Source organism: Delphinus delphis, chromosome 17 (genome assembly GCF_949987515.2).
Source record: "Delphinus delphis chromosome 17, mDelDel1.2, whole genome shotgun sequence".
Taxonomy (NCBI): domain Eukaryota; kingdom Metazoa; phylum Chordata; class Mammalia; order Artiodactyla; family Delphinidae; genus Delphinus; species Delphinus delphis.
Genome location: NC_082699.1, coordinates 1635951 through 2212666, shown reverse-complemented (window position 1 = coordinate 2212666; position 576716 = coordinate 1635951). Strand labels below are relative to the sequence as shown.

General features: G+C 40.7%; 1 protein-coding gene across 2 annotated transcripts; it reads right to left on the bottom strand.

Moving 5' to 3' along the window:
* Positions 1 to 93648: 93648 nt before the first annotated feature.
* Positions 93649 to 553965, bottom strand: SNTG1 (syntrophin gamma 1). 2 transcript variants are annotated; one of them, XM_060035135.2, is made up of 19 exons: positions 553298 to 553965; positions 413001 to 413075; positions 293379 to 293432; positions 285661 to 285795; positions 264257 to 264313; positions 251424 to 251481; positions 250563 to 250606; positions 250428 to 250469; positions 216977 to 217079; positions 211883 to 211965; positions 206208 to 206338; positions 200194 to 200323; positions 186500 to 186538; positions 150753 to 150869; positions 149458 to 149529; positions 127371 to 127523; positions 122769 to 122861; positions 112309 to 112419; positions 93649 to 94499 (listed from the first exon to the last, which is right to left on the bottom strand). In XM_060035135.2, exons 3-19 carry the CDS (start codon positions 293403 to 293405, stop codon positions 94341 to 94343), a joined length of 1554 nt encoding a protein of 517 aa, XP_059891118.1. In that variant the 5' UTR covers positions 293406 to 293432; positions 413001 to 413075; positions 553298 to 553965; the 3' UTR covers positions 93649 to 94340. The 2 variants fall into 2 exon arrangements, with proteins under 2 accessions (XP_059891118.1, XP_059891117.1); XM_060035134.2 differs by lacking the exon at positions 413001 to 413075.
* Positions 553966 to 576716: the final 22751 nt, after the last annotated feature.

The window sequence follows — 576716 nt, the reverse complement described above, 5'->3', positions numbered from 1 at the left end:
TGTTTCTCTCTTCCTCTTTTACTGGGGTCTAGGTTTAGGCAAAGAATTCTTATATTTTACACCAATAAACAAGATCCATAAAGTGAAAAATAGGGAAAGGGAAATTGAGCTACATAGAATATTTATATCTCATTGGAATTAATATATAGTATAAATATGAAATAGACTTTGCTAAGTTAAAGTGTATATGGCAAGCCCTAGAGTAACTACTAAAGAAAAAAATAGTACAATACAGTGAAAAAAATGTTACATTAATTTTCACTTAATGCAAAAGAAATCATTATGCACCATCAGATGGCTAAAACAAAATTAAGAAAAGTAGTGGCGACATCATGGGCTTCTCCCGTGGTGAGTGGTTAAGAATCTGCCTGCCAATGCAGGGGACATGGGTTCGAGCCCTGGTCCAGGAAGATCCCACATGCCGCGGAGCAACTAAGCTCCTGTGCCACAACTACTGAGCCTGCGCTCTAGAGCCTGCGAGCCACAACTGCTGAGCCCATGTGCCACAACTACTGAAGCCCATGCGCCTAGAGCCCGTGCTCCACAAGAGAAGCCACCACAATGAGAAGCCCGTGCACCACAACGAAGAGTAGCCCCTGCTCGCCGCAATTAGAGAAAGACCATGTGCAGCAATGAAGACCCAACACGGCCAAAAATAAATAAGTAAATAAATAAATTTATTTTAAAAAAATGGTGGCAGAATCAAACGCTGGCAAGATTGCGGAGAAGCTGGTTTACCCACACGTTGGCAGTGGAAATGTATGAGTAGAGGGTAAACACAGTAAAATGGTGTAACCAGTCTGAGAAAAAGTTTGACTCCTTCATTAAAACTATTCTTGTACAACTACCATACAACACAGTGGTTCCAATCTCGGAGCACTTATCCCAGAGAAATGAAAAGTTTTCTTCACAATAACCCTAGACATGAATATTCATATTAGGTGTTTTCATCATAAACCAAAAGTGGAACCAGCCCGGATGTTCCCAACATTGTTGAATTAACAACCTGTGGTGTATCCATATCGTGGGTTCCTACTCAGCAGTAAAAAGGAAATCAGAACAACTTGGACGAATCTCCGTGGATATATGTTGGACGTAAAAGGCCAATCTAAAAAGGTCACACACTTTGTAATTCCATTTGTACAGCATTTCTGAAAAGGCAATATTTTAGAAATGGAGAGCAGATTAGTGTTTGCCAGGACCCAGCAGCTGAGAAGGCTTGGCAAAGATTGGTGCTGCTATTATAACGGGGATGCTTATAATGGAATTGCTCTGTCATCTTCATTATTTTGGTGGATAAACAAATCTACATATGTGATAAAATTGCACAGAGCTAAGCGCACATATACACACAAATGAATACAACTAAAGCTGGGGAAAGCTGAGGAAGATAAGTGGATCTTATCAATACAGATATTCTGGTTTTTATATTGTACTATATTTTTGCAATATTACCTTTGGGAGAAAGTGAGTCAAGGATAGACTGGATTTCTCCATATTATTTCTTATGACCACAGGTAAATCTACAGTTACTGAAAAATAAACATCTAATTTAAAATATATCCACCTGAGCTTCAAATGTCTGGTGCTATTGACACCATGATTACACGTGGAAGAAGCCAGACGATTTGAAGGATCATTGATACGCCTCCAATTACTCATATTGTAACGTTGGGAGCAATCAGTACACATGATCAGGGCTTGAACATCTCAGCACTACAATTTCACTTCACTGGTCAGATTCCTGAGTAAAGAAAACAAACCAAATTAAACATTTTCTCCAAAGACAGGAGGAAAAAATTTAAAGTTCTGTGGCATTCAGTGCAGGGGTGCAGAGAATTTGTTACGGCATGACTTGGCTGTCCACTCACTAGGACTCTGAGAAGAGTCCCCAGAGTATTCTGCCCTGGTTAAGGTGGACGACGTGGTGGAGAAACACAAGGTCATCTGAGTCCTGTCACTAGAAACTGTCAGAGATATCAACCAGATCACCCGCAGGCAGGCTTCAGTGTGGGAACCCCTCCCACGGGTGCAGTCTTGGGAAGGCAAGGCGGGGCCTCCCTGGAGCTTCAGCAAGGCGGTCAGCACAAGTTCAGCTACTTTCAGGAACAGCTGTCCAGGTGTGGCTCTTCAAAGGAACAGGCGTTACTCTCATGGTTTAGCAGTGGTGGTCGGGGAATTTGGGTTTGGCAAGAGGCAGGGGGAGAAAACTTGGCAGCCAAGGTCACCTGAGGTCAGAGTGAAAGGTTCCTTTCTCCAGAGCACCTCCCAACACAGAGGAGCGTGGCCCTCACGCCTGTTCCCACATGGAGTGCAGATGCTCCCGTTTTCAGTGGAAAAATCGAGACAAACACAGTCAAGGAATTTGCAGAGTAATTCTAGCACTTTCAGTTATTTTGAGTTATTTGCATACTTCTATTACCAGAATGTTGTGAAAAATTTGCCCAGAATCATCAATTTGCTCCTTTTACATGACAGAAAGTAATTCAAGGCATTGTTCTGCTCTGTCATAGCTGAACTCTGAGGTGAATAATTGATTGTTATACAAGTGAACTTTCCCACGGCTGACAAGGACAACTGTTAGATAATAAGGTGGTGTGCTTGTGGAAAGTCTGTTCAGAAAGTGAAATCGTATAATTTTAAGTATGTTTTGTTTTTTTAAAGCAATAGCAAGTCTTTTCTATGAGGAGAGCACAAAATTATTGTTTTGTAGTTCAAGTAAAATATAAAAATTGTTTGAAGCTTTCTTAAATCCTAAGGTAGTGTGCAGTTTGGGAAGAGTGGGTTTTTACTGTAAATTACTGAGCATTTGGGATTATCACATAGTCAACTGATTGAACCGTAGGGAAAAAAACGGAAGCATCAAAATAAACTGCCAGGATATATGTTCAGTACAGTAAATCCAAACTCTAATGACATCCCACAGATAGCTAATTATGCCTTCAAGTGCCTTGACACAGAAGCACTGTGATAAATGTAAGCAATTTAACGAGCGGTAACACACAGCCCTCACCTCCAAGAAGTTCATACTCTAAAAAGGCAGAGAGAAACACGCAGTGAACCCTGTCATTAAAGATTCAAAGCCGGGGATAACATGAGCACAGCTCTACTTTCACTAATCGCAGCTCCAGTCTCTGCTGCTCCCTCTGCAAGGACACGCCGTGGCTGCAGGGAGTGTGTGTGAGTCAGGCTGAGGCTCCGGAGGGCCCCGGGTGACCCCACGGTCCTCCAGAGGTAGGACCAGCGTGGACACCGGACAGCGTGATGGGGCTTCCTGGCTCCCAGAAGTCTAGGTGAAGATGAACAGGTGCCCGAGTTCAAGGAGACCGGAGAGGATGGGCTCAGCAAATCTAACTGCCAATATAATTTGGTAGGAAGATGATTTGTGGAAGTAAGGCAACTGCACTTCTCAGAACTTGCACTTCGGGAAGCACAGCTGGCCAAGGCTCCAGTACTCTGACATTCATCACCATGATCCTTGCAGAGGCCAACTAACCCTCAGGGGCTGCTCCCAGCCTAAGACCAATTGCAGTAGGGATGCTAAGGCGCGCTGGTTCCCGGGAGACAGAGTCTCATTTAGCGGGGAGCTCTGGCCTGAGGAGCTCTCGTCAGCCCTACCAAACCTCCTTAAACGTGCGCCATAGTCTGTACTTCACCTGTCCAGATGGGCATCACTGTCGGTCAGCTAGGCACCCTCCTCTGGCTGGCTCACCGTTTCCCCCACAGGCATCTCCCATGATCAATGTCTTTGCACATTCAGCATCTCACCTTGCTATCTGCTTCTCAGGCACCTGGATTAGCACAAAATTCTTTATCTTCACACACTTTACAGGGCTTTAGGCTGCTGATGGGGTGCCCCAATAAAATGCTCCAATTGCTGGTGGGCAAAATAAAAAACAAAGCAACTACTTGCATACCTAAGGACACCTAGAAACCAGGCAGAAGATCAAATAGAATAGATGTCCAAAAAAGGAAGTATAGTTTCTTGAAGGGATGTAACTTGAACGATAAAGTTAAAAGTTAACAATATAATGAAAGTACCTGCGATCTGAGCATAGTTGTTTTTCTTTTTTAAATTATAACAGAATCTTAAAATTTAACATGCAAGGTTCAGTAGATACGGTTTATTCAATGGTTACTATTTACATGCAAATTAATGTCCTGGAAGATCAAGAGGAAGACATATTTCTAAGCCCAGGGCAAAAATACAAGAAAAATCTCACAATGAGGATAAGATGATAAATTCAGAATATCTTATATATGCATAATTAGATATCCAGAGAGGTAAAAGGGATTGACAGAGGAGGGAAATAATTCAATCGATAAAATACAATTTTCCTGAGCTAAAGAAAGATACACAATTTTAGATTCAAAGAGTCCAGGCTCTAGGGTAGATTGATTAGAAGAGAAATACACTGTGGCATACCATGGACACTTCCTAAATGTTCTCAAATTTCTAGATTTCAAAGATAAGGATAAAATTCTACAGATAATCTTAGAAAGAACATACTATCGATGAAGGAAATAAACTAGACTGGTATCAGCGTTCTCATCTGAAAAGTTGAAATGACATCATCAGAATACTGAGACTAAAAGACTGAAATTAATAAAATGATATATACAAGCAAGATGTCTTCCCCGTTGGGATTAAAGAGAAATATTTGCAGATGCACAGGGACTCATATCACCACACAACACCTGTGGGACAACTTTTATTGACTTCTTCTCTGTAACTAGGATTTTGCTAGGATTTCACAGACATCATTTTATTCCCTCTTTACAATTCTGTGAGAATGGTGGATTTATTCTGTTTTTATATGAAAATCAGTGGCTCAGAGAGGTTAACAAATCTGGGCAAAGCACAGAACTGGCATGCTATCTTTGGATAAAAATTAGGTGGTTCTGATCCTATCTCCTTTGTAAAAGCATTATATTTTTTCAGATAGCTGTAGTTGTACTGGGAACTGAAAGTACTAGTTTTATATTTATTGTACTATTTTTTGGCTGAAATTACAAAAAAATTGTAAGAAAGAGAGACTCCTGATAACCTGATAGCCTGTGGTAGATTGTGGTTTGCAAAAACTATTTCTAATTTTTAACTTTAAAATAAGGTTTGTATATGTGTGTGCGTCTTTAATATACGTGTTTGAGGTCACTGTGGAAGGTAAATGCCTAAACTCACAGCTTTGCAAGTTTTCAATGTTTATATTCAAATCTTAATTCTTGTCAAATTGCTGGGACTCATTTAGTGAAAAGGGGAAATGTAGCAGTGGTTTTAGAGATATCGAATTGCCAAGGCAGACTTCTCAGCAAACCAGGAGACATCACTGAGGTATGAATTTTGTGTGCAACGATCTCACCAACGAGTTCATTTCATCTTGTGCTGGTATATCAGCTTCTGGAGGACACATATTAATGGTATCACATTACTTTAGTGAAATGTAATAGAAAATATTATACAATAGTAAATAGCTCCCCAAATCCTGAAAGAGTTAATAGACTTCTGACACCTATTGACTTATTGTCAGGGAGTTCGTAAATGCTGGGGAGGACTGAGGCCCAGCGTTATTTCCCAAGCACACCCGTAATCAAAGAACAGAGCTCTGACCTTTATATTTTCCATAACAAAAGTTCCAGTTCTCATTTCGTACAGCTCCTGCCTGTCTCTGACTGTTCGCTGAGGTCTGTCCTGTGTACAGTGAATTCTGCATAATGAAGGCTTAGTCAATGCGATAGACTTCAGGATGGCTGGGGATCAGAAACTTGCATTATTTTTCTGTCAAGTGTAGGGAAAAAAAAGACTCATTGTAAGAATTCTAAGAAAGTGTCATTGTTTTGATGAAAGTTTCATAGAAAACTACAATATCTCTAAATTATTTTGGCAGTGGAATAAAAGGAATATATTATAAAAAAAGTACAGCCTCATAATATCATTGTACACTAACGAGAAAGAAATCTATAAGGATAAAAAGGAGAGTCACATACAACAGCCTTAAAGTCAGTTGAATGTACTCAGAGCTAATGTTTAAATTTATGAGGGAATGAAGATTATTTCTAATGAGGCACTGAAAGACATACATTAGGTGTTAAACTTGTTTTCACGCTAATTGTTAAATTAATGTGATAAAACTGTTCACAGTACTGCTAGCTTCTTGTTTGGCTTCCTCAAATGATTTTTTTATTAGCTTTGATTATAGGCCACTGTAAATATGACACTAAAAGACTCCTCCAGCCAGTTATGTGCTGGGCAGTTTTATTATACTCTAGTTAAAAATGCTGGCAATGTACCTTTGTTTAAAAGAGATATAACTTTTATTTGACTTTAATGCTTGGACCCTATGACTTGGCTAATAAACCAAAGCAGTAGAAAAGTTTTATTAGACACTAAACATTATGATGGTTGTGACCTGTCACCTGTTTAATGAGACTAAATGCTCAGTAAATCTTCATCATCTCCGACACCACCTGGTTCTTACCGCGCACTACCTGATGGCCTCTTTAAGAGATGACAGTCAAAACACAGAATTAAAGTTATTACAATGTGGTTATCAATCAACGCGATACATTTTATTGCCTGTGTTTCTTGGAAAGGGCTTGAACGCCCCAATGGCTAACTGTGGACTCGGCACTCAATGGCTTTATTTCTGTTACTGTGCAATGAAGACCCAAGAGCAAATTGAGGCAGAAAATACATTCCTATGAAAATGAAGAACAATAGAACAGTTCACTCCAGCACAGTACTCATTGTTGCCCCAGCACACACACGTACACACACCCACACCTACACACGGGCACACCTGTAACAGGCAGTCCTGCCCCAGGTCTGCAAGTTCCCTCTGTCATCCTGTGCTGAGGCCACTGCACACCTCTGATTGGAAATGTTTGCTGATTTAGGAGTTTCTAGATGGGGGAATTTTACATGCTGACACTATTTGACAAAAGCACTGAGAAAACCTTATAAGGGGCTCAGCTGAAAAAATATACATTTTTTCATGAAACACGATCCTTTAATAAGAAAATATAATTTTCAACTTTTTATATACTACAAAGAAAGAATGAGATATGTTTGTTTTTAATCATGAAACAAATCATTATTTTCTACTTTGAATAGGGTCACTGTATTTTATTCAACATGGTAATCCTTAAATTCAAGTAGCTTGAATCTTTTACAAGGGGTCTGTAAAGGCAAATAGGAAGTTTGTAAACTGGTCCAAGAACTAAAAAAGGGCAAGGCAGTTAAACTCAACAACGGCTTTGGCATAAGTGCTACGACTATATTAAATATATTAACGCCATAAGTATTAACTATTTTTGATAATGTTGTCTGGGTTGAATTTAATTATTCAACTTTTCCAATAGTGTTTAATAAGCACTTACCTATTGTACGATGTACACCGTACTATACGGTCATTGCGGGATACAGATATTCCACCCGCCTACCCCAGAGACCTTTTCTATTTCAGAAGAAAATATATAAATAAATTTAAATTTTAGTTATCCATATGTCAAATGTTGTGTAATTTAGTATTTATTTATTAAACCAATATGAATCATGCCATGTGAGAGAAATAGCGTTCAGAAAATGGACAGGAGTGAGGAATTGATTTGCCTTAAGGAACTTAAGGAAGACTCGACAGAGACAGCACTATTTCAGCTAAGCATTTTATGGTTAATAGAAACCCTGTAATGAACATAATGCACTTAGCCCATTGCAGAGTCCAGGATAGACATAGTAAAGCCTGTGGATAATAAAAACAGTAATGTGACAGAATATTACATTGATGTTCACAACATCACTGATGAATTTTGCAAAACAGGTTTGAGGACAGTGTGAGGGACAGACCTGAAGGTTGGATGGGACAGTGGGGTGACCGAGGGGAGAAGGCGTGGAGGCGGTGGACGCGGACTGGGCTTCGAGGAGAAATCCACCTGGAGCGGGGCAGTGGGTGAGGAACTTCAAGCTCAAGGACTGAGCCGAGTTCTTCTGTTTGTCTCGGGGTGGAGAGACTAGATTCCAGGCTTCTGGGAGGATGCTAGTGGGGGAGAGCTCGGTGACGGAGGTAGGGGTCAGGCAGGCGGGACGCACGCTCACAGCTCCTGGCCCACAGCAGAGCCTCTTGGCCGCGGCTCGGCATTGAGTCACGAACTAGACTTAATGAATTAGGGCACAGGAGTGCTGGCCTTGGGCTGCAGGTAGATGCAGAATCTAATTCTGCCGAGCGAATGTTGTCTTTTATAGCTGCTTTCCATTTGCTCCTTTAAAATACGAACAGAACTGATTTTGTGTTGAAATACTGTCCAAAGAGAGCAGCACCTTCATACATCACCGAAGTGTGCAATTAGGTTTCCAAAGGCTAGAATACTGATAAAAAGTGGGGATCACACAAGACAATTCATAAGTTAGAATACTGATAAAAAATGGGGATCACACAAGGCGATTCATTTCTTATGGTCCTCTTTATAGTAGCAGTTTCTGGGAAAAACAATTCCACGGGAAAGATAGTGGAGGAAAGCCTCGGTCAGCGAGAGAACCCTCCTGGGAAAACATCCAGTAACCGGTGTGTTTCTGTTTAGAATCCCACTATCTATATAATTCAAGAGTGATGTTCCTGATAGCCAGTGTTTATAATAAAGTCAACATTTCACATAAAAGAAAAACTGCTTGCGATTGCTAATAAAGTTGATTAACATGAAACATTTTAACTGTAAAACACTTATATATTAAATATTAGGTTTGACCATTCATGAATTGCGTTAAAATATTTCTGCCGATTGGTGTTACAGTTGCCACGTGAAGTGTACACCTGGAGGAGTGGAATATGGCATCCTGTATACTCGCATGCATATTGTACACACCCTGAGCCTCCTTTGAATTCGTCTTTGAACCTGCTGTTCTCTTATTCCCTAGTAAATGACTGTTATCTTTTCTAGTTTGGTTTCTATGAACCATACCCCAGGCTCTTTCTTAAAAGTAGTGAGTAAGATAAATGGTACCATTTTCTGCCCTAATCGAAACCGAAATCATCGAGAGCAGAAGCAAGCCTTTCCTTGTTCCCCGCTGTCCCGAGCTTTACCCCATTGGTACCACGATAAATAATCGTTTCTGTAATTGTCGACTACAGCAGTTTTCAGCCGAGATACATCCCATAAGGCACTAACCATATTGCATCTTGCAGAGCTGGGAAATTTCTTTTGTCACCTCTGCATCTGATATAGTGGCTGTGTCCTTTTTCCTTTCTCCTCTCCTGCAAGATTCCAAATGAGCAGTTGCTTTGCTATTTTCCCAGGGGCCTGTTAGCCAAGTCGGCTTTGAAATGTTTTCAGGGCACGGTGGTGTCTTTCCATTCGTGGATTGCTTTGTGTGGCACCGCAGGTGGCTCAAAGGTTCAGATGACCTGCTGGACCCCGACCACGGCAAAGCCCATCTAACGCGTGTGCACGCACAGACACACACACACACACACACACACACACGACAGAGAGAGGTAGAAAGAGGGACAGAGTTGGAGTTAGGCAAGTGGGGTGAGAAAAAAATAAACCTCGTTTTATTTTGTTTCTCATATTATTCCTTCCACTACATTTATTCCAACAAGTCGTTTTGGTTTATCTTGCAGGCATGCTACTTTATGTCAATGAATGGTCTTGGATTTTTGATGTGGAGCTTTATTTCTTTGGTTTTGACTTTTCATCAGAGGTAATTGAGATGTCTGAACAAGAAAGAGAGAAAGTTTAGCATGGGGAGAATTATCTCTGTTTGAACTATTTTGGGAGATAATTGATAAATCAAGATGTAAAGCAGTGTTGTTTGGGTACCTGAATGGTCTGCAGAGACGTCTCCTATGGTTACAACACTGTGAAAGTAGTGGCCTTGGTTCCTGGACATGTGAGCTCTCTGGGGGGCTCTGCCTGTCCACGCACTTCCCTTGTTTGGGCCCTGAGTTCTGAGGGCACGAGGGTCTTGTCAGGACTTATTAGGGGACCTCATCATCTCAGGGAAATGTAACCTCACCTCTTTAGGTATTTTCAGATATCAGTTGCACACGTTTGTACATCAAATTCAGCTCCTCTAAGGGGGAAATTGGTCACAGAGAAGGAGGAAGCAGAGTTCCTGCTCAAATCTTTGCCTGTAGCTTCCCAGAGACCCAGAAAACACAGGGCTGCTAATTCCATTGAGAGAAACATTTCAAAATATGAAACTGTCAACTGCTATTTGTATTTGCTGTGCTGTGATCATTTCTTGTCTATTACTAGACTTTGCTTCTTAAAGAGTTTGAAGCAAGTTGTACCTTGCTTTTTCCATAAACTGAGTCAAACGCCTTTATCATGTTTCACAGACTCCTAATAAATAACTAATACCTGGATAAAGTTAAATTTATTTAACCTTTCCCAATGTTCAGACATGGAAAAAGGTTCTAGTTTTTCACAATTATGATTCAGCATTATGAATTCTTTTTCAAATTAAAGTCCTCTCTCTAGCATAAATTCCTCATACTGGAATTATTAGTTTTCAAGTATCATTAGATTATAAGTTTATACTAATTTTTAATATATTTTATTTTTTTCAATTTTAAGATAAAGAAAAATGGAATTCAGATTTGACAATCACACACGTTTTACCTTAACATGTAATTCCAAAGTCCTGAATATTCACCTTATATAGCCACTGCACAATTAATAAAATAAGAAAAGTTAACATTGACAAAATGCTGTTATCTAAGTTATAGTTCACATTTGAATTTAGTGACTTGTCACATATGTGCTAGAAATCACCCCATGTCAGTTCACAGGGGATCCCACTCTCTTTATCACTGTGTAATGATGGTGTACACAAGCAACTTTCTCCAGGTAGGCACCGTGAAAAATGTTGCAATGACATAATCTCAGAATCAAAGTCACATTTTAGAGATACTTAACTTTGCTACAAATTTGCTCTGACCTTTTAAAATTAAATTAAATTTTATTTTATTTTTCATTTTACTGTGGACAAGAAATATCTTTTCAAAGATGTGCTAACTTTTGGTTCAGCATTTGTAAATTTGTATATACGCACACTATCTGATATCTTTGCCTTTGACGTGTTTTTATGATCAAAAGTAAATGTACCCTTCCCCCCAATGTATTTAAACTAATACATTCGATAAAAACCATTATTCTCTTGAAGGTTTTTTTTTTTTTAATCTAATAATTAACAGCTAAGTAGGATTTTTGGTGAACATTATGAATTTGGGCCCAGAATCAAGGTTATTCCAAGGTTAAGGTTAACAGCCTCTTTTGTTAGCTTTTAAACACGGGGGCAGTCTTCTAGGCTGGCTTTTCTCTGAATGGAAAGCAAAAAGACAGTATATTATCTCTGGGCACATCTGGCTTCTTTCAGTAACACAGAATGCTCCTCGACAGCACTTCATAAAAGCACAAATCACGTTCTTCACTCCACTGTGCATCGTACACGTGTCTGTAAGCTGGGGCTCTTTCGGGTCCCGTCTGCTGCAGGGTAGGTGGTGTGGAATCATCGCGCCCAGGTAACTGGAGTCGACACTCACCTGCTTCCATACATGCACGCATTCTTGTCCTACTACGGGTTCCCACGGTCCAGTTTCCTACAAGTACACTTCTTTTCTTGGGGGGTAAGTTTTAAATAAAAGTGTGATTACAATTTGCTCACTTTGTTATCTCTTCTCTCCCATCACGCCAACTTGTCCTGCCTCACAAATAATAAGTTTCTCTGGCTTCACACAAATTTGGCCAAGCAATCTCTTGCTAAAGTTACAGGCTCCACAGTTGACCTACATGAAGCTTACTTCGCAGTTATTGAAGATGGCCCTTGAAGGTCCTGCAGAGGAGAGGCACAGGTCACGTGTCCTGTGGCAGAGAGACTGTTCTCAGCTCTGAACTTGTGCCACCTGGGATCATGTCACTGTAAGTTACATGACCTCATTTTACCTTGAATTTGAAGAGAAGACAGATGTTCCCCAGGCACAGCTAGAAAGCTAGAATTTTAGTACAGCAAACACATTGAAAAGAAAACTCTCAATTGCTACTATTTGTCCTCTGGTGGCAAAATTCAGGGAGAAATGAGTCATGAAGAATGGTTTCTGCAAAGAAATTCTGAAAACCAGTTAGAGGTCAGACCCAGGCGGACGTGGCAGAAGGAGCCAGCACCTTGTCCGAGGCACTTGGTTACATTTACTGAGAGGATGTCCAGAGGTGGTCATGGGTTTGAACAGATGAGTCGTGACGGAGGGAAAGGCAGCAGAGAGCACGAGCACAGGGGACCCAGAGTGGCCTTTACGTGGCCCCAAGTCCCGTCTCAGAGCAGGGGGCAGGCTCCACGGGCCAGGCCTGAACCCCCAGGGGCCCAGGTTCCTCCATCATCACTGCTGCGATCGTGGCTTCTGCTGGTACCCAGGCGACTGTCTCCTGAAATACTCAGGACGGTCCCCACGTAATGCAGAAGAGATGGTAGGATTCATCCAAGTTTCACAGGCCTGAAGCTACAAAATTATGATGCAGAAAAGATGCACGTGCAGACAGATGTTTCGCCGGGCTGCTTAGAGGCTGTTGCTTTGAGGGCTCAGAACACACGGCCCAGGGATTCTCATTCATTTGGCAGGAGGTGGATTCCATTAGAGCAAAGGAAGAAGTCGAGCCCTTTTGCCCTCAAAGCTTATCTTCTAGAAAAGCTGACCTCTTGCTGAGAATGTATTTGATTACAGAAAATCCTTGCCTAATGTAACAATCCGACGTCTAGACATCTGTTAAGTCAGTATTTTCTGTAGGGTGTGATCACAGAGAAGTCAGGATCTGAAAACAGGAAAGCCCACATGTCTGCAGAAGTGGCAGAGAAGCTTTGAGGAGAGAAAGGGAGCGATTCAGGAAGATAAAAAAACCCAGGAGCTGAGCTGAGAGGCTCCAGCCACTCCCGCCCCCAGCGTCAGTGCCTCTGTTGTAAGATGGAGGGGGGTGCACAGGAAATCCTCAGAAACTGAGATGAGAGCGGGAAGGGGCCTCCAACAGAGGGAGACGGGACCTCTTCCAGCCGCAACACGGAACACAAGCCAGCTGGAGGGGTGCTGGTGTGAAACGCTGCCGAGGAAGAGGTGGAAGAGAGGCTGCTGGGGCCCAAAGGCTCGCAGGGTCCGTGAGTCTGCATCCGCAAGGCTTTGGGCCCTGAGGATTTCCAGACTGGGTCCCAGTAAAATGCTGGTAGCAGAGCTAGAACGATGCTCCAGAGATCCAGACAATAGATGAACTAGACTCAGGTAAGGAACAGCCTGGAAGCAACGGCCCCGACAGCTAACACAAAGATGTGATCAACGTAAACGCTTCCAGAGAGTCTGCGTTTGAACGTACATGTTCGACAGTTCAAAAGCCCCCAAGTACCTCTCCTTACAAATCACATTTATTTTCTCTTGTATGTTACACCAAAGAGCTTCCCCTGCATTTTCCCAAGGGCTCCATCCAAGCCACCTCCACCTGCCACATCAGGCAGGAGCGCCCTGGGGAGGACCCGGGGAGCCACTGGCCTTGAGGTGAGACGCGTCAACTGTGTGGGAATTTTTTTTTTTTTTTTTTTTTTTTTGCAGTACGCGGGCCTCTCACTGTTGTGGCCTCTCCCGTTGCGGAGCACAGGCTCCGGACGCGCAGGCTCAGCGGCCATGGCTCACGGGCCCAGCCGCTCCGCGGCATGTGGGATCTTCCCGGACCGGGGCACGAACCCGTGTCCCCTGCATCGGCAGGCGGACTCTCAACCACTGCGCCACCAGGGAAGCCCTGTGTGGGAATTTTTAAGTGAGAGTTGGTCGACTCCGGCTAACTGATCCTTTGTTTGTGGTTTTGCTTACTTGTCTACTAGAGAACCTGACCACTGGCGATGACAGCAGAGCCAGTCCTCACATAAGCAGTTCTGACCTCTGCCTCAGTTCCTTTAGCTGGCCCGATGGAATTAGATGCTACCTGATGGGGTGCCCTGTCTCCTGGTCCAGCTCTGCTCCCACGGTGAGTGCCCGCTACCCCCAGGCCTACCCGTTTGCTAATTAAAAACAATAGAGCCCCAAGAAAACAAAATGTTAGAAGGTAGTAAAACAAACCACTATCAGTGCTAGTAAATGTTAACATTTTTACCATTAGAAAGTGAATATGTGTTTATATACAAAACAAAGCATGTGTGAGAGCACGTGGTGTTATACAACAGGGATTATGAATCCTTTCAATCTTTCACATTGGAGTGACTGAGACTACTTTGTTTTGGAATTAAAATTATAATTCAGATCAGATAGTTTGGAAAAATACTTAAAATGTATACAAGACTAAGTGGAAAGAATGCAAAATTCCTGCTCTTAGAGATTAAAATACCAATGTTTTCCGATATGTTTCCAAGATTTTTTCTGAATATATTTTCATTAACTAAAACTAAAATTGAGACTAATTTAAGATTGCATTCTTAAGTTGTGATGTAGAAACATTCATGTAGTAAAGACTTTGTAAATGTATATTTATAACGGCACCTGACAGGTTTCTATTTTGCTACGGCCCACCAGCTGAGAAGGTTTTGTACATTTAAAATTCATTGAAAAACATCAAAAGAATATATTTCATGACATGTGAAGGCTTTATGAAATCCAAATTTCAGGGACCACAAATAAAGTTTTATGAGAACACGACCGGGCTCATTCATTTTCATACTGTCAGTGTCGTACAGCAACAGAGTTATGAGCTGTAACAGAAACAGCCCGCAAAGCCTGTAACGTTTACTAAGTGCTCATTACAGACAATGTCTGCTGACTCTTGCTGTAAACCTCTTAGATTTGAGAAAAATACTGGGCATTCTGACTCATCTTCTCATCCTCAGTGGGCAACCTGATCAGGAACTTTAGACCTTATTCTTATTTCCAATAGAGAAACCACAAGCACCCAATTTTCCAAACAAGAACAAGCACGTGACTGACATAGTATTGGGTGGTAATTAAAACGTCTACAGCTGGTAGATGAGCCGTGTAGCCACTCATCTGGAATCCGCCCAAAGAACGGAAATAAAACCTCACCTCGTTATAAAGTCTGATGGAGCCCATGACAATGGCAGCCCTCCCCTCTCACTCCCTCCTTCTACCCTCGCTTTACTCCCACGTGGCAAACGTGCCCCTGTGGTGTGAGCGCCAGAAGCTGTCTCCGTGGTGGGTCACCGTGCGCTTCACCCTGGTGTGAATGTGCAGACGCGGCCTTGCCGCTGGGTTTTTATTTAATGTAAATAGTTTCTGTTTCCGATGAGGCAGTTTCCGGTACCCCTATGCAATATTACTCAGCTTTTTTTATTGTAAAAAGAAAATCAACCCACTGTTTAGTACCGAGAAGGGATTTTAGGCAACGGGTCATCCAGGGGTCGCTGCGTCAGACAAGCCCGATGTTCCTCTTCTGGGCTTTACATCTGTGTTGAGATCCATTGTGGTGGTTGGTTTTTAACCCAAACTCAGTGCATTTTTAAAAATAGTTACAAATACAAGATAAGGAGAACACTTGAACACACAGAAGGGAGAAATGTGCCTAGTGTAGGTTCTGCAGTAATGGTCTGAGTCCAGTCCACCAGTGGTCTGTTTCCCGTTGGGAACGTGAAACGGGGCAGAACCAGCTATGATCCATTCTGCATGGTCACAGTAGGGTTCCTGTGATTTGCTCTGTCCTGGGTCATCCCACACCCCGTGGCGTTTGTGCTCGTATCTGTGCTTACGTGGCCGCTCCGGGGATGGGCTGGGGGCTGCAGCCACTGCGCTCAGACCCCTGGAGGAACCCCAGCCTTTCTTGGGTCAGCATGGGCACTTTGGTTGGAACGCTCTGGTTTGAGTGGGAGCCCTGCAGTCCCCTTGCTTGCCTGCTCCGGGCTCTCTGGGGTCTCACCAGCAGGAGTGCGGGGGGTCATCCTTGAGCCCCAGCCCCTTGGAGCCCCTGTCTACGTGTGCTTCTACTCCCTCAGCCTGCAAGGGTCAGATTTGCCGTTGAGAAATGATAACCTCTACTTTTTTCTTTTGTATTTTGATAAACAATGAAGAAGCTGGAGCTGTTAAACTTTATCTTGGGGAAATCTCAGAACTGGTTTATTTGGTGTTGCGGAACCTCTTACTGCTTTCAATACACAATTAGTAATCCAAAAAAAAAAAAAAAAATCAGCATAGCTTTTTTGGGTCCAATGGAATTGAGAAAGTTTAGAACACAATGTTTTTTTTCCAGTCTCTGTTTTTTATTTTCAGGGGGTGTGTAGAATTAAAATGGTGCTGGGAGGGTGTAGATCGAGGAGACGTAGGACTGTATGCCATCTGTAGGGACAGAGATGCCTATAGCTCTCTGCTAGAAATAAACCCTGGATCTTTGACCAGAGAAAAGAGGGTTTACGGGATGAAATGTCTTCTCATAAAACTTTCAGTCATTTGTGTATTTTTTGACATAGCAAAATAACAATTATATTTCCCATTTTATTCCCATATGCCTTTCAATTTGCATAAGCTTTGCCCTGTGTTCTAATAATTGTTTAGGAAATCTTGGTTTTCATTCTTATTCTCATAAGAGAATTTTTTTTTTCATTTCTCAGAAATGTTTATGTGGGAATCCAAGAGGTCATTTAATACTTTAAAAGGAAATCAATCATTGATAATATAAATTAATTAAATAGGTTAGCTTCAGGTATCTTGCAGACATTGAATTTCTTTTAGAAAATGGACTTAATGGTTTTAAAATAGTCAATATAAGAAGAGGAAAATACAAAAGGACAAAGAGAATTAAAGATATCATTTAATATCTTTAACTGCTGTGACTAATATTAGCCATGGTTTGTAAAGTTGACCAAAGTTGGGAGTAGTCCGGACAAATGATATATAATTAGCACAAATTTGTGAGTTTTTCTTCCTATCACATCTACCTGACACCTACTAACCATCTGTCGAAATTCTGCAGCTGTCCCAGGTTCATTGATCCTTTCTATCATGCTCTTGTAGAAATCGATGAAAAGTTTCCCTCAAGCAAAGTAAGCCTTCAAGCAGGTAATCACAGTCTAACCACCAACTGGATTATAGCTCCCAGTTTTTTTAGTGAGCTCTTCCATTTTCATACTGTCAGACAAATTAATTAAATTTACAGACTGGTCTGGTGCATTGGTCTGGGATTTTTATATGCTATCTTATTTTTCTGGGTACTAGATATAAAATCGTGGAAAAGACATGGTCCCTGCCAGTAGGAGGGAGACAGACATAAACACAGATGATTTTAACAGAGTGTTGCAGATTTTGTGACAAAGATAGCAGGTTCTACAAAAGCCCCAAGGATGTGCAAGCTTTAATATGTACACGTCATCACTTTTAAACTTTACACAGATATAGTTTTAAAAAATAACCTTGAGAATATTTTTTTAAAACCTGCTTATTTAACTGCACAATGTCAGTGGGGTGTTTATGGGGTAACCATCACCCTGAGGATGTCTAAGTAACATAAGCTGATTTAAAAAAGACTTCAAAGCACCTCGAACTTGACAGCCAAAAAGGGTTCCCTAGCGAAATCTGAATCCTAATGCTTCCTTTTCCACCACACAGAGCAATGGTATTTTCAGGATTTTTTTAGATTACCTTCTGTATTTTGCTAAACTCATTGTTTCCTTTCATGAGCTTTTTTACACTAACTTGCTGCTTCACATACTCTCCAGATTTTGGTGACGACTTCCACTTAGATGACGGATGCTCTATTCACAGACTTCACATCTTAGAACCACACTGGCTGGAAGCCTTAGTGAAGCTCTCATGAAAGTAAAAATATTGGGTATAGGGCTTCCCTGGTGGCACAGTGGTTAAGAATCTGCCTGCCTATGCAGGGGACATGGGTTTGAGCCCTGGTCTGGGAAGATCTCACATGCCGCGGAGCAACTGAGCCCATGCACCACAACTACTGAGCCTGCACTCTAGAGCCCACGAGCCACAATACTGAGCCCACATGCCACAACTACTGAAGCCCGTGTGCCTAGAGGCCGGGCTCTGCAACAAGAGAAGACACTGCAATGAGAAGCCCGCGCACCACAAAGAAAAGTAACCCCCACTCACCGCAACTAGAGAAAGCCCGTGTGCAGCAAAAAAGACCCAATGTAGCCATAAATAAATAAATAAATTTATTTTTAAAAAATTGGGTATAAATACATTTGAGTGACAACAACAAAATAATATAAAACACATTTGCAAATACAGAAGAAGTAGAGGCACATGGGGATTGAGGCAAGAGTTTAGAAACTGATTTAGGATAAAGGTTATCCATGGTCCAAACTACTGATTTTAAAAATAGAGCAAAGGCAAACAGGAGAGATGATGAGCATGAAGGGTGTTAGTGTTTGAGGACAGCAGTAGCGGTGGTATGTTTTTGTTTCACTTCCCTGAATCTCTAATTTAGTAAAATAAAAACAAAATAGCCTCACAAACCCCAGAGTACAGTGGATGGAGACTATCCTTAACCCCTGCATGCAGTCGGCATCTGTGTCGAAATAATCACAAGGAATAAATAAGGTGGATGATAAACCTAGAGCAAAAGAGCCCACCGGTAATCAAATAAAGTGGGGCAGGTATAGCAGCTGAAACTGGGATGACTTTCGCTCCATCTTAAAGCTGAGATCACTGGTCCAGTGCAGCATGGATTGAAGGGCCTGAACTCCTGAACTTCTGTGGTCTCTGGAAACGGACCAGTGAGGGCTGCTCAGCTTTAGGTCCCACACTGAGGGGAAAGGACTCAAGGTGGAAACAAAGTTGAGTAGGACCAGGAGAGTAAAACAAAGGAAAGCAAAATCTCAGCTAAAACTAATGGAAGAAACAGATCTAGGGAAGCTTGAAAACCTACAAACAAGAAACAACAGCAGAGAGGGCTCTAAGAAGTTAAAAAGCTACGCTAAATCTGGCCTCACATTGACTTCAGGAAAACTAATTTAATATAAGCTGTGCGGCGCAGAAAAGTGTCAACTTCTGATTCCACCCAGAGTCATTAACAATGACAGAGAAGCAGCACAGCACCCCAGTGACAGTGAAAGAGTGCCAGGAAGACATTCCCATAAAACAGATTCAATGTCACCCACTGCTTCCAAATGTGGTAGAACACGCTTAGAAGATGATAGAAGAAACAAAGCACAGTCAACTTAGAAAGACTCGGGAATAAAATAAAACGTGTCAGAACTGGAAGTGAAAAGCATTTCAAGGTGAAGAAAAAAATTAAAAGGAACACAAAAGCAAATAAACCTAATAGAAAATGGCTAAAAGGGAAGATAAAATGAAGAGAAGGGCAACCGTAAAACTTTTTTAAGAAAGAGATTAAGGGACTTCCAGTTCTGAATGATACAGAATAATGCATTAAACAATCAGCGACGACAGAATATATGAAATACTGGTGGTCAGGCTGTAGCCAAAAGACAGCACACACTATATCCCCAGAGAAGGGGAAGAAACAAGGTCAGTTCAACTGTAGCTCCCAGTTTGTGCCAGAAACAGTGTTCTGTCTGCAGCTCAGGCAGGAGGAGGCCCAAGGGAGTCTGCTGACCTCGCTGAGTTGAGAGGCACAGCTCTGATTTCAGGGAGGACAGGCCACCTCGAACAGAGCACGGAGCTTCACAGGGAGACAGAACCACAGAGATCTGCAGAGTGCTCCCCGTGGTTCTTTTTTTTTTTGGCGGTATGCTGTGGAGCACAGGCTCCGGACGCACAGGCTCCGCAGCATGTGGGATCTTCCCGGACCAGGGCACGAACCCGTGTCCCCTGCATCGGCAGGCGGACTCTCAACCACTGAGCCACCAGGGAAGCCCTCCCTGTGGTTCTTTAGCTGAGAACTGATGTGTGTTTGCATAAAAGTGTTTGAGGCTAGGGAAAGAACCACCCTCAATGGGTGGACAGACAATATCTAGTGTCCTAACAGGGCTGGGAAGAGTCTGTGTGCACACAAGGCAGAGTGGATAAAACTTCTGAGGTTAATGTAGGGCAGACAGTCAAAAACGCGCAGCCATTCAGAAAAGCATGCAGATAAAACCCTCGAGCAGAAGAAGCAGCAATAAAAACCTGTACAGAAATAATAAAGATGGAACTACGAAAGACATCAAAAGGTGAATTGTACGTACGCTACATATGCTTAAAATGTTGAAGAAACCGTAACTATTATAAGGTGAAAATAGAAGATGTAAAGACAAATTAAACTTCTAAAGATGAAAAATATAGGATCTGAAATTAAAGAAAAATTCCTCTTGGGTAAAATTAACAATTAGTTGATGCAAAACTAAAGAGCAGCATACTTGAATTCATAGCAATAGAAATTATCTAAAACTTTTCCCTCCCCCAAAAAAGAATTTAAAAATTGAACAGAGAGTTACTGATCTGTGAGACAGTATTAAACAGTCACATGTGGGCATAGTGGGATTCCAGAAAGGGAGAGGACATATATCCAAGAAACTCAATGAACAAAAGTAGAACAAACATAAACAAAACTATACAAAAGCATGGTGAAATTTCTGGAAACTTATGAGAGGCAATCATAAAGGAAACCAGAGGAAAAGACACTCATTAAATATAGAAGAAGGATAGTAGCCGATTTCTGTTAAGAAAGAGTGTAGGTCAGAACAAAATGAAGAAATATTTTGAATGAACTGAAAGAAAAAATATACATAAACTAAAATTCTTTACTCACCAAAGATATCTTTCAAAGTTAAAGGAAAAATAAAGACTTTTTTAGACATACAAAGGCTGAGAGATTTCTTTGTCAGGAGACATACACTGAAAGGAATACTGAGGAAGTCTTTCAGGCAGAAGAAAAATTATACACAAGGGAAATTAAAATCTCCGCAAGGGAATGAAATTGGTAAAAGTGTAAGCAAGTTTAAAGACTTTTCTCATTTATTAATCTCTTTCAAAAATTGTTAAATTTTTAAGTTAAAAAAACACTCACGGGCTTCCCTGGTGGCGCAGTGGTTGAGAGTCTGCCTGCTGATGCAGGGGACACGGGTTCGTGCCCCGGTCTGGGAAGATCCCACATGCCGCGGAGCGGCTGGGCCCGTGAGCCATGGCCGCTGAGCCTGCGCGTCCCGAGCCTGTGCTCCGCAACGGGAGAGGCGACAGCAGTGAGAGGCCCGTGTACCGCAAAAACAAAAACAAAAAGACACCCAGTGTAGCTTGGGGCTTATGGAGTATGTAGAAGTAAAATATCTAAAAACAATAGGACAAAGAATGGGTTGGAGGAATTGCAGTACATTGTTGTGAGTTTCTTATATAATAAGTGAAATATAATATTAATTAAAATAGCTTATATCAAGCTAAAATTGTAAAGCAACCAGTAAAAGAGAGAAAGAGAGGAAGTGATAAGATGATCATAGAGATAAACTAGAAACAGTAAAAAAAAAAAAAATCTTAGTTAATCCAAGAGATGAGAGAGGTAGAGAAGAAAAGGAACAAAGTACATATATGAGAAATAGGAAAAGAATATTGAGATGGTAGATTTAACCTTAATATCAATATTCACAATAATCATAGACCTAAGTGGGCAACTGAGAAGGCAGAGGTTGTTGGATTGGATAGAATAAAGCCTCAACCCCGTGCTGTCAGAAAGAAATCTAATGTAAATAACCACAAGGAAAATCAGCCTTCAGGGAAATGAATATTAAAATGGATAAAAGCAGCTCACTTTGTAATGATGGTGCATCAGCCATAAGCGCAGCCTTACATGTCCTCTTAAACCTCCTACCTGCCACCTAAGTTTCAAAAGTGACATTCATTTCAATATATTTTATTCGATCTAAATATACACATTTTATCATTTTCACATATAATCGACACAAAGCATTATTAATGATACTTTACAACCTTGGTCTCATTCTAAAACAGTCAAATTCCAGTGTCTAATTTGCATCACAGCACATCTCAATTCAGACAAGCTTCATTTTAACTGTCCAGCAGCTCCAGGCGGCTAACGGCTCCCCTGTAGGACATCTCCACCGCCTCTCCCCAGACAGTGGAGTTTTCCACCACTCAGAGAGGAGACTGCTCCTGAAGAGACCTGCAGCGCTCCAGAGGAGAGCTGGGGAACACTTACTATTTTATCTTTGGTTCACGCCTTTCTTTCTTGGCCTTATTATTGTAGCCCATATGAAGAACATCATTGTTTTATTGGTGTATGTTTAGTTGTTGATTTTACAAATATTTTAGATTCATTGTTAGTCTTTTTTTCTGAAGGGCTCTTCTGCTTTTCTGCCCACAGCTGTTTCCACGGAGGTGAAGCCTCTTCTCTCTTTTCTCTACACTTTGAAATGAGAGTTACACAATGAGTCTATTTCGGTACTGTTTTTTGGGGAAAGTGCACAGAGATTTCAGTGCTCAATAAACTAAACATGAGAAAGTAATGAGCGCTCATTTTTAACACGCAGGTGTGATAATACATTTGGAGGCAGCAGAGTTACATACAGATATATGGAGCGCAGCAACAGAGAATAAAAATAATTTGAAGTTGTGCTTTTTCTAATTAGGATTTGTGACATCTATTACTTGCAGTTGGGGAAACTTCATTCCCAGATCCATAAGGTGACGAGGAGACTTAAGCAGCCTCTTTGGAAAAAGGTTAATGAAACAGTTTGTGTGGGATATGAGAGACTGAAGGTAAATTAAGTTGTATTCAAGAGCGTTGTATTTGGGGGGAATTGCCCTTTATTTTCACTAAGGATAGAGCTGAAGAAAATTGGCTTCAACTGTAATAGAAGCAATTTAGCTGAGACATTACCAAGAAACTTCTTTCAGCATGAGGGTTGCAAAAGAAAGTATTACCGTGGGAGTCCTTGACATTTCACTTTCTCAAATATGTATGTTTTAAAGGAAAGGGTAAACAGATAATAACTTGAGAGCATTACTGGGATATAACTTTTCCCTGAAGTACAGGGAAGTAATAGAGAAACAGCAGTTCCCTGTTCTGTTCATTCCTTTAATCTTCTGTTCATTTAGACACACACGCATTCGTCTCAAATGAAAAGAAAGCCAGAGGGGTGCTGGAAAAGAAGGAAATGTGCCGCGTCAGTGTGTGTGGTTATTATCACTTTCAGGCTGTTATATTTTATTTTAATAACAAATAGTAAGAATTACCCCCAAACTACATTTTGTCATATTTTTTTAATCTTGAAAGTATGCAAAGCTTCTTTTCAACTCTAAAGATAATTTATTTATTTTTCTAAGCATCAGTTTCTAGTGTTTATTCAAAAAGTGAATGGGCACATCTATTGGTTGGCTCTTTTATCTTCCTGTATATGGTTTCCCATTTTTCTACAAATATTTCAGAGCGATCGATTTTAAGTTTTTTAAATTTTATTTTGGCCATGCGACATGTGGGATCCTAGTTCCCTGACTAGGGATTGAACCCGCGCCGCCCTGCGTAGGGAGTGTGGAGTTTTAACCATTGGACCACCAGGGAAGTCCCCAATTTTAAATTTTAAATAAGTTAAACATCATTTCTCTTATGTGGGCAGTTGTGTGGCATATAGGTGGTGACAGCACACAGCTTTCTTCAGAGGTGACTGAGTTGGGGATGGGCTTGGAGAGTGTGCAAGAGCCTGGCAGTGGGCTCAGGCCACACAGAACTCACCACTGCTAAACTCTAGGTTCACCTGCTCTCCTCTCAATTACTCACGCTTCCTAGCCCCGGAATTGTTGTGTGAATGATGTATTGCAAAATATCTATGAGATTACACTTCATGGTGTGTACTTGGAGGAGACAGAGAAAGAGTGAGAGCCACTGCTGTGTACGCTCTTATTCTCATTCCCTCAGCATGCACTTGAGGCCAATCTGTTCCCATCGCTAAAAATCCTCTTTTGACAACGGGCTTCTGAGATATTGCGATTTACGTGAACTATATATATTTGGTCATTCAGGTGTCCAAAATATATTTCTCAGATGTATTTAGTCTTCTTTCATGGTTCCTGGCTCACAGCTCTCCAAATCAGAATTTTCTGATTGATAAGAGCAATGGGCACATCGTTTGTTATAATATTTGGTCTCTTGTCCTCCGTTCCTGAAAATGCTTCAGAACCATAAAGGTGAAATGGTTGTTTTGTTATTCACAACAAGTCCCTTTCCATCATTACGGGGTTTATGTTTTTGAAGGTGATTTTTGGACCCTACCCCAGGGTGGAGCTGCTGTGTCAGGAGAACCAGCCACATGATTAGAGGGTGGGAACCTTCAGTCCCACCCCCAGACCTCCAGGGAGGAGAGAGGGGCTTGAAGTTGAATCAGTCATCACTGGCCAATGATTTAGTCCATCATGACTATGTAATGAAGCTTCCATTAAAAACCCCAAAGGAAACTTCCAGTTATGGGGTAAATAAGTACTAGGAATGTAATGTACAACATGATAAATATAATTAACATTGCTGTATGTTATATATGAAAGTTAAGAGAGTAAATCCTAAGATTTCTCATCACAAATAAAACATTTTTTTTCTTTTATCTTTTTATTTATATGAGATGATGGATGTTCACTAAACTTACTGTGGCCATCATTTCTTTTTTTTTTGCGGTACGCGGGCCTCTCACTGTTGTGGCCTCTCCCGCTGCGGAGCACAGGCTCAGGACGCACAGGCTCAGCGGCCATGGCTCACGGGCCCAGCCGCTCCGCGGCACGTGGGATCTTCCCGGACCGGGGCACGAACCCGTGTCCCCTGCATCGGCAGGCAGACTCTCAACCACTGCGCCACCAGGGAAGCCTCGTCATCATTTCTTGATGCATGTAAGTCCCATCATTATGCTGTACACCTCAACTTCCGGAGTGCTATATGTCAACTATATGGCAATCAAACTGGAAAACAAAAACAAAACACACCAAAAAAAAACCTCAAAGGGGAGCTTTTTCACCCTTGTTGGAGAGCTTCTACATCAGGGATCCAGAACTCTTCTGCTGCCACATGGATGGGGCCCCAAGCTCCAGGAGGACGGAAGCCCCTTGTTTGGAACCTCTCCCCCATGCATCTCTTCACCTGGTTCCATTTTCACTTTGTTTTCCGTATATTCTTAAAGTTATATTCTTACTGGTTACCCTTGGGATGACAGTTAACATCTGCACTTATAACAAAACGTTTAAATTATCTACCTCACTTCAATTTTATGCTAAAACTCATCTCCTAGACAGCTCCGTCTTCCTCCTTTATGTTGTTTTCACAAATTACTTTTTATACATGTTGTACATACTAACATAGATTTAAAATTGTTTTTATACATTTGTCTTTTAAATCACACAGGGAAAAAAGAGGGCTTACAGATCAAAAGCACAGTAATAACAGTCTTTATTCACTAATGTGGTTACCTTTAGCAGGATTCTTTATTTCTTCATATGGCTTTGATTCCACTGTGACAGACTCCTTTTAGCATTTCTCTTAGGGCAGGTCTACTCATAATACACTCTCTCATCTTTCGTGTACCTAGAAATGTCTTAACTTATCCCTCATTTTTAAAGAATATTTTGCTGGATATAAAATTCTTGGTTAACATTTTTCTCTCTCAGCATTTTAAATGTTTCGTCTGACTGCCTTCTGTCTTCTGTAGTTTCCGATGGGAAACTGGCCATTAATTTTACTGAGGTGTACTTTTAAGTTATGCATCATTTCTCTTGCTGCTTTCAAGGTTCCTTCTTTGTTTTTGACTTTCAACTACTTGATTATGTTTCCCATCTGTAGATTCATATGTAGGGAAATGTTTGGCCATTATTTCTTCAAATACACCTTTACTCCTTTATTTCTCTCATCTTCTGGAATGCTCATTCTGTGTGTGTTGGTATACTCAATGGTGTCATACAAGTCTCTTAGAATATTTACACGTTTCTTCATTCTGTTTTCTTTCTCCTCCTCAGGCTCGGTAATATCAATTTTTTCTGCAGACTGACCATTCTTTCTCCTACTTTAGAACTCCTCTAGTGAAATTTTCATTTCAGTTATTGTACTTTTCAACTCTAAAATTTGTGTTTGGTTCCTTTTTATGAATTCATATATCTATTCATAATCTCAATTTGTCAAGACACCATTATCTTGGTTTCTTTTGGTTCTCTGTGCATGGTTCCTATAGCTTTTGATCATATATAAAGCAGTTGATTTAAAGTCTTTGTTGAGTAAGTCCAAGTTTGTCCTCTTAAGTGATCATTTTTGTCAATTCTTTTATTTCTTATGAGTGGGATGTACTTTTACATTTCTTCGAATATCTCATAATTTCATGTTGAAGCCTAAACATTTTGAATATTATGATGTGATAAATCTGGAAATCAAATTGCTGACCTCTTTCAGTTCTGTTGTTGTTCTTTATTACACATAGTAGTCACTTGTTGTTTAATACATTTGCTATACTATTTTTTAAAGATTGTATTCTTTGTCATGTGTGGTTTCTGAAGTCTCTGTTCCTTTAGCTTATGGTAAGCTATTGGCTTGACACAGAATTCCTTAAATGTCTAGAGACACAGAAAGAAAAGAAGAAGGCTCTAGTCCCTGGGGTTTGCTGATTGGCTCTGTGCTGTGGCACTCCTTTGGTGCTTAGCCAGACTGTTTAGTTGTCTTCCTTAGCCTCCACTCTGCTTATACTGAGTCTAAAGATCAGCTGGAGGTGAAAGCCTAGGGTCTTCTCCATTTCTTCCTGAGTATGTGGCTGGCTTTCTAGATACCCTGTTATATGCCAGAGAATTTTGAAGTCCTTACGCCCTAAATTAACTCTCTCCCTGGCTTTCCCTCCAAGGCTTTTTGGCATGTATATTTATGTCCCAACTGTAATCTTTCATCCCAGGCATCAGCAGCTTGTTAATTTCAATGTTGTCAAGCAATGCTGTTCACTTAGGGATGTTCACTCCCTAAGAGAATTCAAATTAGGCTAAACAGATGCAAATGTTTTGCATCAATCAGGGAACCATCAGAAAGGCTTAACAGACAACACAATTCCTAGAAAACAGAGCCCACTCTGCTCCCTCCATAACCAGACTGCCACCCTGGGAACGTGGGCTACCATCCTCACCACCACCGAGTCAGACAGGGGAAGCGAAACAACTAAGTTAAAAGGCCACGAAGCCTTCCTACTATGTTTGTCAGCTTTTTTCTGATGAAGTGTTCACTGTGTTTCTATAAATCTGATTATTTTCCGGAGTTCTGACAAATTTGATTCAGACAGATTTGGCTTGTTTTTCCCTCAACGTTTCTGTCGAGGGCCAGGCCCTTGGAGTTCCCTACTATGCCATTTTAACTGAAATGACCTTTCGTGCCTAGTTCCTGACTTTAGCTGAACATTAAATAAGTCAATAAGTATGATGCTGGATTTTAGGCTGAGAATATATCTTTTACATATTAAAAAAGATACAGGAATTCCTATTTTATATACTGTTTAGTTATTTTTTCAGGGTGGCGTTTTGCCTAATGTTTTCTGTGCAAGTATATGGATTATCACATTCGTTTTAAATTAAGATTATAAGCATAAAAGTTTGAATGTATAGTATATCTTAATTACGATGAACCTTTCACTCCTAGAATCAGTCCCATTTGGTTGTTACGTATTCCTGTTTTAAAGTGCAATTTAATTGTTTGTTTCTATTTTATTTGTGATTTGTGTATTAATATTCGAAGTGAGATAGGCTTAGAGTTGTCTATTGTATGCAATGTTTATGATATAGTTATATTTTTGTTTCTTAGAAAGAAGTTGGAATTTTTCCTTTCCTTTCTATGCTTTGGGACAATTTAAATAGCCCTAGTATTATGTGATGTATGCCAGTGTTTTAAAACACTGTGGAACTTAATATTATGGGGACTAGTAGACTTAGTTTGAGATGTTAAAGAGTATTTCTTTTGAGGTTTAATTTTTCAGGCCACTGCAATAAAATGAAGCAGAATGAATCAAACACATTATTCAGTATTTTAGTGTTAAAGAAGGATTAATCATCTTCCAAAGTAAAATTTAAGATTATTACTAACACTACTTGGACCTACCCTCATCTTAGCCTATGATGCTCCCTGACATTTTTAAATGGAGAAATAGGTAATATTACTTATCCTTCCTCTTTCAGGGTGAAAACAGACTAAATACATCAGGTGCAATTTCATCATCTGAATAAAGGCTCCCTTCAATTTAAAGTTGTGAACATAAATGTTAATCTTTCATTTATCTTCAATAAAACTGTTAACTAAATATTTCACACTTCTTCAGCTGCTTTTATCAAAACTTTGTAGGCTAGAATTTCTGAGGCAGTAAGCAAATTATTAGGGAAAATACTGTGTTTGCAACTCATACTTAAGGAGACAGTGGGCTGAAAATACACATAATTTGGGAGTGGGTAAATTTAAAGGATAAATTTTTAATATTTTTTCAGTGAAAGAAAAGGTATGTATAAGTTATGAATTATTTATAAAAGTAAGGCAAAAATATTTGAAGAGGGAAATGGTATACCCACTTTTTAAAGAAAGAATATCATGTAGAATCAAATTGTCATTTTAACAGGACCAAACATTTAAATTATTTAATTTTTCCACCAAAATTTTCTTCCAGATAATGATGGACACGTATTCTTTGAATGACTGAATTTTATGTACTTCATAAAGAAACAAACTTCCTTTTTTAGGCAAAGTCAGAAGCTAGCAATGTATTCATATCCTTGCAAAATTATCTCTTTTTACTGAGAATGTTTTACTGATTGATGGATAAACAAAACATGGCATGTGAATACAATGGAATATTATTCAGCCATAAAAAGAAACGAAGAGCTTGAATAGGCTAAAACACGGATGTATGTGGTAACACTTTAGGATGCCCGATACAAAGTTTCATATTGCGCTGATTCCATTTATGTGAAATAGCGAGAATAAACAAACTCATAGAGACAGAAAGCTGATGGTTATTTACCAAGGGCAGACGTGGGGGAGGGCAGTAAGGAATGGGAAAAATTGCTTAATAGGTAGGGGGTTTACTTTGGATCGATAGAACTATTTCGGAACAAGATGGAGCTAGTGATTACACAACATTGTGAATGTACTGAGTGCCACTGAATTGTTCACAGTACGTTTTTTTTTATTAGAATTAGAAAATAGAAAAAATGAAGTTAAGAAACCCAGAGAATTCTAAGTAGTTTTAAAAAATGTATGACTAGCATTAGGGATATTGGGAAGACAGTATTAAATTAGATTCTTAAGCTAGGAACGCATTTGGTGCCTAACCAGCTCTTGGGTGCTTAACGCATATTTAGCTGACAGACGTCACTGAGACACTGATGCGGGCTAACACCTCCTGAGGGACAGGGTGATTTGAGCCTGAGGCTGAAATCCATTTCAAGGCATCAATGTCAGTGTTTCTTTTGAAATTCAGTTTTCTATAAGAGTAATAATTTGCTATATAGCTTTAGACCCAAAAAATGTGAAAGCAGAGAAAGTCAAGGGGAAAAACGCTTTCAACTTTAAAGAAGATATGAATAACATTCAAATATTACGCCTGCTTCACATAACAAAAATGGTATTATTTGAAGTTCTATCCGTGCAAGACAGAATGAATTTGCCATTCATATATATTAAGAACTGTAATTAAAATCATCTAATGAGATGTGATACATGAAGCTGTTTTCAAAGCACTTAAAATCAGATACAAAAGCAAGAAATTAAATTGAATCTACAATTGGACTTTTTATAAAATAAAAGTAGATTTTACTGATATAAAAGAATATTCCTAATGCTACCTCAGGAGTCCAGGCGGTGTGTTCAGAATCCTTTATCAGCTTTTCTTCACAACTAACAGAAAAGAAAAAGTCGAGGCACTATTGTCAGGACCTAAAACTCCTTGCCTGATTTACATTTTAAAATTGAAGTGCTATTGGATACTATAGGAAGTCTTATTAGAATGCAAATAGTATCTGAACACAGAGATGTGAGAAGTCGGTGCATACGTGTGGTAAATAGGGTCACTAAAGAAAAGAATAGCTACAAAGATTAGCAATCCAAAGTCAATACAGCCACATCTACAAGTAAAGAGCTGGGAGAATAACAGCCGGTGTCTAAATTGTTAGAAAAAGATTCATGATGCTGAACGACTATGAAAGCTGAGGTGCCCATCTTTCTCCACTGATGATGGAGATGGTGTATTCTCTCCTCACCTCTATTCTTTTTCACTGTTTTCCATCCATAAAATCCTACAACTACCCTAGTGTTCCTTTTCTTTACTTGGTCAATGTGTTTAATTCTTCACTGAATAGGTGAATTTGGTTACTCTTTTCTTAATTACTGCCGGTCCTTTCAATTTTCCATTAAAAGGTAATTACTTAGAGTAACATTCCCTGCCCTTCAGCCTGATATATATCCTGTCTTTTGTGACAACCATTATTCTCTTTATTTTTTATGTTATTTGATCAACTGTGAGCAAGGTAGGAAAAGGTTAACTCTTAAAGAGAGAAGCGTGTTGAATAGGGGTGGAGAGGTGATGTAGGGACGGAGTCTTCCTCAGAAAAGAATACCTAACTATTAACACAGACTGTGAAAAACCCATCAGAAACTGCAGTTTTGCTGGGGTTGTTTTCCTGAAACCAGAGAGGCGCAAAGCTGAAATCCTGGGCTGTGCAGGTTTCCTACCAAATACCAGACAGTGGGCCGTAAAACCGAGTCCAAAAAGGAGGTGATGCAAAGGCAAGCGGATTAATACCAGGAGGGCTGGAGGTGCCAGCTGGGCAGATATCAAGCGTTAGAGCTCAGGGACCTGCGTCCTGCAGGTTCGACAATGCAGGCAGGTACCTTGTGGGTCCTGTAAACCACATAAGGATTTGGTAGAGCCATTCCAGCTGATCCAAGGTAGGGAAGTCCTGTTGGGTGGGGATAAGGGCGTGTCACACAAAGTAGCGCAGATAAACCTCATACGACAGCTCTGGTCCTGATGCCATCCCCCGTCTTCAACAGGTCTGGGTCAGCAGTAGTCAGGTGCACAGATTGGCAGCAGGGGGAAGTGACCCCCAGCAGGTGTTGTTACAGCAGTGTGCTGTCTGCTCTTTGGGCCCCGATCCTCCCAGCATCCAGGTGTCACTGCCCAGGTGCCAGGGCGAGTCCATTACAGCTCTGGTCACATGCTCTGGATCATTGCAGGTGATCCTTCCTTAGTAGGGGCAACGGATTCTACTGGGTCAAGGAGGAAGGAAGCAAAGAAACACGTGGTCTACAATCGCAAATGGGGTAGGCTGGACACAGAAAGCCAAAGGCTGATGCATGACCTGCATTTTCACTTCTGTGGCCCTGTCACCAACCCCCATCACAGCACAGTGTTTTCCCTCCAACAGCTGTGTTTGAACCTCTGAGATATCCTGGACCTTACTGGGCTTACTGGATTTGGAGGCCTTTAGTGGACGCCTTTTCTGCCTGGAATGCGCTTTAGAATTTTGAGTGAGTTGAGGAATTTTAGAGGTTGATGGTCTATTCCTCACACCAAGGCAGCAGATAAAACCCAAGCAAGGGATGTATCTGGAAGGAAAACGATGGGTGAGGCATGTTCTAGTTTTGCTGTTTATTTGTTTCAGTTTGATTTGTGCTAGATTTCTATACTTATGAGCAAGGTGAGTTCCACTAGGAGGTATGAATAGATAGTGACTGCTGCAGTTGTCATGGTTTGCGTGGGGTGAGGTTGGTGAGAGAGCCACTGAGAGAAGGAAACATCCATGTGCAAGGTAAGCAGAGGGAAGCGGACATGCAGCTCAGCGAGGTGCTGCAACAGGTCAGCAGAAAGTACATTACCGGGTCATATTTCTGTTACTTCTAGGACTAAATATATTATATAGTGTTCAATATAAAAATAAATTTCTGCTTCATAGTTATTTATAGTTTTTATAATAATACAAAGGGAAGTATAACATTTATATTTTTAATGTATAAATGGCCTTATTATGTTTTAAATATTTATAGAAAATAGTATTTCATAAATACTAAGGTATGCAATTTTCTATATCTGTTGAGTCTTTATATAAACAAAATTGTAATAATTAGCACTGGAGCTAGTCATTAAAAGTCAAAAACTGGGCTTCCCTGGTGGCTCAGTGGTTGAGAATCTGCCTGCCGATGCAGGGGATACGGGTTCGAGCCCTGGTCTGGGAAGATCCCACATGCCGCGGAGCAACTAGGCCCGTGAGCCACAACTACTGAGCCTGTGCGTCTGGAGTTTGTGCTCCACAACAAGAGAGCCCCGTGCACCGCGATGAAGAGTGGCCCCTGCTCGCTGCAACTAGAGAAAGCCCACGCACAGAAATGAAGACCCAACACAGCCAAAAATAAATAAATAAATAAAATTAAAAAAAAAAAGTCAAAAACTAAATTAGTCAAAGAGAATATTACTTTTCACTGTACCTGGAATACCAAAGAGCGTACTCAATTGCATGTTTTTTTCCTACCATGGTTTTCACATGAATGTTCCACTAGAAGAGGTTATGAATAAACTGGCTTATATTTAAAGATTCGATAAAAATATATGTCATTTTCATTGACTATTTAAATGTGTCACGCACTGTGATAAGTGTATAATACGTATTTCAGCTTTTTAATATTGAAGTGTTTGCTATATTAGACTCACCCCACTTAAAAGGTGACAGAACTCAAAGCATCAGACATTTGCCCGACATCACCCAGCTTGTAAGTGTTTAAGTCTGGCTAAAGCTGAGCTACTGCGGAGACTGTGTCTCTAACCTTTACCCGACACTGACGTGCACACGAATTACCGATTCGGTGCGTCTGAGGTGGAGCCTGAGATCCTGCATCTCTGCTGAGCCCCCAGTCGTGCTGAGCGGCTCCTCCCATCCAAGAACCAGACTTTGCATAACAAGATTCCTCTCTAGACTTCCTCTGTTCACACATGACAGTCACTATATTTGTGAGGCCGTGGCGTACCTTAGTGAGTCACTGTAGTTCTTAAAATAATGTTAAAGAAGGAAAATTACATGAACTGTTTTTAAAAAGTCATTTATGACGCTTTGTCCTGTAGGTGGGTGCTTGTATTTTCTTCAGGCACATGGTTTGTGTGTTGTTTTGGTTTTGTATTTTTATTCCCTTCTAGTTCGTTAAAGATCGCACTCATCACCGAGATGGGTGTATAACGTGGGCATTGCACCGCTCTATGTGTCAGTACTTTCTAAATGTTTTTATTTTGGGAAATCCTCCTTTCTTGCATTATCTGGTCCTGATAGGGCTTCCAATAATCACATCTCATTAGCTTGTTTAGTTATTTATCCATGGGTGTACGAGAGAATAAAACCATTTTTGATCAGGGATCACTGATCAATGATGACATAACCCTGAGGGGGTCTGTAGCCTTGCCCTCCCTCTACGCCTCCCACCCACACTTGGAGGAAGTATGCATGTAGTAGGGGAACATGGGGCTGACAAAAAAGGGACAATTTTTTTTTTTTTTTTGCCGTACACGGGCCTCTCACTGTTGTGGCCTCTCCCATTGCGGAGCACAGGCTCCAGACGCACAGACTCACCAAGGGACAATTTTGAACCAAGAATTCAAATGAGGTGAGAGTTAGTTGATATCCTTCAAATCTCTGAATTCTCTGAAGAGGACTTATTCCAAGATTTCCCGGTTATAAGGGCCGGTGCATTTTATTGTCGGCTTAATTAAGAATGGTTTGATGTTCCATCCTGGGCAAGTTAAAGCACGCTGGGCTCATGTCTGTTCGTGTCTCAACTTTATCACTTCCCAGCTTTTTTTGACCATGAAAAATTTGCTTCGCTACCAACAATAGCAACTATTTCTTAAGTAGTTTGAGGATTAAAAGACATTGTGCGTGCACGAGAGAAGCACTTAATAGACACACGCAGTTAGAAAACCGTATCATGTAAACGAGACTCTGCTCAGGATTCACGTTGGTAGAAAAAAGAAGCGGGAAGATGAAGAGAAAGACCAGCACTGCCTCGACACCCCTCTCAGCTTCTCTACTTGTTTCTTTCTTCAGCAGCGCTTCTCAGCTCCTATGGTACCATGCAATTGACTTTGTTGCTTATTATTTTATACTTTATTTCATAGAGGATGTAAAATTCCACAGAAGAGGGGAAGTTTCTCTGTTTTTTTACTGATGGATCAAAGAACTTAGAACAGGGCTTCACAGGGTCAAAGAGACTGAGAACAAATACTCAGTAAATATCTGCTGAATAAATGTGAAGAGGCCTGCTCTGCTGGGAGAGGACTGCAGAGGAATGTTCATGGCTACCACTCGGCGCTGATAGAAGCAATAGAAAAATACTCCCCTGAGAATTTGTAACCAAAATCCGGGCTTCACATACGTTTGGAGCTTGAGTTCCAACTCCCTGTGTTGCTGAAAACCTCAGACAACTTACTTAGAAGTAGACTCTGGTCTATAGTGCCACGAGGCACCTGGCAGAAACAAATGCTAATTTTCTTCCCAGGAACAGACCTTTAGCCCAGGACTCATAATATCTGAAATTTGTGAGCCCAAATATATGAGCTCAAAGTAAGCAAAACAAAACAGAACCCAAAGCAAACACACAAAAAACAAGACAAAAACAAATACCATGAAAGCCAGAAGGAACACCAGACATCAGAGTCACAGCTGCAAGGCTTTGAGTCATGGCAGTCTCAGACTGGGAAATAAATCAAGAGAAACGCCAGAAAGCAGAGAAGGAGAAACCTGGACAGAAATTCCCTAAATAAGAAGATAGAAATAAATCCATATGTATGACTAAGCATTATGAACGTGGGGATTAACTACCCATTGAAAAATCATAGATTGTCAAGTTAGCTTCTTAAAAATATGGACAACACAGCTATGAAGCAGAAGATGAAATGTGGGATATAATAAAGCACACTAGACAAAGTTGTAAAGCCGTCCTAATATCAGATAATGTTGTAAAGCCGTCCTAATGTCAGAAAAAGTAAACCTTGAATAACAAAGAAAGCGTTACCGAAGATAAATGTGACGGCTACCTAAGGACAAGAAAATAATTAATCAAGAAGACATAATTTGCTACTATAGCCAATGAATACCGTAGCCTTAATATACATAATTTGCACATTAACAGACCTACAAGGAGATATTAAGTCCATAAGAATAGAGAAGGGTTTCATCACTATCTCCCAATTACTGATGATCATAAAAGTTTGTGAGATAGTTCACTAGAAAAATTCTGTCAAAAATGTTCATAGGGGGCTCCCCGGTGGCACAGTAGTTGAGAGTCCACCTGCCGATGCAGGGGACACGGGTTCGTGCCCCGGTCCGGGAAGATCCCACATGCCGCGGAGCGGCTGGCCCCGTGAGCCATGGCCGCTGAGCCTGCGCGTCCGGAGCCTGTGCTCCGCAACGGGAGAGGCCACAACAGTGAGAGGCCCGCATACCGAAAAAAAGAAAAAATTATAGACATGTAAAAAAGTTAATGATTACAAGGAGTCAATTACTTGGAAATAAAGTCATCATTTACCTTTTGGGTCCAATGAACCCTTTAAAATTCTTTATATTTTAAGTCATTTTATTCGTATGAGTAAGAATAAAGGAATAATGAAAAGCAACTTATCAGAAATTGTGATAAAATGTAACCATAGCAAACCCCAAATTTATTCCTCATTTCCCTGGTTTTCAATTTATATGTACCCAGAATGGGCAATGTCTTCTGGATGCAGATAACTGTTCAGAATCGTCGTCACGGATCTGGAAAATATCCATCCCGTAAATGCTAATACTCGCCTCCAAATACGTCAATTCTAGCTCATCATTGCTAGTGATTCCTCCTGCGTTTCCAGCATCAAAGTACAATACTTGAATAATTTTTGAAACCTCTGATCGCTCATAATTATCTTGAAGAGAAGATGACCATCTTCTTGCTATATTACTGAATGTCTTTAATTTCTATTTGTAAGAATCACTCAGAATGATCTATCCAATAATTTTAAAATATCTACACCATCTATTTCCTTCCAATGACCTTTGTTGATTCGCTTGCTTCATCATTTGTCAACTTCCAGAAAGCATCAAGTAACTTGTGGCACATAAACATAATGAAGAATGAAAAATGTAAATTGAGATGGGCCAGGATCTTGTCACAAAATACTGCATGATGAAATCCTTCCTGTTGAATGGCTAAACTAATATGAACATCATATTGCCTTTTTAACTTAGGCATACGTTTTCTATCCATTATTCCTAAGTTGGAGAAGATTCGTCTAGGATGTTGTCATCTGAGTGTTTCTCCGATATCTCATTTATATAATCAAATTCATCACCATCATTACAGTCTCAAGTGTTGCTATCTGTTTGCTCTCCTTTCTGAATTTTTAAAATAATTGTGACATGTCTTTCACTGCCAATTTTTTTGTCTCTTTGCCATTTTTAGTGAAGGATACAAGATTCATTCTCAGCTGTTTTCAATAAAATATAAAAAACAGTCTCTGAAGATGGTGTCTCCAGCCTTCTATACGTTTTTGAAAATGCAGAACCCTGGGCAACGCAATAAGAAAATTGAATGATAATGCAATAGCGATAGCTTATTGTACTTTTATATCATCCTTTAAAGCAGGGGTAGGCAAATTGTTGCTGAAAAGAACCAAACAGTAAATATTTTAGCTTTGGGGGCTATATAGTCTGTGTCATCCTGTCTCATCTCTGTCTTTGCAGCGTGAAAGCAGATGTAAACAATATATAATGCATGAACTTGGAGGTGATCTCATAAATCTTTTTTTATACAATCAGGAGGAAGGGTGGATTTGACACACAGCTGCAGTATGCCAGACCTGCCTAAGGATGCCGTAATTCTTTTGTTTCCTCATTATTTCAGTGTATTTTAGACTCCTTGGGAATAATTTCTGTGCAGCAATAGTAAATTTTATTTTTGGTTTCTGAGTGATATCTAAATAAGAATAAAATAACGACATAGCAATTCTTGCAAATTCTTTTAACAGCACAAAAAGCTCAAACTCAAAGTTCAGTGGATGCTGGTAGACTTTTTATCTGGAGATAAAGGAAGGTGCTGAACTGAGGTGAGAAAATGGACTCTCTCATCTGAATTTCTCCTCCAAAATTGTTACCTGATAACAAGTATCAGTGACAGTTAACCACAGAGGATGAAAAGGATTATCTGGGGGTGTGCACCCGTAGCAGCTCTGCAGTCCAGCAATTAAACTTTGCAATAGTAGCCAGGTGAGAAAAATGCACCTTTTTATAAATCTAAGGTGCATTATGACAAAAGGAATCTGGAATGTTAAGCCTAGGAATCTTGAGTGATACTAAATTGATCCAATTTTGGTAGTGACCCTTGCTTTCCATAGAAGGCATACACATTCTCTCTGAAGAAAGCTTGGCTAATGTAAGCCCTCAAAGCACATGTAAATGAAGATTGAGCACAAATAAACACACAAGCAAACTCCAGTGTAGGAAATTAGCCACAGTGGATGAAGGACAGCAGAAACAGAATAGAAATACTGTCCCTACAACTTCAGATCCCCAAGTATTTTAGGTGTTATATTTATTATATAAAAATATAAAATGCTTATAAAAGGTCACATCACAAAAGCACAAAACTAATAAAATAATAATCACCAAGTTTCATTGATTTTTCATCCTAAATTCTTCTGTCTCAAACGCATCTCTTTTCTTTTTCTTCTGGTCGCGCCGCATGTGGGATCTTAGTTCCCTGCCCAGGGATTGAACCCGTGCCCCCTGCAGTGGGAGCACGGAAGTCTTAACCGCTGGACCGCCGGGGAAGTCCTCAAGTGCATCTCTTCTCCTCCATGGTACCACCATAGCCTCTCCCAGGTGGCCGTCAGCTCTCTGGATTCTACAATATCTTCCAAACTGGCATCCTTATACCAGCTCTCAACTCCTGACCCTGACTCGCTGTAAGTAGAAGGATTTTGTTTTTCAAATACGTATCTAATTATGTCACTCATTCCCCTATATCACAGTTACCTCCCCTCCACCTTCTCAGAATGTTTGCTAACTGAGATGCTCTCAGGATAAGACCCAGCCAGTGTGGGTGTGCTGGGCATTGCCTCCCAACCCTCATGTGCTCCCTTCCATCAGCCATACCTTTGGACCACTTCTGTGCTCGCTGTGATGTTATCTCTTCCCCCTCGTTCTCCAGGTCATGCCACTCTTCCTTCCTATGTGAGTTCATTACCATGCCCTCGTGGGGGAATCCTGTACTTTCCTCCTTGGGATGTTCCCTTTATAATATAAAATTACATCACTTTGCATTCCTACTTGAGACTTACTTTAAAGAATGTAACTGTGTATTTATCTGAGTGGCTCTTTTATTAATGTCATTCTAGCCTACCGACTGCAGATCCCAGGAGGGAAGGAAACAGAGAATTTTTGCCTAACATAATGCCTGTCATATTGTGGGTTTAAAAATATATCTACCAAGGAAAATGACTGAATAATCAGCATTTATGTGATGAAAACATAACTGGGCCAAGAAAATGGTGCTACAGTCACTGTCACATGAATATCAGTTTGTTAAATGAAGAGATCAGTGCGGTGTGCCATGAACATAAAAATAAACAAAATGGAACAGAGTGAATGGATCCCAAATTTATTATTTTTTGTTATGTATGACACAGGAAGCATCGCTTGTCATTAAGAATTAAATGGGCATTAAATAAACTGATATTTACATAACTGATTTGCACTTTTTAAATGAGTACATTTAATTCCCATATATATGGCTGTAAGAAAAAAATACTCAGTACTTTTGACAATAATTCGGTTCTGAGAAAATGGTCTCAGCTCTCCTTGGGATGACTTTGACCTTGCTGGCTGGCTGTCCTTGGCTGGTTATAATGGTAACTACATCTGCTTTCAGTCCACTGTAGATCCCAACCTTCCTCTAGTTCTGGTTCCGGAGCTGCTTTTCTTTTAAGCCTTTGTTTTTTATGAACAGTTTTAGGTTTACCATAAAATTGAAAGGAAGCTACAGGGATTTCCCACATAACCCCTGACCCTATGCCTCCACAGTCTCCGCCGTTATCAACATCACTCCCCAGAATGGTACATTTTTTACCAAGGATGGACCTACACTGACATCTCATTATTCCGCAAAGTCCGCTATGGTTCACTCCTGTGCTGTACATCCTATGGGTTGGGACAAATGTATATCATACAGAGGATCTGCACGGCCCTAAAATCCTCTGTCTTCCACTCCTCTCTCTGCTGTCACTCCACCCTGCAACCTCTGACCTTTCTACCGTCTCCATAGTTTTGCCTTTTCCAGAAGGTCATACAGTTGGAATCGTACAGTGCGTAGAGTGTGTAGCCTTCTCAGACTGGCTTCTTGCACTTGGGAACATGCGTTTCCAGTTTTCTCCGTGGCTTGATAGCACATTTCCTTTAAGCGCTGAATCATAGCTGCTGCTTTTCTAGCTGCTGAAATATCACTGCTCTTTTTCTCTCTCCATCTTCTTTCTCCCCTAACCTAACGCCTCCTCATTCTTCATCACTCATGACTTGTATCTTTCTCTATTTTACATTATCTATCTCCTCCTGTAAACTGCAAATTCCTTCCTTCCTTCCGTAGCAGCACACCTCGTGCCTATCACAGATCTTGACAAACAGTAAACTTAGTATAAAAAGTGCTGAAAGGAGCGAAGGTGCTTGTCCAGTTAGAGCAGAGCACCACCCACACCCCAAATAAGCACAGCCGTGCTATCAGCCTCCTCTTAGGTCTTCTGAATCACTGCTTTCATAGAGCAGGTAAGCATACATTTCTAAGCAGAAAGGTGAGTTGATAAATAGGCATTGCTAACTTTATGATGTCATTTTGTACCAAAAGGTCAATTATGAAGTACCTAGAATTTTTCCACTAAAAGCATATATTTTCTGGGTTTTGCTATTTCCCTGACAGTGTTAGCTGAGTCATTTTCTAACAGTTAATAACGCTTTTTGTTCACATTTACCTCATGGGCTTTGCGTGCAAGTAATGTGATCGAGATCAGGGAGACGCTATATTTATTGTTTATAAGATACATTTAATGAGGTGAGAAAAACACATGAAAGTATGACAAAGGTGAGTAATGTCATTTATAGTTTATTCTACTGCAGGAAACCTTGTGTCTACTACTACAACACAGAAATATCTTTATCTTCTTTTTAATGCCATACCATTAACAAAAGTCTTAGGAAATAATCTAATTTAGTTTTTAGCCCTCATACAAAACTAAACCCATGTTCAAATCTCACATTCAAAGGAAGCTATTTTATTAATGGTAAGGTAATTTGAAAGGAAGTCCCATCACTGTATTCCAATGTTTGCCACCATTTAGTTAATTTCAAATTCAAACTTTTGTGTTCAATTTGGTTTAAATTCCACATAAAGAAGTCTTTACTCACATGATTTTTATTCAGTCTTAATGTAGTTGTGACAGTCTTAGTTATGATATCTTTCTGACTAGAGGGAAAATATTGGTCTCGCTTTTTCAATATTCCTTTTGTAAAGGGATGTGAATGGGCCTTGATACCTTATTAAGGCATTCCAGCTCCCAGCCCCCCGACCTTATGAGTCATATTACCAGGATATATGAGCCAAAGTTGATTCATCTGATGGAGACCACCGTGCAAGAGGTTGGTGACATCACACAAGAAATGAATTGGCAGACAGTCAATACAATTACATGGAACCCCTAATTAATTTTTAAAAGATCCTTAAAAAATATTTGCTGTCTTTGTGTTAGACAACATATTATTATTCACAACTGAACGCTTGAAAACTGAAGCTTAGCTTCTTGGAATCCTCACCTATGATGAGCTAGTAAATCAGCTGATGCAGAATTTCCACCCAGGCCTTCTGACTCCAGGTCTGTAGCTCCACTGTACCTGCTTACTTTTTAGTCTAGTTGAGTGGTTTTTGGAAGTCATGAAGTCTATGGCTCACTTTTACATGGCATAGATTGAATCCTAGAAAAACTGACGGGTAAATTCTCAAAGCAAGTTTTTGTCCGGGTGCAGAAGGAAGCCCACATCTCCTGATTTCATGCTCGTTCCTCTTTGCCAAGCAGCCCTTCTTAGTGAGCTAAGAACATCCAGATATTCATCCAACACAGCACCAGGAGTGCTCGCAAATGGTTCACAGCAGGATTCCTGAACTTCAGAAAAATGCGACTTCAGTGCCCATTCTGTTTCCCTTTTTGTCATTTTCCTTGGTTTTGTTTTTGCTGTAATTGCTCAGATGTCACTGACACACTGATAATATTGGATTTGTTGAGGATTTAAAACTAGCCCGTAACAAATATCGTTTCACTTTTGAGTTTACTGGTTTTTGAAAAGAAAATAAGATGTTTCTTTCTGTGTGTGTTTGGTGAGGTTTGCACCTACTTTTCTATAACTCTGAATCAAGAGGCATACACATGTGCACTCTGTCAAAGTGTCCTCTCTCAATCCCAAATTAAGGAAAATCTTGTGCAGTCCTTTACTGGTAACTACTCCAGCTACCCTTGAGTTTTGTCCATGGTCCCATTTGCAGTGCATTAAAGCTCGTAAAAACCCTTTGCAGACAAGAGGGAAGATGGTCGTGTAGAGTTTTCACATTAGAAGAAATTCCCAAAACTAACTTGCACTACCAAGGTCCACGGATGTTAGAAGTTCTGCGTTCAAGTTGTCACCTATAGTAAAACAAAATATAAATTTAAAAAAAATCCCAGAAACACATGTTCTATACTCTTTAGAAGCAGCTATTAAGGTCCTATTTGGCTGAAGAAATACACTCAGGTATTCTAAGATTTAAACTATCAGCCACATTTAATATTCAGCAAAATGAATCCCTCCTCCATGCTCTGGTCTTACATTGAATGGAAATGCCATGCTTGTCACCACTGTTTTTCACCAATGAGGCAGAAAACCCTCCTGGAGGTTGGAGACAACTCCATCCTTCCTTTGCTTCCAAGACGACACATATCTGTGGGCTAAATAAATCACTGCATTTATTTGGTGTCAATAGGGAACTGACTATCAGAATCAAGTGTTTTCCATTCTATTTCTCTACCACAACATCAGAAAAATGGCAACAAAGCCTGCTGGTGGGGTGTGAGGAAAGCGTAGCCTGCATTTCACACAGCATCGGGGTCATGGTGCAGCGAGCAGACAGGAGTCCTGCCCTGAGCACTGGGGCCACGCTGTGCTGACCAGCTGACCACCGCTTAGAGTTCTCTGCCCCTGAGTTTCCGCATCCTTTTCTACAAAGTGAGTTCAGTACAGGTTGGTCCTGCACTGCAGGGTTCTTTAAGGAACCCGGCACAATGTTTCATTTATTGCAGCTTGGTTTTGTTCTGAAGAATTGTCCGTGTTCATGAAAGGTGTGCAAGTTCTTCAAAATGGGTAATGACTTTGAGATTGTAAAGTATGCATAACATAAATACTTAATTCAGGATATATTTTATTACAGAAGCAAAAGTTTGATCATTGTGGAATTCAAAAGTTCAATTTGATTCATTTTATTCCTATTCTTAGAATTACCATCTCTCTGCTCACGTTACCCATCTGTTCTTGCATTTTGCCCACTTTTTCCATTAGAGCTTTTAGCACGTTAACCGTTGTTGTTTTAAACTCCCAGTCTGATAATTCCACCTTCCCTATCATATCTGAGTCTACTTCTGATGCGTGCCCTGTCTCTTCAACTTGTTGGGGTTTTTTTCCTTTTAATATGTCTTATAATTTTTTGTTGACAGCCATATATAGTGTTGTTAGTAAAAAGGAAATGAGATAAATAGGCCTCTAGTGTGAGGTTTTATGTTTATCCGGCTAAGAATTAAGCTGTGCTTAATGTTTGCTACAACTATAGGTGTCAGAGGTTAACATTTATTCTGATTATCTTGTTTTTCTCTCCTTCATTGTCTTTGGGTTTCCTTAGAGCCTTCTTCTTAAATAAGATCTGAGATGTACCATTTCTTCAGTTGTATTTCTGTTATTATATTGGAGCCCTATTGATGTGGTGTTAAAATGTGGAGGTTGGTTGTGGGGAAGTTTTCTAGTCCTATGTTTAGGTCTCAGCCCTGTAATGAGCCTGTGTCCTTGGGCTGTGACCTTCATAAGTGCTTCTCGGGGTATTTTTTCCCCCTTAGGTTGAGCAGGAAGGCTAGAGGCAGTAGAATTGTGTATTTTCCTTGCCTTACTTAGAAGGCTAGAATCGGCTGGGGTTGGGTATTTCCCTTCCCTTGGTCAGCTGGACTCTGAGAAAATAATTTCTCTAGAAAGAGAGCCTCATTAAGGACAAGAAAAAGCACCGGGCTTATTTCAAAATGGCTACTTTCCCTTCTCCCTGCGAGAAGCAGAACAGCATTTTTCTCGAAGCGTCACTGTGAGAACCCGAGAGGCTTATTGGAGGTAAACTCACAAAGTACTGACCCTTGGAGTTGTTACCTCTCAAGCTTGCCCACACTGAACCTCTACGATTTGCCTGCTCCAGTTTTTGTCTGCCCAGCACTGGTTCCTGCACGAGGTGTGTGCTTTGAGGCTCTGCATCTGCCTCTAAGTTATGCTGGAGCTGAGACACAGCAGTCAACTGTGAATGCACACCTCTAGGCAATTGGAAAAGTCTTCCTGAGGAAGAAATATTTGAACAGACACCTGAGTAACGTGAAGGAACCAGCCCTGTGAAGATGTGGATCAGGGATTTCAGGAAACAGAAAAAGCAAGTGAAAAGTTTAAAGTCAGAATGAATGAATAGGCAATAGAATAAGTGGAGAAAAACGACCCAGTAGGAGTGTAAGTAATTGAGAAACTGAGGTTACACTGCAAAGAATAGCAATGGTCAGGACATTTCAGGCTAAAATAATGACCAAAAACATGACACAAATGCATCTACTTGTCAATTGCTGAAGAATACAAAGTATTCATGTAAAATGTGGCCTGTGGCCTATCTTTTAAAAAATGGGAAAAGTTGACAATACTAAATAACATATATTCTTGCACTTTTCTGTTTTTCAGAGTCTCAGTGTATACTGTTCATGAAACCAGATTTGCATTCATAAAATAAACCTCAAATGCCCATGGTGCATTATTCTTTTAATACATAACTAGATTCAAGTTGCTGAAGTTTGGTAAAAAATTTTTACAACTGTATTCAGAAGGAATATTTTGAATTTAAGGGACAATCTGAATTTTATTGCTTAAAATTAAAATGTTCCCTTATTAATCTTTTGATTTTTATATAACTGCTATATTCTCTCCTTAATTCCTGATATTGGTAATTTCTATAGTGTAGTTAGAAGTATATATATTTTGTTTCTTTACAAAAACAGGCTTAAGTATCATTTTCTGTTTCTATTTTTTTTGCTTATCTTCTTTTTTAAAAAGTGTTTTCTGATCGTATCGTAATTATTTTCTCCCGACACTTTGTGTAATTTGTTCTTCTTGTCAGAGCCTTTCAAGTAGAAACTTAGAGCATTGATTTGGGGCCATTTCTCTTTTGTAATACAAGCACTTAACTCAAATTTCCTTGAAGGCTCTAGTTTTTACTGAATCACACAAAATATGATGCGTTTTAATTTTCATTTCCATTTGATTCAAAATGTTTTCAAACTTTGTGATTTATTTTTACTGATATACTGTATTAGGGGCATTGTGTTGAATTTGCAAATACTTGGTAGTTTCCCAGCCATCTTTTGGTTAATGTTTTGTACTTTAAAACCTTTGTTTTAAGAGAAATGTACTTTGTATAATTTCAATTATTTATATTTATTTAAAATATGATTCACATTGGCTTGCTTCTATCACTGTCTCTTCTCATTCGCTGTACTTTCATGTGTCTATTATGTACTGAAGGCCTACCTAATTTTCTTCCACTCAGACAGCAAATGTTTAAGCTCGAGAAGTACACTTTTGTTTATTGATCATCCGCTTTTCTCTTTTATTTTCTAGTTGTTCTCTGAATCTTTAAACGACGAGCGTATTAATAATAGATGTTTGAAAATTTTTCTCTACTAACCCACCTTCTTGATAATTTCTTATTTTTCTGTGACTGTTTTTATTTTTATATCCTATTTGTGAGTAGATTTTCTTCCTTTCTAACGTTTAGTGTTTTGACTGAGTGCCATGAGCTGTCATTTTCCCGTGGTGGTGAGTTTATATTGTGTGTCTTTCCTTGAGGAGTGCTAGCACTTGAGGACCAGGAAGTCTAGTTACTTTCAGGCCAGCTTTGCTCTTTTCAAGATGAAAAGAGCTCCTTTTCAAGAAAGGAGACTTGATTCCCAGAGTTGCCTCAATATATTACCCAAACTGTTCAGTTTTCAACAAAAAAAATTATGAGACTCACAACGAAACAGTAAAGTATAGGAAATAAACAAGAAAACGGCCGTCAATAGGGACGAAACCTGAGGAGGTTCAGATGCTGAATTTATGACAAAAAAGATTTAGAATCAGCTATTATTTTAAAAAATTCAAAAAACTAAAGAAACCATGTAACAATATACAAAGGAAGGTATGACTATCATATATTACCAAACAGAGAATATCTATGAAGAGTATAACCTAATATAAAAGAAACAATTAGAAGTCCTGGAATTGAAAATTACAATTACTGACATTTAAAAGATCCACTAAAAAAAGATCAAGAGCAGATCTGAGCTGGAAGAAAAACCAGTGATCTTGAGGATAGGTCAGTATAGGAACAGACTGAGAAACAGAAAGAAAAAAAGAATTAAGATAAATGAACAGTGCTTCAGAGACCTGCAGGGACCATCAAAAATTCTAACACATGCCATTATGGTCCCAGGAGGAGAAGAGAGAGAAAGGGCTGAAAGCATATATAATGCCTGAAGGAAATAATGACTAAAAATGTTCAAGTCTGAGGAGTAACATTAATTTATACATCAAAGAAACTGAACAAACTCCAAGGAGTATAAACACAAGAAGAACCACAGCTAGACCCATCACTGTGAAAATGTCAAAAGAAAAAGAGAGAATCTTGAAAGAAGCAAAACAGAAATGGCTTGTCACATATGAGGGATTCTCAGAAAGGTTAACAGCCTATTTCTGAAACCATGGAAACCAGAAGGCAGTGAGAAGACATATCTAAAGTGCTGGGCAGGGGTGAGGGTCAACCTGTCTACCAAGAATTCTATACCCATGTTATTAGCCAAGGAAGATAAGGGATTTAAGAAGGGTCTTGGGATTGAAACCCAAGGTTGCAGTACAAACTAGATCAGAGTGAAAGATTAGGAACAGCTCTTCTGAAAAATTCTGGAGAACGTTCCCTGTGTGTTTGGCAGGATGTACTATTTTACCAAGTTGCCTTCATTCTACAGTATTAAGATCTTTTCTTTTCCTTGTTCAAATCTTATCTTTCAGCCCAAAAGGAATTTGGCACTTTGTTGAGCATGTTTCATTTGTCTTAATTCTTAATATTTCTTTAGTAAAGGCAGAAAATGTTTTTTATAAGTACATTTATCTATTCATAATAAAATATACATGACAATATTTTTACTTATTTGGAATTTTTTGTTTCAGGAAAAGTATTTGGTGAGAAGCAATAATAATAAGATTAGAGGTTACCACACATAAATATAATTCCAAATTCTTATGTCAAATATGATTATAGCATGCTTCCCATTTGATACAGTATTTTAAATGCTTCCTAAGACTTTTTATCCCCAGGCAAGAATGGCCAAGTTTCCTATCACTGTACCTTATAAACACCTTGCGTATAGCCCTCTGCAGTCTCTGCTACTTTACCATCCTGTGTCCCAACTAGACTGTGAACTCCATGAGAACAAAATTTAGTCATACTTTCATCTCTAGAGCTTGAAATATAAGTAACCCTTAAATAGATGTGTATGTGTACGGAACAGATCACGGAACCACTTTGGTTTTCCTGACTGTTAGCTGTACAATGAGTCTGGTTTCACTCTTTCGTTGGCTCTTTTCAGGTGCTCAGCAGGCTCTCCTACGTGACAATCTGTTCCTTGCCGGTGACGGCAGAGGCTCTGTCACATAGGTTTTGATACATCCCATTCATTGAACGATGGCGGGAGAATCTCTTTAAGGTGCAGTAGAAACTTACCGTTTCAAACATCTTTCATCTTTTATCTCTTTTCTAGCAGCAATTCTGATTAAAATTTGCATTTTAATGTACCCACTAGGATACTAGGCCTAGTGTGAGGACCCTCAGTAGAACGCTGACATTAGGAGGCTACATGCATAGCTTATGATAAGACATCACTTAAACTTTACATAATTTTGAGAGTTCAGAATCTCTGAATCCATGACATAGAGAACTGTGGTATAAAAAGGCATAAATGTATTTTAAATTCAATTGCAGTGATTTTCTTGGTCCTTATTTCAAAAGTGTGTGAAGATTCCTTTATTATTTCACCATTACCAAGGATATCATTATTTCTGTTTGCTCAAAAGGGCTTAAAATCAGTGAATGGGAATTTATTTGGTGCCTAGAATGTATGGAACTCAGCTGTGCGTTAGATACTGAAAATTTATACAATAGAAATAATACACAGTGTCTTTTAAAAGTGGACTTAATATTTGCCTTATATTTATAGTAACTGAAGTATAAGGGATTAAAAATGTCAAAACCATATAGGGCACTCTAATGCGAGAAGCAGTTTGCCACACAAACAGACCAAGAATGGAAATGTTCTCTAGACTCTCCTATTATACTTTCAATTTAAAATAAGGAGATTTTTAAAAAGGGCTTATTAAAAGGAAAACATCTTAACTGACTTAAATCACAAGCAAAACATGAAAAAAATGTTCCTTGACCAGACATTGAAGTGTATAAAAGTTAGTGGTAACTGGAAAGAAAAAAGAATAACCCAAGAGAATGAATGGTATCATCAGCTCATTACAGACTTGGTTTCCCCTTAAAGTTCCAGCTCAGAGACCCCTGAAAGGCTGCTGATATATACTGTATTTTATGGAGGTTTTTAATCAGAAGAATTAAAAAGAACTATCACATAATCCATGATCAATACACGAGAGATAATAATAGTTCATATGTGTGAGTAATCATATAAAGATACTGAGATAAGTAAAAGGTAACTGAGAACAGTGGTGAAATAAAAAGAAGATATGGAACCGTCAAAAAACATAAGAATTTGAAAATTAGTGGTCATAATTTTAAGAACTAAACCTTGTCTTTTTGATAAATTCCTTACTGTGCATTAAACATCAACAATAATAGAAACGGGTAATTTCTAATTGATAACGCTATCTCCGCTGCAGCAGCGTATGTGCTCTGTACCACGTCAGCATACCTTTGGGGAATTATGGGAAAGAAATGCAGGGAGACACTGCCCGATGCCTGTGATGTGAAATGTGTGTTAGAATCAGTGCGGGCTTGAAGACGGTACTGGAAATTTTATTATGGAAAACCTATAAAAAGGCTGAATGAAGACCTCAGAAGCATAAACTCCATATTTTATTTAGCTTAAAATATTTTTAATTAAATTTATATCTGAGCTATTTACTAACCCTATTATGTTATAGAAGCAAAACTCACTTTCACTCTTTAGTTCATGCTTTGCTGTCAGCAGGCTTGTATTACATCCACGCTACGCTTTGGGCCCCGTTCTAGGCGCCGCGGACACAGGCTAAACCTTTTTCTCGAAAGAAAAGCAATGATCTATGGTCGCTAGCATAGCTGTGCTCCAGGGTCATAAAGGTCTGTAGTGTGTCACCCTTGAGGCCTGTGAAGGGTTCCGCACAGCGTCCCATCCGTCCACCGTCCATGGATCCTTCAAACACCCGGGTCACAAAGCAGCATGAGTTGGGAGGGGCACCTCCCCGGCGCCTTCTCTTCCCAAGCCAAGTGCAAACACGCAGCCTTTTCCACTAAACGGATTGGAACAGCATTCCCAGATGAGGTACGTGTTGTTTCCAAAATCCCAGGAGGCCACTAAGTGTTGCAACCTTTCCTCGATGGAAAGAGGGAGCAGGTGCAACAATTGTCCTTCTTGCAAATACATCTTGACACGTCTTATAACGTGGCACTATAAGATTCCTGAGGCGGCGTGTCCCTGAATTTCAGTGGGATTTCCCCCTAACCATTGGCACACGTGTGTCTCACCAAAATGCCTCAGGGAAGTTGCTACTCCCGTCCCCCGAGGGCGTCAATGTAGTGGATTCGAATGAGGTCCAGTGGACAGATTGGAAATCACGGTTCCTGAGCCCTGGAGCCTGGCAGAGGGCTGAAGACGGGGTGACAGACCTGCCACAGGACAGCAGAAGAAGGGTAATGTACCTCTGCTGCTTCAACCTAACTGCTTCCAATGTTCACTAGAGAGAGAGTCTGTCAGTTCAGGGGGCACACTGGTGCCAGGCACAAAACGCGTCTGGAATAGCTCCTGGAGAGCGCTTGTTTAAGTGACTCTATCGTTATCCTCTGAGGTGCTCTGTCTTGTGTCAAGCTGAATGGTGCTGTGCTAGAAATCACCGTACCTGCATCTTTCTGGGTGTTGGTGACACTGCTCTGAAGTTCCATGTCTCTCCTGGCTTGCCTTGGAGGTGCGTAGAAGTCTGCCTGGTGGATGCACTTAGATCTCACCATCATGACAGCCTCTGCTCCACATGTCAGGGAACCAGTGGGTGGGTTGGGTTCTGCTGGCTACTGAATGCGTCCGTCCCAACTCTGCATTTCAGAAGTGGGGCTAAACCCACTGGGTGGGTCCCAGCATATATACCACTTGGGGACTGAGTGGGGACAAATTTCCATTCATCATCTGTCTCTAGGCATCACTGTGCGGTTAGGTCACGGTGTTGTTTTGCACCTTAAGGAATTAGTGACAGCTCAGAGTCAGGGTCCAGGAATATCGAAATGTGGCTGTTTCCTCTTCCTCGGTGCACAGCTGCATGGTCAATGGCTTCAGGTTCTGTGGATGAAGGTCAGTCGTACGATTTGCAGCGTGGATTGGCAAACTACGGCTCACGGACCAAATCAGGCCCAGCAACTGACTTTTTGTCAATAAAGTTCTGCTTGAACACAGCCCTGCCCATCCACACCCACAGTCCGTAGCTTCTCGCCGGCTCTGCAGCTGCAGCCCTGAGTACTTGCCACAAAGCCTCAAATGTTCACCTTCCTACCTTGCAGGGAACAAGTGTGCTGGCCTTTGATTTACAGTATATACTTTTGGAGATGCACAGCGTCCTTCCTTGAAGTCCTGGCCTCTCTCTTTTGAGGATCTCTGGGTTTCTGAATTGGCTGAAGTCTGAGAATTGGTTACGGGACCGTGACTCTCCTGCGACATTCAAGTGAGACTTCCTTTCACCAGACCTGGAGATTTTCTGTTGTCAGTTCGCTTACGCTTTAGTAAACTTCCCATCTATTTAGGTCCTAGAAACACAGGGCTCAATCAGCAAATGCCACAGAGTTTTGAAGTTTAATGCGCGTCCCACTCTATTGGGTTAAGATGATGGACTGTAAACCATCTAACAAACGTCCACGCGTGTTTATTTTCTCAACATTTCATCACATTGTTTCATTTTATTGTGTTTTTGTGTTTTTATATGTTGTTCTCACAGTCTTTTAACTCTGAACACTTATTACTTGGCAGCTGCAAAGAATCAACTAGTTATACATAAATTCAAGATTAAAATGTTTTTATTTAGTAGAGATTAAAACGGAAATCCTCTTCGGGCTAAAACAGTAATAATAATAGTAATAATAATAATGGCATATTACTAAGAATACAATACTACCTACATTTAATAGAATGTAATTACAAATATTTGTTTAAATGGGTTAAGTTAAAAAAAAATCTTACTTTTTGGCATGACTTTTCAGGGCCTAGAGCATGGATAACTTTCTAGTGTCTTAATTGTTTATATAAGTGAATTTGAGAGCAGTAAAAGCAATCATTTGAGACCGTTAGGTATGCCCAAAAATATTCTTTAAAAATTAAGTTTCTAGGGTGTGAATATGAGAGAAAGAGTGAACAAATGAAGCACATTTCAATTCAAGTGACACTGTTTTTTAAGAGAGAAAATGGTAGCCGTTGTGTCACCGGCCAAGCCCACCAACGATTCCTGGGGAAGAAAAATAGAATCTGGGCACTAAAATAAAGTCTAACCTTTTTTATGTGTTTTCCTCTGTGCTGAGTCTAGTTTCCCAGCTCACAGCGCACCGCGTGCAGAGGCCTCATCTGGGCCCTTGGGACGCGAGTTCCTGGTGAGGAAATGGCCCCGGCGATACCTCAGCTGCGGGCCGCAGGCAGAGATGCTGCGCCCAGCCCGGAGATCTGGCGCTGCAAGCAGCAGAGCAGCGCTCCTCTGCCCACGTTCTGCGCCTCGCCTCCCTGTAAGGCAGCCGCGCCCTCAGCCTTTCCGGCCGGGAAGGAGCTCACAGCGCTCCATGCGGGGAATGCGCTCGCAGCGCTCCATTCTCGGATCAGAGAGTGACGCTCCCTCTGCTTCTGAGCCAGACTCGGTCTCCTTCTGTTGGTGGGAGAGACACTAGGCAGAAGGACTCTTGCTGGGGCCTGTCTTGGAGGGTTGGTAACAATGGGGCTCAGATCATTTACCTTTGCTTTCGTGAAATGGAATTGGTGCATAAACCCAAGATTTTCAGCAAAATATTAACTACGCAGAGCTAAAATTACTTTCTTTCAATATAGTGCTCACATAAAAAGAAATCCATATCATATAAGGGGCCAGGAAATAAAAAGCATACAGAAAAGTATTTTATGTTTCTTTCACCGTTATTTGCAACTAAGGTTCATTTATTTTTGGCATACAGAAAATACACACATACATATATACCAAAAAGCTATATTTGCAAATATTCCCATTAGAGGAAAACGTTTCCTTCCAGATGGTTTGCAACAGAGTTCTTTTAAATTATACCACCGGTAATTGTTTGGTATGACTTTACTAACTAAAAACCAAATCATAAGCATTTACCAGTACCTTTATTGTCTCAGATTTTAAGTCTCTGTGTATAAAGGAAGATTAAGTTCATATTTAGCACTCAAAATAGAAAAAAATACGATCTGAACTACACTTTCATTTTCTTTTTAGAAGTCTCTTTAAGTTGCTACATTTCAGGATTTTACAAAATCAGTTCATTTGTTTTTTGGCTATTTTTCTGTTTTTTTTAACCAAGATAATAATACATTTGTTTTCATATGGAATGCATAATTGCTCAGATTCCAACAGCATTCATTCACTGGGTTTCTGCAAATGATAAGAGCATTATAAAGCATAACACGCAGATGTCTTGCTCAGGAATCCAGCTTAATCAGAGTTTAGGGAATTCATGTCGTGGTTGTATTCTTTTCCGTGGAGCAGTCTATTTGGGGATGCCTCTTTATCTTTCTGTCTATCGTCTATTTGCTATTTTCTTTTTAGTATTTGTTTTGTCTCTGTATCATCTATCTGAACAATCTGTCTTCATTAGCGTTTCCTTTATTTCATTTCTCCTGATTTAGCAGTGATGCTTAAGAGGTATCATCAATGGCAATCTTATCAGTAACAGAATGAAGATTTAAAGTCCTGCTGGTGAGTGGGGGGGGGGGAGCCCGTCCGTTATGGTGCATTATTCTAACATCACTGTCTCCTTAATCCACTGATTCCTCAGGGAATTTTAAGATGAAATTCATCAAAACTTTTTTCAACAGTGCTATCTTTATTATCAAATCCAAAGATTACACAGAATTTGGCTTGATCTCTGATTAGTTAGAAAGGACTGAAAGGAGAGTAGTAACTGGATGGACCAGTCTTTCCCTTTCTTTCTCTGTCATCATTTTCAGCATCAGTGTTTGGTTAGTACATGGAAATAACATGAAGAAGAAAGGACATGACGGGGCTCCTTAGAACGTTCCTTCTTTTTGTGTTTGAAGAAGGTTTTAGTTTGAACGGAGCATCCCGCCGTCGTCAGTCACAGAGGCGATGGGCTCACCTGGCGCTCGCCGAGGCCCCACCTGCTGCGCCCAGCAGTGCTGTGCCCGGGGGCATCACAGATGCTCTCGGGAAGGAGACAGCCAGCAGCAGCAGACACGTACACTGTGTCTCCTCTGCTCCCGTGCAGAATACTTTATCACCCGGGGCTTCAAGTACGAAACACCAGCCCAAAGACCAAAGTACTGAGAATTTCAACATGACACCAGCAGAGGATTATACCAAGAGCGGGGCCCTTCCCAGCACGGGGCCTGCACAGTCGTCCAGGTCACAGGCCGTGAAGCTGGCTCTGCCCGAGTTCCCGCAGCCTTGGATGCTGGACCACTGACCTCTGCTTCCCCTCCCCCGCTGCAGGGTGACCTTTTCCCCAGGCCGAGCCAGGGACCCTGAGGCGCTCCTTGTGTATTCCCCTTCTGGGGATGATAACTCTCTAATGACTAATACCTGAAAAAAGTTACCTCATTTTTTTGTGCAGTTTTATAGCTATTTAAGAAAATATGTCAAGTCTGGTACCAGATACTCTCATGGATGAAAGCAGAAGTTGAATTAACTTTGTCATAATTTTGTCTGCAAATTCTTCTTAGCTGTGTCTTCTATGGAGTGGATACTAACGATTATTACAAAAACAAATCCACTTAAGAACTTTTAGGTCGTGGTGAATTATTCTATTAAATGAAGAACAACCTCCTTATGTTAATCGCGTTTGACACATCTGTTTCTGAGCATAGTTTTTAAAAGAATGTATTTCCTTAAATTGCAGTCTTGTGCTGTATAAGAGCCTGTGATGGTAGCCTCATGTGAGAGCAGCTGACTTGTGTATCTTATGTACTATTTCTACCTTCACGCTGATGATAAGTGTTCTACATACGGTAAAGACAGGTGACAGACACAAAGTGTACGATGAATAATAAACCACTAGACTTGAACCTTTTATTCAGTGTAGAATATTTCAACTTAACTTCCCAAGCAACTTGATTTACCATCTGTGTAGCTTATATTTCTGATCCATGAACTAAGAATATTGGGTGAAGTGGTCTTTATGGTTCTATGCAATTTTTACATTCTCTATGTGTAACATATAAAAATACCATATATATATATATATATATATATTTTTTTTTTTTTTTTTTTTGCGGCACGCGGGCCTCTCACCGTTGTGGCCTCTCCCGTTGCGGAGCACAGGCTCCGGACGCGCAGGCTCAGCGGCCATGGCTCACGGGCCCAGCCACTCCGCGGCATGTGGGATCTTCCCGGACCGGGGCACGAACCCGCGTCCCCTGCATCGGCAGGCGGACTCTCAACCACTGCGCCACCAGGGAAGCCCCCAAATACCATATTTTAACATAGCCTATTTTAACATTTTACTTATTCCTTATCCTTTAATATGTAATGTATTCTGGAATGAATTTAGCTTCCTCTTATTACCATAGTTATGTTTAAGACTGTGGTAAGTTAAGAAGGTGAATGATGTCTGAGTACTTAAATTTCACATAATTCAAATGAGGGCCACTGAAGTAGTCAGTTGGATTAAAATTGCTAAAATATGTCCTGCTGCTGTGTGAATTGCTAATAATTGTGGATTAAAAGATGAGAAAAGATAAGAATAATAAGATGTAATTAAAATAGCTCTGCTAAATATATAGTCTCACATTTTATGTTAAAATAAATTTAATCTACTTTAACATTTCTCAGAAGAACATTATATGACACTTGTAATAATTTTCTCTGCCCTGTATCTGCCATTCCTAGAAGATTACATAGAAAAAAATAATTTTCCTCTCTCTGACTAAATGCACTATTGTTGCTAGGATACAACCGATTTCAGTCTTTTTAAAGTTGTTTTATAAAATTATCACTAAAATGTCTTTTTCTCAGTAGAATTATATAGGGGGCACCTCTCAAAATAGTCGCCACACTCTCTTCACAAAAGGAGACATTTTTTACTTTAATGTGCATAATGATTAATATAATTCTATTCCTGGAAGAGAAGGAGCTTAAGAATTTTGACTATAAATGTCCTTTAAAAAATTTATTAATTTTAATATTTTTTATACAATTACAAAGGCACATTTGTTTAATTTGCTTCTTCAGAAGAAAAATGTCTAAGCAGAGTGTTTTTCTCCCTGGGTTCAGAGATTTACTGCCTGAATATGCTTAAAATTTTAGTATATTGCATAGTTAAAATTACTTTTTCTACTATAAAATATTCTCATTTGAATATTAAATTCATTTATTGCCACTTTTTGATGGAAATTTGTATAAACTAATAGAGTCACTTCTCATAATACTCAAGTATGTTACTAATTACTATTCATTAATCCTTCTATCTCAGAGTGTTTTACTTCAAGATATTTCTTGAGGATGTTTATTGAAAAGTAATATTTTCTTAGCATGTAAAATTGGGTATACTCTCTTAAATTGTGTATTCTCCTGGAAGATCACTCATCTGGTAAAAAATTGATGTAGATATAGATTATTTTTAATGCTATAACACATTAGTTCCTTAGAAGGTATCATCCATGACAGTTATAATACCTGTAGCAGGTATGTTAGCACTGTTTTTGTATTTCATATAATTATTCAAAAAAGAATAATAAATAAAAGATTCTATTTTTCTTGTTGGTGTGTGTGCGTGTGTGTGTGTGTGTGTGTGTGTGGTGTATGGTCTTATTTTTAAAACAGCAGGAACAATACCCTGCACAAATTAGGAGCAAAATTAATATGTTGAATGGATATAGAATTAAAAATAGGTAGACACTAAACTCGTATACTCAACAGTGTTTTGAAACTCTGAAAGAACAAATTACTTTTTTTAAAAAATTGAAATACAGTTGATTTACAATATTATATTTGTTTCAGGTGTGCAGCATAGAGATTCATTATTTTTACAGATTATACTCCATTAAAAGTTATTACAAGGTGATGGTTATAATTCCCTGTGTCGTACATTATATCTTTGCTGCTTATCTATTCATACGTAGTAGTTTGTATCTCTTAATCCCCTGCCCCTATTTTGCCCCTCTCCCTTCCCACTGGTAACTGCTAGTTTTTTATATCTGTGAGTCTTTTTCTGTTTTTGCTATATATATATGTGTGTATATATATATATTCATTTGTTTTAATTTTAAGATTCCATATATAAGTGATATCATACAGTATTTGTATTTCTCTGCCTGACATTCCACTAAACATAAGATTCTTTAGGCCCATCCATGTTGCTGCAAATGGCATTATTTCATTCTATTTTATGGCTAATATTCCATTGTGTGTATGTACCACATATTCTTTATTCATTCATCTTTTGTCGGACACTTGGGTTGCTTCCATATCTTGGCTATTGTAAATAGTGCTGCTATGAACATTGGGGTGCATGTGTCTTTTCAAATTAGTGGTTTTGTTTTCTTGTGATAGATACCCAGGAGTGGAATTGCTGGATCATAAGTTACTTCTATTCTCACTACTTTAAAAAAGTAATTGTTTCTAGTCTTTCTTTTTCATTTTTACCAAGGTATTAAACAGTTTTTCATAAACACACCAATCTACAAATTTGGGGAAGCTTATTTTAAATTGTAAACATTATAAAATCATTGGGAAGCTTGGTAGGGTGATGACCTGCCAATTTTAGCCTAGATGTTTGACCCTGATTCTGCTCCCTAATTCCCATTTGCAAGCAGCTTTCCTGATTAGATACAGTAAGATTCCTTAATGTTTTCAAAGTTCATATTTCTTTATAGTTTTGCATGTGGATTTCATAAAGGCATTTCCTATTACTTATGAAAATTTCAAGTAGTATGTTAGTTTCCTTAACTATCAAGCAAGAAAATTTACGGTTTGGAAGCTACTCCTCACCAACGAAACGTGTGTGTGCGTGTGTGTGTGTGTTCTAAAAGTTCACACATGCCTGAGTGACAGATGGCTGCAATAACAATAAGGTCCTTTCGATAAGAAAAAGTAATTTGATTTTCTAAAAACATCCCTCCCTTCAATGATTATATGTATAACGCCAAAAAATGTCTGATAGTCTCTCACTTCCTTCCTTTCATTTTCATTGCAGCCATTGTGAGAGGACCATGTTGCCATGGTAATTATTTATTACTCCGAGATAAGACTTGCTGTGTTAATAACATCCCAGGCAGATTTCAGGCAATCAAGTTAGAACTGCCTATATGTGATTGTGCATCTATAAGAGAAAGAGGTATTTAAAACGCTTTAATGTTGTTTAAAAAAAAATCAAATGTATTCAGTGTACTGAGAGGTCCAGCTTGATCTCTACCACTTCACTTGCAGACACATCCCTCTTTCCCATGTAGGCAAAGATGAGACAGACCATACGCTCCTTTTTTAATAAAATATTTATCAACATGCTGCTGTCCAGCTGTCACCTGGCAGTGACTTGTTATGAAAACTGTTAGAAACAAGATGCGTGATTCTGAATAATCACTACCCTGGTCAGCATCAGTCTGTTAAATGGGCATTAGTGCTGGTTTATTCTTCATCCCTCCTTCCTTTCTTTTCTTTTCCTTTCTTTCCTTCCTTTTTTCTTTCTTTCTCCCTTTCCTTCCTTCTCTCTTTCTTTCTCTTTCTTTCTTTCTTTCTTTCTTTCTTTTTCCTTCCTTCCTCCCTCCCTCCCTCTCTCTCTCTTTCTTTCTTCCTTCTTTCTTTCTTTCTCCCTTTCCTTCCTTTCTTCCTTCCTTCCTTCCATCAAGTACAGGCGAGAAGTAGAATGTCCAGATAACTACAACATGAGGCAGCACATGACAAATGTACTGAGTTGGAGGGAGGTTCAAAGCCTTGGGAGACCCTATACATGTGGAAGGATGGGGGAGGCCTCTTGGAGGTGGTGCCTTTAGAATTCGGTCACAATCTATGGGTCGGTCTGTGCCAGAGGCGGAAGGGCAAGAGACGTGGGAGGGCATTTCAGCAAGAGGAAATGGTGTGAACCCGTTGTGAAAAAGGGCACTTTGTGGGGTAGTGTTTGCAGCACAGGACATGTGCACACAGCAGAGGACAGGAAGAAATGTCTGAGAATACAGGTCAGTCCCTGACCATGCAGGAGCTTGACCACATGGTCAGGGAATGTGGAGTCTGTTCTGAGGGCTTCATCCCTGGAGGAGCCTCACAGAGGCCCGGCGGGCTCGGCCCCCCTTCAGGAGGGCACCTTCTCCGAGGGACGTGAGGTCTCCAGGACGCTGGTCCTCACCGGGCTCCAGCCCCTGCCTCTCCAGCCTCCTCTCTGCCCACTCGGTTCTCTTAGCCTGGGAGGGGTGCGCCGCCCCACCCCGGCCGCATCGGCCTCCTTGCATCCTCCGCAGCCAGTAAACGCCGACTTCTTTCACGAGCAACTGCACGTCAGGGCCTCTGTCATTTCCGTCTGTTAAATGGTCATGACTGTCGCCTTATGCTCCCTTACTTTCTATACACAAAATCTGAGAAAATATTTAATAACCGGATTTCAGAACATTAATTCTCAGAAACAAGAATGATATCTTGAAAACGTAGACAATCCCATTTCCTGAAAGTAGGTGCTCTGACTATTCATATTTACTAACATCAGGAGAGAAATGAGTCTAATATTTTGCAGAATTTGCCATGGATTAAAAAGAGAAGAACATGCCCACTGTTTGCGTGACAGCAGCGTAACGTTTATACAAAAACACAGCACGGGCATTGCAAGAAAGGCAAAGTAGAAGGCAGTTTCCCTCATAAACAGGAATGCAACAGCTATAAACAAAGTATTACCAAATTGAAAGCGACCAGCATATAAACAGTGCTGTGTATCACAACCAAGGTGTGATTGTGCAAGAACGCATATTTATGTCAACATTTTAAAATTAGTCAGTATAATTCCTATATTAAAAAAGGACAAAAATTATATATTTCATTGCAATAAATAATATAGAACCCTTGATTATACTCAGTATCTATTCATTAGAAGATTAAACTCCTTAGCAAAATAGGAATAAAATATAATGCCTTGTATCTGAAAAGGACATCCACTAAAAGACCAGCAATAAATATCACTTAATTATCATTTGCAGATAGATTCATTGTATTTGTTTAAATCTATAGATAAATTATTTAAAATAAAAAACAAATTTAGTAAGACTGATGAATTAAGATCAATGCCCCAAAGGTATTTTTACATCAATTTCAAAATTTGCTATGAAGCTACAGTAATACAGACACACATATACACATGTGCACGTGTGCATACACATACACACAAACACACACATGAACCTAGCCCCACCTGGGCTAAGAGATCATGGCTGCTGGTAACTGATATATATAACCACCTCTGGTCCCAAATTTCTACAGGCCCTCAAGTTAGCTGAGAAGTTTTCTCATAATAACACACAGTACTTTCCCCATCACTTTCTTTAGATGTAGACAAGAAGGAAATGAAAAAGACAGGACCTTACAGGGGCAGAACCAAGACTTGGGGACACAATGAATCAGGAGTCATTAGGCCCTAGGAGTCAAATCAGCACTTGATAAAAGTACGTTCTCTATCCACAAAGTACCAGGTCTCCAAGTGACCTCTCAGAATGGCGAGGGATGAAGGGCAGCTCTGGGATTCCGCCCCTTCCCGTACGGAACGGGAGTGATTGAGTTTATCCCCTGCTGTTACCCTGGGTTGTGAGAGATGGATAGACATTCTGCTGTTACCCTGGGTTGTGAGAGATGGATAGACATTCTGCTGTTCGGATCCGTAGGAGCCGGCCTTGGACGTGCTGTAGACCATGGGATTTTGAATTTGTATGTGGCGCCCAAAATGCCTTGAGTGATTTGGGGAAGGAGGATTGAGTGTATTTTGTGTGTCTGAAAGAAATAGAAACTCCTGGCCAATTGGATGGACTCAGACATTGTTCCTAATAATCTGCATCTGTCTATATGACAGGATTGGGAATTCCCTGGTGGTCCAGTGGCTAGGACTTGGTGCTTTCAGTGCCGGGAGCCAGGGTTCAATCCCTGGTTGGGGAACTAAGATCCTGCAAGCCATGGCCTGGCCAAAAATTAAAAAAAAAAAGATTATAGGACAGGATTATACAGCCAGGCCTTCGCAGTGCCTCTAGAGGCAGTGAGCACGTTGCCCTGGAGGATGCTGAGATCTTCCACTCAACTCAATGCAGGTAGAAGGTCCAGTTCTGAACAGAGGCTCTAAAAGGCGGTGGGTGTTTCTTCCCCTCTCTCTCACATGTGCTGTAAGAAGACCATGTCCCAGAAAGCTTCTACTCCTTTGTGTCTTGGAATGAGAAAAATGAGAAATAATGTATTTTAAGACACTGATATTCTGGAATTGTTTATTGTTCCAGCAAAGGTGACTAACGAACATGGTCTTTTGCAGGAAACCCAATCCAACCCTTAAGAACTATTACGTGGATTGACCCCATTAACTGTTTTAACAGAAAGTCATGAGTTCACCAACTCTAATTATAAATATTCTTTGTGCTGTAGATCCTCGAAATGCATAAGTACATTTACCTTGCATTTCAGGGTCCTCATGGAATCCCCTGATGACCACCCTGGTCAAGAGCTCCTTTCCTTTTTTGTAAATACTTCCTGCCCAAACGTGAAGACTCAGCATCAATGTGACGCACGAACACACATTTTACTGAAATGAAATCGACACTCTGAGGTGACTTCCAAGCTCACGTCTTTAAAATTCCGTGGATGTACTAACAAAATTTTCTAAGTTGTGATACATAAATTCATGATTCTTCTTGGTCTCTGGTTATTTCAGAAACGACTAAATCTACATTATTCTAAAGCTCATGCGAAGTGATGCCAGTTTTGAAACTTGGGGCGTGACAGGGTGACTTATGTTCGTACGTAAGCTTATGTTTAAAGCATCCTATTTTAAGCACGAGGAGAGAAGTCAAAAGAAGGATTAGGTCTTCTTTTGGAAGAACTGTATCTTTGTCCTTGGACAAGCTATGTTATATCATAGCTTTGATTAATCTGCTTTGCACCTTTCTTACAAAAGAACATTTGAATATTGTCTGTCGTCTTGTGCGTTACTTTGTGTTGAGGCCACAGTGCATCAGAGGCAACAGAGGAACATGCTGTTTCATTTGACTGTTTTCAGTTTCTCCCCGCTCTGCTGTTTAGATAAGAGCCCGTTTGAGGAATTCACTCATCCGCGGTAACCTGCTGCCGATTTTCTAACAGGGCGGTGGAACCAAGTGAGGGAGGTCAGATTTGCTCTACAAAGAATCTGAATGTTGAGAAGAGGATTATTAGAAATAAAAGAGAGAGGCGATGTCTCCTGTGATGGCTGGACACTAGCCTTTGCTCACCATTCCAGAGCTGTCTGGTCCCTGTCGTTGCTAAAGTATGTTTATTCGATTCTCTGAGATACTCAAATGTCCATCCAATCAACCCTGCTTGCATAATCAGAGCCCATTAAGTTACTTGCAGCTAAAATAACAATGCTACCATAAAATGCTGGGACAGGGGTGTCCACACATCTCGGCAGGCCCCTTCTTTGAGGGCCAGTTTTGTGACTGTGTGGCATAGTAGAAAGCATCCTGGGTCAGAAATCAAGCTGGTTTCCCCGTAATCACCTTAATTTCATTTCAACAATGACCATACAGACCCAGGCATTTATTATGGATTACCTGAAATACTACAGTAATGTCCTGACTTGTCCTCCCCTGCCTACCCTGTACCTTACTGTCAGAGGGACATTTCAAAGTCAAGACTGCTAATGTCACTCACCTATTCAAAAACTTCCGAGGCCTCCCCACGACCTACTGAATATTCTGTATTCCTCAGACCAGCATTCGAAATACGATTGGAGCTTTACGCTTAGCTGTCAATTCTAAGCTGACCTCTCACGTGGCTCCTCCCCACATGTGCTCCCTTACGTTAGGAGCTCATGCCTTTGCTCAAGTTACTACATCCCACTATATCCGACAAAATTCTACCCGGACGTTAGACCCATATTACAAATTCTGCCTCATCATAAAAAACCTTGACCCTAAGACAGCTCATCAGCATATATATTTTTCTGATTTAATAGCTCAGTCATACTTTTATGTACACACTAAAATAAAATCTTAAAAGAAATATTGGGTTCCTGTGATCCTTCTACCACCTGGACAGTGCTTTATGTGATAGGTTCTCAGCAAATATTTTTAGATTGAACGGAAACTGGAATCATTCATACCCATTTTAGTTCTTAGTGGCACCAGTCCATTTATCATACGGTTGTGTTAAGCTACAAGCAATAGAAAATCCAAAATGACTTAAGACATAAAACTGAGGCATTGGCTCCTGAAACTGATAAAGGCTAAGTGTCGGACGATGACGAGGCTGGGACTCACAAGGTCCTTTTGCCCTGTTTCTCAGGTGATGCCCTGTCTCTGCCCTGCTTTAGTCTCAGGCTGTGACAGGTCCTAGATCGGTGCACGTGTCTGGATTCACACGAGGAGTAGAGATGGCCTCTTATGGTAGATTAGTCCTCAAAGCAGAGGGAATTTCTAGGATGAAAACTTCCTTGGAATTTATTGACTGAAACTGGGTAAAATGCCTATGCTGATTCAAGTCCTACTGCAAATGGATCGCCATGTAGTGCGTGATTTTCCTGGGCCACAGAACCTGGACCAGGGAGAAATACCCTTAGACCATCAGGCACATCTAAGCGTTAGGAAAAGGGTCAGCTTCCTGGAGGCAGTGGGTCTGCAGGGAAAAGAACAGGGGTGCTGAGGGAGCGCCTAGGTTGCTCTCCAGCACACCAAATCCGCCCCTTCTTTTCCACCTGTTCCCAGGGCCTTGCAGTTACCACCGTTTTGTGTGTGTTCCCTCCCAGGCCCAGTTCTGTGAGAGACATAACCCTGTTTTCCTCATTAATCCTTCTGTAAAGCACGTGCGGCAGCTGCCCACAGCACTGTCCTGTGATCCACAGGGAAAAGCCAGGAGCAGCGCAGAGATGCCCACCGGTATCGCTGGGCCCCCGAGACAGCTCCACTGCTGCCGTCAGATTCTTCCTTGTGTGAGAAAAAGAAAACTGCTCAGGTCAGTGTAATTGGGTTGTCTATTATGACAGGCAACAGTAGACCCAAAGCACATGGTGGGAAAACAAACATTTCCACTTCAGTAAACACAGAAAGAGCTGTGAAATCCAAGACCTCAGGTGAGTGTAAGACGCGGCTCTGCCTTTGAGAGCCCAGGGTGAGAACATCACCTAACCTATTTCACCACCTGTAAACTCACCGTTAGTGAAACACGTGGTGCTGAAATACAAGGTGTCTGATACCTAAAAATACAAGGTGTCTGAGAGCTAAAACCCCTCCTTGCTCAGAAACGCAGGAGTTTCTAATCCTATAAGACGCTCCTATAAAATGTGGGTTGAATGATTTCTTTTACAGTCTTTTTTTTTTTTTTTTTTTTGCGGTACGCGGGCCTCTCACTGCCGTGGCCTCTCCCGTTGCGGAGCACAGACTCCGGATGCGCAGGCTCAGCGGCCATGGCTCACGGGCCCAGCCGCTCCGCGGCGTGTGGGATCTTCCCGGACCGGGGCATGACCCGTGTCCCCTGCATCGGCAGGCGGACTCTCAACCACTGCGCCACCAGGGAAGCCCCCTTTTTTTAATTTTTAAAGATTGTTAATATCTTTGGGAAACACTAGTTGCCGCATAACACCCGAGTAGCATTTTATCCTCTATGATGGGGTGTGACCCTCACAGAGGCAGCGGTGCTGTTGATCTGGGGACCTGTGTGCAGTCAGATTCCCTCAAGGACACACACCTTGGAGGTTCCCTTCCGCGCAGCCCCACGCTGGCCCTGAGACCTTGTCTATAGGTTTTCCCCTCCTGTGAGTTTGGACACAGAAGTTTCCACCTCTTTTCTAGCTCATTCTCTTCTGGGTTTCAAAGTTCCTTCCCCTCCTCCAAGGCAGTGATAATCAAAGTGTGCTGCGTGGTCCCCCAGGGCCTCTGAGACCTGTTTGTTCGGAGGGTCTGTAAGTGGAAAACCTATTTTCATAATAATGATAGAATGTAGTTTGCCTTTTGCACTGTGTTAACATGTGACATACACAATGCTGGCTAACCTGCTTGCTGGTTAGCATGAGTTAAGGCACTGGCACCAAACTATGTTACTAGTCACAGTAGCCTAACTGCCACACGCTACGGAAAGGAAAGGAAAGTCAGGTTCACGGTGAAGTATTCTTGAGGATTCAGCAAAAGTGTTCAATTTGATTAAACCTCAATGCTTGCGTATACTGGGTTTTAGTATTTAGTGTGAAAACACGCACAGAGCATCTCTGACACAACCCGAAATACCACCCTTTTCTCCAGGAGAAGTGGTCCAGGACTGTCCGGGCCCATCTGGGTTCAGAGGTGAATTAACTGCTTTTTTCATGGAACAAACACCCTGTTTCACTGGAAAGAACGATGGACATGCAAACTAGTTTGAGGCAAATTTGGATTCTTGGTGGATATTTTCACAAAAATGGAAAAAGCGAGCCTATCCCATCCAGAAAATTCACCAATAGGTTTGTTTGAGGTTTTGTTTGTTTTCGCTAAATTCAAGCATTTAAGTAAGAGTTAAAATTTTGGAACACTTGTATCTGCCAGCAGCCAGGTAGCTTCCTGAGGTGCAAAGACTTCTGGATGAGATTGGGAATGGTATTATGAAAGTGACTTTGTTTACTGTGATATAATGTCATTATTTGGAATATCTACTTAACCGAGTGAAAGGACAGTTGTTAAAAGATCAATGCATGCACTTGCAAAACCATGCATGAGTTAAACAGCCTTAGGATAATGCCTGCTGCGTAACAACCAGCAAAAAGTTCACGGAAGTGGCTTCAGATTCCATGTTGCTATGAAGGAACTACCTCTTGCTGCGTTTCAGGGTAGTATTAAAGAAGAAAGGCCACAATTGTCCAAAAAGACTATGAAAATATGCCTCTCTCTTCAAACTAACATACATCTGTGTGACGTGAGATTGTCTTCATAGACTTCAACCAACCCAGCTTAGCACAGGGTTTGCAGGCAGAACCCAGCTGCATTCTTTATGCTGTATGTTAAGGATTTATGAAACTAAACAGTGCCACTGCTCAGTTCACTCTGTTTTGAAAATGGTTATTATTCTTTGAAGATATTTTGTTTATATATTTTATTCTTGAAATACTTTATATTAAAGTATTTCAAATATTTGAATTACTTACATTATGTAGTAAGTTCAATATTGCTATCTTCACTGAATTAACATATAACATTTAAAATTTTTTAAAAAATTTTAACTTCTATGAGAAATAGTGATATATACATAACCCACATTAGAAAAAAGCACAATTAGTCCCCCAATAATTTTTAAGAGATGTTAAAATCGCTGAGAAGTATTCTCACACGGAACACCTTTTGTTCTTTGCCTTTGTAAGTCATCCCAAACCGAGTATTAATTACATTTGTCTGTGAAAAGCAAAGTAATAATTATGTTTGGTCATAGGACAAAAATGTTTCCCTTTAGAATATATTAATCTACATTTATAAAATGATTATCCCAACTGCAAGGTCATGAAGTTATTTAACTTTTAAGACATATATATATAAATGTTTATATATATATGAATGATAAACACACAGATGCATATATACATGTGGACCGATAGAGTGTACATATGAACATTAATTTATTTATAAATATTTATGCACATTTTTATATAACTATAAATGTGTGGGTGTGAATGTTTATAGAGGACAAAGATGTGGATGAAATAAAAAGATATTTGGTTGCAGTAAGCATACTTCATTTTATTCACACTCGTTCAAAAGTTATTTTATTCACATACAAAACTATGCAAGATATTGTAAACAGTCCAACAGGCATACGGACACGTTTCTTATGCTCAGCCACGTGACATGCAGTTGAATTAGTGTGACAACCTGAAAACAATACGATACATTTTACTGCTAGATGACTCTGTAAAGATCATATAATTATACTGTTGCTTGTTAAAGAACTTAAGTGGAAAATCTTGGATGTATATATGTTATACAATAACGTCACGTTATTCACTGTAACTGACCAAATGAACCTGAGTGCTATACAGTTTGACCAGTATAACCCTCTACTTATCTCCCCACTTTTGCTGTTTTGCGACATGCCTTCCTCCAAAACTCTTGAAAACAATAAGTTAACCACTTGGCTAATGAAAAACTTGATGGCAGTGGGATTATTCACGGAGGCGTAGGGTTTGATGTCCTAGATTCCTTCAGCCTACCCTTTCCAGTTTTTATTACCATCCTAATCCACTTCTATTGGCTACATTGTTACACCTTTTAAAAATAAAATTGGAAGAAATGATCTAAAAGAAGAGAATAAAAGTGATTTATGAGTTAGGGAAATGAGATAGGCGTGTATGACTTTTGTAAAACCCAAGGGAAAAGTAAAACAATTAGGATTACTTCAGTGAGTCAAAGAAAGATTGAACGTTGCCCTATTAACTATCTCTAGGTAGAAAGTATCAGCACCGAGGAGACTGCTCAGCTGTTCCCCACCCGTAATAAGGACAGAACAAGGACAAATCTGTTTATTTCCAGAAGCAGGGACGTTGAGTTTGCTAGATACACAGAGGTTTTCGATATGAAGATTTTTAAATGTGTAAGAACTCCTTGAAAGGTTTAGCGCAGTAGCATGTGCACCTTGTTTTAGAGGGTATGAAATTTTAAAAGTCCATTGAATCAGCTGTATAACTAAGCAGCCCGCACAAAAGGACGCGGAGGCCTTGGTGGAACAGGGGGCGTGACGTTCCTCAGATGTCTCTTCCTGAACGTGACCTGAAACTCGGTCACTCTAGTGAAAAGCCTTCCTTGCTAATCCCAGCCCTGGAAATGGCTTTCTGAAGGACATAGGTGAAAACAGATTGGTGTCTGCTTCTCTATGTTACCTGATATAAGACTTTGGCTGTTTTCCTTGTTATGTAAAATTCTGTTGTCTTCTAAGGGAGAGAATTGTGTAGACAGAATATCTTGATATCTTGGAGAATAAAAATTGGAGAGTATGATATATGGAGCTGGGAAGAATCGTTCTGCACAGGGAAGCGGGGAGCGAGCTGGGGGTGTGTGTCTGATTTCAACAGGGAACAAAGAAGACTCGAGGGTTCGTTTTGTTCCGCTTTCCGTGTTCTGTCTCTGAATACCAAAAGAAGGAGTTAAAACTCTGAGTGGGGCAGCACGTGCCCAGCCCTGCAAAAAGGAATAGAAAAAATGATGTTTTTACCAAAGTTCTGTGAAATCTGCAATGGTAGTAATCACTCCTCCTCCTTTCTTGTGGAAGGTATGAAGATTTTCATTATCCAGTCAAAATGGATAAGTGAAGAACTACTTATGCGGATAAATGTAGAATTCACACATCTACTCTACCTACTTTGTAGATCTTTATGAAGCTTGAAGAGTAGGAGAGACGTAATATTTTTTGGATAAACAAAGATAATTATATAACATGTAGGTTATTATTCCTAGAAACATGTTACTTCTCAGTTGTGTATTCAATTTAAAAAGAAGAATCTTACATTTAAGCTGTATCTATAATTAAGAAATAAGCCATTATATAATCAAAACATTTGAAGGGGAGTCTACTTTATATCTGTAACTGTGGATATGACAGTGAAAGACTTCTAATTTTAAATGATAATTGAATATGATAGATGTCATAAAATGACTTTTTTCCAAAGTCTTAATATATTAACTCATTGTACTAGTGCAACCAGCCGGAGCAAAACACCCAGGGAGATCAATTAAGACAGTATTGCAGGCAAGGGAGAGCTTTTATTTTGTATATGAAACCTAGGATGTCTGAGATTCGAATAATCTTTATACATATCTCTAGCAAGTCAAAGATAGAGAGCTAAAATGATCAAGAAAAATGGAAAGATTTTTTTTTTTTTTTTTTTTTTTTTTTTTGCGGTATGCGGGCCTCTCACTGCCGTGGCCTCTCCCGTTGCGGAGCACAGGCTCCGGACGCGCAGGCTCAGCGGCCATGGCTCACGGGCCCAGCCACTCCGCGGCATGCGGGATCCTCCCAGACCGGGGCACGAACCCGTGTCCCCTGCATAGGCAGGCGGACTCCCAACCACTGCGCCACCAGGGAAGCCCCTGGAAAGATTTTTTTGAGGCAAGATTAAAAGATGAAAATTGTGGTAAAGGCTGAGAGATTTGATCGTAGCCTGAAAATGATTAATGCCAGCGAAGGATGAACTTACGTTCCAAAATGTTCACAGACTTTAAATAGTCAAGTTTTTCTTTTTTTTTTAAGTAAAATAGTGATTGACATCAAGGATGACTATTACCCTGAGGTTAAGGGGGTGGGGTGGACTCCATCCAGGTAGGGAAAGAAGACCACAGCCTTCTAGGTCCCTAGTCAAAGGCAAGTTCAATTTTACAGGGATAAAATCGACATTGTCACCTTCGCCTGTCAGGGAAAAATTAAGTGAGATGGAACACAAGCTTTTTATGCTTTAGAGCCTGGTGACACTTGAGGGAATGAAAAAGGGTAGCTAGCCTGAAGTATCCCCCAAGTCCCCCTAAGAGGAGTGTCAAGGTCTCATTGTAGACAGCACTGCAGCTGCTGCTAAGATGACAGATGTAGTGATGCATCCCTAAGAACCTGACGTAATGGACTTGGGTTTGAGGAAGACAGCCTACAGCTTCAACAATGCAGTTTGGTAGAAACAATCAATAGGAATAAAGAATATACACGAACAACTTTAAATGATCTGGTCACCCTCAAGCTAAGATTTGGGGTTACTCAACATAGACTTTTCTAAGACAGATACTACTTCTTTAGTATTTTATAAAGGTAGACTTATTACAAAATACTCATCTTTATTTTTTAATAAAGCACCACTCAAAAAAGTGGAAGTATTAGCTCAGTAATATGCCACTGGAAAACTAATACCAAGTGAATAAAATATATCTACACACAGTACAAAAGAGCAAAAACTGTGATTCTGATTAGTTACTAACACTTTAAATGGAGTAAAAATGATTTAAAACTCAAATAATCAGCCTGCAATGTTTATGTGTCTATTTGCATTATTCTTACGTCATAAATGGAGATGTACTATGCATTTGACATTCCATATTTAAATATGAATATTATTGGCATCATCATCTTTTGAATGTATATATGTCAGCATCTCTCCCGCTACTCATTAACCTATGAAATCTAGAGTGGACGGTGAATCTAACAGGAATGAAGAGTAAATCACGTTCATACTCGTGAAATATAATTAGCAAATTCTGTCTAGCGTCGTCTTTGGAATCAGGATTAGTAACTTGAAGCCAGACGATTTGCTCTGAGGCTATCAGTTATCAGGGTTATACGTATGTTTGGGAGATTTCTGTAACTCTTGAATCACAGGCTACATTTTAATCAAGAACTCAGAACTCAGAAAAAAATTTGTAAATGAACGTATTTCTTTCAACATATACTCTTGACCTGTTACGTATAATTTAGTGGATACCTAAAGCATGGTATGTTAAAAAATAATTTGAATAAAGAGATTTTAGAAGTAATCTTTCATTTTAAAAATGCTTAAGGCAATCTGAAAGTACTAAGCCTTGATGCAGAATGTATTTACATCAATATGTTTGAGCGTTTCATACAAGTGTAACTTAAAAGGCACAGCCCCTTAAGAGAGCAGATCTTTAAATTATTCATTACAAGAAAAAATTCTGTGACTATGTACGGTGACAGATGTTAACTAGAAGTAAGTAATCATTTTCTAATATATACAAATATCAAATCATTATGTTGTACACCTGAAACTAATAATTTTGTATATCAGTTATACCACAATTTTAAAAGTGAATGCTAACACTAATCAAAAGAAAGCAGGGCTAGATATATTAATTTCAGACAGAGCAGACTTCAAAGATAGGAAAATTATCAGAGATCAAGAAGAGCTAAATAAATGGAGAGATGTTCCATATTCGTGACTCCATATTAATACGCCAGTTCTTCCCAAATTTATCTATAGATTCAGTGCAATTCCAACCAAAATTATGGATGTTGACAAACTGATTCTAAAGTTCATATGGAGAGGCAAATATATAAATAAATAAAAGGCACAGCCCCTTCCAGTGTTTCTGTCTCACTTAAGAGTGGGTGCGGGGGGGGGCTTCCCTGGTGGCACAGTAGTTGAGAGTCCGCCTGCCGATTCAGGGGACACGGGTTCGTGCCCCAGTCCGGGAGGATCCCGCATGCCGCGGAGCGGCTGGGCCCGTGAGCCATGGCCGCTGAGCCTGCGCGTCCGGAGCCTGTGCTCCGCAACGGGAGAGGCCGCAACAGTGAGAGGCCCGCGTACCGCAAAAACAAAAAAAAAAAAAAATAAGAGTGGGTGAGGGTAAGAAGCACTTGAGAAAGTCACACAGCAGGACACACACCTCTAAAGATTCAGATTTAAGAGTAAAATTACACAGTGCTTCCCCCCTACACCTTAACACCGCACAAAGAGGGCCGCAGCGAAATAACGGTGAATTACGGCTGTGAAAGCTACGTGACACAGTCTCTGTTTGGGAAGGACTCAGAGAAGCCCCGGACAGCAAGACGAAACCAAGGACACTTGGGGAATTTGAAGCTCCCACATCTACAGGTAAACAAACATGAAACAAATCCTCACACTAACGGCCTATTTACCCAGTTACTATCGCCCCCAAACCATGTCCGGCTTTAAACAAAAATTATCAGCCATGCTAAAAGGCAAAAGAAGACGCAGTCAGAAGAGACAGAGCAACAGGCAGAACAGGACTCCGATAGGATACAGGGTTTGGAGTTACAGGAAATTAAAAAAAAAAAAAACCTCTGATTAATAGAGTCAGATCTCTAAGGGAAAAAAGCAAACTATATACAGGAATAAGTGTGTAACGTACGCAGAGAGGTGAAAACTCTAAGAAAGAATCAAAGGAAAATGCTCGGAAAAAAAAGCCGCCACCGTGAGATAAAAAATGCCTCTGACGGTCTCATCAACAGAATGAGCAGACCCAGGACGATCCAGTGACCTTCGAAGGTCGTTCAATGGGCCGTTTATTCCCTTAGCTAAGCGAGTTCATGCATTCTGACAGTCTCCCTTCCAGTGATTGTTAGAAGGCTAGGAAATACATATGTGATCTCTAAAATGTTCCCTTTTTGACTCTCTCCCTCTGGCTCTTTCACAGGCCAACAGCTCTAAAGACTCTTCTTTTCTTCCCTTCCCGTTTACAAATCCACCCCCTCTCCCCAGTGTGCTCTCCCTAACCCAGGACACGTGGGCTCTGGTGCACTGCAGTCTTCTTACTTGGAAACACAGGAAGTAGTCATGTTTCCGGCCACATGTTTCCCTCTGTTTCTCTTTTCTTCCTGAGGTTGATTACCTCCATCAGCCGGAAATCTAGGGATCAGCCTCAGCTGAGTTCACGAGACCTCCTGCCTACCTGGGAGCTGTGAATACACACCGCCAATGTATCTCAGACGATATTTACATGATTCCTTTCAAAAATATACGTTTCTGAGGCTCAGAGTCAGCTTTGAATTCTCTGGGGCACCCTTTTCTATTTTCTGGTTACAGGAGCGTTATTTGAGAGAAGCCGACAGACTGAATTGAGTCAATAATCCAGTGAATCAGAAAGGAAGCGCGGAATGTTTGTCCACTCTTCTGAATACATCAAATGTCGTGGAAAAGGCAGAGGTGAATCTCACACGATCAGGCTCTCTCTCAAGGCCTGCTTCTGTTTGCTTCTTATCAAGCCATGGACTCCTAAAGGAATACTTTGACTCTTTTGTACTTGGTGTTCATAATTGAACAAAAACTTCCTTTGAGCTTTCTATCACAGCCAAATCTTTTCCATATTTCAGAAATTCTGTTTTTAAATCAATCTCAGGTTCACAAAAAGAATAATTTACAAAACTCTGAAACAAAATGAAACTCGGTAAAAACTTCTAAGTCAGGAAAAGGACAGGATGTGAATAATCTATTCACGCAAGGTAAACATTTCTAGAGAGACAGGGCAGGTAATAGAGTTAATGAAGAATCCTTTTTAAAGAAAATATATTGGGAACACAGTACTTTACACAGAGTGCACTAAAATTACAATATTTAAGGTGATTGCTACTGACATTTATATATATATATATATATTTTTTGCGGTACGTGGACCTCTCACTGCTGTGGCCTCTCCCGTTGCAGAGCACAGGCTCCGGACGCGCAGGCTCAGCACCCATGGCTCACGGGCCCACCCGCTCTGCGATATGTGGGATCTTCCCGAACCGGGGCACGAACCCGTGTCCCCTGCATCGGCAGGCGGACTCTCAACCACTGCGCCACCAGGGAAGCCCGACATTTATATTTTTGAAAGCTAAATGAATTGTCTTTCACTTTCTCTGTGCACTCACACACACACGTGCCACTGCGCCACAACATTAAAAAATTAGTGAGTTGAGCAATTAATAAAAATTCTTACCCTAGGAGAATATTGGTTGTCCGGGGAGCTGAAGAAGTTCTCGGTTTCTCAGCTTTGCTACTGGAATAGCTTCCTGTCCCTTATCCCAACCTCCAGACTTTCAAACTCCTGTACAAATCGGGTTCAATTATTGCTGCCTGGATTGCTTCTATATAACAGACAGGATAGTCAACTTCAAAAGAGTTTCTAAGAGGAGAAAGAGAAAACGAAAGTCTTCAAATGATTAAAATTGGTGTTTTTTTGTGTTTGTTTGTTTTTTTCACCTTAAGCCTGGAGGTAGAGAAAGGAATTTCAAAAGGAAAAGGCAACTTCTGGAAATGTTTGAAAAAACAGAGGAAGGGGAAATGCAATCAGATTAGAAAAAGAAGTTCTTTTTTTAAAATTATATAGGTTTCGGGCTTCCCTGGTGGCGCAGTGGTTGGGAGTCCACCTGCTGATGCAGGGGACGCGGGTTCGTGCCCCGGTCCGGGAGGATCCCACGTGCCGCGGAGCGGCTGGGCCCGTGAGCCATGGTTGCTGAGCCTGCGCGTCCGGAGCCTGTGCTCCGCAGCGGAAGAGGCCGCGGCAGTGGGGGGCCCGCGTACCCCCCCAAAAAAATTATATGTTTCAGGTGTACTGCGGTATAATATGATATGTGCATACACCACAGTGTGACCGTCACCATGAGGCTAACTACCACCCATCACCACACAGTGGCCTCCATCGCCCATTTTGCCCGCCCTCCAATCTCCTTCCCCTCAGATTGCTTATATATGTTTGTTTTCGTTTTCCTTTGTTTTGTTTTTTAAACTTCTACCTATGGGTGAAATCACATGGTATTTGTCTCTCACTTAGCACGATCCTTCAACGTCCATCCATGTTTTTGCAAACGGCAGGATCCCATTCTTTTTTTTATGGCTGAGGAATATTTATTGAATATATACACCACGTCTTCTTTATCAGTTCATCCACTGATAGACACTTAAGTTGCTCCTATAGCTTGGCTATAAGTAATGCTGCAATGAACGTAGGGGTGCCTGTGTCATTTCGAATTAGTGTTTTCATGTTCTTTGGATAAATACCCAGAAGTGGAATAGCTGGGCCACATGTTAGTTAGTTCTGGTCTTCACTTTTTGAGGAATCTCCATACCTATGTTCCCTAGTGGCTGCACCAATGTATAATTCTACCGACTGCACGAGGGCTCCCTTTTCTCCACTTCCTCTCCAACATTTGTTTCTTGTCTTTTCGATAATAGCCGTCCTAACAGGCGTGAGGTGGCACCTCATTATAGTTTTGATTTACATTCTCCCTAATACTTACTGACGTTGAACATCTTTTTGTGTGCTTGTTGGGCATTTCTATGTCTTCTTTGGAAAATTGTCGATTTAGGTCCTCTGCCCATTTTTTAATCAGATTTTTGGTCACATTCTTATGAATAGTCTTTGCATGTAAGGCAAACTGTATTCTTCATCTATCGTATGACTTGCAAATATTTTCTCTTTTCCCCTTGTTTTAAACTCGACTTACGGTAACTTTCATGTTACAAGCATTTGTAATTATTAGTAGCTGTATTTGTCTTATTTTTCCTTTGCGGTTACATATATTTCTCAGGGAAGACTCCTCCTGTCCCAATATCATAACAAAAATATTTTCTATGATTTTTCTAATGATTTTATTGTTTTGAGAAGCTTTTTTGGTCTGTATTTGATCATTTACAACCTCAGGAAGACAAGTTCTGCATAAAGAACTGTATAAACAGGATCATTTATGACCTGAGTGCCCAGGTATTGCTCATTCTGCCCACTGTGAGCAGAGGGCGATGGCTCTGGAAAGGCATTCGTTCTTCAGCTCCAGGACTCGTGGGAGACGCGTGCAGATATGCTTGCCATAAAGTGAAAGCCACTGTCCCCCTGTGAGACGTGAGCATGCCGGAGGGTGCCCTGTTAGACGCGGTCGTGCTACAGCATCCGGCAGCTCCTGGCTTCTTCAGGGTGCACAGCCCATGGAACAGCTGTGCTCCGTCACCTGGAGACATCACGTCCGTACCTGTGAGGGGAGGACAGAGATGAAGCCAGGGACGCTCGTGCCCCATAACGGTGAACAGCTGCTTCTCTGCAGCAATTAAAGCCGGGCCTGGTCTCCTCATTCTGCTCTGCTACTTCAGTGCATCAATCACAGTCTCAGACTCTCTAAACTCTGCTCCATGATTCCCTGGAATAAGTCAGGGGCATACGTCTTTTACATGACTGGAAACCCAAATCGTCAGCATCTGGTCACAGTCTCGTTCGCCAAGCTCCCAAGATGCTGAGTAGCCTCTCCAAGCTACAGAGTGTTTGCCTTACAATTTCTGTGGAGCTCAAGGAAGTTTGAAAAAACAATGGCAAAGATTCAGATAAACTCATACACTATGTGATGTCACTAAAACGTACGTGTGTAAAAACTTTGTTCTAAACAAGCATACTTTAAAGCTTCTTTATTAGCAGTTGAGTTAACGTTTTAAAATTTAACGTTCAGTCCTTGGAAAACAAAATCTAGGTGTCCTGGGAGAAAAGTCTCTCTAGAAGGACGCTTGCTTTTTTTCACTATTAACCTTTTATTCTTTCATATTTTTGACTATAATCCAGGAAATAGGCATAGTTTACAAAGATGATCTATACTGAAGTATTAAAATTTTGTAACACTATAAATTAAAAATCGCAAAATTAACAGATTCCCTGAAGGCAAAGTGCACGTTTAGAATAAATGACCATGTTGGAATCTAGCTAGTTGCCAGTATTCTCTTTGAGTATTACAGAAGAGGTAATTTAATACGTAGGTCTGTGGTACTATAGGTTCAATAAGTATTTGCCCAATTGAAATTAACCAATTTATTTGCTGTATTTACTTTCTGAAATCAAATTCTTTATTTATGAAATTATTATGTGCACTTAGCTCTACAAGGAGACTAAATGCTTGTAAAATGCAAACAGGTGAAGTCATCAGGCTCTCTACCATTTCACTAGGTTCCCTAATGCCCACGCCTGAACATCTCCTATCTTATTCCTGGGGTTGGCAAATCCAGAAGGGAAAATATCTCAGTATAAATGGGGCAGTCCATAACTATTAAGACACTTAAAATCAAGGGCAAATAATAAAGTGGCCACTCAGCTCCTTCTATGTCATTTAATTTTAGTTCCAGCTGCTGACACCAGGCAATTAAAGGTACATGTGTTTTCGACAGCATGGATTACAGTAAAGACAAGGGCACTTTGGATGGATAAAAACTAAGAAAAATAAGACAACTCTCACAGTGCCTCTCAGGAAACGTTGAGTGTCTAATTTGTGCAAAAGGCTCTCTTGGGCAGTCTCTGGGAGAAGGAGATTCACAGAATAATATTTAGCCACCAAGAGCTTAATAGAGGAGCTCAACAAACATATTGGAAAATGATCATAAAAATGTGAGTGACGATTATCACGGGAAATGGTAGTTCTGATAGATGGACACAGTGACTGCATAGGACAGGGAAGGGAGGTGGTCCTTCACTTCCCAGCATGCAATGACCAGTATCCTCACGTGTGACCCAAGTAACGGATAGCTATTCCTTTAAAGGGTTAAACACATACGGATACACACAAAGTTCATAAGGGCACAGAAATAATGAATGAAAGGGTTGATATTTCCTCTAAACACACGTTTGTGCTCATATTATTTAAAATTAAACACCTCTTGACAAGCACTTTACATTATACACTCATTTCCATTTTTTTAAAATATCAACAAAATCAGGTTCTTCATATAATTTTCAATGCATATGCTTACATTTAATTAACAGCTATACACACATATCTAAGGAGTATTAAGCATGTGTGTACACAAACTAAATATATATTTTTAATTTACTTGCTTCTAGAACCTAAATTTGTGTGAACTTATTTTCTACAATGTCTTAAAATAAAAATTAAATCACAAAGTGTTATAAAAAATGCTACCATACTCTTACTTTAATCACAGATATTGGGGCTTCCCTGGTGGTACAGTGGTTGAGAATCTGCCTGCCAATGCAGGGGACACGGGTTTGAGCCCTGGTCTGAGAAGATCCCACATGCCGCGGAGCGGCTGGGCCCGTGAGCCATGGCCGCTGAGCCTGCGTGTCCGGAGCCTGTGCTTCGCAACGGGAGAGGCCACAACAGTGAGAGGCCCGCGTACCGCAAAAAAAAAAAACAAACAACAAACCTTACAGGACGAAAACCCCATTAACAACTCCCTGCTTCTTCCCTGCTTGTTTAGTTTTATTTTTCTGAAAGGGAAAATACTCCTTCCTCTTTCTAAACTCTGTGCCTACCGTTCTTTCTGCTTCTCTTCACTTTCCCTGGAAAGATAAAACTTCATGACAGAAGGAAGCACATCTAGAATGTCAGGGCAAAGACCTCTGACAATCCAGTCCTCCATAAAGAAAAGAGAATACTAGAAAAAATTGTCACAATACACTTATTCAGAGCACAGGAAATTAACCCACAGCTGGTAAAAACCCAAAAGTGTTTATCAAGAAAGAATGGATGCCTCATGGTAGAGACAGCAAGGTTTGTGGGGTTTAACCTTGCCCTATATGCCCAAGGCCAAGGCAGGCGTGAATATCAATGGCCTTTTAACTATGGTAGGTGTGAAAACAGTCTGGCGGACACCTGAGAGGGCGAGTGGCTTAGAGCTCCTCCAGGAGAGCTCCCATCCCCAGAGAATTTTAATAGTTTGAGCTGCCTGGCAGCTCCCTGAAAAGCTCCATCCTCAGGGATTCCCTTTGTTAGACTCACCAGAGCTTGTTCCTTTGTTGCAGCCCTATTCCCACGGCATTTATCACATAAAATCTATGGCAGCCACCTGAAGTGATGTTAGCCCCAACGGGCACTAGCAAAAGACTGTCCCCAAAACTTAAGAGGAGAATCTGGGAAATGACATATCCATAGGGGGCTTTGAAAGCTCCAGAATAGCGCTTGGAACCCGGGGCGTGTACGGGACATGCACAGGACTTGAAAGGGCTGAGCACTAAGGTGTCAGGTCGCTGACCCACAGGCTCTGGGCAAAAACAGCGCGCGAAGGCTGTAACCTCCAGAAGGACACAGGCGTGCCACGACACACACGGACCCCTCGGCCCAAAGCCTTTAAGGAAACCTCTGTCCAGCCATTAGCTCGTCAGTAAGCTAAGCAAGCTGGACTCCAGAGGCTGCCCCTAACACAAAACCCAGGCTTCACCGAACTGTGCGGAGAAACGACTAAACAAACGAATGCAACAACAGTACAGCAAATGGCAACAACAAACACCGGGAAGGGAGCATCCAACCTCCACAGTTGCCACTTTATACAATTTAAAATGTACAATTGTCAACAACAAGAAAATTAAGACATGCAAAAACACAGGAAAGTATGTCCAATACACAGCAATAAAAACAGGCAAAATTGCCGAAGTAGGCCTGGCCGTTGGGGTGAGGAAGCAAAGGTCAACCCTTCCTAAAATGTACAAAGATTTAAATAAAACCCTGTCTAAAGAATTTTTTAAAGTATGACGGTAGTGTTTTCTTAAACAGAGACTATCAACAAAGAGGAATTATAATAAAGACCAAATAGGTATTTCAGATTTAAAAAAAAATTTTTTCCTAGAGTGATTTTACTTGCAGAAAAAAGAGTCAGTGAACTTGAAAACAGGACAATTGGGATTTTCCAGTTTGAGCAACAGAACTGGGAAAGGGGAAAGAAAAAAGGAACAGAAACTCAGCCACGTGGACGACAATATCAAGGATAACATAACAGGAGAACTGAGGAATGGGTAGAGAGAAAAAGATAGGAAATACACTGCAGAAATAATGGTCCCAAACATCCAAAATTTCATTAAAATTTTTAATTAAAACATTAATCTATAGATTTAAGAAGCTTAATCAAGAAGAGATCCACACTCAGACATTATTGTCAAACAATCAAAAGTCAAAGGCAAGAGACAGGTGATTCATCATGTACAAGAAATTCTAAATAAGATAAAAAGCTCAATTTGGGCTTCCCTGGTGGCGCAGTGGTTGAGAGTCCGCCTGCCGATGCAGGGGACACGGGTTCGTGCCCCGGTCCGGGAAGATCCCACATGCCACAGAGCGGCTGGGCCCGTGAGCCATGGCCGCTGAGCCTGCGCGTCCGGAGCCTGTGCTCCACAACGGGAGAGGCCACGACAGTGAGAGGCCCGCGTACCGCAAAAAAAAAAAAAAAAAGCTCAATTCACATCAGAAAACCTTAGAGTTCCAGAAATCAGTGCGATAACATTTGCCAAATGAAGAAAGCAAAAGACTGTCAACGAAGAGGGCTTTATTCAGCAAAACTATTCTTCCAAAATTAAGAAAAACTTAAGCTTTCCCAGATAATCAAAAACAGTAAATGTATTGCTAGCAGATCTACCCTGTAAGAAGAACTACTAAAGGAATCATTCAGGCTGAAAAGAAAGGGCTCTAGGGTGGTAACTTCCATCCACACAAGGAAATCAAGAGCTCTGATAAGGTGGTACACAGGGGAAGTTAAAAATAGTGTGTACAAATTTATGTTTGCAACTCTTTTCTTCTACTAACTGATTTAAAAGGCTGCTGCATAAAAGCAGTTGCAAAACTGTACTGATCTTTTACTGTACTAAGCTGTAATAAACATGACAGGACCAGCACAAAGGAGGGGAGAAAGAAAGGGGCTATATTGGAGCATATTTTTTTGTATACTATTGAAATTAATTTAGTACTAATCCAAGCTGTATTGTTTCAAGTTAAGATATTAATTTAATCCCAAGAGTACCTACTAAGAAAATGATAAACAGATAATAAGAAAAACAACGGGGAGTTTAAAATAAATTTTAAATGGAGGAAGGAAATCATGTAAAGTATAATTTCTGAACCCAGTGGAATGAAATTAAAAGTCGATAATGGAAGAAAAGCTGGAAAATGTATTATTATTTGAAAATTAAACCCACTTCTAAATAAAAAATGGCGTAAAGACACAGAAAAGAGGTAAGACAGCACTGTGATATGACTGAAAACAAAAACACAACATACCAAAACCTACTGATGCAATTAAAAGAGAGTTCAAAATTTTAGAGCAGTAAGTACCTATATTAAAACCAGAAAGGTCTAAGAAGAATATAAATAAAGGTTAGAGCAGAAATAAATACAATAGATAAAAGAAAAACAATATAGAAAATTGACAAATCCCAAACTTGGTTCCTTGGAAAGGTCAACAAAATTGAAAAAGCTTTAGCTAGATTGACCAAAAATAAGAGAGAAGAATCAAATTACTAAAATCAAGAATGAAGGAGCATCTTTAATGCATAAATATGGATTTATCCTAGAAGATAAGGTTGCTTTAACGTTAAAAAAAATTAAGGTGGGCTTCCCTGGTGGCGCAGTGGTTGGGAGTCCGCCTGCCGATGCAGGGCACACGGGTTCGTGCCCCGGTCTGGGAAGATCCCACATGCCGCAGAGTGGCTGGGTCCGAGAGCCATGGCCGCTGAGCCTGCGCGTCCGGAGCCTGTGCTCCACAACGGGAGAGGCCACAACAGTGAGAGGCCCGCGTACCGCAAAAAGAAAAAAAAAAAAAAAAAATTAAGGTAATACACCATATCAGTAGAATAAAGAACCAAAAAATCACAATCATATCAATCAGATGCAGAAAAAGCACTGGCCTAATCGAAACATCTTTCAAAATAAGAACACTCAACAAACTAAAAAAGAGAAGGGAGCTTCTTAATCTGACAATAGACATTTAAAAACACCCACAGCTAACATCATTGTTAATGCTGGAAAATTGAATGATTTCCCTCTAAGATCAGGAAGAAGACAGGGATATCTGCACTTCTGTTCAAAATTTTTGTGGAGGATTTAGCAAGGACAAATAGAAAAGGGAAAAAAAAGTCATCCAGTTTGAAAGAAAAAAGAATAAAGCTATCCTTACTCACAGATGTTGTGATCTTGTAGAACACAAGAAACTCCTGAGGAACCCACAACAAAACCCCCAAACTCTTAGAACTAATAAACAAGTTCAAAAAGGTTTCAGGATACAAGGCCAACATAAAAAATCAAATTTATTTGTAAACACTAGTAATGAAAAATCAAAAGTGAGATCAAGAAAACAATTTTAGTTAAATCAGAGCAATAAAATATTCAGGAATATATTTTTAAGAAAGAGTTGCAAGATTTGCATACAGAAAACAGCAAAACGTTGCTGCAAGAAAGTAAAGAAGACCAGGAAGTAAACAACAACCCAAATGTCCATCAGCTGATGACTAGATAAACCAAATACGTTATCCATGTAACAGAATATTATTTGACAATAAAAAGAAGTGAAGTACTGATCCATGTCACAGCATGGGTGAACCTTAGAAACAGTATTACAACTGAAAGAAGACAGCCAGAAAGGAGCACATATGGTCTGTTTATAAGTTGGTTAGTAGTTGTCGGAGACTGGAGAAATGGGTCATTTAGTAGGGAGTGTTAATGGGTCTGGAGTTTTTTTCTGTGGTGATGAAAATATTTTGGAATTAGGCAGTGGTGATGGTTACACTACTCTGAGAAGACTAAAAAACCACTGTATTGGACATTTCAGGAGGGTGAATTTTGTATTATTTGAATTATACCCAAAAACCTGTTGTTTAAAAAAAGACCTTCATAATACTTAAAAGCAAATACATGTGTGAAATCAAGCTAAACATTGCTCAACTAATGTAAATTTACATAACTCTTAAAATGTCACCTATTTTATTAGTAATACTGTTTATTGCTTGCCTCTAGAATGTTTGCACACTGACATTTATGTGGTAGCAAGTTACGAGTTAGATTGCTGTATTTATAATAAACAGAGACAATGAAAAAGTTATAAAAATGTTCTGTACAGTTTACAGCAAAATAAAAATAAGTAATACCACTGGATATAGCTGTTAAGTTTATCACAAAGCTCATAAAATAAGCTCCGTATGCTCTTGTATCTGTCTTTGAGTCGTCTTTTTATGCTGCATTCACACATGAAAGAAATGCTCATCTAAGACTAAAGTCTATGACAACAGAACTGATTGCTTCCAAAATTTGATCTATGTTTGGAATTAAAGATGTAATATTGAAAGTTTATGTCAAAACCTTTTCTAGATCTTATATTAAAATTATCTCTGATAATACTAAATAGAACTTTCTGTTATTTAGATTTATTTTTGGAAAAATTCATTGATTTTTTTAAACATAAATTTAGACAACATATTCCATTTACACTGCCAAGTTAAGTTATAGGAAACTTTAAAATTTTATTTTATGTATCTGTATGTATGTTCAGATGTATGTATGTATGTATCTGTAAAAACAACAAAATTTTAGGTACATGTTAGGTATTTTTCATAATTTTGCTTTTTGCGAGTTTCTTGTGAGTGAAGGAAAAATAGTTTAAAACAGTAACTTCTGGCTTCTTATCGCTCTTTTTTGCCATCTTCAATATATTTGCTTTATCCATTTTGAATGAATTCATCTCTGTATTTAATAAAAGGGCTATTTCTAGCAGTATTTTTATTTGCTTGGTTTTTTTTTTAAGTTTTATTGATGTGAACCATTTTTAAACGCTTTTTTGAATTTGTTACAATCTGTTTTATGTTTTTGGTTTTTTTGCTGTGAGGCCTGTGGGATCTTAGCTCCCTGACCAGGGATCAAACCTGTACGGACAGAATTGAAAGGCGAAGTCTTAACCACTGGACTGCCAGGGAAGTCCCTGCTTGTTTGTTTATCAGTATCTTTTACAGAAGGAATAGAACAGGATTTTCTCCTGACCTAATTACTGAAAATAGTTGAGAAGTTCATGAGCAATTGAAAAAATGTCTTGTAGACACTGTCAATCAATAATAGCTCCTCCTATTAATAACTGGAAAGCTCATAGCAAAATCAGTGGAATGGGAAAATGAGTATATACGCTTACACAAAGAAAGGAAAAAAATCTTTGGGGTCTTTGACAGTATAAAATAATTCACTAGGCCTAGGATTAGAAATGCGTAATACAATAATAAAAATAAGTAGAATACAGACACAGTTTTTAGGAAAAATTTTAAAACTTCAGTGTTGGGAAAGAAGCAGTATAGAGAATTAAGCTTTTTATTTACATGTGACAGGTACATGTTTTCTTATAATAACACTAAAAATAACATTAAGAATCATCTCAACTCTTCCTGTCATCAAAATATAAAAAATGGCTTTCTACTTTCATTATCATAAATTTAGGAATCAAAATAGGTTTGACGAGGTCAGGCTGAAGAAAATGTGTTCTACAATTTGGAGGTCTTACATATTAGTATCTCAGATAGGTAGAAAATTAGAAGATATTAATTATTAAACTGTCTTCATTAGAAAAGACATGAACTGAATCTAAATTATAGAAATTAAACTAAAAGAAGCAATAATTTTACACATACACGTAATGACTCACACCCACAGAATTAAACAGTGATTCTCCAAATCTTTCACTTAAATGTTGCCATAAGAACATTAGGAATTCCAAAAATTTAGATTTGAACATACCATCTGCTGAAAATATTAATGTCTGAACAAGTACAGCTGTGAGCTCAATTAGCTACACAGTCATTCAAACGAAGCATGCTTAAAAAATGTAACCCTTTTAAAAATAAAAGCTAACATAGCTACTTCACACAAATGTTCTCTGGTGCGGATGCCCTTTCCTTAGAGAAGGGGATGGCTGAAAAACGCCTGAATCCACACATGCAGGTTGCAGATACCACCTCAGAACTGCTTTCTCTGGGTATTTCCCCAAGAATCTTGAAATCCACAGCAGTCTGCCCAGAAGCTGCATGGAGACATACTTCATCTAAATATCACTGTCCACGGAAACAAGTAACATCTGTAACATTAGTGAGGCAGAGCAAACTTCTTGATTCTGTAGACTTTTAAGACGTTCTGTTTCTTTATAAACCTTTTAGCTCTTGTATATACTCTGGTAAATACGAAACATTTAGCAAGGCTTGTTCATGTCAGTTACTTTTAGCTGCTTCCGAGACACGGGGTTGATGAGGTTGAGTCCATGAGTTTGAAGTATATCTGGGTGTGTCATTCAATCAAAGCAATCTCAGAGAATGTACACACTTGTCTGAGGTGCTATCGTTTCATTAACTATTTGTTTCCCTTGATAAAAGGCATTTATTGAGCTCGATATATTTAAAAAAAGTGTTGCTGAGAATTCCATCTTTGTAGTTTTTATATTTATAATTGAATCATACTTGAGTGATGTTTTGATAACATCTGTTCTCAGTGAGGTGAAGAAATTATTTCTTCTTGCTCTCACACTTATGGACACTTTATAATGCAGAGGAGTCACAAATAACAGCTCTTCATAAGCAACTTTTATAAAATGTATGTAGGGGAAACTATTCATGTGAAAGGACTTATACCGGACAAAGTGATATGAAGGATCCCACATCCTTACTCTGACATTTCATTATTAATTTTTAATTTGCATATAGTATGTATTAAATTACTATTAGACCTCAGGCATTGTTCTTATACAGAGGATACACTGACGGATGTGAAACAGCTCCAGCAGCCTTGCACTCATAGTCTCTGTGGATACTGATAAATAGACAGTTATAAGTATATTCTACAATCTTCTGAGACGTTACAGAAGTTATCCTGGAAATACAAAAGCAGGGCATGTAAAGGAGCTTTTTGGCTGGAGTTAAGGTACTTTTGTCAAGGTAGACAAAAGTCAGAAGAGCCTCTTCACTATATGAAAGAGCAGAAGTAATTCTAAAGGACAAGCTAGAGTAATACAGGTACAGGGGAGGGCGTCCAGGTAAAGAAGATGCATGTGAAAACCCCGCGTAAAACAGATATGACACGGCCAGTTGTCCCCTATAGTTTCGTATGATTAAAATACACACGGTAAAGGGGAAGCGGTGAGAAGGCAGGCAGGAGCCAGGTCATCCATTTTTCTCTGTGTCACGTTAACTGATTGAAATTTACAATGAAGGTGTGGGAAGTTCCTGAAAGTATCGAATAGGGTGTGGCACAGTCAGATCTTTGTTTCTGAAAGGTCCCTGTGGCTGCATCATGGTGGGCTTTTAGGACGGGTCAAAGCTTTGAGCCCAGAGACCAAACAAACAGGAAGGAGATGAGTCTCCTCAGCAGGAGATGATAGTAGCCTCAACGTGGTGACGTGTAGGAACAATGACAGGCGATGCTTCTGGCAGATCCCATCACGCTCCTCTGAACGTTTCTAGGGGCCCATCTCCTCGCTTCTGCGTTCTTCTGTTCCTAGAGCTCACTCCCAAAACAATTCTGTGCCAGCCAAGCCCTGTGCGCTAGTTGCACACTCACCGGTTTGGAAGTGTGAGAGTCCACCTCCCTTGCCTCCTGGACAAATCAGTCCCCTGTGGACTCGATCTAAAGCTGGGATTTGACTGTGATCGCATGTTTGTCTTTTTCTCTTGACCTGTCCTGCTTTCCTGATTTTTCCATGCATGCAGGTGTACAACTGATCCTGCACCATTTGTTGAAAAGTCTGTCCCTTTTCCATTTAACCGTCTTTGTTACTGTGTCAAAGGTTGGTGGGTAATATTTGTATAGGTCTCTTTCTGGGCACTACATCCAACATCGTTGATCTCTGTGTCTCTTATTTTACCAGTATCATGCTGCACTGGTTATTATAAGTTCAGATTAAATCTTGAACTTGGATAACGTGAGTCTTTCAACTTTGTCCTTCTTCTGCAGTATTGTGTTGGCTTTTCTGGGCCTTTTCTTTTTGAAATAAACTGTAAATCAGTTTTTGGTTATCCATAAAATAGCGAGCTGGAGTTTCAGTTGAGGACTGCTTTGAAGCTATAGATCAGTTTAGTAAAATTGACAATTTAACAATATTGAGTCTTCCAATCCATTAACACAGAATACCTTTCAATTACTATATCCACTCTTGCTTCCTTTTGCTAATGTTTGCATGACTTCTATTTGTTCTCTCTGTTTCTTTTTCCCGTGTGTGTGTGTGTGTGTGTGTGTGTGTGTGTGTGTGTGTGTGTTTCTCACCCTTTTTTCCTGCCTCACTATAGCTTTCTTGAACAATTTGTTTGGAATTCTATTTGGATTTATCTTTGGTGTTCTTAAGTGTGTGTCTGCATAGCTTTTTTTCCTTGAGTGTGGTAGGTGAAACGTTGTATCTTCATAACATGTCTATTTCTGTCGTCATTTCCCAGTTACAGTGGAGCATAGCCCCCTTACTTTCCTTTCCATCTGTCTATCCTTCTCCATTTATAATTGTCTTGAGAACTTCATCAACCAGTGTTAATATTTTTGCTTTGACCATTAGTCATAATTTAGAAAACTCAGATGAGAAGCTAAGTCTACTGTCGTTAATCGTACGCTGACTTTCTACTGTTCTTTCTTTCCTAACAGTAATTTCTTTTCTGTTTAGAAAATATCCTTCAGCCATTCTTTTGGGATAAGTGTGCTGCCCATAAATTTTCTTGGTTTTACTTAATCTAAGGACGTTTGTATTTCTCCCTTAATCTTGAAAGATATTTCCACTGGATATAGGATTGTAGGCTGTTAATGCATTTCTTTCAGGGCTTGCAAAGTATTGTGCTACTCCCTTCTGGCCACAAAGGTTTCTGAAGTGAAACTATTATCACTATAACTGTTTTTTTCCTCCTATGGGGAAGGTGTCCTTTCTCTCTTGTTGCTTTCAGTTTCTTTGCCTTTAGTTTGACAACAGAAGTGTCTTGACTTTGATACAGTTTGACCGTGACATATTTTTGTCATGGATTTCTTTGACTTTATTAGTTCACTCAGATTCTTGGATTTATGTGTATATATTGCACATTTGGGCAGTTTTCAGACATTAGTTCTTCAATATTATTTTAACCCCTCCTCCTTTTTCCTCTCCTTTTGGAATCTCCCTGACAAAACTGTTAGATCTTTTGGCTGTAAGCCCACAGATCCCTGGGGTTCTGCGTGTTTCTTTTCAGTCCATTTTCTCTCTCTGGTCCAGTTTTCTTTTTTCTTTCTTTTTTTTTTTTTTTTTTAACATCTTTATTGGAATATAATTTCTTTACAATGGTATGTTAGTTTCAGCTTCACAACAAAATGAATCAGTTATACATATACATATGTTCCCATATCTCTTCCCGCTTGCGTCTCCCTCCCTCCCACCCTCCCTATCCCACCCCTCCAGGCGGTCACAAAGCACCAAGCTGATCTCCCTGTGCTATGCGGCTGCTTCCCACTAGCTATCTACCTTACGTTTGGTAGTGTATATATGTCCATGCCTCTCTCTCGCTTTGTCACCGTTTACCCTTCCCCCTCCCCATAGCCTCAAGTCCATTCTCTAGTAAGTCTGTGTCTTTATTCCTGTTTCACCCCTAGGTTTTTCATGACATTTTTTTCCTTAAATTCCATATATATGTGTTAGCATACGGTATTTGTCTCTCTCTTTCTGACTTACTTCACTCTGTATGACAGACTCTAGGTCTATCCACCTCATTACAAATAGCTCAATTTCATTTCTTTTTATGGCTGAGTAATATTCTATTGTATATATGTGCCACATCTTCTTTATCCATTCATCCGATGATGGACACTTAGGTTGTTTCCATCTCTGGGCTATTGTAAATAGAGCTGCAATGAACATTTTGGTACATGACTCTTTTTGCATTATGGTTTTCTCAGGGTATATGCCCAGTAGTGGGATTGCTGGGTCATATGGTAGTTCTATTTGTAGCTTTTTAAGGAACCTCCATACTGTTCTCCACAGTGGCTGTATCAATTTACATTCCCACCAACAGTGTAAGAGGGTTCCCTTTTCTCCACACCCTCTCCAGCATTGTTTCTAGATTTTTTGATGATGGCCATTCTGACTGGTGTGAGATGATATCTCATTGTCGTTTTGATTTGCATTTCTCTAATGATTAGTGATGTTGAGCATTCTTTCATGTGTTTGTTGGCACTCTGTATATCTTCTTTGGAGAAATGTCTATTTAGGTCTTCTGCCCATTTTTGGATTGGGTTGTTTGTTTTTTTGTTATTAAGTTGCATGAGCTGCTTATAAATTTTGGAGATTAATCCTTTGTCAGTTGCTTCATTTGCAAATATTTTCTCCCATTCTGAGGGTTGTCTTTTGGTCTTCTTTATGGTCTCTTTTGCTGCGCAAAAGCTTTTAAGTTTCATTAGGTCCCATTTGTTTACTTTTGTTTTTATTTCCATTTCTCTAGGAGGTGGGTCAAAAAGGACCTTGCTGTGATTTATGTCATAGAGTGTCCTGCCTATATTTTCCTCTAAGAGTTTGATAGTTTCTGGCCTTACATTTAGGTCTTTAATCCATTTTGAGCTTATTTTTGTGTATGGTGTTAGGGAGTGATCTAATCTCATACTTTTATATGTAGCTGTCCAGTTTTCCCAGCACCACTTATTGAAGAGGCTGTCCTTTCTCCACTGTACATTCCTGCCTCCTTTGTCAAAGATAAGGTGACCATATGTGCGTGGGTTTATCTCTGGGCTTTCTATCCTGTTCCATTGATCTATATTTCTGTTTTTGTGCCAGTACCATACTGTCTTGATTACTGTAGCTTTGTAGTATAGTCTGAAGTCAGGAAGCCTGATTCCCCCAGCTCCGTTTTTCGTTCTCAAGATTGCTTTGGCTATTCGGGGTCTTTTGCATTTCCATACAAATTGTGAAATGTTTTGTTCTAGTTCTGTGAAAAATGCCATTGGTAGCTTGATAGGGATTGCATTGAATCAGTAGATTGCTTTGGGTAGTATAGTCATTTTCACAATGTTGATTCTTCCAATCCAACAATATGGTATATCTCTCCATCTGTTTGTATAATCTTTAATTTCTTTCATCAGTGTCTTATAGTTTTCTGCATAAGGTCTTTTGTCTCCTTAGGTGGGTTTATTCCTAGGTATTTTATCCATTTTTTGCAATGGTAAATGGGGTGTTTCCTTAATTTCTCTTTCAGATTTTTCATCATTAGTGTATAGGAATGCAAGAGATTTCTGTGCATTAATTTTGTATCCTGCTACTTTAACAAATTCATTGATTAGCTCTAGTAGTTTTCTGGTAGCATCTTTAGGATTCTCTATGTATAGTATCATGTCATCTGCAAACAGTGACCGTTTTACTTCTCTTTTCCGATTTGGATTACTTTTATTTCTTTTTTCTTCTCTGATTGCTGTGGATAAACTTCCAAACCTATGTTGAATAATAGTGGTGAGAGTGGACAACCTTGTCTTGTTCCTGATCTTAGAGGAAGTGGTTTCAGCTTTTCACCATTGAGAACAATGTTGGCTATGGGTTTGTCATATATGGCCTTTATTATGTTGAGGTATGTTCTCTCTCTGTCTACTTTCTGGAGGGTTTTTTTTTTATCATAAATGGGTGTCAAATTTTGTCAAAAGCTTTCTCTGCATCTATTGAGATGATCATATGGTGTTTCTCCTTCAATTTGTTAATATGGTGTATCACATTGATTTATTTGCGTATATTGAAGAATCCTTGCATTCCTGGGATAAACCCCACTTGATCATGGTGTATGATCCTTTTAAGGTGCTGTTGGATTCTGTTTGCTAGTATTTAGTTCAGGTATCCTCTTAAGAGAACATTCCCAGAAAGACTTTCTTGAGAGAAGTGATCCCCAAAAAGAGAATAATCTCAAAAGACAATATCCCATACATTTCAATTTGCAAAGGGAAACCTATGGGACATACAGCAGATCAACAGTTGACAAGGTTCAGGAGTAGCAGAGGGGTTGCCTAGAAAATGACACTGGGGACTTACAGGTGAGAGTGAACTGTTCTGTATTTTGAACTTGATGGTGGTTCCCAATCATACTCATTATTCGGAACTTACAAAACTACACTCTGAAAAGTTTGATTTTTTCTTGTAATGTCCAAAATTTGCCTCAATTTATCTTAAAATTTTTTTTAAAGAGAATATTCTTGAGGTCATGATCTCCTTAAAATATATTCATAATTTCATTTTTTGCTAATATGTAGGTAACTTTCAAGAATTCACATTTTGCTATTCTTGTTCATATATTCCTCCAAGACATAGTAATCTATTTATTTTATGTTGTACTTTTTGCTGGAATATATTTACTTAAGCATTTAAATCTATGTAGTTGTACATCGACTAATTATATTTCTTTTTACCTTTATGTAAACATAGATATATGTATAGAATAAAGTTCATCAAAAATGAATTGTGCTTATTTTTTGTGGTGATGAGACTTAATATGATATCTATTTGAATTTTTTGTACTCTTTTTAATTGCTTTAATTACTTATGATGAACATGTGTTAATTTTTCAGCAGTGTTTTTTTCTGAAACTAAAAAATGAGAGAAGGTAAAGATGTGCATTCAACAACTAGAATAATGTAGATATCAGAGTCATTTTAAAATTATTTCTGTGACCACTCATGCTTATGGCACTGTAATTACCTGAAAGACAACTGTGGTCTTTTATGACATAAAGTGATGAGCTTCTTCACAGGTACAAATGACCAGCAAATGATGCCCAGTCAGACCAGTCCTCTCAGTATAGATTCAGCTCATAATGGACCATTGTGAGGCTATCAAAGTTGTCTTGCTTTCAAATGTTGTAACTCCGATTGCTTAAGTAATTTGGCAAATATCATCTTTGTTCAGTCTTTAAGGCCTTTTAGGGGTCAGGTAGGTAATCTTCATAAATATTGATGGACCAGAAGAAATCATGTCTTAAGAGGTATGCACCCCAAGGCAGGCTGCTCACCACTGGCCCTGTTCATGGCAGCTAAGTCTTCCAAGGTCATGCTCTAAATATCTGTAAAACTTACAAATCAAACCCAAGAAGTGAAAACACAGATGTAGAAAAAATTATCTGTTTTTATTTTCCAGTATGCATTATTAAAAAAGGTACAGTTTTACTAGTAGTACATTAATGAACTTAAAGAACAAAGTGACGAGCTTTTGTCACAGATATTAATTAAAAACACAGGTAATGTTTTTACAAACATCGACCAAAACAATTAAAAATGAAATAAATACATTTCATATTTCTGGCATTTTCATTGCATTTTAATATGTATAAATATATAACATTTATAATATTTTATTTATCTTTAAAAGCAACATCAAATGTGCAAAGAAGTGAATTATGATTTTAAAGTATTCAGGAACAAGAATAAATCATAAACAAGAGTTCTAGAGGAATGAATAAAGCATTTCCTTGTGGAGAGTCATCAGGACTTCAGTATTAAGGGTAGCAACATGTGTGTTAATATTATCAGAAATCGACACTTACCTTAAAAAGCTAAACCCAAGATCGTCCTCGTGCTTTGAAAGCTTCCCCACATTGCTGCTTTGTAGCGATAGTTCTGAATCATTGTTAGGATGATTATTTTTCCACAGAAATAAATCAAGCATTTCTCAAATCCAGCATGCCATGTAAACAAAGCTGATGACAAGCTTTGCTTCAGAAAATGAGGGAAATCTCTAACTTTAAACTAATATACGAAAAGAAAGTCTCTCTGTTGCCCTAATGAATATGGGATTGACATTTATTTTCAGGGAATTACGCTGCTTCTGCCGAATGAGCTTTGTGATCAAAGGCTTTAAAACGCTTAGTTGGTACATGCCTGAAAAATGGGCAAGAAATGATACGCTGATTATTTTCCCTTAAAAACAGTGTTGGGTGGCACATGTTGGGGTACACATTGTACTTACATTATCTACCAAAGTATTTGAAGTAAATCCTTGTGGCAATATAACAAATTGAAACTGCCCCTGCTTTAATGCACTTCAGCTTAACTGAATTGTCATCCTTTATCAGGCAAAATACGTGATTATAGTAGTTAGCAAAGATTTCCCTTCTCTGACCCAAGTACGTATAATGTAATGTTCCCTTCAAGCTTGTACTATGTACACTATAACTCTATAACCCTTAGTGTGAATATATATACATACATATGTATACATATATGTATATATATGTCTAATGTGTATGCACACACACACACACACACACACACATATGCCAAGGCACTGGAGAGGTTAGCACATAATTAAGCATTCTGTTGTTAAAATGTGCCCTAATACGAACCAGGATATGACGAATAAATCTCATGCACCTAACCCTAAATTACATGAGAAATAGAGATTTATCTGAGTATTTTTGTTCATTTCTAAACTTTCTCATTCAAGTAGTCCAAGTTATAGCAAATGACAGTGTCTACTCATTGCACTGTGAAAGGAAACATTCAACACTATTTGCTAACTGAGGAAAATCAAAATAATATTTTTTAGTAGGTGGCTTCTCCACTAATCATGTTAAGTAGCAATTTGGGCCCATGGCTTTTTTTTCAAGAGTATCAAAAATAAACACAACATGGTATTATCATAAATTTTAATTCAGGCTACAATTTACAGTGTAAATTTAAAGTATATTAATATATTTATTTGAAATATATTCTTCTGTATAATATGGGATTCGCATTTTATTACATATATGCGAGTGTGTGTGTGTGTGTGTGTGTGTGTGTGTGTTGTACAAGGAGATATATACCCACACACACCTCATTGTGCACCTTTTCCTTTATTATACACGTAAGTACAGCCTAGAAGATTTTTATGATACACAAAAAGGATATTTAATTAAATCACCTTTTTGTATTTTTTAAATGGAGTTTTACAAAACCTGACATTTTTTTTTAATGATTACATTACACTTGTAGAAAGTTTTAAAACCCTTTTTCTTTCTTTAGGCTAAGCAGCCCATTTCATATTGCCTGTGAATCCACTGATTCTCACACCACGGACACACAGACGTCACCCTAGCGCGGGGCGGGCTGACACGAAACTCGAGCTGGTAACAGAGGGTCTGTGATGAGCTGGCCACTGCGGCTGCGGATCCTAAGGCAGCTGCCCCCTCCCTCCACTCCACCGCCTGAGCTGGTGGCCTCCTGAAGCCTGTTTTTGGTGGGCTTCTGATTTTACTGGGCTGGCCAAAAAGATCTTACGGACAAGCCCGAACGAACTTTTTGGCCAATCCAATAAAAGGACTGCTCTGTTTGATCAAAACACAGTGAGCAATAATTCCATAGTGTTATCCCAATTATGGATATGTATTTAGTTTGATGTTCAGTATAAATTATATTAAACTGTATATTGTCCAGTTTGCCCCAGTTCTTTTTATCTTTTTTTATTTTTTGGCTGTGTTGGGTCTTCTTTGCTGCGCAAGGGCTTTCTCTAGTTGCGGCAAGCGGGGGCTACTCTTTGTTGCGGTGCGTGGGCTTCTCATTGTGGTGGCTTCTCTTGCTGCGGAGCACGGGCTCTAGGCGTATGGGCTTCAGCAGTTGTGGTGTGTGGGCTCAGTAGTTGTGGCTCGCAGGCTCAGTAGTTTTGGCTCATGGGCTTAGTTGCTCCACAGCATGTGGGATCTTCCTGGACCAGGGCTCGAACCTGTGTCCCCTATGTTGGCAGGCGGATTATTAACCATTGCACCAGGGAAGTCCTGCCCCAGTTCTTTTCAAAAGTCATCCTAGATAGAACTTAACACTTGCCAGGTACAACTGTGAACCTTCACTTTTCCTTTTCAATTTAATGCACTTAAGAGTTAATCAGATGAAAAGTGAATTAATAATTTATAATGATTATGGAAATAGTTTGATGTTTATTTTTAATTATAATTTTCATGTGTCCTTTTTACAAATAATGTTTCCTTCTTGAGTGACTTTTTTCTTTCTTATTAAAAAAAATCAATCCACCTTATTAGATAATTGGTCATTTTCACAAGGAAGGATCCAATGTTTGATTTAGTTGGGAACATGTGTATTAAAAAAAGCAATTTTTTTCTTAATGGGAAGGTGGTTGTTTAAAAGTAAATTTCAGTACAGCTGCTTTGAAGGAAAGAAAATGTTATACAAATAGTTATGTAACACCTGGGATCCGAGTCGTGTGCACACAACTTCAGGGCTTTCAAATTCCCAATCTCTTCACACTTGCATTCCTAAGACAAGACGCCTAAAATAACTCAAACAGTTTGGCATTACATAATCACTTTTCATGACAAGTCAGAAATTTAAAATTTTATTTTCATATCTCACCTTATTCTTTCATAGACTCTAACTAAAATGGAAAGATGTCATTCACCCAACGTAAGTCACAGCTTTGAGAATGCCTCCTAGGGACACTGTGGTTCAGCATTAACAGGTAGGGTCAGGATTACACAGAATTGTTTCTTACACCACATGGATTGATATTATTTTCTCTACAAGGTTTTGGGGGTCACTGAAAATTCATGAAATTTTAATTTAATAATAAACTCCAGGTAAAATATAAATCTCCTTAAATGAAGGAAAGAACAAGAGGTTCATGGATGTTCCCTTCATTCATTTTGGCATCTTTGAATGTCACTGGCTGCAAATAAAACACTCAGTGTCAGTGACCCAAGGAAGAAATAGTCTGTTTCACATTGTGTCTACCGTAGGTAAAATGTATGATCCTTTTGCAATTCTCAGCAATATTCTACAATAAGATAAACAAAAATTGGAGTGCCAGTGTCAAATCACGGGAGGAGGGTACAAGGAGAAGTGCACACCAGGGAGTTAAAGTGCTTTCTTCTTTGACGAGGGTTTTTGCCTGCTGGTCTCTGTGCAACTGTCTCCTTTCTGTTGTTCCTGATGCAGTGATGGGGTATTCGTTCCTGACCAGGCCCATCATGTATTTGTCATACCAAATAATCTAAAATGCCGAAATGACCATTTAATGGGTATTTTTATTTATAGGTAGTTTACAATTTTTTATATTATTTACATACTCGAGTCATTCATTCTTTCGTCTTCTCTTCTGATGAAAGCAACACACTGGCACCGACCCACCGATAGAGAGCAAGCTATCCTGTTCATTCAGGATGATTCCCAGAGGCCTTCAAAACAGAAGTGCTTCTGAGATACGTATGACCTGCTTTTCTGCTGAAATTTCAACTTGGCTTCACTGTTGACTATGATGTGATTGCTTCTCCAGGGTCTACAGCGACGAGTATGATTGTTTTTATAAGTCAAGGTAAGAGGGATGCCAAGCTCAGGCCGTCAAGTCATGTACTTGGCTTTGCTCATCATGCCGGAGCTGGGAGCAGCAGAAGCAGTAGCCTGATTGCCTAAAAAGAGAGGGTCCAAACAAGCCACCTTGGCGGCAAAGAACGAGTGAATGCAGTGAAGAACAGCAAACAGGTTCGAAAATTCCAGTTCCTGAAAGGGAGAGAGAGGTGGTCACGTGAAATAGAAACCAGCGTCCTGAAAATAAATGGAGAATAACTACACCACTAGATAATAGCCAGAGCTTTTCTTTCAAGTGCAATAAACTTAACTAGAATCAATGACATCTAACTTATGGACACTGTAGGCATTATTGTTCAATATGTTACTTTCAAATGCATTGCCAATTGACTTCAAAATACAGTGGCCCGAGAGTCAGAAGAACTAAACATTCTTATCACCCATGAGAGTCTTTTCAATATTGATAAATGCTGCATAGAAATATATTTGGCCAGATTAAAATTCTACTTTTGACATAGTGTAAGTAAAGAGAAACAGCTTTAAAAGTATTTTTATCTCTTTACACACAATTCAAATGAAAAATTTGGATTGGAATAATTAAGTATTCTTCACTACTATCTAGAATAAGTTGCTGTTTGTCGTAGGACAATGAATATGAAATACTGAGAGCTGTTTGTCGTAGGACAATGAATATGAAATACTGAGACAATGAATATGAAATACTGAGAAATATGAACGTTTAAGGCACTAGAAGCCAAAGGGTTCACTTCCAAAATATAATGAATGCATTCATTTTAAATTTAATTAATTCTGATTAACATACTTGGTTGTCAAAAAAATGTTAGCCAGGGCCCACTAACTGTTTGGAGTTTTGGAAATATATTTCCCATTTGGGTACTTAAGGAAATGTAGCACCAACCAGTAGCACCAAATGATATATATATTGAAATGAAAATACAAAGAAGTTACTTCAAACCACAAATGATATCAGATTAGCTGTAAAATCATGAGTCGGTGCTCAGGATAGGTTTCGAAAGCTGACGTCACAAGTATTTTTATGAAAAACCATCAATAGTCCCATAAAAATGATCTAATTCCAAAAGGATTGAGAGAAGAAGAATAAAACTATGTGCTTGATGAGGTTTATTTGATAAACTTGTCACAGAGAGGATAACTAGAGCGTAAGAAACCCTATGGAATTGCTGACGAAACTGACGCTATGTCAATACATAGTAATAAAGGATGCAGAATTGCAAGTGATAGGCACATTGCTGATGGTGCTTTCAATTCATGGTATGTGGCAATGGAAAATAATGTATTCACTCACCTAGGACATATTGTAATATCTGTCATGTACCAAGGAACTATTTAAATAAAATAGTTCACTTCAGTAGTACTTTCTCAGATATGTAATAGGAGGACAACAGGCCACAATATAGATTCAGAGTTTGGTACAATGTAGATGAAATAGCTATGCTGTCAGAGTGATTCCCTCCAAAACTTCAGAATATCTTAGTCAGTTTCCTATGGCAAATGTTAAAACAGCAAAGATCTGGTTTAACTATTTTAAATTCCTAAAATGATTCCAACTCAAAATGATTTTACTCAGTCATTATGATTTCAGGAGCCATATTTTTAGCGATCTGCTTCATGTCACCGTGATGTGTTATTGGTCACCTAGCAGGTTTCCTCTGGCCTTAATTCAAGCCCAAAATTCACCCCTTCGTTCTCTGTGTAGCCGGTTTATTTCAGACTTTGAATACGTTCAGCGTCAACCCCTAAAAATCCACCAGCTGTAAAAAGGATGGGAAAGTTCTGGAAAGCATGAGATATGCTTGTATATTATTAAAAAACAAAACAATAAAAAACATACAATTTACACTTGGTGAAGGGGAGAATACTGTTGAGCGTTGCAACTAGGCAAAAATATAACAACTTTTTCTCAAAAATAATTGTGCCGTACTTTATTAGATTGGAGATTATATCTTGGTTGTCAAAAAAGCAAATAGTCTAAATATATAGATATTTGGGGGATGATTAGTATTTTCAGTGATTCGTACCTTGTCAAGTATATGTCAATTATTTGATGCGGACTCGGGCACTTTCAAATTTTTACGCCTTTTTTTGGATGTGGGTAGGCAGGAAATGATAGGTAATTAGAAGATAAAATAAGAGGCAGAGATGTGTTCAAGTTTGGTCCTTGATTCCAGAGTCAACTCATCTTCCCTCGGGCTCGGTAGTCACCTTTGGTCATCACATCCACTCCTAAGGCTTCGATTTGCATTTCTGTATACACTAGTAACACTCTTTCCCTCATTTCTAATGTAAATTCTGACCTACAGAATTTACCTAGCTACAGCGCATCACAGGTGAGTCCACCAAGCTACTTACCATCTCCTTGTAATAGAGCTCTTCTGAGCCCCAGGAATCTCACTAAACATAATTCTCCTCAAAAGTTAATCATTCATTCATTCAATGAATATTTATTGAGTGCTTACTATGCATCTAGTCTTTTTCTTGGTGAAAAGATAAAGTAGTGAGCAGAACAGACAGAAAAAAATGGTCTAATGGGAGTTACATTCTTGTGGCAGGAGACAACATATAAGGGCATAAACAAGTTAAATATAATATTTCTGAATATAATAATAAGTATACTCCAGAAAATAAGGCATGGAAGAGAGCAGAGTGTGGGAGGGCATGCAGGACAGGGAAATCCATATTGTTCTGGAGGTGAAACCTAACGGGACAAAGGAGTAAACCACCTGGATGTTTGTGAGAGAAACATTCCCGGCAGAAGTCAATTTCAAAGGCCCTGAGACAGAGACATTCTAGGAGAGCTTGAGGAAAGCCAGGGACCATCAGCGCTGGGATGGAGTGAATTATGGAGTAATTAATAGGAAATGAGGTCAAAGATATAACTCAGGCCAGAAACTGTAGTGCAGACGAGCCCTTTATGAGCTTTACTCTGACTGCCATGGAAAACCACTGGAGACTTTTCAGCACAGAGTGACAAGAATTGGTATTGAGTATCAAAATGATAATTCTGGCCACACTGTTGATAATCAACTCTCTGGGAATAAGATTGAAAGAAGGGAAGTTGTAAAGTTTCCAGTTAAAAAATGTGTGGGATTGACAGTAAAATTGAGTCAAGGATGATTCCAAGATCTTTGGTTGAGCATCTGAAAGGAGGATTTTCAAACCATATATCTGATAAGGGCTTACTATCCAAAACGTATAAAGAATTCATACAACTCAACAGCAAAAAAACAAACAATCTGATTAAAGAATGAGCAGAAGATATGAATAGACATTTTTCCAGAGAAGACACGTAGATAGATGGCCAGGACATACATGGAAAGATGATTACCATCAGTCATCATCAGAGAGATGAAAGCCAAGCCCACCGTGAGACAGCACCTCACACCTGTTACAGCCGGAATCACCAGCGCAATTTGCTGTAATCTTACAGAAATTGCTGCTAACTGTTTTCAGTACATACCTTGGGATGGGTTTTCCCAATGAACAAGTTCTGAGTCACGTCAAGTAATGACAAGCACTGCAAATATGGGCTTTCCCAGGGAGCTTCCAGATAGATCCAATAATTACTGTTTTCATAATCAAATAGTTAATTTTTCAGGTCAAAATTCAGTTTATTTTTTTCCATTTTCAAATGCTTTCATGACTTTTGTAATTTTGCTTTTTTTTTTTATTATGAGATGATAACACCAGACCTGATTATTTTGAGTTACTTTACCTCCTTGGAAAATGCTTTCAAGTGTATCTTTATTCTTAAAATTCTGATTTTCAAAATGTTTTTACTTATATTAAATAAAAATACAATTACATTTCTTCTATAGATAAATGGTGACTTTTGGCAAAAAGGAAGAAAAACGCATCATACCATGGACAGGTTCCCTTTAACAGCTCCTTGTTTTGGAGGTGGTTAATATATTTGTTTTACCTAAAAAATGCCAGTTTAAGTTTTCTAGTTTACCAAGTTAGAGAATAATTTGGATTCTTTTTTTTTTTTTTTTTTTTTTTTTTTGCTGTTGTGGCCTCTCCCGTTGTGGAGCACAGGCTCCGGACGCGCAGGCTCAGCGGCCATGGCTCACGGGCCCAGCCGCTCCGCGGCATGTGGGATCTTCCTGCACCGGGACACGAACCCATGTCCCCTGCATCGGCCGGCAGACTCTCAACCACTGCGCCACCAGGGAAGCCCAATAATTTGGATTCTTAACACACATGGGTAAATAAAAGTCAATATCCTTATGGAGAATATAAGAGGCTTGAAAAATAAATTATGTATAAGGAGAAAAAACCTTCTCAGTGAGAAATAAACATGATTCAGAACCCTCATGATTCCCAGGAGTTCAGGAGCTCTTTTAAAGGTAGAGGAATCTCCTGTCCAGAGTTCTCCTTTATCACATATTACTTTTCCTAATCCAATCGTTTGAAATAAAATTTTAGATGAAATAAGTGGTATGTAACACACAGACACACACACAGACATACACACACAATTACTAATTTCCCCGATTTATTTCCAGCTGCTCCAGTTTCTTCTATGCTATGAGGCATCACCAAAGAGGATTGATGAAGGACCTGCATTACCAAGCAGGAGCGTGCCCTGTCCTCATTTTTATTCCCCATGATCTAAACAGCTGGGGCTCTGGAGAGTTTGCAGTGAAAGCAAAAAGGTCTTGGCGTTTTAGAAAACCTTTGGTTCCAGATGCCAAAAAGAGTCAGAAATTGTGACAAGCAGGATAAGTAGGAAGCCGATCCTTCATCTTTTATGCAGAGGGAGCTCCTTCATCCTCAATACCTGCCCAGTTTTGTGAATATTAAACGTCCTAATTTATGAGCCCTCAATTGCCAAACAGGAATTTGCTTAGATGACTGGTTATTTTCTTCCAAAAGGCGAATTTCAGCACATCATGAATTCTTCAGTGGGATCTTTGACAGATGCTTACTGAGCATACAAAATGTTCCATTCACAGTGTTATATATTCAGTTTTTACCTTCAAACCAGGGAACATACTGTCCCAAGGGCAACCCTTTTAGGCAGACACTTATCCACAATTTATAATGAGAAAATGAAGATTTATAGAGAATAGCTGGAAAGTAGCCTTACTGGAACTCAATCCTCAATTTCTGATTTAAGTCTTACTAAACCTTATATTGTGCGAGAAGGTCTCTTATGGCAGCTTGAAGTCTCTGAGGCCATGGAGATTGGGGGCAGGAAAGGGTTTTGGGGAAGAAGTCCATTTAGAAATGTTTCCAAACTCTGCATGGTTCCACTAAATAAAAAAGCAATTTTCTTTTTCTTTCTCTTATTGTACAAAAAGCACTGCCTTGGCTGCCAGACCTCAAATCCAGTAATTTAGGATTAATATGCTGTACACACTAGTTTAGGAAGTATTATAACAGTGTTTTCATGGGGGGAGTGGTCATGAATTTCAATGAATACAGCGACAACAATGCTTTTAGAAGGCAGCCTGTTTTGAAGTCAGGGGATTGTCTAGCCATATTATCAAATTACAATTTTAAAATGGATATACCTAAAGATAATAAATGTTAAAACTAACAAACAAAAACTGTATTTTTTACCTGGGAAATTTAGCTATGGACACAACTATGAGGATATGGTAGTAATCCTTGATGTACTAGTACCTATACTCACAACATCAATTAAGCACTTTTTAAAAAGTACCCAATACAGTAAAATGAGCTTTTTAATAAACTGTCAAATAACTACAATATTACTCATGATTTCAATTGGGAACCATTCCCCTGTTCTACTAGGAAAGTTCTGGGAAGTTTAATGAGGCTTTGGAAAACAGATGGGAAATTTATTAAGCTTTCTGAGTAACGAAGTGAGAATTTATGAATTTCTACTTTCAGAGAAAAAAAATATAACAGGCTTTTGTATTCTAACATTGTCCTTCTATAGCCATGAAACAACAAAAGCAACAACAACAACAAAAAAGTATGTTCCCCCAACTCCCGTCTTTTTTCAGTATTTCTGAGACTTTTCACAACCAAAAATTTAAACGCTACTTAGAACTTTTAACCTTGTAATACATATGGCAACCCAAACATTCATATTCCCCAAACAAACAATATCTCTTGTTCAATAAACTCTGGTTGTAATGTATTTGTCTTGTAACCGGGAATGTATTAATGTACTATTAGAGCGTGTTTTATTTAAAGTTGTCTACTTATCACGTATAGCAAGATCTGAGTCCCTTTGCTAAATCACTTTATCACTTTAAAAATCATTTTTAAAAGAAAAGAAACACTGCAACAGTGTCCATATTTAAAACATTGGCTCAAGTTTTCTTTTGTAAAGCTTTATTTTGATATTTTAGACAAATACCACTGTATGTATTTAAGGTGCATGACTTGATGTTCTGATATACGTATACATTGTAAAACGTGTAGCACAGTCAGGCTAATTTACATACCGTCACCTCTATAACTACTATCGTGTGTGTTGGGGGTGGTTTATTTACCATCTATCCTCGCTGCAAGTTTCAAGTATTCAATATTGTTACATACAATCATCACATTATACGTTAGCTCTCTATTAATCTTATCTAACTGAAGCTTTGTTCCCTTGGACCAACATCACTCCATTTCCCTCCCCCTCCCCCGAGTCCCTGGCAACCCCCACTCTACTCTTGGCTTCTGAACGTGACTATTTCAGATGCTGCATGTAAGTGAGATCACGCTGTACTTCTCTTTCTGTGTCTTGCTTATTTTGCTTAGCATAATATACTCCAGCTCCACCCATGTCAGAAATAACAAGATGTCCTCTTTCTGTAAGGTTGAATAATATTCCATTTTATGTGTATGCACATACCTCTATCCCTATGTATCTATGTACCTATCCATCTACCTGATCTATTTTCTTTATCCATTCATCTATTAAAGGACATTTAGGGTTTTTGCCATGTCTTGACTATTGTGAATACTGCTGTAATGAACATGGAGGTGCAGATATATTTTCAAGATACAGATTTCATTTTATTTGGAAATATACCCAGAAGTAGAATTGCTGGATAATGTGGCAATCCTATTTAATTATTTTGAGGAATATTCATATTGTTTTCCATAAGAGTTGTACCAATTTACATTCCCGCCAGCAGTACACAGGGTTCCCTTCTTCACATCCTTGCCAACATTGTTATCCTTTGTCCTTTTGATAATAGTTGCCCTAATTGGTGTAAGGTGATATCTCATTGTGGTTTTGATTTGCATTTCCCTGAGAACTAGAAACATTGAGCAACTTCTCGTATATTTGTTAGTTATTTAAGTTTCTTTTTTTGAGAAGTGTCTCTTAGACCCTTTGCTTGTTTTTAACTGAGTTATTTGTAATTTTAGTATTCAGATGTATGAGTTCCTTATATATTTTTGAAATTAACTCATTATTGGATATGTGGCTTGCAAATAATAATTTTTCCCATTCTGTAGAGTGCCTTTTTATTTTTTTTAAAAATTATTTTCTTTGCTGTGCAAAGCTTTTTAATTTAATATAGTACCACTTACCCACTTTGGCTTTTGTTGCCTATTCTTTTGGAGTCATAGCCAAAATATTATTGGCAAGACCAATGTCAAGAAGGTTTTTCCCTATGTTTTCTCCTAGGAGTTTTATGGTATCAGGTATTATATTTAAGTCTTTAATTCATTTTAAGTTGATTTTTATGTATGGTGTGAGATAGTGGTCCAATTTCCTTCTTTTGCATGTAGCTGTCCAGTTTTTCCAGCATCATTTTTTACAGAGACTGTCCTCTCATTGTGTGTTCTTGGAACCTTTGTCAATGATCAGTTGGCCATAAATGTGTGGATTTATTTCTGGAATCTCTATTCTGTTCCATTGGTCTATATGTCTATATTTATACCTGTACCATACTGTTTTGATTACTATAGCTTTGTAATACAATTTTAAGTTAGGAAGTGTGATGCCTCCAGCTTTGTTCTTCTTGCTCAAGATTGCTTTAGCTATTTGGGGTCTTTTGCAATTCCATATGAATTTAGGATATTTTCTATTTCTGGAAAAATTATCATTATGTTTGATAGGTATTTCACTGAATCTATAGATCACCTTGGGTAATGTGGATATTTTAGCAATATTAATTATTCCATTTCATGAACATGGGCTGTCTTTCCATTTATTTGTGTCTTTTAAAATTTCCTTCATCAATGTTTTATAAACTTCATTGTACAAGTCTTTCACCTTTTAAAGTTAATTCCTAATTAATTTATTCTTTTTTGTTGCTATTGTGCATGGGATCGTTTTCTTAACTTCCCTTTCAGATAGTTCCTTGTTAGTGCATAGCGATGCCACTGACTTTTATATGTCAATTTTGTATCCTATGACTTTGTAAAATTTGTTTATTAGTTATAACAATTTTTATGGTGTCTTTAGGTTTTTTTAATATATATATATGATAATGTCATCTGCAAACAGAAATAATTTTACTTCTTTCTTTCCAATTTGGATGCCTTTTATTTCCTTTTCTTGCCGAATTGCTCTGGCTAGCACTTTCAATACTATGTTGAATAGTAGTGACATGAGTGGGCATCCTTGCCTTGTTCCAGATCTTAGAAGAAACAGTTTCAGTTTTTCCCTATTGAATATGATGTTAGTTGTGGGTTTTTCAAATATAGCCTTATTGTGTTGAGGGATGTTTCTTCTGTACCTATTTTGTTGAGACTTCTTATCATGAAAGGATGTTGAATTTTATCAAATGCTTTTCTGCATTTATTGAAATATTTTTTTTTATCTTTTATTCTGTTAATGTGGTGTATCACATTGATTGATTTTTATATGTTGAACCATACTTATATCCTGGGCATAAATTCCAGTTGGATATGTTACGTAATTCTTTTAATATGTTTCAAATTTGACTTGCTAATATTTCATCAAGGAGTTTTCTATCAGTGTTCATCAGGGATACTGGCCTGTAGTTTTCTTTTCTAATGCTGTCCTTGTCTGGATTTGGAATCAGGGTGATGCTGGCTTCATAACTTCATTTTAGGAGTGTTTTATATATTTTAGAAGGGTTTAAGAAAGTTTGGTATTAACTCTTATTTGAATGTTTTTTAGAGTTGACCTATGCAGCATTTCGGTCCTGGGCTTTTCTTTTTGGAAAGTTTGGCTTACTATTTGTAATCCTTGTTTGTTATTATTCTGTTCAGACTTTCTATTTCTTCTTGATTCAGTATTTAGTTTTTATGTCTCTAGGAATTTATCAGTTTCTTCCCGGTTATCCAATTTGTTGGTGTATCCTTTTTTATTTCTGTGTTATCCATTGTAATGTCTCCTCTTTCATTTCTGAATTTATTTATTTGAGTATATCTCTTTTTTCTTTATCTAAGAGTTTTTAAATTTTGTTTTTCTTTTAAAAAAACTACAACTCTTAGATTTACTGAAAGTGGGATATTGAAGTCTCCTACTATTGCTGTGTTTCTGTCAATTTTTCCCTTCAGATCTGTCAATATTTTTATATATTAGGTGCTCTGATGTTGGATGCATGTATATTTACAATCATTGTAAATTTTTGTTGAATTGACCCTTTTTTTCATTATATAATGCCCTTCTCTCTCTTTGGAAAATTTTTGTTTTAAAGTCTATTTTGTCTTATACAAGTATAGTATCTGAGATAAGGTCATATCTTGGACTGTAAGAAAAAGAAAAAAAAAGTGAAATCATATGGAGTATGTTCTCTGACTAACTGTATCAGACTAGTAATCAATTCTATAAATATAACAAAAATCCCCAGATACTTAGAACATAGACATCACACTTCTAAAAAGAAAATCCACCTGTCAAAGAGGAAGCCTTGAGGGAAATTAAAAACACATTGAATTGAATGAAAACAGAAATACAATATATCAAAATTTGTGGAATGCAGTGAATGCAGTACTAAGAAGGAAATTATAGAATTAAATGTTTATGTTAGAAACAAGGAAGTTTCAAGTTAACAATTTAAAAATCCCACCGTGTGAAATCAGAAACAGAAGAGCAATAAAAATCCAAAGCAACCAAAAAGAAGTAAATAAGATAAGAGCAGAATTCATTAAACTGATCACAGAACTCAACGGAGAAAATAAATGAGAAAGTAATCCTGGTTCTTTGAATAGTCTCTAGCAAGCCTGACAGAAAAAGAGAGAGAAGGCATCAATTACTAGTATCAGGAATGACTCAGGGGTGTCATAACAGAATCTGCAGACTTCAAAGTGACAATAAGGAAATACTATTGAAAAGTCCACACACACAAATTTGACAACTTAGATAAAATTAATGAAGACCTTGGAAAGTAAAAATTACCACAAGTCATCTGATAAGAATAGATCATTTGAATAGCTATTTACTAAGTAAGTTAAATTCTTAATTTTTAAAAATCCCCAAAATGAAATCTCCTGGCCCAGATGGTTCCACTAGAGAGTTCTACTAAACCTTAAGGAAAGAATCAACAATCTGTATATCTTCTTTGCAGAAATGTCTATTTAGGTCTTCTGCCCAGTTTTGGATTGGGTTGTTTGTTTTTTTGATATTGAGCTGCATGAGCTGCTTGTAAATTTTGGAGATTAATCCTTTGTCAGTTGCTTCATTTGCAAATATTTTCTCCCATTCTGAGGGTTGTCTTTTGGTCTTGTTTATGGTTTCCTTTGCTGTGCAAAAGCTTTTAAGTTTCATTAGGTCCCATTTGTTTATTTTTGGTTTTACTTCCATTTCCCTAGGAGGTGGGTCAAAAAGGATCTTGCTGTGATTTATGTCATAGAGTGTTCTGCCTATGTTTTCCTCTAAGAGTTTGATAGTGTCTGGCCTTATATTTAAGTCTTTAGTCCATTCTGAGTTAGATATTTCTCCAAAGAAGATATACAGATCGCCAACAAACACATGAAAGAATGCTCAACATCATTAATCATTAGAGAAATGCAAATCAAAACTACAAAGAGATATCTCACACCGGTCAGAATGGCCATCATCAAAAAATCTAGAAACAATAAATGCTGGAGAGGGTGTGGAGAAAAGGGAACCCTCTTGCACTGTTGGTGGGAATGTAAATTACTACAGCCACTGTGGAGAACAGTATGGAGGTTCTTTAAGACACTAAAAATAGAACTACCATACGACCCAGCAATCCCACTACTGGGCATATGCCTTGAGAAAACCATAATTCAAAAAGAGTCATGTACCACAATGTTCATTGCAGCTCTATTTACAATAGCCAGGACATGGAAGCAACCTAAGTGTCCATCAACAGAGGAATGGATAAAGAAGATGTGGCACATATATACAATAGAATATTACTCAGCCATAAAAAGAAATGAAATTGAGTTATTTGTAGTGAGGTGGATGGACCTAGAGTCTGTCATACAGAGTGAAGTAAGTCAGAAAGAGAAAAAGAAATACTGTATGCTAACACATATATATGGAATGTAAGAAAAAAAAAAAAGGTCATGAAGAACTAGGGGCAAGATGGGAATAAAGACACAGACCTACTAGAGCACGGACTTGAGGACACAGGGAGGGGGAAGGGTAAGCTGGGAGGAAGTGAGAGAGTGGCATGGACATATATACACTACCAAATGTGAAATAAATAGCTAGTGGGAAGCAGCCGCATAGCACAGGGAGATCAGCTCGGTGCTTTGTGATCATCTAGAGGGGTGGGATAGGGAGGGTGGGAGGGAGGGATATGCAAGAAGGAAGAGATATAAGGATATATGCATATGTATAACTGATTCACTTTGTTATAAAGCAGAAACTAACACATCATTGTAAAGCAATTATACTCCAATAAAGATGTTAAAAAAAAAGAATAAACAAAAATAGTACACAGTATCTTCCAGAAAGTAAAAGAGGAGGAATATTTTCAACTCATTTTATAAAGACAGTTTGTCCCAATACCAAAACCAGGCAAAGACAGTACCAAACAAAGCAAAATAAAATAAGCAAAAAACAACAACAAAAGAACCTACAGACCAAATCTCTCATAGATGTAAAAGCAAAAATCCTTAAAATTTTGAGAAATAAAATTCAGCAATATATATAAAAATTGCACATCACTAAGTACGGTTTATTCCTGAAATGTAAGACAGGGTCAGTATTTGGAAATCAATGAACATAAACCACTACATTAACAAGCTAAGCAAGAAAGTTGACATTGTCGTATTAATTGATACCCATTCATGGTAAAAACTTTCAGAAAAATGGATATAGAGGGGACCTAACTCAACCTGAGAAAAAAATTTCTATTAGACCGCTAAATTTAACATCATACTTAATGGTGAAAAGCTAAATGACTTTCCCCTAAAATAAGGAAGAAATGAAGAATGTCTGCACTCATCACTGGTATTCAATATGGTATTTAAATTTGTAGGCAGCAAAATAGGCAAGAAAAAGATCGTAATGTGATACGGATCTGAAAAAAGGAACATATCTCTCCTGATTTGCACATGGCTTAATAATCTGTGTAAATAAATGCAAAGAATTTAAAAAATCGAAAATAGAAACAAAAGACCTAGAACTAAGTGCATATATATATATATATATATATATATATATATATATATATATACACGTGTGTGTGTGTGTGTATATATATATATATATATACATATATACAGGATTCAGGATGCAATGTAAATATATAAACATTAATTATATTGCTACATAGTAGCATTAATAGTTGAAAAATAAAAATTTCAAAATATCATTTACATTCCCTCAAAAAAAGAAGAAATGATTTACCTAAATGCCAATCTAACAAAACATGCATAGGATTTTTATGATGAAAACTACACAATACTGAAGAAATAAATCAAAAGGGCAAAAAATAGAAAAATAGTCTGTTTTCATTGCTTTAAGAAATCAACATAGTAAAGACGTCAGTTCTCCTGAAATTGATATATAGATTATGCCATCCCTACCGAAGGGGCAGTGACATTATTCATAGATATAGAGAAGGTAATTGTAAAATGTCTGTGGAAATACAAAGCAACTAGAACAGCTAACGCATTCTGAAAAGTAACAGTAAAGTGGACAGAATCATCCATTTCAAGGATTATTATATAGCTACTCTATCCAAGAACGTATAATACTGGCAAAGAGATAGATGCAAGAAGCAGCACCACAGAGGTAGAACCAAGTAATTTTCAACGAAGCTGCTAAAATAATTCAATAGAAGAAAAATGGTCTTTGCAACAAACGATGCTGTTGTAACTGGATAACCACAGGCAAAACAGAGGTCAGCTAAGCCCCACAACTTACAGAAGAAAAATGAACTCAGACGTGCCATATATTTAACTGTAAATGGAAAGCTTATAAGACATTTTGAAAATAGCATAGGAGAAAACCTTTGGCACCTGTGACGTGCTGAAGAATTTTTGACATGACACCAAAATTATAATTTTTAAGACAAAGAGCTGATAAATTGGGTTTGTAAAATTTTTTAAAATTTTTCTGCAAGATACCCTGTTAAAAAGATGAAAGATAAATTACAAAATGAAAGAAAATATTTGCAAACAACACGTCTAACAAATCCTCATATACAAAATACATAATAACTCATAAAACTCTAAGTCAAACAAATCACAAAATACAATTCAAAAATAGGCAAAAAACGGGAAAAGACATTTCATCAAAGGGAACATATATAGAGAGAAAATAGTCATGTAAAATGTTATTCATCGTTGCTACCCTTTAGGGAAATGCAAATTAAGCCTATGATGAGAACTGCTAAAATAAAAAGTAGTGACCATTTCAAATGCTGGTGAGGATGTAGAGAGACTGGGTTTCTCATACATTGCTGGTGGGAATGTAAAATGTCACCACTACTTTGAAAAGCAGTTTGGCATTTTCCTTAAAACTAAATAAACATTTTCCATATGACTGAGCAACTGCCCTCCTGGGCATTTATCCCAGAGAAATGAAATGTCATGTCTACATAGAAGCGGGTACGCTATTATTCATAGGAGCAATAACTAAACACTGCAGTCAAATGTCCCTCAACAGATAAATGGTTAAACAAAACGAGGTCCATATTCCATATTCCACATCATGGAACACTACTGAGCAATAAAAAGGGACAAACGCTCAATATGCCTACATAGGGCATTATGCTCAGTGAAAAAAGTCAATCTCAGAATTCCACATAGTGTACGTTTAATCTATACAATATTCTCAAAATGACAAAATTATAGAGATGAAAAACAGATTAGTGGCTTCTAGGAACTAAGAATGGGGGGAGTGAGGGGTGTGTATAAAGGGCAGCATGAGGAAGATGGTTGTGTATTTGATTGTGGATATGGGCGCACAAATTTACACATGCTATAACTGATGTGAGATATACACATATTGTGTCAATGTTAAAATCCCTGCTTTTTCTATTATACCATAGTTACATGAGGTTTACCCACTCGGGGAAACTGGATGAAGGGTACAGAGAACATCTTCTAGTTTTATAACTTCCTGTGAGTTGGAAGAGTTCACAAACACTTTTACATCCATATGGCCTTTAGGTTTGGCCTTGGTAACTGTGTTTACTTTTCCCAGAAGACATTTTTCTAACATGTTTTAAAATAAATATTTCTACAGCATTTTATTTATGTTGCAGGAGAGTATAAATAAAACCAAGATTTTAAAAAATGAACGAAAGGAAATAATAGTTAATCAGAATAAACGATTCAGCACACTGCTACACAAAGTAAAGTCCAAATATTTCTTCCTATCTTCCAACCTCCATCCATTCAGATTATGACTACCTAATTTTGTTTGCCTAAATGACAAAGAGACTGGGGAGAGTGACTCAATAATGTACCAGGAAATATTAAATGAAGTGAAACACAGACAGTTATTACTTGCCTGATCCCAGGCAAGCATCAGGTTGAGCCTAAGGATTATATGTTGCAAGACACACTCCTTGTGCTTCAAAGTTCTTGATCTAGTGAAGGAGGCAGGCTAGTGAACAATGACCACACAGAATGGACACCAATGTTACAACGTACATAAATTAAGAGGAATTATATTATAAATATACAGGAGAAGCTCGTGTGCCTGACTTGGAGAGGGGGACACAGGCCAAATTTCCCACATTAAAATTATAAAAATTAATAGAAATGAACAAAACACAGAAACTGTCCAAAGCATGTGAAAAATGACACAAATTTGGGGTATGGTTATAAACTTGAATTTCTTAAATGTGGGAAGGACAAACAGTCTATATATGTTAGGTAATCACCTTTACTAACTTCTCTCCTAATAATAATACTGCTATTTTTTTTAATACTTCCTTAGTTGTTATGCTACATTCTTTAAAGATGAAATCATTCATCAGTGATTTATCGAGTGTCTTCCATATGTCAGGTACCAGGGGTATTTATTCCCTACACTTTCCCTGCAAGGTAGCAGTCATAATTTGGTGATGAATTGCCCCTGGGAATATAGCCAGGAAATGGCAAATATGAGATTTTTTCTTTTTTACTCAAGGTTACCTGATCCTAATTTTCTTTCCACTATATCATGTTACCTACTCTCTCATTAAAAAAAAAAGTGCTGCCCTAAACAGAGAAAACGTTGAATTCTCAAATGACATCAATTTCAACCATAAGCCATGCTTACGATAGATGGTCCCATGAGTCCTGTGATGCGATACACAAAGCTGGCATTCTCCTTGCTTTCCTCCTGTGACGGTCCCTTTGACCACTGCTCACAAATTGCGGTTATAAGGTTATAGCATAGTTAGCAATTGTACTAGTTTTAATCTAATATAATTTCTATGATATTTGCCGAGGTGATACACACCAGTACGGCTAAACAATTCTATAGAGCTGGCCACTGTTCTGACTGGCGAGTGTCACTTGTTAAACAGTCTCCATATTTAATTTGGTGCTTTCAGTGTTACCCATGGAGGTGTTACTCTCTCTCATGTTATAGAAGGAGATGGCGACTTTAAAGAAGTTTGGCAACTCGCCAATGGTCAGATTCCCCCACTGGTTTTAAGACTGCTCTTTTCACTATTTAAAAATCACTGCCTTGATATATGTATACATAGAGCTGATTCACTTTGTTATACGGCAGAAACTAACACAACATTGTAAAGCAACTATACTCCAATAAAGATGTTAAAAAAAAAATCACTGCCTCTAAATTCAAGAAAAACATTCAATAAATATCTTCTGAAACTATTGCTTATTAAATGAATTTATGAAATATTGCTTAAAACATTATAAACAGAAAAAGTAGTATTTAGAAGCTGGCAGACAGCTAATGACTAGAAAAGTTAAGGAAGTGTAATTAGGTGCATGTAAAATACACACCCCATTAAACTGAAGCCTAAATACTACAGTTAGCAGTCATCTCACTGCGTTTATCGTTTTTGCTTCATGCTGTCAACTAAGGATTCGTTAGCACACTGAAAGTATCAGAAGAGAAGGAACTTATCAAATCAAACGTATCAGCTAGCGGCTGACACTCCACGTTCGCCAGAAGAGTACAGAACTGACAACATTAACACCATTCACCCGTATTAGGATGTGTCCTGTGTGTGAAAGATTGGGAAATCCACCAAAAGCTAAAGATACAGACTTTTGGACAACAGTAATGCACTGTTCATAGTAACACTAAGAACCAGTTTAAAGAGCGGAGTAAGTGGCACAGAGTAACGATCCACCCATGGCAGCCGGAGGGGACGCAGAGGTGCTGTAGCCCCACAGAAGGGCCTGCGCTTAGGGACGGGCTGTGATGGGGTGTAGATGTGAGAATGAGGAGACAAGCAAATGGACGGAGCGGGTGAAGTTACCCAGGCCTCTGTCCACACTGATGCGAGACAAATATAAGGCAAGACCACTTGGAACAGGGAAGCTTTAAAGAAACGCAGGAGGACAGGAGTCAGCAGAAAGGAGCTGCCTGCACAGCCCCCCTTAAACGGCCTGCAGCCCAGGAGGAGTCAGAGGCAAACATAAGGCAGGGGTGGGTATTCGTAGAGAGATTCAGATCAAGAGCTGAGGGGACTAAGGAGAAAAATCCAGACAAAAGCATGAGCAGATGTATAAGGCCAGAAAGGCATCGTCTTGGTAAAGGGAGAATGAGGGCCTCTGGTCTGGACACAGAGCAGGGCCGCAAGAGACGTGGACGGGAGAGCCAGGTGGGCTCGGTCCTGGGAAGGCTCTGAGCGGCAGGCCAAGACTCCCCCTGGATTTAATAGATACAGGAACGTAGCAGAATTACGGTGATTTTCATCCAGAGTTGAAATTTATGTCTCAGTTTTCATTTCCATAGAATTGATTTTTCACTTTGGTATTCATTATTTATTCTTTCTTCCCCACTGAAATAATATATTTATAACTCATTCTAACCCAAAGACTGTTGCTGTGAATTTCACAGAAGGGTAAAGGAAATCACTCAGATTTTGAATATTTACAAATATACATTCATAAGCACAAAAGTAGTGAATCTTTCTGATGAGTTAAAACAACATAGTTACTAAATTTCAGAATACTGAAAATTTGCATGGAGCAAAGCAAAAAAATCATTCATTTATTCATTTTATTTAACATAGAATAACATGGGGAAAACATAAATTGATTAAAAAATATTTTTCTTTGGGGATTTGTGTTCCTATCTGAAGAGGGAATCAAAAATGATAAACTAGAGTCAGAATATTTTAAATTATTATTTAGAATGTGAAACCATCAAGAAGGTGACTGTTTTAGTTCCCGGAATATTATTTTAGTGTGACACAAATACAGTTCGTAGGGAATTAAAACTAAGAAATGCAACTTGTTGTGTGTAATTTATTTTAAGGTATGCGTTTCAGTGAAAACTTGCCATTAAAATCTAAGTGAATTTATTCTTTTGGCCATGCAGTATATTCCAAGGTAAAAACAGAGAACGTGTGTTTTCGCACTTTTGGGTTTCCTAAAGCTTCTCCCCTTTCTTTCTTAATGGCATGAATGTAGCTAGAGGTGGTCTTTGTGATGAGTTTCAGTTTACCTTTGCTTCAATCTGTTTAGTATCTGGATTCTGAAACAAAAATTTGATTTTGCTCTTGCCGTCATCCGAAGAACCTTTAAGCTGAGAAAACTTGTACCTCCAAAGTACTGCCTAAAGGGGAAAAAAAAAACATAGGCGAGTCAATGCAACTCATAGCTATATTCAAACCAAGAAATTGTTCTTTAACCGGTTAAAGGTAATCATATTGATTTAGTCCTATATCCCAGTATTAAAAAGTAAATGAAAATATACTTATCAAAGGCTGAGTATTCAATATATCCTTTAATTTCCTGAAATAACTTTGGTTCCCATGAAGTTGTCATTTTAAACATATATATGAATAAGTCAATTTGCGTATCTGGTTTTACATTATCATGAAATAGAAACAAACTCACTTAAAGCCTAAGTCCATGCCAGTGAATCAGCAAAAACACCTATTTTCCAATTCTTTTTTTTCATCCACAGAAGTGATAAGGTGATTTTCAACTGATAATTCTGTAGAACTTTCTCTTGAAGCTCAAACTAATAACCCGTGTCTTTGTCAAGATGAAAGGTCAGCCTGAGTAACCGATCACAACGGAAACTTCCATGGTGCCCTCAGGAGACAAACATCTCATGGGACCAGCCCCATCCATCCGCGGGGCCTCGGTCTAGAAGATCATGTGGCTAAAAGCCATCTTCCAATGTGGCAGCAGCAGGTTTGGACAGTATGAAATCTACATGCTAATTTTAAAAGTTTTCACTTTTAAAAGTATAATAAAATAGCAACATCATAAAGTCCTTAAAAATAAGGACGAGGAAATTCTCAGTAACATATAATAATGAGGCATAATGAAGTTATACAGAATACTGCTCATTTATTTATTCACCAAACATTTACACTCTTATATATTAAGAAGATAAAAAGACACCGTCAGTTTTCTGAAGATATTAGTCTCTGTATAAAGTAGATGTCTTTGCTTTTGTTCTTACTATGAGGCTACACAATCTATACAGAAGCAATATCCAGTCATTACAAATCCTCTTAAATGTTTGCCTTAAGTCTATTACTATAAAGCATCTTTTAACAATAAAATTATCTGGGGCAATTAACTTTCTGGAGGAAAAATAGAAGAGTTATATCCTTTATCTCACAACTTCCTCTAAATAAAATCCTTTATGTTTTAAAAAGTGAAATAATTTAAACAATCCAGAACTACACGGTAGTAGGTGAGTATTTAGTAACTTTTGTAAAGAGGGAGTTGTAGATTTAGTTCTAGATTTAATAAGAAATTATATATAAGAGGGAGTTCTAGATTTAGTTCTAGATTTAATAAGAAATTATATATAAGAGGGAGTTCTAGATTTAGTTCTAGATTTAATAAGAAATTATACACTCATATGTACAATTAGGGTTAGGGTGAAAGAAAAACAACAGCAAACAGTGGCAATATAGCAGGAAATACGGTAAAGTATCAGGAAAATCCTAACAACCTAATAAATAAAAAGACAGTACTACAGAGAAAAGTCATTGAAGAAAATGGAAAAACCATTACTATTTCTAATAAATACGAGAGCATGTTCAATCTCACTAGAAAAAAAGAAGAGTGTGATAATATTACAATGACTTCGCTTTTTCCAAACGTTAAATTAGCAAAGATCACTGAAAATTAAAATAACTAAAGCTAGCAAGTTTACCTTGAAATATTTGTATAAAATTCCTGGCAACTGTGTGAAATTCTTTAGGGCAATAATTATAATATATATTAAAGCCTTAAAAATGTGGATGTTATGTGATCCAGACATTCCCTTTCAAAAAATTAACTGTAAGGAAATACAATATATGAAAAATAAAGGAAAGTGTTAAACACCTTATTATTAATAAATATAAAAAAATGAAAACTCTGAACAATTTGCATTAAAATAATGCTCATAAGAGTCATGTATTTACATGGAAAATGCAATAATATGACTTTAAGGGGGACATAAGAACAGGAAAGCAGGTAAGTGTGTTAAAACAAGGGAGCTTGTAGAAGGCTGCAGGGGAACGTCTGCCAGAAACATTATCATACACGGTTCAGGTCCTGACATTAACCTACCATGTGGTTTTGAACTAGAAACTTTATGTCTAGCTTGGCTTAACTGTAAAAGTAAAGGTTGCAAATTCTCAAATTATAACTTGAAATAATATTTCATATGTAGTCATAAAAGTAAACCAGGAATTTGCAATTTCAACTAGCTGACCTTTCCAAAGGCCAGACTTTAACAGCTGTTAAAGCTCATTATTTTAAACAAAGAGTAACAAAATTAAGAATGGGGATGAGGCAGATACGGGAGGGAAGCCTGCAGACTTTTCAGAATATGGGGCATGGATCCTCGGCTGTGAGTAGATCGCGCCAAAAATGAATAAAGTAGTTAATGAATCTAATGATGGGCTGAAAGATTAGTCAGTTAAGAGGTAACTCAGTAAACTAGTAAGACTTAGAACCTTCTAGGTAAACTGTGTGACTTAACATGCCATGAAATCATCAAGACCAATTTGGAGGAATCTGAATCTGAAAATATAATCAGTAAAAGTTACACAGGTATAAAAATTGGCTTAATTCAAGAACCTTTGGAAATCCTAGTCTTTATACCTGTATTTTGTTTTTAAGATTCTGATAAACATTATGGCAACTATGTTAAGAATGTCAACGCTGAAAAAGATGAGTGGACACCACTGTTCTTAGACCATTCTGTTTCTGTTGCCATAACGTTGTTGTAATATATTTGGATAAGTACATTTAAAATATCCTTTAAGCATAAATTTTTATGTAGATCAGATGACTCCCTTTCTAAATCAAATTTAGGGCTTCAAGTTTTCTTGTTCATGTATCAAAATGAAGCTATTGATATTGATTTGTCTCTATTAGCAGAAGAACTTCACGATTAAATGATGTCATTTGTCTATCAATCTTTCAATTAGAAAATCAGTTAACTTTAACTTCTTTTCCATTCAATTTTTGGAATCAAAGTAAAACTTCAGAAATTTCATTATGTCAAAATTGAAATATCTATTACTCTGAATGCTACCATAAATTCAGTTAAAAACTTCAGCATTGGATATGTTATTTGTTATTGCAACAATAATGTGAATTTGTACTGTTGGTAGAGCACAGTGTTATGGTAATATCAGTATTTTCCTAAATTAAGAAACGTATGCAGCTAAAGTGTACTTGCATTGATTTGGGTGAATACGTCAGAAAACATATACTAACGTGAGAACTTATAAAGTGCTGTGAACTTTCCAACAGAAGGGATATTTGATATGACTATGCAAATAGTCCATAATATCTCCTGAACTTTGCAAGCCCAGGGTCTCTGCCCTCTCTACATAACTTTAACCAAGGGGCCTTGGTTTTGGATTGGAAAATTCCTGCAACCAGTGGTAATCTTAATTTGTTGAACTTGATGGAGAGCAAGTCCAAAAGGAGGGAAAGAAAGAAAACAAACAAATAAAAAAACTGATAGCAAATGTACGAAAACATTTCTGAGGATTTCTGAAATCTAGAATTCTACCCAAAGTCTTCAGAATAAATGGTCACAGGCCACATTCTCATTTCCTCAGAAAAAGAAACTCATTTAACTTTGTTCAGCTAGCTTTTCCCATGGTATAGATTTCAAGAAATTATAAAAAAAATTTTCCCTATAAAATAAACTATTTAATGGATTTTAGTAATAATGGAGCCAAAATACCTTACTAATGGTATTTATTAAAACTTTTTTTTGTTTATTTGTAACAGTCAGAAACAGTGTTCAACTCAACATCCTGCCTGAATGACTATATGAAATGATAAATTTAAAATGTACCTGGCATTTTGAAGATGTCTTTAAATATTTTTAAGTGACGAAAACATGCAAGCAAAGATGCCGTACGTGTGGAGAACACAATAAGTCCCAGCATTTTCAAAAGTTGTAAAAAAGTCACTGAAGATGGCTAAGAAACATGGTGGGTAATAGGAAAATATACAGTAAAGGGTTATCACCCAAAGCGCTCTCACAATTAAAGACTACAAAAGAAAATTCTGCAAAAGGATCATTTGCCTCTGAACTACTCTTCACAATACATATGCTTTCTTTAAATTACTGCAGGCTCTAACAATTTTGGAAAAAATAAAAGAAAATAATGCAGGCAGATAATGCTGAAACCTTTGGGTTCAATGCCAATCGGGTTTTATAATTTAAGGTCATCATTCTTAAACCAGCGAGAAATCTTTATAAACTATGCTTACAAACAGTGATTAATCCACTTACGATTGAAGACGAAATGCTCAAATATTATCAAGCAGAATATTCATGTGAAAATCATGAGGCACATGGCATGGAATCCATCCCTCATTCCTGACCTTGAGTCATTTATGGGCGACCACGTGGACTTCACTCAGGGCCTGTAAAGCGTTCCATGTGTCCACTGCTGTCCTTCAGTGGAATGTCATCTTTCTTACAGTGAGTGTAACGCTGGTCTAGACCCTTTCACATCCTCCCACTAATCCCTGCAATAGCTAGGGTACTGCCATTTTCCAGAGGATGCAATTAAGGAAACATCACGTACATTCATAGTATTTCACAACTATTAAGCGGGAATCAAACCCAAGTCGGCCATGCTCCATGGTTCCTATTTTTCTTTTAGCCCAACCTGCTTCTTTGGTTTTCTACAATTATTTGCCTAACCAAACATCAAAGACCCATTGAGCATGATTATAATTGAACTTCGGCAAACCAATCTCTAGGGCTTCCCTGGTGGCGCAGTGGTTAAGAATCTGCCTGCCAATGCAGGGGACACGGGTTCGAGCCCTGGTCTGGGAAGATTCCACGTGCCGCGGAGCAACTAAGCCCGTGCGCTACAACTACTGAGCCTGCGCTCTAGAGCCCGCGAGCCACAACAACTGAGCCCGTGTGCCTAGAGCCCGTGCTCTGCAACAAGAGAAGCCACCGCAATGAGAAGCCCGTGCACCGCAACGAAGAGTAGCCCCCGCTCGCCGCAACTAGAGAAAGCCCGCGTGCAGCCACGAAGACCCAACACAGCCAAAAATAAAATAAAATAAAATAAAATAAAATAAAATAAAATAAAATAAAACACGAAAAACTCTAGAGTAGAATAATAATAAACCCAACAAACCTCTAATACATTTATCCATCTCTTTATCGGTTCTCTGTGGGCAGAGCCTAATTTCTCTCGCCCCACAGAAAAATTCCTCTTCCAAAAAATGAAATACCGTCTACATCTGAAGGTGATTGAAGCCCTGTGCCATCTATCTGCTGAGGAATCTAAGGCTATTTTGCAACACAGGGGCAAACATACCAGAAAGCACGAGCTATATGGATTACAACTTATTACACAGAACACGCCAAAAATTACAACACAATTGCTTTGGAGGCAGAATCTTTTTTTATCTCCCTGTAACACCAATCACCTGGTATTTGACAGTTAACTAATGTCTGCCCAGCAATAACCACAAACATGCTCTTTCTTTTTCTGCTGCAGAGTGTCTTGACGGGTCTCTTGGTTAACCAGAAAATCAAATCTCCCCTCAAAGCCCTCTTTCTGCTTTGCCTCCCCCTTCGACTTTGCAAGCAGCCCAGGTACACACCCCCTCTGCTGCCTTCCACCCTCCCCTCCCCACTGAAATGAATTAACAGCACATGTTAGAATGCCAGTGTCCCGTAAGCGCGTCCTCTTCCTTGCTTTTTTTCTGTGGGTGGGTTAGGAGTCATATTTAGTAGAAAACCATGACAAACCTTTTCTTTAAGAATATTTTTCTTTACACATCTTTATCCTTCTCATTTGTTCTTCATTCATGTCAAATGTATCCTAATTGATTATGTTTTTGAACTTTATAAATTACATTTTTACTAAAACTAGTACATCAACTGTACAGTAATTTTGTAAATCTTATAAATGTGAATGGAAATGATGAATAAAGGGAGAAAAATAGCAATATGAAAAGAAAACAGAATTAGATGAAAGCTCACGGCTCTCACGTGTTTCCTTGGCAACATCATACTCATCAGCACATGCCTCACTAGTCCTTAAACTGATTCTGTGTCCTTGACGGCGCTTGAGTCTGCATTAGGGCAACATCTCCAGCAATCTCAGCTGTGACGCGCGATGATCAGCGCTGCGCCAGGGGGTGTCGAGGCCTCCCCTGAGTCTGCGAGGGAAGGTTTTCTGGAGGCAGATCTGCTCTCAAGGTGAATGCAAGCTGTGGAAGTGTCATGTGGAAAAGCAAGGGGTACGGCTGGATCCTCAAAAGCTGGGAGACACAGGAGATGATGCCAAATCCAGACAGAGACCAGAACCCTGAGGGGCTTCTATCCTGTGTTGACAGATGTCACAAAGGCAGTAGGAAGCCACTAAAGTAATGTAACAAGGGAGACTGATGACATGGCCGAGTTTACATTTTAGAAGCATCATTAATCGGGCAGTGGCTGGGAACAGGGACAGAAGGGCAGGTATCTATGTCTTTGTAATGCTTTGGCTTCTCCCAGACTTCCTGAAAGCCCCCAGTTCCAGATGTGTCTCTTTCACTAGACTGTGGACATCTTGAGACAAGGGAGTGTACCCTTTTCTGTGTTCCTCGTGTCTGCACATAGACGATACGTAGGAGTGTGTGCAATAAATATTTACACCGAGAAGGCAGGTTTGGCCGATGCTGCCGTAACCAGATGACAAGGGGTTGCCTTACTTCGGTTAGAGTGAACCTTCCAGATTTACTCAAGGGCAGCTGTTGAGGAAGAGGCCCGGGTATAGAACACAATTCAGATTCCTTCTGATAACGGAGAGAGGAACGCAAAGAAGTCAGAATCAGGAAGACGACCAGCTCCGGGGCGGACCCTGTACTGAGACGTGTTCAGGACGCAGTCTGAGGGATCCAGGCGTGCGTCTGAGCTCCAGTTAACAGAACCAAAACTTACCATCCTCAGGCCAGGGGCCTAAAGACTGGATGAAACTTCCTGATCAAACATATTTCATCCTGATCAAACGTATTTCATTTAAATTTATTCCCCCCAAATGGACTCTACACTATCCCTATACGATATGTCTATATGTATAAATATTTTCATCGAATATATGGAACATTCACAGAGGGGTATACAGATGTTCACTTTGACAATTTATTTGGAATCTCTCAAACAGGAAAGAAAAAGAAAACAGAAGAAAAGTGTTTCTAAAATGCAGACCTTGTGTGTTATTTTGTAATAGCTTAAACCCATCAACCTGGTGGGTTGATGGTACAGAGTACTTCTTGTAATCATATCTATGTAAAGATATAGAATAACCGAAATACACGTGGAAAAAGAGGTACTAACATGTTTCCACACGCTGCCGGATGTGGTGTGCTCTTTGTTATTCGTAACATACTAATTTCATTTTGAGAAACTTTACACGCTGTCTGTGTAACAAAGACGGGCAGAAAATTTGGTTTTTCTCGTATAAATTTCTGGGATCCTTAGGGTTTTGTGTTTGTTTTGTTTATTGTTGTTGCTTCTTTCTGGCAACGTGATAAAATTCAGCCACACTGATAACTCATATTATCGATTCTCTATAGAAATCAGCTCTTTTCTAGCGATTTCTTTTTAACATATGCACACATCTTTGCCAGCTCAGTGGAGAGTAACAGCTCCAGAGAGAAAAGGAAATGAGTTTACCGGGATAGCTACATCTAAGTCAATATACCTGTACAGCATAATAAGCCATCACTGCTCTATTCTCCTCCAGGTTGTCTGAAGGCTGCTCCACTACAGAGATGAAGCAGTTTATGAAATAACTGCTAAATTAACCATAAGTTTCTGCACATTTTATTTTTGAAGCAGTGCCAATTCTTCACTTTGACTATTTGATATCTAACATTTAATTATGAACTTTATTACTGTGAGTCAATCATTTTCCTTTTCCCCCTAAGTATAAGAAAAAACTCCCCAATTCAAAGAAATCTATTTTTCTAGAAATTGACTCACATGTAAAAGGCATCACTTGAAAACTATTATGTTCATTAAATTAGCAACATATAACAAATTACCTTGGGATGCATGGTCTTTCTGTGTCAAATCATCCTGATTTGGTTAAAAAGCGGTTGAAGAGGAGAGTCTGAGTCACTCAAGGTGGGTGAGGGCCCCTGTACGTCCAGGGCCTGAGTGGTCTGCAGAGGACGGGTCCCATGTCGGGGGTCCCAGTGGAGCCTAAATTCTGTTCACCCAGTGAACGTGGAATAATCTTCTATCTCGGTTACCTGCTGACACCTGCCTGCCAGAAATTTGTTTGTGTTCCAGACCAAGAAGTGTCCCGGGGGAGTGGCCGTCCTGAGGCTGCACGGTGCGGAGACCAGCTGCCAGAAATGCACCCGGGCATTGAAGGCCGCGACATACGTTGTCTGTTTATAATATCTGGGTCCTGCGCTAGAGCACACGCCACTGGAATGGGTTTTCCAAGAAACTTAGAAAAGTCACTGAACTACTGCGAGACACACAGTATTAGAAAAGTGAGCCCGGTCCTTAAACAGAGTAGCTACCCAATGACGCCTCTGTGGCTACTTTCAGGAGAATAATTCCCCAGAGCTGCCCGGGTCAGAGGCTCCGCCCTTCTCTCCAAGCCCTGCTAAGGGCACCTCGTCCTCCTTGTTACTCAGGTCCCTACAGCTCTGCAAGCTCCCAGGTCTAAGCCACACGCCCAATAACCTCCCCGCCCCCCCTCCACTCTTCTCCCCTCCGAAGCATCCTCCCCAAGGCGCCAAGGCCATCACAAACGGCATCATGCTTCTGCCATCAGGTCCTGGCGGCTTTGGTGGCCCTCGGCACTGTGGCGTGTCAGCCCTGGGTTCATCACCCCAGATCTGTGCTCTGCCACCGTGGGCCGGGCGCTCTGCCCTCTGACTTGGTGTGGCCTCAGCCATGTGACCTGCTGTGACCAGTGGGAGCCTGTAGGTGTCCTAGCAGCAGGGGCACATGAAGAAGGACTGCAGGTAAGGCTTGCTCTGTCCTGCCTGTGTCACCGGCAAGAAAAGGACGTTCTGGGCTGACCTCCTGGCTCCACAGGAATCAGGGGTAAGGGGAGCAGAGCCAGGTGGGGGATGGTTGAGGGAACCAGCCATGGGACGAGTAAGCACTTACTGCTCTAAGGCAGGGAGGCGCTGTCACTGTGCCACCCAGCAGCGCGGGGGCCGCATCGGCCACGAAGGCCAAGGCCCCTGCTATCCGGTGCTGCCTGCTTCACTCTGAACGTGGCCCCGCGGGTCCTGCCAGCGGTGTCACCTCCTGCCTGGTCAGCGGACCGTGACTGCGGATTCCGAGGAGAAGGCAGCTTCCTCTGAGTACCGCCCGGCGCTCTTCCCCTCGTTACACGCTTCCACCCCGAACAACTCCCTTTGCTAAGAACCAGCAAACCTCACATGAGCCCTTTTGTGTCCATCCCCTCCACCAGGCGCCGTGAGAACAGGGACCTCTACGAAGCAGAGACCCAGGAGGACTGGAGGGAAAGACATGTGTGCTGAGTGCTACTCTTGTAGGAGATGCATCGAGAAAATGTTCATTCTTAAATTCTCGAATTTTCCTTCTGGATTTTTAACAACTACCTTTGATAGGAAAGAGTTGAAATATTATTGAATAAAAAACATAAATCAAAAAGGAAGTTTAACCCATGGAATTTATATTATGATTATGTTGTAACTATATAAATGCATTTTAGAAAAAGTCAAATTAAACATATTGTGAACTGTGTGTGTACATGAAGGTCATATGTCCTTGGCAAAAACAGTAGATCGAAGATCCTCAAAATCAGTGTCCTTCAACTTATCCAAGCCACAGAAGAGACTCTCAAAAATGAAAAGTGTGAATATACGCCATATTAATTTCCTTTCAAATTTTACCTTGAAACACTGTAAAAATTAATGTCCACTTAAAGACGTGAATGGATTATGAAGACTAAGGTGCCCCATCAGACAGTACAGTCAAGTGTTCACAAGGTGACCCTCCCTGGCTTGGGGCCTCCAAACCCTGAAATTCCCCCATCCTATAATTCTAACATATTACCTACACAACTAAAAAATACGTTTCCTCATTTTGATATTGGAGATGTTGACACAGAAAAATAATAAAGGAACACTTTTAAAAAGTTGTTTTGAGAGAAGAAAATTTCCCTTCATTATGAGGCCATACTTTTAGTAAGAGAGAATATATGTAATATATAGACATACGTCTAGATCGTCCATATATGTACACTTTTTATAGTTATAATGTTTTCTGGCAACACATTTGTTTTATGAAAATTCAATCTCTTGTTTTTCTATAAACATATTAAGGCATAATTTATCTCCTATTAATAAAAATGAGGACCTTAAATCCAACACCCGATAACCAGTCAGAGTGCTGACAGGAGCTGGAAGCAATTCCAGTCGTCCTTGATTAGGACCCAGGCCGCGCACCCTCGTGCTGATCACGCACAGTACCTTGGTCGCAGCGTCAAAGCAGATGAAGCCCATGCTGAAGTCGATCGTGAGCCCCATCAGGTGACTTTCCAGCACACACGCATAGGTCTTGCACTGGGCGGAACAAAACACTGTTACTTTCATGTGACTGACCCAATGTCAGGGTTAATAGTCCACATATATCAGACTGTGTCACAACCGCTGTGATAAGTTCCTCATACACCAGCTAACTTTATTTCAGCAATAACTGTATAAGGAACCTGGGGTTGTCAACATCCTAACGTCAACAAAACACAGGCTGAGTGGTTGTTGACCTGCCCGGGGGATGCAGGGCTGAGTTTCCAATCCTGCCCTGGTGACCTTGTCCTTACCTTGTGTCACACTGATGCCCTTCCCTATCCTGGCAATAAAACTGTATACACATTTTTAGGTGTAGGCAAGATTATGTTAAGTTGTCATATTCTGTAGCTAAATATCACTGCATTTTTATTAAGCTAAAAGTGAATTATTAAAGATTAAGGTATGACTTAAATTCTTGGCATATCAATTTCATTGATATTCTTAAAAAGAGAGCTCTCAGGCACACAAACAGATTTAATAATCAGAGCAAGAAACAGAAGAAACGTCTTGACCTTAAGAGTCTCTACATGTTCATTAGTGTGGTGCAAGTTATGCCCTAAAGACATTTACCCTTCCTATTATTTGTGTAAGCCTACTGATTCTTCGAAATCAATAATTAATGATCGCTCACACTGAGATCAGATTAAATTACACGTTTACTTATATAAATAGTTTGGGAAAACTAGTAAAATATAGATGCTGGAATACAAGAATAACAGATGAGAAGTACACACTTGGGGCTTATATGAAACAATGCATTTTTATGTCCATAGGCCAGTTTTATTTGCACTTAATTGCAAACTGGAGTGGGATATTCAAATCAGGAAAAACACCTTTTTTTTAAAGACTTTTTTGATGTGGACCATTTTTAAAGTCTTTATTGAATTTGTTACAATATTGCTTCTGTTTTATGTTCTGTTGTTTCGGCCAAGAGGCATGTGGGATCTTAGCTCCCCAACAAGAGATCGAACCCACACCCCCTGCATTGGACAGTGAAGTCTTAACCACTGGACCGCCAGGGAAGTCCCAAGAAAAACATTTGTAATTCACAAAGGGGAGAGAGAGGGAGGGAGAGGGAGAAAGAGAGAAACCTATCTCAAGCAAATGTTCGATACCAATCCTTACGTCATATTTGTGTTTATAATACTGTGTATAAATGTACATTAAGTGAATCTCATTCTGACTAACGATGGCTAAATGCATCACGTTGACTCCACCAAAAAGCTATATTCATGTGTTTAAGCCCAATCTGCATTGGAAAGTTATAACCAGGCCAGATTATTCATTTGGAGTTAAGTTTTTCAAAAAAGCAGATTAGAAAGCAAACTTAATGGGCCTTGTAAGTTTATTTGTGGGTGTAATTTTATTTAATACATGAACACCTTACCTTCCATGCTGTACCCACCCATTACCACTTTATTAAAACTACTATCAACTTAAGGAATATCCAAGGCCATCTCATTTTCTCCAATTAAGACATAATTGCTTGCTATTTTCAAGTGACATTATTTAAAAAATACATGTCAGGTGGAAACACCTTCAGTATGGAACACTACAATTTATCTCATTAAGAACAGAATTATGAATTAAATTACATTGTTTCGATAATCATTAAATCGAAACAGATATGATATAACTTGAGATCCACTGAAGTTTTATTCTATGATTTATAGTCTTAATAAACATATGTAATGAGTATATTTGTATGTTTTAACATTGAAATGTTTATTGTTTAATTTCTATATTTATTTTATAATAAAATTGAATTATAGTTAGAAAAAAGCAAAAAAATTATCCTTTTTAGGGAATTTCAAGCTAGAAACACTTTGAAAGATTTTTGCACAATTATATATTATATATAATTATTATATATTATTTTGCACAATTTTATATATTATTACACAATATCTGAAGATACATCACACATAAAATGATTTTTTACATGCCCTTTTGGATGATAGCTAACTGTCTATAGCTGGATAAAGCACAATGAAAGAGTCTGAAATAATAACATTAAAAGAAATCAAGTTTTGAACGGGACACACTTCTTCACAGAAAGTCTTATTTTAAAAGGGTTGTATTAATTCATATTGAATTAGTGTAAAAAACAATTATATGTCCCTTGCCAGTATTATTCACTTACTCTGGGAAAATTGTTCAGAAATTGGACAAATAAAGGTACTAAAAATACAGTAAATTAATTAGGCTTAACTCTGGTACTTTGAATACTGGTGAATGTAAGATGTAATTCATGCAAATTGTCATGTTTCTGTTTCAATGTTCATCACAGTTTCTACTGTCACCCTGGGAAGTATGGCTAGATTTTAAGGTGTTAATTGAAATGACAATGTAGGATGTTTAGAAATACCTGCTTTCAGTGAATTATCCTTTAAATAAATATACATTTATATCAATATTAAGTACATTAGAGATCAGAAAATATTTAAATAGATAAAGGAATAGATTAGAAGCTAGAAAATGTTAGGGTGCAGTCCTGTTAATGAAAACTAATTTCAAAATAAAAATAATTAATTTATTAATTTTTATTGTATTAGTTTATTAATTTCCTACTTTTATGCCTGTTTCACAATAGGAGTATGTCCTCTCTTTATTTTTTTACCAACTTTAGTGGAAGTGGAAATATTAGGAACATAGAAGTAAACCACAAACTTCTTCATGTAAATATATTCACATCTTTGAATTCTGAAAATAACAGAACCACAGTGTTCAGTCGTTGATTACTGATTTCTGGTAGAGTAAACAAGGGGAAATTATAAAATCTATAAAACAACCAAAAGCTAAAAAGACATTAGATATTTTTCTCTTCACTTACCATATGCATCTCAAATTTGTATTGTGAATATGTAAGGCGCTAGTACAAAGAAATGCATTGCTCAGGACATCAGTTTAGAGGATGTGAGGTCCAGATTTTAAAAAATAGTAAAATACAGCGAAACAATATAATTTTATCTCTATCTCACTTCTAAACATCAGGAGACTTAAAATGAAATTTTAAATTGAAACCAGCAGGTAGAAATCACCATGTATTTGTTTCCAAGTGAAGTGTGATATTCTAGGGAAATGATAATTAGGAAAACCCAAAACTATCAAAATAAATAACAAAAACATCAACTCCTGTACAACTTTATACAATGCTTTAAAATGGTCTTAAGTGTTGATACTTGGAATAAAATAATAGTTAAGGTATTTTTCTACTTTGATATTAAAATATCTATTTACTGAATTGAGGTTCTATACAGCTAAATTATTGAAACAACATTTCTCAGTTACTTTAACATTTTTAGGTAATGCAGATCAGCAGAATATGAGAAAATGTCAATTAAGCAATGAAAAAAGTGAAAACAAGCCTTCTCCTGTTCCCTTCCCCTGATTGTTATGTCATACTGGTGTGACCTGATGGGTTGAATATAGAAATTTGTAGTCAGAAGAAAGAAATTAATACATGTCACATATCAGTTCAACATAACTGAACAACTATGCATCCAAGTCCCCCGTTGCAGGCAGGAATCCCAGGATAATAATGCTGTACTGTCATCCTCATACGCTTGTTTTCAAAATTGTGTCCGTGTGTCTATTTAGGTCCCGGCTCTACGACTCAAGTGCATCACAACTGTTCAGTTTTGCCCTTGGTCTCTGTTAAGGGTCAGTTAGGGGTCAGCTGCAGAGCCTGTTCCTGTCCACGGTCCTGTGAGTTGTACAGGCTACAGGTTTATGACATTTGGTCTAGATATAACTTCACAGTTAAGAGATAAAGTTTAACAAACTTCTGCCGATTACTCATGATGTACAAAATGCACTATACTTCAGTCGGTAGAGGAATAAAAGAATCCCTGGAAACCCACAACTCAGTGCGGGGATGACCAGCACTCATCACTCCAACACAAGCACAGCATGGGGACACCTAAGGAAACGGATTAAGAGACTGTTCGGCAGGGGCGAGTTTGAACAGGACTCACGTGGAAGGGGCAATGGGGGCAAAGGGCAGGGCTGACTGGGGGTTAGCAAAATTGTCCTGGATGATGGGACCTCTGAGAAAAGCTTCAAATTCCCTGTCGTTTTGAAGGGTAGAGATGAAGAGAAGGCTTTCTAGCAAGAAAGAGCCTTGTGAGTGAATGAAGTCGTTCAGGCTGGAAATTAGGTGGCTGTGACTGGAGACCAGGAAATGGCTTTGTAAACGATTAATTAAAATAAGAGCATTTTCTACTTTAGATTTAAGGTAGAGCAGATTCTAATTAAAGTTAGAAATATGTTTTTGATGAGTGGTAGGAAATAGCCTAGAAAGATCAAATTGTAGGAAAATTAAAACGTTTTTCAGAGCCCTGTTGCACTTCATTTAATAACAATGGCTACTTATTGAACATTTGAGAAGGTCAGGACTCACAGAACTGCATTTTTATGCTCCTTTGAATTTATATGAGAATTCTAGGGGAGTGGTCATGCATCTTTGGGGGTCACAGGTCCTGAGATTCCACAGACTCTCACCTGTATCCGTTCCACTTCCAGAAAGGTTGCTGTTTGGAAGGCTCTTTCCCACTGGGCGAGGTCAGAGTCTAATTCCACGGAGAAGTAGAGGTCCTCCCCAGATTCGGACTGCACGGTGAAGCAGTGTTTCCGCCGGTCCAGCAGGTCGCTGTCCTGATGAAAATCTGGAGTTACACAGGCTGGCACACATCAGTTCTACTCTGACAGGGCCACACCTGGATCAGTGCTGACCAGTGGGTGGCGGGGATGCTGCAGTGACAAAGATTACACTCTATGACAGCACTAATTCTTCATTCAAGTGGTCACAGCAGACAATTTCCAGGCCTCAAAGTCTATAACGGAAACACTTCTTCTTTGAATTGACACTGAGGCATGTCCATAAGATAGAAATTAGGATTTCTGGCTTCATCTCTTACTAGCAAGGTAACTACCAAAGCATTGAATGCTTGAGAGTCAATTCCTTACTGTACAGATGGATAACACACAATTTCTCTTTTTCCTTACAGAGCTGTGAAGATGATGAAATTAAGCAATACTTATTAATGTATTTGCAAATTTAAAGAGCTTCATAAGCATGGTCTCTTATATTGAGTTGATTTCTATAACCCTTAAACTATCATAGGAATATTCTTCTACATGAGATATGAAAAAACTGTGTCTAACATGTCTCAGAAATTTTATTGCTTTTAAAAAAATACACATTTACCTTACTTATGTAACTGTATTTCATTAAGTCAAGAAGACTCTGACGTGGCCATTTCTTGGTCTTAATAGAAGTTTTCAACTAATGTGTTCACACATCTGTACGTGTAGCAACTTCAGAGATGTTAAAAGGTAAAAAGAATGCAGCTAGGAATTGAGGAAAAATTGTAAAAGAGAAAGTTGGGGCAATGACTCAGAATACTATAAACCTGATTCCATACGTCACAGAATGAAAAGGATATTCATGTCTTATTCAGCCAATATGACCAATGTGGAAAAATAGCTTGCATTTTAAATTATATTAACTCAATAATTACGTAACTTTGACTTTTTTGCGCTATATAGAAATACAGGAAAAGTAGGTGAAGGTAATATACATGAATGTTAGTATTTCCATTTTTATAGCTATGGCAGATATCAAGGTATTAAAATTACTTTTCTAGTAAAATGTCACTGAATACCTGCCAGAGTAACTATTTTCAAACTCATCTGGCCTTTAAATTATTACTCATATGTTCACAGGTAAATCTCATGATCTGAAGAGTAAAAATTTCAACTTCTGAAAAAAGTAACCGAAATAAATACTTACAACTATTATTTTTAAATTAATTTAAAAGAAAACTCAAGGCATTTTAGATATTAAAAAATCAATTACAATCAATCCAAGTGAACACGCTGTATAATGTAAGTCAATTCATTTTGGAGGATTTTAGTTGCCTCATCTGGGAAAAGAAGGAATAAAAGTTTAAATTTGCTCCTTTTCCCTGGGAAACTGGAATCCCTGATATAAATGGACATAATGGCAAATTTCAGAGAAAACATGAAGCGTATTCCTCAGATACAGTCTCTAAATTAATCTTTACAATAATCCATGAAAATAGGCTATAATCTTCCTTTCCCTGAAGAGGGAAGTAGGTCTTGGATGTGTTGGTCCCCATTTTGGAAGCTGCTTGGCCCTAGCGACTCAGATCAGATCATTTGGGAGTCACTCAGCCCAAGTTCAGATGTCAGTTCTACCTCTTATTTCTGCTTCTCCTAGAATCAGTGCAGGTATTTCTTAAAAGAGGATGATATACCTGCCTGAATTTCTTATAAAGATGAAATTAGTTGATATATTTACATATTGCTTAGAAAAGTGACATGTATATTAAGTGCTCCATTAATCACTAATATCACACAGTATCATTATTTTTTTTCACACAGTATCATTATTAATCACAATATCACCATAACTAATATTGACTATTACTACAAAACTGGATTGGATCAGACTCCAGGTCCAAATTACGTTCCAGTACACACACACACACACACACACACACACACAAACACACACAAACCTGTGATACCACTTATGGTGGAATGCAGGCTGTAGCAGGAGAGTCAGAAAGGCTCCTTTTCTAATAAAATTAACAAACAGTATTCACATTGAAAAAGAAACATGCTTGTCTGAATGTTTATTATGCAGGCAAGTTTGACTTTTGTGCCCTTCTTTAGGCATTGTGTGTGTGTGTGTGTGTGTGTGTGTGCCCAGACGGGTGTGTGAATCCTGTCCCAGCACATCACATATACTACAAAATGCTCTTACAGACATTAGCAATTATGATTTCTATTTCTGAGAAAATTAAGACTTACAAAGATCAAGTGACTTAAACAAAAACATATTCTAAAAATTCAGAGATCCTAGAATTAAAGGTAAAATGTGTTAAAAAATATATATACCTAAGGGAAAAGCAACAAATAACATATAAGGGAATCCACATAAGGTTAACAGCTGATCTTTCAGCAGAAACTCTGCAAGCCAGAAGGGAGTGGCAGGACATATTTAAAGTGATCAAAGGGAAAAAAACTACAACCAAGATTACTCTACCCAGCAAGGATCTCATTCAGATTCCACAGAGAAATGAAAACCTTTACAGACAAGCAAAAGCTAAGAGAATTCAGCACCACCAAACCAGCTTTACAACAAATGCTAAAGGAACTTTACTAGGCAGGAAACACCTGAGAAGAAAAAGACCTACAATAAAAAACCCCAAACAATTAAGAAAATGGTAATAGGAACATACATATCGATAATTACCTTAAATGTAAGTGGATTAAATGCTCCAACCAAAAGACATAGATTGGCTGAATGGATACAAAAGCAAGACCTGTATATATGCTGTCTACAAGAGACCACTTAAGACCTAGGGACACATACAGACTGAAAGTGAGGGTGGAGAAAGATATTCCATGCAAATGGAAATCAAAAGAAAGCTGGGGTAGCAATTATCATAACAGACAAAACTGACTTTAAAATAAAGACTGTTACAAGAGACGATGAAGAACTCTACATAACAATCAAGGGATCAATCCAAGAAGAGCATATAACAATTATAAATATTTATGCACCCAACATAGGAGTACCTCAATACCTAAAGCAAATGCTAACAGCCATAAAAGGGAAAATTGACAGTAACACAATAATTGTAGGGGACTTTAACACCACACTTTCACCAATGGACAGATCATCCAAAATGAAAATAAATAAGGAAACACGAGCTTTAAATGACACATTAAACAAGATGGATTTAATGAATATTTATAGGACATTCCATCCAAAACCAGCAGAATACACTTTCTTCTCAAGTGCTCATGGAACATTTTCCAGGATAGATCATATCTTGGGTCACAAATCAAACCTTGGTAAATTTAAGAAAATCGAAATCATATCAAATATTTTTTCTGACCACAACCCTATGAGACTAGATATCAATTACAGGAAACAATCTGTAAAAAATACAAACACACGGAGGCTAAACAATACCCTACTAAATAACCAAGAGATCACTAAAGAAATCAAAGAGGAAATCAAAAACTACCTAGAGACAAATGACAATGAAAACACGAAGACCCAAAACCTACGGGATACAGCAAAAGCAGTTCTAAGAAGCAAGTTTATAGCAATACAATCCCACCTCAAGAAATGACAAACATCTCAAATAAACAACCTAACCTTACACCTAAAGCAATTAGAGAAAGAAGAACAAAAAACCCCAAAGTTAGCAGAAGGAAAGAAATATAAAGAACAGATCAGAAATAAATGAAAAAGAAATGAAGGAAATGATAGCAAAGATCAATACAACTAAAAGGTGGTTCTTTGATAAGATAAACAAAATCGATAAACTATTAGCTAGACTCATCAAGGAAAAAAGGGATAAGACTCAAATCAACAGAATTAGAAATGAGAAAGGAGAAGTAACAACTGACACTGCAGAAATAAAAGGATCATGAGATATTACTACAAGCAACTATATGCCAATAAAATGGACAAGCTGGAAGAAATGGACACATTCTTAGAAAAGCACAACCTTCTAAGACTGAACCAGGAAGAAATAGAAAATATATACAGACCAATCACAAGCACTGAAATTGAGACTGTGATTAGAAATCTTCCAACAAACAAAAGCCCAGGACCAGATGGCTTCATAGGCAAATTCTATCAAACATTTAGCAAAGAGCTAGCACCCATCTTTCTCAAACTCTTCCAAAAAATAGCAGAGGGAGGAACACTCCAAAACTCATTCTACAAGGCTAACATCCCCCTGATACCAAAACCAGACAGAGATGTCACAAAGAAAGAAACCTACAGGCCAATATCACTGATGAACATAGATGCAAAAATCCTCAACAAAATACTAGCAAACAGAATCCAACAGCACATTAAAAGGATCATATATCATGATCAAGTGGGGTTTATTCCAGGAATGCAAGGATTCTTCAATATATGCAAATCAATCAATGTGATACACCATATTAACAAATTGAGGAATAAAAAACATGATCAACTCAATAGATGCAGAAAAAGCTTTTTACAAAATTCAACACGCATTTATGATAAAAACCCTCCAGAAAGGTAGGCATAGAGGGAAGTTACCTCAACATAATAAAGGCCATATATAACAAACCCACAGGCAACATTGTTCTCAATGGTGAAAAACTGAAACCATTTCCACTAAGATCAGGGACAAGACAAGACTGCCCCCTCTCACCACTATTATTCAACATAGTTTTGGAAGTTTTAGCCATAGCAATCAGAGAAGAAAAAGAAATAGAAGGAATCCAAATCAGAAAACAAGAAGTAAAACTGTCACTGTTTGAAGATGACATGATACTATACATAAAGGATCCTAAATGTGCTACCAGAAAACTACTAGAACTAATCAATGAATTTGGTAAAGTACCAAGATACAAAATTAACACACAGAAATCTCTTGCATTCCTATACACTAATGATGAAAAATCTGAAAGAGAAATTAAGGAAACACTCCCATCTACTACTGCAACAAAAAGAATAAAATACCTAGGAATAAACCTACCTAAGGAGACAAAAGACCTGTATGCAGAAAACTATAAGACACTGATGAAAGAAATTAAAGATGATACCAACAGATGGAGAGATATACTATATTCTTGGATTGGAAGAATCAACATTGTGAAAATGACTATACTACCCAAAGCAATCTACAGATTCAATGCAATCCCTATCAAACTATCAATGGCATTTTTCACAGAACTAGAACAAAACATTTCACAATTTGTATGGAAGCACAAAAGACCCTGAATAGCCAATGCAATCTTGAGAAAGAAAAATGGAGCTGGAGGAATCAGGCTCCCTGACTTTAGACTATACTACAAAGCTACAGTAATCAAGACAGTATGGTACTGGCACAAAAACAGAAATATAGATCAATGGAATAGGATAGAAAGCCCAGAGATAAACCCATGCACATATGGTCACCTTATCTTTGATAAAGGAGGCAAGAATATACACTGGAGAAAAGACAGCATCTTCAATATGTGGTGCTGAGAAAACTGGACAGCTACATGTAAAAGAATGAAATTAGAACACCCCCTAACACCATACACAAAAATAAACTCAAAATGGATGAAAGACCTAAATGTAAGGCCAGACACTATCAGACTCTTAGAGGAAAACATAGGCAGAACACTCTATGACATAAATCACAGCAAGATCCTTTTTGAACCACCTCCCACCTCCTAGAGAAATGGAAATAAAAACAAAAATAAACAAATGGGACCTAATGAAACTTAAAAGCTTTTGCACAGCAAAGGAAACCATAAACAAGACCAAAAGACAACCCTCAGAATGGGAGAGACATTTGCAAGTGAAGCAACTAACAAAGGATTAATCTCCAAAATTTACAAGCAGCTCATGCAGCTCAATATCAAAATAACAAACAACCCAATCCAAAAACGGGCAGAAGACCTAAATAGACATTTCTCCAAAGAAGATATACAGTTTGCCAACAAACACATGAAAGGATGTTCAGCATCACTAATCATTAGAGAAATGCAAATCAAGACTACAGTGAGGTATCATCTCACACCGGTCAGAATGGCCATCATCAAAAAATCTACAAACAATAAATGCTGGAGAGGGTGTGGGGAAAAAGGAACCCTCTTGCACTGTTGGTGGGACTGTAAATTGATATAGCCACTATGCAGAACAGTATGGAGGTTCCTTAAAAAAACTAAAAATAGAACTAGCATACGACCCAGCAATCCCATTACTGGGCATATACCCTGAGAAAACTATAATTCAAAAAGAGTCATGTACCACAATGTTCATTGCAGTTCTCTTTACAAAAGCCAGGACCTGGAAGCAACCTAAGTGTCCATCGACAGATGAATGGATAAAGAAGATGTGGCACATATATACAATGGAATATTACTCAGCCATAAAAAGAAAAAATTGAGTTATTTGTAGTGAGGTAGATGGAGTGAGAGTCTGTCATACAGAGTGAAGTAAGTCAGAAAGAGAAAAAGAAATACTGTATGCTAACACATATATATGGAATCTAAAAAAAAAAAAAAGTTCTGACGAACCTAGGGGCAGGACAGGAATAAATATGCAGATGTAGAGAACGGACTTGAGGACATAGGGAGGGGGAAGGGTAAGCTGGGGCGAAGTGAGAGAGTGGCATGGACTTATATACACTACCAAATGTAAAGTCGAACACTAGTGGGAAGCAGCCACATAGCACAGGGAGATCTGCTTGGTGCTTTGTGGCCACATAGAGGGGTGGGAGGGAGACGCAAGAGGGAGGGGATATAGGGATATAGGTATACGTATAGCTGATTCACTTTGTTATAAAGCAGAAACTAACACACCATTATAAAGCAATTATACTCCAATAAAGATGTTAAAAAATATATACCTGCCATTCACAATTTTTTTTTACTGTTGGCATTAGAACACATGTTCTAAGATTAGAATTCTTAGTTTCAGAAATCTATGGGGGGGAGTGGCTTAGAAAAGTGAGTTTGGAATGCATTCCGCCAGGACCCTAGGAGAGTGATAGTTTAAGAGAATAACTTTCTCCCAAGCAGTGTCCCATCTGGCATGGAATTTACCTGATTCACACACAACTACACTAATCTCTGAGCAAAGCCAAGGCTGTTTGTCCAGGGCTCTAGGCGGGGGCTGTGGGATATACTGACCCAGCTGAGGCCCTGTACTCTAACCCACCCTCTGTCACAGCCTTGATAAGGATCCCCGTGTTTCAGTCTATCCACACAGCCTGGCTTATGCTCCTTCACTAGCTTAATATGTGCTAGATTTAGCTTTTGACAGGAAAGAGAAAGGAAAACCCTTCGTAGAAAAAAGAAGAGTTTCAGTAAAGCCAACCAGGCCATGTGGAAAAATGCTGTGTACCTTCAAAGGGAAAAGTGCTTTCTTATATGGTAATGCGTTTAAAAAGTATATGGCATATAAACAAAATACAATTATTAAAAGAAACTTTTACCCTTGTATCTGCTTTGCATTTTTGACTTCTTATTTAATATCCTTTAATCAGTTTTCATTATTGATTGATATCAGCATTTTCCCAAAGACATTATTATTGAAACAAATAGAAGCGTCACTACGATAAATTAGCACAACTAGCACCAGAAAACAAACCAACCAGAGACACATAAAACAATAACATTAATTTCTTACAATAGTATTCAGGGTTGACTTTCCGTATCGCCTATGGAGATGAATGGTTTTAGTTAATAGTTACGAGATTCATCTTTCAGATTTCAATCCTAATATTCTAGTTCTGAGGATAATTACATCATACTAAAAAAAAAATCCTCAAATCCATGCTTTGAAATCCAAAGACCCGATGGCTTTTAGGAGAACAGGCTGTCCAGTGTGGGGGGTCTGAGAAATGTACTAGTTGTTCCTACAGATGTGGACATTAAGGGTCAGTAGGAATTGTGGCTGGTCATTTGGTCCTGCCTTTAAGAAATAATCCAAACAGTGCCGCCTGCAAGTATTTCCAAAGAATGAAACTCTAATTCTCAGCCTTTAATACTTGGTATGTGAAGACTGTTCTTCAATCTCCTAATTTTCCTTTCCTGAAAACAGGATCCCTCACACTGCAGCGTACACTAATTTATTCTTAATCTCTCTTCAGATGCGATTGAAAACAAGTGGTCACCACTTCTTAAAAAGTAACCTTTTGTATCCTTGAGGACAATTATCAAGCCACCTTTCGGCTTTCTCTTTATGAAACCAAGTGAAGCAAACTGTTTTACCTTTCCTCGGGGGTACCGTGCCTTAGCTATTTAATGACCTTAGTATCTCTCCACTGAAACTTATCAACTTTTTCCTAATCCCTCGAGTAGTAACAGATGCCAGCTAGCCAGGATGGACTCGTCCGGATCTGACTGGCATGAGACATAAAGGGGGTTCCTTGTGTCACCTAAAATCACACCTCTGTTTATGTACCCCAGGATCCTGTTTGAGAGCCGTGTCTGTGGAGATTTAAAAAGTGAAGATAATTGTGAGAAGTGGTATCTGGCCAGCAAGCCTCTCATAAAATGTGTTCAATTAATCCTGCACATTTAGTCAGATGAAGGGGAGGTCTGGGGGCCAAACTGCCCAATTAGTACTCATGATATAGATGGTATCATCTCCGGCCTGGCTCCTGGGTCATTTGTTAAAGAACAACTCAGGATAAAACTGAATGCTGTTTACATCCAGGACCATTAGATGCTGTCTTTTCGTCTCTTTTTTCTAGTGATACTTCTTTTTAAACAAGTAATAATAACTTTCAACTGTGGAAACATTTTCGGGTGGCGTTCCAGATTGCACATACCCCCTGCAACCTCAGAAAGTATTTTATCTTGGCCCAGTCCAGTGCCCATGGTGGGTGCTCAGCTGATGTTCACCCAGGAAAGTTCTGCACGCCTGCTGTGTGCCAAGCACTGCTGTGGTGTGCAGTCCAAGCACTGAGCACCTCTGTCTCACGGAGACTTGTTTTGAGCGGGGATGAGACAAATCAGAGCGCAAACAAGGAAATGCTTATTCCTAACAGGTCAGATGTCGGGAAAGCCTGTTAGCGCTTTGCGGGGCGCCAGCCCCAGGGGCCGTGCCATTTATACAGAATGATAAGAAAGGGCTCTTCAAGGAGGTGACATTTGAGGGCAGGCATGAAGGGAGAGAGTAAACTAGTATTTGGGATATCTGGGACGGCTGCCGTGAGCCAGCGCAGGACGGAGGAAGTGGGGCGGGCGGCGGGTGGCTGTGCAGAGGGTGGTGGTCCGGGCCGCGGCCCCCTGCAGGTGCCTGAAAACTCTGGATCTTGCTTTGCTTCGAACTGAACGCTAAGGGGGGCAAGTTTTAAGGCAGGAAGATGCGTGAGAAACGGTAAGACTAACGTGGGGAGGCGCGAGGGTGATGGCGTCGTGGAGACGGGTGGGATGCATCTGCTGAGGTGCCAGGTGTGACAGACAGACTGGAGGTCGGTGCCTGAGTTCTTGGACGTGAATGGCGGGTGGGTCAGGCCGCCGGCGAGGGGGTGTCTGGAGCGGGGGCACGTCCCCTGGGAGATGTGGGTCAGACGCCCACATGGAGCGTCCAGCTGGCAATAAAGACATGAGGTGAGTTGCAGGGCAGAGCTCTGAATAGGTTCATAATTATTGGTGTACAAATGGCATCGAAAGCAATGCGATTGGCAATTGATTGGGAAGAAAGTGAGGTTCCATGAAGGAACGTTAGCTGTATTGGATCCTTCCGAGTCACTTTGGGTACTCGCCCATTTTTCTACCTAGTAGTACAACCATCAAAACATATTTCAAGGGCTTCCCTGGTGGCGCAGTGGTTGAGAGTCCAGCTGCCGATGCAGGGGACATGGGTTCGTGCCCCGGTCCGGGAGGATCTCACATGCCGCGGAGCGGCTGGGCCCGTGAGCCATGGCCGCTGAGCCTGCGCGTCCGGAGCCTGTGCTCCGCAACGGGAGAGGCCACACCAGTGAGAGGCCCGCGTACCGCAAAAAAAAAAAAAAAAAACCCAACATATTTCAAGAATAAGTTTCCTTTCATGCATACAAAAATAAGAGTATTGTCATTTTTACACATTTCTGTTGAATAGAAAATAGGTTATGTGGTATACATAAGTATATATAACAATGAATAATTTAAAACTATATAAAATGCCGCAAACATACACACATATATACACTAATGAAATATGCTTTAATATACATAACATTGTTGGAAAATAGACATTATAAAAATAATGGAGCACGGTACAACTCAGAGCCATCACTTATGGCTGGAATGAAAATACCCCTCTCTCCTTTTGTATGCAATTCTTTTCCATGACTGACTTTTAAAAACCTATATGCTTTATAATGTTCACTGACTCACTTTATGTTCCTACACAAATAAAATACAATCACAGGACGTTTATAACTCTGATTTTACATAAATACAAAGCATACAGGTACTCTTCTGTCCAAAATAAGTTTAATTTCTGCAATCAAATTTGATGAAATCTTAGTTTACGCGTTACAAGTGATCTATTATACAGCATGTATTGTATTAGCTCCCAAATTATCAGATCAATTAATAAATACATTCTGTGTCAATTTCTCTTTTGTTTAGATGGCTAGCTATGACTTCTGTGTATTTGAAAGCACTTCCCCGGAAAAACAGCAGTATAGGGGAGAAGATACACCAAACAGAATGACGCTTAAATATGTGTTGAATTTTATCATACTGTGTGTGCATGTCCTGTCCTTAGGGTCCTTTGGACGGAAACCCAGTGCAGATGGGAGGTCTCTCCACTGCAGGGCATCTGCTGTCAGGGGGACCAAGTCGGGCGGAGCTGTGAGCACGCGCCTTCAGTCTCCCTGCTGTGTTGCAGCCTTTGCTTCCGTGTGACCAGGGCCCGGGGTGCTGCCCGCGAGGACCAGAGGTCAAACGGAAGGCTGGTGAACAAAGGGAGACAAGCCCGAGAGGCGGGCTGGGGGGCGTGGGCAGAAGTGGTGGACAGAGCGACTGCCGTCCTCTGCCCGTGTCCCCCTCTGCCGCTCTCCCTCACCTTCCAGTGCTCGTGGGCCTCAAGCCTTGCCCAGCAGAGAGGGGCTGGCTCTGGAGCCTCATAAGGGCAACACCTCACAGTCTGGTGAGGAAACTGAGTCTCTTTGCAGTGCTTGGAACACAATCACGTAATTTTACACCGTGTGTTCACCAACCTTCGTTCACCAGCTTTTTGTCCCCAAGTCAAGAAGCCCAAGCCCATTAAGATCTGGTTATACCAGGATCCCTGACATGATGTGCAAATTCTATGTGAGCACATCAGGAGAAGACTGTTGGGTTCATAGTGCTTGAATCGGTAGATTAAGCAAGTCTTTTTTTTTTTTTAATTTATTTAATTTATTTATCTATTTTTGGCTGCGTTCGGTCTTCGTTGCTGCGCTTGGGCTTTCTCTACTTGCGGCGAGCGGGGGCTGCTCTTCATTGCGGTGTGCGGGCTTCTCACTGTGGTGGCTTCTCTTGTTGCTGAGCACGGGCTCTAGGCACGTGGGCTTCAGTAGTTGTGGCTTGCGGGCTCAGTAGTTGTGGCTTGTGGGCTCTAGAGCGCAGGCTCGGGAGTTGTGGTGCACAGGCTTAGTGGCTTGGTGGCGTGTGGGATCTTCCTGGACCAGGGCTCGAACCCGTGTCCCCTGCATTGGCAGGCAGATTCTTAACCACTGTGCCACCAGGGAAGCCCCAGAATAAGCAAGTCTTTAAGATGAAATTGCCTGTTACACAAGCACCCCTTCTGCAGAAGTGGCGTGCACGCCTGCCCCCTCCTCCCTCTGGCGCACAGCTAAGCAGGTGGATGCGTGAGTTGTAGGAATTTCAATGATGGAGACAATTATATGCTCAAAGAAAGTCCCCTAATGGAGGGCAGTGGAGAAAGAGAAGCACCAGGGGTCAACCAGCCAGGCTTGCGTTCCCACCTCTGCTGCTGGCTGTGCAGCAAGAGGTCCTGGGAATGACTCCTCAGAGGCTCCCACCGCTGGGATGGAGGCGTCCGTGCGTGGCTTCCACTTGGGACGTGGTACCAGAAAGACCTGCCATTGAATGATAGCCTTGTCTCTGGTCTCTGGGGCCTGAGTTCTCTTTCTGTGATGTGTGTGGTTGTCACAGAGCTGATATCACACCAGGGAAAGGTGACCTTGAAGAGTCACAGTGATCTCATCCCAGAGACGTGAGTCCAGTCACTTCATTTCCAGGACTTGCTCAAAAGACTGTCCTCTGATTCCAGGGACGGAAGGGACACATCATTCAATACTTATTTGGACTAAGGAAAAACACATCTAGCCCTTTACATTTGCCAGAAGGTCGTATCATTCACGAAATGGGATAAAAGTAGAGGAACCACCTTGGAGGACATGACCGATGCCACTTTAGGGTGACACACATTTCAAGAGCAATTCAGAGACAGAAATCCCTAACATTTATCCAGCGCTTATGAAGTACCCTTTCTTAGCTTACTTCTTCAAACCAACAACCCAGAAGGTAGCTATAATTATAATTCCTGACATAATGGTGAGAATTCTGAAATAAAGATAGCTAAGTAATTTATCAGAGATTTACCAGAAGTCGAGCCCAGGCAACCTGCTGCTGATTCCTACTGTACACACGCCTGCTCTTTCCCTCAACCAGCTAACCTGGTAATCACGTTAGTATGGTATTTAGAAACTGAACAGAAACATGTGGTACGTGATGGACGGCTGAAGTACAAACACACTGTAGGGAAACAAAGAAGAAAGTAGTAAAATTATCTAATGGGATAAGAGTAACCATAAATCTATTGCTAAGAATTGTCTTAGTTCCTATTAAGTACATTTGCTCTTCCAAACGAACAATGATACAGGAAGAGAATAACTACAGTAACTCTAAAGCAAAACTGAACTTTATTCCATGTTTTGATAAAACAAAAATATGTCAAAAGGCTAGCTATTACTTCCAAAACATCATAACGAATATTTCCAAATCACAAAACTACACACACAAACACACACACACACACACACACACACACACACACCTCTGTAACTATAGCTACGTATATCCTCGGAAAAGAAAACATCTCACAGGAGTGCATTGTTTTCCTCTCAATGATATTTTGTTGGCCACGACAAATTGAAACTCGATGAAGAATTTTCTCAATAAATAGTTTTTTTTAAATTAGGAACACAGTTGATTTTGACAAGATCCAACTGATTGATAGATGTAATCCCAAATGTAGAATTTAACTGTTCTAATTTTGTTATTTAGAAAAATACGTTAATTGAAAATATTTTGGATATTTCAGAGCCAGAGAGACTCTTTTCCTTACAGATGAGATAGAACAATTTTAAAGCTGCCAAACTGAAAGCGGAAGAAACAAGTAATGAAATCTAATCACATAAGTTAAATTTAATCAATGAGGTTCGTGCATGTATTAAACAACGAGAAAACCTAACCCGCTCCAAAGTCCATCTCTAACAGTGTGTCTCGACACACTCAGGGTAACCATGACAGGCTGGCAGGACGGAGCAGCAAGGTTCCAGAAAGTGGGATCCTCATGTGCAACTTCTACACAGCACTCGAGTAGTTGTCACCTAGGGTTCCTCTAATCTTCACTTTTTGGGATGGTGAGCAATGGGCCTGATCTATTCAACTCTTTAAAATATGCAAAGGATGAGTAAGACGAGGTGGGCAGTGCACAGTGTGTGCTGCTGAGCTTCTGTAAGAAACACTGTCAACCACAGAAGTTGATGGCATTCTAAAGAAACAGCTAGCAAAATAACAAGAATACTTTTCTTGATAAAGTAATGTGTAACAGTAAAAGTATAGTTATTATTAATAAAAACGAAGTGATGTGATTGAAAACTGGTACTGCAAACTCTCTATGCCACTGCATCATTAAAAAGCAAAAGGGACTTCGCTGGTGGCATGGTCGTTAAGAATCCGCCTGCCAACGCCGGGGACACGGGTTCGAGCCCTGGACCGGGAAGATCCCACATGCCGCGGAGCAACTAAGCTCGTGTGCCACAACTACCGAGCCTGTGCTCTAGAGCCCGCGAGCCACAACTTCTGAGCCTGCTCGCCACAACTACTGAAGCCTGTGAGCCTAGAGCCCATGCTCTGCAACAAGAGAGGCCACTGCAGTGAGAAGCCGGCGCACTGCAACAAAGACCCAATGCAGCCAAAAAGTAAAATAAAATAAATAAATAAATAAATAAGGTATTCTAGACCAGTTTGAAGGAGATTTCAACACTTTTCTTTAAGGGTCTGACATCTGGTTTCCTTCAGTTTTTTAAAAATTTTATTTATTTTTTTATACAGCAGGCTCTTATTAGTCATCCACCTTATACACATCAGGGTACACATGTCAATCCCAGTCTCCCAGTTCATCCCACCACCACCCTCCAACCACTTTCCCCCCTTGGTGTCCATACGTTTGTTCTCTACATCTGCGTCTCTATTTCTGCCCCGCAAACCAGTTCATCTGTACCATTTTTCTAGGTTCCACATATATGCATTAATATATGATATTTGTTTTTTCTCTTTCTGAGTTACTTCACTCTGTATCACAGTCTCTAGGTCCATCCACGTCTCTGCAAATGACCCAGTTTCGTTCCTTTTTATGGCTGAGTAATATTCCATTGATACGTGTACCACATCTTCAGTATTAAAACTGTATTTTCACTTTTAAAAACAGTAATATAAGCTTTTGGAAGGTCAAACAGTTTTAACATTTCATACAATTGGAAATTTGCAAGGCAGAAACTTTCTGTAAACAGAAATCCAAAAGTCTTAAGTCTGAAAAGATTATGGAAAAACTTAAAATAGACCTGAAGGAAGGAGTTTGAACTGAGTAGAGGATTACAAGTAATCCTCTTCTTAAGGGATGAATCCTTGAGATTGGCACCAAATTGATTTGGGCAACAAAACTAATTTCCTAGCTTTCTCCTACACAAAGTCTATGTTCTACTAACTGCCCACACAAAATTTTACTAACCAGACAATTCATATAGAGATAAGTTGTCACTTATTTTAAATACTTCAAAAATATTCAATTTATTCATATTTTATATTATATAAATTTTTATTTAGAATATTCTAGGAAGGTTTTCCTAACATAGTTATACTGTCATATTTTATTAAAATTAGTGGAGTACATTAAAATATTAAGTTTTTTTTTTTTTTTTTTTTTTTGCGGTACGTGGGCCTCTCACTGCTGTGGCCTCTCCCGTTGTGGAGCACAGGCTCCAGACACGCAGGCTCAGTGGACACGGCTCACGGGCCCAGCCACTCCGCGGCATGTGGGATCTTCTCGGACCGGGGCATGAACCCGCATCCCCTGTACCGGCAGGCGGACTCTCAACCACTGTGCCACCAGGGAAGCCTAAAATATTGAGATTTTAAAAAGCATTGCTCCCCAGTGCTTATTTTCAGAATGATAGTCAGGCTGTGCTTCTAACGCAGAATGAAGGGGAAGGGAATTCTGCAACATGAAGTTGTAATAATTCATAAATATCTTGCTCTTAGACCCACTTACATGGGTAAGGAATGCCCCCTAGACACTTAGATATTGAGAAAGAGAGAGGATTTTGGTTTATTTGGAAAGCAAGATTAAATATCTTTTGTGCATTAAGTCCTTCATGAGAAGAAGCAACTGAATCCTTTTATTAACACGTCCTTTTCCTAAGAGATATTTGTTTGTTTGAAAAAAGGACCTTGAATTGCTTTGGAAGCTTCATGAAAACACTGTAAGGCTGTACTTTTTATAACTAAAAGGACAAAGAAACACTTGAGGAATCATCAGATCAGTCACAGAAATCATGTACAATTATTTAAAACATTTGACACATCAGTGTTTTGTTCACACCTGACACAGAAAATGTAATGCAAATGGTATAACTTAAGGAAAAAATAATAATGTAAAAATGATATGGATGTGTGTGTCACTATATAAGGACAAAGGGAAATGGTGAGAACTTCCAGAAGGAAAATAAATGATGCCTTTGAGCTTTCAAGAGTGTAAATAGGTCAATAAAACAAATCTTTAAAAATGAGATATAAGTAATTAGCACTCTGGGACTTGAAAGATGTTTCAGAAAAACAGAAATAAGTACTTTATGTAACAGTTGTGTGTTTATGGAGCCCTAACAGAAGAGTGGGTACGTGCTAGCATATTAATAAATCCAAGAACATGTTACTAAGAAAACAAAAATAAAAGATAAAATCACATTTTTATCAATGGTGATCACTGTATTGCATTAAGAAAGGAAGCAGGCTGTGAACAGGGGGCTGGGTGTTCCGGACAAAGTCACTCTTGCTTTGATCTGCCGCTGGGGCTCCAACAGCCCGAGCTCAGTCAGGGGAACCTAGGTCCTCACCGAGAGCAGCAAGGCTCCTTGAGTTTGCAGTCGGTGAAGAGACTAAAAGAATCAGGGACATTTAGTTCTATTATTGGAGGAAACAAAATTAAAACATATTTTAAGAAGCTTGGATTTTAGGAAGTGATTACACATTTTAAAGCAATACATTAAAAAACCAAGAACTGGAATCATTTTAAAATGAGGTATAAAATGTAAAACAATCAATAAACCTTCTAAGAAAAACTGTTATTTAAAAAAAGAAAAGGGCTACAAATATGTTCGGAAAATGCAGAGACACGTCTTTTTTACTAAGATGGTCTCCCTTGCAGAACCTGAAAGACAAGTGTTTCTGCAAACATCAGCACACGAGTCAACCACTTTGGATGACGTCGGTCTCCACTCCCTGCTCCCCGTGTGTCTCCTCGTGTGATGGTTGGCGGGACAATTACTATTGTAATTGCTTCCACATCATTCGGGTAGGGCCTGTCCTTCTCTCACCAGGAAGAATCTGACCACTGGACTTGAACTCCTAAGTCCAGCTGTAGGATGAGATCCTGGTCACAGGGACACGGGGGTGTCCTCCGGGGGCAGGTGACACTGGCCCAGTGACTCGTGGTTTCTCCTCATTTTAAATGTTCATTTTTGTGACTAATTTTATATTCCTACTTCTGCAATCTTTTTATTAGTGAGGCCCCCAAATTGACTAAGTGACAGGTTCCCTGACATCTGGACACCCCTGGGGATTGACATCCATACCCGAGGGCCTTTATGGTGAAGTGTGTCCAGTGTGGCCTCCGTTCATTGTCTAGGCCACTGGCTTTGCCACTTTCTAGAAAATATCTGCTGACCGGCCCTCCTTCTTCCTGGTTCTGCAAAAAACAACAGAATTCTAGTTTTTGGTTTTTTCCATTTTTCTCTTACCTCCGTACTGTTTGGGTTCCCCTCCGATTGTCCAGTCCTAAGTCTGAGACACGTCGCATTTGGACACGTCAGTAGTCAGATGTGCACACTGTTGAACGCTCAGAGCTCAGGGCCGAGGTCAGGGAGCACGTGTGCATCGGGGGCGCCAGGGTGGAAATGCCAGGGTGCCCGGGGCGCAGAGGGGATGAGATCTACTGCCGGGGAGCGGTCTGCCTTAGGTAAGAGCGGGGATTGGCCGTCAGGACAGGCCTGCCGGGGGCCGCAGTAACCCAGCTGGCTGAGGACTTCGTAAGGAGGCGGTAGGGTCACCCCCGGGGAGCGCGAAGTGTGTGCTGACGTTGCGAGAAAGGAAGGAGCTTTAACCTCCGTCCTGCTGGATTAGGCCAGAGGACGGACCACGGAAACACTCCAGCGCGAGAGTGAGGCAGAATTAAAGGCGTGGTGTCTTCCTCCAGCTCCGTCCGGCTGCACTGCTCGGCAATGGTCAGAGCTGGGGCAGCCGCTCTGCAGTAAGTCAGACGGGCAAGAGCAGTGGGCGGGGACGGCCTCCGCAGCACGTGGCTGACCCGGGGGGGGACGGCGACCAGAGCATCTCCTTTGTGACGTCTTCCGCCGCCCGACCCTCCCGCCCCCGGCCCCACCCGCGCCCTTCCGGGCACTGGTCCTCTCCGGCCCGGGTCTCCGCCGTAGCCCTGGGACCGCCTCCTCCGCGGAGCCCGGCCCATCTCACGGTGGAGGCCCGGCGGCCGGCTCTGCCGCGGCTCGCGCTCGCCCTCCTGCCGGGCCTCTCCTTTGTCCTTCAGATAAGGTTCACAGTCCTGATTCTCGTCTTCGCACCCGAACACCAGCGCAGACCTCCGACCCAAGCACATAACCGCGGTGCTGAGCATTTTTAGCTGTGGCGAAGGACACACTCCTCGCACACCTGGGCGCGCTCACACGTGCCCTCCTGAGCCCGGGATGCCCCCTCCCCGCCATATCACCGGACTCCTAACCCTATAACCGCAACGCGTCCTCCTCAGCCGAGTCCTTTAATGAGCGTCTACATTTCAGTCTGTTTCAGGCCTCCCTCCAAAGGACCTAAATCCCCGCATCAGCTGGGCTTTCTGTGAGCTCCGGCCCCTCTGCAGTTGTGCTGAATCCCTGGTACCCAGTGGGGCGATCGGCACATGAATGATACTCAACGAATATTTGATAAATGAATTCATAAATAAAAACGCATTCACAAACCAATGAACGAACTGCTAATCTTCACAACAACCTGTGCTTTCTTCGTCCCACTGAACAGATGAAGAGGTCGACAAGTCCACAGAGCCCGACACATCGGCAAAGGGCAACAACACATGGAAGTGAGAGTCGCCACTTACTGCCACGTGCCTTATTCTGAACCCTTGCTCTCCCCCTTGTTGCCGGGCTGGCTTTCTCATTGGCGTTTCTTTCCTATTTATCAACGCTTATACCGAGAGAGAAAGAAGCCAGAGTACAAGTTGATGGGCACAGAATTTAGACAGCCTGCCAGATTCACATCTGTAGGTCTTAACTTCACCGGCTGTGTGACCTTGAGTTATTTATTTAAACATTCTTTGCCTCTGTTTCCATATCTGTAAAATCGGAATAATAGGAACTGCCTCACAGTGGTGTAAAGATTAAATATATTATTATATAAGCACTTAGAACAATACCTGGCACTGCACATGAACTATATATTCTGGGTAACTATTACTGCTTCATTTTTGTTGTTACGGGTGTAGCTTTGGGTCAGAAGAGAGTGGGTTTTCCTGATTAGTGATTAGTGGTCCGAGGCCAGATGTTCCGTGGTCCAGATCAATGTGCCTTATGTGAGGGACCCCTTTCTGGAGAGAGAAGCCTGCCCCTCGCCCAGCTGCACAGGACTGTTACGTGGTGGGACGGGTGACTGAGTTACACAAGGGGCCCCTTCAACTCGCTCCCCAGACCCAGCCATCGGAGTCTGGGCTCCCTGGGAAGCCAGCCCTCCTCCAGCACTGATCTGCCTGCAGGAAAAGACCCCATTTCACACTGAGCCTTGCGTCCATGCCTCTGTTCTTGTGCTACGTGAAGTTTCCCTTTGTGAAAGACAGTCCTCAACCGATAACGCTGTACGTCAAGTGTAAATCCAGGAAGCATGGAACGTGCCCGCTGCCCTCACGAAGAGAGCTTTCCTATATACATACAAGTGACAGTAGACATGTACTAATCAGTATCTGAAAATATTATCTCCAGGCCTCATAACCTAGGTAAAAATTTTCCCAAAGCAACTAATGGGCTTATAGCAAATTTTGTGTGGGAAGACCAGTGAGACGGGCTGTTTGATTTTACTCTGGGCAGAGTGCGAATACGTGGGCACTTTCGGATATTGACGGCAGCAGTATAAATTATTATGGCTCTTCTAGAGACAATTTAGACACATAAACCTAGCCTCTTGACCATATCAGGATATTTCCACCCAGGATGTCCAAAATTCAGAATTTAGATTAAAGGAAATACTTCGGAAGTTAACAAAAGTTTGTGGGCAAAGATCAATTCTTCGCTGGGGTTTTTTTTTTGGGGGGGGGGGCTCTTTAACCAAACGTGTGTCACCCTAAGAAAAATGTAAGCTCAATGACAGCAGGGCTTTTTCTGCGTTTGTCTCCAGCTATTCAGTGCTTAGCCGATAACCTGGTAAGTAGCAACACTCAACAATGATCTGTTAAATAAATCAAAGGGGGCTTCCCTGGTGGCGCAGTGGTAGAGAATCTGCCTGCCAATGCAGGGGACATGGGTTCGAGCCCTGGTATGGGAAGATCCCACATGCCGCGGAGCAACTAAGCCCGTGAGCCACAACCACTGAGCCTGCGCGTCTGGAGCCTGTGCTCCGCAACAAGAGAGGCCGCAATAGTGAGAGGCCCGCGCACCGCGATGAAGAGTGGCCCCCGCTCGCCGCAACTAGAGAAAGCCCTCGCACAGAAACGAAGACCCAACACAGCCAAAATTAAAATAAAATAAAATAAAATAATTTAAATAAATCAAAGGATGACAGTTGTGATATGTGTGATGGAACAAATGCGGAGGTATCTAAATGGCAAAACTCAGGTACTGGCCAGAAAGTACGGCCACATGATCAGATAAAATAAAACAATAAGTCATATTTTTTGAAGAATATTAACTGACATAAAAATCTCAAGTCACATTATATGAAAAAGCAGATTCAAACCAAATTCTAACTTTGCACAAATAATTTTTAAAAAGAAATAAAATAATGAGTGTTTATGTGGAGCCGGGCCTAATTCTTAGTCCCTCCTTTAAACGTGTCCTTAGAGACTGCATTATTTTTGAAAGTTCAAAATAAAGACCAGGTAGCTACTTGGAAATAATTTAAGACTAAACAACAGTATAGAAATGCAGGCTGGATTACTATTATGAAAAAGTTATATTAATGTATGGATAGGGTGTGGACAAATAAACCGTTAGGGTAGTTAATTTCTGGGTTTCTTTATCTTTTCTTTCTCTCCCTCCCTTCTTTCCTTCCTTCCTTCCCTCCTTCCTTCCTTCCTTCCTTTATCTCTTTCATTCTTTCTTTTTAATTTCACTAGTTCTTTTTTTGGTAAAAAAATAAAATCCCATTAGAAAGCTATGTCATTAGCTACTTTGGTAGTTACTTGGGAGCTGGGTGCGACCTCCTTTCCTTCAGATGCTGCCTCATCTTTTAGGAGTTGCCAGAGCTGCTTTGCTGACAGTAAACTCAAGGGTATTAGAGTTTTTCCACCACCGATAGTCCCACAATAGAACCAAAACCATCCACAGCGAGGTGCAAGCAATGACCTGTTTTTATTTAGCTCTTGTGCTCTTGTGAATGTCAGCTTTAATCTAGGATTCTTCTGGACGGAAGAAAAAATTATGAACACTTTGGAGGTAATCCTATTTTCTTTGTCTCCCTGCCTTCAGACACTTTTGATTCTATTCATTATGTTGTAAATGTTCCAGCATTTTCTACTCCGCTGATTCTTTAACTGGAAGAGAAGTAACTGATGTAAAACACAAGGAACTTGGTTCTCCTTGGTTACACAAACAAGGTCAACCTTAACTCGGATTTAATATCAATCTGCAGTACTTCCACCCCTACAGACCCCAGATTGGAAAGGGACGAGATTATTATTTAGGTTTTATAAATCATTCCCATTCTGATTCTTAAAAATGGCCACAAAAACTGTTTGGAATTTTACAGAATTCTCAATGACTTTCCATTGCAACAATCCCGTGTACAGCACAGAAATTTAACGGATTTACGACAATTATATATTCGTTTCCACACCCAGAGAGACAACCTAACCATGGGATTTAAACATATTTTAAACATACCTTTCTTTGCATATACCTTTATATTTTCTGTATTTTCTAATTCCAAGTCTTATCCAAATCTTTCTCTCCTGTACTTTACACAGCAAATAGGACTACGGTAATAATTGTGGTTTAAACTCAGACTATTTCCAGTTGACTTTCTACTTCATCCTCAAAGGACCCCTGACAAGCTTCCTCCTGTTTCCACTGCCCCCCCACATGGAGGAACCTCGGAATCTGCTTCAGAATTATCGAAGCCGAGCATTTCTCTTTACTCTACCTTTTCTCACACGTGTTTTTCTTTTCTTTGTCTTTACCTTGTATTTTCCTTCATATCCATGCATCACTTGTTTTCATGAACTACCTATTAGCCCAGAACCCCTCCTGGCCGAGGAAAAGCCATTAGGATCATCAGTGCTTGCTGGTCCTACCTTGAGAACCTTGCACATAATCTCATAAACTGAAAACGTTTTCTCTGCTCGGGTCCAGTCCCACGTGGTCACCTTGAAAAAATGAGAAACTAATACATCATTTGTTTTAGAAAGATGGCCCCTGCTTTTCTCTTTATTATACACTATGGTGGACACCTGGAGCTTCACACGTGCTCTAGGCCATCTCTAAGTTGTGAGGTTCTCCTCCTAGACGTCCTTGACCTTCAACAATGTTTCTGTTTCCTTTCTCCTAAGTTTCACACCATTTCTCTCCCTCTTTCAGCAGACGTTTTACATTATAAGCAACAATTTACCTTTGCTCAGTGTCTTGATGTGTTTTAAGTAGTGTGTGCATTCTCTCTACATAAATACTAAGTGTTGTTTTTTGGGGGTGGGATTCATTTTTTTATATGGGGAATATAGCCAATATTTTGGGTAACTGTAAATGGAAAATACTAAGTGTTCTATTTCACACATGTCATAGTTTTTTCTCCATTTACCACCTGTTACATGCAAAGAATACTAGATACCATATCCACGCTGGCTTTGATCTTTAAGAAAGATACAGTTTACATCAGGAAGTCACACCATGTTCTGAACATCGTGAAACACCAAACACCACAGTGAAGCTGTTTCACTTGTTTGTGTCTGAAACACGTATTAGTCTGTCCAGTCATAAGAAATTATTCAGAGTAGGAACAATGTAAAAGGTATAAATATTTATGTTTTTTTCCCGTCTTCCGGGTGATTTGAACTTTGTGTAGACATAGATATTCGAAATTACAGCAAGTCTAACCTGATCCCGCCAGGACCCTCTGTGGTATTAGACCTGTAAGTGAGTGGTCTGGCTTTAATATTTATAGTCAATAAATATTCATTGAGGATCTACTGTTGTGTAAAGTACATGTTTCCAAAAGCAAGGCCTCAGGTGCAGCAGATCGCCATACATATTTAACACGAAGCCTGATGACGAGATATGGGGTGTAACAGATTATCACAAACACCATTGATTTGACTTAGACAGACCTGTGCCATATAGATAAACGTATTCAGCCTGTCATAAATGTCGACACAGAAATGCCTTCTAGGTTTTTCAAGGATTATAAAGCCAATGTTTCATGCCAGAACTTATATCTTTAGCAAGAAATTCTCAGAAGCATTTGGACTGTTTTCTATTTTTTTCTGTATCTTATTTTCGAAATATATTGGTAACATATCATTTGTTATTGTTAAGCTGATGTCACTCTGTTGTGATAATATGGGAAAAATAAGGAATGTTGAACAGAAACACTTACTGGAGGTGCCAGAAACTTGTAAAGACACGAGCCCCTCAGGGCTAGGAACGCCGGCGAGTACGCGCTGTCCTGCAGGGGACCTTGTTCCCGTGTTTCACACCAGCCCATGTAGACAATCTGCAAGGAAGCGGAACACGACCACGGGTCAAAAAAGCCGCATTGCAGGTGGCTTGTGTGGTTCTTTTGTATCTTTTGTGGTATTTTAATTTTCTCATAAAATTATCAGTTTAATTGATGCAAAAAGTATATTAACCAGATTTACCTTCAATAAACGAGTGTGAACCACTCGTAAGATTTTATGTTTCCATCAATGTTTATCAAGAAACAAACGTTACCTTCACGGAACCGACAATTACGTTGATAACTGATTTCTCAAGAGAAAGAATGAAAGCCAGAATATCATGGAACATAAACCTCAATGTATAAAATGAGAACCACCACCAGCCTAGAATTTCATATGCAGCAGAATTATTATTTTTTTCATGAATTAACAGGGCTAACCCACATTTCGGATAATGTTATGTATCTATATTTATACTGATGGATGAAGTCTGAAAGTCATAGCAACTGGGCACTGCTTTCTTTCAACTGACAAATATATTCAGAGAAGAGAAATATTTTGACTTACAGTATACCACTAGTCTAACTTTGTGTTTGCTTTCCATGGGGGAAAAACCCCCCAACAAAACACCTTCCTATTTACACGTAAGTCGTCCTCAACCTGAGAAATATTACAGGGAGGTTAATGCAGTTCAATGTTGTGTTACCATTAGCTCAGAATCACATATAAAATTATTCGGAAGCAGACTGTACATATCTATTGTGCTGTTTGTTGCCTCAGCAACAATTAGGTTGAGGTTCTTTTGCTTTAGAAAGTGTGAATGTCTTATTTTATGGTGACAATTAACATATTACATTCGGCCCTGAGTATTCAAGCGTTCCGCACTGACAGATTCAACCAGCTGCGGACTGGAAACACAGCACACAATCCGCGGTCGTCTGAATTTGCAAATTGGAACCCGCGGATGTGGGAGGGGTTTGTGGCGCTTGAGCATCTGCAGGGTTTGGTTTTGGAAACAGTCCTCTGCAGGTACCAAGGGACAGCTGTATAATCTGGATAATAAACAGCAGTTAGACAGGAAGAAGCAAAAACGTTAAATAAGCATGTTGTACTGGTCCCTGTTTGCAACATAAAGACAACTTTGTGGGTATTAATGACTATTAACACTAGACCCAGTAGACATGGTCTATCTTGCTATCATACTGTAGAGAAACAGTTGCTTTTTTTCTTTTTCCTTCAAAAGCAGGTTTAATCCTCAAAGAAACACATACTGAGCAGATTATTCAAAACATTTGCTAAGATCTTTTATGACAAATATATGGAACACACTAGGTAATGAAATGGAAAAAAACATAGAAATGCTATTTTTAAACTTTGGAAACATTTTACCTGCTTTAAAATGTGATTCAAAGTTTTTCCTTGCTTTCATTTCTTTTTATTTTTTTCTTTTTTCTAAATGGGTGAGGTTATTAACCCCTTGTTTTTTTTTGTTTTTTTATTTTTTTGCGGCACGTGGGCCTCTCACTGTTGTGGCCTCTCCCGTTGCGGAGCACAGGCTCCGGATGCGCAGGCTCAGCGGCCATGGCTCACGGGCCCAGCCGCTCTGTGGCACGAGGGATCCTCCCGGACCGGGGCACGAACCCGTGTCCCCTGCCTCGGCAGGTGGACTCCCAACCACTGCGCCACCAGGGAAGCCCTCATTTCTTTTTAAATTTAGTTATTCCATTACTATCTAGGTTTGCACGTTGGTCCTTAATTTTGTTCCCTTTAGCTATTTTTAACTTTATTTGAAGGAGTTCATTCACAAGTCTTTGAAGGAAATTAAGAAAACAATCTCATTCACAATAACAACAAGGGGATAAAACACTTAGGAATAAACTTAACCAAAGAGGTGAAAGACTTGTACACTGAAAATTATAAAGCATTAACGAAGGGAATTAAAGATACAGGTAAATAAAAAGACATCTGTGTTCATGAACTGGAAGAATTCGTATTTTACGATATCCATAATATCCAAAGTGACCTACCAATGCAATGCAATCCCTATCAAAATCCATACGGCTTTCTTTACAGACGTAGGAAGGCCATCCTAAAATTCACAGGGTACCACAAAAGACCCTGAACAGCCACATCAATGCTGAGTAAGAACAACCTGGAGGTATTTCATGTGCTGATTTTAAAATGTATTACAAAATAGCAATCATCAAAGGAGTAAGATACTGGCCTAAAAGCAGATGTAGACCAATGGAACAGAGTAGAAAATGCAGAAATAAACCCGTGCATACATATATGGTCCACAAATCTTTGACAAAGGTGCCAAGAACACACAATGGGGGATGGATAGTCTCTTCAGTAAATGGTGTTGGGAAAACTTAATATCCACCTGCAGAAGAATGAAATTGGACTTTTATCTTACACAGTATAAAAAATCAGTTCAAAATAAATTGGATGCTTAAATGGAAGACCTGAAACCATCACAGTTTTAAACCATTATGCATTTCTGACAGCTGGTGAGGCTTTGATCCTTCACTTCTAATATAAACTCAACCCAGTGTGTATACCTGTGCCCCGAGGCACATGGCAAGGATGTTCCTTGTAACATTATTCTTAGTCCCAGCCATGTACAAATGGCTTAAAATAAACCATGTACCCTACGATACATTCTGTAGATGAATATAGTAACAAATTGTGATATCATAAAGGAACAGTATACAGCAAGGAAAATGAGTACGTTATAGTTACACGGAACAACGGAAGTGAACCTCACAGAACACAGTGTTGAATAAAAGAAGGAGATATATAATCATATATAATCATATATATATATATACACACACACATATATATAAAACCTATATCAAATATATATATATATATATGATTTGATTAAGACAAACTATAGTCGTGTTTTGGAATGCATACTTGGTTGGAATAAAAAGTACTTCAGTAAAGATGACAAACGGTCAGAACAGTAGTTACTCTAGAAGCCTGCAAGCCAGCTGTGCATGGGGAAGAATACAGAGGGCGAGACAGAATCTAAGCTGGAACAAGCCACTTTTCTTGACCCAGACTGTGGTTACACAGGGGTTTGGCTTTTGGATAATCAAGCGGTACATCTATGTTTTATGAACTTTCTATACATGTATTATAGTTTATAAAATCCCATTTTTAAAATAGCACACACTGTGTATTATTAATAATGGTTTTATAACAAACTCATATTAAAAATTATAGAGTTTTGTGAGTTTTATAGGAAGAAAGTGTTCCAACGAATGACAGGGTTAAATCGCCCTGTCATTCTGGGGCCATTGCAATGATATAAAGTTTTAGTTATGAATTATATCAACTTAATCATTATATTATTTCTCAATTAAGTCAGTCTTTCATTTTAATTCAATTTGATAAAACTTACAGCTTCTCTGTGTTTATGACTTCTCTGCATTGGCAAGAGGAAAAAAGAGATTAAAGTGGTCTACATAGTCATGGGAAGGAAACATTTGAGCTTCCTAAGACTGAACTTTGAGTTTGCTGTCTCTTCCCACATCTATAATTTGCTGGAAGCTGAAATATTAAGGATGATATATTGATATTTTTCAAGAATTATCATTAAATACAATTTTATTAGTTTGAACTGAGTGTAGCTTGGAGGAATGAGCTCAGGATGTAACTAATAAAAATGGGATTATCGGATCTGCAAGGGATATTTCTTCATGCTTGTTCTCCAGGCCAAAGATCGACCTGATCACTTTCTATGCCAAGGAAAAGGGTTGTTCTCAGTTATACAGAAAGACCAAAAGGCACCTGCTGTTCCTCATCATTACCTTGACTCCTGCGAAATGATCATATTGTTGAGGAGACATAACGCATTTTCAGAAAGTTCATCCTACACTTGTCACAGCAAATAATAACTCTAAAGAAAAACTGTCACTTAATCTTATTTTAAAAAAAGAAACAAATGAGCAATATAGGCATAAGGATATTTCAAACAGAATATTTTAGAAACAAGTAGAATTAAAAGAAAATAGCTTCCTATACCTATGAAATGACAAGTGAACTGCCAACCATGTATCACACACTTTTCAGATAAATATTTCGAAGACTTGCCTATTTTTTCAGCTTTATTGAGGTATAAATTGACAAATAAAAATGTAAAATAAGAACCAGGGCAAGGCAAAGGAGACATTCTACTTGAATGCACCAAAAACACTCGTAACCAAGACAAGTAATATTTAAAAAATTCAAACTGCAAAGTGTCACCAGCAAAGCCCACTAACAATTCCCAGGAAATAAAAATAAAATCTGGGTAATAAAATAATGGTGTTATAATTTAGAGACCCATTGACGGGCCAACTTCCTCCATCTCGCAGCCGGTGTTGGGGCCAGGGTGTACTACACAGGAAGGTTAAATGTGTTCGGGTTGCGGATGATACCCAGAAAACTTCCAATTCTGCAGAATGCACCCTAACAGCCTACCCCCAAACAAGAGGGGCACTGGAAGGGAGAATCCCTCACAGATCCCGCAGGGGGATGGAAACGGCAGATCCCGGCCACTACCCTCCAAGGCACCTGGTTTGAACAGGTGGTGAATTATGGAGCCCAGAGGCTCCTAAGCGGGCGCTCTGACTGACCTCAAGGAGCCCTGGCTGACACTGGACATAGGGGGAAAGCCTGTAGAGTTCTTAGTCAACACTGATGCCACTTACTCAGTAATGAACACGAGATCAGGCACGCCCAGTCACAAGAGCTGTAAAGTAATGGGGGTATCAGGGAAGGCCTAAGATGAGCATTCACAGAGTCATTAGAATACAAATTGAACAAACATACACTTACCCATTCCTTCCTGTATGTTCCCCAAAGCCCTATAACCCCTGCTAGGAAGGGATATAAAAAAAATGTAAACTAGTAAAGTGATTTAGTATACACATATATTGTCAAAGAATGCTTCCCATCTAGTTAATCAACATATCCATCAACCCCCATATTTACTTATACATATATGTGTATACACACACACACACACACACACACACACACACACACACACATATATGTTTGGTGAGGACATTTAAATTCTAATCTCTCAGCAAATTTTAGATGTACAATACTGTGTTATCAACCATAGTCACCATGTATACATTAGGTCCTCAGATCTTGTTTATCTTATACATGAAAGTTTGCACCCTTACACCAGTCTCTCCCCGTTTCCTTCACCCCCCAGCTGCTGGAAATCATTTTCTACCCTATATTTCTAGGAGCTTGACTTTATTTTTTTTATTCCACATATAAGTGATACGGTGCATTATTTACCTTTCTCTTTTAGCATAATGCCCTCAAGCTTCATCCATGGCAGGATTTCCTTCATTTTCATGGCTAAATAATATTCCATATATATGTGTGTACATATGTATATATGTGTGTGTGTATATATATATATATATATATATATATATATATATATATATAAACTCACACCTCCTTTATCCATTCATCTATTAACAGTTTGTTTCAATATCTTGGCTATTGTAAATAACACCACAATGATATGGGCGGGAAGATATCTCTTCAAGATCCTGTTTTCATTTCCTTTGAAAATATACCCAGGTGTGGCATTGCTGGATCACATGGTAGCTCTATTTTTAGTTTTTTTGAGGAACCCCCATACTGTCTACCAGAGTGGCTGCACCCGTTTACATTCCCACCAACAGTGTAGGAGGGTTCCCTCTTCTCCACACCCTCATCAATACTTACCTCTTATCTTTTGATTTTAGCCATTATAACAAGTGTGAGGTGATATCTCACTGCACGTTTTGATTTGCATGAACTTTTTTAAGCTACTTGTGAAAACACACCCAATACATGAAGCCTGTGCTGCACAGCAACATTTTATTCTTTAAATTTTGATCATTTTATTGTACATTATTTTTTCTTGTTTGAAATAGACTTTAATTTTTAGAGCAGTTTTAGGTTCACAGCATTATTGAGTGGACGGGACAGAGACTTCCTGCAGACCTCCTGCCCTGATACCTACAGCCTCTGTGCCTCTGCCCACTATTAGCATCCCCCCACCGGAAGGCACATTTGTTACAACTGCTGATCCTACGTAGACACACATTATCGTCCGAAGTCCATGGTTTACATTAAGGTTTGCTCTTGGTGTTGTACATTCTGTAGGTTTTAACAACGTGTAGGGACATGTATCTACCACTATGGTGTCGTACAGAATAATTTCACTGCCCTAAACCTCTTGTGCTCAGCCTTTTCATCCCTCCCTACTCAACCCCTAGAAACCGATGATCTTTTTACTCTCTCCATAATTTTGCTTTTTCCAGAATGGCGTATAGTTAGAAGCAAACAGTATGTAGCTTTTTCAGATTGACTTCCTTCACTTAGTGATACACATCTGAGTTTCATCCATGTCTTTCATGGCTGGATGGCTAATTTCATTTTATCACTGAGTAGCAACCCACTGTCTGGATGGAGCACAGGTTACTTATCCTTTCACCCACAGAAGACCAACTTGGTTGCTTTCAAGTTTGGGCCATCATGATAAAAGTGCTGTACACAGCAATGCACAGCTTTTTGTGTGGACACAGGTTTTCAACTAATTTAGGTAAATACCATGAAGTGTGATTGCTGAAATGTACGGTAAAAGTATACTTAGTTTTGTAAGACACAAGCAAACTGTCTTCCAAAGTGGCTGCACCATCTGCCTCCCCACCAGCAGTGGATTAGAGTTCCTGTGGCTTCACATCCTCACCAGCATTCGGTGCTGTCGGTGCTCTGGATCTGGCCATTGTAATGGGTGTGTAGTGGTATCTCGTTGTTTTAGTTTGCATTTTCCTGATGACATCTGATGGGGGCCATATTTTCATGTTTACTTGCCATCTGTACATCTTCTTTGGTAAGGTATCTATTAATGTCTTTGGCCCACTTTTAAGTTAAATTGTTTGTTTTCTTATTGTTGAATTTCAAAAGTTCTTTGTATATTTTGGATAGCAGTCCTATATCAGATACATGTTCTGCAAATATTTTCTCCCAAACTGTGGCATGTCTTCTCATCCTATTGATAGTGTCTGTTGCAGAGCAAAGGTTTTTCTTTTAATCAAGTTCAGTTTAGCAATGATTTATCTCACAGATCCTGCCTTTGGTGCTGCCTCTAAAATGTCATCACTATACCCAGGGTCATCTTGATTTTCTCCTATGTTGTCTTCTAGAGGTTTTATGGTTTTGCATTTTACATTTGGGTCTGTGATCCATTTTGAGTTAATTTTTGTGAAGGATGTAAGGTCTGTGTCTAGGTCCACTTTTTTTTGCACGTGGATGTCCAGTTGTTCCAGCACCATTTGTTGAAAAGACTTCTAGTACTGCTGACCCTTGAGCAACATGCATTGAACTGTGAAGGTCCACTTACATGTGGATTTTTTTCAACGGTAAATATTACAAGACTACATGATTCTGGTTGCTTGAATCCGCACTTGTGGATCCGCGTATATGGAGGCAACTTGGCTACAGAGGGCCGACTGTAAAGCTATATGCAGATTTTCCACGGAGAGGGGGTTGGCACCCCTAATCCCATGTTGTTCAAGGTCAACTGTACTTGAAAGAGAAAAAGAAATGCAGGGTTCTTGGTGAACAGGGTATTCCCAAACACAACAGTGGTGGACAAGCTTGTTGAAGACCCATCCCACTCCCAGGAACAGCTGGAATAAAAGATGCAAAAAACCTAAAATGAGGATAAAACCATTTTTGAAGATATTTCAGTGTTATCAAGGCACAAAGACGTAAGCAGCCCAGCTCCTAGTGGAAGGAAAGCTCAGATGGGTGAGGACCCTTTCGGGGTCACTTCCCAGCTTCAGGGTCTGTCCCTTGTGAGCTGGCTCCTGGGGGCTGAAATGGGGGGTCTCAGTAGATTCAAGGTTCAAGTCACACATGTTGGATTTCAGTTCCTTCCAAGAAAAAACTCAGCAGGATACAACGTAAGAGTAAACATAAATGAGAACAGGCCAGGCCTCATAAGGACGGGAGCCTAGTTCACAAGCACTCAATCCTGACTGGGGTTAAATCGTACTTCTGATTTTATTTTGCCAGAAATAAAAGTAACACTCTCTGAAGGAAGATGTCCTCTGGAGCCTCAAGTCACATACATGACTTTTGCATGCAACGTCTACTCTATGCAATACTGAGAAACCATACAAGGAGGCAAAATTAAACAGAACTCAGAAAATCAGGAGAGAAAAGACGATAGGGGAAGCACACAGGCATAGAAGGTTCAGATTCTGGGTGTACCAGGTTCAGAGTTAAAAACATCTATACTCAGTACCCTCAAACTTTAGATGACTAGTTCAAAATTTGTATCAGATAACTGGAAATTACAAAATAATAAGACACGTACCTAGAGATAAAAATGGAAGAGCTGACACTTCAGCTCAGTATCAAGACGTGTAGAAGTTTACATAGAGCTGAAGAGAGGAACACAGAATTAAGTGAATTTAACACTGCATACGAATCAGCATGACAATCCGTTGCATTTCTATGCTTAAGGGGTAGACCATTTTTCGACCCCTTGAGTGTGTGTACGTGTGTGTACATAGCTGATTAGCAGAAGTTTAAATGTTACAACTAAGAGCAGGTGGAGTAACAGACGTTTCCCGAGGTCACAGTGATCAAAGATGGATACAGAGGCCAGAGAATAAGAATCCTTGCGGTACTCCTCCCCCTGCAGACCTTCAGAATTCATCTCAAATCCCTGAATCAGGGCTTCCCTGGTGGCGCAGCGGTTAAGAATCCGCCTGCCAATGCAGGGGACACGGGTTGGAGCCCCGGTCCGGGAAGACCCCACATGCCACGGAGCAACTGAGCTCGTGAGCCACAACTACTGAGCCCGCGTGCTGCAACTACTGAGCCCGCGTGCTGCAACTACTGAAGCCCGCGCTCCTAGAGCCCGTGCTCCGCAACAAGAGAAGCCACCGCAGTGAGAAGCCCGCGCACCGCAATGAAGAGCAGCCCCCGCTCGCCGCAACTAGAGAAAGCCGGCGGGCAGCAACGAAGACCCAATGCAGCCAAATATAAATAAAATAGATAAATTTATTTTTTTAAAAATCCCTGAATCAAAGGAGCAGAGATGCGTGTCTCCCAAATCGCAACCACCTCTACGATCCACAGGCCTTTATCTCAGACTGCAGCATCCAGGGCTCCTAAGAACCACGTCTGCTTCTGATCTTCTTTCCAAGAGGCTGTGACACAAGCGAGTCTGCACTGATGATGCTATGTGGCCATGGCAACCACGGTGCACCTCACTGGAGTTTTCCCTCTGCATCTTCTGAGGTGGAGCCTGGACTGGGCCCCCTGCCTTCTACTACGGGTGCCTCCTGTCTCCTCCGCCCCTTGTTCACCTGGTCAGCGACACCCTCCCAGCACCTGAGGCCATTTTGCTTAAGAAACGGGCCAGACTATGTCCCGTCACAGCCTTGACATTATGTGGCCTCAAGGCCACCATCGCCCTGGGAGCCAGGCCGGCCCGCCCTCCCGCAGGGCAACAGCCAGGCCCTCGGGCACTTCTCCCCGGGAAGACCGCTCTCCCCGGCCGCGCTGCTACGTCAGGCGCCTGCCGTCTGAGGAACGTCCCAGCAGGTGATCTTATGTTTGTGGAGGCTCTTACAAAACGTTTGCTGTGTTAATGTTCCTTTAGGAGAAATTTACAAAAATGAATTTCAAGGAGAGCTTTAAATGGAAAAGAAATAAAGTTGCAAAATGAGCTAAATGTCCCCTGAGTGGTCAGGCAGAAGCGACAAGAAATACTGCTCACCATGGGGAAGGGAACCGGCTTGATCGCGAGTTTACAGGTGAACTTTGGTCACGTTTACATCAGCTGCAAAAACCCGGCTCCTCTCCTGCCTGCAGTCGCTTCCCTGAAAACCTCTGCTGAGCCAGCGATTCTGGGGCAGCGCCGGGCCCCTCGCACGGGGACCACGGCCGGCGCTCGGGTTTGTCACCGCGAAGCGCTGGCTATAGGGGCTTCTTGCAAGACACGGAGATTAGCAGCTTGGGGCTCTGCCAGGGTGCTTTGGAGAGAAGCGATCAGGCAACGGAAAGGGACCCCAGTGCCAGCGCGAGGGAGCAGGGAGCGGCAGGGGGCCGGGGGCGCGCACAGGGCTGGGGCCTGCTTTCTGCAGACCCGTCGGTGTCACCCGAACCACTTTGCTCTCCTTAGGCCGGCTTTTCTCTGACAATTGTAAAATACATCTGGGCCACCGTGGTTCACAATTAAAGAGGAGAGCTCCCTCTCTCCCTCTCTCTCTCCCTCTCTCTCCCTCTCTCTCTCTCTCTCTCTCTCTCTCTCTCTCTATATATATATATATACACATACACACATATATGTGTATAGTTCAGAATTCAAGAGGAAAACAACATGTATACATACATGAATGCATATGCACTGGTTTCCATACGTACTTGTGAATTATGTACATACGTATTTGCCAAGAGATACAGCAGACATAAAGGCACGCAAAGCTCTGTGTAGAAAGGTACCATTTTCAGCTGGTTGTAACCTGTGCCTTTTTCCTTTCCCCACTCCAAAACTGCAGTAATTTGTTCAAGCCTCTGTCATAAACATCTGCGAAACAGCAGTGAACTGAATACACAATGCAGTAGTACAACTTAGATTGCGCTTTGGAGGACTGAGAACTAAAACAGAAAAATGTAAAACATTTGTTATGCTATAGAGCAAGGGACTGCAAGGGAAATGAGGGAAATGAGTCAGGGAAGGGAAGACGGGAACTGCTGCGAAGGGGCTGGCATTTCCCACAAGGTGACCAACCGCAGGGTCTCCCAGAGGGGACATTTGAGGACAGGTGTGCAGGAGCAGAGAATCCGCCACAGGGCAGAGCGTGGAGGCAGGGGGACCAGCAAGGCACCGCGGGAATGCAGGCGCCTGCAGGACTACCTGGGGGCTGAGAGGCCAGGCAGCTGGAGAAGGTGGTCTGGAGAGGATAGCTGACGATGAGATGAGATTGACCATGACCTCAGATGCGGCCCCCGCGGGCCCCTGGCTTTACTGAAGGACTCACGGTGGAGATATTTTGGACGGTGGAGCTGAACTGAAAGTGCGTGTGTGTGTGCGTGTGTGCGCGCACGCATGTGGACAGAGACGCAGGAGCGTTAAGTGACAACTCAGCGGGAACGAGCTCCGTGCCTGTGTCTCCGCCTTTAGTAAGACGAAGAGTCGGGGAAGGAATGAGGCACCACTTGTAGGAACTATAGGATCCAACAATCCTGCACAGGAGACCCAGGGAGCAAAGGAGGTGAGGAGAATGCAGATTCAAAGGTGCAGGAAGAAGCGGTTTGCAGGTGACCTTGACTGGTCTCTGTGAACCCCTCCATGTTCAGAGTGGGAGGCTGACAGAGGGAGCAAAAGCCGGGGTGCAAACAGCACAAACCAAGACACCTCTCCGCAGGGGGCGTCTCCCTGCCTGAGTCTAAATACCGTCCTCCTACGGCTGAAGTTTTCACACCACAAATTAGTTAAGCCATGTTTTTAAATTAAATTTCAATACTTGCTTTTGTATTGCTGAACCAACATCTCAAGCAATTTGCCGAATCTCATTTTGGTGGTGAGATTATGTGCCCAAACCCACAGTGACAGCAGCCGGGACGTGTCATGACTGCAGCCACGGAAACAGCAGGACACGGCATGAGGACTGGTCATGGAAAGTGAAATCCCGTCTGTCACTCAATAAACACCTTTGCTGATAAATAAGTATCTATGGAGAAAGGAAACTCTCATCAGAATGGTTGGTTGAAAAGGTTAAAAGTCTTAAGGCATCATTATAACCTAAAAGATCTGTTAATAGTTACAGGTTAGAAATATTCAGGCCTGGGGGTTTCATTGATGCTTTATTTCAATATAAGTATTTCTTTAAATATGTATTACTGTAGCAGAGATGTAGTGGAATTTTGCTGTCAAAAATATGCATGCAAATAGGACATCATACGTAGGATCGTAGGGGATTCTGTGGGGATCAACGAAACGTGTTTTAGTAGACTAAGCTAACGTGTATTTGAAATTAATATGGAAGTAATAAAATCAAATCACATTTCTTACAATCCATTTTAATTTCATTGCTATACTGACATTACAATTTTTTTCTACTACATAATTTCAGAGGAAAAAACCCAATAAGTTCCACATATACAAGAAGTTTATGAAGGGAATCAAATTACTAAAAATTTAGAGAGCTTATAGTGAGGCTTGGCCTAATTTCCTATTCTGATAAACGCCAGTGACTACGGGACCATCACGAAAATAAATAAGCCATTAAATATAGAAATAGTTTTTTCTGAAAAGTGTTTTTGTCACTAACAGATATTTCATAACAGAACAATTAGTTTCTCCTTCTACAGGACTTTCAACTTGTATTTCCATTTAGTGTATTTTTAGTTTCTACGTTTGCATAAATAATACATTCTCCTTAATACCAGGCTGTAGTTAAGTTCTTACTCAACTGAAATGATGTTATAAAAACTCCAATAACTGAATAAATAAAAACCAAACAAGAGCAACAAGCATTTTTCAGCTTTTTGAGCAAAATCACGACCTTTTTTCTCTAACTTCAGTTAATCAAATCAATCATGAATACAGATCTGGACAGAGGTAATCTACACATAGAGTCAACGTTTATGACTTTGTAGAAACCTGATACTATTTCACTGGGGCAGGAAAACTGCTGTTATAGCAAACCCCATCCTAAACTCTGATTCTAATTATCAAATAAATTCTCAGTGATGTAAAACTCTCTAAAGTGGAAAACTTGAGAGAGGCTTCTTCTGTTGCAAAGAATGTCTGCTGAGACGAACTACGGTTACTTCCTCTTCTGGAATGGAGGGGGTGTCCATAGAACCTCAAGAAGAGCTCAGCACCTGAGGAATAACTGCTTTCCTCCATCCTCTAGGTGTGTAAGGTGTTCTCCACTAAGACAGTGGAGGAGAGACATTTTCTGCCTCCTCCTGCTTCCACTGGGGTAGCCAATGTTTTATAAGAAGATTTTGGAACTTCACTCCTTGCTTTTTCACTCAAAACTCATAGCAGAGGCAGATGGGAAAAACCCACGTTGTTACATGATGCCTTTGGATCCACATTTATTTATAAATAATTACATAGTTGGTACTTTACACTGGCGCTTCATCTTCAGATACCAACACCTGCATTCGTTTCCTGCTGCAGGAAAAGGTAAAAATTACTGCAAACTTGGTGGCTTTACACGGCACAAATTTGTTATTTTACGGTTCTATTGGTCAGGAGTCTACAACCGTTCTCACGGAGCTGAAATCAAGATGTCAGCAGGCTGCATTCCCATTTCTTCACCTTTTCCAGCTTACAGAGGCCGCTCGCATTCCTTATCTCATGACCCCCTCCTCCATCCTCAAAGCCAGCACCTAGGCATCTCTGCCCTGCTTCCATGGTCACACAGTCCCTATAATTTCTTTCTCTCTCATTCACTCACCCGAGCCTGGAAAGGGTCTCTGCTTTTAAGGACTCGTGTGATTTCACTGGATAAACCAAGACGATACGGGACAACGTCTCCGTCGCAATATTCTCTACCAAAATTACTTCTGAAAAGCCCCCTTTTCCGTGTAAGGTAATATATTGACAGGTTCCAGGGATTAGGACACGACCCTCTTTGGCGGCCATTATTTTGCTTCTCATATTACTGGTGACATATTTTTTAAAGCAACGCAAAAATCAGTGTGTTGAGAAAATGTGCTCGAGAAACTTATCCTTGATACATTAGTGTGGATTCAAGGAAACATTTCAAAGAGAATTACACTGTGATATTTTTAATTAATTCTTGCACCTTAAAATACTTTAATTAGACAATAACTTAATATCTAGAGAGTTATATTTGAATAATTCTTTGAAAAATTAAATAAACCCAACATTGATATGACTCCTTTAAATACATTAGCAAATAGTCCAAATTGATCCTGGGATATTCTGTCACTTATCTTCCCTTGTCAAAAAGCTAAGGCATCCAATTCTGTGTCTTGCTTGGATCAGAGATAAAACAGGAGCCTGGCATTGACTAAAGACTGTACTAACTGCTGTGGTGAAATACAATTTATGAAACCTGTATTGTAAGCCTGTTTCTGCAATTCACTTGCCTCCTGACCTTGGGAAAGTCATTTAACCAAGACTGTATTTTAAGCTCCTCAAAAGTAAGAATGAATTATTTATATTGGGCCATTAAGACCTAAAAAAGTTTAGCTTATAGACATAATAGAAAGAGAATGCATTGAACAAAATTAACCTTTTGAGGTCTTTCTCTGTGTAAAATGAGAAAACTAAACTCAAGGATTTATAAAGCCAACTCTAAATTAAAGACTTATAAACTTATGTTTACGGGGGGGAAGGGGGGTAAACTGGGAGACTGGGATTGACATATACACACCACTATGTATAAAATGGATAACTAATAAGGACCTACTGTACAGCACAGGGAACTCTGCTCCATACTCTGTAATGACCTATGTGGGAAAAGAATCTCAAAAAGAGTGGATATAGGTATATGTATGACTGATTCACCTTGCTGCACACCTGAAACTAACACAAACCTTGTAAATCAATTGTATTCCAATAAAAATTAAAAAAATAAAGACTTTATAATTGTAATGAATATGACTGTATAATAAGAAACTTTTATTCACCACAAGTCACCTGAGCCCATAGCAAGCAAGGATAACATTCTAAGATTTAGAGATGATTTTAGGAATGAAGTTGAAAAATACAGCGAGGTATCCAGAAGGGCCACGTATGCTAGGCTTCTTTTCAGGTAAGTAAGACCATGTGACTAGAACCACCAGTGGGTTGGGGGCTGAGGTGATGGGGACCACTTCCAGGCTAGGCTCCTGTATCCTGCTCTTCCAACTGGATGCGTTTTGATACCAAGACCCTGGCAGGTGGCGGAGCTACAGGACGAGCTCCTGGATCACAGTGAGGAAAGAATTTGCCTGTCTGTTCAGAACACCTGTTATATTGTGTTTGAGACATCACACTTTTGGTACTCTCTGTTATGGCGGCTTACTCACCCTAACTAATATAACGGTTAGAGAAATGAGTATTGTTATAATTAATTAATTATTTTCTCAACTGTTAAAAGCATTATTATAATTCTTTAAAATTGCTTTTATGATCTAATGGTAACGGGGGTCTATCTCAGGAACCAGGTATAGGTATCTCCTCAAAACTTAGTGTCTTACTTATGCAAATAGAAGACGATGACTACATTAGTTCTTCCTAAGATGTCATCAAGTCCTTATTGACCACCTAGTCTTGCCAGACACCATAAAGGATATGGAAAATGAAGAGATTAATTCATGCAACTAGTACTACTTGAGTCTCCAGATTATCATGGGATCCTGTTCTAGGTGATCACGCAGAAGTTTTAAGAGAATCCCTAAGCATCATTTAGAATTTTTGAAGGACTAATAAATCTATTAAAAAGAATAAAAGATTTTTAAAAAGTGATGCTACCATGCTGCCCGATGGCCCATAGCTCTGCATAAAGCCCTTCTCTTAGGTGTACGTAGGAAACGCTCTGCATAAAGCCCTTCTCTTAGGTGTATGTAGGAAACGCTCTGCGTAATGCCCTTCTCTTAGGTGTATGTAGGAAACGATGAATAGCATAGATGCCACTTCCTTAATCATATGGTGACTTTTTATGGTGATGATGAAGAGATATTGCATATGTAATTAAAGCCTCTAATCAGTTGAGTTTAATTTAATCAAAAGGAAAATGATCCTGGAGGAGCTGAATGAGGTAAGCCCTTTAAAGGAGATTGGAAACAGCAGGGACAACGCCCACTGGCCTTAAAGAAGCCAACATGGTGGAGAGAACCATGTGTTAGGAATGGCGGGCAGCCTCTAGGGGCCGAGGGTCTCATGTGAGATAACAGTGGAGGCCAGAACCGTGACTGCAGCTTTGGGAGACCCGAGCAGAGGAGCTGGCAAAGCCAAGCTTGGACTCGTGACCAACAGAAACTGTGAGATAATAAGCGTGTGTTGTTTAATGCCACTACATGCATGGTCACTTGCTGTACCACAATGGAGAACTAACACAGATTTTTGTACCAGAAGTAGAGTTCTGCTTTAATAAATACCTAAAAGGTGGGAGCAGCTTGGAATTGAGAAGCAGTGGGTGGAAGCTGGAAAAGTATGGGGTGAAGGACAAGAGAGGGGGCCTAGATCACATCGTAAAAGCCTTCATCAACTGGAACTGACCGTCAGCAGAAATCTGAGCTTGGGGAAGCTATCTGCAAGAGAGCTCAGAAGAAAGTCAGGAACGTGTTATTGGAAACTGGAAGACAGTGTAGCAGCAGGAAGCTTGGTGAAACTGGTTCCTGCAGTTATGCGGAAGAAAAACCGTCAATCATTATGCATACCTGGTTACACACCTATGGAGATTTTCAGCAAAATCCTGAAGATGCTGCCTGGTTTCTTCTTGCCTCGAACATAAAATGTGAGAGGAGAGAAGGAAGGGCAGAACTTGGTGAAGAACAATCAGACATAACGAACCAGGGCTTGGCGATTCTGAATAGTCTCTGCCTCTCCAGATGCCCAAATACGATAAAAGTCGGGCGACTCCTGAAACTTTAGCACAGAGGAAATCCTAGGTGTGTGATCTACAACCTTTCCCCCAGATCTCAGAAGGATCAAAACTTCTCGCGGAGGGTCCTTTCCAGGGATTAAGGATGTGCTCAGAGATCTCATCAGCTAAACTGGAGGGTCTCTAGGGGTCTTAAGGGTATTGTCTCCAGACACCTCAGCAGAAGGCTGAGAGAGACCTTCTCAGAAAGATCTGTGAAGTTAGCTTTTGTCCTGAAGAGTGAATGCTTTTGAGATCTATGAGAGCCCTAGGAATTACTAAGAAAGCTGTTTCAGCAGGAACACCACCAGCTTGGACCACAGAGGGACAGAGCGAATGCAGAATTAAAGGAGCCTCTCGGAATCCCTAAATTCTATTAGCAGGAAGCAGTTGATGAAATGACTCAGGTGCAAATGTGGGTTTCCTTTCATGAAAAAGGAAAGAGTGATTCCGAGGATCCAGAGGGTGGAGTCAAGAGCGACAGAGCCCGCAGCACGCCCCATGCTAGAAAGCAAGGAGCATTTCTTCCCTTTTTGTCATTCTTCCTTATGAGACATTACGTGCACCCGCTTCTCATCTCCCAGGTGAACCAGGTACAGAGCTATCCACCGGATTTCTCCCCATAGTGCCTATAAATTTCCCCTCTTTAATGCTCAGCGCAGGGGAATTTCTGTAACTGTTGTCTGAAAAGGGTCAGACCTTTCTGCTGCCCCAGCACAAATCTAGTTGCTACAGGGGGACAGACTTGAGGCTGCAGCCGGAGGGCAGGGCAAGGCTGCCCCACCTGAAGGACAGCTGAGAACATCTGATGATGCTCAATTCAGGAGGCTGCTCTTTAATCTGCTTCCCAGTCCTCTGCCTGGAACCGCATCTCAAATTCTCATTAACAGGGCTTCCCTGGTGGCGCAGTGGTTGAGAGTCCGCCTGCCGATGCAGGGGACACGGGTTCGTGCCCCGGTCCGTGAGGATCCCACATGCCACGGAGCGGCTGGGCCCGTAAGCCATGGCCGCTGAGCCTGCGCGTCCGGAGCCTGTGCTCCGCAGCAGGAGAGGCCACAACAGCAAGAGGCCCGCGTACCGCAAAAAAACCCACAGAAAACAAACAAACAAAAAATTCTCATTAACAGGCAATCAACGTGTTTGCTGCTGAGGTGCATGGACTTCTTTCAGATCTAATTAATCACCCTTCTTCTACCAAAAAGCAATGTTTCTGTCAGCATCTCATCCTCACTGCAAACCGCTGTGAACCAGGAAGGGTGTGAGGTTTTGCAACAGCTCCTGAGTTCTCACGGGTTTATGGGTGCTGGCAGAAGTATATTCTTGGGACAGAGACAAAGGACTTTATCAACATGGCACAGCAAACACCAGGAGTATCCGCGTATTTGTGTCAGATGTGTCTGCACACAATGGGTCGCATCACATGCGAGGATCCCTGACTTTAGGGAACCTGAATCTTTTATAACGGGCTGTAGGCACAACCCCCCTTTGCTCTGGAGGGAGATATCATCTCTACCTTCCAAGACTTCCAAATGGAAGGTAAGAAAATCTTCCCTTGGTTCTGAGGGAAGCACCATGTCCATTTTCTAAGTCTGCTTTCTAGGTAAACACCCTTGAAAAAATAGCCTGAAACAAAATGTGTGCTCACAAGACCTGCAGAAATGCAAAAGGGCCAGAGAGAATGTCCCCCAAAGCACGGGCGCCCTTCCCATGATGCTCCTGCTGTGTCTTTTCCTTGATCTGGAAGATCTATTTCCGTGAGTCTTCAAGGGAAACGTGACATGAGCTGCAGCCCTTACTTTGAAGATGCATTTCCTTCACATGTCACTGGGTCCCTCTGATGCCTGACACAATGATCACTTTTCACTTGAAAATCACGTCTTCCTAGGCTTCATTAGTATAAAATGATTCCTTCCCTTGTCGATTGTCCAGCCACACACTGTTCTTTTTACCTTGGAAGCTGTCCTGCCTTGACCTCCGTAGACGCAAAGCCCCAGCACACACACGCCACAGACAACTTGACTTGATACTCTCCTCTTTGACTATCGCCTACCTGCTTCACTCCACTAAGACCTTGCTTCTCATACCTAACTTTTGAATCCTTAGCTCACCCTCTGTGTTTATGTTTCAGCCCAGTTCTCACTGACAGCTCTCCTCTTCCCCAGCTCTGGTGCCTCAGTAGCACCTGTCTGACTCAGATGGGCTTGCAGTCCTCCCACCTGGGACCCAGCCCGGGAGGACAGCTGCCACCCACCTCACCTGGGGCCTGCAAGTGAACACAAACGGCATCAGCCTCTGTTTGCTGTAAAGCCACGATTTCTTTTTGAATATGACAGTCTTCTTCCTACTTTTAGCTTTGGGTTTGTATATATTTTACTGGTTTTACAATATTTGGCCCTGAGTTATTCATGATAGGAAGAGCACACCAAATATATTTCTCTTAAGCTAATAAAAGATAATAAAGTATAAGACATGATATTTATCATTTTATAACATATTCCCCCATTTCCAAAGCCTACATCTACTTTTTGCAGCTAGAAGGTAACTATAAATATAATTTAATGGACAGTTTTGCATTTTGAGCTGTTTTGTTCTTCAGCTGAAAAATACTGCAAAAATACACAACTAAACAGTGCAGTATTTCTGTTTGAAGTGAGCTTGTTTCAAAGTATTTCTTAATGACGAATCATTTAACATATTAGCCACATCATCTGGGTTATACTCTAAGGCTTCAAAGGCACTAGAAACGAGTCCAGTAGAACACAGTGGACGGGAGCACTGGGCTAGTGCCTATACCATAAACACTGGTAGGAAGGGAATTCTGACAATAAAGCAGGTTTCTGCAGTGCGTGCACTATGGAGCAGAGTCAATCCATTAAACCCCAAATGGGATGAATGATTCTCTTACAGGAACATCCTTGCTGTGCTTTTCTGCGGCACTAATCACTTAAATCTTCTTTCACATATCAGGGGAAAAGGATTATACAGTTTGGTCAATTAAGTCACCCTTAAGGAAGTGACAAAGGAAGCAAAATATAGCAGTTGTTCTATCCACGTATATTTAAAAACAAAAACATTTGCACCTACTGGGCTTGTCTTTACGTATCCTTTGCTAACTTCCCCTTTTAACATGTAATACCCCCTTGAGTACACTTTTTGGTTATGGGATTCAGAGTCACTCATTGTCATAATTTGATGCCGTCTACAAAATGTTAGAAACTGTTCCACAATATGGAAAGACTACTGCTTGGGCAACCGTACAAAGTGTGCTCTAGTTAAACTAGACTCATAATACAGTGGGCACCACGATGGGTGGTTATGAAGAAAATGACGTTAAAGAAGATGTATTAACTTGCAAAGTATCTGTGTCCACTCACTTTACTACAAGGAAATAAAACTCTCTGGATTTCTCAGTGCTCCTGTAAAAAAGCCCTAGCTCCTGAGACAAGAAAACGTCTACAGAAAAAGACAAGAATGTTAGAACGCTTGTCTTTACTTTTACTAGAGACATTTTTCTTTTCATATACCTTGAGAATTAGAACCGGAGCCTTTTGTCTAGTTACTTGTTCTCATCGGAACTGAAAGGATAATAAAACTTGCTTTATCTCCCTGAGAGGCTGAATGGTTACGGCCAGACAGTTGCCGGCTAAGGCCCCGGGTGCCAGGGAGACTGGGTGGCTCTCTCCCTGGACACATTCATTTCAAAGAGAAAGGGGCCCAGAGCTTGGAGACTCTGAGTCACAAAATTCAGAGACACCTGGGTTTATCTGGCCCTTGGAGTGACATTTACATTTTAAAAGGTTAGGTGGAGACCCAGGGCTCTTTCCATCCTGCCTCAGAAAGACAGGTTGTCTCTGTCTCCTTCTAGCAGTTGGGGGCAGTGGTTTCACGGCCCTGTGTAAACAGAGAAGCGCGTTCTCCCCCATCTGTCTTCCGGGGCGTAGCTGCCACCAGGTGTTCTCATCACATCCCCCGCAGTCTGGGTGCAGCCACTGACACTGATGTTCCTTTGGCGGAAGAGCTGGTTGTGAGAATCAATGGAGAACTTTTTCCCGTGACCCAGGTGCCTCATGTTTCTGCAATATTAATATCTATATATAAAGCACATAACCAAAGCTGGTATATTTACTATGTGCCAGACAGAAAGCTGAGCCCTTTACACCTCTTAAATCACATCATACTTTAAAACAACTGGTTTACAGATAAGGCAACTAGAAGACAGGGCTTAGGGCAACCACCAAGGACACTCACCCGGTAAGAAGTGTGGAGATAAGAAGTTTGGTTGCAGAACCCCAAGCCCTTGGTTAGATACCACGCGGCCCTTACTATCGCACACGGTGATGGCCAGGATTTGGAGGCTCAAGACTGACAACTTCTGTCCTCTGGTCTCCCCTTGAAACCTTAAACTAAGTTAATCCACCTTTCTCTCCCTTTCAAGGAGACTTAACCTTTGATATCCTTCCTTTATCACCCAGAGATACAGATAGAGACATAAATGAAGATTTCAAGGCTCATCTTATATTTACAGTCTTGCATAGATTTATTTATCTGAAACTATGTAAATAATCTAAACCTTTCACAAATTCCTAGTTAGCTTTTATCATCTCTGATTTCTCACCGACAACAAGCCTAAGGGAAACTGAATCTTGAAAATAATTACAAAGTTATTCAGATATTAGAGAAAATCAACTGATCTATCAATTGAAAAAACAATCAGTTACTTCCCATGCTTGGGCCCTGGACTGGGTGGTGAGGTCACATGGAACAATAATATCGGAAGAGCTCAGATAGTTGTTTCCTTTGACACGGCAGCGAAGTCCATCAGACAGTATCGCTCCCTGGCATTTTTGGATGATGAAATATGCCCATTACAGTATAGCATGCTAAAAAGCAGAGAGAATAAGGAAGCTGCAGTTCCTATGAGCACAGGTGGTGGCCAATCAACGCGGCTGTGAAGGCAAAAATGAAGTGCTTGGTGTGGCTCTTACAAGGTGGGGAGAGCAGACCAGGGCTGAGACGAGGCTTCTGTGAGCAGGGAATTCGTTAAGCCTTCAGTCATTCTCTCAGCATACAGAGATGATGCATAGCATTGATGACACAGTTAAATAACTTCCCATCATAAGAGGCACACAGGATTATATCAGCAAACATGGTATCACACACACACACACACACACACACACGCACACACACGCACAGAATTCTGCAATGTTTTTCTTTCCCTAACCAGAATGTTGCCTTAACTCTCTGGGTATGGTCAGTAAGGATTTGTTGTGTTACCACTGTTTCAGGAAAGTTTCTGTATGTCTGCTAGAGCTGTTTCCTCTGCTACAGGCTGGACCAGGAAAAATTCACTTCATTTAAAGGAACACCCATGGTATCTCTTTAAACTTAATAAAAGATAAGGGAGATGATGAACAGACACTCTCATTTCAAGATAAAGAATATGTAATTTGATTGCAATCAAAATTTAAATTGTGATGAAAATTTGCATGAATTAGAGAAATTAAAAAAAAAAACATCTCCCCTGTATAACAAGAAAAGTAGGTAAATCTAAAGACCACAGGGAAGACAGTAAAGCAAGAGGGAGAAAGAAACAGCTGGTTTATCTCAGAAGAGAAACGGAAAAGATATTACTTCACAGAAATGAAGATGGAATTGAAACATACTGTCAAAATAGACACTGCCAACAACTCAACTAGGAGTGGAGGACAGGATTGAGAAAATGAGAGACATAAAGTAGAAATGGATGAAGAATATACAAGATTCAGTAGAAAATGGCAAGTATGGAGAAGAAGTAAAGGACACTCAATATGGACACCATTAGTGACCCTGAATAAGAGAAGCTCAAGCAAGAGGAAAAAAATATAAAGATATATTTAAAGAAAAGTTTGCAAAATGTACAACTATTTGAATCTACCAGTTAAATAGACACACTGTGTTCCAGGAATAATTGCACCGGAAGAGTCCATCCTGAGGCCTAAGTTGATAAGCTACTAAACTTCAAAGAAAACGAGAGGATCTTTCCGTCCACTTGGCCAGGTCAGTGAAGAAGCCTCCTTAGGGAAAGAAAAACCAATTTAGCCTCAGTCACCTCGACTGAAAAATTTAACCCGAGAAGACAGTGGAGTAGTGCTCTGACAGAAACAAAAAATGTGAACTTTCTGCCACTACCAACATGCTATTCAAGAATAAAGGGTGCAGTTTAAAAATGCTGAACATGTACAAACAAATGGAAAAATTATTCCCCAGAGAGTTTCCTATAGAAAATACAAGAAGGTAACTTTCTGCCTGCCAGAGAAATGAGATGAATAGAAAAAGCAAACATAGATGGTGCTGGGTCTGTAGAAAACCAGACTAAAATTGAATTGGCAGTTATTGTTACAAAAGAGGACTTAAATGTTGAAAGTGAAAAAAAATGAAATGAAAATGGATAAGAATAGTTGGCAGTGGTCGGGGAAAGGGGACCACCCGTAGTGTAATTACGCTAATGTCATCATCTGCTATAACCAGTTATCAAAACGTCATTTAGTGCTAAAAATCAAGTACTTATGAAATAAATATACTAAAAATATAAAGTAATTTACTGAAGAAGGGTCATGAAGAAAAGGAAAAGTAAGACGTGTATGCAGTCTCTTATTTTTCAAATTAGGGATTATATAGCTCATATCTAGTGAAAGGGAGAATGACTGTGAATTAGAGGATTATAGTAAGGTAGACCTTTCTCAGCTAAAAGTAGGAACATGCAGGGAGTATTAAATAATACAATTTATTTATTAAAACCAATAAAAATATGACTGTAGAATTAAATCTCACATCTCTTATTAATTTTTTTTTTTTTGCGGTACACGGGCCTCTCACTGTTGTGGCCTCTCCCGTTGCGGAGCACAGGCTCCGGACGTGCAGGCTCAGCGGCCATGGCTCACGGGCCCAGCCGCTCTGCGGCATGTGGGATCCTCCTGGACCGGGGCACGAACCCGTGTCCCCTGCATCGGCAGGTGGACTCTCAACCACTGCGCCACCAGGGAAGCCCACATCTCTTATTTTAATTACTATAAATGAAGTAAATTTATCTATTAAAAGAAGCTGTCTGCCATATTAGTTCACTAAGCATAACAACACTATGTAACATGTACAAAAACTATGTAAAAAAGTGATTTAGGAAAGTTGTAAATAAAAAGATGAGCAAAGGCAGACATGCCAGCCGGAAGGAATGAGATATCAGAAACGAAATATAAAATACCTGCCTATATCAGAAAAGAGTGGAAAAGGGGGAAAAAGTATCATGTGAGGCTGACAGGCACTTCAGAATAATAAAATGTGTAATCTATCACAAATGACAAATAAGAAAACATCAACATCAATAATGGGAAATAACGGGAACGATGAGAAGAAATAAACTGACGCTTTGATTTACATTTTCTTTCCATGGCAGATCGAGTGGATAAAACCCAAGTAACAACATAGGAGATTGTGTCCTTTCTCCCACTCCAGGAACACGTTTTGCTAGATTTCAGTTGTGTAATCTTCACTTGCATTGTTGCCTGTCACCTACTTCGACATGCAGCCAATAACGGCCCATAACTAATACTCTCAGCGAACTTGTGAAATACTTTGACAAATTGACACAGAATATATAGTAAAAGGAGGTTGCTGTGCAAAGCAAATCCGACACACAGAATTCTTGTGAGTGTGGGAATGCTCAGATGTATCTCTAGGAAGTTCCTGGATCTAGAAGAATAACCTGGAACAGTGTGTGCTCTCACACAGGCAAGCCTGGGTTTGAATTCTGGTATCAGAAGAGACACTGAACAACGAGGTGACCGTCTGAAAATGAGTACCGGCTAAAGGGAGTGTTTGGACTCCACTGCCACAGTGACACTCGGAAGAGGGAAGATAGGAGGCGTCTGTTTTCTAAAAGAAGGTTTAAAAAATAACTAATACACACGTACTCCTATCCCCATCCTAGCTATAAGAATCATGTCTAAACATATAAGAACACCCTGGTGACTTGTAACAATTTTATGGCTAATCTGGATGAAAGCAGAAAATATTCTAATCAAAATGCAGTGGCAGAAAGTTGGGAATATCAGCTAATACACTGGAGTGGAGAAGCAGATACAAGTACTTTCTGTCAGACGGAAACAAACCGATGGAATTTAAGACAATTAAATGTGAAAGTATTCACTTACTCTTAAAATGTTCACTACATGAGTAAGGGTGGGGTAATCTATGATGGCAACAGTTTTGAAAAAAATAAGTAGTTGCCTGAAAGATTAATATAAGTAGATGATTTGATGTAAGTGTCAGAAGTGTTGACTTTATTCTCCACCATATTCATTAAATATAATGCTTACAACAAGGGGAGTGACAGACCTCTTGTGATCTACGTGGTTTGTGCTATATTTGAAACAATGAATGCTAAGTAATTTAGATGGATTCACGTTTCTGGGGTCCAGTACTTAGTCATGTCAGTAACTGTAATTCTGCTCAAAATCCTTTACCTCCATGACGTTGGGGTCCCCCCCATCTGCAAGGTGGGGTCAGAGAACTTAACACTTACGTGTGACGTGGGATTAAATAGGATAAGTTAAGAGCTTAGGAATAGACCATGGTTATTGTCATTATTCTGGAATCATAGTTTAACAGGGAAATGGGTCAATTAAAGTATGCTCCGAAAAGTTCAACAAAAATGTTGAAGATTCTGGAAAGCAAGTGGCAAATTAAACAGCTAAAGAAACTGAGTATGTTTAGGTCATAGGAGAAAAGACCTAGAGGAAGAAATATGTCTTTGATTATATGAAAGTCTCCACATGGAAGAGAGAGAAACCTTCGTGTCCTCCAGAGGACACCATGGTGTCACTGAGTAGACAGTGCCTGGAATATGACTTCCTGTCATTTTAAGGAAACTTTTAAATAATGCACTTTGTGAATAGAAAGGGCTAACTTACAAATAAAGGGAGTTAGGTGTGAAATAAGTCTCGTTAGCTAGAAATAGAGGATCAGGTTACACAACACAGAAGGTCTTCCTCAGGACTAGAATCCGATAGCTCAATAAAGTGGCATCAATACTGCTTCGGACGACTTAAGCTCAAAACTATTAAACTGGGCTTTCCTGGTGGCACAGTGGTTGAGAATCTGCCTGCTAATGCAGGGGACACGGGTTCGAGCCCTGGTCTGGGAGGATCCCACATGCTGCGGAGCAACTAGGCCCGTGAGCCACAACTACTGAGCCTGTGCGTCTGGAGCCTGTGCTCCGCAACAAGAGAGGCCGCGATAGCAAGAGGCCCGCACACTGCGATGAAGAGTGGCCCCCGCTTGCCACAACTAGAGAAAGCCCTCGCACAGAAACGAAGACCCAACACAGCAGAAATAAAATAAATAAATAATAAACTCCTACCCCCAACATCTTCTTAAAAAAAAACAAAAAATGATTAAACTTTCTAAGAATAAGTACTACCATGATAACTCTCCTAACTGGCCTTCACCTCATTCTCTGAGAGAATTTCAAGTATCACATTCCCTCTCCCAGACTTAAAATGACCTCCAGGGCCATTTTGCTCATCCTAGAGAAGCTGACCAGTTGATATGTAGCCAGAGTGACCCTGAGAAGAAACAGAAATTCTTGATACATGAGCAGATGAAACATTCCTTTAGAGCTGCAAAACAGAGTTATCAAGGCTACTTGCTATTATTGGCGAAGAGAAGTGGTTTCCTGCCAGAGGTGAGGAACTCGATCATCACACAAAAGGAGAGAAAATACATCGATTCTAGTGTGAGGCACTGAAATTCAAATGGCAACAGCTTCCACGCTAACGTGGCTGCAGGGCGATACTTTTATAACAAGTGTTGAGGACAGTTCGGTGAGATATAACCATATATATATATACTTATAACCATGAACATCATTACTGACTCAGTATTTCTACTGTTAGCAATTTTCTAAGGAAATTATCAGAAATTCATATGAACAAGCACACACAAGGCTATTTATTGAATCAATGTTTGGGAGGGTGAAATAGAAAAATTAATTTATATTAATAGAAGATTGCACCTACATACTTTGATAGAACCACTGAAAATGAGATTTTTGAAAGAATATAGGAAAAGCTCACAATAAGGCAATTGACTATAATTTTTAAAGTTATGAGAAAAATAAAATCTCAAGTAAATATTACATAATGTATGATATATACACAAAATGCATATTAATTTTTTAAACATGATAAGATCTGTATGTTGAGATTATAAGACCCATATTTCTTCTTTCTCTTTTGAAGTATTTTTAAATTTCTCATAGTGAAAACATTTATTTTTAAATAATTACATAAAAATTATTTTAAGTATTTCTTTTCATAGAGAGAAAAATTGTGAAAAGCTGGTATATATTTTTATGTTAAAATGATGTGGGGCTTCCCTGGTGGCGTAGTGGTTGGGAGTCCGCCTGCCGATGCAGGGGATGCGGGTTCGTGCCCCGGTCCGGGAAGATCCCACATGCCGCGGAGCGGCTGGGCCCGTGAGCCATGGCCGCTGAGCCTGCGCGTCCGGAGCCTGTGCTCCGCAACGGGAGAGGCCACAACAGTGAGAGGCCCGCGAACCAAAAAAAAAAAAAGAAAAATGATGTGAAGAATGGCAGCTTGTGAAAATTCTTAAAGTGTTTGCGTGGAGCAGGAGGGGGCAAATCCAGGACACTTACAAAGGAAACTGCATTTCTTGATTACTATATTGAATATTTTCTTTTATATTCTGTAACTTCATGCTTATGAGATACTCAGATGTTTTAATACAATTAAATTGTATCTAAAGAGGAAATAAGTTATTGGAAGCCTAAAATAATTGTAATTTAATTTTTATTAAAGTTCAGATAGGATTCCATGCTACAAGTTTGAGGATTCAAAAGCATTTTGGGGAATGCAGAGCATTGGGTTAACAAATAACTTTTATCAATGAGATGAAAGTGAATACTTACATATAAGTTATCAAAAATTTTGACTTAAATTTGTACTTATTCTCTATTAGTTCTATTTACTACTAACAACAAAAACCTTGACATGTTTGGTTTAATAATTCTAAGGATTATTGAACTGTAAACCTTGGATTATAAATGTTGTTACAGGACACTGTATTTTCGGGGATTTAAAGTATATTGTAGGAACAGTATGTGTTTACTTAAAGTCGTATGTGAAGCTTGCCAGTTATTGTCTTGTTAAAACTAACTCACTGACTAGAACCTCACTGCCTTATTTTATGGCACCAAAGAGATGTAAATTACACTGAAGTTGCTCTTAAACTTATGATTATAGGTTATGAAATGCATTCTCTAACAAATATTAAAATTTATACTTTTTTTAATTCCAGTGAAAACAACCTAACCTTACATTTTAAAGAACATTTAGAGAACAGAAAAACAACAGAGAAGCCAACAAAGCCTACAGTTGGTTCTTCCAAAAGATCGACATAATTGACAAGTACGTGCTATAGTGCTGAAGCGAAAAGAGAGAAGATTCAAATAAGTTAATCAGAAATGAAACGGGGCTGTTACTACCGATTTGACAGAAATAAGAAGTGTTGTAACAGAGTGCCATAAATAATTGTAGGCGGGTACACTGGATAACGTAGGTTAAATGGGAGAATCCCTAGAAACACACAAACTGCCAACACTGGATCGTGAAGAAACAGAAAATCTGAAGAGACGTGTGAATAGTAAGGAGACTGAATCAGGAATCAAAACCTCCCCAAAGAGACAAGTTCAAAACAAGATGGCTTCACTGGTGAATCCTACGTAAGATTTAAAAAACATGAGCACCAATCTCTCTCGAATTCTCCCAAAAAATTGCAGAGGAGGGAATACCTGCATTCTATGACGATAGCATTATTCCTATATGAAAGCCAGATAAAGAACCTATAAAAAAAAGAAAACTAAATACTGATACTTTGATGAATTACAGATGTAAAAATCCTCAACAGACTACTAGCAAACAGAATTCAGCATCGCATCAGACCTACCTGTGAGGCTGCTTCCTGCTACCTCCGTGAAAACCGGAGTGATTTTTTTCCACCTTTTCATTCACATGTTTAACACTTGATATCTAGTTAAAATTCTGTACATTAAATCCTCTCTGTTCAAATAACTGGAGTGGCTTCTGCCTCTTGATTGAACTCTAAATGATGCTTTCTTGTAAAGACTTTGCTGTTATTCAGAGTGAATGGAAGCTATTGGTGAGTTCTTGTGAAAGGAGGATTTCTCATCTCTCTACCCGCAGTGCGTGATCTGACATACATCAGAAACCGCTTTTCAAGTCCCTATAAAAGGTTTAGCAGAAGAGCTTCTCCACATGGAAACCCGAAGAGGTTTTAATTGAACTGCCTTAAATCGTCAAAAAAAAAAGCTAACAAGGGTTTATTTCTGTTTTCCTTCTTCCAGCCACAGCTACATCTATTCCAGATCCCCTTTCCTTCTAATGTATTATCATAGAATATTGAATATTCATTAACTTCTAAATATACTACATCATTTTATCTAGAGGAAAACTTCTCTCCAACATCTCTATTTATCTTTAAACATTACATTACCATAATCCTTTAAGCTTTTTATTAAGTACTAATTTTTTGTTATATTTTGCATATGCTTTGAAACATGTACTGCATTTATTGTTTTGCTCATGGAACAAAATATACTATTATACAGCGTGTAAGAAATACAAATCATTTTCATTTAAAAAACCTTAGTTTCTGTCATTACAACAAATCTATATTAAGCATGTCCATTTTATTTATTCTCCTAAATCTGCCTGTTGTTTAAACTGTGATTAAAATTAACTCATGCCTCAGTAGGTAGGATCATGTAATTAAAATGCGAATTTCAGTATAGGTCATTGCTCATTGCATAGTGAAAAATAACTACATGTGTTGTCATGACATTCTACTATATGTCAATTTGTTAGAATATACTTTGAGGCTGGCTTGACAAACTAATTCTCCCTCTAGATTTATAACTCATTTTTGAGGATGAAATCAAAGTTAATGAACCAGAAAAGTCTCCACATTTGGTGAAAAAACATTTTCTTGATTCCTTGCTATGCAAATGGCGTGAGAATTGTAGGCATTCTAATCTAGAGAGAATGGATCTCCTTCAAATTCAATAACATCAAGTGCTGCTTTTCTGTAGTATTTCAGAACTATATTGGCATTTTTTCAAAATATAATTAAGACAAAATTTACTTAAAACTGTAAGAATTGCTATGTAACAAAAAATCATCTAGATTTTCTTATTTTTGTGTAATAAGTTATATGTAACGTGATTATTTTTGTCTTATTTTAAAAATTATTTTTAGAACTTAAAAGAAAATTTTAATTTTATTTTTGGCTGCATTGGGTCTTCATTGCTGTGTGTGGGCTTTCTCTAGTTGTGGTGAGCGGGGGCTACTCTTTGTTGCAGTGCGTGGGCTTCTCATTGTGGTGGCTTCTCTTGTTGAGGAGCACGGGCTCTAGGCACACGGGCTTCAGTAGTTGTGGCACGTGGGCTCAGTAGTTGTGGCACGTGGGCTCAGTAGTCGTGGCACGTGGGCTCAGTAATTGTGGCTCGCGAGCTCTAGAGTGCAGGCTCAGTAGTTGTGGCGCACAGGCTTAGTTGCTCTGTGGCATGTGGGATCTTCCTAGAACAGGGCTCGAACCCGTGTCCCCTGCATCGGCAGGCGGTTTCTTAACCACTGTGCCACCAGGGAAGTCCTTCAAGTTTTTAATGTTAATAAATAATATCTACTTTTAAGTTAATAAATAATATCTATACAAATGTTCATTAAAAATAAGTCAAACATACAGAATATGTAAAATAAAACATGAAAATTGGATCTTCACTCTCCTCTAGATCTTCACCCTTCTCTGGAGACATTCGGGGGTAACCATCTCGTAGAAATCATCCTAAACCTTTAAAAGAAATATTTGCACATAGGCCTAAAAAAGCCCCAACAGATGGATTCATCGTGTGGGTGAGTGTTTTTTTTTTGAACCTTAATTTCTGTACATGTAGACCTATTTGAGTATAGTGGTATTATAATCTACAGAGTGACTGTAACAAATTTATGTAATCATTTCTATATTGGTGGGACAATTGTCTTTATCTTTCTATTACATGTAAATTTTTTTCTGCTAACATCCCTTAAAAAAGAACGTTGAGCCCAATGAAATGTGCAATTTAAATTTTGGTACTTAATATAAAACTGCCCTCCAAAAATTTTGTAACCATTCATACTCTCACCAAGAGTATTATATGAGAATGTCTGAAGATTTAAATGTATTAAAGGTTTTTATAAACATTAATACATCAATTAAATCTAATTGATGATATCTGTGCTTCACAAAATATCTGTACTCACCAATTCATTAAGATATGGAGAATATAGCTAAAATTTAGCTTTGTACATTTTCTGTCTTCTTATGTATTTGCCTGACCATAATGAAATCATAAGCAATTGAATTCACACTATTCCATTTGCATTTTCAAATACATATTGCAATTTATCAATGTCCTCTACAAGGGATGCGTTCTCGGTAATGAATGCAAGAGCTCAGGGAAGTTATTCTTTTCTTTTGTTGCAAGAGACTCCTTTCGTCTGTTCTAAATCTCAAAATCAAGGCAACATAAACTCAGGACATCGTGAGCTGTCCACACTGCCCTGCAGTTCTGCCCTCACCACAGGCTTAGCTTCAGCCAAGCCTTTCTTAACGCTTCCAGACTCAGAAAGCACACATTGGAATCACGCTAGACCAACACCTTGAGAGTGGCCTGAGACTTTGCAATGGTTCTCTCATTACCACCGAACACCCACCCTAGACTCATCTTGCACCTGAATTTTGATGAAGACATGGCTCCCGTTTCCCCGGTTTTGGAACAGGCCCCTTCCCTGTATTAAATGCTCAAGAGCAGCCTCGGAAGCCTGAGCAATCCTGCCAGTGTTTTCTTCCTCTGCACTAGGCTTTCCGACATCACGCTGACTGTTGTTTCAACCTCTCCAGAAAGTGAGTTCTGAGCCTACGTCACTTGCATTTATGAGCCACATCTGATCCAAGTTACCCGCATCTCCGTATGCAACTGAGACCCTCACGGGGGCCTGGAGTCACTGACCATGACTCACTGCTCTGATGCCCTCCTGGACACCCTTGTAGAGAAGGTTAGGAGTCTTGGCTTCATGCTCAGTTAACACAGAGGACGAGTCATATTCATACAACGAGGCGCAGACAACAGATCCCATTCAATGTCACAGACATCCTCACAGACGGTGTGGTGGGCAGTGTCACTGTGTGTCCAACTTAGGTTTACAGACAGACGCTTTACCAGGTTCTTGCGCATCTTCTTGAGGTGCTGTATTCTTGTACAATAACGTGTATGCTTCACCCTTTATTAAAGATAGCGGCTACTTATTCCCTGCTCTTCACTTTGCCATTGGCACCTAATGAACTTTCGTGGAGAGTCTTCTAGACAGGTGCCAGGTGAGGCAGCTCACCCTCTTGATGGCGGGTCACTATCGCACTGACGGGACGTGCAGGCTGCTTCGGGTCGCTCGGGGGCGTGGCTCTGGTTGTCCTCATCAGGCTCCGGGGCTGGCGTGGTTCCTTATCTCATGACGTATGGAAACGCTTAGCCACCGTCTCTCTTCACACGCCGCCTCTCACACGTTTCCAGTCTTTCTGCAGAACGTCCCTTTTTTGGAGCTTCTCATTCTAAACTTCAACCCTTACATTATCTTTCATAGTTTCACCCCTTTCTGTATGTGCTGCATTCTGATGATACTCTCAGATGTGCTATTTCCAATTACATATTTTATCTTCATTTGTATCTGTGCTATTATTCAATTGGTTAATTGATTATAATGTCAAATATACTCATATTTTGTTCATTTTTGAACTTCTGTGGGGTTCTTTTGCAAATCCACATTTTTGGACACCATCTCCTGTTCTGGACTTACAGTTTCCACTCCCTTATTTTTTAAAAAAACACAACACATGATAAGTAAAAATAGTTGTGGACTGTTCTTTAATGTCCACACTATGCTTTCCCTTCTAATGGTTTATTTGCTCATATGGTTTATACGTCTGATTAAAATCTCTTCTTCGTGAGGTGGTCTTACTGAGAGTCTCATGCCCCCTGGAATGGGAGGGTGTCCCTGAAGAGCTCGTCCCCAGCACTGGCCCCTGCTGCGCACAGTGACTTTTTCCAGTTCCAGATCCCTTTGTGTTTTGCTTTTATTTTAATTTCTCTGGTTGGGGTACATGTATCACACGGGCGGCACAAAATCAAAACCAAATCCCATAGGAAGCAGGAGAGTTCTGTTCTAATGTATCTTGGATGATGTCTTTTTGGTTTTGTTTGAGACCTAGAGTATCACAGATATGAGGGGACTTAAATACTTTAACATTATGTCTGAGTTATTTAATAAAAAGCGTATGTATAAACATACATATTTATATCAAATCTGAGCTTCAGAGAACACTACATGAAAATTAAGTTAGGAAGAAGTTTGAGATGAAAGCAACTAGTCCAAGGTAAGAGTCCTGTCTGAGTGCTGAATCTGGATGAGAAATGAGATTATGTATGATTTTCATTTTTATTCCTTAACGTGGCTCAAATTTTAAGTAGAGGATGTACCTTGATCTCCTAATGCATCGCTCTCACACTACGCAGGTGAGTTTTTCCTGTTATGCATATACGTGAATGTCGAACTATAAACTAATCCTATTTCCTGAAAGACTTCATTAACGTGGTGGAAGGTAGTGAGGGAAAAATCTATTAACTCCCGCTTTCAGTTATTAAAGTGCCAAGAAGAATTCACTATAATTTCATAATTGTGAGATACTAAGATATATGAAATAAAATTTCACTATAATAATAATATTAAAAGGCTAGCAAATAAAAACCCATAAATGCTTATGCTTATCTGTGTTTATTATGTATGAGTTAGAATATTAAACAGGTTTTATTATGATTTGTTCTATATGCAAGCTTTTTCAGATTCTTATGACTTCGCTCCGTGTTATTCAAAACCTAGATACATGCAGAGGTGGCGAGGACTGTCCCAAGTCACTGAAGGGCGTGTGTAGGAAGTGTTCCATGTCGTTGCCATCATAAATAAAGCATAGCTCTGGCGTAGTCAGGGTTATGAAATATTCACAGTAATTAAATTACACTAAATATTAATACTTCAGGCTTCCCTGGTGGCGCAGTGGTTGAGAGTCTGCCTGCCGATGCAGGGGACGCGGGTTCGTGCCCCGGTCTGGGAAGATCCCACATGCCGCAGAGCGGCTGGGCCCGTGAGCCATGGCCGCTGAGCCTGCGCGTCCAGAGCCTGTGCTCCGCAACGGGAGAGGCCACAACAGTGAGAGGCCCGCGAACCGCAAAAAACAAAACAAAACAAAAAACACTTCACATGTTTAGGGTCTAAAGGGCAAGGGAAGTGACAACACAAACATTAGAGTCATTTTTAAGGAAATATTCTTCATTCATATTTTTGACAAGGATTCCCCAAATGAGTAGGTCTACATTTTCATAGATCTGTGACTATGAAACGACCCTGTCTAGTCCTGGGCCTGGCACTCTTCCCTCACGGCTGAGGCTTCTATTTGAATAACTTATCCTTAATGACTTTTCCCCTCTGCTTTAGCCCTGCGAAACTGTTAAACTGTTTTTCCCAGATGTCACCTGTGCACTCCCAGCCTCAGAATCACCTGGGACGGGATGGGAGCAACAAAGCCAGTTTCCCAGGCATCATCCCGGAGCTAGTGCATCAGATGCTCTGGGCTGGAGCCTGGTCTCTGTGCTATGAACAAGGCCCCAAACACACCCATACTGCTGTGTGTCTACCCAGAGCACCGGCTGGCTCAGATGCGGGGCCCGAGGAGGCGTGCCGGGTACCCGGGGCCACACCAAGGGGAAGACAGGTCAGAGCTGTAGGCGCAGTGCGCTCTCCAAGGCTCTGATCACTCCTAGCTCGGTCACAGGTGGCTCTGCGGGCAGCCTGGGCGTCGTTAATGATACAACTTATACCAGAACATAAATTCTCTACTGCAAAGAACACACTTAAACACTTAATACACTAATGCAAATAATGGCATATATTAAGAAATTTACATGTTATCATTTACTTTTCAAAAATAAACATGTGAGATAGTTAGACTTACACAAATGCTACAGATGAGGGAGCTGAGGCTTAGATAAGAAAAGCAACCTGTTTTGACAAGCTGAAGATTATTTTTAAAATTTTACCATGGAAATTAACTTGCGCCGGGTGTACCATCTATGAATCAATATCGCAGGTGTTTAGATTTTGATCAGCGGTTGCAAACTGAGGTTGATGTCAAGTGTCAGACGTCTGTGTCCAGCCATGGGTTCCCTGCCACTGTCACACGTGCCAGACAGGGTGACTCTGAGTCCACAAGCTGAACCTGCGCTTCCTTTTCTTATTCTGATTAATGCTTATATTATGTTTACGGAAGCAATGAAAGTTAAGTTTAGCAAAATAAAATTGTAAGTGGAACCAGTTATTTTTATAATCAATTATTTTATTCTAACATCAATTATTAGTCCAATAAGTCAACTAAATTCTTAGCTTGGTTAATCGGACATTATTTTCATTCCACACATTAATTTAGCCTCATTTTCAACACCATCAGCCAATTTTGAAAATTCCCTTTAACTTTTAGGTCAACTAAACATAGGTCTCCCAAATGTTTAAGATACAGTAAAACTGTCTTATGTAAACAGCTGTCAAAGTTCTTCAGCACTGCGTTCAGATAAATACAATTGTTTTGTCAAAATAGTTTTGACTTAATTCACTTAGCTCAAAAGCTTTTCTGATTAGTATGATTAGAAAAACCAGGTATATTATATAATATGAAAGAAATCTAATAAATTATGTATTTTCCTGAAGATGGCAAATGACAGTACCAATTATTTCCACATAAAAGTAAATGCAATCAAGATTATCTTCTATTAACGTAATAGATAAAATGAAAGAAACCTACGACTCGGCTTTGCGAGTGTTTCTCCATCTTACCTGCTGGTTTACAGGGAAGTTTCTGTTGATTTTTCTAATCTGTAATAATAAATAAACAATAAAAGTGAGAACACGAGATCTCCCAAATTTTATGAGAATCTATTTTTAGTGAGTTTATGTAAACTGATACTTACATTGACTTACTAAAATCATTGCATATCTAACACGAATTACGAACTTTTTTTGTATTTTGACTATCAAAATTATCCCAAATTTCATATAGAAACATTTTGGAAAGATTTCCATCTAACAATTTTCTCTTTATAAGAAATGAAAAGCCTATGTTTCCATAAAATGTTAAGTGAGAATCTGCTGAGAATAAGGAGTACCTTTGCCGCGCGGCACGTGGGATCTTAGTTCCCCAACCAGGGATCGAACCTGTGCCCCCTGCAGTGGAAGCACAGAGTCTCAACCACTGGACCGCCAGGGAAGGCCCTAGAGTAACTTTTTATAATTTATTTTTTCACTTTGAAATCATATTATACTCGATCTGTTTTAACACTTAAGAGAACAGAAGAAATGGAATATTCAAACACTAAAGGATAACGTACACGTACCGAAATAGTTTTAGTCAGGACCTCAAATAAAATAAACATTTACTTTAAGACAATTTATTGGCACGTCATAAGAATTTAAAATAAGTCTTCAGAGAAAGAGTTTCCTCTGTATTAAGTCATGTAAACAAACTTTAAAAGCCAAATGAAAATGAGTATCAGATTTAGACAAATGACCTTATAATACAAAAAAATCTTTGTTCAACAGAATTTTTACTAATTAAAAACAATTATTTTTCATTGGTTTTCTAGAGAAGCTTAAATGATGCTCCCTGTGTGATACTCTTACATCAGACTAAACACAGACTGTTTTCACTTAGAATATGTTTTGTTGAATTATTTTGGTTTTCCTTTCTTAGTTTTATTTCCCTTTGTCTTACTGATAAACGTGAATTAAGAGGAAATTTGATGAACGTGAGGCACAAAGTTGGAGGCACAAATGGCTCATATACGAGATCAGACTTACTGGCAGAATATATGTCACTTAAAATGTGAAAGAAAATAAAATTTGAGCATAGGTGTGTGATCTCTGCAGGGTCATGCACAAATATCATATCCTTCTAACATCGCTACAATCATTTCCAAGTAGTTTTCGCTCTGGTGAGGAATCAGTGCAGGAACTCTCTAGAACTATCGGTGCCTTCAGCTAAAATCAGGATAGTTTGGAGATGGGCAGAGAAGAGCAGACCCCTAAGCATGTTTCACTACCAGTCAAAAAATTCATATTGAATACTTCATGGAACTATGCTTTTTACTAGTTTTTAAGGATTGCTATAAAATCCTATCAGCATTTTATGTGGACCACTGTCTTAGAGTGAGTACTATCTAGCTGTGTATGTTTTAGCTCCCCTAACATGTAATTTTAGTTCTATGAAGGACATAACATGTATGACTGAAGGTAAATAAACGACACTTCTTGGCACAGTATTTACTTAAAATGACATTCAATGAAAACTGGTTTTCACGATCAAGCCTTTGCCATCAAATTTGCTTGAATGGGCTCCTCCAGGTTAGTTCAAGAAAATAACACACAGTGCTCCGATTTCTATTTTTTTCTGAATCATACTGGAACATCTCCTTCTAAATAGAAAATCACAGTACCTAAATGAACTAGACAGATATTTTCTGATTTATAGCACAAACACACGTGCACATACCACATTGGTAACATACAGCTCTAGGTTTTTAGGGTGGGAACAACGTGGCTAATCTGGGTTCATAGAGTCCAACCAGAGAATATGTTGAACAATTTAAAATTGAGATTAAAAACGGTAACCTGAACAAAATTCTTCATTAAAATGGGTGAAAGGACCAAAAGAAAACAAATGAATTCTTTTAAGTTACCACGGTGTGAGCAAGAAAGAAAGAAAGTTGAGGTTTCTTTACAACTCTTGCTTAGAGGTAGCAAGGTAGAGATGTCAAGCGGTGCACCGCTAAAAATGGTCTTTTTCTGATTTTTCCCTTCTATCACTTAGCATTATCTAATACTGTTTATTTTATTTTAACTTGTTTTTGTATTATGATTCCCCAGAAAACAAGAGCACGAGGTCATAGATTTCTGTCTGTTTCATTAAATACATCACTTCTAGCACCTAGACGTCGGCCTGGGTCTTAGTAGGGGCAAAATCAATATTTGTTGAACAAGTGAAGAGACAGAATATCTCAGAACAGAGTCAAACTCTTGTATTTGACCTCTAGCTTAGTCTTGAATGCAAGTTACTTCTAAAAAAAAAAAATCTAAATTCCTAGCTTTGAATGTCTATAGTAATTGTAATGGCTTCGATACCTAGAGTTTATACCATAATGGGAAGGAAAAGAATGCTGATGATTTAAAAGCAAGTTCTCACCTCAGAGGAAGACTAGTTCCTCGGTGGATACAAAAATACAGAGGGGGAGGGGGGCGAGGGATCTGGGCTCCTGCAACTTGTCGCCTTAGGTCAAGTCTTGAGGGACTGGACACAGAAAAACACAGTCTGGGGGTCCCAGTGGAGAGAGCTCTGGACTCTTCCCCCGGTGCTCATGGAATCCCCATGTCAAGGGTGGTTTCCAAATGACGGGAGAGCTTAAGGCAGAGGATGTGTTTCCATCTGCAGGAGAGGCTCCGAGATGTCTCCTGCCTGCGAGGCTGGTGAGAAAATCCCAGCAACGCTGGAGGACTAGACGCAGCTTCCTGAGCTGTGAGCTGGAGACGCCAGTGGGACCACACACGTCAGAGCATCAGAGACCACGGTGACGCTTGGCCACCCGGGAGGAACGTCTCCGCAGGGAGTTTACGGGGATGTGGTCTCCGCAGGGTGAGGGGGGGCGGGGTCCCCTCTGTACAGAACTTGGGGTATAGCCTGGCTCTGGCTTGGCTCTCACCAACCCCCCACCCCCTGCCCACCTGCTGGCTCCCTCTCTCCCACCCTCCCTCTCTCCCTCTGTCTCCCTTGCACTTTTTCACCTGGCAAGAGTCTTCTTTCTTTTTTTGTATGTTTACCTGAGGTGCACAGAGGACTGCATAACCAAGAACCAGGTCTGCCACGAAAACCCAAGCAGAAGTGGCCGGTGACCTTCTCTTGGGCCCTGTGTGTGGGTCCAGCTGTGTTTGCCCTGCCCTTGCTGCAGAACCCTTGACTGCAGAAGGTCTTTTCCACCTCATCTCCCCTCTGCTCACGTGGCCGACCAGCACTGTCAGTCACAGCCGGCTGTCCTGTGGGGTGTGTCCTGTGCTAGCCCCACCTCCTCTGAAGCCCCGCCCTGAATCACAGCGGTGGGGGAGAGGGGGGCCTCTGTTCCTTCTGCTGCCACCCTTGCCTGGGGCCCCTGGGATGCCCGCCTTTCTGACCCGGGAATCTACAACTGGCTCAGAGATCCTGATTATTCTTAACTAGCATCTGATTTAGTCCTCTTTCTTAGTATCATCTCAGAGCTTTGTAATTGATTGAAAGAACCCCATTTATCCACTTTGCTAATGATTTCCACGTGAGTAAAATCAACAGAAATGCAAAAATAATGGCAATCATTAGATTAATACGTATTTTGGACTAAAGGGAACAGTTGGTACTAAGACCTGACATATTCTTGCTATGCCAAAATGTAACAGTGTTCTACTTTTATCAGAAATTCAATTCTGGAAATTTAATTGTTATGACAAATCTCAATATGTAAATTTGACATTTACTTTAACTTTCAGAGACAGTGAGAACTAAACACAAAGACATATTTGTGAACCAGACATGATTTATAGAAACCCATCTATGGGATGGCTATGCTAAGAAGAAAAATAATTTAATCTTACAAAGATATGCAAAATCTTTTCTAAAAATGTAATCCCAAAGTAATAAAAATAATGGTAAAGTAAATGTAATAAGTAAAAGAAAAAATAATGCTTTTTTACATCATATAGAATCAGCATTTATATCAAATTAACAAATACCATGGTTAAAAATTAAACATATAAAATCCATTTAACAAGAGACTATGAGAATTACCCTTATCATTAATGTGTAACAGTGACATTAAAAATTATGGTCAAGATAATATGTAAAAATAGAATGTAAAAGTATTAGAAAGAACAGCTTTGCATGGCATTAATGGAAGATAGTCTACTTTATAAATACCCAAGACAATTAGATTAAAAATGACTTAGTGATTTCAAGGTGTCTGAATATGAAATACGTGTATCCAAATCAACAATCTTCCTAAATGTGAAAAAAAAAAGAGAAATAAAACAAAATGCTTTTTAATCAACCTAATAAAAATAAAATTCATAACAATCAACCTAATATGAAATTATAGATCCATTGCTGACTGTCAACTTTCTTCCAAATTAAAATATTATTTGGTGGTGCTATTCTAAGTGCAACCATTTTTAGACCTTTATGGGCCCATCAAGAATAAAAGGTCAAATACACCCAAAGGTGTTTAAGGTTAATCTCAGGGGGCTATTTGAATGCATTACAGAATTACAATCATTAAAACAGGGTTTTACCCTGCCAAACTAATTGTGACAATGACTTCTGATAGAAACTTAAACATTGAATCTAAAATATATATTACTGAGTTAATGACAAAGATTGTATTTTAAATTTGAATAGAGAAGAAAGCTGGAAAAGGTGGTTAATTACTTGAAAACGATGTATCACCCACAAACTCCCAGTGCAACTCACACTTAACGCACACGTATTTAAGACGGGATGGGGTGGCCTGAGGCACCTCAACCATCCTACTGAGGGCCACGGGGCTGGAAAGACAAACCTAGTGAAAGCACTTTGTTTAAAGACTTCTGAGAGCTCCCGCTGTAACTAGGGGGAGCGTGGCTTCGATTCCGGAGATGAGATGACGAGCCGACAGCTCAGGGCCACTAGGCAGGCTCGGGGACAGACGCCCAGACGGAGAGCATGTGGACAGACAGAGGAGCAGAGCATGTATCTTCTCCTGGGTTTACAGGGGCAACACGCGAGATCTGTGAGGCTTCAAATGCAACACTGCTTTTCACCTCAAGACAGTTGCTGGAGTCTGAATCTGAACAGGACAAAAGGCTAAAAAATTTAATCTGAGAACCTCTGAACACAGACCAGAGTTTTGTAAATCTGTGCTGAGAGAGAAGCCAGGAGAAGTCAGAGCCCGGGGGTAGATGTGTTCGGGAATAGACATGCTCTCAGCCCGCAGGCTTGGGGCGGGCGGGGAGGGTGGGCTGCACCTTTGGGGCAGAGGAAACAGAAGCAGAGCCTTACAGAAAGTTCAGCCCCGCCTGATTTAGCTGGATTAAGACATCAATCTTAGTTTATGAGACTACAGAACGTGTAGAGTCTTTGATTCTTTTCCTAGACACCTATATTAAGATACAATAAGCAATCTTTTACAAATTAATAGGCCAGAAAATTCGTACGGCGCTATTACATTAATGATCTATTTTAAATGATGTGTATGTCAAATAATAATCCATTCATTATTTATGATTTAAACAAATAGCAAAATACCTATTAGTCCATTCAATGTAGCTAGGAAAATGCCCATGATTAAATGTTAGCTCGACAAAGGATAATATACCATCTACACAAGAGGATGGTAATTTTATTTTATATATGTCAACAAAAGCACACATTTTAATGTACATGTAACATACACACTAATAAGAACACTAGCAATAAATATACCATTATTATTGTAATAAATTTTCATTTTTATTCTCTTCTGAACTTTAATAAATACCTAAAGTCTAAAATTATTATGAAAGCACATGTTTTAAGATATATTTTTACCAACTCTGTTACGTCAAATGGCAAATAGGGTTTAGTGTTTGATTTTCTAGGAAACAACATGCCCAGTAGATATAAAAATGAAGTAATATAGATATACTCTTGCAGGAAGAGAAGTTTGAATAATTTTTTAAGGGAAAGAACACATTAAAAACCCAGCGTGAGAAGAATCTTCACATTTGGATGAAATGGAATAGAAAAGACAGTTCTTTTTCAAGCTCTTACAATTTATTACTGAGAAGAGTACTTTTGGCATACCATCTACGTACTTTTGTAGATGTTAAATAATATTAAGAAAAAGAGGTATGTTGTTTTATCAAACATTTTCACCATTTATTTTGCCTTCCTACTTTATTCTATTACATTAGTGATTTTTTTTTCTTATGGGAATCTTTGGTATTAATGAAGTCTTATTTAAAGAAACAAATATTTTAAAACTCTATTATATGCAATAGTATATTCTTATATTATTGAAAGGTTAATTTAAATCCAGTAGCTTTTTCATTAGAGAATCTTCATTAGAACTTAAATTTAAAATTTAATTTAAAATTTGCGACTCCCCTTAAAAAACTTGAAGGACACGTATAAAGGCATTGAATACTCAGATTACAAGTGTTTTTCAGATTATACTTCTTACACTCAAACTGAAAATAAAATGATAATTCTACTACTTTATAATTTACCCAACATCAAAAGTGAACATCTGCTTAAATATTATGAACTGTATTTTTTTTTTTTTTTTTTTTTTGCGGTACACGGGCCTCTCACTGTCGTGGCCTCTCCCGTCGCGGAGCACAGGCTCCGGACGCGCAGGCTCAGCGGCCACGGCTCACGGGCCCAGCCGCTCCGTGGCATGTGGGATCTTCCCGGACCGGGGCACGAACCCGTGTCCCCTGCATCGGCAGGCGGACTCGCAACCACTGCGCCACCAGGGAAGCCCTATGAACTGTATTTTAAGGAATAATATTCACTTTGAATGCTGGGGGGAATGATAATATGTGTCCCTCTTTTTCTTTGAAAACCTTTAATTGAATGTTAATGATGGAAAACCCTTAAAGGAAGTCTAGTTATTCCAAGTCTGTTAAACTGAGAATAATTACACAACTGGTTTTAATAAAGATCTGTTTTGATTTAATTTATTAAAAATAAAATTTGTGGGCTTCCCTGGTGGCGCAGTGGTTGAGAGTCCGCCTGCCGATGCAGGAGACACAGGTTCGTGCGCCGGTTTGGGAAGATCCCACATGCCGCAGAGCGGCTGGGCCCGTGAGCCATGGCCGCTGAGCCTGCGCGTCCGGAGCCTGTGCTCCGCAACGGGAGAGGCCACAACAGTGAGAGGCCCGAGTACCGCAAAAACAAACAAAACAAAAGAAAACAAAAAATGATAAGCGACGAGCTTACATTTAAAAAATTGTATCCTAATTCTATTACTTTCACTTTTTCAACCTCACGTACACGTCAGTTTTGATGAGTGATGTGCTCTCAGGATGGGTGCTGCAGGACCCTGCTCACAAGGTATATTTTCCCATGAAAATTAATTTTGAAGATTTATCCAAGGAAATAATTCTTATGGAAACAAGAAACGGTCCCCCAATTTCCTTAGAGATTTGTGGCCAGTGTTAGTTAGCAGGTGTGTGAGGACCCAGAGAGATCTTTATTCCGTCGATGTAAGTCCTCCTGATGACACATGATGTTAGTGTGGGTGCATCACGGCGATACATCCGTTCTGCAGCTGTTGGTAAAACTGCCTTCACCAGCAAAGGGGAGAATCAAAGATGATCTCTGCCTCAGGAGCCCACATTTCAGCTCAATTTTTTCATCCATTTTTCTCAGACTATGGATTCTACGCCCTGGCCACCCTGGTTATTCCCTAGGCCCACGGGTACGATGTAATTGCCTGCCTTGTTGCTTTTAAAAACCTGTCTATTTAAGAGTCCATCAGGATGACCACCCAGTGTTATACCCAAGTGAACTTTCTTATTTTTTCTAGTACAAGAACTTTTCAATTTTACCTGTCGCCATCCTTACGATTAGCATGTATAGGGTATATATCATACATAGTATATATAATACACACACACACACACACACACGCACACACACACACACGCACACACACACACACACACACGCACACACACACACACACACACACACACAGTCTTACTGTGAATTAGAAGCCTAAAAGCTAAAAGTAAGTTGCAGCCATTTATAAATGTCTCGTTCTTTGCTCAGAGCTCTTATTCTTCCATGAATTCACTGAACTCCAGAAATGACTGTATGTCAGACGTGGAGGGAATATGCCAAGGGTACCAGATCCCTGTCCTCAGGAACCCTCTGGTAGAGTTGGCAAAACAAGCGTGTCTTTGGCATGAGTGTTAGAGCAGGTCGCACAACGCCTGCGCACATGTGAGCAGCGGGGATCCTGGCCGGAGGCGGGGTGTGCAGGCAGCGGGGACCCTGGCCGGAGGCGGGGTGTGCAGGCAGCGGGGACCCTGGCTGGACGTGGGGTGTGCAGGCAGCGGGGACCCTGGCCGGAGGCGGGGTGTGCAGGCAGCGGGGACCCTGGCTGGACATGGGGTGTGCAGGCAGCAGGGACCCTGGGTTGCAGGCAGTGATGGGATGTGTTTTATCTGCCAGTGTTGGTCACAGGTGGAGAGAATAGGTCCATCATTGCCAAATTATTAGTCAGGCTTCCTAGGGAGGGGAACGTGCAGTGTTCACAGTAAGAATCCGGCCTGGGTCCTTGGGAGAGGCCTGCAGCTGCCTCTGCTCCCTCGGGTCTGGCTCTTAAGCTCAGTTGCCGAAGAAGGCAGTTCTAAGAAACGTTCCATGGAGCCACTGCAAACTCCCAGTGATTTCTTGCGTGACGTCCTGGGGCCTTTCACCTGCGTACTTAGTGCCCTTCTCTTCCACATGACGTCCGCTCCTGGGCGGAACGTGGACCGCTCGGTGCCCTTGGTCTCACCTCCCGAGAAACAGAGCCCGAAGAGGATGTACAGTCCTCAGGAGGCCAGAGTCACAGGTGAAGGGAAGGGAGGCCGGCAGCGGAAAGCAGGCATCGGCTGGCGAGCGGTCCGTGTGCCCGAGCTGCCCAGGGCTTCTCATCAAACGCTGTCGGTTGTTCACCAGGTGTGACCTGCCTTCAGAGCCTCGTGCAGTCACTGCGTTTCCAGATGGTTCATCCAGTGAGCAAGGGCGAGTCCTCTGTTAGCTTGCTTCCTTCTGCCACCTGACTTGCACTGGACAAGGTATGCCCGGGGGAGGAGTTACCCTACGTTCCCGTGGAGCTTCCGTCGGCATGGGAGCAGCTGTGGGCCCATGACGGTCAGCTCTTGTCACTATGATTACGACCAAGGCCACGTTGAAGTCCAGGCCTGGGCACGGGTGGCGGAGGGGTGGGTGTGTCGGGGCAAGGGCCCCTGTGCGGTGCCTGTGGCTTGAGGCCCCTGGAACATTAGGGGCTGGGAATGCTCCAAAGGGGAGGCGGGGGCGGGGCCAGGCGGGTAGAGCCCAACCGGACCAGGGCTGGCCGGGAAGCTGTCAGTAAAGCTGCCTGTTTTCTTACGACCGTGCTTTACAGTTGACATCAAGGCAGACGTTCTGGATTGAGCAAGTAAACATCAGCTAATGTTCTCCAGTATCAAGAATTCTACAAGAACTTTAACTGTTGGTGAGTAGTTTTCTAAGAGACAGAGTAGGCTGGCTAGTTCACATATGCACACAACAGAATGCCCAGCTTGCCCGGCCTTTCTTCTGACTTGATCTACTGACTCTGCCGTTGTCTGACTCCACCCTCTGTAACCCATTTCTGGGTGGCATCTGCAAGTGTGAAGTTTGCACTTTGGTGTGTGAGGAGAAGCGATGCAGAAAGCAACACACTAACTAAAGTGCATCTGAGGACTCAGCAGCTATAAAAAGGAAGAAAACGTCTCCTTAAGTGACACCCATGCCTGTCAGAACCGCACGCTGCAACCTCTGATCACAGACTCCAGCTCCTTTTCGGTAAAGCTCCTTTCTGCTAGGCTTTATTTTGTCATGACTTTCAATTCACCTACAAGCTTTGTCGAGTCTTTTTAATGTGGTAGACACGATAGAAGTTTCTTCTTTAGCTTTCCACAACCAACAGTCTTATGGGAAAAAATTCCCTTTTCTCAACTTGCAAGTGTTTGCCATTTAAAATAGCAGAACTCTGTGGATTAAATATGACTCCCAAGTAATGGGTTTTGCTCCTGCAGGTAAATGGGTAAAATATAGGAAGATGGCTGGAATACATCCTGCAGGAACTCAAATGACTGACGAAATGTGTGTGTGTGTGTGTGTGTGTGTGTGAATCCTGAAGGACTGTGATCAATCCACAAAAAGCATAGGGGTGTTGGTTGTTCATGCATTGTTTTTAGAATTAATATGTTTTTAGTATTAAGCAGTGTAGTAGATATTGTTGGTTATCTGACTCAGAAGCCATTCACAATCTTCTTTTCTTGGTTCTCCCACTACAAACACTAGAAAAGGCAGAGACTAGCGCCCCCACTCTCCAGCCAGCCACCCCTCAGAATCATCATGGGGCTGAGTTCAGGAGGAGGAGTGAGCATTATTAGTCCACTAAAGGGTTTCTGGGAAATCTTCTCTTATCTTGATGAAAGAGGAGAGATGTAGCTGGCGCTACTTATCCTTCTTCCCTTTCTTTCCTGTTCTGAACACTGAAGTGATGTTTGGAACTGTTGCAGCCCTTATGTGTGTAGACAGAGGATGGGTTCTGGGTGGATGGTGGCTTCCAGCAGATGCCACCATCCACAATGCTTTTCATTTGGGGAAAAACCCAACTCTTTACTCATCAGTATTTAGGGTCTTTCTAGTTTGTCACTGAAAGCATTCTCAATTGATACAGACCTTTGGGGAAAAGAGTCTATTCTCTTTCACATAATAAAATATGAATTATGTATTTTGAAAATCTCATATATGCAACCATTCTTATTTAAGATCACAGTAATTTTCATTGAACCACTAAGAACAGAAGCATTGGGACTTCCCTGGTGGTCCAGTGGTAAAGAATCAGCTTGCAATGCAGGGGACATGGTCGGGGAACTAAGATCCCAAGTGCCTTAGGGCAACTAAGCTCGCGTGCATGCGCCACAATTACTGAGCTCATTCGCCTCAACTAGAGCCCGCGTACCACAAACTACAGAGCCCATGCACCCTGGAGCCTGTGCGCCACAACTAGAGAGAGAAAACCCGCATGCCACAACTAGAGAGATGCCCGCGCAGCACAATGAAGATCCCGCGCACCACCACAAGTATCCTGCATGCCGCAACTAAGACCCCACGCAGCCAAAAATAAATAAAATAAATAAATAAGCAATAAATAAATCTTTTAAAAAAGAATAGAGGCATATTACATATACATATATATTTATATCTGTCTGCGTGCGCACACACACACACACGTGATACATTTCAAGCAGCATACTCCATTCCAATAAAGGAAATGCAGGCATAGGATGTATATGGAAGAATTTAGACTAGAAGAGATCCCTTTGTGTTAGTAGGTAACCTTAGTAGAAACGTTGCATGAGATTCTCTCTGCTTATCATTCCGGATTGATTTTAGTGCTGGAGCGGTAAACAGTGGCTGGAAAGGTTAGATTCGTGAAATGCTGGCTGAAAGAGAGCTTTGTCTTCTACCGTCTTCCCTCTGTCTCTTTGAAAGATGAGGGAACCGAGGGGTAGATCTGTGGCTGCCAGAAGTATAGCTGCTTAATGGTCTAGTCACTACTAGACACTTAACTCGTCTTGTCCCGTTTTATCAGCAGTGTTATCCAAACAGCCATCTTTCAGAAGATGGAGAATCTCAAACGACAACTGGACAAAGCAAAAGTGTGCCACATCACATACAATAAGCAAATCGATGCGGCCATTCATTGGTGGTTTATGGATTAAATCATTTAATGTAGAGTGCAGCTGGAGAGAAGAAAACGCGCAAATGTTTCAGCATCATTTAAGGGCCAGGATGTCTAAAGCACTTTTTCATTTAACCCTCACGGTGGCTGGAGCTAACAGCGCCCGCTGACGAAGTGGACCACGAAGCCCAGTCCCAGAGCTGGAGAGTACAGACCAAGGCTCCACACCGAGTCCCTGACACTGCAGCCATGCTTTCCCCATGGCAGCCATACCTCTGCAAAAGCATCAGCTTCAATTCCCTTTGATCAAACGGGAGCGTGTTCGGAGCTATACTTCCATCTTCCTTCACTTGATTCTTGCCCTTTATCCCTCCCCCTTTCTGTGGTATTTGAAGGCTCCCAGCCCTGCCCCGCCCACCGAGACACTGAGACACACAGACCCTTCCCACTCCAAAGACAGTCCCTGTTCAGGTGGCTTCAGCTCAGCAATTATGATGACTTTCTTGTGATATTATTACAAATGAGTTATTTTGAAAGGGTCTAGGGATTCAGATAATATTGTAGGCTGCTTTGCACATGGACAACCTAATAATACAAATATTAGGTTGTTTTCTCTTATATGCAAGTGCATTTCATGGTTATTCCGAAAAAGTTAAATGTGAAAGAGTAAAAGTATGATTTTCAGATTAAACCATGAGATTTAGATTAAGTGAAAAAAATTCAATGGATTTATTTTGAAGATAAATAGGTGCTATATTCATTTTCTATTACTGAAATCATAAATTACCACAAACAGTGCTTTAAAAGAAACACTAATCCGTGATCCTGCAGTTCTGTAGGTCGGCAGCCTCAGTGGGCCTCTCTGGGATGAGACCAGGGTGAGGGCAGGATGGTCTCTGCCCGGGGCGGCAGTGTCCCCTCGTTGCGGGCAGCTTCTCCTGGCCTCCTGCCCTCTTGGGGTCCTGGTCCCTTCCCATCCTCAGAGCCAGCAGTGTCAGCCCTCCCCCTCCCCATGCTGCCGTCTCCCTACTCCTCTCATTTTCCTACCTCTTCCACTTCTAAAGACTCTAGTGATTACACTGGACCCTCCCGGATAATCCAGGCTGATATCTCCGGGGCACATCTGGGTGGGGCAAGAGTGCCCACCCAAGACTGCGTCTGCTGATCTGGTGGTGTCATCATTTGGAATCGCCGAGAAGGACAAGAGGCTTCAGACTGACAAAACTCCCACAAAACCCAAGGCAAAAAAACAACGCAATTATATTTGCTGCCTGAAAACTTTTTTCTAGATCGTTGAATATAAAGGTTAAAAATATTCTGACAAAACTATTTTGATTTTATTTTACCATTATCCAAGGTGGCACCAAACTAAACAATGGAAGATGACGCTTCAGAGAGACTCACCTTAGAGCCGTGCTTGCGCAGAAGCCCGCTCACTTTACTTATCCTACTCCCTTACCCCGTGGAAGGAGAGAGGTGGCAGGAGCCATGGGTTAGGGGGCTGGGTCCCAGCTAAAGCCTAAACCAGCTCCCGTACTTGAATAGATTTGTGAAGGTTAAGATTCATGGGTTGTAACAAACAGTACTTGCTTCAAGTTAATACTCTAAATTTTGGGGATCTCCAGAGGAACCAGAGGGAGAAGCCATGTAAAGATATCTAGATAGATGCATATATAGATAGATATACAGACATAGATAGATGGATGATATATATAGATACAGATAATAGATATTTTAGTGCTCACATGCTAAATATCTATTTTCAGTTATTTAACTAATGTAGATGTCACAATGTTTGTGAATGGAAACTTAGGTGTCAATACTGTTGAGCTGATACATTGGACTAAAACTCTCAGGACAGAGTGATTTTCTTTAAACACTGCACAGTAGTGTTTATGATGGGTGTGCAGTGGTCCATTCGCAGCTGACGCAAGGTTATGCATGTACTGCAGAAATTCACCGAGGCCGAGGAACCGGCCAGGAGCTCCCTGAATCACTACTTACGTTGTGCTTCGTGAGGCTGGAAATATTGGCCGCTACGGCGTGCAGCCACTCGCCACAGTCCTCAGCAGAGAGGCACTGGATGATCCCGCTGCAGACCCCGTCCACGGCGATGACTTGAAAAGCGTTCTGCCTGCGGAGGTGTCAGAACAAATTAGATCAGAACATCGTCTCATTTGTCTGTTTGCGACTTGAAACAGTTATGTGTTCAAAATCTCTTCTTTCAAACAACATAAATGCAGCTTCAAATTCATATTTGCTTACTTCCCTTTTAAAAAAATCTGTTTTTAAATGGAACGCTACAGAGGAACCCAGACAACACACAACTTTGAATGACCACAAGGCATCCTGAGATTCAGGTACACTTGGAGAATCTTTGAGATGCATGTCTAAGACCTGTGAGCGGGATTCTCTCTCCAGCGTCCCACAAACTTACACATCGATGTTTATCCATTATTTTGGCCGCCAGCAACTCCTCTTGACATTTTTCAATGCATTCCCGATATACAGTGGAAAGGTCACCCAGAAACCGCACGCACAGATACCGAGCACCATGTACAGTCTTTTGCTGTCACGAGCTGAAGCGCTTTGTCAGCTGTTAAGCCAGTTGTTCCTCATCTTCTCTAAGTCGGTTTCGGACGAGAGGTTCGTAGTTCTTCTCCACGTCTAAATACTCATGCTTGAAATTTATGTGGATGTTCGCATTTCAATAACAACTAGACTCTCCTTAAAACGCCACGGCCACCCTAAATATCTCTATGGTCTTCTACTGAGTTTCTGTTGTCGTTAGAGAACATTCAGTGATGCCGTCCTAAATGGTCTACAAAAGTGCTGTTGAGTTTAAAGCAGCTTCCTACAGCTTTCATTATTTACTTTTACCTTCCTGTTTCAAGTTCTTGCATGTTTCAAAACAAGCTTAATGGAGAGGAATGGATAAAAATCCCCAAATGAATGGAAAGTAGCCAAATGCCTCTGTGGTGCAACACAGTAAAGTGCACTCTGCTGTGCACTTTAGAAAATGCACAAACTATCTTTCAATCCCAGCCATTTCTGAAGCAATAGAAAAATTGTGTAGTTCAGTATTCAAAATGCTAGGTAAATAGTGTACATTTATATATTTTTCTCCAACTAAATTGCTTTTTTGTCTCTTCTGAATTTTGTAAGTAGGAGTTTGTGGATATTACACATGATTTCATGTCTGCAAAGACCCCAAGCGGCCTTTCTCTGGCCCAGCTTCATCAGGAGCCTGTGTCACTCTCCTGTCCCATAAGACTGGTCCGGATTTCAGAACCGGACACGTGGCAGAGACTTTCACGCCTACGGCTCTCTGCATCCACGTTATTCATGTTTTCAGAGAAATTGTTCCGATAGCCTTGACCAGCACTTTCAAATGATTACAGGGAAGTGTTCAAATATTCTTTTTTGTTTGCTCTTAAAAATACATGAAAAGCCTGAGAGGGGACAACGATTGTCTGTCTCTTTGAACTAATGTTTTTTGAATTTGTGACAAGAAAATATATGCACAGCACAAAAAGAACACTGCAACTTCACGTGACTTTCTTAACTTTAATTTTGATATTCAAGAGCGAGGAAGACATTTTAAATATGCAGAGAGAAGCTCAACTACCCATGGAAGATGAGAACTAATTTGAGTTAGTGACATACATTTCTCTCCGCTCCCTGATCATCATAACCATGGCTTCCTGCACCGCAAATTAAAGCACGTCTTGAACACATTTGCACTCTCTGCTTTAAATGAATCGTGGCAGCTGGATATTTTTAGCTGACTAGAGTTAATGCCCTTAGAGGAAATCTGCAGTCTATGTAACCACACGTGCTACACAGTCTCCACATGGAATAATTCTAAAGGACTAACCTTATATAAACCTGGGCTTATACACTAATACGTATCAAGTTTTACATTGTTTCCACTTTTCAGGTTGATTTGTTGGAAACCCTTTCATGAATATAAGTGAAGTATTTGAACAGTTTATTTGCTTACATACAACCTCTTACAAAATAAATTGGTCATAAAGATTATAGCCTGCCTCCTATTTCTGCCTCTGCTATTGAATAAATCAGAATATTGGCAAATTAGATCCCTGACCCTTCCACCAAGTGAGGACAGAGTGAGAAGACACCAGATATGAACCAAAAAGGGGTGGGGGGGGCCTCATCAAAGGACTAGAACATGATCTAGGTGCCTTAATCTAGGACTTCCGCACCCAGAACTGTGAGAGACAAATTTCTGTTGTTTGTTGCTGTTATTATCTGCTGGATTTTGTTATAGCAGCCTGGAAGGACGAAGACATATGGTGTAACGTTTAGGCAATAACTAAAACAAAACAAAAGAATGCATATATAACAATATAATAGAGGGAATATTAAAAAATAAAAATGTTTAATTATTTCAGAAAGTAAGAAAAAAGTTAAAGAAAATAGAATACAGAAACTAGTGTCTTGAGACAAAGGACTTTTTTCTTGAATATATATAAAACTCTCAAATCTCAACAGTAAAAAAATAAATAAAAATATATAAGCAAAGCCGATTACAAAATGGTCAAAAGACGAAGAGACATTTCACCAAAGAGGATTTCATGTGATAAATAAGCACATGAAAAGATGCTGAACATCACCAGGATATGCAAATTCAGGTCACAGTGATATATCATACCTATATCTTACACCTGTAAGAACGGTAAAGTAAAAGACAGCAGCAACTCCCAATTCTGGCAAAGATGTAGAGAAACTGGATGGCTCATATCCTGCTGGGGGGAATGTAAAACTGTACAGCCACCTACAAAACAATGTGTCTGTTTCTCAATAAACGAAACATGCTGTTACCACACAACCAAGTACTCGAGTTCTTGAACATTTACCTGAAGAAATGGAAAGGCACACTCCCACAATAATCTATACAAAACGTTCATTGCATCTTTATTTAGAATTAACTGGAACAACCCAGGTGTCCTTTAAGGGAGGAATTTTTAAAATGTGATACATCCATACTATCGGAAATAAAAAGGGACAAACAACTGAAAAACGCAACCACTAGGAAGAATTACCGAAGAATTATGCCGAGTGAGAAAATTCAATCCAGTACAGTTACATAATGTAGGATTCCATTTACATAATGTTCTTAAAATGACAAGATAATGAGAGGTGAAGAACAGAGTAGTGAGTTGTCATGTGATGGGGAAGAAGGATGCTGGCATGGTTATAGACAGGCAACAGGAGGGCTCTTGTGGTGATGGAACTCTTCCACCTTGTGCCTGGGTTGGTGGATATGAGAACATGAGCATGTGATGTAATTCTATAGAACTAAACATACAGACACACAGACACACACATACACACACTCTTACACACTCAGGCATGTGAAATCTGCATGAATGAGTGGTGGATTTTGTCAATGTCAGTTTCCTAAATGGGGTGTTGTACTATAGTTTTGCAAGATGCTACCATTTGGGAAAATGGGCAAAAAAAATGTAATCTCTCTCTATTATTTCTACAACTGCATATGAATATAAGTATCTCAAAACAAAAATTTTAATTATAAAGAACTAGAGTGTTGAATAGAAAGCAGATACTAAGATGGCAGATATAATCTCTAATATACCAGTGATTATGTTAAAAGCAACTAGACTAGGGCTTCCCTGGTGGCGCAGTGGTTGAGAGTCCGCCTGCCGATGCAGGGGACACGGGTTCGTGCCCCGGTCCGGGAGGATCCCACATGCCGCGGGGCAGCTGGGCCCGTGAGCCATGGCCGCTGAGCCTGCGCGTCTGGAGCCTGTGCTCCGCAACGGGAGAGGCCACGACAGTGAGAGGCCCACGTACCGCAAAAAAAAAAAAAAAAGCAACTAGACTAAATAATCCAATTAAAAGACTAAGATCATTACTTTGAATTTAAAAAAAAAAGAAAAAAAGTATATGCGACACAGAAGAGATACATATTACAGCACAGGGCTAAAAAGAGTTGAAAGAAATGGATAAAAGAATATACAGTGTAGACACCTGATGTAATTCTTGAAGGTAAGGAAAAATTCCAGAGATACAGGACATTTCATAGTGATAAAAGGGTCATCATCAGGAAATTGTAAAAAATCTAAATCTGTTTGTATCCGATAATATAGAATTAAATATATAAAGCAAGTCATGACACACTTAAAGGAGAAATACACAAAGCCACCATCATACTGCGAGACGAATGCATTTCCCTCAGTATCTGAGACGATAAACAGACAAAAACACCATCAATGACACAGAGGGTCAGAATCCCTAATGAACAAATACAACCTAGTTGAAACACGTAGACACTTAACTAAGGAAGATGACACTCCACATTCTTTTTTTGTTTTGCGGTACGCGGGCCTCTCACTGCCGTGGCCTCTCCCGTTGCGGAGCACAGGCTCCGGACGCGCAGGCTCAGCGGCCATGGCTCACGGGCCCAGCCGCTCCGCGGCATGTGGGATCTTCCCGGACCGGGGCACGAACCCGCGTCCCCTGCATCGGCAGGCGGACTCTCAACCACTGCGCCACCAGGGAAGCCCGACACTGCACATTCTTTGAAGTGCATATGGGACACCCGTCAAAATTATTTATATGCTAGGTGAAATCAAGTCTCAACAGATATCAAAGGGCTGAAAGCATTCAGCATGAAATCATACGAGAAAGCAATAACAAAAGAGAATTTTAAAAATCTCAAACTATTTTGAAATTTTGCAATACACTTGTAAATAGCCCGTGGGTCAAAGAATTAATTGTAACAAAAATTAGGGAACACTATTAAATACATAATAAAAATATCTGACTATCAGTACCGGTGAGCCTCCAATCCCGGGCAAGGGAGAGCAGCCCGCCCCTCCCAAGGGCTCCTGATACAACTAAAGGACCTTGAACGTGACCCGAGGGCCAGCACAGGCAGCTCCTGAAAGGTGGAAGGGTAGGGCGACTGCCGGGGCCGTGCGGCTGAGAGGTAACTGGGGGTCAGTCTCCTGAACTTCCCTGTCGCCTCCCGTGTATCCTAGGCAGGGTCCTCCAGGGTCTCCATCCAGGATGACCAAGAGCAAGACAAGAAAGTGCTTCCAGGAGCGTCTGTCCTCGTAGTGCGAAGGCTAGCAAAGCAGCGGGCTAGAAGCATTGCACCTTTTTGGCGGCCTGCCCTAATCTGGCCCAACGTCAGTGGCACCGCCACCCTTCCCCCCAGGGTTCCAGCAGGCAGAGCAGCAGCTGGTCTTGCCCCTGTCCTCCCGTCCCCGCCTGCTGGTGTTCAAGGCGTCGAGCGGCAAGCTGCCCTGCCCATCCCCACCCGCGTGAACCAAGCAGCGCTCCGAGCCCCCGCCCCGTCCCGGTAGCGTGAGGTCCAGCGGAGAGCTGAGGCTCCCTACCCGCCTGCAGCCGTTAGACTGAGTGAGGCGGCCCGAGATGGAGCTGCTCAGCCCTCTGCCCCCTTCCCATGCTGACCGCTCTGGCCCAGCAGGACCTCAGGCTCCAACCCACCCGTCATCCCCAAGGTGGGGTGAGGTGGGGGGGTGAGGTGGGGGGGTGGGGAGAGGTGGGGGGGAGGTGGGGGGGGAGGTGGGGGGGGTGAGGTGGTGGGAGCCGGCCGACTGCCCTCAGCCCCCGCTCCCTCCGCTGCCCTCCGTCAGCCGAGCTCCGTGGAGAGTTGAGCGTTCACCGCTGCCCGGCAGCGATAAGGCGGTGCCGCTGCCCCTGCCGCCCACCCTCCCTGGTGGCAGCAGAGCCGAGCCAGCCACTGAGCTGACCCCCGACTCAGAGGCAACGGGGTGATGGAGCTGGTACCTGACCGTCACCCGGGCTCGGTCAGCAGGGCTGAGAACTGAGCCGAACCTAAGCCTCGAGCACCTGCAGTGAGGTGCGTTTTACTACATTGCGCTATTCTTCTGCGGGTCTTCCTACTTCTAGAAACCTGAAGGTAAGACCCGTAAGGCATGTCATGTCACTCCAGGTCTCAATTGCAATCAACAGACGAGCGGAGGCCGCTGACATGAACTCACCGACTCAGGTCTGTCCCGGGCACGTACTGGGAGAACCGGGAATGCAGCAGAGGGATCAGCCTGAGGTCACACCACCGCTTTTCCCACCTCAGGCCCGGGGACGCGGGCCACGAAGAGCAGGACAGCGTGTCCTGAAAAGACAACAAACGTTCAGCAGTGCTGTTGTGTTTCTGTGTTTTCAGTGTTGATGTCACACCCTTGTCATCTGAGGGGTATTTTACCCTTAGACAATCAGAAGACATTTATAGAAAACCACAGGAAATCCCTGTTCGCTGGCAATAAAGGTATATTTGTTCATTTTGCTGTTAATGGAATTCTATAAGAAAGTGAGGAGGGAATCACTGAGATTAAGAATTGTAGTGAAAACAGGAAAAATGGGCAGAGGAGAAGGAAGAAGAAATAAAGTAGCGACGACTGAATTCATTCAAGAATGAGAAAGATGGGGCAGAACTGTAATTACAGTGAACTAGTAGGTGACAAAAATCCAGAAAGTTCAATTAGCAAATATTTTCTATCTGCTAAGCACTAAACGTTGTTACAAGGGCTTGCGATTCATCCCTTACTTAAAAGTATTTGTGAGAATGAATATTCCCATAAAACAGCCCTCCAACACTCAGGAAATCTTTGTCCATTGTTTCAATCTCATGTTTATGTCAATAAAATGTCTGTATTTTCTTATATTGTTTTAATGTTAAGACATACTACTGGTTTAAAATTACATATATTTTAAGTTTCATAAAAAGCTTAAGTTTTTTTCCTTACGTATACAAAAGACACATCTTTGAATACATTTGAGTTTTTCAGCAGATGTTGATCATGTTTCTTTCATTGGATCAGCTTCCCTGTTAGGATTCTTCCTGGCCCCAGCACAGGAATGACGTTGACATGCAGTCGGCCTGGGCTGTACCAGCCAAGCCGCCACCTGATCAGAGGACTGCTGACACGGACGGGTGTCTCTCTAGGCTATAGATTCTATAATTTTTGAGTGATGGTGCTAGAAGGAGATTCTATTTTAGTCTAAATGTTGAGCCTCTGTGAGTCTAGATATTATTAACTTTTCTTTCAGTTATTAACTTCTTCAAAATTGCTTATTTGGGGAGAGGGGAAAACTTCCATTATTTTCACTAGAGGTTGAGAGTTCTCTGGCATTAAGTTAATTGTCAACCATCGTGCCAATGAAAGTCTACGAAATCCTTCGAGCATTTTCGAGCACCGGCAAGGAGGCCTGGCTGACAAGAGCGAGGGGCTCCACTGGTGACAGGTCTCCGGGACACACAGCCTTTGGTGCAAGACGGCTGCTTTCAGTGCTTCTTCTATGGTGACTGAAAGGCACAGGCCCAGGTTCCCATTAATCGTTTCCTCTCTCCTGGCCCTCACGTCAGATGTCACAGACGGGCAGCGTGTGAGGGCTGAGGCTCCCCATAGGAATTAGACCATCTGGTTCAAAGTCCCGATTTCCCACCTGATGAGGGCCGGGGCAAGTTACGTAGCTCTTCTGTGCCACAGCGCACCCATCTCCAGAGACAAGGCTGTCACCGAAGGAAAACCTAAGGTTTCTAGAAGCAGTAAATTATTGCTTCCCGTCTTTTCTGCATGAGGGCACTTGAAACCACAATCCTGTGTGACACCCTGGGGTAAATGGGTGCGGTTTCTGTGGCCAGGCCTGACCTGACCGAGCAGCCCCATCACTAAGCTCACAGCAGCGCGCGGCTGAAACCTGCTCCCGGGCGCCGTGCTCGAGGCCCACGCCTGGGAGGGTGCACAGTCAGGCGTCTACACGAGGCCCCCAGCCGGCCAGCAACAGGGCCAGGATTCACTCCGACCTACGTCTCTCTGACACCACAGCACAGCATTTAACTTCCATAGTCAGAGCTGAAACCATGGAAAGAATGACTCAGACGTCTGCCTGGATTATTTCACAGTTTTGCAACGTAACTTTAGGCAAATTATTTATTTCCTGTCGTTCATGAAAAGCACAAAGAGATCCTCTCACTTCATTGTTCCCTGAACAGATAGAAAATGTAAAAGAACATAAAAGACACAGGTAATGGAATCTGGAGAATGACAATCACCAACAGGTGAGGATGAGGAGTTTTACAATCACATTTCATAGCCTTCATGGACCAGCAGATGTAAAGCACATGTGGTCTTTGGCATGTCCTGACGCAGCACCCTGACCGGGTGTCTTTATGTACCGAAGTTGTCAGCATGTCACTTTCTTCTATGTTTCTTTCTTATCAAAAATACGAGATAAGTCTCACTTCAGCTACTGAACTAATCAGGGTTAATGTATTTCATTTCACAGATCTGTTATTTACAGTGGAATAGCTGGTATCTTTTGGAAATTATTTATCCTTATTATTTATTTTAATTCCAATAGCAGAATATAAATTTGCTTTCTAGTCTTGTTGTGTAACAGCAGTCTCGGAGTTATTTTTAATTGTATAAAAAACGATCTAAAAACACAAGAATTTTTATGGCTTTAAGGCCCATAACTACTTTTCAAGAGCTTTATTCTTCAGTGTCAAGAATGTTGTTTCCTATAATATTAATAGTGTGAACGGGAAAAGTAGCATTTACAGAGCCTTTACTTTAAAATAAACTCTCTTCTCAAAATGTAACACATTCAAGGTATATTGCCGTACGGTAACCTCAAGAGCAATTATCAGGCCAAAATAGAACAGCATACAGGGCAGAGCGCTGATCCAGCTTTCGGTAAGGATTTGCCTTAAAAGCATCGTTAAAGGTTTATAGTTAAGAAAAACGTTCCTCAGAATCTGGTAGCTGGTGTCTGAATTTAAGTCTCCTGGTGAGCACAAGCAAATTCTTTCTTCACTTTGGCTAGCAAACCGGGAGAACCTTGGATATGCTAGAATTGGTGATCTCAGGCCCTTAGAAGGACTAGACTACGTTTTTATGTAAGAAAGTGGAGTGATGTTAATATGTACATTACAAGGTGTTATTTTCTCATATGTGTAAAATGCTGCCTTAAAATACACACAGAAAGTTTGAGGGAACTCACATGGCACCTGCTTACGCAAAATTTCCGTCAGAGAATAATTCAGGCACAGGAACTAAAAACAGAGTCCCTGGGCCTGGACAGAGGTGAGGACGCAGACACAGCAGAGGACCGGGTGCTTCTCTTACGGACCGCGTCTCTGCGATCTGCACACTCTCGGTGAAACGCGCCTCCCGGGGCCCAGGTGCCTCATTATTTAGTGATGGGTCACGAGGAGACACGCTCTGACTGCCCCTCGTGTCATGAACCCCTGAGTAGACACGTCCTCCACCCCTCAACCGGCTGCCGACCCTGCGTGACCCACTCGGGTCTGATTCCCAGGCGGGCTCACGTTTGGTCTGAAGTCCCCCATTTTTGTTGATTTCTGTAAGTCAGATGTTCAAAGCCTCTAGCAGCCCTTTTCTCTGACATTAGAAGGCTAACGTCCATTGCAATTTTCCTGCTTACATTACAGTTACTTTTACAGATCTGGATTTTAAACTTTGGGGCCAGGAGCCATAATGGACTTCCTCCCACGGCACCTTGAAGAGGGTTTTCTCAGAGCAGGTTCTCAGCACATATCCAATTAACTTAAATGCAATTACTGTCTTTATTTTTATTACACTTTGATTTATATATGTCTTGATTCTTGTTGTCTAAAACATCATAAGTGCCATTAATTTCCTTACACTTAAAGATCTTTAGCAATGTCAAATAATGTTCAATCCTAATGCTAAAAATGGAAATAAAATATGCCTCCTGAAAATGGAACGATACAACTCAGTAAGAACAATTTATGATGATAGGTTTTCTGAAAAGTTTACAGCTGGATTTGTTTGGGACAGCCATGTTACAGAACTGCTGAGCAGTTTCCTTTCTCATTATGCCTTTGTAAAGGAAGACATTATATCGAGCAACCACATAGAGGCACAGGTCATGTAACCAAGTCTGTAGATGCTGTTGTGTACATCAGTGGAATGAGTTCAAAACGGACCAGAATGGCTCCTACCCACAGACCTTCCTGTCCACTTATTATTACATAGGAGTCCAAGGGTACAGGGGCAAGAACTAGAATAAAAATATTCCTAGGCACCTTTGTCCCCACTCCACAGTAAATGGCAGAGCTGAGATGGGGACTCTTGTGTGAGTGACCTGGGTGGGGAAAGCTCTCAGGAGAAAGTGGATGAGGAGGGAACACCTGGCTATATGTGGGCTCCTGAGGGCGGGTGGCCACCGTGTCACCTGCCAAGGCCGGGGAGGCTGCCTCTGTGCCCCATCTCTGCGTCCTCGGCTGCAGCCATACCGATTCCAGGCAGAGACTCCTGTAAGAGGGGCAGTGACCCTCACAGCAGCGGGGCTCAGGGCACCACCCAGCACAAAGGACTGGAAAGACATCAAAGGCCTCAAGAGCGTCTCCACTGGAAGGGACGGAGGTGAGCAGAGCAATTACTGAAGCAAGAGGCAAAGACTGGGTGGGAGGTTGTAAGAGCCTTGAGGAGGGAGCTGATGGGAGCACAGGACGTGTATTTTCGTTCTCTCAACAGGAAATTAAGGCACTCAGATCTTGCCATCTTCTGAAGATCCCGCATTTTAAGTATTAACTATCGTGTGACAGTTATTTCTCTGGTAACACAAGTAAAAGAGAAGGGCAGTGAAGTATACCCAGATGGGGCTGGTTTATACTTGTAGAGATAACCTTTGATGTTGCCAAGGGTTCCTCTTTCAGAGCAAAAACACAAACAGATGAAAAGGACGTGGAGGCCCGTGGGACTCAGCTGAGATTATGCTGTGCAGCGCTGCATGGTGAGGGCCACGGAGACCTGCAGATGTCCACAGGAGGACTCTGGAGTAAAGTGCCACCGTGAGCTCAAGAGTTTCCAATGGACAGTGAGCCACCCAAGTCAGAGGAAGCTCCATGGCACATACATCCTAATGCATGGAACAGAAAGATAAAATTCTACATAAAGTGAGCTCCGCTTCTCTTCATGTTTGTGAGCACAGGGGAAATTGTTAGTGTCACATTTAACCAGAGGGAATCGTTTTGTCTTTAGAAAGTGTACATGTTTTGAAGGGTGAAATACAAGGAGTTTCCAAATATTTATAAAAGAAAAAAAAACCTGTTTACTCCAAAGTACAGGTGGAAAATAATAATGGACACTTTCTAAAACAAACATGCCAAATGTATCAATTATGAAATACATGTATAGTTTAATATTCCTCACACTTTATACAATGTGTAGGTTAGATTTTCTCCCTTTATATTGATTCCCTGGTGTGCATGAAGATTGCTAAGCAATCCTAATATATGGCAAATTATATAGCTACTTTTAGCTAAATAATTTCAAAAGAAAAATGATAAAAATTATGTCAAATTATTTAGAACATGAAATTACATATAACATGCAATGTTATAAAATGACTGTATGATTTTACACGTGACCTCTCGAAGTCGTCTCTAGAGCTTACAAAGGGCTTAACACAGACCTGAGAGGGGAAAAAATAACAGACCTACTTATTTTTCTCCTCCCTGAATTATCATAATTCTCAAAAAATAAAGCAGCCGAGGATTTCAACTACATCAGAGAAACCGGGTCCTAGACCAGCTTGTGCAAACTCTAACTACATACATTTTTCTTGGGTGCCCTCATTAATGGGGACTGTGCCCTGGGCCTCTTACTGTGTTGTTGGGATGATAGTTGAGGTGTAAGCCACTGTCGCAGAGGGGAGAGGAGGTGCCACTGCTCTGGTCACTCGGTGCACCTGCGGGAAGAGTCACAGCATCGTTGGTTAGAAGCCCACTTGTTCTACACGGACACCTTCTACACTGCGTACTTCAGTACACTCAGTGGTATCAGGTAAGCCAGGTAGTAAAATAAATCTGTATTTCACTTATATCAAAGCCAGAGTTTTGCAAGTAAACAAAAATTAAAATTAAAACCTAAAGTGGCCCCAAAAGAGACCTGCAAATATTTATCTTTTCTTTTCTTTTTATTTTTTTTAACAACTTTATTGGAGTATAATTGCTTTACAATGGTGTGTTAGTTTCTGCTTTATAACAAAGTGAATCAGCTATACGTATACATATAGCCCCATATCCCCTCCCTCTTGCGTCTCCCTCTCACCCTCCCTATCCCACCCCTCTCGGTGGTCACAAAGCACTGAGCTGATCTCCCTGTGCTATGTGACTGCTTCCCACTAGCTATCTGTTTTTCGTTTGGTAGTGTATCTATGTCCATGCCATTCTCTCACTTCGTCCCAGCTTACCCCTCCTCCCCCGTGTCCTCAAGTCCATTCTCTACGTCTAAATATTTATCTTTGATTTCATAAATATTAAGGTTTTATTAAGGGAAATATGCAACCATATAAAAAATACTATTTCATTTTATTATCCAAAGTGTCCTATTCTTATGAATCATACTTAGAATGGTGCAAGATTTTGTTTGGCTACAAAATTCTATTTAATATCATGTCTTATCTACTAGCAAATCCCATGTTTATTTACCATAACACTCTATGATGCAAAAAAAGTTTGTAAGTGCTCTGTCTTTACAACTGTTCTTGGTATATACTGTAATTGGAAGCACCCTCACTGACACTATTTAATTTTGTGAATTCGCAACTAAAACACTTCGTATTAGATCCTCATGAGAAACCTACCAATGTCTATTTTTAAAAGATGAGTGTTTAATATGTATAAAATAACTAATAAAAATCTGCTGTATAAAAAAATAAAGATGAGTAATATACGTCTTAAAGATTTGTGATTTTTCTAAGATTTTAAAATTTAGTAATTGTTTCAGTCAGGATTAAAATACATATTTCTTGATTTCTGATTCATTGCTTTTTCTGTAAACATTATATTTTTGGAGTTGTTAATGTAGATAAATATGATCTATTAATGTAATTGATTCCCAATTTTTATTTGACATACAACACTTAAATGCAAACATCATTACAGGTTACGCTCCTAATGTATTAACCGACGTGCTCAAAAAAACCCAAAAAATGACGCTGCTCTCCTCTTTTATGACCCTGAAATTCTATAGTTTTCCTGGTGCTAAGAAGGGAAACAGGCTTTTTTGCTATACTAGCCTAGATATAGTTTTCACACTCTTTAAATCTTAAGAAGTTCATACTTTATATTTGCTATTTTTTCTTTTGATGTTTTCTCTGCATTTCTCTCTTATGAGACAATATTTTTAATGGACACACATATTACTTTAAAACTCATATGCATTTTGAACTGAATAAAATGAAAACATAGCATATCAAATTCTGTAATGCATCGACAGCAGTCCTTTGGAATTTAAAGACTTAACTATAGCACAAAAAGAAGGTAGATGTAAACTCAGTGATCTATGCTTGTGTCTTAAGATGTTAGAAGTGGAAGAGCAAACAAAGTAAACAGAAGACAGAAAATAATAAAAATAAAAGTGAAAAGCAATGAAACAGCACACTGAAAATAACACAGAACTAACCAAGACGAAAATGGGTTTTTGGAACGATTAATAAAACCCATAGCAAAAATGATCTAGTAAAAGAGAGAAAATATAAATTATAAGTATCAGGAGTGAAGGAGGAGGCATTACTGCAAATCAACAGATATTAAAAGGATAATGAAAAGATATGATGAATAACTTCATGCAAAGATTGACAACTTAGTTGAAATGAACAAAAATATTGAAAAAAATCTAACCCAAATTTACAAAAGAAGAAAAGAGAATATCAAAGAAGTCCTATATCCATTTAAGAAATTAATTCATACAAAACAAAAATGATAATTCTAGGACCAGATTGCTTCTCTGGTGAATTTATTCCATCACTTAAGAAAGAGATATGATCTCTGTTAAACAATTTCTCTCTGGAAATAGGAGTTACAACTTCACAGCTTATACAAAGACATAATAACCCTGGTACCAAAATCCCACTAAAACACTACAGGAAAAGAAAAGTACATCTGGAAATCTTTAATGCACAAAGATTTAAAAAAAAATAGCAATACATTAGCAAATTAAAACATGTAATATACATTAAAAAATAGGCCATGACCATGATGTTTATCCTAGGAATGCAGCAAGCTTTATTTGGCATTCAAAATCAATTTTTAAAAAGTCACCTTATCAACAGAATAAAAAAAAGAGAAAAAATGTAATATCTCAATGGATGGAAAAATATTTGACACAACTCAACATTAACTTCTATTAAAAAAAAGAAGGGAAAAGAAAAATCCTCAGGAACCCAGTAATATAAAGGCACCTCTATTCTATTCTAATAAAGGGCATCTATGAACACCCACAGCTGATGCCACACTTAATGGTGAAAAACTGGAAGATTTCCCACTAAGATCCTGAGCAGGAGAAGGACGTCTGCACTCAGCACTTCACTCAGCATTTTACAAGAGGCCCGAGCTGTTGCAATAGATGACCTGCCCCTCCCCCGCAAAGAAAGGAATTAAAAGAAATACAGCTTGGAAAGAAACAAGCAAAACATTATTTGCAGATGACATAACTTTATATGTAGAAAAATTTAGAGAAAGTACAAAAATCTTACTGGTTAATAAGAAAATTAAACTATGCTGCAGAATGTTGATATATAAAAATGTGATGTGTTATTGTTTCTATGTGTTAGCAACAGATAATTAGAAAATTAAATCTTTAAAATATTATTTACAATAAAACAAAAACATAAAATGCTTAAAATAAACTTAATGTAAGATATGCAATATTTTCCCACTGGAAACATTAAAATATTGATGAGAAAAATTAAAATATAAATAAATGGAAAGATATGTTTGTGGAATGAAAGGTTTAAAATTGTTAAGGTGTTAATTATATTAATTGTCTATAAATTCAGTCACATTCCAAATCATAATAGTTTTTTAAATAGAAATTGATGTGCTATTTTAAAATGGATGCAGTAATGCCAAGAATCTAGAATAGCCAAATGATCTTGAAGTATCACAAAGTTGAAGAGCCTATCCTAGGTGACTTTTTAAAGTATTATAAAGCTGCAATAATCAACAGTGTGGTTTTGGTGAAAGAACAGACGCATACATTAGTGGAAATAAGATAGTGATTCCTTCATTCTTGATTCCTACCTCGGAACCAAAACATCACTAATATAAGATAGATTATAAACTTAAACACAAAAATCAATGCTATAAAGCTGCTTGCAAAAGTGTAGGCAGATATCCTTGCAACCTTGTGGCAGGCAAATATTTCTTAGAAAAGATGCAAAAAACCAAAAACATATACAACGAAAACAACAACAAAATGGTAAATTAGATCTTATCAAAATCAAAAAGTTGTGCAAACTTGACACACGTTTAGGTAAAAAAGACAGTCGTGCACAGAATGTTTGTAACACATATAGCTAACAAAAAGCTTACTATAAACAGGCTTATCGACTCCTTCAGTGTGATAATATAAAGGCATACCAACAGAAAAATGGGGAAAAGACGTGAGCAGACACATTACAAAATAAGATATGCAAATGGATAATAAAATATGCAAATAGCACAGGAGGTAATCATCATTAGCCTTCAGGGAAATGCAAATTAAAACTACAATTCGGTACCACTACACACTCAAGAGAATAGCTAAAGAAATTTTTGACCATCAAATATTGGAATTCATGGAGAGCAGCCAGACCTCTCTCATCCGCCACTGGAGTGGACAGTGGGGGGTTGTAAACACACGCCCACCTTAGAAATGTATTTGGCAGTTTGTTAGCAAGTTGATTACACATCCGTCTTGTGACTCAGCAATTCCACTCCTAGGTACTTATAGTAGTGACATAAAATACTATGACTTCCAGAAGCCTTGTACGAGAATGTTTATGGCCCCTTTATTTACAGTAGCCAAATACCGGAAACAGTTCTGCTGTCTACCAGCAGGAGAATGCATTACCAAACTCTACTACACTCATACGGTAGAATACTATACAGCAATGTAAATAAATAACCTCCTGAAATATGTTAACACGAGACGGTTCATAAGGAAAGAAGCAGACGTAAAAGAATAAATGCAGTTTGATTACATTAATACTTGATGACAAGAAATTAAGTCAGTAGCTGTTTCTGGGAATGTTATTTACTGGAAGAGGCACAGCAGAACCGTTCTGTGATCTAAAGGGATGTGGCTTAAGCAAATGTGAGCGTCTGTCAGAGCTGATCCCACTGAGCATTGAGGATCTCTGCATTTCAGTTCATGTAAACTATGCCTCAGTTAAAAATAATAATTCTTTGCTTTTAGCAAAAACTATAATATGCATTTCATTTCATAATATGAAAATAGATACAGAAAGTTTTAAGTAGTTCTTATGAAAATTATTACATTTCCACATAGACTGGGGCTTCCTGCAATCTCCCTGTTCTCATCAGGACAAATGAAGTGTAAATGCTTATTTAGTAAGTTCAGTAGCCAAATAAGAGAATATTATTTTCTACTTAGAGAATATATATTCATCAAACAATATGAATGAAATTTTAATAGAGATACAAAATGTATATGTTTGATATGACATTTATTTTTAAAGTAAATAATATTTCCCCAGTTATAGGTTGGAAAATAACTAAATGTGAATACATTCTGAAACACAGACAACAGCTGTTCCCTTTGGAGAAGGGTTAATTGAATGCTTTGTGATATTAAAGAAAACTGTTTGCATTCAGGCAGGAATCCCAACTTTAAAAATAAATTACTGCCAGGAAATAATGGCTTAGAAAGTAAATGTGACGGGAGCATTTTACCTAATCTTCATACATGCTTACATGCACAATCTTCGTTCAGTGGGAGTTTGAGGAAAGCAGGTGCTCTTTTAAAAAATGAGACCGTCAGGGTCACTTCTTCTCCGGCATTCCGAAGAACCTGAACCTAACATAAAACATAATAAAAATGATACCATTATCAGTACGCTGGCAAAAACTTTTGTACGACTGAAAACCCTTGAAATAATGGGTTGTCTTTTCCATGTCTCACAGTTTTCCCTAGTGGTCAGAAACATTTTATGGCAGATGGAGGGGATGAAAGATCTAACACTGAAGGAATGCAGCCATCCACACCCTTCCTCTTCCCATCATCCTGTGGTCCCTGTTCACTCACAATGTCATCATCTTCCATTCACATTTATCAAGGCTCTCGTGAGTTTATGGTTCTTGTTAGGTCTACAGAAAGATGTAGTGCTCGAACCACTATATTTATTAATTTACTAAATATTTATTGAACATCCATGATGCACTATTTGGAGATCTATGAATAAATTACCCTGCAGATTTGACCAGCGTGCTAATTCTAATTAAAGTTGTTCCAATTCACTCAAACACTTTTGCAAAAACTAAATGGTTATTATTTTCCCACTATATCATTGTACATTTTCTTTTCCTTTCCCTGAAAATTTAGAATAATGATGGAGACAGCTATTATCAATAACTCTCAACTCTCTAAATTATAGAATTACTAGGTCTATTTCTACCAGTTAAATAATGATAATTTCTCAAAATATTATACCACAACAAATGTTAGCAATATTAAAAGAAGTTCAGAAAGCTGAGGATTATTTATAGCAAACATACCTGGAAAATATGTAAGTATATATATAATTTAAAAACTCACATAAACTAAGAGAAGAATTAAGAATAATTAGTGAAGAAGCAATTAATAAACATGGGGACATAATTTATTAAACACATAGAAAAATGCTCGCCATACAGTCATTAAAGGATTGACTATCAACATGGTTTAGAATGACTTCTGCTCCCTACAAGATGGCATAAAGTTCTCTCTCCCAAACAAGTACAACTAAAACACTGAAAAAAGTGCCAGACACAACCAAGTAGAACTCTGAAAGGTAGAGAGAAAAAAAACCAATTAGGGCTCCCAGGCCTGGAGGAAGAGCACAGATCTTTCCCAACAGAGGGGTGGTCCACCCACCTCTAGGTGAAGCATCCCTTTATCCACTTAGTGGCAGCAGGGACCCGACCTGGGGAAGCCCCTTCCCCTCCTCTAGCACCATCAGGGAACGGGGTGCCGGGCAGGGTGGGGGGAGCCTGATGACGCAGATGAATCAATCAGACCCAACTAGCACCAAAATGGTTCTAAATGTCATATTGTCAGTGGAACCACAGCCCACAGAATTAGGCGAGGACCTGTGTGCTAAACAGTGACTTCTTGCTAAAAAGAAAAATAAGTAAATAAGAACCAGAGACTCTTAACAAATAAGCAAAATGGCCAGGATTAAAATAATATGTCACACTAAGAGCCAGGAAAAGCCTAATGTGAATGAGGAAAGATAACCAAGTAACACAAACTAGACGAATTACATACCGGAATCATCTGGCAAGGGTTTTAAAACCACCTTAAAAATATTTCAGCAAGAAATTAAAAATTATCTTGAACCAAATGAAAAATGACAATATCTCAGGAAAGAAATACAAATTATAAAAAGGAAATGAAATTATAGAACTAAAAGCTACAGTAACATAAATAACCTTGCTGGACTAGCCTGGTGATAGAGTGACAGAAGACAGAATCAGGAAACCTGAGGACAGAACAATAAAATTAGCCCAATCTGAGCAACAGAGAAGATACAGACACACACATGAAAACAATACATTTCATCATGTTAAAAGTAGAAAACTTTAAAAATGAAGAAAATTATATAATCATTTTAATAGATACAAAGAAGCATTTGATTACATTCATTTGATAAAAGCTCATAGAAAACTGAGTATACAAAGGAGTATCCTTCATATTATAAAGAGTATACACAAAAATGTATGAGAAGCATCATAGCATTAAGTATGAATTACTGAAACATTTCTCTTTGAGATCAGAAATGAGGCAAGAATGTCCACCAATTTCATTTCTACTTAATTTTTCTTCAGATCTTACTGAAATAAGGCAAGAAAAGAGCTAATAAAAATCATAAAAATTGAAAGAAGAAATGAAACTGACATTATTCAGAGGTAACGTGATTTTGAACACAGAAAATCCTTAAGAGCCTATGGACACTATTACATGAGCCATTACCAGGTGAGTTATTAAGTGAGTTTAGTATGGAATAGCATATATACAAAGTAATACACAAAGATCAACTGGTTGTGATTTAATTTCAACAAACAAATACAACATTGTTAAATAAATGAGGGAGATGCTACGTCCTGGATTCCCAGACATAACACTGTGAGGAAATCACTTCTCTCCTGCTTTTCCATATTCAAGGCAATCCCATGCAAAGTCCCCATTTTTTTCTTTGTTTTTAGCTTAGTATGCATTTATGAACTTGGCTTGTTTCCAAGTGACATTTAATATTTATATAATCATTATTATGCAAGTGCACTGGGAGTGTGTTAGTGAAATACATGGGAGAGTGGAATGCAATGGCTAAATACATTCCATCATAAGCATGTAATAGATAATGTCTAGCATCAAATAAAAAATAACATTACAAGCATCTCAAGTGTAAATAAGAGAATAAAGTAGAAATGTGTAAGTTAAATATAGTTACCTCCGAAATAGGCAACGGGCAACTGTTTTCTTTTAAAGCTTTACATTTGTATACTTCAATCTTGAAGTTTTGGTCAAGTGTAACTGAGAGACATAAAAACCTTTTAAAAATTATAAAATCCTACCCTAGAGAGAGAACTTTATTTTACTTTGTTTTTAATAAATGGCTAATTATGGGTATCTTTCTGGATAAGCATAACTTCAAGTCCTTGACACATACACATTTCTTAATGCAGAAATATCCATCTTTTCAGGACCAGGATTGACACAATGTGTTTTTAATTTTTTTTCAGGTTTCCTACCATGCCTTGGATGCATACTTCATTGGCCTGATACTGTCAGGTTGGAAAATGTAGGTTCCACATCATGAATAATGATGAAGGTCATCTTCCTGGAAAATCAGAAATCAGCACCAATCCAATCGTCTTCTTCATGTTCATTCACATTTTATGGTGCGAATCAAGTGTGCATTTTCATCAGATAATGTATCAGCACAGTTATGCTCTCACATTGCCTTGGGTGAGTACGTGAGCAAAGGGACAGAGATTGGTAAAAAAGGGCAATCAGTGAAAACAGAAAAGGGAAGTGGCATTAAGGGGGATATTTATAGGTTGACTCTGTTAAACCAGGACAAGCTAACAGCTCAGTCCGTGAACTGAATGTTCTTAAGCTCTATTCGTCTGTTAGAAGGGAAACTTCATAAAATCCTTTTGTGGTCTCTGTCCTTCCTCCATACTGTTGGGGGCCACCCTATCTTCTATGAGACTCTAAGGAGGGATTTAGCTGTCTGCCACTGCTTTGCTATGAAGTCAAAAGTGCTCATAGCTGGGGGTTATTTTATATTTTCATTTTTAAAGAATTTATTTTTGTAGGGTAGTCTTAGGTTCATAGCAAAATTGAGAGGAAAGTACAGAGATTTCCCCTAGACCCCCGTCCCACAGATGCACAGTCTCCCCGATGATCAACGTGCCCCCGCTGAGTGGGACCTGTGTTCCAACTTACGAACCTACGTCGACACGGCAACATCACCCAGAGGGCGCGGCCTGCGTTAGGCTTCACTCTTGGTGCTGAGCGTTCTGTGCGTTCGAACATGTATCCACCATCAGCGAGTCATAGAGTATTTTCGCTAAATGCTAAATCCTCTACGCTCTGCCTACTCATCCCTCTTCCACTCCAACCTTGGCTATTGTTTTTAACTGGTGAAAATAGAGACTTCTGATTTGCCTGGACCTGCCTGAAGCACACATTAGGAAACACACACACACACACACACACACACACACACACACACACACACACACACACACACACACAGCTTCAGTGGCAAACGAGCACGGAGACAGCTTGTGAAGACCTCAGCTCTTAGCCCAGCGTGATGTCAGAACAGCCAGACAAGATTCAGATCTCCAGAGGGGAAGATAAGCATTGCAACTCACTGACGGCCGCGTTGCAAAGCGGTTGCCTAGAATTTCACTTTAACTTTGGACTCGTCCCTCTTGATATGTTACTTGCAGTAAGTAATTTCCTTAAAGTCTTGACCTCTGGCAGAAAAGGAAACTGAACGTGACTTTGAGGAATGATTTTAAACAAACTGTTTTTCAGACAAAACAACTACGCTAACACTAGATAATATATCAGGCTTTACTATTCATGTTGAGATGGTGATCACCTGTGAACACTGAGTAAACAAAGCGTTTCACTGTGTAATCATTCTTCATTCGTATTAATTGTGGGGAAGAAAGAATTTACTTATTCCGTATATTATTACAGCATAAGAGTTTGAGGTGAAACTGTAATTGTAAGGCTTTCCTGAATGGGGTTGGGTCCTCTGGCCCTGTCACTCTACATCCGTGGTTAGGTTTTCAGAGGAATCTGCGGAGCGCTGGAGGCAGGGGCACACGACCCCCTCTGTGGTGTGAGGACAGGGGTGCACTTTCACACCTACAGATGGCAGGTGGGGCAGCATGGTGCCAGTTTTCAGGGCAGGAGACAGGGCCTTCAAAAGAGAGAGACGTCCAATCAAGGACAGAGCCTGTAATGTCCACAAGCCCTGGTGCCACTGGTTGGATGGTGAATCAAGTGTAACAGCAGAAATTATCCAGCTGGAAAATAAGGTATAGAACTGTACCTAGGAAAATCACATCACCATTGGAAGTGGTGGGTGAATCAATTGTGGGAAATCAAGTATCATGTAGAATTTGGAGGAATCGATGCAAAATAAGAAAGGAATTGGGGATAATTTAGACATTCTCACCTTCAATTGCTACCACCAAGTGACACAGAACTGTGCTGGAAAAGCTAAAAATAGATGGAATAAGGGATGAGGGTTAGGATTGTTGGGGACATAACAGCTGGAGAAAAAGGCAACGTGACATTCCCATTTCACACATTCATTCATTTCACCACCCTTCCTGCATTTTAATTTGTGAAAAACATTCCATGTACGTAGATAAGTACAGTAGGATCCTTTACATAGGCACTTCGAGTCTGAATGTTATGTTGTAAAATAAAAAGTCACAGCAAAAATGTATACATAGGTGTATGTTTAAAAAAGAACTACCAAATATTTAATACTCCTGAATTCCTAAAGTTTCAGCTTAAAGTAGTATTCAAGTATGCAGTAATTTTTCAATTTTGGTAAATATTACAAATAAGAATGAAGGTTGACTGAATAACAAATGTCAGCTCTAATAATCAGGATATAGTAATGATAATATATCAATGAATTTCAACATGGAAGAGAACCATTTACTTTAGTGAGGCAAGATTATGTAGAACATGTGATCCATTTTTACTGTAATACTTAAAGCTATGACTAAAGATCCCATCACTTTCAAAGACCTCACTAAAGTAAGATTCTATGTAATAACAGTGGGTGAAATGTCACCTTCTAGATAAGGTGAACTTTAACTCAACAAGCAGAAGGCTAGTGCACACACTACAGTAACACTCTTTCAGCATTTGCTTTAATTCCAAGATGATTTCTTCAATGATACAAGTAATATTTTACTGTATTTTCTTATTGCTGTGTGCCAACTGACTAGTTTTATGTTCTATGAGGCAGGTTAAGTTAAATTCTTAAATAGGTAAAAAGTTTACTTTTGAAAAGGCATCAGGACCACATGGGTTCAAAACTAAGTTTTACCTAATTCTTTAAGAAGTAATTATTCCAGCATAAAGTTACTGAAGTTGCTTTAATTCATGTTATTAAATCAAACTAAAATGAAAATTGATAAGAAATTTTATGAAGCGAAAACGTGACCATTATTAATATGAATACAGATGTTATCATTCTAAACACACGATTAGCATATAGACTCCAACAAGTGACAAAAGAAATTGAACTATGACTGAGTAGGTTTTATTTCAAAAGAGCAAACCTGGATAAATATCAGATGTTATTATCAAAGTAATTACTTTCATCCAGTTACATATACATACATTATCTACTGATACATAGATCTATTGAGATGCACAGAGATGAGAGAGAGAGAGAGAGAGAGAGAGAGATTTTTCCCCTCCCTTAGAGATTCTGAGAGGACATCTGATACATAGATCTATTGAGATGTACAGAGATGAGAGAGAGAGAGAGAGAGAGAGAGAGAGAGAGAGATTTTTCCCCTCCCTTAGAGATTCTGAGAGGACATTTGGTCAAACTGAGCTGCAATGCCTAATAAAAACTCTAAGGAAAATAGGAATAGAAGAAAACCTTACGATGCTTCTTGAATATGCCTGGCTGTTCCCTGAGCCCAGCACGGTCGTTCCCTAAATACTTGTGTGGCTTACACCCTCACTTCCTTCTACTCTTTGATCAAAAGTTACCCCAATGAGTCCTACATTCACCAACCTTTTACAAATGATAGCTCTCCACATACCTCTGTCTTTGTTCACCTGCACTACCTGTCATTTCATAGCCTGTCAGCACCTTCCTACCCACCTGTACCGTGCTGACACACTGTGTCTAATATGCTGTCACTCGTCTCTGCCCCATGAAGCTGGGTTCCACACCAGGGCAGAAAGCTGTATCTTGTTCTCAGATGTAGTCAAAGAGCCTAAGGTGGCACCTGGCTCATAAAAAGCCTTCATTAAAATATTTATCCTAAATGTTAAAACAAGGAAACCATGTTAATCAAAATCAGGTACTGGATAAAGATGCCCATTAGTTTTCAAAAATATTGATGAGATTTACTTATAAAGTAAAATAAGAAAATGGAATTAATTTTATAACTATTAAGAAAACACAATTATTTTTTTATTAAAAATATAATTGCAGACTCCAAGTATACTCCCCTAAAATGCTAGTTGGAATTTAAAAGATAATGTAGCTTCACATAAGATTACTGTAACATAAAAATACCCTTTTTCCTATGAAAATTATTAAAAATCTGGGGGAGAATCCTATAAAATCTTTAGAAATTTAACTGTCATAGATTGCTTTAAAGAAATTGTAAATTCTTATTGAAGGACAGAAAATAAAATCTAAGCTCTTAACAACGATATGCCATATACTTGGTGAAGTTTTCAATAAAAACAAACTAAGTCAACAGAAAGTTTTAAAATGTCCCCCAGAACATCTGAGAAATACTTTAAAAAGAAGAGTAGTAGGAATTGGGAGGAGTTATCAATCCCTGAATATGCTGTTAAATCCTATAATCAAATCAATGTATTAATATTCAAATGGACAAATTCATCAGTAGAAATGGATAGAACCTCCAAAATAGATCTTAATGTATTTGAACTTGTGATACATGATAGAGTGTCTTTTTTTTTAAGCCTAGTGTTAAAAGGACTGGTATCATAAATGGTGCAAGCACAGCTGGGGATACACTAACGATGAATCCGAATGGATTGAACAGTTAAGTGTTAATAATACTACCAGAATAATGTTGTAAGAAAGCGTGTAGAGGACTCTGTGTACTCTTTACTGGACAAAAACAGGAAGAATAAGAAGCTTGAATCTTGCATCTCACTGAATGTAGATTATTCTTTAAACCACAGGAACAAGACCAGACCAACAGCCTAACAGCTGGCTGAACAGAGCAGGGGTCCCCCATCCTGTCCTGATCTTCTCCGTCACCCTCAGCCAATGGACACACTCAATGGCTCTTTAAACACCACACCGTCAGGCATGACAATGACACGTGACACAACATTGTTAAAATATCCCAACAATAATTCATTCTGACAATATTCTCTCTCCCGAATATTGGGCCATGTTGTCTAAGAAATGTTTTGATTCGTTAATTAGCTTTGGCTAAAAGTCTTACATTCAGTTGTATGATTCACGTTGATATACATGAGTAACGTGTTACCATGTGTGCCAGCTGTAGTGCTGCCTTCAGTTTATAAAATAAAGCCTGTGACGAGAACAAGGCAAAAGTTATTAGCTTTTAATTTACGAATGAGAATTTGAAAATATTCAAAAGTGAAGTGACCTGCTCAAATATAACATCTGATGTATGACAGCCTGAGAAGTAAGACTACAGGAGTAAGTGAGCTCCCCCTTCTTCCCACTGGGCCACTGCCCAAAAAGGTTAATGGCAAAGCTTAAACAATTCCTTAGGAAGCATTTCTGACTCTCACAGAGACCTGGAGCAGCTGTTCACCACGTGTCAGAGCCCACCTGTCCCTTTACCTGTGGACTCCAGCTCCGCCCACCACCATGCCGCCCGGGTCTGAGAAGGTGCTGGGAGACAGTCTCCCAGGCGTCAGGGGCTTCCTTCTAAACTGCGGAGACTGCATTTGCTTAAAGTACTTTCTTGTGCATCGGGACAGACGAGTACAGAATTTCGGTTAATGCACAAACGTACATCGAGCATCTAACACGTTCAAACACCACACATGTGATATAGCAGGTGCAGTGTCGACAGGAGGATGATAAAGCCCTTTAGTTCCACAGACAATCATCAGTGAGAAGACAGATGCTTACGATAGATTAAAAGGAGCAGAAAGAGATCAGGAAGGTGTTCAAAAGTGAAGAGCGTGTGGAAATTACTCAGACCCAAACCTGCTCAGCTACAGCAGGCGTCACAGTGTGTCTCTGGTCACTCTGCTAGCGACGCTGTTGCCACCGACGCTCTGCACCCTCCCTCACTGCTCAGCAGGATAAGAACAAACACACGCGTGGGCCGAACCTGCCCGCGATGTGAAGGTCTCAGCAGCTGTGCCTCTGCGCCCACACTTCTCTTGCTGGTCACACCGTGGAGGGCATCAGCGACTCTTCAGATGAGCAAAGGTCCACTTACCACACCGAGTGTAATCAAACGTTTACTGAGGCCTTAAAATGTTTAATTAAGTCAGACCTTTGTTTGAATGGCCCCCGTCTTCCTTAGATGATAGAAAGTTAAGTTTATAAAATGCAGTCACTGCATATTAACACACGTTCAGTTCGAATCTTGGAGGAATGGGGAGAAAAGACATCCATTCCAGGGTAAAAATACGGAGCATATTTCTTAGAGGACGTGGTTGTGATATCCTTGAGGCAGACAAGTGAAGTACAGAACATCTTCATAGTCATCCAAGAAAAAACAGAATGTTTAAAAATAATGTCCCATACAGATGATAGCATTTCCTATAATCACATTAGACTGAAGTCAGTAATGCACATATCTATTCTAAATCCATAAGCTTAACCACAGCTACATGGATGTCTAGTTTGCAAACAGTGCACCAGATTTAAGTGGAATTCTTGAAGGAAAGGAGAGAAATCATAACACTTTTCCTTATTTTTATAGAATTCTGTATAAGATCATCTCGTACAAAATGAATTGTCAAGATGTGAAAACCAAAGCGAGACGCGGCATCACCCACATTGGATCTGTAGCTGCAGCACACGCAGTTACTAAGTGTTTGTTTACACACATTATCACAACGTGTTTGCACAACACAGGACTAAGGAGTAAATACTGTAGAACCGCTTGTAGTGCTGTTTCCTCCCATAGTCTTTCATCTCATTCTACTGCATGAGTCATTTAAATACGCAACTTTGAATTTTAGATGCCACTCCCCCCGCGATGCATAAATACTTGGATATCGTTTGCAGCACTGCAGGGCCACCAGGCTGGCTCTGCCAGCACTTCCTTGGCAATGACGTTTGCAGGGGGAGAAACACAGCTGTCCTGCCACAGGAAAACAGTGGTTTCTCTGAGAGTCTGGTAATTTCAAATACTTGAAAATAGATGTGTGTCTCAAACATAATGTGTTAAATGAGTAGGGAGAAAATAATCTGCCTTATATGTTGCTGAATACACGACGAAACAAGAGATACATTTTATTACTTCATAATTACTTCCAATTTCAGTCTTCAGAGAAATCTATCGCGCGTAAAAACGGTGGAGGCAGGACAATCACAAAAGCCGTTAAGATACTTACCATTTTATGAGATGCAGGTACCCAGTCTGGAAGTTGTGTATGTCCCCATCTCACGCATATGGGAATTACTGAGAATATGCAAGGATGGCCCTTAGCAAAGTATAAACTTACTGCCTTTTTATTTTGTCACCTCGAACTTCTCTCAAGTCTCCTCTTCTACTTTGAACCTATTTCTTTCCAAAGGAGTCCCAGAGGACACTCCTGCCACCTGCTACCTGAATGACAAAAACAGAAAACGAAAAAGCCTGTCTGGGAGTCTGTGTGTCAGTCACTTAGCTTCACGCTCAGACCTCATGCTCACCCCGTTCCTCTCCAGCCCACACGCAGCATTGTCTCAACCTAAAGACACTTCAGGGAAAGGGTAAGCTGATCACGACGAGATGTTAAACATAGTTTGGTGCCTGTCTTGTCTTAAAACTGCATCGTGTCAGAGGCCGTCCGGAATCTTGCGTACCTTGTGTGACCCCAGAACAATGGTTAACAGGGACTTTAAGCTCTACCTCTCTAAATAAATTCAAGTAAGTGAAGGCCAATTTCAGAAACCTTGAGTCACAAAATTGAAATGGTTTATGTTCAGTTAGAGATTTTAGAAGAATGAGGGTTCACTGAGGGCATGTGAGCTCACAAAGCGTACTTTCAAATGAAACAGTGTTGGAGAAAACTACTGACTGTAATTCTCCCCAGCATTTCCTTTGAAAGGCAGGTGGTGAGGAATGCTGGGCTCCCTGCCCGAGACCCGTGTCGTCGGAAGCCCCTTTTCCTCACTCCACCCGCCTTAGTTATATCTGAAGTCCTGAGCAGAATAATAGTTCACGTTTGTCAGTAATGAGAGGAGGAGAAAAGCTGCTCTTACTTCCGCATCTATTATTTCTCTGTCGTCATAGCAACCTGGGCAGCCAGGTCCCCAGACAGAGCACCTGCCCAGCACAGGTCGGGTAGGGAGAAGAGGCTGATGGGGCAGCAGCTATCAGATCACCAGACGGGGACGTCGCTCCAACAATGCTGTAGACCGTTCCCACCCGGGCTTCATGAATGGGAGACTCGGTCAGTGTGTCTGTGCCGCATGGGGCTGGAACTCTAGGCCCAGCATGGTTTCTGTTCACAGAAATACCGTGTCATTTCATCGCTGGGCAGAAACCATGGCGCTGGCTGACAGCAGCTGTGCCTTGTCAAGGGCCCCGTTAAGAATAATCAGGCATGCCTTCTCTTTGACGTTGCTTGGCCAAAGAAACTCCCAAACAAATCATCCAGCTCTTTTTGAAGCAACTGGGAGATACATATCGTTGAGGAGGAAACATCTCGGAGGGTCGCTAAGATTCATCACGTTACGTCCAGAGTAACAAAGTGGAGGACCTGGTGCAGCCTCTTGTCCTTCACGTGTCACCTCAGTGGGTTTAATGAAGGGAAAGAGTATAGGTTTTGGATTTCATTTGATGTGGTCAAAGTTATTTGCTACCCAATAAGCATAAACTTCACATTCCTTGAAGTGATGAAGCATAAGTAATTATAGGGAGAAAGTACAAAAATCTCAAAATAAAGCAGATGTTATATATCGTCTCTCAGTAGCACCTGACAGCGCCTTACATTGTATGCTGTGTATGGTAGCCTATATCGTCTGCCTTCAAACTACTAGGGCTCTGTTTTGTGGGCGTTGTCATTTTAAAGGATAGACTCTTTACAGGGAGAAACAGAGTTTCGAGTATGATTGTTTTACCCAAGAGATGTGATATGTACACTGGATGCCCAATACTTGTTAGTAAAAATAACGCTGATCATGGCTTTGTGTCTCTCACACAGTATTTGAGCTACATCACTTTAAAAACAACTGTGTGTTCCCTCATTTTCACAACCTGTAATTTCCTCAACGAAATATTTTTTTCTTGTTAAATACAGGCTGATTTCTGTTGTGAAAGTAAAAAAATTCCTAATCTTTCTTAGACTACGCAAAATATTCTGTATCTGATCATCAAAATATACTTCCGTGAAGAATATAAAACATCTTCGACCAGAACTTCAACATCAAGCCAGTGTGAAAGAAACACTTTAGATGTTGTAGATGCTTTCTCGTAACTTTATGTTGTTACCATTTTCATGCCAAGAGCACACTTCATCCAATCATTTTCATGCTAATAACTAAGAGGTCGTTTCCATCTACTGCTTGGGTTTTTTATGATTCTGTAATGTCTGGCACTTGTCCATTCGCCTGGGAGCCTCTCCAAGTTAACAGTAAATAACTTTAAGTAAACCAGGCACTACAGCTCCGACTGCTGCAATGGATGTAGACATATTTCTCTCCTGTATGTTTTCAAGATATCTCAGGTCAGTGAACGGAAAGCGGCTGTATCCATCCCAAAGGTGGCTGCACACACCTGACCATGGGGTGGCCCAAAGTTACATTTGTCCATGTGGGAAAAGACCTCAAGGAAGGAAAATATGATAATATTTGCCAAACTAACTTGGACTCCATAGTCAGAGTGAGTATAAATGTGGGTGGGGTGAAGGCAGGCTGCAGGGGGGTGGTGCAGAGTGAGTGACTTTAAGAATGTTCGATGCAAGGGTTTGTGAAGTTGAGTCTGGTGAGTTAAAACAAGGTGTAATGTTCTATTTCCAGATGTTTGACATGTGTTCTTTCCTCAGTTAGATTAAGATCTTACTATTTTATAGCCTCCATTGTTAGGAATCCATCTATTTTTATAACTTTTCCTCATGCAATTTATTATCCTAATCAACAAACATTTACTGAACTTCTCCAAAGAAAAATAGAGCCACATTTATTAAGAGTCCAGGAAACCCTGAAATATAAATACCTTAATTGTCAAGATCTGGTCAATAGAAACTAGGTATTGCGGACACGGGGATTTAATTAGGGACTTGGGGAAATTTTCAGCAGAGGAACGAGGCAGGAGGGAGACCAGCAGCAGCAGAACTCCACGGCCACCCTGCCACGGAGGACCACAGCGGCGGAGATGCTGCAGGCGCAGGAGCCACAGCGGGGCTGCGCTCGGGGTCGGGCTGCTGGGGAAGCAGGGGGAGGGGCCCTGCAGTGAGTCACAAAGAAGCAGGGTGTACAAATCCCACGCCTCTGCAGATGAGGCTAAGTGAACCATCAGGGACATTGGGAAGATGGAGGAGAGCTGGATGGGATAAAGCCAACAGCCAAGAATGTTCCCCCGGGGGACACAGGCGGAGGAGAGGCACCAAGCAAACCATTCCAGAGGCTGCAGGGGTGAAAGCCCAGGACACACGCAGCAGATGTGGAGCATCAGATGAGATTCACATTCAGATCAGAGCCCTGAGTAATGAGGAGAGTCCCTCGGCACCCAAACTGTCACATTCCAGAAGGAAAAGAAAAACAGCCAGCCAAGAACTTTAATTTTTATATCATCTTCAGAAGAAAGATCACTATAAGAGAATCACTCCCGAACTGTTTACTCTAAATGGCATGCACTTGTTAAAATTTGAACCCTGGAGGTAGGTTCCATTCGTTTGAATTCTGTTGCCATAATCTACCAGCTGTAAAACCCCGGGCAACTGATTTAATTTCTCTACGACACGTCTTTCTCCTCCGTGAAACGATAGTAATAGTCATTTCTACCTAACAAGTTTATGAAGATTAAGTGTTTTAGTTTCAGTGAAATGCTTAGAGAAGAGCTGGGAACCTTGTATTTACTTAATAAATGTTAGCTAACAGTAGAAAAAATAATCCGATTAATTGAAACATTAAGAATTTCATATAAACACTTTATGATAAAACTTCTATGTATTTCTATAATAGAAATACTCTATTAATAGATTTATTCAATAAATATCTGGAAGATCCGTGAAACAGAGGTATCTGACCAGACATACATTCAGAGCCACAGGACAAGGAAGGAGGACTCCCAACGTTTAAATAACATGGCTGTTTGACACAGGGTGAACCCCCAAAGCTTCAGCCACACAAACACATGACAAAACTCAGAGAAAGAGGAAGAAGGCGAGATTTGAAAATACAGGTGACCCTTGAACAATACCTGCTTGAACTGCACGAGTCCACACATACGCAAATTTTTTCCAATAAATATAGTACCTGTATTTTCATTTCACAATCTTTGAATTCACTAAGTGTGGGGAAAAGTTTGTGTTTGACTAGAGATCCCAATATGTGGAAACAAAAGAACTAGGGTTGGAGTCCTGATTCTGTCCAGACTGTTTCAGCTTCCTGCCCTTGGGCGAGTCATTGATCAATTCCTTTGTTTCTGAGGCCCAGAGAGCAGAATACAGATTTCAACTACACGGGGCTGGGGGTCAGGTGGGCTGGGCGGTGGAGAGGTAGGTGCCCCCAACTGCCTGCCTCATTCGAGGGTCAACTGTATACTCTGAATAGATACGATTTACATTTTGGAGAAAGAGAAGGGCATTATCCCAGAAGTCTTAAAAGCAAGACAAAACAGAAAACAGCAGACTGGTGATTAGAAAGCCGCTTCAGTGGTGAGAAGAATGAAATGGCTGATAATAACCATCGAATTTAAGGAACAGGCAAACGGACGGGCAAGGAAGGATGGAGACTGTGGAAAACAGGGAAGATGTATAGGCCTAGAGCCGCCAGAGCATCTAACTTTTTCAGCAAAAGCCACAAGTGTGAATTTTTATGTGACCTCTTCATTCTTTTACTTTTATTTATTTTTGTTTTTGCGGTACGTGGGCCTCTCACTGTTGTGGCCTCTCCCGTTGCGGAGTACAGGCTCCGGACGCGCAGGCTCAGCGGCCATGGCTCACGGGCCCAGCCGCTCCGCGGCATGTGGGATCCTCCCGGACCGGGGCACGAACCCGTGTCCCCCGCATCGGCAGGCGGACTCTCAACCACTGCGCCACCAGGGAAGCCCTACATTTTTAATTATGATAAAATACACATACCCTAAAGTTTATCATTTTAACCACCTTTAAGTGTACAGTTCAGTAGTGTTAAGCATATGCTCGCATTGTTTTGATCTCCAGAAAATTTTCTTCTTGCAAAAGTGAAACTCTGTCTTCTCTAAAAAACTCCCCATTGCCTCTCCCCCACCCCTCCCCTGGCAAACACCATCCTACTTTCTGTTTCTGTGAGTTTGACTTCACTAGAGACCTCATATAAGTGGAATCCTACAGAGTTTAACCTTTCGTGTCTGGCCTCCGTCACTTGCATAATGTCCTCAAGGTTCATTCAGGTGCCCCATTAGGGTTAGCTTTCTCCCTATGACAAAATAGTATTCCATCCTATGTCTCTATCTTTCCTTTTGTTGCTTGTGCTTTTGGTGTCATAGTCAACAAATCACTACCAAATCCAATGCCTTGAAGCTTCTCCACTGTTTTCTTCTAAGAGTTTTATAGTTTTAGGTCTTACATTGAGATCTTTGGTCTACTTTGAGTTAATATTTTATACCATGAAAGGGAAGGGTCCAACAGCATTTGTTGAAAAGACTGTCCTTTTCCCACTGAATGGTCTTGGCAACTGTGTCAAAATCATTTGACCATACATATGAGGGTTTATGTCTGGGCTCTCTGTTCTATTCCATCAGTTTATATCTGCTTTTATGCCAGTACCACATAATTTTGTTACTGCAGATTTATAATAAGTTTTGAAAGTCTGAGACCTACAATTTTGTTTTGGCTATTGCCCTTTATGGTTTGATCTTTGTGGTCCTTTGATGGATTTCTCTATTTCTGCCAAAAAAAAAAAAAAAGTCATTGGGATTTTGTTAGAGACTGTATTGAATCTGTAGACTGATTTGAGTTGTGTTGACATATTAACAAAATTACATCTTCCAATTCATGAATATGGGATGTCTTTCCATTTCTTTCTTCTTTATTTCTTTCAGCAACATTTTGTAGTCTTCAGTATACAAGTCTTTTGACTCCTTGATTCCCTTTTTTCCTAAATATTTTATTCTTTTTGATGTTATTATACATGGAATTATTTTCTTAATTTCCTTTTTAGATTGTTCATTTTAGTGTATAAAAATGCAACTGAGTTTTGTGAGTCGATTTTGCATCCAATAACTTTTATGAGATTTTTTATGAGTTCCGATAGTTTTAAATGAATTCTTTAGCATTTTCTACATATAAAATTATGTCATCTGTATTAAGCAGATAATCCAGAGCCACTAAGACTCACAGTTGACAAAGTATTGCTGGAGCCCGGAAGAAAAGCGTCTCTACCAATCCCTCTACTCCTAAGTTTCCAACTAAATCTCAGAAGTAGAAGAATCCTCAACAATTGCTTACCTAAAGAGTGGTTTCATAGCACAGTGTAATTCTATATTTTACCTGATGGTTTGTTTATTATCTTTTTCCTTTTAATAAAATTTAAACTCTCCAAAAATAATTTAAAAATAAAATCACGTCATTTGTGAGCAGATATAATCTTTTTTCTTATTTTCTAATTTGAATGTCTTTTCTTTCTTTTTCTTGCCTAATTGCATGGCTAAAACTTTTAGTGCTATGCTGAGTAGAAGTGGTAAAAGTAGGCATCCTTTTCTTATCTTGATCTTAGAGAAAAAGCCTTTTTGTCTTTTTCTACTGAGTATGATGTTAACACTGGGCTTTTCATATAAAGCATTTATTATGTTGAGGTAGTTTACTTCTATTCCCAGTTTGTTATTTTTATCAGGAAAAGGTGTTGAATTTTGTCAATTGTTTTTTATGTCAATTGTTTGGTTGAGACAATCATTCCTTTTTCTTACTGAAGAGTATTCCACTTGTGGTAGTAGGACAGTTTGTTTATCCATTCATATGTTGAAGGACTTGTTGACTGGCTCTGGTTTTTGGTGATGAAGAATAAAAGCTTCACTAAAACTTCCTGTACATATTTTTGTGTGAACATATGTTTTCATTTTTCTTGGGTAAACGCGTGTGAATGTGCATGCTTGGTTGTATGAGAATGCTTTGTTTTGTAACAAACCATCGAGCAGTGTTTCAGGGTGGCTGCACCGTTCTGCATCCCCAGCAGCAATGAGTGAATATTCCTGTTGTTCCACATCCTCACCGGCATTTTGTACTGTTGATTTTTTGGGTCGTGTTATTCTAATAGGTTTATGGTGATATCTTGTTGTTTTCTATTCAGTTTTGTTTGTTGCGCATGATAGACGGCAATTTTTTAAACATACAGGAAATGAGCATGTTGGAAGGTATCGGCTCACAAAGTTGAAGCGATGGGTAGAGAAACATGCTCAGGTAGGAAGGAGCAAAGTTGCCTTCACACAAAACATGTGATTTTAAGGTGATGGACTGTTTAAGCTGTTTGTACCAGGGGTGACATGAGGAGATTCACATATTGCACTGAAGTCTTGACCATGGTTCAGTCACAGAACAGAATCTCATACTAACCTTTACCTCTCTTGCATGCTCTTGGGATTAAAATTCCTTAGTGAGAACACCAATTTGGCCAAAATCAGTCTACTGGTTTATATTCTACTCTCCATGGAACTGAGTGAGGGAATATGTATTCCTTCCATTGTGCTTTTGTTATTGAAGGCAGGGCTCTAGTTCCCAATTTTCTTGGAAAATCCCCCTCTAGGAACGTTGGTGTGATGCTGGACAGCCCCAGATGGCAAGTGGAGAGGGTCAAATAGGTGAGTGACTTCTCAGGGTAGGCCTCTGACCAGAACTTTAGTCTGAGGTCTGAATGAGGAGGATGCCCCAACCATGGGGCGATCAGAGACACGACCAGGGCAAAGGTGCTAAGGTGCCTGTGAGCCTGGGGTGGGAGGGCCCAGTGGAAGTATGGGTGGGGTGGGGCTGACACCTGGAGCGATAAAGGGACCGGGGTACCGGATGAGTTTTGGAGAGGTGAGCCTGTAGTTCACGTAAGCCCAGATGAAGGGCTTGCACGCCTTCCCTGCATGCTGGGGAACCACCGGCAGGTTGTTCATGGTGAGGGTGGGCACACAGAGGAGTAGTGAGGGCAGTTAGGAGACCACTATGGAAGTCCAGACAACATGACGGCATCACACATGAGGAGGTGGTTACCCAGGAGAGAGGTGAACATAGCTGTGATTTACTTGAGAGGAAGAGTCCACAGGCTGAGGAGTGTGAAAGGAAAGGAAAGAATCAAAGCTGTGTGTCTTGCCTTTTAGACTAGTTACTAAGTTGTGTCATCTACAGAGATGAAGAGAGCAAAAGGCAGGGTTCCTTCCCCTCATCTGGGTTTTGGTTAACTCAGACTTTTGTTGCTGTATTAAGTATGAAATGTGCATTCAGTCCACATGGAAGGACCAAGCTGGAATTAAGAGAAGAGTACTAATTGGTGTCAATTTCTGTACATAAATGTACAAACTAATAATCATTTGTATATAATTTAATTTTTAAAAATTCACATCTGTACTTAATTACCTTGAATGACAAAGGAAGTGTTCTTCCATCATTCAAAGTAATTATCTGTATCTCTATCTCTTCAATATAAAATGTTTATCCCTTCCATTTGTATACTTCCCTTCATGAGATGAGTAAATAGGTCTCTGACATTCACAATGGAACACCTTAGACCTCAAAATCGTAGTGAGCATGGGAGAGACATATCACTGGAAAAACGAGAATGTCTAGGGCCTTAAAATCCCGTCTCCACCTAAATTGTAACTGAAGTTAACTTCAGTTTGAACTTCATTTTAAATCCTTTTTTGAAGTGTTAATGTGAAGTATCTGTGATGGAAATATTGATAATTAAGGGGAAGTATTTTCTAACGTCTCTCCAAGCTATGGCAGCTTTGTATTGAAATCACTCTGAAGAGAATCTTCTGTTAACAAATATGCTTATTTTGTTTTGTTTCTAATTTAGGGTAATCATGTTTTTTCAAAACATGTATTTATTAAGGTATATGGACAATAATATTTGTAGCCCATTGGCCGTAAACTTTGGAGTCAGAACTGGATTTGACTTAATTCTACCAAAACTCAATTTTTCCTCAAATTAGGACCAATTTCTCCCATGTTTTTTGGCCTTACTTTCCCCACAGATAGAAGTGAAATAGTAATGACTTCTATATAATTGAGGTAATGACATTGCCTGATGCACTGCTTGGGTCATACTGTTATTAAATGACTAAGTAACTTGTCATTATAAAATAAATAATTCTTAAAATTATTTCTATACATTTTTTGTTGAAAATCTAGAAATTATAAAAGTTCACAAGTAGAATATAAATACCATCTGTGATACCATATCCAAATTATGATCACTTGAGTTAACCTCTTTTAAGCCTTTATATTCAATATTTTTATTTTAAACTGTAATTTAGACAAGATGTGTATATTCTTATGCAAGTTACTTTTAAAAACTCAACTAAATATTGTTATATATTATAAATATCTTCTCATGTTAAGGAATCTATTTACAAATAGACTCCAGTTAACCTTGAAAAAGAAGGAAATAGTAATACACACCCAAGAAAAATAAAAGCCCACAAATATACAATTCAATCACATATATGATTTATCCTATCACTACAATATCTCCAAAAGATTCTCTAATGAACAAAACAATGATTGTCTGAAATTTTGTTTTCTGTTCCTCCCAGTAAACATTTTAAAAAAGTAAATATCAAAAAATTTAATAAATCTCATTATATTTGCCAGGCTTAGGTTCAAACTCAGCAAGGAGACTTATACTACTTATACTACAGATAAAGTAACATTATATTGGGAAATAAACTTGTAGCATAAATAGAGATTATTTAAATATATACACACATGCCCTGGATCTATCTGTCTATCTATCTATCTTACACAGAAAAACTTCTCAACTTATTTTCATTGTAATTTCTCACATTATTATCACTACCTATTTTCAGAATGCTGAATAATTGTAAAACAAGTAATAGAAACATTTGTTTAGAATGAGCCACTTACCTAAGGTTTATCTTTTAAATCTCTGTAAACAATTAAACAATCATGCTGGCCCAATTCCAAAAATCAGTATTGCCAACGAATACTCAATAAGTTAACAGAAGAATTTACTTGCAGCATTTTTCTTACATTTTTTTGGTTTGAGTTCATAAAACCTGCTTGTGCTAAATATTCAGTTGTTTTTCTAAATTCAGTAAAACTGAAGAAAAGTTGTACATTGATGTTCACTAACTAGGACTGAGAAACGTCTGCATGCTCATGGTTCTACACTGAAGCGAGCACTACTAGGAATTCTGAATAGATGTTAAAGGCCTATAATCGTTCACGCTGCATCAACGGTTCACTCGTTATTTTCTGAGTAGTAGTCTATGGTATGGATATACCACAGTGTATTTAACCATTAAAAAGTATCTGAGATGTTTCCTGTTTGGGGCTCTTACGAATACAGCCCTGTAAACATCTATGTGTGGGTTTTATGTGAACCTAAGTCTTCACGCCCTGAATGAATCTCCAGAGAAATCTAAGTGAAAAAAACAACTTCCAAAAGGTTAGGCTTTATGATCCCACTATGTAACATTCTTGAAATCACAAAATTATAGAAATGGAGAACAGATTAGTGGTTGCCAGGTGTTCAGCAGCAGGTGAGGGCAGGAGGGAAGTAGGTGTGGCCGTAGAGGGTAAAAGGAGGGTCCTTTTGGTCATGGAGGTGCTTTGTCTTGACTGTATCAGTGTCAGTATCCTGTTGTGATGTTGTTCTGTTGTGTGAGATGTTATTCTTGGGGGGAAGCTGGGTAAAGTGCACGGAGGATCTCTCTGTATCACTTCTCACAACTGCATGTGAGTCTACACTTAAATAAGAACAAAAAGCTTAATTATCATGTGATATAATTAGGACCACAGTTGTGCTATATTTCTAGGACATAAGGTAAAGAGATGGCATTTAACATTCCTTGTATAAAGTATCCCATTATCCATGAACAGTAAAATTCAAAATTCCAGATGAGATTCCAGAGGAAGTCTGGAGATTAAGAAACTAAACTATGTAGCAAGTGTTTTAGAAACAGGCAAAATGAAACAATACTGTGTGGAGATATAATAAAAATCATTCGAGTAACTGATGAATATGAAATTTAGGCTAGTGGTTTCATCTGGAAGGCTATGATTAAAGTACACAGTGGCCTTCTGGGAGGTGGACGAAATTCTACCTCTTGGCATAGAAATGATTAAAAGGTTATTTGCCTCAAAAATTTTCACTAAGCTATACATTTGTTGTATGTGGTTTTCTTTATTTGCCTTTTATTTTACCACAAAAAGTTAAATGAAATGAAATGAAGTAAAATGTTAAAACCACATTTAAACCATACTCAATGACTTCTGAAAAACGTATTTTTTTTGAAAAATGTATTTTTTAATCTGACATTTTTATTGATAAATTATTCACACATCATGAATTTCACCAATTTAAAATAGACAGCTCAGTGGCTTTTAGTATATATAGAGAGCTATGTAACCGTCACCACGATCTTATTTTAGAACATTTTCTGCCAACCTGAAAGAGACCCTGAACCCATCAACACTCACGTCCCATGACCCCCTTGCCCCAGCCCTAGGCAACCACTAATGTACTTTCTGTCTCTATGGATCTGCCTACCTGGATATTTCATGCAAACGAAATCACTCACTATGTGGTCTTTTGTGAACAGCTTCTTTTACTTAGCGTGTTTTCCAGGGTTCATCCATGTTTTACCCTGTATCACTAGTTATTCTTTTATTATCAAGTAACATTCCATTACGTGGATATACCACATTTTGTTCATCCATGATCAGTTAACGTGTTGTTTCTGCTTTTTGGCTACTATGAATTGTGCTGCCCTGAACATTTGTGTACAGGTTTTTGTGTGGCTATATGCTATTTCTCTTGGGTACTTACTACAGAAACTCAAACTGCAGAAAATCAAAGACAAAGAAAAAATTCTGAAATAAGCCATTGAGTTGGGGGAAAATTTACCTATAGTGGAACATGGATTAGGATTGCAGCTGACTTCTCATCGGAAATCTTGAAATCAAGAAGAGAGTGAAGTGCAATATTCAACGTGTTGAAATAGAAAAGCATACACTCAGAATTCTATATCCTGTGAAATTCTTCTTCTAAAGTGGAGAAATAAAAAATGTATCAGAAACACAGCTACAGAGAGTGCCTTACCAGAAGCCCTGTACTGCAAGAAGTGTTATAAGAATTTCTTTAGGGTTTAGGAAAATATGTCAACACTCAGATCAACATAAGGAAAGCAAGAGCTGAAGGAATAAATGAAAGTAAAATATTTTATTTTTCTTATTCTTGCTTGATTGGAAACAAGTTTTAGTTTAAAATAATAATAGTAACAATGTATGGTTTTATTGAAGAACACAGGTAAGTGCTATGAATGACAACAATGTCCATAATATATGAGAAAGATAAATCAGGAATATTCTGTGATTAGGTACCTGAGTTATGCCAGAAGCAGTACAGGGCTCTTTGAAAGTGCATGTGGATTCATTCAAAATGTATATTGGAAACTCTAAGTCAAACACTTATTGTTTTTTAAAGTATAATTGATACAATAAGATAAGAGATATAATGGACTCTTTTACATAAAAAGCTTAATTTAAACCAAGGAAGTCAAAAAAGAATTAGGGTGGTGATGGGAGAAACAAAGAGCAGATATGCAGCAAATAGAAAAGTGTTTTAAACATGGTGGCTATTAATTCGGTTTATCAGTAATTACTTTATATTTGAATGGTCTAAATATATCAATTATAAAACAGAAATTGTCAATGGGATATAAAAGACCCAACTCTAGGTTCTACAAAAAACACACAACATTTTAATATGAAGACTGATAGGTTTAAGGTAAAGGCATATAGAAAAATGTATTTTGCTAACGCTGACCGACATAGCTGGAGGAGACATATCAACTACACACAAAGCAGACTTGAGAACAAGAAAAATTATCCAGGTTAACGTGAGGAAATAAATAGTAATAAAATGGTAGAATCTCCAATGATATGTAGTCATGCTAAACACCTAACAACAAAATATCAAAACATGTGAGGCCAAAACTGATAGAACCGAAAGGAGAAACGGACATCTCCACTACTGGAGTTGTGGACCTCAACAGCACTCTTTCAAGAATTGTGAGTTCAGACGGGCAGCGATTCGGTGAGGACACAGTTGAAGTAAACAGCGCTATCCTTCAAACTGGCTCACAGCAGCCCTCCCTTATCCCCAGGGGACACGTTCCAAGCCCCCCAGGGGGTGCTCGACACCCTGGGTGGTACCGAACCCTGTATATACGATGTCTTTTCCTGTACATACGTACCTGTGATAAAGCTGAATTTATAAAGGAGGCACAGTAAGCGACTGTCAACGGTAACTAATAATAAAATAGAACAACTAGAACAATATCCTGCCATAAAAGTTAGGCGACCGTGGCTTCTGTCTTTCAGAATATCTTCCTGTGCAAATGCAAAGCCTTTTCCATCCTAACCAGGCACTCATCACACACTGACTGTAACGTGTGAAGCTCCAGACGCAGCAGCACAGGGAGCACACGTTTCCTTTTCCCTCTTCACAGGTTCACGAGTGGGAGAGTCCTTACCGCCCTCTATGAGGTTGAGAACTTTCACCTTTTCACCTAAAGGAAGCACTTCACAGCTTCTCTTTGGCGCATCCGAACTGCCAGCATCATTCTTCGTGCCCTTTGGGCCATTATTACGTAGGAGAAAGGTCGCCTGACCACAAGCACTGTGACCCCGGGAGTCGGCCTGCTGCCCCCGCGACTGCGGAGTGACTGAAGTGGAACACGGATGGAGGGATGGTTCCCGTCCTATGAGGACGGAGCTGACATAGTGAGATTTCATCACCGTCCTCAGAATGACGCGTGGTTGAAAACCTAGGAATTGCTTATTTCTGGAATCTTTTAGTTAATATTTTTGGACTGTGGTTGACCTTGGGTCACTGATGCCAAGTAAAGTGAAACCGCAGATAAGGAGGGACTCCGATCTTTTGCAGAACACTCTGTCCAAAAACAGCAAAATGCATATTCCTCCACGCTTACATGGAAAATTCACAAAGATAGACCAGATTCTAGGCCAGACACAAAACTTAACAAATCAAAAAGAATACAAATCATACAAATTATGCCCCCAGACAACAAGGAATTTAAACTAGCAGTCAGTACCAGAAAGATAGCTTGAAAGTCCCCCACATATTTGAAGAATACCTTTCTACATAACACAGGAGTCAAAGAAGAAGTTTGGAGAGAAATTTAAAAATACTTTGAACTAAATAAAAATGAAATAGAACTCTTCAAAATCTGTGGGAAGCTGTGCTTAGAGAAAAATTTATGCCATTAAATGCATATATTCAAAAAGATGATTAAAGTCAATGATCTAAGCTTCTACTATAGGAAATAGAAAAAGTGGAGCAGTCAGAGCCCAAAGCACAAAGAAGAAAACAAATAATAAAGTCACACGGGAAATTAGTGAAATGGAAAACAAAAACAACAGAGAAAGGTCAATGACACTAAACACCTGCCGTTTGAAGTGATAAATAAAAATTGATAAACCTCTAACCAGATTAATCAAGAAATAGAGAAGATACAAATTACCAATATTGGAAATGAAAGAGGGGTCATCACTATTGATCCCATGGACATTAAGAAAAGGCTCATAGTAGAATACTACAAACAACTCTATGCCCACAGCTTTGATAACCTCGGTGACATGGATCAATTCTTTGAAAGACACAACTACTAAAACTCACACAAGGAGAAATCGATATTCTGAAATGGCCTATATGTATTAAATAAATTGAACCAAAAAACCACCTAAACTAGAAAGTTTTCCTGGTGTGTTCTGTCACATATTTAATGAAGGAACGGAACCAATCCTCCACAGTCTTGTCTAGAATATAGAGGCAGAGGCAACACTTTCTAAGTCATTCTTTGATGCCAGCATTATCCTAATACCAAAAACGATTTTAAAAACATTACAGAAAAACAAAATTAAGACCAATATATCTTATCAGAATTTATGCAACGACCTTCAACAAGTTACCAGCACATCAAACCCAGGAATGTATAAAAGGGATTATACATCACAACCAGGTGGGCTTATTCCAGGTAAGCAAGGATGATTCAATATTGTAAATTCAATCAATGTAATCTATGCATCAAATGTTTAAAGAACAAAACAACTATGGTCATATCAAATGATGCAGAAAAAGCACTTGAAAGAACTCCACATACATCCGTGATTAAAACTGCCTGCGAAGTAGGAATATAGGGGAGCTTCTTCAACTTGATAAAGAACGTCTACAAAACACCCACGGCTAATATCACACTTAATGATGAGAAACCAGACCCGTTCCCACTGAGACCAGGAACAAGGAAAGGACATATTTTCTCACAATGAATATTCAAGTTATGCTGGAAGTCCAGGCTACTGCAATATGACAATAATGAAAAAATAAAGTTACATTGACTTAAGGAAATAAAGCCATCTTTATGGCCATGAAATAATTCATGCGTTGGACTTTATTACAATTAAAAAGTTCTGTTCTGGGTTTCCCTGGTAGCGCAGTGGTTAAGAATCTGCCTGCCAGTGCAGGGGACACGGGTTCAAGCCCTGGTCCGGGAAGATCCCACATGCCGTGGAGAAACTAGGTCCATGTGCCACAACTAATGAGCCCGTGTGCTGCAACTATTGGAGCCTGTGCTCCACAACAAGAGAAGCCACCTCAATGAGAGGCCCGTGCACTGCAACGGAGAGTAGCCCCCGCTCACCGCAGCTAGAGAAAGCCCGCACACAGCAAAGAAGACCCAACACAGTCTAAATAAATAAAATTAATAAAGAGAAAAAAAAAGTTCTGTTCTGCAAAGTATACTTTTAAAGAAAATTAAAAGGCAACCCATCCACAGAGAGGGAGAAAATATTTTTAAAACATATATTTGATGTGGTAGCCAATACAAACGAGGAGCTATCTCCAATATATATATAAAGAACTTTGTTAAGTTCAACAATATGAAAACAAACAACTGAATTTAAAAATGGGCAAGGTATGTGAACAGACATCACCAAAGAAAATACAAAGAGGGAAAATAAGCATATGAACATATGCCCAACGTCATCTGTCATTAAGGAATTGTAAATTAAAATAGCAATGAGATACCACTGTACAGATGGTTCAAATCCACAAAACTGAAAGTACCAATTGCTGGTAAGGATGCAGAGCAACGGGAACTCTCCTTTATCGCTAGTGGATGTGCAAAATGGTACTGCCGTTTTGGGAGACAGGTTGGCAGCTTCTTGTAAACTAACTATGATCTTACCATATAATTCAGCAATACACCTCCTAAGTTATACTCAATTTATTTAAAACTTATGTCCATGCAAAAACCTGCCTGCAAATATTTATAACAGCTTTATTCATAATCACCACGAACTGGAAGTAAGCACAATGTCCTTCAATAGGTAAATAGATTTTTTAAAAAACTGTAGTGAAGTTGCTTAATATTCCATTGTCTGGACCATGAAATATTAGTCAGTGCTCAAAAAGAAATAAATTATCAAGAGCTAAAAGACATGAATCATTCTTTTTTTTTTTTTTTTTTTTGCGGTACGTGGGCCTCTCACTGCTGTGGCCTCTCCCGTTGCGGAGCACGCGCAGGCTCAGCGGCCATGGCTCACGGGCCCAGCCGCTCCGCGGCATGTGGGATCTTCCCGGACCGGGGCACGAACCCGTGTCCCCTGCATCGGCAGGCAGACTCTCAACCACTGCGCCACCAGGGAAGCCCGACATGAATCATTCTTCAATGCACGTTGCTAAGTGAAAGAAGCCATTCTGAAAAGGCTACGTTCTCAATGATTTCAATTACATGACATTCTGATAAAGGCAAAACTATACAGACAGTGAAATGGTCATTTCTAGAGGACCATGATGTGGGGAGGAAATAGCTGAAGAGGATTTTCTTAGGGCAGTGAAACTCTTCTGTAGGACACCATAATGGTGGATACATGGTATTATCCACTTGTCGAAACCTGTAGAATTTGCAGCTAAAAGGTGAGTGAGCCTTAATGTGTGCAAATCTTTAAAAAAAATCATTTTGGAGGTTAAGGGATATCACAATTGAACGCAGGATATGACAAGAGAGTCTGAATGTATTACAAACACCTGAAACAACCTCACTGAAGGGCTTAGGAAAGTGGAACTGACCTAAGTAAATCTGGAAGTTAATGAAATCTGCAAGACTAAAGGCAAAAAAAGAACAGTACGTCAATCTTCTACCTAGTCAAGTCTTCCCACTAGGGAGTGGATTAACTGTCCTGATCCTGCTGTACGTATGTACTGGATTAGAACAGTTAAACAAGCAGATGGCAGATGGTGCAGCATCTGTTGGTGGGAGGCTACACATAAGCCAGGGGAGGAGGCTAGGACTGTCTGTGTGATGACGGGTTCCCTTAGCGGCAGCCACGTAAACTCACGTTTAGCTTAATGTAGGTACAGAGTAGGTATGTGAGCAATTCAGTACACGCACACACACACACACACACACCCCTCCTGTTCTGTGAGCTGAGGGGCCTGGAAGACACAGGTACTCCACAAGCAATGAGCACACCAGCTCCCAGAATGTAGTTTCTCAAAGATTCTCTAACAAAGCGAAGCAGGGCCTCTGGGAGGAATTGCTGATTCTTGGACTGGCAGGAAATGTACGAGATGAGCCTGAAACACCTTTTAGCACCAGAAACTGAGAAAGTGCTCCAAAAAAAAAAAAAAAAAAATCGCAAGGACTTTTCAAAGCAACACTAAAACCAACTGGAAGAGCTTACAGCCCAGAGTATAAAAGAAGTATCCACAATCCACACTGATCTGTCAAAATGACTGAAGAAATCTGAAAAATTGAGGTAAACAGACCAATCTGCTACGTAGCAGAATTCCAGGGAATGTATGCAGAGAGTCCACCCCTGTGGAGGTAGAGCATATTCCCCTCTAAGTGCAGGAGCTCCTTCCAAGGAGCACAGCATGGAAAGGGAACAAGAACCACAGAGTAAGAAACCTGGCAGACGGGCTTCCCTGGTGGCGCAGTGGTTGAGAGTTTGCCTGCCGATGCAGGGGACACGGGTTCGTGCCCCGGTCCGGGAAGATCCCACGTGCCGCGGAGCGGCTGGGCCCATCCAGAGCTTGCGCGTCCGGAGCCTGTGCTCTGCAACGGGAGAGGCCACAACAGTGAGAGGCCCGCGTACTGCAAAAAAAAGAAACCTGGCAGACTCTTCCTCATCCAGGTGCTGGTGATGCAGTCATGACGGCAGGTACACGTGATAAGACATGGTAAGACCAGCACTGTGCCTCTGTCATCTTCCTCCCAACACACATAAGCCCAGTCTAATCACAAAAAAAATCGGAAAATTCCAAATCGAGATTCAGCCTGCAAAATACCTGACCAGTCCCCCTCAAAAGTGTAACAGTTATCAAAAAAGAAGTCCTAGAAACTATTACGGCCCAGAGGAGCCAAAGGAGACATAATTACATGTGATGTGTAACCCAGATGTGATCCTGGGACAGGAAAAGAAGTATTAGGTAAAAACTAAAGAAATTTGAATAAAGTATAGACTTTTGTTAATAATAATGTATCAGTACTGGTTTATTCCTTGTAAGAAATGTAATGTAACAATGTGGGATGTTAATAATGGGGAAAACTGGGTGTGGAAACTAAAAATAAAATTACCATACGACCCAGCAATCCCACTACTGGGCATATACCCTGAGAAAACCATAATTCAAAAAGAGTCATGTACCACAGTGTTCACTGCAGCACTATTTACAATAGCCAGGACATGGAAGCAACCTAAGTGTCCATCAACAGATGAATGGATAAAGAAGATGTGGCACATATATACAATGGAATATTACTCAGCCATAAAAAGAAACGAAATTGAGTTATTTGTAGTGAGGTGGCTGGACCTAGAGACTGTCATACAGAGTGAAGTAAGTCAGAAAGAGGAAAACAAATACCGTAGGCTAACACATATATGGAATCTAAAAAAAAAAAAAAATGGTTCTGAAGAAGCTAGGGACAAGACGGGAATAAAGACGTAGATGTAGAGAATGGACCTAAGGACATGGGGAGGGGGAAGGATAAGCTGGGAAGAAGTGAGAGAGTGGCATGGACTCATATACACTACCAAACATAAAATCGATAGCTAGTGGGAAGCAGCCGCATAGCACAGGGAGATCAGCTCGGTGCTTTGTGACCACCTAGAGGGGTGGGATAGAGAGGGTGGAAGGGAGACGCAAGAGGGAAGGGATACGGGGATATATGTATACGTATAGCTGATTCACTTTGTTACACAGCAGAAACTAAGACACCATTGTAGAGCAATTATACTCCAATAAAGATGTTAAAAAAACAAGTGATGCATCAGTAGGGGTTCACCAACTGTAAGAAATGTCGACAGCAGCCTGTGATCTTAGTAAGAGGGGATACTCTGCGTGAGACAAGATGGGGAGAAAACTTTCTGCACAATTATTTTGTAAACCTAGAAGGCTTCTAGAAGATAAAGTCTATTAAAATTGAAAAAGAGAAAAAACGCACACGTTTCCAGGCACTTTCTCATGAGTGGGCTGCCAAACACATCAAGAGTGATCGAGTTCAAACGCTTCATCTTTCAGATAAAAAATGAGAGTCAGAGAAATGCAGGCCCTTTATGACCATCAGACAGCTGGAAAATACCTGTAACACAAATTCTAACTTAGTGTTCACATTTCCATCCGCAGACACTTTCTTCTCCTTGCCTTTCTGTCTGATCATTCTGAAAGTAAAATGTCAGCTCTGTGAGAATTGCAGAACCTGGATGACACACACTTCCCCTCCTCACTCTGATCTGCGGGGCAGGAGAGTGACTGGGAAGCGTCTTTGCTGGGGTGTGGTGACGTCCACACGCCTGTCTCTACCCGCCGGTCACTTCCTCTTCTCTGTAACAGGGTCCACCTGGGCTTTCTGCTGTGTGTCCTCCCTGCCGATTCCTCTGGGTGGGAACTGGCTCGTGCTCCACTAAGGAAGGGTTTATCTGGCCTGGCTTTGTCTCATTATCGAGGGCGCTGCGAAGCGGGTCTTTAGTGTGTGTAAGACAACAAATAGGGATGTGATGGGAATCAGTAGCCAGGAGTAAAGAGCATGCAGTTAAGGAACTTGTCACCTGTGCTGTCTCTATGCATAGCCTAATTAGGGGACAGACCTGTGGGTCCAGCAGAGAAGGAACTCCTAAGGGTGTTAATGAGAATCTAAGGATGTAAATTAGGCAAGTTCTAGATATTTTATTACTTTTTAAAATCAGAGATACAATAAACAATATTTAACACCCTTCCCAAACCGGTGGGAAATATTAAAAGCCAAGTGATTTCATGTATGGCTTTCCTCTGTGGTAGTTAATTCAAAGAAAAAGAGTTCACTGCAGTCAGAATTCTGGAGGAAAATCTTAATCCATTAGACCCCAAAACCTATTTCCAAACTGAAAACCAATTGAGAATTGTTAGCAGTTAGGCGAAACATGGTATGTTACTCAATGACAGTTTAAGCATTTTGCCAAGATCTCAAATGCTTTATGTTTCCAAATCGCATCCTGAATATGTTCCTTGATGACTCATAAAATCTCTGAAATGGTTCCAATATATAAAACAATGCCTCATTTTCAGATGAGATAATGTAACTCTTGTAATTTTATTTTCTGATTCATCTAAGCTAAAAAAGAAAATTCCAATGGAGATTTTGAATTAAGTTAAGCATATATCATAACAACTAAAATGTTATTAAACTACATTTTTTATTCCTTTTATCAAAATTTGTTTTCATTGCACGAATATATCATTTTAACTTACATAAGTTAAAGTATGTAACTTAACTTATGTAAGTTAAAGCTATTCATTCTGCTCCTGTAAAAATTACACAATTTTAGAGTTTGGTTCAAAGTCACAGATTCAGCATCAGGGTGATGGTTGTTTGCAGTTCTAATTATCTAATGTTTTCTATCAATAAGACCATAAAAACAAAAAACAGATGAAACTCTTTTTCGATCTCAAAGCTGGCACCTGCTCTAATCTTTCTTGGTCAGGAAACTGGTAGCTTTTCTTCCTTAGCAATCTTCTAGCAAGAAGAATGGCCGGGGTGGTGTGGGTGAAGCCCAGAATTGATGATCGCACACCCAGACATGAGAAACATACAGATGCAGATGCTGTGATGACCTAATTCTAGTTATTTAGCTAAAGAATCCGTTAACAACAGTCCACTGAGTGCCCAAGCGGGGAGCAGGGATCCCCGGCCACACAGATCAAGCCTGTGGCTACCTCCAGCACAGAAGCTACGGCTACACGCCCTTGACGACATCTGCGAATGCTGCAGACTTCTAACCATGGCAGTGAATAGTGTAGGCGAATAAGAGAAAGTCACAGGCACAAACAGCTTATCGTCATACCTTCCGAGGCTGCTTTCTGAATTTGGGCCTCTGGGGGCCCTGACTGGGAATGAGGAATGCGGCCCGTCAGCATGGTACTTAAAACCATCCGCACCTCTGAGCTTGCGGCGACCTTTTCTGCCCATGTAAGTCCCTTCTTAAACATTTAATTAATATCTCAGTCCCACTGAGGTGTAAGTCAGTCTGTTTGCTTAGATAATTAGCAGTGAAGACAAAAGCACCTAATCACTGCTGCAAAGTGAAAGATTGGAAGCAAATAAGAATATCACTACCTACACTTCGAAGCTGTTATGGTTAAACCTCTCAAAAGAGTAAAAGTTTGTTGTGAAGGGCCACGTGCAATTTGTGATACAATCTTAAATCCCTCTTTGAAACAGAAGGAACACCATTGGGAAGCGGCGTGATTAGCGCATTCTCATCTTTCATGCCGCGTGGATCTGTTTAATCAAAGCCTCATCACAGTAAGTGCAAGCTTGCTGCTTGCCTCTGAAGGGCAAAGTGCAAACAGGACTCCATGGAACAGTGTGCGGTTTTGGAAGAGAATGCACTTGTTTTTGCTCCCTGGACAATGAATTTAAAATCACGTTGTACTTTTGAAAAAAGACTAAAGTTAAAATATCTTTGCTTACAGGGCTGTATTTGAAATCTGTGTATATTCAGAACCGAGTAGTCTGTGATGTGCTGCTTCTCGTTTGTCTAAAACTCTGTTCTCAAATATTGCTTTTCCCTGTACCTATTTGACACAAGCCTGAGATCTGAAGTACGTATATTTTATGCGAGGTTCACCACGGGGTGATTTTTCAAAAATCAAGTAGGATTTTTGAGAGAAAAACCGAGCGATGAATATGGACACACCTTGCCTGTCCCACAGAGAACGCTCTCCAACAGCTCTGCTTGTGGAGCTGGGGCTTTTCAGATGCTCGGAGTTGCCTCTTTGAGGCCTGAAATATGTAAATATATCAGAAGAGTTTTGTCCAAATTGTAGCAGGGCAACGTCTTCACAAACCAAGTGAACTGGAGCCACGAGAAGCCGAAGGTTTACGGTATTTTCATTTTGTTTGACCCTTGAGTACAAACCTTTAGGCGTCTTTTCTCCTCTCTCCTTTCCCCTTCAGTGAAGGTTCTATGAATGTTATTGAATTAGCTGTGAAAAACATTTCCCAAACGCCTGACACCGGCCTGCATCACTTTTCTGCATCATTTTTTATGTCCTCCCTCAGCTCCACAGAAGCTGCTCAACCTTCCAGCTTCTCCCAAGGTGTAGATTAGAGGCCGCTGACAGTGAAACTGCTGGGCCCGTTGTTAACATACAAATTCCTGGGTCACATAAGCTGAGTGAATTAAAGGATCTGAAGCCGGGCTTCACATCTGCACATTACCAACATCCAAGAAAATACCACAGTAAACACTGCTGATCTTTCTGTGTAGCTGTCTAGTGAGCTGAACCTGTGAACCTTGAGATGAAGTGTCTCTAAATGTCGTCTCTGTCTCTCTGTCTCTCTGTCTCTCTCTCTCTCTCTCTCACACACACACACACACACACACACACACACACACACACACACACACACGGTCTTTACATGCTCTTCCCATTGCCCCAGCTACTAGATGAAATTTTACAAACATAAATTTTTTTGTTTATAAGCTTCTAAACATTTGCAAAGATTTAGCGATATATTTCACCTAGAGATGCACTTAGTGGGCACGGACTAGTAGGAATTAACTGAAAAACTGGAAAACATAGCAAACAGCTGTATTTCTTTGAATTACATTTTTTTCTTAGTGATACTCACTGATCTGTTTCTAATATACAAAAAAAAAACCCAAATACCAAGTAAGAGATTATCCAAAAGTCTGACAGCACACTGGACCAGCGTCATATTTCCTAATGAATAAAATGAAAAGTTTTTAGCAATGCCCTAAATCCTCATTTGCACATGGGGAAAATTATGATATTAGGAAAAAGTAAAGAAAACTCACCACTTCTTCATGTCTGCATTTCCTCACATTAATCCCGTTTATCTGCAATGGAAAGAGAGACACGGCTTCATGTGGTATATTGTGAATTGACCTTATGTTTTGGTTGCACATGGAAAATAATGGTAAGGTGTATACCTGCAGAATTGCGTCCCCAATGAAGAGCAGTCCTGAGAGCTCGGCTGTGAATGGAGAAGGACAATTGATTAGGCATCGTCTACTTCCTTCACACAGATGAAAGAGTGTTTAATTAAATAAAGTCAAAACTGATAAAAGGGAAAAAATGAAATGTTTTATATGGGTAGCATCTTAAAAGATCCACAGGTAATAGAAATGCAAAAACAATCACGATTCAACTCCTATGATTGAAACACGAGCTGAATTGGAACACATGCTGTGATAGTTCCATTTCATTCTATCATTTCAGATCTTAGTTGCCAGAAATTGGCCACACTTCTGGATGGAGGACTAAATGTTCTCACGTTCTTATGAGAGCATTAAGGCATCTATGAAAACGTTTAGAGCTAGACATTCACTCCGTCAGCAATGGAACCAGCTCCCCGTTTCTTTTTAAACACTAGGCTGTCTCAGTGATTTCGGTCATTGTAACAGTTGGTTTACATCCTCAGAGTTTTTCCTGGATGAAATTTCATATGAAGGGCTGAGTTAAATTGCATATGAAAACTGAAAAAAAATATATATAACTGGAGTTGCCTGTAACTGATGAGACTTGCAAGCATCAGAGCGTTTCTACGCTTCCTTGTTAATGAGACACTGTGCAGTCATGCAGTCTCTGGCTCACACACAGCCACCTGCTCTACTGTCTTCCCTCCCTGCCCGCCGGGCGGGTAAAGGACTTGGACTCGGCAGTCAGAACCGTCACCTGTTGCCTGGTCATGGGACCCTGGCCGGTCAGTCCCATATACGAATTTATGATTGTAACTATTGTCTTTTTCCTCAGTGACAGGGACTCACAGGACAGCCCTCTTAACACTTTACCTCTTTGCTCCTTGGAGATTTTTGAAATGACAACTGGAATGTTATGTTCCGCTCCCCCCTGAAAAGAGAAAATCATATATCGTGCTTTTTAATCTCAAAAAATTAAATACACAGCCTTTAGTTAGGAAACTATACAAGTTATGAACAGCATGTGAATAGACACCAAATAGAATTAAAATAGACCCCTGGAATTTTTCTACCAAATAGATTGTCCTCCCAAGAAACTTATCTGTTTAGAATTTCTCTGTGACATGCAATAATTAATAGCAGTTGACTTTGAAAATGTCAATTTTTAAAATTAAGATTGGTGATCCCTTAAGAAGGCATTTCCTCCAATGTGTAGCAGTGCTGCCCATTGTAGAAATTCATACTTAGGGCTCCAAACAGTAGATAATGATGTATTTCCATTATCTGGCTGAGTTGTTCTATGCTGGGGACCAAGCAAGGGCCCCTTTGGATGCTGCATGGCTGGAGAAACTACATACACAAACTGGTACCAAAAAACAGACTGTGTATATGCCTGATGGGGAAGGGTCATTATATTCCTCTCTGTGTGAAAGTGCATACTACACAATTAACAGAATACAGTAAACTGACAAGAATATGGCAACAGTGCTTTGTCTAATTGACCAAATAAGATAGAAAAAAATAAAGAAAAATAAGCAAGCTAAACTTATGTGGACGGAAATAAAATAACTCCCTGAAGTAACTGCATAAACTTATGGTTTTTATATAACAGATTTGAGAAGGTTGAAAGCAATAGTTGAAAACTCAAGTAAGTGCATCAAAGAATAAGACTTCATGTAGAAAACAAGTACAGCACTTTTAACATGGGTAGTTGAAAAGATAATCTAAATTTCCACGGGGTTTCTGTAGCTTCAGAATAAGTAAACCTCCTAAGCCTTTTTTCCTTCAAGGACAAAAATTATTTTAGACAAGACATTTTTTCCCATGAATGTCCATTTTTAGCACTGAGTTGTCAATATATTTAAATATAAGATAGGCAGTAGTTGTAGAGAACAGCAGTGGCTTTCAAGCTTTTCTTGGCAAGTAGTCCTTTCTACTTCTGGGATATTAAGAAGAGACGTGATAAATAAAATACTGAAAACTGTCTTACCCAGGGTGAAATTCAAACCCACCCCTGAATCTCCTGTTCTCACCATTTCCCACCAACCTGACATTCACCCACCCACCCTCACTAAGTTTGTGCAGAAGGTCTCTGGCATAAGCTTCCTTGGCTTCTGATTCTGCTCTTGCATTTGTGTTTGTGTCCATAACAAGCCCTGATCCTGTCCAAGACAACCTCTCGTCTGATCAAAGCACAGGACTGGGACTGAGGGTGCAGTACAGAAGGAGTGCTTCCTTAGCACAGTAAACCCGGAGCAGAATCCAAGCCCTTCATGTTTACCAGCCAGGGTCCCAAGTTCCCAACCCCTGCATTCTGTTTTATCTTTCCCCCTTATACTTATTAGCTTCTTACCTACTACAATCTCACACCTTTCCTACATACATTATTTGTTTTCTTTCTCCTAACCACAAAGCAAGTTCCACAAGCACAACACATTTATTTATTTATTTTGGTTATTTGTTTCCTGCATTGATGTAATGTCAGTGCCTGGAATAATCATTCTTTTTTAAGCTTTGAAATGTTTGTTGAGTGAATGAATAAATGAAGTCTAAAACTTTTCCAGACCTAAAATTGTTCATTCTTTTTTTTTTAAACAATTTTTTAAAGATTTTTTTGATGTGGACCATTTTTAAAGTCTTTATTGGATTTGTTACAATACCGCTTCTGTTTTGTGTTTTGTGCTTTGGGCCCCGAGGCATGTGGGATCTTAGCTCCCTGACTAGGGATTGAACCCACACCCCCTGCATTGGAAGGCAAATCTTAACCACTGGACCACCAGGGAAGTCCTGTAAAATTGTTCATTCTTTAAAGTACTTTGCAGAGGGAGACCTTCAAGACCACAGAGGAGTAAGACGTGGAGATCACCTTCCTCCCCACAGATACACCAGAAATACATCTACATGTGGAACAACTCCTACAGATCACCTACTGAATGCTGGCAGCAGACCTCAGACTTCCCAAAAGGCAAGAAACTCCCCACATACCTGGGGAGGGCAAAAGAAAAAAGAAAAAACAGAGACAAAAGAATAGGGACGGGACCTGCACCTCTGGGAGGGTGCCGTGAAGGAGGAAAGGTTTCCACACACTAGAAGCCCCTTCACTGGTGGAGACCGCGGGCGGCGGAGGGGGGAACCTTCGGAGCCGCAGAGGAGAGCGCAGCAACAGGGGCGCGGAGGGCAAAGCAGAGAGATGCCCGCACAGAGGATCGGTGCCGACCAGCACTCACCAGCCCGAGAGGCCTGTCTGCTCACCCGCCGGGGCGGGCGGGGCTGGGAGCTGAGCCTCAGGCTTCGGTCGGATCCCAGGGAGAGGACTGGGGTTGGCGGTGTGAACACAGCCTGCAGGGGGTTAGTGCACCACGGCTAGCCGGGAGGGAGTCCGGGGAAAAGCCTGGACCTGCCGAAGAGGCAAGAGACCATTGTTTTGGGGTGCGCAGGGAGAGGGGATTCAGAGCACTGCCTAAATGAGCTCCAGAGACGGGCACGAGCCGCGGCTAAAAGCGCGGACCCCAGAGACGGGCATGAGACGCTAAGGCTGCTGCTGCCGCCACCAAGAAGCTCCACACCCGCTTCCGGGGAGCCTGTGCAGCCCGCCACTGCCAGGGTCCCGGGACCCAGGGACAACTTCCACAGGAGAATGCACGGCACGCCTCAGGCTGGGGCAACGTCACGCCGGCCTCTGCCGCCGCAGGCTCACCCCGCACTCCGTGCCCCTCCCTCCCCCCGGCCAGAGCCCCCGAATCAGCGGCTATTTTAACCCCGTCCCGTCTGAGCGAAGAACAGACGCCCTCCGGGGACCTACACGCAGAGGCGGGTCCAAATCCAAAGCTGAACCCCGGGAGCTGTGCGAACAAAGAAGAGAAAGGGAAATCTCTCCCAGAAGCCTCAGGGGCAGCAGATTAAATCTCGACAGTCAACCTGATGTACCTGCATCTGTGGAATACCTGAATAGACAGCGAATCATCCCAAACTGAGGAGGTGGACTTTGGGAGCAACTGTAGACTTGGGGTTTGCTTTCTGCATCTAATATGTTTCTGGTTTTATGTTTATCTTAGTTTAGTATTTAGAGCTTCTTATCATTGGTAGATTTCTTTATTGATTTGGCTGCTCTCTTCCTTTTATATATATATATATATTTTTTTTTTCAGTTTTCACTTTTTGTGAGTGTGTCTGTGTGTATGCTTCTTTCTGTGATTTTGTCTGTATAGCTTTGCTTTTACCTTTGTCCTAGGGTTCTGTCTGATTTTTTTTAATATAGTTTTTAGCGCTTGTTATCATTGGTGGATTTGTTTTTTGGTTTGGTTGTTCTCTTCTTTCTTTCTTTTATTACTTTTTAATTTTTAATAATTAAAATTATTTTAATAACTTTATTTCTTTTTATTTTATTTTTTCCTTTCTCTCTCTCTTCCTTCCTCTCTCTCTCTCTCTCTTTCTTTCTTTTTTTTCTCCCTTTTCTTCTGAGCCACGTGGCTGACAGGGTCTTGGTGCTACGGCCGGGTCTCAGGCCTGTGCCTCTGAGATGGGAGAGTCGAGTTCAGGACATTGGTCCACCAGAGACCTCCCAGCTCCACAAAATAAAATGGCGAAAGCTCTCCTAGAGATCTCCATCCCAATGCTAAGACCCAGTTCCACTCAACAACCAGCAAGCTACAGTGCTGACACCCTGTGCCAAACAACCGACAAGACAGGAACACAACCCGTCCCATTAGCAGAGAGGCTGCTTAAAATCATAATAAGGTCACAGACACCCCAAAACACACCACCAGATGTGGTCCTGCCCACCAGAAAGACAAGATCCAGCCTCATCCACCAGAACACAGGCATGAATCCCCTCCACCAGGAGCCTACACAACCCACTGAACCAACCTTAGCCACTGGAGGCAGACACCAAAAACAAAGGGAACTACGGACCTGCAGCCTGTGAAAAGGAAACCCCAAACTCAGTAAATTCAGCAAAATAAAAAGACAGAGAAACATACAGCAGATGAAAGAGCAAGGTAAACACCCACCAGACCAAACAAATGAAGAGGAAATAGGCAGTCTACCTGAAAAAGAATTCAGAGTAATGATAGTGAAGATAATCCAAAACCTTGGAAACAGAATGGAGAAAATACAAAAAACATTTAACAAGGACCTAGAAGAACAAAAAAGCAAACAAACAATGATGAACAACACAATAAATGAAATTAAAAATTCTCTAGAAGGAATCAATAGCAGAATAACTGAGGCAGAAAAACGGATAAGTGACCTGGAAGATAAAATAGTGGGAATAACTACCGTAGAGAAGAATAAAGAAAAAAGAATGAAAAGAATTGAGGACAGTCTTAAGAGACCCCTGGGACAACATTAAACCCACCAACATTTGAATTATAGCGTTCCCAGAAGAAGAAGAGAAAAAGAAAGGGACTGAGAAAATATTTGAAGAGATTATAGTTGAAAACTTCCCTAATATGGGAAAGGAAATAGTCAAGTCCAGGAAGCACAGAGAATCCCATCCAGGATAAATCCAAGGAGAAACACACCAAGACACATATTAATCAAACTATCAAAAATTAAATACAAACAAAAAATATTAAAAGCAGCAAGGGAAAAACAACAAATAACATACAAGGGAATCCACATAAGGTTAACAGCTGATCTTTCAGCAGAAACTTTGCAAGCCAGAAGGGAGTGGCAAGACATATTTAAAGTGATGAAAGGGAAAATACCTACAACCAAGATTACTCTACCCAGCAAGGATCTCATTCAGATTAGATGGAGAAATTAAAACCTTTACAGATAAGCAAAAGCTAAGAGAATTCAGCACCACCAAACCAGCTTTACAACAAATGCTATAGGAACTTCTCTAGCAGGAAACACAAGAGAAAGAAAAGACCTACAATAACAAACCCATAACAGTGAAGAAGATGGTAATAGGAACATACATATCGATAGTTACCTTAAATGTAAATTGATTAAATGCTCCCATCAAAAGACATAGATTGGCTGAATGGATACAAAAACAAGAACCATATATATGCTGTCTACAAGAGACCCACCTCAGACCTAGGGACACATACAGAGTGAAAGTGAGGGGATGGAAAAAGATATTCCATGCAAATGAAAATCAAAAGAAAGCTGGAGTAGGAATTCTCATATCAGACAAAATAGACTTTAAAATAAAGACTATTACAAGAGACAAAGAAGGACACTACATAATGATCAAGGGATCAATTCAAGATATAACAATTGTAAATATTTATGCACCCAACATAGGAACATCTCAATACATAAGGCAAATGCTAACAGCCATAAAAGGGGAAATAGACAGTAACACAGTCATAGTAGGGGACTTTAACACCCCACTTTCACCAATGGACAGATCATCCAAAATGAAAATTAATAAGGAAACACAAGATTTAAATGATACATTAAACAAGATGGACTTAATTGATATTTATAGGACATCCTATCCAAAAAAAACAGAATACACTTTCTTCTCAAGTGCTCCTGGAACATTTTCCAGGACAGATCATATCTCAGGTCACAAATCAAGCCTTGGTAAATTTAAGACAACTGAAATCATATCAAGTATATTTTCAGACCACAACACTATGAGACCAGATATCAATTACAGTAAAAAATACAAACAACACATGGAGGCTAAACAATACACTACTAAATAACCAAGAGATCACTGATGAAATCAAAGACGATATCAAAAAATACCTAGAAACAAATGACAATGAAAACACGATGACCCAAAACCTATGGGATGCAGCAAAAGCAGTTCTAAGATGGAAGTTTATAGCAACACAATCCTACCTCAAGAAACAAGAAACATCTCAGATAAACAACCTAACCTTACACCTAAAGCAATTAGAGAAAGAATAACAAAAAAACCCCCAAAGTTAGCAGAAGGAAAGGAATCATAAAGATCAGAGCAGAAATAAATGAGAAAGAAATGAAGGAAACGATAGCAAAGATCAATAAAACTAAAAGCTGGTTCTTTGAGAAGATAAACAAAATTGATAAACCATTAGCCAGACTCATCAAGAAAAAAAGGGAGAAGACTCAAATCAATAGAATAGAAATGAAAAGGGAGAAGTAACAACTGACACTGCAGAAATACAAAGGATCATGAGAGATTACTACAAGCAACTATATGCCAATAAAATGGACAACCTGGAAGAAATGGAAAAATTCTTAGAAAAGCACAACCTTCCGAGACTGAACCAGGAAGAAATAGAAAATTTAAACTGACCAATCACAAGCACTGAAATTGAGACTATGACTAAAAATCTTCCAACAAACAAAAGCCCAGGACCAGATGGCTTCACAGGCAAATTCTATCGAACATTTAGAGAAGAGCTAACACCTATCCTTCTCAAACTCTTCTAAAATATAGCAGAGGGAGGAACACTCCCAAACTCATTCTATGAAGCCACCAACACCCTGATACCAAAACCAGACAAAGATGTCACAAAGAAAGAAAACTACAGGCCAATATCACTGAGGAACGTAGATGCAAAAATCCTCAACAAAATACTAGCAAACAGAATCCAACAGCGCATTAAAAGGCTCATGATCTTAAGGAGAAACTAAGACGGTGAACAATGAAATCAAACGTGCAAGGTTGCAGATAGTTTCTAGAGATCCTTGGAAACTGGGAAAAAAATTAAGAATACATCTCCATTTCTTAGAATAAGATGCTGGTTAGCTAATATAAATCAAGCACTGATGAAGTTTTACATGATAGAAAGAGAAAACAAACTCATCCAGATATTATGGTTCAGATATTTGGGGGCAGAGAAGAACGCTGTTTATGTCACTCCAGGTTGGTGGTTGTTACCAGAGCATTTTCCTTTAACTGATTTTGCTTCTCACAGTTTTCTGTCCTTGCACTACTGAATTTAAAGATTTTCTCAGTGCTCAGATTTTTAATGCAGGTTACCATGGTGGGATGGTGGGAAACCTCTCCTCAGGGTTGGTCTAGAGATATCGATTTTCTGAGAGTCAACTCAGCAATCCCATTCTTCCCTCAACACCTGAGACTTACAAATACCTTTTAATAATAAGATACAACTAGCCCCTATTTTATCAACATTTTCCTTTTATATGTAAAATTTCTCCTGAAATTTGAATGGTTTGAATCCAAAGGTATTTTTTTTTAACTTTATTTCTTCAATCAGACATTTGGAGCTCTGAGAGAATTTTTAAGCTAGTTTAAGGAGATCACTTCATTAATTGATTAAGAGAGCTAATTTTAAGACAAAACTCAGGGGATAAAATTGGAACATAAAACCACAGTGCCTTCATTTATTGAATAAAATGGGGGAGCAGTCCAGCTCTATTAAAGTAAATTAGATTTAGCTCTGAACCTAATTGGGGATATTCCAAGTTTTCCAGACAGAAATCAAATAATGTGACTCATCCTGTTCAAGATAGGTGACAGGCTTCATGTTACACGCAGAATAAAAGCCAAGTCCCTTAGCATCCTGTTATGTGCCCTCAGCATCCCCTGAAGCTTTATCCTGGACCCTCGTCATTCTGACAAGGACATCTACATACACGGTCCCCTCTGCCTGGAGAGCGGTTTACCTTTACTTTTAACCTCGTATACACTCTGGCCACATCCAGGAGTTCAGCCTAAGGGCTCCTTCCTCAGCTTCTCCTTACCTGCAGTGATTACTTCTATAGCACTGGATCATGGCTGGGGCTTACGTTTCTCTACATGACACTCTGGTCAATGTCTGCTTTTCCTCTAGCATGTAAAGGGCCTGACGTCAGGGCAGGTTTCCTTTACTATCTTCTCCTTGACCTATCCTGAGGCCCGCCAGGGTGTATGGCTTGAGGCCACGGTTTAGAGAATAAATGAATTACTTGAGCTCTGTTGATCCAGGGTAAAATGAGATTAGAAAAAGTGAGGTGACATTCTAGAGTGCATCCCAGAAAATATTAAAACACACACCACTCAGTTTTGAGATAGCCTTTCTACAAAGCATAATTAATTTTATAGCTAGCTAGGAACAAGGATATAAAGTCCCATCTAAAGCATTTTGTGCATGACTCTATCCAACGATTTTGCCAGTACAACTCTGAAATTCCACTAAATCAAACCCAGAATGTTTTTATAATGCTGGGAATCTTGCCAAATAAATCCTTTCAATTCAATATTTTCATTACAATCAATCAATCATATTCTGGGCTTTGGAAAGAAAAGGATACACAGACCCCAACATTACATATCCATTTAGAGAATGGAAAATACTTAACGAACAGACAATAACAGACAGTAATTAAGGTTTAGAGCCCAGTCAACAGGTGTGGGAGAGGCACCTACAGGAATATCATCCGAAAGAACATGGACAAATACCCTTGTACATTTGAATGCCACGCTTATCTGCCAAAATCACTGAGTCTAGCTCTGGCGAGATTACTGGCTTTCCCACATAAGTCATGATCGCCTTCAAATGGAAATCCAAAGTAGGGAATTCTATAGAGGCGGAAAGTAGACGGCTGGTTGCTCAGACCTGAGCCGGGGATGGGGTATAGAAGGCGGATGCTGACGGTATGGGTTTTCTCCTCAGTGGATGAAAATGTCCTAAAACTGACTGTAGTGATGGGTGCACACATCCGTGAATACAATAAAAGTCATTGAATTGCACACTCTAAATGGGTAGGTTGTACGGTATGTGAATTACATCTCAATAAGCTGTTTAAGTTAAAAAATCATCCTTCAAATGATAATTCATCAGTGGTTTTACCTGATTCTTGGAACTAATGCACACTCTTCTAGCTAAGCTTTATTACCTGCTTATTACCCTCCTATTTCTGTGGTGCAAAGGTATGTACCCTGTACACACCTTTGGGGGAAACAGAAGAATCAGACTCAAATAATGAGAACAGGGCAGAATGAGGAAATGAATGCAAATGTGCCTGTGCTTGTAGCAACACTTGATATTTAAAGACTTTTGCCCTGAAATCACTAATAAATGAAAATACAGACATTTATGACAACTGCTATGAAGATGTATATGTTTGTTTGGTAAATATGGTATAATTAATACCCAACCCTTGATATTAAGAAATTGTTTGCTTGATGCTGGACATTTCAATCCATTTATTTCAGTTTCAAATAAACCAGAATGTGAATAACTTAGAGAGGAAACATTATTTGTGTTTCCAAAGAGAGAGCGTAGAGATAATTCAGTGCAGGTTTTACAGCTATAGAGCGTATTTATTGGGAATAAGGACTCTGTCATCAGCTTTGATGGGGGTTGCGGCCCAGCTCTGCCGCTTACAACAAACAGGTAAATTACTTAACCTCTTAATACTTAACCACTGTCTGTAGAGGTCCAGCAACAGTTACCCACTTTCTGGACACTAAAGACCAGAGGAAACAATAGAAAGTATTTAGCTCAGAATCTGGCACTTCAAGAGCAGTTAATAAATATTAGCAACTATTGTTTATAAATGATAAGATTTTAATGGAAATAGTACTTATACTTTCACTTTGATTGCTGCAAAGTTAAAGATTCCAGATGGAAATCACCTTTGATCACAAACATTTCCCCGAGGGACGTGGATAACTTATTGTTTAGGGAAGAAAAGCTGAGTCTTTTGAAAAATACTCCACAAAACATTTTTCTAGTAATAATATTCAAAACACTCTTTCTCTAAAAGGTAATTCTTTTAATGACAAGGACCGGAGGTATGATTTAATAATATGCGAATGGATGGTATTGCATTTTAAGAGACACAGAAGAAAAATTAAAGTCTCACGGAGTCAAGATGGCAGCTTACTTTAAGGTGATTATATGGTAATTCTTACAAGAAGAATGGGGCAAAAATGCAAGACTATTAGACCCCTTGATGAGAAACTTTGGTGATTACTTGGGGTGTAGTGTGGAGACCATTAATTTATATTTAGAAATGGTAAGTATCTGGATGGCTCAGACAAGCGGACCAGAAAATGCAACAGGAATACTGATGCACGTAGAGCAGAGCCAGAGGCCACACGCAGATCAAGGTGAAGAGGGCATTCCTGCAGGTGGATGCAGGAGGATATAAACCAGGTGGATGCAGGAGCCTGAGCGCTTCTAGGAGCAGCTTCAGTCTGAGGACACAGAAAAATAGTTGATCATAAGTGGAAAGTTTAGTGATTCTTTTGTCCAGCTTTTGGAGAATGTTTTTTTTGAAATCTAAAAATGTAATTAGAAGAGCTTGGTGTTTTAATGACATGCAAACAAAAACAAAAACTAATACAAGGGGAAAAACACCCAAGTTTGTGATTTCTGAGGGATGTTTGAATCAAGGAAGACTGAGTCATGGTAACAGCCACGAAGCATCCCAAACAATTGTCAGAAAAGATCCAAAGTTACAGCAGATACGGGAATGGCTCTAAAAAGCAGCACGAGACTAAAAATGATGTAAAAGGGAAGGATTCCTGGAAGACTGAGAAAGGAGTGAGCACGCTGCTCAAACCCCAGAAGCCACTCACGGCCGAGTGTCAGGTCAGCAGCGAGGGCCGGAGTTCCTCTCTGCTCTTTTCTGAGGTCATGGATGGGGTTGGGTCTTGGACAGGGCTGGTCATGGACGGGGCTGGGGATGCACTGTGACTCAGAGACACAGGCGGGACCAGGTGGACATGTGTGCATGCCATGCCTCTAGATCCCACCTCACTGCACCCCAGGGCCAGTCACTAGATTTGCTAAATCGATAGATAAATAAATGGTCAGCATCAAAATATGAATTTGCATTTAGGCTAGAATACTTTCTTAAACTGTTGCTTACGTATATTTTAATTCTGAGATCTAAAGAAAGTAGTGCAAATGGATAAACACAGTTCATCCAATTTACATATGACAGGGTAAAGGGAAAAAGGATTGGTATAAAATATTGCTATTTAAAATAAATAAATGAATGATAAACAAATAATCACATGTTGAAATATGTTAACGGAATGAAAGATAGTTTAAAAATAGAAAAGCAAAGGTCAGAGGTAAGTAGTGAGAAACCTAAAATGGAAAACCCTAAAAGGAAAGTCTTCAGGCTGAATGGATAATATTCTAAATAAAAATACTGATGTTTTTATTTCTGGTTGGTTTGTGTGTCATAAGAATTATAAAATAATTTCTTTTTCGTCAAACCTCTTAATATATGGCCCCCATCACAATTCAAATATTACTTCTGTGGCCAGTATTTTGAATGGAAAATATATACTTATTTGATTTAAAAAATAACTCTATTTATTACATGTATAAGAGTTTTGTTTGGGTTGAAATAATGTAAATATTAAACAAAAATGATTTATTTGGCAAAATTCTTAACGTTTAAAAACTGTCTAGGTTAAAATGTGGCATTTCAGTAAAAATAAGTAACATCGTATTATTGAGTTTCACTCTAAATGGAAATAGAACAGAAAGAAAAGAACATTTCCATCCTGCACGAAATTCATACGGCTCCACTCCCAGAAAGAGAGTCAGTGCTTATGTCAAATGAAAGCAGCTCTCGTGAATGGATTTTATTCACACTCAGCTCCTGTTCTCTCTTCATGGACATTTACTATCTTCAGTGGTACCTTTAAATCCTTCATGGCAATCTCAATAAATATGGAAAAAAACAAGAAAACTTGTTTCTTGGTTTATTCCCACAACATCATTTCCACATCCTGTAATTTGTCCTACGTATCTCCTTGGCCTTAGTTGATGACAGACAGAGTGAAAGAAAAAATAAACCTTAAAACTAACATTTTATATAGTAAATACTCTCATCACTTGACGAAGACCATGCCAGTCAACACTGGTCAGTTTTCTGAATCATTTTCGTAATGTCAACTAGAGATGACAGCCACCAAATTTAGAGTTCCACTTTCCAAGTGTATGTACCTCAACCTGTGTTAAAATTTCATGAAATGTACACCTGAGATGTATGATTTTCACCCTACACAGGCAAAATGCCTAACCCAACAACCAAGATAAAGTTAAATTTCATTGATCTCTGCAGAGATACAGGTTTCTAAAGGGCATTTAAAATCATTGAGTTAATTTTTTCAATATTTATATAACTTTCTGTCCTTTTTTAAAATTTATATTTTGTTTCATTGATGATACACTGCAGGTGTGGTACATCTTTAATAGTCAGTGATATACAGAAAGAAAAGCCCTTTGAAATGTAACAGTAACTAGAAAAGAACAGATATGGTCCGTTTTTAGAAGAATTGAGGTGCTAAAACTTTAAATGTATCCTATATACTTGGCATTGGAACATGAGATTTTTCTGATTTCTTAAATAAAAAAAGAAAACTGCACAAAAGAAAAAGATGACTAGAACAGAACTAATACTTAACTTACTATCAGACCTTATATGAACCTAAAACATGTTCGGCTCCTTTCACTGACAGACCAGTATTTCCCGCTCTGGCTGGTTAAAAGATATGCACACCGCAAGGCCATATTTGATATTTTAGATGAAACCAGATAAAGAAAAGTAATGGGTTATATTCAATTCCAGGTAAGGTAAATTTCCCAAATACTTCTCTCAAATCTCTTAATCAAAAGGTGGCCAAGATTTTGAGAGCCTGCTTAATTTCCTCTCAGTCCAAATATTGAGGAGTTTGCTGTAGCCATTCTCGTCTACTTATCGATCTGCAGAAAGTTAAAGTTCACAGAAACGCGGGCGTTACGGCACAGACTTTGTAAGGATAGACAGGAGAGACGGGCTACCTTTATGCTTAATCCAAATCCTCCTACAGTTTGTCTTCTAATGGTCACCGTTCTTTCCTGAAAGACAGATTTTAAAAGTGGTTAGTGTTGCCTGCTACTGTACCTACACACCACTTTCCACCTCTCGGTTTTGTGGACATTTGGTGACAGCATAAAGGCCCCAAACTTTGCAATAAATGGAGTATTTTGGAATTTTTAAATCGAAGGCTAACTATTTGTCAAGATAAAAGGGACTGCAGTTTATTAAACTGCTAAATTCTCAAGGTAACTTCTTTCAATGATTTTTTGGACATAGTTTGGAATCTGAACTTTAAAACCTCTTCTCATTCTCACATTATGTGTTCTTGTTGTTGAAAAATAATTCAGCATCACACGGTAAATATTATCTTTGCCAACCAAGGTCATATCTCCATTACTACCAGTCATGTGGTTTGTGGAGACTTGAGTGCTGGGCTGGAAGACTGCCATGTTTCAGCACATAAATGGTCCATGTGTACGTCTGGGGTTGGAACTCTAAATAAACCAGGTTCACAATGATTGCTTGTTTGAAAGAAGAATGCATTTTACAGTTAACTGATACCTATAATAAAATTATCAGTTTTCAAAAGCAGTTCTCTTTTGCCTTCCACAATGGAACCAATCATTCAACCACTGGCATATGAAATTTAAAAATCGCAAAGAGCCACATTTGGACAAATCCTTTAGTTTCCAATTAAAAAAATCAATATTACTTTTTTGTGGTGATCATCTCTACATAATGCATATCTCCTGGCATGCTGAAGGGCTGAGAGCTTTTATTTAGAACCTTCTCCATTTATTTATAACCTTCCCATCTTCTTGAGCCTTCCCCTACCTAGAAAGGTTTAGACTCCACCCTTCCTCCCTGGTACCTGGAATAGATATTTGTTTTCTGGTCCTTGTGTCTCCACAAAGGCTCAGTTTATTTGGCTACATTATCTACTCCCCTACTTAATAGTCACCTGAGGTATTCCATCTGTGGTAGTCTAAAAAATACATTCTAAACAAATTTTAAGTACAATGGAAAAATACATTTAATAAAATTATTTCTTATATATCTTTATATAGAATTCTTTCTGAAGAAAGAAAAGTTACTCGGCACATTTAGGTATCTAATTAATATTTATCCACATCCTATTCCAACAGCTATATCACAGAGGAGCTCAAATACTGCGAGACTCAGCGGGATAAGTTGATTACATGGTCGTCTTCAGTCTTACCAAACAGACAGGCGAGCTGCTTTCCCACTGCCTATCAAACTAAACTAAAGTTCTTAGACGGCACAGCTATTTTCTTAATTCTTTTCTGTAAGGAATAAATACTTGATTCCTTAAAATAGTATCAAAACCAAGGGTACAGTTAGCTCAGAAAACCCACATCAACTGTCTCAAAATAAAGATTTCAACCTGTCAAAGCAAATGCATTTTTTTTTTTTTTTTTTTTTTTTTTGTGGTACATGGGCCTACTCACTGTTGTGGCCTCTCCTGTTGCGGACGCGCAGGCTCAGTGGCCATGGCTCACGGGCCTAGCCGCTCCGCGGCATGTGGGATCTTCCTGGACTGGGGCACGAACCCGTGTCCCCTGCATCGGCAGGCGGACTCCCAACCACTGCGCCACCAGGGAAGCCCGCAAATGCATTTTTAATAGCAAATGGTATCACCTCAAGTTTCTAGAACATCTTCCATAGCAATTATTAGCCGCAAGGGCAATTTGGTGAGCAAACTCTCCTGAGCAGCAGAGTGCGCGCTGAAGCCCTGCTTTTTTCTGAAGGAACGGCAAGCATGCAGGTTATTAAAGGTCTATGCAGTGCCTTTATTCATTCTGTACAAGACTGCCTTCTAATCTTTGGTGGAGAATATTCAGCACATGTTCCAAATTGGATACAAAATTGCTGATGCAGAGAAGAGTTTGACTAAAGAGTCAGCAGAACCTGTGGAAAAGCTCAGAAGCAGCACTTATTTTAATGTTTCTTAAACACACGGGTACACACGCACGCTCTTGCAAACGCACGCTCTTGCAAACGCAGACAGCGCCTCTAGACGCTACTGCTTCATTAGCTGACTCGTAAGGAAGTGGGGAGACACGGGCAGGACCAATTACTTCGCGTTTTAAAGCCAAAATTTTAAATTGGTGCCTGCAGGTAGCAGGAGGCATGGAAAGGCACACCCCCGTTCAGACGGTACCTGCTGACACCCTCCTGCTCATCTGTATGTCGTGTCAGCTGTGCCCTCCAGCCCCTCCCCACCTGCCCCAAAAATCAGAGGAAAGAAAGGGATGTTAATGAATTGTTTCAGCTGCTCACCTCATAAATCAGAGGGTATCTGGAAGCTGCTCGGGAGCTGTATTTAGTTAACACAGTGTGAGTTTCATAAAGACGTTGCCTAGCAACAAGGCCCCATCCTTTGGGAAACCAAGTATAATTGGTTATTTTATTTCTTTCTTTCTTTTTTTTTTTTTTTTTTTGCGGTACGCGGGCCTCTCGCTGCTGTGGCCTCTCCCGTTGTGGAGCACAGGCTCCGGACGCGCAGGCTCAGCGGCCATGGCTCACGGGCCCAGCCGCTCCACGGCATGTGGGATCTTCCCAGACCGGGGCACGAACCCACGTCCCCTGCATCAGCAGGCGGACTCTCAACCACTGCGCCACCAGGGAAGCCCTATTTTATTTCTTAAAACACAATTGAGACGTGCTCCCACACACTCATATATACGACAAGCCTTCATTTATTCTTCCTATTCCTTACAAAATGAAAGGATGGAGCCCAAGAGTGGGATCAGCCCGTATGAAGTTGTGCCACACACCTAAATTGATTCATGTTATGGACAACATGTTGAAGCGCTTACCTTGCGTTATATAAAAACATAATTATTATCACCCCTGCCCTCTGGAGTATTGTATTTGACATACTCTCTGTGTTTACTGTCTGAACTACATGGGAACCAACACACACATGTTACCAAACAGAACACATTGCTCTTGTACATCCAGGAATGGACGTTTTTGAGACACACAGTGAAAAAGGGGAGGGAGTGGTGAGAATAAGGCAGAAACTAGAGAGACTGCAATGAAGAACTGTACTGACTCTGTGCGCTGGGAACAAAGAAGATGCATAGGAAAGGAGAGAGGAAAAGTCATGAGCTCTTTTCGACAATTCAGGAAGAGTAACTAAACCTCAAAGAGGGATAAGAATAAAACGGTAGCTTCTAATTACCAAAAATCTAAATACTATGTGCCCTTATATATACAGTGGAATATTACTCAGCCATAAAATGAAACGAAATTGAGTTATTTGTAGTGAGGTGGATGGACCTAGAGTCTGTCATACACAGTGAAGTAAGTCAGAAAGAGAAAAACAAATACCGTGTGCTAACACATATATATGGAGTCTAAAAAAAAAAAACCGTACTGATGAACCTAGTTGCAGGGCAGGAATAAAGATGTAGTTATAGAGAATGGACTTGAGGACACAGGGTAAGAGGGGGAAGCTGGGTTGAAGTGAGAGTAGCACCCACATATATGCACTACCGAAGGTAAAATAATCGGCTGGTGGGAAGCATCCACATAGCACAGGGAGACCAGCTATGTGCTTTGTGACCACCTAGAGGGGTGGGACAGGGAGGGTGGGAGGGAGACGCAGGAGGGAGGGGATATGGGGACATATGTATGCATATGGCTGATTCACTTTGTTGTGCAATAGAAACTAACACAGTATTGTGAAGCAATTGTACTCCAATAAAGATCTATTAAAAATAAATAAATACTATGTGCCCTTACGGGTTTCACAGCACTCGTGATTGTTTATTAAAATACACCGTGACCTTCACTGTTTCTTCCCTCTAGTTTTCTGAGTTCTGAACCTATGTCTTGTTCACAGTTGTCCTTAGAATTTAGCATCAGGCCTAAATCAAAGTTAGATAATCATCTGCTAAATGAATAAAGAGGGTTTTTTCCCAAACATTTTCATTTCAAACATGTAATCATCACAGCATTCCACCTGCGTAGGCAATATTTTCCCAATTAAGAGTGAAAAAACTAAAATGCAAATGAATTACAGTCCCTTGGCCAAGATCCAAATCATGATCGACATGAAAGTGTCTCTGATGCCCACCACCTTTTCCATCACACAGGCCCAATACAAGATGGAGAAATAGATGAAAGAAGCAAAGATACTGAAAACTAGGGAGCAGAAAGGGAAGGCGTCCTCAGAAGCAACGCTCTTCCTCTGAGCCTGGGAATGAGGCGAGCACAACCCCCACCTAGCACTACCGACCTTCAGCTTGTGCTTGAAGTTACAGTTACAGCGCAGCAGAGCAGCGATAGGGGATGAAAGCCCTGCGGGCTAGAGAGGGAGAACGGAAACTGCCTTTGTTCTTTGTCTATGCAGAAAAATCCAAAGAACCAACAAAAATCCCATGGAACTAATACGCAATTACAGCAAGGTCGTAGGAGACACAGCTAATATACAAAAGTCAACTGCTTCCCTGTATATCCGCCATGAGAACCGGAACTTGAAATTAAAATCACAGCGCCATTTACAGTAGCCCATTAAAAAGGGGATACTTTGGTATAAATCTAACAAGTAACGTTTTCTATGTGGAAAACATAAAGTGCTGAGGAAAGAAATCAAAGATGATCAAGATAAACAAGGAGGGAGATTTTATATTCATGGATTAGAAGACTCAATATTTTCAAGATATCGATTCCTCCTAACTTGATCTATGGAATCAGTACAATCCCAATAAAAATCCCAGCAAGCCCTTTGTGGGTATCAAGAGGCTGCGTCTCAGACTTCTATGGAGAGAACCCATAACGGCCAACACGAAGCTGAGGCAGAAGGACCAAACCCGAGGACGTGGGGTCCCTGATTCAGGACTTGCCATAAAGCTACAGGAATCAAGACAGTGCAATTTTTTTGAAGACTAAACATATAGATCCCTGGAACAGAACAGCAAGCCCAAAACTAGAGCCAAGAAAAAAGACAGAGTCAATCTGATCTTGACAAAGGAACAAAGGCAATTCAATGGAGAAAAGGATAGTCCTTCAATAACCCAAAAAAAAAAAAAAAGAAAGGAATCCAAATATGAATGTTATCCTTTCACAAAAGTTAACACAGACCGAATCACAGACCTAAACATAACCACAGTCTTATATAAAGATTCTAGGAGAAAACCTGTATGACTTTGGGTTTGGCAATGAGCTTTCAAAAGGAACACCAAAAGCATGGTCCATAAAAGAAAAAATTTGATGTTAGGAAATATTAAAATTGAAAACTTCTGCTTTGCAGAAGATACTGTTAGGAGGATGAAAAAAAGTCACAGATTGGAAGAAAATATTTGCAAAATATCTATCTGATAGGGACTTGTTTCCAAAATATGCAAAGAACCCAACACTCAGCAAGAAAACAACCAACCTAATTTTAAAAATGCCAAAATATTTGAGCAAACACCTCATCAAAGAATATACAGATAGCAAGAAAGCTCTTGAAAAGGTACTCTACAAAATTTATTAGTGGATTGCAGGTTAAAAAATGAGATAATATTACACACCTTTTAAAATGGCTAAAACCCAAAACGTTGACAATATCAAATGCTGGGGAGGATTCTCATCACTAAGAATTCTCATTCCTTACTGGTGGGAATTCAAAAAGAGAGTTTGGGGGTCTCTTACAAAGCTAACACAGTGCAGGAATTGCACTCCTAGGTATTTACTCAACTAATTTAAAAATTTATGTTTACGCAAAAGCTGCACGCAAATGTTTATAGCGGCTTTATTCATAACTGCCAAAAACTGAAGTGACCAAGATGCTGTTTATTCATAGAATGAACAATAATTACACAAACGAACAAATAAATAGAAATGATCTATCCAGCTCCAAAAAGACATGGAGAAAACTCAAATGGATATCACTAAGCAAAAGAAGCCAGTCTGAAAAGGATATATACTCTGATCCCATCTGTAAGACGTTCTGAAAAGGCAAAACTAAAGGACAGTGAAATGACTAGTGGCTGCCAGGAGTTCGGGCAGAGGGAAGAGGTTGAATGGATGAAGCACAGGGAGTTACAGGGCGAGGAGACCATTCTTTAGGGTACAGTAATAATGGACACGTGACACTGTGCATTTGTCAAACCCCATAGAACTTCGGAGAAAAAGCAGTCCACCTTCACACATGCGCGTTAGGAAGCTAGGGGGCCCAAAGCGAAGTGTGACAAGTGATCTAACTGCATTACAGGTGTGCGTCAGCCCCTTACCGAGCGGGCTGGGCAGACGCGCTGCCTGAGCGACTTTGGAAACGAGTGGCGTCTGCGAGACGCAGGCTACGGGCTGAGACCCTCCTTGATGAAGCTGTCCCACGCGAGGGTGTAGTGACGATCCTGACACTGCTATGCATGCATGCTGAAATTAAACAAGCACCTGGCGGGGGGGACCAGCTTCTCACTGTGGGGTGGGAATTTACAGACACAAGCAGGGGGACAGCTAGAACAGTCCATGGGCAAGGAAGACAGCGGGGAGGCATCAGTATGAACCCATGTTTAGCTTAGTACAGACAGAGGTGGTTACATATAGAAATACTCATAGATAAGTGAATCTACAAAGGTTATTGTCTGTCTTTTTAAAAATGGCTCTTCGGGGCTGTAATCCATGTACCTTAACACCAGCTACTGAAAGTGTACGATTTAGATGCTTTTAGTAGTTTCAGTTATGCAGCCATCATCACAATCAGTTTTAGAACATTTGTGTTCAATATTCCAGAATGCACCTAGAACCCCTCACTCCTGACCCCCCCATTCTAACCTTAGGCATTTAATCGACGTTCTACCTCTGCGGGTTTGCCTATTACGGACATTTCCCATAAATGCAATCATACAGTATGTAGTCCTTTGTGTCTGTCTTCTAACTACGATGCTTTTAAGGTTCATGCTGTAGCATGTATCAATACTTCGCTTCTTAAACTGTCAGATAACATTCCACTGCATGGGTATACCACACGTTATCCCCCCCTCCACATTTAGGGTGTTTATAGGATTTGGCTACTAAGAATCACGCTGCTATGAACATCTGTGGACAAGTTTTTGCGTGGACATGCGTGATCGTTTTTCCCGAGTATATACCAAAGAGTGGAAACTGGGACGGCCAGGCCAGGCTGTTGCAGTGAAGCCGGACATTCTACCAGCATTGTCCGAGGACCCCAGCTTCTCCGCATCTTCAGGACCGCTTGTTCTTATCTGTCTTTTGATTATAAACATCCTAGTGGCTATAAAGTGTACCTCGCTGTGGTCTTGATGTACATTTCCTTGATGGCTAATGACGTTGAGCATTTCTTCATTTCCTTACTGGCCAATTATACATCTTCTTTGTAATAAAAACATCTATTCAAATCCTTTGCTCATTTTTTATTGCCCATTTTATTAATGAGTCATAAGTTTCTGACTGATTCTTGAAAGATATTTTTGGCATATATAGAAATCTGGGTTGATAGTTCTTTCTCTTCTGCAGCTGAAAAATACCATGCCACTTCCTTCCAGTTTCCATTGTTTCTGGGGAGAACTCTACTATCATTTGAATGGTTTTCCCCCTATTCCTGAAGTATTATCGTGTCTTGCTGCTTTTAAGTTTTTTCTTTGTCTTTAGTTTTCAGGATTTGACTATGATGTGTCTTAACACAGGTTTCTTGGGTTTATCCTTTTGAGACCTGCCCCCCTTCTTTAGGTTTATGTCAGTTGCAAACTTTGGGGCGTTTTCAGGCATCATTCCTTCAAGCACTGTTTGAGCTCTGACCTCCTTCTCTTTTCCTGGGACTCTGATGACATAAACGCTGGATCTTTCATTATAGTCTCATGGGTCCCTTATTTTTTTTCAGACCAGTTTTTCTCTTTAGTTCAGAAAGGGTAATTTTTATTGTTCTGTCTTCAAGTTAATTGGTTCTTTCCTCTGTCCTCTCCATGCTGCTCTTGAGCCCATCCACTGAGTTTTTATTTCAGTTGAATTTTCAGTTCTACAATTTCCAGTTGCTTTTTGCTGAGACTTTCTCTTTTCTCATTTGTTTCAATCCTGTTTGTAACAGACCCGAAACCATTTTATGACAGCTACTTCCCAATCCTTGTTAGATAATTGTAACATCTGTGACATTGCAAGGTTGGCATCTGTTGATTGTCTTTTCTTACTCGAGGTGAGAATTTCCTTGTTACTCCTGGTCATAGGTGGGAAAGTTCCAGCTGCTCCAGGCCTCCGCTGACAAGAGCCTGGGTGGGAAGTGCAGGGCTGTCTGGTCACTGCTCCCTGAGAGGCGTCCACCGCGGTCTCATCATCAACGTGCTACAGTAAATTCTGACTTTCCACGAGGCCTCCTCCGGTACTTCTCCAGGGCAGGGTGGAAGAAACAACGTATTTTTAAACAGCAGATTTCTCTATCTGTGGTACAAAACAACTGATGAAGTCAGTTCCAAGGGAGAAAAATAATAAATATACCAATGACAGAAATGACAGTTTTGACCAAAACTTTCACTATTTAATCTATTATGTTAAACATGTAGGATAGTATTTACATAAATAATATAGGCCTTATTTTCACATTATTGTCTATTTCGTTTCACCTAGTTTGTATGAGTCTTCATTTCCAGAACAATGCAAATTTTAGTCTATCAATCTACGTTTAATTTCATTGAAGTATTACAAATTTAATTAAAATAATTTATATGAAGCAATATAACCTTCATAAACCTATAAACTTTAGAATATCCTTAGGCTCCTTTTCACTAATACCATATTAAAAGCACTTTGGAGGGGCTTCCCTGGTTGGCGCAGTGGTTGAGAGTCCGCCTGCCGATGCAGGGGACACAGGTTCGTGCCCCGGTCAGGGAAGATCCCACATGCCGCGGAGCGGCTGGGCCCGTGAGCCATGGCCGCTGAGCCTGCGCGTCTGGAGCCTGTGCTCCGCAACGGGAGAGGCCGCAACAGTGAGAGGCCCACGTATCGCAAAAAAAAAAAACCGCTTTTGTTTGAAGCAATAATAATGAAACTCCTTTGCATCTAAAAAGGACTGACTCCCAGAATGATTCTTTTGAGGTGAGAAGTTTTGTTTCCTAATATTATACAGAAAGATTACTTATCCAGTTTAAATTGCTCATCCAGGATAATCATTAGAGGCAAAGTAAATTAGAGAAAGGGACAAATATTCAGATCAGTGGTCCATCAGTTATTTTAGGAAACAACTATGACCCCACGTTAGGTTATAGAGCCGAGAGGAATACAAGTTAGAAATGGTTAGAAAGCAGAAAGTGGGAAGGAGGGACCCAGGCTTTATTTTTCACTTCTACAATCTTCTACGGTAATGCGGTCACATTCAATGCTGTCACAGCCAATTCTGTAAATTAGATGTTCTCTCCTTCTCACTCACAGGAACCGAGATTCAGAGAAGGAAGTTAACTCACACAGGGTCACAAAGCTAGCAAATGGCCAGGCTGAGATGACAAGCCAGGTCTGTCTGATTTTAGAGCCAATAGATTTTCCACCGTAACACACACACACACACACACACACACACACACACACACAAGTAACCTTGGTTCTGACACTCTTTTGAGTCAGATATACTAACTTCTTTCTCTAGGATAACACACAACAAAATGATGAATAAAATAAGACACACAAACAAAAAATAATGTCAAAGTGTAACCAGGGCAATAAGAAGAAAAAAATTTCATGGTTGTCAGAAAGGAAGACTAACTGTCTCCTGATAGGTAAGAAGGTTCCACCCAAACTGTGACCCTGATCGCATCCACCGCGGGCCCAGGACTGGAAGGACCAGGGAGGGAGAAAAGCGGCTCGTGGTGTGTGTAAGAATGAACCTTTCTTCCACTATTTGCCCATTTTGAATGTGGCTCCGGATGAAAGATTTAAAAGCTAATTCTCCTGAGAACTTGTCAACATGAATTGGTCTACATGTGGGTTTGAGATGATATTCAGTCTACCTGTGTGGTCTCGAATCCCCAGTGGAGAATTTAGTTTAAAGAATACCTGGGTCGCCAGTAGCCTCAGGCACCTCGAAAAAGCAAATGAAAATGAAAATTCTGCCTTTGTAACACATTGTAGAGCCAAACCCAAGAAATTCCCACAGAGCACCAAAGGCCATGAACTCAGGGTGAAAATTCGCAGAGCACAACGAGTGAGTCGGCAGAACAGCAAACAGGCAAACAAGGAACAGTGGCGGGTTAGGTTCTGTAGAGACTGCAGATCCTAGAATTCCAGACGCACCACGTAAGTAGGATTTTTAGAATGATGAATAGAACAGGAGGAGATATCAAACGTACGATAGTGACATCAAATATTACGCATCAAATATAAAATGGGACAGACTAGAACTTCTAGAAGAAAAGAAGTTTCCAGAATCAGAATTTCAATACATAGTTTAAGCAACAGACTAAATCTAACCAGAGAGAGAGTTCCTGAACTGAAAGGAAAGCAGAGGGAGTTGCCGTCTGGCCTCCAAGGCCATCTGGCGCAGAGTGTGGAGCAACAGAAGAGAGTGAGGACTCAGAGGCTGACGTAACGCCCACCTACAGGTCAGGACCACAGGCAAGAACAGAGAGAGGGAGATAAGCAGAAGCTTTTTAAATGATTATGATTGTTCTGAATTGAAGAAATGCATAAATCCGCATATTCAAGAATTCCTGACTCCCGTGCAAAGCAAATAAAAACAAATCTTCATAGTTGCTTCACAGTGAAACTGCAGGTCACCACAGGTGGGGATTCCTAAATATCCAATGCTCTTGAGAGAAGGGTCAGGCTCCCTACAGAGGAAGCATAAGCAATAGATGGTAGACTTTCCAAAACTCTACCTCAACCTGACAGCTGGGGGAAAAATGTATAATAAAATAAAGCAAAATGTCAATCTTCTTACAAGATAAAGAAAAACCACCAAACAAAACATTTTAAATATCTATCTACCAATTATCTACATACATATATTGAACATAGGCAGGTAGATAAATAGATAGATAGACAATATTCTATACATATACACAAACACACACACAATGTGAGATAGATAGATACATGATAGATAGAGCGAGCTCAGGGAAAGATTTATATTATTTATATGTAGTAAACAAACTTAAAATTAAGAAGATTAGAAACACAAAATGCAAAACAGTTTTGGTTTTTTTTTTTTAATGGAAAGAAGAAAGGGCATCAGTGAGGGCAGGGGAGGCTTCAGAGTGAAGGGTAACATTTTCCTTCTTAAACTGGTGACGGGCACATGGGTGACCATATCCTTCTTGCTCTGTGAGTTCAAATTATATGTTATAAAAATTCATTTCTATGAATATGTAAGTGGGGCAATCTGGCCTAGAGCTGGCCTAATGCCAACACCCGTGCTCTGTCTGTTGATGTGGAAGCACACTCACTTGCCAGGCGGGGCTGCTCTCATGTACGTCAGTCCTTAATCCTCACCTGGTGCACCTGTGACAATGCACATCACCTTTCCTACGAGAATGCATTCCTCTCTTGGATAACTCGGTAGTAGAGAGATTACCAAATAGTGAGCAACAATCCAGAAGACCACCTCTGTGCATATAAGTTGTAAGTGTTGAGATTAATAAAGGAAAAATGATGTTATTGCATGAGTTATTTGAAAACGCTAAACATAAAATAATAGGGATTTTTAAATATACTATTAATAAGGGACACACCCAGATCGGTGACTGTAGGCTGATTCAAGTTGGCAGATAAACTACATTTCAAACCAAATAAATTAGCAATCTGGATTGAGAAGCCATGGTTGCTAAGGCGGCAAAATCTGTTATGTGTATGTCCAGTGTATGACAACCGTAATAGGATTTATAAATTAGAAGACTAATCAGTACGTATTATGGTGATGACTTGTTATTCTGTCCATTCAAGCATTTCATTCACTATTTCAAGAAAAGTGTTTGTTATTATTCTTACGTACTTTTATTTCAGTAATTGTGCATGTAATCATTATAATATATTCAGGCACACAATTGGATGTTTCTTACAAAGACTCAGTGGCAATAAACTTCAAAAGTAATATAATAAAGAAATGATATTTTTGTTCTAAAAATGAAAGATTTAAGACTTGTCAATAAATTTGCTTTATACGTAAGAAGCAAATCTTTCGTTAAAGTTGTTTTGAGGGTAAAATAAAACTTATGGTGCAGGATAGATAAACGCCTTTAAAAATCTGCATTTTACACAGCATGTTAAGCATAATGTCCTTAATATCCTTTATATACACTGTAGACCTAACGACGATCTCGTGAGAAAAATTAGCTCAGTTTATAAAGTGTACTTCTCCCATTTCTTTACCATTATTGTTCTTGGGGTAAATATCATCACTCATTTTCTTTTTCATCTGGGAGATTCTTCAACTAATAACACCAGACTGTCTACTGCGTCTGGTCTGTGTGTCACCATCCCAGGAGCTGCCAGCATCATGACCTCGTTGTTGCCGGGGCACCACTGCTGTTGCCGGTGACCTATCACAACTGCTGCCACTGAGGGACCATCCCCACGTGGCCAACACCAGGGGTCTGGAGACAACATCTTTACTGGAACTAGTCTTCCTTCCAGGACCTCCTCATCTACTGCAGCTTAAGCCCTGGGAAATTTAGGAACATCAGTGGCCACAGTGGTGACTGCTGACTGTTGCAAAAAACAAACAGCACACAAGGAACAGCAGAGAAGGGTTCCAGCACTGTCTTGTGAAGTTAGCAACTTCTCTGACAACAACAGAGAAAGCACCCTGGTTCAAGATCATCCTTTGTTCATCCTTCTTTTATAAAATCACAGTGAGCTAGACCACAGTGACCTACCTATAACTTTTTTTTTTTTTAAATTTTTAGAAGTATCCATACCCTCTCCTTTCCTAATCTTATTAGCAGCATTTTTGGAATGGCTGTCTCCAAAACAGAACAGGTTAAAAGGAGAAGCAGACACATACAATACCCTTCACTGCTTCATTCATAAATATAAAATCAAATGTAAAAAGATCAGGATTAAGCCGATACCTTCTGTTCTGATTTTACTTTACTAATGACCCCTTTAACCTCTAAAACCGATTGGGGAAAAATCACATATATTTACTTAGAATAGATCAAATTTTATTGCATGTTCTAATAGGTACTTGTTGGCATTGAGATTTCTTTTTTAAATTTGAAAAATATATATAACGTGTATATTGTGCGTGTGTGTGTGTGCGTGTGTGCGTGTGTGTGTTCACAGATTCTGATTTCTGTATTAAATGGCTCTTTGATGGGAAAAAAGAGAAAAAAAATCTGAGGATACACATACCAACCATCTTAGATGACCTGGTGAGAATCCACCCCAGTGAGCACACAGCCTACTGTAGCTGCGATCTCTCTCCTGATCAAATTTTCCACAGATAAGGAACCTCACCCCCGACTTCTCTGCATCCCATCCCATCCCATCACATGTGGAGTGAACACTGACTCTTATTGCAAAAGGCAGGTATTAGCTTCTCTTAACGCTGCCTTCAGGAAATTACGGTTTCACACGTGGGATTACTAACTGCATGTTTTCTCCCACAAGGAAAACTAAAGGAAGTTCCTTAACTTTGTTGATTCTAAATCCTAACGACGCTCATTAGAACTCTGATTACAGTGACGCTATATATCTGGTCCTTCTGCCATATTTAGACTTCAGTCTCCAAGATTTTCTTATTGTTTACTGGCAACACCTTTGAAACTGGTGTGTCTGTGATGAAATATGCGGCCATCTCATATTGATTTTAGTCTCATTGGCCTTTTAAAAATATTTTGCCAACATTTAAAACCAGCCTTGGCTAAATTTGATGTTCCTTCAGGGCAGCACTGAAAGAGATAATATCCCGGAGACAGACACAGCTTCCTCAGACTTAGGGGGCGGGTCACTCAGGAGACTGACAGGGACCGAACATTCAATTTCTGAGCACAAGGGAAGGTGATTTCTTCCTCTTATAGTAACTGAAGCTTTCACATTTCTACCTGATGGACAATTGCTCTGTATCATTCTGATATATGTAACATATGTATATATATATATGTAATATATATATATATATGTAATATATCTTTTCCAAAAAAAAAGGAGAAAGAAGGAAGGAAGGAAGGGAAGGAAAGAAAGGAAGAGAAAGAAAGAAAGGAAGGAAGAAAGAAATTGACCACTACTCTTCTATTAACTAAAAGAAAGAAAGGGCAACCCCGTGGGCACAATTTAATCAGCCTTGACAGCCAGAACCGTGATTCAGGATACTTTAAATGGTCTGTGACAGAAGAGCAGTTAACAGTCTGCAGAATGCCCATCTTCTTTAGTTAGCAGGAGCCTAAGGACCCAGTGTGACTCTGCAGGATGTAGTGAGAAGTGTGGTAGAAGGTCAAGTTCAGCATTATTCACCCCAACAAGACACTGAGATGAGTCTGTTGATAAGCTACAGATTAAATCTGCCTGCTGAGCCACTACTGGTGTCTAGGGAATCCAGGGAGCTGCCTGTATGACACCTGCTGCAGTTTTCTTCTGAAATCATACATGACAACACTGTCAAGACGATGTCTTCAATGTTATTGCGCAATCAGTGATGAACTTTAAAACTTCCTGTTTTATGATAAAATTGTTCTGTCAAATTCAATTTAACATCACCTATTGAAAAGGGGACAACAGGCCCGAATGGAGTTCCTTGTGCTAAGCCCACGTCACCAGACACTTAACGCTTAACCTCAGTGCGGTTTCAGTCTCTCGCAGGACTATCGCATGGTTTAACCACTCAACCTGGAATTCGCTGCTCAGTGCTGGAGAGTAATCCTCTCCCACAGGCCCCTAAAACTCCCCTCAGGAGGGTGAACTTCCCTGAAACAAAGCATTCTTTGTTAATAAGCTCCTTTTTCTTCCCCCATTCCACCTTCAAAAACCTTTCCCCTTCTGCAGCTCCGTGGAGCGCCTTTCTGTTTGCCAGATGGGGTGCCGCCCAATTCATGAAATTTTGAATAAAGCCAATTAGCTCTTTAAATTTACTCCATTGATTTTCATTATTTATCAGATTTGGTGCCCGCGGTAGGACCAGAGGAGACCTTTGAAGGCTTTGGGGACGATGAGAAACACAGGTGTGGCTCCGGAGAAGCCTTTGAGCCCACTGTCTTCATCACCGTTTCTGAGAGCTCTCGGTTCCGAACTCGGTATCTGATCTGCTTTCCCATCCAGGGCTCAGCAGGTCAGCTTGAGCAGAGGCAGGGGGCTCCATCCAGAACCCCAGTCCCCGGCCCTGGGTTCAGCCTGCATTTCCCAGTTGTCTGGGACCCCGTTCTCCAGGTCCCCTCCCCAGTCCCCGCTTACTGGGCTCTGATGGTTCATTGCCGGGAATTGCTGGTGGTGTGTTAAGGTGCATGAGCTTGTTTGTCTTGTTTTGTGTAGAGAAAGGCTATTGCTAATGGGGATCTTGGAAGCCAAAAAAAGCCACAAAAATTGGTGGGTACGAGTCAAGAATTTAAGAGCTGTGAGATGCTTGCCACCAAACCCTCCTGTGTTAGGATAAGACTCGTCTGTTAGAATAATGGGTCAGAACAGGTTAGACTGACCCTAGGTCACCCGCCAACCTCAAGGAAATTTCTGTGTGACGAAGTACACGGTAAACCATCACACGATCTCCAGCCCAGCAGCACATCCCTTTCAAGTATTGGTTTGGCTCCAAGAGAACTGAAGGCTTAGCTTAAAAAAGATAAAATAAACCAAACAACAAATAAATCAATAATAAAGATGGGAACCTGAAAATCCAAACACTTAGAGACCATTGTAGGATTATTATTTGGCCTAATTCAAATATTGTTGCGTGTTAGGAACAGGAAGTCCGGAGGAGAGGGAGAGAGATGGGGGAACAGTTTGCCAGTGGAGCAGTCAGAAGACACAACATTTACCAATTAAACTCACAGTCTTGCATGGGCACAACTCATGGTGCCACGGAACAATGACAATAGTCACATCCAAAATCACTGATCACAGATTACCGTAAAATACAGTAATAGCCCAAACATTTGAAATATTGCAGGTACTACCAAAATGTGACACAGAGACACAAAGTGAGCAAATGCTGTTCAAAAAAAGGTCCTAACAGACTTGCTCGACACAGGGTCGCCATAAAACTTCAATGTGTAAAAAATACAATACCTGCGAAGTGCAATAAAGCAAAGTGCAGCAAAGTGAGGTATACGTGTAGCTTCATTTAAAAAAAATTCATTGCAAAACACTAATAAAATTTTAAGGACATAAGAGGTACCCTCCCCCTCAAAAAAAAAGAGAAAGGCTATGAGGCTGACCTAACCCTGGTGACCCCTCTCTCCTCCTTTGCTGGAATGCAGTACTTGCTCTACTAACCTGTCTGAATTGTCTTTTCCCTCTGAAGAGAAGACTCGACCATAAGCATTGCCAAGTCAGTGGCCTTACAAACACCGTATCCACCCTCAAAGGGGGACCCCAATTTGGGCCCCTCCCAAAGCTGACAGGACTCTGAGGGCTTTTTGGGAGACTGCTGCATTATTTCCTGAAACAACTATGAAGAGCAGAAATTAAAATTTAAAAAGAAAACCTAAAGCCTTGTAAAGGATTTATGGGTAGATCAACCTCTGATGTCATTTAAGTTGCAACCAAATTCCTTGAGGAATTAAAGGCAACTGTCCTCATCTTACAGATCTTTGCAAATCTAAAACTGCCACTAAAGAGGCAATTCAAAATTTACCTATTCCTTTTCACCAATTCCCAAACTTTCCCTATTTATCTCAAAAGGCTTGTAACTTGCATTCTTTCTCTGTGCCTCTAAGCTGTAAATGTTAAAGTACAAACTTCAGAGAGGTAATGCTTAACCGAAAAAAAATCAAAAGAGGGAAAGGTCATTTGAAACTTAGTTTTAGACATCTGTGCAGGCAGCCTTTACTTATTCCATCTTCCAGAAAAACAACTTAGATCCAACTTCTTTTGTAACTAGTAAAACAGAATCTATGAGGTCTCAGTTCATGTCTGTCTATATGTTTATGTGGGTATATGTATCTTATGTGATATTTTCCTACCACTAATGGTACCACAAAAAATAATTAGTAAAAAGGCTCTTTTTAATTGGCTTAAATAAAACAAAGTTCTTATATAAATGAAATTCTCAGAAATATAACAGAAACTAACCCAAATGAATTTCAGATTCATGTGATATCGGAAAATATAAAAGCTAGTTTAAGGTTGTTGGTTTAATTGAAATAGGCATGTCTTTAGAGTTATCAGTATTAAATAAAACTTTTATCCTACCTGAATTTACTAACCAAATTAATTCATGTTACCTCTATTACAAAAATTGTCAGCCAGAAAAGTAACTCAGAATAATGACTGACATTGTCCGATGTCTAATGAAGTGTTTCTGGGTAGTCCTTGTAAGAATAATTTAAATAAATAGATGTACGTAGGATAAAAACTTTTTAGGAAAACTTTTTAATCTCCCTAAGTGTTTTTGATAACCTGAAACCTTAAAGTTTTGCTAAGTTAAATGATGAGTTAAGTTAAATTCTTTGAATAACCAGATCATTTCCAAACAAGCTAAAATACTGAAACACTAATTATTGAAGACAGGTTTGTCCACTTCCACTTCCTTTTACAGAAAAACTAAAGATATTTGGGTTTATTAATAAACAAGTCCCGTGACATGCTGAGAAATTTACTATGAGAAAACACGCATTTCTAGAAATTATAAAAAATAGTTACAGATTTACAGATAAAAATATTTACAAGCCACAGAATGCTAATGTAAAAGATAGTTCACAATTGTTTACTTATTTATTTTCACTAAAAATTAAAGCTTTTTAGGGTTAAAATGTCTAATATATGGAGTTAAAACTACTAGAAATTATAAGAGAAACAACTCTGGATGCAAGGAAAATAGATGTGTTTTGGGGTAAAAAAAGGTATAGATATGGAGATTCATTTTTGTTAGGGAAAAAGAAAATAATTTTCTCCTAAAATAAAGCTGCCTGTTTCAAAATGCAAAAGAGAAAAAGGACAAACAATGGACATAGAAATTTGAAAACAGAGAGAGAGAGACAAGAGAGAGGGAGAGTATTTTTTATGGTCAAGTTAGCTAAAAATTGAATTGTTATCTTTATAAATGTTTTTAAATTAAGCTTTAATACCAAGAGTGTACTTATGTAACACTAAAACAGCTTTCTTTTATATGCTAAAATGACAAATTTTCCTTGGACAATTGATCTGTTCTTGATAAGATATTCTGAAAGTTTTTTCTTTACCATTTCAGTAATCCACTTAGAAAGCAAAACTTTCGTATTTTATCAAAATGATTTCCTGTGTTTCATGTTATCTTTATCATCTGGTCTTTGATTACTTAAGTAAACCAAGTCTTCTCAATATTAAGAGTTGTTTTGCTCAGAACAATGTAACCTTCTATATATGCCTTTGAAATCTTGTCACTTAATTAAATGTATCATTAAATATTGTTTCATACTTATCTGTGATTTTATTTAGTCAAGTGTCCAAACCATTTGATATTTTTGACAAACTTCCCAAAATTAAGATTCTAAATAATGTCTTTTTGACCTGGACATAACTTTGGGATGTTCCAGGGGGCCCCTGAAACATCTCAAAAGATTTGTTCTCTCTCCTCATGAAAGGGGGGACGTTAGGCTCATTAGGCTTATTTGACAGGTTATATGGGAAATACTGCCAAATAAAAAGTAATACTGAGGGGCTTCCCTGGTGGCGCAGTGGTTGAGAATCTGCCTGCCAATGCAGGGGACACGGGTTCGAGCCCTGGTGTGGGAAGATCCCACATGCCGCGGAGCAACTAGGCCCGTGCGCCACAACTACTGAGCCTGCGAGTCTGGAGCTTGTGTTCTGCAACAAGAGAGGCCGCGACAGTGAGAGGCCCGTGCACCGCGATGAAGAGTGGCCCCCAATTGCCGCAACTAGAGAAAGCCCTCACACAGAAACGAAGACCCAACACAGCCAAAAATAAATAAATAAATTTATTTTTTTAAAAAAAGTAATACTGAGCTTTCTTTATGTGTACTTGTATGGGTATATGTTATAAGTGTTCCTGAATTGTATAAAATTCCTAGAAATCTGATATGTCCTGGTATAATGTTATCAGTCATAATTCTATTTATTATCTTAAAATGTTGTATGTTACAAAAAATAACCACATTCCCTTGCCAATTCCATTACAGTGAACTCTCATCAGATTTTTACTAATGAGCAGTTTTGAATCCTTTGTCATTTACAGTTATTGTTTTACTCTAATGTTTTTTCAGAAGTGTACGTGCAAAAGTCCTTCATCTTCAAGGAGATTCCAGGAAAGGCCTTTTGACAAGTACAGGTTTCTGTACTTGTCAGAATGCTAGAGACCCCCTGGTCTGTTAACCCCTCTCTCTGGTTAACAATCCCAAACTTGGGGAAATTTGCATCTAAGCTCCGCCTAGGCAAAGAAAACACCCAAGGCAAGAGAAACACTGTTGCGTGGTCTATTCACCCTTAAGACTTTACTTGCCGCCACGGCTGGCACCTTTCCAGTCCTGAGCCACAGGTTCGGATGGGAATTACCAGGAAGCATTCAGGACTCAGGGTTTGCTTCCTTTGGTGGGCTGTCCCTCCCCGGTTAGGAGTAAACGTAAATGAGGCTACGATCAGGAACCCCTCATTAACTCTTGAAAGTACTGCAGAATCCACTATTAAGACAACAGCTGCGCAACAAAGATCCTTTGACTCTCTGGCCAAAGTTGTTTTTGATAAGAGGACAGCCCTGGATTAGCTTTTAGCTTGAGCCAGGAGGTGTCTGTGCCGTGGCCGATACCGCCTGCTACACCTGGATTAACACTTCTGGAGAAGCTGACACTCACGTACACAAGATCAAGCAACTTGGCTTAAAAAGGTGACTGCGTCAGTGGGTCTTTCTATGACTTATTTGACTTCAATTGGTTTGGGTCTCGACCATGACTCCAAAGTGCACTCCAAATACTGGGGATTATCTTGCTTTTAACAATCATAGTAGTTTCCCTGGTGAATTGTGTTTTCCCAAGAGCTTTAAATCCAAGTTCTCAGCCACTAACCACCAAGTCAATGATGTCCCTAATACAAGAACTCCAGAAAAGGAACAACGAGAATGACCAACTTAGATATTGTGAACCCAAAGCCGTGAATGTCCCGGGATTAAACCAAACGGCATGCCCTGTCGATACCACACAGAGGATCAGACAAAACCACGAGAGCTTCAGAGCAGTAGCTGAGAGTGGCGCTCATGCCTTACATTTTGATCACATCTCTCAGAGAAGCTGAGAGTCTGAGCAAAAGGGGAAAATTGTTAAAAAAGAGACAATAGGCCCAAGATGGAATCACTTGTGCTAGGACCACGTCACCAGACTGAATCTTAATACTTAACCTAACTGAAGTTTCAGCCTCTCCCAGGACCGTCCCCTTTAACCAGTCAACCTGGAATTCCCTGGTCAACGCTAGTGAGTATACCTCCTGCCCTCACAGACCCCATCTTTTCCCCTTAGGAGGACAACCTCTACTGAAACAAGACATTCTTTGGGAAAAATTTCCTTTTTCTGCCCCCTTTCTCCCTTTGAAAACCTCTTCTTTTAAACAGCGTGGCAGATGGGATGCTGCCCGCTTCACGGATCGCTGCACAAAGCTAATTAGATCTTTAAATCTGCTCAGTTACAACTTTGTTCTTTAACACACCTAAGGATGTCCTCCAGAGCTGCACTTCAGCACCAGGGAGCAGCCCGATGGGTGCTGAGACAACCTATGGCTCCTGCAGAGACTGGATTAGCATCAGCGTCATGCGTTAGCTGTTTAGAGCACAGACAGAGCTTGCTACAGCACCTAGCTTGATTCTATCGAGGAGGCCCACAGAATTATTCATGCACAACCCCCTGGGGAGAAGCCTCGCCACTGAGTTCCGGGACCACTACCTAAAGCCTCCTGCTTCTCCGATGCCAAGAGCTGGGCTCCACCTTTGCACCACCTCTGAAGGTTCACTGTGATGCAAGATGCCATCAGGGCAGGGAACCTGCCACGCACTGTTCTCATTTAGTCCTCGGTGTTGAAGTGTAGAACCCACTCTCTCATGATTACAAATACAAGTGTCACTCTAGTCACATAATGACAATTCAGAGTCAATGAGACACCGAGCTGGAGATGGGCCCACTGTACGCCTTTGGACCCAAGTACAAGTCCTTATACAAGGACACTGCTTACTAATACTGAAAACAAAAATTACTGGCTCTGAAAGTAAGAGAAAGAATATTAAGTATGTTCTGTGAATAGACATTTTTATTAACAGCAACAATTAAAAAAACCCCAGAAAACTTCAAGGGAAGGAAGAGCTACTTACACCAGAATAGAAAGGCTCACCAGACACACATATCACATCCTGTTCCTGGATCATCAGAATATCTTTGGCCAGGTGTAGCCGCACTTTGAAAGGCTCCGGATTACCATCCTGCAGCAAACAAATCCCCGTCTTTGTCTTCAGACAGAAAAAAAAAGAAAGCAAAACAGAGAAAAGAATTATACTTAGTTTATAGATTATAATTTTATGGCTTATTTATAGCAAAACATGATGAATAACATCTGAAAGCTCGGGAAAAGCACTCTGATGAGTCTGAAACTTAATACAGTACACAGAAAAGTATAACCTTTTCACATAAAGTAGACCTCAGATAATAGAGATTATGTGACAAAATCCCCACAAAGATTTGGAAAGTAAGGATTACAGTTTTACAGTATATTTTTAAAATAGTGAAAGTTTTGTTTAATACTTACAATCAATATAAATTTCATAATGGTTTTATTGAGATGCTATTCACACTGTATACAATTCAACCCTTTAAAGTGTTCAATGTTTTTAGTGTAGCAATATGCAGCCATTGATTGCTATAACCAATTTTTGACCATTTTGATCACTCTGTAAAGAAACCTAATATTCCCATCTCTCCATCCTCTCACACCCAGTCCTAGGCAACCACTCATCTACTTACTGTCTTTCTCACAGACTTTTAAACCTGTAAAAACATACCTTCTTATCTTCTCTACCCTCCACTATTTGATCAACCCATTCACCAGCACACATGCACCTTGTACAGAGGAGGGAACCAGGATAAAGAGGTGAAGAACTGCTTGAATTAACACAGCTAATTAAGACACAGCCTGGCTTGAGACCCAAGATTTTTGATTCCCTTTCCACTGTTTTTGCTTCACACATTTCCGGGAATTGTGGAAACAGCCTGTGAATATTTCCAAACTTGTACTGCATGGCTTTAAACCATCAGCTTAGTGATCACAGACGGAGTCCACACATCTCGTCCCTCCTGAAGCAGGTCAGGGTTATAATATTTGCCAGATAAATGGAAATATTCTCCTTAGCAAGGGCACTTTATGGTCCCATTTATCAGAGATGCAAATGGAAATTCTTTTGAAATAGAATATAATCGCTGGCTGTTACTCTGAACTAAAAAGTCAACAAAAACAATGACTACCTTGGAAATTACATTTTCATTTAATAACCATTGAGCCATTCTTAATTTGGATAAAGGGAGAAGTACATAGAAATACATTTTTACCCTTACTATTTAATGAGCACAAAATCCCAGACAAATAATATGAGACTTTCTTTCCCTTGGAATATAAATTAGATGTGGATTGCTAGGGGTTTGTTTCTTTAAAAGAATGTTCCATGATATTGATGAGAATATACTTAGATACCGCAACTTCCAGAGATAACTCTTTCTGTAAATTGCTTTTTCCCATGTGAAAATACATACTATTATACCCTCTATTATATACAATGTTAAATCGGTCTGTAATTATTTTGTAAGTGTTATAATATCTTTTAAGGAAAAACAAGCTTTTCCAGGAGCCATGATGGCATCAGTCCCTCCTCCGAGGCTATGCATAGCTGGGGCCCCTAAATCGCATCCATTAATCTACCACAGAGCTTAACTCAAGTGCGTATGTCTAAAAGACAAAAGAATGTCAGCAAAAGCAAATTATATTTTCCTTAATACAGACACAATTTTTGTACATTTTTCACATGGGAAAGTCTCTCACGCTTACAAGATGATCTTGGCCAGGGGCCAACATCGGGACTTCTGCGATGCAGGGGAGAGAAGGGCAGGAGATAATATCAAAGCTAAGGGAACAAAATTGGGCACATTTGCTGATTTTTAGATGTACAGTACCCGAGCCATTTTCCCCCAGAAATGTAATGGAATAGCTGGCAATCACAAATAAAGCCCTGTCTCAACTTGTGGATGAAAGAGGGGCTTTTCCCTGAGATCCCATAAATACATTATTGTTACACATCAAAGAGATCGCAAAGATCGCCAGGGAAAGTTTGAGGAACTAAAACACAGCTATGAGGTTTCTCTCATCACATTTCTGATATGGTCAAAGCTCCATTCACTCAAGTAATGTGTGAAATGTCCCCTAACTATTAGATGGTTGTCTGGAAAACAGAACACAGACTTGGAGCCCATGCTTGACTCTTCAGAGGACAAGACTGAAGGAAAATAAAGAATGAGGCAACTTTCTGTTAGAATTATATATATATATATATGCATACACCAATACATAGCTGTTTGGAGAAAATAACAAACTGAGAGATAATGAAGCTAACAACACATTCACATTAAAATACATTTTCCAGGCATTACAGATGTTACATTTATTCTATTACGAAAATTCAGCCTATGGACATGAAAATACATTAAAAGTCCGACACACACATCCACTTTGCCAATACTGTGTAACATTAACAGTGAGTCAGACATGAATTAGACAATCATCTTTGGCCTCAGAGTATTCCTACTTCTAAAAATGTACATGTATAAATAACATGCAGTATGATATTGGAGCACTTGATACAGGAGCAACGTAGAGAAGGGACCTAACTACTCATGGGAGAAGGGGCATTAGAGGAGGCTCTGTAGATAGAAAAATGTGTGGCTTGTCTTGAAAAAATAAATCAAGAAAACAATAATTAGAGAAGGCAAAAGTAATTTCATCCAAAAGGGAAAAAGCTGAGTGAACACCCAGAAGCATGTGAATGCATGCTCCCCGGACGATGGAGAACGCAGCCCCAAGGCCGAGCCCGTGGTATGTGGGAGGGGGCGGGGCGGTCAGGCCCCTGTACGGTGTGCCCAGCGTGTGAACAGGTGGGAGGGGCCGTGGAGGAACCTAAGAGCAGTGAAATAACATAAACGTTTAGAGTTAGGTCTTATGAATGTATTTCTTACAGCAGAGAAGAAGATGGATGGGGGTTGGGGAAGTGAGCACATAGTTACTGTTGCAGAAACATAAACCTTGCGCAGGAAACTCTGGGGACGGGAAGCAACTGGCTCAGACCCGGAGCTGCTACAGTAGCTGGAAGAAGAGGGGTAAAGTCCATTTGGGGCGCCCCCCAGCTCAGAGCAGCACCGCTGGACTGGCATCACCACTGTGAAGGCAGGCTGTGCGCCCTGAAGTATTAATCCCCTTGGCTCTGATAACCCAGGGCAGCAGAGGCGCAGAGATGGGTGAGTCAGGATTTGAACCCGGGCTGCCCGGCTCCAGGCTCCAGGCTCTTATCCCCTGGCCCTGGTCCCCTCATGCAGAGGTCTTTGAGGGGATGCCTCCCCCAGTCTTTCCACACACGACGACAAGGCTATCTGTGTCTTTCACCTGGTAGCACTTTGGTTACCAAGCATCTCCTTATGGGAGTGCAGAGAGTTCTGAGAAGGACACCATCTTGAACCAGCCATTCTTCATGGATCAGAGCGATGGCCAGTGAGGGAAAAATGAGACAGAAACCACTCTGGGCCTGATGGATGCTTTTCCTGCCAAAGCTAGGCTGCTGAGGGAGCACAGGACACTAGCGGATACCAGGAGAGGCTTGACCCACATGGGCTCATCCCCCATGGACTGCTACAGGGGTGAGAACGGGCAACAGGACACTGAGTGTGGCCACCGGTGCGGCACAAACTAGAACACTGAGGGATGCAAAGTCTTTACAGATCTGTGGACCCAGATTGTTCAAAAAATAAAAAAATCATTCACATAATGATCAGTCCCACATTTTAGTATAAACTTAAGACCTGCAGCTTCTTTTTCTTTACTAACATAACAGTCATTTGTCTTCAGACTTGTTTAACTGGGGATGCATCACGCATGAGTGAGGAAATGCATGTGTTACATATAACATACAAATATATTACATAATTATACAACATACGTAAAACCTGAAAAGTGATAAATACATTCAAAGGTTGTTTTCCTGTCCCTGACGGATGATCCTACATTGCAGCTGGATTTTGCAAAACCCACACTGAAGACTATTTGCTTAGAGGAATATTAAAAGGCAATACCTCTTAATTACTTAAAAGGCAGTATGTTTAAACATCTAGTCATTGACTTGTTTTCTGTGAATCAATGAAGTGTGTTCAAGAATTTACATGGATTTATCTGTTTTAAAAACAAACCTCACATGTAAACTTATTAAGAATGTATGCTTTGCAGAAACCAAGTACCTTTGGAAGTTTGAAAAGTAGACTGTCACCCACTGTCTACTTGAAAGTTAAGACCTCTTTAATTGAGGTTCTAGTCCTTGAAAGAACACAAGTTGTGTTTTCATGGAACTTTAATATCTGTGTTCCTTTAACCCTGAAGTGTGGAATCTGCAATATCAGATATAATAAACTGCAAGAAACCAGGCAGAGACCATTCTATGCACGACAGTCTTGTAGGAATCCTCATAGTTCTGTATTTTGGTTGCCAAATCTAATTTAACTTGTCCTGTAAGCCTCTAGTTGCAAGTGATATGTAGTTCCTTATCCTGTACCATCTTGTAGTAGCAGTGCACTAATGCTGTTTCACACAAGATGTTTCAAACTGCGTTTTACCCTTTCCTTTGCCTGCTGGGATGGGGTCTTACCTGGCCTCCTCCTTAGCTAAATTCCAGCCACTTTTCAAGCACTTGTACAAAACTTGTATCTCCTTGCAATCTTCAGAGACCGTTCCATCTAAAGATGAGTCCTTAACATTTGGAACTCAGGGCTTTCATTGAATAAATACATTCACCTAACAGTTAATCGTGTATTTAGGCATGACATGTAGTGACTTCCATGACATTTAGTTCCATGTCACATCATCTGACTTCAACTTATACGCTGTTATCTAAAGAAAATCTTCATAAGTTATGACTCTTTTCATTTTTAAGGATTATTAATCTATAGGACCTAGTACAGTCTTTTGTTCATACTGGGATTTTCAATATTTGTTGAATGAAACATAGTCACAGATTATATGTTATTATATGAGACTAGATTATAAGTGTGCATGAATTATTAAACTGTTAAATATGTTATAGAGAAATATGTATTTTCATACTCAACACCTAGATGTGATCCTATTTTAAAGAATGTGGATATGAAAGTGAACAATGAGGAAAACCCACACTAAAGATAGAATATTGGTTTACTGGAACACATAGGTTTTTGGGTTTTTTTTGCGGTACGCGGGCCTCTCACTGCTGTGGCCTCTCCCGTTGCGGAGCACAGGCTCCGGACACGTAGGCTCAGCAGCTGTGGCCCAGCCGCTCGGCGGCATGTGGGATCTTCCCGGACTGGGGCACAAACCCGTGTCCCCTGCCTCGGCAGGCAGACTCTCAACCACTGCGCCACCAGGGAAGCCCTTGACGACACTTTTAAAGGTGGAGAAGTCAGTACTTTTGCCTGGGTATGCACACACTTTTTCTTCTACAATGTGGGTTTTGCATTTGTCCTGATTGTATTCTCTCTCTTCATTTTTGTTTCTTGTCATACTTTTGAATCCCAATTACTTTAAAATAATTACAACATTTTCTTTTTAAGAGAAGAATTTTTTAAACAATAAATAACCCTCCTTTAAAAAAAAAGTCCGTATTAGATAATTAAGATGTTTAAATGAAACTTATCTAGCCACACTTCTATTCCTTCACAAAGAAGAGACTTCTTGGCATCTGCGTGGTAATATTCTATCTGGATCTGTCTGATGGACGTGGATATCAAATTTTCATCCTTAGTAGTTTATTATCAGTCAAGAGAAAGTCAAGAGAAAACAAGTTTCATTTAATGTATCTTTGATATAATTTTCAGCAATGTAGTACTTAAGAAAGAGGCCCAAAATTAGACTCAGGCATTCCAAGCTATACATGATGGTTTTGCTTTTACCTAATTCATTAAATGTCACTCAGCATTCTCATAAAACCTCTCCATTTGCTCATCTGCAAAGTGGCAGAGTTAAGCTAAATTGTCTTTACGGTGCAGGTCCACTTAAACGTTCTAAGACTGTCAATTTCTGGCAAACCCTTTGATTTCAGTCCATCTTCAGGGCGATTCGATCATCCTCAGGGCACCATAGAGTCCTGCATCACTTCCGGTCCAGCCAGCATGTGTCAGACACGCGGGAACTGCTCTGACAGTTCTGAGGTCTGCTCCACGCTGGCAGCGTTGAAATGGTGAGATCCTCAAGGGATCATTGCCGGAGAGCAAAGAACATCTATTACAGAAGTAAGGGTAAGAGGACCTCAACGGCATCACCATTATAAAAAACAGCTGAACCTTGGACAGAATTTGATGTATGTTTCAAATCAATGAATCAAAACATTTTGTGTAAGAAACGGTCTGGGAAATCAATCTTATACAGCCTCTCACATCCAAGGTGAACCATGTGTTAGAAACATTGGCCACTGTCCAGTCTCTACCACATGCGTCTCCGATGTGTGTCACGTTGTCTCATTCACACAAATATCCATTCAGATTGATGGGTGCTTTACCACCCAAAACGTAAGATAAAACTTTAAAAGAAACTGTAGGTTTACTACATTCATACAAAATGACCAGTATGATAACACGTACTGTATTTACAACCAGAAATGACACACTTAAAATTTATGCTTCTAAGTGTAAGCTCGGAAAACAGTAATTTTTTTTTTTAAGTATGAACCTTTGAAAGGGGCTGAATTAAAAGATGAATAAATTACACATTCTGACCTTATAATATTCAGGGTAGCATGTGAGAGAGGTTTGTAAACAAATAGCTATAATATAATATAATTTGAAAAGTGCTAGCATGTATAAAGGATTTTTAAAAGTATTACCATACTTAAACTTTGAAAATAAAAAAATGAAAAATAAGCATTGAAGGAATGAAAGTAATTTATTATTTTTTCTGAACAACCTAAAATTGAACCTACTGTGACAAATATTTTTTTTAAAAAGATATTTTTGCAAGAAATATAATACATGACATTTCGCTAAAAGAACAATTTTGACAAATGTTAATACTGAAGATTTTTTAAACTTTATTATAGGTAATCTAGTTATGGCTGTTTCTTTCTTGGGTTATTTATACATACTAAACTATTTTAAACCTTTTAAGCAAATATGAAATATTTTAACATATGAATATTTGCATTTTGCCTGAAGAGTGAAAAGACAATGCTTTGAGTGTTGCATGGAAAGATAATCTTTCTTCCTAAAATAGAAGAGCTGCATTCCTGGAGCCCCAACTCCATGCACTGTTGACTGCACACTTGAATGGATGGCCTCTAACATCCTTCAAGAGCAATGAATGCATCACTTCCGCTCACACCGAATGCGATGACAGCTCTACAGAGAGTCGCCGTACATCAATACTTAATACTGAAATACTTAAAGAGTATGGGAATCATAAAATCAAGGTCTTTTAGTGCTGAAGGGGACCTTAGATGTCTTCTAATTTATAACCATTTATGTGAAAAGAATTAGTTCCAGCTCTTTCACTAGCTGAAGCCTTCAGCGTATAGTTTGTGGGGAGAGACAATTCAGTCCAATGAAACATGCGCCAGTCTTCTTGAAGGAAGACTGAAATCCCGGGGCTTCCCCAGGCCTGTGAGGCCTTTCCAGTCTTGCAGAGACAGCTCGTGCTCTGGAAACACTGTGGGCCCATCACCCGTCCCTCTGTGGAAAGCCATTTTCCACGTAAATACGTAAGGGAGGGCCCAGCGTTCCCTATCACCTGTTTCCCCTCATCAAAAACGGAAGGCATGCGACCTACCTCCTCACAGGTAGTCCTGAAATCCATGTGCTGCGGCACCGCAGAGGATGTCGTCTGAAAAGACAGAGAAAGGCCATCAAGCACAGCATCGAGGGGCAGAGAGGAGGACGTAACGAAGTACAATAAATTAGGCAGCGGAGCCGGCAGGCCAACTGTTTACAGCCACCTGTAAGGACAAGAGCTCCCAGGGGACAATGAAGAGACGGCAGGAGGAAACGAAACGTCTTCAGCTCCAGCTTCTGTGAAGAATAACCCTACGGCCATGGTTCCGCGGGCCGGGGATGTGCATTTCCAGGCCCCGCTCCCTCCCCTCAGCATCCGGATGGGACCCAGGGCGGGATCAGCCTGCCGCTCAGGGGCTGGCTCATCCCTGCATCCCCTGTGAAACCCCACTTGGCAACTGGGGAAGAAACTTCAAAAGGAGTAATTAAAAGTTGCCTTTCATGTGGTTATCTCTCGATAAAAGGTTGACTAATCTTTCTCCTTTTAATTAAAAAGCTACATGCATGAATAATTCTCTCCGGAACTTAAAATGTAATTCACAAACAGAGTGATCTAAGAAAGCAAGCTATTTATCAGGGTGAATAATGTAAAGATAAATCAATGTATGAAATACCTAATACAGATGCATTTAGTGGTCACTGTAATTTCTAAATGATAGGCATAGACTTAAATGCACATAAATGCATATGTCTTGTTTGATTTTAAATGCTTTTGGAGAGTTTTGTTTTAATTATGTGATGAACTTAATAAAACTAAGGGTTGTCATAGAAAACTGACATCCTGTCAGTATAAAAATGCGGAGCCCAAACCTAACAGTTTAGGAGAATGAGACCCCAAGTGAAATGAACGGTGAATGCCGAAATAGACTTTATACACCTCAAACAACTGCTCCTCTCAGCTTTGGGGACAGTAAACTATCTTGTCCTCTTTGTCATTTTCTGTTGTGTGTGATTGATGAACCCTTGATCAAGGGTGAGTGGAATGGAGTATGTTGTCACTGGATTATTACTGTTGCCTTTGAAGGAAAAGAGATTGCCCATTTTCGGTAGTAACTCAACAAGCCACATAATACACTGTTTTCCATAAATAAGTTGTGGGCTGTGAGCCTGCTCTGGTGTGACTGGAAAGCATACGGAGGCTGATTTTGGTAAAGTTAGGGAAGAACAAATCATCAGCAAATGAAAGGGCAATTTGATGCTGAAATTATAACCTGATGATGCGAACTATTTATTTAGTGTCCGTGAGAAATTTGCCATGAGTTTAACTATTATTTTTCAAAATTGCTCTTAAGATTGTATTTGAAAGCAAATATCTACTTATCGCCAGCTCTGACATGAAGCTATTCCTTTTCTATAAAAGGAGGAGAATTTCAGTATTTATTGATTACATAAAAACACGGTGTGTCTAGAATCAATTTCCTGCTACTAAATGCAACCAGAGAAAACAGGCATGAAGGTATTTAACCACCATCTAAACTCAATCTCTATTTGAGTAGGGGGTGTACCCATGCCTTCTACCATTTTTAATACATCTTCCTTGTTTTCTTAATTTTCCATTGGCTTTCATGAAAATATCTGGTAATAATATCAGGTATTTATTCAGAAAAAGAATTAATGTAATATGCAAAGCAATTTAATTATTAGGTAACATAAATTTCATAGCTATCATAAAACTGTTTTCAGTGATTGTAAATTTAAAAACTGGAATAAAAGTTGTATTTTATACGTTTAAAAATTTCTGAGACCTTTTCTGTACAAAGGTTTATGTTACAGTGGTTTTAGATTTACAGAAATATTGTGAAAATAGCACAGAGGGTTCCCACATTCCCCACATGCCTTTCCCTCTATTATTCACATCTTACATTTATGCACACCATGCCTTAGTATGGCATATGGTGTGTAACGCTGTTACAGCTAATGAACCAGGACTGTGATCTTACTGTTAAGGCCCTACTTCTTTGAAATTTCCTTGTTTTCACCCCCCAGTGTCCTCTGTAGTTTCCAGGATCCCATCCCAGATGCCACATTGTATTTCATCACCGTGTCTCATCACGCTTCTCTTAGCTATGACCATTTCTCAGACTTTCCCTTTTTTTAATGACTTTGGCAGTTTTGAGGATTATTGGTAATTGGTAGAATGTTCTTCCGTTGGGATTATTCTGACGTTTTTCTCATGACTGTAGTGGGGTCATGGGTTCTGGAGAGGAAGACCAGAGATAAATGCCACTTGACCACCTCACGTCAGAGAATCACAGTCAGCACGCCTTATCCCTGCTGCTGAGGCTGACCTTGATGGGCTGGCTGAGATGACGTTTATCAGGTTTCTCACCATAAGTTCCTCTCGGTCCCACTCTCCACACTGCACTCTCTAGAGACAAGTCACTATAAACAGCCCACGCTTAAAGGGTGGGGAGCTGTGCTTCTCCTCCTTGAGGGTTGAGTATCTACAGGGATTATTTGGAATTGCTCTAGACAGGAGATGCATCTATTCTTCTCCATTTATTTATTTATCCAATCATTTACTTAGGACCTCTCAGCTGACAGAGCAAGGAATATATGTGCATATGATAACCCGTGTTGGAATGCATGCATTTATAAAGATTTCCATGCATAAGCATCTGTATCTTTGTTAAGCTAACCATGAGCTCTTAGTGATGTTGCGTCTCTAACACATGACTACATGGACCTTCCTAGTTTCTCCCCTTGTCTGTCTGTAGATTCCCACTCCCGCAGGGACCCACCGTTCACTTACCTAGTTGTTCAGCCCCAGCGTACAGGGACAGCCGCACAGGATCTGTTAACACATATCCCTGTGGGAAACAATTTTATCCACTAGAGCACCGTTTATTTTGCCTTTGATACTACAAGCTGCACTCATTTCCAAAATGATGAGTGTGAACCCCTTTTCTCCTCCCCCATTTCAGTGAGATTATTTCAGACCTTGTATTACGGTAGATGCTTTGCCATAATAGGGTTTCCTGATCCCCTAAGAAGTTTTTAAAAATCTTCACACATCAAGTTGACTCTGCGCTTTAAATTTCCATGGGATTTGACAAGTGCACAGTGTCATGCACCCACCACTACAGTATCACACAGATCACTTCACAGACCTGAAGAATCCCCTGTGCTCCACCTGTGCAACCTTCCTTCCCTCCCTGTGAACAGCTGGTCAACCAAGGATCTTTTTACTGTCTCTACAGTTGTGATTTTTCCAGAATGTCATATAATTGGCATCACACAGGACAGAGTCTTTTCAGACTGTCTTTTCAAATTTAGAAATATGCATTTAAGGTGTGTCCATGTAATTTCATGGCTCAATAGGTCATTTATTTTTATCAGGATAAAATTCCATTGTTAGGAAGCACCACAATTACACTTATCCAGTCAAAATTACGCTAACCCTCCACCTTAAACAGAACCATGACTAGCTGAGGTGCTTGCTGAGGGCAAAGGTAGTAGAAGGTAGGTTTCAATACCAGTTACAACCGTGTGTCCAGCTGTAGAAATGAGAACTGTAATTGTATGAGGATTTCTTCCTTATTTTATTATAAATATGATGATGAAAGTCTTTGTTCCTTCTTGTATCCTCTTATGATCTAACATAAGTTTTATTAATAATGTAGACTTTTACGTCACAGCATTCAAGTCACAGTACATCAAGGAGAGGAGTGAATGTCACTTCAGGACTTCGTGTTCCCTTCCGAGGAAATGATTCGTGTTATTCTGGGTTGCATGCAGGGTACTTGTTTCATCTCGGTTGGAAGTAAGACTTTACCGTCCTTATTGGGAGGTTAAGGAGAAGAGTGTGAATGTCAAGTTGACAAGGGTGAACTGTGATGGTTAGTTTTCATGTGCTGACCTGATTAGGCCAGTTATTCAACCCGGTACCAAGTAATCGAATCAAACACTAATGTAGGTACTTCGGTGAGGTATGCTGTAGCTATGGCTAACATCTACAAACAGCTGACTTTAAGTAAATGAGATTATTCTACATAATGTGGGGAGCAGTGGGCTCATGCCATCAGCTGAAAGGCCTTAAAAGCAAACTGGGACATGTCTCTGATGATGGAATTCTGCTTCAAGATGGGAGCACCAAGTCCCTCCCATCCTACAGACTCTGGACTTCCAGGCCCCGCGATGGTGGCAGCCAACTCTTTGAAATGAATCTCTTAATGCATGTACATAGATATATGGGTATCCGACTGGTTATGTTCATCTGGAGAATCCCAATTGATACAGTTGTGTATGCCACTGAGATCCTATGGTTTCATTAGGCAGTATTAGTCTATGACAATAACTGAATGAAACAGCATGTTTCTAAGTATTTCTGAAAATACATTAAGTACAGCTAATCAGTACCAGCAAGCCCAATGACATAAGCTTTATACTTATATAAAGTATACAGAATATACTTTATACTAGGTATTTCTAAGTTATGCAATAAGAACTATGAGAAAAGAACTTGATTTTTTGCAATTGGTTTATTAACAAGATAAATTAACTAATACCTTCATGGAAAATTACAAAGAATTTCTTTTTCCCCACAAAACAAAAAATGTCTTTTGTTTTTCCTAGGGGTACATTCATTGCAAAAAATGAAGTTCTTTTCTCATAGTTCTTATTGCATAACTTAGAAATTAAAAAAACTGAAATTTTTAGGGCTTTCTCTATATGATTGTTTTTAAATAATTAATCTGTATTAAAATGTAAAGCAATAACAAATATACAATTCCAAAAGCTTTCATCTCTATATCCAAGGATAAGGAAAAATAGCTTACTGATTTATTAGTATTTAGTATAAGTCTTATCAGGGAAAAAAATAAAACTTTTATGAAAATGAATTTCTTAAAATGATTCTTAGAAAACTTCATCACTTAAAATATGGAGATGAGAAAAGTAATGCATAAGTAGCTTGGGTGGATAAGGATAAAATTCACTTTAATGTTTACAGAATCACAATATATAAATGTGACCTATCACGTTCCTGATCAATTTAGAATCCCCTTGACCAGCTCAGGGAGAAGCCGCACAGCATGGAAAAGTCCAAGCCTAAGGAGACCTGTTTCTACCATTATGACACATGTGACCCAAGGAACGGTGCCAGCCTGGTCCCTGAATAGTGAGAGTGGAGCTGGATATTCCCCAGTACCCTCAGAGTACTACTTACATGTCATGGATCTTCAGACCTGGCCTCTGTGCAAAGGTCTTGCCTCCTAGGATTAAACCTAAGACTAAGAAGTTAACTGCAACTGTTGTTGTCAATCATGCTGAGAATAGCACCAGATCCTGTTGATTAAACCTCATCTTTATAACCAAAACCGGGAAAGCAGAGTTAGACAAACAGTCAGACTCATGCATGTGGAAATACTACTTCTCTCAAAATGCTTCATTTGGTATGAGGTTGATGAGATAAAGAGAACTTCCTTCCAAAGCCACAACACGTGGGGATCTGAGACCTGAGCAGGTAGTTACGTAAGACAGCACAGAAAGCATCAGTGCAAATACACGTGGATTTAAATTATTTAGATACTTTCCAGAATGCTTTAGTGAGTGTAAAAAAGTCTCTGTCACACTCTGCTTACTCTGACAGTTCAGTTTACTGAACGGAAAAATGCTGTCTATTTGTAGAACTTGCCCTAGGCTAAATTATAAAATATGCAAAATTTATCTTTCATATTTTGGGGTATCCCAAAGTCAAACCCAGCCTACACCCTCTCTACACGCTTTCACATCTTCTCGTGATGCCTTGACCGATTGGAAATTGATTAACTGCCCCCCCCAAAATAAAGTGGTTAAAGCAACAGGAGCAACAATGACACTTGCAGTCACTTGGGTTTGATTTTAGAGAACCTTCTGTATGTTCTGTGGTGGGTACCTTGGGGGCGAGTCTGTATGCATCGTTCCCCTTTCTATATTGATTAAGAGAGTGCTTGGTTATTTTAAAAATGCCAACAAAATAGTGGCTTAAACAGGATGGCAGTTTGCTTCTGCCTCCTGTAAGGGCCAAGCCAAGCAGCTAAGAGGTGATTTCACAGGGTCTGAAACCCACCTGGCCGCCCTCAGCTCCTGTGGTCTGAGAGAGGTCAGCCTCTGCCCTCACGTCCAAATTCCTGGTAGGGCAGAGAATGGGAATTGAACACAGCACGTCCATCACATTTCATCCTTCTCATCACAGTGCCACACGCAGCAACACAAGGACAAGGAAAGCAGCCCTTCAGGGGCAGCCTGTGAGGAGCTGGCGTGGGTGTCCCAGGGGAGGGGCCAGCAGCTAGCCCCCAGCCCTCAGCTGAGAACTCCCCTGTCCCCGCTTGCTCTGTCCCCTTAGAAAGAGACCTCCTTTTAAGGCCGTTTTTTGCAGGCCTTGAGATTATGGAAGGCATTTTTGCACTTTTTAGCATATATATATACATATATATATATATGTATATATATATGTATATATATATAGTTTTTTTTTTTTCCTAAATGTTCTATCAGTTCTGGTCAGCTATGCTTACTCTGCTTGTGTGCAAAGTTGTCAAGAAGTTTTGGAATTTTCTGTCTCTCTCTGAGATTTTTTTTAAAGTGAAACAACTCCAATCTCTTATTGATGTTTTGATAACTTACGGGGACTCTGAATGTCTGCTCTGATTTTACAGCACGTAAATGTGTATTTAGGCAATTACGTCAGGTCCTTAAGTCATTAATGCTAACTCATTTTCACCCAATCTATTTAGCTAGATTTTTATATTTCTGAGTGAATATTTATTTTTAATTATAGAGTTTTGATAATACTCCACGAAAAAGAGAAGAAAGTATGTTTCAAACTTAATACTTAGAAAAAAAAGAAGGAATTCTGGAAATTTATGAATACCACTGCAAGCCTACCAAATCAGCAATGAAACAAACAGGATGTTGAAAGAGACATATGTGCCAAAGGGAGCCCTCCAAAAATTTCTGGAATGCCTATTTTGCAAAAATTATCTCCTCCTCCAAATCTAGAAAATGGATAAAATACATGAAATTATGTACAAAGTTGTAAAGCCTTGTCACTGTGCACAGAAATAAACCAGGAAAGGATATATAAGTGGGTGTCAATGTTCATGTTGCTACACACTCAATTCTTTTTCTTCCATTTTTCCCCGAAGTTTTGATTGATGAAGATGCTGGCTTCACAGTGCCTAGATTCTGCCACTCCAACACTTCAGCCGCGCGCCTTTATATCAGACCTCTAGCTCATCCACCCTCTCTGTATCCTCAGCTCCTGAATTCCGCAAGCGCCGGGTCCATTCCACGCGGACACATCCTATGCAGCTGGCTCAGGAGTCCTCCAAGCCCAGAGCTCTGCAAGGCCGCGTTTAAAGGCCACGGTCCTAGGTAATTGCTCTGGTCCCCGTGGCCCTTCGGGCCTGAAGTGTTCCAGGCAGAGGCCCTCACAGCGGGGCCAGAAAATCAAACCCCTTGTGCGCCTTATTGCAGCGACACTGTCCATCCACAGAGGCTTTGCAATCAGAACAAAAGATAAGCCACTGACCACACAAAATGCTAACAATACACCGAAGTCTAGTAATGCAATGAAATAAATTGGAAAGTGCTGACATAATGTTGTTAGACAGGGTTACTTATTAAGATCTTTTTCTATCACTCCAAAAATAACAACTCTGATATTCTAACTGAATGTTTAGATATTGAGGGGAAAATGTTTGATCACCATGTTATTTCAAAACAATTACCATATTTTTCTATAGTAAGAACAGTACTTTCAGCAACATGGTTTTAATATCCAGCCCTTGGTTTGAACAATAATGACAAATTTTAACAGACATGTGATTTATCTTTTCCCTTTTCAACTACTGACATAAATCCTGCTGTGAATTTAAAGAGGGAAATGGAACAATATTAATGGCTGCCATTGAAAATTCAGGGACTGACATAAATTGGAAAAAATGTTCTATTATTTTTCAAAAATGGCAAAACTTAAAGAAAAGAAATCTTCACTCATTAAGAGGCCTAGCAGAGCAGTTGAGTTGTACTTCAGAGAGAGGCAGCTCAGAATTTACTGTGCAAAGGAATGGCCTTGGGATCCTGTTAGCACATCCCTGGGGGGAGGTGAAGCTCCCGAGAGACAGTCAAGGCCCTCTGGTTCTTGGACCACACTTATCAGCAAGGCTACAGATGAGGAATCTGGCCCCAGGAAATATATGGCTTTAGCATCAAAGAGAGAGGTCTAGAGCATCTAAAAGGTGGTCAAAATATGGTAGAAGAGCGCTGGCAACTTCCCTTTCACAGAGTCCTTCACCATCAAAATAGCTCTTCTCCTGACAAGCTATGTATTTTAACACTAATATGTAAAATCATGGTTCACAGCAGGGAACACGTGCATTCAGCTCCATTTTATAAGAAAGAATATTATTATTTATTAATACTATTAAAAGGTGCAAGATATAATGTTCAAAACATGGAACAATAATTGCATGATGGTAATAATGAAAATAAATCTCTCACATAATATTGAGCAGAGTTCGCTGTGCTATACAGTAGGTCCTTGTTGGTTATTCATTTTATTTGTGTGTGTGTGTGTGTGTGTGTGGTACGCGGGCCTCTCACTGCTGTGGCCTCTCCCACTGAGTGCGCAGGCTCAGCGGCCATGGCTCACGGGCCCAGCCGCTCCGCGGCATGCGGGATCTTCCCGGTCCGGGGCACGAACCCGCGTCCCCTGCATCGGCAGGCGGACTCTCAACCACTGCGCCACCAGGGAAGCCTGGTTATTCATTTTAAACATAGCAGTGTGTACATGTCACAAACCGGTTCGTGATCAGACCTTTAAAGATTATCTCAATTTATGAATCTATCAAGTATCTAATCAGATTAACAGATAATAAAATGTTAAAAACAAGCATAGCCTTGACCATCATTTTCATCTAACCTCCTTGAATACTACTGAGGAAAGGGAGGTGCAGAAAAGTGGTATACATTCTCTAAAATTCCTCAGTTTTGTGCCCAAATTTGAAATAGAACTCAATATTATTAAACCTACATGAGCTCTTTCTCCTATCGTGGCTTCAATATTTATTGAAGCACAGCGTTAGGTTTGTGTGAAATAGGAGACACATGTCACATTCATAACTGGAAAGACAAAGTATAAACATAATATTTGAAAGGAAATGTTAACTTTGTAGTAAAGGGGGTCTAGGTTTGAATCCAGGCCACTCACTTGCTGTCTACGTAACTGTCAGATTATTTAAGTTCCCTGAGGTTTGTTCATCCACTATAATCTCAGGTTGATGGTCTCCACCCCGCCCCCGGGAGAATGGGGGAGTTTAGTCAGGATATATAAGAGGCAATTAGGGTGCCCACACACCGTGGATGTCCAGCAGTGTTGATGAGAATGACACATGTCTTACATAGTAACAAATGCAAATCAGAATAGGGTACACTTCTGCTTAGACCGACTCCAAATGCCATAAACAGGAATGCGTCCCTGTCCACCGAGTGGCCTGAGAAGATCCAGGAACAAAGTGCAGCGCCTGAGCACTGAGTAATAAAGAACCTTAGCCCCGGGCGCCTGGCTCTCACCTCAGAAAGCAGAGCCCGACTCAAGAGCTTACAGGCTGGGCCACATCGTAAAGATGGCAGAATAGGAGTTTTCCAGCATCTTTCCCCCAAAGAACACCAAGTTTGAGAAACACCCATGGATGAGAGTTCCTCTGTGGAAGTCTGGGGGTCCAATGGAGAAGTTCCCAGCAAATCGCTGGAGGGAAAAAAAAATCCAAGACATTGGAGAGGGTCAGAGGAAGTTTCCCTTTACCCAGGTCACCTCTCCCCTAAGAGAGGTGCTTTCCAGGATATCACCAACGTACCACAGAAATAATAAAATTGATAACTACTTTTCTCCAAGAGAAAAAAAGAAAAAAGAAAAAAACAATGTGATCTGCCAGATGTTGATAGAAAACTGGATTACCAAGTAGATGCTAAGCAATCCAAGTGTTTGGGATTAAATATATGTAATTATATATAATATGTGTGTATATATATATATAATTATATTAATATACATTTATATATGGTTGTGTAGTAGATATTTTGGAAATGATGATGGGTTGCCTGGTATATATTCATCACTGTCAAGTTTGCTGCCCTAGTTAGTGTGATGGGAAGAAACCCTGAAAGGTTGGGAGTGCTGATGGTATGTCTGTGTGGGGTGTGTTGAGCGTTTCTGCGTGAATAGTAACACTAGTCAGTAATAGCTGTTGATTATCACATTCACTGAGATTCAGAATCATCATTAATTTATCCTAACAGCTCTTCTACACAAAGACTTATATTTCTAGGAAAGTTGTCTGGTTTTATTTTTTTTAACATGACCATTCAGTGAATTAAATGAGTACAATACAGTCAGAAAAATCTGTAACACATTCATGTACAAAGAGAGAAAAAAGCTTCACAGCGGAAGAGGCAGAAGTAAGACAATGAAAGCCCAGAGGTTTAAACTGGGACCAAGGACTGACAAAAGCCAACAGGAAGAACTAGAAAAATACTTTGAAATAAGATTTTTAATCTTTAATATTGAAGCTTTTTACCTTAAAATTTACTCCCTTGATGCTGAAAGATATTTTAAAAAGCGTTTAGGATGGGAGAAGTTGACAGACCACTCTGGGCTTTTTTTTCACACATTTAATTTAGAACACATTTGTTTTCATATTTCTTTTAGACATTTGTGTCGTATTTTAGACTGATTCACAGAATCACTCTGAGATTGGAAAACATTACCATCACGGATGCAAGATTAGCTCAAATCAAACTTTCCTGAAAAAAATTATCACACTGGGAGCAACAAGAGACACAGAGATGCAAAAACTGGAGCTAAGCCAGGGTATTATCGTGTGATAACATGCAAAGCAAGCGGATTGGGGACCCCAGAAATGCCAGCAGGTTACAGCATGCAGACGCAGAAAGCGGGATGCATAGAGCAGTGTAAGGTCCAGCCCTGTCCAGGTGTCAACTGCATGCTGGCCAGTCCAGCAGGTGCAGAGCAGGCCCCGGAACGGAGAGTATGAATAGAGTAGAAAAGTGGGAAACCCAGAGCCACTGTCCAGCAGGGGAGACTCCATGGATCAAGGCGGTGAACTCAGATGAAGACTGAGCACAGAGTAGGGTGAAAGGCATGACTATTTGGGGAAATCTTGACAGTCACGTACCCAGGGAAGGAACTAGCTGACAGCTTCAGTTACGACAGCAGAGGTGAAAGGGAAACATTTCTGCAGTGGGAAAGAAGGCAGAACAGATCAAGTTCACGACGTGGCAGCTCCGTGGGGTGATGTGCCTGTGGATGGTGGCCGAGGAGGGTGGTGGGAAGGCACTTCCGAGGTCACGTAATGCCAGCACACAAAGCTCTTAAATACTGAGAGACAAAGGGTGTCCGACTGTGTGCAAATTCACGTGCAATGACAGGAAATACCAATGTCTGGCAGGAAAATGTTCTATCGTCGCAACTGATGGTTTGAACTTGAAAAAGTTAATCGAGGCTTAAAAAACATTTCTGTAACTGCACAGAAGTTGGTAATTTTTATAATTTACGGACTGAATTTGAAATCTGTGAAAAATAACATGGCATGAGCCCAGCACTGCTGAAGTAAACCAACCTTTCTGCACCTCCAGCAGCGTCATTTCGTAATTACAGTGACTTCAATTACCCACTTAGTCATTATAGGGGGAATTCTTAAAAGAATGAAGTAGTTAGGAAAGTTGAACGTAGTATTATTGGGTCAGCATTTCCTAAGCCCTAAATCATTGCAAAGCTCATCAGAAATCTTGAAAAGTGAACTGGGGTCCTGGGCTAATTGTCTCCGGAATCGCCCACGTGGCTTCACGGCCTTTCTCTCTCTCAGGGTGTCAAAGGCAAACATGGGACTGGTTCCCTTCTACTGTGTTTGAGGGTTTCCTGACGACACGTGGAGATAAATGGTCTTGACTTTTGCCTTTATCCTCATTAGGTGAGTGAGGTTAAAACAAAACAGAACAAAACTTGCTCTGCTGAGCAGGAAGAGACACAGGAGTATATGAGCATCCCTGAAACGAACTGCAAGTGACCAGCAGCACAGCTTGTGCGGCAACTCTAAGGTTTCTCTAACTTCTGTTCCTATCAAGTTCAAGGTGCTTTTGAAACTAGCCCACAGCCCCTCGAGGAGGCGGGTCCCCCACTGCTGGCCAGTATAGCAGCCCCACCCCCAGCACAGGCGGAGCCTGCCGCACGGCGGGCACACAACAAATACTGGAAAGAGGCCTCACGTTACGTCAGGGCAGCTGGAAAAGGCTGGGATAGGCTATGGATAGGCTGGGCTTTGGATTTTAAAGGACCAAGCAAGTACCTGAGACAACAAAAACAGAGGAAGCAAGCACGGCTTCTGACCACACACAAATACCAGGGCTCCAGGCAACCGCAGGGAAGTGGCAGCTCCTATAGCCCAGCAATTACTGATGGTTGGCTTTCGAGTTCACTGTACGGTTTTCTCTTATTAAGCCTAGTTTGTCCATTTTTAAGGAATACAAGATTAAATTGCTTGATGTCCCTTAAAATCACGTCACTCAGCACTTACTAACGTACTGGAAAATATCGTAGGTGCCGAGAGAAAATCACTCTGGAAATGCAGAAAAACATGACTGTGCTGACAGGACATGATCGAGAGAGGAGGGCAGGGAAGCTGTTCCAGAGTCAGGGCTCGTCAATTTCCCTGAGGTCGGCCTACTGCACAGAAAGCGATGTTAATATGCAAATATAAAATCTATTCATCTTGGGAATGGGAAGAGTAGCGATCATCCCCCAACGCAAGGAGCATTTACATTGATTCTGGAATGCGATTCTGAACCGACCTTAGAGCACGGATGTGCCTGATGCTCTGAGAATGCACATCACTTCAGAGCAGGAAGAAAACATGTCTCAGAAGCAGTACGTAGACTTCGTCTGCCATTTCGAGGCAGCTGCTCTTAGCACACTGATTGGCTCCTACCTGCCCGGGCAGCAGGTGGGGGGCAGAGTTCTGCCCCTGGGGGTCCTGGCTGAGAAGACCCGAGGGAGAAAAGCAGCTCCCATCCGTGCGGGCTGTGCGTGACGGGGCCCTGAGCCCTGTCGCCGAGGGAAGGGCCATGCCTGGCTGCCCAGCGGCTGGCAGCGCAGGGAAGGAGGGAATCCCCGTGAGGAGGTGAAGCCCATCCTGAAGCAGAGAGGCTTCCAGGCGGGCTCTGGGCGGAGGGCTGCTGGGGAGAAGAGGTGCGTGTGCTGAGCGCACGCACACGTGCGTATCCGACTGTGGATGGGACGGGAGCACAAAGCTCGCACGGTGATGCTTGGCCCACCGAGGCTGGGAAGCCGACCCGGGCTGGCTCGTCCTGCCACGGCCCCTGGAGGTGTGAACCAGCTGTGGGTCAGGCCCTGTGCAAACACCACCTGAATGGAGCCTCGTAAGAGTTACTTTCTACTTGTGAAGATGAGGAAACGGGCTCTCTCTCAAGGGTAGAGCAATTGCCCAATATAACACCACATTGATGTTTATGGTAAAACTGAACCCTTCCTTTGGACTCTAAACCCCTGGTCTGTCCAAACAGCACTGCGGTGCGCCCTGGACCCCTGCTCCTTCTTTGGTGTGAAGGGCAGACGAGTCTGGAAGTCTGGCTCAAAACGACCCGAATCTGTCCCCTCGAGGTGGGGACCAAGCAGGCATTTGACCTCAGCTCCCCCCACACCCCCAGGCTCCCTCACAGACATGAGTGGAAGAAATAAGCCCCCAGACGGTGGCAGCCCGCGCGATTCCAGAACCGTGAGACAGAGAACAGCAGTGGAGGAATCCCGGCAGCAGGAAGGCCGGGCCCAAAGCAACCTGGCAAGGCCGCAAGAGGAGAGACGGAGGAAACACAAAACCCTTTTGCTCCACTGAGACTTGAAGGGAAGGAATCTGCGTTCTTACCTTACCATCGTAGGATGCAAATATGCTTTCCAAGGACCAGGTAAACCCCTTGTCTCTGGCTCTCAAGACCTGGCGATGCCTCCCAGTTCCCTGGCCTCGTTCCTCCCTAATGTGAAAACACATAGAAAGACAAGGCTTGGGAGCTCACCTAGGATGATGTCTACTTGAGGATGTATCCTCATCCTCTGGCTTTGGGGGAGAGAAATGAGAGAAACCTCTTTTTTTCTTTTACATCAGAGCACGTAACTCCATTATTACAGAAACAGCTGGCGACAGATCTCATCCGTATGGTAGGTGAGAATGTTTCTTGAGAAGGGAAAGCAAATAGCCCCTAACGTTATATCAGCTATTTCCATGGCTCATGAGGCCAGGGCTTTTCACAGGCTCATGGGAAAATGCAGGCATGGTTTATTTCCCCACAATTCAGTTGAAAAGTATGTATGTATATATGAATATTTGCGTTTCCATATCTCATCCATGTAATAGAATTGAAAGCTCTTTGAAGGGCCCATAATGTCAGACTTCCGTGTAATGAAGGAAGGAAGGAATGCATATTTGCTCTAGAGAGATTCAGGAGATACAAAGATGAACAATGTGTGCTCTCACTCTCAAGGATCCCACAGTTCAGGGTTTTGTTTTTTCAATTTTGTATATTCAGAATAATTAAACACGATTTGATTTGATAATGCAATTGTTAAACTAAAAAAAAAGATGGTTAGAATTAACTCAGTGGAAAGAGCTGCCAGGCAAATACAGATAAAATAAAAGAAGGGTTAAAAATATCAACCCAAAAATCTACTTGAAAAGACATTATTTTATGTAAAGAAATTCCTGGCATATCAATATAAATAAAAGTGTACCACAATGTAACACTGAAATACTAAAAAGGAAACTCGTATGAATATAAGAAAACACGGTCATTGCACGCTTTGACTTTTGTCTGAATTTGAAAAACAATTAGAAAATAAGCCTAAAGTCAAAATGAATATCTAACGGAAGTCAATTTCTAGCTGATATAATATGTACCCAGTATGCTCAGTTCCTTATAAATCAAGAATATATACTTGAAATTGTCAGGTGTGGCACACTGGAAGTACGATTCAGAGTGCAGAGCCAGGATCCCAGAGGGCAAGTCCAAGATCCCACAGGGCAGAGCCAGAAGGTCAGAAGGAGGAACCAAGGTCCCAGAAGAGAAACACAGGACCACAGGGAGCAGACTCAAGAGCCCCTTGGTTCATCCCAGGCCCTGTACCTGAACCTAATCAAGGCACCAGTGAGGCGCTTCCTGCTGGCTTTCGGAATTGCTCCGGGCGGTGAAAGCTGTGGGCCCCGGCGTCCCCTGCCCTGGAACGGGAGGGTCTGCCGCGCTCTTCACGTGCCCCCGCCACCGGGTAATGGTCATGGAGGAGGCGAAGGTGACGGCTCTCTCTGGTGCAGAAAGTGTTAGTTTGCTGGGGCTGCCGTGACAAAATTCCAGGCTGGGCGACTGACCATCAGAGATCGATTTTCTCACAGTTCTGGAGGCTGGAAGTCTGAGAGCAAGGCATCGGCAGGTTTGGTTTATCCTGAGGCCTCTCTGCTTGACTTGCAGGTGGCCGCCTTCTCCCTGTGTCCTCACGTGGTCTTCCCTCTGCGTGTGTCTGTGTGTCCAAGTTTCCTCTCCTTGTAAGGACACCAGTCGGACTGCGTAAGGGCTCACCCTAATGGCCTCATTTAAACTTAATCACCTCTTTAAAGCCCATCTTCAAAACAGTCATATTCGGAGGTCCTGGGAGTTGAATTTTGAGCCGATGTCATTCAGCTCATAACAACATCCTTCTGAACCAGACAAGGAATCAAACATGAGGAGCCTTATATAGACCTAGATGTGAGCTGGGTAATTAAATCTTGACCTGGGGCAATAATGGGATGAAACTTTGGAGAGTTTGGGGGAGAGGTGAGTGGATAGACCCATCCCTATTTGTGCTCCCATCTTTGCTTGTGGGAAGGATGTTGTGAATTGTGCTAGCCAGAGGGCAGAATGCGATAGATTATATCATCCGCAAACTGGCCACGGCAACAGTTCTGTGCCCACATGCTCCTCTAGAACCCTGCCACCAACATCCAGGGGTGGAATCCATTTCCACTCCCCTTGAAACTGGGTGTGCGTGTGGGGACAGCTCAGATAGAAGGGACAGAGGGACGCTGTGCGTTTCCTTGGTGACACCTGACAGGCGGTGGCTTCATCCTGGCTCTCTCTCTCTCTCTCTCTGGTCACTTTGCCCTGGGAGCTCAGTCACCACGTTGTGAGGCTGCTCCGGCCACAAGCTGGTGTGTCAGACTGAGGAGTGAACGAGTGAACCTTCCGAGGGGGACGGGGTCAGCCTTCAACTTGCCCACCTCACTGACCTCTGCTCGAATTGAAGATCTTTGAGCAAAATCAACCTTGCTGTGTTGTTTTAAGCCACGAAGCTGTGTGGAATTTTTAAACACTGAGATTTTTTGTGTGTTTTCAAAAATGACCATCTATCAAAATTCATAGAAAAATATCAAATTCAGAGTATAGCACACTCAACCAACGGACTTAGAGTAAAGCAGTAAACCCCCAACCTAAACCTTCTCAGACAGAAGGTGAACTGCCTTTGCCATTGTCGTTCATGTACTGTCTTTTGGAAGAGTGTCATTGGAGACCAGGCCATTCTGTCAGAAAGAAGACAGGCCAGCTGCTCAACTCTTATCACTTCCTCAGGGCTTGAACGCCAGCCACCCCGATCTCTCCACTCTACTTATTGATGTCTTACTCCTGACTTCGCTAGCCTGAGAAGCGTGCGTGTTCATCACTACCGTGAGGGCGTTAAGGCCCAGGGCTTCAACTCTATTAAGCCTAGAACATAACCTGATAAAAAATGTCCATCTCATATATACTGAGTAATCACTATTTTTTTATTTCAAAAATCCATAGGATCATTGCTTTGCTTTTCATTATCTGATAGACTCACTACATTAACTGGATATGGTGATCACATAAGAGTCATAAATATAATTTAACCCATGATTAAAGTAATTTTTATAAACCTACAGATGAAACATAGTAAAAGAAAATATTTCCTAAATCTGATATACTTTGCTATTTGTTTCCTATTTACACTTATCCATTAAAAAAATCCAATGCAGCATTAGTATCCTGTTTAAAACAGTTTTCTTGGGTTTACCTTCTTTGGATTTTGCAATCCTTTGAAATTTTGTTTTTATGGTTAAAGTAAATCAATCGTTAATTGCTTTCAACCATTCTAATATTCATGTCACTGGCTATTCTTTCGGAAATATCTCAATTCACTATTCTATCCTTAAGATGTAGTTTTATGAACTTTTTGACACAGAAATCATGGTTCTGACACTAAGCTTTCCATGTAGCAGCTGGCTCATAAACGACTTTCTAATTAATGCCATGTAACCTCGTTACTCAGTGCTGATGGCATCCTTGTCTATCTTTCCCATCTTCTAGTGTAGGATTGAAAAATCTTCACTCACTGGGAGGTTAAGCTCCTTCAAGTCTAACTGAGTGCGATCCCTCTGACTGGCATAAAGCCATTAGAAATTACTTTGGATTCAACAGCAAGGCAGGAAAGTTTCAGTGACAAAATTTTGTGTGATTTGTGTGTTTCTTGGCTTTTCTGGTTTTGATCTCAATTTTGTTTCCTGGAAATAAAATCCCAGGCAGTTTTGCCTGAAGAAGGACTTGGGCTTAATCCAGAGCCATCATGCTGATGGGTCGGTCAGAGGCTCCAGGCAGACCACTCGGCATCTCTGGGACCCGCTGGCTTCAGCTCTGAAGGATGGATTAGACCAGAGGATATGCCGGTCCTTTTCCAGCACTGAACTACTAGGGCTCCCCAACTCCCAGCCACCCAGCCTGTGAGCCTGTTTGGATGTGAGACAGGATTCCAGTCTCAGTTTCTACACTTCCTTCCATGGGGAGAGTTCGACCTCTTTTACCTTCGTTCCCATGTCTCATGTGGGGTAACAAGGTCTGCTGTGCCTGTTTCTTGTTACAAATGATTGCAATGAAATCACAGGATATGATATATCGGAAAATATTTTGTTCAGACACACAAGATATTAATAGTCCCTGAGGAGAGGAAATATAATATAAAGGGCTCAATTATAAATATGAAAAGAGAAAACAGAGATTAAAGTAGCATATTTTATGGCAAAGTGGAAGGCTTAAACATAGTCTAGCGAGAATGTACAGATGGAGCGTTAGAGCATCAGATGAAAGACTGATTCCTTTCCTTTTACAGGTTAAGCAAATATGAAAAGATGATTTTGCCTAGACCCCTTCATATAACTATGTCTGTAAGACAATATGTATACACGTGAATAAAAATTATGTTCTCTCTTCTACTGATATGTTCATACTTGTTACAAATTGTCGTGGAGTCACAAATTAACATATACTATATCTTGAAGACACAGAAAGTCTGGGACTTAGTAAACAGAATGGGCTCATCACCACATGAGGTATTGTTCATGCACTGTCTTGTAACAAAACGACTTAAAAGTGAGAATATAAACGTATCATTAAATGACAACTGAGTCAATTTTGTCTATAAGTATTGAGTTAATCCATATACAGTTGCTGATACTGAAAAATTTGGGGCTGAGAAAAATGGAGTTTTGCGTGTTTCGACCTTATAAAATGGCGCTCTAATTAATAGCGTTTAGCTTTATTTAAAAAAAACACACACACAAAAATACAGAGAAAAATATGCAAACTATCCAGATATAGCTTGTTAAGTGCTTAAAACCCGTGTTTTCTAAATTCTAATGACGTGGGCTAGGCCAAAATACGGATCCATTACGTACACGTTGAGAAAGTAACTCCAATTCTACTGTGTTTCTACATAAGACATACACACACTGAAGAGTTTTGCCCGAAGTTAAGACAATGGGAAATTATGTGACTGGTTTTAATTCTCATGGGCACTTCTCAAATATTTTGAATGAGCCCACAGGGAAAAAGTACAACACACACGATCGATGCTAACATCTCTAAACACATCTGGAAAGCAGTGCAGAGCACGGGTTTCAGAAGGTAAATGAATTAGGACATTGAAGGATGTCCCGGGGGTATGGTCAAAGTGCAGTGTGTCTACAGCTGGACGACACATCAACTGAACATGACTCTCATCTTGCCCCTGTGTCTCACCACTTTCACTAGTTTTTAATGACTTTTATGGAGAAACAGAAAGCAATAAGGATAGAGAAATATAGTGCAAAATACCTGTTTTATGTTTCATGTTTGATTTCCACGGAAATTTGTTTTCCCCACTTGTATGGAAAGTCTGTGAGAGCTCAGAGTTCATTTCCAGTTTTGTAAGAGCAGATCAGTAGTGAGAAGATGGGGAAAAACATTTGTTTTTGCATCAGTAACAAGCAACATAAGACTTCTCTTGCTATAATTGATTACTACCAGGTTTAGGTCTATCTAGCCAAAACAAGTAAGATAAGTTTACACAAACATCACCATGAATGAGCATTTGTTTTTTCAAAGTTATTTTTAACTCATTTGGACTGACGTTCTTCTCTAGTAACATGTGTTTCCTTGGTTTCTCTTCCAACTTGTGTGGCTTCAGTTTTGTTTGGGGAACATAGATGACAGATTTCAGGCAACCTAGAAGGTGACGTGATGGAGCCAATGAACGTACTGAAAGTTTTGGAGCCAAAACACCTCTTTCTAAATATATTTCTGGTTTGTCTACCTTAGCAAAACAGTCCTTTCTACCTATTGATTTACATGTTAAGAACTATTTTTTTGCAATGCACAGAGTAAATTAGTTTCTGGTCAACTATGAAAATGTCTTGTCTTTACAACATAGTATAGAAACAAGCAGGACAATTATTGTTCACGTAAAGCACACTGATGTTTTCTTCTATTGAACGTGCGTGTGTGTGTGTGTGTGTGTGTGTGTGTGTGTGTGTGTGAGATCAACAAGATAAATACTGCGTGTTTTCACAGTTGTCTTTAGATGTTTAGTTTATCTTCCAGCAGGTGGCAGTCTGTGATGTTAAAAGGGTACATGGTATTATTCTGGACGCTTTGAAATTACTCCATGTAGAACTGAAATGAGCAGAAGAAAAACAAATGCCTTTTATAGCAGCCTATTTATTCTGTGGAACAAAAACGAGTTGTGTGTTTATTGTCGTTCTGCATGTAATGACAAGATCGCTACTGTACAAATAGTGATTATGCCATTTTGGGGTCCAGACTATAAGGGTAGTTTGGATGAAGGGAAGTTGAAAATCACAGTATTTGGGAGAGTATGTTTAATCTGAGAATACAGAAATGGTACTCATGGAAAACTTATTTTTTGGAAAATGGTCAGTTATTTTACTATTTTCTAGCATAGCTAAGAATGAATGAAAAGGTAAGTTTATTTACATTTAGCCTATTATAATTCTACAACGACAAGTATCTTGTTATGTTATGTATGTATCTATGTTATGTATCGAGGGTTATTCAGACTCTCAATATCAATTACCATTACGAGGCAAAAATGACAATTGTCACCTCCAAACTGGTACCACTAATACTTGAGCCCAACCCTACTGACATTCATTTTCCTGTAATACAGTAAATCCCATTCATGTGGGGACAGAATTAAATGATTAAGCTGCTCTACTATCATGTTTGCTCTCCAACTGTGTGCTTTCTTCCTCCCCTCCAGTCACATTTTATTCTCTGTTGTGGGTCTTGTTCTTTGTGGCAATCCTCACCTAAATTCATTTTCTGCATCGATCAGCTTTCACTATTCAATGGGGTAGCAAGCAGTAGATACTCGAATAAACACTTGTTGAACAAATTAATATAAATGTTCGTTGAATAAATAATATGTTAGATTGGCCTAATGTTTTGCATAGAAAGGAATATAGCAAATATTCATTAAACTTCAAGCCTGATTATACAGATGGGGAAGGAAAAAGTCCCATTTATGGAACAGAGAAAAAAATATTAGAGATTGTTCTTCTAATTCTCATTTGTCCCTGTTTGAACTCCAACACATTTACTGCCTTTTTATATAATACTGATCACTTCTCAATGTGCCAGGAGGAGTACTCAGTTTTATATTTCTATAGTTAAAAAAAGAGAGAGAAAGAGAGACCAATCTCTCCAAGGAAGCTTGGGATAGACCCATCTCTATTTGTGCTGCCTTGCATTGAGCTGGCAAACTGTTATTTAGCCACAAACAAACAAAAGACAACAACAAACAGTTGCAGCAATAAAAAACTCAAATAACTTCAACCTCTTTGCTTTCATCCATGACTGTCCCACATTTGCAGGTTTGAATGAGGTGAATCAAGCCTCGGTTCAAGAGTAAAATATCATTCTTTTGTGAATAAGTGAAGTAATTTCTGCTCTAAATTGAATCCTGTCTACTCCGTAATCAAACTCATTCAACAAACTGAGCACCTACTTTAAGTAGGAAGCGTTTTATATTTCAGCAACACTGCAGAGACAAAATCAACCTCTCTGACTTACATAGTGTGTTATTTTTAACCTACTTACAGTCGATGGACCAGTGAGACTGACCAATGCAAACACTGGTTGAAACTCAGTTCTGTTCTCAGTTAAGAAAACAAAACGGAGATGATGGTATGATTACAAGTCACATGCTGTAAGTTTATTACAAACATGTAAAATCATTGGAAGGCTTTCATGCATAAATATTTTAATTGTGGAATCAGAAACTGAAAGGTTCTGAGGGTAACATACGAGATTCAAAAGCAGGGAACAACAAAGGTAAATGCTGCTCAAAAGTACTTTATTAATCCGTCAATATATTGAGAACGACACTGTTTTTTAATAACTCTCAATAAATATGTTGTCAGTACTTTCCTGTGTGTGGCTAATAACCCATCAGTCACCATCCCTCCAGGTGGCTTGATGTCCTTCTACAAGACAGGCAGACTTTTTGAAAGTAAAGGATTTGGGGAGAAAGAACTGGGCTGGACTCCTGACTCTGCTGCTCTAGACACATAAGCTAACCTGCCAATCTCCTTTTTAAGTTAATAGGCTTTGTTTAGGGGAGCAGTGCTAGGTTTAGAGAAAAGCCGAGCAGAAAGCACAGAACCAACATCCCTCCTCACCGGAGTCTCCCCTGTAATTAACACCTTGCATGGGGTGGCGTGTTTGTTGCAGTTGATGATGATACATGTTTAAATAAAGTCCTTAGTTTATATCAAGGTTAAGGTTTTCTCTTTGTGTTGTACATTCTGTGGGTTTTGACAAATGCATAATGTCACGCACCTACCACTACAGTATCATACAGAGTATCTTCAGTGACTACAGACCCTGTGCTCTCCTGGTCATCCCTCCCTCCCACTCCTCAAGCCCCTGGAAATCACAGAGCTTTGTAGTGTCTGTATAGTTGGAATCATACCATACATTCCCATTTCGGGCTGCATTTTTTTTTTTTTTTTTTTGCGGTACGTGGTCCTCTCACTGTTGTGGCCTCTCCCGTTGCGGAGCACAGGCTCTGGACGCGCAGGCTCAGCGGCCATGGCTCACGGGCCCAGCCGCTCCGCGGCATGTGGGATCTTCCCGGACCGGGGCACGAACCCGCGTCCCCTGCATCGGCAGGCGGACTCTCCACCTCTGCGCCACCAGGGAAGCCCTCAGGCTGCATTTTTGCTCTTAACAATAGGCATTTAAAATTCCTCCCTGCTGTTCTGTGGCCTGATAGCCCATTTCTTCTCATCACTGAACACTATTCCATTTTACAAATGTACCAGTTTGTTTATTCACTCTTCTACTGAAAGACGTTCTGGTAGCTTCCAGCTTCTGGCAATCACGACTAGAGCTGCCATGAACACTAGTGTGCAGGTTTTTTGTGGAAGTAAGTGTTCCACTTACTTAGGTGCATATCAGGAGTATTAATGCTGGATCCTATGGTAACAGGATGGTTAGTTTTGTAAGAAATTGTCAAAATGTCTTTGGTCTTCTTGATTTTTATCCACTTTGACTCTGCCTCTCACTGGTGTATTTCATCCACTCACAGTGGAAGTCACTGGGGATACAGCGGGGTTCAGAGCTGCCAGACAGACACACCTCACCACGTTGTGCTTCACTTTACTGCTCTTCAAATAATACTGTCCTCCTACAAATTGAAGGTTTGTGGCAACCCGGTGTCATGAAAGTCCGTCCTCACCATTTTCCCAACAGCATTTGCTCACTTCATGTCTCTGTGCCACATTTTGGTAATTCTTCCAATATTTCAAACTTTTTCATTATTACATTTGTTATGGTGATCTGTGGTCGTTGATCTTTGATATTACTGCTACAACTCACTGAAGGCTCAGATTACAGCTAGCATTTTTGGGCAATAAAGTATTATTTAACTAAGGTATGTACATTTTTTTTTTAGCCATAATGCTATCAGATACTTAATAGACTCAAGTATAAACATTACTTTTCATATGCACTGGGAACGCCCCCCAAAATATCGTGTGACTCTCTTTATTGTGATATTTGATATTCGCATTCTTGCTGTGGTCTGGAACCCAAGTGGCAACACCCCTGAGGTGTGCCTGTATTTGTAACTGTTTTCTATTTCTTGCCTCTTTTGCTTGTTTCTTTTATGCCTTCCTCTTTCATTTTTCTTTGGTTTTAATTGAGCATTTATATGTTTTCATTTTCTCCTCTTAGCATATAAATATTTATTCTTTTCAGTTATTTCAGAGTTTGCCCTAATGTTTGCAATATACATTTACAGCTAATCTAAGTCTGCTTTCATATACACTATACCCACTCATGGGTCGTATTCATGGGCTGGTAACTTATAACAGAATAGTTACAATTCCTCCCTCCTGACCCCTACAGCATTGTTGTCATTCATTTCACTGTCCCATGAGCTAAAATCACAAAGCATATCACTGTCATTAATATGTTGGATGGAGAGCTAGCTTTCACTTCAATGAAGTATCAGAAGAATAAATGATCTTATCCCACCTGCACTTACCACTTCTTTAGAATTTTCCTTTCTTTATGTGGGTACACATCTCTGATCTACAACACTTTCCTTCATTATGAAGAACGTTTCAAACAACTATTCTTGCATAGGAGCTTCACTGGCAACCGATTCTCTCACACTTTGGTTTATTAAGAAGGTCTTTAATCCCTCCTCACTTCTGAAGGAAAATTTCACTGTATAAAGAATTCCAGTGCGGTGGTTGTTACCTCCACTAAATATTTCATTCTACTCTCTTCTTGCATGTTTTCTGATGAGAAGTTCAAAGCAATTTTTATCCTTGTTCCTATATAGGTAAGTTGTTGTTTTTGTTTCATTTGTTTCTTTGTTTTGTTTTTCTCTATGGTTTCTTTCAAGTTTTTCTCTCTATCTTTGGTTTTCTGCGGTTTGTATGTGATGGGCCTAGGTGTAGATTTTTTTCTTTTAGTCTTGTTAGTATTCATTCTGCTTGTTGTTCTCTGAACTTCCTGGGGTGGTGGTCTTATGTCCATCATTAGCTTTGGAAAATCCTCAGCCATTATTACTTCCCTCTTTCTTCTGCTCCTTCCTCTGTTTCTTCCTCTGGAATTCCCATTATATACACGTTACATCTTCTGAAATTGTTCCAGAGTTCTTGGATCCTCTGTTCCTTTTCAGTCTTTTTCCCCTTTGATTTTTCAGTTTGAGGATTTCTAATGTTGTATCTTTAAGCTTCCTAGTTCTTTCTTTGGCTGTGTCCAGTCACTGATGAGCCCATCAAAGGCATTCTTCATTTCTGTTACACTGTTTTCCATTTCTAGCACTGACTTTTGATTCTTTATTACAGCTTTCATCTTTTTGCTTACATTACCAATCTGATATTTGCCCATTTTCCCCATTAGAGTTAGTAGCATATCATGGTTATTTTTAAACTCCAAGTCTGAAGATTCCAAAATCTCTGCCACATCTGAGTCTGGTTCTTTTGCTGGCTTTGTCTTTTCAAGCTGTGTTTCGTTGTTTTGTCTTTTAGTGTGCTTTGACAGTGCTGTTCAAAGCTGGACATGATATATACATAAAAAGGAACTTTAGTGTGAGTTTTTGTGTTTATCTGGTGTTTACTGTTCACTGTAGCCACTGGTGCCAAGATTTCAATTTCCTCTTGGGCCCGTTTTTGTCTCCTGTGTTATTTTTGGGTTTCTCTCCAGTCTCCTTCTGAAATCGAGTCTGTTTCTTGGCATTCTCTCACCTGAAATCCACTGGTATTTTGCTGGAGGCTTGCTGATACCATTGGAGAAAAGGAGGAACGTTCCATAGTCCTCTGATTATGTCTCAGTCTTTTAGGGAGACTGTACCCCTGCCCTGTGACCTTCATGTGTGTTTCTCAGCTTCTCTCCCCTCCCCCAGATGGGACAGGAAGGCTTGAGGGGTCTGTAGGTGAGTATATTCCTTTCCCCATGTTGCTTTGGCTCCAATAAAGTAGCTTTTCCTAAGAGAAGTCTCTGTTAATTAGAAAAGAATGTTCTTGGTCTAGTTCAAAAGACTGATTGATACTCTTCCCCTTGCTCTGCAGAAAACAGGTGGATATTTCTCTCTGATTATTACTGTGGGAACCTGGTGGAGTCCTTGGAGATAAAACTTAGAATGTTCAGCGGTCCCTCAAGCCTGGACCCCCAGGAACATTTAACTCTCAGGCTAGTCCAGTGGACTTCCAGCAATCTGTCCGTTAGTCCAAAGCCTCCTCCCATTTGCTGGCTCCGGTGGTGTTTTAGGCTCCTGGGAAGCTCTGATTCCCCGCATGGCCTGTCTGTCCAGCTGCGGGGGGTGGCAGTGTTCTCACGGACCTAAGGAGAGCTGCTCAGCTTTTTCTTGCTGTGAGGAAGGAAGTGATGACATCTAAATTCCCCACATCAGAGCAGAAGCTGCAGTCTGAGTCCTCAATTTTCTAATCTGGTGAAACTGAAGGACAGAAAGGGTCTGCCAATACCTCTTCCACAGGGAGGTTGTGAAGAGTTAATATTCCCAAAGCAACATTTTTACTGTCTGGCACATAACAAACACGCAAAGTAAACGCAGTTACTTTCTCTGGCGATGTCGATGTAAGAGCACGTGGTAGGGAAGAGTCCACACTCCACGCGCAGAATGCTCGGGTTCAAGGCATCCTCCCTCTCCTTGGTGATGACCTCATGCAGTTACTGACCTGCTCAGGATCTCCGTTTCCTCACCAGAGAAGATGCGTGCCTGGCTCAGAATAAGGCCAACATAGGCATGAGCTATTAGTATTAGGAAACCTGAATTCAGTAAATTCATCTGACGTTTATTAGGACATTCGCTTACACACCATCGCCTCATTCCAACATCCTGTGGGTTTACTGCACGCAGGGGGCTTTGCCGAGGCTGGGTGTGCACACACGGTCTGTGTGCTGAGAAAACACCTACGTTCTGAGGAGACAGACCGTAACCGTGGCTCACGGGACACGTAGTGTGTAAACAAGTTACTCTGCAAAGACGGGAAGGAAAATGACTAGCTGGCTCAGATAATCTAGGAGAACCTCCCAAAGCCTCCACCAATGCCACAAAAGGACTATCACTGATGAATGAGTGGCATCTTCCCAGGCAGGTAAACGGAGCTAGGACATTCCAGGAAGAGGAAGCAGCACGAATGCACAGAATCACGGGGGATGGGAGAACACATCGAGGGAAACTCTGAATAAACCTCAGTGTGCAGCCAGAAGATACCGTCCCGACAATAATGGGAGAGACTGTAACTGCTTCACCACGAAAAAGGGCAGGAGCTGGCTCTGAAGGGAAAGGGCTAAACTCAGATGTTAACAGTTACTCGGCAAGGAACAGACTATAAGATTCTGAATAATAAATGAGGTAAGCTGGCGTGCAGAAGTTCAGGGAAAATATAAAACACTTACATTTAGAAAATTTCAGAAAATACAAAACAAATAGCCTCCAGTATGTGACAGGCAGCACTACACAGGGGTGAGAAACATCACTGCATTTAACCTCAACATCAGCCCCGCGAGGCAGGCGCTTTTAGTCTCCCTGCTCTGCAGACTGGGAAGCACAGGCACAGGCTGGAGGGACTGCCATGGCCAAGGGCCCATAGCCAGGGGCCAGGAGTTGAGCCCTGCAGTCCCTCCACCTCTGGCTCCAGGCCATAACATGTGCCTGGAAGTAGACATTAGCCATCACTTAAAATATATCCCAGGGAGATACCTAAACAGCATAATTAAGCATAAACTCACAGGGGAGGTGAGTTCAGCCACTCTGCAGATCCCGCACGAGGAAAACGGCTGGAAAACCCCGGGAGCATTAAAATATTGTTTGTACGAAGTCAGCAGTGACTTGGAAAATGCTTGCTCTTTATTTTCCTTTTTTAATTGTTTTTGTTCACATCATTGTTCATTTCTGTAGGCTTACGCTGTTTGCTACCAACATCTTAGTTTATTTTAGGGTCAATATCTTTATATCTGAAGCCACATCAGATTACTGCCAGTTGACTACAAATATAATGCACTATTCTGCCACATTTGTACTAGGTTACACACTGATACACATTCACAACTTGCGTCCACAGAAAAAATGACTACAGTGGTCCTGAGAACACAGTAATTGTCCTTCAGAAGAAAGCTGCCTGACCTGCTGTCCTGTAACTGAGCTCCTCCTGGGACACTGTCACCATTCAGCCTGAGTGCCTTCAATGCCCCCCTTGCCCGGGACGGGTGTATAATCTGTTCTGATGATGCAGGGTCTGAGATGCTGGCAAAGCTCTCGATCTAACTTTAGGGACAGAGATTGCATTAGTGGACCAGTCATGCATACCTGTGACACACATTATCAACAGGAGATGACATGGGATCTGACATAACGGCTGATCCCTTCAGGAGAATCCCACAATTAATCAAAAATTGTTAAACGTTTTACACATGTTTCTATATATTTTACCATTTTATTTCCAAAACAAGCTTGAATATCCCTCAATAACATTCAGTTTACTATCAACTTAATAGTGAAAAGAATATATACGCCCCTCCCCGCAAGCCTTAAGTAGTCATTTCCTCGTAAGGACTCTGTTCTTTCTGAGCTGGTGAGGGTCATGGGAGCAGCAGAGGGAAGGCTGTAGACAAAGGCTATAGAAACAATGCCTAGACTGAGTTCTTAACTCCCTACACCTCAGTCTTCTCCTCTGTGAGATGAAGATAATAACCACCACCCGCAGGGGTTGATGAAGAGTTAGAAATAACATGCATGTGACAGATTACACGGTGCTCACATCAGTGTGGCTCATTAGAAAGGACGTGGTGCCGAAGGGAGTTTTTCAGCTTTCACACAATTGTGCGCTTCTCAGCTCCAGGCTCCACGATTAAGAGCCGCTGATCAGGAGTCCGAGAAGTCAAGAATTAAATCACGGATCTGCAGTAATTGGTTGCATAGCCTTGGAATTCCTTGCCCACCTCATGATTCCATTTGTTGATGGTCCTTTTCCTTTTGAGTTGCCTTCTGTTTCCCTCCTCTTGACTTCAGACATAATTTAGGTACCCGACAATCTTAAGTGAACCCTCCTTCTGCTGTTCACGTGGAATCATGGCGCCGCCAGCTACCTGGTTCGCCGAGCAGTGAAGAAGGGGAGGAATCTCCTCCTCTCTCACCCACCACGTGGGGTCCATCACCGAGTCCTGTCAGCTCTGCCTCCCAACAATGTCTTGACGGTCCCCTTCTCCATCATCCAGCGCCACGCCGTTCAAGCCCCTGCGGTCCCTCACCTAGCCTGCCCCTTCATAACTACACCCTCCAGCTCATCACGCACAAGCTCCTGGGTTCTGCTAACGCACTCGCTTGCCACGCCCCAACCGTGCTTAAACGCCACCAGTGGCTTCCCTGGAAACTTAGGAGAAAATGCAAACGTTCTTTCCAAGGACTCGGAGGCATCTGAGTCCCCACAGTGGACTCTCCCTCTTTGTTTGCTTGTTCCAGCCTCGCTGGCCTTCCTTCAGTGTCTAAAAATGCCAAGCTCTTTTCCCCCTCAGGGCTATTTCTTCCACTAATCAAGTGTCCCTTGATCTCAAGTCAATGTGATGCTATCAGAGATTCCACTCTGACTCCTGATCAAAGTCAGACCCCCCGTCACCTTCATGTGGCCTTAAGAGGCTGCAGCGACTCCACAGGGTTTGCTGCTGTGACAGGACACTTAGCCTGGGTCTCAGCAGCTGCTTTTAAAGTATGATGAAAAATTGTTTTTCTCTTTCTGACTTACTTCACTCTGTATGACAGACTCCAGGTCCATCCACCTCACTACAAATAACTCAATTTCGTTTCTTTTTATGGCTGAGTAAGATTCCATTGTATATATGTGCCACATCTCCTTTATCCATTCATCTGTCGATGGACACTTAGGTTGCTTCCATGACCTGGCTATTGTAAAGAGTGCTGCAGTGAACACTGGGGTACACAGCACTGCGAAGCAATTACACTCCAATAAAGATGTACAAAAAAATGATGAATAGAAATGGATGAACTTGAGAAAGGTATTAATTTCTCAAGGCCGTGGTCTTCCTCTGTGAAAAATGAGGCAAATATTACCTGCTTGCCAAAATATTGATAGTTTAAGGATAAAAGAGATAATATATGTAAATTTCTTCAAAAAGAATCTAGCATACACTACCTATTGCATTCAGGATTCCTGCCTAGAATTTCTCACCAAACCTATGCAGTTCCAGCAAAGACTGGAAAAAAAGGTTGAAATATTTTGTGTATCTGGTAAATTCAAGTCCCTTTTCATTATCTTTTGTAAAAGTATCCAAAAGATATATAAATGTATTTATATTAATGTACCTAAATGTATAGGTATATTTAATACATGGTATATTTATATTAATATACATAAATATATAGACAGGTATATTTAATATGATATAATAATATACCTAATATACAAAATATAAATATACTAAAACAAATATGTATGCATTTACAAGTTCTTAAGGAATTGATGAAAAACTTTTTTCATTAGCTCAATGAATTCTTATAATATGATAGTTTTATAATACTGTACATCTAAAACTTTTTTCTTAAGACACAGCTTTCCGATTCACCATTTTGCTTAAATAATATCTCAGTGTGAATACTGATGATAAGGATTTAAGTTAATGTTGGAAAATATATTCATGATTTATGATTTTAACATTTCAGCTTTAAAACTACAGAAAGAGCATTTTGAAATTTTAGTTGTGTATATGATCTTAAAGTAAAATTCAGTTCCTAAATCAGAAAGATAGATGACCATTATGAATGAGTTCTTATCTTAGCCAGACTCCTGAATCCATATATATCTGTATATCTTGGTCCCTATACAGTTCCAAACTTTCTTTCAGATTTTTTAAACTTTAAATTTGTTTTCTTCTATGGCTTCCACCTTTGATTTAACCACTTTCCTTAAAAAAGAATAGAAAACAATAATAGGCATGAAATTACTTTAAAAGATTTCTCATTTCATTATTTCTGATTCTATTTTCTTGTTGGCTTTTCACATCATCTTTCTGCAACAGAAGCCTCTGGCTTTTCTCTTAAACCTAGGAAAATACCGGCCAAGTAACGGTTTAACATATCTTTTTTCGTGGAATCCTGCTAAACAATTGTTTACAAATAATCCCCATTTATGTAAGACCCATCTTCTTGTTATAAAAGAAAATCTTATAGGAAATGGTTTGCACTGTTAATAAATCAATATGTAAATAAATCAATATGTATATAAATCAACATGTAAATAAATCAATATGTTAGTAAATAAATGTGTAAATAAATATGTTCATAAATCATAAGTAAACTTACGAAATTCTTTGGAACACTCCATCTGCTATGATGGGGGCAGGGACCGGTTACGTGTCCACTCAGTGTTAGCTCCTGTATCTCACGCCTTTTCTTTACTCAGCTGGGGCCACTGTCAGTTGCCACGGTTTCAAAACACCCGTTGCATTTTACTTCCCTAAAGATAGTTTTCTCCTGTATTACTCTATACCAACAACAAGAAAAAGCTGAACAAACCGAAGAAGTCAACAACTCTGCTCAGTTCCATCCGAAAACTGCTGGACAGCCAGGACAAATGGTTGCCCCCAGAATTGTCAGGCACGTACAGAGCCTCACAACAGTTTACCTGGGAGCAGAAACCTCTGTGGGAGCCGGGACCAGGCAGGAAAACCTGAACTGGAATTAACAAGTTGCTGGAGCTTCAGTGTGGACAGTCTGAGAGGTAACAACTCTGGGGGTGGGGGGTAGTTATAGGTGAGGCCTCCACACTTCTGTGAGTTTATCTCCAGGAAATCTACCAGTTTCCCACAGTGAAAACTGGAGAAAAATCCCCTCGGGCTTCTGGCAGGAGAAAGGGGAAAAGTAGCTATTTTGAAATACACTAGAGCATTCCGTCCTTTTAAAATTTTATTTTATTTTATATTGGTGTAGAGTTGATTTACAATGTTGTGTTAGTTTCAGATGTCCAGCAAAGTGATTTAGTTATACATATACGTATACATATACATACACTATGAAAGGATTCTGTTCTTAGGAAGCCCTAGCTTCAAGTGAAACTATTTTACCAGAACCTAACCTACTGTTTTCGTTTTTGTTTTTTTCAAACCCTAACCAAACTGTGCGAAGGGAAATACCCAGCTCCAGCCCACTGTAGACTCCTATTAGAGAAGGGGAGTTCCCAACTCCAGCTCCCTCTAGCTTTTCATGTAGGAGAAGGGAATATCCAGCTCCAGGTCCCTCCAGCCGTCCTACCCCACCAAAGGGAGGGGCTTGCTGAGAGGCACTGGTGAAGGCCACAGCCCAGGGGCCCAAGTTCATGAACAACTCAGACCACAAGACCGCAGAACCTTCCCCCTCCCTGCAAACCTCACCACCACATTACTGAAGCTTATTTACTTTCACCCAGTACATCATGTGTGAATTTCAACAAAACATAGCAAGACATTCTAAAAAGCAAAAAGAACACAGTTTTAAGAGATAGAGAAGACATTAGAAACAGACACAGCAGGGATGTTGGAATTATCAGGCCAGGGATTTAAAACAATTATAATTAATATGCTAAGGGCTCTAATGGAAAAAGTAGACAAAAAGCAAAAATATATGGGTAATATAAGAAGGGAAACAGCAGTCTAAGAAGGAATACAATAGAAATGCTATAGAGCAAAAAACACTAACAGAAACAAAGAATGCTTTCGATGAGTTCATTAGTAGATTGAATACAGCTAAGGAAAGAATCTCTGAGCTTGAGGGTATGTCAACAGAAACTTCCAAAACTGAAAAGCAAAAAAAAAAAAAAAAAGACAAAATATTGACAGAATACACAAGAACTGTGGGACAACTACAAAAAATATAACGTGTGGATAAGGATAGAACCAGAAGAAGAAGAAAGAGAAAAAGGATCTGAAGAAACATTTGAAACGATAATGACTAAGAATTTCCCTAAATTAATGTCAGACTTCAAACCACAGATCCAGGAAGCTCAGAGAACACCAAGCTGGATAATTGCCAAAAAACCACATCTAGTATTTCATAGTAAAACTGTAGAGAATCAAGGATAAAAAATAAGTCTTGAAGGAAACCAGAGGGAGGAAAGAGCCTTATCTACATGGGAGCAAAGACAAGAATTGCATCCACCTTCCTCTCAAAAATCAAGGAAGCAAGAAGAGAATGGAATTAAATATTTAAAGTGTTGACAAAAGCAAGCAAGCAAACAAAAACACCAAGGATTCTTTATCTGCAAAATTATTCTTCAAAGGTGAAATATAAATAAAGACTTCCTCAGGCAAACAAAAACTGAGGGACTTTGTTTCAGGTAGTCCTGTCTTATAGAAACATTGAAGAAGTTCTTGAGAGAGAAGGAAAATGATACAGGTGAGAAACTCAGATATACATGAAGAAGATAAGAAAAGGAGTAAGTTAAGATAAAATAAAATATTTTTCTTATCCTTAATTGATCTAAAAGACAACAGTTTTCTGGTAAATAATAACAAAATGTATTTGATCACTATAGCACATGTATAATTGAAATGAATGACAGAAATACTACAAGAAATGGATGGAAAAATTAGGAATAATTTATAACTTACTTGTACTACCAGAGAAATGGAATAGAGTTATGTGAAGTGGATTTGGATTAGTTGTAAATGTATATTGCGAACTCTAGACAACCATTAATAGAAGTTTAAAAGAAGTATAATTAATATTATAAGAACGAAGAGAAACTGTAATCATATACATGCTTAATTAAAACCATAAAAGGCAGAAAAAGAGTGGAAAACAAAATAGGAACAAAGAACAACAGGAATTAATAGAACCAATCAAATATGTTACATATCAATTCAACTATATCAATAATCATTATAATGTCAATCATCTAAATATAGCAATTAGACGATGGAGATTGTCCGAGTGAACAAAAAAGAAAACCAAACTATATGTTGTCTAAAAGAAACCCAATTTAAATATAAAGACACATATAGATTAAAAGAAAAGGGGTGGAAAACAGGTATACCATGTGAACACCAATCAAAGCTGGAGTAGCTATACCAACAGAGCAGGCTTCAAAACAAGAAAAATTATCAAGGATAAAGAGAGGCATTACATAATGATAAAGGGGTAAATTCTCCAAGAAGACACAATACCTAATGTGTATGCACCTACCAACTCAGCATCAAAATACGTGAGGAAACAAATTGATAGAAATACAAGGATAGAAGGCATTGTTGTAGTTGGAGACTTCAACATCTCTCTATGAGAAATGGACAGGTCCAGGGGGCAGAAAAGTAGTCAGAATATAGTTGAGCTCAAAAGCCCAATCAATCAACTGGATAAAATTAACATCTGAAGACAATTTCAGCCAACAATAGCAGAATACAAATTATTTTCAAGGTCACAGGGAGTACTCACCAAGACAAACCACATTTTGGATCACAAAACACACCTTAAAATTTTTAAAGAAGAGAAATCATACAGTGTATGCTCTCTATGAATACAAAGGAAGTAAACGAGAAGTCAATAACAGAAATATAGCTGGAAAAGCCCCAAACACGTACAGATTAAACAACACACTTTCAAAGAACACATGGATCAAAGAAGAAATCTCAAGTAATGTGAAAAATATTTTGAAGTAAATTAAAACAAAAATAATTTATCAAGTTTTGTGGGAGACAGTAAAATCAGTGCATAGTGAGAAATTTGTAACACTAAACATACATTAAAAAAGAAAGATCTAAATCAATAATCTAAGCTTCCATCTTATAAAACTAGAAAAGGAAGACCAGAATAAATTCAAGTAAGCAAGAAAAGAAATAACAAAAATTAGAGCAGAAGTCAATAAAATAGAAAAATCAACAGGGAAAGTCAATGAAACCCAAACTGGTTCTTTGAAAAGATCAATACAATTGATAAACTTCTAGCCAGGCCAACTAAGAAAAAGGACACAATTTACTAAAATCAGAAATAAAAGTTGGACCATCACTACAGATCCCATGGACACTAAAAGGATGATAAATTAATATTATGAACAACTCTATGCTCACAATTTTGATAACCTAGATGAAATGGACCAATTCCTTGAAAAATATAATCTGACAAAACTCACACAAGGAGAAACTGACAATGTGATTAGGCCTATATCTTTTAAAGAAATTGAAGCAATAATTAAAACCTTCCCAAACAAAAATCAATAGGCCCATATGGATTCCATGGTTATACCAAACGTTTAATTAAGAAATGATACCAACCCTCTATACATTCTTCCATAAGACAGAAGTAGAGGGGATTTTTCCTAACTCGTTCTATGAGGCCAGTATTAACACTAATATTAATACCCAAACCAGACAAAGACAATACAAGAAGTCTACAGACCATTATCTCTCACAAATATAGATGCAAAAATCCCCAGCAAAAATGAGCAAATTGAATCTCACAATGTATAAAGGAATTGTGCATCACAATCAAGTGGAATCTATTGCAACCTATCACATCAATAGGCTAAAGAAGAAAAATTACATGACTGTATCAATTTATGCACAAAAAACATTTGATAAAATCAAACAGCTATTTATGATAAAAACTCTCAGTAGGGCTTCCCTGGTGGTGCAGTGGTTGAGAGTCCGCCTGCCGATGCAGGGGACACGGGTTCGTGCCCCGGTCCGGGAGGATCCCACATGCCGCGGAGCGGCTGGGCCCGTGAGCCATGGCCGCTGAGCCTGTGCGTCCGGAGCCTGTGCTCCGCAACGGGAGAGGCCACAACAGTGAGAGGCCCGCGTACCGCATAAAAAAAAACCAAAAAACAAACAAACAAAAAAACCCTCTCAGTAAACTTGGAATACTACTTCCTGAACTTGACAAAGAACAAAAAAATAAAACTACATTTCATGTGACACTAATGGTGAGAAACTAGAAGTTTTATTGCTAAGATCAGAAACAAAGCAAGAATGTCCTTTCTCACCACTCCTTCTTAATACTGTATTGGGAGTCCTAGTTAATGCAATAGGACAAGAAAAAGAAAAGAAAGGTATACATATTGGAAAGGAAGAAATAAAATTGTCTGTTCACAGATGACTTGATTGTCTATGTATAAAATCCAAAATAATTGATTAAAAAATTCTTGTAACTAATAAACTATATAGCAAGTTTGCAGGATACAAGGTTAACAGATAAAAGTCAATTGCTTTCCTATATACCAGCAATCAACAAATGGAATTTGAAATTAAAAGCAAAATATCATTAATATCAGTACCCTCCAAAGTGAAATACTTTAGTATAAATCTAATGAAATATGTATAAAATCTGTATTAGGAAAACTACAAAACTCTGATGAAAGAAATTATAAAAGAACTAAGTAAGTGCAGAAATATAGTCCACATTTACAGCCAGGAAGACTCAATATTTTCAAGATGTTACATCTTCCCAACTTGATTTATAGATTTAACATAATCCCAATCAAAATCCCAAACAAGTTATTTTGTGGATATTGACAAATTGATTCTCAAGTTTTATGAAGAGGCAAAAGACCCAGAATAGCCAACACAATATTGAAGAAGAACAAAGTTGCAAGGCGAACACTAGCCAATTTCAAGACTTACTGTAAAGCTACAGTAATAGAGACAGTGGTATTGGCAAAAGAATAGGCAAATAGACCCGAGGAACAGAACAGAGAGCCTAGAAACAGACACACATAAATATAGTCAACTAATCTTTTACAAAGGAGCAAAAGTACTACAATGGAGAAAATATCATCTTTCAACAGATAGTGCTAGAACAATTGGACACATATATGCAAAAAATAATAATTTAGATGGAGACTTCACACTTCTCACAGGGAGTGAGTTCACTGCACTCACTATGGTGTGTGTGCCTGTTTGTTTGTGTTATTAACCACCATTATATGAACTAAACCACTTAAAAATTATACTATACTTTACACACTTTATAGCACAGAAATTTTCAGTGAAAGGCTTGATGAGGACATACTCAGATGAGGAAATAGCTTCCAACACTCCAGAAGATTCCCTGGACCACTCTCAGCACTATCTGCCCCACAGGTAACTGCTCATCTAACTTCTGTTAGATGAGCAGTTAGCTCATCTAACTTCTAACCAGAGATTACTTTGAGCTGCTTTTGACTGTACATAAATGGAATCATACAGGATGTTTTTTTTTTTTACATCTTTATTGGAGTATAATTGCTTTACAATGGTGTGTTAGTTTCTGCTTTATAACAAAGTGAATCAGTTATACATATATTCCCATATCTCTTCCCTCTTGCATCTCCCTCCCTCCCACCCTCCCTATCCCACCCCTCTAGATGGTCACAAAGCACCGAGCTAATCTCCCTGTGTTATGCAGCTGCTTCCCACTAGCTATCTACCTTACGTTTGGTAGTGTATATATGTCCATGCCTCTCTCTCGCTTTGTCACAGCTTACCCTTCCCCTTCCCCATATCCTCAAGTCCATTCTCTAGTAGGTCTGTGTCTTTATTCCTGTCTTACCCCTAGGTTCTTCATCACATTTTTTTTCTTAAATTCCATGTATATGTGTTAGCATACGGTATTTGTCTTTCTCTTTCTGACTTACTTCACTCTGTATGACAGACTCTAGGTCTATAGGATGTATTTTTTTAATTGATTTCCTTAACTCAACATTGTATCTCTGAGATTTATCCATGCAGTTATGCGAATTATTAATTAATTCACTGGAATTACTATATCATAGTCCACTGAACGAATACAGCACTATTCAGTGAACCATTATACTGATGGGCATTTGACTTGTTTCAAGTTCTTGGCTATTGTGAATAAATCTAATATGACAATTTTGGTATAAATTTTAGTGGGCATAAGCATGTATTTCTACTAAGAATATCAAATTATGTTTTGAAAACTGTTAAATAGATGAAAAGAATCGAGCATTGATCTGTCCTGCCTTTCCTAAACAATGCAATAGCTGTAACACTAGATAACCAAACGGTAGAAGAGGGACATTTCTATTTCTAAGCATATTCCAGTTGATAAACAAAGGTGAAATGTTTGAACTAGAATAGAAAATACATGTAATAACATTTTGAAAAGTCCATAAAAAAAGAAGTGCATTAAAATATGAGGTCGATAGTCGGATGCATGTGCACGTATAATTTTTCACATAATACATCGTTATGGTTCACACACATACAGAGAACACGTATTACGGGATTTTAAAGCTGATACGCGTGGCTCTGTGCATCTGGATTACCACAGGTGACATAACTCAGGTACTGACAAGAGGGGCTGGCAGCGTCCTAAATCTACGGGAGGAAATGGACCCAGCAGTTCTGGATGCAGAGCTCTTGGTGCCCCACTAGGTCCTTCCAAGACAACTACTACAGAGTGCATCACGGGAGTCACAGAGCGCTGTTTGTATCAAGGGTGATTGCTGCGAAGTGCTGGAGGGAATGAATCAAACGTTATCTCCCTTTCTCTAGGGAGAATGGGTAAGAACACTGAACAGGTGGAGCTCCAGGGAGGAACGAGATCTAGACCACTAGGAGTGTACCCCGGTGTGTTCTCAAGTTAAAGGAAGGCTGATGCTCTGTACGTGGTGAAGCACTGCACCCAGCGGGTCCCACCCTGGCATGATTACATGATCACCTTAGAGCATTCTTTTCCTCACGTTTGTAGATGGTACAGCCCCTGCTGAGAACAGCTCCAAGTACAAACAGGAAGGAAACAGCCCTGCCCTCGAGTCCAGTGAGGAAGATAAACAAGCCTGTAGCAATTACAACTCAGTTGGTAAGAGACATGCTCTGCGTAGGCACGGATGCTGGGAGGACACAGAGAGAAGAGAGGCCACGTTGTTTATGATCCCTTTGTAAATTCCAGTTTTTGGGACAGATTTGCTATACAAGTTATTAACCAACCATTATGTGACATAAAGAAGTCAATTTCAATACCTCACACCGCTCTTAATTAGGTTTTGTTACTTTTTTCAGAGTAACATGAGTGAAGGCACCTATTCCTCTGACAATCAAGCTTTACTTTTCAGTAAAAGAAACATGCAAAATGGGTCCAAAATTAGTTACATATACATGACCACGGTCACTTGGTGAGTCATTACAGAAGATGAGGTATGTACTACTTTCAGTGCCCAGACTTACATTTTCAGTTCTTAATAAACATGTTCTGGAATCGTCATGGATTCTGCCATGTTCACCAAATTCTACAAGCTAGGAGAGTGTGTACATGTTTTTGATGCTTTACTTACAGATCAGTGGCATATCACAGGTGAAAATTCCCAAAAGTAATACATTGGTTTAAAGAAATTACATCGAAGTTCTACCCTAGTGGGTTTTAAAGATCACCTGACTTACTCCATCATCTAAGAGATGACGAAAGTAAGGTTCAGAGAGTATTCAAAGTGTGCTTAATGGCTCTACATGTATTAGGTGGTAATTATAGAACCGGAACATGGATTTAAGTACTATTCTACTGGACCATGATAAGTATTTAAATTCATCACTTGCAAATGTAAGTCTAAGAGGGAAGAAGATTAAATATAATCTATAGGACAATAATGAGATAAGGTAAGGTAAACAGTGACACCCAAAATCTGAAGGAAAAAGTATCTTAAAATCTTTCTTGAAAACCAACTTAATTGTGATTTAAATTAAAAAAATACGGGGCTTCCCTGGTGGTGCAGTGGTTGAGAGTCCACCTGCCGATGCAGGGGACGCAGGTTCGTGCCCCGGTCTGGGAAGATCCCACATGCCGCGGAGCAGCTGGGCCCATAAGCCATGGCCGCTGAGCCTGTGCGTCCGGAGCCTGTGCTCCGCAACGAGAGAGGCCACAACAGTGAGACGCCCGCGTACCGCAAAAAAAAAAAAAAATACAGAAAACATTTGAGTAATATTGTTCCCTTTGAATGATGTCTTCTCACATTCAATTTTCACTTTTCTGAATTTTCAGGTAGTATTTATTCAATTAAAATTCAAAAGGTAGAACTAGCTTGTCATCAGTATACTTTCAGCTTACACCTGGAAATTGCTGATCTTAACTGCAAAGTAGATGTTCACGGTGAAGAACAGAGCAGAACTTTGATGATTTTTCATCCTTCGTATTATTGTTCTTTTTTTTGATGGTTTTTAATGAAGTTAGCTATTCCGTATACCTATTTTTACTGTGAGTGTCTAAGAAGAAAAAAAAAATTCTTGTAATGACTGTATTTCACAATTTCATCTATTTTACATTTTAGTCCAATATTGCAGGTTTTCTGAAGTAATCTACATTTTCTGATTTTCCATCCAGCATTGTGTTCACTACCTACAATATTAGTTTATTATTCTTACCTGCTATTTTATTACCCTTAAGCAATTTGCTTAACAATGTTGCACTGTAAAACCAATTGCTATTTTTTCATTTCTTTTACTATTTGCTATCTAATTTATGGGGAATGTCAATAAAATGCATACAGTTTCAATGATATTAAGGTATTTATGAAGTAAATAAAAATATAATTATTCATTTCAACTTATAATTTATCTTCTATTAGCTCCTGAAAAGCAATGCTATTTTTTTCCTGTCGGTCACACGTGGGAAATGAAGTTGAATTGCACTGCACTAACCCCGTAGCGATCAATGCAGCCCCACCCACTGATCTCACATTACAGAAATCAAATATAATGTACATGAAAAAAACGTTATAATAAAGAAATCTGAATCTTTTAAAATTCATTTTAAATGCGGAAAGTCTTTCACAGCTTTAATGGTTACATTTTTACTAATGAATCACTTAATAAACACTGCACAACTGATGAATTCAAATGGATCAATTTATCAAAGTACTATAGTTAAAACCACTACCATAAGGGATACAAAAATGTAATGCAGGCTATCTCTCAAGCTAATGGAATCTAGTAGACAGTGAAGTTCACCAGTGCCTATAAAACAAGGTAAATGAAAAATACTCGAGAGGTATAAGCCAGATGCAGAGTTGGAAGTAATCATATTTAATTAAAGAGATGACAGAATTCTTTACAAAACAAGTGACATTTGAAATTGTCCCATAATTACATTTAGACTTTGATATGAAATATAGGGACAGGTGGCAGAGGTCATTCCACACTGTGGGAACAGCATACGCAGAAGCATGATTTTTAAACATTATGAGGCACTTTCAGGAAAGAGCAAGATGTACCGCCCTTCCCTGAGATTCAGATCTCCATTTACAACTATGAGTATGTTTTCTTCAGATGGACAGGTGCTTCTCGCCTGCTATGAGACACAGGCCTAATATGGCTCTAACGTCTTCCACTGAAAACCACCTCCTTCTGCTGCTCCCTTCTTGACATCCAGCTTTTGACTCTTCTCTTTATGTCATCCTCCAAAATCAAAGCTGATCAAGTCATATAGATTTTATTGCCCAGTGATCCTTGCATTAATTCTCTTTTGCATAACAATTACACTGCCTTAAATTATGCTTTTGTGTTATAAATATGACTGATTTACATTAGAGACATAAATTCGCTGAACTAACTATAATACAAAATAAAAACTGGCTTTTATGACTTAGGCTATTGGCCAAGATAGAGCAACAGAGATAGGATTTAATCTCCTCCATAAGACAATAAAAACTTAATACATGAAACAATGGTGTTCAAACTATGGACATCAGGCAGTAAAGTCAGTGATCCATAGAAATGAGAAAAATTGAGGTGAGCCCTAGCAGCACCCCTGCTGACCGCCTGGATAGAATCCCCGGGAAGGGCACAGGCATAGGAGGAAATGACTCAAGGCCAGGGAAGGAAACACCTACCAACATTAGATGCAATTTCACCCCATCCTCACACAGGCCAAGAACAGTGCCCTTCCCTCATCCAGAGTACATGGGGCACTGGGTAAATTACTTGGAAGTTCCATGCCTCCGTAAGGAGGTATAATTAGCCCTAAACCAACACTGCTCTAGTCCAACCTAAAAAACTTTAGTCCAGCCTAAGAAACCTTAATGCAAAATACAAAAGGATCAAACTCTTTCTAAATCTAAACTACATCCCACAACAGAGCTTAGTAACATTTACAAGAATCTGAAAAATGTCTACCACACAGTGAAGTGAAACTCACATCTGACATCCAATAAAAAATTACCAGGCATGCAAAGTAGCAGGACAAGTCAACCCATCACAAGGTGATAAGAAGTCAATCAGAGCTGACTTAGAACTGACACAGACGTTAGCATTAACAGACAAGGACAATAAAACAATAATTATAACTAGATCCCATGTATTCCAAGTGGTTAGTAAAGATATAGAAGATAAAAAAGTCCCAACTCCAACTTCTAGATGTGAAAAGTACAATATCTGAGATTAAAAAAGAAACACATTGAATGGTATTGCCAGCATTAGACATTACAGAGAAAAATAAAATAGTAAATTTGAACTTATGAAATAGAGAGAATAAGCATTAAAACAAATAAACAGGTCATCACAAGTGGCCAACTATACATGTAATTAGAATGTCTAGATTAGAAGAGGGAACAGAAATATATGTGAAGAAGCAAAATGCCTGGAACACACAGACCCAACTTCCTCAACAAAGCCAGACACAAGAAACACGAAGAATATTATACATATAATATTCTTATATATATATAAGAATATTATAAAGCACACTGTGATCAAATTGCTCAAAACGAGTGATAAAGAAGAAAATTATCAATGAGCCAAAGAACCAAGATTTTCATTATGAAGGAATAAAGAGACAAGTGTAAACTAAAAATACTAGTCAAACTCAGATCGAGTGTTTTCCTTAAGGTTAAATAACACTGGCCACGGAAGAATCCTAAAGGTGAGAACAGCCTAGGGGCAGCCAGCATCCCTAACAATGTAAGAGCTTCTTCGGGTCTTAAACTGAAGAAACCAAAGTTGAAAAGATAGCGTGGAGACAAGCAAACACCTGAAAATTGATAACTTACTAAATATTAATGAAAGTTCTATAAATATTTTTAAAATTGTGATAATGAAAAGCTAGTTTTGTAGAAAAAGAAAGCCCTTGTATCTCAGGTATGCACTGTGGAGTGTTTAAGTTGGAAATGAGAGGGAATCCAAATTTACTTTTAAATATTGCTGAAAAAAATGATGTTGAAGAGAAACGAAAGAAGACATTAATCATGGTTCATTATACTATTCTTTTTGTGTTTGCTTTCTATTATAAAAGGAGTTTTAAAGAAGCTATAAAGATGTGTTTTTCAAACACCATTTTATTCTAAGTATGCCTACATAATTTTGACAACAAAAAATACATTCAGAATGTACAAATTAACAATTTTATTCTATTGTCGTAGATAGCCACTATTTTCCTATATTTCCACTTAAGGAAAAAGCTAGTGAACAACAACAATAAAAATATCCTATTAATGAAAACTTCATATACAGCAACTATCAGTGAATGTATAGATTCGAACTAGGAAATTGCAGCTGAAGTTAAAAGGCAGATTTTAATTTTTTTTATGTCTTGTACTTTTTATCTTGAAAATGCTATTTATTTAAGACAAAATAGTAAAAGAAATGGGTTTGCTCATAATCAAAACCAGAATGTACTCAAGGCTATCTGCTAAGGGCATTTATCAATTAAGAAACCTTTCAAATGAAATACCTAAAACCAATGCAGCTAAATAAAATTGATCTTTGCCACATTTACCTATCCAGGTGGAGAGTAGAATAGAGATTTTCGTAAGTGGCCTCTCCATCGTGTTCTAGCTAAAAAGGCTCCAACAGTGGCTTCCTGCTAATGTAGCTGTTGGAATCCATATTGATAAACATAAAAGAAAGCTGAATATATCACTTCAGTTTAGAGAACGATTCTGAAAATTGAGAGCATCATTTCTGCCATGGTAACGCAGCTTAGATTTCAGTCTACATGAAAATAAATGTGTAATCACTACACCATTAATGCCTCAACAGTTGGAAGCAATGATGCATAACCAAACTGTATTATAGAGGCTGAATCTGTGTGGATCTGAAATTGAATGTAATTCAAAATCATTTGGTCTAAATGTTTTTCTTATTTTTATTAGTCTATGATTAGCTGTTTATATAGTGATATCCAGAATATCCCTAAAACTTTTGTTTAATATTTAACCCCACTAATCAAGAGGCAGCAGCCTAAAATACACACACACACACACACACACACCACACACATTCACAGAAGTACAGAACTGATATTTTTTTTAATTTGAAAGGCAATAATAGAAAAGGTCAGTAAAATAATGCAAAGGCATAGTGGAAAGGAATAAAGAAAGAAGATAATACAGTTAATGGAATGAGAGAACAAATTAAGGAGAGGAAATAAATAGAAGTAATAAATGTCACATAATAAATTTCATTTTTTTCATTTTATGTTGAAGAAAGGGAATAAATGCTTTTAAAAATACAGAAAGGGGCTTCCCTGGTGGCGCAGTGGTTTGGAATCTGCCTGCCAATGCAGGGGACACGGGTTCGAGCCCTGGTCTGGGAAGATCCCACATGCCGCGGAGCGGCTGGGCCCGTGGGCCATGGCCGCTGAGCCTGCGCGTCCGGAGCCTGTGCTCCGCAACGGGGGAGGCCGCGGCAGTGGGAGGCCCGCGTACCGCAAAAAAAAAAAAAAAAAAAAAACCAGAAATATCATGAATACAGGATAGAATAAATAACTGAATGTATGGATTATACTACAGAAAGGTAAAACATATTCTGAATAAATCTGAGGCCCAGAAAGTAAGTGAAGAAGATGACTGGTACTCCAGGAGGAATCAGCGGAAAGAATAAGAAAGATAAGAGATTTCCATTGGATCTCATTTATGTGGGAAATACAGGAGGGATGGCATATATGTGCAGTTCTATAAATGGTTTTAATGCAGTCATATAATGACTGTGAATTAACTATCACTGGATCAATACAGATGAAATAAAACACAGAAATTAATGTAATGTCAAATATAAATGAAATATACTAAAAATAAAAAACTAAATGCAACAAATAAGAATTTAAAATATTTTTATTTTTCCCTATGTCCTACTAGATTTTGCATAGATATTTCCAGAAAAAAAATTTGCTCCAAAGATTATTTTTTAATAATGGAAGACTTGAAAAAATCTATAAGCATATTTTGATGAGAAAAATAGTATATTTATTTAACATTTAAGTATCTGTAGGAAATTATTTGTGAAAAAATATGACAGAATCTTTTCAATGTCAATGATTTTCTACTTAATTACATAAATGTTGATTGTCCATTTTTAAAATTTCTAGTTACCCAACTAAACGAGGTAAAGGGGCTTTAAAAGCAATGCCCTGAGTGACAGTGTGACCCTACGTGAGATGGGGCTCTTCTCTCTGGCACATTCATCCCGTTCACAATAACACCAATTACCACAGTACTCGGTTACAGCTCACGTTCAGCTTTCGATTTAGCCTGTTTTGTTGTTGTTGTTCTTGCTCCTTTCTTGCTTTCTTTTTGGTTTATTCAAGGTTTTCTTTTCCTTTCTTGTTAATTGAATTTTTCTGTCTATTGTTTCACAACTTACAATTTAGTTAATTCTTTAAATTTCACGGGACTTCCCTGGTGGCACAGTGATTAAGAATCTGCCTGCCAATGCAGGGGACACGGGTTCAAGCTCTGGTCTGGGAAAATCCCACATGCCACAGAGCAACGAAGCCCGTGGGCCACAACTACTGAGCCTGCGCTCTAGAGCCCGTGAGCCATAACTACTGAGCCCACGTGCCACAACTACTGAAGCCCGTGTGCCTAGAGCCCGTGCTCCACAACAAGAGAAGCCACCACAACGAGAAGTCCACGCACCGCAACGAAGAGTAGCCCCCGCTCGCCACAACTAGAGAAAGCCCACACGCAGCAACGAAGATCCAACGCAGCCAAAAATAAGTAAATAAATTAAAAAAAAAAATTTTGCTAACATTTTACACACATATTAGACAAGTAGGCCTATCTCCCTGATAACCATTTCCTACTGTTCTGTGACATTTTAGTTGCATATTAATTTAATATGATCTAAATTACACCACCACTGTTACATGTACCACAAATGTCTTCATATCCACACACTAATCCGTTCTTGCACCTCTGTCCTTCCTTCTAGGCCCGGTTTTCCTCCACATTAAGAACAATCTTTAGAAAATTCTATAATCAAACTATGTAAAAGATAAACACTCTCAAGTATATTGCCTGAAAAAACTTTACCGTACACTTGTTTGGATTAGTTAGGATAAGTATAAAATTACAGGTTAACAGTTATTTTCTCTCAGATATTTGAGGTTACTATGCCATTGGATTCTGGCTTCCATCTCTACTACTGAGAAGTCTATTATTATTGAAACATTTGTCTTTTGTTTAGGTAATTTGCATGTTCTGTCTGTGTGCTTTTCAGATAATCTTTTTGCTTTTAACACTTTGTGATTTCAGTCCAGCATATGTTGGTGTGGTTTTGTACCTATTTATCCTGCCCAGGAGTTTCCTCGTGTCTTTCATCTATTCTGTAACATTATCTGCAAGTATATCTGGAGGAGGAAACCCTTTTATCATCTGATTTTTATGTGAAATAATCTTAGCCCAGAAGACTTTGTGTATCTCTAATTCACTTACGCTCAGAGGATGTGGAATGCCTTACAAGTAAATCTGGGAAGGAAACTTGGCCATGACGTGATCATTATCGACCTTGTTCCTTTTGTTTCTCTCTCTTCTGTTCCTGCTTTCCACACGTTTCACCTCACAGTATTACCCAGTAAGACACTGATTATTGATGGCTGGTATTTCTAAAATTTCATTCATAAATTTGTCTCTCACACTAAGGTACATTATTCAAAATATTCTCGATCATTAATAAAAGTGACATTTTACTTCCATAATTATTTTGTAAAGTTGTTCTGGGCCAGATGGAAAAGAACATTGCCTTTTAATAAGGAATCCCTCAAAACTCCCAACAATACCAATACCTTAAAATAAATGTCCTTTCTGTTTTCGCTGTATTCTCTTCTTTGGAATTCTTACATGATCTATGTTGGGTATCTTTTTCCATACTTATCTCTCTTAACTCTTCTGCTTTTTCCATCTTTTAAACCAGAGTGTGATTTGTCCAGCTCTACACTCCAGTTTTCTAATTACTTCATATTTTAACAGCTATGTCTTATGCTATTTAACGCATATATTGAGGTTTTAATTTCCATGGTAGAATTTCTAAGTATTTCTTTTGCAGATCTGTCTGGTGTATTGTTTGACAGTAGCTTGTTATATTTTAATCACTCGTATAATTGACTATTTAAAATATATTGATTTTATTTACTTTTTACTTTTTTTTTTTTTTTGGCCACACTGCATGGGTTGCAGGATCTTAGTTCCTTGACCAGGGACTGAACCCAGCCGTGCAGTGCAAGCCCCAAGGCCTAACCACTGGACCGCCAGGAAATTCACGAACATATATTGATTTTAGATTCTGCATCCTTATTATGTAACCCTATCATGTAAAACTTCGTGGTCACATTTTTGCTTGCTGTGTCCTATAACTTGCACTAATAGTGGAAGCTTCCTTGTGTGTTCTGGAATTGGATTGTGAACTCATGTTCAGGTGGTCTTATCTATAAGAGTCTTGTGTGTCCTGAGCCAGGGATGTATCTTTCTGGTAGTATTTTCAGTTTGCAACTGATTTTAAATGTTCATGTCTTTTACTGCATGTTCCCAGACCACACAGAATTTGTAAATTTGATGCATGGTTACAAATATCCAGAGAAGACTTTATTTTCACCCAGAGACGGGGTGCAATAGAAAAACTGCCTCGATGCCTTTCCTCCTCAGCTTGGAAGTTTTGAATCTACTCCTGCACTAAAATACCTTGAAGCCTCCTTCTTCATAGAAGCTTTCACTTCACTTCCCTGAACCAGGAAGCCCCCGTTCTCCTGACTGCACATGATTATTAAAATTTAAACTCTTCAGATTTGAAACCTGACTTGATATTGTTAATTTTTCAGTATGATATTGTATTTGGTTATATTTGTTTAGAAAGCCCATTTTATATAAACCTGGTAAAAACTTTACAGATGAACATAATATATGTTTGTTTTTTTTGTTTCAAAATAACCCAAAAAAGAGTGTTGGGAATTGAGAAGAGGTAAAGGTGAACTGTATTTTGTCATAGAGAAGTTCAGTGATGGGTGTGTAGTTGTTTCGAGTACTACTTCCTGTATTTTTGCACATGCCTAAAGTTGCCCACAATCACAGTACTTTTTAACCCAACCGTGGTTAGTACTTGCAAGAGCCCTTCTGCCCCTCACCCTCGTCCTCCGTGAGGCAGGACCAGCTTCTGGTTACAGCTCTGTTTTTCAGTTTTACACTGGTACTAAACCTTATTTTTGAATTCTGTTTTACACTTAAATTATATTTTATCGGGCTTCCCTGGTGGTGCAGTGGTTGAGAGTCCGCCTGCCGATGCAGGGGACGCGGGTTCGTGCCCCGGTCCGGGAAGATCCCACATGCCGCGGAGCGGCTAGGCCCATGAGCCATGGCCGCTGAGCCTGCGCGTCCGGAGCCTGTGCTCCGCAACGGGAGAGGCCACAACAGTGAGAGGCTTGCATACCGCCCAAAAAAAAAAAAAATTATATTTTATCTGTAAATTTTAGAAATTTTGTACCAAAATTCTTTTTTCCGATAATTTAATTTGCCTTATGTTTTTCAATTAAAAAAGAATAATTTATTTAGACCAGGGCATCTATTTGCATTATTTTAAGATTATAACTGAACATCCATCTTTTTGCAAACAGGATGAGAGGGGATTTGAACAGTGTCACTTAATCATAGATTATATTCTCAATGATAACTCTGGCTTTATTACTTAATCAAACTTTCACACTTTCAAGATAAAAACAACTGCCATTCTTCAAGGCTCTTGAAATTCTACCCTTAGGACAGTTTTTAGAATGCATTTCTGCAACTCTCCGTGCCAAGGTCAAATCATCACCTCTGAAACTGACATTTTATGACTCTCCAAGGAACCCACAAGCTATTTAATAAAACTAGAGAACAAACTGGGTAACAAGTTTGAAATAAAACAAAACAGGTACCTTAAGCAATGGTGGCATCACTGCAGTAAGCACACTCCTTTCCAGTTTGAAGGATAATATTCATTGGAAACTACAAGTTTAGGTACATTGTGGAGATGAACGCATTGGCCAGTGGATATGCACATATTTAGACTGAGGCTTACTTAATATCTGTTAAATAAAATGGGCAGTTTAACTATTTTCACATATGTAGACACTGAGCTTTAACTTTCAATATCAATAAGACAGAGTTACAACAAATTTATATTTTCCTTTAATTGTCTCAATTCAATATGTCTTCTTTCCTGACCAATGGTGTCTATGGACAGTGGATTTTTATGTGCAGGGTACTGAAACGTAAAACGTTTTACTATCATCCCAAGTATTAAAATGTTTTTCTTCTAAGGACTGAAAACGTTTTGGAAGAGAAGTGATGAGAGCTGAATGAGGTACACACCTGCCTGGCATCTCCATCTCTTCTTTGGGTGCTTCTGTCAGTCAGCTTTGAAATAGCTGCACACTTAGGCCAAGGAGTAAGACGTAGTGTACCTGGTTCAGCCTTAAATGTCATCTTTCGCTTTTGTAGATTTTTAAATCTTTTCACCAAAGACAGACACAATCAATCTGTCCTAAATGAATGAGTGTAGGTTGCACGTCAAACTTAAAATCTGCATACGGTGCAATAAGATTCACTGCCAAATACATTTTTTTTGCCCAGCAGTAGTTTTGCATCAGATGATGTGGGGAAAAAAAATCAAAACTACTAGACTTTCTTTCCTTGGGATCATCATACTTGCTTTTTTCCCCAAAGGAGAACGTGGCATAGCCTACTTAGTATTTCGAAGTTTAAAGAAGAGAGTAAATCCACGGTTAGCGTCTCATCGTGGGGTGCTATCATTTCTGTCTTGGGAATGATGGACATGTTTCAAAAGAAATTTAAGCCTTGGTGCCCTTTCAAATACAGAACAATAGCAAAAAGCATGTGTTTCCTTCATCTCCTGAACTCTAAGCTTGATTAAGCTCAGTAAAGGGCCACTAACACCATCAGACAGCTTTAGAAAACTATTTTTATTAGTTCTTTCCAGATGACTATAAACGCCAAGAATTCATGAAGATACATTTGCTTCCTTTTGTGAAAGCCGTTCAACGTCGTCTTTGATATGAAGATCACAAGTATTGCTTCCTAGTTAAAACAGACAAAACTGGTTCATGAATAGGAGCCTCTTTTAGAAAACAAATCACTGTTTATGCAATTCTGTAGCTCTGGAAAGCAGTTTCTAGGAAAATGAGGGCAGGACATGACCAGGAAGAAAAAAAATCTAACTAGCATTTATAACCTTAACAGCCAGTTGTTAAAATACAACAATACCTATGGACAGTTATGAAATGACAGACACTCTTATTTTACTAGGCATTTAATATGAATAAATGAATAGGTATAACATATGAGGCATTAAAGAAAAATGAAATTAACTGTAGCATACTCTATCCATCTTAAGATATAGAACTTGGAATATTACAAATCATAAAAGAATATAGAAGAAAGGTGGAGGTGGTGCCAGTACAGGTTTTTATCTTCTTAAATTACTGCCCACCCCCAAGAAACAACCCTAGAGGGACTGATACAGAGACACACTCACACACACACACTCACATATATAATCTCTCTCTATATATCCTCTTTATAAATTAATAACATCTACAACAATGACAACACAAAAGGCGCTGAGGCAGCCTCAGGCACCCCGCGTTGTGTTTGGTAGGGGAGAAGAAACACAAAAACAGTTACAAGTCTGGTATGGTGTTAATATCTGGTAGAAGGAAGCAGAGACACACAACAAAACCTCTGATGGAGATGAACCAACAGAAGGAAAACTCATAGTGAAGCGAACTCTCTGGAAAGCACAGCAAGCTTAAAGGAGCATCACAGCTGAGGCTCGGCAGGACTGTTTGTACTTGAAAATTAATAGGTGAGTGGGAGGGTCTCCTAAGGTCTGAAGGGGCTGGGACAGTAAATCCTGTCAGCGCGTCAAATTCACCAGCCAAAGCTCCCGTCTAGGACAAGACCCTGATCTGAGGAGAAACCTCTGGCTAGAAGGAAAAAAATAAAGATACACTAACAGGAAAAACAAAACATAGTTTTAAGAGACAGAGTAAGCATCAGAACCAGACTCAGCTATGGCAGGAATGTTGGAATTAGCAGACGGGGAATTTAAAACAACTCTAACAAATATGCTAAAGACTCTGAAAGTAGAAAGCATGGAAGAAGAGATGAGCAACGTAAGCAAAGAGACAGAAATCCTAAGTAAGAAGCCAAAGGAAATGCTAGAGACCACATACAATGTACCAGAAATAAAGAGGGCCTTTGATGGGCTTATTAGTAGACAGGACATGGCTGAGCAAAGAATCTCTAAGCTCAAGGATGTATCAATAGAAACCTCCAAAAATGAAGAGCAAAGAAATAGAAACAAACAAATAAAAAACAGGAAAAATATAGAAAAGTTTTCAGATTAACTACAAAAGGTGGAATATTTGTAATGGAAATACCAGAAAAAGAAGAAAGAGAAAATGGACAGAAGAATTATTTGAAATAATATGACTGAGAATTTCCCCAAATTAAGATAAGATACCAAACCACAGATCCAGGAAGCTCAGAGGACACCAAGCAGGATGAACTGATTCCACTCCTGCCCCCCACCTCCAGCAAAAAAAAACTATATGTAGGCATGTTATTTTCAAACTATAGAAAACCAGAAATAAAGAAAAAGAATCCTGAAAGAAACTGAAAGAGAAAGAAAAAACAATTTACCTATAGAGGAACAAAGATACAAAGATAAGAATTACATCTGACTTCTCAGAAATCATGTACAGGAAGAGAGTGGAGGGAAATATTTAAAGTGTTGAGACAAAATAAATCAATCTAGAATTCTGTACTTTGCAAAATAACCTTCAAAAGTGAAGGAAAAATAAAGATTTTTCTCAGATAAAACACAATATGAAGGAATTTGTTGCCAGTAGACCTGTGTTGCAAGAAATGTTAAAAGAAGTTCTTCAGAGAGAAGGAAAAAGATATAAGTAAGAAATGTGAATCTCCATAAAGCAAGGAAGAGCATCAGAGAAGAAATAAGTGAAGGTTAAAAACAAGGTTTTTTTAAATTTTTAATCGAACAGAAAACAATTTGTTCAAACCCCTTGATCCTCCAGGGTTCCCTAAGTTTTTCCTCTGTGACAGGTCGGGGAAGGGGATGTTTGGTCAACGCTGGTCTATTTCACTGCAGAGAAAATCAACTGATACAATGTGCTACATTACAGTTTATCCAAATTATTATTTCACTCAAAACAGGCTGTGATGTCACGATGGGGACAGGGCCAAGCTGGCTGTCAAAGCAAAGTACAAACACGTCTGTTTTGGTGTAACTATGGTGTGACTCACAATACCCAACTGCACTTAACAGAACGATAGGAAAGCAGCTTGGACAATCACTGATTCCTTTTTAAAGTGGCAAATTAGGATAAAAACATCAAATGGAGTTTTTACTTTTGAAATTGTAAGTCTCGACTTTGAAATTACTCCAACTGCCACATCCAGTTAATAGAGGAGTGTGTTCTAGATACCGTAATCAGACGCAATACAAGCACCAGTGACTTAGGGGAGCGTGAGATGGCCTCTGCGCTTAGGGCTCCAGAGTCAAGCGGATGAACGACAGATCTTGAGATGGATCTATGGGGTGTGCGGGGTACATATTTGGGGTGCACTTCTTGTGATCACTGCTTAACAAGCGGGCTTGCTCATTTCCTCAAATACGACGTAAAGGCCACGGAATGAAGTTGGATTATCTTAATTGCAGCCTGTAACCCACCCTTTCCATAGGAGAGATTTCTCCTTTAATTAGGATACAGAGCATAGCTCTGTGCTTGGGAAGAGTGTGTGGTCTGGCGGAGCAAACTAAATCTTGTATATATAATTTCAAATCTTAAAGTATTAACCAATTTAACCAATTTTCCTAGCCTAGAGCTTTGAGATATACACATGCTCAAATGCCGTCACAGAACCTTAATGCATTAGATGCAATTCCTCTATCAAGAGTTCCTTTAATAACAATCAGGAATTAACATCTCTAGAATGGTTTTTGACTCAACAGGGGAGCATCTGTATAAAGATGCCGATGCCTTTAGTGCTTTATTTTCTATGTCGGCTATATGGGGATTCCTGCAGTTTCTAGATTCTCTTTAAACTGCCATGTGAATATCCAAGCGAACACAATGGCAAACAAAGAGCATCTGCAGCAATGAGAAAAATTAACCTTCTGAAAAGTTACCTGCTGACACCAACACTCATTGGCAGTGATGGTTCTTCCTTTAATCTATCACAGGGAAGAAGAACCTATGCAGGTGACTCAGATCAATGTATCTGTGACGGCAGCTGGGAGACCACTTCTCACTGTTAATGGCGCACTGTTTGGTGTAGAGCAGAATTCTTATTTCAAAAAAATTATTCACATATTTTATTAAAAGAGAAAAAACCTTCTTAGGGTAAACTGTAAACACGCCATACACATATAGTATACGTATGTATGTATACATAGTACATATACCTTCAAAGGTACATGGATTTTTTGGAATGAGCAGAGGTATAAGAATCTCAGGCGTGCTTGAAATGAAGGCTGGCACACGAATCGTTTTCTCTGCTCAGTCAGCTGTCAGTATTGACATTACTGGTACTTCTTTCTAGTGGAAAATGTGTATTCTTACGTAGTATTTAGATTGTAGCTTATAAACGCACTCCCTTCTTAGGTTTGATTTGATCGCCTTTGCTTTTTGTCTACATTTTCAAGGTGTCCTGGAGTTAGCTGCTGTCTTAGAGTGTCTCCTTGCTCTGACTCTAGTATACCCATGAGCATATGCTAGGAACAAAGGACTTCTGTGAAAACTGCCGTACTGGTCTGGCTGCTTTGGCCAGTCAGCACGTGCCCCTGAGCCGCGGGATCTGAGGTGCTGCTGGGAGGAGGGGCTTTGTGCCCACGGCCCAGCTGTGGGGCCTCCTGGCAAGACAGTGGCCATCTGAGCCACGGACCTATGCATCAGCCCCCCAGCCCCCTCCCTGGTTTACCTAGCAAGCAGAGGTGCTGCTAGCAAGCAGAGGTGGAGGAGAAATAGATGGTTGTGATGGTGTGTGTTGTGTGTCAGCTTGGCCGTGGTGCTCAGGTACGTGATGAGACGCCATTCTTGACGTCTCTGTGACGGTGGTTTGGATGAGATTAACGGTTAAATCTGTGGCTATTTCAGCAAAGCATATTGCCCTCAATTACATGGGCGGGCCTTGTCCAGTCAGTTGAAGGCCTGACTAGAACAAAATAATGACCTCATGTGAGTAAGAAGGAGGCTGCCCTTGGAGCTGAACTCAGCTTGGGCTCTTTCCTGGGGCTCCAGCCTGATGACCTTCAGACTTGAACTGCAGACTTCAGACTTGCCAACCTCATAATCACATGAGCCCATTCCTCAGAACGTCTGTCTGTGTGTTTATACACATACTACCGCTTCTGTTTTTCTGTGGTTGCTAAACACACCACACTAAATGCTCCTCCTCGAGGGCTGCTTGAATGTTCTGGAGCCCTTGCTGCTTCTTGTACCTGTTGAGTCTGAATTCGAGCTGCCTAGAACTCTGCACCGATCTAACCCTGAACACGTTATTACAGGTGTGATTATTACAGGTGTAATTATTACAGGTGTAATTATTACAGGTGTAATCATCTAATTTAACATTTTAACCTTTTTCATTTTTAGGAGTTAATCTTTAACACGATAATGATAGATATTCTTAACCTTTTTAAACTACAGATTCATTTCATTACTTATCCCCATTATTTCATAGATTTTCGGATAGAAAAGGGGGTGGACAACTCACACCTTGATCCAGTCTTCCGCATAATCCTAATAATCTTAAGTTAATTTGTCATTATTGTTAGGTCATAATTTTTTCTTGATTAGGTGTTCTCTTCAGTAATATGACAGTGTAAGTTATTTTCCTCCAGGAATAGTAAAGTTGTACGATGCTACATATTGAAAAGTTTCTGTAGAAGTTCTTTTCCAAGTAATAATTCTTATAAATGTAGTACTTAGGTAGTCTATTATAAGATGAAGTATGTTCTCCCAAAATTCATGTGTTGAAATCCTAAAACCCTGAATCTCAGAACATGACTGTATTTCGAGACAGGGTCTTTAAAGAGACATTTATGTTAAAAGGAGGTCCTTGGGGAGGGCTCTAATCCAACACGACTGGTATCTTTCTAAGAAGAGGGAACTAGGACAGACGTGGACAGAGGGAAGGCCATGTGAGGACACAGAGAGAAGATGGCCATCTAGAAGCTAAGGGGAGAGGTCCCAGAAGAAACCAGCCCTGCTGACACCTTGATTTTGGACGTCCAGCCTCCAGAATTGTGAGAAAATAAACTCCTTTGTTTAAGCCACTCAATCTGTGGTACCTGCTTAGAGCAGCAATACAAACTAACACACTGACAAAACAGCGCGGATGCCCAATTCTACACTCAGTTCTAAAGGCTACACACTAGATGCACACACAGGATACTCCAAGGAGCAAATGGGTACAAGCACAGTTCTGAGACCTCACAGATACTGCCTACGTGAGTTGCCCTGAAGGTGGGGCTCCTGAGCATTTTTTGCTTCCATGGTCAGAATCCCCTGGGCTTGTCTCAGACCTCCGGCTGCACCTTCTCCATCTCCTTTGCCCCCTGGTCCTCATAGACAAGGCTGGAACCCCCTTTTTTCCAGGGGTTCTTGTCCCCCTCACCCTCTGCACTTACACAGAAAGCTCATTTACTACTTTGGCTTTTACTGCCACCAGTAGGCTGTAGATGACTGAAGGTCCAAATACACATGCCGGTTCTGTTCCCAAATATCCAAGCACCCATTTGACAAGGACCCCATCAAAGTCACGAAGCCTCTTCCATCTACCAGTCGCTTCTGGCTCAGTTGGTATTAACACTCCTTCCAAGCTCTCAAACCGGCACCTGACCAAAGTCTTCTAATTTCTTTCAAATACTTTCACTTCTCTCTTTCCATCATCACCATCTGTGCCCAAGATGCAGCCTCATCTGCACTCCTGCAAGTCACCTGAATAGCCAAATAGTCTCTTTACCTCTCTGGACTTGTCCTCACACTTCAACTGACAGATTTTACAGAAACCACTGAATATGTTAGTCACGGCACTGTTGAAAGTTCTTCAGTCATTCCCGGTACCCTTCCTGTGGCTGCCAGCCCCACCCCAACTTAGCACTACTTCCTTCTTTCTGTTCATATTATGTCAACTCTGCCTTTAATGTTTCACCCAAACTGCTTTGTCGTGTCTTCAATGGGTCATGCTCCCAGCTCCAACTGTTATGTGTGACGCCAGCCTGGCACTCTCCCTTCTACTCTCCTAACCTGGTGACCACCTGCCCTCACTCTTCCCCTGACCCTCTGCTCGTCTTCTGTTAATGATGTCACCCAGGTGCGCACTTGTAGATCTGTCTACCTATGTGGATGGCTCCTGTGTTTGTATGTCTAGGATCAAACTCTCCCACAAACTCCAGACTCTAGCCTACTGCCTAATTCATTCCACCATTAAACATGGTTATGTAATAGGCACTTCAAACTGAGCATTCAGAAAAAAAAGAAAAAACTGTAAAACTTCCCAGTTCTGGCCCTTACGCTGAACATTTCTCCATTTCAGTAAATGTCTCCACTTGGCCAGGCCGAAGCACTCGGGATCATCGCGAAGCCCCCGTTTCTCTGACATCTCAGATCAAACCCATCAACAGGCCTACCTTTCCTGTCTTCACAGCATAGCCTAGCTGAGCTTCTGTTTAGCTCAATTCCAGACGCCATGGTCAGTGTCTTCACAGCACAGCCTAGCTGAGCTTCTGTCTAACTCGACTCCAAACGCCATGGTCCTGCACCCAAGCTCTCTCACCTGGCTTTTTCCGTTGTTCTCCTAACCGGTTTCTCCGATTCCATTCTTATTTTCCTACAGCCTAACCTCCGCTCCGGAAGACTTTTGAAACAGCCATTCCATTGTGTTCAGAACAGGCATCAGCTCTCCATCGCGCACACAGTAAAATCCCGAGTCTTCAGTGCAGCCGGGGAGGCGCTGTCAGTCTGGCCCTGCATCTCCTCCAAGGCTGCGTCCTACCGCTCCCTCTCTCGTTCGCGGCACCGTAGATCCTCAAACACCCCGCGCAGGCTTCCCTGCCTGGCATGCGTACAAGCTTCTCCTTCTGCCTTCTCCCCACTGCCTGAATACTGACATGGTTTGCTTCTCTGCTTGATCCAGGCCTCTGCCCAAGTCACACTCCCCAGAAAGGACTTTCCTGAGCACAGTTAAAAACAGCACCATTGACACTCTATGCCTCCACTCTAGTTATTTTTCTTCATAGCTCTTCTCATTACCTGGCCTTTTATTATGTATTTTTATATCTGTCTCTCTCTCTCTCTAGTATATAAGACACCTGAGGAAACAGACTTGGCCCTTTTGTTCTCTGTTAAAAACCTCAGGGTCTGGAGGTTTGCATTACAAATGCTCAATTTTATTACTTGAATGAAAGGCACTCATTCAGGAATGAACAGATGCATGAATGAATGAATGAATGAAGACTGGTATTATTAACATTGTAACTGACTAGACCCTGTTCTCAAGAAGAATGAGTAAGAATAGACAAACAAGTAAACCAAAAAGGGCTCTAAGGTAACATATGTGCAACACTAACGTCTATATTTAGGGACACAGGATGTTAGAACTGAAAGAATTCTTCGTATCTTTGGAAACTGCAACCCCGAAGGTTTTGGATATGTGTCTAAGATGGAACAGTTAGCCAATAACTTTCCTATTGCTCAGTAACCCAAACAATGATGTTTTCCTGCAGTGGCGCTACAGTGTATAGAAAACACAGCCGTTAGGATTTTTACTCAATGCTTTTGAGTAAAAAGAAGGAAACAGTCCTCTTCCGAGGACTTTGTATCATTCTAAATGGCATTCCGAAATCTGAGTTAGGGCACTTCCTATAGGTCGTGATAAAAAAAAAGAAAATAGAAATGCTGTAATAACTCACAAGGCACATCAAATGGTTTATTAGAGTAATTCCAGATACAGAGAGTAAACAAGATTTGAAGGAACCTGGGCACAGGAGAGGTTTGAGGGTGTGAGGCCAAGGAAATGTGTCAGAAAAAGGCCTCAGCGTCCTACGAGTCAGAGAGCTGCCTTTCTGAGAGGTCAGAGTGTGTACAGGGCGCCCAGGGGCCCTGCCAGCACTGAAAGAACTGAAAAATCCTACATTTGAAGCGAACTTAATCACACCACCTGTTCACACACAGCCTCTACAGGAACAACGTTCACAGCCATCCACATTCTGTGAGTGCACTCTGGGAAACCCAGACTCCCTAGATGTCTGTATCATGTATCTCCTGAAACGGAAGAAGATGGGTATCCCAAAGGAAGGTGGACACTCAACCAATTCCACCGTTTTTCCTGGTACCAATCCTGATTGAAACATATTAGTTTCTCATTTCAGTCAATATTCATTCAACAGCTACTCATTCTTCTACAGTTCGAGGCAAAGAGCAGAACAGACAAACTTCCCTGTGCAGTATAGTTTATTTTCTAGTTTGGTATTTCTTTAAGTCCAAATAATTAACTATTCCAGAACATCAGTGATACAGTGATGTACGGGGAGTATTTAATGAGGCACAACAATACCTCACTACACCTGAGGTAACAGCAAGAGGGGACACATCAGCACAACACTGACAGCGTGCCCGCCCCCTCTGAGGCTCTTGTGCTTTCTTGCTCTGCAGGCGAGTTACAGGCACTGAAGCTTCGTCCCAGGTCTACACATCCTGTTCAGTGATTACTCAGTAAATGGTGCTGTAAGACTCAGCAAACCTGGCGTCTTACCTGTTAAAGACACAGCTGTCCCTGGACCCCTATACACATCACAGCGTGTGAGTGGCTTTTATGCCACTTTATTTTCCACATCCCATAGAACAAAAGGCTGCAATATTTATATAGGAATCATCTAGCTAAGTTCATTGTATTCTGATTATTTAAGTGTAAAGGTTGATCTTCACCATTTTGCTCTTCTAAACAGAAGCCTTGCGAAGCAAATGTCAAACAGCACCAGAATCAAATTCTCCTGATCAAATTGGTCACATTTTGGAATTATGTCATATTTTCCTGGTAAATAGACTGAACCTTAGGACACAGCCCTGCTCCTTCAGCAAGAAAAGGGTAAAATTGCTGTGCTTAATTTAAAAAGAAGAGACACTATAAATTGATGTTAGCAACAGATAACATGAAATACTTGGATGGTAATTAAAAGTTAAATTACTAGGAATAAGACTAGAGTGTGAAGTTCATTAACTTCTGAAGTGACTAACATAGCCTTACGTTTCAATGTTATTTAATTGTGTAACTAGAAATCACTCTATTTATCCTACATTTAATTCTCCAGATGACTTTAAACAGCACATGTTATAACTCTGCACACAAAACGTATCGCTTGAAATCGTCAGCGTTTTTGAGCTTCTGAGTCCCCAGAGAGTTGAGCTGTTACGATATGAGCTGCTCATTTCACTGTGCATCTAATGTGTGCAAAAGGGGAGGGTTTGGTTTGTCAGTTAAAACAAATAAATAAATAAAGATAATCAAGGACTTTCCCTGCTCTCAAAGGCAGTATAAAGAAGTAAAGTTCTTCGGGGCTTCCCTGGTTGCGCAGTGGTTGAGAGTCCGCCTGCCGATGCAGGGGACACGGGTTCGTGCCCCGGTCCGGGAGGATCCCACGTGCCGCGGAGCAGCTGGGCCCGTGAGCCATGGCCGCTGAGCCTGCGCGTCCGGAGCCTGTGCTCCGCAACGGGAGAGGCCACAACAGTGAGAGGCCCGCGTACCGCAAAAACAAAAAACAAACAAAAAAAAGAAGTAAAGTTTTCCAGTATAGTGAATATGTCCTGAGCTTTAGGGAAATAATGTGAATCACTGATTCTCTAATTAAACCAATAAACCAGTAAATCAATGGCATACCATTTAGAAATATGGGAGGAGGTATTTTTTGCTACTTGAGTAGGTTATTTTTCTCTTTTTCTAAACCAATTCAAAATATGGGAGAACAGCTTGTATTTAGAAAATATGACAAATCTAGGTGCGTGCTACCTTAGTCCTTCTTAGAAACCCAAATTGTTACCCTTTTTAAAAAAGAGTCTGTTTATCAGAACTAACATTAACTTCATTCACTAATAGCATTCCATTCTGTCCTAATGTGTAAATGGCAGTCTTCTGGATACTACGAATAAAAATATTAATGAACAGGCACATCTTGTTGTTTTCCTAAAGAAGTTTACAGGTCTTAAAGGTCCACAATATAAATGCCATATTTGTAGGGGGCAAAGGAGAAAGCAGGGAATAGGCAAGGCATCAGAAAAGGCATCACAGACATTTGCAATGAGACCAGCAAAACAGGAAGTGGGAAGCCAGGGGACACAGAGGGATGGAAGGAACACGGTAGTTAGCAGGACTTCCATGAACATAAAAAACGTTGTATGATAGTTACATTTTTTTCTTGTGATGAGAACTTTTAAGATCTACTTTGTCAGCAACTTTCAAATATGCGATACAGTGTTACTGACTACAGTCCCCATGCTGTGCATTACATCCCTAGGACTTATTTATTTTATAACTGGTAACAGATGGCAACTAGACTTACTGGGGTGACCATTTTGCAGTGGGTACATAGAATCACTATGTTGTACACCTGAAACTAATGTAATGCTATATGCCAATTATACCTTAATTTAAAAATAAAAAAATAAAACAGAACAAAGAAAAGTATGAAATAATTTTTTGAATTTGGTGTGGAATGTTGTCTCTGAAGGCTAGACCAGGAGATGAGATAGAAAGATAGATAGATGAGATAATTTTTTGAATTTGGTGTGGAATGTTGTCTCTGAAGGCTAGACCAGGAGATGAGATAGAAAGGGTGAACTGGGCGAAGAGGGAGCATTAAAAGCTCTGACGGTCTGGACTCAGGTTACAGTGGGAGGTGGTGAGTTGAGTATTTAGGCAGGAAAGTAATATGCTCAGGGGTATGTATCACAAAGGCCACTCAGTGTGGAAGATGGTACAGACGGTGAGGATTCTGGAAGCAGGAAGACAAGTTAGGTATAAAGTGAAGAGCTTCCAAAGTAGGACTGAGGAGACAGGAGGGGACCCCTGACCACAGGATTGTACTTAGGCTCATTGTTCAGGATTTTGGGGTCATTTTGTATGGGGCGGATGGGCTCCAGCTAGACCCTAGGGCACCTCTCTCAGGACAAGTGACCTGGGCCAGTGCTCTGACCTCGCTGCTGTTTTTCAGTCTGTCAACTGCACAGCTGTACATGGAAGCTGGGATACTGAGGGCAGGTGGAAACGAGCTAACTTTCAGACTATCTGGCTGAGTGGTTTTATTCATGAAAACAGAAGAACAATGTTAGGAGAAAAGTGCAGGAACTGTAAGTTCGGATTTGATATCGTTCATTTGGAAGTGGTCTGTAGGCCTAGATGTTGAGAGACAGACCTTAACCTGATAAATGTTTGGGACAGTAAGTAAAAAGGTAGGTGTTGGAAACATGCGAATGGCAGTAATTACTCAGGAGAAAGAGAACCAGAACAGAAGAAACTGATGTTGCGTTAGCAGTCAGAGCAAGAAAGACACAAATACAACCCGAAGAACGGTTACGGAGAGGTGAGAAAAGAGAAGAGAATTTTTAGACAGGAAAATAAATTAATAATGTTAAATCCTTGAGTGGGATGAGGTAAAACTAGTTCTGAAAACAGGCTACTGGCTTCCGTAATGAGGAGATCATCAATGACCCCATCAGGGCCGGTTCAGCTGAGTCATGGGCAGAAGCCTAATTGTATGACTTGAAAAATATACTGCTTTTTTCCTTATTAAAATCATGGAAAATTGCATTAGAAACTTTTTTTTTACTGATTATGAAATTAAGAAACAATTGTAACAAACAGCAACAAATTCTCCAACCTAACCTAAACATCAGAATTAACACGATACAATTGATATTAGACATCAATAAGAGATGGAAAAAAAAAAATAGGGACTAATCAGACAGCTCAGTCCAGCTCAGGTCTTAACCCTTCCTCCACAATCCTGAAAAAATAGGGGTACGTGGTAACTATTTGGAGAACTCCCCTAAGACTTCAAATTTCAAGAGAGGAAAATTCGTGGTTATCCTTACATTTTCCTATTTTGTGAAAGTATAAAGGAAGTGACTGGTGGAGAGAAATGGGTGAACTGCGGACAGTAAATGGCAAGAGCGACTGATGTTCAGCAATGAAAACCCACGAGTTGTGTCACATTTGGACAGACACAGTCCCAGATAGTTTGAAAAAACACTGCTAGAGAACACCTAAAAACACAAGATCAGAAGGAAAGGAAAGATCTGGTAAATCCAATGTGTTTTCAGTTGGCCATTTCCACTCAGACCCCTGAGTCTCTAAGGCCAGCATGTCCACCCCAATCCTTTGTTCAACGTTTGTAAAAATGGGCAGAAAGGAAGGAGAACAGCACAGGCTTCAAAGCACAAGCCATGTAGAGGGACGGGAAGCCATGTGTGTAGCAGGAAGGGGCAGGTGGATCTGTCTCACTGCACTGGAACAGAGGAAAGGACTGAAAAGAAGGGCCCAAGGTATTAAAAAAACACAGCAATTATGCCAACATAAAATTGAGGGAGAAAAACAAAAGAATAAAGAACATGCTACTGATGAAACTAGTGAACTGAGAAGACAACGTAACTCAAGGTATTGAGAGACGTTTCTCACACTTATTTTATGCTGCCATCACTATTCCACATCACATTAATAAGCACTTTAATTCAATACAATAAGAGCTCAAAAGTGAGATAATAGAAAGAATGAAATGGAAACAGAATTTGCAAATTTCAAGAAATACATTGAGGTTCAAAAAACAAAGCAAATTAATACTATTAAAAGAAACATAAACAACACTGAAAACTTTCATATCTAATATATAGGAAGGACTTGCAAAAATCAGAGTGAATGCAGGTGAAAAACAGGAACAAGTTAGGTAAGTAAAGGCAAGGATTTCCCTAAGGATGATTATTATGACCCCTCGTCTGACATACTGCAGCTGATGGGGAGGTGCTTACTATTTGTTTTCCCAGATTTGTAACTATTTTGATTCAATTAGTTCTATATTTTTCCCTATTCACTTTTTCTTATTTTTTCTCACTGGCTCCTTTACTTCAGGTTTGAGATTATTGATATAGGTTCGATTAATGTTTTCCCAGAAGGTTTATATAATTGAGTTTATTTGACAAATAAGCAACTCATAACAACCCTAAGATTTAGCTATGAATCTACATGCAAAGTTCTGTATATCTTAAAGAATCCTTGTTCATTATTCACAATAAATTCAATCTCCGGGAATTCTGAAGAGATTTCCATTTCAATTAGGCAGGCTCATTATTATACTTCAGGTCAGGCAGAAAGCACATTGCAAGGTCAAACACAAGGGAAGAGACTGTGAAAAAGCAGTAAAAGAAATCTTTGCGATTTCAGAAGTGAAGAGCTAGAATTGTCTAGGTTATCAGGAAAAGTGACTCCTTGTCTTTGGGAAATATTTCACTCAGTCATGACATAAAATCACACCTTCCTTTAAATTCTGGATGAAGAATAATTCATAAAGTTAACTTTCGTTAGCTACATAGATCCCAATTAGGTGTCTTCCATAGGCATCAATAAGACTAAAACAGGATAATTAATAAAACAGATAACATTTTAAGTAAGATAAATAATAAAACATAAATAAAATTAATTAATGAAAAGTTAATTAATCTAGATCCTGATGAGGTCTTCCATAACAGTCAATAAGACTAAAACCAGGATAGTTTCACAGAAATGGTTAGTATTTTCTTGAGGCAATAATTATATAATTCTGAAATGGAACTTGGGAAAAGTTTGCAGAATAGACACACCTCCTAACAAAAATAAATAAATAAATAAGTGACTATTTGCATGAACATAGGAGTATATTAACAGTGTTTTAAACTCCATTTGGTAACATCCATCAGTCAGTCTCATTTTCAACTTCATTTCAAATAGATCGAAATCATGTGGGTCTGCCTTACTTTAATGAATCATTTCACCTTTAGGTTTATCTTTCAAAAATACATATGACTTCTCACGTGTCTGAAAAAGTTTCTATAACCTAATGAAACCACAACAACTTATGGAGTTAAAAGAATGTTAAACCCATACTAGATTTATTCATTATATTAATATAATCTATTTCCACCTTGACATGGAGATCACCTTCTCCACAGATACATCAGAAATACATCTACACGTAGAACAACTCCTACAGAACACCTACTGAACGCTGGCAGAAGACCTCAGACCTCCCAAAAGTCAAGAAACTCCCCACATACCTGGGGAGGGCAAAAGAAAAAAGAAAAAACAGATAAAAGAATAGGGATGGGACCTGCCCCTCCAGGAGGGAGCTGTGAAGGAGGAAAGGTTTCCACATACTAGGAAACCCCATCACTGGTGGAGACGGGGGTTGGCGGGGGGGAAAGCTTCCGAGTCGCGGAGGAGAGCGCAGCAACAGGGGTGCAGAGGGCCAAGCAGAGAGATCCCCGCACAGAGGATTGGTGCCGACCGGCACTCACCAGCCCGAGAGGCTTGTCTGCTCACCCGCGGGGGCGGGCGGGGCTGGGAGCTGAGGCTCGGGCTTCGGAGGTCGGATCCCAGGGAGAGGACTGGGGTTGGCAGCGTGAACACAGCCTGAAGGGGTTAGTGCACCACGGCTAGCCGGGAGGGAGTCCAGGAAAAGGTCTGGAGCTGCCGAAGAGGCAAGAGACCATTGTTTCAGGGTGTGTGAGGAGAGGGGATTCAGAGCACCGCCTAAACGAGCTCCAGAGATGGGCACGAGCCGCGGCGATCAGTGCAGATATCAGAGACGGGCATGAGACGCTAGGGCTGCTGCTGCCGCCACCAAGAAGCCTGTGTGTGAGCACAGGTCACTATTCACACCCCCTTTCCGGGGAGCCTGTGCAGCCCGCCACTGCCAGGGTCCCGGGATCCAGGGACAACTTTCCCGGGAGAACGCACAGCGCCCCTCAGGCTGCTGCAAGGTCACGCTGGCTTCTGCTGCCTCAGGCTCATCCCGCATCCGTACCCCTCCCTCCCCTCAGCCTGAGTGAGCCAGAGCCCCCGAATCAGCGGCTCCTTTAACCCCGTCCTGTCTGGGAGGGAACAGACGCCCTCAGGCAACCTACATGCAGAGGTGGGTCCAAACCCAAAGCTGAACTCCAGGAGCTGTGCGAACAAAGAAGAGAAAGGGAAATCTCCCCCAGCAGCCTCAGGAGCAGCGGATTAAATCTCCACAATCAACTTGATGTACCCTGCCTCTGCAGAATAGCTGAATAGACAACAAATCATCCCAAAATGGAGGCGGTGGGCTTTGGGTGTAGCTGTAGACTTGGGTTTGCTTTCTGCATCTAATTTGTTTCTGGTTTTCTGCGTATCTTAGTTTAGTATTTAGAGCTTATTATCATTGGTAGATTTCTTTACTGATTTGGTTTTTCTCTTCCTTTATATATATATATATATTTTTTTTTTTTTTCCTTTTTCACTTTTTGTGAGTGTGCATGTGTATGCTTCTTTGTGTGATTTTCTCTGTATACCTTTGCTTTTACTTTTTGTCCTAGGGTTCTCTCTGTCCAATTTTTGGTAGTTTTTGGGTTTTCTTAGTATAGCTTTTAGTACTTGTTATCATTCATGGATTTGATTATTGGTTTGGGTGCTATCTTCTTTCTTTCTTATATTTTTTATTACTTTTTTACTTTTAATAATTTTTTATTTTAATAACTTTTATTTTATTTTTATTTTTTTCTTTCTTTCTTTCTTTTTCTCCCTTTTCTTCTGAGCCATGTGCTGACAGGATCTTGGTGCTCAAGCCAGGTGTCAGGCCAGAGCCTCTTAGATGGGAGAGCCAAGTTCAGGACATTGATCCACCAGAGGCCTCCCGGCCCCACGTACTATCAAACAGCAAAGATTCTCCCAGAGATCTCCATCTCAACGCTAAGACACAGCTCCACTCAACGACCAGCAAGCTACAGCAAGCTACAGCTCCACTCAACAACCAGCAAGCTACAGTAATATCAAACAGCAAAGATTCTCCCAGAGATCTCCATCTCAATGCTAAGACACAGCTCCACTCAACGACCAGCAAGCTACAGTGTTGAACACCCTATGCCAAACAACTAGCAAGACAGGAACACAATCCCACCCATTAGCAGAGAGGCTCCCTAAAATCATAATGAATTCACAGACACCCCAAAGCACACCACCAGACGCAGTCCTGCCCACCAGAAAGACAAGATCCAGCCTCATCCACCAGAAAACAGGCACCAGTCCCCTCCACCAGGAAGTCTACACAACCCACTGAACCAACCTTACCCACTGGGAGCAGACACCAAAAACAGTGGGAACTATGAACCTGCAGACTGGGAAAAGGAGACCCCAAACACAGTAAGTTAAGCAAAATGAGAGGACAGAGAAATACACAGCAGATGAATGACCAAGGTAAAAACCCACCAGACCAAACAAATGAAGAGGAAATAGGCAGTCTACCTGAAAAAGAATTCAGAATAATGATAGTAAAGATGACCCAAAATCTTGGAAACAGAACGGAGAAAATACAAGAAATGTTTAACAATCTAGAAGACCTAGACCTAGGTCTAGAAGAACTAGAAGACCTAGAACAACTAAAGTGCAAACAAACAATGATGGATAACACAATATATGAAATTTAAAATTCTCTAGAAGGAATCAATAGCAGAATAACTGAGGCAGAATAACAGATAAGTGACCTGGAAGATAAAATAGTGGAAATAACTACTGCAGGGCAGAATAAAGAAAAAAGAATGAAAAGAATGGAGGACAGTCTCAGAGACCTCTGGGACAACATTAAACGTACCAACATTCAAATTCTATGGGTCCCAGAAGAAGAAGAGAAAAAGAAAGGGACTGAGAAAATATTTGAAGAGATTATAGTTGAAAATTTCCCTGATATGGGAAAGGAAATAGTCAATCACGTCCAGGAAGCGCAGAGAGTCCCATACAGGATAAATCCAAGGAGAAACACGCCAAGACATATATTAATCAAACTATCAAAATTTAAATACAAAGAAAAAATATTAAAAGCAGCAAGGGAAAAACAACAAATAACACACAAGGGAATCCACATTAGGTTAAGAGCTGATCTTTCAGCAGAAACTCTGCAAGCCAGAAGGGAGTGGCAGGACATATTTAAAGTGATGAAAGGGAAAAACCTACAACCAAGATTACTCTACCCAGCAAGGATCTCATTCAGATTCGACAGAGAAATTAAAATCTTTACAGACAAGCAAAAGCTAAGAGAGTTCACCACCACCAAACCAGCTTTATGACAAATGCTAAAGGAACTTCTCTAGGCAGGAAACAGAAGAGAAGGAAAAGACCTACAATAACAAACCCAAAACATTAAGAAAATGGTGATAGGAACATACATATAGATAATTACCTTAAATGTAAATGGATTAAATGTTCCAACCAAAAGACACAGACTGGCTGAATGGACACAAAAACAAGACCCGTATATATGCTGTCTACAGGAGACCCACCTCAGACCTAGGGACACATACAGACTGAAAGTGAGGGGATGGAAAAAGATATTCCATGCAAATGGAAATCAAGAGAAAGCTGGAGTAGCAATTCTCATATCAGACAAAATAGACTTTAAAATAAAGACTATTATAAGAGACAAAGAAGGACACTACGTAATGATCAAGGGATCGATCCAAGAAGAAGATATAACAATTGTAAATATTTATGCACCCAACACAGGAATACCTCAATACACAAGGCAAATACTAACAGCCATAAAAGGGGAAATCGACAGTAACACAATAATAGTAGTGAACTTTAACACCCCACTTTCAGCAACGGACAGATCAACCAAAATGAAAAAAAAAAAGGAATCAGCACTTAGAACAGTGCCTGGCATACAGCAGGTACCATGTAAATGCTTGGATGAAGCAATGACCAGGCAGGTGTTTTTTGCAGAACTTCTATCAGAACTTGTGTCCTTCAGAAACCATTTGAACCATGTCGAATTAAGTGTTTGCATGAGGCTCTTACTGTGAAACTATATAATATATATTCTGAAAGTGGCTTTTATTTCCCTCGAAGCCCTTATAACATAACATGACTCCCTAAGAATTACTCCTTAAAAATATGCTAAACTATTCTAAACTTCAGCATGCTAATCATCTTCCACGTTGATGCAAATTCTATGTCATTCCAAGATAAATCTGAGATGCTTTATCAGTTTTTATTACGGAAAATTTGAATAAACATTTTAATTTTTAAAATATGGAGAATTACAAGTTGTATAGTCTAAATGGCATGTAGTATCTATAATCACTTCACCAGTCAAGCCTCAAGGCTCTTGCCTTGGAGTCTGAGACGGGCACTTGGCAGTCCCCAGAGTAGGCGGTGGGAGGGGCAGATGGAAAGATGGGCAGGAGGCAGGAACAAGTGGCACCTGCACATGAGCTGGACTCACAGGAAGCACTGAAACATGTGCCAGTTCTTATCGCGTGTGAGCCTGGTGGGACGAGGGCCTTGCAGAAGCGGGGGCTCTGTTATGGAGCGAAGTACACCCAAGCTGAAGGAGGGTCTGGGGAAGACGCAGTTACAGCTCATCCGTCACACGTAGGAGCCGCACAACAGCTGTTGCCTCACTCCTATCCATCAACCTCCCACAGGAGGGCTCCTGTGGCCGCCCCTACCCCCCAAGCAGAAACATGAAGAAAGGAGTGTTCTGGGCAGTGCAGCGTGGCCTTGCCTCACCCACGGAACGTTTGAGAGACACACTGCGACGAGCAGCTCACTGACAAATGGAAAACATTATAACCAAGTACGCACATTATCTACCTTAACTGAAACCAAGCTGCTCACACAGAGAATCCTAGTTATAGAATGTTCAGGGTCACAATGTTTAGGAAGTAAACTCTTGTACAAATATACTCCCTGACTAAGCGTGGTTGAATCATTCTGATGAAAGAAAATTGAATTATACCTTACATTTTTTAGCCTGCAATTTAATTCTTGGAAAGCAATCTGTGTAGGTATAAAATAAACGCTTGTAACTATAATCAAGTAACAAAAACAGCTCAAAAATTTAGAGCTGATTAAAATGATGTCACTGCTATTCATTATCAGAAAGCCTCTCAGACTTTGAGATTTTAAGTGGATGTCGAAAGAAAATATTTGTTAGTGATTTTTAAAAGAAGTGGAAAAAAAGCCACTGTGAATTTCATATAAGCACAAAAACTTTCTGAGCTCTGGGTAAACATGAGAAATATGGTACATTAAAATGGAAAGTTATACTGTTTGTAGTTCTTCGGTAAATGTCACTATCATTTTTCTTACAGTTTGTTGGCATAATAATGGATCTTCAGAAAGGATTCGGGATGGAATACCAAAAGCTGACATATTTTTAATAATACTTTCCATTTCTCACATGCCTGTGTAATCTCTTCCCCTAATCGTGTTTGCCAGGGATGATGTGACTTCAGTTAATCACCCAAACCCAGCGCTCACTATTGATGGGAATTTGGTACATAGTGTCTCATGTTTCCCCACAGAAAAAATAATCAGGTTCATCTGTTTTTCTGACTCTGAGTGTTTCTAAGTGTCAATAACAGAGGCAGCAAGAGCATATTTAGAGTAACTGTCACCGTATTCCAAGTACGCCCAAAGGCACTGCAAAACAGCCAAGCAGTGATTGTCTCATAACTCACAGGGCAAGGCTGCGATTTCCCTGTCTTTACAGAATCTCTCCTCACCAGACACCAGGGCGTAACAGCTCTCCCTTTCTACATCTCCCTTCTCTTTGACTCGCAGAATCAACATGCACTAAGCCTAGTGATTCTAGCTCATGTATGTGTGCATTCAAGATTCAGTTAAGATGCACACTGACCTGTTATTATGCCCCAAACGCTGTGCAAAGTACTGAGCGTGAAGCCCAGAATAGAGGACGTGATTCCTTCCCTCACTGAGCTTATAGGATGGAGGACTCTTGAATCCATCTCAACTCACTTCTTTCACAGACCATGCAAATCCCAGTTCCTCGGGCTTTAACAGCCTAGTTACAGGACCGCACTGCACCCCAACCTTAACAGGCTTTTGATGTTTAATTCACAAAGTAACTGTTACTTATTAAAGTAACTTTCCTTTTTGTATTTCTTGATCCTTCTTAATATTTTTAGTCTAGGATAGGACTGAGAGCTTTGACAATATATGTTCTCATCAGATTGCCTGTATTATATCTGTGTGGCCCCATTGAGACACCTACTGACCCCAACAAGCTACAGGGCAAATGTAAAGTTCCTAACTTGGCATTCCAGCCCTTCTAAAGTCTGGCTTTGATTTTTTTTCTGACAATGTTTTCACACAGAACTCTGGATTTGGAAGAAATGGGCTGACTGGGCTTTGCCATCTTGTTTCTGTCACCCTGAATTTACTCCTATTACTAACTTATGTTTACAAAAATATTCCTGTCTTTAAAGATGACCCCAAAATGCCCGTGTTCCATGGGCTTTTACAAAAAGCACTGTCATCAGCCTCTTCTGCTTACAGGGTAAACATGTGTATGTCTTTTACGTAACTTACACATTCTGCCCTGTACCCAAATCATTTGTGTGCATCTCATTTCTTAACTTAGGAATCCTTGAAGGCGACAACTATATATGTATGGTTATTTTTCTTTTCTTTTTCCTGCTTCAAATTATGTTTATGTCAGCTATTATACATGGTAAATACTGAAAGTTTGCACATACTTATACAGATTCACAGCACAGGGCTGTGCACATAAATGTAACTACTCTACTGTATGATCACCATGGAGCACACGCAAATGTAATTTTTTCTGCACATAATTTTTTTTGTTTTTTAAAAAACTTTATTTCGAGTAAATTTTAGATTGACATGCAGTTGTAAGAATTAGCACAGAGGGATCCAGTGTACCCTTTATCCAGTTTCCCCCAAAGGTAGCACCTTGGAAAACTAGTACAATATCCCAACGAGAATTATGCTGTTGGTACAATCTACCAATTTAATTCAAATTTTCTCAGCTCTATTTGCACCAATGTGTTTCTGTTGGATTTCATTGCATTACTATCATTATTAATGTTATTTCATGTGTAGGTCCACGTATCCACAACCACAGAGAATAGAGGGAAGAGTTCCAGGGCACGAGGAGCCTCCCAGTTCCCTTCCACATTCACCCAATCTCCCTCCCACCCCCAGCTCCGCCTCCTTGATGACAACTGGAGGCCACTGATGTTCTCAGTTTCTGTAATTTTGTCACTTCAAAAATGGTATATAAAAAGAATCATATAGTATGTAACCTTTTGAAATGGACTTTATTCACTCAGCGTAATTCCCTTGGGATTCTCCTGTTTACTGTGTTTCAGTATTTCTTTTCTTCTCACTGCTAACTTACTCCATGGCATGGAAGTACCTATGTTTGTTTAACCCTTCATCCACTAAAGGACATCTAGGTAGCGTCCAATCTGACTATTACAAATAAAGAAAGCTGCTATGAACAATCATTAAGTGTTTTATGTGGCTATAACTCTGCATTTCTCTGGGATAAATGCCATTTGGGGGGTGTCTGAGTTGTACATTTAGTTTTATGAGAAACTGACAAATTGTTTTCCCAAATGACTGTACCATTTCCATTTCCATCATCGACATATACGTGATCTGCTTTTCTGCATCTTCGCCGGCATTTGATGTTGTCACTATTTTTAAATTTTAACCATTCTGGTAGGTGTGTAGTAAAATGTCACTGCGGTTTTAAACTGCATCCCTGCTGACTGAGGATAGTGGACTTATCTGCACGTGCTTACTTTCATCTGTATATCCTCTCTAGTGAAGCGTCTCTTCAAACCTCTTACCCATTTTAGATGTGGATTTTTTCCTTATCTGTATCTAATTGCTCAAATATTAGTTGATGAAAAGTTTATCCTACCTCCAAAAAATTGCTTTCACACGTTTTTCAAAATTAGTTGGGCATATATATGTATCTATTCCTGGGTTTTCTACTGCACTGTGTTGCACTGGTGTGTGTACCTCTCCCTCTGTCTGGATTATTGTGGCTACATAGTAAGGCTTGATTTGGGGTAGAGTGATTCTTCCCATGTTATTCTCCCTTTTTTTTCACGATTATTTTTGGCTACTCTAGCCCACCAGTATGTTCTCATCTTTTCAATAAAAAATTGCTGGGATTTTGATAGATATCGCATTAAATCTCTAGGTCCCTCTGGGTGACCTCTGGGTTACTCAGAATACCACGACTCACAGAATCCACGGCTTCTTGAACACAGTGCGTCTCTCCACGTACTTAAATCCTCCTTGATTTCATTCAGCAACATTTTGTGATTTTCAGCATACGGATGCTATACATGTTTTTTATTTTTAACCAATGTATTTCATTTTGCGGGGAGGTTTTAAATGGTATCGTGTTTTTAATTTTTTTCATGTTTATTGTTAGTATAACAAAATGCATATGAATTCTTCACGTTGGTCTTATATCCAGTAACCTTGCTAAGGCGACATATTATTTCTAGGAGTTTTCTGCAGATTTATTGTGATTTTCTGCATAGTCCATTATGTCATTGGAAAATCGGCACAGTTTTATTTCTTCGTTTCCAATATGTATGGCATTTACCTCCTCGTACTGTGTTGACTAAGAGTGATGATAATGGACGTTCTTGCCTTGTTCATGATGTTAGGGGAAGCATTCATTCCATCACTGTAACTACTATTTATGTTACAGTGTTGCTGTATCTTTCTGGAGATGTTTTCTACCAATTAAGTTTCCATTTATTCCTAAATTATTGAGAGTGTTTTCATAAGTGAGTGTTGGACTTTATCAAGTACATTTTCGACACCAGTCTAATTCTATTATGGTCTCATAGGAGACATTGTATGATTTCTAGTCTTAAATGTTAAGGTAGGTTTTGGCTGAGGAGAGAGGGATGGAAAAGATTTTTCTTCACAACCTCAGAAGGAACCAGTCAACTCTACCGACACCTTGACTTTGGACTTCTAGTCTTCACAACTGTGGAGACTATAAATGTCTGTTTCTTAAGCCACCCAGTCTGTGGTACCGTGTTAGGACAGCCCTAGGCAAAACACATGATGACAGTGAAGGTTAGAAAGTGCTACAACATCCTTCAGAAGTTAGTTCAAAACAATAGAAAGGTGACATATTTATAAAATGAATTAGAGAGAGAGAAGCTTTTAGATGTAAGGAAATCAGCTGAGTGCTAAGAATAATAATCACAGCTAAAGGTAACAAATGCCTATGCTCCATTCTAAAAATAAGTCTGACACTGTAATTATGAATGACCTTGATGAGAAAGAAAACTACAGGTTTCTAAAAACTAATTGTGGATGCAGAGATAGCTCTCTGCTCTATGATGAGCTCAGATCTAAAAAGGTCAATTAAAGAGGACAGAAGGTTCATTGACTACGCTAGAGCAAATAAAGGCTCACAGATGAGTGACATCAGAACGGCTACAGCGCAGATCGGAGTGAACGGAATGAAAACGACTAGAAGACGACAAAAATGTGTGGAGCAAAATAAGTGAGAACGAAAGAGATCCCCAACCCCTAGCAGCGGAAGTCTTGCAGAATAGAAATGCCTAGTTAGTTAGCCCTTGGCTTCCGTTCCCAGTCAGCTCTTCTTAGTCTTGACACCGCCACGAGGAAACCCAGGTCTGAAGCTGGAGAATAAGTGAGAAACTACCTGGAGATTTCTGTGCTAATTACAAACCAAGCTGTGGAGGGAAACCTGAGGATAAGATTTTCGACTTTCAGTGATCTCTGAGTTTCTAGGAAGGGCGCCTACGGGAAGGTGATTCTGCAAAATAAGAGGCACCACCTGTCGCGGAGCCCCCCACCAGGGAGTGTTTTCTTTGCTAGGAGATGCTTTGTGTTGGCTGTGAATACAGGCTTTGAGTTTCATTGTCATGTTTCTCCCGGCACCCACTTTTAATGACTTCATGGGCCCAGGCAGCTTATTTAACTACACTGTGTCATATTTTTATTTTTAAAATAAGAATAGACTTTGCAAAACAATGAACACATATATGGCACATGGTAAGTACCAAATAAAAGAGCCACTGCTAATACCATGCCAGCATCACCACTATCTGTCTTCGTTTCCAGAAATTCACCTTTTTATTCTTTATTTGCTCTTTTAACCCAGATTGAGTGGTTGCTGTGTTTTGTGTACCCTATTTTTGCACTGGGCTGTGGAAATACCTAGCTCTAAATAAATAGGAAAAATTATTCATTTCAGAGAGTATAAGCTCATTACAAGGAGCAGACGAGCCAGAGAGATTCTGGAGAATTTACTGTTGTCAAGGCTGGGGTGGGAATTAGGATAAAGCGTCACAGAGGAACTGACAGCTGACAGAGTCCAGTAGGACGAGGGGGAAGTTATGAAGGTGTCACGCAGAGAAAAAGCTTCTGGGGAAAAGGAAATCAACGCTTGGAAATGCAGAGGTATATAAGGGCACATTCGCCCTTGAGGGAGTTGGGTTTACCACGGCAGGACTGGAGAAAAGTCGAAAGTTGATTCTTAACGGAGGCATTGGGGGAAGCCTCATCAGTTTTATCTGACAGCAAGTCAGGAGGGCTGTAGAGAGTGTGTTACAGGTGGACTTAACGTCCCCCCCAAAATTCGTATGTTGAAGTGCTAAAAACCAGTACCTCAGAATGTGACCTTCTTTAGAGAGACGGTCTTCATAAAGGTGGTCAAGTTTAAATGAGGCCATTAGGATGGGCCCTGACCCACCATGACTGGTGTCATGAAAAGGTGTAATTTGGATACAGAGGCAGACTTGAAGAGGTAGAAGGAAGCTGTGAAGTAAGGAGACACAGGGAAAAGAAGGTCATCTACAGGTCAAGGAGAGGCCTGGACAGGTCCTCCCTCACAGCCTCAGAAGAGGCCAGCCCTGCCCACACCTTAATCTTGCCCTTTTAGCCTCCAGACTGTGAGACGATGGATTTCTGTTGCTGGAGCCCCCCAGCGGTGACGCTTTGTTACTGCAGCCCTAGGAAACGAACGCAGAGGGTGGAGAATAAGGGGGTCATTTTCTGCTTCACTTCCAGTGGTCATATAATCTCCACTAACCCAATCTTAATAGCGTCATGTTTAATGCATCCAAAGTCAGGTGTATATTATTTCTGTGCATGAACCATTTTAATATATTTTAGTAAGGCATAGTTCATGGTTTTTGATGTCTTTCTTTAATTACTTAGTTGTTAATGCTTTCAGCAGGCTATTACATTGGCCCTGATTTTTGAGATTACAATTACATAACATTTCTCCCAATTTCAGGATAAGTGACTTGGACCACTGATGTAATACTTAGTAGTTTGAACATTTTTCACAGTTTACACTGTTCGTTCACACACGTTCTGTCCTGTTTCACGTCAACCAGGAGAGGAGGCTCCTGCACCCCTCTCGTCATGCTCTGACAGGTGAGGAACCTGAGCTCAGGTGGGTCACAGAGCACCCAAGGGTACCGTGACTACAGGACCCCCGCTGCCACACTGCCTTCATTTGTTTAACCATCAAGCTCAAAAGACACCAGAGTCTATGGTCTGAACACCCCGATCGCTGCTCTTAGGAGTGTGAGGTCTCAGGCAGGGTTCTGAGCTCACCTCACTACTGTGGGCTGACTCTCTAGGGCGTTTGGGAAAGGGAAACAGTCTGGTTAAGCCACGAGATGAAAACCGTTCACTGCTCGGTCTGCAGGCCCTGGGAACACTCCTAGGTAGTCTGGGAGTCATGGATGCTCTAATCCAGCCAGGAAGACATAAACAACTTTATTGGAAGGAGAGAGAGAGAGAGAGAGAGAGAGAAATCCACTTTTTAAAAACTATCAAGAATTAATGCTAAGCAGTAATACCAGTAAAATAAGTCATTAAAATGAATGAGCATCATTAGAATGACTCTGGGATGTAACAGAAGGAACATGCTAGAAGATGCCTGACCCTATCACCTGCCATCCATTTCACCTTGCATAAGCACCTCAACTTCTCCAAGGCTACTTTTAAAATAAAATTTGAGGTAATCGCAAACGCCTTGTTTAATGAACTGTAGCGATCAGAAGAACGCTCCCCTCCCCTCGCCCTCACACCCAGGCTCACCCACCTCTGTTCACCTTTGTTTTCAACAACTCTTAGACACACGGGTCTCAGCTCAGTCCAGGTGTGATGCTGGAAGGGCGCGGGATCCTGAGCCTGTGTCTCCATCACCACAGTGAGATTTTTCAATAGTATTTGCTCCTGGACCTCAGGACCCTCTGGGAACAACCTTTGCTCAGATGACTTGAGACCGTGTCAGCGTTGCCCTGCTGTTTGCTGAGCTCCCGCTATACACCCTGTGGTACATCCATTCTGATAATGAAGCTTGTTGCATAATTGAGAGTCTTGGTCACCCTCCAGCCCCCCCCACCCCCCCACCCCCCCGCTGGTCTGCAAGCTTTGACAGTAGCTCGTGTTTCTCAGCGTCCTCATTGGCGGCTGTTACTGCAACTTCCCTGAGGGTTGTGGCACCGCCTTACACTTCTCTTCCCAAGAGCTAAACTTTGTCCTCCTAACCCCAGAGCAGTACTCAAGGCCGCGAAGGGACTTCTCAGTCACGGCGTGCCTGCCCACCCAGACATGGGAGTGCCCCCCACCTAAATCCCCAGGAATATCACGGAGCCTCATCTTGGTCGCTGCTGTAGGCCAGAGGCTAAAATTCATGGAAGATTGTCTCCCACAAAGAGCATCGTTTCTCCTCCATTCACCTGAAACCCTGCTGTCACCTCACTGAACCCCATCCAGTCTGAACTGGTGTCTCCCAAATCGTAACTCTGGTGCCCAGCTGTTCCCTCTCACACTGTCAGCCCTCCTTCCTATATTTTTGGTCTTAATATAACACAAGGATTCACATGAATCTAAAACCAGAAATTAGAAAAAAAAAAAATCCCTAAGGTCTGTCGAAACATTTTGTAAAATAAAAGCCCTGAACAAATGCACAACTTTATCTTTTAAATCATTAAGTTTATTTTAACATTTTTACCCCACTACTAGCCCTCATCCACACCTACATGACACGGTCTTTTTGTTTATCCTAACCTCCCAATAATAGAGGAACTTATCCTATGCCCTCATGCATTTCTGGATGGCTCTTAGAGTGGACACTTTTTGATTCTACAAAGACTTAATTCCATTAATAAGCGACCTTGCTTCTGCTTACTATCCTTATTGTTAGAAAAAAGTAAGATAGAAAGATACACACACATCATTTCCTTAAAAAAATATGAATTCCGAGTATGAATCTCTCACAAGTAAAAAAGAGTTTTATGAAAAAATTGGTAAAAATAATCGAAATTATTTATGCCTAAAATTGTGTTACGAACTATTTTACTTGCGGGTAAGGGAATGAATCAAAGACCTAAAGAAGAACCTCTATTGCTCAGCCATCAGCTGAGACACCTTTGAATACTAAACCTGATTCTGTTCCATCAGCAGCAGAAGTACCTGCACTGCTTGTCCCGAGCTTTGTCTTCTCCCCACAGATGAGAGTGCTCTTGGTATGAAATATAAAATATAAAATTTCGAGGAAAGTTTAGTTTGTTAAATGAACTCACAAAGTGAAAACAGGGTAAAAGTTTAATGATGATTCATAAAAGTTAAATTATTTCAGATATAACTACAGGAACCTCAATGGGATTTTAGTTCTTTTAACTAAGTAAACCTCATTTATTCAGCAAACTTTATTGAAAAGAGAAGTGTGACTTCGGGTATTTGAAAAAATCAGTTCTTGCTGTCATCTCCTTCTGCTGAAAATAAAAACACAAAACCAGCAGGATAAAATAAAAATGCTCTGGAAGACTTAAAATAAGCAATATGCAAAGGCTTGTTTATACTTCAAAAGCATGGATTCGTCATTCCCTCTGACTGTTGTTCACTTGCTTCTTCAGCATTGGGACATCTGGGCACCATCTGCTGCAGAAGTCAGCCTGGCACATGTATGATGGTCTCTGCCAGTCCTAAGAGGTCCTTCAGTTTGCTTTTCTATTAACCCTGGTCAGCTCTCTCAGTTTTAACGGTTCCTCCAACTATTCCCCCAACTTTCCATCCATTAGCAGAAGCCAAAGTAGTATAATTACTCCCAAATTCTAATACTTTATCATTTCAAGATGTAATGGAAGTCAAAGGGTGTTCTTATATCAGAGGGGGGAATTGGAGGTTTTTACCTGATGCTGTTTTACTATTCAAAAATTAAATGACTGAGATCAAAGTCTGGTCAAGACATGGATGTGTTTCCCAATCTTCAACCCTTTTCCTACCCCTGAAATAAAATAGAACAGAGCAAGTCGGGTAAGACAAACAAGGAAATGAGAAAAGGAAAAAAAAACAAAAAACAAAACTATAGACAAAATCTAGAACAATATTGACAAGGTATCCCCCAAACCCCAAACAGTTGCAAGGGAGCCACACACAGCAGCAGTCCTGGGTGGTGCCAGCAGCTCTGCAGGCGGAGGAATAGAAACTCTTCTGACGGCTCTGAGAGCAGGAGAAATTGAATTGCCAAGTGGTCCTCGCCTGACAGCTTAGCATCCTCACTCAGTGGGAAAGCTTAGGCTAACTGCAGCTCAGCAGCCAAAGACGGGCTTTACAAGCTCTGGTTCATAACTCAGCCCTGATGACACAGACTATGTCTTCATTTTAAGTAGCCATGGAACAGCTGGCAAACATTTTCTGTTTCTTGTCTTAAAAACCATCTCAATAATTTCCCAAAAATACAAAGAATGTAACAACACAATCTGAACGTAGGTACAATAAATTAGATAAAATTAGCACAAATGCAAAACAAAAAAAGTTTTACTGGACAGCTTTAGATTAAATAAAAATTCAAAATGAAAATGACAGAATTACTTTAAAACAATGATATGATTTCATAATATTTCAGACTCTGGAAAACAGCTAAAAGAACTCTAAGAAAGAAATTTATGACATAAGGAATTGAAGCCCTTGGAAATAAAAACAAAGAAATGAATTAAAAATTCTACTGAATTAAAAATAAGTAAAATAAGATGAAAACAAAGAGCAGAAGAATGGAATTAGTAATTATAAATCAAAAAAGGAGTTAAAAAACAAACACTTCCAGAATTGGAACTAATATATAAATGCAAATATTGATTCATTAATGAAATCAATAAAACAGCAAAACTCCTAACCAACTTAAAGGATTAAAAAGATGGAGAGAGACAAAGCACAACTAAATAAAACTGGAGACTGAAACGGGGAATAAGGGCTTCCGTGGTGGTGCAGTGGTTAAGAATCCACCTGCCAATGCAGGGAACACGGGTTCAAGCCCTCTTCCAGGAAGATCCCACATGCTGCAGAGCAATTAAGCCCGGGCGCCACAACTTCTGAGCCTTTGCTCTAGATCCCGTGAGCCACAACTACTGAGCCCACGTGCCGCAACTACTGAAGCCTGCGCACCTAGAGCTCGTGCTCCACAACAAGAGAAGCCACCGCAATGAGAAGCCCACGCACCGCAAGGAAAGTAGCCCCCGCTTGCCGCAACTAGAGAAAGCCCACGTGCAGTGACGAAGACCCAACACAGCCAAAAATAAATAAAATAAATAAATTTAAAAAGGGGAATAACTATAGAGAGGAAAATTCAAAAGCCTAAGACTCCGCTTTACAAAACTCTTCATAAGTACATTTTAAAACCTAGATGGAGTGATTTTTTTTCTAAAGAGAACATATCCTATTGTAATAGAACTGAGTACTATGCAGAAACTAAGCAGAATAAGTATCATAGAAGAAATGAAGAAAGAAGTAGTTGAAGAGTTTCCCGACGAACAGCAATAAGTTCCTGTGCTGTTCGGAACCAGGATTTTTCCATGCGGGAGCAAGACGATGCAGACGCAGAGCCAAAGGGTTTAAGCCACAACTCCACGATTTTAACAGGAGTAGAAGCATGATCCCCTGACGTGACTCATCTTTCTACTAAGAGGCCTAGAAAGGCTGAGTGTGTGAGTAGCACTGAGTACCCACACTGCCCAGAGTTTGGTCTCTAAATATTTTTTTAAAGGCTTAGCTAATTCCAGGGCAGGTAATATATAAACCTGAGGAATCTTGTTATAGTAGAAGGCAAAACAACATCAAACACTGCTGAAGATGCATTATACGGACACAGAAAACAATTTAAGTCGAGATTTTAGCATCAATAAGAATATTTAGTGATGAAATAAATGTGTGTAAAATATGAATTTAAAGAGTTGCTCTAAAACTCTCCTTTTGCCTCCTTGAAGAATGCTTTGGGGGAAATATTGAAATTTCGAAAACTTGTAAGTAAAGAAAGGTGATGTAGCTTTGTCCTTTGTCATTGTCTTTTACATACAATGTAAAAGCTTCTCTGATAAAGTGGAAGTTTTCCATTACACATGTATTCTAGGGAATAAATTAAGATCATTTCCAAAATTTTAATTGAATAACAGATCTAGTCAATGGTCACTGGTGATGGCTGGCTTCATAAAGAGATAAAATCAAACATGCAGCTTCTGATCTGTGTATATAACATCTCCAATTAAGTATTCTTGACAAATTAATGGATCTTGAATCTCATCAAGCCCATTTGATGAGATTTTTCAGGAAATATATGGGGAGCATAGGAACATAAATATATTAAATTACTTCACAGTAATGCAATTGAAAACAATCAGTCTCTAAGAAACACTGTCAGATAGAGGTCCTGGTTATTTCAAGAGAAAATAGCGAGAAAAAAAAATTTTTAAGGGTCTTAACTGTATGATCTTTAATTTATGATCTTTATTTGGCTCCTGATTTGAATAAAGTGTTACAAAGTGTTATGAAACACCTGGGGAAAATTTAAGCACTAAATACTTGTTTATACTAAAGCATTACTTGTGATAATGATGTATTGCACTTGTGATTCTGAAAAAGTGTTTTTATTTTTTAGATACGCTTACTAAATTACTTAAAAAGGAAGTTTTCTGATGTCTAGGATTTGCGTCGAAATAGACAAAGCAAGTAGAGGGAAGTGGATGGAGGATGCAGAAGAAAGGACACTGGCCCTGCTTTGTCAGTACTAAAACGGTCGGGAGACCAACACGTGGGGTGGTTATGCTACTTTACATCTGCATATATTTGATATCTTCAAATTTTTCTAATTAAAAATAGATTTTCTAATGTTGAACATACTTTTCTCCCCTATAATAAACCCAGTGAGGTAATGATCATCCAGTAAAAGATACATGAGTTCTGGGAGCTTAAGGACAGCATGGTAACAATACTTAGCAAGACGGTATCGAGTACATGAGAGTTGCTGGGAGGGTAGATGGCAAATGTTCTCACTACAAAAAAATAGTACTTAGGGCTTCCCTGCTGGCGCAGCGGTTGAGAGTCTGCCTGCCAATGCAGGGGACACGGGTTCGAGCCCTGGTCTGGGAAGATCCCACATGCCATGGAGCAACTGGGCCCGTGAGCCACAACTACTGAGCCTGCGCGTCTGGAGCCTGTGCTCCACAAGAGAGGCCGCAATAGTGAGAGGCTCGTGCACCACGATGAAGAGTGGCCCCCGCTCGCCGCAACTGGAGAAAGCCCTCGCACAGAAACAAAGACCCAACGCAGCCAAAAAGAAAGAAAGAAAGAAAAAAAAATAGTACTTATGTGAGGTTAGGAAAGCATTAACTAACCTATGTGGTAATCATTTCATTATATATATATATATAAAATCATTACATTGTACATCTTAATCTTACACAATATTACATTTCAAAGATGTCTCAATAAAGCTAGAATAAAAAAGACTGAAATGATTTGTTTCCTCAATAATCAGTGAAACTTACAAATTAAACTACTCTGCCACGGGAGACATTTAATGTTTCTTTTCCTTTAAAGTGTACAATTTAGTGGTTTTCAGTGTAGTCATAAGTTTATGTACCTAGCACCAGTATCTGATTCCAGAAAATGTTTGTTACCCCTCAGAAAAAGCCTGTACCCACGAGCAGTCCTTCTTCATCCCTACCCCCGTTAATATCTCTTTGAATTCCTTAATATTAAGCTTCTTTGGAATTGGCCCTAAAATTATTTCTAGGACTTTTTCCATTTTATATAAATTTTCAAATTTATTGGTATTAAGTGTCTGCTTCTGATAACACAATTTCTTAAGCCCCTGTTGACTGTTTATTGTTTCTGCAATTTTCATTCACATTTTCTTATCTCCTCCTCCTGTTGGCCATCAATGTTGACTGCATGCAAAACATTGTATTTGAAAAGGGTGTTTACAGAAATAATTTAAAGTCTAGGATGATATCTGCCTCCAGAGAGGATGCTCATTTGCTTTTGTTTGCATCTGAAGACACTAGCACTCCAGAAACAGACTAATTTGGCATTGGAGATTGCTTGAGGCCGAGCGCATTCCCTGGTGAGGAACTGTCCACTTCAGGGTTATTCTGTTAACGTGTGGCTTTTCAAGGTCCTAACATTCGGCAAGCCCTAGCTTCAAATTGCTATCCCCATAGTGCCACAGAGCTGTCAAATTCCTCCCGAACTGGAAAATGCAGAGGAAAAGTGGGCCAAGCACATAGCATGCATTGCTGCTCTGCTCTCCTCCCCAGATCTTTCCTATATCATTAGTTCTCCCTTGCTGCCTCTGAGTGTATGTTCTTATAATTGGTCAGCCGTGTGTGTGTGTGTGTGTGTGTGTGTGTGTGTATGTGTGTGTGTGTGTACGTCGTGGGGAGGAATAGCAGAAGTAGAAGGCCTTGTATTACATACTGTTCATGGTTTTGTATTAATCTTTTGTTTTTGAATCTTTTCTTTTTAACACTTCAGTGTTGTTGACCCTCTCTATTGTCTTGGGTTTCCACTTTAATTATCATTTTCATAATTTCTCTCTTTATATTGCATCTTTCTTAGCATTCAAATTAATCCTCAGTCTGGCATTTTCCCCAGTAAATGAGTTAAAGGCTATACATTTCTCTGTGTCCTACAAATTTTTATATGTAATAATTTCTACATTACAATATTGTATGTATTTGTATACATTTATGTTTTCTTCTTTGAACGATGAAGTGCTTAGAAGACAATTTTAATTTCTAAATGTCTTAATTTCAAAATACATGGGGGTTTTAATGATTTTATTTTGTTACTGATTGTTAATTGTGCTAACTTAGTGCTATAGCCAGAGGATACAGTCTATGTGATACCAATATTGTTTCATGGACTTGATTCGGAAGAAATATATTTTCTCCACAAGCCCAGTCCAGTTCTATATACAACCTATTCTGCACAACATGTGTTTCTGTAAAGCAAATTCACTCATAAATGATTCATTAATAGAGTAATTATGTTGGAATAGAAGAAAAATTGCATTTGTTCATCCACAATCTATCCCAGGCAAGAGTAGGCAGAATGACGGTAGAGTTATGACCTCTGTTTGGAAACGGAGGTCTTCAACGTTACTGCTACTCTGGCAGGAAAAGCACTGCGGCATCCCCTTGAGATGCTAGGAACCAGGCTCCAGCCGAGGAACAAGCCCTCAGGGCTCCATCCCTGAGAGTTGCCGTCCCGCTCGCGCTGCACTTGGCGCTCGCTGCACTGCTCACCTCCCGCGGGCTCTCTGACCGCGCACACTGGGCAACTGGGGGAAACAGCCCCCTTTCAAGCCAGGTCCATAAAGCAGCACCGTTAAGGGGCTCCATCTGGCTTGTCTCTGCACCCACCAGCCACGGTCCAGATAAAGCTGCGCCATCATTTCCATTCTATCGCTTTGGCGCATTTTTAGTCACCCCTGTGCAGCATCTGTTCACACTCACACACCCGCACGGGCAGCCCAAGGGCTCCCTCGAGTCCCAATTACTCCTTTTTGTTTGCTGCTCTTGTTACAAAGCGATACAGGTTTTGTCCCCCCCCCCCCAACTCGCCTTTTCTCAGAAGACTTGCCGTTTTTTCTGCATATTTTTGCAGAACAAAATGATGTTCGAGATGTATATAATGTTTTAGAAAAGACGTATCTCTATGTCCTTTGGTTTTACTTTATAATTTGTGTGGTTCAAATCTTTCATACACTTACTATCAATTTTGAAGACAAGTGTATTAAAGTCTCCCCAAAGATCTGTAGATACGTCAGTTTCTTCTCGTAGTCCTTTCACTTTTGGCTTTACGTATTTTTAATTTATCATACTAGGTTCATAAAAATTTAGAATTGTTCGTTTCTCCTACTTGGATCAAATTTCCTGTTTGATATCTAGAGAGGCTTCTGTTCAGAAGCTCTATTTTGTCTTGTGTTAATAAAATTACACTTCCCTTGTATCATCTGCCTTTCATATTCTGATTATTTTATCTGGAAACTGTGCCACGTTGGTCCTGGAGTTCGTTGCTTCTGTTATACTTGCTCCTTACGCCTTGGAAGCTCAGGTTCCATGTGATTTCAAGGATTGTGAGATTAGGATCAATGACATTTAGTCTACAGGATTCTTGAGGCTCTGATTTAAGGAGGAGTCCCATTATTCATTCTGTCAGGTACCTGGGAGGGTCACCAACTGGGACCTTCTTCAAGTAAATTCCAGCCTTATGTCTTTGGGGGTCCCCAGCAGTGGAGTTGATTCTGGGGTAAAGTATAGGCTGGACCAGACTGTCATTGGAGACTCCCTGCTGAAGCTGCTGTCCCTCCACATAGCATTAAGGTCTACCCTCTGCCTTACCCTTTGAGGGCTTCACATTACCAGCCCTTTCCTTGAGAAAAGAACCGTTTGGAGCCTGTTTTAGTGAGGGATTCCCATGATTTTCCACCTTGTGCAGGATGGAAGCTTTGTCTCCTTCCTTCCTCATGAACCCCATTAAAATGGAGAGATTCAGGTCATGCAGGATCAAGAATGCTCTCAGGGCAGCCCAGCTTTGGTGCTTTATTACGCTTCCATTTTGTTGTTTCCATCTCTAAGGATTTCTGCCACTTTCTTGCCAACTCAACTCCCACACATAGAGAGCATATTTGTATTAATTTTTTAATACAATGTATCGCGAAGTTTATTTAGGTAATTAGTTTGCCCCGTTGCTGGAATATGAACTCTGATTGTGGTTCTATTTTATCCTCTGTGGTCCAGTATCTTTAAAATTCCCATAACTAAAACACATTATTATGATGTAAAGTATTATTTTAAGCATAATGGCATTTGTTTAATTGAAACCTTCCCTGTGATTCCCTCTACTAGAAAGAAAGCATAGGAACTATGTAATCAATGTACTTCGTATGTTCTTACACCTCTGAAGATGAATAGCTTTTTTTTTCCTTAATAATATGTAACATAGGTAGTAGTGAGCATTAAATAGGTATGAATATATAACAACTAGTAATGAGTATTCTTATATACTGGAATCTAATGCAGTCAAATATGAATGAATTCTTTTTTCTGTGAACTTAAAACATTTTTTTTTTCTTAAACATCTAAGCTGGTTGAAGGGTGTTTAGAAGCCAAGCACAGCAAGCAATGCTATACATTCTTTCATGCCTTTAATCCTGTAATTTCCTACAACCTTCCTTAAACTCTTCATATGCCCTAGGGATTGCTAGTAAGTAGGCTGTTCCCGTGGTTCAACAGAAAACATTGTTCTCATTTTATAAAACAGCTTTTGTATTAGGAGTCTGAGTTTTAACTATTATAAGAAAATGAGAAAATTCAAATACCCAAAAGTCATTAGTTCATGATGAAATAATATCTCAGAAGTTGAAACACATATGAAGCTCTCCTATCTCAAAGTGTGAGGTGATGTGGTATTTTTGTTGTGTTTGATTTTATTCCTGGAGGAGAATTAACAATAATAAAGTTAAGGAAAGGAATCGAAGTCCCCAAACTGAGCTGATGCACCCTCTTTCTTCCAAGGCCCAGAATGAATTCAGCCTCCAGTCTCTTCCTCATCTTCAGATGCACCTGCTCTCCCTCAGCTTGCTGATGTGGTAACAGCACAGAGCTGGAAATCAGAACAAGTGTGCGTCACTTCCCTGTCACCGTCAGGGTCTTTTGGAAGCCAGGTAATCCTTCTCAGTCTCAGAATTTGTAGAGTTGTCATGATAGGAATATTTTTATTAAATGTGAAAACCATGCTTTGTAGAATATAAAAGGATATTTAAAGTAATAGGTTTTAATATCGTTAAGTCTTTCCTAGATACTAGAGCTAAGTCATAAATAGAGCTGGCTTTGTGTGCTTCCACTCAACGTGCTTCTGTCAAATCTACTGTTGGCCCCTTTTCATTATATGGAATGAGATAAGAACATCACTACATAATCACCACCTCTTACAAAGGTGCTGAATAGCAATATAAATGGGCAACTGGATTTTACTGCCAAGGTGGGGAGTAACATTTTAAACACTGATTTTGACATACAGTAGGTGTAAAGTTCCTTAGCCCTCTGGACTCTCTTCCCAGTAACTGAAAGGAGGTCTACTACTTTACTAATGCAACTCTCATCACAGGCTAATGGGACTTTTATTAGAATTTCCTATACACGATTATACATCCGCAATATGAAATGAGTTACAACATCAATATACTAGCACTGCTTAGTTTAGTTAACATTTAAATGTGTAAACATTCACACCATGACGAAGTTTTGCTTTTACTAAATTAATATATCTAGGCCAAGTTGAATTAAAGGTGTTGGCAAATTTATTCCATTAACATTAACGAGCCTTAAAAATACTTCATGTGTTTACCCTTGAACTGTTTTCCCCCAAAACTTACTAAATAAGTCTCACATTTCTATTAAATACTAACAGGAAGACAGCTGGTGTGTTGACCACCCTCTGTCCCAACAAACCTTGCAGGAGTGGCATTCCAAATGCTATACTGGGTCTGCAGGTCAAGACGGCAAAGAGGAGGACTGAGGAACCAGGAACACATAGGAAATACAGCTCCCCACCAGGGGACACACCCCACCAGGAACACATAGAAAATACAGCTACATCTGCAACAACGCTCACTGAAAACGAACTGAAGGCTAGCAGAAAGACTCCTGCACAGCCAAGGCTGCCCCAGGGAGTCGGCTAGGAAGGAAAGAAACGGTTGGGTTGGGCCCTGTGCTCTTGGCACGGGGCCCAGAAGAAAAGGGAGATTACACAGGTCAGCACCTTCCCTGGGGAGTGAGAACTTCAAGCCACATCTTGGGTGCCCCACTGTAGGGTCCACCAAAGGGAAGATGAGCCCCGGGGCTGGTTGGAGGGCAGAGGGAAGCCAGACTCTGCTGGTGAGGAGTGATGAGCACTGGCTTTCTCCCAAAGCTGGCTGGGGAGGGTGGACTGACAACACACTGGTGTCGGACTTGTTTCCTGCAAATGCCCCGCCTCCCATGACGTGCCCTGGCCTGAGACAAGTGAACACTCCAGCACCGTTTGCTGCAGCTACACACTGGTGCACACGTGGCCACAGCTGAAGCAGCAGCTCAGCCGTGAGAAGCTGTGGCAGCTCAAACCCTAAGCAGAGTCTGAACTGGGAGGGAGCAGCCATTACTGACCATTCCAAGGTGGCACATCAGAGGCAGATCTCCGAAGACGGCCAGACCACTAAGACCCATCCCCCGACCCTCATGAATATGCACACCGGCCCCTCTGGCTCCAGCACGGGTCCCCTCCGGGGCTGAGGCTGCCAGTACTGGGAGGGAAAGCGGACTCACTTAAAGGGAACTGACCCAGCTTGGACCTGAACCTCAGGGCTTCTGCTCCAGCAACTTGGGACCACACCTTGCCCAACAGGGCAGTGACAGCAACTGAGCAGAGGGGAAGCCCCGCCTCGCACCTGGCTCTGGCCCTGCCCCTCCTTCTCCAGCCCCACCTACTAAGGCGATGGCTGCCAGCACACCTTGAGGAAAGACATAAATTCTGCTCATCTCAAATCCAGCTCTCCCTTCAAAGCCACAATGGAAGATAGTATGCAGTTTCCTAAAAAAACTAAAAACAGAACTACCATAGGATCCAGCAATTCCACTGCTAGTTATACATTTGAAGAAAATGAAAACACTAATTTGGAAAGATATATGCACCCTGATATTCATAGCAGCCTTATTTACAATAGTCAAGATATAGAAGTAACCTAAGTGCCCACTGACAGATGAATGGATTGAGAAGATGTGGTGTGTGTGTATATATATATATATATATATATATATATATATATATATAATGGAATATTACTCAGCCCTAAAAAATGAAATTCTGCCATTTGCAGCAATGTGAATGGACCTGGAGAGTATTATGTTTAGTAAAATAGGTCAGAGAAAAATAAATACTCTGTTATCACTTATATGTGGAAACTAAAAAATAAAAGAAATGAACATATATAACAAAACAGAAACAGACTCACAGATATATAGAGAACACACGAGTGGTTGCCAGTGGGGAGGGGGAGGGGGAAGAGGGAAGACAGTGTTATGTGATCAAGAGACATAAGCTACTATATAAAATAAACATGCATCAAGGATCTATTGCACAGCACAGAGAAATATAGCCATTATTTTGTAATAACTGTAAATGGAGCATAATCTATAAAAACACTGAATCACTATGTTCTATACCTGAAACTAGTATTTGTAAATCAACTATATTTCAATAAAAATAAATAAATAAAATAATTGAAATTGAAAAATGTTATTCTGGCATGTATTTTGGGGTGAATACATCTAATTTTTCAAAAATTATTCACTAGGGCTTCCCTGGTGGTGCAGTGGTTGGGAGTCCGCCTGCCAATGCAGGGGACGCGGGTTCGTGCCCCGGTCCGGGAAGATCCCACATGCCGTGGAGCGGCTGGGCCCGTGAGCCATGGCCCCTGGGCCTGCACGTCCGGAGCCTGTGCTCCGCAACGGGAGAGACCACAACAGTGAGAGGCCCGCGTACCGCAAAAAAAAAAAAAAAAAAAAATTAAAAAAAAAAAAATTATTCACTAACCTACTTTTTCAGTTAATTGTTGACACAAAATGGTAGCAACTCTACTTATTAAAATAATCCTAAGACACTATGCATTTCGTCTTCTCATTCTACATTCAAATATGATTCACGCATATACATTTTTTTACTGCCAAAAAAGTTGTAATTATTGCATCCTAGGACTGGAAAAAATTCCTTGATTCACGTCATCTAGTATACACTATTTCCGACAAAATCTTAAACAAATTTTTCTAAGTAATTTACAATAAACATGTCATAGATTACTATCTCTTTCCTCCAAGTCCATCACCACTCTTTAAAGTGTAAATTTATTGAATTTCTTTATTTTCTTTTCACCAGGTTCTCATAAAAACCTAATATATGATGACTGACCAAGTAAGACATATCTCTCCTTCAGTAAGGCACTGTCTTATTGGAAAAAATGAGTTCCATATTTGAAAAGCAGTTGAAAAAAAATGATATATAAAACCATCATCAGGGCTTCCCTGGTGGCGCAGTGGTTGAGAGTCTGCCTGCCGATGCAGGGGACGTGGGTTCGTGCCCCGGTCCGGGAAGAACCCACATGCCGCGGAGGGGCTGGGTCCATGAGCCATGGCCACTGAGCCTGTGCGTCCGGAGCCTGTGCTCCGCAACGGGAGAGGCCACAACAGTGAGAGGCCTGCGTACCGCAAAAAAAAAAAAAAAAAAAAAAAAAAAAAAAAACCATCAAAAAATCTACAAACAATAAATGCTGGAGATGGGGTGGAGAAAAGAAAAGCCTCTTGCACTGTTGGTGGGAATGTAAACTGATACTGCCACTATGGAGAACAGTATGGAGGTTCCTTAAAAAACTAAAAATAGAACTACAGCGATCCCACTACTGGGCATAAACCCTGAGAAAACCATAATTCAAAAAGAGTCATGTATCAAAATGTTCACTGCAGCTCTATTTACAATAGCCAGGACATAGAAGCAACGTAAGTGTCCATCGACAGACAAATGGATAAAGAAGATGTGGTACATATACACAATGGAATATTACTCAGCCATAAAAAGAAACGAAACTGAGTCGTTTGTAGTGAGGTGGATGGACCGAGAGTCTGTCATACAGAGTGAAGTAAGTCAGAAAGAGAAAAACAAATACCGTATGCTAACACATATATATGGAATCTAAAAAAAAAAATGGTTATGAAGAACCTAGGGGCAGGACAGGAATAAAGACACAGATGTAGAGAATGGACTTGCAGGACACGGGGAGGGGGAAGGGTAAGCTGGGATGAAGTGAGAGAGTGGCGTGGACATATATACACTACCACATGTAAAATAGACAGCTAGTGGGAAGCAGCCACATAGCACAGGGAGGTCAGCTCGGTTCCTTGTGACCACCTAGAGGGGTGGGATAGGGAGGGTGGGAGGGAGGGAGACGCAAGAGGGAGAGGACACGGGGATATATGTATATGTATCGCTGATTCACTTTGTTATAAAGCAGAAACTAACGCACCATTGTAAAGCAATTATACTCCAATAAAGATGTTAAAAATAAAGAAAGAAAGGGGAAAAAAATGGTGACTAATATAACTTTGCAACTAAACTGGATATTACTCATAAGAACTTCTTTGTGCTGATTCTTATCACTCTGTGGCAAATACTATATGAACAGTCACCCAGGAAAATGCAATTAAACTCACAATCGCCTCCTAAAAATTCTCCAGAATGTTTGAACACTATTGGATTTTGAGTCTAAGAAGATATGTCTTTGCCTATCAACTCTCTTGAATGAGAAGGCTTAGACTCAATCAGTTATTTGGAATACAATTTTTTATCTGGATTGATAACACTTTTCAAATTGGTTTTAAAAACAAACCTCTCCTTGATCTCCTGTTTTATGAATCTCATCGATCCTCATCATTGTCACCTTGAACATCAACTATAAAATTTTAGGATGTCAACACTTAAACTTTGCCAATTATGGACGATGACACATTCAAGCAGGAATACAGTCATAACAACCCTAATCCTTAGTTAAATAATATAATATGATAATGAATTGCCACCTTCAGGTACAAGTTTTTGTTCTTCTTACTGATGGTTTCATAACATGACACATTTAATTATCTTGCTCTCAAATGTCAATGCAGATAAAAATGAGAAATAATGAGCCCTGTTCAGACCGTGATATGTCATACAATGCCCCGTATATGGCTTATTTTGATTTAATTATAGTGGCAAATTAAAGCATATAGAGAAAAGGAAAAAATTATCTCTCTGTGCCTCTTATCCATCCTTCAGCCAGTGGTATCCAATATTAAAATGTTTCCTATATTGATACACATATGTAAAGTATACACAAACATAGCTTCATCTTTCACAGAAACATTAAAGTATCTTGCAATATGGCCCTGTTCATTATAATAAAACATGAAAATGCCCATTCATCTGTAACATGCAGTAATATTGGAGAGCTATAGAAACGTATCAGTTTTAGTTTTTTTTTTAAATTAATTTTTATTGGAGTATGGTTGCTTTCCAATGTTGTGTTAGCCTCCACTGCACAACAAAATGAATCAGCCATACACATACAGATATCCCCTCCCTTTCGGACTTCCCTCCCATTTAGGTTACCACAGAGCACTAGGTGAGTTAGTTCCCTGTGCTATACAGCATGTTCCCATCAGTTGTCCATTTTATACATAGTATCAATAGTGTATATGTGTCCATCCCAGTCTCCCTATCCCTCCTCCCCCACCCCTTTCCCCCTTGATCCATACATTTGTTCTCTACATCTGTGTCTCTATTTCTGCTTCGCAAATAAGATCATCTATAAAAGGATTGATTATAAAAAAAGTATTTAGTTAAATAGAGCCCAATGTGTCTGTCAAGTTCTGTATCTAACATTATTTTTAAGTGTTGTTAAGCAAAAAAGTGAATACAATATATTAATTTTTACATAAAAAATTATACCTGCAAATCTCCTGAAGAATACCATCCTCCAAAATTCTAGGCTGATTATTCTGTTTTTCTCTTTTGACGTGCACGTGTTGTGTTTTAGTTGAGACAAGCCTGGTTGGTCCTGCCTTGAAACACAGGTCCCCCCAGACAGGGGCCCCCGCAGCAGGTGGTGCAGAAGGAGAAGTCTGGTGGTCGGGGCATAGACAGAGCAGATCCAACAACCGCACTCTAACTGCCGTGAATGGGAGACAGACACAGGTTTGGTTTGGTTTGTCCGGTTTCCCTCCAGCATCACAGCCGCTGGAAGCACTACAGGTGAAGTTGGACAGGGTCTCCCTGAGATGCACAGGCAGCTGTGAGTCGGGCAGTGATCTCCCCTCGCTCCTGCGATGTCACTTTCCTACTGTCCCTCAGCTTTGTCAGGAAACCACCTGACTCCTGACTTGTTTACGTCGCTATTCTCCATTTGCTTTGCACTTCTCATTCTATGTTCTAAGTGTCAAAGACTAGGGTGGACAAATGAAAAAGGTTTTCTGGCCCCAAATCAAGCTGTTAGTAGAGATATAGATTAATATTGAATCAGATCAGGCCACTTTCATTGCACAAATAACACTGAGGAAATCCTCAGGAGCAGAAAACACAACAGTAGAAGGCGGCACAGGAGATGCACTCTTGACCCCTATCTTCCTGGTCCCTACAAAATACAAAACTCACGCATCCCTCCACTCCCAAACAGTCCAGTTCAAAGCAATCTCAGCTACAGTGGAGTTGTGCATTCATGTGTTTATGGGTGTACCATGAATTCCTCTCTTAATCAGCATATATCATATATATGATATATTTATGCCAATTCTTTTTTTTTTTTTTTTTTTTTGTGGTATACGGGCCTCTCACTGTTGTGGCCTCTCCCGTTGTGGAGCACAGACTCTGGACGCGCAGGCTCAGCGGCCATGGCTCACGGGCCCAGCCACTCCGCGGCATGTGGGATCTTCCTGGTCCAGGGCACGAACCCGTGTCCCCTGCATCAGCAGGCGGACTCTCAACCACTGCGCCACCTGGGAAGCCCTATGCCAATTTTTGCATACATTTTTCTTGTAAATAATTAGAGAACTATTTTATAGTATTGAATACGTCTTTGCTTTCATGGTATGTTCATGGTGCTCAGTGAACTTCCAGTTATAATGTAGTTTCCATGAGGAATATATAATCTGCCCTATGATGATCTTTACAAAATTGTGAAAAAAACACAAACAAAGCAATCTCAGTTTTTCTGGTCTATGTAAAAATAAAGAGAAGGCGAAATTTGGGCTTTTCTAATGTAACTGATGTAATGTAACTAATAATGTAACTAATGTAACTGAAAATGAAATCATATTTCATTCTTCCAAAAGTTCAATGGCAAAACACTTTATTTTCAGATCAACTCATAAATATTTATACTGATGCCAAAATATCATTCCTGGAGTGCCCCCCAAAGTGGTATGTGGCGTGCCATAGCCTACGTAATTTATAAGTGATTTCATCCATACTCCTTCCGTTCCCTTTGGGTTTGTTTGGCCGCTCAATACTCAATCATAAGAAAATAATTCCGTAAAACAGGCCCGTTTGAAAGAAATGCTCACACAGAATTCTTCACTGAGAAATCCCTGTTCGTTTGTTAAGCTGTTCACACACACACATGTGCACGCAGGATGGTCTATTCCCTTCCAGAAACGTCTGAGCGTCTCCTTTGCGTGAGGAGACCCTTGGTCCTGCTGCATACGTAAAGATGCTCAGGTTCTGCACCTCGACAGGGAAGGTGGCACACATGCACACAACAAAGACACGATGGAATGTGTGGCAGGGCTACACAACCAGCACAGGCAATAAATTGCAAGTAGTTTAGAGGAGAGATGTTTCCAGATGGCGGTGATGGGGGGAGGCACCACTGGGAAGTTGTCCACCGTCGCGCAGGCAGCCTGGTCCGGGCTGGAGCCGCATGACACGTTCTCTGACAGAACAGTTCAGAGAACGTTCCGACTAAAATTTCTATTCAAATTGGTCAGCTTGATCTTAAAACACACACAGCTGCTCAAAGGAAGTCAAGGGTGCTTTTGAATTCCTGACCTGCTCCATTCCACAGCGTGAACAGAATTTGAATTACTCTGTGCAGTGACAACAGGGCAGAGATGTGAGTTAACCATCTCGTACCACTGTGGCACCTTGTAATGGAAAAACAAAGTGCTTACCATTTTTCTTATGATGAAGTATTAGCTTTCTGTCCTCATTTGTGTCTCCCACTTGCCCATGAATTCTTGGAGAGGAGGGCTATGTATATTTACTTCTATATCACACATCACTTCTGTGCTCAGAGAATGTTTGCCAATGAATGCCCAATGGGTATGGAGTGATTATGTTACAGTCTCCACGTAATCCTGCAGCCCAACACTAAGTTCTAATCATTCTATAGAGACGTATTTCTCCTACAAGTGAATTTCATTACTCAGGTTGAATAGAGTCCCTATCATTCATTAGGGGATATAATCTGCATATCTTTACTGATGGTTAAAATGGTCCCTTATCTGGAACCGGATGAATACCGGAAGAGAAGTGTTGCCCAGGCAACAGAGCTGCTTTGTTTGGAAGGCTTTCTTTATTATCACAATGGAAGTTAAAAGATATAATGTTCTAGAAATTACTGAGTTTGTATAAAGAAGTGTGGTGATGAAGAGAATGAGAAAAAAAACTACCACTTGTAAGTGAAAGATAACATTTCTGGACTCTTTCATAGTTGTTTGGATTGTATAATCCATTTATATTCATTAAAAATTATCGAAATCCCTGAAGAAATTCAGGAGTTTATCACAGTACACATATCCAGTCTGACATTTATTTTTATTTGTTAATTTTCCGTGTGTCCCTTTGAAACGTGAGCATCTTGAGAGAAGCCTTGTTGATCTCGTTCACAGAGGTTAACTCATATTCTAGGAATTCAAGAGACAGAATGACAGGAAAATAAATTTTGAGACTGGGTGTCTGACACTATGTAGCATGTAGATCTTTTTGTCCCATTAAAACAAAATAATTTTATATTTGCAACTGCAGCATTTTGTATAAAACTAAAACACTTTTTTAAAATATTTCTTATCTCCCTTTTAAAAAGAAGTGGAAGTGGAATCTCACCACTCATTCGTTGATAATTATTTCATTTTTCTTAGAATTGTCTTAATTGAGAAGTATTAACACAGAGCAGTTCTGAAATCAAACTGCTTGGCTTGGGGACTTCCCTGGTCCAGTGGGTAAGTGGGTAAGACTCTGCACTCCCAATGCAGGGGGCCCGGGTTCAATCCCTGGTCAGGGAACTAGATCCCACATGCATGCCGCAACTAAGAAGTGTACATGCCGCAACTAAGACCCAGCGCAGCCTAAATAAATATTTTTTTAAAAAAACAAAAACAGGGCTTCCCTGGTGACGCAATGGTTGAGAGTCCGCCTGCCGATGCAGAGGACACGGGTTCGTGCCCCGGTCCGGGAAGATCCCACATGCCGCGGAGCGGCTGGGCCCGTGAGCCATGGCCGCCGAGCCTGCGCATCCAGAGCCTGTGCTCCACAACGGGAGAGGGGCCACGACAGTGAGAGGCCCGTGTATAGCAAAAAAAAAAAAAAAAAAAAAAAAAAAAAAAAACCTGCTTGGCTTGGAATTCTAGCTCTGAGTCTGATGGCTCTGTCACCTAACTGGTGCAATGGAGTACAAGACCTCTGGCTACATAGTGATGCTGTCAGGATGAAAAGAGAAAACACGTCAAGGGTTAGCACAAGGCATGGCACAAAGGAGAAGATGAAATATAATATTTCTTGGATAATAAAGGTCTTATCAAAATCAGTCCAAATATGAGCAGTAATAGTTCCCACCGTTATGGAGTATGCATATGGTACAGAGTAAAAACGCATTATTTAAACATTTTCTTACTGAGTCAAATAGATTTCTTATATCCCCCCTGGTGTTATATCCTCCTTAGATATGAAATTTATCTGAATATCACCATGTCATAATAATTTGTAAAAATCCACTGTGCATAGCCTAAAGCAAAGTACTTTGTCCTGACTGCATTACATTACACGTTTGGGGTCTGATTTTCTTCATACCCTATTTCCGCACTCATTGTTAAACAACATTGATTCTAAAATACTAGACTTTTAGAAAGAAGCAATCACACAGCATCCATGCGTGGATTTCAGTCATCACAGGGGCCTTTACACGGCACATAGCGTCTGGAAAGGTCCGCGGCTTGGCTAAGAGGGAAGCTAATTAGTGAGTAGTACAAGTAGGCCTGTAGCTTCTAACCTGGCTCATGCTTATCCTGCTGCTTCCAAGAATTAAAGTACCGCGAAACTAATCCTTTGTAAGCAGTTGTTGGGATTACTACAATGCTCCTTTGACTTCCTGAAGAAATCCTTGAGTGTCACAGACCAAATGGTGGCAATCGCCCTTTTATTTTATCATGGCCAACTCTGCTTAGCAACGAAGGGGGCTATCGTTACCTTATTTTTATTTGGTTTTCGGGTTAGACTGATTTTCTACAGACTTATTTTCACATTTCTGTCATTCCTAAGGTAATCTTTACAGGGATGTACTTGGAGTTTACTTGTAAGATATCTAGGCCGGAAAAAAACTGGCTGGCAGGGAAAAGGCAGAAAAACACTGTCAGGATAATCCACTGTGAGCACAATTTATGCCCAGGTAATCCAGGATTGACTTTATTCATTTCAGTGCCACATTTGTTGGACAACAAAAAGATGTCTAGTCAGATCTAAGTATAATGGGGATAATTTAAAATAGGAAGAAATTAAAAGCTCTTCCCTTGAAGAGAGTAAATCTTACTTGCAGATATACTTCGAGGTTCACACCATGGACGCCTGGGCTATCAGCCACCCAAACTTGAGGTAATTAAACATCCTGTTCTCGGTCTAATACATTAGTAAATTGTTACGTTTAGATTAAATTCTGTGTCTATGTACAAAAATGTATCCACTACGATTTTTTTCAGGGAAAATCATTATGTATTTTTCATAACCTTATAAAACTGAAAGGTCTCTAAGGCAGGGATGCCCTTTACGGAGCTCATCAATAAGAACAGAATTATTAGGTTTAAATATTATATATTTGCTACAAGAATTGTATTGGCATTGCCTACCTACGTTTAGTCATTCTATATTCCTTTTATAATTTATTTTTTAAACTTGAAGTATTATATCATTCTTCACTACAAATATAAGCAGATTTTATTACAAACACATGTGCTTTTTAAAATCCAACAAAGTGCGTGAGAAAGTCGTACAGTGAAATTCTGCATTAACCCTATAATGACCCTCTCTCTTCTGGTCCTAAGAACCATTAGGAATGTCCAAGCCAAAAGTATATATTTCAATCTTTACTGCATGACTTCCTGCACAGAGAGTCAAAGCATATATTAAACAGCCTAACATTGCTAGTTAAAAAACAGGCTCCTGGTTTCAGCTCTGATGAGCAGAGAGCTTAGAAGCTGTCCATTCCACATGTGCAGCAAGAAAAAAACCTGGACCGCTTTCATCAAATGATCAGAGCACTGAGGTCTCGTAACAAGTTGCCACGCTGATGTCTAGAGGGACGATGTGTACAGAGAAAGCTCAGATCAGCTTGCCTGGAGGAGAGGCTGGCTGCTGGAGCCTTCACCTGGATTACCCTGGAAAAAGTCAGCAGCGTGGAAGAACAGAAACACAAACTCTCACAAAGACTCAAGAGGCAAGGCTAGAACCAAAGCCCTAAAACAGAAATGAAGAGTGCATTGGGTGGGCTCATCAGAAGCCTAGACATGGCCAAGGAAAGAATAAGTGAGCTTGAAAAGACGTCGACAGAAACTTCCCAAACTGAAATACAAAGGAAAAAAATAGTAAGAACAAACAACAGCAAGGAGAAGAACGATATGCCAGAGCTGTGGGGGAAATTCCAGAGCAATGACACGTGCAGCGCGGATACTGGGAAAAAGAGAGGGTGAAGAAGAAGAGGTACCACAAGTCATAACAGCGAAGACTTTCCAAAACTATGATGCACCAAACTACAGGTCCAGAATGCACGTGTACTCTTAATGAAAACCAGGGAAGCAGAAAAAGGGGGAAGAAAAAAGAACAGGTCAATGAGTAGTAAACAGTTAACACACAGTAGATACTAATCCATTATGCCAATAATCACTTTGAATCTAAAACTGGAGTCTTTAATTGGCATATTTGAATGATCTAAATACTCCAGTTTAAAAGGTGAACAGAGGTAGATCGGGGAATGCAAATTGAAATAATGAGATGCTACTACACACCGATTAGACTGGCCAAAACCAAGAACCTTGACCTTACAAATGCTGGCGAGAATGTGGAGCAACGGGAACTTTCATTTGCAGCTGGTGGGAATGCTTTAGAGGTGCAGCCACTTGGGAAGACGATCTGGTGGTTTCTTACAAAGTTAAACACACTCTTATCATAAGACCAGCAATTGTGCTCATTGGTATTTACTCAAAGGAGATGAGAAATTAATCATAGTTCACGATGAGAAACAGGTTTATGCAAGTGTGTACGCACACATACGCTTCTTCGGCCTGTCGGCTGAGTGTGGCTACACAGAGGTCGTCCGAGGAGCAGTGCGGACACAGAGCGCCCAGATCTTGGTTTCTAGTACCGTGTGCCAGTAAAGGGAACCAAGGCTCCTGGAGAAACGGCTGAGTCCAGAATGTGGGGAGGAAATAGACAGGCTGATCCCGGAGCATTCTGTGGAGCTAGAACGTGTATGTGCTCCCAAAACAAAACAAAACAAGCAAATCAAAAGCTCACTATCATGGGGGTGTGTTACAGAAGCACAGGAGCCATCCACCTGAAAAGAGCTCCCAGGGCCAAAGGTGAACCAACACAAGGTGAACTACAAATAAATAAAGCAGTGTTGGATTAAAACCCAAAGTACAAAATAAAAATCCATGAGTCCATGCTGACATAAAGAAATGATCGAATAACTTAACAAACGGGGAAGAAGAGACCATCTCTTTGCAGAAAAATTCCAAGTAAGTTTTGTAGCTGCTCTGCCCTACATAAGGGAGGAGGGTAAGTCCCCGCCCCCAAGCTGCGGGCTGCCCCTGCCCCTAGTAACTTCCTTCCAAAAAGCACAGTAAGGAGGCGGGGGCGGAGGTGGGGTGACGACTCCTGCCAGGAGGTCACGGTCAGGTCAAGGCGGAGAGCAGGCTGACAGTATGTACCCTTCACACGGTGCAGTGAAAATGGCGCCTCCATCTGCCATCTTGCTCCAGGAACCCAGTCTAATCAGGAGAACAACATCAGAGGAGCCCCATTTGAGAGACATTCGATAGAATATCCCACCAGTACTCTGCAAAACTGCCAAGGCATCCAAAACAAGGGAACTTGAGACAGTCACAGCCCAGAGAAGCCTCGGGAGACATGAGGACTAAATATAACAGGGCATACTCGATGAGATCCTGGGACAGAAAAAGGATGCCAGGCAACAGCTAACGAAATCTGCATGGACCTGGGGCTTCAGTGACAACCAGGTATTTTTTACTGGTACATTAGTTGTAACAAATGCATCGTGCTCATATAAGATATTCACAATAAGAACAGACTGGGTGAGGGGTACATGGGAGCTCTGTACTACCTTCTCAACTTTTCTGTAAATATAAACCTTTTCTAAATATGAAAGGCTAGTTAAAAGTCCCTTACTGGGCATTCCCTGGGTGTCCAGTGGTTAGGACTTGGCGCTTCCATTGCCGACCCGGATCCACCCGGGTTCGATCTCTGGTTGGAGAACTAAGATCCCGCAGGCCGCAGGGTGTGGCGAAGAAGAAAAGTCCATGACTATATTAAAAATGGGATAAATGGACATCATGGATGATCCCCTGTGAGCTCCCCACTTTCCTGCTGCCTTGTGAACAGTGGTCCATTTTGTAAGGGCATGGTTGGAAATGAACTCAGTTAAACTGTACCCATTCTTTAGAGTCCTTCAAGATGAAGTGAAACATTCAACCCAGTGAATCACAATACAAGTATTAGAAAATGTACAAGAAAAAAAGAAAAAACTATAACCTGAGTGACACTTAACTTGCCCCCAAATTCAGAGTCATACCAATCATTCTAAATTCTATTTACTACTACAATCCATTTATTTTCAATTTTCTTTTAAGATAAAAGAAATGAAAAAGATAAATTTCAGCTAATTAATTATAGCAAATTATCACATAAATTTTTGGGAATGATACAGAAAGGAGAAAACTTTATGCTCCAATATTTATTGTCATTGAGTTTATGCCTTTAAGGTATAGATGGACTGTTTTAAACCTCTCGCTTCTCTCTGGAGAAGGAGTTGATACGTTGTTTCCAGCTACCTTTCTCCGGGAAGTCTCTAATCAGTACACCTCATGGTAGCCCCATGGTGCTGGAGAAAGTTCTAAGGCTTAAGATGAAAAGTCAAACAGATAATGAATGAGAAAGCTGCTTATCAATGTGCACCCGTCCTCTGCTTCAGGGGAAACAATAACGTGTTACACACTGTGTTCCCAGTGGTGCCCCATGAGGAACACAGCAGACATATTTACTTACACAAGTGTGACGACCCTCTGGCATTCGGGCGTTGTGTGTGTTTTGTTCTCCTTCACCCAAGTTGCCTTAAATATCATCTACACAAAGTCTATAGTTAGCACTTCAGGGATCAGTCCTCTTTCTTCCTAAGAGACCCATCTGGTCTTCATTTCTCTCAATCTTGCCACTTTTTTTCAACAGCTGAGGTCTTCTTGCCCAGTGCTTTCAATACCCGTGCCTCTCGAGTTTCTGAAACTCCGAATGGACTCTGACACTTGAGTAAGGGAACACCTGGCTTAGGAGGCGTATGGTTCAAAAATGCCTGACGCAACAGGCCAGGTTTCAAGAGAGAGCAGAGAACCACACTGTTCCTCTTACTATTCAGGAAGTTTCTGCTTGCTACATTTCCCGAGTTTTAGCCCGAGTCTAGGGACTGAGCCTCATGAATTAATGCTGCAAATTAAAGAACCAAAGTGTTCTATGATCCCTTACTTTCCCCACAGCCCAAGTTATTATGACTTGGATTTTCTGGTATCATAGTCACAAGGAGGGTCAGATCTGTCAGCAGAGGATTAACAGTTAGTTTAGTGATGAAGTGAAGAGATTTCAAAGCTAAACTGCCTGAGCTAATGTCCACTTCCAACACTCAGTCATTGTGACCCGGGCAAATTACTTTCATTTGTGGTGAACTGGAGCTATTGATGGGACTCGTTCAACAGGGTGGCCTGAGGACTCAGTCAGTCAGGGTATTAAAAAGTGCTCTAGTCCAGTGTCTGTCATGCAGCAAGTCTAGTAAAGTCCAGCCGACTTACTTGCCATTTGTCCTTCTAAAACAACCATATGGATGAGTGAGGTTGGTACCTACGTCATTCAGACCTTGAGAAGCAAGATCGTATTACTGGGGGAGTGATAAACCAAAAATAAAGAGTTGAATTAATTGTCTCTCACCTTATTATTCACCCAATCTCTCTTGCTAAAATCCACACCCGAAAAGCAGATTCCCCTAATCGTGTTTCTTTATCCAGGTAATTCAGTTCAGAATCAAAGTTGCCCATTTGATCAAAGTCATCAAGTGACTGATGAAACTTAAATCCCATACAAGGAGTGTAGGAACTCTGTGTAGCTTTGCATCCCTGCTGTAACTGTCACAGGTACCCTGGAAGATGAGTGAGATGGGCTTTGAGTAGACCAGCCTCTACGTTCACCACGGGCTCCAGATAGGACCATGCACGAGCTGGACCGCTGCTGAGCTGCATTCATCATTGTCGTAGTTTCTCAGGATCTGCAACCACAAATGGGGTTTGGTCCTCTTGGGCCCAAATCCCCCAAAGGTTGCTCAACCAGAATTGTGGGCTTAACTCTGATTTAGTTGACTTGCTCTTCTGGGAGCACATTTGAAGTTGGATCCTAATCCATTTTGTTTCAACAGTTTTGTCTAACTAAATAAGTAAATGTAAAAATTTTAAACACGCAAAGGAAAAAAAATACTCCTAACGAATGGAAGAAAGTTTCTCCCCAAGAAAGTGCATTCCACACCTAAGCATGACTAAGTCTCCTTGGATGTCACTTCTCACGTAAGATGACCCTAACCATAATCTACAAGCAAATTCTCTACTAAGCATTTCATGTGAAATTTTCAACAAAAATGAAAATAATTTGCCCCCAGGGTCCCAGTGACAGAGTGTTGGAAACAGACATTAATTCAGGCAGTTTAGCTTTGAAATCCCTTCACTTTTCTACTATATTGTTTACTTTCTGCTGACAGATCTGAACCTCCTCGTGACTATGATACCAGAAAATCCAAGGTCATAATAACTTGGGCTGTGGGGAAAGTAGGGGATCATAGAAGAACACTTTGATTCTCTGAATTGCAGCATTAATAGCTGTTCAGGCTGTCTTCTCAAACTATTCAATAAAAAGTTCTAGAAGCTTCACATTGTTAGTTAAAAGAAAATATGACATAAAGGAAGAAATGGATGCTTTACTATACTTTGCTGATGATATTAATATTTCTGGCGATAATTCTGTCTCCTTTTCTATTATAAACACTTCCTTGATAGCTATCATCTGTCACAAAAGTAAACTAGCAGGGCTGGGACCGCACCAGATTTACCTTCTGAAACACTGAAGCAAAGGAGGATGCAGGGGCTTGCAGAACCAGAGTGGGCTGTGCAGCTGCCTGAAGACTACACGGAGGATGGAGAAGGTCTCTAATTCAGTTCCACTTGTCCTGTACTGTCTTGTAAAATTACTGGCCATCCCATTTCCAGAGAAATAATCAGTAGCAGCTCAGGACACGGAAAGACAACTGCTGGTAGGACAAGCTGCCCGAGTGCATGATTTCCCCTCCCCACCTGCAGAGCCCGCAAGTTTAACCTGGAGATGCTGTTTCTTTCTAATAGTCTGAAGTCAGTTACTGACACGAGGACTTGCCTGGTGCAGAGGCAGCAAACAGGAGAGCTGACCACCGTGCCGTGTGGGCTGTGCTGCCGTCTGACGCGGGGCTCATCCTGAACAGAAAACAAGTGCGTAGAAACGCTGCAAAGCCAAAGAAATAAACACAGTGGTGCTGGTACAGCTCCGGACACCAAAGGAATGCAATGAGGAGATTTAAGATGGACCAATTTATGAGTTGCAACTAAATATATAAATCAAGATGCCACCAAAATCAATCAGAAAAACTTATTGTAGAGCAGATAATATTAGGAAAAGTTCTACAACTACGGGAAAAAACACCGTGTCCCCACATACCTTCATATTCAAAGTTTTAAATGAGAGGTACTGAAAACCTTAATATGGGAGAAAAAGCAATAAAGATAATAGGACATAATGAAGTAGAACTTTTTTTCTCCACAGTAATAGTCTGGTTCACCATTCTGGAGAGCTATCTGGCAATACAAAATCTAATTATGCATATGCAAACCTTAGGGTAAAGGAAATGGGATCCTAGGCAAAAGTTCTAAAGATATTCTCATACGGGGATAAAAATTCTTGGATTTTTCTTTTTCACTTAATATGATTTATGTGACAGGTACAATACGTATAATTTATTGAAAGTACATATCTAAGTTTCTCTAAATGATAAAAACACACTGACATTCAATTTGAAGTAAATTAAATACTGTATGTCTTCCATATTCTTTCTACGGTTATTGGAAGAGTCAGAAAAGTAATTCAGTTAAGATGATTTGCATTCCTCGAAAGAGAATTTCAGTAAGTCAAATTACAGTTAGAAAACAATGTTCCCTACGTCACCCATTCGCCTCTCATGGTTCCACTGAATAAACAGTTGTTATCCACATGCTTCCTGCAGATTTTAAATTATCACATTATTAAATTTCAAAAATCCATACTAGAAAAGGTGTAATGAAAAGATGTAAATCAGATAATAAACCCAATGATAACCAAAAGCATATGTAGAGGAAGTGAGTGGATTCTTCCTTAAAGCTCAGAATTTACCAACAAAAAACATGTTATTAAAACATCAATTTTAACGAAAAGTGTAGTTCACTTACATCTTGAGATAAAAGTTTAATATCAGTAATTTGCTTACAGATCTTTATCCACCAAAATATATGAAGGTGATTAACTGGAGTTCATTTCAGGAGTTCTATGAGCTCAATACAAAAATTTCTCTTCTTTATGTCCTTATTATTTCTGATGCTGTAGTTGGTGGGATTGTACTAGTAAATTACTTCTGTAAAATCTCAGAACACCTCACCTGACTTGACCAGTATCCGCAAGAGTCTCTGACCAAGTGTCAAAGAAAAAGTACTGAGATCGTAGCCAGAAGGCCAGGATAGAAACTTGATTTGCTGTTTTGTTGGACATCTAGTTGTTTATCTATACAACGTTCCTAGAATTACTGAGGGTATGAGGTTCTTATGAAAACTGAATGACAGTTTTTTACAGAACAGTTTATAAAAACTGAAATGCACGATGTTAAAGAACAAACGTGTCATGATTGGTAACGGGCCAATTTAGAACATTTCTAGAAGCAACCTTCAAGCTATCTTTTCCTCTTATCTGAGCTGTCTCTATTCGCTGCCTTATCCAAGTCTGGCTGGCTGAAGAATGTAACCTTTATCTGTTTTCAATTATTTGGACGAAAATGTCTTCAGCTTTTTTATTCAATGTAGAAGAGCACAAAGAGGAAAGAGAGAAGTTTTGGGGGTGTTGTATCTGGCAGGTGGATGCGAAAACGCTTGCTGCATATATAAGCGGCAGAGACAGAGATTCTACTGTGCTACTAAGTTTATTTTCTTAAAGATTAGAAATTGACAGAAAGCCTACTTTAGCAAAAAGTTTGTTATCCATATATAACTATATATAATACACACTATATATACAACCATATATATACACACATGTACATATATGTAAAACACATATGTACCTATAACCATATACATACATATGACTTATCTATCTCTACATATATCAAGATCTACCTCTTGCTATCTATTCATCTATATCTATTTATCTATCGCTATCATCTACCTCTATATCATATCTATCTATCTATCTCTATATCTATCTTTCTATCCATCTATCTCCATCTAGTTATTACTCAATATGTTAATGCATTTTTAATTACAGCTAATTGCAATTACCTTGTGGAAAATCACCAACTCACAAAGGGAGGCATCATAAGAAGGAATAAAAGGAACAACTTATACTACAAAATATTCTGAAAATAATAAAATGGCATTAGTAAGTCCTTACACAACAGTAATTACATCACTAATGATCAGATAAATGCAAATCACAACCACAATGAGATATCACCTCATACCTGTTGGAATTGCTATTATAAAAAAGACAAGAGATAACCAGTGTGTGAGAGAGTCCAGAGACAGGGGAATCCTTCTTGATTGTTGGTGGGAATGTAAATTAGTTCAGTGGTAAAAATTAAAATTTTTAATTTTTAAATAAAAATTTAACTACAATATGATCCAGCAATCCCACTTTGAGGTGTGTATCCAAATGAAATGTAAACAGGATAACAGGATACCCCATATTTATTGAAGCATTATGCACAATAGCCATGATAGGGAACCCTCCTAAGTGTCCATAAGTGGATGAATAAAGAAGATTTTTTATATATGCAATGAACTATTATTAAGCCACGAGAAATAGGGAAATCCGCCATTTGCAACAACATGGATGGTCCATGAGGTCATTATGCTGTGAGGTAAGTCAGAGAAGGAAATGTTGTAAGTTTTCACTTATACATGGAATCTGAAAAAGCCAAGCTCATCGAGACAGAGAGTGGAATGGTGGTTACCAGGGGCTGGGGGTTGTAGGAATTGAAGAAGTGTTGATCAAAGTTTAGAAGATGACTAAACTCTTGGGGTCTAATTAATGCATACTACTGTGTTTATAGTTAGCAGTACTGTACAATATACTTCAAAGGTGCAAGAGAGTAGATCTTAAAAGTTCTCACCACAAAAAAGAAATAATTAAGTGATGTGATGGATGTGAGCTTACCCTACCTTGGTGATCATATATAAATCTATCAAATGATCACCTTATTCAACCTTAAACTTACACAGTGTTATATGTCAATTAAAAACATTCTTCCACTAGAAAGAGAAATTAACCAGAAGAGTAAATTGTAGAAACGTCACTTCATACTAAGGTGATAGCTCTGGATGGGTATTCTAGAGAGAAACCTATTCAAGTTGAGACATCTTTCACTCTTCAGAGCTTTCTTAAAAAAAAAATCAAACAAGAAAGAAACACAAAAGAGATATAATGCCCTCCTCAGGATGCAAGCATTTTTTCCCCTCACCTCAGAGCAACTTATACAGCAGGCAACTGAGGCTGTGATTAAAGCAAGGAGAACACAGGTGTGTAAGCGCCTGTTCTCACTTAGGGGGCTCTGCTTATTCAAATGCAAATACGGACCAAGAACCCCTGGAGAGTCTCCGTTCCCTGAGAACTACATTAACACTATCTTACAACAACGCCATGAGTAGACACTGAGTTTAGGAAAAATTGCCTTTTTACATATGAAATTAAATTCTCTCTAGAACCTAAAGCTATTATTTCTGGAGGGAAGCAATTATTCCAATTCTACACATATATTTATATAACCAAGGTCCTCTTCAGACATATTTCTGAGGATTTTTCTCCTCATTTCTGAGAGCATTTATAGAATATCAATAATAGCACAATTTATTTGTATTAATTGACATCTAATATTTAATTATATTTTTAGATCCTTCTGGATGTTATTATCTTTGTTCAAATAGTTAAAGGTCTATAAAGGAACATAACATAGTGCCTCAGGGAAACTTAAAAGCATTATAGCAAGTTCTCTGGTGAAGAAAGCATTTAACTGCTAAGTTATTTATTTATTTATTTATTTATTTTTAACATCTTTATTGGAGTATAATTGCTTTACAATGGTGTGTTAGTTTCTGCTTTATAACAAAGTGAATCAGCTATACATATACATATGTCCCCATATCTCTTCCCTCTTGCATCTCCCTCCCTCCCACCCTCCCTGTCCCACCCCTCTAGGTGGTCACAAAGCACCGAGCTGATCTCCCTGTGCTATGCGGCTGCTTCCCACTAGCTACCTGTTTTTCGTTTGGTAGTGTATATATGTCCATGCCACTCTCTCACTTCGTCCCAGCTTATCCTTCCCCCTCCGCATATGCTCAAGTCCATTCTCTAGTAGGTCTGCGAGTTTATTCCTGTCTTGCCCCTAGGTTCTTCATGACCATTTTTGTTTTTGTTTTTTAGATTCCATATATATATGTTAGCATACGGTATTTATTTTTCTCTTTCTGACTTACTTCACTCTGTATGACAGACTCTCGGTCCATCCACCTCACTACAAATGACTCAATTTCGTTTCTTTTTATGGCTAATATTCCATTGTATATACGTGCCACATCTTCTTTATCCATCCATCTGTTGATGGACCCTTAGGTTGCTTCCATGTCCTGGCTATTGTAAATAGAGCTGCAATGAACATTGCGGTACATGACTCTTTTTGAATTATGGTTTTCTCAAGGTATATGCCCAGTAGTGGAATTGCTGCAGTTCTATTTTTAGTTTTTTAAGGAACCTCCATGCTGTTCTCCACAGTGGCTGTATCAATTTACATTCCCACCAACAGTGCAAGAGGGTTCCCTTTTCTCCACCCCTCTCCAGCATTTATTGTTTGTAGATTTTTTGATGATGGCCATTTTGACTGGTGTGAGATGTTATCTCATTGTAGTTTTGATTTGCATTTCTCTAATGATTAATGATGTTGAGCATTCTTTCATGTGTTTGTTGGCAATCTGTATATCTTCTTTGGAGAAATGTCTATTTAGGTCTTCTGCCCATTTTTGGATTGGGTTGTTTGTTTTTTTTTGATATTGAGCTGTGTGAGCTGCTTGTAAATTTTGGAGATTAATCCTTTGTCAGTTGCTTCATTTGCAAATAGTTTCTCCCATTCTGAGGGTTGTCTTTTTGTCTTGTTTATGTTTTCCTTTGCTGTGCAAAAGCTTTCAAGTTTCATTAGGTCCCATTTGTTTATTTTTATTTCCATTTCTCTAGGAGGTGGGTCAAAAAGGATCTTGCTGTGATTTACGGTCATAGAGTGTTCTGCCTATGTTTTCTCTAAGAGTTTGATAGTGTCTGGCCTTACATTTAGGTCTTTAATCCATTTTGAGTTTATTTTATTTATTTTTAAAATTCTGATTTATATCCTTCTGCTATTTATTAAACTGTTAATTGTTAGAGCAGTTCATACCCACTTGCAGTTTGTATAAAACAATATCATTTATTTTAATTTCTTTGCCCTCAGTCTATTTATTTCTTATCTTCTTTATATCTGTTCTCCTTCCTGATGTAGAAATAATATTATAATAATGAAAATATAATATAAGATAGAAGAAAAGCGTGACTAAACATGACCTTTTCATAAAACATTAAGACAGATTTTATTTGAAGGCAAAACTTTCTACAATAATTAATGTATGAATCTATAGATTTCTTTTCTCTTTTTTCTTCCTCTTCCCAATGCTCAAGCTCCTTTCAGTAAACCACTTATTTAATATAAAACGTTTTTTCATGTCTGCCCTGCTCAAAGTGCTCAAAATAATGAATGATCAACAGTCTCTCTCACTGAAGTTACTGAGTTATGAGCAGGAAAAGCTAGAGCCCTAAAATGAGAAAAGTTAAGTTAATTCAACAAGGGAGCCGTCAGACCGAGGGGGCTTTAGTGCCTCAGCAGCCTACATAAGCAAACCGAAACCTCAGCCCGAGATGCGTCACGGTTAAGAAATCAAAACCTAAGGATAACCAATCAGAAACAGCCATAGGCTTTTCCAAGCAAGGCAATGGCTTACACAGCTGATCTCATCGTTTCCTCACTCCACGTTTGCTGCTTCTCTCCCAGCCCCTGTGGGTGGAGGGCTCCTAAGCACTTCAGGTTTGGTGCTGCCCGAACGGAATCAATTTTCTGATCGTATAAATCCTCACAATATTTAATATGACTCGGTTCGTCTTTTAACAGAGTAGCAAATAGAATATCCCTCCTTGAAGTTGCCAAGTTACTCCCCAATGCGACTAGTAAGCTCACACCACACTCATCTGCTCCTGTCCTCAACCTCATGTAAATAGTTCTAAGTACACTGGCATGGACACGCGCGCACACACACACGCGCACGCGCGCGCAGTATTACAGGTTTCGTGCTGGACGACGCCCATCCTAGATCTGAACAAGGACATGACCTTGTATTACACAGAAACATTCTTAAATTTGATGTTTGTCTGCAATCATTTAAATGACACTGTGGGCTGCTAAAGATCAATGAGAAAACAGAATTCTGAAGAAAATCGTAAACAATGTTAACACACTAGGAGGGAGATAACGTTTTACTAAATATCTGTAAATACTCTTTAAATGATTAGACCATTTCCCTGAAATAGGTGGGATCTGACCCTGTTCTGACATAAAGTTCTTATGGAATTTAGATTTTTCAAGAATATGATTAAAAAATACCTGACCCAGATTCAATGTATTCTGGATGCACAAGTGTGATTCCGAAGGTTAATCTCGCAGTGTGACGTGGGTCTCCAGGGTGCTGTGGTGACTTTCCCCTACCTTCTGGCACTGGTGAATGTGTTGCGTGGCCATGACATTATTCATCAGACCATAGGAGACCAGGGTATTGCACTGTCACCATCCATCACTCTAAACCCTTTTTCATGTTTTCAAATAACTAAGTTTATTGTTCCTCAGTATCTCGCTATCACTACTGAATTTTCTCCATCCTCCAGCTTCCAGTGCTACCCCTTGTTACTTTTATTCTTTTAAATGCGGTAGAGTGAGGAGAGAGGGACTGCTTGGATTCAAAATTACAGCGGCATGCGTTTACAAAGGCAAAAACGCTGAGCCGACAAAAGCATCTTAGATTCTGCACACACACAACGGCTCCGAGGATGACCAGCTGCAGTAAGTAGAGATAAGACAGGCTCCCCCACAAAGATGCTGAGGAGATCACAGCCACGATCCTGGTAGAGGGAACTGTCATTAACACCTTCAAAAATGGTGACTGTCATGATTAGAAACCCTGCAAGAGTCTTAACTTTCTAGGAGCGGGTCCTCTTGTTTGACCAAGAGGGTTGGCAATGTCAAGGCTAGGTGATGGCTTTAGACTGTGTGCTTTCTGAAGACCCCGAAAATAACTTTACCTTCTGACTAGTCTGAAATCTGCTGGTCTAAACTCCAAAATTATTAGAGCTGAAAACATTTTCAAAGTTATGCAACGAAAGAGATGCCCCCACAAATAAACATTTCTGTGTTATTTCTCACACTTTGCTGATTGTTGCTCTGCTCCTTGAACAGCTGCTGTGTCTGCAGCTCTCTGTAATCCTGGGGGCACCTCTAAGGTCTCTCGGAATACTTCCTATATCAGACTCCTGCACTGTAATGAATTCTCTTTATCTTTCTTACTTATGTGGTTTTAAGTGGTTTAAATTAATTGATTCCTTCTTATCTAATTGGCTCAAAGAGAGAGGTCCAGAGTGAATAACTCAAACAAATAGGATCAGAAGCAGCATTGAGAACTTTAGATGAGACGCCAGCCCTGGCCAACACCTAGGATGACACCTCGAGAACACCCTGCAGAGGGCCCAGCAGGCTGCGCTCAGATTCCTGACCCACAGACACTTGGAGACAATAAATAAAAGTTATTGTAAGACGTTAAGTTTGTGCTAATTTAATGCACAGCAATTGGTAACTAAAACAAAGTCCAAAAATAAAATTATAGATGAATTTTGCTGCCATGACAGCAGACAAAACTTTCTGTTAATAAGAGGGTTATATAAATTAGTAAAGAAACTCAAGTCAAAGATACACATACACTTAGATTTCTTTGTCTTTGCATGCTGAATCCAATTTTTTCTAAAATCTAAACTAAAATGTATCCACTTTGGTACACCATCTTTCATATCTTGAAGAACTTATCACATTGGAATCTGATGCACATTTTATAAATAAATAATATTTTAAAGTCAAAAGCATCGTTTTTCACCGTTGAAAACAAATAAGATTTTCTTTTTAATCACATAAATAATAGTCACGACACAGCTTTTGGTTCATTACTTCAATTCATGCAACGAATTTAACATTAAAAGGTCTGCAATGAAACATTTTAAGGGCAAGAGTAAAAGTAGAACATAATGAGGGGATTCTCTAAAAATAGACTTTAATTAAACATATTGTCAAAATTTAAAACAACAAGTTGGTCACTGGTACCCTTTCTTTGCTGAGAGATTCTAACACATTTTGGCTCATGGAGTGAAATATGTTTCCACCTCAACATAAACTATAGGTATGTCTTCTAACTCCTTGGTGTACAGTGGATACTTGTAACCATTCGTAATTAGGGCAGTGGCTGGAAATGAAGTTTCTAGTGGTTATTCTAAAGTGGCATACTTTGTTATGCTTTATAATCCTCTTAAGCCATTTCTAGATTTAATTAAATGTAGAATGCATCAAATTTCATTTGAAAGCAAATCTTGTTCATTTGCAGGGCTGGGGTCTGTTCACAATAATGTCGTATAAGCTTTTCTTAGCCTTTCATTCGTGCCACCTTGTTCATCTTTAAATCATCAAATGAATACCAGGTGTAAAGCGATTAGTAGAGGGCCTCCATAAAAGATACTCATTAAATTGTAATAATTCCTATATCTTGTTACCAAGGACAACACTAAACCCTTATCTTATGGATTCAACTCTTAGAGTTTTGTGACATACTTTATCAAGAGGATAACTACCCCTTTGTGAAAACAGCACTGAAATCAGAATAGCTATTTTAAATAAATTATACTGATGTATGTTTCTACCAAGGAATTTGTATCTTTATATTAATATAGGAAGATAGAGTACTCAAAGGCTTTAACAAGGTACCTAAAATAATGTAAGCATCCTGGTTGCATCTGAGAAGAAATTAAGCTTTCAAATGACAAAAGGTGAATCTAAGCCACAAGGAAAGTCTTCTAAGTAGAATCACATTTTAGTGTTTTTTCCAATGTTAAAAATGAAGCTTTGCTTTGAAATTAATACTACAATACTATAGACTGTGGACAAATACTACAATCATTGCTTACTTTACCTGTTTATAGGTATTTGAAATATCATACAGATTTAGCTCTTTTGTTAATATGATAAATAAAGCAAATGAGCACACTGCAAGAGAAAGGCATGATTAACTTTGTATTTTTCGAATTTATTTGTATTCTCAAAAATAATCCTATGCCTATGCCTGTAGGCTTGCCACCTTAATCCTTAGGGAAAGTGTGATTAGGATGTCACAGTGGATTGGGGCTAAGCTCCTTATTGTACAGGTGCAATAACTGAGGCCTAAAGAACAGGAGTCCATTTCCCAAGCAGAGAACAGGAGAGCTGAGCCAGAGGTCCCCACCTCCCAGGCCAGTAGAGTCTGAGGACAACAAACTGCTTCCGGTTTTGTTCTTAAAAAAAACAAACAAAACTAATCAGACACACAAACCTTTCCTTGCCATTTTCTGCTCTGCTCAGAGTGAGTGCCAGGCAGCCCGGCACTCTCGCCAGGACATCCATGGCCGGCCTGGGCCGCCCGCTCTCAGCTATCCGGCCACACGTAGCCGTGTCCATGGTCTCAGACTCCGCGGGGTCTGGTAAGCACTGGGAGGTAAGTGGGCGCAGCGGGATGTGGAGACCCCGCCCTTTACTGTCCTGTCATCATATACGAATTTATTGAAGACAAACATTTAACAGTAATTGGTGTCACTGGTCTCATCTCCAGAATGGGTTCCCCTCATAGTTCTGTGTTAAACGCATGGGGTTTTCAAAACAATTTGCAGTTAATTAACCAAAGACAGCAAAGTAAGTGATTTGCCAAACTCTTTCAAATTGCACTCTGGGGAATGAACTGAATAATGGCCCATTCACCTGGCGCATGGGAACAACCAGGGCCAAGAACTCGAGGTTTCAAGATTAATAAAAATTTGCAAAGCGTTGCTCTCCCTTGTCTTACAATGTTGATTCTGATGAAACAAACTGAGACTAAATACCATTTTTAGAGTAGAATTTTGGTCTTCTTACCATCACCAAACAGTTACATTTAATGCAGGCAGTTTGACACCTCTCTGAGCCTTTTGTTTCTTGGAAAATCACAGCCTAATATTAAAAAAAACAGCCTAATGTTTTTGACAAAAGTCCCATAAACCTGCCAGCTTTAAAAAAGAATGAGTACTTGTGACATATGGCAAGACAGATGAAAACAGAAAACTCTGCACTGGTAAAATCTGGAAAAAGAGAAAAAAATAACAAGCTGCTTCTCTAGGAAGTACTCTAACCCAGCATGGCCTGTGGGCAACGAAAGGCCATTTGTAATGTAATCGCACTATTCCACCTCAGCCCAATTCACTCACATTATCTTGTCGCTCCACCTTTTTCCTACAGACACTCTGGCCACCTTGCTTCCTCTACTGCAGAGGCGAACAGGTGGCAGCCCCTCACTTGGCCCGGGATGCTGACTTGCTAACAGCTCTTGCCCCAAAGGACCAGCCTGATGATCTGTGACATGGGCAGCCTCTGCCATCTGTGTTAACATGCTTACACATCTGCAAAAGGGTGCAGAAGATTTATTGAAAGAATACACCTTTAAAATAAAGACACTGGCAAATGTTAGGGAAAAAAATAAGAGAACCTGCTGTGACCATACCTTTCTGAGGTTTTCAAACAGAAAAGAACATCCATTTGAATTATGACGTATTACTTAGGTATAGTCAAGTCTTTATGTCTTTCCTCAAGAGAAACAGTTCCACTGGCGCTATGCATTTCCAACAGACTGGGAACAGGCATCCCCCGACTGATGCTACCAAAGTTGTCAACAGCAACTTAAATCAGTACGTACTTAATTTTCATTGCACACAACAATTGTCCCTTAATTTAGTAGTGCAGGTTGGTTGCTTCAGCAGCCATCTGAGTTTGTGACACAGAAATATATCCTTTGGAGAGAATCCAAAATATCCCTTTATTTTTTAATATGACACACTGAATAAAAATCAATCTGAATTGCAATTTGAGGAGCAGAAAACATGAAACATGAGTTTTACTAGTTTTGTTCTGACTGACCTCCTCAGTCATAAAGCACAGTTAACAGCTGAATTTTGCACGACACACACCATCTTATGCAGTGAAATATAAAACTGTTCCAGGAAGAAGCAGAAGCAGAAAGCACGTCCTTCCCCTGTAAAGACCCAGTTACAAATCACTGGACTGCGGGCTTCCCAGAGGCACATTTATATCTTAACTATATCCATGGTGTGTAGCGGGTACTCAGTACACGCTTGTTGAGTTGATGAACGGATGTATGAAAGCTGTCAAACAACTGTTACGGATAATTTAATCTTAAAAATAGAAAATGCTCATAACGTAACCAAATGCTGCCCATTGTTCACAAAATAATCCTCACTCAAATGTTCTCTAGAGGAGAATCAGCCTACATTAGAACTTAACTCAGGAAAGAATTTACAATTAAGAGTCAAAGAACCTCAGTTCTTAGGTCTGCTACTGACATTAATTTGAACTCTTTTCTCTTTTTATTTTAATGCTTTTTTGTAAAGGTACTATATTTTGTGCGTAGAATATTCAATATTCATACTAAAATTGAATCTCTCCTGAAATGTACTGAGTGTTCGGTTCCACTGTGTAAATGTCACACGCAGGAGTTCGGGCAGGGCCTTAGAGCACCTCGTAGCCTGGAGTGTGACTGCTGTCAGCTCCCCTTACCCACAGAACAAACTCAGGAAGAAGCAGACAGGATTCAGCTGACAAGCCGCAGCACGGTCAACTTATACCTTGCTTTGCAACGTGAGTCACCGTCTCAGTTTCTAGCGGCTCCCACAGCGTGCCCCCTGCTTCGGCAGCACCCGGGAACTTTGAGAAATGCCAGTTCTCAGGCTCCAGCTCACACTTACTGAATCAGAAACTCTGGGCCAGGGGCCCAGAAACCTGAGCTGTGACCAGCCATCCGGGTGATTCTAGTGTGTGCTCTATTTTGAGAAACACCGATCGATCTATGACATCTAAGGGTATTTTAGAAAACACAGTAAAGCCATAGGCTAACAGCGAGCAAGTATTTCCACTCTATTAATTTCACCCGTAAATCCGTCTTATCCGTGTTGGATTCAGTATGTTCCTCCCAAGTTTCTAGGGTCCAGGTGGGTGGAGACTGTCAACAGTCCCTTTCACAGTAAAGGACAGGTTGTTGTTTCCGGCCCCTCGTACTATTTCTGCTGGGCCGTCTTTGGGTTCTGGAATGAACATGTACCTAATGTGGGGAGAAAGCTGCTAGTGTTGAGTTGGACTCAGAAGCAGAGCAGCTCAGCACCGGCTCCAGGCGGTCCGGCTGGCTGCTCCGCCAGTGCCGCGTGATGGGACAGACCAGCCAGTGCTTGGAGCCCCGGCACAGACAGGGACGCTGTGTGCAGCGCCGTTCTTACAGATGAAATTGCGCATCATTTCCTTACCTTGAACATTTTAATACACATATTAGCAACCACATTAAAAAAGAAATAAAGTGTAAAAAACGAATAAGAAAGCTATTAACCATTGTCCATTGTACTAGCGTTATTTTCTTCTTTAAATACTCAAGATGGTGACTTGTTGAAGCAGTGATGTAAATACCAGTTCAGCGCAATCCAATTAAACACACAATAAGCATGCACACTGAGTAAACAGCGCCTTAACGCACCTGCTGAGTGCCCTCTGCCAGTCTGTGGAGGTGGAACAGGAAAATGCTATCCAGGTGGTGGCTCTTGGAGCTTTAGTTTGTGCAAAGGCGGATGATAGAATCGTATCGAGATAACTAAAAGGACCAGGGGTCACATTTATGTTAAAGTCCATTAGGAAAATCAAACACAAGGATCAGGTTCAAAGAACCGGGCGCAATATCTCAGGGTTGCGAGGTGCAAAGAAATGGGTGTGGAGACTGGAGAAGGTATAGGGACATAGGTCTGAGGCAGGTTAAGTTCACTGGACACCTGGTCCAGGGTCGTCAGCGCCAGCAGCGTTAGCCCGGAGACCCAGGGCTCAGACATCAAATAACTAGGGCTGAACAAGGGCTATCAGAAATAAAGCAAAATGCAAGCCTTTCTCTCTAAGATTTCACACTCTGGTAGGGAAAACAGACAAACCTAATCTAAAATGTTATCATGCAAATGAATAGAAAAATGTACTTAATTAGGATTAGGACACCTGAAAACTTTGTGCAAGATGGTGGGATTTGTGTTTGGGTCTTGCATGGTAAGAAGGCGTTTAACAGAGGGAAGAGGATTCCCTTGAATAATTAGTACCACACAGAGTTCACAGCATTGAGGACAGATGAGATTTAGGATGAAACAAAACTAGATCCAGATAGCAACAATAAAGATAAACACCAGAAAATGGGTGAAATGAGAGGAAGAGTGGTGGTGACAGACTTTATGAACAACTGGAATCTCAAGAAGTCAGAAACGTCCAGTGGCATGGCTGCACTTTGCAGAGAAGCGGAGGACGACGTGGAATAAACATTGACAAAGTATGTACTATGACTTGAAGAGGCTCCGTACTGTATCTGTTCATTTGTGCATTCACTTGTCTCGTTTTAAACTGCATTTTCCAATTTATTAGCTCCAAAACTTACATGTTAGGCAACCACCTACAATTTCCTTAAGGTTCTCAGCGTGTGTGTGTGTGTGTGTGTGTGTGTGTGTGTGTGTGTGGAAAGAGAGAGAGGAAGGAGGGGGCAGATGGAAAGGAGAAGAAACAAGAAATCTCACTCAGTTTCTCCCATGGCTTCTTAGACTCTCCCTCACAGAACCTGCATAAATTATAACCACTTAACTCTTCTGTTCTTAACTCTTTAATGTCAGTGTCCCCTACCAAGTATTGCTCATAATGTGTATTCGCCTGGGAGAGTGTTCATAAACTTTTATTTTGGAAGAAAACATCTCTACTTACTCCGAGAGGATATTTTGAAGTGTCTTGTAAATGTTTGGGTTCCTAATTTTACAAAGATACTATAAAAGTTTAATATTAAACATAAACAAAAAATGTCACAGCTGACGCCACCAGCTGCTGGCGAGGATACAGAACATCAGGCACTCCCCTCACTGTCGGCAGGAACTGGACGACAGCTTTACAGCTTCTTACAAAACTGTCTATATTCTTACCATGGATGCAGCTGTCGCACTAGCAGGTATTCAACCAAATGGTTCAAAAATGTATTAAACCTGCACCTGAATGTTTATAATAGCTTTCTTCATAATTTCCTTCTTAGGTGAGTGAATAAACAAACAGACGAAGGAATAAACATACATCTATAGAGTGGCATATGACTCAGCTTAAAAAAATCACCTATCAAGCCACAAAAAGACATGATGAATCTTAAATACATATTGTTCAGTGAAAGAAGCCAGGTGAAAAGGCTTAAAAACTGGACATTTGGAAAAAGGTAAAACTGCAGAAATGATTAGAAATCAGTGGTTTCCAGAAGGTTAGAAGGAGGAGAGCTGAGTAGGTGAAGCACAGGGAATATTTGCAGGTGGTGAAAGTCCTCCCTCTGATACTATAGTGGTGACTTCCTGACACGGTGCATTTGTCAAATCCTGTGGAACCTGGCAGCACAGAGGGAACTGTAATGCAGATTAAACCGGTGGCGGCTGCGCCGTTGGTGCCTGTGAGTGCACGGTGGTTCCCCCTCCCATGAAGCCAGCCCTGCCCCTGTTTCAAGGTCAGTGTTTGCCCAGTGAGCTTGGAGCCCTGCACTTCGGCTTGGTACCAGCATCTCTGAGTCTGCTCAGGAAACCAACAAGCCTGGACCAGCTGGACTTTGATGACTCCTGCTCTGTGGGAACGGCAGAGGCCATGCTACCGATGGGCCCTTGTACACAGCGGAGGGGAGCCCTCAGGGACGTTAGGAGACAAGGCACCGACTGCAGCAGGGGCTTTATCACCTGGGCACAGGGTGGCCATCCCCAGGACTACTCCAGCCTGCAAGCGAGGAAGGCAGCTGCAGTGCAGAAAGTAGGAAGGCCGAGTGGAGGTGGGAAGTAGGAGAACTCGGTCCACACTCACAGGAGAGCATCACAGCCTCATCAGTTTGCTGCCACATTCCAGGGTTCCTCCAGTTCTGTCCTGCAGCTACGATACCACACTCAGCATTTAAAGTGATAACATGTATGAGACTTTATTTTAGAACTTTTCGTTATTTCCTTTATCACCAAAGGCATCTCACAGTGACCTGAAGACTTTCCTGTGAATCTTCTTCACAGCCAGACACAGATGCATAAACAGACTGTGTTTTAAGCCCTGAGAGGCTGCCAATAGGTCTTCAGCAGCCAGAATTATCCAACTTTCTCTTGACTGAATTTCCCAGATAAGGGAGAGATGGGATTATCAAGACTAAAGCAGCCTAGACTAAAATCTGTCCATTTAGGAAAGCAATGCCAGGAGCTTCCAGAAATCCACCCATACGGACTGGGAGCTGGAAAGGAGAGTAATAAGAGGAATTGACCCTCACATAGCAGACTTTTATCTATGGGAGGATGTCTTTGAAATACACAGAATGCAACTCCAGAAACACTGTCATCAACTTATTAATTTTTCTGAAATATTTATTGGGACCCTGTACATGTTGGCATGATAGTAGATGCTGGAGTCACAGAGAGAAACTAGAGTGTTTTCCTTCAAACTCTCATGGAAATAACAATAAACGAAAACCGTAACGGAAGTCAGCATTCCTCATTTCCACCTCAGAGATCAGGGTCCCCAGACACCAGGGCTGGAGCCACACCTCCCCCTGGCTGCAGAGTCATCAGATCCCCTTGTAAGCAAGACTGGTGGAGTGCAGATCAGAGTTATAAAGCATGAAGAAAGTTGCTTGAATATGAAGTCAGTCTTGGACTCAAGACTAAGCGTCTTTGCATTTGACAATTGTGTCATTTTTTCCATGATAGACAATACAGTCGGCACAACTAGAAGTAGAGATGTTTTACTAGTGAAGCCAGTGGTTCTAACATCACAAATATGCCTGAAAGGACTGGGAATTTGAATAACAAGTCCGGAGGCAAATGCGCCAATGGAAGCTACTTCCTGTGAGCAGATGTGACATTTAACACAAAGAGGGGGCAGAGCAGGGACAGATGAATCCAAGTACAAGGTCAAAGGTCTCAAACATCTTCACAGCACAGAAAAGCAGCAATAGCTTCAAACTTACCAGTTCAGATATTACGTATTTGTATTATAATAACCTTGTTTGGGCAATTAGAAGGAAAATGCCCGGGAAGGCTGAGACCCCCTTAGCCTGGTGGGCAGGGCAACACGCGCCATCCGGGGGCAGGGGACCCAGCTGCAAGGGCGGCTCACACAGCGGCTGCCCAGTGCGCTCTTGTTCGTGGGGCTGTTTTCCATTCAGATGGGAAAAGCCAGTCTAGCTCTAAATGTGGACAAACACGTGGGAGGCACAAGTGAAATTCTACAGGTCAGGGCAGAGACTATAAGAAATCCATCAACAGTGCACGCTGAGACACGTGGTTTGTAAGTACTCCGTGTGAGAGCAGGCGATGCGGGTAGAGTGTGCGTTATAGACCAAGTGTAGCATTTGTCCTCCTCATTTATCCTCTCCTGTGATTGCAGAAGGTGTGTCGAGGCTAGGAATAGCCACCCTAAATGAAGTTCCATCACCCCCTTTACAACTGCCTTTGCCCCTCTCATCATTTATAACATCTGACCTGTCCTGGGCTGCAGTCGGGGTTTGCAGGGTACGACACTTTGAAATCCTGTAGAATGGGCTTTGCATAATGTGAAGTGAACGCATACAATACCTGATGTTGGGAAATTCTAAGTAGGTAATAAATAACATTCTCTGGCAGAGCAATAACTTTACTCACAATGACTTATTGAAAAGTAACGGTCTTACTTGAATTTCAGTGGAGTAATATTTTCCTTTTGCGGAGGTCACTTCTCTGGCAATCTCAACATTCTGGAGGGCAGTCTAGATGCAGAAAGCAAAAATAAAGGCCTGTGAGCATTCCAAAGAGAAAGAGTGAAATCTCTACACTGAAATTTACTCACTTTATCCATGAGGAACACATGCGTCCCATTCACACTTATATCACATATAATTTCACGACATTTTCTTGTCAGTTTCTCTCAAAGCCTTGTGAATCATCAAGAGGAGAGATAAGAATACAACAAAGGAGGCAAAAATATGCAATGGGAAAAGACAGCCTCTTCAATAGATGGTATAGGGAAAACCAGACAGCTACATGTGAAAGCATCAAACTGGACTACTTTCCCACTCCATATGCACAACTCAAAATGGATTAAAGACTTAAATGTAAGACCTGAAACCAAAAAATTTCAGAAGAAAACATAAGCATTATGTTCATAACATTAGTTATAAACATTAGTCTTGACATTAGTCAAACATTACTCTGACATTAGTCTTGGTAATATTTTTTGGATATGTGTCCTCAGGCAATGGAAACAAAAGCAAAAATAAACAGAACAGACCATATCAGGCTGAAAAGCTTTTGCACAATGAAAGAAACTAACAACAAAAGAAAAAGGCTGCCTACTGAATGGGAGAAGATATTTGCAAACGATATATTCAATAATGGGTTTATATCCAAAATATACAAGGAACTCATATAACTTAATATGGGTAAAAAAGCAACCAGTGTACAAAATGGGCAAAGAATCTGAACAGACATTTTTCCAAAGACATACAGATGGCCAACAGGCACATGAAAAGGTGCTCAGCAACACTGATCACCATGGAATGCAAATCAAAACCTCAATGAGATGTCACCTCACACCTGTCAGAATGACTAACAAATAGACAATAAAAATCAAAGAAACAAGAAATAACAAATCACAAAGACAACAAATAACAAGTGTTGGTGAGGATGTGGGAAAAAAGGAACCCTAGTACACTACTGGTTGGAATGTAACTTGGTGCAGCCTCTATAGAAAACAGTATGGAGGGTCCTCAAAAAATTAAAAATATTCAGTCTAGGTATCAGAAGATCCAGCAAATTGACTTCTGGGTATTTTTCCAAAGAAAACAAAAACACTAATTAGAAAAGATATATTCACTCTTAGGTTCACTGAAGCATTATTAATAATGGCCAATATATGAAAGCAACGTAAGTGCCCATCAATGGATGGATACAGAAGCTGTGGTAGAGATATACAATGGAATCCTACTCAGCCACAGAAACGCCTGGAATCTTGCCATTTGCAGTTACAACATGGATGCACCTAGACAGTATTATGCTGATTGAAATTAGTCAGACAGAGAAAGACAAATGATATATGTCATTTATATGCGGAATCTAAAAAAAAAAAAAAAACAACAAGCGAACAAAGATAACAAAACAGAAACAGAGTTACGTATACAAAGAACAAACAGGTGATTGCCAGAAGAGAGAGGCTAGAGGATGAGTGAAATAGGTGAGGGAGATTAAGAGGTGCAAACTTCCAGTTACAAACCAGATGAGTCTCAGGGATGAATGTACCGTGTAGGGAATATAGTCAGTAATACTGTAATGGCTTTGTATGGTGACAGATGGCAACTAGGCTTATGCTGGTGGCCAATTGGTAATGTATAAAAATACTGAATCACTATGTTGTACACCTGAAACTAATATAATATTTTAAGTCAATTATATGTCAATGAAAATAATCCAAAATCCAAAAAAAGAAGCAATAAGGTAGTAACTATATCCCAAGTAGCTAATGTCATAAGATGAATTTCTGTAGAACAGATTTTAGGGAAATCGGCTTTAAAAGCAGCACAAAAGTATATTTGGTAAAATCTGCCCAAAACTGTGTCTGCCAGTAGTTGGCATTTAGATCTAAACTGCCAATGTTGCAGCCTTTAGAATTAGACTCCAAGTTTAAATCATTGATAATATTTAAGAGCATTCTTTGTGAGGAAAAGCCTATTGATTTGATGCCAAGAGGCGATTACTATTTTTAATGAGACATAGCTATTAGCTCAGTTTTATAATGCGGGAGAGGGGCTGGCCTCTGTAAATCAAGGCCTCAGCAACAGACTGCCGATTCTCAAGGCTGGAATGATGCTGCTGCCTCGGCCTCTTAATTTTTAATGATCCCATTTATGTTATCTGTCCTCTCATGAACCCAACTGTAGTTTGGAAAATAATACTTTAGTAAAGTGAGAGCCAGGTGAGATGTCGTACTGAATAGAGCAGTGATTCTCAGGGGAAGATCCAGGGAGGGACATGCAGCTGGTTGCACAGGAGTTGCTGGTATAGTTCAGCAAAGACACATCTGATTCACGAGATACATTCAGATTCTGAATCTGATTCAGATTTAAACAGAAACCTATAAATACGGCTATCTAGTAAACTTCCCGGAGAAAGCTGAACCTTGGCCAAGTCGGGAACCCTAAACTAGAGTATAAGCTCACGGGCTGCGGCGGGAATAATTCTGGAATAGCTCCTAGTTCCTGCCCTGGTGCACGCTGTGGATGACGCCCTCCCTGTGACTGTGGGCTGAGCTCGTGGCCTCGATGTATTGATATCTTACTCATGCGATGAGGTTCCATTAGATGACAGAGGTGAAGGGATTTTGCAGCTGTAATGTCCCCAGTCAATTAACTTTGAGTTAAGCAATCTGAGAAGGATTGTCCTAGGCGGCCAGTCTTGGTCAGGTAGGAACTCTCACAAAGGGTCAGAGATTCACACTCTTCTTCCGGCTTTGCAGAAGGGAGCTGCCTGGCTGGGAGATGCCCACACCCCCTATAAGCTCAGAGCAACCAGTGGCTGACACACACACAGGGAATGGGGAAACTAGTCCTACACACAGGGAAAGGGATTCTGCCAATGACTCAAACGCACTGGGAGAAAGACCCCAAGCTCAGGAGGATAACACAGCCTGGCTGATACTGTGATTGTAGTTCTTCTTTAACCTCTGAGTGTGTGGAAGTGAAAAATATTGTGACTACTCTATGGTTCGGTGCCACTGCCTTGGTTCACGCTAAGGCACCAGTTTTACTCGCCATTGCTCTTGCACCTGGTGCAAATGTGAACACAGTCCAACGGGGATATAAAAACTTAGTGTTATCATGAATACAGTTTTGACCTCTCAGACTTGCTAAGAGGGTCTCACTCCCCCTGACCCCAACACACACACAACGTCCTGTGGACACCACTTTGACAAATATCACTGAAGTGAATTCAGACAGAAATGAGCTTATAGTTAAGTAGAAGAGAAGAATCTTATATATGCTGCATATCAGAAAGTAATAAATGACATGGAAGTCCAAAGTGCTCTGGGAATCCAGGGGCAGGTGAAAGTATTTTCCTTTTAGTAGGATCCCAAGAAAACATTCTTAGAGGAGCAAATGTTTTACAAATTTGGAGAAGCATAAGACCTAAAATGGTAAAACTCCTACAAGAAAATACAGGAAAAAAAGCTCCTTGAACTTGGTCATGGCAATGATTTTTGGATTTTTTGACACCAATAGCACAGGTAACAAAAGCAAAAATAAACAAGTGAACAAGCAGGGCTACATCAAACTAAAAAGCTTATGCACAGCGAAAGAAATAATTTAAAAAATGAAATGGCAACTTATAGAATGAAATAAAATATTTGCAAACCTTCTATCTGATAATGGGTTAACATCCAAAATATATAAGGAGCTCATACAACTCAATAGAAAAAAAATCGTATGATCTGATTTCAAAATAGCCAAAGGCCCTGTCTAGATATATTTCCAAAGAGGACATACAAATGGCCAACAGTCACATAAATATGTGCTCACCCTTGCACACTGTTGAATGTAAATTGGTACAGTAACTATGGAAAACAGTATGAAATTTCATCCAAAAGTTAAAAACAGAACTACCATTTGATCCAGCAATCCCACTTCTGCATGTATACCTAAAGGAAATAAAATCAGTATCTCAAAGAGATACCTGCACTGCCATGTTCACTGTAGCATTATTTACAACAGCTAAGCCAGGGAAAAAACCTAAGTCTGTTGACAGATAAATGGATAAAGAAAACGTTGTATATACATATAATGAAATATTATTCAACCATAAAAAATAAGGAAATTCTGACATTTGTGACAATATGGATGAACCCTGTGGACGTTATGCTAAGTGAGAGACACGGAATATTAGTAAACAGCTCTAATTATGACCAAACCGGACACCAAGAATCCCAGAGACAAAGATAAATGGAAAATGAGAACACAGTCAAAAGCATAAACAAATGGTAAAGGACATCATTTGTGAAGAAGTATTAGCATAAACAAAGCAATCGGCAGATACTAATAACATTGGAACACGTACAGAATCAGAACTGTAAAGCACTGCAATTATCATTGGCAACTATGAAACACAAAATGACTGCGTAGAATATGGTTAAAAAATTGAAAGGTGAATTAGAAAAAGAAGCTGTAAGAATAGACTCTATCAAAATTTATCAGATAGCTTTGAAAAAGAATAAGACGAACTTATAAAAATGGCATACGTTATAACCAAGGATTAATGAAGAGCTGAACAGTGAAACCAGTGAAATCAGTGAATTAGGCAGATCTCAAGCAAATACTCTGCAAGTGGAATAAAAACAACCCAGATGTGGAGGTTATGAGAGGTTAGACACTAACGTGCATCTACTCTGAGTTCTGAAAGGTGAGAACAGACAGCCTGGCCAGAAGCCATCTCTGAAAGGATAATAACGAAATTTTCTAGAACAACGAGGAAGATTAAGTCAGTTTCAAGGTCATCATATTTCAAAAATATAACAGTGGAGAGACACTATTTAAAGACATAATGGTTAATAATTTTCCAAAATTGTTGAAATAACTAGCCCTTCAGATTCAGGAAAATTAAAATAATAGAGATAATTAAGAAGACAAACACACCTAAAATATCACATTGAAACTTTATAATAGTATAAACAAAAAGAAATATTAAATTAGCCACAGGGAAGAACCAGATTACCAACATCACAGCTTTATTCCCAACGTAAAGTATGGAAGGCATAAAAAGAGAATTAAACCATCAGAGCACTGAAAGAAAATAGCTTTTACCACGGAAAAAAACAAGCAAGATTTTTTTATACCAGTAAAATTTTTAAAAATGTGTTGGCAAGTGACCCTTATTAAAAGATGTCGTAAGTGGTCTTGTGGAATTTTAATACAAATAAAATAAAACTCTATTCTGCTTTGGCTTAGGACGTAGAAATCTACACACACACACACACACACACACACACACACACGCGCTCAAGATGAACACTCACAGGGAGTCTGGCTGATGGAGGGTGCGCCACCTATAGCACTTCTTTACCCTCAGAAGAAACTGACCATGGTACACCTGGGACAAGCAATCCCCAATGTGAGCGTCCCGCTCCCCTCCAAATGCCCTTCTTCTTCACCACCACCACAACTGCTGAGTGAGTTAGCTGATGCCTCTTTCAGCATTGGGGTTCTCACACTTCCTGATTTCTAGCATCGCACAGAACAAAGGTTTGCCTCATAGATGCTTACTGATTGACTGATGATCCTAACCATCTCAACGGGGACCTTATAGAACAATATATTACCTTAACGCCATAACGAATTGTGTGACATTTTACTCTGGCGCCAAAAATGATAGCTTTCATTACAATATACAGCAAAGCCACAAGGTTTTCTGTTACATGTGAAAATCTTCAGACATCATTAACTGAATTTGGAAATACGGATCCAACTGAATGAAATTACTGAACTATTCGAGTTTACTCATCACTAAGAATCACTGTGAGTCTTCCTGCAAACTGTCTCATCTCCTTTAAACTCCAGGGACTCACTCTTGGCTCTAGTGCTTTGCAATCTTGGCAGGTATCTGGGGGATGTGCACGGTGGGCACTTGAAAGATAATTAGCCATTTCTTCAAATAGTACCATTGTAAAGTAAATTCATCCCTCAGTCCTATAAATGGAGAGGCTCTTTCTTTTCTCCCTTGCTGAACTCTCCAAGAGCAGACCATATCATGACACATCTTATGAACCTGCTCTTGTTTTTTAGGTTTGCACTAATGGACTCTCAAGAAAATTGTTTGCAGTAATTGCAGCATATCTTTGGGAATTTTAACTGAGTCAAATGTTGGCAGACATGACACAGGCATTCTGTTTTCCAGGTCAATAACATTTCATACATTGCAGCCCTTCTGGGAGGGCCATGCAGCAGTATGTATTAAAGCCTAAACCATTTCCATCCTTTTGCCTAAGCAGGGCTTAAGGAAATAAGTCACATCAACAGATATCCATGCACAGGAATGTGTACGACAATGTTATATTAAAAACAAAAACAGATCACATGGCCAAATACGAACCATTGGTTAAAAAAGTGTGTTACGTACATTCAGGATAATATTTTGTTGCCATTTAAAACTCTTTAGAAGCTTTTTGATGACGTAATTTCCCCATGCTGTATGTCTGCTATGGACTGAATCGTGTCCTCCCAAACTTCACATGTGGAATATCCCACCCCAAGGTGACCGTACTTGAGACAAGCTGTGCCCGGATCCCTGACCACTGGACAGTGGGAGCAGCAGGTGCACTTCGCCTTGAGCCTGTGATCCCAGACGGGACTGCAATAGAAACTAAGACGACGCTGACCATCTCCTCTTTCTCTGGGCACACGGCTTCCTCTGCCTTTCAGATCGCTCCCTTCTCTCGTCTCTTTCCTCACCAGTGATACTTTTTGGTTCTTCTGTTGGTTCCAGCTGATTTCTCCTGCAATCCATACATTTTGGAAAGCACGGAGCCTCAGCCTTCAGAGCGCTTTTCTCCATACGGTCTCTTCCAAGGTGATGCTGTCCAGCCTCAGAGTGTCAAATGCCCTCCCGGTGTCAATGATGCCCCAGAGCAGGATGCAGGGCCCTGCCGGGCCTCTCCCGGGACCTCTTCGCACAGCCTCTCATGGTTTGCTCCCTGCCACTTCTTCCAGGCCCCTGCAGCTGCGACATCCCATCAAGTGCATCCTCCCAGGTGAACCGGCACCAACCGCTCCACCCTTCACCCTGCTGTCTTCATTCTCAATACTGCTGACTGCAATCTAGTGCACTATTTATTTATACGATTGCTTACTTAGTGACTGTCCTCTCCATGAGAAGATAAACCCCTACTACAGTCTTTGTTTTGTTCACTGCCACGTTTGCACACCTACACTGGCGCATGGAACATAGAAACCACAACTCCAACATCCGCTGAATGAATGAGGAGAATCCACTGTAGGCAGGGCTGGGGGGCGGGGCAGCGGTTGTGATGCTGAGACGTCAGTGCTGTGAGGCGGGGGGGCGCAGATCTTGTCATTTACACCAGGATGGAGGTGACCAGGCAGAGTGAAAACAGTGTCTTAGCCCGTGCTCCCCTCCTAGTCTCTTATACTGACACAGCAGCCCTCAAATTCATCTCCCCACCTTCAGCCTCACCATAACCCCCTCCTCCTCCACGCTGCCTGGCAGGACTTTAAACCCAGGACACTCAGGCTGTATAGGAGGGTCCTCCGTGCTGACTACTGCGCTGACATCATTCTGAAGCGGTTATTTTTTCCCCAAGCCTGTTGCACTTGAGGTTGCTCTTCACAAATCCCTTTCCGAAGCCCTAAATGCTCTGTGAAAACCTGCTCTCATTCAACAGACGGTTCAAATGTGTCTGTTCTAAGGATGCTCCTGGTCTCTTGCTCGTTCAGGTGCGCTGCCACCACCTCCTCTGTGCTCCCAAAGCCAAACCCTGATGCACTTCTGTTGGTCACCGTGGGTCTATCGGTTTATTGGCTGTTCATCATAACCGATGTGAGCACAGGGATAAATCCCACTCATCTCTGAGCCTCTCTCAGCCCAGACCTAAAATAATACTTAACTAATATCAAACCAATGCTCCAGTAAGCAAATGGAAACGCAGATGTGGAGTGTAATGAGGAAGAAGAGAAGGAAAATTCGAGAGGACGGAGGGAGATGAGTGGAAATTGTGTGAAGTTTATGAAGTCGTCCTCACAGAATATGGAGGTTACAAAGGAGGTTAAAATAACCCAAGTCCTGAGCTTGGAAGAGCAGGTAAAGAAGGAGGTGTCAAGTAGTGATAAACAAACAAACGAAAAAAAACCTTAGGAAAGACTGAGCAAAGTGGTGGCATCTACGTTTTAAGATTTCATTTTTCATCAAATGATTTAAAGAGAAAAAACTATTCCTATAATTGAAACATCTGGAAATTAGTTACTGCTTTTCACAATTAACGATGATTAGTGATTTTGAGGTAGTTCTAATTTTAATAGAATATAAAGGATCTCTTCCTAGTATTCCATATTTTGTTTTATATATGTTCTTTTGTCTAGACAGGAACACTATAAAGAAAACCAAAGAAAATTTTGAAAGACTATGTGAAGTATAACTAATGAGAAAACATCATAAATGCATGAACAGACACATGAAAAACAATAAATTGTTCTTTTTCCCATTTATCTTTTTAATATCTGCTTCATATAATGGCAGCTATGAACAAACTTCTCTATTGGTAAACACACAAACAGAACCAATACATCAATTCAAATCATGACAAATGCCTACAAAAATGAAAATAAAAATCAAGGAAGGGACTTCCCTGGTGGCGCAGTGGTTGAGAGTCCGCCTGCCGATGCAGGGGACGTGGGTTCGTGCCCCGGTCTGGGAAGATCCCACATGCCGCGGAGCGGCTGGGCCCATGAGTCATGGCCGCTGAGCCTGCGCGTCCGGAGCCTGTGCCCCGCAACGGGAGAGGCCACAACAGTGAGAGGCCCGCGTACCGCAAAAAAAAAAAAACCAAAAAAACAAGGAAGACTAGAGTTCTTCAGCTGTATTCTTTTATGTGATATTTAATAAATATTTGATTTATTTATTTATTACCATATGATAGAATGTTATTTAAGAACTGCCAAGGTTTTAATATAAAATAGAATTCAGTTATTAATGCACATAGGATAAAATAAAACCAGACTTCTTTCAGAAAGCTCTAAAACAGAGTCTTGGTAAGGGGAGTGAATAACCGTGACTACGATTGCCACTTTGAGACTGTTTCTTGTTGACCGGGGTTGCGCTTTGCAAGAGATTAGCTTTTCCCATCCCTCAGCGGAGCAAGCCTGAGAGTCAGGTAAAGTTCATTTCCAGGCCGGCTCCCGGGTTGACACAGTCGGACCCGAGGAGGTGTTTCTCATTGAGATCACAGGAAACGACCAATTCGAGATCAGATCTATGCCATGGCTTCTGTTTCTTGGATCTTTTTTCATTGCAAAGAACATGAAAGAGGCCTGAAATTACTCTGACAACCACTGAGAGAATATCATCAAAGCTGGACCTTTTTTTATAGTGATTTTGCATAATTCTAGTCTCCTGTCCAAAGTGAGTCCTGCCATCTATGCTCTGAATCTCAGCTCTCTCAAAAACCATACCCCATAAGTTATTCATGGATTCCCTCTCTGTTATCTTTCATGTAACCTTTCAACAGTTTTTTCTCCTTAAGTACACCTACCTCAGTGTACTGTATCTCAATTTTTAAAATTAAAAAAAGAATGCACTCCACCCACTCAGGCCCCCTGGCTATCATTCTACCTCTCCTTCCCAACCACAGCAAGAATACTTGAAACTGTTCTCTACCCTCACTGATTGCATTTCCCCCAGATTCCACTGAAACATCTTCCTCTTCTCGTATTAGCTCTGCATAGCTGACTAACCTGGGTGACTCATTCAGCTCCACTGGTTCAACTATAACCTGTGTCGTAACAGCTGCCATAAAGACATCACACATTCTCATCAATTCAAGGATCTCACCTTCTCTGAAAGACGTCCTGATGTTTACCCACTACCATCAGCACAGGTTGCGTTTCCCACATTTTATGCAATTGACTGAACCTTGGTAAAGCATCTGTTTTCTTTATGTTGGCCTAAGTAACTCCTACTCAACAATGTGGACTAGTTAAGCCCCACCTCCTCACGGACAGTCTTCCCAAGCGCCCCAGATTGGAACGGCGGTCTCTTTTCTTTGCTCTTATAACATCCTCTGTTTATTATGTTGATGATTCTTTTCAGGGGTTGATTTGTGTCCTCCAACTAAATATGTTCAAATCCTAACAATAGCGCCTCAGATTGTGACCTTATTTGGAAACGGGGTCATTGCAGATGTCATTAGTTAAGATAAAGTCATGCTGGAGTAGAGACAGCCCTTAATCCAACATGACTGGGATCTTTGTAAGAAGAGAAGTGATTCACAGGAAGAAGGCCATGTGACAGGGAAGGCAGAAACCAGAGGGACGCAGCTTCCAGCTAGGCAGTGCCAGGCATCCACAGCTCCCACCAGAAGCTGGGAAGGGGCAGGGATGGATTCTAACACCCAGAGTCTCAGAGGGAGCTGGGCCCTCTTGAAATCTTGGTCTTGGACTTCTAGCCTCTAAAACTTTGAGAGAATAAATTTCTGTTGTTCTAAGCTACTCAATTTGTGATACTTTGCAATTGGAACCCCAGGAAACTAGTACAGCTGTTGGTACTAGAAAGTGCGGTGCTGCTTCAACAAATACCTAAAAATGTGGAAATGCTTTTGGAACTGGGTAATGGGTAGAGGCTGGGAGACTTTTGCTTAAGAGAAAAAGCCTGAATAGTTTCGAAGAGCGGTTGTTGGAAATATGGACATTCAAGGTGCTTCTGCTGAGACTTTAGAAGGAAATGATGACTGTGTTATTGGAGCATTGAGGTAAGGCAATCCTGGTTATCAAGAGTCAGGGGACGTGGCTGAATTCTACTCTGGAGTGGGATTAGAAGCAATGAACTTGGACGTTCCACTGAGGTCTCTAAGCAAAGCATGGAAGGTGCACACTGTTTTCTCCTAGGTGTCTGCAGTAAACGGTGAGAGAAAAGAGATAAATTCAGGGGGTAATTGTCACTAAAAAGGAGCTAGCACTTGCTAACTTGGAAAAGCCTCAGGCCGTGTGCTCTAGAGACCAGCAGGCGTGTGGCTAGAGGACTGTGGACAGAGAGATTTGGTGTATGACTCACGGACACGACCGAGCATCTCCACAGGAGCCAGGGTAGAGACGCGTTATACAGGAGTGATCTGTGGAGGACCCTCTCCTCCGATGGCTTGGACGCCATGAGTTGCACAAAAGGCGAACAAAGTTTCTGAGTTTTATACCAGTAGAAACACTGCCAGCATGGGTGAGAGAGAGAAAAGAGACAACGTGAAGGAAGAGTGACCCCAAGGGCAGGGCCACAGATTCAGAGGCCTGGCCACACGGGACCTAGGGCTGAGGGCAGAGCTGCTACCCCAGGAGGCCCAGAGGGTGGAGCATCAAGCCACAGAGAATTACTTTTTGAAACCTAATGGAATTTGCCCTGCTGGGTTTTGGCCTTGTCTGGGACCCATGTCTCCCTCTTTCCTTCTAATTTCTCCCTTTGAAAGGGGAATATCTACCCTCTGCCCATCCCACCATTGTGGATACCTTGTTTTCCACAAGTGGAAGTGGATACCTTAGAAGTGGATACCTTGTTTTCTAGTTTCATAGACCCCCAGAAGGACAGGATTTGCCCCGATAAACCACACCCTGAGCCTCAGATGACGAGATTTGGGGCTTTTTGAGTTGATGACATTTGAATGGGATTTTGGATTTAGGGTTAATGCTGGAACAGTTACAACTTTTGAGGATGTGGGATGACGGAATGGATTTTGATGATGATGGTGATGGGGGTGATTAAAAGAATATGTGGAGGGCTTCCCTGGTGGCGCAGTGGTTGAGAGTCCGCCTGCCGATGCAGGGTACACGGGTTCGTGCCCCAGTCCGGGAGGATCCCACATGCCGCGGAGTGGCTGGGCCCGTGAGCCATGGCCGCTGAGCCTGCGCGTCCGGAGCCTGTGCTCCGCAACGGGAGAGGCCACAACAGTGAGAGGCCCGCATACCGAAAAAAAAAAAAGAAGTGGAATAGCCAAGTGCTTACTTTCTAGGTCAAAATGTAAAGCCCACTGATACAGACGGAGTTTATCGTAGACGCCTCTCTGATCATATTGCTAGCCTTCACCCCGGAGGCAAATGCCATCATAAACTTGTTGATTTCCAATTTCCATAGATTTCTTTCCTACACACGTGAATACTTAAGAACTGTATCATAAATATCTGACATTTGCCTAGGAAGTGTATGCTCTAATTTTTTTAAAGTTACTCACTAAATATATCCATTGGAAGTTTTATATTATCTTATTTTGTTTCATTTTTTCTATGTGTTTTTCTGGCCAACTTTTTTTATTAAACATTGATTTATTTAAATTTGTTCCCCAAATGATCTCACCTACTTTTATACCTTTCTGGGGTTACATTAAATTTGTAAATAACAGCAAAAATTTAAGTTTAAAGCAAATGAATATCTTCATAATCTTCCCAAACATTACAAACACCTTAAATATTGATTGAAGCCATCATCTCCCTACCTTAGACGATACTGTTGTCCAGCACCTTAGATCTTCCTTGTTTTCTTCACCAGTTTTTCTATCACCACTTATGCAGAAGACTATTCTTTCCCCATGTGTATTCTTGGTCTCCTTATCAAAGATTAGTTGACCATATATCCAGCAGATCTTGGTCAAAGGGTACAAACTTTCAGTTGTAAGAGGAACAGGTTTTATGGATCTAAGGTACCTCATGGTGACTACAGCTAATAACACTGTATCGTGTACTTGAAATTTACTCAAATAGTAGATCACAATTGTTCTCACCACACACACAAAATGGTGACTGTGTTTGGTGATGAATGTGTTAATTAGCTTGATTCTGGTAATCATTTCATAGCATATATGTATAAAATCATCACCATGTTGTACCCTTGAAATATATGTATATAATTTTTATTCAGTTATAACTCAGTAAAACTGGGAAAAAAGATACATGTGTAGAACAGTTAATTTATTTATTTAAGAAGAATTTCAGATGCTTGAGCAATCATATATAAACTGTTAAATATAGTCTATATGTATATATATTTCTTTTTATTGATCTTTCTTCATGTTTGTGGTTTCTGAAGCTGAAGATCTTTGTCTTTCCTCAACTCGAAAACATGTCAAATAGTGTTTCTCTCATTATCATTGTCTCTTTCTGAAACTGGCAAAAAATTTCTATGTGAGAGCATCTCATTTTTACTTCTTTGTTTCTTAACCTCTCAATTTCAATTTCCATTTTCAAGTCTATATTCAGAATAATTTACCTAGTTATATTTTATGGGGTATTAGGTATTCCTTTAGCTGTGATACCTTACTGATTATCCTCAGAGTTTTAACATGGAACCTTTTTTCCCAGATATTCATTTGTTTCTTTTTCAAATTTGTGTAAACAAATTATGTTGTGTTATTGTTCAAAATCTTGATTTCCATTTGTAACAACTACAGTAAACCTGGAGGACATTAGCTAAGTGAAATAACCCAGACAAGGAGAGATATTTTATGATCTCACTTACATGTGGGACCTAAAAATTCAAACTCACAGAAGCAGAGAGTTGCCAGGGGCTGTGTGGTGAAATTTTTGTGGGGTGAATACTACTGCTTTGCGATTAGGTTTTCTTCTGATCTTAATAACAGAAGTTTGTTTTCTGCTGTGATTGGTAATGGTGATTATGTGAAAGTGTGAAATCATCTTTGGTCGTTCTTAATCTTGAGAAACCCATAATATGTGAGTTGAGCGTGGTTTTTCCATAACACAACTGCGGGAACTTTCAAGTCTGAAACATTTCTCCACCTGGGACAGTGTACATTTAACCCCAGGGTCCTGGGAGGACCAGGTGTGATAACACTTCCACGAGCAACATCTCGGGCCCCACTCAGACCCAAGCCAACAGTCACGCTCCATGTTCTCAACATTTCTTTTTTGCAGACAGACTGATATTTTTTCTGTACTATACATCTGGATTTTTGAGCATCTTGGAGTTAAACTGAAGCTTCCGTTCAAAAATTTTAGGCCCTTGCTGACCCCTCCCGCTAGTTCATTTGTTGAAGCGCTACGCATCCCCTCGCCATGTGATGGCATTTTGAGATGAGGCCTCTGGGAGGTCATGAAGGTAGGGCCCTTAGGATGGGATCAGTGCCCTTAAAGAATAGATACCGGAGAGCTTGCTGTCTGCAAATGCAGGAAGAGGAGGTCCTGTGAGCACAGAGCAGGGTGGAGGCTGCCTAAAGCCAAGAGAAGATGCATGGAATGAAACCTACTTTGGTGGCACCTTGATCTAGGACTTCAAAGTCTCTAGAACTGAGAAAAATACATTTCGGTTGTTTAAGCCCCAGACTCTGTGGTATTTTGTTAGCCGCCTGAGCAGATTATCGCGCTTGCCCCATCTTCCGCATGGACAGAAAAGCAGGACTTTCTTCCGCTCTGCTGTAAACCCTTAACACAAGAACCCCGCCGTCAGCACTCCTGGCCCCAGAACAATGCTCCCCGCCCCGTGATAGCACCCACCAGTGCCTGCTACACAGTCGACACTCAGTAAGTCTCTGCTGCACGAATACAGACGCTTAATGGTATAAGTTAAGATACGAGCGCACGCAGAGAATAAAGTTGCCTGCCATGTTCAATTCTTCATGAAATGCTATTCCGACTCAATGTTAATCACGTGAATTCTTAGTGTCGTTGGGTGTTTTAGTAACTTCATTATCTGTCTGACCTGGCACAAACATGCATGAGAGTTAAAGTGATGTATAGTCACAAGTTACTAAACTGAGACATGAACGTAACATGAATTTGCAAGTTATGACCACATAATACCATAGAGATAAAACTGAGTTCTGTGACTCATGGGATGAACGTATGGGTAGAATGGAGAAAACTCTCTTTGAAAGCTGTGTAGTTTTAACTGAACACTGGCTATGAACCGAGCATGGTACTAAAAACATAAGCACATTACCTCGTTTACTTTTCAGCACTGCATAAGGCAGGTTCAATTACTTTCTCCACTTTATAGGAGGAGAAACAAAAAATCTAACTTGCCCAATGTCATAACACTATTCAGTCATGGTATTGGATTGGGAACCTAAGTACGGGAGCAATATTCATTCATTTATTTCAATGTTCATTTGTGTAGGCCCTTTTGAAAGAATGTCAATAGTTATTATTGCTGCTTTTGGACTCATAAATTTTAGCAACTTTGCTACAGGTCTGGATGAATGCGTCCTACAAAAGGGTTTTTAATTGTGTAAGGTAACCTCTTTTTAAATTTCTACAACCTCTTCTCTGAAGACGGAAGCTCTTGTTGTGAGTGAGACATTCAAATGCACAAGGTACTTCCTTGCTCATGCCTTAATCACAGGCATGGATTCACTCACTTTGTGCTCCGTGTGTGTCTGCCTCATTCCCCTTCACTGTGGGTAATGGATGGAGAAAATGAACATATCGGTACTGATACTGAGATAAGCAAATAGTTTCTCTATGTAAATCTTTTTTTCCCCTGCAATATATTAGTTGGTTTTGTCAGGTGTGATTCCTCATTAGAGGGTAATTAGAGTCCCACAGTAGAAACTCAACATGCAGTGCTATTCAGTTCAAGTGATTTAAAATTTGATCCCTCACGTTTGTTTGCACTAAAAGACATTTCTTTAGGCTTTCTCCCCAATCTAATGACCAGTTTAGCATGATAATGACGCACATAAACTTGCAAGCCGCCTAAGGAATACAGAAGTGATACTGGAAGCCGTGTTCAGATGCAGGGGCTGGTGGCCACACAGATGCATCAGTCAGATAAACCAAGCAATCTGACTGACACAACATACTGAAAGGGAACCCAAGAAAAATAAACGGGGGTATCATTTTCTTGACTAAAGAGAACAAGTCTTAATGGTTTGCTTTTTGGTCAGAGAGTTCATAGATTGAGTTAACACTGGAAATATAAAGATATTAGGTTTGCGCGTTTTGATATGAAGATTAAAACTTAATCAAAATAGCACTGAAAGTGATAGGAAACCCACTGTAGATCTTGAATGTTCTATCAGGTCAAAGCTGGGTCTGGACCAGGAAGCATCCGCAGACACTGCAGGGCAGCTGCCGGGCCCCGGGACAGTCAGCTGTAAGAGGATTCCAGCCAGAGGAGACCCTCGTGCCCCGTCAGGGGCCAGAAGGGACAGCCTGCAGTGGCCACTTGTGACTGAACCCCTTGCCTGTCACTCAAGATGAGGAAGCCTGATGGTCTTTACTTTCAGTTTTACTCACTAACCCTGTAAGTTCATTACGACCTCAGTGCCACCTTACTATTCGAAAAGCAACAGCGAACTGCTTTCTAAAGCGCCTGTCTCATGGAGACCACACATCTCAGTCTGAAGAGGGGGCAGCAGCCTCAGTTTCCATGTCTGCACCCAGAGAATCGCTGCTTTACTGTCTCCCAGGAATTACTTCCTTTCTCTTGTAAAGAATCGATCACCTACTGAGTCAGGACACACGATGCTCTCTCTGATATGGTACCTCAAATTTCCCCATCCTTATCTACCAGGCGACTGGAACTTCCAGATTTCTATCTCTGCCTGCACAGGCTCTAAATCCCCTGAACTTCTTTGCTATGGTTATGATTTTAAAAGCTTGCCACCTTCATACTTTCCACTCCTGAGGACAAAGCTTGCATCTAACTTGGCCTCTTCTGGTCCTCGCAGCTCATGGATTCTATTTTGCTCGCCCACCTTCCTGTCTAACCTGGATAATATTTTCAATTGTTTCAAATGTTTCTTCACTGACAGTGTCAAGTCCCATTCCTTCCTTCTTGAGAATCATCAACATTAGGGTCTGTATAATACAAGGAAAAAAAAAAAAGTATCTTAAGCCTCTGTCTTCTGAAGTTAATACCCATCCCTTTCTCTTCCATCAATATTCAACTTTTTGCAAGGATATACTCATCTAATTTCTCACTATTGGTTAGTTATTTATTATTAACTTATTTTACTCAAATTTATGTACATTCTAATGAACAATTATGAAAAAACCCTCATCTTTGTCCCATTCAAACTAGTCTCTTCTCCTGTATCTGTTATCATTATAAATCTCCTCACAAAACTAGTCTGACTTAGCCAATTTAATTTGGTTATTGAGTCCGAGGACCTTTGTCTGAGAGTCTTAGAGATTTAGTCACATGGTCCTTTCAGAAGTTAAAATCACCTATTTTTACTACTGAGCAGTGTAGATAATGACATCCCTGAAGGTTCCTGCCCTCTCTTATTGCCCATCCCTGCACCTTCCCCAGCACGTGACCATTTGTCCTTAGGTGTATTGGCCCAAGAGGGCTGCTGTGGCACCAGCCATCAGGCACTCACACGACAGAGTTAATAGGGTGGCAGCAAAGGGTCATCAGGACAGCCAGAGACAGTTCTTCTTATGAGCCTCAGTTCTTTAACATAGGTCTTGCTGGCCAGAATTGAGTCACATGCTCTTTTCCAGATTAATCAATAGTATAGGGAATTCTGTGACTCTGTTCAGTTTGAAGCGATCATTTTTTTATTCCCTGGGTTAGACTCATTGACACATGAACCAAATAGGATTTCTGTTGGTAAGGAAGACATGCATTTGAGTCAGAGTGAGGGTAATTGTTGGGCTATTGAAGGTATCTGCTAAAGAATGACTTCCGTACATACTCACCATGCCTTCCTAACTTGACGTAATAAAAAAATGGCTTACTAAAACTAATAATTGCTGAATAGCATTATGATGATAATGATTATCCTCTCAATTTATTTCCCAATCCTATCCTATGCCCTCTCTAATATGCTCAAGATGACCATTAAAAACAGAGTCAAAATATGCATTTCCCTTAGTATATTTTGTTCCTCTGCTTGGCCAATCTCCCATGTTTTCTAACGCTTTTAGATGGATATCCAAGGGGTGAGAGCTGCCAATTACTGAGCCATGAACATTTACTATAAACCAGGAATAACAAATATTTAACATTTACTATTATGTCTGAAGAATGTTGCTAAGCATACTTACTTAAATGTGTTCATTTACTATAAACCCAGGTGTCTTCCATGTGGGACACTCATGGGCACTGAGAATTTACAAAATCTGCCCAAGGTTACTAACTAGGAGCTGAAGGGTGTGGATTCAAAACCAAACCCTGGTCTAATGTCAGAGCCATGATTTTGAATGCTGTATGGGAGGTGGCCCACCTCATTCTCACAGCTCTACAAACTTGACAGTATTAGCCCCATTTCACAGAGCAGGAAGTGGGCATTCAGAGATGCTCAATAATTTGGCCAATGTCAGAGCTCTCGCTAGGCAGAACCGAGACCCGGCTTGGGCTTGTCTGGCACTAAAGCCTGTGCCTTTAGCTCACCATCTTAGGGGCAGCTAGGATGTTACTCCCTCTATGAAACGTTCCTTAGTTCTCCCAACACCAGTATGCCTCTACCCCACACGGCACTCCACACGAAGGCAGCGAGCAAGCCGCGCGACGAGCACTTACACGCCTTCCTACCGGCACTCAGCGTTGACGTGGTCACGTGGCACCTGCTTGCTGACTCAGCGCACCTCCTGATGCGCTCAGCACCATACGATGGCCGCTGAGCACGTGAGACAAGGCTTCCCAGTCTGGCGTGCGCTGGGCATTTTGAGTGCCATACAAGGGCACTTAGCACACCTGGCCCTAGGCCCGCAGCACCTGCGTGACGGGCACCAAGGACACAGCCCACCGTCCAGTGGCATCTTTCTGTGACACCAAACATGAGCCCTGCGAGTTTACATCTTTTATGCACAGGACCTTGCACACTACTTAGTACGGAGAGTGAATTCAATCGTAGAGTACAATAGTTACCTTAGTAAAGTAAAAAAAACCTTTATAGTTTATGTGCTTGTCACTGAAAAACACATGTCCTAGTACCACATATTTACATACTACATATTCCCAGACACTAATTAAACACTTGAGTGATTGCTGTATGACACACATTCATAAACACACGAAGAAACCTGATGCCTGTTTAAGGAAACAGAAAATAAAGGGTGATGATACTGAACCAAATTCACCTTCTCCTTCAGTTATTCGACGCATTTTTTACTAATAATGATTAAGCCATTCTGAGACTGTTTTGAGGGTGGAAAAACAAGAGATGGTGACACTTATATTTAGAAGTTCCCATTAATTGCTTCAAACGGGGGCTTAGATTCTTAGTCGAGATTGAATTTCACAGTTAGAGGAAGAAATTGATTACTGAGCTCCTGACATTAAAAGTACACGTGCTCAGCAATCCGCCTCCCAGGCTAACAAGATCCCTGCAAGTTACTTCTTACTCACATGATCTCCTTTAAGAATTCTAAGCCTTTCAAGAATAAGCAGTTGGACTCATGTACAGTGGCAGCGACAATCTGAGCACCTTCAGGTGTGGCTTTAGATAGATCACTAGATAAGTAATTATTTCATGGTATCATTTATGAGATTGTACACTATGAAAATAAGATAACACGTGTTCCAGGCAAGCAGCTACGTACCAGCAAGAAGAATTTGCTGTCCAGTGACAAACCCTTTGATGAAGAAAATACCTGGAAAATTCTATGAAGTATTGAATCCCATCTTTAAGAATAAGCCCCACCCTCCTACTTTCTTCAGCTGAACACTGTAATTTTAGCAATAGGCTTAAATGGGGAGGGCAATTTCTTTAGGAATTTGGCAACTACCTTCTCCATCGCTGCAAGGCACAAACGGAAGGAGGGCAAGCCCTTCAGAGGCAATCTGGCATGTAAATGGGATGATTTTCTGCAGTATTTACCAATGGTTTGAAGCTCTATCAATCATTTATAAGTAGATGGTTAAAAATAAAGCTTCCTTGTCTGTTCCATTCGTGGGAGGCCCATACTGCTCCTCAGCGTCTATTTTTAGAAGTCAGTTTAACTGACGTACAGTTTTAATTTATGCCTTAGAAGCATCAAGTACTATTTCACACAGCTGATAAGAAATTTCTAAACATTCAGTTGTTACACCTCTCCTTTAGCACAGATGCCGTTCACAAACTGAGACGGTATTAGGGCTACTGTAACAAGCACTGCAGACTGGGTGGCTGACACGACGGAAATGTGTCCTCTCACAGTTCCGGAGGTTCGCACTCTGAGGTCAGTGTGCCGGCAGGGCTGGTTTCTACCAAGGCCTCTCTCCTTGGCTTCTGGTGGCCATCTTCTCCCTGCATCTTAACAAGGTCTTCCCTCTGTGTCTGGCTGTGTCCCGATCTCCTCTTTTTATAAGGGCAGCAGTCCTACTGGACTAGGGTCCACCCTAATAACCTCACTGCAATTTAGTTAACCTCTTCAGAAACTGTATCTTCAAATATGTTCACATTCTGACCTACCGGGGCTTGGGACTTCAATATATAAATTGGCTGGGGGTGCAATTCAACCCAAAACTGAGGGTTTTTTTCTTATGCTAAGAAAAATAAATTAAACTAGAAGTGCTTCTTCCTTTGGTTTCCTTGATACCACTGTTTCCTAGGAAAAAACAAAACAAAACAGTGCTCTGGTCATACCTAAGGGGTAAACGTCATTCTGAAAGGAAGTTTTTATATAAAAATTATGAGAAGTAATGAAGAATCCCCAGCTTTTTGAAAGTTTGCTTTATGCCACGTTATTTTTTTTATAAATGACCTACATTAGTATCTGTTTTCACTAACTGAAAGAAAGCCAAAGAGAAGTTTCACTCTTACGAAAACAGGTGAAAAGTGAAAACAGCATTCAGCGTTTCTTCGCAGGAGCCCTTAGAGGCTGCGCCGCCCTGAGCAGTGAGGCTGCTCTAGCAGGCTCCTCCCCTCCCAGGGACCGTGTTCAGCATCCCAGCATCGGCCGCCCCAGCCTGGGACTGTCTGTGTGCATCTGTGCTTCATCTCCATCTACTTCGTGCACCTGTGAGCAAGACAGGTCCTAAGCTAAGTGCTCTTCACTTTAGCCCCTTAGGCTTAGGGCTCTACCTTGGGACGGCAGGAAACCTTCATGGGGTCCCTCAGCAGGCTGACATTTCACCATGTATAATGTACCTGGTAAAAGACTCCACTGCTGCTTTCTTAATATCAGGATATTCTGAAACACCTCACCTCTTCATGTTTTCGGCGGTAGGGAGTCAGCTAGAGAGGCTTTAGCTGGGTCTAGCGGCATCATGTTCTCGCTCTTGTACAACTAGTTTACCTACTCATAATCGGGATTCACGTAAGACCTGTCTGGTAACCTAGTCTCTCCTTATAAGGACACTGAAACCAGCAAACACATTCCGTTTTCTTGAATTTGTCATTTCTTTTCTGACAGCTTGAGTATCTATGCTTTTGAACATCAGTGCAACCGTGTTGGAGCTCTGAGCAGTACAATCACCTCCATCGGCTGACTGCCTTTTTTTTTTTTTTGATAAGCCTCTGTAACTTCTAGATGAAAATGGGCAAATTAGGTTTCAGATGAGTTTCATGACTTCTTGGAAGTATGCAGCTTCCACAGCGAGTGAATCTGAGACATTACACCCTGGTGATCTAATCTTCACATTCAGTATTGAGGGCGTTATTTTGCCACATGCTTCTGCAGAGTCCTTTAATCTTTACCACAAGCTGGACGCTATGAGCTGCTTGAACCCCTGGAGTGTTCGTGTTTAGCGCACAATAGACACGATAAATATGCGTCAAATGAAGGTACTGCCGTCCCATTTTATAAGCAAAGAAATTAGCGTCACCTCTACTCCTGTGAGAGCACGTACAACTCAGCGTCCTACCAGAGGAAGCACTAATGCTGGACTTTCCCAGACAGATCTCTGCAATGTCTTCGCTTTCTTCCCTATTCCCCCTTAACCGATCATCAGCGCTTCCACACGCGTCTTCTGGTCCCTGGGGTGTCCCAGCCTCTTCACAGAGCCTCCCTGTCCAGACTCCGCCCTCCCGTTCCTTCCTGGCCTGGTAGCCAAAATGATCTTTCTAAAGTATAAATCCAAATGTCATTTATATGTGGAATCTTTAAAAAAAAATGATACAAATGAATTTGTTCACAAAACAGGAACAGACTCACAGACATATTAAACAAACTTATGGTTACTGAAGTGGGGGAGGGATAAATTAGGAGTCTGAGATTAGCAGGTGCAGACTACTATAAATGAAACAGATAAACCACAAGAACGTACTGTGTAGCACATGGAACTGTAGTCAGTATTGCATAATAACCTCTGCTGGAAAAGAATCAGAAAAGTTAGATAGATAGAGATATGTATAACTGAATCACTTTGCTGTACGTCTGAAACTAACAATATTGTATTCAACTATACTTCAATCAAAAATAAAAATAAAGTATAAACGGTATTCCCTATTCAAAAGTCTTCAAGTTCTCCAAATTGCCTTGAGGGTGACTTCCAGACAGCTTAGCACAGTCTGTGAGGCCTGGGACCTACCTCCTAGCTGTGTCTGGGCTGCTTCTCCCCACTCCCTTCCTGCTGCAGCTCCAGAAAGGCACCTCCTCTCTGCCCTCCCATCCCCACGCCCTCTCCAGGCACGTGAGCACACTGGACCTGCTGCCTGCTAGTGACAAGCCAGAAGCAGTTGCCCGTCTCACTGTTTGCTTTGCAAGAGGAGCAGACGTGGGGGGGTGGTAGGGTGCACATGACCAAGCACATGTATATGGCCTGAATTGTTGTGGGTTTTTTCATACTTATCCAAAGAAGGTTTGGATTAAAGAGTTTGAAAAACACCAGATGCACGGCCTGGAAGGTGTGTGTCTGCAGAGGAGACCTCGGGCCCCGAAAGCGGCACTTCCCTGCGCGTGGAGGCGAGAGGCCAGCAGAGCCTGCCTGCTGACAACCCCCCTGAGAGTGGGTCCTCACCCAGCAGTTTCACTACCAAAACAGAGTTCCTATTAGCTTTCCCATCCAGAAACGTAAACTTAGGACTTAGAGTTAAGATAAATATGTTTGCCCTACTGAATTTGTTCTCCCTTCCCGTTTGGTTTTAAGCTCAAACCCTGCATTGTTTTCATGATTTAAAATTCAAACTCTTCTTTTTGGTACAGTCATAATCTCCTGGTTCAAATCCTGGAAAAATTCAACACCTGATTATTCTAAAATACTCTGCACAGTACAACCAATGTAAGTCAATATTATTTATTTGACTGAATCAGAGAGTATCCATTACCCTCCAAAGCACTTAAACATTGCTCCTGACAGGTTCCTTTAAAATTATTTTTCTATTTCTTTGTAAAATTTTGTGTATGCTGATACCTGGATGAGCTTAAGTTCCCCAGAAGGTACTTGGTTTCTGTGTACTGTGTGTAGAGCTTCAAGGGGCCTTAGAGACAATCTAGCTGCAGTGTCTTATTTTACAGATATGGAAACTGAGACTTGAAGCTTGGCATTTGCCTAAGTTCACAAAAATAATAAATGGAAGAGTCAAGTTAGAAGCTAAAATTGGTCACTCATCCAGTACAATGAATTCTGACTACTTGAAGATGCTGTTACTTTATTCAGAGGCACTTATGTATGGAAATAATGTTATTGAGACATTATTTTTTGTTTACTTTTTGTATACGTTGCAAGTACTTATTGGCAATAAAACCAGAAGACATTCCAATATTCTTAGATTAAGATAAATCTAATAAATAAATAGTTTCCCTTCAATATCTAGTTTAGTTTGATTTGTCTACAAAGTATAGGCAAAAAGAAAATGACACTATGGGAGAAAAAGAGCATCTCAGTGCTTCTTGTAGGTCAAATTATCTACAATATGTTCATGAAATTTAATAACAAGCTCCCAGGTAAACATGACCAGCTGTCTCCTCAGACCACGTTTATTCCACAGCTACACGGTTTGTTCCCTTAGTATGTTAAACACCATCTCTTTACTAGTTTAGTGCAGGTTAAGAACTTTATACATACTTCTTGACTAAACGAGATATGAGGGACAAAAATTAAAATAGGATCTGAAAATTAAAAAGTGGTTAATAGAAACAGTGAATTCAAAAGAAGGATATTCATCATGATATTCACAGTGGTGGTGGTAGTAATACTAATAGTGGTACTAGTAATGGTGGTGTAATGGTGGTGTAACTAGTAATGGTGATGTGATGGTGGTGTAACTAGTAATGGTGATGTGATGGTGGTGTAACTAGTAGTGGTGATGTGATGGTGGTGGTGACGGTGGTGACAGTAGTGGTTAATAGCAATGGTAGCAGCTCACTATTTCCTGAGTGTTTACTGAGGGTCAAGCCTTTACAGGTACTGACTGATTCATTTTTTTCCTTAGAATAACCCTGGACCGTAGGTACTGTTACAGTTACTTTTCAACAGGAAAGAAAGCAAGCCACAAAGCGCTGACATCCAGGCTGAGCTGCACGCTTGGTAAAGGGCACAACCAGAGTCGTAACCCAGGCAGGTGGCTCTCGACCCCATGCTCTTAGCTCCTCCACCTCTCCAGGTGAGACGCTGAGTTGTCACGCACGAGACAAGGTGAGTAATCATTCACGAAGCATGACGGACATCGTTCCGAGCCCGATTCACAGAGGTGTGTGAGGCAAACCCTATGTGAGCGTGGCGGTCTCCTGGAAGAGCGAGCCTGTGCTTGTGATAAATGAGCTGTGAGCTTGCATCATGAAGGGTTAACAGGTTTTGAACATATACATATCCTGGCTCTTAAATTTACCAAATATCAGCATAGAGCAGCTTGGTTAACTTCCCTATGCCTCAGTTTCTCATTTGACGGGGGGGATAGGAACCATATTTACAGCGTAAACTTGTTACGCGGACTGAATCAACATAAGGGCTGATAGAAATGATAGCCAGCTAGTTCAACGCTAGCTAGTGCAGTATTATTTGCTCACATATCTCCTCAGTTAACTGTCGTAACATTTTTAGGTGAATGACACAATGTGAAAGGGATCCAATAAGAAACTTGAATCACCCGAGTGGTAATCAGCGGAGCCAGGGTTTGAATTGGTCTTTGTTTAACCCTGCAACTCCGTGTTCCTGACGCTACCCCATCCTACGTTGTGCTGTGGATCCCCTCTGCTCACCTGCACTGATTCTGGGCACCAGCCTCACCTCACCACACGGCTCCCGCGAGCACAGCAATGTCTCTGAGACACGTGCTTACCCCGAGGAGGCCACAGCTGTGTCAGTCTTTCCTCAAATGTTTCAATTTGCAACTGAAGAAGAGAAGCAGTCCTCTCCCAGTGGTTGCAGTGATAACATATGAAATTGGGCATGTTCACTGGCTATGTTTTCCTACCACATAGAGAAAGCTAGCAAGAGACGGAAAAAAGGTTAACTTAATAGAGAAAATCATGAATAATCAATAGAAACTGACTTGCAGAAGTTTGTTTTTTTTTTTTTTTTTTTGGTTCCAGGTGTTTGAGGCCCAGCTCTTTGGGGGTTTAACTCTTCATTCGTTTTCTTGAGCCCATATACCCTGCCCCCATATTTTCCTGAGCAGTTTAGAGGTAGAGTTTTCACTCAACCAGAACCCAGGGCATCTCAGTTCAAGACTAGAACACAGGGTGCTGGATTTCATTATTCTGCTTCCAATTCTTTAAAATTAAAGAGGGCAATTTTTGTCTTCAAAAGGAGCAGAGTATGATATCTATCTCTTTAGAATAATTTGAAAAACTAGCTCTTATGGAACTTAAGAATAAATTTCAGTTTTACAAACTCTAAGTGGAAAATAAAAGAAAACAACTGTTTGTTTTCAGTCAATGGGCTCTTGGTTTTTCTTTCAGACTTCTCGGGAGTCTCTGGAGGCCTTGGGAGCCCGTGAACTGAGCTCTCTTCTGCTTCCTTACGACCGGCTCAGAGATTTACCTGCTCTGTGGCCTCGAGTGAATAAGTAAACTCTGCCTGCTTCTCTTTTCTTATACATAAAGTAGAGATAACAACAGTATCCACCTCAAGGGAGTTTTATAAGGATTACATGAACCTAAATTTGCAAAGCATGTAAAGAAAGCCCTGAGAACAGCCCTTGACAATTAATAAATCTTAATTCAAGTTATTATCATTTTCCTAAGTATTTATTTGAAATAAAATATTAGAAACTCTGATAAATGGAATAAAACCTGCGGAAGTAAACTGTTGCTCCTTGGGGAAGCACAGCTTCTCCTCTGGGTGGGAGCCCACTGATAACAGGCCCTCAGTGACTCAAAGCCTCAAATGCCTGAACACTAGGAAATTCCAAGTTGCCAGTGACTCATATTTTCAACTTGCAGTTGTGCACCCTTGTCATATTCTCAAAGGGATTGTTTTTAAACCATACCCTTGAAAAGCAGAGAAGCAGGTAGGAGCCTCGCGGCAAATGCCACCTAAGAACACGTGCACTGCGTCCTCTTTCCCTCTCTGCCAGCAACGTTCCCAGCTCCCACCTGCCCTGCAGCACGTGGCCTGCCACAGTTTCCTAACTGCAGACCCAGCCAGTACTTATCCGACTGGGAGGTGACACCACAATGTAACCGGACTGCAGGCCTGACGGTACAGAGAAACTAGAAATGACTGAGGGGGGTGTGACTTTCCTCCTCCTTCCTGAGACTTCCTGGAATTGGAACTATTCCTGCCACAGTCTAGTGGCAGCACAGGGATTAACTGAACTCAGTGACCTGCAGAGTGCAACTGAGGTTGCTCACTGAAACGCAATGAGAGTTATACCTGTGATGCTACAGTGTTTGGAAAAAATATTTTTAAAATAGGAATCAGACAGACAGGGCTTTGATAAGAGGCGTGAGTGCTGGCACTGTGCCTTACTCTCCCCTGTAACTATTGTGAGTCAAACCTGACAGTTTATGTCCTCTGTAAGGAAAAGAAGGTAAAATATATCACATACCGATGTTGTGAATCAGTCTTAGATAAGGAATAATCCTTCCTGCTTTATTTTTCCAAAATGTTCTGAAAATCTGAAGAATCACATATATTTTGGTCACGTACTGTAAGTGAGTTTGGGCTATGTATTTACGATACGCTGGAATAAGACGTGAGCCTAAAGTTGTAATAATAAATTGTATCTGCTTTTCATTTAAATTGTTTTCATGTTATAGCATGACCTAATTATCTGCACACACTCTGGAAATAATGTTTTAAGAGGTATTTGAACATTTTTATGCATATGTGAAGCAATGACAAAAAGTGATTCTCATTCACCTGAGTGATTAGAAATTTGTCAGGCAGAAAGAATAGAATATGTTGGTTCCAGTATTACAAAGTGTTTTACAATATTAACCTTAATGGTAAAATGATGAAATATAATATTTTTTCATGCTATTGTATACTTCATTAGCCACTGAGAAAATGAGTTCTAGAAAAAAAATTCTAAGTGTTCAGAATCTCTGGTCTTCTGTAAGTGAAATACAAATTTTTCTACTTAAAGTGCTGAAATATTTTATGATTCTATCTTTCATAGTTCTGAAAATTATTCTGCTAATGGCATGATCAGGTAGAGTCATGTGTAAATTTTCAGAATGAATAGAATAAAACCCAAGAAGCTACTGAAATATGACTTCCGCTTTAGCAAAGAAATAAGGGCAACAATCCAATCTCCACAAACTTCATAGTTAAACGCTCATAGAAAGTGAATGTAAAATAAAACATTTTTGGCATAATAAACTAACACAACCAACAGGAGGGATAGACACTTAGAGCATAAAACTTCACACGCATACTGAGGGAGTGTATATTCAAATTTCTTATACACTTGTAAACTCAGAGTGAGGTGGGCAATGACTGAGGATGTAGAAGTGGGTAAGAATTTAATCCCATGCAGATAAAGTCCTTCCAACACAAATATAATGACTCTTAAAAAAATTACAAGCAAAGTAAACAAAAGGACAAGTTAAGAGTCACAGAAATGAAAGACCCAAGAGTAGAGTGAAGGAAACGCCAGAAGCAGTGAGAAGGCAGGAGGGAGGGGCCCACTTTTATGGTAAAACTGATGTTTGGAGGTATCGCTGAGTGCTGTCTTCTTGATCTGCAGGTGAGGAGACAGAGCCAGGCATATCAGAGTGAATCCTCCTTCACAGAGTCATGGTACCGATTAAATGGGAAAAGGCACTTGTAAAGGGTAAAATGCTAGACTGTGTTATTCGTGGGTTCAGATCATGGGGCTGAGGATCCAGCATCCTAAATTTGGCATTTAGTAGCAGCTGGAAGTCACTAATGTCTGCCTATATTGTATATTATTTTACTGTAAAATAGGGGTAAAAATGGGCCATATCTCATAAAGGTTTAAAAAAGACATACGAGCACACTTAAAATAGTGCCATGAGCTAGTAAATACTTCATGCTCCTTTCTTATGCTGCGCAAGGCTTTCTTCATGCTCCTTTCTTATGCTGCGCAAGGCTTTCTTTACATGACCTCAGAACTAGGCTAGGCTCACTGACACTTGTCTCCTTCTGAACTAGAACTCTGTGCAACACACACACTTGGCCATAGGCAATTATATCATAGACCGAACGCTTCAGAAGCATACAGGGAGCTGGAGCCCAGAAGATAGATGACGTTCCCAGAGCCACACTTCCTTCCTACAGTTGGGACAAGTGCTCACACCATCTGATGTTAATCTGAGTCTTTAAATTGTTTCTCGTATTGACTATGGCATAAATACCTCGTGAAGAACATTTAAAGATGATCTGGTCAAACGCGGGCTTTGCACAAGGCCACTGGCATCCTCACTGCTTAGACGCCTAAAGAATCCCATTAAGCCAGCGTGGCAAGGAAGGCGGCTCAGGTGCAAGGCACGGGCACGAGGCGAGACCATTCATCGTGCCTCAGCTCTCAGCACTAGCGCGGACATACTAACAACTAAAATCCCTCGGTGATGCGAGCACTGAATGATTTTACATATGTGAGCAAGTTTCAAATGTTGAAAAATACTAAATAAATATGTTTTTTAGAAATAAGCCATTTCAAAAGTTACACACATTCTGATTCCAGAACAAGATAGTGTAGGCTCACTTTTTTTGTTGTTGTTTCTTCTCTCTAACTAAAAGTAAATATCCTGGAAATTATTCAACAGAAATGGGTTAAAGGACTCTGAAATCTGGGGAGGGGGGAGAAGTTGGCTGTGCTAGAGGACTCGGGACTTGAGGAACAAGAATGTGGTGCATTTGCTGGGTTTTCCTTTATCTCTCACATGCGCTGAACGGGGGGTCAAAGAGACCTGCAGGAGTTTCCAAAAGCAAGAGACAGCCTCCCCTCTCAAGACCAAGGGCCAGGACAGGGGAGCCCAAGAGAGACGTACGTGGCAGGAACCTCAACCCACTAGCACCGGGGCTCCGGCGGGGGCCGCATGCCTGGGGCGGCAGAGCAGGGAAGCCCCAGCTGGCCCAGCGGGCTGTCTGATCTACAGGCACCACAGAAGCACAGGACACGGTCAGGAGTCCGCTCCCCAGCACCAGCGGCAGCCGTGAAGCCCCGACTCTCCAGCCACAAATGGGCACGGCAGATGCCTCACCTACTGTTGGCGGGGGTGGCACTCTGCCGAGCGGCACGAGAGGTCCTGACCGAGTCACTTCCAGCCGCACAGGGTTACCCGGCAGCAGCCAGGGGCCCCCAAAGCACCTTCCACCTCTGCAGCGGACACCAGCAGGGACTGAGTCAGAGACACCGAGGAAGACAGTCATGAAACAGACCCAAACAGCAGCGGAGCCTGGGAAAACTGAACTGATATTGGGACTAGAGCTAGGAGTAAACACGTTCATGTGCTAAACGTAAACATGGTGACCACAAGCTAAAATACAAGTTTAAACAGCATCCGGAGTCTCTTACCGTAACACCCAAAGTGCCCAGGATACAATGAAACCTCATTCCTCAAACCAGGTTCCAGGAAAAGCAAAATCTGGATCCACAGACGCAAATATTTACTGTCTGTTAACCGAGAAAGTTTGCAGAGCCAGGGTTTAAAGAAGCAGCAGCCCGTCTCCCACGAGCAGGGGTCGGTTCCGCGAGCTTTAACCCCTCCTCGTCATCCTGCCCTTCAGGCTCTGTGTGCCCGTGGAGGTGGGGCGGGGATGTTGCCGACAGCTGCTCGGTGTTGGAGAGGAACGAGGCTGAGAGATGAACAGCTTGTCTGAGCTCCCACGGACTGTCACCCACGGCTGTGCATGAAGTCAGAGGTGTCGCTACCAGTGGCATGTGCTGTCCAGAGATGGCGAAGTGGGAAGATTGCTGACGGTGGTCGACTGCGGTGCTGCCTGAGCCTGGAACTCCTGTGGAATACGGCAGCCCCATTCTTTCTTTATTTAAGCAGTTGTGGTAGGTTTTCTATTTATTAAGTCTGAGTACAATCCTAACTGATACACGTACAAACATTCTTTAAAAACTGCGAGACATAATTTGAGAATTCCTGCCCTAAATGGAAAATTAGTGACTGTAGATTAGTCAACAGTGCCTAGTATCATTTCTCCATGTTTTATGCTCTCCACTGAGGCTCTTGATTTCGACTCCTGAATTCATGTTTGTTGACAGTTGCTGCTAGTTTATGGCAATGTGGTGTTCTATAGAACATCAGAATCTATGATTTCAGAAACTTGTATGTGAATGTCAGCTGCATCTGCCTGGCACTTCTCATTACGTTTGATATTACAGGTCTGCTTGCACAATTAAATCTTTGCCTATTGACATCAGCGGGCATGTAACCGAGCAGGACTCTATGGGGCCTTCCCCAGACAGCACCCACCACACCCATTTCCTCCACCTGCCTCTTGCTCATAGAAAAGTTTTAGTCTCCCAGGCTCCCTAAGTCACAGAAGGCTGGCTCAAGTGTTAATGACCAGAAGACATGTAGAAACAAAGGATAGCAGTTGGACCAGGAGAACTGGTAACAATTTAAACAATAGATCAGCCATACAGCAGTCACAGAATCTTTAGTTCCTCCCTGAAGGAGATAGATAACAGTGTCTGACACACATTCTTGAGTTGTTTTACAGATACTAAAACCCCCATCAGATAGGAGAAGCTAACTGCATGGCCCCAGACTGGCTGGAGACTGAGGATTGATCATGTAAATCCCTGTGACACCACCCTGTTACCTAACCATCAGCCCATCAGAGAATTATACACAAGCTGCTCATGCAGCCTGCAACTCCCCTCCCTCACCTTGCCTTTAAAATCTCTTCCCTGAAAATCATCACAGAGTTCTGGTCTCTTGTGCACTAGTGCCTGTACCCCTTGCTTGGGGCCCTGCAATGAACAGTGCACTTTCCTTCACCACAACCTGGTGTCAGCAGATTGGCTTTGCTGCACGGGTGAGCAGACAAAAGTTTGGTTCAGTAACAGGCATGCAGGTTAGACTTCTGGGTCTTCTGGAATGAAAGGCAGTTGAAAAGCAAGGGGTAGATTTTTTTTTCCCCTTGAATTCCCACAGTGTGTCATGGGTTGAATCCCCTGACTTTTCAGAAGAGGAATATAGGGCACCCCACGCCCAGGAGCAAGGAGTGTCTCTGGTGTCAATGGAAACAGCTGATCTCGCACACAGCTGCACAGAGCAACCCGAGGAGGGTCCCTTTCCCTTTCTTACTGGGATTCCCTTAAGTCCACTATACGCCCTTCCTCTGGCCATACACATACACAGAATTGATGCTGAGAAGCCTGCTGACCGGTCATCTCACACGTGCAAAAATCCTCAGGTCTCCGATACGTCCGAAGTCTCCTAGACTCCTACTTCAGTCCAAAAGTGGACCATAGTTCTCTTAGTGGTGAGTTCCCCTGAGCAGTGTTTTGGGTATAACAAAAATAAAAAACATTTGCTCAGATCACTATATGGCCAGAATTCCCCATGAATAAATCAGCAAAAAGCCTGGCACATAGTAGGTTTTCAACAAAGATTCAATAAACATATATAAAGTACTTTAACTTCAAAAAAGTCACAAAATATACTAACAAATCATATTTTTGTTGTTTTATTTATAGATCTTATCTTGCTTCTTCCCCTTTCATAGAACTTTTTTAAACTTTATAAATATTGCTTAATATACAGTGTTATCTTTTTAATATTGAAAATCCTTTTTTCCACCTTTCTTTCCTATTGTTTTTTAAAAAAATCAAATCAATCCCAATTCCATATTAAAATCATTGCCAAGTGTTACAAATATGTTACTCCTTACTACATCAGGCTTTACCTGTCCTCTGAAATACCAGAGTATCACCTGTCTTATATTTTGTGACATTTCTTCCTTCTACTTCCCTGAAAGCAGCGGGACTTTACCCAGTATATCACGTCAAATCAATAACAGTGCCCTGACATTTCTTAAAATAGAAAAGCTCTATTTTGCTTCAGTACACCTTAACAGAGTTCTGTTTAGTGAGTACATGTCATTGGCCCAAGCATTTGAGGACAAGAAACTCTGCAAGGCAGGGTCTATGTGACCCATGGGAAGCTACCTCGCCAGAGTCTGGAATCCTGTCCGGTGCAAGTATTTAGTGTAACACCTGAGGCCGTTTGGATGTGACCAATGAGCTGGACATTGACTCGCCGTTTAAAGTACGGCTTTGGGAACATCCAAGGCAAAGGCAAGGTAGTCAGCATTTATCAAGGGAAATTATTTATGAGATGCTAAAAGTAAATATTTTAGACATAGCCTCGTTTGATTCTTACAACTCCTAAGTGAAATTTTCTTGTTAAGACCATGATTCCTAACTTAAGTTACTTTGGCCTTTAAAATAAGCTTTGAGGTAATTTACTCTTAAATAAAATGAGTACGTTAATTGTAGAGTTATTAGAAATAACAAACTAATAAAGGTGAAATATTTAAAAACAAATTGCATTTAAAAACTGACCTTTAAATAACATCTGTGTGTGCAAATCTCTCATCTATCTATCCATCCATCTATAATCTACCTATCATCTATAGCCTATCTATCCATCTATCCATCCATCTATATCATCTATTGATCCATCTATCATCTATCCATCCATCCATCCATTTACAGTCTATCTATCATCTACCTATTATCAATATCTATCCATCCATCCGTCTAACTATCATCTATCGATCCATCGTCTATGCTGCTGATGTTCTGTTTAGAACCCTAATATAATAGGGAGGGAGGGGTCCAGGTTTCCCTCCTCCAGTTTGGTCAAGTTACTGCTTCTTGGGGCAAGTTATGACAGTCTTCAGAGACTTTCATAAGAGGTAAAGATATTTAGAAGATGAAAATATTAAAGGGCACTTAAGGAAAATTATTTTAAAGGACACTAGTAGCACTGTCCTCACAGATAGTAAAGTTAAGCTCTGAAGTTGTCCTGATGTAGCGTGAGGTCCTTTATTGTGCTGACTGACCTTGATGCTCCACGTGCGTGCTGTCAATAGGCTACAGGAAGCCAGCCCGCCTCCCTCCTGCTGGTCAGAAAACTTTTATTTTGGTTCCATTAGTCAGTCAGCTGTGTTTGTCTCTAAACCCATTCATTCCATTGTAACTTGTTACTCTGATTACCTAAAATAATATTGGAAAACATATGCAAATTGTTGAAGTATCCATGCCCAAATATAGAACTGGGCGTATGAGAGCTGTACATGGTGTGGTGGCCTCATAACTAGGTTGAGACCAACAGGAAACAACATCAAAGTTCTTTCCCTTGTGGAGTTTGCATTGAAATAACCCCCAGACTAAACTTGCTGCAGGGGAAGGGCAGGCAGCTCCAGGTTACTGAGCCTCTGCCAGTGAAGATGGTGTCAGGCTAGGTCACATCCGGTTTACAGTCCTGGGAAATTGCTCTGTGGAGATGCCTTCTCGCTGGTTTTCAAACTTATCCTTCTACTGAAGTTTTTAGGTCAGTTATGTATGTTGACCAAATTTCAAATAAACTTGTTCATCTGATTAATACAAAAGAATCTCTCACAGCTCTGGAGTCTGAAAGTCTGAGACCGAGTTGCCAGTGTGGTCAGGTTTGGTGAGGGCCCCTTTCTGGGTCCAGACAGCCGAGTTCTCGCTGTGGTCAGGGAGCTTGCTGACTGACAGCTCCGTTCCGTGACCTTCTTCCTTGCTTACAATCTTCCCTTTTTGTTTCCTTGAGTGGACTTTCTATCTCTGATCCCTCTTGAAATGATGCTGTCCCACTCCCCAGCCAAGCAATCTCAAACACAACCATGATTTCAGCAAACAGCTGGACAAAACTCAAAACTCCTTATCTTCAAGCCACATATTGCCTAACCTCCAAACCCCTATAGATAAACGGAAATCAAATACACAAACAAAAACCTTTCCTTTTCCTTCCTCATAGCTCAGGTAATGTTCGTATCGTCCTCTCAAGTCGCAGAAGCTACAGTCCTGGGTTTCATCCAAGGCTCCTTTTTGTACCAATCTTTTATTTGCACCCTCACAAAGCTCTAGCCATCTCTACCCTGTTTTTCCCTCAATCTAACTGCAAATGAGTTATTGGTGCCTTAACAAGTATTGCTTCAGTTGCTTGTAAATCCGTCTGGTTGGGATGCTTACAATCATATTCAAATTTTTCAAATTGATCTTCTAGCCTTTTGCCAGAATGACCTTTCTACAATGGCTATTAATCATGTTTCTTTGTGGTTTAACATTGTTTCATGGCTCTTCATCATCTTTAGATAAAACCCAAACTCCTACATGAACGTGGGCTTTTTCGTATTTGGTCATAGTTTACTTTCGTCTTATTCTACCATCTCCAAGCTGTTCATCACAGTCGTGCTGAACATCTCGTAGGTCTTGAAGAGACTACATTCTTTCACATCGTAGCATCTTTGTGCATAATGCCTTCTCCAGGGGTTAATAATCAAACCCAACTAACACCCTGTCCATCTTCAAACTCAACTCATTTGCTCCTCTGAGCAAACTTCCCTGAGCTTCCCGTGTAACCCTCTTTATGGGACTTCCCTAAGTCTCAGTGAAAACTGTAATGAATGGACCTTAGGCAGGACTGAGGACTAGCCCTGCCATGAAGCCAGATCCATGTGGGATTTTAGTTTTCACTTCAGTTGGCCTTACAGAAACTATTCAAGAGTGGGATGGTAAGCTGGCCAGACTCTTAGCGCTTTGCTATTTGACCCATGGTCTGCACTATGGACTTGTTATATCGTAGCGACGACTGCACAACTCTGTGAACATGCTGAAAACCACCAAACCGTACACTTCAAAGAGCAAACCGATGGTATGGAAACGTATCTCAGGAAAACCATTATTGAAAATCTAAATGGTCTCAGACCTTATCCCAGACCTGCTGAGTTTTAACAAGACCCCCAGGATGGTAGGGATTCTGCAACCTTTCAGGTAGAATGATAAACAACTGCCCACGCTCAGTAGGCCCTAATAATCAGGGATGTTCGCTCCCCAACCAGGACCTGTGCTTTGCATAATTATCTCCACACAGATGAATGTCATATTCTCTGATATTCAGAATTCTACGACTGTACTCTCTGGTGCATTTCCACCATTCACATCCTTTTCCTTTTGTGACACATCTGTACAACATAAATCAGAACGATCTTACTGTGCTGCATCCTCTCTCTCAGCATGGTAAGGTCTCACTGGAGTGCTAGCTGTCTTTCTTGCCTTTGCCTCCCTAGGGTCCAGCATGGACATCACCCACCGCACAGCTGTCTAACGATAAAGTGAATCGTCCGTGTAGCACGTTATGTTTAGTCCAGGTCCTCTGAGAAGGCAATGCCAAGATGGGGTCAAACGTACAAGAATTTCATTGGAAGAAATATCTGTGAAAGAAAAGGAGATGGGGCCCAGGAAGTCTGGCTCAAAGAACCATGACGCAAGGCTGAGTCTGAGTGAAGAAGAGGGGAGCCTGGGTGGATTTTTCCTCAAGGGCCACACAGGCTGCAGAAAGGTCTGGAAGGCTGTTAGGAGCCTCAAGGCCAAGTCTGCCATCAGAGGATTCCCGTGTCTTCCAGAAACGGGCCTGCCAACGCCCGTCCCTACCACAGTCAGTGGACAGCCGAGAGCAGCCACAGGACACACAGTTTGGGAGGGAACACAGAGGCAGAACTCAGAGCAGGGCCGATGTGGCCCTGTGTCGGTCACGCTCCCAAAGGCCATGATCTGAGAGGCATGTTCATTGTTGCCACGGTGCTTGCCATAAACCTACCACTTTTTTAACCCTTTAGATTATTAACGTGTTCACTGATTGCAATAAGCCTCTTGCTTAGGTCTGCATTTCTCTTCATTTGACGGTAATTCCTCATTACTCATGAAGTGTCCTTGCGTGAGGGACAGAGCACTTTACCAGGTGGACAGGTCTCTGCCAGCAGAAAGCTGAAGAGCATGAACAACGAAATTACGCAGATAGTTTCTTAGCCATGATTTTGTTAAACTGCCACAACAAGGAATACACGCTTTGTGCTCTTCTTAGAGCAGGAAAAGGACAGAGGAGTTTTGCGTCTAGACTGGGCGCTCCTGTAACAGATTTTACGTCTTGTCATCCTGTTGGTCTCTTGGCTGAATTCTTGCCGTACCCCACATTTTACTCAAACTGGATTTTATGTTTTAATTAAAATTATACTGAAGTTTCCGGAGACCATTAAATAGGAGATAAATTTTAAAATTAAAGAAGAGCCAGTTATCTGTTTGTTACCCTCCTAATAGCTTACCTACAGCTTCGCTTCCCCCCAACCACTCTTCACGGATCCCATCAGCCAGAGAACATTCGAGGAAAAGAAAAATGTCACCTTAAGTAAAACATACTTAAGAGGAAAAAGTGTGTCATCTACTTTTTCTCTAACTTCAAATTAAGAAAGAAAACATTCCTTATTAACAACTTTCTTGATTATCCATGCCACTGTTCTCATTCATACTCACGAGGAACTAAAATGTTATTTTGAAAGAAATATATTATTTGGTCCATGGTCATTCTTAAGAGCACTTTTCATCTCTTTATTAACTTTGTGGATTTTTAACACTAATCCTTTTAAAATGCAGCCTTGAGAAGCATAATTTCAGAGAGGGCCTTGCATTGGCCTTGGCTCTGGTAGAGCTACCTTGCTCTCCTTGTTCATTTGTTTTTCCTGCACTCAGTGCACTTCAATTGTTCCTCCACTCTGTGTCACTGTACTCTTGAGGGTACACGGTACCTCTGTGCCATGTGTACAGAGGTATAATGGCTCTTCTTAGCTGTTACCTGCCCCGTATCCATCTCGCCTTCTTTGTCAAGAGCCCTTGATTTTTCTTGGCGCTCACCCCGCTTTCTTACTCTCATTCTGTGTAACCTGGACACGAGTCCCTGTGGGTTCCAAAGATGAGGCACAGGGACCAGGCAGGTCATTAGCTTCATCTCCTTTGCTAACAAATTAAAAGGTAGAGCTCCCCCCAAGGTGGTGATCTCAGAGTGAATCTCAGGTTTTGTAGAGGAATTTCTGAAACTGAGCTTCTCCAAATCTACTGCTCTCTGAGCTGTGAAGCTGTAAAGCTGAGGCCACCTGACTGCTGTGAGGGGAGAGCCAGTCTCACACAGGAACCAAGCCAGAGGCAGAGGTGAGGAGTGAAGAGGATCTGGATCCCAGTGCTACCTTCTGAGACCTCAGGGAAGGTGAGCCTAGAACCAGCCCCGCCTCTACGTCTTCAGCTATAAGTTATGAACCAATTGATTCCTCTTCTGGGTGAGCCATTTTAGGGCTGGATTTTTATCACTTGCAACTGAAACCACTTGAGTAATACACAAAATGAATGAGGTAAAAGCCTGACTCAAGACCTTACGACAGCTAAGTCTTCACACTACGGGCAAAGCTAGGTAAAGGTGCCGCGACAGAGGTACATCTATGCTGTCCGGTCAGGAGCACAGCGGGGCAAGTAGTAGACACGTTCTGGCAAACTGAGAACACCTCCCAAGGGAAGTGGCATCTGTATGGGCTTTTAAAGTGTGAGTAAGAATATCATCAGGCAGAAAAGTGAACAAGGGCATTCTAGGATGTGGGAAGATACTGTGCTAAATTTAGAGCAAAAATGACCCACTGTTTCAACGCTTTTATTTCACAGGTTGGAAGAAACTGATATCCTGAGTGGTTGTGATGATTTAAAGATCCTTCTGTGATGCGCTGGCTATTTCCAGACTTGTTATCAATTGCCATTCACCAGTCACGTGGAGGAAGCAGAGGAATGGCAAAGGATTAGTCACTATTTATCCAAATTTTTAGCACTGGTTGGCTGTGTTTAATTTCTGTTTATTAGCTGAAGACACTTCATTGCCACACTATGATATATGATCCATACGATGCTATGGAATTCCTGTCTCCTGAAATACCTTCTGAACGTTTTTTAAGTATAACAGGACTTTCCATGGCTGTCTGTTGGGTAATTTGGATTTAAGTTTAACAATGAATATTATCCACATATATTTTGCAATAAGGAAGATTAGCAAGTTTATACTTTGATCAAAAATACTCACTGAGCTAAGCAGAATACAACCATAGACTATTGTATGGCTTGATTATATAAGGATATTATTTCACATGAAAGTACCTAAAATATTTTAGAATCAAAAAGGAAATGGAGGAATAGGTAAGCAAGAGATGTGATTTTTTAAAATTAATTAATTTATTTATTTTTGACTGCACTGGGTCTTCATCGCTGCACGCACATGGGCTTTCTCTAGTTGCGGTGAGCGGGCGCTACTCTTTGTTGCAGTGCGCAGGCTTCTCATTGTGGTGGCTTCTCTTGTTGCGCAGCACGGGCTCTAGGCTCACAGGATTCAGTGGTTGTGGCACGAGGGCTCAACAGTTGTGACTCGCGGGCTCTACAGTGCAGGCTCGGTAGTTGTGGTGCATGGGTTTAGTTGCTCTGTGGCATGTGGGATCTTCCCGGACCAGGGCTCGAACCCGTGTCCCCTGCATTGGCAGGCGGATTCTTAACCACTGTGCCACCAGGGAAGTCCCAAGATGGGATTTTTTAATACTATTCTGATATCACTTAAAGATGCCCGAAAGACACTTCTACATGACATAGTAAAATACTGAACTACATTACAAAGATTCTCAGGCCCTCTAGAACTGTGCAGACTCTCTTTTTGAGAAATCAGAGCTCCAGGACACTTGAACAACAGTCTTGTTACGATCAAAGGCAAATCCGACCGTTTCAGAGGAAGCCAGCATCCCCAGGAGAACACAGCAACTGAGAGCAATATTATATCAACAAAAGAAGAACCCGAAAATGAGTCAGGCATTCCCGAGACTTTTTAAAACATGTCTTGTTCACAAAAATTCAATAACAGAGAACAGTTAAAAAAATAGACTTGACAATCTCTCACTTATTTCACAAAAACTATCGGGAACATGACGGTGTAATAACACAAGCCAGAGGTAACCTTAATCCTGACAAGACCTTGAAGCCCTTACTGTGTGGAGGCAATAAAAGAACAATGTCCTCCCTTAGAATTGTGGAAAACCACAGAAATACCTTCAAAAAGAGTATTTTACAACACTGCCGTTTCCATTCCACTGCTAGTTACCTAAAACGTTGCCATTACTGCTTTTAAAACTTGTATTCTAATCCTTCACTACTTCACACAATATGTAACAGGCTTTTTTTCCCTTCCAATGGTGGTCACCGAGCCCATATAATCAATGACCTTTGGAAACAACCCAGAAATCCTCGTCCCTACTCGCAACCACACTCCACTGACCCACAGGACTGCTGCCCTGTGTCCCTGGCAAAGCTCCCTGCAGGGACTCTGGCCCTTCCGACACGACACAGGCACCACCTTCCAAGCCTGTCTTCTCCCCGCCTTTCCTGGACCCCCAGGGATGCAGACACAGGGAATCACTTCTACTCCAGGCTCAGGGGTCAGTCTGCTTCAACGGGCGCTCCTCCTACAACAGTGCTCGCCTCAAGGCTCAGGACAGCGTTGGCTGACCACTGCACCTTCACCCTTGTCCACCCCTTGCATCTGGGGCCTTGCCTTCACATCTTCTGTCACTGACCTAATTCCACACACAGTCTCTGTCTTCACCAGGCTTGTCTCATAGCTTCTAAATGTGTCCCTGCCTCAGTTTCCTCCTCTGTCCCCAATACTGTCCCCACACTGCCATCGGAGTGAACAATGAACCCTGTGAACTTGATTCTGTCAGACACTTGTCTGGTGAGTTCCCACTGTCCTTCGAGACCCAGCACAGACATCAGGTCAGCCTTCCATGTCCCTCACAGGCTGGATGCCCCCTGCCTCCCCCTCCCACACAAAACCTGCCCTCTGTCTTAACCCTCCAGAAAAGTGTGAAAAATCGGGACGTGGTTGGTTGCTACCCCAAATCAATCCCTCCTTTCTTAGACATCCTCAATTTAATTGGAGTTTCCACCCATCATAAGGCAAAAAAGTAAATCCTCCTCACTTCAAGCCAGCGGTTCCCAGGTCTGGCTGAAAATGCACAACCTTTAAAAGTACAGTTGCCAAATCCTCAGCATCAGAGATTCTGATTTAATTGGCCCAGCATGGGACCTAGGCATCCGTGGGTTTATAAGCTTTTCCGAAAATTTTAACTACAGCTATGAATGAGAACAATTTTATAAGTTGATAAACATATGTAATCCCTCGAAGATTTTTACTGTTCCACGGTTTGATTCATGACTTAATGGTCTAATCAAATGAAAAGGAATCGTTTCTATTCTGGGCTCAGAGGTCAGGTTTGCTTTGTCTCCTGCTGCATGTGAATAGGAGATATTTAGTACAGACTCCAGTATAGACTGTAATGTGACAGTGAAACCAACCTAATGAATTAAACACCAAGAGGAGTAGAGAAGAAAAATGGAAAGAACCTGAGGCTTTGATGATGTAATGGAGGTGCTGATTGCACTGGGCATAAAGCCGTGTCTCTGGTCTTTGGACCCTTTAGCCCTTGACTTCCCCAGAAGAGCATAATCTAAGCGAGAAGAAGACTGTCCTTGAGTTATCCAGCACAGCCCCCCAGCACCTACAGGAGTGCTCGGAACCTTCTGGAGCTCAATATACAATGTGGAAGGAAGAGAAGAACAAAAAAAGAGAGAAGTAACTTAGTTCAACGAATTGTTAAACTTAAAGAGAGTGCAGATATAGCTACTGAGAAATAAAGGAGTTTTTCAGCCCAATTAATTTTTCTCTAAAGAATTATTGCTCTAGATTGTGGGATTATCGATTATTTGCATTGACTTGCATACATTTTCTGTATTTTCTTAATATTCTACAATCTTCATGTGTAATTTTAATAATGAAAGAAAAGTAATTTTAAAAAATGACTAAAAGAGGTGTTATCTAATTTGCTCCATAATTACTTTATACATGAAAATGTATAATGGCTTCTTGATATTGCATCATCTAACTTGAGAGTGTACTTTTACTGATACATATAAAAATTATAAACATGCTCATAATCCATTATAATTACAAACATACAAGAACTATAATTACAAATATGTCCATAATTAGCCATTTTAAGCATTATAGCACAATTGTTTACTCTCACTTGAATCATAAAATAATTAAAGTAGAGATCTATAAATGACTTATCCAAAGTTATGCAGATTTTGGTCATCTAGATTTGGAAAAAAAAATTATAGTACATTTAAAGATTTTGTAACACTACAGATTATTTTGCATAGTATTTTCTCCAAAACAACCATGTAGTATCAGAACCATGTCTGTAAGAGGTGGGTGCATGAGTATATATTCAATTAAAATGGAATTCGCATAAAATAATTCGTGTGTTTAAGGCTATAGGAATGAGACACTTCGAGTTTAAAGAAGTTCTAGATAAAAGTTACATCAACATATTGAGAATGTCAAGAAAGCATTAAATTGCTGTGATACACTGTTTTTTTTCTAGCAATTTTAGATTAAGAAAACGTTAAAATTTTGCAGAACCAAAAATTCACAATTTTGAATAATAATGAGACATTGCAAAATTACTGACTGGGTAGTAGAAAGCCTGATGCATTGAGCAAATGAAAAGCATAAGCAAATATAGTTCCATCATTTTTTTTTAATGTATTTATTTACTTTTGGCTGCGTTGGGTCTTCGTTTCTGTGCGAGGGCTTTCTCTAGTTGCGGTGAGCGGGGGCCACTCTTCATCATGGTGCGCGCGGCCTCTCTTGTTGCGGAGCACAGGCCCCAGATGCGCAGGCTCAGTAGTTGTGGCTCATTGGCCTAGTTGCTCTGTGGCATCTGGGATCTTCCCAGACCAGGGCTCGAACCCGTGTCCCCTGCATTGGCAGGCAGATTCTCAACCACTGAGCCACCAGCGAAGCCCCCTAGCTCCATCGTTTTGACAGTTAATTTTTTCCCAAGAAACAAGACCATATCATGACATAGATACATATCTATGTTAGGACAACAATGAAATATTAACACACAAATCAAATGAATACTTCAAGTAGTTGCTTTTAAATAATCTTGTAGCTTAGATGCATCATACACTATTTCTGATGAATAGAATTCTGGCAGTGAAAGAATATGTTGCTTTATATAAAATCCACAAATTTAAGACTTGAATTTGTACACTGGTAATAAAGTCAGCACTAGTTTCCACTTGTCTTACTGCCCCTCTATTATAAATCAGTGCATATGTGCAGCAGAAACTAAGGGGTGCTGAGACATCCAAACATCCCTGGTAGAAGCCTGTGTGCGTGTACAGAGATGGCGTACGGAAGAGTCCATTGCAAGTAACAGCAAGGAAGCTTTAAGACGGCCTGAGATTTAAAAACGTTCTCCAGGCCAAAAGTTGATCCAACAGCAGGGACTAGAAACTTTACTGGCTAAAGGTCTGAGTATACTCTTTTACCAAGATTAAGATGAACCTAACCTATTCAAGGAGCAGTTATCAGTAGTAATCCAGACTTAAAAATAAAACAACAAAAAACAGAGCAGAGAAATAACCAGGCACACGTTACAGGGAAGAGAGGTTCATAAATTTGTCCTGATGATTAGTGATACTGAGCATCGTTTCATGTGTTTGTTGGCAGTCTGTATGTCTTCTTTGGAGACATGTCTATTTAGGTCTTCTGCCCATTTTTGGATTGGATTGTTTGTGTTTTTTGATATTGAGCTGCATGAGCTGCTTGTATATTTTGGAGATTAATCCTTTGTTAGTTTTTTCGTTTGCAAATTTTTTCTCCCAAGAATGGGAATATTGCTATGTAGAGCTTATCAAGGACTTAATATGGCTCCTTCAGATTTGTTGACAAGCTTCCCTATGTATTTTGTCTGATTTTTGTTGTATCTCATATGTTTGAGTGTGCTTGGACATGATACATAGTAAGATGATTAGAAACTCTTAGTGGGATCTTTGGGGAATATCTAATTTGTCTAAAACACTCCTGTCATCATTCATGCAGAGACCACTGATTAGAGTCTGCCCTGTGACAAGCCCTCTCATGCCAAGTGCCCAAGTACTGGACACAGAGGACGGGCCACACACATACCGTGGTTCAAGGTCTCCAGGAAAAGACTGGAAGCAAGCAGAGCACCTGTGCTTTCTGAAGACATCAGGCCAAAGACATCAAAATCATGGTGGGAATTCTCAAACTTGCACAGAAAGAGAAAATTGGCCAATGGCACATTTTCATCCAATGAAGATAATACATAAGTTAAGATTATGGGAATACATTTTGGAAAGTCAAAAGAAAGCCGATTACAAATTGTTAAAGGGAAGACCAAAATGGTTTAACAAATTTCAAGAGCGGGAAGGCAGTTCAAGAAACAAAGTAATTTCACACTGAGCTAAGTAAACAAGCCCATTTGAAATGAAATTCCACATCAGAAATAGAAAGACCTGGGCTTCCCTGGTGGCGTAGTGGTTAAGAATCCGCCTGCCAATGCAGGGTACACGGGTTCGAGCCCTGGTCCCGGAAGATCCCACAGGTCGCAGAGCAACTAAGCCCATGCGACATAACTACTGAGCCTGCGCTTGAGAGCCCGCGAGTCACAACTACTGAGCCCAAGTGCCACAACTGCTGAAGCCCGTGCGCCTAGAGCCTGTGCTCTGCAACAAGAGAAGCCACCGCAATGAGAAGCCCGCGCACCGCAACGAACAGTAGCCCCCGCTCACTGCAACTAGAGAAAGCCCGCGTGCAGCGATGAAGACCCAACATAGCCAAAAATAAATAAATAAATGTATCAAATTAAAAAAAAGGAAAGAAATGGAAAGACCTGAGACAGCCATGTGGCCTTCAATGCACTTCGACTAATCTTATTTTCTTAATGGCTTAAAGGTAAATTTAAAGTTAAATTAGGTTCAGAATGCAAATTGGAAGTTAAATGGTGTGTAACTTAATAGCTCAATTTTTAAAGTAATGACATTAGTTTGGGTTTTGAAATAAACTGGTGAAAAACCATATATGTGCAAAATAAGAATGCTTTCTACTTTGTAAAACTTTATTAAAATTGCTTGCACCAAACCATAGCAAACAAACTAATGAAAGTGAGAAAGGAACCACACATACTACGCATAAGTAATGCACAACTTTGCTGTGTTTTGGGAGGGAGCACTTTTAACACAGTCAAAAGCAAGCTGGATGTGGTTGACAGCGGAATGCTTTTATAGGTCTTTAAAAAAGAGAAGGAGAAAGAATTGATGAAAGGATAAATAATGGTTGATGATATTTACTGTGGGCATTTATTGCTATGATCAAAGTAATTGTCCTGTTTTTTCCAGGGTATCTTCTACACAAGGGTACTACATTTTCTTTACCATGTTTTTTTCCATTCAAGGATTTTCTAATACATTGTCAGTAGGTGCTAGAGACCACTGGTGACTAGGTAATTTGGTAGGTATAACAGTATAAAGTCCATATGTAAAGGGAAGTGTCTGTCAGGATAGGCCTGCGATTAGAGTACTTCCATTTTATCTTTTATTATGTTAACCACTGAAGCTAAAGCAACTTCTCTTTATCCTTCACTACAGATGTAGAACATAAGGAAATAGAATTACAGACTCACATTTTTACTCCAAGTCTGCACTCATTTGCGTATGAAAACATTTTTATTGCTATAGCATAAACAAAAAACAAACAAGCGGGGAGAAAAGGAAAGGAATTCTATTAATGATTTTCAAGTCGTCATATTGTTATTATAAGTATTATTATTACCTTTTCTTCTCAAAAAGTTTTTACTAAGTTAAAAAAAAAATCCAAGAAAATAAAGAGCCAGGATGATGTGGGGACTACTTTAAGCTGAGAAAGTAATAGCACAAACTGGATTCCATAGACCTATTCCTCTAGCTGAAGCATCCTGGGACAGACATCTGCACCTTGGACATGTTAAGGAGGCAGTAGGTTCATGGTGTGTGTGTGCGTGTGTGTGTGTGTGTGTGTGTGTGTGTGTGTGCGCGCGTGTGTGTGCGCGTGTGCATTGTTCTCACGTACTCCCTCATCTGAAAGTATTTCCAGATTTGGTTAAACAGCGTGTTTACGCATTTCAGCTCATGTATAATTAAACTACAAGGGAACAGAAAACAAAATGGACAAGTCTATTTACCCAACAGTCAAACCTTCTGCAATGATTCTGAATATGTCTGTATTTCCCACGACAAACTTTTAAAAAGGGATTTTATGGTATGCTATAAACACTAAAAGAAAAACATGATCGAGTCACCCATTTTTCTTAAGGGCTGTGTGTAATTAGAACCTGTTCTTTTTAATACGTCATAACCAGAGAAATGCCTGGCAAATCAGTTTCAGTAAACTGGACTCCAAGTTAAATTGCCATTTCATTTCTTCAGTTTATTTATTCATCTTCTGATTTGTTCATTTGTTTGCCTCTAGATTCTTTTTAATGTAAAGTTATAATTGCTTTTATTCTCAAGACAGTTTAAAACAGTAATAAGATTAAAAGCACAATGTTTAATACCAACTTCTTCTTAGGATTAGTGGAAGAAGACTTCTTTTATTATCGAAAATATAATATCTCAAAATATTTTAATTTATGACATTTTATAAGATACGCAACACAGTTCAATCCCTTTACTTGAAAATCACTTGCCCATATGCAGGGTTAATTACTTATTGAATATGGATATTTTGGTAAATATTTGAAGGCTAGTAACCTGAAACCGAATCCTTATGGAATTTTTGCAAATTTATCACTTTCTAGTTTATTACTTTCTAGTTCTTCTTGAATGTGTCTATTCTACAAACATTTATTGAAGAATTACTATGTGCTCAGCACTGTCCTAGGTACTTAAGATCACAATGAGGACCATATTCTAACACAACAGTAAGAGGGAAATAAATAATAAGCTACTGTATGAGATTTACGATGGCTATGAAGACAACTAAACATGGTGATGTGGACAAGCCTGTCTAGGGATGGAGCCTTTTATTTTAATTTTTTTGAAGGCAGCTTCACTTTTTTAAAAATTGAAATATACTTGCTGTGAAATGGTAAAAGTATAGGTATATATACCATATAGCGGTTCACAACTTTCAAAGGTTATACTCCATTTATAGTTATTACCAAATACTGGCTATATTCCCCATGTTGTACAATATATCCTTGTGGCTTATTTTCTACGTCGTAGTTTGTACCTCTTACTCCCCTGCCCCTATACTGCCCGCCCCCCACTGGTGACCACGAGTTTGTTTTCTATATCTGTGGGTCTGCTTCTTTTCTGTTATCTTCACTAGCTGGTTGTAGTTTTTAGATCCCACACGTAAGTGATATCACGCAGCATTTGCCTTTGTCTGACGTACTTCACTGAGCACAATGCCCTCCACGTCCACAGGGATGGGGTATTTTAGACGTGGTGGTCAGAATTAGCACCCTGAGGTGGAAATAAGGGAACTGAAATCAGAATGATTCTAGGGAGCCAAGATGCAAAGTTCTGGGCGTGAGCTAGATGCGCTCAAGGGCCAGACAGAAGAGCACAGACGAAAGGTGGATGGCCACGGGGGGCACAGGGAGCAGCAGCTGGGGGTGGGGCTGGTCCCACTCGGGCACGGCCTCCTCGCCCCTAGGGACAAGGTGCCGAGGCCGAGAGCACACTTCTGGGCCTGAAGTCACTTTTCCAGCTCGTGGGTGATGGACTCTGATGCCCTAGGAGCGACGGGGCGGGAAGTGTGGGCAGGCACAGCCGGGGGGGCGGGTGGTGCCGCAGGAGCCAGGGGCTGAGGGGCTTAGTTTCTGTCTGCAGACACAGACGCAGAGCTTTCCCGACCCTGCTCAGGGGAGCAGGCACGAAGGAGGGAGGGAGACGCATCAACGCCGACGGCTAAGCTTGGGGCCTAAGAAACCGGGTTGGTGCCATTTCCAGGAACCGAAGAGGAACTTTAAGTATGAATATGGGAATCAACCAATCAGTCTGCTTTGGTCCTGCATACTGGTAATGCTGGGAAGTTGTTACAAATAGCGAACGTTTACTGAATGCTCAGTGTGTGCCAGGCACCATCTGAATTGCTGTACATATGTTTTCATATTATATCTTCATAATAACCCTGTGGTAAGTCACCGTCATTAGCCCCATTTTACACATGAGAGGACACAGCCATGGAAAGCTTCCTAAATTGCCCAGAGCTGTACAATCAGTAAACTGGTATAGATGGAACGTGAACCCCAGGAGTCTGCCTCAAGCCCGTGTTCCCAACCCCCGTGCTGTAGAACAGGCTGAGTGAGAGAACCGGACTCCTGCTCTGCAGATGTGGGGGCCACAGCACCCTAACCACCCTGGCATATGTTTTTAGCATTTTGAATCTACAATAAAGTTCATCCCTAAGACATAAAGATGAGATTACCTTTGTTAGTGTTAAACTATTAAGTCATTAAATATTCAAAATCCAAGGAAAGGTAAGCAATGATTTCCGGAAGTAAGGGGCTATACAACCATGTGACCTGACAGAAACTATTTCTACATACCAAGAACGTGTCACCCAGGAGGGGTTTGGTCATAGGCGTGGAGGGTAAAGGGGGAGACGACAGTTAACCCTGCAGTGCTCTCCCAGGGACACAGCCCTTGCCTTTGGTTTCACTGGCCACTGGCAGGATGGTCAGAGCATCCTGACTCCATGGTCAACACTGCTCTTATTTTATAGACTGATGCCATTTTAACACTTCAGTTATCTAAGTCTGGTCCTTGTTTCTTTTTCTTTTCTTTCTTCATAAATTCTCCTTATTATTATGTGTCTGGTGATATATGACACATGACAGTAGGTTCTTATTTTTCATACACAAATACACGGCCATGCACACATGAGTATTCGGGATACTGTGGAAATCCTCAGTATTTTCATTTGTATTTTAGTATATTCACCTCCCAAATTAGTTTATTGTAGGACAAACTTCATAGAATATATCTACTCCTACTTTGCTGATAGAACACATCTGGGGGACGGACCCCACACATATGCACAACCGTGACGGTGCTTCACCTGGAGGCCTTGAAGACCGTCCGACAAGCTTTTCTCTGAGGTCACCACGGGGCCGAATACCAGTGCATATGTCTAAAGCACCTTGTAAACTCACCTATTTTGGTAAAAGGCAATTAAATCTAAGTCTGCAGCCATTCGATCGTTCATTTGTCTGTGGTTAAGTAATGTTTTCATGTATCTAATCTCCAGTTCCCTTACACTGGACTGAATTCACCATGCAATCTGATACAATGTGGGATAAATACACGTACATTACACATGCAAACAATATAAGATATAGAATATATAGAGTATGTGCAAGCTTCATTCACATTTGTGATATGTAAATGTACGCATTAAACCAGCATTTGTGGGCAAATCACCTTTCAAAGTTCTCGGAATTTAATACTGAACAGGAAAATACAAATCCTAGTTAAGATGAATCAGGGCTTGTCAACTCTAAGAGGCTCACTTCAAATTAAAAGACACAGGTAGGTTGAAAGTAAAAGAATGGAAAAAAGATGTAACATGCAAACATTAATAAAATAAAGGAGGAGTCACAGCATTAGTATCAGATAAAATAAATTTCAGAACAAAGGAACTTGCTAGAGAAAAAAAGGGACATAACATTATGATAAAAGTGTCAATCCAGCAGTAAGACATACGGTCTTAAACACGTATGCATCAAGTAACAGAAGCACAGAATGCGTGAAGCAAACTGGTAGAGCTGAAAGTAAAGCTAAACAAATCCACATCAGTCAGACATTTCCAGTGTATGTTATTCTCTGCGTTGAAGTGATCATGACACAGGAGCCACAACCCTGAGACGGGACTTTTCTGTACCATCCATGCCGTGAAAGGGACTTAGCCAAGAGCTGTGGAGCAACACAAACAGACGGGCACAGCCTCAGCCCTCAGGTGCTCAGGGTCTGCAGACAGGGAGGAGGGGCTTTGCGTTTACATCTCATCCTGAGTACATAATGCCACAGACATTAGCATCCCATAGACATTTCATCCCAGAGCAACCTTGCACGGAGGCATTCTCTCCACGCTACAGATGCCGACACTGACGCCTGAGGGGGTTATATAATTTGCCCAGATAAGTACCAGACCTTACATTTGATCTTCATTCTAATTTTAGAGCCCACATACTTTCTGCTGCACTGTGGCATTTCGCACGAAGTTAGAGAGATTAAAAAAAGAACTAAGAATTCAAAAGGGGGTAAAAAGGAAAAAACATGTGCAGGCTCAGTCAAGACACGTGTCCCAACAAGACGCCGTCACTTAGGCCCATCGCACTGCCATGCATCCTGGCTTCGGTCTGTGAGCTGCACCTGCTGTTGACAGTCACCTCAGTGCTCAGCACAGTTCTCTGACCGACACAACGAAGGGTGAATGCACATGACAAAATAACCCTGGCCAGGAGAGCACCACATCATAAGTAAACAACTTCCTCCCCCGAAAAAGAAAGGAAAGAAAGAAAAGAAGGAAGGACAGAAGGAAGAGAGGAAGAGAGGGAGGAAGGGGGGAGAGAGGAAGGAAGGAGGGAGGGGAGGGAAGGAAGAAAGGAAGGAAGGAAGGAAGGAAGGGAGGGAGGGAGGAAGGAAACAAGAGAAGGAGGAAGGGATGGGAAACCATCCACATAATCGATTTCCTGGTAACATCACAATTCTAAATTTTTCCTCTAAATTATGTTTTGCTGAATCACTACAGAAATGCATGATGAAATATACCTTTCTCGTCTCTCATGACAATACACTTAGGTTTGATATAACCAATTGTATTAATGAGGTTAAACCCCAAAAGGCACAGTCGCTGACGGGGCCCCTCTCTTGAGCTTGAGCCCCTGCAGGCGCAGTGAGGGCTTGTTTGCTTTCTCGCTTATTTGAAATAAAATACGTCTGTCCTTGACCCTAACACACAGACATGATCCAATGCCTTACTGTTTTGGTAACTCCCCTATTGCTTCCATGGGACCATTCACTCACTTGTCTCACCTGGCATTGATGGAAGGTGAAACCCAATAATAATTGCTAACATTGATGGTGATCTTGTGCCGGACAATGTCCTGAAGGATTTTACAAAAACCTAGGAAGAAAGTACTATTATTATCTTCCGTCTTTGACTGCTTGCACAGAGAGGTTAAGAAACCTGCCTTACACGGTTTGCAAGCAGATCTGAACCCAGGGTGTGAGTCTCCAGGGCCTGCACATTTAACCACTAGACTATTTGTTTTAAAAGATGGTTCCCACCTCCTGACTTAACTATTCTCCACAGCTTTTCTGCTACATCATGAGTGGCCTGAAAGTTTGAAAACAAAATGAGAGGCAAGTTTCCATAGTGATAGGAGGACGAAGTGGATGTAGCCTCAACTAAAGGGCTGGCTCCTCTCTCAGGCAAAAGCACCTAAAGCTAGCCCTAGGTCTAAGACCTCAGCTTTGTCCTTCAGTGTTGAGCTCAATTTCTTACGTACAGAGCATAGTAGGACACATGGTCTTTCACTGACGTGCTCTAACAAGGCCCTTAAGGACAGAGAATATTTAGATTAAAGCAGGAGTACCTGAGGAACCAGAAAGGTCATGCGGCTGACAGAAGTCCAGGCTTTATCTACTGTGAAGTGAAACAATATAAGGCTATTTTCAAAGGCTATTTGACAACCCAAACTGCATGTACAAGAAGGAGATGATTCACTTACCACTCCCTTTTGAACTGCTTCCAGAGCCCTTGAGGACAGAAAGGATAGCAAAATGGGGCCAAATAGAACTGCCTGACATTACCCATTGTTTTCAATAAAAAGATGGTAAAATACATTTTCTAAGGAAAACGGGGACAATCAAATAGTTTAAAAATATAATTCTTAAAACGTTACGAAATGCATCGATGTGCTTCTCTCTCTAACTCGTTTAGAAATAGTGCACATTTTCTTATGTGGGAGAAAAAAGGATGGGTTATGCATTATGCCGCACCTCAGAGATGGCCTTTCTCGAGACTGACTGGGGAGAAGAGAGGTATTCTGAGCGAAGATGGGACAGGGAAGAACTGCTTCTGAATTGGCACGATATAGGCACACACTTCCTCTCCTCCTCCATCCTCTGAGGTGTGATCGTGCCTGTTACAGATAAGGAATGTCGGATTCAAAGGCATCAACGAGTTCACCCACACAGGAAAATAGGTCTGTACTCTCCCCGGCCCCATGCTGCCCGGCATGACAGAGCCTCCTGACATGGGCTCTCCACTGCACGACGGGGAGGGATGGAGAAACAGGCGCACTGACAAGCTTTCCAACGTTTACTGAAAGCCTGGGAGCTTATCTTTCAGACGGCATTCCATTTACTCACTCAAAAAGATCTACTGAGCATGAGACTTTTTCAAAGCAAGCTGTCGTGAAACAGGAGTGATTCCCACTCTCCAGATATAACACTGTACACAGGATGGGGAAGATGGAACGCATAACTCAAATAAAGTATGAATGGGGATTTTTAGCAGGGACCTGGCACCAGGGTGAGGGAGGTCAGGGAAAGACTCCAAGAAGCAGCAGCAGCTCTGTCACTTCCTGACCATTCAGTCGATATTAGCCTGTCGGGGCCACGGAGGCAGCTGACGTCAAGGTGGGAAAGAGACGGAGTCTGAATCACAGGTGCATTTGGAGCGACTGGAGGACCGCAGCCCATTTGAAGAATTTAAGAGAGATCTTACCCTGACGGTGGTTCAGGCACAGGGAGCTGAGAAGAGGCAAAAGAACTGAGGCTGGGAAGGTGGGCAGGGGGCAGCTTATTCCGGAACCATGCTAAGAAGCTTGGACACTCCCTGAGAAATGGAAAACTGAGCAAGGCTCTGATGAGAATGGACATCTGGCAACCGCATGGAAAACGGTTCTACGGGAACAAAGTGGGAAACAGCTTCTGAGTTGGTTCACTGATCTAGAAATGAGAAGGTGGTAGTAGTGGGTAAGGAGAGAACTGGAGAGACACAGGATCTCCTTAAAAGTCAAGGGCACAGAACTTGATCATTATATTCGATTTACGTATAGATTCTATATTTTATATATATTCATATTATAATTATAATTGATAAAAAGTCTAATATATTTATACTATATTTCATTATTTAATATTTAATAGGATGTAAATCATATATTATTGTTTATATTTACATTAATCACATATATAATCTATATATATTTATATATTTTATTAATAGATATACATATATATTTTCTCTCTCATATAACTACGTATTTAACTACTTGTACAGATTAAACAGGTGCAAAAATTATCAGTCTGAGGAATTGTGTAACATCTCTGAGAAAACCTCCCCGAAATCCACAGGTAAAAATGATCACTCCATCTTCTGTGTCCCACTGTGTTCCATAAATACTTCTTCTGCAGGGCCTGAATCATTTTGTGTTACATATGTTTCTGTGTGGGTTATCTCCTCCCTCTAAACTGTAAATTCCTTGAGAACAGAGATTTGTTTTCTCTTTGTTCACTGTGCAACACACAATGGAATAAATAAATAGATATGCAATAAATGTTTATTTAACATTGATTACTCTTTGGAAAATACTTCCACCCCTGAAATGTCTTCTGGAGAATAAATTATAGTTTTGTGTATCTTCCAAATTTACAACTCCTGTAGTTTTTTAAAAACAGGACTAGGATTAGGGATTCTTGAGACTTTGACAAATTTGGGGGACAAGAAGATAAATCAGAAAACAGTTCTTACACTCAAGAAAACTATATTTTTTGTAGAGGCAATAAGGCACATAATAAATAATAGAAATTCACTTAACAAGTACTGAAGCCCTGCTGATTCATGTGACAGTGCTTTTATCTTCAAGAAGCTTAAATGACAAGAAGCGAGCCAGTGCCGTTAAAGCAAAACCCAGTTAGCAACTGTCATCATTTATAACAACGCTGAACTGTCATCATTTATAACAACGCTGAACTAATTTATAACAACGCTGAACTAATTTTAAGTCAGAAATAAGTTATTAAGGTCAAACATACAAAAATAACAGGCTTATTATATTGCTGGTATTTACCTAATTAATGTTGAAGAATATGTCAAATGCTACAAAAATAGGACTAATTAATTAACTGAAAAATCTGTTTCATCATTTTCATTTTTTTTAAAATTAGGAGTCAACACCCTTGTACTTTATGATAAATATAGTACTGAAAAAGAAACAGGATAAACTTAAAATTTTAAGTATTTAAATTAATGACTATTTGGAAAGGAGAAAAGAAAGTAAACAAAATATACTGAAACAAATGAGCATATTTAGAAGTAAAGCTGGTGCAGGCAAAGCTGCGCAGAAGGGTCGTGCATTTTTCTCCTGTTCTGCATTTCTCTACATGGCCAGCAGGAGTCACCAAAGAGCAGGAGGTCAGGGTTCTATCATACCTGCAGCTATTTCACTCTGAATCCTGGGATTTCACTTTTTGGGTTTTTTTCTCTTGGTGTAATTGTCTTCAAGGTCTCAAATTTTTCTCAACCCCAGTACTTTTGGATCTATTTTAACCTTTCAGTTTTGAGGAGAATAATCTAAAATTCAGAGAAGTTAAAAATTTGCATGAAGATTCTTAGCTGTTTGTTTTGGGAAAATTATTCTATCTGATAAGTAAAAGAATGTATCTGTAATGTTCTTACCCATGAATAGGTAATACATTAAAAAAATTATTTCTCCAATCAATTTGCCACAAAAAAGTGGTGCTGCATATAGATAAATGATAATATTTAGGATCTATTCTGAACTCAAAATTATGTCTCTTTTAGCCTTTTATCATATATTCTAGCAAAATCTAACATTTTTAGAACTAGAATGTGAGTAAAAAACCCGGAATTTAGGACATTCAAAGAAAGTCACTTATCCTCATAATATAATGACACTTTAAATTTGGGGGAACAGTAAAGTCTGACTAGAGCAAAATTAATATGGATGAGTAATCCTAAAAGTCATTATAATAAGCTAATAATTTGACAATGAAGAAGCAGCAACTTTCACTAGGTAAAAGTAGAAGCAAGACAAAGTGTAACAGTATTAGGTGTGTGGGAAAAGTTGAAATAGTGAAAAATTTGAACTATCATTTATTTTGTTTAAATAACAAGCATTTACAACCATCAAGGAAATCTTGAGATTGTTTACCTTTGCCCTCTATGTGGGAATAAGGTTTTATTTTTTGATTTATGTAATTGAATTCAGTTTAATGAATGATTACTCTTGGTCCGAGTCTTGGTAATATTTACATTCACTTTAGAACTATGCTGGCTATGATTATAGATTTCAGAAGAATATATTGAAATGAGGTGAATTAACTTCAGAATCTGATAAATGAAGAGAAGTTAAATATCAGAGAAAGAATGTAATATCTTTGTTTGCAACTGCCCTTCAAGGTTCATGAGCCTGCAGCTATAGGTAATTTTCGGAAAATACCAGGTAGATAGGAGGAAATAGGGATGTGGGTAGAGAACAAGAAAGCAGGTCAAAGAGAACAGCAGTCATACTAACAGAATCAAGAACTTGAGAATATAATGGCTCTTGGAAATACTCTAATTTTGGGGTCAGAAAACTCTGGCCCCAGCACAAAATCTAGTCTGCCATGTATTTTTTATGGTCCAGGAGCTAAGAATAATTGTTATATTTGAAATTTTTAATTAAAAATTAATAATATTTTATGAAAAGTGAAAATTACATAAAATTCATATTTTGGAACGTATAAACACAGTTTTCTTGGATCACAGGCACAGGATCACATGTTGGTGTATTGTCAGTACCTGCTTCCTTGCTGAAAGGACAGAGATGAGTCATTGCAATTGACCTACACAGTCTGTCCCTCAAAGCTGAATTCTTTACTCTCTGGTGCTTCACAGACAAGTTTGCTAACCCCGATGCAGCTGAATTTTTCTTCACATGAAGAGGAAGTTTTGACAACTTTGGTTACCTGTCCAAGGTCCTGAAAATTATTCCTAGCAAAACTAGAAGCAGAGCCCAAATACCCTGACTGCCTGTGGGCTCTTTCTACCATGCACCAGTCCTCTGTTCATCTCTTTTGTCCTAATAGAATCACATACCCGTAGGATTTAGTGCCTGCAGGGCATTTAGAAGTTTGATAATTACGCAATATTTATCCTACTATATGACAGTCACTTTGTGAGGTAAGTTACTTAAATAATTTGATCATTACAACACGTGAACTTGCTCCTACAGTCTGTCTTTCCATGTAACTATCATATGCGTATATTAATCAATGTAGTGTCTCCTATATTTTAGACACTATTCTAAGTGCTTTGCAAATATCACCTTATTTAATCCATTGAACAACTGGAAAATTTATTTGTAACTACATAACACATTCTCAACTTAGTGATTAAAAGTCTGACTCCATGTTATATCCCAAGCAATGAAACTGATTTAAATGAAATTGATTTAAATCATGAGCTGGCCTCTGTAAGGACAGAAAGAGACAAGGTCCTTCTCTTCTTTCACTTGCCCCTATGTTGCAAATTATAATTTTTTTAAATCCTTTTCAGTGTTATATGGGGGTAGCAGTATGCAGGCAGATATTAGGATAGTGAAGTTCTTATGTAACTGGTGTTATCATAAGATGATTTATTTTCCCCTGGACCTGGAGATGTTTAACGCTTATTAATTTTCTGGTGGTTCTCCAAAGGTCTTCACTGACAATATCTATCTAGCCTTAGTATGATGTGGGTGGTGCATTTTTCTCAGGATGCCCGCTTGCCCCGTCAGCCCACACTGTTGTTTTGGGGTGTGTGTATGTGTGTGTGTGTCTGCCCATGTTGTAGTCTTATCAGCCTATGAGAAGCATTCCCTGACAAACCGGGAGCACAGTTTGATCACAAACTACTTTAATTCCACTGTTGAAAGAGGAACCACCAGTGTCTCATCTTCTAGCTTATCTGGGCAAGAGTCAGACACTTGTCCACTACGTTCCTCTAGTTGCCAGGACACATGGTCAGCTTGTCAGTGGTTCTATTGAGACCACACACGAGCTTGAGGGCAAAAGGACTCACACAGTTCACTCCAGTAGCTCTGTCCAAAGACACCCCCTGCACAAATCATTTTATCAGTCAGACTGCTTTTATACGATCAATGTGAGTAAGGTATCAGGAATAGTTTTCAGTTATTTCTTTTTAAAATTTTTATCTTAGCCATGTTGGTGTGTCATATATATTATACATTTATGCTTTAAATCTAATTTTACTTCCTGCTAAATAAGCCATAATTTCAGAAGCCTTTGGAGTTTCTGTGAGTGGACACTATCTATCAAGATCATTCTCAGTGCTTATAAAAATTTAGATTCCTGGCTTCACTCCAGACTTGCTAATATAGCATCTGCTGATGATGCAAAATGTAGATTTTAACAAGCTCTTCCTAAATGATTATTTTGCATATTAATATTTGAAAAAGTGCAAAAAATTGTGCTATCTTCATTCTTTTAGAGTAGGAGGGAGGAAAATAATAGAATGGAAGAGAAGAAAAAAAGGAAAATAAATGAAAAAGGCAATAATCTGTTTTTTCAAAGTAAGCATATATTAATTATCATAATTTCATTTCTATGAAACATTTGTTTTAGTTTACCCCTGAACTGCTGTAATTGGGATATGAAATGAAAATGGACACATTCCTAATAACAGAGGTAATTCATTTTTCCAATTTCTTAATTCTGCTATATTCACATACTTGGTTCTTTTAGAATATAAAGCATGACCCCCAGAAAAATGATTAAGAATTTAAATTATTGTTATCGATTCCATAAATAATGAAGCTTTAATGTGATTTTTATTCTATAAAACCCAGTTATTAGTTGAAATTACATGGGTCTTCAGTTAAGTGATAAAATGTCACATAGGGAAATTATATTTTATCACAAGGAGCCAAAGACTAATGCCAAAAAGGGCCTCTTTCAGATAAGAACTACCATCAACTTCTAGAATTTTTGCTGCTTTCTTTAAAAAATATAAAATGCATCTATTTAGTTCAAGCATTTATTAAGGTTTGGAATTTTTTTCCCAGAAAGCTTCAAATAGCTTCTAGTAATTTCGATAAACACTAACGTGTTTCCATATCATCTTCCAACACTCATCTCAGTTCTGAAATCCTAAAATATCTAAGAACTGACATTGAGCTTTTAATCTAACCCAGTCAAAACTTCCACTAATTAAATCACCATATAATGTGATGAAATGTGTGACTGATATGATGAAAGAGGGGATTTCACAGGCCATAGTAATAAAAGCCGGAAGGACCTAAACTCGTCTATAGAGATGGGGACGGCTGTCCTGAGGAAGTGTGATCTAAACAAAAGCCTGAAGGATGAACAAAGTGACGGAGGGGAGGGAATGACTTCGAAGGGTGTGGGCAAAGGCACAGAGACTAAGAACAGGGCCGCCTGAAGGTGTTGTCAGGATTCGAACTGGAGCGTAGTAGGTAGACAGCACAGCAGCAAGAGAAGAAGCTGGAAAGGTAATTGGTCGAAACTTGGAAGATCATAAGTATTGTGTGCCAGGTTCTTTGCCATAACAAAGAACCACAGACTGCATGACATAAACAACAGACATTTATGTCTCACGGTTCTGGAGGCTACAAGTCCAAGATCAGGCATTGGCAGGGGTGGTTTCCTCCCGCTGGCCTTCAGGTGGCCGCCTTCTCGCTCTGTCTCCATGCTGCTCTCTCTCTGTACGTGCGTGTGTCTAGTACCTATCATTTTGTGATGGGTGCTAGAGGGGTTACCTGGGTGTAGGGAGATGGGAACGGATTCCAGAGAGGTAGGTGGAAAATTTATCTTTAATTGTTGTATACTGAAGGCAAAGAAAATCGAAGATCAGAGGTATTACCTCATGTATAAATGCTGATGACAAAGAATCAGAAGACAAGAAAAGACTGAAAATACAGAACAAAGCAGAGATACTCAGAAGTGTGAGTAGATGAGGCAGGGTCCAGTTGCAGCTGTGAGGCTGACGGCCACCCCTCGAGGAGCAGAAGCCCCTCCTGCACCGAAGGATGGTAACTGATATTTTCACTTTGTACTTGGCCAAACTCATTAGGAGGAAAAATCAGCTTGCATATTTCAGAAAAGAAAGATTATCAGATACTAAATCCAGGAAGGAATTCCATAACAGACAGGCAAGGATCAAGACGGGGGGCTATTTCTTTCCAATTAGAACACAAACATGGCTCTGCAGCCTCTTAAGTTTCCTGAGGCCAGAATAAAAGAGGTATAAATTATAGCAGGAGTATTAATGCTTTAAAATGCAATGATGATGATTTAAAAGGGAAAAATACATCTTGACGTTAAAGCTTCTCCTGAGCTCTTCCCTCTAAACCCAACCCGCTGTCTAGTTTTTACACTGAATACAGGTCTCTTTCCTGCCTCTCGTCTCTGAGCTTCACAGCAAGTTTCTGATTCATTTACCTTCACCAGAAACCTTGAGTTTTGAAGGTCACAGCTTCACATTAATCTTATAATGTAAAATGTTTAAATCCTTTAGCAATATTCTTTTTGTTAATTTATTGTATTTTTATTACGAAAATTTTCAAAAACATATACCATTAGAGAGGATAATGTAACGACCCCGCCCACACCCACCATCCACTTCCAACAACGTCAACAACTGGCCACCTGTCTTGTCAGTCGCCACCCCCTTTAGTTTTTTGCTGAATTTTAAAGCAAAGCAATCCTTTGATACCACTTTCTTTCAGCTGTGAATATCTGCATGCTTAACAGAAAAGGAAATTTTAAACAACAAAAATGTCATGAAAACACCTAATAAAATTGGTAACAACTGCTAAATACCATCTAATACTCAATTCATCCTGAAGTTTTCCCTAAAAGTCTTAGGGGTGTTTTTACCTTTTTTTGTTTGCTTGTTAAAATCAACGTCTAAACAACGTCCACATTTGGATTTATTTGCTTTTTCTCTTAAATCTCTTTTATCTGTAACCATTTCCTCTTTTCCTCCCATGCCATTTATCAGTCCAAGAATTGCCATTGCTTGACCTGTAGACTATTTCACAATCTGATTTTGCCAGATTGCTTCCTTAGAGATACCTGCTAATCCCTGGATTAGCTTAATCACAAGTCCCTCTTCCTGTATAAATTTAAAACTGTATAAGTTAAATGAATTCCAAGAGACCATTAACAGATTAAGACCTCTAGTGTAATCAGCCTATGCCAATCATAAATGCTTAATAAGAAAATGAATGCCCAATAGCAGAACAGAAAAAAATGCTACAATAGGTAGCATAGCCTGAAGGGGATGGCCAGCATCAAAAAGTCTACAAACAATAAATGCTGGAGAGGGTGTGGAGAAAAGGGGAACCCTCCTACACTGTTGGTGGGAATGTAAATTGGTACAGCCACTGTGGAGTACAGTATGGAGTTTCCTTAAAAAACTAAAAATAGTTACCATATGATCCTTCAATCCCACTCCTGGGTATATATCCTGAGAAAACTATAATTTGAAAAGATACAGGCACCCCAAAGTTCACTACAGCACTCTTTACAATAGCCAAGACATGGAAGCAACCTTAATGTCCATAGACAGATGAATGGATAAAGAAGATGTGGTATATATATACAATGGAATACTACTCAGCCATTAAAAAGAATGAAATAATGCCATTTGCAGCAACATGGATGGACCTAGAGATTATCATGCTAAGTGAAGTAAGCCAGACAGAGAAAGACAAATATCATATATCACTTATATGTGGAATCTACAAAAAGATACAAATGAACTTATTTATAAAACAGAAACAGACTCACAGACATAGAAAACAAACTTATGATTACCAAAGGGGAAGGGGGGGGAGGGATAAATTAGGAGTTTGGGATTAACATATTAACACTACTATACATAAAATAGATAAACAACAAGGACGTACTGTATAGCACAGGGAACTATACTCAATATTTTGTAATAACCTACAAGGGAAAAGAATCTGAAAAAGACCAGATATATGTATGTATAACTGAATCACTGTGCTGTACACCTGAAGCTAACACGACATTGTAAATGAACTATACTCCAATTTTTAAAAGTTTCATAGCAAAAATAATGTGTGCTTCCCTTATTTCTTCTTCTTTTTTTTTTTTTTTTTAATTTTTGGCTGCGTTGAGTCTTCGCTGCTGCACGCGGGCTTTCTTCTAGTTGCCACAAGCGGGGACTACTCTTTGTTGCGGTGCACAGGCTCTAGGAATGTGGGCTTCAGTATTTATGGCTCGTGGGCTCAGTATTTGTGGCACGTGGGCTCAGTAGTTGTGGCTCACGGGTTCTAGAGTGCAGGCTTAGTAGTTGTGGTGAATGGGCTTAGTTGCTCCACGGCACGTGGGATCTTCCCAGACCAGGGCTCGAACCTGCGTCCCCTGTATTGGCAGGCGGATTCTTAACCACTGCTCCACCAGGGAAGCCCTTGCTTCCCTTATTTCTAATGACATGTGACAAATGTAATTCTAACAAAACCAAAGATGTGGAGTGAAATTTGGTGGACTTTCACGTTTGGTGCAGAAGTCTATTCTACCTTTGCTCTCAGTCCCAGGTAAGGCTGAGACAGGTGTGCCCACAGCCAGCCACCCGAGGAGAGCACCGGCAGGCCCCCGGGGCTGGTTCACGCTCTGCCTGCACACCTGCTCTTCACTTGCCTTTCCTTTTCTGTTTTATAGGCTGCATGAGTCCTTGACTCAAAATGACTCATCTTCGTTCTCATTTCAGAAACTCAGTGTGCGCTGCCCCATAGATGTCTTCTTTGGGGACACAGGGACATCTGGTCCTCACGTGTACTGTAGCTCTATCCACGGCCGCAGGGATGGCTTTGCTTTGCAAGAAGCCACGGAAGGCAAAGGCCACCTCCACCCCCGCCACTTACCTTTCAGTTAACAAAAAGCAAGTTGATGTCTTTTGAATCGTGACTTATGGGTCCAGGGTTTAAATTTATGTCACCCATAATACCAGAAAAGATATAATACAAATATGATGATTTGCCATAAAACAAAAGCACAGAAACTACAGAAGTCACATCTATTCATTCACTCAGGGGAATGCAATAACAAGAGTTAATATGGATAATAGGGAATGTTCTCAAAAGACAAAGAAGTAAATAATTAATTAAAGAAATGCAGGGGAAAGATTAAAGAAATAGTGACGTGCTCATTCAGATTAGATCAGGATGAAGGTGTCAGAGAGTACCCCCAAATTGAGGGCCCCACCGGCACTAATACCCATTTTAGATAAGGCGAGGCCTGGTAATTGAACTGAGTTCCTGTTTCAAGAGGTATTTATCAGATGCAATAATCACATCCAGGTGGATACTTGGATAAAGGCAAGGGGCTCCTGTGGCCATGCTTAGCTAATGACAAGGAGCAATGAGACATGCAGGTGGGAGCCCAGAGTCCTTTGGTCCTGCTGGAGCACCGGGCATCACAGTGAAGGGCTCCGTGCAGCTCAAGGGTCAGGGTCAGCCCATTGGTCAGGCAGGAGACAAACACTGAGTAACCAAAGTGCGTCTACAGAAGGACACTCCTGCCAACTGGGTGTTGGCTGAGCAGTGTCTGGGGGTGTCATCTGCTGACATAACGGGGTGTCTCCTGAGTCATCAGCACTGTCTTCATCGCCCATCCCCTGGGTTGTACCTAAACTCACTCGCATTCTAGCCTCACCACCCACCGTCTTACCCTTGCCTTTTTCTTAGCAGTGAGGTCTTGACAGTCAGGAGCAAAGTTTTTAATGGAGTCTGACGGCCAAAGGGAAGCAAACTACCATCTGCACCGTCGGAACGCTGAACAGAAGGAGATATTAAAATTGCAGGGGACACTCATCAAGTTGACACATTTAAGCCAATTATCTTTTTCATTATTACAGCCAAATGTTAAGAGGAGAAATGGAAGGAAATAAATATTGGAATATATAAACAATTGCAGAAAGTAACTAGAATTAATGTGCAGTCACTTCAATGTCTCCTGCTCGATCTCTAACAAAATCTGCTGATTTTTTCTTAAGTTTAGTGTCTGTTTGCTTCAGAAACTTAGGTTAAAAAAAAAAAAGAGAGAGAGAGAGAGAGCTTAAATAACCAAGAATCAGGCTGCAGGATGGAAATGAGAAAAATTAATAGAGACTGGTAAGCCTACAACTAATTCCCCAGTAATTAAAAATGCAATAATACTTCCTTGTAAAACTAAAATACTGGTCTGGAAAAAGTAGCTATAAATAAAATCATGTATCACAACCCTTTTTTGATAATTATAGCTTTATAAAAATGAATCTGAGGACATTACTTAAAGAAATGCCAGTCACTACGTTTGTGTCTTTAGAACTCTCCCCCGTACGATTTATCTCTGACTTAGAGGAAGACTTTGACGTCAGGCTGATGTGTATATATTTATACATATATTTACCTTTGATACAAAATTGGAGGAACAGCAATTCATTGCTGGAAATATTACCCAAATCCACATGAACTGGCATGAGGCGAACATATTAGGATGCATTTATCCCTATTATTAGGGATAATAGTAAGTGGGTCCCTGGGCCCCTAAACCCTAAAGCCCAGGAGGCCTGGGAGCAGGAGGGACAGGGTCCCACATGGGAGAGTGGTCAGTGGGAGGTGGCAGGCTGCCATCCTCACTGTGTCCTCACCGTGCCGTGGCCGCAAGGGCTAATGTGAGTCTGGGCTGCACAAAGACAAGTACTGGCCTAGAACAGGAGACTTGGAAGGACCCCCTGAACAGCACACACCTGGGCTCCTCCAGCCCAGAGGCGAGGCACTCACCCTGGATGGTCTATTTGCGGGGTGCGCAGAGACTACAGAACGCAGGAGGACGGGGTGGAAAGGAGGGTCTGTGTTTTCAACCTGGAGAGGAGAAAGCAAGGGGGCCAGCTGGTGGGAACTGTCAAACGCCGAAGGTCCAGCACATGGGAAGATGAGGGGTCGCTTCTGTCTGAATCCGCAGGAGAGAGTGAGGCAGAGATGGGGGTTCAGGACAGGAAGGGGAAGCTCCTGTGTTCCGGGTCACAGTAAAGACAAGCGCAGCAGGCTCCCAGCTGCTAGTCAGGTTGGCATGGGCACCCTATATCAGAGGGGTTCAAATGTCAGAGGAAGGTTTGAGGTGGGCGACCACAGAATCCTTTTCATCCCTAAACCTGATCACTCTTTCACCAGTTCTAAAGGGAGATTGTTACTATCACAATGACTATATCCCATGCTACTGCCATTTCATGTGGATTTACCCATTCTCATCAAAACAACTCCCAGATAAGGGATCTTAGGTTTAGCAGGTGGCCCAACATTAGTAACATGATAGAATAATTACAGAACTTTTTCAAGGACAACCAGCCAGTAAAGGGTGACCCAGAAGACAAATCCTGGCAATCTGGCTTTAAAACTCATGCTCCACAGGCTCTTTAAGACATACAGTGGGTACTGAGAACAACAGAATAAATGTGATTCACAGTAACAGAAACAATAAGAAGCACTGACATTCTAACTATTCATCTCTTGTATTGTCATTACTAAACTTACTATTAAGTCCATTCTGAGGGTTATGAAGCTTGAGGGAAACAGACAGGAACTCCTATCCTAGGGTCCTGGTCCAGCGGCTGGCAGGCAGGCCATCCCAGAGAGCTGGTAAAAAATGCAGGACCTCAGGCCTCGCCTCAGACCTTCTGAATGTGGATCTGCATTTAACAAAGTTCCAGGATGATTCATGGGAAGTAGAGTTTGGGAAGCACCGGTTTATTATTCACTTATCAAAGCCTTGTACACACGCTTTGTTAAAATAGTAACTTTGAAACTATCTGTAGTTTAACAAAACTATCTGAGTAACATGTGGACATACACACAGCACTGATGATTTCTTAAACTTAGAAAATAAATGTGCTGGCTGTGCAATCCAGTCGACACACAGTCTTAATTAGAAGAGGAATCAGGACCACCTAATGCTGAAAAGCCGGTTAGGAAACAGTTGTGTGTCTACTGTTTAAATGAAGCCGTAAGTACCAGCAAACAGATGAACTTGTAGAACTGAAATTTACATAGCTATCCACTTCTCAAAACTCCAGCTTATATAATCTTAACTCTTTTATTCTTACATAACTTCTTGTATATTTCATAAGTGTGTAGTCCCAGAAGAGTCCGTCTGCTAGCGGACAATACCTATTGTTAGAACACAATTTTAGGCAAAATATAAGATGATATAATACATTTGAGGAAATGAAAACAAGTTCTTCTAAACTTATAGAGAATGTCTGCTATGACTGAAGAAAAGGAGCTTGGTTTTTAGTGTGTTAAATTCACTTAATAAATAATCAGCTATGCCACCCATTCATCCTGCGGGTGTTATCACCTGGTGACGGACTAGGCTCAGTTCTGGGAGCTGGGATTCCTTAACGGTGAGACGTTCCCCTTGTTTAAAGGGAACTCCTAGGCTAGTGGGAAGATGGACGAGGAAACACGCTGGTGGGGTATGTGTGGTGACAGGTGAGAAAATTCTGAGTATAACTCATCCAAGACTATGGAGGAGCCCTGGAGAAAATGAAATCTAGAACAGAGTTTATTGAATGAGTCAGCATGAACCAAACGAGAATCAGGGTGGGAAGGAGACTTTTCAAGCCAAGGAAAGAAGGTGCCCAGAGTCAAGAGCAGCACTGAGCACAGCACACTAAATGAACCAAAAAGACTGTGCAAAACTGCACAGAGTACGCGAAGTGTTCCTTTTCCCATCGATACAATGGTGCTTATCTGCCTTGCAGCCTTCTTTGAATGTTTGAGGTTACCTATGTGAAAGCATGCCTATGAAAGATGACACATTTAATTCATATTATTGCACTTTCATATGTAGCAAGTGTAATTATTTTTAATTCATATCACTACACATTTCACACTGTTTTCATTCACATTACCCCATCCTGAATGGATTTGTTGTGAGGAGAAAGGTAAGCACAGAGACCAAATTTTATAAATGTTGCGATGTTAATTCTTTATGACCTACCTCTTCCCATGCCTTTTTCTCACTAGATCTGATATAAACCCCGAACTGGTCTTTGCCAACATGTCCTTTAGTTTGATCATGGCAGGTGCAGGCTGTGCTTGGACATCTGTCCTAAGGATTCACCCAGATCTTTTTCTAAGGAGCTCCATGTGGCCCTCCTTGCTGTCGGGTTAGCATTTCTAGTCTAGTACAGAAATGTCCTTTTATTTCACTGTGCCTTAAATGGGTTTATTTAGAACCTATTTAGACTGTGTATGTGGGATAGTGATCCATGAAGACTTGTGATACTGGGCGGAAGCCACAAGTGGTTTCCTTTTCCTGAATTTTTTTTTTTTTTTTTTTTTTTTGCGTTACGTGGGCCTCTCACTGCTGCGGCCTCTCCGTTGCGGAGCACAGGCTCCGGACGCGCAGGCTCAGCGGCCATGGCTCACGGGCCCAGCCGCTCCACGGCATGTGGGATCTTCCTGGACCGGGGCACGAACCCGTGTCCCCTGCATCGGCAGGCAGACTCTCAACCACTGCGCCACCAGGGAAGCCAAGCCTTCTTTGCCTGAATTTTGTAGTCCCAACCGACAAATGACTCAAAGTTTAATTGAGCTCAACACAAGAGGACATACTAGGATTTTTCCTGGTGATGCAGTTTTCATTTTTATACCAAGGAGGTGAGAATTTTGACAACTCCCAAAATACTTGACTTGTATCTTTCTGAAATTTTCACATTTTTATGCATGTGCCACCTCTAGACTATGTGGGTCCAAACCTACACATCCTGAAAGTAGGAAAAGACCAGGAAAGTGAGGAGGTTAAGTGGCTTCATCTCACAGATGAGATGACATCTCGAAGAGAAGGTTGAGAAAAGAATAAACGGAGGCCATGGGGGAGGACTGTTGGTGGAAAACTGGTCCTGGGTTGGCAAGAGGACAGAGAAAGAGCAATTTGGCTTATTTATTCAACAAGAACATCAACTCTGTTCAAGCAGCTGAATTTCCAAGACGAAACTCTGCAGAAAGCCCAGTGCCCCTTAGAGGGGTCAACAAGGCTTCCCTGAGAGAGGCCCCAGTAAGATTTTTGGTGAGCTGAGTGCTAAGAAAGGAGCCAGCCAGGAGGAAATCCCAAATCGGCAAAGTAGGGGGAAAAAAAGAATTACTTCTAGTAGCAACTCTGTGTGGACATCACAGAGCCAGAAGGCAGACCTGGAGTGGAGGTGGTTCTACGCCAGGAAGCCCCATCTCAGTCTACATCCTGGTCATCTAAGGCTTACAAAGGTGACTTTCGGAAGATGACACTAATTTCTAAAACATTAGACTCTCCAGGGTGGAATAAAACCCCAGGCTGAGGGCGGAGGCTCACCCCACATGACAGCTGAGATTCCTCTGCTCAAAGTCTACCCCATCGAAGTAACCCATGCTTTTCCTGCTATAGCAATTTCAAACAGAGGAGTTGCCCTTGCTTTAAAAATGCTGGCATTATTAGCCTTGTAGCTTGATCTCGCAAACAGTAAAAGAGCACTTCCAGGAGCTTAGACACCCTAAGTTGTTTTCCAAGTAGACTAGGTAGCAAGTCTAAGACAAGCTGTAGCCACACTGCCTCATCTCTTCCTCTTCTAAGGAAGTGGACCAGGGAGCGTGGGGTTTATTTTATCCTTTTGCCTGTTTGGATGCTTCCTTCTAAAGCTTTGTAAGCATTCTGGCAACAAGTTTGATGGTCCAGTTGCTGCAGTTATCTGGACTGAGAAGGAAAAACACTCGAATTTCTTCCAAAATCCAGATCCTTAGGGAAACTTGTGCCTCATTGCTAAGATTATTATGCTTCTTTAACAGTCAGAAGAAAATCTTTCATCCTTGCCACTCTCTTTTTCCTTGAGCTATGACTTCTACCACCAAAGAATGCAATTAATTATCTTTTACCATAATCAGAAGAGTGATTGCTGAAAGTTTGTTTTTCTCTCTTACTGTTCACCCTTTCCCTTTTATGACGCTTAACCAACCAATTCAAGAGATTACAGAGCACCTTCTCTATTCCAAATAATGTGAGGGAGATTGGGTGTATATCAACTATGAGTATTGAGAAAAATAAATTACTTTTACCTAGCAGTGTGCAAGACAGTTGGCAAAGAAATTTCATCTGAAACATCTTATTTTGTTGTCTAAAACAAACCTGTGACTTAAGCAGATGGAAGAGTGTGATATTCTAAGAAATATATGTTTGGTCTTCTTCCCCATTTCTGACACAAAGCTCCTGAAACCCTTGGAGTTTCCTAAGTGTTGAGAGTGATAAAGATACATTTTGTTATGTTTATGAGGTGACTTTTGACAGCACCTAAGGATGGGGGCTGGATGCCAAAGGAGCCAACCTAGTGACTGGAGGGTGGGAACTTTTAGTCCCAACCCCTGACCTCTGGGGAGGGGAGAAGGGCTGAAGGTGTGTTCAATCACCGATGACCAATGACTTTAAGCAACCGTGTGTCTGTAATGAAGCCTCCACAAACCTCAACATGGGAGGGTCAGAGAAATTTGGGGTTGGAAACACATGGAAGTGCTGGGAGAGTGGCACCCTGGAGAGGGTGTGGAACCTCCCTGCCCCTTCCCAGTACCTGGCCTGTGCATCTTCATTTTGGCTGTTCCTGAGCTACATCCTTTTATAATAAACCAGTAATCTAGTAAGCAAAAGGTTTCCTTAGTTCTGCAAGCTGCTGTAACAAATCAGGCCTTAAATACCAGGCAAATAAATTCTGACCACATCCTTTAACCAGTGGTTGGTATCTGGGCTTTCTAGCAGATGAATAATATGAAAAATGCAGTATTAAAAGACTAATCAAATATCGACTTCTGCTTCCTGAATGCAAGGCACAATTGAAAACTAGACATTATATAAAAAATAAACATGAGAAGACACTTCAAGTTGGAGTGAAGGAGGTAGACCTACTGGAGACTGGAGAACAACTGAAATCCTGGTCCCAAAGGAACGTGTCACCTGGAACTACTTGTGGGTATAGACCAAATAAACCTCCAAGAAAAACTTGCTCTCTCTAGCCACAGAACCACACAAGAAGCAGCCTAAGAAGACAGAAAACCTTTCGACCTTTGCCAACTGTACTCTAGCCAAACACCCCAGCGAGAAAACCAACCAACCCACCTGTGGCCCCACCCTTACTCATGCCAGTTCACACTTACTTTCCACTGACACCACCCTGGTGGTGTCCCTCACTACAGCCTGCAAAGGACGGGAGTTATCAACTCCCTTTAACCTGACTGACTAGCTAGCCAGACAAGCCTAGTACAATTAGAGCAGAAAAAGTCCATTAGATACATACCAGGTAGTCCAAGACAATGTAGAATTCAGACAGCAAGATTTTCCAGAGCAAGAAGCCTAACATACATATAGAATCATTACCCTCTCTGTACATGCCCAAAGACATCTTTAAAAAAATCTTACAAATAGAGCAAAATCATTACTGATGATATAAATGGATTGAAAAATAGTCTAAAAACTGGACTTGGTAACAATACAATACCATTTTTGTATCAGAAGCAAAATGCATATAGATGGAAAATAGCATACCAGTGACGAACGAAAATCTTTACAAATAAATATTCGACCTTTTTTTTTTATTGCAGTAGGGAACAACTTTAGATAATTTATGTTCTTCTGAAACTCATTCATATTCTACTCTATATATACAGCAGCCCAAAAGGTTGAGGAAATCTGGGCCAGACACCTAAATACAGAGCTCTGGGAGGATTTCTGGCTGGATGAAGCTCATTTACCTAACCACTGGTCTAGCATCTTATCCACGTGAAGACGTTGTGTGCCTCACTGCCGCCAGTGGGGTGCTCTCTGCACCACGTGGAACAATGGGAGGGGGAAGCGGCAGCGTACTGATTAGGAAGTCACTTCCTACAGCAAGAGCAAAGTGAACGAATACGTTCAGAGTGGTTCTAATGTTTTTAGCATGATGAGATTTCCACATATTTTTCCAAAAAAGAAAATTTTTATAAAAATATGGGATTTCCCTCAATGTCTGAAATCATGAAGTGGTGTCAAAAGACTTTAAAAAAAATACCCTTGAGGACAAAGGGAGGGGGAAGGGTAAGCTGAGACGAAGTGAGAGAGTGGCATGGACAGATATACACTACCAAATGTAAAACAGATAGCTGGTGAGAAGCAGCCACATAGCACAGGGAGGTCAGCTCGGTGCCTTGTGACCACCTAGAGGGGTGGGATAGGGAGGGAGGGAGGGAGACGCAAGAGGGAGAAGACGCGGGGATATATGTATATGTATCGCTGATTCACTTTGTTACACAGCAGCAACTAACGCACCATTGTAAAGCAATTATACTCCAATAAAGATGTTAAAAAAAAATACCAACATTGCTTTTTCTGATTGCAAAAGTTACCACAGCCATCTCCTTTCCCACCGACCTTCCTTAAATGTTTTCATTTAACAGTTATTCTCTTTGATTTATTGTATGTCTCAGAGTATCATCATTAAAAAGGAAATACATTTCGTATACTCGATATCACATCATCTCATAGAATGAAACATCTCACCTTCCATTAATTTCTGGAAGGACAAATTTATCACTGTAAACTAATTAATAGTTTGACATACACGGTTGAATGTACAGTAAGGCAAGTACAGAAAAAAGATGCCTAGTAATTAGACTTTTGGATGAATTAGGATTAAGATTACTGATAAAATAGCCTAATATAGATGGCTGAAATTAACGAACAAAGCTTTTTTAATTTGAAGTAGTATTCTACTTCGTAAGCAGAAAAGCCCCAGAGTGAATGTACTTTTATATTTAAAAACTCTCATCCAAAACATGTCTTTTCTCAGTTTTCCATATCGTCCAAAGCAGCTGCTGTAAAACAATATTACAGAGACCTAACGTGTAAGAGATCACCACTCAATAGAGACAGCCGGGTTACTAAAGTAACAGCACAGTGTCAGCTTCTGGAGGGAAAACAAGGAGGGTAGTGAAGTATGACTGAAAGGAGTAAGTCACTTCTGTGTGTTTAACAGTTAGCGTCCCTAAAAGACATCCAGGATTCAGGCTTCCGCAGGTCTCCTTTAGGAAGTGTTTAATGCCGTCTTGCTTTGGTATCACATACTCATTTTCCTAGATCTGGATTCGGTTTGTCTAGAACAGTAGTTCTCAAACCTTACTGTACAACAAAATCACCTGGAGAGTTCATGGAAAGGCAGATCGCTGGGCTGTACTGTCAGAGATTCTGATTCAGTAGCTCTAGGGTGGAGGCAAAATTTGAATTTCTAGCAAGTCCCCAGGTGGTGCTGATGGAGTTGGTCCAGGCATCACACATGGAGAACATATGGGGTAAAACACGAGAATATCCACTGTATAAACTATATCCAATCTGACAAAAGACACAACCTAAATATAGAACCAGCTCAGAATTAAAGTACATTCCCTGGCCAGCCACATAAACACATGCCAGTACTTAATATAACTCAGAGATGTCCTAGTTGAGCCTGGAGGAGGCCTGGAGCCTGAGAGCCTGTGGTCTCAAACGAGCCGGCCCAGGTGGTTAGGAAAGACCAGGCTTAGATACCACTGGAGTCCCCTGTTAATCTCAGTGATTATTTGGGTTTCATGGAAATTCATGGTTAAAAAGATGCTACTGCTATTTTTCTCGCCACTCGTTCTTTTAGTTTAGGAAAGACTGATTCACTGAATATATTGGACATGAGTGACACTGCATTTCCTTTGCCCTGAGGCCCAGGAATCTTTTGAGAAAGACCTGGGATTTGCTGGGAAGGGCTGGGAGATGCTCATCATGCTAAAAAGGAAGCTGCCAGAGAAGTTCTGTGGTCAAAATACTGGGGAGATCTCTAGAGCCTGTTAAAATTCCATGCATGGAATCAAATTTTCTGAAAGCCACATTTGCACACGTGTATAGCGTTTTGTGACAAACACAAAATGAACTGTGCTCTTTGCCCTCGGAGCCTCATACTGGTAGCCTAAGGTGTCCGTATTTGGAAAACGATCATCAGCAAAACAGTGCCATCCTAAGTGTGGCTTGACTTTTTGAAATTTATAAATCTGCTATTCTTGATGAGAATTTTAAAAACTGTTCCTTCCCTTCCCTCTTACCTGTTCTAACGCACAGCTATGTTTCCCCAAACTCAGAGCATCTAACCGTAGTAGACTCCTGGAGGGAGCGATGAAGTCTAAGTCGTGGGATGCTGGCTCATCTCAGTCCTAACTGTTAACACCACCACTGTCACCTCTGAGATTCACTGTCCCTGTCCCATATCATCCACCTGTCCATCCCCACAGGCTTCTTCCTGATGGGTGGCAAACAAGTTTAACTCTTCCCAAGCCTACAAAAGACTGTCGCTTCACGATCCATCTACTTCAACCACATTGATCCTTCCATTAATGGCCTCTTAGACTGCTGTTGAGATACTCCTACCATACATTTTCAGAAAACATTAAGTAATTGAGTTTTTGTCTTTGTTCTGTATGTCTTTGTTTTTCTGCACTGATCCCATTGATTATCTACTTACCTACCATTAAGACAATCCTAACCTGGAGATCAACATGTGTGTTGTGTGAGAATGACTGAAAGGTTAAGATCTACCCCCCACATCCACCATCTCCCTCTACTTCACCAGGAACGGTGCACTTCAGATTCTGCCCCATGGGAACATGGCTGGCATGGACACTGTTTCTGAACTCTAGGTATTCTCTGGCATCATAGCTCTTCCCAAACACACAGACAGTAAGCAGTGAAAAACACCTCTCCTCTCACACGTCCAGGAAGGCCAGAAGGCTAGAGGTAATCCATTCCACCTCATTAAAGCCAGTCCCATCCAATTTAATTTGATATATAAGACACTGGCCAAGTTGCAGGCCTCCGTAGAGGAGACCCATCAGTGTCAGAGCGGACCTGCAGCTCTCATGGGTTTGTCTAATAATCTGCCTTGTTTTAGTCCCTGTGGCTTCCCAGAGTTTGATGACAATCGCTTTGTCCCGCACGTCAAGACTGTTGGCGTGACTTCCTATGGCAGTACTGGACGCCCGCCTAGCTGCCCTGGGAAAGCTGGTCCTGGGCCTTCCTCCACCACAACTCAAGACATAATTGGGGGTTTTACCACCTGAAACCCAAGCACATTCCACAAATTTCTATTAGTGTTATCAGCATCGTTATCTAATCTATCTGCATAGCAAGCTCAGGGGTTGTTATGATCTCCGTCACTGGGTTTACTCCCCATTAGTGAGTCCCTACAGACTCTGAATCTTGTTAAACATGATACACAAGGAAGTGATGGTGCTTGGTCCCTGGTCTGACCCCACTTGTGTTCTTTACATTAAGATGCACCCTGCCATTTCCTGTGAATTTCTGCATTACTCTTTTGTTCGTCAGAATGGAGTCTCTTTAAAGTAACTGCTATATTCCTCTTGTAACCCAGCACACATGTAGTGTCCGGCACACAGCAGGTGCTTGCTGAGGATTACTGATGGTCATGGAGCCATGTGGCTCACCAGCACCACGGCTAAGGATTGACTCTCCAGGCCTGTGTAGCTTCCGGAGTCTCGTAGACAGAATTTATAGTCCTTCCCATGGAAAACAACTCTGGAATCATTGGATTTATCAGAGCCAGCTTTTCAAGTAGGCTGAGCTCTAACGGAGGGTCCTACAAGCCTCTGTAGTTCTCAGGGTTTTGTGGGCACAGGTAATACCTGGATCTGTAGTGACGATGCAGCCGCCCCCCTCCCCACCAGAGACATTCTATGGGGAAGGGTGGCCGTTCATCACATCCATCACTAAAAGGCATTCTGGGTGATTCCGAGTTAGCAGGACTTAGGCCACAATTTGAGAAACTTTGGATTTTGCTGTATCTAAGATTTTTATCCATTTATAATAGAGCTTATCCCCACAAAATATTTTATCCCTACCAAATAGAGATTTTCCTCATAATATTTCTTAGAATTTACAAAAGTCAATTCTTCATGCTCTACATAAAGAAGAAAGTCAAAATCCCAAGTGCCTTGACTATTCCAGTTATAATCAGAGAAAGGAGAGAGTTTGGAGCCCCTCCCAATCACAGCTTATCACAGTACAAATCATCAATCTATACAGGGATACAGATGTTTTCACCATCTGCATTCCAATAAAAAAATCCCTTCATAAAAAGATATGTGCATCAGGGATTCCCTGGTTGCACAGTGGTTAAGAATCCGCCTGCCAATGCAAGGGACACAGGTTCAATCCCTGGTCCGGGAAGATCTCACAAGCCACGGAGCTACTCAGCCCGTGTGCCACAACTACTGAGCCTACGCTCTAGAGCCCACGAGCCACAAATACTAAAGCCCACATGCCTAGAGCCCATGCTCCGCAACAAGAGAAGCCACCGCAACGAGAAGCCCGCGCACCACAACAAAGAGTAGCCCCCGCTCACCGCAACTAGAGAAAGCCCACGCGCAGCAACGAAGACCCAACACAGCCAAAAACGAAAATATATGTGCATCAAAAAACAAAACCAAACCTCCACACAGATTCATGGTGTGCCCAAATAAATGTGACAATTATTACCAGAAGAAAATATTTTACAGAAAAATATATTTCAAAGGGCATACACTTGAAAGTTGATCACATTGTACTTAGTAAAGTTATTATCCAAAGTAATTAATAAACTCGACACAGCTTTGCTTGCATTCCACCCGAGGATTTAAAAGTGAAAGGAAGAGCAAGCTGGCAGCTGTGTAGGAAGGCTTGCTTCTGCATAAGAGGAGCTGGTGTAAATATGTCACAAGCCACCTAAGAAAGAGGACATGTTCTATTCACTCTGCATTGCAGGAACTTCACCTTTTCTAATGAAATGAAAAACAAGGAGAAGACGACAGAGGAGGAGGAGAATAGCTGTCCATCAGAGCAAATATTTCCTTCCGGATTTCAGATTGGTCAAGAGCAGGAAGACAGAACCATCCTCGGGCTGACACCAAGAAGACAAGGAAGCCCACGTGAGTGAGGGGCACACTGGCACCGAGGCTGGCCTGCTTGCTGATCCTTTGTGCAGACCGTGGATCCTGCTGCCACGCTGCCATCTGGTTTATTCTCTCACTTACATCATTTTCATCACATCTCAATGTGACAGGTGGGGCGAAATAGCATCCATGTTTGGAGGCACCTTTCTCTCTCCTGCAATACATGGCGCCCCTGTGTGGGTCCCACAGTGGGACCTCAGCCTGGATAAAAGCCAGCCAAGTATCTGCCTGTATAGTTGTATCCAAGCTCCCAGGCTTACAGTCACTTCCTCACTATGATGTTGCTCTCTGCTCTTAAAGTATCCTTGAGTATTTGGGGAGTTATTTTGTTCATTTGTTTATGCTCTTACTCAATGTATGAGCCACATTCTTATCAGGACTCTTCTCTGAGCGAAGAAGTTCATAAAGTGTAGTGGATAGACCCATGGATGGAAGGATGAATGAATGGCTGCATAAATGGATGACGAAGGGATGAATGAACGGCACAGATAAATTTTTCCCAGATATAGAAAGCGAGTGAAACAGATTTTGCTGAAAATAAGTAGAAAGTGTAAAAAGAGTTCTCTGGATGTCACTCAACAAGGAGACTGTTCTTCCTCCCTCTTAATACATCTTACCTCTGCACACTCATTTGTGACCCACGATCACTGTCTCTGAAGACTGGATATCTTACAAGCAAGAGAACTTACATAATTGTCCTCAAATCTATCAGAAGGACAATGGAAACGTTTCCTCCAGCTTTATTGAGCCGTATTTCACATGCCATAAAATTCACTCATGTACAGTATTCACTCCAGCCTTTTTAGTGTATTCACAGGGTTGTGCAACCATCACCACAAACTAATTTTAGAACTTTTCAGCGCCCAAGAAGAACCCCATACACATCAGCATCACTGTCTTGATGGTGCCCTTAGACATACAAGTTTTTAATTTTGATGATGTCCAGTTTATCACCTTTTTTCTTTCAGTGTTTTTACTTCTGATGTCATATGTAAGAAACCATAGTCACGGAGGTTTACTCCTATGTTCTCTTGTGGGAGTTTTATTGCTTTAGCTCTTATATTTTAGGCTACAGTCCATTTTGAGTTGATTTTTGAGTATGTTAAGAGGCAGAGGTCCAAACTCATTCTTTGCACGTGGATATCCAGTTGTGTCAGAACCATTTATTAACAAGACTTTTCTCTCCCCATTGAGTGATCGTGACACTGTTGTTATAAATCAATTCAGCATAAACATGAAGCTTTATTTCTGGACTCTCGATTACATTCCAGCGATCTACATGTCTATCCTTACGCCAATGCTTCAACACCTTTATTACCGTAGCTTTGCAGTACGTTTTAAAATCAGGAAGGGTGAATCCTCCAACAATATTCTTTCTTAAAATTATTTTGACTGTTGTGAGTCATTGCCTTTTCATATGAATTTTACGAGCAGCATGCCAGTTTCTATAAAAAACTCGCTAGCATTTTTATGAGGTTACAATGAATCTGTAGATTAATGCAGGGAGTACTGCAATCTTAGTAAAGTTCAGTCTTGTGATTCATGAAAACTGGTTGTCCATTTATTTTAAAATACTTTAATTTCTTTCAAAAACTTTTGTGTTTTTCAGTAGCTCATGTGCACATGAGAAAAATATCTTTTTTTTTCTGTTAAGTGTTGTGTCCTATATATGTCTTCTAAGCCTAGTTGTTTTACAGTGTTGTTCGTCTTCTATTTTCTCATCCATATTCTGTCTAGTTGCTTTATCCATTACTGAAAATCTGTATTGAATCACCAACTAAATTGTTGACTTATCTAATTCTTTCTATTTTTGCTTCATTTATTTTGAGGACCTAGTTTTAGGTGCATCTATGTTTATAACCATATATATTTCTCATTAATTAACACCCTTATTATTATAAAGTTTGTTTTTTGTCTCTAGTAACAACTTTGTCTTAAAATCAATTTTGTCTGATTTAGTCTTGCTCTCCCAGCCCCATATCAGTTAAACTTCGCATTGTATACTTTTCCAACCTTTTATTTTTCAACTTGTCTCTTTAAATGTAAAGTGTTTCTTCTATAGACAGCATATTGTTGGATCACATTTATTTTTTATCCATTTTGCTAATCTCTGCCTTTGGATTGAGCTGTTTAGTCATTCAAATTTAATATATTACTAACGTAGTATTTATAGTCGTTTTGCTACTTGCTTTCTATCAATACATGTCTTTTGTCTCTTTTCTTTACTCATCCATTCCTGCCTTTTTCTGCTTTTCAAGTAGATCTATTCTGGCATACATTTTAAATTTCCTTGTTGTTTCTTTTACTGTATTTTATTTTCAGTTGTATTATTATTGGGTGCCCTGGAGATGACAATTAACATTTCAGCTTAAAACAATGTAGTTCACACTAATAATAATTTAATTTAAATATCATATAAAATCTTCACTCTAATATACTTCTGTTTCTTCCCCACTCATTCGTATTATCATACAAATTACATTGTTATACTTTAAAGGTCATCAAACTGTTTTATAATTACTGCTTTATGCAGTTATATTTACAGCAGATACGACGAAAAATACCACCAAAAGTACATTTATACTGCTTTTCCTTACAACAGTGCACTGGTGCTTTTTCTTTGTATGCATTTGAGAAATCACCTACTGTCCTTTCATTTTAGCCTGAAGGGTTCACTTTAATATTTCATATAGGGCATGTCTGCTAGTCTCTCGATTTTTGGGTTTTTCTGCAAATGTTTTAATTTTTCCTTTGTTATTGAAGATGAGTTTAGCTGCATATAGAATTCTCAGTCAACAGCCTTTTTCTTCCAGCACTTTGAAAATGTCATCTTATGTCTTCTGGCGTCCGTGATTCCTGATGAGAAGTTAGCCATTAATCTTAGGTATCCCTTGTACATGTCATTTTTTAAGTGTCTAGGGGTAGATCCATTTGAGTTTATTCTACCTGGAAATTGTTGAGTATCTTTAGGGTGAAGCTAATATTTTTTTATCCAATTTGGGAACTTATCAGCCATTGTTTTCTTCAGATATGTTTTCTGTCCCTTTCCCTCCCTCTTTTCCTTCTGCGTGTGTGTATTTGATCACATTGTATGTATGTGTATACACACACGCACAGAAGCTTCACAGTGGCCCACACACCACTGAAGCTCTGTTCATTTTTATTCATTGCTTTTTCTTTCTGTTCCTCAAACTGCAGCATCTCTACTGACCTACCCTTAAGGTCCCCGATTCTTTCTTCTGCTTGCTCAAATCTGTTGTCAAAGTCCTCCAGTGAATTCTGCATTTCAATTATTTTACTTTACTATGCCAGAACTTCAATTCAGTTCTTTTTAAAATTATTCCTATTTATTTAGTGATATTTTTGAGTGAGACTTGTTTTATACTTTCCTTTAATTCTTTAGACATGATTTCCTTTTGTCCTTTGAACCTATTTATTAGGATTGATTTAAAGTCTCTTTCTACGAAGTCTCAAATCTGGGCTCCTTCATGGCATTTTTGTTGACTCCTTTCTTTCCCTTGTGCATACGGCATAATATTCTGTTCCTTTGCCTGTCTCATACTTTTTGTTGAAAATTAGATAGTTTATGTATTATAACTTCTCTAGTGTCACCCCACCAAGTCTCTTGTCACTGTTGTTCTTGTTGTTATTTTACAACTCTCTTGAAAAAAAACAGAATTTGTATTTCCTGAGGTCTGTGGCCACTGAGCTGTCTTCTAACATTGTCTTTTAAGTTCTTGTTACTATTTTAAAGTTTGGTTTCCGAGGAGGCACACCTTGGTCATTATAATTTACTGGTGAGCCAATGATTGGTTAGATTTCCTTAAGTGCCTTTCCAATATACATCTTCCATTCCTGGGTGAGGGGGTCTGTGTGTGAGGACATACTTTCCAACTTTAGCCAGTTTACAAGAGAGCTGTACCTCTCACTTCCTGCTTGTGCAGAGCCTTGAGGTCAGCCCAAGGTCAGTGATGGGTGCCTTCTCCTTTCTCAGATGTTTTCTGCACATTCACTCATCCTTTTAGATAAACAGGAATTGTCAGAGTTTTTTTGATCCCTATCATGTTTCCCCAATAGAAACTGCAGCCTTAATTACCTACAGTATTACCAGACGTTTTCTGTTGTTTCTGTAATAATAAGGGGTAGACTTTTTATTTTGCCCCTCACCCCAAGATGAGCTCTGAGTCAAATACTCTGAGATTTCCCAGGGAGCTGCAAATTTGGACAAAATATCAACCGTGATCTGAAGATAGCGCTTTAATGGAGTCCTACAAACGGTCACATCTCTCCATTGTCTGCCATGAGTTTGGCTTTCAGCTACTGTGTCACTGAGCTACTCTGTGTGTGTGCTGTGGAGGGGAGAATGGGAATAGCCTTATGTTAGGACAGCTCAGAGCCTGCTGTCATACTGTGGTTCAATATTTTCTCTTGGACAGAAGATCTTCAGTTCATTCTGTGGCCTTGGTTAATTGCCGAAGTTCTGAAATGGTTGATTATCCTCATTTTGTCATATTTGTGTTGCTTTAGAGGAAAACTGAGTTCATTGAGGTCCTTATTCTGCAGTTCTGGAATTTGTTCCCCAGAGTAAACTTTTCAGGTTCCGAGTCTACCTCTCCCAGCATGAGTGTCTATAAAACCCTGGGCCCATGTTTATTTTTTCTCTTTGTAATTTCCCCAGGAAGATACGTTAAATATGTTTAAAGTTTTATACAATTATATAAAAGTGCCATTAAAAAGAAACACCATTTTTACCTGATTTTTGTCCAATTACTTTCACAGAAAGCCCTATTGATACAATATGCATATATTCAGCCTCATCCTGAAGGTTATAGATTTAATACAGAGAAATTTTACAAAGTAAAGAAGAAATCAATAAATTAAAGATTACAGGCAAACCTTCCACAAAGAATATGACTTGAGAAATGTGGAAGCAAATGAAATCTGTGACACAGTTCTATTTTGCTTGTTCCTATTTTGAGAAAAAAGCCTTCTTAATCTTTGTAGTCTTCTACACATTCAGCGAATCACTCCATTAAAGAACAGTCCTGGGCTTCCCTGGCGGCGCAGTGGTTGAGAGTCCGCCTGCCGATGCAGGGGACGCGGGTTCGTGCCCCGGTCCAGGAGGATCCCACATGCCGCGGAGCAGCTGGGCCCGGGAGCCATGGCCACTGAGCCTGCGCGTCCGGAGCCTGTGCTCTGCAACGGGAGAGGCCACAACAGTGAGAGGCCCGCGAACCGCAAGAAAAAAAAGAACAGTACTGTTTCTCTTCACCGAGATTAAATGCTCATAAGATTATAATATGATTATAATCATATACTACATGATTATAATATTAAAAAATATTTAGTGGGCAAAGTGCTTGGACTTGTATTAAGCACGTCTTTTTATTCAGATGCTTTGCTATCTGGGCCCTGTTATCCTGGAAGGACTGTCCCTCCCAGGGCCAGCCAAGTCCCAGATGTAGCAGACACCTCACCCCTCACCTGTGAGTGCACCTTTCATATTGAAACAAACCAATCCTGAGCACACACTCGAACCACCTCCTCTGTGGCTCCTGCACTCCACGTCACCATCCATCTGCCCGAATAACCCCAGAGCCAGGTACCAGACAACTAGGGACAACCCTTCTGCCCCAGAGCCCACTGAAATATTCAAACCAGCCAGTCCTAAGCCTGATTACCTGCTTCCCCTCCTCCTTCCCAGGAAAGCCCAAGAGAGACTCCTGCCCACTGCTGCCCCTCTCCTGCTGTTTCCTGGTGGAGCCTGGTGCCTCCTCGTGTGGCCCCCATGGAGTGGCGTGTCCTCCGCTCTTGGGAACGGAGAGTTACAAGCCATCTTCTCCACGGCATAGTCTCCTGACCTGTCAGCCTCCCCATACCTAATAATAATACAACCTGCACTGTAAAAGAGGGCCTAACCTCCCAGCAAGTTTAATAACCTGACTTCCCAACCTCAGAGTCACTGTAACAAGATGAGACAATAACAGATACATAACCTGTCTGAAATGTTAACGTCTGTACAAATGTGAGTGATTAGTATTTATCAGGACCCTTCACTTTCCAGCGTTTTTGTGGTTCACACATTTTTTGCAGGCCTTGCCCAGTGTTGATTCTGGATATGGACAGAAGAGCGACAGTATTTTTTATGTGTGCCTCAGGACCAAATTTCGATGCAGATCATTAAACAATCCATCCTCAACTCCCACACGCCATTAAAACACAGACAGTAAGACAAGCACAGCTGCACCTTCCTGCAAGAAGGTAGGCAAACAGAAAATGACATGCAGGCAACATCCACAGAAAAAGGCCAGTGTGTTCAAGATGTCTAAGCAGTAAAAACTGTTAAGTAAAAAAAAAAGCACTTTTTTAGGTAGAATTAACATGTGTGTGGAAATAATCCATCTTTTGCCAACTTTATTTAACCTTCTTCCACAAATACATTAAATGTTGCTCTTACATGTAACCACCTGAATCCATCACATGCAAAGACTTACTTGCAGAAGATGTTGTGGGCCATATGCATGTACGTAACAAACAGGCAATGAGGATAATAAAGCATTTACTCTCAGTTAAATACACTCAATTAAAGGTAATGTACATACAAATTATCATGACAAAATATATGATCTCTTACTAAATATTGTCAATTGTTATCATCCTTGGAATGACTTTATTTTTATTTCTTTAACACTCATGATAACATGTAAGCCACACACTATATTTTCATTGTTCCCTAGTCGAGAGTGTAAACTTTCCTTTTTTGTTTTAAAGTGTAATAATTATGATTAACAGTATGAAAAAATAGATTTTAGACACTTACTAGGCTATATCTTTTGAATTATTCATATCCAAAAGAAACAACAGAAAATACATATATGACTCTACCAGGCATTTCAGTATATTTTCTGTTGCCAGAAATAAAACAAACAAATTAAATATAATTCAATCTGGTTCATGCAATAAAGGGGATTTATTAGCTCAAATAAACAGCAAGTAAATGGGCAGGGAGTCTTCATGCGTGGTTTAATTCAGTGGAGCAATAACATCATAAAGATTCCAGTCTTTGTTCATTTCCTCTGCTTTGCATCATGTGACAGCAAGTTCATTCCAATGCCAGCTCCCCTTTTAGCTCCAAGTAGCTAAAGGGCTACTTGCTTTTACATCACCTACTTCTAAGGATGGAGGATTTCTTTTGGAAGTTATTTCAGGAGACTAAGGAAGCTTTTTATTTGTTTCTCTAAAGACTCCTGGCATCCCTACACAGACACTATTGGACCACGTGGAGTCGAGTCACACGCCAATCACTACAACAGGAAGTGCTGCCGGTGGATGGGACGGCGGGACTGAGACACTGGTCCCTTTCTACAGTCAAGATGGGGTCCACTTCACTGAAAGGAAACTGGCTGTGTCAGGGTGGGGCAGTCAGGGAGCTTAACAAGGGAAGGGGAAGAGGTGGGGATGGTGTTAGATGGGAACGCACAGGATCCACGGCAGATCTGCACTAAGTACAGATCCTCTGCATCCTGACGAAAACCTTAACTCCCAGTAACCGTGACTTGCCATTGTCACCCTGCTGAGTTTTAGGAAACCACCAGCCTTTGTTACAAATATTTAAAGTGACTATGTTTTCCAAATTTACTAGGAATTCCAGAATAAACATCCTTTGGAGCTTAGTAATTCCCAATTCATGTGAAGTTTGTTGACCTAATGGAGATAAACCCTTGGGACAGAAGGGAGGATAGAATTTAAGCAGCTGTATTATCACTGTTACAACCACTTCCGCTGTTATGCTAAAGCTTTGTGTGATTATCAAAATCATTAATGGCGGATGCATATTACTCTAATAAAATACCAGAAATTCAGGTTAAAGGACTTTAAATAATGTCCCTAGGACTACATGATCCCAATATATATGCTGCTAACCACCACCGTAATGTGTGCCCTTCTGCAAACGTGAACATCAAACAGGAATGAAAGTTCTAAATAATTTTGAATCTTTGGCAAAATCTTGTATGTGGAGCAATAACCCTGTGTCAACCACGATGAAATTCACATCCCCCGACTGTTCTGGACGAGGACCAGGCTCTGGGAATAGGATGGAGACGCCTGGACCCATGACTTAATTCTCAATGATGGTGCCAAGTGAGCAAGCAATTTTCGTTTGGGCATTTTCCAGAAAGAAAATGGCCAAAGCCTTTTTATCCCCCTGGAGGCATTAGTACAATGTTCTAATATATGCAAGGACAGATCCTCTTGCAGAAAAAAAGGAAAATATCAAGTAATTCGGCAATAAAAACATCTATCTTCTAAATTGAATTTTCTTTTAAAAGGAAAAAATAAATTTTACACAATAATCTTGCTTTTTAATTACAGGAAAACAAATAAATCTTTCCAAGGTAATTACATCAAAATTTTGAAATGCATTATTTTATCCTTGAACTCCAATTTTATATTTTAAATTAAATAAAATAGAAATTGTTTAGTACGGGTACTTAATGCAAAAATGGTAATTGCTGCTAGATTCCACAAAGATTTTCCTAAAGCATCTGTTTTTCCCATGAGACCACTGCAATTATTTGGGGGGAAAAGCATTAATATTTAAACTTCAGTAGTTAACATTTATATTTTATGTAATGAGAAAAAATTATTTCCTTGCCCTTTGCTTATTTCATATAAACAAATATAAAGTGTAATTACACTTTTTATATAACTGCCTTATTGATATAACTGATATACCATTAAATTCACCCTTGAAGAGTGTACAATGCAGTGGGTTTTAGTATATTCATACACTTGTGCAACCGTCACCACAATCTAGTTCTAGAACATTATCATCACCCCAAAGAAACCTTTGTACCTATATTAAGCAGTCACTCACCATCCCCCCATCCCACTAACCCGGGGCAAATACTAACCTACATTCTGTCTTTTAGGTTTGCCTATTCCTGGCATTTCATACAAATGGAATCATACAATACGTGATCTTTTGTAACAGCTTCTTCCGTGTAGTACAACATCAGGTTTGTCGTGTTGTAGCAGGCATCAGAACGCCACTCCTCTTTACGGCTGTTCAATGTTCCATTATGTGAGTATCAACAGTTTGCTTGTCCATTAATCTCTTGATGGATTTTTGGTTTGTTCCCACCTTTTGGTCATTGTAAACAATGCTGCTATAAACGTTTTGTACAAGTTCTTGTCTGAATATATGTTTTTATTTCTCTTGGGTATATACTCGGCTGTGGAATTTCTGGGTCATAGGATCACTTTCATTTTGTTATTATGACAAATAATGCTCAAATCTACCAAATTGGGAGGAGGTATTATATGTAATCTCTTAAAAAAGTTTAAGAATTGAAACCTGAACAAGGCTCACAGCAAACTGAGCCATTCCCCCAATACTCTTACATTTATTTACAAAACAAAGGGAAAAATTGTACTAAGATATTAAAATTATGTTCACGATTTTTTATTGTTGAATTTAAATGACTGTTCATATTATAAAATATTGTATGTTTTTAGTTGAAAATACTCCAATCACCTTAGTGAGAAATAGTCAATACTAAACTTTTCAGTCATTTTTTCTATTTCTTTAACAATTCCAAGAGTTTTTAGTTGGATGTACTCTTTTCACATTTACTAAAATTTTGACCATTTTTACTCCAACCGCCAACAGAGGAATCTTTGCACTGAATCATATTTCAAATTAACAAACTTTTATAGATCTATGTATGTGTGGCAGGGGGTACAGAAAACCTTAAAAATAAAAATAAGTTTCACCGATAACTTAGCTTGAGTCACACCGTACACAAGTATGAAACATTAGGAATATAGACAAATAAGGGATATCATCCATGTCTTCCAGAAGGTCACATTTTATCAATAGTTGAGGAGACAATACAAAGAAAAAAAGAAAGGAAAAAAGAAATGCAGTAGACTGTCTTCAGGGCTAAATAGTAATGACATTATGTTCCTATATTCAGAGGAGGACAAAAACATCTGAAGTTAGGTCTTTTTAAAAATATCTATTTTGGGGACTTCGCTGGTGGTCCAGTGGTTAAGACTTCACCTTCCAATGCAGGGGGTGCAGGTTCGATCCCTGGTTGGGGAGCTAACATCCCACATGACCCTTGGCCAAAAAACCAAAACATAAAACAAGCAATATTGTAACAAATTCAATAAAGACTTTAAAAATGGTCCACATCAAAAAAAAAATCTTTAAAAAAAATATCTATTTTTTGATGCATCACTTTTCTAAATGATTTAATCTCATCACTTCAATTTGCACCTCTGTTTCTTCATAGTTTCCAGAGCGTTATTCAGGTAACAGGATTTTTCAATATAATAAAATGTCTAGAGCTGGACGTGCCAAACGCATGACAAGCATGACAAGAAATGAGGTGTGAGCTGGACGGAGCGCCAAGCCTCGGTTCTTGGCCTGAAGCGCAGCTTCACTGCCTGTGTCACCTTCGGCAGGCACTTAATCCCTCTGAGCTGAGTGTTCTTATCACACAGCAGGGTTCAGGTCCTCGCCTTCTTCACATAGGTGTTTATAAATCGAATAAACTGATACTTGTGAAATGCTTTGTTAACTGTAACTTCTGTTGCAAACAGCTGTTTAACCTTCAACAAACCACCTGCTTTGGCACAGGACGCTGCTTCTCGACACTGACAGGGAGGCTGTCCCCATCCTTCTACAAGCTGTAATCCGTTCACAATTTAGACCAGAGCCTTCCCCTGGTTTTACAGCTCTCTCACTGACATTCTGTTCTGAACACGCCAAAGGAGGCCTGTCTTGTGCCCACAGCGCCTGAGAGCTGTTGGTGCCAGCAGTAACGGTGAGCCAGAGGCATCAACTAAATTAGATGATAAGGTGTCTGGCAAGAAAATGAAAGGAAGAAAAAACCAACTTTGACAACTGTATTACTTGGCAACTATGCTCCGATGCTTTCAAAGGGCCAAAAGTTCGGACATGGTGAAACAGTTCTCCTTCAATCAGCTAAAATAAACAAATTTGTATGCCACACCGCGAAGGATAACCTCTTTTCCAAATCTACAGCAGACTAACAGGAACGGAATGAAGTACACTAAATAACTAGCAGGATGCAGTTATTTCTATGTTTATAAAGCACAACCTCTGGTCTCTCGTACATTTATGTGACACGGGGGCAGGAAAGAGCAAAAGCTCGGTTTCCTGGAGCCAAGGCGAATGTGTGATGCTGCTCACAAGAAGCAGCACAGAGTCTGTGACATCTGCACTATGGGCCAGCACTGCTCAGGTCGGGCTCAACACTGAAGCTTCTTTCTTTTCACAGAAATGTAAGGCTACCCGTGATGTCACAGATGAGCAGGCATTTGGCGGGATAAAGAAGGACGTGCAGAGCTAAAACACAATATGAGAAACAGAAGAACATTCCAGGATAACAGGAAGAAGCAGGCGTGTTCCGAGCGCGCACAAACTCTTTCAGCATTTCTGTTGTTTAAAAACTTGGAGGAATTGGAATTGATAGAGTTTTAGGAATATAGTTGATGACACCTGGGCTTAACATCTGAACTGGGAATAATGGCAGTGAGAAAAAGGCTGAAAACTCTTTGCTGTAGATATTAAAAGCCCAGGTCGAAGCAATCAATCACTTCAACACAAATGGCAAAAGGCAAGAACAGAAGCAGACCTTGGAGCTTGACATGTGAAAAGAGGGCGTCTGGACGGCTTGGCACAGTGCTAGTGATTACGGCCAGCAGTAAATGGATTCTGATACGTTTAAATGCGTGAGGAGACTTTCTCCCGGCCATAACAGGCTACGGTTTCACTTGCCTTGCAGTGAAGAATAATTAGATGTTAACACCACCTACAATTAATTGATCAATTCAACAGTATTTAAGGCAGGAACTAATCTGGGCACTGGGGATACAGCAGGGAACAAAATGGGGAAAAAATCACCCTAGTTCTTTTGGAGCATATATCCTACTGGGAGAGGCAAATAAAATGGTTTAGTGTACGTAGTACGCCAGCTGATGACAAGTGCTATGGAGAAAAAGCAGAAAATGGGACTAGGAAGCAGGGGCATGGTGCTGGGGGCAAGTGCTCCTCTCAGAGAAGCGGCAGGGAAGGCCTGGCTGTGAGGGCACACTGGAGCCAGTCCTGGAGGAGCCATGCAAACATCGGAGGAAAGGCTGTTCAGGTGGACAGAACAGCAGTACAGGCCATGCGTGAAGAGCAGGCCCCTGTGGCTCTGGAGAAGGGGTCATGGGCTGGGCTGCAGCTCTGCTCAAAGGCAGTAGGCTGAGCAGTCAGACTCATACAGGCCATTGGGAGAGTTGGGTAGAAAGTCACCAAGAGATATTGATCAGACGTGACTGGAGTTTATTTTAATAAGTTCACTTTGGTTATTGTGTTGAGAACAGAGTGGAAAGGGGTGGCCAAAGACAGAGACAAAAACCCCGTCCGGAGCCAGAATTATAATCCAGGCAGATGAAACAGTAACAGCAGAGGTAGTGTGACATGGTTGGATTCTGATATGTTTTGAGAGAAGAGATGCTCGCTCAGTGGAGTAAATGAAAAATGGGAGAGAGAAGAAAGATTTTGGCTCCAACAAGTGGAAAGCTGGACACAATATTTTTAAATGCAAAAGAGAAGTTTTGGAAGGAACAATCAAGAATAAGGTTTGGGGCTTCCCTGGTGGCGCAGTGGTTGGGAGTCCGCCTGCCGATGCAGGGGACACGGGTTCGTGCCCCAGTCTGGGAAGATCCCACATGCCACGGAGCAGCTGGGCCCGTGAGCCATGGCCGCTGAGCCTGCGCGTCCGGAACCTGTGCTCCGCAACGGGAGAGGCCGCAACAGTGAGAGGCCTATGTACCACAAAAAAAAAAAAGAATAAGGTTTGGACATCTTAATTTTAGTACGGTTTTTGGGCATCCAAAGAGCTAGGTTGAGCTGTATCTATATGAAGCTGGATTTAGGGCCAATATCTTGAGTGAAGATGCAAATTTCACAGTTAGTATAGTTTTTCAAGACATGAAACTGGATGAAATAAGAGATGTCCAAGGATTGACCCCCAGGACTCTCCAAGATGTCAAGATCAAAAAGCAAAGAAGGAACTCCTCTCCTCCAAAAATCTAAGGAAGAGTAACTAGTGAGACTGGAGGAAAGCTACACTCCTCTTTTTTCTGGAAGTCGAGTGATAGAATATTTCCAGGTGAGGATACGAGCGACTGTAACAAGTCTGCTAACACTTGCCTCACTGACACCCACCAGGATGAGCACTAAGAACTGGTTACGGTTTTGACAACACAAATCTCAGTGTTGACACTGGAATGTTTCGGTAACGGGGTGAGGGAGACACATGACTCGAGTGGGTTCATAATGACACGGGAGTGGGAAAGAATTGGAGACAGGAAGCAGCGGAATAAAGTGGCCGTTCAAGAAAATCAAGAAAGTTAAATTTTTTGGTGGAAAAAACTGTCTATGTGCTCACGGCGATAAAGGATAAACCATGGAGATGAGGATGCCGTGGACAGAGGGAAGAATTGCTGGGGTGATGCCCGTGAATAGGGCAGAGAGATGATGTAAGTTACATTATGTAATAGCATATATAGAATCAGGTTTACAACATGTAGAGTTCTCATTCCACAGTGCTAGTTTATATAGAGAACAGCTTCACGGACTCACATATTTGCCTGGTTCAAGTAAATCCAAGTTCAATTTTATATTCTCAAGTGATAAACTGAGTAAGTAGCTCACAGAATATTACTATTATAAAGGCTAATTATATTTTAGATGTGCCACTCGTTACACATACGGTGGATAAAATAAGTATATTAGATAAAACTATTTTAGCATTGTCAGTCTAAAAAGTATGCAATACTGACTTCCATCTTCAAATTTAGACCAGAAAGAAAGAAACTTTCCTAAGTCCCCTATAAATATCAAGGTGCTAGATATTAAAAGTTTGAGGGTTATGAGAAATGATGGTTATTCAAACTATGTCCCTACTCATAGTACTGAGTAGTGAAAGCACTGACAGTAGATCAAGATCATTTCCGGGGGCAAATTCTAATAAACATTTTGATTATCATTAGGTCATTTCTTCAAATAATTGTATTTTTTGAATGGTTAGTATTTTAAGAAATACTGTGTTCTATTTATTTATAGGGGTTTTATTGTTTTAGAAAGTGTATTCTGTATTTTAAGTGTGTCCTTACTTCCAAGGTTTGGAGTAACAAAATCATTCTCTCCGACATGTAATGTGAGGTTCGTAGATAAAATTAGAACAGAAGGAACAGGAGAGGACAAGGACATGAGAACGAAGCTCTTTCTTTTGAGGATGTTTCAGCAAATAGCGGGGAGGGAAAAGAACACATACAGCTTCTCTTTACCAGTTCACCTTGATACATTTATACAAGAATAATGAGCAGCAAAAACCTCATTTCCAAGATTTTTAACACTGCGGGTAATTTGGCATGTTCCTATTCCCTTGAAAAATCTTACCACTTGGAGGAAATAAAGCAGCTGTTGTAAATAGCAACTACAACCTTCTATTTTATTTAGTCTTATGAGTAAATTTGGGGAAATAAGATGAAATAAATGAAAAGGGCTAAGTGGCTTGTTTTCTAAATTGGCAAAACAAAAGAATGCAAATTTGGACATTAAACTGAATAATATATATTTTTCCAGGGTTCGGTTACTCTTTTGAATTTCTAAAGCCTTTTTTCTCTTCAAATTTAGAGTTGACACATTTTCCCTGTAGTTATACACTCTGACTGTCAGAGTGAATTTGTAGATTCAGCAGAACTCAGACAATGTTTAAGTGTAAAGGAATGGGCATTCAGGTCTAGAAAAGCGTTGAAACTCTAGGGCAGGAGCGCCTTGACCACCTACTACGAAGACACTGAATAAGGGCGTTCACGGAGCAGAGGAAAGTGATGGGCTGCTGGATGAGGCAGTAAGTGAGGCCTGAGCCCACAGGCCCAGCTGCGAGCTTTGAGGACACAGCAGCAGAGACCGTTTGAGAGACGTTCCTTATCCAGCACAGACCACAGACGATGGCATCTATTTTGTCGGTACCCCGAACATTTTTGCTACAGTATTCTTTTAGACTGACCAGACAGCGCGTCTGTGTTGGGTGAGGGGGAAACTCGGACGGATAAATGTGCAAAACCCCTGAACTGCTGAAGCTACTGGAGAAAAGTCACAGGGCTGCGCGCTGACGCCACCATTGTTTTATGGTTTCCAAACTCAGCTGGGTTCTCAACCTCTGCCCACCAATCCTTCTGCATCAATATTGTCTCCAGTCCTCAGCAGGGGCATCTTCCGAGTTCTCCATTCTTCTTAAAGTTATAACCCTGTGGCCATATTTATTCTCAGAAAATAATCTGACTTCCCATTTTCCTTTAAAAAAGCCATCAAAAATAATATCCTTACTATTTACCCCAAATCCAACAAATACGTAGGGAACTGCATCCGTCTTTTCTTTTTAAATTTTCTGTTTTACGCTGTATTGAGTGGCCTTGTTTAATTCAAACTCAAACTCTTCATCAGACTTTGCATTTTTCTACTCTGGAATTTTTGAAATCTCATCAATCAGTCATTTCCATTGCTCTTATTTCATTCATATCTCCCTTTCTCAATCTCTGGATTCTCTCATCTTAAAACAAAAACCAAGTACAACCATCTTACTATTGGACCTCAATATTCATATTTAAATGATGAGGTGATATTGCTAGGCAATTACTACATTTTTTTCTAGCACTTACATCTACTAGTTAAAAGATCTACAAGGCTTTGAGGTAAGAAAGTATCCTTTACCGCTTCTTAAGATCTGGGATGATTCTAAAGGAAATCAAGAAGTGTCCATTATTATCTCTAATAAACTATCTTTGACTTCTCCTCTAACCCACTCAAAGGTCTTGCACTCCTGACTTTTCTATCATAAACCCTGTCATCTTTCATCTCATTACAATGAAGTGTTCTCTAGGTTCAGAGAGAAAAACTGGGTATTACTATTAAAAAATGGGGGGATTATATTAGATAAGCTTTAACAGTTTTTCAACTTTGAAATAATGTTATTTCATTAGATTATCTTAATTCAATTCACAGCTCTTTATAATGTTCCTTAGTAAGAAAAATGATCTTGAGAATTATACCTAATATTAGACGGACAGTAGAAAAGAATTTATTTTTCACATCTCACTTATACCATGTAAATACAGGACACCATGAAAAAGTAATTTTTATTTGTACGTGCATATGCTTACATATATATGCAGGTACCTCTATATCTATCTATCCACACATGCATAACAATTTAAAGCACTGAAAAGGGCATGTAGTAAAACTCAGTAAACTACAGATGGTATGATGAATATCCTGGGGAACTAGAAGCCTATGTTGTTACAGGGAGAGAGTAGAAAAGAGTACGGAAGGAGAAGTTTCCCTGCATGTCTACATGTATAAGAAATCAAAGTTGTTTTCAACAGGAATATGATGGTTCATCTGACATTTTACCCATTTGCTAACCAACACCGCCCTTTCTTCAACACAGAGCCCACAGAAAAGTGTTATCCTCACCTTAGGATGAAAAGACCTTCACATATTCATCCATAAAGGTGTAATAATTGTAAATGCATACATACGTACATGTAAGCATACATAAAATGGCTAGTTTTTTCTTCACAAAGGAAGAGATTTAGAGCATGTAAAATGTACACCCGGATAACATATTCCTGTAGAAATTACTCTGCTTTCGAGTTTCCAACGTCTATATGTATTTAAGGTCTAGCCAAGAAAGCAAATGCAAAAATCACAACATAAATACCACTGCTGGCATTCGCAAAAGGCTGATTTTAGCATTTCTGTGGGCTTTTTATTTACTAAGAATAAATTTTTAGCATTACATTTTGAATTACATCTGTAAATTAATGGTTAAGTTAATACATAAAACCTAATTGTTCTCAAGAGGTCTATTTAAAGGTGAAATCCACTTTTACCCTACAGGGACAGTAAAGTGTTTTAATCAGGACTGATAGTATTTAGAATTCCACCTTTCTTCTGATGTCAGGCAGTATCATGAAACCCAATTTAAAGTTTCTTCCAACACTTCCCATTGGTCAGTGCAAACATGTGGGAGTTTGTTTCCAGTTAACTAGTTTTCTAAGGCTCTCTGGGTGCACTTAGGACTTTTACCCATCAAGTTTTCCTTTACTATTAGGCACCTCAAGTAATGCTAAAAGTTAACATGCTTCAAACCTAGTATTGTGGAAATCTGTGTAAAAAAAATCCCATGTAATAAAATGTTGGCTTTCAAGCTATATTTGAAGTAAAAACTCTCTCCCTCCAAAAAATATGTTGTGATATTATGATTTATAATAAGAAATATATATTTGATCTTTGCCCCGTTTTCTGGCTCAGAGCTCCTAAAACCCTTGTAATTTCTTAAGTGATAAGAGCAATAAGGGTGTCTCGATATTCATAATAAACCCCCTTCAACCACACCGGAGTTTATGTTAATGGATCACCTTTGGACAGCACCTGAGGATGGGACTGGTTGCCAGGGGAATCAACCATGTGACTAGATGGTTGGAATTTCCAGTCCCACCCCACTGACCTCCCGGGAGGTCAATCACCAATGGCCAGTTATTTAACAATCAGCCTTATGTAATTAAACCTCCATAAACATTCTGAAGGACAAGGTTCAGAGGACCAGGTCGATGAACCGGTGGTGGTGATTCTGGGAGAGTGTGATGCCCAGACAGCATGGAAGTTCCGTGCCCCAACCTACTTCTTTGCCCTGTGCATCTCTTCCATCTGGATGTTCCTGAGTTACACCCTTTTACAATAAACAGGTAACCTGGTATGTAAACTGGTTTCCTGAGTCCTGTGAGCAGTTCTAGCAAATTAGTTTAACCCAAGGAGGGGGTTATGAAAACCCCTGATTTGTAGCCAGTTGGTCAGAGGCACAGGTGACAACCTGCACTTGCGATCAGCGTCTGAAGTGGGGCGTCTTGTGGAGCTGAGCCCTCTGCCTGTGGGATCTGTCACTCTCCAGGTAGACAGTGTCAGAATTGAAGTAAATTCCTGGGATACCCGGTCAGTGCCCACTGAGAGTTGGAGAATTGCTTGGTGGTGTGGAAAAAACACACTGTAATTAGTTTCAGAATTGGAGTATGTCAAATCCTAACAGGTAAAATCACTAAAAGTCAAGATGCTGTGGTGGGTTTGCTGATGCTGAGTGTAGGGTCATTGTTGTCCTTCCTCCTTTCAGCTCGCTTGCCTCTTCCACCTACATGCCCTGATCTATACTACAATATGACACCATTTCTGAAAATTCCTTATTTTCTTACATTCATAGTTTGAAAACCATTACAATAATGGCATTTGAAAGTTCTCCTCCTTAGGGACTTCCCTGGTGGTCCAGCGGTAAAGAATCTGCCTTACAGTGCAGGGGATGTGGGTTCGATCCCTGGTCAGGGAACTACGATCCCACATGCTGTGGGGCAACTAAGCCCGCGCACCACAACTACAGAGCCCACACGCTCTAGAGCCTGTGTGCCACAACTAGAGAGAAGCCCATGCACCACAATGAAGAGCCCGTGCATCGCAGTGAAAGATCCCGCGGGCTGCAACTAAGACCCAATGAAGCCAAAAATAAATAAATAATAAATCTTTAAAAAAAGAAATTACAAAAAGAAAGTTCTCCTCCTTAAACATTTGGAAATCTATACTAGGTAACTCCATGAGTACAGGTACTGTATGTACAAGTTTTAGGGCTGTTCACATCCTGTTCTGGCTATGGACTGCATGCTGTAAGGGGGCATGGTAGGAGGTATAATATTAGACAGGTGTAGTAGGAGAAAAAATTTCCACATTCCTTATTTACCAATATCAACTAAGGCCAAATGGAATTATTTCAGGTAGAAATTTGGGGCTAACCTTGAATTTTAATCCCCAATGTGTTATAGAAGTCTTTTCTTATCCATTTCTAATGTGCAGGTGTTTTTATCATTTAATTTGGGCTGTTTTGAGTACGCACCGTACCCAAAACCCTGCTCTGATGAAAGCTTCTATGCAGAAAATTGTTAAAAGTCATTAATTATGCACAGTGCAACGATCCGCTCCACGTAATGCACCCAGCTTAACCACAGCTGGTTTAATCGAGGGTCAGAACTTTACTTATATTTTGGGGGGATCTGCTATGTTCTGAATGTATGTTTCCCCTCAAAATTCAGACGTTGAAATCCTACTGCCCAGTGTGATGGCATTAGGATGTGATGAGATCATGAGGGAGGAGCCCCCATGAATGGGATTAGTGCCCTTATAAAAGGGGCCTGAGACATCCCTGGCCCATTCTGCCATGTGAGGACACAGTGAGAAGCTAGCTGTCTGAAACTGTGAAGAGGGTCTTCTCCAGACTCTGACCGTGCTGGCATCCTGGTCTTGGACTTCCAGCCTCCAGAACTATGAGAAGCAAATTTCCATTGTTTATAGCCTCCCAGTGTATGACCCTTGACCCCATCACTCTATACAGGTTGAAACTGCAACTTTTATGAAATGCTCTTTAATATTTCAACAATAATTTTGTGCTGCGTTTGTTTTAAGAAATAAGCTAACTCTGCCTACTTCAAGACTTCACAAGATTTAAAAATACTGTACTATTGGGCCAGTTAACAGATGCAAAAAGTACTTTTTGTAGAGATTTATCTTTAAATTAAAAAAAAAAAACGTAAATGAACTACAGTCCACGTAAAGCTAAATTCCCGTTCTATCTCATAAAGGAAACTGAAGAAAGGTTTTCAAGAACAGGAGTGGAAAGATGCTTTGAAGGAATAAATAAAACATTAAAATCAGGGTTGATCCATTTGAAAAAAAAGTGGAACAGAACAATCACCACTGTTTCCTCTTTGATTCAACGTCTAGATCGTGACAAGGTCCACAGACAAGTGGGAGGCGAGGAGTGTCATTTAGCAAAACATCAACATCTTCTCCACTTATACCATAGTTTAAGTGTTTACACAGTTTCCTTCAATTACAAACACTTAGTCTTTTACTGAGTTTTACTGCTTAAGAATGTAACATTATCAAAGCAACTCACCTTTCCTGAGAGTCCCCCAGCCAAAATTTCTAATGGTATTTATTGTGTGGGAAATTTGCCATTTCATTAATGAAATCAGCTACACAGAAATTCTTAAAGTTGTACAACAGTTAGCATGGTAACCTTGTCCTATTACAAAGTGTCAGTTCTTCAATTTACTTCCCTTGGAATTTAGTGACAGGTTTGAAGAAAAAAAAAAAGGAACAAAACACAGTAATTTAGCAAGATAAGTTACACATTAAGGTTTAAGACATTAGGGAAAAGTTTATCGCTCAAGTCATTCATTGAATGTTATAGGAAATAATTTACATTTGACCTCCCTCCAATCCAAGAAAATTACACTGTTTAGAAATAATAAAACAAAAGTTGGTCACAGCATGAGTTTTATTTTTAAATGTTTGTGCTTTATTCTAAATCAATTTGTTTTAAAATCCACGGCTTGGAAGCTAAAATGCCCCCAAAGGAAACCAGTGGTGTGGAGTCAGAGAAAAGTGGGTTGGAAGGGAATAGGACAGAACTGCCCTCCCAGTGACACAGGGAATCTGCACAAGCCCAAAGCATGTCCCAGCAGGGCCTCAGGGCAACAGCCCACCCCATTCAACTCACTGTGGTCAAATCTCCTCATGAATAAAACTGAAGTAGAGGACTTCCCTGGTGGCACAGTGGTTAGGAATCTGCCTGCCAATGCAGGGGACACAGGTTCGAGCCCTGGTCCAGGAAGATCCCACATGCCGCGGAGCAATGAAGCCCGTGAGCCACAACTACTGAGCCTGCACTCTACAGCCCGCGAGCCACAACTACTGAGCCCGCGTGCTGCAACTACTGAAGCTCGCGCACCTAGAGCCTGTGCTCCACAACGAGAAGCCACCGCAATAAGAAGGCTGCTCAATGCAACAAAGAGTAGCCCCCACTCACCGCAACTAGAGAAAGCCCACGCGCAGCAATGAAGACCTAATGCAGCCCAAAATAAAAATTAGTTAATTAAAAAAAAACTGCACTCAAGTTCCAAGTCTCAAGTGGAGCAGAGTTCTCTGCACACTGTGGAGGGGGGTAAAGGACTGCAAGTCTGAAAACTGGTTTCCTGCTACACTGCTCTCCTGCAAACCTTCTAAAAGCACCAGGACACAGACAACCTGTGCTGGAGCCTCGGTGGTTTCTTCTACAATGAGGAGGTTTGTGTCTCCCTCAGCAGATGGGTTTGTGTCAGAAAGGCACAAGCAGTAAGTTACTGGCCACTTGGCACCATCGGGACCCCCTTTATCTCACACATGCTACTTCACCTACTTATTCAAGTTCATGTACCTCATACATTTCGCAATCATACAAAGGCCAATACGATTAATTATAAAGTAGTTAGAGCTCCAAACAGAAAGTAAAGCGTTCCTTAAATATATAACATGCATAGTCCTCGTATCAAATGTCTGACTTTAGTCTTTCTATTGAACTCGGAATAAACAATAAATTAGGAATTTGGGATTGACATATATAAAATAGATAAACAACAAGGACCTACTGCATAGCACAGGGAACTCTACTCAATATCTTGCATAAGGGAAAAGAATCTGAAAAAGAATATGTATATATGTACACGTATAACTGAGTCACTGTGCTGTACACCTGATACTAACACAACACTGTGTATCAACTAAACTTCGCTAAAAATAAATAAATAAATAATAGTGAATACAAATATTTTAAAAGGAATAAACAATACCGTACACGTGAGTCTCATTAAATGTACAATTTTAGAAAAACAAAAAAATACATGTATGATTTTACAAAAAGGTTATTTGAACTTTTAATTACAAATTATCTGACCTTTACACTTGATGTTTCCACAGCTATCTCCTCAACAGAGACTAATCAGAAAACTTCTGTGTTAAAATTTTCCCTTGTCAATTGGGGTTAAGTTTCCATAAAGTATAATAACCCGTCAAGGACAAGCTGCCAGGCACCAAAGTGACTGCGGGAGTGTGGAGAGACTGGACGGTTCACGCGCCCGAACCCGCGGGTATAAACGCTCCTCTCCCCGAGGCGTCTCCTCGGGGAAGCGTGAGAAGAGCCAGTATTTATGGAGGTTCAAGTCTTATCTAAACAGCTTTCAGCCTTAGAAAAACCGCATTAAAGCGGAGAGCACACTATTAAGGGTCTTTTATTTAGAAATTAATACCTTCCCAACTTACTTGAATGGAGTTACATGGACTGAACCCCATCTCCCGCCTCTTGTGGTTTAATCCTGACCCTGGGGTGTTAATCACTGGACATAAATGTGACCCAATACACGTCCATTTGATGCTGTTTCTCAAATAAAACCAGACGGGACATAATGTAGACCAGACTGAGTCATCTGTTTCCTCCAGGTCAGTAGGAGAGAAGGGAAAATTCTAGCCCTTTGTCACGTGCCTGTCATTTGATATGTATGAACACACCCGCTGTTTATTACATATTACATATAAATATATGTAACACGTGCAGTGTGCATGCGTCCGCAGTTATAAATGCACACTGGTTATTATACGTGTACACACGTATCACCCACGCGGCGTGCGCGCCTCCACATGGCTAGCAACGCACGCTGATTATACGTTACGTGTACACACGTATCACCCACGCAGCGTGTGCGCGCGTCCGCACGGCTAGAAACGCACGCCAGTTATTATACGTTACGTGTACACACGTATCACCCACGCAGCGTGTGCGCGCGTCTACGCGGCTGTAACCCCGCGTCCTTCCCGCCCTCGCAGCTCCCGCGCGGCTCCCTTTCCGGGGACGGGACGCCCTGGGGTCGCGGCCCCACCCGCTGGGACCCGGAAGTCGCCCTAGGACTTCCCTAGTGAAAGCAGCCTTTTCTAAAGAAGCGCTTACATTCTCCCGGTTACTGCGCTTCACTGACACACAGCTGCGAAGCAGGAGCCCCGCGCCGGCGCCAGCAGCGCGAACCCGACCCGTCGACGCGGCCCCGCCCCGCCCCGCCCCACCGCCTCCCCGGTCCCCGCGTCTCCCAACGTCAGCGCCGCCGCGGACAACTTCAGGGACGCTGATCCCCGCAAAGCCCGAGGGCACAAGGGTTGGTTCTGTACAAACGCACGTAGTTTCTTTACGGGAAGCAGAGGAGAACCGGGCGCCTGGAAGGACGAGGGACACGTCACAGGACCCGCGAGACGCAACGCGACCACCTACCGGAGCCTGAAGCCGGAGCGCGCGGGTCCGCAGCCGAGGGAGGCGCCTCCAGCCCCGCTCCGCGCCTCGAGGGCAGGAGAGAGACGAGGCGAATGGTAGGAAGCCGCTCCTTCAGAAGTACCGTTCTTCTCGGAAGTTTTCTTTTCCTCCCCAAGCAATATCAAGAAAGCCATGATGGAAACCATGTGACTGAGCGCCAGCCGAAGTCAGTGTTTCCTCAGTGTTGGGACACATTTCCTTAAGGACGTGCACAGGGAACTTTTCGCCCCCCAGCACCACTCATCAAACGGTGCCCGAAATGAAGTTTATTCTAGCCTCCCCCGAGCGTAATTCAAGAACACGTTTTTATAGGAAAATGTCCGGCAGCTCGTGCTGCCAGGTGTGAGGCCAGGCGGGGCGGCGCCACGGGCGGGAGCTCGGGGGCGGGGGGGGTGGAGCCGGGCGGGGGCGGGGCTGTGGCAGGGGCGGGGCCTGGGCGGGGCGCCTGCGGGAGCATCGGCCCCGCAGGTCCACACGGCCCACGCGGAGAGGTCCGTCTGCTCGGAGCTCTGGCCGCCGAGAGGGTCTCAGGGGGACAGATTGCCAGGGGGACGGTCACTGGTCCAGTACTCAGGGTCCCCACAGGGTCAGGCGGCCGTAATTAAAGTAGAAAGAGTATAGGATGCTGGGGGCGCGGGTCGGGAGTGGGAGTTTGCTGCGCGAGGAGCCTCACGTTTTCAAGATAAAAAGTTCTGGATCACAGACACGGGTTGCACAACAATTTATTCCTGACACGGCTGCACTAACAGTGGTGAATTCTGCTGTGTTTTCTACCACAGTTAAAATTTTTCTTAAAAGAGGCATTATTTATAATCTGACATGATGGTCAGAGTTCCACAGCACAGCAAGTGAAAATTTAGGGTGATTATCCAGAAAATGCAGGTGCAAAATGTATCTGTTCAAAGGACTGAATCAAAGGACAGGAAGGACCCTGCTTCACTTGCTCTGTTCACTTGCGTTTCAAGGGCTTACGGCCGCCTCCTGCCCGGACAGAAAGCAGTGTTTCTGTCAAGCAGTATTCAGGGATCGCATGCCTTCGACATGGGCCCAGTGTTGCTTTTTTTAACAGCAAGTCTTTTACGAGGATAGAGTTTTCCCCAAAGAATCTGCAGATATAAAATAACCATTACATACCCCAGGTTGTCTGCACACACATACACACGCATGCATACATGCACAAACATGCGTTACGTGCACTCAGTCACGCACATGCACACACGCACACATGCGCCCACAGCTATACATGACAGACGCCTGGTTGCGAGTGCGAGTGCGGATGCCGCACGGTTGTTTTGCTGGACGTTCAGCCCGTACGCAGAGCGGCCCCTCGCCACCCCCCAGCCCCGCCCAGGCCGCTGATGAACAGGCCCTGCCACACCAAGCCTGCAACCTAGAGAGACAGGCAGTCCGTCCTTTGGTCTGTGAGGTGCCGTCCATGAGCCCGGACAAGCCAGACCCGGCCAGGGACCCGAGTACAGCAGGCCCCAGGAGCTACACGCGCAGACAGATGAAGACAGGGTCCGGGGCCAGAGGAACGAGAAAAGGTCCGGCCGGAGCAGCGACACGGGAGGCTGCCCTGGAGGGAGAGGAGCGCAGTGCCCACAGCCAGGGGTGGAGGCCACGGACCAGCCCACGTGGGGCCGCACAGCGTCTGAGCTGCTCTGTGCGCCGCATCCACTCTTGACACAGACGACGCTCCCAACGTCTCTGTCACCTGATGTTTACACCTCCCGTTACAGAGAGGCAGGGACTAGCGGTCACCTGCCCAGGGGCAGCCAGCCGGCAAGCCGCTTCTTAGGGAGCACGTGTAGGGCCTCCTGAACCCCCTTGCTGTCCCGGCCAAGGTGTGTCTCCGCCTCCGAGGCCAGCTGTTTCCTGTCTTCTAACTGCGTTTTCCAACCTTCTCTTGTATTGACCTTGGCTGTGATTTCCTCCGTCTCTGTCTTCTGCCTGTGACGCGATCAGGACGCAGACTTCCAGGCGTCCGTGCAGAGGGACCGGCTCCTCCGGGCCTGGTCTCCATCCAGACAGCTCCTGCGTTCCAGCACCTCAGCACCAGCAGGAGACAGAGCGAGGGCGCAGGGCGCACAGTCCACACGCAGGCCCGACCTCGGCACCCGGGGCGGGCGGGGGGGGTGCTCTGTGAGGTGGTGCTGGAGCATCAGACGCCCCTGTCGAGGCAGGAAAGGAAAGGGCGGCAGCGGGCGCTCTGACGGCGCGGGAGACGGTAGAGGCGAGGGGAGGACGCGTGTGTGTTGTCCGTCTCCCTCCCAGGCAAGGTCAGTGACCCGGGTGGAATCCCCGGGGGCGGCTCCTCCAGGAGGCAGGCCCTTCCTGGTCCCCAGCAGAAGGGCCGCCCAGCCCCTCGGCCTCAGCAGCTCCTGTCGGCACGTGCCACTCCTGTGTTGTCTTCTACTTCAGTTTTCTTTTGTTAAGTGTTCTTATGTAGATGTATAATCTATACAGATTATTAACTTGGTATAAAAACAGATACAATTAGTACTGAGCAGGGGCATCAGGAGGACCCAGCACAACCTCCCGGGGTGAGCATCCTCACAGGCCCAGAGGAAGGGTGGGATTAACGGCCTCAGGATCCCTCTGTCTCCACTGCAGGGTTCTGCATTCAGAGTGAGAACAAAGAAAAGTACAGTCCCTGCATTTTCTTTACTGTTCCTTTCATCTGACTGATATTATTATGGTGGAAGAAAATGGTCTAAAACACGCACGGGTGCCATTCAAGGAGTGAAGAGGTCTCGCAGTCATGGGCCTGTGGTTAGTGCTGGGTGCGGAGGACTCAAGGCCCTCCCTCCCTTCACCCTCCGGAGCCTAAGCTTCCACTCCCGGCCCACCTCCTCTCTCACTCTGGTCCCCCTCCTCTGACCTGGGTGAGCTTCCCCACACCTCGCCTCACGACTAAGACAGGCTCGCGTTTCCTACCAGCACATCCTCGTGCAAAGCCTGAGCTCGTGCCCAGCGGGGCAGCGACCAGAGCCACATCCCGGACTCTGAGCTGCCTTCCTGTCGCTGCATTTCTCTTTGCCCACGAGACCCAGACAAGAGGAATGGAATTGTGCCACTGAATCTTGCCGAGACCCTGCTGGTGGCTTCGGTGGTACTTAGAATCGGGTGGCGACCCCGTCCTTGGCGTTGCCACTGCCCCTCCTGCTGCCCCTGAAGCTCCCCATCACAGAGCTGGCTTTGTTCTGCAGTTACGTCTCAGTTGAGGTCTTTCCTTCCCAGAAAAGCCTTCCTGGACGAGTTTGTCGCTTTTCTTTTTTCCTGATATTGTAAAATTCTCTGCATCACCTTCATCAGTGTCATATTTTTATCTTTCCATTTGCTTATTTCACGTTCCTGGTCCCTCTTGGACCCCCTGGGAGGTCAGTTTCATGAAAATAGTAAGCAGTCTGCCCTATTCAGCCTCATGGCCTGGAAAACATCAGGTAAGATTTTGGAAATAAATATAAAAATGCAAAAACATAGGAATAAGTGAGTGCTCGCCTTGCAACTCTTCCAGTCTTTATCAAAGGCACCTGAATAATGCTGTGTACACCTCACTTTACAAAAAGAGAGCTTCCCTTCCCATTCCTTTCTGCGTGCCACATGAATATTCACACACTGAGCTTCAAAGAAGGCCTGACTTTCCCCTAAAAAAGATGTAAAATCCAATTAAATTTGCACTGATTGCAAGCTACCTCCGGATGAATCATTGCTCTGTGGTGAACTGGGCTGTGAATCTTGAGATTAATAATAGCTGACAGAAATGGTACCAGATCTTCTTTCCAATGCTCTCTCCTTCCCAATTTTTGAAATAAGAAGAAGAAATAACTCAAGAAGCAAGTATACTTTGTAAAGAAGCTGTTAATTGAAAAGTAAATGAAGCAATGCCATGCACCCCACCACCAACAGGAACAAAAACCAAATACAAAAAAGAGGAAAAAATGCTGAAAGAAGGCAACATGACAAGCTCCCCATTAATTTGTCAGAAACGAGGACAACACTTTTTCAAATTATGTATCAACAAGTTGAGGCTCTTCATGTGTAAATCTGTCTCCGAGGTACTGCAGGCACACAGTGATGCCGTTTTAAACAGGATAACCCTAAGCTCAACACCACACGGAAGGAACGCGCCCCTCCCTGGGACTGCCTGTGACTTAGGGCGCGGAGAACGTGTCTCTTGGTGACTGGTGAGCTCTCTCAGGTGGCCCGGGGATGCCAGACACACTCAGGCCAGCTTCACAGATTTCTTATGGTGAAAATGGTAACAAGGAAAAACACCCTCAGGAGTTGCGGAGACTGTGTGCCCACGCGACTACCCATCACAGCTCCAGTGACCTGGAAGGCAAAGGCTGCTGCGTAATTCCTGGTGATTAACTAAAATCTTAACCCTGGGAGATTTAATGTAATGGGTTTGTATCATAAAGTCAACATCAGAAAGCACGCTAAGCTAGTTAAGTCAGGGATTCTCAGGATGAAATTCCAGGAAACGTCAGAAATCCTTTCATCCAACGCTGTCATAAATGAAGAACTAAAATAATCTCAACAGCTGAGGAGATTATGAATGAAGACATTCTAAATTTTATGCTTGTAGTTATATTTGGGAAGAATCTTCTTTAATTCTTATTCCACCAAAGATGTCTTTAAATGCACAGTCTTTAGCCATTAGCCCCCTCAAAACCGTACTGGAAGAGAGAGAGTACGGGGAGATACAGCGATGATTTGCTGCTTGAGAACCATCTCCAACTGTCTGGCTGGGATGGGTCTTCCCAGGATGCACCCTCTGGACCGTCTCACCCAGAAGGTGCCCGTGATGCCTTCCTGATGTGCTCATGTGTTCGTCCCATGTGCTCTTTTGCAGTCTCCCTCTGCATTCTTCTGTTTCAGTGACTGCAGATTCTACCACAAATAAAAGTATGTCTAATTTTGTTCCACCCTGTGTATCCCAAACCAAATCACCCATAAAGCTCTTTTATGACCTAATCTATATTGACATACGTGAAACTAACATCTTCAGAATACCTCCTGGGAAACTTTCATCAATAAAATATATTATTGTAGGTGTAATCTTTTTCTGAAACCTCTTAAATTATTTTGAATAGAATCACCAAGTGTTAACAGCTGAAAATTATCTAGTTTAAGCTCTTTTACAGTTGGTAAAGGGAGCCACAGGGCCACACCACTAGGAAGTCGCTGACCTGGCCGTGAGGGCTGTGCTCTCCAATTCCAGGCTGAGGCTCTCCTACTGGTACCAAAATAAAAAATAAAAAATCCCTTATGAGTCATCCTGAGAAATGGTTGAAAGAGCAAGACATCTGAAATCAAAAGGCCTGAGGCTAATTGTACTACTTTTTAACCAGACTTCCTTGGGAATATAGATTCCCCTTTTAGAAAAAAAGCTGTTTTAATTTATCTGCCTATCTCATAGAATTGTTGAGAGGTCAAATAAGCTAACAATACAGAAAAGAACTCTAGGCACATGGAGATCTAAGCTCACTAATTAACATTGTTCTGGTGGCTGTCTTACTTTCTTGACCTCCGTTTGGAGATCTAAGGTGATTTTGGTAATTTGTATTATCAGTGTTTAGTTTTTATGCTTTGCTAATGGAGGCTGGCCAGTGCTTCTAGACAGGAACAAAAAGAGAACTGGATGATTTGAAATTTTGGAAGCTATATTCATTCACTTTGGAAAACAGCATACTTCCTAGTATAACAATATAAAAACTTGAACTAATGGATGATCTTAATGTGTTCAAAGAGGAAGCAGCCTCACAGTCTAGCAACGGGAAAATTGGGATTTCTAGTGAAGAGTTGATGTGCTTCTCTCTCCCCTAAGACGGTCATGTGCTTAACACCAAGAACCCTCTCTTACTTCATCTGAATTAAAACAGAGAACCTAATGCAATGGCTAGAGTAATTGTAGAAATATTGTTTTTTTGAAATGAAATGTTATATATGTTACCAAACAGAATCGGAGTTATCATTGTTGTTATCATTTTTTCCTCCAAACATTCCTTTCTCAACCTCTGCATCTCTAATTTTATTCTGGCGTCCCGAGTCCAATCGATTTGATCTAGATACTGAAATATATTGAATGAATACTAAATACATTCAAAGAATATTCTTTTCTTCCAGCATATACTTCTTTTTACACATCTTTAAGACTTGCTTGAATTATTCTTAATTTTTAGAGCACTTTGGTGCATATTTTATGAGAACTGGAACTCACCAAACTGGAGCAGTGAATTTCATCTCATCTGAAACAGACAGACTCTATCTTGGAGGGCGTCTCCCACGCATGCACAGTGAGTCTGGTCCTCCACAACCTCTGCACCTTCAAGTCAGCATTGCTTAGACATGGGTCACTCCCTCACCACAGCTGCAAACGAGGAGAAAAGGGGTCTCCAGCATTGAGAAAACAGCTGTTGACCGGGCTCAGTAGCTATAGGATCTAGGACAGCAGAAGGATGCTTCTCTAGAGCATGGTGGTTAGAACTGCATAAGTTATATCTTTCTCCATAAAAGAAAAATGAAAAATATTTGACTATAGTTTGGATTCGGGTAGTAAATGCCTATTTCTCTAATGAAATAGACACTTTATTATTGATTATCTTGGAAACTCCAGAACAGAAACAATCACCTAACAGAAGTACATGTGTCCTGAGAAGCAAGTCACTGCTCAGATCAGACAAGGCCACTAAGGGCCAGATGTTGAAGAAACATAATGCAGTGCAACAGGACATGCATGCACTAGAGAAAGAATGCGGCATGTTTCAGCGCATGTCTGTTTGCAGCACCACCTGCGGGCCATAATAGTTACTGAAACTGTTTCTTGGAGCTGACAATTGCCTGGTGACATCCTTGTAGAGCCTCTTACTCACCACATAAGCAGAGAAATATTTTTGAGAAAGTGAGGTACAGACATATGACTGAAGTTTCAAATCACTGAAACCCTTTCATAGTCAGATGTCAACCTGCCTAGAACTTGCATTCTACAACCAACCCCTGCTAATCATCCCAAGATTGGTCTAAACGTTCCTTTTAATCAGGGTGCACCATGCAATTTGATTAACATAAATAATAAGAGCAAGAGATGTTCCTGTCAGAATTCAGTAGTACACCAGGATGGAAAAACACAAGTAGTCCTTCATTCCATCATCAAAAAGCAGCCTGGATTGGCTGAGGAGGGAAGACACAGCTTTTCATGTTCTGTAAATCGGAACTTACACAGCTGTGTCATTATCGTCTCGATAAATGCAGTTGTCTCTCTTCTTTAACATGCCCCAACACCAAGTGCCATGCGCCACAAATGGAGTTTGAAACATCAGGTGAACTAAAATAAACTTGCTACGAAGAATTTTCCTAAATGTTACAATTCTCCATGAAGTGATTTACGAACCCTGTGGTGAAATATAGCCAAGGGTCATTGTATTAATGTCTCTCTCTGAGTTCTTACAAATTCATAATTAATCAAAAGGAGGAAATTTAAAAAGTGGATTAAGCCTCCTAAAAAATTAGTTCAACCACCTCATTAAAAAAACTAATCAGAACAGAAGACTCTAATTGAATTAAACAGCGGCTGCACAAAGCACCAAGGTGTTAGTTACCTTGGATCTCGATATGCCGTCACCTAGTTCTTCTCTCATCCTGTCTCTAATCCATCTTACACGCTATTCTTAAATTTTCCAAAGCTCAGAAATGTTCACGCTCCTCCAATCCCTCCAGACTTTACCAAGGCCCCTTTCCTGGCATTCAAGCCCCTCAAGTTTAGATGCAGCCTGGTTTTACTCTTCCCCCTGGATACTGGCTTTTCCTTGAGTAAACACCAAACCAATGGAATGCTCCGTTATATCCCCAGATGTATCCTGAATGGCCTTGCCTTCCAGTTTTCTGGAACCTGGAGCATAGTACATACAAGTAAGCGTGACCGAACGCAAGGAAACCCGTGCTCTCCCAGCCGCCTAAAGTTTAAGCATCACCTTCACCATGAAGCTGCGTCTAATGCCCCCCAACCTTACCTGATCCCCTCTGAAGGAGAAGACACCTTCTGCTCACGGTAACCTGGGAACTTTATTATAAGTCCTTCCGAGACAAGGATCATATCAGATTTGTTTTATGTCCTTTTAGTACCTTTCCGTTTCAGATACTTGTGAAAATTCAGGGACTAAAGGATGAACTCAAAGTCAGGGACTGAGTCACCTTGCTGCAGGAAAGGATTTGGGGGTGTGTTTTTACGATAACCTCTCAAGTCACAGCAAGCAAAGGTGAAGGAGTTAAAGAATCTGTTGTGTTCGTGGGATTCTCCAGATAATCAGAATACATACATATTTGTTATGAGGAATCAGCTCGCATGATTACGGAGGCTGAGAGCTCCAAAGATCTGTCATCTGCAAACTGGAGACCCAGGAAGGCCAATGACACAATTCGGTCTGAGTCCAAAGTTTCGTGACCCAGGGACCCAGTGGTGAAATAAACTCCCAGTCCAAGGGCAGAGATGAGTGGGATGTCCCAGCTGGGCAACTTCTCCCTCCCTCTGCCTTTTGTTCCATCCAGGCCCCCAGTGGATTGGATGATGCCCGGCCTCACTGGGGAGGACCACCCACCAAATCAAATGCCAATCTCACCCCAAAACAGCCTCACAGACACAACAGGAGAAAGGGTTAATCTGGGCATCCTGTGGCCAGTCGAGCTGATACATAAAATTAACCACCACACTTATTCTTGAGACAAAATACAGCACGGCTTGGGGGGGACCATCAGCTAATGTATGGTATGTGGGGTACATTTTAAATCATCACACTCAATGACGTATGTGAGCAAACGGCTTTGGACACAGGAAAAATGGAAGAACAACAAAACCTATTCACTCTTCTCTGTCAAAATCTTTGCTCCCTTACAAAACGGTATATATAAACATAAGTATATATTGAGCGGTTACCATTGTATTTCTCTGCAGAAAAAAATCAGAGAATGTCCACCAGGTATAGGGGAAACGTACTTGGGCCTGCAAGTGAGGAGGGTAATTATTTGCCGTCCTGTAGGATAAGGACAGGACGAACTGTGAGGCGGAGAGCACACCCTCACTCCTGTACCTGCACAGACAGGTACCCACACCTCCAGGGGACAGAGACAGAGGTGCTGGAAAGACAGGTTATTTTCATCATCATTATCTTGAACTATAAATGTCAATCCTGAGACATACATGCTCATGACAGCTTCGTATTTGCTTAAAAACTTTCTGTGAAATGCCACCCTACTAATGAACTCTGCTTCATGGAATTTTTGTTGCTTTAATCTCACTTTCAGTGATAATTACCTCTCAATTCTCACTACAAATCAAAGAGGTATTTCAGAGAAGGGGCTGAACTCTGGAGACCCAGCACTATCACAGTAAAGGTAGAGCGAAAAAGGATAAGCTTACATTTACTGAACTTAAAAAAAAACTTGCCCAAATTAACCCATTAGAATTTAAACACAGTCTACACATTACAGTAAACTAACAAAAATTGAAAACAAAAAAAAATGATGAACAGTGAAGATTTTATCAGATGAAAAACTTTCATCACCATATATGCTCTGAACAAATTTGTGTCCCAAAGTAGAAAGCAAAAAAAGTCAGGAAAATGCATGCGCTCATTTCTACAAAAGTAGATTCTGGAATAGATTAAAACACAGTAGCAGGATGGACGGGAAACTCCCCGAGAACAGGGCCTCTGCACTTTGGTGCAAATAGAGAATAATTGTTAGAGGCACAGAATGCAAAGCCAGACAGGCATTGCTTGAAGCCCTGCTAGGTCACTATATTGACGTGACTTTTGCCAAAGCCAAGGAACCTTTCTGTGGTCAGTTTACTCATCTGCGAAATACAAATCAGAACAGGTCCAGCTCTGCGAGGTTATTATAAGAACTCTAATCTGCCCAAGCGCTTAGAGCAACGCTTGCGAGTACTGAGTGTTAAGGAAGCCTTGGCTTTTATTATTATTCACGGAATTGTCTAGCATCATGCCCTCCAAATAAACAGAGCACAAAAATACTTGTTGACATTGTTTATAGAAAGATTGAAAAGATATTGTTGGCAAATTAATGATATGACGCTAAATTTACACAAAATATAATACAGCTGTTAGCATTGCAACGGAGTCATAAAAATATTTGTTGAGCATTAATTATGTGCAGGGCATACATAAAGCAGTACATACATATGTGACTATAAAATAAAGAAAATGATTTCACAAGTCACCATACCCTTTGTTTATCACAAATTAACTACTGTTGGAAAAATGTGAAATAAAACTAAATCATTTTCAGAGGCAAAAACCATGTTTTATCAAAAAGAACTGAACAAGCAATCAGCTGTTTTAAACAATAAAAACAATAATGGTAAGTAATGCATCTAAACTACTGACTATATGTCAAGTGTAAACCTACAATTTACAATCACTCTATGCACTAAGACCCACAAAACCTAGGGCATTAAAGAAGCAACTTGACCAAAGATTCAAACCCAAATACTCAGACTTCAAAGTCTATTTTTTCCCCCACCCTCTTCCTAATAGAGGTCAGAAAAATAGAGAGAACCCTGGAAACTTGAATAAGTAAAAATTCAATCAAAAATAGAAACCAAACATATTTTGGCATGAATATTACATGCTGAAAATACTGGCAAAAAAAAAAAAAAAAAAAAACCACGGTCAGGAATGCACCAACATTTAGGTGAGTAGATGGGGAGAAATGAGATAAAACGACATAAAAAGTTGAAAGAACAACCAACACACTGACGACTGTAATAGTCACGCAAACTAATAAAGGGTAAATAAAAGATGAATGATCTCAGGACAAAGTTAGAAAAAAAAACTCAGTGAATTAGTGAAAATAACACCTAGGGAAAAAAGATAAAAGGAGAGGAAATAAACTAAAACTTTGTAATACAATTCTTCGTTTTAAATATCTTCGAGATTACAAAAACCAGAATGGTGCCTATTTGTTTTGTTTTCATTAAAAATTCTGTGATCTGAAAATTCAATTCTTCTGGTGGAGAGAGGGAGCATTGACTAAGATTCATGACAAAATCCACCTCAAGGAAATACAAGTCAAGTGTCTGGTTACCTAGATTTCAAATTTCTATAAGTAAATGACAGTCAGAGCAAGATGTTTTTGGGAAGGGAACAAACTGATTGCACAGCAAGTTGTTACGTTGGCAGATATATTCAGGCCTCCATCACTATGTACATACGTACTCATACACACTCAGCTTCACTACATACGAACACATATTCAGCTGCTCATGAAGAAAGGAGTAGGAAAAGGGCCCTTGGATTCACCACCACCACCATCATCACTGTCACCTATCAAAGGTCTTGCTCGCTGTGACTAGACGTGTTACACTCTGCAGTAGAAAACGGCATTCTCAGAGCTGTGAGCAGCCTGTCACCATTTACTCAACACAAATCCATCCAGGCAAATAATGCCGAGGATAGTTAACTCACGGCACTGTAGTCCATGAGGCAGAGTGGCCAAGGTCGGTGCTCTTTACCTGAGACAGGTATTCTCAGCTCAGGTCTCTCGTTTACCAGGATGACAGTGAAAAACACACACCTTCAACAAGAACAGGTGTGTGGCCCTGAACTTCATTTCACAAAAATAGTGCCAGCTTAGCGTTTCCTGTTCTAACTGAAAACAAAGGTGAGAAATGCCATGCCCTCTCCTGCTCTGTATGCCATTAATAATTTCAGGTTGCCTCTCTGAATACTCTACAAATAAACTCTAATTTACGTGAAATGCTGGGCAATACTTCACGCTCCAGAGATGACTACCAATTACAGAAGACAAGACACAGACACAGCCTCAAAGTTACACTGAGCATAATTCCACCTATTTTGTAGATTCATGAGATAATCTTTAAAACGTCATTGCATCAAGGACATCACTAATGAATACTGATTGTCATTGAGCTGGATACATACAAAATTCTGGTGAAAAAGGGAAAAGAAACTAGGAATATAATAAAAATGAAAAAAACAGCAACCTAATTTGTTTTTCTCAACAAACATGACTGTGCATCTTCCCTGTGCAGGGATGGAAGATTGCAAAGGTGAGTAGGACACACTTGGACCAGAGGTTTGCAACCTTGTGAGAAAGAAGGAAGGGGTAAAGCTACTGTCACTAAGTGGATTAATCTGGGTTCTCCAGAGAACAGAACCTACAGATGGGGTGTGTGTGTGTGTGTGTGTGTACACAGAGAGACAGACAGAGAGATTTATCTTAAGGAATTGGATCACGTGACTGTGGAAGCTGGCAAGTCTCCAATCTGCAGGGCAGACCAGCAGGCCAGAGACCCAGGGAAGACGTGATGATTCAGTTTGAGTCCATAGGCCAGGGAGGCCCGTCTTCTACTAAGACCTTCCACTGACCAGTCAGACACACCCACAGTAGGGAGGGCAATCTGCTTTCCTCAAAGTCTACTGACTTAAATGTCAATATCATCTAAAAAACGCCTTTGCAGAAACATCAAGAATAACGTTTGACCAATTACCTGGGTACTTTGGTCTCGACATATAAAATTAACAATCACACTGAGGCCCTGTTATGCATGAGCCCTGTGATGTGTGAAATACGTATCGATTTAATCTGTGTTACGTTGAAAATAAGTGAGGAATATTTAAGAGATTTGGTTCATACCATTTTCCTCATGTTGAATTTTAGAAATAAATTTTAAAAATCAGACATTAGTGGGGAGGCAATGCAACATTCTTTCTAAGTTGAAAAGACTTGCAAAGACATGTTTTGTCAGATCAGCTACGAAAAACAGAGGAGAAAATGAACTCTCAGCAAGGTCCTATTTTTAACAGGTCTTAGCACTCACTGAAATAAACTGGGAGCTATTCATAGCACTGCTTCATGAATCTGAGCTCAAATAGTCATCCAAAAGCACAATACGAAGACCAATAGTTTACAGAAAAGGAAACCCGGGCCTGTACGTACCAGACCTGAATCCTACCTGGCTTACAGAACTGCAAGGAGGAACGCCTGCCTGCAAGGTAAAGAAGCAAGATAAACGACGCCTCATTTTTCAGAAAATATAGTAAATACTAAAAAAGAAACCCAATTGCATTGAAATAGTAATATAAGTCCCTACAAACTATGACTCAAAAAAAAAAGATAATAGAATTGTGAAATCATAGTATATGAATGAACATTGCCAGCCGAAACCAACCCAAAATCAGACCTGCCAAGATAAACGCGATAAACACGGGCAGTGTGCCAATGGCGCTTTCAAACACTCATCTGCACTCTCCTATCTGGTTCCTGGGACAGTCTGCAGACAGACGTCCAGACAGCATGTGCTGCGGCACCTGCCTTGGGTCTCTTTGCTTCCTGAGGCACAGAAGGCCGAGGAAGCACCGACGGGTAAGGTGGAAGGGCTTCCTAATTGGGCGCTGGATGACTTCTTCATCCATCTGTACTTAAGTCCCTGATCCACTCACCTACCTTTCCTACCAACCTGTTTAGCTTCAATCTCCCACAACTGTGGGAGGTGCTGTGATGAACCTGCACCCTTGACCGCTGCCCTCTTCCGGCCTGAGCACCGCCAGCCCAGGGTTCAGGGAGCCCCGGGGGTGCCTCTGCCCGCCTGCCCACGGAGCCTGTCCTTGGAACCGCGCCCCCAGCTACGTGAAAGCCCTGGGACTCGTCCCCATGCCCCTTGCTCTTGTGGACCCACGCCCCACCTGGCTCACCTGCGGGTTATGGCTCAACGTCTGACCATGGAGGCCAGCTCTGCACATCCTCTAGTCAGACTCAGTCACCAGTGTCACCCCTACCCTGTCCCTGTCCCTCTGCACCTCAGACCCCACCAACACCTCCTCAGAGGCTCACGTCTGTTTCTGAGTGTCCCCTGGACTGGAGCCTGCTGACCAGAGCCTCAGGGAGGGGCAAGGAGGCAAGCGGAGCCGGTGTTGGTGTGCACCTGCCTGCCACCCTCCGACTCTCTCAAAGCCAACTACAAAGGATTTTTTTGAAACCAGCAGAGACTATGTCCTTCCTCCTAGAGTCTGATGGAAAATCCAGAGGTGACCTTGGTCCTACTCAACTGTATTTGATTCCAGCAAGTCACTGGAATCTCCTGAGTCTCTGCCTCATGCATCCGAGGAGATGACGGGCATCCCAGGCTCAGGAGGTAAGTGGGAGCCACGTGACCCCAGCAAACGTCCTGGGAGGTGATGACTCCGTGTAGCACACGAGTGTGATCAACGTGAGCCGTGATGGCTCTCTTCCAAGCCGATCGGGCGCACTAATCACAGTCATCCACTAAAGCAATATCATTAGCACCGACACAGGTATCCTTTACCCCAGGCTTTTCATTTACCAGTATAACAATTACAAACACAGACTCAAAAACAAGAACAGCATTGAAAATTGTTTCAGGAAGACAGTGGGTCAGGATGCAGGAATGACAAGTGGCCCCATTGCAGATCGGTGTTGCTGCCCTTGGAAAACACCAGCATGGTCCTTCTCACAACCACAGCTTTCCATCCGGCGGGCAGTCTGAGCCTGTGGTGGACAGTGGCGTATGGACTTCTTACTGGGGGAAGACTTTGCCTCGTACTGTCAGTCATGCTGGAAAGTCTTAAATACAGTACTTACTGCTGATAGTATTGTTGTAAACGGCTTTGCCCAGCAAACAACAGTGAATAGAAATTTCCTTCAAAAAGGAAACAGCCCTAAAGGGGGAGAAAAAGGCCAGCTGTGTTTCTGAAGTGGAGTCTGCAGAGAACAGGACCCATGCAACCCCAGAGAGGTAAGCTTTAGCTAAGACAGTAGGTCAGCTACTTCTCCAGTTGTCCTATTCTTACCCAAGCCAGCAGCTAACATTCTGGAAACTGACAGTCCTGACGACACAGAAAAACAGTTTCCATGATGCTCTTTTAGTAAAGTAGATTTTCCTTCTCCTCCTCCTAACACTGTCCTGTTAAGGCTCTGAGCCCCATCCAGGCCATGGATGCCTCCACATTTCCCTGTTGATGGGGGACTTTCCCCATTCTACCTGAGAATAGAAAGGCCGGCATCTCAGTGCATCCCACAGAGGGTGGGGGCACACCAGGGAAATACAGACCCAGAGAGCCACACCAGCCTTCAGCAACAGAACAGAGCTGGGATAGGGCCCCGCTCCCTGGAGCTCCATCCCTTCCATTCACGTCCGTGTAGCACATGTGAGCCTCTCTGCATCATGCCTCTGAGTGTGTCTGCATGTGCACTCCTCGAAATGACTCAGGGTGCCATTCGCCCATCGCATCTGACGGCTGTAAAATGCTCTAGATATCAACATGTCCAATTAACTCAAAGATAAGGTAACTTGGATCAAAGAAATAAACTGGTTTTTTTTTCAAAATCTTATTTCTAACTAGTATATAAGGTGTCATCAAATCTGTATTTTAATAGTCAAGTGTGCATTTTATTGTTATTGTCCTTAGAACATGCAATTTCTCCCCATTATCCATGTGGAATTCTGTAGAAACCGCACTTTGAATTTTGAACTTGGCCCTTTTCCTGGGCAGGGACATGCAGTCTGATCCCCTGTCACGATGCTGGCAGCTCCCGGTCGGCCCCGTGATCAGGAGGGGAAACAACTCACTCTGCACCAGATAACCCTTCTGGTTTTCACTTTCAATACGGTATTCAATAAATTTCATGAGACAGTCAACGTCTGATTATAAAATAGGCCTCGCGTTAGATGATTTTGCCCAACCGTAGGCTAATGTGTGTGTTCTGTGCACATTTAAGGTAGGTGAGGCTAACCAAGGTGCTCACTAGGTCAGGTTATTAAATGCCGTTTCAGCTTGGGATATTTTCAACTTACCATGGGTTTATCAGGATGTAACCCCATTGCAGGTCAAGGAAAATCTGTATATGCCATTCTTGACAAATGGTGTCTTATAACAAATTCAAAACAACATAAGTTGAATTTTTCATTAGACAACACTTGTAAAGAATGTCATCATTAAAATGTTATGTGCATATGATTATGCACGGTTAATACTGCATTCTCTTTGAAGCATCGAATATGGTACTTACCAAAAGTTCAATTACACATAGGGGCTGTTTGTAAAACATTCTCTAAAGAAAAGATTATAAAAGAAAAATTTATAAAAATGAGTTTTCGGGCCTCCCTGGTGGCGCAGTGGTTGGGAGTCCGCCTGCCGATGCAGGTCCGGGAAGATCCCACATACAGCGGAGCGGCTGGGCCCGTGAGCCATGGCCGCTGAGCCTGCGCGTCCGAAGCCTGTGCTCCACAACGGGAGAGGCCACAGCAGTGAGAGGCCCGCGTACCGCAAAAAAAAAAAAAAAGTTTTCCAGGTCAGCTCACATGACTCCAGTTCAGTTCAAGGGTACCCAGTTTGGTTCTCTAACGCATAATATGAAGAAGACTGCACTGACTTTGAGTTCCAGCTCAGACACTTTATAGCTGCAAGGTTGTGGGTAATTTACTAAGATCATGGGCCCCAGTTTTCTTATCCCCAAAGTGAAGGGGTTAAACTAGAAATCCTTATCCACTTTAGTCTTAAAATACCCTTATGGAATTTAGTACTATATATGGGTCAGCATGTGTGCTCCGCAGATCAGGAAAAGTTATGATCTGTATTCTAGAAACTAAGTGTAAATTTTAACACACTTCCACACAAAATCAGGGCACAAATGTCCGTAGCAGCATTATTCATAATAGCCGAAAAGTAGACACAAACAAAATATCCATTAACTGCTAAATGGATAAACAAAATGTGAAACACCCGTACAATGGAATATACCTGGCCGTCAAAAGCGATGAATTACGGATACATGCTACAACGTGGATGAGCTTTGAAAAGTTTATACTAAGTGAAAATGCCAGTTGCAAAAAAAAAGCACATATTGTATGATTCTACTTATGTGAAATGCCAGGAACGAGCAAATCTGTAGAGAGAGGAAGTACCTGGATTAGCAGCTGCTTAGGGCTGGGAGCTGGGGGAAGGGTACCAGGTTTCCGTGTGGGGTGAGGAAATGTTCTAAGATCAGATGATGGTGATGGCTGCACAACCCTGTATATAATCTAAATTCAAAAACTCGCACACTTTAGGGGCACACTAGGATATGTGAATGATATCTCAATAAAGCTGCTATAAAAATGTAGTGTGCTCACATCTCCACAGAAGAACAATCCGGAAGTGTGATGCCAGGAATGTATGGTGTCACATATCCTCTAAAACCTTCACCTTCTGGCAGCAAGAATCAGGGGTTTCAGGTTAATAATTTCCTACTTCTCACTGACATTTAATAATAATAAACCACGGAAAGGACGTTTCTTCCCTTTTTCTCTCCTTCCTTGCTCTCTACCAGCGTGTTCCATCTCAGGTGCAGCAGAGGGGAGACTGCTCTTGGCACGCCGCGCTGCAGAAGCGCTGTCTCGACTGGGGGAGTCTCCTGGGATGTGAAGCTGACGGCACTGTGTTTTTTTAAAGCTTTGGAAGGGGCTGCCTTTAAAAAGGTAGGCTCTTATTTATTTCCTGAGGTCCCACTTTCATGTATGGGTCTGAAGATAAACTTGCATAATGATCTCATCGGAGCCAACCTGTGCTGTCCACTGCCTGGGGTTGTACGTGGACCATCACACTTTGCACCAGCCTTCACACTACATTTGTTTTCATACAGGTTGCTGAGCTATGTTGGGACCCTACTTACAAGGTAGCAAAGCAAAGCGGGACATATAGTTATTTGAAGAGATCAAGTTGGTGAGCTATGCTAGGACCCTACTTACAAGGCAACAAAGCCAAGTGGGAGATACACAGTTATTCTGAAAGAGCAGGCCCTGCAATCTAGATGATTCAATCACTGGACACAGTTTGCGTTGTTTGTTTTAGGTTTTGTCTCAATTGCACAAACTGGCGCAGTGGGGTTCTTCCACTCACTAGTTGTACACTGCATTTCATTCAAACTCCAAAGCCATGTTTTTATAACTGTCCACATAAGAATAAGTAAAATGTCTGCCTGCAAAATAAACCAGATAAGAATCTTAAGTCTGTATGTTCTTTGTGGAATAAATAGCAACGGATCCATGTAACACCGCAGGAGATTTCTTTGATGAGAAAATCTGTCCAGCTGGATAGAAGGAAAATGTGGCACCCAAAAGAGACAGATGTCAATCCAAAGAAAGCAGATGAAAAATGGTACTGAAAGTGGGATGACATATATGGGTCCTGGAAGTATTCTGCCGAGGACTTAGGAATCTGGCCAAGGACTTCTCAGAGCCCTGCTGGCCTTCAAGGAGGCCAGCCTGGGAAAAGCCCGTAAATGGCATTTATCTCCACGGTGAAACCCAGATGCAGGTGTGGGGACCTACTGAGCGTGTGGGGACCGCCGTGTCCGTGCAAGGCCTCAAGACTTCGTCTCGGTCTTGTACAGCAGAGAGTGGTGCCAGTGGGAGCTAATGACATCTTAGAGCAGAAAATCCACCACGACAGAGGAATACTGAGTACGTGGTCAAAGTACATCACGTTAATCCAGCTCCCACGAAAGATAAGTCAGTGACGACAAGCGGCCGTGGGTCTCTGCCAGTTATCTGTAACCGTAGACGCTTTTCCTCCTGCCTCGGCACCTGAACGTGCAAAATGGCTGAAACAGTCAGGCCCCTGCAGGTGGGAGCCTCCCCTCACCTCATCAGCTGGTCATTAACCCAGCCAGCCACTGAGCCAGCCGTGGTCCAGCAGAGGGTGAGGGCGCTGCTGAAAGAACTTCACTGCTGAATACACTCTACTGAGGTCATCTTCAGTTAAAAAGTATTTTAACTAGCTAATAGGGAAAAGGCAATTTGTCCAATCATGACATACAGCAGATCTACTAGATAACTGAATATACATTGAAATACATGATCTGGAAGGCAGTGAAAGAAGGATGCTAAACACTCTGCCTGAAAGTGTTCGCTCATAACATATGTTATGAAACATATGTTTAAGAAACAAGAATACAAAAGATACCTAATATTAAAAGGATGCCAGAAAAATTATTCTTTTGATGTTCATGCAAACACTTGACATTTTTTCACATTTTTGGAGTCATGTGACCTTGCCAATTACAGAGATGCCAGCTAATAAACACTTCTGCTCAAAAAAATGGTAGATAAATATTTACAATATATGGGTCTTGAATAACTAAGAATACTGTAGTTTTCTGATTTCTTTGAAGCAATCAGTAACACATATATACTTAACATAATACTGCGTACTAATAAGTCAATAGGCTTTTTGTCTTCTTTTAAGGAAACAGGAAAAACTATTAGTGGAAACATGCTGGTCTTTCTGGGAAATACTCTGAACTTATAATAATAATAAAAATAAGGTTGGCCATTTATTCTCTGGCTCAACAACTCATAAGGGGGAGAGTTACTGATTTAACTAAAGAGTTCTATCCTGTAAAATTTCAAGAAAATAGCAGACCTTATTAGAACCATAAATTAAAGATTAAAAGAAAGGAAAGAGAAAATAAACATTCTAATTATTTCAAGTTTTGCTTCTGGCCCCAAATTTCTCTGTAAAAACTTAACAGAGAATTAAGGAACTAGAAACTGGGTCACCTTTCCTGCCTCTAAACAGCAGCCTTTACAAATTGGGCCTAACTCACCATACTCACTAGACATTGCAGCCTAAAATCATTTTTGCTGAGGAGCGTGTTAGTGATTTTCTGTTTGATACATACTTACTAATCAAATGTGTGAACCACGATCTGACATCTCTCTGAATACGCTCTGCTAATTTAATTACTACACTCATTTAACTTGACTTTCTGGCCACTTGGAATTCTCTCTCTGGTTGGGTTTCTTTTAAAATTACCCAGCTATTACCACTTATTAGGGTGATGAGAATCAAATGAAATAGATGCTAAATTATTACCATCATTTCTACACAAACCATTCTCATAACATTTCTAACCATATCTTCTACCCCTATATTTTGACTGTAACAGAAAACATAACAGATGATTTCAATCCTTAACTTTCTTCACTGAAGAAATGGAGTAAAAATACATTCTGATACTTGCATTTCTACCAGTTTATTTTTTAGTCACAGAAAATTTCTATTAGAAATATAATAGAAGTGCCTGAAAAATAAAGGAGGAGGAGAAAAAAGTAACAAGTTGTAGTTACTACTTAAAATAATTTCACAATGTTCTTACACAGTGCTGTAAGAACTGTTCAGGGACCTGACTTTCCAATAAATGAGCTGAGCCTCCACAAAATCGGATTTGTTTTTCTGACACAAGCTGTGTTTTCCTTCACTCAATGGGACACCTGGCCTCAGCAACAACAATGCTAATCACTACGTAAGCCTTCAAACTTTTCAAGGTGATTTCCAGCGTCTAAAGTAATTTAATTCTCATCATACCCTGGGGAGATAACAACATAGACATCTTCTACATTTCCTTTGCGCTTATATATCATTAAAGGTAAGTAAGGAAAGAGCGTGTGAGCTCCGTGAGCTTGATTTAATCACGCTGCTCTCTGTGCCAGGCAGCTCCTGGGGCTCCTCACCACCCCCTTCCCTCCTCCTTGCGGGGGCACTGACCCTCCAGATCACACCAACAGGCTCTGAACCTCTAGCTGCTGGGTGATTTGTCCAATAGGCAGCATCAAGGAAGACAGGAGGAAGGAGAAGCTTGAGGGCAGGACGTTTACCCAGAGGTCCCCGCTCACTGGTCTGCGGTCTCCACGGGTCTGCGGTGGCTCATTGGCTGTTAGTCCCTAGAGGGTTCCTCTTGAGAGCACCTGTCAGGTTCACGGAGAGAACAGGGCACATGGCCGGGCTGGGCGTCCCAAGACCAAAGGTGCCAAATCGGGCTGTCAGCTGTGCTCCCCAGCAATTTTGAAGATGTGTAAAGACCTCCATGACTGACTTTAAATGGTACTTTTCATTAAAAATGTGCTCGGTGTTTTAATATAAGCAACGATTGTTTAATGAGTTTCAGTGGGAAAGTCAGAATTAAGGTAAGAAGTGACATCAGACTGTTAAGGTAACACCGGTTACGGGCGGATGACCGTGTAGGAGCTCCCTGGAGGTGGCCGAGCTGTGGGATCACGTGCTCTGTGGGGAGGGGACGTCACTGCAGAAGACAGTCCTGGGACCTGCTGGGTGACATCAAGTCACCTCAAAAGAAAAAGCAGGGAGCCGATATTTCCATGTTTTGGTATCTCTTGGATGAAAGGTGGGTGAAGGTCAAAGGGGAAGTGTCGTGTGAAGCTACCTGAGAGCGAGTTACCTTTCTTTCTGATGGCTGGAATACGGCGGAGGAACATGGGGTGAAGAGTTTGTCTTGAAAAGATGGTTGTCCACTCAGATACACCTGCAAAGGGGCATTTTACTCTGAATTCTGTTTGGTTAATGTTCTAGTCTCTAGACATCCAGAGTGGTCCCAACAGTGCCGTAAATATTGGTCCATCAAAGGTCCCTCGGTTTTACCATAATTTAAGTTCATTATATTTCGAGTATCAGTTCAAAGGTCATTTCCTCAGGATGGTCACTCCGGACACCTGAAATCAGGATGCTCACCGGGTAGCAGCCTGCATCTCTCCCGCATGGTCCTCATGCAGCATGTTTATATGGTAACTTCATTTGCATGATCTTATGTCCAATATTTCTCTCCCCCACCAGATCATAAGTTCCCTGAGGGCAGGACCCCAACTATTCTGTGTCCTGTGTCACCAGCACAATTACACTGGGCATTTAAAGAGCCTCAATATATATATGTGTATAGTTGTTGCTCTTTTTCTTATAAGAGGCAGAGAGGAGATGCTCTCAGCCTTCCGGATGCCAGACCTTCTCAGTACAGCAGCTGCTGTCTTCTCAAACAAGCCCTGTGTTTAGAATTTCTTCTGAAACCCAGTGCTCTTTCGGAGAGTAGGAGAACTGGAGGTGGATGGGACATAGGAAACAGCTAGAGAACAAACTGTCAGTCTGGTTATTTTAAAAGTCTATTGACAGCTTAAAAGAGTCATTTCGTGACTTGTTACCTATAGTTACTGAGCCATCTCAAAAGACACATGGCAGAAATTACATGTACAAAAACTAAAGTGTGGTCCATTGCTTTTTATTAAATGAGAATTTATTGTGTTTCTACTAAGTGGTCAATGGCAAGGGGTTTTTTAAACGCTGTGAAAAGACCACACTATGGTAATTTTCATTCAGATAAACCATTTATTGGCATCTGACTATAAACAGACAGTTTACAGATGGGATCCTAATGGTCGAAAAAGATTGAAGAGATTCTAGAACTTACTAGCAATAATAGAAATTCAAACACCAACTTATTAATTTTCACCCAACATAATAGCAAAACTATTTTTAGTAAAAAATAAAAAGCATTTTATTAGTAGTATTATTAGTATTCTAATAATACTCCATTAGAATATTTACTAATGGAGAGTAAATATTCAAACAAAAATAGTCTGACGGTACTTAACGAAATTAAAAATGTGAAAACCTTCTGACCCAGCAAGCCCATGAGTCAACAGGAGACATATGCAAGGGCTTTGTTCCACTACTACCCACGGTATCTGGTCATTGGAAGCAATCTGGGGGCCATCTCGAGGAGGCAGGTGGGTATAATGTGGTAGTTCACTAGTAGGAATACTACGCAGCACTTACTTAGGAGTATCGAGCTCTAGGAACATAAGCAAAAGAGCGATATCTTCAAAAACACCGGAGGAAAAAAGTGATACACAGAACAAGGTTATAGCACCATATAATCTGTATAAATGTAAGACACACACAAAATGTCACCTATTTTATAAGGATATTTCCATGAGTACAGCCTCTTTCATCTGCATTCTTCACTCACCTCTGGACACAGGAGACTGACCTGGCAGACTACATCTTTCTTCCGCTGGCTTCTGCTTGGATCAAGCCTTGGGTGAGAGGCGCCAGCAGGGAACAGGAAGGCTGGGGAAGAGGGCTGGGGTGTTGTTCTCAAGCCCCCTGACTGTCAAGTCCTCGGGGTGGCAAAGCGCCATTTAAGGAGAACAGGTCCTGGCACGCAGCTCTCTGGGATCAGGTGAGGGCTGCCAGCCGACGTCCTTTGCCCCTTGAGGCTCCTCCAGTAGGATGGTCTGTGCTCCCACATCCTGTTTCCCCATATCCTGCCCACACTTTGTAAATAACCCATTTATTAAACTCCCTTCTAATTACGTACTGTCAGTGATCAAAGTTTCCTGCTGAGCCACTGACTGATCGTTAGTAGTATAATTAATTAGACTCCTATCGGGAAGTCCAAGAAAATAATGGAAGAAAGGGAGAAAGGTGAGGGTGGGCTGGAGGAGAGAGGGAAGAAGCACCCTAGATGTCAGGCCCTGGCAGGGCAGTGCAGCCTTTCATTTGAACCGTGACAATGGAGCCACTGTTTCCATCCTGCGTATCCAGTCTAATAAACACGCATCCTGTGTCTTCATCTATAAAATGGAGGTGACAATTGTCGTCTACCTTCCAGGATTCCTACACAGAGTAATCAGCAGTGGCCTGCAAAGTGGGGAGCACACGCTGTGTTGGTCCTGCTGCTCTGGATCACATCCTGGGGAATGAGCACACATGAGATCACAGAGACAGGTGGGCACAGCTTGTGAACAGGTTTGCAAATTAGGCCGAGGAGTCACCCTGTCAGTTGTGTGCGGCCAGTGAAGTTAGTAGGCAAGGGTGTGGCAAGACTGGGATTTCTGGCTTAGAAAATGAACCTGAGAGTGGTGTGGACTTGGAAGGAGTCACGGGACCAATTAGGAGACTGCTCGTACACCCTCGGAGGGGAGAAGCAGATTCAAAGATAAATACATGCAGAGTCTAAGACTGATTACTGACAGGATATGAAAAGGAGGTAGAGCGACAGACTGTCCCAGAATTCCCAGTTTGTGGATCCAGAAGGAGTAAAAAACGTCTCACAAACTGAGGATCCCAGAAGTTGAGGGGAAGGTCGTACAAGAAGGGGGTAGAGAGAACACAGTGCGGTCAAGAGCTGAACAACTCTAAAGAGAAACGGGAACTCAACAAAGTCAACCTTGCATCTGGCAGCTATCTTTCATAAACGCTTTTACCTATATTTTTTCTTCTATTTGTTGAAAAAGGGTGGCCCTTTGTCCTACACTTCCCACCTTGTGGACGTTGCTCCCTGAACCCCAGGGGTGATGTGTAACACATCTCCCATTCCCACGTTTCCTGCAAAACAGAAGCCCTCGACCACTCGCCCACAGGCATGTGACGCGAGCCACGTAGATCATCTTAAACTTTTTAAGAGCCACCTTTCAAAAGAAACAGATAAAATTACGTTTTAACAGCCTTCGTGAGGATGACCGACATAAAACAAGCTGCATATGTTTAATGCACACAGTTTAAAACTATCACCACAATCAAGATACTGAAAATTTTACTTAAACCAACTGGCAATTTATATTTAAATTACTAAATGAATGATACTTCTACAATTCTCTATACCTGCAAGTTGCATAATAATTCTTAGAAGAATATTAAGTTCACGATAAAATCAATTCCATACTAATGAACAGCCAAAGTAGACTTGATACTTCCAGCAACCTGAATTCTTCAAGGCAAATAACTGGAAAAGCCACATATAAAAATTAAAGAAGATCTTCCTTTTATCTAAATCAATTTTTAAATGTATTTGGTTGACCTAATTTTGGCCAACCCTGCTAACGGCCCTTACCCATTCACGAAGCCTTTAAATTATATCCATTAGTTTGCTATGAGCTCAAGATCCTTGCATTTCAAAAACTCAGTCATTGCCAACTGAGTTCATATGATCCATTCCAATTAGGATTCTATTCAGTGTTCAGAGACTTTTTAAATTTTGACTTTAATTGGTTTTCATTGTGTTCCTTTTCATGTTATCAGTTAGTTCCTTTAAACTGGGAATGCCAAAGTTCATTGCCATCCATATCCACTGAAAAAATCAGAGAAACTGTAGCAGGGCATTTAAAAAACTGAACAGTGCAACCATATCTCATGGTCCGGTAAGAAAAATGAATGGAGGATTGAGACGAGAACAAAAATTTTCTTTTTTTTTTTTTGCGATACGCGGGCCTCTCACTGTTGTGGCCTCTCCCGTTGCGGAGCACAGGCTCCGGACGCGCAGGCTCAGCGGCCATGGCTCACGGGCCCAGCCGCTCCACGGCATGTGGGATCCTCCCGGACCGGGGCACGAACCCGTGTCCCCTGCATCGGCAGGCGGACTCTCAACCACTGCGCCACCAGGGAAGCCCTGAGAACAAAAACTTTAAAGACCACAAATGAGGGATCTGCCAGGCTCCCTGGTACATTGCAGCATTGGGTTTTGCATCGGCAAAGGTGTGGGAACGCTAGCTCGCATCCACTGGCCCAGAGCTGCAGGTGGGCAACAAGGAACTGTGACAGGTGCGCCTCAGAAAGGCCACAGCTGATGGACATTCAAGCCCAGGTGCTGCAGCCCTTGGTTCAATGCCCTGGCATCTTTCCCCACTGGACAGCGAAGGCGGGACCAGCACGTCTTTGGACAGAGCCGCCTCTCTGCTGTGACCATCCTTTCTTGTCTGAGCTCTCCCCTCTCACAGGGACCTGCTTCACCTGTGACCCAGCATGCCCACCTGGAAAATCTTCCTAAGCCCCTGCCTGTGCTTTACACCAGAAAATGAATTATGGCTTTGAGGGTCCTTAATGAGGGAAATGATATGGGGGTCCCTGAGGAAATGCTTCTAGTTCCTCGTTTCATTAGGATGCTCTGCAGACATTTCATCTCAGAAGATGACATTCGAACACCCAGGAGCTCTGTCACACACACACACACACACACACACACACACACACACACATACATGTAAGTGCACGCACACATGCACACAGGCACGCGCGCACACACACACACACACACACACTCTTTCATTTCAGAGATGGGATTAGGCCTTAACAAGTCTGGAATAGGGTCTACTGTACTTTCAAAAGCCTGAGAACTGCTTGGGCGGTTTTATTAACCACGAATCTAGACTAATTTTTACTTCCCTCAACCTTTACAGCATTGGATGGACTGGGGCTACATGTGGGTTGGCACTGATTTCTCCTGTTTTCTCACAGAGGTAAATAACAGTAACTTTCACAAACACATTTAAGACTTTCTCCAAAAGGTCAAGGAGAAGCAGTTCCCTCGTTCCTGCACTGCCTGGAGGCTCCCTTCCAGCCTATCAGAGGTCCCCTCGGAGCCCACCTGCACAAGCCTGTCTGAATCATTCGGCTGATTCGGGCATCATGCTGAAACCCGTCTTTCCCTACAAAATCAGGCTTTAAATCAAATTATTTACCTGTTCAAATAAGATATTTCCCATGCATACATAAACGTATCGCTCCTATCTTTGTACCGCCTTTGGGTGAAATGTCTGTGAACTACAGACACAATCATGGCAACGGTGAGCATTTTTGTGTTTGCACTCATGTCACCAGAACAAACACTATCGTTAGACACATACCTTCATGGGTGCGCCTTCCAGTGAGGGGTCCAGTCACCCCTTCCCCTGACATCTCTCCCACCCTCACATTAATATTTATTTTCTTTTCTCAGTCACAGTATTTCCTCCTTGAATTCATCATTTAATATTCAACTGGAATGTGACTCAAACCTTCATGAATTGCCTTATTTGCAAATATCATTCTAACACGTTTTCCCTCAAAGGTCTACCTGGCAATATGATGAAGAATATATTGTGTATTTTATATATACATGTAGATTATATACTTTATGACACCTAGAGAAAGAGACAGGAAGGGTATATATGACGAGGAAAGGTATTTGTTGCAAGCAAAGGTGTACATAACCAGGGAAGTTATCCAAGTTGAAGAAAGGCATCCATGACAAGAAATGGAGGATAACTAGGTCAGATGTAGGTCAAGGTTATGGGTAGAAGCCTGGGACCACTAACCAGGTAAGAGAGCTACCAGCACACACTGGTCCCTTGAAGTGAACCTCTCACTTCTCTGCCTAAACATATTTGATTTCTGTTATGAACTTACTGAATCACAGAAAAATATAAATTATTAATATAATATAAATTATTATATATTTATTTATTCTTTCATTTTTATGCCGTTTCCCTTTCCCAAGTAAATTCTTAGCTAAGCAGACCCATACAATATGTACTCGTATCCCTTTACAACTGAGTTTAGGAAGTTACAAATAAATACGCATCCCATAAATGAACGGCATCAAGCAAGATGGAACAAAGGTGGATGGGGTCCCCTTGCCTGTTTCAAACAGTACAAGAGCACAGTGATAAGCCTGCGTGGTCCCGGGGTGACAGCAAACATCTAAACCAATGGATAAAACTGAGAGTTAAAAAAAAACAACAAAACCCTTACATCTGTGGCCAGTTGAATCTTGAAATCAAGATTCAATGAAAAAAGTAACAGTCTCTTCAGTAGACGGTGCCAGAGAACTAGAAAGCCACGTGAGAAGAAACTGAAGCTGGCCCACAACACAGCACACACAAAGTTTACTCAGAATGGATCGGATGCCCAAATGGAAGAACTGAAACTTTAAAACCCCTGGAAGTAAACAAAGATGGAAATTTTGTTATCTTGAATTAGGCAGAGGGTTATTTCCGGCACCAAAATCACAGGCAAGAAAACGAAACATAAAATAGATAAACTGAACTTCCTTAAAATCTTTTGTGCTTTAAAGGATATTATCAACAAAGTGAAAAAAAAAAAAACCCTATATAATGGGAGAAGACATTTTCAAATCATATACTATCTGATAAGGTTCCAGTACCCAGAATATACAAAGAAGTTTTATACATCATTAACAAAAAGTAAAGCATCCCCGTGAAAAATGGGCAAAAGATTTGCATAGACATTTCTCCAAAGAAGACACAGAGATAGAAAAAATCACATGAAGAGATGCTCAACATCACTAAATGAAAATCAAAGTCAGGAGAAGACACTTCACACCCACCAGGGTGGCTATAATCAAAACGACAGGCAGTAACAAATGTTGGTGAGGATGTGAAAAAATTGAAACCTGCGTTGCTGGTGGGAACATAAAACGGTGCAGCTGCTTTGGAAAACAGTTTTTCAGTTTCTCAAAGTGTTAATCATAATATTAACCCATATGACCCAGGCATTCTACTCCTGGCGTATTCCCAAGAAAACGGAAAATGTGTGTTCACATAAAAACTTGTACATGACTGTTGATACGGATGGCTATTCATAATAGTCAGAAAAACAGAAACACCAAAACGCCCATCATGCTGCAATAATACCTAAACTCTGACAACATTATGCTAAATCAAAGAGGCCGGTCACAAAACACCACGTATTTTATGGCTCCATTTACATGAAATGTCCAGAAGAGGGAAACCTATAGAGACAGAAAGTAGAGGAGTTTGCCCAGGGCCCAGAGGCAAGAAGAACAGATAATAACTGCTAATGGATGAAGAGTTTCTTTTTGGTGATGAAAATATTCTGATATCAGATAGTGGTGATGGTTGCAGGACCTTGTGAATATGCTGAAAACAACTAAAGTATATACTTTATAAAGGTAAATCTTACATTATGGGAATTATTTTTCAAGTTATTTTTTAAAAAGCAATAGTGAGCAAAGAAATTGTCAGTAAATCTAAAGGACTGCTGACCGTTTAAAAAAACAGCAATAATGACTAGTCTGAGATAGATTAAAAACAATATGTAACTTAATACAACACTGAACATAAACAATGAAAGTGATATTAATAAACAGTAAGTAGGTGAAGGGTCTATAGGTTTTATTGTATTATTCAATAAATATTAGTCTTTAAACAGTAAGTAGGTGAAGCGTCTATACGTTTTATTGTATTATTCAATAAATATTAGTCTTTCAACCTTTTTGTAAGATTAAACTTTTCAAAATAAAAGGTTAGAAAAAAAGTGAATGGAATTGTATTGAAATTAAACAGCAGAGCAAAAATTATATGTAATAATAATCTTCCTTAAAAAGGTAGATATTCTACTCGCTCAACACATATTTTTGAGCACTTACTATGTTGTAGACAAAGTACTAGGGACTCAGAGAAACCACGTGTTTTCATAAGTTGACAGCTCATTTCTTTTTAGTGCTGAATAGTATTCCATTGTCTGTACGTACCAAGGCTTATTCATCCATTCACCTGCTGAAAGACAGCATGGTAGCTTTCATGTTTTGGCAATTATGAATAAGGCTACTGCAAACATCTGTGTACGTGTTTTTTGTAGACATACAATTTCAATTCCTTTGGATAATACTAAGGAGAACAGTTGTTGGATCTTGTGATAAGAGTATATCTAGATTTGAAAGAAACTACGGAGCTGAACCCAAAGTGGCTGCACCATCATGCATCCCCACCAGCCACTGTGGCTGTTCTAATGGGTGTGCAGTGGTATCTCACTGCTGTTTTGATTTGCAGTTCCCTAATTACATGTGACGTTGAACATCTGTTCATATGCCTATTTGCCATCTGTATATCTTCTCTGGTGAGGTGTCTGTTTAGACCTATGGCCCATTTTTCAATTGGGTTGTTCATTTTGTTAATTGTTGAGTTTTAAGAGTTCCTCACGTATTTTGGATAACAGTCCTCTAACAAATATGTATTTTGCAAATATTTTCTCCCAATCTGTGTCTTGTCTTCACATTCTCTTGACATTGTCTTTCACAGAGGAGAGGTCTTTAGTTTCAGTGAAGTCCAACGTATCAATTACTTCTCTATTGGATCGTGCCTTTGGTGTTGTATCTAGAAAGTCATCACCATACCTAAGATCATCTAGATTTTCTCCTATGTTGTCTTGTAGGAGTTTTATAGCTTTGTGTTTTGCAGTTAGGTCTACAATCCACTTTGCATTAGTTCTTAAAAAGGGAGTAAGATATATGTCTAGATTCATTTTTTTTTTTTTTGCATGTGGATGTCCAGTTGTTCCAGCACCATTTGGTGAAAAGACTCTAGTTATTTTTTATTAATTTCTTTTTTAATTAAAGGTATTGGCCGAAGCCCATGCTCTTAGAATTTGAAACGTTTGAAATTTGGCAAGGTTTCCTTTGTGGCACAATATACGGTCAAGTTTTTGTAAACGTGTTTGTGAAATTCTAAACAATATAACTTGTCAGTACAGTTAACCTTTCAGTAGCACGGGGGTTAGAAGCACTGTCCCCCACCTCCCACTGCTGAAAATCCACCTACTGCTATCCCTGCCTCAAAAACGAAGGAATTAATAAACAACTCACCCAAGGGCAGGAGGCCGAAACAGTTTGGACAGAATCAGGAATCAAACCCTAGTTCTTTTGATTCCATGCATTGTGATTTCTAATCGAACACAAACTTTTCCCCACGCTTAGCTAATTTAAAGATCTGTAGAAAAGGAAAATACAGTACTATATTTATTGAAAAAGATCTGGGTATAACTGGACCCACGGCGTTCAAACCAGTGTTGTTCAAGGGTCAACTGTATTCTGTATCTGTACATATTCTGTACAGACTTTTTAAAGTTTGCATACCTGTATCCTTATTTTTTGTTATGGAGTGTGTGGGGTGCTTATAAAACCAAGTAAATATGACATTAAGGAGAATCTCTTCTTAGAAAATCAATAATTAGGTGGGACCATTAATGAATGGCTTAAACTTTCATTAAGTCTTAGAAAACGTATTGTTTTACACCTATTACATATCAGAAACCAGCGCTCACAACGCAAAACTAACTGGTATAAAACCATCATCATTCATCAGTGGAAAGCCAGAGTTTAAACAGTATTACTTGTTCAAAATCCTTTACTTTCTCCAGTCTACTGCCTGCCTTCTCAATATCATTAATGTATCCTGTTAAGCATTCCGGTGAACTTACACAGAGATATTCCAGTTATATAGTCCTGCATAATGAACTACTCCCATGCGAATGTTCGTTCATAACACCGTTATTCATAGTAGCCCCAACTTGGAAACAATCCAAATATCCTTCACATAGCACATGGGCCGGAAAGCTGGTGCATCCGAACCATGAACTACTACTCAGCAATAAAAGGGATAAACTTCCGACACATGCAGCTACTGGCGTGGATCTCAAAGGCATTATGCTGAGTGGAAAAACAGAAGTCAGTCTCAAATGATCACATACTATACGACCCCATTTATATAACATTCTCAAAAGGACAGAATTCTAGAGCTGGAGCATGGAGAGGGGTCTCCAGGGGGATGGGGAGTGGGTCCCATTATTAAGGGTTAGAATGAGGAACTTCTATTTCAGTCACATTCTATGTGACAATGGTTATGCAAATCAGCACATGGGGTACATGAGGTATAGGACATAGAACCACACAGACGCAAATGAGTTCAGATAAAAACTGATGAACTGTAAGTAAGATTCATAGCCTATTTGATGGTATTGTGCCAGTGTCAATTTCTGGTTTGGGCACTGCACTTCAATTATCTGAGATGCTACCACTGGGGGAAGCCGGGGGAAGGCTCCACCACAAACCATCTCCGCCACTTCCTGTGAGTCTATAATTATTTAAAAATAAATTAAAAGTTAAAAAGGTGATTATCCAAATATAGCATTGCTATCCCTAGCAGCATCTCTGATGGACATTCAATCTCACTTGCCTGAGACTTTGGAAGACTTAACAACTTGTATCTTTTCTAGCTTCTCGCGTCCCAGGTTGCTCGTTTACTCTGAACTATGAGTTTGTAAGGAACCATAAACAGTATTCAATTTTCCTTTACCATCCTTGAAGCATCATCGTTGATTAAACCATAATTTATGGTTCTATTTCACTAAGCCACGAACTAAATTTGAACCTTTCCCCAAAGTTCAGAAACGTTCTGAGGGTCAGCTTCCTAACCCGGTCACCTGTGAGCACATTTCCGGCTCTACCTTGCGATGACTTCACGACTCTAGGTATCCTTGCTTTGCCTCATTAGACTCTGGCCTTCTTATGGCCAGAGACCAAGCCTCGCCCTTAAAAGGAATCTATACTGTATCATCCTGCATGCTGAGGTGGCCCGAAAATACTGGGACAAACAGAAACTGCTAAGTTATGAGCTATATGTGCATCTCCTCATGCATATTCTGACCACTTGACACTGAAATTTAGATTTTGGCGACGCCAGCGAAGCAAGAATTGAGCACCGATTATTTCTAACAAAGTATTTTTTTTCTACAAAGTCCATTCAACTTTCTTTATGAAAGACTCAAAAGTTTTAAATGATTGAAACACTGTATCTTTAACATGAATAGTGCTCTGTAATTCCACATATTGTAGAACCTTAAGAAGCGTTCAGATGCTTCTTTATCAGTTATATAACTAAAATGTTTACTAGTTTAGCAGAGCTAGTTGATATACACTCATCCCATTCATTAAAATTCAACCCACCTTGAACTTTCCTTCAGAATATCCTAGAACATGACAAAACCACAGGTATTACATAAACACATATATTGCTTTAACAATCCGATATACAGACCTAATGATGTTCTATAATGTCTTGATTCAGTATCATCTGCTAAACATTTATTGCTAATTCGCTTTATAACATTCTTTATTAAAAGTCTTTAAAACCTGCAGCTGCATCCATCATTATTTCCTCAATATAAAGACTACTTTTATAAATGATCTCCTTGTTCGAAATACTGCCATACAGCTCACAAACTCTTTGTTAGAAGCCAGAGAGCTTTTATCCTTTAGGAAGAGAGATGCTAAGTAATTCATTAGATGCCAAACCCGTTTTTGGCCACATTTCGGCTTTAATCCAAGGGGTCAACTTCTTTGTTCATTAATAATAGTTATGACATAGTCTCAGGTGGATGCCCAGGGCTTTCATCCATTGGGGGACCGTCCTGCTCCTAGGATTCAATCTCTTAATGTGCATCCTCGATAAACCTGAAAACGCTCAGGGATTTGGCCAAGCCAAGCGCGCTGACGAGCAGCTCGCATGCAAATATTCTGGAGACACACGTGGAAGGAAGAGACGGCATCGCATCTGGAGTCTTGTTCATTCTGCTCAGGAGAAAAGAGCCTGCTGGGGGATTTGAATGCTTGCAAAAATGATGTAAATGATTTCAGCCTCCATTTAACTGATTATTCTATGATTACACTGCTTTTACACAAACCCTCCCCCCCCGAAAAAGAGAAAACTTCAGAGAAATAAAGTTCCAATACGATTTAAAGAAATTTCGTTTTTGTTGAAAAAAGCCCATTGAATTCTGTGTAATAGAGTTGCTTATTTCTCAAAACAATTTCATTTATTCATAAGCATGACTGATAAATCAATATTGGTGACAGTATCCCTAAACAATGCAGGATACCTGCGAGTTAGTGGGTAGGAGAGTATGCAATTTGTATGCATATACTGCCTGGAATATGACCATTTTTCAGAAACTGTTCTCTCCAAGATAGCCAATGATCTACATCTGGACAAACCCCAATGCACTTGAATCTTTATTCCTTTTCGCTCCCTGCAGTGTCAACACTATTAACAATCTACTTTTTTTCTTGAAACTCTGTTTTCCCTTACACTTTTCTAAGTGCACTTACATAACCTTCTCTCTCATTATTTCTCCTTCCCCAAATGTTCATAAACTATTGATTTTTCCCTTCATTCTCTCAAACACTTAATGTATTTTCACAGCTTCAGCAACGATCTCCATTTTGACAGCTCTGAGCTGCATATGTCAGGGTGTACCTCTTTCTGAAACCAATGGTTCCTTCCCCTGCTATTTGGTCCTTACACCCTTCCACCACTGGACATGTCCCAAGTCAGGTGTGACACCTTTCCTTCCAAAGAAGCTCATTTTACGTCTACATGCATTTGTGTTTACCAAGCACCTGGCAGGTATCAAGCACATGATCTCATCTTGATTCTTCCCTTGTCTTTTAGTCCATCACCCATCACCTTACCATCCAGTCTCAACTGACTCATTGCTAACCTTTGCCCCATCAGGTCATGTTCTCATCACCTGAAACCTGAATCACTGCAGTAGAATCAACCCTGGTCCTTCCTGAAGGACAATTCCTCTAAAAGATGACATTCAACACGTGATTGTCCAAAAACCTCCCTATTTGTATAAGATTATGGTTAAGATAATACGCGAGCCCTTCCCAATCCGTGAGAATCTAAACCTTTCCAGTTCCTTAGCCAGTAAAAGTTAGTAAAATATAATTGCTTACTTTGTTTTTATCATAATTTGAAGCAAGTGAAGCATGTAATTAGTGGGACAAAAGGTATTTCTTCTTCCCAAACCACCTATAAAGTATGGAAAATATGAAATATTGACACAAGTCTTAATTTTGACTCAATGTATGGAGAATCATTTAACTTTCCCGGACTTCAACTGTCTCATTTGCAACACAGGAATGATAATGTTTGCCTCTCCTCTCAGTCCTGCTGTGAGAATCACATGTGAGATGCCCGAGAGAGAGAGAGAGAGAGAGAGAGAGAGAGAGAGAGAGAGAGGAACTTTCACAAAACTGCTAATGCCACACAAAGTGGGGGGATCTTACTGAGAAGGGGAACTAGAGAAGGCTGGGTCCCCTGGAACATACTTATATGGCCCAGGAAGACTTCATGCAACAATGAAATACTCTAACTTCAGGAGTTTCCAGAAACTTACTGCCATGGAAAGAAAACACAAAATGAAAAATAAAAATGCACTGATGATGGATAACTGGCAAATTTTATTTTTCGTTGATCACTTAAAAGGTTTTATAAGTAGAGAAAAACAATGGGCTTGGAGAGAGAAATGAACAGCCTATTTCTTTATGAATGTAATGAATTAGATGAACACCCTAATCTCACTTCCCTTAGCTCTAAATGTACGCTACCATATCACTGCTTGGTCATATGACCTGCAATCAGTGGTGAAGTATCCGGACAATTGGATTAATCTGCTCTTAGGAGTTTTACTTCTTCACGGTTAAAACCAGAGCAGAGAAACAAAAGATAAATAGTCCAGCTAAACTGGTGCAGGCTTACCACGCGATACGTGAGGAAACACCATAGAAAACTGTTGAAAATACAAACAAACACAGAAATAACGCTATCCAGTCAGAAGTACTAGTATCCACGTTGGTCTACGACTCTTTGCGCCCTTTGGATACTACTCATTTCTGAGTAATAAAGTGAAAGGACACCCACAAAGCTGGGGTGCATTCATTACATTGAAGGTCACATTATGAACATTTCATCTTAAAACGTTCTTTAAAAACAAGCTTTTAGGGCTTCCCTGGTGGCGCAGTGGTTGAGGGTCCGCCTGCCGATGCAGGGGACACGGGTTCGTGCCCTGGTCCGGGAAGATCCCACATGCCGCGGAGCGGCTGGGCCCGTGAGCCATGGCCGCTGGGCCTGCGTGTCCGGAGCCTGTGCTCCGCAAGGGGAGAGGCCACAACAGTGACAGGTCCGCGTACCGCAAAAAAAAAAAATAAAAACCAACTTTTAGAGAGACAATAGCCCATAAGCCCACCTTTGCTGAGTATTCCATCCATAGCAGATACAGAAAATGACCTAGAAATAGCTGGTAGCTTCTTCAGTGCCATTGTAGCAGACAGCTGCTCTTCTTTCTACCGTATAATATAACCCCCCTTTTTCTGAAAACTGCACCAAAATTTGTATTGGAGGGAGGGGGCTTTGCATTTAACCGACCATAGTCAACAGCTGATTATCTATTTCTCTCTTGGCCTTACAGTTTGTCAAGGTTTCCGTCTGAGTTACAGTCGCTGTTGAAGGTATCAGACGACAGAGAGTTGGGGAAGAGGTGGTGGAATAAACACATCATGGAATATGGTTGATACGGCTTCATTCCTACTTGTTCTATGCACTCTTTTTTCCCACAATATTTTTGACCAGTCAAAGAAACAGAGTATTTATTTCTTCTCAGCCACTCCTCATTTTTTGAGATTTATTTTCTTGTAAACTTCGAAAAGATACTATGATGAAGTTTTTTTCTACGTCATTATTCATTCTCCCATTTTTTTTTTTTTTTTTTTTTTTTGCGGTACGCGGGCCTCTCTCTGTTGTGGCCTCTCCCGTTGTGGAGCACAGGCTCCGGACGCGCAGGCTCAGTAGTTGTGGCTCACGGGCCCAGCCGCTCCGCGGCATGTGGAATCTTCCTGGACCGGGGCACGAACCCGGGTCCCCTGCATCGGCAGGCGGACTCCTAACCACTGCGCCACCAGGGAAGCCCTCATTCTCCCATTTTTAGAAAGAAACAGAGAGGCCTGGAGAAAAGCTGATGAAATATGTCAGTTTTGGTTTTTAACAAATGCCACTGAAATTAGAGAAGTCATGGGTCTACAGGCTCCAGGACCCGGAAAGCATTCTGTGCCGAGTCCAGCTTGTAGTCCGTTTTGTTCCAATTAAATTAGGTGAAAACGAGGAGATTTCACATAAAATCTGGGCTGTATCTCCCAGGTTTCGCTCTAACTGAGGAGAGCCAGAGTCAGGAGCTTTCTGCAGGGCTTGCCCTCCGAGGTCCCACTGAACGGCCAACCTGCCAGAACCCGGCAGACACTGAACTTACAACCCATGCGAAGAGATGCAGGAATGGATACACAAACAGAAAAGGAAACACTCTAGGGCAAAGCATGAAGAACTGGGTAGCGGTGAGCATAGTGTGTTTTAGACAACATACAACACAAGGGATTCATCTGAAGAAATAATAGAACAATTGTGGGTTAGCTGATCAATATGCAGACTGGCCCAACAAGGCCCCTGGGTATCAGAGGGGGATTGGTTCCAGGACACGCCACGGACACTGAAATCCACGGCTGCTTAGGTCCCTTGTGTGAAATGGCGCAGTGTTTGCCTATAAGCTACACGCACCCTGCTGTATACTTTAAATCATCTCTAGATTACTCACAATACCTCATACATTGTAAATGTTAGGTAAATAGTTGCTAGTGTGCAGGAAATTCAAGTTTTGTTTGGGGGAACTTTCCAGAATTTTTTTTCCCCAAATATTTCTGATCTGTGGTTGGTTGAATCCAAGGATGCAGAACCTGCAGATATGCGGGTGGGCTATACTAATGAACACCACCTTGAGTGAGCTCCTGCTGTGTACGGACAGCGGCCCAGACGCGCCTATGCCTTGTTACACTAACTGTTCCCAACGGCATATTGAGGTGAAACTGTCTTTTGTTTCACATATGGAAATAAAGAGACTCAGAGTTTACGTGCTTTGCCCAACTTTGTACAGTTACTGAGTCTCTATACCAGGATTCAAATTCATATCTATCTGATCATCAGTCGCATGTACTTTTCACCGTAAGAGTATAGGGTCCTAGTCAAGAGAAACAGTCTGCAGGAAGCAGAAGGAAAGTTTCTGAGCTCAACTAAATCTGTAGGTTTTTGTTTTCTAATGGACGTGATAATGATTTCCCAAAAGAATCAAGAAAAGAGATGCGCTATTAAGGTAAAGTGACTTACCCAAGGTCACATAATCTGTTGAGAAAACCCTGTTAGACTTTAGACTTCTTATGCACTCGATGCATTTTTAATCATGCAATACTACCTTCTCACTGACTTTCTTAAATTTCTTAATCTCAGATACTTACCTATGTCTTACCATGAAGCCCCTTGAGCAGGTTCAGAGGATGCATTATTCTTTTAAATAGTTTTGTCTGAGTAACGTATTACTGTTAAAATTCTGGTACCATTTCTAAAAGACTCATGTTTTATGTTAATTTACTTTGTGAATTTATCAGGTATCTTTTATAAAATTAAATCTGCAGCTCTTTGACATTTTGAGTGAACGGCAATACATTTGCTAAATATAAATACAGTTATAACTACTTCACAAATTTAAATTTTAAAAATGTACCTGACATTTAAATTTAAAATTTAAATTTTAAAAATGTACGTGAGTACGTACATTAAAGGTGATAAAGAATTAGCCACTTTTCTAATGTACTGATTTAACGATTGTTTTATTTAAAAAAAAAACTTATTTCAGCTTCACTGATCATTTGAAGACCAAATTCACGAAAATCTAAAACAATCTTCTGACGCTTCATGTGTAGAATGTGCTGAACTAGCTTCACAATAATGATTGAAAGATAAAGTTCTTGGTCACATGACATTATTTTAATGACCTTTCACTGTCTGCTTTTTTCCCATTCTTCTTCCTCTGTTGTTTCTTTACTTTTTCTTTTTTGGTAAGTGATAACAAATCAAACCCCAAAAAAATCATAATTGTATCACAAACAAGGCATTGTTTGTGATTATAAAATTTTCCATTTCTGGTTCAGTCAAATAGTTTAACCACAAAACTATATGGAGACTGACTATAACACCAAATAATAATTTAGATTTCTCAAACTTACTATTGGTATATTTTCAGTGATAATCTAGAAATCTATACAGATGAAAATGTTTAAAGGTTACATTTAAAAAACCATAGCTACTTTTAAAACTCCAACTGATGAAAGAAAATAAGCCATGAGATATTGCTTAACTGGAGGATTTCTTGACGACACCTATGAACAGAATCTCAGCTCTGGACTAAATCAAGACCACATCCTTACAAAATGTCCAGGGTACCTACACAGACCAGCCCCACGCTGTCCACACTTCACTCCATCTTCACTAGCCACTGAAGCAAATCAAAAGGCTTTCTGGATGTATTTTCAGACGTTGAGTTTTTAAAGTCCACTTAATCCTTTGAGTATCCTTATTGGTATAACTAATGATAAATATTAGTTCTCCTTTACATACCCGAAAATTATGACAAAAATGCAGTGACTGATTCATTTAAAGTCAAAATGAAAGTACAGTTGACCCTTGAACAACATAGGTCTGAATTAAACGGGTACACTTATACCCAGATTTTTTCAATAAATATATTGGAAAATTTTTGGAGATATATGACAATTTAAAAAAACGAACAGTGGAAATGCACAGCCTAGAAATATCGAAAAAAATTAAGAAAAATGTAGGTATGTCATGAATGCATAAAACAGACATATATATAACATACAAAACATGTTGATGGATTTGCTTATGTTATTAGTAAGGATTCTGGTCAAGAATCGGCTATTAGCAGTTCAGGGCTGTCAAATGTTATATGTGGATTTTCAGCTGCACGGGGTGTTGGTGCCCCCGAACCTCAGCATTGCTCAAGGGTCAGCTGTAATTAAAATGAGCTTGGGTCATGCTGATCTAGGCTCCACCGTTTGGTATAAAACATGGTATCAATTTTGAATAATAGATGTTTTAAAATCAGGTCCTCCCTGCATTAAAATATTTTTCCATTGAAAATTTCCAAGAAAATTGATGCTGAATTAATGAGAAAATATTATATTCCCTACATTGAAGCTCTTAAATGTAAGAGGCACGTCGCCATACAGTAATCAGAAGGGACTCTTTTGATAAAGGAAGGAATGATTGCTACTGGAGACTATTTATAGTAATTCGAAGATACTGCATCTGAGTTTCCAAAACACTCTTGAAAGCATAGTATCGAGACTGTCCAATATTCCACGGAGTACGCATCTATTCAGTTATGCACAAATACTTAGCTGTCAACCACATACAGAGGATTGCGGCTTAACCGGTAAGTAAGTATCCCCGTAAGTAGTGGGTTGGGTGACTTGTCCAAGCTCTTACGACCAGCATTTCAAGAATCCCCATCTTCTGACTGTCAAACAGTTCTGCTACGTCACAATGCATAACATATTTTATACTGCAGGATGCTGTCTCTTACCATGCATGCCATGTACAACTCATTCTGCTAAGCTAAACGGGACAAAAATACGAAATAAGAGATCTCTCTCCACTTGAGTGCTAGTCTATGACTCACCGGATGGGTTTCAGGGGCAGTTAGACAACTGTAGAAATAACTTCTGACTTAAGATACACTTTTCTTCGCTGGTGGCTTTTGCCTTCCTGATAGAATTGGGTGAATAAGCAGGTTCCTTGCCTGGAATTTATATCTTTTAATTGGTACGAAAATAACAGTCAATTCTTGAAGGCCTTCTTAAATTCCATAATAATCACCTCACACTTTTACATTTTTTGTAACTATGTACATAACTTGGTTCAAACCCATGCAAGCAATTCCAAAGGCAAACTGGACGTTCAAATCCACTAGGATTTGATGGTCAATAGATACATTAGACTATCCAATTCATATTTAGATGGTCTAGACAAAATTGACTGACTTTTTATAATATTTTTATAATTTAAAGGTTCAAGCCAGAATTCTCTGTCCCACTCTCATACATACCATTTCTTGTTAAAAGAAGAAAAAGAATTGAACAGACTCCAGGGCTCATTTCTAATTATCCTCTGGTCCTATACGGTATACACTTTACATTTTCCTGGTTGTGCGATCCTATTTCACTTTTCTCTTTTCTCTTTTGAATCTCAAATATAAGCAACACAACAACACTGATCCCTCCCAACAAAACTCCTTCCTCTGGGAAGGGGTGTTGAATATTGTGTCTGGTACTCCCCGAACCTCGTGCATCCTAACAGACCAAAAAAACATCAGGAAAAAGAGCTGTTTTTAGTGGGATATGGATGTCCTAGAATTAAGTATTGATCTCTCTTTAAAGACAGGTGATTCTGTGCAAAAAGAAGGTTTGGTTGCATTAGCCCACCCACTCCTTTTTTGGGGCGGCATGGGCAGTTAGAGATTAGAATTTCCACAGACATTAAGTTGGTTTACAAAGCTCTGTCTCAATGTAACGACATTTCCCCAGAGATAAGGATTGAGGAAAGCTTCCAGGCAGCTTGCCTGAGCTTGGAACGGTGAATGAGTTATTTATTTCTGTAACCAAATCTCCAAAGGAATTAGGCCAGGAGAACTCTTACTTTGTGCTGTTTGAGCCACATTTGGAGAAAGCCTGCCCCCTCTGCCACACAGAAGGTAACTGCGGCCACGTACCCACAGGCCTGCTTCCTGGAACACGTTCTCCGCTTCCATCTTCTGCTCTGCCCACCAGGGGAGTCTGTCTGGGCTATTAACTGACAACCAAACTAAGAGTCTAACAGTAGGTTTTAACTCTCTTAAAACATGATTGATCAGTCCACGTGGTAATTTCACGTTCACATATCTCAGATCAGGAAAACAAGCAAACAAAGGCCAGCTGTGCCAGGGACACACTGTAGGTCCCCAGGACACACTGTAGGTCCCCCGGCAAGGAACCCAAGTCAGCAGTGCATTTCTCCTCCTGAGATTATCATTTCCGACCTATACAGGGCAACGGAGCCCCCAGGGAGCTCGGTGGCACGGATGCCTCTGCTCTCTTTCTGCTAAGCAAGCAGGTTCATGGTAAATGGCAGGTGACAGTTGAGAACGATGTTTCCTCAGAGTGCAACTGCTGCCCTCAGCCAGCGCAACACGGGGGCGCCCATTTTAACTGCCTCAGAGGATGCTAGCGATGAAACTGAGAAGAGGGTAGGTATGGAAATGTATTTTAGTATCAGTTATGGGTGACCTAAGAAATTAAAAAGAAAACCCGAAGAACTGTGCTTTCTCAAAGGGCCCAACTCTCTCCACAGGGTTGGCTATGCTTACAGCATCACGTGTGTTTAAAGGATTGTCAAAGTCTGCCCTGCCAAGGCAAGCCCTCCACTCACTGAATGTGCCCATCGGAACCCATCGAGCTCTTAGTGAAATGTCAGGCATGGGCTGTAAATCCGTGCAACTGCCTTTACCCAGTGAACCCTTTCTATTAGAGCAGAATGTTTATCAAGGTCACTGTGAAAGACCGTAGTTTTAAAGCCCCAGGCGAAGACTCCAGAAGTAAGAATTAACAGAAAATAGATTTAATTAAGACGTTAAAGCTTATGGTTCATCAAGAATCTCTTGGCCCCCTCATCACTTTTGGGATTTCAGTGACAAATGCATTCTGTATCACTAAGAAGTCAGAATGCTATGGAAACCCTCTCTCCTGAAAAGCACGCTGAAGGTCCTCATTCTCTGCCCCTGGCAGATCTGGTTTGAGCAAGTAGTCTTAAGCTTTGAAAGGCTGGAAAGACAACACTGCATGAAAACATGTGTTTTTCTTTAGGTAAGATCCACAGGTGCAGGTACACTCGGGGTTGGTGCAGAGAGAGGGATCAGGTGTGTGTACGCATGTGTCTGTTCTTGCGCACAGCCTGGCACATTATAATCACATGAAATATATTAGATGGTTAAACCGTCACTACTAGTAACTTTTTGAGGCTTGCATACTATGTAACACAGGATCAGCTTAAACTACAAGCATAATGCCAAGAACAAAAAAATAACAGAACTCTTACAAAATGACAGATTGTATTATTTGGGGGGAAAACACGACACACACATTCAGAAAGATATTAGCTCATCAATAAAAATACCCAACTAAGATTTTACTATACTGATAGAAGCTTATCCATATATATATATATATATATATATATATATATATAATTTTGAATATTCTCATCACACAACGGACTTCAGAGAAGTAAAATATCCAACTGCTTTACTAGGCAAGATTTTCCCAAAGATCATTATCCAGGAACAACCATGTAAACATCAAATTCTTTCTCGTCTAATCCACAAGGCAAAAATAATACTGTTGCAATCTTTCTGTTAAAATCTTGGTGGCGGGGGGACCGTTTTGAGTTATCAACAAGCAGAAATAATAGTATTATCACTTACCGGCCAAGTAAAGGAACTGGAACTCTTCCAGCTTCTCTAGCGTCAGGTTGTGAGTAGGTCTGCAACCTCGTCTCACAAAGCTATTTCCCGAACAGGTGCAGCGCTCTCACGAGCATCCTGTTTATCTGGAGAAGCGCGAGCCTTGGAGCACTCGGACCCCGCCTGCAGAGCCCATGGTTTCTCAGCGGCTCGGAGAACTTCGGCCTCACTCTTCGGCCCCTATCCCTCGGGCCCCCGGAGGAAATTATTCTGGAAGTTGCTGCGGAGAGTTTGATCCGTGGAACAGGAGTGCTCCTCGGAGCCCTGCTCGGGGGTCGCAGCAGGGAAAAGAAGGCTCCTTTCCGTCGGTCACGGACGGGGAGGGGAGCGCGGGGGCACCGGGAGACGCAGCCTCTTAGCTGCGAGGCGCGGGGAGCCGGGCTGCCCTTGGCGAGGCCCGCGGCGGCGCAGTCCGGTCGCGGCGGCGGCAGCTGGGTCCGGAGACGCTGTCCATCCCCTCCGGTGCTGAAGTCAGGGGCCCGAACCCTGGGCCGGGCCCCGCGCCGCACTTTTCCTCGCCAGCCAACGCGAACGGCTGCTCGCCTTCCAGGCTCGCCTTCCTCTGGCGCTTCCTCTCTGGGTAGCGGCGCGCTGGCTCTCCAGGATCACAGTCCCATGGTTATTCGGTGGCACCGTTTCCGGACAGTATCTGACGGTGGAGGTAGGAATCCGTGGAAAATCAGATCTGAGCCGCTCCTGACTTTTCAGTGGCCGCGAACGAGTTTCCTAATGCTAGAAACGAAAGGAAACGCACGCACACGCGCGCGCACACACACGCACGGGAGAGGGAGCGGGCGTGTGTGTGTGTCGGGGAGGGGGAGAGTAAATATAGATTATGTACCGTGGAAAAGCCAGAGCTTCTCTGGGTCTCTCATTACGTAAGATGGAAAGGGCTATTTTGGAAGACTCCACAATCCTGACCGCCAGTTAGGGGAAGCAGATGTGAATTCTGAGAAGCCCCATTTGAAATTCCTAGGTTAGACACAGCAAAGCGATCGTGGATTTTTCTTAGACCCTCCAAGCAGAAACGATAGGTTACTGTTACATGAAAAGACAGAGAATGAAGGAAAAAGAAAGGCACCCGCTACGTTGCGAAAGGCTGCTGGATTGGCTGGGGGTCCCCAGCTGAGCCGCCGGGGGATCGGGCCGGACGCGGGTCGCCGGAGCGCCGGGCGGCGAGACTGGCCAGGCAGCGGCGCGCGCCGGGCGCGGGCTCCTTCCCGGGGCCAGGCTGGCGAGCGCCTGCAGCCTCGGCCCCTGCAGGGCGGCAGGGGAAGCCGAGTGCTCAAGGATCGAGCCGGGGTTGAAAAAGTCAGCGGGAAGACTCGGCTGTCCCCGCCCTTTCAACGCCGCCACGACGCGCCGCCCGCCCGCCCCCGGCCCGGGTTTCCGCTCTTCAGCCCGGCTTCTCCTCGCTGCCCCCAGGCCTCGCCGGCCCGTCGCTCCCGCGGCGCACAGACCCCACGTCCGCCCGCTGCACCCGCTCGCACAGCCGCTGGTCCCCGCACCGGGGAGGGCGGGGTGGCTGTCCCCGGGCGGCCCCCGAGGGCTCCGCCACCCACCTCGGGAACGCGCGTGGGGTGAGGCGGGGAACTGAGATACTCTGCGTTGAACCTGTTAGGAAACTGGTCAAAATCACGTCCACGCGGACCCGTAGCCAAGAGGGAAAATGGAGCTGGGGGCGAGGGTCGTGCCCCGGCCCACCGTTCCCGGCACCGAAACTGTGAGCGCAGGCTTCTGCGCCCGGAGACCTGGGGGGAGTTCAGGAAGGAATGGAGGGGTGCGGGGCGAGGCGGCCGGAGCGGGTGCCAGGCGCCCTTCCCGCCGGGCGCTCGGATCCCTCCTGCCCGGATTCCGACAGCAGAGGGAGCCGTGCGCGCAGCGCCGGCCTCCACGCCGGCCCCGGGGATCCGAGCCAAGGGGCGGGCGCCGCGCCGGGGGGCTCTCCCGGGACCGGGCTGGTGGGGCGGCCAGCGCGGCGCCTATGGTTCCCCGGAGGCGAAAGGGGACTGAAGCGGGGTCCCTGGGAGTGCAGACCGGACAGGCGCGCTATTCAGTTCGGGAAGCCCAGGCTTTCCTTAGACTGCGAGCCGCCGCCGCCGCCGCGCCCGCGCGTCCCGGTAGCCCCCAACCGCGCAGCCGGCCGGCTCCCGCCGGAGAAGGCCCTTGGGGGGCGGGCGCGCGGGGCGGGACAGGAGGCGGGGCTGTAAGTGGGGAGGCGGCGCGGGGGGCGGCGCGCAGGGGTCCCTCCGGCTCCGGGCGGCTGGCGCTGGGGGATGCGCGCGGGAACCTGCACGCGCAGCGAGAGGGGCGCGTCGCCCGCCCTCTCTCGGGCCTTTAACCACTGGCGCTGGCTGCAGGTGCCGGTGGGCCTCTCAAACCGCGTCGGATGGAGTCGTCTGGCTTCTCCGGGACACACGAAGCTCCCTAGGATATTGTTCCCTGGGGCGAATGTGGAAGCGTGTGTTTTGCTTTACGGTCCGTGTAAAAGTAGACGGATTGCCCAGCATGGTGGTACAGGAAGTTTCCCTTTTCCCTTGGACTCGTGTAGGCAAAACACATGCCTCTTGGATGTGCACAAGCACGTACATGTCACCTCCACAAATAAGTTTCAGAAAGTGCTGTTTTTGTTAGAGGACGGAAACAAACCTCCTCCAGCGAGGACTACGCTCGCCTAAGGGTGAAGACACTTTTCTCCGCAGAATTTAATCCACCGGATGCAATTGATTGCTTAAATGATTTTCTCCGGACATGTAGAAACAAGAACAATAGCAGAAATTTAACGCATCAAGTAAAAGAACCGCATTTAAATGAGGCGCAGAACACGAGGATGTGACTAATTAAAAACATATGCCCTTGATTTTTCAGACCCGGAGGAAGAGATTTCTTGTCCAGCGCTGGCTGACGTGGGCGCAGAGCCTGTCGGTCCTTCCCCTTCCCTCTCTCTCTGCCAGGAAAAGAAAACAGAAACAGCTGATTAATTTGAACTGTCAGTCCCAGTAAGGTTATATTAGTTTGATGTCTTTTTTGTTGTTGTTGTTGTTTTGAAGAAGCAATATCTACTCCCAATTGTCTTCATCAAGTTGTGTAACCAGTTATGGAAATTAACATGATGAAAATTAAATGCAGTCTAACATCTGATGCTACAAATGAATAGAACAAAGTACACAAAACCAGGGGACAGATAAACTGAGATGAAATATTTTAAGAAATTTCACCCTTAAAGCAGTTTTTTAAACTTTATTTTAAATGTGAATTGTCATTCTTATTTTAAGTTATCGTTATGTTTAGAATGTAAACATAGTAAAATGTGAATGTAAATCATCAAAACAATACAACATATGAAGCATAAGTTTCACAAGAAAATTTTGTGCCCCAGCATGTGAATCTGAAACTAGGTCCTACAATCTCGCTGCTTACAAAACTAGAATACAGTTTCCACCCACCCAGCCCACTGGGATTCCTTCACAGTGTAAGAGTCTTAGAAGACATTAGCTGGTGAAGCATTTTGTAAACAATTTGAAGTCCTTTGGAGGAGGGAGTTTGAAATGCAAATCAAAACCTCCCCCCAATATGATCTAGAGTAACAGTCATTGTCTATGAAACTCTGTGACACTGGCTGTGTCACTCACCCAGCCTCCTAACTATTTTGAGTCATTTTGACTCCATACGTAAAATGTCTGCTAACCTCTTCGAATTGTCATACGCAAACAATATGTGTAAAACTTCATATACCCTGGTATATTTCTATTAAAAATAGGTAACATTATTATCTATGGAGTATCCTTTGGTTGCTATTTCTACACCTCGATTTCAAGCGTGGATAGGTAATTTAGGGTTTCTGTTTTTGATTAACATATTTTTCTTATTATTTCTGTGCTTAACTTCATGCCTCCTGTTAAAGATAGGGTTACATGAGTCCAATACCCACATCTGAACCCTTCGCAATTCATGGTTTCAACAGGTCTAGGATCATTCCAAGTCGATTTTTTTATTGTGTTCAAGTGCAACTGAATATTACTTAACTATTACCAGTTATTTCTGAGTTGGAACAATGATCCTATTTATTTCCTTCTGTGGGTTTTCTAATGAAATATTGCTGAGTTTAATATTGTTTTGACCCCTTTTTATATAAGAACCTCCCCTCAAGACATACCTTTCCTTAGCCAAGGTGTTCTAGCCTGCTGAGTCATCATCAGATAAGTCTAGAGGGCTTCAATGACAAACTGAAATTACAATGGAGCAATCAGACCAGACGTACAAACATGGAGTCCGGAGGCCATTAAGGATCTGGTCTCAGACATGTCCTTGCACCGCTGAGAACTTGAACTTTCTCTGAACTGCACCAGGTCCAAGGACACCACCAGCCGTATTCAGGAGAGCACCTGCCAGCTGCACCCGTATGGTCTCAAGGTGACTTGTGACTATGCGACCATTTCAGACCCCAGCCGACCCTGGCTTGACAAGCAGCCTTACTTCTGACAAGCTCCAGTTGTAACTCTTCATGAACAGCTCATGGAACCAGCTGTAACCTTGCAGTCTTTCCTTTATAAGCCTCCCCCGTTCTGTAGTCGGGGACACAATTCAAGTGCTTCTTGAATCTGTGTCTCCCCGGCTGCAGTCCTAACAAACTCCAAATAAGCACCTCTTTATTTCAATCAGGTCTCCATTTCTCAAATCTTGGCTAACAACCTCATGTGTTTCCTTCTGTATTAGTTGAGCTCAACTGACTTTAGTTACACGAAAAAGGTGGATGTAATTTCAGAATTCCACTCAAATTAACTGAAGTGCAAAAATCCATCGGTTAATCTGTTTATCCACTGGTCAGTTGGTGGACACTTGGGTTGTTTCCAGGATTTGGCTATTAGCAATAAAACTGCTGTAGCTATTTGAGTACAAAAAAAAAAAAAAAAAATCCATCGTTTAGATTTGTGTGTTTTTTGTTTCAGGGGAGGTAACAAGTAGAGGTCAGAGAAACTCAGGAAATTAACCACAACTACCCCGTGAGGAAGATTTCATTTTAGACAATGATTCCCTGACCTTAGCTTTTTATTTTTTACTTTCCTTTTCATAAAAAGAAGTTGAGCATAACTTGCTTGAGAAAGAATGCTACTTTCTGCTACATGGTAAGTTACTAAACTGTTTTGAGTCTATTTCTTCATTTCAAAATGGAAATAATGCAACCTACTTAGTAGAGTTGATGGACAGCAGATGGCCGGGAGCTCCACGCCTCTCCGACACACAGAAACAGTGCCTTGGAGGACTTTCTTGTTCATTAGCATCGAGCAGGGAACATTGCTTTATTCAAAGTGCATCCATGTGAATAGTTGCTACAAGGATGTAGAAACCACGACAGGTTTTGTCTACAGGTCATCAAGTCACACACGGTGGCAAGTTGCTAACCGTTGACAAAAAATAAAACTATCTTTAGAGGACATACTATCAATTCAGCGTATTTATTACAGCAAATATTTTTAAACTGCCTAGTGATATATACCCTTCCTAATAAGCATACATATACGCTTTTTAAAAGTAGCTTCCTTGGGGCTTCTCTGGTGGCACAGTGGTTGAGAGTCCGCCTGCCGAGACAGCTCACGCAGGTTCGTGCCCCGGTCCGGGAAGATCCCACATGCCGCAGAGCGGCTGGGCCCGTGAGCCATGGCCGCTGAGCTTGCACGTCTGGAGCCTATGCTCCACAACGGGAAAGGCCGCAACAGTGAGAGGCCCGCGTTACCGCAAAAAAAAAAAAGTAGCTTCCTTTTTGAAAAAACACACGTGTATCATGTCTGTGTGTGCAGACATGTGTATGTACATGACCGGATGCATGCCTATGTCTATATATGTAAATAAAAATAAATAAATATGATATTGATACCTCCAACTGGTGCCCAGTCATTTACAGAAAAATGTCCTGGAAATATTGTCTGAAGGGTCTCATTTACCATTTTACATTTCTCTCTTTCTTTTTAGCCCCATCTAACTAGACTTCTCTGTCAAGGTCACCAGTGCTTTCTTTATTTCTGGATCCACTGGTCATTGCTCTGCCTTCACTAAGTTCAGCCCTGTTACCAGACTCCAGAGCAGACTTTGATCCATTTGGTGATTCGCTCCCTGAAACCGTCTTCCTGTAGCTTTGCTGTGATGTTTTTCTCACACGTGGCTGTTCCTCCTCAGTCTTCCTTGCTGGGAGCTTCCAGCTCAAAGCCCTTAATGTTGGAAACCCACATGACTTCGTTCTTGGGCCACTACTCTTCTGTCTCTGCATTATCTGCTTAAGTGATCTCATCCAATGTCAACTGCCATTGCTTTTAACATCATTTAGATGACACTGACCCTTAAATCTGCCCACTGAGCTCCAGACATATAGAGATACGAGTTGCATATTTAAGATGTGTGCTTGAACGCTTACTAGAATCTCAAACTTGACCTGCCTGAATCAGCAGGTCCCCAACCCCACGCAGCTGTTCCTCTGACCACACTCTTCATCAAGTAAATGCACTCCCCGCCACCACCCAGTTAAACTTCAGAGCCAACAACCCATCTCGGTGTTCATCCTCCCTCATCTACCAGGGAATCAGCAAGGGCTTTTGCTTCTGTTCCTCAAATATTTCCCAATCCACCCACTTCCGCTAGGACAACTTTTTTCACTCTAGTGCAAGCTGCTATAATTTCTTATCTGCCTGAACGCCGTAGTCCACTAATTTATTTCATGGTAGCCAGTTTTCCCCGGTTCCTCTGTACAGCAGTTGGAATGAATTTTTGGCAACATGAATCCTTCCACGTCATGCCTTTGCTCAAACCCTCCCAGGGGTTCCCAGTACAATGGGGATAACACCCGGCTTTGCCAGGCTGATGCTGGTCCCATCAACCACACTCTCCTGAATCACCTTCATCCCAAGTCGTCATATTGGCCAAGCTCAGTCCTGCCTTAGGAACTCCGCTTGTGCTATCCCCCAACCCTGAAATACGACCCCCCCACCCCAGATCTTTACAAACCAGGCTCCTTCTTTTCCTTCAGGTCTCAGGTCACAGGTCACATTACCAAAGAGACCTCCCTTGACCAGCCAGTTCAAACAATCCCGTTCTCTTGGAGTATCCATCGATTTGTTTTAATGTCTTTATAACAGATACCACTCTGGGGACACATTAGTGTTTTTTTCTTGTTGATTTTCCTTTCCCGCTGCAACCCAGGCTGCAGAGAAGCAATAACTTGGGAGGACCCCTCCTTAAAACAGTGTCCAGCACATAGTGGGCTCTCTGTAAATGGTTGGTAATAGAATGATTAAAAGCAGAAAGTCTGTGATAATTGCTAAGAGTACAAAATTAAACAAAATGATGTGTCTGCTCTTCAAACCTGGGAAATATTTGTTATTTACAGGAATAAAAGCTTTAATACTATGGTTACTTTTTATAACAACGGCTTTTAGAAAATATGCTCATCTATTTTGAAACTATCAAAGATGCATTTTCAAGGTTTAATAAGGATTTATTCTTAGATTCACCTCATATGCTTCTATAATTAAACTCTTCAGTCTAATTAACTAGATGGATATTCATGTTTAAAATTACTAAAATTGTTCATTGTCTGGAAAAAACAAAAGTAAGTGCATGGGCACAGATTTTATTCTAAACCGTTCCCTCATTCTCTTTGATCTACATTTGTAACACTTTCATGATTTTTGCTTCTGTAGAAAGAATAGGTAAGTAATTATTTTTATTTGTAAAATGCATCTACTATTATAACAGCAAGTATAATGACTATGGAAAAGTTGGAAAAGAATGAAGAGAACAACCTGGTACATCCTACAAGTTACATCACAATTTTAGTGTATTTTTTCCTAAACATGTTTCATTGTATCATCCCACCTCCCATTAAGTATCACAGTATACTTACAATTTTTATTAATACTTTTAATTTGACACAATATGCAAGATTTTTCTATGCTGTTATAAAACCTTTATAATCACTTTTTAAAGGCTTTTTATGTGGAAATAACATAATTGGCCATACCTTTGTTTTAGGACATTTAATGTATTTTCAGACTTCTATATTATTTATATGAGTAATTTCAGCAACATATCTTTCCTATCATTTGCATTATTTTGTGTGTGGGAGAGACAAAAATGTAAATAATGGTTTTAATTAGATGCTTGTTTTATGGTTCATAATATATGGTGTGTGTGTGAGTGTGTGTGTGTGTGTGTGTGTGTGTGTGTGTGTAAAAGAGAGGAAATTACCTGGCCTGCTCTGTCTTACTCTGTCTAGGGAGATCATCAACCGTTAACCACATGCACATGATAAATAAATGCTGCTTCGTGTTATTCTCTCTAGGACCCACTATACAGAGTTCCCGTGTGAGCTGTAGCCTGATTTCAGGTTAATACATGTAATGTTTCCTTGAGACTCGCTCTCTGGGCTTATATTTGTCTGTTTGCTCTTTCCACTTATATTTGTCTGTTTGCTCTTCCACATCTTAACATGTGCTGTCATATTACACACCTCTTGTGATATTAAATTTCCAACTGCTCACGAGGAAGACCGTCTGCCTCTTAGAGGTATACTCCCAATTACCCAAGAGTGAATTCTGTAAATGCCACAAACAAATGTCAAATCACCCCAAAATGCCACTTGAGTGAGGTGAAAATACATTCTCAGCCGTGCTTCTCTGGGTGATGACCACTGAATATCTTTGAAGTTCTCTCCAAGGTCCCTCCATGTAAAGTTCAGATAGACTGTCTCTTTTATTTTAAGTACGATCATCCCAAACATAAACTCACTCAGGTTTTGATAGCAGACAAAAGACAGGTAAACACAAAGCTTTTCACTTCTTTGCTTTTTTAATACATATATATTTATTCTTCAAAATGATTGGAACCAAACACAATGCCAAAGGCAATGTACAAAAATATAAATTTGTGATGGATTCCCATAACTATGGATTGCATATAATACAAATATTGTGGTCTTTTCACACTGACTTATTGCTTTGTCATAATTCCGTAAATGAAAGAACAAACTTCTGGCACTGATGCAACCGTATGCTGTGCTCTAATCTGTCTACACAATAGACCGCATGACAGCCTTTGGCTCAGAAACACACACATCTATCTATATTATCTACCTAGCTAGTGGGTTGATTGAATTAACAAATTTAATCAATAACCTCTCTGTATCCATACTTTGCTATGAGACTCTGCAGTTTACATAAAGAGTTGGGATCTATTTCTCCGCCCCTTGAACTGGGGTAGTTTTGAGATCTGTTGTTACTAATAGCAACAGAAATGATGCTGTGTGCATGCCAGATCGGGGCGTCAAGAGCCCTTGAACCCTTCGGTTCTCTTTTGAACTTTTCCCACCTGGATAACAAGGACAACATCACGGGGCAGAGCTGGGTCCTCTCAGCTGACACTGACCCAGCCCAGCCATTCCCCAGCTGTCCCCCAGCTAGCCACAGACAGACCTTCTAGGCCACCTGAGATTAGATGACCCAGACTCCTGACACTAAGTTTCAGGATAGTTTGTTTCATGTCAATAACTAACTGAAATGATACATTTTACTTGGAGTCCAAATGTCACATTTTTCCCTGAATCCTTTTCCAAACAACCTGAATGAAGTGGTCACATCTTCCTCTCTGCTTCTATAACAGACTTCTTTTTAATTTCTTTTTTCCTGTAATGAAATCAATTGAAGTAAGTACATTTAAAAGCCCAACTTACCATTCTATAGCACTTTTTACATTCACTCATACTTCCTTTTGTTGTTATTTTGGAGTTTTTTACGGCAAAGTGACCTCTCCCTGGAAGCTGACACTCTACAAGGTCAAGGCCACCGTCTCTGGGGTCAGAATAGCTGCACACTGAGCTGCAGAGCCCTTCTCCCTGCAGCCCCAGGTGGCAGCCCCGCGCCCTGAGCAGGTGGCAGCCCCTGGTGACACCAGAAAGGCAAACCGCCGAGGCCGCCTCAGGCCCCCGCAGCCCTCGCGCTGCAGGGAGACGGAAGGCTCTGAGGACCTGTCGCCGGAGACAGGCTCGCATGCAGCCTCCTGGAAACGGCAGGGCGGGTCGGGCAGCGGGAGGACACGCCTACAGCCTGACAGACACAGGAGAAGTTCAAGGCAGAAGACCGTGCCTGGAACTTGTTATTCCCAAGAATAAGCAGTGTGGCCTTCAGATTACATTTAAAAAGGAAACAAACCAAAGAAAACTATAGAATTTCCAACTTATAGTTAACTTGCTTATACCTTGAGTATTTTGGAAAGAATTTCTGCCCCAATTAAGAATTAAGATGAAAATACGTCTCACTGTCTGAAAAATGCAAGAAGTATTGTGTCTTGTTAAAATCTATCAAAATTGGACATCCCTGGTGGCTCAGTGGTTGAGAGTCCGCCTGCCGATGCAGGGGACACGGGTTCGTGCCCCGGTCCGGGAAGATCCCACATGCAGCGGAGCGGCTGGGCCCGTGAGCCATGGCCGCTGAGCCTGCGCGTCCGGAGCCTGTGCTCCGCAACGGGAGAGGCCACAGCAGTGAGAGGCCCGCATACCGTAAAAAAAAAAAAAAAAAAAAAAAAAAAAAAAAACTATCAAAATTATGTCTGACATAGCTTTCTGTCTCTAATCATACAATTATAGTAGTTTAAAGAACATTTTGGGACAACTTAGCTTAGCGGTATAATAGCAAAATGTTTTAGGACATTAAAAAAAAGTCTGCTTTTAATGACCAGAACATGGATCAGCTAGTGTAAAATCTTAACAACAAATAGAGCCAAAGCATTTTAAAGGGTCCAGTGTAAGAGCTGGGAATTTTAACGTTAATATGTATTTTTTTTAATATTTGATATCATTTAATACTTTACACATGTTAAAGGAAATTTTGTATAGGGTCCTAAACATTTACTGTTTTGTCTGCATGTATTCTACTTAGAGAAAAACAAATATATTTCAGGAATTAGTGGAAAACCGTAGAATTCACCCACAGAGAACAGAGAACACTACATCTCGTGTCCACAACTATTGTTATTTTACATCTACAGCATAGTTAGTACTACCCCAGTTTTGGAGACAAATATACGCATATGCTTTATTTCTGAATTTGTATGCAATGAATAAGCAATGGTATGGAAGAGAAAAACACGGGCACAGCGTTTGCTGTGGACGTCATCTTAAATTCAACACTCTTTAGAATGGCAATCCCTTTGGATCACGAGTGATGCAGAAGTAGTCAGGAGGATGAATTTGTGTGTTTAAAAATTGTAACATAGTACCATGGTGATGGTAGAACATTAGCCTTTTTATAAGTATTTTTTTGATTCTTTCTTCCTTACCCGCACCCACCTTTGGTTTAAAATCATGGCAAAAGGCAGATATCTTTCATCCCAGCTGATGATGAGGGGGGAGTGGATGTTGGGAGTCGAGATTCTCTGCGGAGCTCCTGCGTGTCTGGTGACAGTTTCTGTCCTGCATCATCTTTTCAAGGACGTCTGTACAGCAAACATCTGTGGAAGGCAGAGGGGGTAGAGAGACTTCTTCCATGTGGAAGGAAGATATTTTCTGACCAGGATAATTAAGACAGTGTCTGCCGGTGGGGCAGGGATGGGGCAAAAGTTGAGCAGGTTTGCTTGCAGCCCTGTTATAAACTGGAAATTTCCAGTGTTCCTCAGCTTAACACAAACCCAGACTGTGTGCCTAACCCCCAAGCCCTGCATCATCCCGGTGGGATGAAGGACAGGACGAGAAAAACTGATGTGAACACGAGGCTCCTTCTGTTTGCTGTGTCCTGAGGCCCCTGGTGTCTGACTCTTCAGTCTTGAGCCTCTGGCCAGCATTCCTTAAAGTGCACAGAGTGACTTAGCTTAAAGGAGGGCAAAGTCTCAGATCTTTCCTTGTTCTTGACAGCAGAGAAGAGAGGCGAGGCCTGGAGAAGCCCCGTAGTGTTTTGGGGGACAATGGGCCCTTTCCCAGATAAAAGGCGCTAAATCAGGCAGAACTGTTCATCTAAATCCTTAGCTATTAGTTTACTGGAACTGCAGCGAGAGGAGGAAATAAAAACAACAGCTAAAGTGTTTCATAACCCCTACTAGGTAAATGAATTTAGGATTTTTAAATTTAATTTATGATTTTACTCAAATTATTAATATAAATCTAGAGGCAAGTCACCTGGTGATATTGACGCTAATTTATAGAATTTTCCCCGTCTGACCTTAGCCAGTATGATTGTATCTGCAAAACCATCAAAAGCTTGGCTGAATTCATCATGACTGAACGTTTTTTAAATGTAGCAGGAATCTTTAAACATGAAGCCACCGAGGAGGATTAAAACAGCTTGTCTTGTATGAATGGACTAGATTAATGGATTTGGGGTTAAAATATTGGCTGATAGATAGATAGATGGATAGACAGATAGATCGATACAATAAATTTAATCTGTCTGTGCTAAAAGGTAAAAAGATACACCTAGTCAGCTCAGCCCTCTGCCTTTTACAAAAATGTTTATGTCATGTTTGTAAATTTCATAGCAAAAGTTTTCTTTCTAATGTATTCATTCACCGCCCAACCTTGCCTTCTAATTATTTATATGAATTTTTTTAAAGAATTAATAATAAAGAAAGAAAGAAAGAAAGAATTAATAATATATAATGGAATTATATAAAGCCGAGCGCAAATTTTATGTTCGGTATTGTGTATCAAAACCGTCTTCTTTCTTGTAGATCAGTGCAAGAGATGCTGACGTGAGCCTCTATGTAACGTCAGTTCTAAATGTACGCTTAGCAAAGCATCTCATCTCCTAAATTCAGTGACCAGTAGTTTGTGACGATACCTTAAATTGACATTTTGCCGTGTTGCTCAAATATAGGAAAATAAGAGAGAAGGGAATATGATTACACTCCATCTATTTATTGCATCCATATCTCGTGGCTACCCTGGTTTCGTTTGCTACTACCTCTCCGCAAAGCTGTAGATTCCTGAGGGTCTCACGGATTTGCAATGTATTTAATGTTTCTTCCAGGCAAATTCCTCTCCTCCTGCCCAGGTGTCACCCCGGAAAGGCCAGTCCTGCTGCCTGTGTGGCTGCTGAGAAACACCGTTTCCATTTAACTTCCTTTGTAAGAGACGGTTCAAGTACAGAAAGGAGATAGAACATTTCCGATAAAGCATCATAGCGATGGAGAATTCTGAGAAGCTTCTGTGAAACTTCAGGCCTTGAAGATGCTCCACTTGGGAGGAGGGAACTGGGGAGTCTTGTTCTCCACAACAGCATTGAGCCAATTTTGCTATAATTATTCAGCTTAAAAAAAATAGTCATTAGATAGGCATATCCTATATTTTAAATTTTCCTTTTAATATGAAAGCTCCAATCTCTGTTTTGTTCAATACGGTCCACAGGCAAATAGGGAATACTGTCATCAATCCTAAAATAATCTTATCCAAGAGAATGTCTTCGTAAAATGATATAATAAAACCTTATTTATCATATGAGGTGCCTGAAATAGTCACACCTCTAGAGACAGAATTAGATGGTGGTTTACCAGGGCCTGGAGGAGGGGCGGGGGAGCTCGTGTCTCATGGGAAGAGTTTCAGTTTGGGAAGATGAGAAAGTCCTGGAGACGGATGGTGGGGACGGTTACACAACAATGTGAATGTGCTCCGTGCTGCAGAACTGTGCACTTAAACATGGTTAAAATGGTCAATTGTGTATCAAGTATATTTTACCACAATAAAATAAGCAAAACAGACCAAAACAAAAACTTTATTTCATTTCTAAAAAGATTTAAAAGTTATCCCCATTTTTCCCCATTTGGCTTCCTTCTGTAAAATACTGCATAATTTTCATAAACTTTCACATTTTCTGTCTGTTACAAAACTGTATAATGTGCATATTCTATTTTGCCTTTATAGAAACTTGAGAGAGGGAGGAAAACTACTTTTAATCATTTCTAATTTTTCATTTTCATGAGTTCCAGCCCCAGTTATCTTTTTTAATTCAAAATATATGGTCATTTCAGCACAATTATAACTTTAAAAAAATTTCCTCATTTTCGTTTTCTCACACTAGCAATCTTAGCCAGAATTTCACCTTTATTTATAAATGTGGTCTTTTAAAGGGGACATGCAAGAAGAAAGCATCAGGAAATGGAGAAAGTAGGCAGGAGGGAGATATGCAGAGTTGATAATCTGATATTTTTAGGGGAGGGCTGTATCTAGCTACTGTGGAAAAGAAAAAAAAAGTCTCCTCTACCTCCTTAGGTTCAGTGGCTGGGCCTGCTAATTAAACTGACAAAAGACAGATTTGACAGGCAAAAAGGTTGATTTTACATGTTTATGGGCAGCTTCACAGAAAAGAAGTGAAACCCCAAAGGAGCCCTTAGGCCTGGCAGCTTCTGTACCATTTTAACAAAGGAAAATAAATTGTGGTGAAGTGACTGGACAGGAAGAGTGGTCTGGGCATCTGGGGATGGTAAATTGTGAGGAGGTAAATCTATGGGGGAAACTAATGGAAAATCAGAGTTATTTAGGAAGGTTTGTTTATGGAGACCAAAGTCAGTGAGGAGTCCAGAGATAAAAGCCGCCTCTGGCTTGAGAGTTTTCTGTTCTTCTGCTATAGAAGGGAGACCCCTTCACAAAGGGAAATTTATGCCCTGCTTTTAGGTAAGAAGGGGGAGGGAGGGCAGAGTTTCTCGTGTCTGCTGTTTCTCAGGTGCCTTCAGCTCAAACGAATCATCATGCCTACATGGTAGATTTGGGGGTGGCCTATTCTGAACCTCTTTACAGCTAAGAAGCAGTGTGAAACTGTGTCCTTTGTGAAAGCTCAGAATGTGCGTGTCATGCTTAATCCGACAGTGCTCGCCGCGAGTTACCTGATTTCAGCATCGAGCAGAACAACTGGTCAAGTCTTAACTATTTCGTTCCCTAAAGTTACGCTTTAACCTACCTTCTATTCTAATCAGCAGTTACCTTTAATATACAGACAGCCATGTGAATGTCAGCGTGAGTCCCAGTTTGGTCAGCTTTCATTACAATTAACCCAGGCGCGTCTGCACTGCAGGGTGCTACACATGACGCATGCTCACGCAAACACACACAGCAGGATGGTCTTTGAAATGCTTGGACCACAGGGCGTCCCTATGAACCACATAAGTTGAATGCTGACCACTTTTTCTGGTAGAAGTGTTCACAGCTCTTATCAGAGTCTCTTAAGTGTCCACGGCCACTAAAGGTGTTGGCGTACATCGCTCAGCTTGGGGGAAAAGGGAGCCTGTGTCCTAAAGAGTGCCCATCGCTGACGACCAGTCCTGTTCGTAGAGTGTGGGAAGCAGGCAGCTTTTCCAAGTGTAAGTAGGTAGGAGAATTATGAGCATAAGTCATTTCTTCTTCCTTTTTTGTGGTCATTTCTAAACCAATAACTTCTAGAAAAATAAAAAAATGGAAAGAGACACTACGAGCCCCCTACACCCAAGCTCTCTTCTGAACAGCTTTTGAGAAGTAGTAGGTTTTTGTCTTTCACATGGTTTCCTTTGTAGAAACACCTCCACTAAGAAGGGCATTTCTGAGGGTAATGGTGGGCCCCTTAAAAGCTGAGCAGCCTCAACCCTGTTCTTTAAAAGTGCGTCCCGTGGCTCAGGGGTGATGCCAGCAGCACACCAAGGAGGAAGCTGACATCATGGGGGTTCTGTGTGGACCTGATATGCTGAGAACACGCTGCTGCCATCTGTTTACCCAAAGCACAATGCCTGCTAGAGAACAGCGTCACGCTGAAGACACACACACACACACACACACACACACACACACACACACACCTCAAAATCAAACCACTGCAGGATCTCAGATTTCAAGAGCATAAGAGCATATGCCCTGTTTGTCTCCATGCTACTTGCTAAGATGCAAGTTAATACAGCTTAAATTACTTAGGGAAGGAGAAAGTGCTTCTACGTTTAAGGACTTTTAATTACCTTTTAAGCATCAAGTCTTTTTGTACAAGGTACACTGTGAAGTAATTTAACTGACATTTAAATTCAATGAATTGTGAACGTTTATTGCTTTTCAGATGTGTGTTTCTTCTCTTTAGCATTGCACTCCGTGCCTTTATTGGACTGACCTACCTGAATTTATTTACCTTAGGAAGGAGCAATCTAACTGTCTGACGTATAAGAATCATTTTTCAAGGTATTGGTTACCAGGAAGTGGCCAAATCCCTATAAGTTTCCCTGATGTGAAACATTTTCACTTCATAGCTGCTTGGCCACAAGAAGACATTCATGATGATGACGATGAAGATATTTATTATTATTGTAATAGTAATAACAGCTGACATCTGTTGCTGTTTCTAAATGCCAGGCATTCCTATGAGTTCTATAATCTCTTTTTACTGGTGATGAAACTGAGGTTCAGTCACTTGCCCAAGACCATGCAACTAGCAAGTGAAGAGTTATTATCAAACCAGAGCAGCTCCGAACTTCTGAGCTCAGGCTCTCAGCAGAGCTAAAAGGTAAACACGACGACAGTGTCCCTCTTATAATCCCCCTCCTATTAAGCCCTCAATAAAGTAATTTTTCCTATGGATTTGTACCGTATTAATGGCACTATCGGACTACAAATTTTGACTCGCTCCACCTTTATTCTGAAGGTGGTTAGTTTGTTTGACTAATATCTGAAATGTCGCCTCTTGAATTGGAATTTATAATATAAATTGAGGTCAATCACACGTACACAAAACAGTTGAAGAATACTAATTTTTTGGCAAGATAATAAATCTGTAATTGCTAAAATCATGTACCATCTGCATATAAAGCATGCTCTTTCTCTTTCTACATACTTGAAGATAATTCTATGACATTATTTGGGCACATAGTAGATATAGTCGTTAATAAACTCATCAGACTTAAAAACAAAAAGTAACCTGGGTCAATAAGAAAACTCTCAATTCTAATAACCCAAGCTACTATTGAATCAATAGAGAGATAAAATTTAAAAGCAAAGTCTCTGTCTTAAGAGATTGAGTTCGGATAAATTTATTAATATTTTTCATATTTTATAAGCGTTTAGTTGACTATACCATAATTTATTTATTTCAAAGCCGTACTTAAATGCTTACTGTATATTAGTCACTATGGCTGGTGCTAAAGACAAGAGGCAAATTTATTGCCTCGGCATGAAGTACATAGGAATTTGATAAAGTGCGATACACTGTGATAGAGACACCAGTCAGAGGAAATATGCAGGGAGGGTAAGTAGCCTAGCAGAGCAGTGAAGAAGCAGGGATGCATTAGGAAATGATTCCTGGACCCAGGGATCTTTGAGATTCAGAGATGAAAAGTTTACCTGGGAAGGAAGGTAGGCATCATTAATCCAGGCACAGATTCACAAATTAATTAATTAATGTGTAAAGGCAAGAACTTGAGAGACGTCATGACATTTTAGGATGAAACAAAGTGTAGCATAAAACTTCAAGTAATCTTTTAAAATGTTGGTATTTTAATGCCAGTCGCATAGACGGCATCTTACAAATTTCTGTGAACAAAAGAAAATAAAAAAGAATGAAAACTGGCTTTTACTCACACTGGTTTCCAGTCTAGTTGCATACACGTGAAGATAAAAAGTTACCATCATCCCAATACTAATAACGGTTTTATAGACATTTCTAAAGCACTTGAGGGCCAAACACAGTCTCTCACGCTGGAAGCAAAGAGAAAAATAAGGTACAGTTCCTGCCCTCAAGGAGTTTACAGTTGGTGTTAGAGGCAAGTACATCAATAGAAACTTTTAACATGAACTGATGAAGGCTAAATAAAGCAACACATACGATACCATGGAAACAGGAGGATGGACATCTCTCCTAGGCTGCGAGGGTGTCAAGGAAGCAACTCAGAGAAGCCAGAACTGAAGGACGAATAGAAATTTACCAGACCAGGGCAGGTGGAGGGGTGGCAGACACTTCGAACCAGGACACAGTAAAGGGGTTGGAAAGCATCACTCCTCCCAGTAAACAAGCAAACAAATGAAACAAAATTGCCAAAAACTCCTTTACCTTTTCAGGGCTCCAGAAATTGACCAAAGATCAACAACAATAAAGAAACATTTATTCGTGAGAAGCTGCTGAAGTTTGATGTGAGTCTGTCGTGTCTTTCTCTGGAGCTTTCCCCCCTACCCTCCAGCTCGGTTCATGCAGGAGTGTTATGACTGAATGAAGAAAGGATGAACTCATGCCCACTGTACTGTCATTAATAATAGCGACCTCGGCAGGAAGTATTTCTGAAGAGCCTTCACCAGCAGGAAGACATAGGAGAAGTAGTTATGCCCCGCACACATCCTTTACTAGCTGGGAGGTTGTATATTTGGAAGGAGAGACCTGGGGAAAGCAGGCAAAGACCCACCACACCCCTGGCTCTTTGAGAGGCTGCAGTCAATTGAAGGAAGTGCTGGAAGGGCCTGGTGGAAAGTAAAAGCTGGGGCAGACTTGAAATCTTCCCGAACATTGAATATGCTCCCCAAACCGCACACAGATCTATCAGAGAAAGTAGAAACCTCACTGGGTCCAGCTGGTAGATCACAAGCACTGAGGAATCATTGACTTACCGCTAAGCTGTGCAGAGAAAGAGGTGAGCCCTAAGAAACCAGGATAAGAAGTAAAACGAAAAACATACCACGAGCAGAGAGAATTCTCAGATCAAGTCCAAGCAAGTTACTAAAAAGCAACCACAAAACCTCCAGAAACAGAAAAACAACAGCAAAATCGAAAACGGAAACATTAACAACACTCGAGGCAAAAAACTGAAATCAAGAGTGGCTACAATCTTATATCTGAAACACCCAGACTTTCAGCAAAATATTATCAGACACGCAAAGAAACAGGAAATCATGACCCACAGCAAAGGAAAAAAGCAATCGAAAGAGACTGCCTTGAGTGTGCCTACAGAGGCCATTTATCAAAGGAAGACTTAAAACTGCTATCATACGTTTGTTCAAAGAATTTTTAAATATAAATATGTTTTCAAAACTGGAATGGAAATATGTCAAGGAAAATGGCAGAGTAAGGCCCTCCTAAAATTCTCTCCTCCATAATATAATGAGAGAGTTGCCAAAAAATGTTAGAATGAATCTTTTTGAACTCTGGAAAATAACCAGATACTTGCAGCAATTAAGGGAAAGTTCATTCACGAAAAGGTGTTTATTTCATTAAGAACAGCAAACTTTGTGCATTTTCACATGCCCTAGTTCATCCTAGACTGTCCAACTCCACCGTAGCCTTGAAAATAACCTTCCATTCCAATGAAAACCGGCAGCTTCGCAGTTGGCAGTGACAGAATGCTGCTGAAACTCTTGCAAAGACCTGTTCCCAAAGAAGTGTTATATTTGACCCATCTGGTGGTTCCTAGGACAATTAAAGTTGCAAGGCTGTCTGTATTTGACGTGACTTGGAGTACACCCACTGTTAAATGTCTTCTTCCCAGGGGCGATTGTTGACAACAATTGTAAACAATTGATCAATTTTGTGGGTGCCAGACAATGTGGAAAATATCTGCGATAATAGCTGGGGGGTAAAAAAAAAGTCGATAAGGAAAAGCTGCGGAATAAGAAGCCCTCGGTGTTTGAAAACACTGACTATTCCTGGCAGCCCAGAAGGGCATGTGCACACCTGAGGCCGTGGGCATGGCCAGGGCTGTGCACATGCTTGGAATTCATGAGAAACAGGCCCAAATTCTCACCTCCAGTTAACCTGGTGTCTGCGCAAGATCTAAGTGACGGGCGAGGCAAAGTTGTCAGCTGCCGGTGTGTTGAAGGTGCACCTCAACCCACACAGAACTTGTTTGCAAAAGCAAACAAACCAATGGGAGTCGAATTGTTTGCAGGTGTTTCAGAAAAATCTAAGTACAATTATTAGCTGGTTATCGTCTTATCAGGTTTTTAGCGATGTTAATATAATGATTCAAAATGTTCTGAATAAAGTACCTTCCAAAACTCTTGGGGACCGTTCACTCTGCTCATAACGCTTCAACTCTGCAGGCATCCCCTGCTGCTTCCCATCCCATCGTCAGATACCTTTGCTATCAGGTCTCATCTTGAGCATGATTTTCCTTGGAACAGTCTTTCCTGACTTCCAAACTACATTGGCTGGCCTATCATGTGATTCTAAAAAATCCTGGCTTCTGTCAAAGCCTTAATTCAGTTCCTGGCTAGCACTTTACTTTCCATTATTCTCTAAGTTTTAGGAGGAGAGAAATAGTGTTCATATTTTTTGCAGCTTATAAAATTAATCATGATTCAATTTCTTTGGGTATATATGTTGTCTTCACATTTTCAGTAACGTAAATAATTAACTTATATATAGATCTTTGCTTTCACCAGGTTTGACTCTTTTCTAATGATATATTTATAGAAATTGAATTGCTAGATCAAATGTTTTACTACCTGTAAGGCTTCGGACACGTTTGCACAGTAGAGGATGGCTTTGAACATAATGTGATCCCTAGCCAGTACTTCTATAAATTATATGCTATGAAGGGCATTTTCAATTAGTGAAAGGCTATTTGCAGTTTTCATAAAGTTTAACAAGATACTTAAAAATTAGAGAATGAACTGGGTTTTTCAGGTTATTACTTAACTTATTTACCGTAGATGAAAATGACCAACTATTTTGTTTGTTTGTTTGTTTTCGGTACGCGGGCGTCTCACTGTTGCGGCCTCTCCCGTTGTGGAGCACAGGCTCCGGACGCGCAGGCTCAGCGGCCATGGCTCACGGGCCCAGCCGCTCCGCAGCATGTGGGATCCTCCCGGACCGGGGCACGAACCCGCGTCCCCTGCATCGGCAGGCGGACTCCCAACCACTGCGCCACCAGGGAAGCCCGACCACTATTTTTAAAGACAGATTTTTAATTTAGGCATGCTGAACTTAATTTTAAAATATGTATTTAAATAGCCCTACCTATGTCAAAAGTGACCTCTCGCCTTTAAGGAGCTCCGTGCCTCGTTCCCCCCCAGGAGATCCATGGCCTGAACAGCTAGACATTAACAATAGTTCACATATTGACAGATCCCAGCAGACCTGACAGATCCCAAGGACAGATCTGACAGATCTCAGATCTCAAGGACAGAAAGCAGTCCCGTACTGGAGACTGCAACAAGGTGTCTGTGCCGCCCTCTTCGGTGTGGGTGCAGGACCCCAGGATCTCTGGCTTATGCTCCTTTTCAACGTCTAACTCTAAATGTGGCCCCTTGCACTCTGACAAGCCAGACGCATGGGGCCTCAGCCTCGCCCTTGAGAGCTGCCAGCTCTCTCCTGCTCTGAGGGCCCTGACCAAGCCTGCGCGGGCTTCTAGCTGAGAAGTGTCCGGGGCTGACACTGCCCTCTGCGTTCTGTGCTCTAGCCGCGCCCTCTGCTGTGCAGTGCAGCTCCAGGCAGGCTGCCCTTGGTCACCACAGCCGCACGTGGTTTGGTTTTGGTAGTGGGGAGTGGTAACAGCTTCAGGCTTGTCCTCTAAGGTGTGTGCTGGCCCTGGCGTCTGCTCCGTCTGGCTCAACCGTCTAACTCCATTTTCTCTTTTCTCCATTGTTCACATACATTTAGATCCTACCCTTAGATCCAGGTTTAACCCTTCAACTCACCCAGAAAGCTTAGCAAAGTAAGGATGAGATGACGGAGTATCTTGCTCTTTCCTGGAGGGTAAACTTGCAGACTGGATGCATCTGAACCTCCAGTCGTCTTTCAGGACTTCACTAGTTCGTGCTGGATCTAATTTCAATTTCCAAAATATGTCAGAATTGACTGTGGCTTTGACAGAAACAATACAATCATTATGTGAAGGATCCCTGTAGGTCATAATTTGCAGAAAAGTTAAAGGCGATTTTCACTAAATTAGAATCTAATGTGTTGAATGATAACAGTGTTAATCTGCATTTTAATGATTGTATCATTTTCATATAAATAAAAATTTTCATAGACAACACGGTCCTTTGCTGTGGTCACCTGCTGTGAAATCTGAAATAAAAAAGTGAAGTCTCAATTATGCTGCAAGCGTTATTCTTATAATGCTCTAAAGTGGAAAATTCATACCTTGAAAGAGAATCGTTTGTCACTATATCCACTATATCTGTTAATGTGAGGCTGGATGATAGCCACTACCCTGCCTCACTGAAGTCCTTTTTAATTCAGAAGTAGAAATTACAAGTAAACAAAATTTTCCTACAAAATGGGAACATTAATGATGATATAAAAATTTGTTCCAAAATATACGGGTACGCATTTCTCACTCATCAAGTTGGGGAGGACATTGGGATTTTGGAGTAGCTCTTTAGAGAGAGGGGCTTGCATGCTGAGACACGGCGAAGAGAAGGTAAACGAAGTATACACTGACATTTTTCAGAAAAGCTAGAAACAAGAGCCAGGGGCGCGTAAAGAGAAGTATATTTGTTGCGTTTATACTAGACATACGTAAAAAGATGAAATGGATGGAAAAACTAATTTCAAAAGCCATAGAGAGTAGGTGTGCCAGCATGTAGACTGCCAAGAAGAGTGCAAGCATTGGTGCTACAGAATATTATTTTCCTTCAAAAGAATCTGCACGGGGGCTTCCCTGGTGGCGCAGTGGTTGAGAGTCCGCCTGCCGATGCAGGGGACACGGGTTCATGCCCCGGTCCGGGAGGATCCCACATGCCGTGGAGTGGCTGGGCCCGTGAGCCATGGCCGCTGAGCCTGCGCATCCAGAGCCTGTGCTCCGCAACGGGAGAGGCCACGACAGTGAGAGGCCCGCGTACCACAAAAAATAAAAATAAAAAAAAAGAATCTGCACGGGAAAACAGACCAGCAGTACGTACAGAGGGCCAGTGAAAGCGCCTTATTTGGTTTCAGCCATCTCATTCTTGCGGTTATTACTTAAATTTTACATCCAACATATACAATATACATTTCTCTTAAAATAGTGTTTGTATGAATTGCATTTTGTGCTATATATTAGTTGGCTGTGTTTAAATTGCTATCATATTTCTGTACATATACTCACAGAGAACAAAGCCTGTAAAGAAGTCTGTTCCCTACAGAAGTGGTGTGAAAGGGGAGGAGATGAAGCCTGGAGTCCAGTGATTAAAAAGCCCTGGGATGACAGTAGGACGTGCCATTCATAGCATTTTGGATCTTAACTTTCAAAATCGTAACTACCAGATGTTTATTTTAGACGCATAATGCAGCTGTTCCAAACATTGTTGAAATGGCACAAAAGAGAACCATTCCAAGGTTCTAGCTCCTTCCAGGAAGCCGAGTGGCCCGGAGCTGGTGCTTTTCATGCTCAGATCTGGAATCTGAACGGTGACCATCAGAGTCCGGTATCCTTTAAGGACAGCAATGTAGGAGGAAAGCTCTGGCTGGTCTCTGACTGGACCTGGTGGGTCTGG

Coding starts and splice junctions, on each gene's coding strand:
- SNTG1 (XM_060035135.2), bottom strand. CDS start 293,405: ATGGATTTCAGGACTACCTGTGAGGAG. Junction 250,470..250,562: donor TTGGGGACGCAATTCTGCAG/GTATACACCTTA, acceptor TTTCCATTGCAG/ATAAACGGGATTAATGTGAG. Junction 186,539..200,193: donor CCAGCCTCACGAAGCACAAC/GTAAGTAGTGAT, acceptor TTATTATTACAG/ATTAGAAAAATCAACAGAAA.